Source organism: Anabrus simplex, chromosome 1 (genome assembly GCF_040414725.1).
Source record: "Anabrus simplex isolate iqAnaSimp1 chromosome 1, ASM4041472v1, whole genome shotgun sequence".
In the NCBI taxonomy this organism is placed as follows: domain Eukaryota; kingdom Metazoa; phylum Arthropoda; class Insecta; order Orthoptera; family Tettigoniidae; genus Anabrus; species Anabrus simplex.
Window position 1 is genome coordinate 107,169,182 of NC_090265.1, and position 576,716 is coordinate 107,745,897.

At 40.4% G+C, this 576,716-nt stretch overlaps 1 protein-coding gene across 1 annotated transcript; it reads left to right on the plus strand.

Moving 5' to 3' along the window:
- The first annotated feature begins 1,211 nt into the window (after positions 1 to 1,211).
- Positions 1,212 to 262,020, plus strand: LOC137502947 (uncharacterized). The gene is made up of 4 exons (XM_068230180.1): positions 1,212 to 1,328; positions 228,514 to 228,712; positions 260,249 to 260,300; positions 260,383 to 262,020. Exons 1-4 carry the CDS (start codon positions 1,299 to 1,301, stop codon positions 260,480 to 260,482), a joined length of 381 nt encoding a protein of 126 aa, XP_068086281.1. The 5' UTR covers positions 1,212 to 1,298; the 3' UTR covers positions 260,483 to 262,020.
- The last annotated feature ends 314,696 nt before the right edge of the window (positions 262,021 to 576,716 follow it).

Here is a 576,716-nt window from a genome sequence, read left to right on the forward strand (position 1 = left end):
CACAAGCTTTACAAAGTGTCCCAGCACACCCATTTCCAGAAAAATGATCCAAAGTAGTACCCATTTCACAGAGTCAAATATCTTGGTGTAATCAATAAAACATAGATAGGTCTTGACACTCAATTCACCACAATCTACTGTATATTTAAGATTTGCTACCTGGTGCCTTTGCCAGGAATAAAGTTGCACTGTTCTTCAGCTATTTCAGGGAGAAGTGCCATATTTCACCACATATGTGTTGCACTTTTTGTAACAAAATATTTGGAAAAAACAGGAGTGTATGAACCTTATGAAGAGAATATTTTAATACCAGTTTAAGATGCACATAATACTTGCTTATATACATCCAAATAAGTAAATTAGTCCAGATCAAAATTCAAACTGAAAATGAAAACAAACTTATTAAGTTAATTGTTATTGATTTTATTGAATGAAAAATGAAAACCTACAGCCTTTTTTTCCAGTCATTGACTGGGTCAGGGATGCAATGAAATGAATCATATATAGGCTATTAGTATGATGGGGTCACCACTCCCAAAGTGATTTATTAATGAGTGAGAGATGCTATGAAATGAGAATGGGGAGTGTTGCTGGAATGAAAGATGACAGGGAAAACCGGAGTACCCAGAGAAAAACCTGTCCCGCCTCCACTTTGTTTGTCCAGCACAAATCTCACATGAGTGACCGGGATTTGAACCACGGTATCCAGCGGTGAGAGACCGACACGTTGCCATCTGAGCCACGGAGCCTACTATTGATTTTATTATTAAAGTTAAATTATTGCATTGTTGTGACGTACAGACTTGCCAGTAAACAATTTACTCCAAATCATCTGTGTCGCTATCGCTCGTTTCGGTATCTGATGAACTGTCCTCACTGCTGCTCATACCAGTTTCCGATTCTTCGCTTCTTTGCCACACTGCGTCATCGTCGGATCTGTCTACTGCTTTCGAAATTCCAGTCCTTTTGAAACTCTTGGAGACTAGTTCAGGTGGTATAAGGTCCCAACTTTTCGTTACCCACGAACATCTGAAGTCCAAGGATGGACACCTACTACGTCTACTGTCACACATGCTAGCAGGTTGATCCTGACCTAACCAGTTGTGTTTTCTTCGACAGTATGAACTTCATTTCATATTTCAGCTGAGAGTAACATTGTGTATTTACATGACAGTCTGAGATTGCATTAATTATGGTATTTATATCTTACAGCCACCATGCAGGAAAAGGACCAGCAGGTGCAGGAATCTACAGTGCTGTAGCTCCAATGCGTCCTATGTCAGGAATGATGGGCCAGTATGGTGGACAGCATCAAAGACACCAAGAATGTAAGTTCAAATTCTATATTTGTAGCTTGTTTATTTTAGGGAGAAGTCATCCATGATCCTCATTTATGGTAACGATTCTCGGTGCCCTGTTGTCCCTGTTCATTGACATAAGACTGACACCATGTCATATGCAGGTTTATATGTGAAATGCTGCAGTTATTTTCTTCTGTATACACCAGGAAAATAAAACCATGCATGTAATCACATATTAATCCTAATAAATCCATATTATACACCAATAGAATGCTGAAAGACTAATCTACATCAAAATGACAAAAAATAGTGTCACGATTTCTAACTTTCATAAAACACAATTATAACAAAATTTTAACAAATAAAATTGTTGAAATATGTTGCCGTAACAAAAGAATTTCTCATCGATAATTTATTCCTGAAACATGATATTCTGAAACACACAAGTACGTTCTTATATATTCCTGCACAATTCTCCGCTTTTCATTTTGAATGCTAAGTAAAACACATTTTTTTAACAAAACAGATGTCATGTTATATCAGGTCCTCATAGTACAAGTCACTGATTTAATTTTCAACAGTTAGCAGAAGAAAACGATTATTTCAAAAATGAAAATACAATTTTGTAGACTATGTTCATATACCATATAATCCTGAATATCACCCGCACTTTCTTACCCCATAATATTGGTTCTAAATCTTGGGTGAGGGTCGTATTCAAGCCGTTCATTCTCGTAAATATTCACTGCGTTTACATGGAGTATTGAAATAGATTTGAATGCCTGATTGCCAGCCATTAAGAATTTACGTAGGTAGTTCCCTTCCCTGCCCCTTCACTATTGTTATTTCGTCTCGGTGTTTTTCCAAATTCGTACGTTCCTCGTTGCCAGATGTTTCATTCCAGGCTTATGTCTATGTCTTACACCTGTCATATGTTATGCAAACACGTTATGTGAACTGCTTAGTCTGATTGTGATAGTTCGGTCAGGTTCCGCTTCGAGCGCTAGCGTTGTGCCACGTCCTGGGGACCATCTGGTGCTGAATGAATGTACCATTTCCATTTCTACTTCTATTATAACGTTCCAAATTCAAAAGTGTCATTGTTTAAGAAGCCTTTCTCGTGGACAATCAAGAATTCTTCTGAGGACGCAGAGCACAGTTTTCTGCGAAACGTTAAGAATTTCATCTTATTTTCTTGACACGGCACACGCCCAAAAGCCTATACAATATCATGTCTAGATTTGAATACGGTTACCGTACTCAATATACCACATGTAAACAGGCATTCAGGTCTTATTGTGTTTTAGTTGCGTTCTTGAAAACAAGATCGATTTTTTTCTCAGTACGGTTACAGTGGCATGTAAACGCGAAATGTAAGGTAATGAAATACGGTAAATCAAAGAATATGGGTAAAGGTGAGGTAAATATGAAAGCCACTGCTGCGGATGCTTAATCGTCATGTGTTTCGCATGTGTTGCTGGGTGCGTGAATAGCTGATCTCGTGGGATATCATACTTTGCGAGAGTCGAGACTGTTGGTTACGGAAATCTACCTCGCTCATATTTGAGTTCCGTATCTGTCCCGTGAAAGTACTGTCTCGATAGTAAGCGATGGATTCAAAACGGCGTCTGCGGTCATTTATTGTGCGTGAGGAACTTAAAGTTGTAAGCGAAGCTGAAATATACGGAAATCGTGTCGTTGGCAGAAAGTACGATATTGATGAATTGCGTATTCATGATTGGCGGAAGAAGAAAAACATCTAAAAAGTAACGGCGAACGCAGAGCATTCCGCGGGCGAGTGCAGTGTTTCCGGAAATTGAAGAAAGACTCGACAAATTTGTGATAGGAAAACGTGAGTTATGATATGGTGTTTCTAGTGAAATGTGTCAATTGAAAGCACTAGAGATCTCAAAAGCCGCAGATGGATCTGAAACTTTTATCGGAGAAAGGGATTGTGCATTCGGAGACGTACGTCTATTTCGCGACGTCTCCCTGGGGCGTATGAAGAAAAATGAACGGCCTTTCAGCGTCACATTATTCATTTGAGGAAGCAAAATTCTTATTTGCTGTCGCAAATTGGGAATGCTGACCAGACACCTGTCTATTTTGAAATGCCGTTGGAAAAGACAGTGGATACGAAGGGTTCTAAACGTGTAACCATCAGAACAGGTGGTAACGAAAAGTAATGATGCACGGTAATGTTGTGCGTATTAGCGGATGGAACCAAACTCCCTCCATATGTGGTTCTGAAAAGAAAAACACTTCCGAAAGGAAACTCACCGTCCGGTATTATTGTTAGAACTCATAAGCCCGGCTGGATGGACAATGCGTTAGTTGAGGTCTGGATGAAATGTGTTTGGCAACATCGCCCGGGAGCTTGGTTACAAAAGTGGAACATGCTTGTGTTGGACAGTTACCGAGGACATACAAGTGACGCCGTAAAAGATATGATGAGGAAAGGAAAAACCGATCTTGCGATAATTCCTGGAGGACTCACTTTTCTACAGCCGTTGGATGTGTGCTTGAAGCAGCCTTTTGAAACTGCAATGAAATAGTTGTACACCGAATGCATTATGCTCATTATCCACGGTATGCACTAGCCATGCGTCTTGGTAGCTGTGCTATTTACCAACTGATGAGCCCAACTTAGCACACTGGGGCGAAACGCTGGCAACCAGGAGTGAGTTAGCTGGAAAATGTATAATGTTCAATAACATACCACTTATTGGTATTATAAATTTACTAATTCGGAACAAATATTTCAGGTTCCCTATGCGAATCAACATCTATATCATCTGATAGCCAGACAGCATCAATTTTGGTAATGAGACAAAGTCTCTCATAGTTCATGGGCACTGCCGGTGGCTCCAAGTAGCCTACGCAGTGGCCTCCATGGTATGCACTAGCGATGCTTCTTGGTAAGTGTGCTATTTACCAACTGATGAGCCCAACTTAGCACACTGGGGTGAAATGCTGGCAACCAGGAGTGAGTGAGCTGAAAAATGTATAATGTCCAATAACGGACCATTTACCGTATTTACGCGAATAATCCCCGCACCCTAACTTTAGGAAGGCTGATTTTGAAACAAAAATGCCAACATTGACGCAAATAAAGCCCGCGCTTCAATTTCGTGCCTCATTTTTTTTAAATATGCGGGTATTATTCGCGTAAATACGGTATATTGGTATTATAAATTTATTCATTCGGGACAAATATTTCAGGTTCCCTATGGGAATCAACGTCTATATCATCTGATGGCCAGGCAGGCATCAATTTTGGTAATGAGACAAAGTCTCTCATAGTGCATTGGCACTGCCGGTGGCTCCAAGTAGCCTATGCAGTGGCCTCCACGGTATGCACTAGCCATGCGTCTTGGTAGGTGTGCTATTTACCAACTGATGAGCGCAACTTAGCACAATTTATAATGTCTAATGACAGACCATTTATATTAGTATTTTAAACTAAATCATATTCTTACATCATTAAATACCTACTGCAAATTATGCGGAGTTTATTGATCCTTCGTATGTAGTTTTCCTGGTCTTGTGACGAATTATTATTATTATTATTATTATTATTATTATTATTATTATTATTATTATTATTATTATTACTGAGCCCGCGAAATCTGTGTTGGTATCCAGAAAATAGGCAAGGAAGTGATGCTAATATACAGCTCTTAGGTTGAAACCCTGTAAATTAGCAACGCCTTCTGACACAGGCTGTATCTTAAGCCTAGTGTCATATCGTCAACTCTTTTGCACGATAGAGGTGGTAATACCAAGGTCACGCTATATTCAGAGCTTCTCTCTCTTCTTACGCGTAATTAGAGCTCGAGCCTCTGAACTCGCGCAGCTTCGTTCGTTTCCCGAACAGGGCATAAAATTCTATTTGCAACCAACTATTTCATAAATCGATGCGGAAAACGGCACATATATCTTACTGGACTTCCCGACATGTCTAATAACGTGGTATTCAACGGTTTCAGTATGTTACGTAAAAAATAAAAATAAAGTGGCTGGCCCTCTGCAAATTGCAAAATGAAGATTATAAAATTGCTGTTGAAGCACTTGACTGGAAAATGGCACTAGGGAAGCACTCCTCTCTTCACAAGGCCTGGTTTTGAGCTTCGGACATATTCCGTTTAGCCATGCGTTGTACCAAAACATAAAAATCGCACAGTACTGCACCTTATGGCAACCCCGTTCAGGGTCATGTACCTAAATAAAGTATTATATAATAATAATAGTAATAACGTTTACATCAAGAAAGACCTTGAAGAAATGGGCCTACGACAGGTGACGCGCACAAACGAGACCTTTTCAGAACAAGCATTGTGACTTTGGGGACTTTCCGGGATGGGAAGTGGACAACTGGTGCAGAGTGGTCGGATGAACCCCGTGCTCGACACAGCGAGCTCATGAAAACTTAGATGAATCGAAGACTGAGTAAACGCTAGAATGTACAGTGAAGCTTATCGCGGTCCCTAGTTGGCTAATTAGCGAATAATAATAAAATAAATAATAATTGTCGTCCGACTCCTTGCCTGGATGGGCAACGTTGAGGCCTTCGGTTCAGAGGATCCCGGGTTCGATTCCCGGCCGGGTCGGGGATTTTAATCGCGCCTGATTAATTCTTTTGGCACGGAGACCGGATGCTTGTGTTTATATTTGTTTCAACACTTTCCTCTTTATATCTAGACATTACACTACACTACCAAACACCACATGAACTCGCAATGGTGATTATATCCCTCTATATGAGTTGGTGACAAGAAGGGCATCCGGCTGTAAAACAGGGTCAGATCAACATGTGGGACACAGTCCGCACCCGCGACACCACGGGTGTGGGGAAAATAGCAGTAGTGATGCTAGAATTATCGTAAATCTAGTGACACGAGGCTGACGTATTTGAGCATCTTCAGATTCCACCAGACTGACGGAGAACCGGATCGAACCCGCCGACTTAGGCTCAGAAGCCCGGGACTCTATCTCATAAGCCACTTAGCCTAGTCTTGGAGGGTGTTTCATCTTTAAAAAATTACACTAAATCGCCATCTGACATTGGGCTGAAACTCATTCCCTTTAGAAGCCGAGAAAGATCTCTCTAGAGTTGTTTACTATTTCCAGTTACCAGGATAACAGTTAAGCCGACTCCCTTACATCAGATGAATAACTGAGTAGGTAGGTTACTTCTCTTGTGTCTAGACGCTTACCGAGGTCGAGTGTGGACGTGTTTATGTATTGATCATCAATGTCAGTTTCTCCTTAAAGGTGCAAATTACGTTCTTGAAAATATAGTCCTGAATTTTGAATTCGGTGTGGTTCTTGTTTTGAAATTCGTTTGTTTTGGGATAGAAGGTAGTGTTTCCATTCAGTAGTATACTAATTAAAATGGGAAGGCCATGCCCTGCCAGGGAAACGAGGGTACTGTCCTGACAGCCAAGCGTTACTTCATTCTCTGGTAGTTACGGGAGGCGTGTCGCGCATTGTCAACCTGTCATAGGCTTGTCAGCATCCGATTGCCAATGCTTGTTACAGCTTCTTTATAATTTGTTTACGTTTTGTCTCTTTCGAATTTTTAATTGTCTTGCAGGAAAGATGCCAAACAATTAGCCATTGTACCTTAATTGGCGAGTATCAACCGATGTCCACCCCAAAAAGTAATACAGTGGAACTTCCAATTTCGTGAATAATTGGAACATTTGTAATTGTGCCTTGACTTCCTTATTCAACACAGTGAAAAAAATATCTTCTATTTGAAGTAAAAGTATCCTATTAGAACTCTCATATTTTTAGAAAATTATGTTTAGGGATGGTGGTATGTTACCTGAGTGGAAGAGAAAAGTAGAGTCGAATCGTGGTGATACTGGGAATGGAATTGTTGTTGCGAAGCAAAAAAAAATTTTCAAGTTCTTTACCACCAAGTTATTCCTCAAATAACTTTCTAGTAAATGTTGAGTTTCAGTAACCGGGAAATGCACTCATTAGTCCTAAACCCAGAATTCCAAGTGGAATTGATTGACATCTGTCAGCAGATGAAATGAGACATTCCACTGGCTACTGAAGGCTTGGAAGGAGGAATATAGGGCCACTTGATAGAATGTCAGTCGTTAATTATAGATGGATTTAGTGACAGCGGCTAGACGTTGCTACCGACTCAAAACTAATGTTCACTGCTTGTGCTTGCAGTATAGTTTGGCACTTCAGGACACCTGTTTTTGCGTTTTAGTGCAGCATTGAGACCATCCTGGTTCGCTTAAATAAGTGTATTATGATATTGTTATAGGAAGAATCTTAGGCAGATAAGCACTGTGTGTGCTTTTTTTTTTAAATTCGAATTCGTGGTTAATTCGTTTTTGGTTTGTTTTGTTTTGCTTGGGCCCTTCCTTCAGCTTCGTGTTAACCAAGTTCTGCAATTCCGCCGACTCCTCGCACCCACGGCGTTCATTATCACAATATTTTACAAACAACAAATATCCAAATTATTTGCTAATTGAATTATTTCTTCTAGCAGAAGTTATTTGATATCACGATTTATTTTTCTTTGGCTAGTGTTCATTTTTTTTTATGTCGCACTAACTCGGGTACGTAAAGGCGTTCAAAACCCGTAGCATGCCCCTCGTTACTCGTAGGCAGCAACGCTGCTCGGATGTGGGGCAAAAGGAATCCTCGTGCATCGAGTGCAAGAGTTCACAAGCGAGGCGACTCGGATACGGGCTACTCGTAGCAGAAGGGGAATCTTGTGAAGTAGGTTGATGAATGACCTGTAATGAAAACTAATTCACATAACATTAGAAGATGACTACTCATCGATGAACACATAACTAGCCACAGTTCACAATAAATTGATTCAGTGGCACGAGTACTAGTGACGTCTACTTCCTTGTTGAATTATCACTGGTGATCGCATAAATGTGTTTAGATTCAAGCGGATACTGCCGCATGTTTCTCAGTGTTCTTCAAGTGTGCTGAATTATTTGTTATATCATTTATCTTGTTGCTATTACCAAGAAGGTCTGCTGTCATCTTTCTGCGTTGGTTGGTGTGCTATTGTATACGTGAACACTATGGAAATGAGACTTGCCCTTGGATAATTTGTCTTAAATGTACTATGTCCATGCTGTTTTCTTATACTAAGCTTTACAAATCATAACATATTTCAATAGTTAGACCTAGGGCTAAAAAATTCTGTCCGTCTTGCGGCTAAAACGAAAGTTTTGACAACTTTGCAGTACTGAATTGTGATATTCTTGAAAACTGTTCGAAACAGCAGTAATTAAAGCCTATAAAGCAATGCATTCCCATTTCTGAGATATACTAAAACATTACAGCGTTAACCGCACAGTAAATTCTTTCTACTTTCACCATGATTGCTCCATTTCAACTTTATCCCGCATGGAATTCGTAGTTTGCAGCAGGGTGAATATTTAACTACACCTAAGAAACGCAACATTCGTGTCTAATAATCATATTCACGTAATGAAGTCATCTGATGATTGTTTAATAGAAGAAATAAGAAGATATCGAAATGTAATAAATATATGTTATTGGTTTACGGTTTTCGGAGACGCCGAGGTGCCGGAATGTAGTCCCGCAGTAGTTGTTTTACGTGCTAATAAATATAGCCAGGATCGAACCTACCAAGTTGGTGTCAGAAGGCCAGCGCCTTAACCGTCTGAGCTGCGCAGCCCGGCATATCGAAAAGTAGTGTGGGAATTGCACATACATTTGAAAATACAAAATAATTTTGAGAAATAATTGTATTATTGTAACGCAGTAGCCAGAGAATGTAACAAGAACGAAGAAAATTGCTCCTTGAAACACGGACATCTGAACACAACACTGTACATTGCACACTTAGGACGAAACTATAGGTATATGCCATTAATATCCAACATAGTCTGTGGAAACTCATTTCTTTGTGGAAGATCTAACACTTTTCATCTAATGACTCATATGCCATTTTTACAGTATATGAATCAGCAAGATGTCATTAACATAATCTGGATCGATACAGCTTGCGTTCCTCTGATACAACTAGGCCTGCCTTGCTAAAATGCCTTTCGCTTGTGGTGCTACTGGCGAGAATGCGGGGGATTTCGTTCGCAACTTCGGAGATTTTTGAGAAAGCACAGGCATTGGACTTCCATCAAGACAGCAGCTCAACTGGACCATCCATGTTCATGCTTTCGTTCAGAAACGGATGAACACCAGTTTCGAAAATTTTAGAGCGGGCATGAGACCATCTTTCTCTTCTGCTACAACTATTTTATTTAGCATCTGCTGAAGAGGCTGATTCGTCACTACAAGTTTCTTGAAACCTAGATGAAGAAAAGTAGCTATGTAGTGGAAATCATGCAGTTCATTATCAGCTTAATATTTTACAAAGGATTATGTCCGTCATTTCAGTATCTTCATTGTTCCACTTTTATCCACAGCACTAAAAAGAGCAAGATCGGTTCTTTTTCATCCTGCTGTCGGCAGACCTGAAAATGGTTTTCCGTGGTTTCCCATTTTCACACCAGGCAAATGCTGGGGTTGTACCTTAATTAAGGCCACGGCCGCTTCTTTCCAACTCCTAGCCCTTTCCTATCCCTTCGTCGTCATAAGACCTATCTGTGTCAGTGCGACGTAAAACCAATAGCAAAAAAATTCACCCTGCAGGTCATTTATGGCGTCTTTGAAACATTTCATGACTTGTTGTTTTCCCTTACATCAGGCTGATATGAAGTTATCATTTCCTGCAAGTTTTTCTCTAATGGTAGGTTCTCAATATAATTTTGTGTGTTGAGTTAATCCAAGATCATGCAGCTGCTATTTCATCTAGTTCCATTATCCAGATGTAATGTTTCTAATCTTGCAGTATACCCCATTATTTTATGCACTGGATGGAGTTATAACCATCAGGTAGTTCTTCAAAAAGAACTTTCCATCCAAAGTGTTCCTTAATGCTGTGTTTATGTACTAGACTTCACATGACAGATGTTTGTTTAATTTTGAAGAGTTTCAGTTTTGTTTGGCCATAGATCTGCCAAATGAATGTACTGTGTAGAGATGAGAAGAATGCAAGAATATGGGTTGCAAACACGAACTTCCTGTTCTGCCCAGACAGATCGGCTCTTATCTGCTACACGAAAACATTGACTCACACTTTGCAGTTTGCCGAATTACAACTGACAAGAGCGAAGAGCTGCCAGTAGAAGGTAATATAAAGTCGCCTGGGTAGTAGCGGAGTTGCTATGGTAACCTTTGCGTCACCGGCTCTGCTGGTGAAAACCCCTTCGCCCCGTGCCTCACTGGGCATGTGCATTCTTCTGATCTCCCAACAATATGTATGTTGAGTTCTCAACCCAAAGGCTGGTTGGATCCTCAACAGCTCCGCCATCAGCTGTGATAGATAGCCTAGATGTCGCTGAAGAGCGAACAAGAAAAATGAGGAGTAAGGTAGTTTCCCGTTGTTTCCCTCGCGTCACAGTTGTGACTTTACTTCATTCTATAGGAGTAATATCTATCTCTGCTATTTGGTCATGTAACTCCGTGAACATATGCTCCCGGCTTTTATGCCGTCTCGAAACTTAGCTGTGAGAATCTCGTTGTTTGGTTGTTCGCATCTGTCCTCAGAATCTGTAATAGTGGTTCAGACGGTTGAGGCGCTGGCATTCTGACCCCGACTTGGCAGGTTCCATCCTGGCTCAGTCCGGTGGTATTTGAAGGTGCTCAAATAGGCCTACATCAGCCTGGTGTCAGTAGATTTGCTGGCACGTAAAAGAACTCCACCCCCTGTGGGTGGTGGACGCAGATGAGGAATACATCCACAGTATCCCCTGCCCGTCTTAAGAGGCGACTAAAAGGGGCGACCACGGGATGATTGTATTAGAACCATGAAACTACTTGTGGTCAGTACCATCACACGGGGAACTCCATGGGTCGCCTCTACTTGCGAGTAGTACCACTATGTTAGGTACACAATAGGTTTTTGATTAGTAGCAACAGAAGGTGAGTCTGTATGGGTTTTCCAGTACCCGTGATTAGTACCATTGTGAGAAACACCACGGAGCTAGGCGTTGCCTGCGATTAGTACCACTATATCAGCGACACCGTGGGACTGCGTTGCCTGTGATTAGTACCCACTATGTGAGGAATGACACGGGAATACCGGCGCCCGTGATTAGTTCATCTAGGTGACACCCTGGATTTGCGTTGCCTATGAGTGGCGCCATTATGTGAGAAACACCATAGGTCTGAGTTACCCATGCGAAGTACAATACTTGTGAGTAGTACCATAATGTGTGAAACACCGTGAGCCTACGCTACTTTTAATTAGTACCACAACATGATAAATACCATGGTTCTACTTTACTAGTGATAAGTACCATTCTGAGGGGCCGTTGACCTGGATTTTGGACCCCTTTAGACAACAAGCATCCTCGATTCAGGATTGTGCTTTAGAAGCAGTCCCTTGGTCAGTAATACTATTGTTTATGTTTTGGGGTCGGATCCAGTGATTGTTTTAAATTCATATTCATCCATTCATTCTTCATTATCACGTTTTTTATTCTGATCAGTGGGTGATTTTGAACTTTTAAATTGTCATTACATTTCGTCTCATTTCATACCATTAGGGGCCGATTACCTAGATGTTAGGCCCCTTTAAACAACAAGCATCATCATCATCATCATCATCAAAATAACTCCTACGGGACAAAATTCCGGCACCTTGGCGTCTCCAAAAAGCGTAAAAGTAGTTAGTGTGACGTAAAACCAAAACATTATTATTATTATTATTATTATTATTATTATTATTATTATTATTATTATTATTATTATTATTATCTATAATAATACTGGATGCGGTAGTAAGGTGATGCATCTGTTGATAATTGTCAGTCCAAACAGAGGTCACTCGTCATAGCACATTCATTCTTGTTAATGGCTTGCTTTACATTAGGCATGATCTCGCGTCTCACTTCATTGGCTAACTTGAATATGTCAAGATACGGTTCTTCGGGAAGGAAAAATCTCTTCTGCATTCACTGTGCCCAATATCCGGCTCCATGGCTAACTGGTTAGCGTTTTGGCCTTTGTTCACACGATTCGATTCCCGGCAGGGTCAGGAATTTTAACCATCAATGGTTAATTTCGCTGGCACGAGGGCTGGGTGTATGTGTTGTCTTCTTCATCATTTTATCCTCATCACGACGCGCAGGTCGCCTACGGGAGTCAAATCAAAAGACCTGCACCTGGCGAGCCGAACATTTCCTCGGACACTCCCGGCACTAAAATCCATACGCCATTTAATTTCATTTCACTGTGACCAGTGTCCTACGTATGCTGAGTAGTTCTTGGGAGAAACTAATGAAACCGTCACCACTATACAGGTTGGTCGGAAGCAACGTGAACCGAGTACATGAGCGTTAGAGCGTTGGTCTTACTGATCAGCAAACGCAAAAAAAATATAGTTCGATATCTCGCGCCGCTGTCATTTTATCAGCTGCTGAAGTTAGCCAATCAGATCGCTTCGCGGGTGACTTCAGATGGGCTTTGCGAGGCGTTGTTGCTAAATCTGCACGTAGCTTATGACTGGCTTCAGGGCGCCAGTAGAAGAAGTATACTTCTCCAGGGGAGGGACTTGAACTACGACTTCCCTGCTAATAGGCTGGGCCTATAGCAAGCACGCTACGGTGACATTGGCTAAAACCCACGCTGTGTTAAGTGTTTGATGCTCATTGCTCGGCATGGGTATCAAGTCCGACCAAGCCACGTGCAGATTTAGCAACGCCGCCTCGTAAAGTCCATCTGAATTTGCCCGCGAAGCGATCTGATTGGCTAACTTCAGCACCTGATAACGCTCTGACTCTCATATACTGGTTCACGTTGTTTCCGACCCTTTATACGAGTAACGCTTCGGATCCCTGTCATTGGTACCGAACGTAGCCTACAGGACTTCTGCTTAGCCATTATCTAAAATGAACTATAATTACCCCCCCCCCCTCCTCCATGGCGCAACAGCTGATTGACCTTGGCTTACTAAGTGACTGATGACGCGTGGTCAGCGCGACGAAATGTCTCGGTCTTTATTCTTGGCTTTACGGACCGAAACCGCCCTCTCACCGTCAGTTAGCTCCTCAGTTGTAATCGCGTAGACCGGGCCTCTCAAACGCTCAGAATCTCACGCGTGCTAACTGCGGCGCAGAGTTCCTGTGCACAGTGCATCGGTCCCACTCGGCTCGGCACGGACCAACGCTTCGTCTCTGAGCTACTCGGCTAAGCTCGGCTCAACTCGGCTCGGATTTGGAGCGCTACGGAGCAAGTGAGGAAGAGGGAGACAGGGGGAGCGAGCAAGACAGGCGTGGGGAAAGAGAAATACAGCGCTATTGTTTCAAATCGAGAAGTGGGGGTCTGCATTCTGGTCAACCAGGCGAAGTCGTTTTTGCACCGTGCACAGTGCATGCACCAGGCGCATGCACCCTGAGAGGCCCTGGCGTAGACTGAGTGGACCTCGAACCAGCCCTCAGTTCCAGATAAAAATTCCTGACCCGGTCGGGAATCGAATTCGGGGCTTTCGGACGAGAGTCAAGCATGCTACCCCTAGACCGCAAGGCCGGCGTAATTAACAATAGTACGGTATTCATGAATGTTTGCTCTGTAGAATGCAACTCCTCTTTCTTTTCTTTTGAAAATAATGAATGCTGTTTGTTGTTTAAGGGGTCATCGGCCCAAAATAATGAAGGAAATGCAAATGTTACGAAAGGAGATAGCAAGAAAATAGCAAGGAGGAAAGTATTATAACGATAATATAATGCAATAAGCATTTAATTATGTTTACAGTTGATAGATGATTATCTACAGTAGTACAAGAAGTACCGATACTTACCTTTGAAGTTATTCCAACTTGAACTGTCACCACTTAAATTCGGTGTGTCCAGTAGAATGTAAGTCCTGTCTGCTGGCGTGCGTATTGTATTCATCTTAGCCGTCGTATGTTCCGTATCTCACAGTTTAAGTATAGCAAATTCTTGCCCACCAGCAAAAAATTGTTTTATCAGTTTATCACCCGACAAACTGCGTTCAATTTCCAATGATTCTTACGAAAACGGGAACTATAAGTCAGGACCTTTTTGAGATGCGTTTAGTTTTTCAATAATATTTAGTTTCTTGATTTTTTTTTTTTTTTTAGGGGCTTTACGTCGCACCGACACAGATAGGTCTTATGGCGACGATGGGATGGGAAAGGCGTAGGAGTTGGAAGGAAGCGGCCGTGGCCTTAATTAAGGTACAGCCCCAGCATTTGCCTGGTGTGAAAATGGGAAACCACGGAAAACCATTTTCAGGGCTGCCGATAGTCGGATTCGAACCTACTATCTCCCGGATGCAAGCTCACAGCCGCGCGCCTCTACGCGCACGGCCAACTCGCCCGGTGTGTTTGTTAATTGGTCACAGCAGTAGAGATTTTTTTAAATGGAATTTTCGGGTATTAGTCTTCATTTATAGGGATATTTGAGGGGCGGAAAAATATCCATTTGATATCCAGTGTGCGATGTAGGCATGTAAAAGATCTCTGGCAGGAGCGCGCAGCTGTGAGCTCGCATCCGGCAGATAGTGGGTTCCAACCCTACTGTCGGCAGCCCTGAAGATGGTTTTCCGTGGGTTCCCATTTTCACACCAGGCAAATGCTGGGGTTGTACCTTATGTAAGGCCACGGCCGCTTCCTTCCAATTCCTAGGCCTTCCCTGTCCCATCGTCGCCATAAGACCTATATGTGTCGGTGTGACGTAAAGCAACTAGCAAAAAAAAAAAAAAAAAAATCTCTGGTGACACGTTTGGTGTTTACGCGAAACATTTAATTAAAATTCAACCATAGTTCTCCCAAGAGAGATCCGGGGTCAAAATTGACACGCAGGCAGCCGGCAGCCGAGATAGTATTAAGTTAGAATGACTGCTAACAGAAGCTTAGGGCATAATATTATTATTATTATTATTATTATTATTATTATTATTATTATTATTATCAGAGATATTTAAATCTCCTCTTGCATTTGGGTCCTAACGTTATCGAGTCGTGAAGTTCGTACAGAGCATCGCAAAATCTTAACTCGTCTGCAACCGAGCCGTAGGGTTTGATTTTGAACAGCCATCCAGTTCTGAGGTAAATAACCGTGCCGCTTAGTGAGGCGTGTTCCACACGTCCATGATAAATAAATAGTTATACATTTATAAAGAATGACTAAGGTGAGAAATTCGGAAAAAGCAGGAGATACTGGGGAATACTTACTACGTTCCCTCGTTATTTAATTAATTTTCATATGTACCGGTTCGATTATGTCAGCTTTGCGTCGGTGAAATACCTTCTTTGTAACGTCTGATCAGTGAGAGGTTGCAGTATGGAAGTATTATAAAGGGTACGGTGACATGTTCTTAATATATATATATACTCTTATATGTTATTCCGCAGACATATTTCTAAATAATGCTGGAAATATCCTCATTGTAGTTGATGAATCATCTATTGTACAGAAACACGGACGCTGGAGAACAGCCTAACATGTCGCCCTGTCCAGCATAGAGACAAGCTGTCGTTGGCAGGGTGCAGACGTTTATTCGATTTCAGTACAACTGCTGGCCGGTAGATCGTTCTTGAGATGCAGTTAATCAAGTTGCTTGACGAAGCGTGAAGGCGGCACATTCACGGGGATAGACGGATGGACAGACAGGTTGTTGGTCAGTCCACTTCTGCCCTTCAGGCGCTGCGAATGCCAATTGCCAATTAAGATCACACGAGCGTCTCTTTTATGTCTCACAAGGGGAATTGATTGCTGCAGCTACGTTACGTAAATCTCTTTACCTTACTTTGTTCCAACGTGTTCGGGAGAGTGCTCTTTTCACCCAAGGCTGCTACTTAGAACCGTCTACGATTTCAGACCCTGTCCTCAGCAAATAAGTCTGTCTGATGCAGCATCCCCACCGTAAATGCTTCTGTAATCGGGTTCAGTTTATTCTTACCTACCGAGTTTACCTCTGTGCTCTTTCTGAAATGAAATGGCGAATGGCTTTTAGTGCCAGGAGTGTCTGAGGACATGTTCGGCTCGCCAGGTGCAGGTCTTTTTTTATTTGACGCCCTAGGCGACCTGCGTGTCGTGATGAGGGTGAAATGATGATGAAGACAATACATACACCCAGCCCCCGTGCCAGAGAAATTAACCATTGATGGTTAAAATTCCCGACCCTGACCCGGGACCCCTGTGACCAAAGGTCAGCATGCTAACCATTTAGCCACGGAGCCGGACTGTGCTGTTACTGATTATAATATAGAGGGCAACTTTCGTCAGGTTAATTGCATAGCTCTGTTAGTTAGATACTCTCCTTATTGTAGGATCGAGTCCCGGCAGAGTTGAACGACATTTAAGCATATCAGTAGTATCAGTGGTAGGCAAAGGCTAAAAAATCCCTGTTTAGGCCATATTCCAGCTTCTGACTTACGGTAGACTATATTAAAAGCTACAATTCTTGAAGAACGTTAAATGTATACCTGTATTTTATGCGATTGATTGATTGATTGATTGATTGATTGATTGATTGATTGATTGATTGATTGATTGATTGATTGATTGATTCTGGCTTTTCATTTGGATGACTGAGTTCCCAATCCTGTTCAGTTGGGATTTTCACTTCCAAAATTACGAGGCGTCAGGAAGGGCCCTCGACCCTAACCCCCTTCTTCATCTCCTTTCATGGCATTTTCTCAGCTGTTTGTGATCGGCACTAGCGTGTATTAAGCCATATTTTATAGCCAGATGTCCTTTCTGATTCCGGCCTTTTGTGGAGGGATGTATTCCATATGACATGTGTCTGCGGTGGTTTGTAGTATGATGTGTTATGTGTATGAAATGATGTTTAAAAACGATCACATACATCCAGCCCCGAGCTACAGAAATGAACCAAACGTGCCTTAAGTACCCGACCCGGACAGGAATCGAACCCGGGCCCTGTGAACCTAAGGCCACAACGCTGACCATTCAGCCAAAGAGCCGCACTCCTGTCTTCAGCCCGTGGCCAAGACTAAGATGAACCAGCGAGGCCAAGAATACCGGAGATAAGATTATGAAAGTTGATTTATTTATTTAGCTAGCTAGTTATGTATTTCTTTTAATAATCTGCGTTATTGAAATGTCTAAGTATGACGTATATAGGCCCCGCGTTCAGCACTACTCGAAGACGATTGTAACCTCCAACAATATTCCGCGGAACGGTAGCTTGACGTCTCTCCCGCCTTCTATCTAACGAACAACTACGAGTTTGCAGGAATGACGACGAAAGTGGCATTGTGTTACTTCCGTACTGGCAAGCAGACCGAGACGTTGCCGTGGCAACCGGTAGATTCGTTGTCGGTCTGCGAAGGTGTCCGTCACTCGACGGAGAGCACGAAACTCGTAGATGAGCGTAATTTTCTCCGTCATTTGAAGAGTAAGCGAAATTATGTATAGCTTTCAACGGGCCCACCTTCTCGGCGTACAACAGCTTCGAGACGAACCTGCATGTTTGTAGGCTATGTGGTGGTCAGATTGAGCCGCACTGAAATCGTTTGGGATATCGATTGGACATAACACTGGGACCGAAATGTTTATGCAGGAAGTCTAGAATAACATTTGCTGTGTGCGTACGAGCTCCATCATGCATGAGCCATTATGTGTCTATTGGTAGTCTTTTTGCAAAGAGTTGTGGAAGGAATGTGTTTTGCAATATGATCATGTAACTCGCACTGTTAACTGTGTCCTTGAAAAGATTGGCACAAAAATTCCATAACTGGAAAATGCAGAGCGCACACACACACACACACACACCATGACTTTCAACCTCGTGCACAATATCAGGCCGTTCTTTTGCCCAAAACTGGACATTCTGTTTGTTCACAGCACCATTGAAATAAACGTATGCCTCATCATTGAACCATGTGTTGTGCAGTACGGGACCACCTTCCGCAATTGCTATAACAAATACAGGTGACCATCTGACACACATACACTCATATATAACACACACAAAACAATATACACTGGGCCTAACATTTTGCCATCTTCCTGCGACTTATCCATCAGCTTTGAGGAGTTGCAGACAAATTCCTCCACTTCTTAGTCTTTGATCAGCCAACTCCAGAGCGGAGCCTGTTGAGTGTCTTCCATATCGACCAAATTTTCTCTGACCAGGATGGGGTCATCATCGATCCTGCAAGGTGGTTGGATCTGGAACGCCACAATGCAGCCTAAAAGTCGATGGTGGTTCGGTCAGGCTTTCCGTTGCATGAATGAAACTCTCGATTTGAGCCAGTATGTCCTGCATGCTGACTAATCATGCACGCCGGGCTGAGTGGCTCAGACGGTTATGGCGCTGGCCTTTTAACCCCAACTTGACAGGTTCGATCCTGGCTCAGTCCGGTGGTATTTGAAGGTGCTCAAACACGACAGCCTCGTGTCGGTACATTTACTGGCACGTAAAAGAACTCCTGCGGGACTAAATTCCGGCACCTCGGCGTCTCCGAAGACCGTAAAAGTAGTTAGTGGGACGTAAAACAAAATATTATTATTATTATTATTATTATTATTATTATTATTATTATTATTATTATTATTATTCATGTTTGTGAGTTACTGTAGTCACGTCCTAGTTCGTGAACCATGGGCAACGGCTGAGTGGCCTGGTAAGTGGTCCTGAGAGTCGGGATACCAGTTGCTATGGAATGGGAGTGGGCATCTCGGACATATTCTGAGTCGTGGCCCTCCTTGTGCTCAGGCGGCTAGGACTATACAATTCACCGGTGGTCCATAACCCGTTAGAGGAGAGATCCTCACTTGGACTATGTGCAAGTAGGGCAGCATCCTGCTTCATGAATTTACCGAGCTCAGAACACTTTAAGCAAGCCTCGGACCTATGGGAGTAATGGAGTCCCACTCCCATTTGACAGGCGAGGGACTCCTTGGAAATAACTTGGCGAGCGAAATGGAATTCGATGGGGAGCTATCAATATTAATGGGGCTTATGGAAGAAAGAAGGTAGAACTAGCTGAGTCAGCAAAGAGGATGCATCTGGATGTGCTAGGAGTAAGTGATATTCGGGTAAGGGGAGATATTGAGGAAGAGATAGGAGATTATAAAGTGTACTTGACGGGTGTTAGAAAGGGAAGGGCAGAGTCTGGGGTAGGGCTCTTTATCAGGAATACCATTGCACGCAACATAGTTTCTGTTAGGCACGTAAATGAGCGAATGATGTGGGTAGATTTGGCAGTTGGAGGAATTAGGACGAGAATTGTCTCAGTGTATTCACCATGTGAGGGTGCGGATGAGGATGAAGTTGTCAAGTTTTATGAAGCATTGAGTGACATCGTGGTCAGGGTCAACAGCAAGGATAGAATAGTGCTAATGGGCGATTTCAATGCGAGAGTTGGGAATAGAAGTGAAGGATACGAAAGGGTGATTGGTAAATGTGGGAAAGATATGGAAGCTAATGGGAATGGGAAGCGTTTGCTGGACTTCTGTGCTAGTATGGGTTTATCAGTTCGAATACATTCTTGAAGCATAAGGCTATTCACCGCTACACATGGGAGGCTAGGGGTACCAGATTCATAATATACTATATCTTAAAAGACTTTGAATTCAGGAAATCTTTTAGGAATGTACGAGTTTTTCGCGGATTTTTCGATGATACAGACCACTATCTGATCTGTAGTGAACTAAGTATCTCTAGGCCTAGGGTAGAGAAAGTGAAATCTGTCTGCAACCGGATAAGGGTAGAAAGTCTCCAGGACGAGGAAATTAGACAGTAGTACATGGATATGATTAGTGAGAAGTTTCGAACAGTACACAGTAAGCAGGTTCAGGATCCAGAAAGTGAATGGGTGGCATGCAGGGATGCTGTAATAGAAACAGCAAGGGAAAGCCTAGGAACAACTGTGTGTAAAGATGGGAAAAGGTGAACATCTTGGTGGAATGTTGAAGTGAGAGCAGCTTGTAAACGTAAAAAGAAGGCTCATCAGAAATGGCTCCAAACAAGGGCCGAGGCAGACAGGGATTGGTACGTAGATGAAAGAAACAGAGCGAAACAAATAGTTGTTGAATCTAGAAAGAAGTCATGGGAAGATTTTGGTAATAACCTGGAAAGGCTAGGTGAAACAGCAGGGAAACCTTTCTGGACAGTAATAAAGAATCTTAGGAAGGGAGGGGAAATGGAAATGAACAGTGTTTTGAGTGATTCAGGTGAACTCATAATAGATCCCAGGGAATCACTGGAGAGGTGGAGGGAATATTTTGAACATCTTCTCAATGTAAAAGGAAATCATCATGGTGGTGTTGCAAACAGCCAAGCTCATGGGGGGAGCAAAACGATGTTGGTGAAATTTGCTTGAGGAAGTGGAAAGGATAGTAAATAAACTCCATTGTCATAAGGCAGCAGGAATAGATGAAATTAGACCTGAAATGGTGAAGTACAGTGGGAAGGCAGGGATGAAATGGCTTCATAGAGTAGTAAAATTAGCGTGGATTGTTGGTAAGGTACCTTCAGATTGGACAAAAGCAGTAATTGCACCTATCTATAACCAAGGGAAAAGGAAGAATTGCATCAACTATCGAGGTATCTCATTGATTAGTAGGCTATACCAGGCAAAGTATTCACTGGCATCCTGGAAGGGAGGGTGCGATCAGTCGTTGAGAGGAAGTTGGATGAAAACCAGTGTAGTTTCAGACCACAGAAGGGCTGTCAGGATCAGATTGTCAGTATGCGCCAGGTAAATGAAAAATGCTACAAGAGGAATAGGCAGTTGTGTTTATGTTTCGTAGATTTAGAGAAAGCATATGACAGGGTACCGAGGGAAAAGATGTTCGCCATACTGGCGGACTATGGAATTAAAGGTAGATTATTAAAATCAATCAAAGGCATTTATGTTGACAATTGGGCTTCAGTGAGAATTGATGGTAGAATGAGTTCTTGGTTCAGGGTACTTACAGGAGTTATACAAGGCTGTAATCTTTCACCTTTGCTGTTCGTAGTTTACATGGATCATCTGTTGAAAGGTATAAAATGGCAGGGAGGGATTCAGTTAGGTGGAAATGTAGTAAGCAGTTTGGCCTATGCTGACGACTTGATCTTAATGGCAGACTGTGCCGAAAGCCTGCAGTCTAATATCTTGGAACTTGAAAATAGGTGCAATGAGTATGGTATGAAAATTAGCCTCTCGAAGACTAAATTGATGTCAGTAGGTAAGAAATTCAACAGAATCGAATGTCGGATTGGTGATACAAAGCTAGAACAGGTCGATAATTTCAAGTATTTAGGTTGTGTGTTCTCCCAGGATGGTAATATAGTAAGTGAGATTGAATCAAGGTGTAGTAAAGCTAATACAGTGAGCTCGCAGTTGCGATCAGCAGTATTCTGTAAGAAAGAAGTCCCAGACGAAACTATCTTTACATCGGTCTGTTTTCAGACCAACTTTGCTTTACGGGAGCGAAAGCTGGGTGGACTCAGGATATCTTCAATAAGTTAGAAGTAACAGACATGAAAGTAGCGAGAAGGATTGCTGGTACAAACAGGTGGTAACAATGGCAGGAGGTTACTCGGAATGAGGAGATAAAGGCTAATTTAGGAATGAACTCGATGGATGAAGCTGTACGCATAAACCGGCTTCGGTGGTGGAGTCATGTGAGGCGAATGGAGGAGGATAGGTTAACTAGGAGAATAATGGACTCTGTTATGGAGGGTAAAAGAAGTAGAGGGAGACCAAGACGACGATGGTTAGACTCGGTTTCTAACGATTTAAAGATAAGAGATGTAGAACTAAATGAGGTCACAACACTAGTTGCAAATCGAGGATTGTGGCGACGTTTAGTAAATTCTCAGAGGCTTGCAGACTGAACGCTGAAAGGCATAACAGTCTATAATGATAATGTATTAATGTATTATTATTACTATTATTATTATTATTATTATTATTATTATTATTAATCATACACATTTCAGTGAGTGTTGCAATGCCTTTTTTAATTAAATATGTTGTATATTGCCTTTGCTGGCAGGACCTAGTGTTTACAGTGCACTATGTCTTCTGGTATGGGCTAGAGTAATTTTGTTTACTTTCATTGATCTGTCTCTGTCTTATACTTGGCTTTGACAATATGAAAGTGACTGAGGTATGAGCGATGCTAGTAATGCCATTCCTTCTGCAACAAGTCCCTGCTATGAATGGTGTGAAAATGTTGCTCATAGGGTCGGTTGGTGCATGCATTTCGGTGGGCTTGGCAGGCTGATATGTAATAGCAACTTCTGGCTCGGTGAGGAAAGCAACGGGAAACTACCTCACTCCTCATTTCCCTAGTACGCCTCTTCAGTGATGCCTAGGCCATCTATGACAGCTGATGGCGGAGCTGTTGAGGATCCAGCCAGCCTTAGGGCTGAAGACTGTACATATTCTATAAACAATTTCCTTTCCGAACAAGTGGCCGCGTGATTTGAGTCACGTAGCTATCAAGCTATTACCTTGGATTAGGGAGATAGTGGGTTCGAATCCCACTGTCGGCAGTCCTGAAGTTTTCCCATTTTCACAGCAGGCAAATTCTGGGGCCACGGCCGCTTCCTTCCCACTCCTAGCCCTTTCCTATCCCATCGTCGCCATAAGACATGTCTGTGTCGGTGTGACGTAAAGCAGATTGTAAAAAAGAACAATTTCCAGTGTATGACATTACGTGCGCCACTCTGTAGGTGAGCGGTGTGACTACTGATGGTGCTCCTTCGATGAGAGGTTCCAAATGTGTTTTGACACACTGGTCGTGCTCTGAATGTCATTACTCAGTACTGCCCTTACCCCCAGCATCTTCCATATTGTCACAGCAATGGATGAGACTGGGACTTCGGTGAGAGCTACATTTTGCTCTGACCTGTGCTAAGAGGCAGATGCAAAAGTATTGTATCCATAAAGAAATGGCAGTAGGTGGAGGCTTCTCATTATGTACTCATTTATTCTTATGTAAATGGAATTCTTTTAGATGACTGCTCTGGGCAGCTGGCAGTGGGGTTCGAATCCACCATCTTTCGATTGCAAGCTAACAGTAGCACGGTTCGAACCGCGCAGGCGGGACAGGTTTCTCTCCGGGTACTCCGGTTTTCCCTGTCATCTTTCATTCCAGCAACACTCTCCAGTATCATTTCATTTCATCTGTCAGCCATTAATCATTGCCCCCAAAGGAGTGCGACAGGCTTCGGCAGCCGGCACAGTTCTTATCCCCGCCCACAAATCTCACATGGAGTGGCCGTGATTTGAACCACGGAACCCAGCGGTGAGAGCCCGGCGCTCTGCCGCCTGAGCCACAGAGGCTTCAGTAATAATAATAATAATAATAATAATAATAATAATAATAATGATAATAATAATAATAATAATAATAATAATAATAATAATAATAATAATAATAATAATAATAATAATAATAATAATAATAATGGGCAACATTTATTGAGCATGATTTTAACATTGGTGTTACATGTGTGAAAGCCATGAACTGAAAGTAATTGCGGCTGCTGATTCGGTTTAGCAAATTCTCTGTTGGATATTTTCTTTATTTTTTTCTCTTGGGTCAAGTTCATCGCTTGTCACAGGAGAGAGCCACTTACCCCACTTTAGATCTGACTATTGAGATAAACTGGGAAAATTATTTTGTAAATATCCAGCAATATGAGAGGGTAATCATCCATACAAGATAACGGTGTTGGGTGCGCACAAAACGAAAACACACATTATACGGATCTAGCTATGAAATTTTATTTCTATAAGATTATGTTTCCGCGTGTATAAATCCCGTGTGCTCTTTAAAACCTCAAGGCGTCGTGTTAGTGGTGCAGGGGAGGGAGAACGAGCGAGGCATGAGTAAGCTGCTCCGACCGAATCTTTTATTCGTTTGGCCCAGTCCCTAGCGGGGGCGTGAGGTGCATGGTCTCTGAAGGAACCTCATCCCCTACACCACCCCCGCCCTCCTGCTGTGCGAGGGAAGACCACTCGAGAAACTCGCGCAATAATGCAGCGAGGTCGACGAAAAGTGAAGGGAAGCAGGGATGTTGTAAGACGTTGGGGTGAGCTCAGCCCACCAGTACAGCCTCCGGCAAAATCTTGATGATCTCGCAAATAAGCCGTCATCCACGTGGTGAAGGCTTCCGGCACTTTCTCTTGAATTATACTAGTTACGGTGTTGGGAGCCTTATTTTCTAGGGCTGTGAGGGTTTGTATGAAACACGGAGGATTATCTTTTATTTGAAGTCAGCGCAGTGTACAGACACAAGCTCTCATGCGAAACTGAACCGTTAATCTTACTGGATATTAGACTACTGAAAGTACAATACGATATAATAAATGATACACTTTCGTTTTGTTGTTAGAAAAGGAAAGAAGACGTATGTACATGTAACCTAGTATATTATTGTTTGAATAAGAAGGACCCAAACCAGACGCATGACACTACAGCCCTCATGGATCTTACCGCTACTCCGCCCAGAGACCTACAGTTTACAAGGTGGCAATGAATCCAGCACGACGAATCATCTCGGTCTTTTTATTCTAAACCGGGACCGCTGTCTCACTTTCAGACAACTCCTCAGTTGGTCTCACGTAGGCTAAGTGGACCTCGAAGTAACCCTCAAATCCAGGTAAAAATCCCTGACCTGGCCGAAAATCGAACCCTGGGCTTTCGGGAGAGAGACAGGCTCACTATCATTGACCGTTGGGCCGGCGAATGTGCAAGACAAGGTACAGAATAAACATCGTCATTCTGTCTGTTAAGCCGTGAGTCCAGAGGCTGGATGGATCCTTGAGTAGCACCACCGACTGTTATTTAGTTATAAGTTACAAGGAAACTCAAAATCCGATGGCAGCGCTATAGTCAGGCGCACCAGGCAAGATGAGGTGCATGGTACAGTTTAATCATTGCTTTTCTCACTGGGTCAGAAAGTATTTCTCTATGACTGACCCCGTTGGGTAGCAGCTTTTATAGTATCCAGACACACTAGTCATATTTTAGCCATAAATCAGACTGAAACTTAAGTGAAAGCTATATTTTTCTGTGGTTTGTGCCTTGAGACAGATGCAAAAATGCTGCATCTATCAAGAAATATCAAGCGGACTTCATTATACAATGCTGTCTTTCAGTGTTCAATGTACTAGTTTCTGCGAGTGAGCCTTCTCAACTCGTTATGTACTACTAACACTGAAACTTCTTCTACTTCCCCCGAGCTGAATGGCTCAGATAGCGCAGATCTGTTCGATCCTTCTCAGATTGAGTATTTGAAGATGCTCCTCTCAGTAGATTTAGCAGCTTGTAAAGAAACAAAAATTTCCGGCTTCCTCGCGTCTCTGAAAATTGTATGAAGAAATAGTTATTGGGAGGTAAAACCGATAAAATTGTTATCTACCACCCCGACAACTCTTGGCGTGATTTTTTTTTTTTTTTTTTTTTTTTTTTTTTTTTTTTTTTTTTACGATCCAGTCACCGTGTCGTAGGTATCACTCTGCTCTTCTTACGCCTCATGACCGAGTCCATCGTTCAATCAATCAATCACTACTGATCTGCATTTAGGGCAGTCGCCCAGGTGGCAGATTCCCTATCTGTTGTTTTCCTAGCCTTTTCTTAAATGATTGCAATGAAATTGGAAATTTATTGAACATCTCCCTTGGTAAGTTATTCCAATCCCTAACTCCCCTTCCTATAAACGAATATTTGCCCCAATTTGTCCTCTTGAATTCCAACTTTATTTTCATATCGTGATATTTCCTACTTTTAAAGACACCACTCAAACTTATTCGTCTACTAATGTCCTCCCCCATGCCATCTCTCCGCTGACAGCTCGGATCATACCACTTGGTCGAGCAGCTCGTCTCCTTTCTCATAAAGTCTTCCCAACCCAAACTTTGCAACATTTTTGTAACCCTTCTCTTTAGTCGGAAATCACCCAGAACAAATCGAGCTGCTTTTCTGTTTTGCCATGCAACCCCCACCCCCATCTTATTCGTGCCTCGCATGATCACGTCATTGAAGTTAGTTAATTCCCTCAGATTCGTCAATAGAGCTCGATCGTAGCTCTTTCTCTCTTCATTAGCTGCCTTTGTGGATCAGTGGTAGAGTGTCGGCCTCCGGATCCCAAGATAGCGGGTTCAAACTGGGCAGAGGTAGTCGGATTTTTGAAGGGCGGATAAAAGTCCATTCGACACTCCATGTCGTACGATGTCGGCATGTAAAAGATCTCTGGTGACACATTTGAGTTTACCCGACAAAATTCATTAAATCTCAGGCACAGACGCCCAACAGAGTTTCGGTTTACTCGGTCTGCCATCTAGTGGGCCTAGAGTAAAACAGAACGTCGAAATTGACGAGCAGACAGCCGGATGGCGTCAAATTGAAATGTCTGCACACGGTAGCTGAGGCCATACTATTATTATTATTATTATTATTATTATTATTATTATTATTATTATTATTATTATTATTATTATTATTGTTACTGTATTTTTGTGGTAGGTAGAGGTGAAAGAAGGTGCGGGGGTGAACAGGTCTCAGGCTACGAAATTAAAGTTAATTTAAAATTTAACAAGGTTATATTTTCTTTCCAAAATTCAGAAATAACACGAATGGCAGGTACAGAGTAGCAAGGCAACAAAAGTACAATTACAGTATTTACAGGCTTTGGGCTTCGAGCCCCGAACTCACAATTCTTGAGCAGTTAGCCCAAGCTTACATGTACATAAGGTTTAAACAAAGGGGCAGAAAACCCCAATCATGCCCAGGAGCACTTGCTCCAAATTACACAGAAAGACCTCCTAGAGGCACGCAGAAACAAATTTCAAAAGAGCGATCCGCTCTCAAAGTTTTAAGTCTATCAAAAGGCCACACCTAATTCCGCCTTCAAGCTGTCCTCTAAGGACATATACACAGGGGTAAAATACCCAACCTACTGAGGTCTATTAAGTGAGAAAAAGGTTAATTACATGACCTCTAAAATAAAAATTTGAGAGGAGGCGATCTGCACTCCTAATACATTTTGTTTAAAACCTAATCTGGCTCTAGGCCGCTAATGCAAGGGCTAATCCCATACTACGGAGGTGACTTTAGAAAAGAACAATTTACATTACATTAAGGAAGAATCGGTTGTGAGAAATAAGTTCACCTCAAAACAATATGAGTGGGAGCTCGAGAGGTTAAAGCACTATCTATCCCAATATGTAGCTTAAAAGAGAATGGATACAAAGAGTCTTCACATTTTAGGGAAAAGTTACATGGAGGAAAAGCTTCGGACCCGCCCCGAGAGTTAAACTGCTGAGCTAGCCAGAAAAGAAGTTATTAAACGGCCATTACCTTGTTGTAGAACTGCTGCCCGAAGAAAGAGGCGCTTCCCGCCCCCTGCTATGTACTTTACACACTGAAAGATGGTACTGAAGTGGCGCAGAGACCCTAAAATCAGCAGTTTATATACTCTCGCGGAAAGTTCGAGGCGTTTCAGGAAAGAAAACACCCGCCCACAATCATTTATTGGTTAGGGTTAAGCAGCATATCCAATTTGAAGAAGAAACCCCTTCTTGGTCGTAAATTAATCAAAGAAATTCGGGATTGGCTAAATTCAAAACAAGGGGAAAGAAAGGGGAATACAGCCAACTTAAACAATACCAGAAAGAAATTTAACAAGAAACAAACTTTTGAAATAAAAATTTCTCCAAAAAACAGTTCTTTCACCTTGCACTAGGGTGCACTATTGTAGTTCTTCAGTAGTGTCCTCTAGAAGAGAAAGTTCACACTTCTTACTACAAGCAAAACAAAAATACGTCGAAAACGACCCGGTTCAGGAACTTCAAAATTTGCAAGTAGTGACATCTTCTGGGTAACTTGAAAATTAATACATTAGATAAAGTTCGGACTTCCTTCAGCAGAGGGTTTTCAACTGGCGCAAAGTTTGAATTAGCGGCGTGGAGGTGTACCGCCCGGTACAGACCTCCCCCCCCCCCCCCAAAAAAAAGTTCCTCCAAGGGGTAACACAGAGGAACATAAACTTTGTTTCAAAATAAGTTCCAAGTTATGATCTTGATATAGACATTAATTGCAGAAGCATTTATAAAATTTACTAAATTTGGTTTGATCCAGTTTCAAAATTCTTGTAGTAACTGTTGAAGTAATGTCTTTATGTTTGTAGAAGTTGAATTCAGAAGGATAATTTTAGTTTTTTAAGGTTGATGAAAAATTTACTAAGTCCACCAGATATTGCAGGAAATCCAAAAAAAGGTAGTAATGTTGAACTGGAATGTCCATGTAGCTGATTAAATATTTTCAAGGTTGATTAAGTTGGATGGCCAGACCGGCCGCTGCAGCTTGTGTCCAGATGAGGCCGCTCGGACCCCTCAAGTACCCTGAGATACCACTCGCCCGCACTATGGGAGGAGTAGTGGTGTTGAAGCACGCCGCGCCCGCGGTGAACATATACAGGCTGCGGGCAAGTAGCAGGTTGTGCGCCGCACATCAGCCTTGGCCGGGAGAAGGGCTCCGGCTCGCCGTGCACATGTCGACCTCACTGGAGTAGAGGGGGCCCTTCCTCTATCCCAGTCGCGGCACGGCGCCGCGCGGCTGCGGGGGCACTGAAACATTAAAGCTCGACGGCAGAATTTTTGTTGGACCAGAATGATAGTAGGGTACATTCATTGTGGTGATGTTGAGGGGCCAGCGGCGTGGAGAAATTCATTTCATGTACAAGCCACTGTGTGTAGTGGAGCAGGAGACGGGAGCGTGGTAATGGCCGTGGCGACGACAGAAATGGCAGTTTAACGGTTCGGGGAAGGTTTTACAAAAATGCTTACATATAAAACAAAATATTATAGAAGGGGCAGAAGGCCTTAAAAGTGAAAACCTCAACAAAAAAAAATATATAACCTTCATATTCCTTTCAAGATTATATGAAGCAAGTTAGCACAGAAATTATACAGGTTTCACCTGCGACAGGTGAACCCTAAATATCCTCTCGGTGGCTGGATTACTTAATAACAACGTAACCGGCGTAAGGAAATCGAGAATGACACACGGCCCATGAAATCTGGGGGCAAGCTTGCCCGCGGGAACAAAATTCTTGACCATCACTTGGTCGCCTACCTTCAAATTGGTGGGTCTCCGTCCACGATCATATATTTCCCTAACCTTTTCATGAGACACCTTAAGATTGGCTTTAGCTTTCTTCCAAAGATCTTTAATATTATCCGGATCTATTGTCTCGGGTAGAATGTCACTCAGAGACCAGAGGTTAGAGAGCGGCGTGTTGGGAACGAACTTGAACATCGACGAAGCTGGGGTAAACTTGTGAGATTCATGAACCGCCGAATTCAAAGCAAAAGCTAACCAATGCAGGGACGTGTCCCACCTAGAATGATCTTCATGATGATAGGCAATAAGCGCGGACCTGAGATTACGATTAACCCGTTCAGCCAGAGATGGTTGAGGGTAATAAGCAGAAGTCGTCACATGAGAGATGGACAAGTCCAAACAGAATTTATGAAAAAGATTTGATGTGAACGCCTTAGCATTATCAGACACAATATATTGACACGGACCAAAAGAAGCAAAGATAGAATTTAGACAAGTAATGGTGGACTGAGCGGTAGCCAGCTTAGTCGGAAATAACCAGGAAAATCTTGTAAAACCATCTACACATACAAAGATGAACTTGTTGGCATTTCCCTTTGACTGAGGGAAGGGTCCTACATAATCAGTATACAGGCGTTCCATGGGGCGCGAAGCCTGATGCGAAGACAAAAGGCCTACCTTGGTGGACATGGTGGGTTTACTAAGCAAACAAGATTTACAAGCTTTTACTAGTTCACGGATTTCACCGTCCATACCCTTCCGGATGAACCTTTCACGAATCTTTTCACGAGTTTTAAAGATTCCAAGATGCCCCCCTAATGGGGTCTCATGATAGTACTTGAAGATCATAGGCACAAGAACAGCTGGAACGACAACCTTCATCATCTTATCATGCCTCGATGGGCAACATAAAACACCATTCCTCAGAACATAAGGGACGACATGTTCCCTAGAAGAAAGGGTTTCCATTATCGGAGCCAGCGTCGGATCTTCACGTTGGTATTTCTCGATATCCCTAAAGAGCATGGGAGCATCTGTTAAGATGGCATTAACATCAGATAGTATGGACTCGGGAGGTGATGAACTGTCGACCGGTTCATGGGTCTCGACGTCGTTGGAAAACATACGGCTGAGTCCATCGGCAACAACATTTTCGGTCCCTCTGATATGTCTGACATCGAATTGGAAGGCAGAAATTCGGATGGCCCAACGGGCTATACGACCAGTACGACGCGGCCTACCTAAGACCCAGCTTAAGGCTTGATTATCTGTCTCTAGGTCGAATTTGACATGTTCCAGATAGAGACGGAACTTTTCTAAGGCAAATAAGACTGCCAAACCTTCGAGCTCATAGATGGAATACTTGGCTTCTTGAGCCGATAGAGTCCTAGATGCATAGGCGATGGGTCGCCTCCCTAATTCAGTCTCTTGAAGAAGGACTGCTGCTACTGCTGACGACGACGCGTCAGTTTGGACGATGAATTTCTTTGAGAAATCAGGCATAGCAAGGACAGGGGCATTACAGAGAGCTAATTTAAGATCTTCAAAAGCGGCTTGCTGAGAAGGTCCCCACTCGAATTTGATGCCTTTCCTACGAAGAAGGTTTAAGGGCGCCGCTCTATTAGCGAAGTTAGGAATAAACTTCCTGAAGAAATTCACCATACCAATGAACCTGGCGATACCTTTAATGTCCTTGGGAGGTTTAAAATCACGGATGGCCTGTGTTCTAGAATGATCGACTGCCACACCATCAGGTGACACAATATGCCCTAGGAATGACATGGAGGGTTTAGCGAAGGCAACCTTGGACAATTTAACAGTTAACCCAGCCTTACGCAGGCGATTGAGAACTTCTCGCAGATGATCTAGATGTTCTTCAAAGGTCTCCGAAAATTCGACTACATCATCCAAGTAGTGATACAAGTACTCAAATTTGATGTCGGAGAAGACCCTATCTAGCAGCCTAGTGAGTACAGCTGCTCCCGTAGGGAGCCCGAAAGGCACGCGGTTGTATTCATACAAATTCCAATCCGTGGCAAACGCTGTAAGATGTTTAGACACTTCGGCAAGGGGAATTTGATTATAGGCCTGATTCAAGTCCAAGATAGTAAAGAACTTGTCCTTACGAAACCATGAAAAACAAGAATGAAGGTCAGGAAAGGGCACAGATTGTAACACCACCTTCCGATTGAGAGCCCTATAATCAATGACAGGCCTGAAGCCCCCTTGGGGTTTCGGGACTAGAAAAATAGGCGAAGAATACGCCGACTTAGAGGGCCTAATAATACCATCCTTCAATATCTGATCGATAATTTCTTTCAGAGCCTTCATTTTAGGTGGAGATAGCCTATATGGCGGAAAACGGACAGGAATCGAATCCGTGACCTCAATTTTGTATTCAATAAGGTCAGTAACACCAAAAGTATCAGAGAACACCTCTGGAAACGACTGACACAACTTACGAATACTATCAGCCTGCTCCTCAGGTAGATGTCTAAGGTCTAACAACATCTCATCCTGGGTAGGCGAAATAGATGAACATGATGCAGAATTACATTTTAACAAGGGGATTTTACAATTGGAAGCAAATTTGAATGTGCACGACTTACTCTGAAGATCGAGCACAAGACCAGTGTGAGAAATGAAGTCCGCTCCCAATATGATGGGGCAAGACAAGTGCTTAGCCACAAACAGTTTGATTTTCCATGTAAATTTAAAAATACGAATTTTGACCTGTAAAGAACCTAGAATTTCTAATGGAGATGAATTAGCCGAAACATATTGGATCGAAGAGGAACAATAGTCAGGAAGTTTACAAACAGATTTCAATTTTGCATACCATTCAGTCGAAATAATAGAACAAACACTGCCTGAATCTAATAGAGCTGTTATAGGCTCATTATTTAACTCAATTTTGAGAAAGGGGACCGGTGCGGGGGTATCCGCCGCAATCCTAAGACACTCTTTGGGGCATTCAAAAGATGGATTTGCAGATTGAACGTTCCCTGAATTTTCGATCTGTTTACCAGGGGCTGAGCCTCGGAAAGATGGATTAGTCGACTCAGCCGAAGCCACTAGTCACTTTTTATTATTGGCATTGGTGGAATTTGCACCAGAGGTTGAGCAGGAGGGGGTGCTATTTGAATTTAGGCAATTCTTGGCGATATGTGAGAAAGCCCCACATTTAAAACAGCCTTGTGATGAACCAGCTCCATTATTTGCCCTACTAGTTTTGACCAATGGACATTTATTGCGAAGATGGTCAGGCGACCCACAAGCATAACATTTACGGGGTGTGACTGGTCGGCGAGGTGGAGGCCGAGTATTACTAAACGAAGGAGGGGGTTCTTTCGCGACACGCAAGGAATCGGCGTATCTAACTCCTTCCGCTGAGACGGCCAATGCTTCAAGTTCAGAGAAGGTTTGCGGGCACGCCGCGAAATACAAATATGACCTATACGATGGTGAAATGCCTTCCACAATAGCTTATACAATCTGATCCTCAGGGAAGTGAAGCGCAAACACCCTAGTATAGAACTTAATGTCTTGTATGAAATCAGCCAGATTTTCATCCAATCTCTGTACTCGATAATAGTACTTCTGAATCAGAGATGACCTCGCGCGAGCAGGAATAAAATTTGCAAGCAGATGTGCATGAAAATCTTCAATAGATGACTGTTCGGCAATGGCTCTTACTATTTTATCTGAGAGAATACCAACTGCATAAGGATAAATTATCTGTAAAATTTGACACGGAGAAAGAGAAAAAACAAGGGCATGATCTTGAAATTCAACTAAAAACCTTAAGAATGAAATAAGTTCACTGGTGGTATTAACAGAAAACTTAGAGATACCTCTGAGCAACATTGCTAATGGATGAGGCAAGCTGCTGAACCCAGGTGACATAGTAGGTAAAGGTTTCAGTGGCAAAGAAGTTAGTTCAGAACGTACATTATTTAACGACATACGGCGTTCAGACTCGTTGTCCAATGGGGCAGAGATAGTTTGAGCTCCAACGGTCTTCCTATTGACTTCTCCCTTAGGAGGCTCTTCCTCGCTACCTACATTCACCGTAGCGGGTTGATCAGTTTTGGGAGGAACTTCCCCAGTTAACAATTGGGTGACCTTACTAGATAATTCAGAAATATTTTCAAGCACCAAAGTGGGTTGGAAACGGGCAAATCAAGGGACTCTCTAAGCTTGTTTGTGTCTACTGCAACCGTGTCTCCAGATTGCACATTTCTGATAGTTAACTCATAGATCAACTCCTCCTTGCGCAAATAGTTAAGATGGAGAACATCGCGAGGGCCGGGCATGATGACAGAACACTTTTGAAACAGGACAAATCAAAAATTCCAGCAACTGAGAAAATTGTTAGAGTTCGGATTTTATCGAGAATACCGTTCCCATTCAGTTGGCTAGCTTTTTGTTAATATGATTTTGATGAAGAATGTACAAGGCAAGAAAATTGAGTGGGAAGTGATTAGAAAAATAGATATCCGCCTGAGTGAACGCAGCAGAGCAGGCTTCTGCTCCCATTCCATTTCACCCTATCTTGCACTCTTGAGGTGACGGCTTGACTGTATAGCACCCATTCACCAGCAGCCGCGTAGCCGCGGTGAGCTCGGTGTGCTGGCAGGATCGGAAATTTTAACCATCATTGGTTAATTTCGCTGGCAGCTGGGTGTACGTGTCGTCTTCGTCATCATTTCATCCTCATCATGACGCGCAGGTCGCCTACGGGAGTCAAATCAAAAGACCTGCGCTTGGTGAGCCGAACATGTACTGTATGTCCTCGGACACTCCCGGCACTAAAAGCCGTACGCCATTTCATTTTTCATTACAGTTAAAGCTTCCCAATCTGTTAAATCTACATTTAAATTCTTCGCCCGAGTTGGATAGTGTTCTGTATAGATCTCATTTAAGTAGGCCTACAGGTTGCCGATCACCTTCAGAATCTCATATAGCTTGATCCAATCAACATTATCTACTGCCTTTTCTAGATCAACGAACGCCATGTACGTAGGTTTGTCCTTCTTAATTCGGTCTACTAAGATGAGACGTGAAGTCAGGGTTGCATCACGTGTTCTTACCTTTCTTCCGAAGCTAAACTGATTTTCTCCCAACTCAATTTCAACTTGTCTTTCCATTCTGCTATAATGCGTGTTAAAACGTTGTTGGCGTGAGATACTAAACTAATGATGCGGTAGTTTTCAAACTTTCAAACGAAGAATTATCTACAATCCGTATACAAATCAATATGCAGTGATACGAATCGATGGCTATGAAAAAACAACAGCAATCTAGAAAGGAGTGGGGCAAGGCTGGAGTTTGTCCCCTCTCCTTTTCATTTACAGAGAACAGGCGATATAGGAAATCAAAGAGAAATTTGGGAAAAGAATCACAATCCAAGGAGAGGAAATCAAAATTTTGATATTTGCCGAAGATATTATTTTATCTGTCTGCAGAATATCTGGAGGAATTCCTGAATTGTATGGACACAGTCTTAGAGAAGGATTAAAAGATGAAAATAAAAACAACCAAAACAAAAGTAATGGAATGCAGTCGAATAAAGTCAGGCGATGCAGGAAATATTAGATTACGGAATGAAATCATCAAGGGAGTAGATGAATATTGTTACTTGGGTAGTAGAATAACCAATAATGGCAGAAGTAAGGAGGACATAAAATGCAGATTAGCACAAACAAGGAAGGCCTTCCGTAAGAAAATAAATTTACTCACTACAGACAAAAATATAGGAATTAGAAGACGTTTTTGAAGACTTTATGTGTTGTTCTTTTTTTTTTTTGCTAGTTGTTTTACGTCGCACCGACACAGATAGGTCTTACGGCGACGATGGGACAGGAAAGGGCTAGGAGTGGGAAGGAAGCGGCCGTGGCCTTAATTAAGGTACAGTCCCAGCATTTGCCTGGTGTGAAAATGGGAAACCACGGAAAACCATTTTCAGGGCTGCCGACAGTGGGGTTCGAACCTACTATCTCCCGAACACTGGATACTGGCCGCACTTAAGCGACTGCAGCTATCGAGCTCGGTATGTGTTGTTCTACAGCAGCTATCAGTTTGAAGCCAACTGTCGGCTGCCCTGAAGATGGTTTTCCATGGTTTCCCATTTTCACACTAGGCAAATGGTGGGGCTGTACTTAGTTACGGCCAGGGTAGTTTCTTTCCCACTTCTAGCCCTTTCCTATACCGTCGTCCCCATAAGACCTACCTGTGTCGGCGCGACGTAAAAAACAAACAACAAAAAACATCGGTGTACAAATAGCACGGTGATGCATAATGTCGTCCTTTATGCGATTATGCTACTTTCCAATCTTGTGAGCAACTGTTGCCCATAAACATCTGGTAAATAATTTTCGTGAAATGTAAACTGATTGTGTTCAGTTTTGTATTAAGAAGTCTATAAAACCGCTTCTATTCAAGATGGCAGAGGCGTCAACATGTTGACTTGAATACATTTTCCTCAATATTGAAAAGTGTGACTCCTGTCAAATGTCACAAAAAATATCTCTAGAAGTGCCTTTTCGATTCTAGAAATATTTTCCTGGTATTAAGTAGAAAATTTATTCTCGTTTAAAAAGAAGCCATGCGATAGAAATACATGACCATTTCAATGGATTTTTTAAAATATATGTTCTTCAGCGATGTTCATTTCCATGTTAGTTTGTGAATATATTTTAAATCAACATTCACGTATAATATTCATGATGATGCTGATCACCAACCTAGTTGGCATTTTGTTGCACAATCTCTCCTGCTCAGCTGGAAATCACAGTAGGCTACCTTTATTAGATTCTTTAAAATTGTGGCTGACTGGAGTTAATTTGGCCAACTATGTGTATCAAAATTCGCCCGCGGGTACGAGAAGAGTCACCAAGATCAGGAGCATTGTATACTCAATAGAGTACTGTCATCCTGGTATATTTTTAAAAATATGTCAACTTGATGCCAAGACAAAGACAAATTATGTCAATTTAAGATTTAACGAGCACGTTCAAAAGATTACGAAATATTCTTAAAATGTAAGTTATTATTATACGGATTTAATTGTCTTTTCGCCCAAAGACACAGTTAACTTTATTTAACTCATTTTTGAGGTTCAGACTTGAGTATTGCTCAATTACTTGGAACCCAATGACCGCAGGGAACATCAGTCTTATCAAGAGTGCTCGAAACAAGCTTCTAAAATTCATGATTTATAAAATCACTGGTAATTATCCAACATTCATAAATTGTTCAAGTGTACTCAAGAAACATGGTGTGAATAGCTTGCGCCACAGATGAAATTGCAAAGATTTGACTTTCCTATATAAAATAATTAATTATAAAATTGATGACTGAGATATATTGCAGTCAATCTCTTTCTATTCACAAGAGAAACTTAGTCGTCATAGAAATAACTGAGTATTTCACTGATGACGAAGATGCTTGTTGTTTACAGGGGCGTAACATCTATGTCATCGGCCCAAAACTTTCCCAGGCTGTGTGAAATTCATAAGAACTCTCAAATTAATGGAGCAATGAGACTTTACTATAATATTCATTCCTACGTTGATATTTTTTGTATGACAGAAGCTACATTCACTTAGTCATGTAACACTGTACTTTTCAACATAGTTTAATAGATATGAAGAATTTTTTTTAAAAAAGTTAATGTAAACTTAGTAAATCATATTATTCAATTTATCAGCTCTGAAGTGAAATACCCTGCTCTAATAATTGTTTAAGTATAATATTAAATCTTTATTATTATTATTATTATTATTATTATTATTATTAATAATTAGGAGTGTAATGGAATATTTGTTATATTCTGCTTCATGTTGTTGTTTATTATGTGACTTGTGTGTCACTGGAAGCAATTTTAATATTCTGGCTATATCTTTTTTTACGTCCAAGTAGCAACTGTCATGAACATTGTAATTGGAACTCGTGAACTGTTATGTTTACAGTAAGTAAGTAAATAAATAAATAAATAAATAAGTAAACTTGATGCCAAGGCTGTTTAAAAAATGGATTCCTTTAGATGTTCATTGCAAGATAGTCTGCCTAATCTTTTGAAAATATTTGAATATGGCTATGAATATAGACCAGCCGTGGCGAAGTATTGACTCCCATTACATTTAGACTCGCTATGCATTTCTCTTGCTGCTTAACCCCTCTAACCACCACCCCCTCTCTGGGCGACAGTCTCCATGTATTTGACATGTTGTTAGTAGTCAGACTGTTGCTTCAGTTCTCCTTCGAGTTCCTTCCCCTAGATAGGTGCTAGCTATGCTTGTTGCATAACCTAGGCATTGCGTACACAGTGACTCGGCGCACGATCACATTTTCGCCAGCAAAATATTACAATGCTCTGAATGTACATACAGTATATTTCGCATTTAGCCTTTTATATTGTTCGGTTTTTCCTTCTTTCTTTCTCGATATTCTTCCTTTATCATTCTTCAGCTGTCACATGACTGTGAGCAATTTTCTCCTCTATCCGAGATACGTTAAATCTATATACAGGTCTATACCGGTGTATAAAATAAAGAGTTTTGTCTGTACATTGCTCAGAGTTAAAAGAATAGTATTTCTATATCGGTCGTGTCCACAGTAACAACGAAATCCACGTTTTAATTTTCCGCTATCTCTGTATGTATGTATGTATGTATGTATGTATGTACATTACGAGAAAATGGCTGAACAGAAGTAAAATTGGTATATAAAGTCGAGATATAAGGTGCTGCACTTTAGGTTATAAATAGTTTTTTTACCGAGTTCGATAGCTGCAGTCGCTTAAGTGCGACCAGTATCCAGTAATCGGGAGATAGTGGGTTCGAGCCCCACTGTCAGCAGCCCTGAAGATGGTTTTCCGTGGCTTCCTGTTTTCACACCAGGCAAATGCCGGGGTTGTACCTTAACTAAGGCCACGGCCGCTTCCTTCCACTTCGTAGGCCTTTCCTATCCCATCGTCGCCATAAGACCTATCTGTGTCAGTGCGACGTAAAGCAAATAGCAAGAAATAAATAGTTTTGTTCACGCTAGGTGAAATGGTAGTTTAGGGGAAGGCCTAGCATTTAATTTTTAATTGCCTATGTTATTAGTAGCCCTATAGAAAAGTACTGCATAACACAGGGTATAGGGAATACAATTTTGGATCATTTATGGCCCATGCAGTTTTGCCGTGCCGGCTATGGTAACAGATATATTAATGAATTTTTTGTTGCTTAGTCTATATTAGCGCCGAGCATCGCTAGCATATTCAGTCGTGTTAACTGGCGATGGTGGTGTTTTTCGTCGTGATTGTCTTAAGGTGTAAAACCGTGTAGTCATCAGCCCATATAATTAATTATAAGAATGAGAAAAAACCGTAAAGGAGCGCTCGCTTGAAGAATAAGACAAGAGAGAATCATGAAGGGAGAAAGGACTTCCATTACTTTAGATGCCCTAATATCACATAGTCGGTAGAAAACTACATGTGAAGGTGTACAATATCACCTCCGTGCCCTCCGCATGATTACAGGTACGCAGTGCTGTGAACAAAATCGAGAAATTCGTGATGATCTTCACATCGACGAAATCTATACCAGAATACTGAGATCCGCTTGGAAATTCTGCTCTGGTATAGACTCCAACCCCAAGTCTCTCCTAAATTAATCACCCTTTGGGGCGCAGATCATACCCTGATATGTCGAAAGTTGCACTCAAGGCCCACAATGCCGAAGGGCTAAAATTACTCAATCGATCTGGGTTCTGCCCACAAATCCGTCGAGACGCGTGGTGTGAAGGAAAAAAAAAAAAAGCTGAGTAGTTGGACTGAAGACATTCTTCTTATTTGTTGAGACACTTTGAACAGTTAAGTATGTCAAAGGCCATCAACCTCTTCGCCTGTATAGGTAGGGTATATATGCGATAACCTTCCTCATTGTATTGTCTGTTTGTGTAACTAGTTGCATTGTTAGCCATTAAAATGTCCACACTTGGGAAAATGGATTGTGATTCATCCGACATGTACTGCACTGTACTGAATACATCGATCATACACAGACATTGATAGGATTACTGGCATATCACAGCTGCGCATCACGTGCCCGGGTCGCATCCTCGAGGAACGGTGTAAGAGAAGATTATAGAGACCTGCTTTTACGAAATAGAAATGTGTTAGTTTGATGTTCGTATACACAAACGACTTGAGTATTCCTCATCGGGAAATACAGCTGCTACATTTGACCACATTCTTCACTTCAGGCTTCAATCATGTGAGCTCGGAATCAGTGTGTCGAGGAAGTTCGAGTTTATGCACGTAAAAAATTACAAGGACTCCGTCACAGCACCGAACGAAAGTACAGACAGCCGCGATGAGTGGCTCAGACGGTACGGCACTGACCTTTTGAGCACAAGTTTGCGGGTTCATTCGTGGGAAGTACTGAAATACGCCAGCCTCGAGTCGGTAGATTTACTTGTACGTAAATGAACTCCTACAGGGCAAAATTTATGCTCATCTGCGTCTCCCGAAAATTATAAAAGCAGTTAGTAGGATATAAAATTATTATTATTATTATTATTATTATTATTATTATTATTATTATTATTATTATTATTATTATTATTATTATTATTAAAGGACAGGCATATTGTGCACATGGTTTTCACAGGTCATACAGCCGCATTAGAAACACGCATTCAGGAATTCGGATGTGATTACCAGCCTCCGCACATACAGTAAAAATTGTCTGCAGTATGAGAACCATATTATAGTTAGCCGTTGAAAGTCTTAGTAGCCTGGAATGGATTCACTAAAATGTGACTCCCTAACAGCGTTGCTAACCTCTGAGATGGTCAGGATCGTACAATAACCCTAAAAAGATCGATTTTTCAAGAGAGGATCGTACAATTTAAAATAACCATTAAAATATTCGCTAATTGAGTCTCCTTATACAAGTAGTAGCTCACTTACGCAGCTGCTTGCTTCTCAGGAACCTGATTGGTTCGATTCTTGGTTAGTAATATAAAATTTCCGAAAGGTTGACTACTTCTGGTTCGGGTCGCGCGTAAAACTGTACGTTCCGCGGATTACCTGTAACACGATAACTACGAAATGTCCCACTGCTGCAACTCCGCATTTAAGTAGGTTAGGATGGAACATTATAAGTCATTGTGCTAATATGAGAGATACAGTATCAAGGATACGGAAATAGTTTTTATTTAATTATTCAGGAATTGGGTCATTTGTAAAGAAGTTAATATGAGGCATGAATTCACTGAAGGACCTTACTTACCTCATAGCTGGAAATTGTCATCATCGTCATCACGATCTTCTTCTATGAATCCTTTAGGCACAGCAGAAAGTTCTGAAGTACCGGTACTTGAGCTTGCTGGTTAATTATATAATTCTGCTTTAGTCATCCTTCTGAACATGTTCTCCGACGGTTTGAAATCGTTACTCGTACCACTGACTCGAACATACTGACTGCCCAGCAAGCATCCATTCATCGTAGAAGTAATTAGCCTCTTCATGTTTTTTTATTTTTATGATATTAATTTTGCCGAATATTCTTTCACAATCGGCTTTCGAGTGAGGAAGTGACAAAACGGAAAGTGCAAATTCTGGAAGTGCAGGAAACTCACATTCACCAAACGTGTTTTTCACCTCCTGTGCCTTAGCCCATAATTAATCTACTTCAGAGCAGGCTTTAATGTCATTGACATTGACAAAGGGTGATTTTATCCAGACGTCGTCAATCTGCTGAAGGCGAATGCTATGATCCACTGATTACAGTACAGGCGCGAGGCCGTGAAGTAACTCCGTTTAGAAATTTCATTATTCGAAAAATCTCTCTGTCTCTCTTTCGAACTTGTCATCTGTGATAGTCCGGCTCCATGGCTAAGTGGTTAGCGTGCTGGCCTTTGGTCACAGGGGTCCCGGGTTCGATTCCCGGCACGGTCGGGAATTTTAACCATCGTTGGTTAATTTCTCTGGCACGGGGACTGGGTGTATGTGTCGTCTTCATCATCATTTCATCCTCATCATGACACGCAGACCGCCTAAGGGAGTCAGATAGAAAGACCTGCACCTGGCGAGCCGAACATGTCATCGAACACTCCCGGCACTAAAAGCCATACACCATTTCATTTCATTTCATTTCATTTCATTTCATCTATGATAGAACATAACTTGCACGAATAAAAGAAGGAACAAAAATCTACGCATGTTAAAAGGAAAACGACAAAATTTAAGATCCACGGGTTGGATCGTACGATAGTATACAGCATCGAATTATCGTACATATCGTACGGTTGGCAACGCTGGTCCCTAATCCCGATTGAAATGAGCCTTAACCAGACCTCACGAACGCGTAAGTAGTTTTAACGCAGTGTTTGACTACTACAGATAGAATAACCCGCAGATGCATTGAATGCAGTTTTGTTAATGGCAAGATAAAACTGTAGTTCCTGAAATGTGAATGAGTAGTGACTATATCGTCATCGTCGTTGTCTCATTAGAGTATCGTGAGAGAGAGTTGAACACGTTTGGTAACTGATGTGGGGCATCCGCATTTCGAATCCTGGCCAATGCATGTGGGCTTTTGAAATGAAAAGTTGGTCACTTCCCTGTAGTTCGGATTCCACGTAAAACTGATGATATTCTTGCCTTGATCACGATATCAACAGTTACGTAGAAATCTTAGTGGTTGTTGCCGCTCTCATCGCGGGGATTCGGATCTCTGATATGATGCAAGTATTCAGCCTATATGAACCTAATAGTATGATGGTTCCTTTTAGATCGTGAATGAAAAATATTCAAATACGAAACACACTCATTTGTTATTTATGAAATGGATAATCTTTTTGATGAAGCTTCACCAAATCGTTAACTTTAGCGCCGTAATTTTTTTTTTTTTCGACACTCGGCGTCCGAAACATTAATATGTATCTCTCTGTCGGCATAAACCATGTGGCAGTTTAATGCCCTGAAAAAATGTGTATGTAGCTTGGGGTCGTCAGGATGCTTGTTTCTGTAATTTCATGTTTCATGTTCGTGAAACCTGTGCGTGGAATTCCGCTATCCCTTCGGGCCTCGATATTTGTGGATATATTCTGAGATATCTGAAAAATCAGACAGAGAATGCTTCAGAGTAATTTCATTCATTTCACTTGGTAATAAAACATTTGAGGTCAAAGCTTTCAGCTTAACATAATTTAATTATTCAAGTATTAACTGTCACTGTGCTTGACATGTTTACGTATGGAATGTTATCTTTATACAGGTTGGTCAAAAACAACGTGAACCGGATATATGAGCTTTAGCGAGTTGGCCATATTGATAAATACTTGGGAAAAATAATTCGATATCTTGCCCCTTGTCATTTTATCAGCTGTTGAAGTTTGCCAATCAGATCACTTCGCGAGCGACTTCAAATGGGCTTTGCGAGGTGGTGGTGTTACGTTTGCATGTGGCTTATGGCCGGCTTGAGAGTGCCAGTAGAAGAAATGAACTTATCCAAGGGAAGGATTTGAACACGGACCTCCATGCTGTTTAGATAGCCCCATAGCAAGTACGCTACGATGACGTCGGCGGGAATCCCCGGTGTGTTCGTGTTTGATGCTGATTTCTCGGCATGGCTCTCAAGCCGGTTTAAGCCTCGTGCAGATGTAGCAAAACCGCCTTCTAAATTTCACTTGAATTCGCCCGCGAAGCGATGTGATTGGCCAACTTCACCGGCAGATAAAATGACAACGGCGTGAGATATCGAATAATTGTTTTCAAATTATCAGTATCACCAACCCTCTAACGCTCATATACCTGATGCACGTTATTTCCGACTGCTCTACATATAAGAATGAAACGGCGTATGTCTGTCTGCCTTCTCAGACGGTATCACATCTAAAACGCAGGACATAATTTCGTGATATGTTCTCAAGCATTCTCAAAAGGATCTATCACATGACTATGTTTTATACAAAATAGAGGCCCAAAAGTATTTCGTTCGCCCATAATAATAGGCCAATTATATGCGACGCATTGTATCTTAATGATATACAGCACATTGAAGTGCTGCCATCCATTATGGTACTGTCATTATTTCAACAATCAATTTCCAAACAACTGTCCGATATCGATTAATATAGTACGCTGAACAAGCCTCAATTGATAAACATAGCACTCGAATAAACATTAACCCAACTTCAAACTCGCCATTCCTCAGATAAATTTCTCATATAATCACGGTTCATGGTGTGGGTTACGGTAGTCACGTCCTAGTTTCGTGAACCATGGGCAACGGCTGAGTGGCCTAGTAAGTGGTCGTGAGAGTCGGGATACCAGTTGCTATGGAATGGGTGAGGGCATCCCAGACATATTCTGAGTCATGGCCGTCCTTGTGCTCAGGCGGCTAGGGCTATACAATCCACCAGTGGTCTATAACCCGTTAGAGGAGAGATCCTCACTTGGACTATGTATAAGTAGGGTAGCATCCTGCTTCATGAATTTACCGAGCTCAGAACATTTTAAGCAAGCCTTGGACCTATGGGAGTAACGGAGTCCCACTCCCATTTGACAGGCGAACTCTCCTTGGAAACAACTTGGCGAACGAAATGGAATTCGATGGGGAGCTATCAATATTAATGGGGCTTATAGAAGAAAGATGTAGAACTGGTCGAGTCAGCCAAGAGGATGCACCTGGATGTGCTAGGAGCAAGTGATATTCGGGTAAGGGGAGATAACGAGGAAGAGGCGATTATTAGGTGTACTTGACGGGTGTCAGAAAGGGAAGGGCAGAGTATGGGGTAGGGCTGTTCATCACGAATACCATTCCACGCAACATAGTTTCTGTTAGGCGCGTAAATGAGAGAATGATGTGGGTAGATTTGGCAGTTGGAGGAATTATGACGAAAATTGTCTCAGTGTATTCACCATGTGAGGGTGCCGATGAGGATGAAGTTGACAAGTTTTATGAAACATTGAGTGACATCGTGGTCAGGGTCAACAGCAACAGCAAGGATAGATTAGTGCTAATGGGTGATTTCAATGCGAGATTTGGAAATGGAACTACAGGATGCGAAAGGGTGATTGGTAAATGTGGGGAAGATATGGAAGCTAACAGGGATGGGAAGCGTTTGCTGGACTTCTGTGCTAGTATGGGTTTATCAGTTACGAATACATTCTTCAATCATAAGGCTATTCGCCGCTACACATGGGAGGCTAGGGGTACCATATCCATAATAGACTACATCTTAACCGACTTCGAATTCAGGAAATTTGTTAGGAATGTACGAGTTTTCAGGGGATTTTTCGATGATACAGACCACTATCTGATCTGTAGTGAACGAAGTATCTCTAGGCCTAGGGAAGAGAAAGTGAAATCTGTCTGCAAACGAATAAGGGTAGAAAATCTCCAGGACGAGGAAATTAGACAGAAGTACATGGATATGATTAGTGAGAAGATAGTAAGCAGGTTCAGGATATAGTAAGTGAATGGGTGGCATACAGGGATGCTGTAGTAAAAACAGCAAGGGAATGCCTAGGAACAACTGTGTGTAAAGATGGGAAAAGACGAACATCTTGGTGGAATGATGAAGTGAGCAGCTTGTAAACGTAAAAGAAGGCTTATCAGAAATGACTCCAAACAAGGGCCGAGGCAGACAGGGATTTGTACGTAGATGAAAGAAACATAGCGAAACAAATAGTTGTTGAATCCAAAAAGAAGTCGTGGGAAGATTTTGGTAATAACATGGAAAGGCTACGTCTAGCAGCAGGGAAACCTTTCTGGACAATAATAAAGAATCTTTGGAAGGGAGGGAAAAAGGAAATGAACAGTGTTTTGAGTAATTGAGGTGAACTTATATAGATCCCAGGGAATCACTGGAGAGGTGGAAGGAATATTTTGAACATCTTCTCAACGTAAAAGGAAATCTGCCTGGTGGTGTTGCGAACAGCCAAGCTCATGGGGAGGAGGAAAATGTTGGTGAAATTACGCTTGAGGAAGTGGAAAGGATGGTAAATAAACTCCATTGTCATAAAGCAGCAGGAATAATGATATTAGACGTGAAATGGTGAAGTATAGTGGGAAGGCAGGGATAAAATGGCATTATAGAGTAGTAAGATTAGCATGGAGTGTTGGTAAGGTACCTTCAGATTGGACAAAAGCCGTAATTGTTCCTATCTATAAGCAAGGGAACAAGAAGGTTTGCAACAACTATCGAGGTATCTTATTTTTTAGTATACCAGGCAAAGTATTCACTGGCATCTTGGAAGGGAGGGTGCGATTAGTCGTTGAGAGGAAGTTGGATGAAAGCCAGTGTAGTTTCAGACCACAGAGAGGCTGTCTGGATCAGATTTTCAGTATGCGCCAGGTAATTGAGAAATGCTACGAAAGGAATAGGCAGTTGTGTTTATGTTTCATAGATCTAGAGAAAGCATATGACAGGGTACCGAGGGAAAAGATGTTTGCCGTACTGGGGGACTATGGAATTAAAAGTAGATTATTAAAATCAATCAAAGGCATTTATGTTGACAATTGGGCTTCGGTGAGAATTGATGGTAGAATGAGTTCTTGGTTCAAGGTACTTACAGGGGTTAGACAAGGCTGTAATCTTTCACCTTTACTGTTCGTAGTTTACGTGGATCATCTGCTGAAAGGTATAAAATGGCAGGGAGGGATTCAGTTAGGTGGAAATGTAGTAAGCTGTCTGGCCTATGCTGACTACTTGGTCTTGATGGCAGATTGTGCCGAAAGCCTGCAGTCTAATATCCTGGTTGAAAATAGGTGTAATGAGTATGGTATGAAAATTAGCCTTTCGAAGACTAAATTGATGTCAGTAGGTACAAAGTTCAACAGAATTGAATAAGCTAGAACAGGTCGATAATTTTAAGTATTTAGGTTGTATGTTCTCCCACTATGGTAATATAGTGAGATTGAATCAAGGTGTAGTAAAGCCAATGCAGTGAGCTCGCAGTTTCGATCAACAGTATTCTGTAAGAAGGAAGCCAGTTCCCAGACGAAACTATCTTTACATCGTTCTGTTTTCAGACCAACTGTGCTTTATAGGAACGAAAGCTGGGTGGACTCAGGATATCTTTTTCATAAGTTAGGAGTAACATACATGAAAGTAGCGAGAATGATTGCTGGTACAACCGGTGGGAATAATGGTAGGAGGGTTCTCGGAATGAACTCGATGGACGAAGCTGTACGCGTAAACCGGCTTCGGTGGGGGGTCATGTGAGGCGAATGGAGGAGGATAGTAAATTCACAGAGGCTTGCAGACTGAACGCTGAAAGGCATTACAGTATTTAATGATAATATATGTTGGTATACAATCAACAACTTTTATTTGAAATGAAATCAGTTTTGTTCGTATTAATATTATAATAAATTGTGATAATTGTTACAGACCTACTGTATCTATTTTTAGGTACATGGAAGATAAAGCTATAGTCTGCATGGATACAGGGTTTTATGTTTGATTCTTATGTAAATTGCTGTAAATAAAGCAAGGAAATTTTGTATGCCGATTAAAGTTATTTATATTAGTTTCTCAATTTATAAATTATTTTTTTATTCTTCATTAAAAGAACAGACTTGTAGCACAGCCAAAAATGTATGTTCATGCAACTCATAGCCTAGGTAAATCTACACTGTATGTAATCGAAATCGACTTTCAGCCTACTCAGTCGTGTTACGTACATATAGTAGGGCCTACGTATTGAAGAGATGTAAGGAACAAAAGTGGCCAACCGGACACCAGTGGGATCCGAACCCACAACCTTCCTATTTTGCGTCGGTTGCTCTGGCATTGAGCTCTAGTGGCCTAGGTCATATTTTTTTCTGTTGGAAAGCTCTAAGCTACAGATCTGTCTGTACTTGCAACTTCGAAATATTTGTTTGCAAATGTTGAATTTGCTAGCACCACCAATAGAAAATCACCAGCCGCTACTGCTCATAATTTACCTCTTCTGCACCTTTCTATAGGCTACCACAGCGTAAACCACGTCAGCAGCCCTCTTGAGCCGCCTTCCTGCTACAATCATGATGTCTACCCTTCTACAGAAGAGAGTTACTATAGGTCTACATACTGAAATAATACACATACTTTCAATATTTGCTTATAGGAAGAGAGTTATATTGGAAAAAAATTCCAAGCGAGATATTCAATAACGTCTTTTAAATGATTTAAGAAAAGTCTGCCACTTGGGCGACTGCCCTAAATGCAGATGATTGATTGATTGATTGATTGATTGATTGATTGATTGATTGATTGATTGATTGATTGATTGATTGATTGATTGATTGATTGATTGATTGATTGATTGATTGATTGATTGATTGATTGATTGATTGATTGATTCTGTCTCTGAGCGAGAGGAATTAACCATATACAGTTTAAAATTCTTCGCCCGGCACGGAATCAACCCGAGACCCTCTGAACCGAAGGCTAGTACGGTGACCACTATGCCAAGGGGCTTGACAAAGAAAAAAGGTTCTGAGACTAATGATTTTATAATTAATAAATAAAAGAAACGCTGTCGTAATTCTGATTACTAGTCAATTTGACTACGATTAAATGTTAGGAATCCCCTAACGTCCCTGTGTAAAGAGGAAACAGGATGTTAGATACTCCACCTACGATTTTGGTACGGTGGCTGGAGTATACTTTGTTCTTTTCTCAAGCGCTTCCCTGTCGTAAAGTTGCCGAGTGACATTAACTACGACTTTTCACCTATTCGACCTCGGTTCGAACCCCGACCAATGCATTTGGGATTTTTGAAGTGAAAAGTCGCATCCTGTGGTTCGGATTCATAAAACTGAAGTATCGTGATTTCTTCTTTCGCCGCTGTGATATACAGTTTAAAATTCTTCGCCCGGCACGGAATCAACCCGAGACCCTCTGAACCGAAGGCTAGTACGGTGGCCATTATGCCAAGGGGCTTGACAAAGAGTGAGCTGTCTCTCACATGTGGATTTGACCCTGTTTTATGGCCGGATGTCCTTACTGATGCGGAGGGAGTTATTCACTATTACGCGTTTCTGAGGTTGTGTGGTGTGTATGTATGAAAAGAAACTTGTTGAGACAAACACAGTCTGTCCCCAAGTAAATTAATCAGATGTGATTAAAACCCCTATACCGGCCGGGTATCGAATCCGGGACCCTCCGAACCGAAGGCCTCGATGCTAACAGGAAGTCCCATGGCAGTCAACGTCAACAGTCGAGTAAAACTACGAACTTGTTCAGTTTTTTATGAAGTAGAACGTATACCTCATATAGGAAAGAACTTTAAAAATAAATCTTACATCTGTTTTCCTTTTTAGCATGTTAAAACCAAAATAAACAATTATTTTACTTTACTCAGTTAAATATTTTTTGTCTGTGTGATGTTTCTACATTCTCTGGAATTCTGCGCATTGTAAACCATCTGTGAACAGTTAATTGAAAAGGAAATTGACAGGATGTTGTCGAGAGCCCTACTGAGACAAGTGGGTTCTTTTCAGCCCAGTTTACTTACCCATAAGTCCTCGATGATCCAACAGGTGTGAGTTAGAGCACTTCAGCTAAGCTAGCAAGTGCTAATACTTGGGCTGCACGTATGTACTTGCTCAAACCAAAACACCTGTCATTATTGTTGCCTCATTTCCTCCCCCTCTCTACGTAAATCAGCAACTTTGTTGATCTGTGGCACTGAGTAAATACTTGTCTACACTTTATTGATATGTGGTTAAATAAAAATAGGTGACCATTCGATAATAATAATAATAATAATAATAATAATAATAATAATAATAATGCAGTCTGTTCACAAACTATAGGTCTTGTGAAGTGACATCAACTACGAGCTTACGCGTTATTTTCGACCTTGCACCTATTAGCAAAACCAAACACTGTTGCTGTGTATGTTTCAGACTCTAATTTTACCCTCGTTTCATCCAGATAAACATTTGGTCTCTCTATGTGTGGGTAGTGAAAAATGGGGAATTACTCGCAAAGTTCATTCCGAACTTCCTGTAAAATATGCGTTGAAAGGTGCCTGTTTAACATTGTGTTCCTTAATTAAGACAACGGCTGCTACCTTTTTTGTCCATGCGTCCCCGGTAACTTTCGATGTGGTAGTGCGACATTAAACTACTAGTAAAAAGATAATAGGAAGTTCATAAATGGTATAAGATGTCCATATTGCGAGGCTGATTGGCTCAGACGGTTGAGGCGCTGGGCTTCTGACCCCAAATTGGCAGGTTCGATCCTGGCTCACTCCGGTGGTTTTTGAAGGTGCTCAAATACGTCAGCCTCGTGTCGGTAGAGTTACTGGCATGTAAAAGTAGTTAGTGAGACGTAAAGCAAATCACATTATAATGAGAGGTTCATATCAAAGTACACTGCAGAAGCATTTCCTTTATACAGACGACCTTGTTCTTACTGTATAGGATCGAACTTAATCAAGTCGAAGGAAAACTCACAGAAGCTGTCATGTCATCGTGCTCTAAAAAGGCTCTGAGTCATTTCGTTCAAGAAAGTGAAGAGTGCGAATTCTACCTGTGTTCAGAAATGGCAAGACTGAAACTGCCCAAAACATAACATCTTTTTATCAAACGTATGCTTGAAGTTGTCGGTGTATTCGTCGGCCGATCTTCGGATTCATGGTGGAGAGACACCTGACAACATCAACATCAACATCCTGAAGAAATGAACGTGCAGTAAGTAGAATGCAAACCCCTCTGATCGGCAAACAACAGGGATGATGTTTGTTTTTCCCAATAGTAGAATATATATGTCCAGTCTGTTCGCTTCACACAAGGAAAGTTATGGTCACCCTAAATGAAATGTGTGGCATACGTAATAATCGGTTGTGTGAAAGCTACACCTCTAGGCAAGCTCTATAGAGCAACAGGCGTATCTTCACCACTTATCCGAAGATCAGACCACAAGTACACGGAAACATTCAAGCAAACCGTGATGAAAGACACGATATGTTTGGGACAGAAGATATCTTCAGCAGACCTAGAAGGCGGAAATCAGCAAGAAGTAAGCATAGCCCCTCCGATCTAATATCCGGTTCAGGAAGACGAGGCTGCAGGTGTAAAGTTGGACTACACTTGGAGAACACTCAGCCGGTTGCGATCAGGGGTAATACCCGTGAAGACCAATCTGACAAGATGAAGTTTTACGGACGAAGATGACATCCTACGTGAATGTGACGAATTTCAAGATATGAACCTTATCCGGAACCTCCCTGCCTGTTCGCTCCAATGTACTGAAGGTCATTTGTGGATGAGGAACTATCCAGCAGTTGAGGGCTGAAATACACTAAAGAAATGATGTAGGGACACGAAAAGGCACAAAATTTATGTAACTGCACAAAATCAGTCTACGACCAGATAAATTTGTATAATCTGTTATCTGAAAAAAAAAATGCAGTGCTTGATGTGATCGTTCCCCATGATGATCGTACGTTTGCATAATACTTCGAGAAATAATATTCCTCTTGTATTACGTTAGTTGCGTGATGAGATAGCCGTAAATATCCACCTTTGGTGCTTCACAATTAAAAACAGGTTCTGGTAAATATTTTTCTCCAATTTTGATTACTGATCTCAGTTAGTGTTATGCTCTTTTTCTTCAGTTTTTCATTGATTTTGGTACACTTGCTATGCTATTTTTCTTTCATTTTTCTTTGATTCTTATACACTTAAGTCATTCATTAAACACTAGCTGGAATAATAGAATGCTCCCCGCGCTTGTGGTCAAGTTCCGTGCCACATGACTATTCAATGGTGACCATCCGGTCCTCAACTTCTGGGTTATCATGAGACTTAATCTGCAGCTCATTGACGCTTCCAGCTGCTGGTAGCACATCCTAATTAACGGCATCCTGTTGGCACCAGCGTCACTGACAATCTTGAGCTTTGTACCAACTCTTACCTGCCTCTCTTTCTCTCAGTACATGCAATACATCTTTTATGGTACATTTTTTTCTTTGAATTGATGACAAAATATGTATTTCTCATATATTGGTTGTAAGGAACTCATCTGTTTTCTAGAAGTGAGGTGGTATATTTTTCTTATCTCTTGGGTGCCGTTAAGAGGACAAGAATCTCGTGTGTGGCATTTCCATCATTGAACATACCTGAGTAACTTTGTGAACCCTCGGTACATTTGCCTTTGAGTGGAAGTGTGTATGTCGTTTATAAAACTGCCATTTAATCATAGATTAACGAATTGGTATGTGATTTTATAGTTTTATAATATTTTCCTCTTTTTAATATAAGTTATATTGTTAGGCGTATACATTGAATTTATAATCATTTTCGGATAAAGTAAACATGTAGTCTTGAAGTATGGAAAATATGCTTCTAAATATCGAAAAATTCAGGTTTTCATATAAATTCTCCTATTATATCAAGTGTCAGTTTGATCATGCCCCTCGCTCCAATCATTCGTAAGGTGTTACGATTTTTTAATATTTTTACAATTTGCTTTACGTCGCACTGACACAGATAGCCTAGGTCTTATGGCGACGATGGGTTAACAAATGCCTAGGGTTGGGAAGGAAGCGACCGTGGCCATAATTAAGGTACAGCCCCAGCATTTGCCTGGTGTGAAAATGGGAAATCACGGGAAACCATCTTATGGGCTGCCGACATTGGGGTTCGAACCCACTATCTCCCGGATGCAAGCTCACAGCTGAGCGACCCTAACCGCACGGCCAAATCGCTCGGTTTTTTTTTGTTTGTTTAATAGTTGCCAGGGATATAGGCTATAACTGAAGACGATGCTCTTCTGTATACTGTAAATTTCATAGTCAAAAATGTGTGTGGCGGTGGTGTAAACAGAGGTAGGCCCTAATGTAATGAATTCTGATTTTTTTTCCTATCGCACTAACCTCGTATTATGTTTTACGTGTTTTGCTCATCGCCCTTCAACGTAGAGAAATAAAATGTGATAAAATGAGCTTAGTAGAGGACGGTGTAAAACTTCTGCTCAGGAACTGTCTCCCTGATCGAGGAAATCGTGCTATGGTCATAGTCTGAAAGCAGACAACAGTAACTCGTGCTACGCTTTCATATATTCATTCTCTGATCGGTAGGATTATAAGCTATTTGCTATGATTTCTTTTGTACAAATTTCCTTTACGTTTGCTGGAAATTGGCTAAACTCTTTATTGCTTTGTGTTTAATCCTCGGTAAATGCGATAGAATTAGTCCATTATGAATTTGGGTTTGGAAATAACTCGCAAGTGACTTTCGAACATTTGAACCTTTCGTGTCTTGTATTTCACCCTCTTAGAACCATTACAGAATGGACTCTTCTGTTGAACTTCTAGAGTTCTTTAGTAATGTAATATGTATACAATGCCGCATTATTGCATCGTAGATCTTATTTATGAAGTAAGCCCATCTCATGTGAAGATCATGGGAGAGCTTTATCTTAACGAATAATGTCTAGGTAGTTACATAAATTACATTGAGCCATATTTTCGTGGTAAACAATAATACTCGTATGAAATATCTCGAGAAACGTTTTATATCCTTTTAAGAATCAGACTCTGCCATTTCTCTAACGATTTTCCTCCTCTTTTGTTCCTTTTAGCTATTCATATAAAACTCCCGTTTCCTTTCTCTAACCTCTTCACTGTTTTTGGCGGGTAGGAGGGGGGCAAGAAGCAATCCTTGATTTACCACTCCCGAATTTCATGTAGTCTTTGCTCTAAGGCGGAGGGTGGTAGAGGGGAGGGGAGGTATGCATTATCCGCGACTGTTTGATCTCAAGATGGCTGTGCGCGCCGGAATTGTGTACAGCAAGCACTGGAGTGTCCATTGTTCCTGGCGGAACCACTCGAGGTCCCGACTTGACTGCCGTTGATGGATGTTGCATGCGGAGCCCACGTTTTTTCCCCCCACTCGCACTATACTTTGTTTTTCAGTAGAGTCGGCATGTGAATGAATAAAATAGCCTGGAGTTCTAGTCCCGAGACTTGCACCACTATGAGTATGTTATTACGATGTTCGGATAATGGATTAAGTTCATTTCTTCCCCATCATTGTAAAGTTTGGTTGATTTTTGTTTATTGGTTAATTTCCATTGCATATAATTTCTAATTAGTTTGTATTTGAATGTGGTTTACTCTCTAGTCCCAGCAATTTAGAAATGTTTTGTAGAGTGACTCTAAAAGCGACGAATTGACACACAAGAACATATCAGAGCCTGTAAAATTAGTTAACGTTCACCTCGCTATTATTCCAGTCTGGATTTTTTTTTTCAAAATATATAGGTCTAATGACAGCCTACCTACGAGCTAAGAATTCTACGGACCATAACACTTCATTCAGTAGCATAGTTACGGATTTTATTTAGGAAAAATATTGTCATAACACTTCATTCACTAGTATGGTTAAGAATTTTATTTAAGAAAAAAAAAACAGTGAGCTTAGGCTCTCTTCACACGTACCACTTTACAACTGCAAAACTGTGGTTCTTGAGTGGTTCATCTCTGGTTACAATCGACCACTCTTAACCACAATTATGTGGTTCTTTGTGGTTATTTGAAGTCGTATCGACCACAGTCCAACCACTCTACACCCGTAAGTACACAGTACTGAAATGGATTTCGAAGAGAGAGCATTGCTCTTGCTTTTGTTACGTCAACGATGACGGCGTCATCGAAATTTTATTGGATCCATCTTATTATAGAAAAACAGGAGCGAAAGTCAGTTTCATTTACTGTATCAGTCTTCGAGAATGTACGATGACAAGTTGCTTAATTATTTAATTAGTAATAATTAATAGAGTGGAAATACCTAACCGCTGGAAATGAAGGGAGCGACTGAAGTGAGTGGGTGTGCGCGAGGTTCACAGCGCTATCACTGGCGTGTGGTTGCAAAGTGGTACGTGTGAATTGCGTTCTACCATTGCCAGCGAAGTTTTTGTGGGTAATATCGCCCACAGATTGCGACAGTGATAGAATTGACTGCAGTGTGTCGTACGTGTGATGGCAAGATGGCATTTCCATAATAGCTTGAGACCGCCCACTGCCGACCACTGTGGTGTGGTTGCAAAGTGGTACGTGTGAAGGCAGCCTTAAAGTCTTCCTGACTCCGAACTGTTGTGAAAAATGTCAACCTCGTGCGGTGTAACCTTCTCCTGAAACCTTCTACTGGACTTAATTTTATAATAGATCGAATGAGAATGTTACATTCCTCATCCAGACACGGATGTTGGGTGAAAGATCCGTCTATTGTTCCAGATCTGTAGTAAAATTGAAGCCATAGTATAACTACTGTACATTTTCTTTGAATACAAGAGCAGTCTCAGTACACACGGTGGTCGGAAACAACGTGGGCCGTGTATATTAGGGTTGTTCATATTGATAATTTGAATAGCATAATTTGGTATCTCGTGCCGTTGTCATCTTATCAGTTGCTGAATTGAACCAATCAGATTGCTTCGCGGGTGAATTCGAATGGGTTTTGCGAGGCGGTGTTGTTCTAAACCTGTACATTGCTTAAGATGGGCTTGAGAACACCAGTCGAGGAAATAAACTTTCCCCAGGGCCCTGTTTCATAAAACTAACTAATAATATTAGCTAATAATATTAGAACTCATAAAAATAATTATTAGTTAACCAAATTCTGTTTCATAAGGATTTACACATGACTAATAAAATATCTTCACTAATAATATTAGTTCATTAGTCAGCTGATACAAATGGAGGTTAGAATAGATCTGTTGCACATGTTCTTGGTTTGGGTTTGTTCCTAGCAGTAGACTAATGCTTGACTACAACTGACTATTAATCCACATGCTCAAAAGGCTCAGTTGATATTTTCGTTGTTGTGTATTTGATACGTATGAAAATGGATAAAAGAAGTGAAAATAATGTGAGAGAAGAAAGTTTCTTTGTGGAAAGTGATCGAGTTAAAACGTCAATTATTCACAGCCTTTTGCACACTATAACCCTCCTTGTTCCTTTTACTTTGTTATTACATGAGCTCTTAAAAATCTCTGAGATGGACTAGCAAAATATTTGTTTACTCTCTTTTGGTGGGGGCAGGAGGATAACAGCCACGGTATCCCGGCCCTGACAGCATTAGGTTGCGAGGCCGAGAGAGTCTTTCATTTTCACGCCCTTCGTGGCCCTTCTCTTTCTTTAGCCGATACCTTCATTATTCAAAATGTCGGATCCTTTCCATTTTTCTATCTGATTAGTGTTATTATAGATGATGGTTGCCTAGTTGTAGCCTACTTCCTCTTAAAACAATAATCATCACCAGCATCATCTTGGTTTACTTGTGATATAAGCCAAGATTTTAAAGGATACTTGGAGTGCCCAAGCAGAACTGCATTAGAGAAACACAATGATACTGTGTATCACTACCAGCCGGTGGAGTGCAATGCAAAGCTGCTATTTTAAGGTTATGCTTCATTCCTTGCAGTGGAACGTTCTATTACCAATTCTATCAAGCAAATACTCAGTAGTTCTGTAATCTAACCTAAATCTCCCATTGTATTCATATGTTTGTTATATGCCAGGACAGGCTGTTTTTAACTTTTATTGAACGGTGAATACCTACACTCGTTCCTTATCACTGTTTGAATCAGAGTCGACCATTTGAGTGATCTTCACGATTTTATGCCAAAATATTAAAATACCGCTCACTTTGGTTTCACTAATAATATGAATTATGAGTCAAAATACACTCATGGAAATAATCCTAATAATATGAGTAACTTTTATTAGTCATGTTGTCTATGAAACAATTTACTAATATTATTAGGAACATTTACTAATAATTTTGACTCATAAACTAATAACTAATATTATTAGTTAATAATTTTATGAAACATAATACTAATATTATTAATTAATATTATTGGTTTCTTACTAATAATATTAGTGAAATATGTTTTATGAAACAGGGCCCAGGGCAGGAATTTGAACACGGACTTCCGTGCTGACAGGATAGTCCCAAAGCAAGTACACTACGATTATATCGGCTGGAACCCACGGTGTCTTTGTGTGTGATGCTAATTTATCGGCATGGATCTAAAGCCGGTCTTACGACACGTCCACATTTAGCAACACCGATTCATGAAGCCCATTTAAATTCGCCCGCGAAGCGATTGATAGGCGAATTTCAGGAGGTGATAAAATAACGACGACGTGAGATATCGAATTAATGTTTTCAAATTATTTATCATTATCACCAACCCTTTAACGTTTGTAGGCTAGGCCTGTAAGTGGTCCACGTAGTTTCCGACTACCCAGTATACTTAACTTACTCCCTAGAAAATTAATATAAATGTTTGCTCAAGCGTATCACTACAGCAAAATCTTCAGACATGCCATATCTGATCCGTATATGAGTCGTTATCTTTTTCACTACGATTGAGCTTAAATTATATCTCAATTCAACATTGTGATACAAATTTGATAGACTTTTGGCATACAGTTTAGAGGTTTCTTAGGGTAAGCAGAGATTTGAATTCTTCATTACACTATAAATAGACAACGCTAAAACAATCGCATAACAGCTGCGAAATTTCTCTGAATATTGACTGATATGTTATGTCGTCTTGAAACTTTCAAATGTATTCATTTTGGTGTTAATGTTGGCTGAACTGACGTCATCTACTCTCACATTCAATCTCTGTGCTAAAATGTTAATCGGATTTTCCTCATCAGTTTCTGTCTATCTTGCGTCGTTGGCATGTTTTATCATCCACACTTCCATTGTATGGAAATATTTGTAATTATTCTTTCAAAGAAAGCTCGCGTAGGTGTGACACGATGTGCATATCTTTCAGAATATCATCACATTGCTACTCTAATAACTTGACGACTTTCGCCAGGAATTAAAACCATATCATTTCTATTAGCTTTCATAACACATTATGAACGTCTACAGTAGATAACTTTAGGAAGAAGTCGCCTTATAGCTACTAAACCATTCCATGGTCTAATAGTCTTCATGCAAATAGATTCACAAAGGACGTAGTATAACGAGTTGAGTGTTTTCATTGCATACGATTTCTACGGTTCTAACTGTACAAGAGAACAATCGAGATGGCGCTCAAAACATTAGTCGTTGTACGCGCCTTCAAACGCATTGTTGAAATGCAAATAATAAAACATATCAGTCCATTTTAAAAGAATAGAAAATTGATTGTCATAACTCCTATATCTCTTGCTTGCGTCTTGATTCTAAATCCCATACATGACCGTGGCCTCCCGTACAATTTCAGTCTTCCAGTTCTCTGTCTATCGATCTTATCGGAAACGTAGTTAACACTAATCTTTTTCAGATACTCCTCAACGTCATCGTGCCATTTTATTCTCGATTTTGCCGGGCTGAATGGCTCAGACGGTTGAGGCGCTGGCCTTCTCAGCCCGACTTGGCAGGTTCGATCCTGGCTCAGTCCGGTGGTATTTGAAATTGTTCGAATACGTCAGCCTCGTGTCGGTAGGTTTACTGGCACATAAAAGAACTGCGGGACAAAATTCCGGCACTTCGGTGTCTACGAAAACCATCAAAAGTAGTCAGTGGGACGGAAAAGAACATTATTATTATTATTATTGTTATTATTATTATTATTATTATTATTATTATTATTATTATTATTATTATTATTATTATTATTATTATATAATTCGCTGGGGCCATCAAGGACCATGTTAAGTCTTGTTGCATTTGACACTGAACTTGGCCTTCTTTAGAGCCCAAATTTCCCTCATTCTTTGTGAGTGGGCCTGCTTACGCTCCTCTGTCCAAGGGGCACCGTGTCTTCTCTTCGGTTGCTCGTCTCGGTTTAGCCCGTTCGTCAATATTTTCTTGCGGAAGAGATCTCTGTTAAGGGCGTCTTCAGCTGAGATATGTAGCATTTGCAGGTCTTCTTTGGTATTTCTAAACCAGGGAATTGTGGTTTTGGGGTTTGAATAAAAAAAATGAAAGATTTCTTTAGTTAACTTTCTTCCGTCCATTCTTTTCAGATGACCGCAAAATCGTGCCCGTCTTTTTCTGATTGTGTCGGTGATTTTCTCTATTTTGCTGTAGACTTCCTTGTTGGATCTCTTTTGATGGATTCCATGTCTGTACTTTGATCCCAAGATTCCTCTCACAATTTTGCGTTCTTTTTTCTCCAGTTCTTCAAGGAGTCCTTTGTTGGCATTTAGAGACAGGGTTTCGGCTGCATATAGAACTACTGGCTTCAGAACTGTTTCATAGTGACGTACCTTGGTGTTTTGGGAAAGGCATTTTTTGTTGTAGATTGTGCGGGATGTTTGGTAGGCTATTTCCAGTTTGCGTACTCGCTCCTGAAGTGCTTCTTTGTCCAGACCATTTTTCATGATGATCTCACCCAGGTATTTGAATTTGTCTACTCGGGTGATGTCTCCGTATTTTGTATGGAGTTTTGGTGGAGCCTCTTTGATGTTAGTCATTACTTCTGTTTCCTCAAACGATATCTGCAAACCAGTTTGTTCGGCAATTTCCTTTAAAATTTCAACTTGAACTCTAGCGGTTTCTATGTCGTTTGAGAGAACAGCAATATCATCGGCAAATGCTAAGTAGTCTGTTGCGATCCCCTTAGATTTGGTTCCTATTCTCAATGGACTGTAGTTGGTTTCCTGTAATCTCATCCGCCAGGTTCTGATGATCTTTTCAAGAACACAGTTGAAGAGTATCGAGGATAGCCCATCACCTTGTCGGACTCCTGTTTTGATATCAAAGAAATGCGAGAGACATCCGTGGAAGTTCACCTTGGATTTTGTATCGGTCAGGGTGGCTCTAATTAATGCCAGCAGTTTCAAATCAACTCCAAATTCATTTAAGATGTTTAGCAGGACTTCCCGGTCAATGGAATCGTACGCTTTCTTAAAGTCCACAAAGACAGACACACACTGCTTAGACCTTAGTGTACAATATCTGATGATCGTTTTGAGGTTTTTGATCTGTTCAGCTGTTGAGCGACCTTTTCTGAACCCTCCTTGGTATTCACCTATTTGATGTTCGACTTGTGCTTCCAAACGCTCCAGGATGGCAAGTGATAGAATTTTGTAAGTCACGGGTAGCAAAGATATTCCTCTGTAGTTGTTGATGTTCTTCATGCTGCCTTTTTTGTGTAGTGGATGGATCAAAGCTATTTTCCAATCTTCGGGCAGGGTCTCCTTGTTCCAAATTTCTTCTATTTGCTTTTGCAAGATATCAAGTGATTCCTCTGGGGCATATTTCCATAGTTCTGCTACTACTGAGTCTTCCCCCGGCGCTTTGTTATTTTTGAGACGGGCAATGTGGTGCTTGATTTCATCTCTGTCGGGTGGTCTAGAATCTGGGTACCTGAGTAAGGGTTCCTTGGTCTCAATGGGGCTTTGCGGTTTAGAGCAATTAAGTAAATTCTTGAAGTAATCTGCCAGAATGTTGCAATTTTCTTCATTTGACGTCGCCAGTGTGCCGTCCTTTCGCTCAAAGCATAGAGATGATGGTTTATAGCCAGTGAGTTTGCGTTTGAAGGCTCTGTAGTACTCTCTGCTTTCATTCTTCCTAAAGTTTTGTTCTATCTTTTCAATGAGAGATTTTTCGTATTTACGTTTCTCAGTTCTGAACACCCTAGCTGCTTGGGCACGTTGGGTTTTGTAGGTTTCCCAATCATTTTCTGATTTCGTAGAGTAGTACTGTTTCCACGCATTGAGTCTTTCTTTGAGGACTGATTCGCAGGTACCATTCCACCAGGCATGCTTTTTGCTTCTCTTGATTTCTGCAACGTCTTTGGCGGCCTCAACAAGGAGACTTTTGGCGTTGTTAAAGTCACAGTCATTTGGTCTAGCCTTCTCCTGGAACTCCTCGACCCTTTGCCGAAGTTTATCATTGTCGAAGCGTGCGATCTGTTTAGTTGTCTTCCTTGTGTTTGCGGGAATTGGTTTGAATTTGATAAGAGACATATAATGATCTGAGGCCACATTGATGCCTTTCTTTACCTTGACATTCATAATCTCAGGGTTGTTTCTCCTGGAGATTGCAACATGATCAATTTGGAACTCTCCGAGAGCTTGGATGGGAGAACGCCAAGTCATTTGCTTTCTGCGTAGATGGCGAAAGTGGGTCAACATGACCTGCAGGTTGTGATTTTCGCAAATGGACACCAGTCTTTTGCCGTTGGGATTGGTTCTTTTGTGAGCAGGGTAATTTCCTATAACTTTCTTGTACTTCTGTTCACGACCTAGTTGGGCATTGAAGTCACCCAAAAGAAGCTTGACATGGTGTTTGGGAATTTTGTTTAATTTTTCATCCAGTAGGCCCCAGAAATTATCAACTTCGTCCGGATCAGACTTGTTCTTATCGTTTGTAGGAGCATGTGCGTTAACTAGGGCGTAGGTTTTGTTCGCGCATTTAATTGTGAGTATAGACAATCTGTCATTCACAGGTTCGAAATTTGCAACCGATTTAAGGATCTTGGTTCTAACAGCAAACGCGGTTCCAAGCATCACAGCTCCATTGAGGATTCCTCTTTGCGCTTTGCTCTTGAAAAATCGGTAGCCTTCGGATTCAAAAATCTCTTCATCTGGGTACCTTGTTTCCTGTAGGGCCATTATGGATATCTGATTTTCGTGAAGAGCTTTGGTGAGGGTTTTCAGCTTGCCAGTTTGTGTAAGTGAATTTATGTTGAAAGTTGCTAGAAAGGTTTTAGATTTTGGCCTGAGTTTTTGACTCTTCGGGGTACACCGAGACGCTCCGACTCGTCTCTTGCATGATGCCGAGTCTCCCCCAGAATCCGAACGAGACTCGTGCGCCGTGACGTTCACGACGAGGGATTTATCCGAAGATTTACCCCCTGGGGTATGTTTCTTGAAATGTTGTGCCATCATGCTTTTTGACTTGACTTTGCTTTGGACGGGTACCCATCCTTTTACAACTAGGGTTGTTAGCCCTAGAGGTTGCCTCAAGATGTTTTCTGGCTTCTGGTCATTTACCAGTGTTCGCCGTAACCCTGGCAAGGGACCAGTTTGTTTTTTCACGGTGGTATTTTATTTCCCTACTACCCTCTGACTCTGCTGGCGGCAGAGCCAGCGAGCTTCCCCAATTCCAATGGGACGCGCCCGATGGAGGTAACCGGTAAATCCCCACACGGGTTATTATTATTATTATTATTATTATTATTATTATTATTATTATTATACTCAGTCTTGCTCTCAAACGGCGTCCACCAGGTTTTCCATTGAAGACCACCTTCACAGTTCCTATCCTATCGTTTCTGGCATTGCTACCACTTACTTGCGCCGAGTTCTTTCGTATTTTCATTGCTCTTAATTTCTTTACAATACCGAGCTCGATAGCTGCAGTCGCTTAAGTGTGGCCAATATCCAGTATTCGGGAGATAGTGGGTTCGAACCCACTGTCGGCAGCTCTGAAGATGGTTTTCCGTGGTTTCCCATTTTCACATCAGAAAAATGCTGGGACTGGACCTTAATTAAGGCCTCGGTCGCTTCCTTCCCAGTCCTAGCCCTTTCCTGTCCTATCGTCGCCATAAGACCTATCTCTGTCGGTGCGACGTAAAGCCAATAGCAATATATATATATATATATATATATATATATATATATTTGGCCGGATTTCCATTATACAAAGGGTTGGAAGTCAATATCATTCTCATGTGATAGGTCTGATAAACCTACCTACCTACCTACCTACCTACCTACTCACCCCTCCCTCCCTCCCTCCCTCCCTCCATCTCTATCTCTCTCTCAGCCAGTATTAATAAATTTGAAAGTTTCAAGTCGTCAAGTTATCAGAGTAGCAATGCGATAATATTCTGAATGATATCCAAATCGTGTCACCTACACGATGTCTTGCAAGGTAAGCAAGCAAACAATTCGGCAAATCACTTAAAACTCGGAACTGGTAGAATTTCTTGTTTGAAGATCTGGTGATTATAATCCTCAAGCTCTACAATTTTATGCGGTATCCAGACAACATGAAATTTCTGCACACACTGTTCGTAAGTCACTGAATGTAATTTTTGCTCACATTTATGACTGCCAAGTCCATTTTGAAAATTTCACATTTAACTTACGATTTAGTAACACAAACACTTTTCCTACGAAACTAGTGTTATTGGCTATAGCAATTTCACGATCGTTCTTTAATTTTGTAAATGTAATTTAATAAAAGTACTTAAAACGTAATGAAAGAATCTGACGTCTGACCATCAATAGCAAATAATGTGTGTTGAGACCGCAATTTTTTTCAGTTTACCTGGGCGATTGCCCTAAATGCAGATCAGTATGTATGTATTGATTGATTGATTGATTGATTGATTGATTGATTGATTGATTGATTGATTGATTGATTGATTGATTGATTGATTGATTGATTGATTGATTGATTGATTGGCACATGAGGCTATTGGTATCAAAAGGAGCAATCTCCACTTTTCGTTGAAAATGAGTTACTGATACCGTTGTATTGTAATAATAGCTGTCTATAAAACTATGTTGTTTGTCTTTTTCAAAAAGAACAAAATACCATCGTTTCAGAGCACGAAAGTACAGTGTGACTTTCAAACAGAACAATCTCCGCCAACGGTTGGTATCAAAAGGGACAATCTCCAGAACTACCAATCAGCTCTTTCTGCTCACGCCATGTGAGTGCCGCCATATTGGTTCAACTGAGTTATAAATTGAGACTGTCTTGCTTATGCATGCCTATTTTTCAGTTTTAGAGTAATAGTGGAGGTATTTTCGAAGTTTTGAAGGTATATGAACGTGCACGAACATATTATATTACCAAAATAAACTGTAGCTTTCTTCAGTGTGTTCTGTGATAGACATGCTACCCCAAAACGTGACACCTGTGTCACCCACAAAAGTGAGGGAATAGACTCACGATCATAGGAAATGGAAATCAGTTGTTGCAAAAAAGTGGCAATAACATTCAGTCAGTAAATATTTTCTTACCAGGTAGAAATTCAATTGGGAAATGGACTTATATACTCTTGTATAGTCAATATCCATATGAACTGGTCATAACCTCAGGGCGCTTTATTATAACAGCTATCCGCCGCAGTCGCTTAAGTGTGGCCAGTATCCAGTATTCGGGAGACAGTAGATTCGAACCCCACTGTCGGCAGCCCTGAAGATGGTTTTCCGCGGTTTCCCATTTTCACACCAATCAAATGCTGGGGCTGTACCTTAATTAAGGCCACGGCCGCTTCCTTCCCACTCCTAGCCCTTCCCTGTCCCATCGTCGCCATAAGAGCTATCTGTGTCAGTGCGACGTAAAGCAACTAGCAAAAAATATAACAGCTGTCCTTACTTTACAGACTTCTCTTCCTTCTTTTTACTGACTGAAGGATATTGTTAATTTTTAAATTTTCTTGTACCCTATATTGAATTTATGGTAATAAGATTGTTTGCAAATCTAAACTGATGTGTTTCTTGCTGGTGGTCTTCCGTTTTTCAGTCTAGGTAATATTATTCATCACTTTTGTAACTCTTAAATGAATGTACCGGTACAGTACATTATAGTGACATTCTTGACGTTTCAATCTAGTGTAAAGAAAAATAGTGTAGGTATCACAATTCTGTAAGTTATTAGCAAAAAGAGCAATCTCCTTACTTGTTGGTATCAAAAAGAGCAATATCCCCGAAAATCTGAAAGTTAGTATCAAAAGGGACAGTCTCCGAAATACAATTTAAAATACCTAATTAACCATTAGTTATATGGTAGGTTTTCTTTGATTACTCGCTCACAGCCTGTCTGTTGTGTATATAAGACAAAAATCACCCAGATAGAGTGAATAGAAATGCATTAGATAAAAAATCACTCCCCCTGTAAAGTGCGGGGAGGTGGAGATTGCTCTTTTTGATACCAATAGCCTCACATATAGGTTGTATGGTGACTCTGGGATAGGAAAGGAATATGAGTGGGAAGGAGACGTCCGTGGCGTTAATTAAAGTACAGCCCCAGCATTTGCCTGGTGTGAAATTGAAAAACCGCGGGAAACCATCTTCAGGTTGCAATTAGACCGTCAGTTTGTATAGATACATTTGGAAGCTTCTTCGCTTCCAACCAGATTCGTGCAAATTGCTCATATAGTCTATGATACGTTCGAATTTTGAAATATTTCACAATGCTGCTGCCCTGCAGGTTGTAGTTTGATCGACACATTTATTTATTTATTTATTTATTTATTTATTTATTTATTTATTTATTTATTTATTTATTTATTTATTTATTTATTTATTTATTTATTTATTTATTTATTTATTTATTTATTTATTTATTTGTTTGTTTGTTTGTTTGTTTGCTTTACGTCGCACCGACACAGATAGGTCTTATGTCGACGATGGGACAGGGAAGGGCTAGGAGTGGGAAGGAAGCGGCCGTGGCCTTAATTTCGACACATTTGAAAAGCTTTCAAATATCTGGGGACCTCTTATACAAATGTTGTGTAATGAAGATATCTGTTGCAGGTCTCCGATTTGTACACTTCTGATATAGGCTAGTCATTGCTTTCGGATCTGTATAGCCTTTTTTCTACTACTTAGTAATAGGGTAGACTGTACATAATATGGCACGACCCTAATTTGATTGGACCATCCAGAGGGCAAAGATTTACATGATACTAGTATAAAATTGACATGCCAGTATAATAAACTGCCAGCAACAAATGGTGTACAACTGAAATTTGATCCGTGGTTTTTCTGTTACACAGTTAATTCAGTTTCCAGTTTCTCGAGCCTCACATTATTATAGCGTCAAACTTTCCTAATATTTTTCGTCTACGGACAGTTTTAATGTATTAACCGGGTTGCTTACCAACTATGGTTTAAAAACCTGCAACGTTTTCGGCTAGAAAAGCCAAATAGAAGATTTATATATATATATATATATATATATATATATATATATATATATTTTTTTTTTTTTTTTTTTTTTTGCGTAGCACCGACACAGGTAGGTCTTATGGCGACGATGGGAAAGGAAAGGCCTAGGAGTTGGAAAGAAGCGACCGTGGCCTTAAGGTAAAGCCCCAGCATTTGCCTGGTGTGAAAATGGGAAACCACGGAAAACCATCCTCAGGACTGCCGACAGTGGGATTCGAACCCACTATCTCCCGGATGCAAGCTCACAGCCGTATGCCCCTGTCCGGACGGCTAACTCGCCCGGTAGAAGATTTTTTATAGACTACGTAGGCTAATGTTTGTCACAAATTTGTCGCATTTGTTTATTGTCAACTAACGAAAAATATTTCACGCATTGCTCTTTTTTTGCACAATTTGAAGGTAGAAATCTCAATAAGAATAATTTTACTCTCGAAATGTTTGATGAAACCACCTACTGCATTAGCTAAAGTCGCATTTGGAACGATTTATGTGGTAGTAGAGTAGGTAGCCTCCGTGGCTCAGGCGGCAGCACGCCGGCCTCTCACCGCTGGGTTCCCTGGTTCAAATCTCGCTTACTCTATGTGAGATTTGTGCTGGACAAAGTGGAGGCAGGTTTTTCTCCGGGTACTCCGTCTTCCACTGTCATCTTTCATTCCAGCAACACTCTCCAATATCATTTCATGTCATCTGGCAGTCAGTAACCATTGCCCCAAAGGTGTGTGACAGGCTTCGGCAGCCGGGACAATTCGTATCCTCGCCGCTGGATGGGGGACTTCATTCAATTCCTGACCCGGTCAAATGACTGGAAACAGGTTGTGGATTTTCATATGTGGTAGTAGAGTATGCGGGAAGATGAAATCCATACGCATGTAATGTAGAAATATTACGATCATAGGTCACCGCTTTCAGTAGGGCCTACCACTGAACAGTTTGAAATGATCGCTCGTTCTATTATTTTTGTTAGTGTTATGTTTCTTCGGACCGCGAAGGATTATATACTGTACTGCACTTCGAGGTTGAGAAGTTTAAATATTGTTATTTACTATGCCAATACTGCGAACCAGGATGAATTATTATATGTCCCTTGTCCTCTAAATTCTGTATCACTGCATAGAAGTACAAAGGAAAGTTTCTGGGATTGAAGAGGAAAGGGGAAAGCTATTTTCATTTCTGTAAAAGACGGAGTCCACAACGACATACTTCTTACTACGAAAACATTTGAGAATTTATTTCCTATTGGAACTTGCGTATATGGCACGTCAGCTCCTTATTTTCATTCGCTAGCTGTCATCATTGATAATTACTACGTACGTAGGCTATTTTTTATGAGAATGATAATGGAAGAAAATGACTTACCAATTCATCATCGTTTATTTTCATTTAATTCTGACGAAGTATACGAAATTTTGGTATACAACATTGTAAAAATACTGTTTCTTCGTTCAGATTTCGTTAAACATAGGTTGCACTAAACCTTCAAGTAATTTACTGCCGACTTTGTAAATTGGTTTCGTAAACAATCTTTCTTCGACTGAGCGAGTTGGTCGTTCATTTAGGGCGCGCGGCTGTGTGCTTGTATTCGGGAGATAGTGCGTTCCAATCCTGCCGTCGGCAGCCCTGAAGATGGTTTTTCGTTGTTTCCCATTTTCCCTCCAGGGGAATGCTTTTTTTGCTAGTTGCTTTACGTCGCACCGACGCAGATAGGTCTTATGGCGACGATGGGACAGGAAAGGGTTAGGAGTGGGAAGGAAGCGGCCGTGGCCTTAATTAAGGTACAGCCCCAGCATTTGCCTGGTGTGAAAATGGGAAACCACGGAAAACCATTTTCAGGCCTGCCGACAGTGGGGTTCGAACCTACTATCTCCCGAATACTGGATACTGGCCGCACTTAAGCGACTGCAGCTATCGAGCTCGGTCCAGGGGAATGCTGGGGGCACGGCGGCTACCTTCCCAGTCTTAGCCCCTTCCCATCCCTCCGTCGCCTAAACCTTTGATGTGTTTTTCTGACGTTAAGAAAGTAGAAAAAATCGTTCTTCGTCGAAAGAGATGAGTACGATGCGCAGGTAAAATTGCATTTGGTTAAGGGAATTTCTTCCAAATGAGAGGTCATGAACCAGAGCGCAGACAAGGGTTAAGTATGCTGCATGTCTCAAGAGAAAGGCCTACGGCTACGTCATCACATCGTGGCAGGCAGGCCACTTCGCTCACTCATCCGATGTTTGCCCACGAACGGCCGCCGCCCACCTAACAAGCGGTGTTGTGGCCCGTCATTGGCTTGATGGCCTCCCTCTCAGCAAACAACACTTCTCGCCACTAATATTTTACTTTTTAATAAGCTGCTCATCACGACCAGCACGCCTTCAGTGGCACCTTCCGCTTGCTGCACCCGTATTTAACTGCACCCTTCTAGATATTTTTTTTTTTTTTTTTTTTTGCCTGTGGCACACATCTCTGCATAGACGTCAAGTAAACCTCAGGATCTTAGAAACAACGTGTAAAACGCTACAAGCTATGATGGACATCGTCAGAATACAAACCTGAATTCACCTGAACTTAAGGCAACTGTGATAGCCATTTCACTTTGAGGTCTACTATAGTTTCCCTTGTATGTAGAGTTATTTTGTACTAGTTTTACTACACCAGTTTACTTTTTCAGCATTTGTTACCAAGCATTCACCGCCGCTCGTTATAATTTGTGGAGTTCTCGAAAACTGGCTGTGCACTCACCGAGAACGTAGAAGGATTCGAGTTCGAATGCGGAGTCGTCTGTTATTTTCTTTTCAATTCGGATTAAAGAGTTCTGGAATTTTTTGCGGATATGTATGGATTGCAAACTTTTAAAATATATTAAGTTGTTTTAAAAATCTCTTTCTAGCGGAAATTCAAAAATATAATTGGCTATGGTATTGATATTTAAACAATGCATGCTAGTGCAACGAAAATCTATATTCGGATGTGCTTCGTTTTGAGAAATACAGAATACAGACCATTCTGAACAAAATCTATAACAGCAAAAAAAGCACCATTTCAGTTTTATTTTTTATTTATTTTTGCCGGTATAATGAGTTTAGAAGGATGTTGTAACTTCACAGGGTGGTATGAGAATTCTTAACTATGCTTTTCGTTTTCCAAGAAATGGCAAATAGTGTATATCTACTCTGTCTGAATGCTTCCCTCACTTCTTCTTTTGCTACTGCTGTTTCCCGCTCCTGTGAGGTCGCGGATGCGAACTGCGGCGCACATGTGGATTTGGCCCTGTTCTACGGCCGGATGCCCTTCCTGACGCCAACCCTATATGGAGGGATGTAATCACTATTGTGTGTTTCTGTGGCGGTAGTTAGTGTGGTATGTTGTCTGAATATGATGAGAGTTGGGACGGACACATACACCCACTCCCCGAGCCAGAAGAATTAATCAGAAGCGATTAAAATCCCCGGCCCAGCCGGGAATCGATCCCGGGACCCTCTGAACCGAAGGCCAGTGCGCTGACCATTCAGCCAACGAGTTGGACAGAATGCTTCCCTCACTGTTAAACATAAGAAGATAGGCCTACTGGATGATATATCTTGTCAGTTACATGATTTTTTTGGTGCAATTGGCTTTACGTCGCACCGACACATAGTCCTTACGGTGACGATGGGACAGGAAAGGGCTAGGAGTGGAAGGAAGCGACCGTCTGCTTAATTAAGGTATAGCCTTAGCATTTTCCTGGTGTAAAAACGGGAAACCACGGAAAACCATCTTCAGTGCTGCCGATAGTGGGGTTCGAACCCACTTTCTCCCGAATGCAAGGTCACAGCTGCGCGTCCCTAACTGCACGGCCAACTCGCTCGGTAGTTACGTGATTGAGGACAACGAAAGAATCATTCTGAATGGGAGATATGGTTATCATAACCCTACTGTTATTTTAATTCTTCACTTAGATTCATATACAGTATTATATAATAATGGTGTTTGGCCTCCGGAGTTGACGCCCTATTGGTGACCGGCGCGTTTGTGAGGATGAGTTCCGGCCTAAGATGAATCCTAATGATGAAGATGGCACAAACATCTAGTTCCCGAGACTGAGGAATTAACCAATGAAAATTAAAATCTCCGACTTGGTCGGGAATCGAACCCAGGACCCCCATGGACGAAAGGCTAGCATGCTAACCATTTAGTCATGGGGCCAGAAGTGTTTTAAATATTTTAAATACCGCCCAGAACCAAAATGAGACTGAGTGGCTCCAGCGACCACAGAAATAACTGGAATAAGCTGAAGAAAGTCGTTCTTGCGGAATACCGTGCGCTACTTTTCAGTTCTTCAAACGGATATCTGGAAAATTGTAAGTATTTTAAAAGTTTTTTTATTTTTAAGATTATGAATCTAAAGCCAAATTTTTAATCCATGTTAAGCAGAAAAGACTGAAAAGAGATTTTGATGAGAGAAAACGTTGAAAATTAGGGGTCAGCTGGGCCCAGTTTGTGAGAAACTCGCCAGAGGATGAGAAAAAGAGTAATGATATTTGAGAATGATTTGAAAATGTATTTCTGTGCTTGCTTTGGCTACCACCTTACATCTTACCCATTAGTTTAGAAATGTGTTAATTTCTTAGATATTTAAACTTGACCGTTTTCAGACTAAAAATATAAAGCGTGCTTAGTCCTAAATGATCAAACAACTAGCATAAAATTTTCTAAACTAGGTTTCATGGTCTCATAGTATACTGTATTGACCTGTGGTATATACACTTATCAACCAGAACATTATGACCACCGAGCTCGATAGCTGCAGTCGCTTAAGTGCGGCCAATATCCAGTATTCGGAAGATAGTAGGTTCGAACCCCACTGTCGGCAGCCCTGGAAATGGTTTTCCGTGGTTTAAGGCCACTTCCTTCCCACTCCTAGGCCTTCCCTGTCCCATCGTCGCCATAAGACCTGTCTGTGTCGGTGCGACGTAAAGCAACCAACTATCTAATAGCCGATATGTCCACCTTTGGCATGGATAACAACACCGACGCGTCTTGGCATGGAAGTAATGAGGGCATGGTAGGTCGCTGGTGGGAGTTAGCACTACATCTGCACATACAAGTCACCTAATTCCAGTAAATTCCGGGGAGGGGGGCGATGAGCTCTGACGCCACGTTCAATCACATCCCAGATCGGGTTAAGATCTGGCGAATTGGGGGGCCAGCACATCAGTTGTAATTCGCCACTGTGTTTCTCGAACCACTCCATCACATTTCTGGCCTTGTGACATGAAGCATTATCTTGTTAAAAATGCCACTGCCGTTGGGAAATATGATCGTCATGAAGGATGGACGTGGTCTGCAACCAGTGTGCGTTACTTCTCGGCCGTCATGATGCCTTGCGCGACCTCCACTGGACTCATTGATACCCATGTGAATGTTCCCCACAGCATAATTGAGCCGCCGGCAGCTTGCCTCCGTCCGGCAGTACACGTCTGTTCCCCTGGAAGACGACGGATTCACACTCTCCCGTCGGCATGATAAAGAAGGTAGGCCTATCGCGATTCGTCAGACCATGCAACGCTCTGCCACTGCGCCAACGTCCAGTGTCGATGGTCACGTGCCCATTTCAGTCGTAGTTGCCGTTGTCGTGGTGTTAACATTGGCATATGCATGAGTCGTCGGCTGCGGAGGTTCATCCTTAGGAATGTTCGGTGCATTGTACTCTGCCCAGCATTAAAGTCTGATATTAGTTCCGCCACAGTTCGCCGCCTTTCCTGTTTTACCAGTCTGCCCAGCCTACGACGTCCGACATCTGTAATGAGGGGTGGCCGCCCAACCCCTTGACGTTTGGATGCGGTTTCACCTTGGTTTCTCCACTTGTTGAAGACATTCACCACATCACTCCTCCAACATCCGACAAGTCGTGCAGTTTCCGAAATGCTAGTGAGTTCCGCCACATTTCGCCGCCTTTCCTGTTTTACCAGTCTGCCCAGCCTACGACGTCCGATGTCTGTACTGAGGGGTGGCCGCCCAACCCCTCGACGTTTGGATGTGGTTTTACTTTGGTTTCGCCACTTGTTGAAGACATTCACCACAGCACTCCTCGAACATCCGACAAGTCGTGCAGTTTCCGAAATGCTCGTGCCGAGCCTCTGGGCCATCACAATCTGCCCTCGGTCAATCTCAGATAGATCGCGCGCCTTCCCCATTCTACACCTGGACAGTACTCTCACTGATACTAAATGTTCCGTGCGTGTGTCTGACTAGGCTCATTCCTCGTCAGGTGAAGCTGCTATCGCCTAGACGGGTTTATATCTATAGTAGGTAGGTTATCATAATGTTCTGGCTGATCAGTGTAGAAGTTCTGTGCTACTTCCGATGTGACTACAGTAAAATATTGAGTGATGTTTTGGAAACCGCTTCACACTTATCATGATCAGAAGTGCATAATTTCGTGAATAGAAATTTAGAATTGGAAATGCGGATTTTTTTAAAGAAAACTAGAGGATGGAATGCCAAATATGGAACACCAAACTGGAACGAGTGTGGATCGTTTCAAGTACAGTACATGGAATGTGTATTTTCTCATAATGGTAATACTGTAAAATGACGCCGGGCTGAGTGGCTCAGACGGTTGAGGCGCTGGCCTTCTGACCCCTACTTGGCAGGTTCGATCCTGGCCCAGTCAGGTGGTATTTGAAGGTGCTCAAATACGTCAGCCTCGTGTCGGTGGATTTACTGGCACGTAGAAGAGCTCCTGCGGGACGAAATTCCGGCACCTCGCGTCTCCGAAAACCGTGAAAAAGTAGTTAGTTGGACGTAAAGCAAATAACGTTATTATTAAAATGACCTATGACAGTAAAATCGAATCCATGTATAGGAAAGCTTAAGTGGTGAACTCACTGTATTCTGTTAGAAAGAACTGTGCTCTCAGAGAAAATTTTACCTGTATCACACTCTTTTGAGACTGACTTTAGCAGTCGCGAATGGAAGTTGTATGGGCTTATAACTGACATGAAAGTAGCTGGAATGATTGTTGGTGCAAACCAGTAGGAACTGTGGCAGGAGGGCAGGTCCCTAACCGAATTTATTAACTGAGAGGACCCAGAAGAGGGTATTAATAGTTCGCTTGTTTGTAGTATTCCAAGGTACGACCTGTTCGAATTCCCTAGTCTGGGATCAGTTACGATCCAATTTTGAAATTGAAATTTATTGCTGAGATGGCTATTTGATGTTTAAAAAATTGCAAACATAGTAAATAATAGTGTTTGTCATTTCCAAATTATATTTGTGTGAATGCTTCAAACATTTATGATAGCCTATTTGGAACATTTTCATTGTTTTTGAAACAAATTACACATTTGTGATCTGCATTTTGGGCTTTCTCCTAGGAGGCGGATACTCTGCTGTTAGTGCTGACTCTGATGTTCTGTGTGCCATAAGACCAATCCGTGTCGGTGCGACGTAAAGCCACTAGATGTTCTGTGTCCAAAATTAAACCTCAGTTCAAGTAGTACCTCTTCATCAAGACAGGGTGAAGCATTTGTGGACAGTAGGACTTCCTGCTGAACTACTAAATGACGCCTGAAATGAGTATGCTCAGAGTATGATCTATGACAGAATGCGATTTCCGATGTTATTTAATAACAGAAGAGGTGAACAATTCGTTGGTATTGGAATGATCTGAAAATTCTCTGCAGTCGTTCGCAGTTATTCCTAAACTATAATTTGAAACGCTTTTTACCGAACTGATTGAGGAACGTCAAGTTTATACTTCTAAATTTTGGGGAGAAATTTCGGGAGCTGATCCCACTCCGCCTCTTTGGCTGCTTGCCTACGAAAGGCTAGGGAGGTAAAGGCTAAGTTACGAATGAACTCGATGGACGAATCTCTACGTGTAAAAAGGCTACGATGATGAGGTAACATGAGGCAAATGAAACAGAATGTTACTCAGGAAATAATGGACTCGCCCATGTAAGTCAACAAAAGCTGAGGGAGTCCAAAGCAAAGATGGTTAAACTCTGTATTTAATTATTTAAAAGTAAAGGTTGTGGAACTAACGGAGGTCGGGGAGTTAGTTGCAAATAAAGAAGTGTCAAGGCGCTTAGTTCGTCGCCGTTGTCGGTCACATTATTTTGAAAATATATTTGCTGGAATACGTGCAAATAGCTGTTTAGATTTGTGTTGGTTGTGCGGGAGTCATTATGTTGTGCGATTATTGGCATGAAATTTATAGCCACTGCTTAAGACAGTAAAGTTTCAGTTTAAAAAAAGCACTCATTCAAGACAATCTCTCGTGGTTTCCTGAGAGGTAATCTAAAACCATCCGTTGAAAGTTTTTACTAAAATGTAGCAAGTTCTGACTTCGACATATTTGCCGAATTGCATAAAATATCTATGTACTATGTTATTGCCTTGCCCGTAACATGTATGTTTAATCTACTAATACATGACCTTCATTTTCATTTACATTACTAGTGAGCCATGGGTCCCAAGGACCCCCGCACTTATTTTCAGCTCTAATAACAATATTATTAAAATTGTATAGTTATTACGCATTTACTTTTTAACCTCTCACAGAGTAAGTAAATTTGAACATTTGACTATTTGTTAGTTTTTACAACAAAACATGTTTGTAACTTCTTTGCGATATAACAAGTAGCAGTTTGCTTTTGTCCTTTAACTATTTTAAACGAATTAAGAAAGTAATGGTAAAATAGTTATTTACATTACAAGGGCCGAGTATGAGTTGAGTCGGAATCTCGAAACGAATTCGCAAAGCTCTTTCGCTCTTGTAGTGTACAGTGTTTTATTTGCTACTATGTTGAATTTAATAATACTATTCAGGTTAACACATTATGCTCAGTTCAGGGCGCTTTGCGAAATAATCGATATCGTTCAAAAACCACCATATAAATAATACTGGCTCGCTCTCATGACGCAGTGTAACCATACGGTATCTATAATTTTTTTATTTGTAGAATTTGAGTTGCCGTAGGTTACTATAGTATCGTAACTTCCACTTTCCGCATCATTTAGAAGAACTTCAACATATGAGATTCGACATAACATTATATAGAACCATTACACGAACTGTAAAGTGTTAGTCCAGAGAACCCAAGTAAGCTGCTGTAACTGGACTAAACTGAACGAGTTGGACAAAAGCGAACTTACGCGCATCAGTAGTAACAATTTACGTTGACGAACTTACGGGCATCAGTAGTAACAATTTACGTTGAATGTTTCGAATCCGTTGCTACGAACGGAAAAATAAAGCACGAAACGTTTATTACGTACGTCACAACTAAAGGTTTAACGTTAAATATTCAGGGACTGTGTACTGACGATTTTCAACCTAAAGGAAACACGCCTTGTAGGTCGGTATTTGCACACATTATTGGCAATTATAGCTTCACGAGGAAGTCAGGAACAAGGAAATAAATAAAATCAAGTTGCCTGTAAGATATTGAACATATTTAATGTAAGAAGACTCTTTTTGTGGAATAGTAAGACTATTCTTTGTCATCTTGATGAAGGAAAGCATGTGTTTGTATATATTTGAACGGAAATACTCAAGGGAGGTTACACGGGTTGAATGACTATCTCTGGACATGTGTTTTTAAATCGTGACTGAGAAAGGGAAGGTGCGGGACGAACTGTGTTTGCTTATTTGCTGCTCGCTGTGAAGAAATACATTATGTAAGTGATTTAGTGAGAGAGTGGCTCTCAAGTTTCAGAATTGCACAACCTGTTAAGTAGAAATGTATATTGTATGCAAACTCATGAATAATGTCTTGTTGATCTTCCATAAACACTTGCCATAATGTTTGTAACTGGCGACACTGTTCTTAAAATCGTCACTCTGTGCTTGTTAAGAATGAGTGTCAAGAGTGTTGAAGTTCGTCCATATATACATCCCTTTTCTAGCCTTCGTACTTCACATCTCACTGTTTACTTCACTCATTAATCTTCTGCTATTCCAATTAGACCCTTTTCAAAAAGTCCTCTAAATTCATCGTTCTTAATTTCAAATTGTCGTTTGATGGGTACTTGAAAGAAAAGTGGTAACTTGTAAGAAGGAAGGCAAAGTTTCAATTCATTGAAGTGTGCAGTAGATTTGGAGTGGTGTGAAGAAGTATATGCGTGTTACTAGTTGTGTACTGAGCCTTTAAATAGACGAAGAATGCATATGATTACTTCTGTGCATATTGAATATCACTAGAGTATAGTAAAATTTGTAGAAACTAGCGGTATGAAAGCCTATTTTTTTAAGGATAAGTTTTATTAACCTGAATTGTGAAATAATCCGTGCTGAGGTTTAAGTGATTAACATCCGTACTTGAATATCTGTATGTTAAAGGATGTCGCCCCTTGCCTATTGGTATGTGTTGCTGAGTGGAAAAAGGTATATTTTGAAATACTTCGTTTATCTAAATTTATGTAACTCCGTCGGATCTGTTGTCATTACCACTTCAAATTTCCTGGAATTGGATCCACAAATTATATGCGTGTTTTGGTTTAATGGTTATATTTTATTTGGAAACTCAAGTGTATCAACGTTAAGCCGATAAAATTTGACATATTAGCGAAAATAGGCTTTTCCATGGAAATAAATGCTCTAAAACAAGAAAGGAGTAACTGTGCGTTTCCTGAATTTGTCACCGTTTTAGATTTTGAGGATTATGTCACTGTAGACAGTTTAACTCGAGAGTGATTTTGTTTCATTGATCGCGATATTTTTAAGCGTTAGTAATGACCAGATTAGTGAATCATTGCAAGTCAATCTGTACCGTGCCAGTCTTCGGCAAATGAATCATAAAATTTGTGTCTGTAGACGGCCTAGGTAAGTTTTCTTTTGTCGGATCTCACTGATATCCTGGATATATTCAGAAATAGTTGGTACTATTCTTCATAATACCAGAATGCTTTAAGGACGTCATATCAAGCTCATTATGTGCACTATGTTTTAGCTTAGTTGCTTAAGAATTTACTGCCTTCATCCCTTTCTCTGCACTATTTTATTTCTCAAGTTGTGTTCCTCTCTCTTCTGATAATTGCTGTTAGCGCGGAGTTTATTAAGGTGTTGATCCTATCAGTCACTTCCAAAGTTTTGTACCCCAGAAAATATAACATTTGCCAGACCAGATTAGTAACTTGTAATGTTTGATAATTTTTATCCTATATTCATTGAAGATATTGGCGTCTATCAAAACTATTCTCCCTGGACCATAATAGTTATGAAGGAAATGCCATCCTTACACAATCACGAACTTAGTGTCTGCTACCTGCGACCGGGGCTCGAACTGCGCCGCTTGTTAGCTTAATAATGAGGCGGTATGTATGGCCGGTCCTGCGGGCTAATGAAGTTATCAAGCATGCAGCGGACACAAGGAACGTGCTCAAGAAGCGCCACGACGCTGCGTGGCGGACGTGACTAACGACGCTCCGACGCTCGTCCGACTTGGAGGCAGTAGCGTCTAATTGTGACCGCGACTTCAAAACAAAAGCCGCGCTCTGCTCTAATGAGAGATTGGCAGTCAGGGATGTCCCATGCTAGCGTCACCTTCCCTGAGCCATGCACGAGCGACTTTTAACGAAATAGATAAATTGGAATGAGCACGCGCGTATGATTCACTTGAAACGCAGAGATTATTTACAGCCCCTTGCATGCCAAATTCTTCTCCTCATAGTGCCAAGGGTTTATACATATAAAAGGATTAGGCTATCTCCATCATAGTTTTTGGCATTCTATGTTTAACCTGAAGTTATTTTAACAGCTCCATGACCTGGTTACTAAATAATTTAAAAGTACTGGTACGACTGCAGAAGTAATTCTCAAAATAATTATCATACGTTTTTATTCTGATATATGTTTAAGTGGTCCTTAATAATTTGGTACATAATCTTATTAATTTTTATCTACAAATAGCAAAATATCCAATAAAAAAGTAAACCATGAAATAACAGGAGGATCTCTGCACCACTATTTCAAAGTTGCACTTAAAAGGTTTTTTTAAAATGCATTTTTAACATAATTTGATAATGGCATACTTTCGATGTTTACTACAAGGCTTAAGCCAAGAAGGAATCCAATTAGAATTGCTCTCTTATAAAGACCTTAGGGCCTACACTGGTTTTTAGTTTCCTTTTCTCGGGAGAATCGTAACTATTCGTTGGTAGATTTCCATCAGTCGCCAACAGATATTGGTAGAATTACTGTAATACCAGGCCTATACGTTGGAGGGCGCCCTGGTGCAGTGTTCGTGACACTCAACTAATGCCTTAGGTTCGAATCCTAGAGTTAGAGCTTTCAGTAGGACCAGTGCTTGGTGGTAGGAAGGACATCCAGCCACGTCACAGATTGAACTTGGCGACATTTCTGCAACAAAGTATGCCTAAAAATGTCCCTACAGGTAAAGAGATGACCGTTACGATGACTTCTTTTCCACGTTTCTGATGTGGCGTACCAAAGCCAGGTACCACCATAACAAGAGAATATAGCCTACTAATAGGAATCTCAAGTATTTTAAAAGTTTCCTGTGCGTCCGAAATGTCCACGTGAATTTACAAGGGTATGTACTGACTTTTGCCGGCCCCGTGGTGTAGGGGTAGCGTGCCTGCCTCTCGCCCGGAGGTCCCGGGTTCGATTCCCGGCCAGGTCAGGGATTTTTCTCCCGACCTGAGGGCTGGTTCGAGGTCCGCTCAGCCTACGTGATTAGATTTGAGGAGCTATCTGACGGTGAGTTGGCGGCCCCGGTCTCGAAAGCCCAGAATAACGGCCGAGAGGATGCGTCGTGCTGACCACACGGCCCCTCCTTATCTTCAGGCCTTCGGGCTGAGCAGCGGTCCCTGGGCAGGCCAAAGCCCTTTCAAGGGCGTTAAGTGCCGTGTTTTTTTTTTTCTTTTTTTAATGTACTGGCTTGTGGGAAGCGAAATGGAGATGAAAAGAATGGTATTTTTATTTAGAAATACTATATTGAACTACAGTCTCAGTTGAAAAACTGGTTTGGAGGTGAAATTATGCGAGTAAAAAGGTATTGTTAAATAACTTACTGAATAAAGCTAACCATCATTAATTACTATGTATATAAAATTATTTTGATAAAGGAACTACAAAAAGATCCTAAGGATTTTTTTTTTCACTTTGACAATGGGGTGTAGTAAACGAGTAGTATCGTCACTGGCTTCTCACCAAGGTGGTCATCGTTCGAATCATGAACAGTACATGTGAGATTTTTGAAATGAAAAGTCACGGATCGGTAATCGTGTAATGGACACGATATCAAGTCCCGTAGGCCTAAAACTGCAAGCGTACTTGCTTAGTTTCCTACGCTTTGGACAGAGTCATACTAAGTTAATAGGATCTCACCCATTGCTGAACTTTTAGTATTAAATTATTAATCATTGTTAAGGTATAGTCCGTGTTCATTATCTCAAAAGCAGCTCCAAATAATTAACACTTTTTTTCAAATTTCTTATTCATTTGGTAATTCATTTTAAGAGTGAAGCATATCTTCTTGGACAGTAGGATCCAGTGTTAGAACCAAAACTTGTATTTTTTAATAGGATAAATAGTGTTGTTCAACTGTCGTTATGTACGGATATATTTCTTTCTCAGCACTTATTTGTGGTGAAGAATAAGTAATCTGGAAAAAACAACGCTTGGTAAAGCTATTAAACTTAACTCTAGATCGCTTCTCAGATGGTGGCGGTGGTGGCTGTTACTATTTTTTGAGGAAGTACAACTGGGTAACCATCCTCTCTTAACGCTAATCAGGAGAAAATGGAAGTGGTCCGATACTTCGAATGAACGTATCGACGAAAGTAAGAGAAGGGCCACGAAGGGTGTGAGCATGAGACATTCTAGGCCTCGCGAACCTAATACCGGACCAAGGGACAGGAAAGATGAAAGCTAGGAGCTTGGCACAAGTGGAAGCAGTGTCAGTCTCAGCTAGGGGAACCATGGTCGCCAAACCACGCTCGCAAGTTCACAGTCTAGCCTCCTGGACCCTGCCGTATACTTTTTTTCTCCTCAGTTGGGGACACTTTTTTATTTTTTATTTTAACTTTTAACGTAATTAATGCTGAATTGGGACCGGCACTACTCAACCTAGGACACTCCCGGCTGCCGCTTAGTAGTATTGATATTTTGAACTGTTCTGCTGAACAAGTGTAAGAATTCGGAAGGCAGTGAATATTCTTCAAGCTGGCTGACCAAGAAAAACATCAATGTGGATACTAATGTTTTTTAATGACATATTTGTGAAATATCTACCAAATCATATTAAAGCATTTTATAGTCATTTTATGATTATTCGATATCATTCGGTGAAATACTGTACTGGAACGCCTGAGATGCAACTGTCTTGAGTTGTGCACACTAGCATGTATTGATTAAAACACTGGATGACATAACCTAGAGATCTCACTTCAGGTTTTGCGTTATTTAGGGTGATTTTCTCTTAATAAAGGTTAGTTAGCCATTTTAGTTATTTCAATTTCACAGACAAGAGATTATACGCTCCAGAGGATATTTTATAAATGCTGGAGAATACGATTAACTCTTGACTTTGAAGTCAAAAATCTAACTGGCAAGGGTCGCTAAAAAGTTAATACTGAATTTTCTAGATTTCAACAATATTCTCGTAGAAGTATAGACAGATCGTGCTGAACATTCGGCCGAAGATGAAGGCAGTGAAGAAGATAACTAACAAATCGACCAGAAAAATTAGGAAGCTCCTGTTTTCGGTAAAGGGAAGTTGAAGGTGTAATGCCTGTTGTTGAAAGAACGGAAGAATCCAAGTCGTTGTCACACGAAAGGGTGCTCAGTAAAAAGCCGCATAATATTTGTAAAATATGACATGTTTCATTGTTTCATTCCCTTTCACGCATTGACAGATATAGTCCAGGAAAAAGTCACGATAAATAAGAGATATTGGGTGTGATATCTTGAAATGGGGACGTTCCAAAATACGAAATATAAAGTATGGAAGCTTATTTTACAACTATTTTTGCATTCTTTCGTCGCTTACGGAAGTTCATAAACCTATAAATCAAAACATTCTAAGAGGTTTTTTTTTCAGGTCTCAGGAAGCTAGTCGTCCTTTCAGTCGCCTCTTACGATTGGCAGGGTATACCGGGTTGTATTCTATCGCTCCCACCCACAGGGGGATGTATGATTCTCTGTCTTATTGCAGAGCGCCCTGTTCTATGATTGTGAATAAACAAATGCTTATCGGGAGGTAGTTGGTTCAAACCCCATTGTCGACAATCCTGAAGGCGGTTTCCTATTTTCACACCAGGTAAATACTGGGGCTGTATCTTAACTGAGGCCACGGCCGCTTCCTTCCCACTCCTAAGCCCCTAGGTCGCCATAAGACCTATCTATGTCGGTGCGACGTAAAGCCAATTGAAGAAAGAAGTGCTCTGTGTCTGGAAGGACCTTCCAGTATCCATCTAACAGTGTAAACTTTGGAATTCCAGCAATCCGCTCTGCCGTCGAGGTTGAGAAGTTTTTTGCTTCTCAGTCCACCTGGATTTGTTTTCATAGATATGTTTACTTCTTCATGTCTACGCTGCCGCAGTTAACTGAGCAGCTTTTTTTATAGAACTATTGGTACATGGTTGCTGCTGAGAATTGGATGAATATCGTCTGTGTGCTGTTCGTCCTGCTTGTATATTAATAAACATTCGCCAGTTGTTCGTGACCCATAGACAACATCCGCTTTTATGTATACGGTCTTTGTTAAGCCGGTCCAGTACGAGTGAACTGAGAATAAATGACAGTTTACGACATTCATGTTTGGTGGGTACCGTTTCACAAATAGCCGAAATATATGTATTGAGCTTACAGTTAGTTAACTTCAACTCGTGAGATTTTTTGTTAGGGATGAGTTGCGTTTATATCGGTACGTGGTTAATAATACAATAATACAAGATTAGATTGAGCAGAATAAGTTTCTAGTTACGGTAGTATCATAAGTTTGTAGGAAAAATATGGTTCTTAGTTAATTATACAAGTGTATATACAACACAATAAAGGTTTTAGCTCGGACTAAATATTTATGCTCGAAACGAGGACCATGTTGCCTGCTTTGACGAGTCGAGTTTTTACGTCCCACTACTTTCTTTTGAACGGTTTTCAGAAACGCCGAGTTACTGGAATTTTGTTCTGCAGGAATTCTTTTACGTGCTGGAAAAATCTGTTGACGCAAGGCTGGCGCATTTGAGGACCTTCTAATACCGCGGGGTGGGCTGGGATGGGATCAAACGCGCCGATTTGGGCTCAAAAGTCCAACGCTCCGACGTCTGAGTCACTCAGCTCAACCATTCATTTGTCATTCCAGACCTAGGGTTTAAGTGAACCAAGTGGTGACTTTAATTTCAACTGGTCACAGACCAAGGCAGCTGTGATTCGATTCCTGCCCAATAGAAGTGAGAATTTAGAAATTAAAAGTTGCATCCTTTTGGTTCATATTCCACGTTTAACTGGAGGTTCCCTGCTATGATCAGGATATCAAGTCACGTGAAACTCCTCGCTTGCTTGCTTGCTTGCTTGCTTGCTTTCTTGCTTGCTTGCTTTCTTGCTTGCTTGCCTTGATTGACCTGCTCACTGCTTCTATAAATACACTGACTGACAGAGCAAATGCAACACCAAGAAGGAGTGGTCAGAACTTCATGCCAATTGCAGGGTAGACTGACGTCACTGAGGTATGCTCATGATGTGAAATGCTCCGCTGTGCTGCGCACGTAGCGAACGATAAATGGGACACGGCGTTGGCGAATGGCCCACTTCGTACCGTGATTTCTCAGCCGACAGTCATTGTAGAACGTGTTGTCGTGTGCCACAGGACACGTGTATAGCTAAGAATGCCAGGCCGCCGTCAACGGAGGCATTTCCAGCAGACAGACGACTTTACGAGGGGTATGGTGATCGGGCTGAGAAGGGCAGGTTGGTCGCTTCGTTAAATCGCAGCCGATACCCATAGGGATGTGTCCACGGTGCAGCGCCTGTGGCGAAGATGGTTGGCGCAGGGACATGTGGCACGTGCGAGGGGTCCAGGCGCAGCCCGAGTGACGTCAGCACGCGAGGATCGGCGCATCCGCCGCCAAGCGGTGGCAGCCCCGCACGCCACGTCAACCGCCATTCTTCAGCATGTGCAAGACACCCTGGCTGTTCCAATATCGACCAGAACAATTTCCCGTCGATTGGTTGAAGGAGGCCTGCACTCCCGTCGTCCGCTCAGAAGACTACCATTGACTCCACAGCATAGACGTGCACACCTGGCATGGTGCCGGGCTAGAGCGACTTGGATGAGGGAATGGCGGAACGTCGTGTTCTCCGATGAGTCACGCTTCTGTTCTGTCAGTGATAGTCACCGCAGACGAGTATGGCGTCGGCGTGGAGAAAGGTCAAATCCGGCAGTAACTGTGGAGCGCCCTACCGCTAGACAACGCGGCATCATGGTTTGGGGCGCTATTGCGTATGATTCCACGTCACCTCTAGTGCGTATTCAAGGCACGTTAAATGCCCACCGCTACGTGCAGCATGTGCTGTGGCCGGTGGCACTCCCCTACCTTCAGGGGCTGCCCAATGCTCTGTTTCAGCAGGATAATGCCCGCCCACACACTGCTCGCATCTCCCAACAGGCTCTACGAGGTGTACAGATGCTTCCGTGGCCAGCGTACTCTCCGGATCTCTCACCAATCGAACACGTGTGGGATCTCATTGGACGCCGTTTGCAAACTCTGCCCCAGCCTCGTACGGACGACCAACTGTGGCAAATGGTTGACAGAGAATAGAGAACCATCCCTCAGGACACCATCCGCACTCTTATTGACTCTGTACCTCGACGTGTTTCTGCGTGCATCGCCGCTCGCGGTGGTCCTACATCCTACTCAGTCGATGCCATGCGCATTGTGTAACCTGCATATCGGTTTGAAATAAACATCAATTATTCGTCCGTGCCGTCTCTGTTTTTTTCCCCAACTTTCATCCCTTTCGAACCACTCCTTCTTGGTGTTGCATTTGCTCTGTCAGTCAGTGTGTGTTACGAGTGTTTTCTTTTATATCTTGTAATACAGATTTGAAAACTAGCGACTAGATTAACATGTTCACATTTGCCAGACATTGTCAACGTCTTACACCGGATTTTAATGATTACCATTTCCATATTACCATCGGTCCGTTTGGAAATGGTAATACCGAGCTCGATAGCTGCAGTCGCTTAAGTGCGGCCAGTATCCAGTATTCGGGAGATAGTAGGTTCGAACCCCACTGTCGGCAGCCCTGAAAATGGTTTTCCGTGGTTTCCCATTGTTTCCATATTAGCATAGTTCCATTAAAGGCCCGCCTGAGAGCCATGATCGTTAAGGCTTCAAGTGGTCTGACATCGTGGTTAGCCGGTTCGAATCCCGTTAATGGAAAAAATCACCATCGTAACAGATGAATAAGAGCATATTGTATTTTTAATTTGCTTAACGTCGCACCGACCTAGATAGGTCTTATGGCGACGATGGGATAGGCTTAGGAATGGGAAGAAAGCGGCCGTGGCCATAATTAAGGTAGGCCTACAGCCCCAGCAAACATTGTTTTAGAGCCTGCATGTCCGAATCCACTTTTTGAGCCGGAAATTCTAGTTCAGGCAAAATCGTTACGGTGTAAATAAAATCATAATGCGTCGCTTTTGATCTCCCTGTAACTTTTGTGTTAGGTACAAACAAAAGGGCATATATGTATTTTAAACATAAATGAAACGGGGTTCAATAAATCAATAAAATAACGCGGTAGTCTAGTAAATAAGACAGAGACGGACGATAACGGAAAATATAACCCAAAATGGAGTTTGGCCTTTCTCGCACGGTGAATTAAAGTCACGCGTAGGCGTATTTATAAAATACGCAGTTCGGGTAATGTGGGGCTTTTCATACTCATTAGAGCAGTGAAAAGCCGCGGAATATTACTAAACTTCCTTAAGTTACTGTCAGTTTTCAATGATTTGTTATAGGATGTGACGTCTAGCGTACTTCGTGTAAATCAGTAACCCAGTTCAATTGTTTCCTAAAACCTAGACAAATCATTACTAAATGGCGTTTTGAAATAATTATCTACATTTTATTATCTTAGTAGCGCGCTAAAGTTTCTCGTTTCGATTCAGCGCGGTATAGATTTAGCGTTCGGATATAAAATCAACTGAATGGTAATGCGATTGAGCGTTTTGGTACGTAGAGCGAATTTTTACAAGTGTTTCTTCTTATAAGTCTATTTCGATCAAGAATAGACCTGCTGTTACTGAACAGCGTTAACCGTTATATGAAAATAAAGAGGGCGCACAGCCATTTAATGCCATAAAGGTTTCCTTGTGGCGCCCTAAATCAAAGCGTGTGTAACAAGTGCCCCCCCCCCCCCCGTGCTATTTCTACGATGAATACGGTATGTGGTTGTGTTAGACCAGTCCATATCATTCTTCTCGCATGCCCACGGCAGGGCCGGAAAACACAACATATACACAGGCAGAAAGATATCGATAAATAAAAACAAAAATCAGTGGACTCAAATCAACCGGAGGTAACGAGGCGATAAATTAATACCTGTCATGGTTTGTGCGGACCAGGTCGAAAATGACCAGAGATAAAGTCATGGACTGAACTCGACCTATTAAATCAAAAGTGTAAAATTTAAAAGGCTACCCCTCCTACTCCAACAATAATAACGCCGAGTAGGAAACAAAGAGTTTATGAAATAAACATTAGATTAAAATATAATCAATGGCCACACGAAAATCAGGAACAAGTAAACTAATGAAAGATATCCGGCCCTGATGGAATCAGTACATAGGCCTAATAACCTATTCACTTTACTACCATCATAGCATTGCGCCTACTCATAAGATCCAGCCAACAGATTCAACCTTCACAAATAAAAATATACAGAATATAGAGAAAGAAATTGTTACTTTAGGAACAAAATAGCCTTGTTGCACAACGCAGACCTCGGCCCAAAGCAACATATCATTTGAGATCCATATCAACAGCACGAATATTTACAGATTATCGGTGCAGACCTTCATTTCGAGGTATTTGGTGGCTAGACGGTAAGTCCTATCACAAAACGGATGGCAAAATCTCAGTTCAATTTGGAATGGTCTACAACTTTGGTCCTATGACTTTTTGTCGTATCTCTATCCCTTGTGCGTTAGATTGTCTCTATTCCTCGTTGTAAGGAAAGTTTTCACTTTGTACACGTATAATTCATAGTTTGAATCACTTATAGGAAAGATAAAATCATCATATTCTACACGAACATTGGCCCACCCAGTAGCCATGTGTTTGCCAAATACTATGTTTGTAGCTGTCACATAATTATCCGAAAAGTGAGAAAATCTTAGGTCTACCCAATTTTCACCCTGTTCAACGTTTCTAACTCAATCTGAACCTTGAATAGATGAAATACAAGAAAATATCATAGGACCAGCCTTATAGACCGCTAAATATGGCGTCTTATGGTGCCGTTTAGCAGCAGTTAATGTGTAAATGAAGGTCTACAATATTTTAAACATCCATATACTTTCGTATGTCGATTTATATACATTCATTGATGTCGATTTGTAGCGATATTCATCCATTCATTCTTCATCATCACGTTTTGAATTCTGGTCAGTGGATGATATTGGACTTCTAAATTGTCATTACATTTCGTCTCATTTGGTACCATTAGGGGCCGATGGGGTTGTTAGGCCCTTTACACAACAAGCGTAATCATCATCGTCGTAAGCTGGCTGGCATTATTTATTTATTTATTTATTTATTTATTTATTTATTTATTTATTTATTTATTTATTTATTTATTTATTTATTCTTTGGCTTTTCCCACATATTGATGAAAATGCGGGTGTTAACTATGAAGCACGTGTGGACATCGTTCAGTTTTCCTAGCACTGTGGCTGCTTGCCTGATGCTCCACTTCTGGTGACATTATTCATTAAGTAATGCACATTCTGTGCTGTGGTGTAGAATTAATTAGCTTGAATTGTTTAATATGTTATAAAAATGTTCCGTTTAATAAACTTTCAGCTGAAGGATTTTTTTTCTGTTGAAAATTCAATTCTAGGTTTCCACTGGAATTCGAGCCTCAGCCGTAGGGATAGAAGGCGAAAAGCCAGAGACTGTCTAATGACGCCCTCTCCCTCCCCCCCCCCCTTCCCCATCATGTTTCTTCGATTACATCTCATTTTTAGATCCTATGGTCACTTTACACACAAAATGTACTATTTCTCTCATTAGCGATGTGGATATTTAATTCCATGGCTGAACAGTGTCCAAGAAATCGCTTTATAGTGATTTTTCTTATCGGTTGGCATTTTTTTTCCTAAATTCCCTGTTTCTTAGCTGGACAGAAACATTGTACAAAACGTTGTAGCATCTGCTTGAAGAATTGACTGTTTCGTTCTTTTCTCATATGATCGAACTTACTCTTAGAAGACTTTTTCATCAAGATTATTGAGATAATATGAAAGCACGAAGTGTATTCAGTACACAAGAACCTCGTTCATCCGAATTAAGTGGGACCGGAACTGATCCGGATTATCGAACATGCGGATAATCCGGAAAAACTAAAAAACGAATACAGTACATGTTATATATTAACGTATGTTGTACAGTAATAGCTTTTCAATTGTACAGAATAATATAAGAACACTTTTCTTACATTTACGACTCTGTTTCATGCACTAAAATAATGTGCGAGCTTTTCCTGTTTTAGGAGTTTGCGCGCAGTTCGATCACGAAGACATTTTACTAACATCAGTTCTGCCGGTGTGGTTTCAGTCTGGAATTCTAAATAGACCATCAGCTGCATGGTTGGTTGCATCTCGATGAGTTATAGTTTCATTTGATGAACCGCCGGTTTCATGTTCGAATTCACCATCACTCTCGTCATAACCTGCCGAGGAACGATAGTCAATAATTTATATCTGTCATTATGCCGTATCCTAAATTACAGCGATTTTTCAACCAGTCATTTACGTCGTTTGCATCTACGTCCGAGCATTCTGGAATGCGTGCAAATGTGTCAAGGAACTCAGAAGAGTCCACAGTTTCCCATTCTTAATTCCAGGCGAATGGCGGGACGGTACCTTTGATAGACCGCGGCCGACTTATTTCCAATTCCTGTCCTTAACTATCCTTGGCGGAAAAGACATTCAAGAAGAATCGACCCCGTAAAAGAAATACTGTAGAGGTAAAGATAGTTATTATTTTCGATCCGGATAAACTGGAGATATGGATTAATGAGGGCTGGATAAACGAGGTTATTGTGTACTTCACAATATCTTCGTCTGGTGGTAACCCATGAGGCAACGCTTTACTGTAGATTCTATAAAATTCAATATTTAATTTGTATTTCTTAACCAGCTCGGTAGCAGGTCTTATTGTTAAGAAGGAAACTATTCTAAATTTTAAAAGTCGTATTCCTATTATTAATATGGCTTACTAATTAAATTTTCCTGAGTAAGAAAGTTTGCTACATATACTGATATAAGAGCTTGCAGCTCTGTGTACACTGGTAGGCGAGCTCCCTCGAAGAGCTCTTGGTAGAAGAGCCGCCCGGGGGTGCCCTTGGCGCCAGCATGCTTTACTTCTTTCCTTTATTGTTTACAAAATTAAAATTGGTAACCCTTTCATGCATGTGCTAGTATCCGGGTTCAATCCTCAACTTAATGACAAAATCATGTCAAGTGGGTTATTTGCCTCCTCTTAGCTTCTCTTTCTCTGTAGTTTTGTTGCTGTTTTCAAGGACCAAAGGCGCACGAAGTACCTTACTTATTAAGGATGTTTCAAGTCTTTTGCCGTGTGAAATATATGTTAGGCTCTGTTTGAAATGGGATTGACCCCTTTGTCTTGTCTTTCGGTGGAATAGTCCCTCTTTGACGGACTTTCATACTTTATTTTGTACTTTGATAAATGTGTTTTTGCCGACCTCGGTGGCGCAGTCGGATAGTCGTTGTCCATATGTTTCCAAAATAGCGAGTTCGATTCTGGCTGAAGCAGGTGACATTTGAAGTGTTTAAATGCTACTACTTCGTCGTATCTTTGACTTCCAGCACGTTAGAGATTTTTTCCAGCCGTGCGACTTTCCGACACCCCAGCGTCTTTTTGAATTGACATTAAATAGATTGTTATTATTATTATTATTATTATTATTATTATTATTATTATTATTATTATTATTATTATTATTATTATTATTTTAGGAATTAGAAACCTTTGAGGTGTTGCTGACGCTGTTTGGAGGAAATAACCTGGGTACACAACATGACCGATACAGACGTGTTAGCTCGTTAGTGACGAACGACAGGTGATCTGTTAGATCCAGAAGTAGAGGTTATCATAGATGGGGTACAAACTGCGATATGGTGAACTGATGATCGATGTTCTATAGGCTATGGTAAAATGCTTGGAAAAAGTTATCGTAGAAGGCCAAGATACATTCTAATGAAGACGTTCTTCACTGGCACATGCCTTAAGAGTTACGAAGACGCTAAAAGAACAGCCCAAGATAGACTCACTTGGAGGATGCTCATCATTGAGACAAACCAGCAGGAGTTCCGAATACACAGGATGATATTACATTTTAGTTCAACCAGAGATTCGCTCAGAATGTGTCCTAGTACAGTCGAACCTCGATATCTTGAACCTCCATTACTCGAATATCCGCCTCCGCAGCGTAACAGTTAGTGTTATTAGCAGCCGTCCTCGGGGGCCCGGGTTCGATTCCCGGTACTGTCAGAAATTTAAGAATGTGGTTGAAATGGCAAATGCAACTCACCTCCATTGGGGGTGTGCCTGAAAAGAGCTGCACCACCTCGGTATGAGGACACGAGTTTGTCCGCCTCCGTAGCGTAACGGTTATTGTTATTAACTGCCGTCCTCGGGGGCCGGGGTTCGATTACCGGTACTGCTGGAAATTTAAGAATGGCAGGAGGACTGGTATCTGGTTGGAATGGTACATGCAGCTCACCTCCATTGGGGGTGTGCCTGAACAGAGCGTACTAGCCTTCGGTTCAGAGGGTCCCGGGTTCGATTCTCGGGCGGGTCGGGGATTTTAACCTTTATTGGTTAATTCCAGTGGCCCGGAGGCTGGGTGTTTGTGATGTCCCCAACATTCCTGCAACTCACACACCGTACATGTAACGAGCAGTTATAAAAGATACTCACTTGGAGGATGCTCATCATTGGCCGCCTACGCTTATCGGAGGATCTGCCTTACAAGGGCTGCACTCGGCTTAGAAATAGCCACACGAAATTATTATTATTATTATTATTATTATTATTATTATTATTATTATTACTCGAATTTTCAGTGTCTCGAAGTAACTTATATTTCCCGGCCATTTGTTCTATTCTTCACGTGTATTTATTTCTCTATTACTCGAAATTCGGTTGTACGAATTTCTCGATTTCTCGAAACAAACATTTCCTCCCTTGAATCAAAACTTACTCTGTAACTCAAATTTTGTGCAACATTAACTGTGCAATGCGGCATTTGTTGTTTTGGGGGAACAGTTAACAAATACAGAAAGGTTTACAGTGATGCTGGGAGCTAATATGATGGAAACGAAAAATCTAAAACTGCTAATGATCGGAAAATGGGCCAAGCCTCGCTGTTTCTCGGGTGTGAATTAATTGCCGGTCACGTACGAAAGCAACCCCCCAAAATCGTGGATAAGAAGTTCCATTTACGAATCTCGGCTGCGTGGTATTGACGGAAGTTTCAACATGAAGGGAGGAAAGGTTAACAGCAACAAACAGAAGAGAGTAACATATTTTTTTCCAAAGGTGTTAACCGAGGTATGTTTCTTGTTTTATTACTGTATGTAGGCTACAGTATCCTGTCTTCTAAAAATATACTATAATAAGGGTTATAATTAAAGTGATGCCGTAAAATAGAGTTTGTTTGGGCCTAGTAAGTGGTCCTGAGAGTGGGGATACCAGTTGCTATGGAATGGGAGCGGGCATCTCGGACATATTCTGAATAATGGTCTTCCTTGTGCTCAGGCGGCTAGGACTATACAATCCACCGGTGGTCCATAACCCGTTAGAGGAGAGATCCTCACTTGGATTATGTGTAAGTAGGGTAGCATCCTGCTTCATGAATTTATCGAGCTCAGAACATTTTCAGCAAGCCTCGGATCTATGGGAGTAACGAAATTCGCAGAGGCTTGTAGACTGAATGCTGAAAGGCATAACAGTCTGTAATGATAATGTATGTATGTATGTATGTATGTTGTATATTTTAAATACTGTTAAAAATAATGTGTTCAGTATAAGCCCGTAGATACATATGATTCAATTATATGCTATACATGCTCAAAAACGGTATTCTCTGTATCTCTAAATTTCGATAACTCGAAATAAAATATAGCTCCGGAAGTGATTCGAGATATCGAGATTCCACTGTATATTGAAAAGTCTTTCGCACCGTTAGCAACGATGAACATGGTTGATTATCTGTAGTTTCCCGTATTCGCAATAGGTAAATACCGGAGCCGTACCCTTATTAAGTTACGGCCTCTACCTTCCCTGCCATAGCCCTTTCCTATCTCACCTTCGCCAACAACCTATATGCAATTTTGCTTCACATCACACCGACATTGTCGTATAGCGACGATGGCATAGAAAAGGGCTAGGAGTGGAAAGGAAGTGGCCGTGTCCTTAATTAAGCTATAGTCTCTGCATTTGCCTGGTGCGAAAATGGGGAAACCTCGGAAAACCATCTTCAGGGCTGTCGACAGTGGGGTTCGAACCCACTATGTCGTGAATACAAGGTGACAGCTACATGGCCCAAACTACGCAGCCACTCGCTCGGTCCATTATGACTTCATGCGACGGGAAACAGATAGGAAATAAGAAGAAAAATTAGGTGGTCCCTGGTTCCTTGAATTGTTATCATTGACACTGAAGCACAGCGAGGTACCAAGCAAGTTGGTTGTGTGGTTTCGGCCACGTGGCTCTTAGCCTGCATTCGGGGAATGGTGGGTTCAAATCCCACTGTCGGTAGTCCTGAAGATGGTTTCCCATTATCACACCAGGAAAATGCTGGGCTTGTAACTTAATTTAGCCCACGGTCGCTTCCTGCCCATTCCTAACTCTGGCCTATCCTATCCATCATCGCCATAAGACTTGTTTGCGTCGGTGCGATGTAAAACAAATGGCAAAAAAAGAAAAATACAGCGAGAGAACATGCATCCTATGTTCTCTATCTACCGTCTGGTACCCCGATTATGCTGTGCTGATTCTCAAAGTTATCGATTTAGCAATAATAATGGCTTGTTGCCCCCGGAATGGCCCTGGTTCGGGTCTTTCGTGTTGATGGCAGCGGATAGCCTGCGTGTCTGTGAGTATGGGGTCTTACCTGGGTTGAAAAATAATATTGAAGATGACAGAAATACCCAGTTCTCGAGCCGGAGGAATTAACCGATGAAAGTTAAAATCCCCCTCCTGGTCGCGAATCGAACCCGAGACTCGTTGCACCAAGATTAGCATGCTACCCAGATAGCTGTGGAGTAGGACATCGATTGAACAGTGTGAACATGATGGAGCAACAGACAAGTCATGCTGTTAACGTTTGGAGTAAGATGCTTCCCCGTAGTACACTATTAGCAGTACGGAGATCTTAAATGTAGACGTTAGCCTTGCGCCAGTAGGTCTAATTGCGGCATTGTCGAAGCTGTATGAATTGTTCACGTCGATGAATAAATAAGCAAAAACAATATTTTAAGAACTTTGCATGTGGTTACAATGAAAATGACACTTTTCTAAATCTGCGGAAATCATAAAATATTCAAACTCCCTTAATGATAATTTCCCAAGATAGGCCTAATTATAAGTTCTTGCATTTAGTGATGATGTGTTTTCTTGTGGTATGTTAAGGACCATAACCTAGAGAATCGCCAAGTACCTTTTGAGACAATATTGTTTGTATTACATTAAAATTACATTTTAATATACTGTATATACGTTTTAAGGTGTCTGCACGGCGATTCGATTGTGAGTATAATAAAATTGGTAAAGTACAGGAGGAAAATAAATGGGTCATCCTATCTTAAAGATTTTAGAAAATCTTCATGTAATCCTAATATATCATTCTAGGGCTCCAAAGCCAACGTGCCAGGTACTCCTAGACAAATGGGTGGATTTCATCACATCCCTCAAATGACTGGCTTCACTTTCCCCAACACAAATTAAGTCATAGGTAGGAATACGATTCGTATTTAACAAGTTCGCCTTTACATTCGACGTATGCTGAGTTGAAGATCTGTTTACGGGATGTTGCTCAAACTCTTTAACGAATCGAAACTACTTGTTTTACTCAAATTCTCCGTTAATTTCAGAACACAGTTAAGAACGCCGAGTTCTGAAATACTTTTGTAGTTCTTTAACGTTCCAGTAAATCTACTGACACGGTGGTATCATGTTTAAACACTCTAAAATGCCTGCTGATTGCTCTATAATTCGATCTCTTAACCTTAAGCATAAAAGGCGAACGCGTCCCCTATCCATATCCCTACTGTCGGCAGCCCTGAGGATGGTTTTCCGTGGTTTCCCATTTTCACACCAGGAAAATGCTGGGGCTGTACCTTTAAATAAGAACACGGCCGCTTCCTTCCCACTTCTAGCCCTTTCCTGTCTCATCGTCACCATTACACCAATCTGTGTCGGTGTGACATAAAGCAACTTGCATAGCATCATTCTTGATTACGAATTTCGGATCGTCAATATCGTTAGATTTCTTTAGTAATGGTGTATGTATATTTCACTGACTCTAGTAAATGCTTAACTGTTATCACTGCATCAGTTGTGAAGTGAAGTAGGAGTTACTGTACTTGCTGTGCAGTGCATTACATTGTCTAAAGTAGGAAAATATATAATACCATCGAATAACATTTGGAGGTTGTTCTTTGATGTAACCGTCCCTTCCCGAAACTAGTCATTATTCCCCTGCTTCATATATAGCGATCCCCGATATATTCAACTTCTCTTCCAGAATTCGCGTGAAATGTTCTCCTAAGACCATAGTCATCCTTGTAAAGTCTAACATTTGTCCTGAAGCATGTAGCATATCGTGGAAATGCTTTCAAAATGCGTCTCTCAGATTTTTAATGTTCGCTCCAGACTTTGCTGTTCCCAGAATCCTCATGATATTGACAGCAAGGTATATTCTATGTTATTTGTCCTTTGGTTCCGTCTCCCACATCAAATCTGATGGAGCTGTCAAATCTCTGCTCAGTGGATCGATTTCTTTTCCTTCGTACGGGAACATTCTCGTGTGAGATGAATATCTAAAAGGGGACCTACAGACTATATAATATAGGTAAAGGTGATCTGTTTGTAATGTGTTTGAAAGGAGAGATAAAAATGTGAGAGAGAAAGGCGACCAGTTCAGCTTGAGAGAGGTAGTAGTACATAAGTGTATTAGTTACACAGATATAGGCAAGCCTTGTTTTGTTTTTTCTCGTGCTTCTCTGGCTTGGTATTCTGTTATATCTAGGACTCGGGTTTTATAAAAAGGGCTCTTCAGCTTCGCTGAAAGTATTGTATGCGGAGTCTAATGACTGGGTTCACAAGTTTAGACTTCAGTTTCTACTAAGTATAATATTTCTAATTTTTAAATGTGTGCTCTTAAAATGAGTAAGTCTCCTTACCGCTATGAATAAGGTGTGACATATTGAATTTATTAAGAGCCTTCAGTTCTTAGTATCTTGTATTTTTTCAGCCGATTAAAAAGTTATTGTCCGTAGCCTTGGGCTGGTAATACTAATAATAATTCTACCTACGAAATATGATTTATTCATTGTAAAATAACCCCAGCATTTATTATACGTAGTTTACAAATTATAAGTAATAATAATAATAATAATAATGAAATGGCGTATGGCGTTTAGTGCCGGGAGTGTCCGAGGACAAGTTCGGCTCGCCAGGTGCAGGTCTTTTGATTTGACTCCCGTAGGCGACCTGCACGTCGTGATGAGGATGAAATGATGATGAAGACGACACATACACCCAGCCACAGTGCCAGCGAAATTAACCAATTAAGGTTAAAATTCCCGACCATGCCGGGAATCGAACCCGGGACCCTTGTGATCAAAGGCCAGCACGCTAACCATTTAGCCATGGAGCCGGACATAATAATAATAATAATAATAATAATAATAATAATAATAATAATAATAATAATAATACTTGTATGGCCTCAGCTACCGTGTGGAAGTATTTTGGTTTGACGCCACGTAGACTGCCTGCGTACCAATTGCGACGTTCCGTTTTTCTCTGTAAGATGGCAAAGAAACGGATCTGTATTGCGCAATCAATGGTTGCGTTTTAATGAATTTTGTCAGGTAAGTACCAAATTTGACGCCAGAGATCTTTTACTTGCTGACGTCGTAGCGCTTGGAGTGCCGAAAACTTCATTCCTCTCTTCAACAATTCGGCTACCTCTGCTGGGTTTGAACCGTGATCTTGGATCTGAAGGCTGACACTCTACCACCGATCCACAGATACGAATGAATGCCTGTAAAGAAATTCATAACTATAGAATATATACTACAAATTTTAAATTTATGAAGTTTACTAGATGTTTCGATCGTCAGACATCTTCATATCAAGGTGCAAATATAAGACTGTGTACATACATACAACGTCTTACCTATCCAGCGTGTATCAGAACTCAACGGCACAACTTCAGGATATACTGTATAGAGAGAATAAACAAGTGTGACAACATGGGTCCAGAAATGGCTAATTACTTATCCGACGTTTACTAACGTTAGTGAAATCCGACTCTCCCAACACCGTTGGGCTGTTACTTAACAGAAGTCCGTAACGCCAGCTAGAACACTCAGTTCACGTATCAGGTTAAATTTTCAACGTGACCTCCTCCTGTCAGTCTGCAGGGCTCTGCCCGTCTTCGCATTGAATGCCGAACACGATTAAAAATGCTTGATGTAGTTCGTACTGTCTGACTGCCAGCCACAATTCGCTCGCGGAGAATGTGGTCCATCATCAATGGTATTTTAATACACGACGGATTTTACGTGTCCATAAAGGTAAAATTCGAGTGGGTTTAAGTCAGGAGAGCGTGGTGGCCAAGTGAACAACGGATGACTCTGCAATTATGCATTTCCGGACCAACGTTATTATAATATTTTTCTCTATATGAGGAGTCTATTCCTGAAGTTCTGCCGTTGAGTTTTTGGTAGGCTATACACCCTTTCCTATCCCATCGTCGCCATAAGACCTATCTGTGTCGGTGCGACGTAAAGCCCCTAGCAAAAAAAGACATACGATAGGTCTTACGGCGACGATGGGACAGGAAAGGCCTAGGAATGGGAAGGAAGTGGCTGTGGCCTTAATTAAGCTACAGTCCCTAACATTTGCCTGGTGTGAAAATAGAAAACCTCGGAAAACCATCTTCAAGGCTGCCGACAGTGAGATTCGAACCCACTCTCTCCCGGATGCGAGCTCACAGCTGCGCTCCCCTAACCACACGGCCAACTCGCCCGGTTTTTCGTTGATCAAAGTTTGCTTCGTGTGTCCCTAGATCAGTACTTTCTAAACCAGATGTGAATGAATATTTATGGGGGTGCGATATATCTGAACTCGAAAAATGAAAGAAGCTAGAAAATGTTCCCGATTGCGCTACATCTCACTGTGATTTGAGGAAAGAAATTAATTTACAACTATTTGAAATCACTCAGAGGTAAACTCAAAAGTTACTTTGCAGATCTGAACACAAATGCTTATGGTTGGGTAAGAAATCCATGTTTTTCATCGGAAATTAGTGGACTTTCCTTAGAGTAGTAATAGTAGTAGCGGTAGTAGTAGATGAAGGTGGTGATGATTTCGTAGAGCTTAAAAACTACAGAAACTTGGAGTTAAAACACAAAGGATATAATTTGGACAAATTCTGGATTTCACTTCGAGAAAATTGTTCTGATCTCGCTAAATGGTCTCTTGTAGTTTTGTTGCTGTTTTCGACCACATCTTCTTGCCCAGCAGCATTTTCTGCGATGATCGATACAAAAACTGTCAATCGTGGCAGCTTAAAAATGCTGGTTGAACAAATGTGAGTGAATCTATCCAATATTCGGCCAGACATAAACGAAATTTGTAATACTCGCCAAAACACGAAGTGGCCGAGCTAGTTGGTTGTGCAGTAAGGGTCGCTAGTTGTGAGCTTGTATTTGGGAGTTGGTGGGTTCGTATCCTATCGCCAGCAGTCATGAATATGGTTTTCTGTGGTCTCCCATTTTCAGACAAGTCAAATGCTGGGGATGTACCTTCCGTCCGTTGTAGAAAGATTTTGATGTGATAGTGCGAGTTAAACCACTAGCAAAAAAAAAAAAATCAATTTAGAGATCAACCCATTAATTGACAGTGAAGCCATGGCTACAAGAAATTGGCGTAAGCCAACGATAAAATAAACGTACAGTACAAAATCGCTACAAATTAAATGTAAATTTTATCTGTACAACTCAGACTTTTGCATCGTACTTCGTTTTTGACTGGGATTATACGTTACGACAATGACGGCAGAATGGCCGAACAGAATTTCTCTAAACTCGGTATTTAAATTCTAGGATAGGCAGGGTGTACAATAGGCTAAAGGCCTATAATTAATAATGATTCATATGTAGCGGCGTAGATATATTAAGGGGCCAAAAGATGAAATGTCATATTTCTCCGTTGATATTAGCTGTATTGTGAAACTGTAAATAATAATAATAATAATAGTAATAATAAATGCTATGCAAAATATTTCCGTTCTTTCATGCATCACGCCAACGAGGAATAACAACCTACAACTTAGAATTTTGTAACATAAAAAGTGCACAAAACAAAAATTATATAAAATCCAATTTCTAATCTTATACGTTTTACGTACTAGCTATAACAATGGAGGTATTCACGAATTTATTTTTTTTATTACGAAGTCCTTCAACGGCGAGCACCGTTTGACGTGGACATATTCAGTTGTCACGGTAACAAACTATCTGGTGATGATAATGGTTGTCGAGATTATTTTAATGAGGTACAAAACCGCGTGATGACTGTCGTAATAAGAGTAAAATCATAAAGGAAACATCATTTGTAGATTGAGAGTGAGAAGGGGGGGGGGGGTCTTCTGCAAGACGAGTTGCATTTTATGCAATGTGTCCAATGTGTTGGGTATCTTCCACGTTCCCTTTTTCCTGGCATATTTCCTAATATCATGTGCCTTTCGAGACTTCCTTCTCCACGTCGCATGATGTGACCAAAGAATTGAAGAATATTTTGCTAACACACTACCGATAATCGGGTGCTGAAGTTCAGCTCCTGCAGGATTAACTCATTGGTGCGAAATGCTGTCCACGATATGCGAAGCATTCTTCTCCAGCACCACGTATCAAAGTAGTTGATCTTTCTCGAATCTCCAGCTCGCAGGGTCAAGTCTTATTTTAAGCTTTGTAGATATAAAACTATCCTTCTAAAGATGAGACAGTTGAGGCATGGTGATTTCGCCATGGCAATTCTCCTTCTGATCTGTATATCACAGCCGTTAGTGTTAGTTGTAGTTGCTCCAAGGTACGAGACTTGAGAAAAAATTTCCACTTCTCTAGAGGCGATGATATTAATGAATTTGCCGGCCCTTTCAACTATCATCATTTTGGTCTTCTGAATGCTGTTCTGCAAACCCAATATGATGCTCTCATTTCTGACAGTATCCAGAAGCCATGTTGTCTCTCCGTTATCCACAGTGACGCACGCGTACTGTTCACCTGCATATCGGTGATCAGATATGTTTCTGCCTCCAACAGTCTACCCAGTGCAGCTTTCATGATAAATTCGGCATGTATATTGAAGAGCACTCGTGACAGTCTGCAGTCTTGGCGTACACCTCTTTGTGCCTTGACTTCAGATATATTTCCATGTATCCTGACCGCTGCCATGATCGATTCATAGAGACATTATATTAGCCAAATGAGATGGTTTGGAACTCTCATTTCCATTAAAATTTGCCACATTTTTTCCCCAATGAACACAATCGAAGGCTTTTCTATAATTTAGAAAGCAGATTGTGTGAGGCTGAAATTCTCTGTTCTGATGTTCAGCAGCTGTTCTCTAATGCCAGCTTCAATCAATCAATCAGTCAATCAATCAGTCAGTCAATCAGTCACCACTGATCTGCATTTAGGGCAGTAGCCCATGTGGCAGATTCCCTGTCTTGTGTTTAGCTAGTCTTTTCTTAATTAATTCGTTCTGGGAGAAACTGTGAAGCTAGGTAATGTTGATACTGCTCTTTCAAAACATGTAAGGTGGTGGTGTTGGCGTGTGAGATAGGAGATACTGCCCTGTAGCTATCACATTTCCTTGCGGAGCCCTATTTGTGCTGACGGATAAGATGAATGTAACTCTATCAGATGGTCATTTGCCTTTTTCCAAATTTTCTTACAAATATCTGATTATTATTTGAGCCCCATTCCTACTCTCTTTTAATAATTCAGCCGTTGTTTTCAGAACCTGCTGAATTGTGTATTCTCAGTGAGGCACTTGCTGTTTATATCTCTTGACGTTCCGGCTTCGCGGTGTAGGGGTAGCTTGCCTGTCTCTTACCCGGAGGCCCCGGGTTCGATTCCCAGCCAGGTCAGCGAATTTTACCTCGATCTGGCGGCTGGTTCCAGGTCCACTCAGCCTACGTAATTACAATTGAGGAGCTATCTGACGGTGAGATTGCGGACTCTGTCTATAAAGCCAAGAACAATGGCCGAGAGGATTCGTCGTGCTGACCACGCGACACCTAATAATCTGCAGGCCTTCGGGCTGAGCAGTGGTCGCTTGGTAGGCCTTTTTTTTTTAAATCTCTTGTCGTAAGATATGTGGTTCATTCTCGAAGTTAATTCAGTCGTCATTGGCTATGTTTCCTCTTTGCTTAAACAACTCCTGCTTCCGTCTACTTAAGGTAACCTCAAATGCATGCATCATTTCACCATTAGTGTCTTCAGTGGATCCCGATCTAGGGTTGTACTTATTTTTTAGCCGTTTTACTTTGTGGAACAGTTCTCGTGTCTCATTGCGATGACCGTGAGTTTTACTTTCTCCACAGAATTCTGGCTGGTGTTTATGCTTCTCCTTCGCGACAAAGTTGAGAATACGTGTGTTGGTTTTGCATACACACATGGTTTTGCATGTTTAAGCTGTCATATGTGATCACTAATCCAATACTTACGACGTTTCTATGTTAAAAAAGAGTATTATTTCAGTTGTCGTTCTATTCTGTTTGAAGTTTTCCCGTGTTCACTCAGCATCAGCACTGTACTCTATTGTGGAATTCACAAGGACACTTTGGACTTCCTCACTAAATTCATCTATTTATCCATTAGCTGGAGATTAAATTACTTGGAAAGCGCTTCGTAGAGAGCCAAGGAACTCTTCGTGTTGACATTACTGAACGAAACAAGGTGATAAAAAACACAATGCAGTACCGGCCCGAATTTGATTGCAGAGGTAAACTAATTGGAAGGGACGTGATAACCAAGTGACATCGTCGCTAGCTTGTCACCGAGGCGGCTGCAGTTAGATTCCCGGCCAGTGCATGTGGGATTTTCGAAATGGAAAGCCATGTCCGTGTGGTTCGGATTCTACATAAAACTGAAAGCCCCGTGGCTATGATCACGATATCAACAATGACGTAAAAGCAAGCTTGCTTTTAAAACTAGCCACGAAACTAAAATATCATGTTGATTTAAGGAAATGTTTATGCAATCACAGTCAAGGATCTAAATCTGAATAACGGCTGAATTGCATGTAAGTGGTTCGAAATATTTGGTAATAGCAACAGGTATGAACATTTCAAACATGCTCGATGCTCATTCCCCTAAGATATGCTGGCTATAATCTGTTCGTTGTAAACACAGAAGGACGCTCTGTTAAGGGTTTGAAACTTTTTCACATCATTGTAAATAGGCTACATACGCAGATTTTTCGTCTGAGTTGTATATCTTTTAACATCCAACACTGCATGATACTGAGTTGTGTGTCGTTAAACATCTCGATGCACCTGGACTTGTGTGTGTACCCTTTCCTGATGGATTCAATTTTTTGTGGTAGTGAAATCTAAATCCAGTTATTGCTCGTTCTACTTCATCCTCACCGGGCGAGTTAGCCGTGCGGTTAGGGGCGCGCGTCTGAGAGCTTGCATCCGGGAAATAGTGGGTTCGAATCCCACTGTCGGCAGCCCTGAAGATGGTTTTCCGTGGTTTCCCATTTTCACACCAGGCAAATGCTGGGGCTGTACCTTAATTAAGGCCACGGCCGCTTCCTTCCAACTCCTGGACCTTTCCTATCCCATCATTGCCATAAGGCTTATCTGTGTCGGTGCGACGTAAATCCGCTAGCAAAAAAAAATGAAGAACTGAATAAATTATCTTGCAGTTAAAAATATTTTGTAATCCAGGAGTCACTCGTTGGGCATGCTGTCGGTAAGTGACCCATAACCCATAGGGATACTGGGAAACGAAGACACGCTCTAGACTGACAGTCGCCACCTTACGCTAGGTACCTTAGCCCAAACTATAGCAAATACATAGCCGTTATTAGCATCATATCACAATCTAGATCTTATAAACTAGATAGGTTCTTTTATGTTTTTAAAAGATCTCATGATGACATAGTTGCATTTTTTATTCACCTAGATAGTCACGCGCGCGAAGAACTTTCCGTTATAGCCATAGGAGTACCAAATTTCATCTTCCAATTAGTGAGAACGCTCTCTACTTACTTTTATCTATTTATTGCTGTAATGGTATCATATTTTAAGTTCCAGAGCATTTACATCAAGCATAAACTGTTAAGAATAAAAATACACTTTAACTCGCATAGCTTGTGACTGACGATGTCCTTTAATCCCCTAAAATACAAGTAAATATTTTTAATGCGTTCGGAATGATGAAAGCATAGTTCTTCAGAGACGTTTCAACCCTCAAAAAGAGAATCACTGAAGCCTATAGATTCGAACAAAATTGTTATCATTAAGTAAAGGAAATTGCAGCTTAGGTTCGTTTATTTTAACTTGGCTTGGAAATAATAAACAGATTGTAAAGTTTTTCTTAGAAAATGAGCTTATTTTTTTCATTTTATTTGAGGCAACGTACATAGTGCTTCTCAATCCATTATACAAAGTATATGAGCGCGCAGAATTGAACTGTGGGGAGTTGCATAATGTGCTAATTACTCAGATGTAGAACCTCTTCATCATTCTTACCAAGCAATGAATGAGTCTGAAAATAAGTCAGTATCTGTATGAAGCTCATATTAAAAAGCAAGCTCTTCAGTCCGTCTGTGTTGTTGACATTTACAAACAGCCGAGTATAGAACTAATGCGCGAGAGTGCTGTTGCTGAGAATGTTAATTGATAAATTTTGTAGCTGGAGATTGTGTTTGATGGGCAAATTGAGTCAATGTGGGCACATTAATGATGTCTAGGAGCCTTGTCAGCTATAACACACACAACAAGAGCAAAAAATGTTGACTTATGTTCATAACTCCTTAACAGCATTTACCCTTTACGCACCTGCAATATATTTTTGTAGGCTTTTATTTCTATGTTTATTTGCGACTGTCGCCATGGATAATTGTTTCGTGACTTTTCGAGAGTAGAGTTAATATTTTTAACCTCTAATGAAATGGTTATGTATTTCGTTTTCGGTATAGGATGACCATATAACTCTGTTCCTTGCTATTAAATCGTGATCATTTTTACCGTGGACGTTTTCGCAGTCATTTATATTTGCGGAAAATTAATCAAGGTTTCGTAATATAATCACCACCTCCTTAACAATTTGGACACATACAGGGTGGGGGAGGGAAGTTGCTTACAGGTAGTGTATGTTACTGTTACCAAATAAAAAGCCCTGACTTTTGCAGTCCATTTAAGGACCATAATCTGCCACGAAGACTGTTGCCCAGTCAAATGACCTGCAGGTATTGGAGTGCCTTGCGGTCAGCCTGACAACTTCCTTAGCTGTATTCTTTACCGGGTCCTCTACCTGTAATATCGGATAGCTTCTCAGTTCACCTCACAAGGCTGGGGAAAGCTGTACCAGTCCTCCGTTCAGAATTACAGTCGTTCGACGATATGAGATTCGAATCCAGGGCCTCCGGGTAGGAAACAGACATGCTACCCCTGTGGGGCTGACAGAATATTATCGCATAGTCTGTGTTAATGTGACGTTGTACTAGTGTAGATGTAGCAGTTATTAGCTGTTGATGTAGGAATTAGCTCAGACAGTGCAGCGCTGGCTTTTTGAGTCCATATCGACGGGTTCGATCCCAGATTAGTTTAGTAAGCTAGTATTTGAAGATCCTCTAATACACCAGTTTAGTGTCGGTAGATTTACCGTCATATTATGGGACAAAAGTCTGGCACCTCGGCGTCTCCGAAAACCGTAGATTAAGAGGGAGAGCGATAGAAAGAGAGGTCTTCTGCCAGACGAGTTGTGTTTTATGCAATGTGTCCAACGTGTTGGGGCTCTTCCACGTTCCCTTTTTCCTGGCACATTTCCTAATATTATGTGCCTTTCGAGACTTCCTTCTCCACGTCGCATGACGTGACCAAAGAATTGGGTGCTGAAGTTCAGCTCCTGCAGGATGAACTCATTGGTGCGAAATGCTGTCCATGATATGCGAAGCATTCTTCTCCAGCACCACATTTCAAAGTAGTTGACATTTCTGGAATCTCCAGCTCACAGGGTCAGGGATACAGCACAGTAGATGAAGACTGAGATTGTTGAAATACGGAAGAGTGCCCAAAGACATTAACATAATAAAAGAATAAAAGAACAGTAGCATGTTTCATGTTGTAAGGCACCAATCTCATTGAGTCATTAGATTCAGTTATCTACAATTTCACAGTCTGTTAGCATGATAATGGCGTGTGGCCTCCGAAGAGGCCCGGTGCAGGTCTTTCGAATTGACGCCGTATAGGCGACCTGCGTGTCACAGTCTGCTCCATACTGTACAGTAATATACAGTGTCCTAAAAGTCCGCTAATATTCGACGAGCCAATACTTCACGGAGAGAGGCAATAATTGACACACATGATTAGCATGGCATGGGGTTTTCTTGACACCAACGAATGCACAAACCAGCCAATAGATGGCGCTGGAGAGCAACACGTCAGTGATGCCGCATGAGACCCGTGTACGGTATAAAGGCAGCTGTCTTGAGAGAGAGCGTCAGAAGCACCTGCAATCGCGGTATGTTGACGTTACCAGAAAAGGTACTCTTAGCGAAGCTTAATTTACTCTATTCTTGTGGCAATAAAACCCCACGTCATGCCATTCCTGTGTGTATATTATTACCACTCTACCTCCAATATTCCGTGAAATATTGCCTCGTCAAATGTTAACGGACTTTTGGGTCATCCTGCACATTATTATTATTATTATTATTATTATTATTATTATTATTATTATTATTATTATTATTATTATTATTATTATTATTATTATTATCGTGTCAGTCTCTGTAGCGTAACGGTTAGCGCTATTAGCTGCCGTCCTCGGAGGCCCGAGTTCAATTCTCAGTACTGCCAGAAATTTAAGAATGGGCTGATGTGTGGTTGAAATGGTACATGCAGCTCACCTGCAATGGGGGTGTGCCTGAAAAGAGCAGCACCACCTCGGGAGGACACGAGTTTACTTTATCATCATAATCTTACAGCTCGTAGACCTGTAAGTACCTGGGTCCTACGTCACATGTACTCAGTTACCTAATACGAATGGACAAAATAATCTTTCGAGTCAGGCTATGCGGATGACCTCCCATCTGAGCATGGTTCTTCTTAAGATATACCTGATTCATTCTAAGAGTGTCGGCCCCAGGAGCTCTCAACTTGGGAACGTAGGTTGGCGACCTTGGGGCCCTTAGCTGAGTCCTGGCATTTTTTCCACTTACTTGTGACAGGCTCCTCACTTTCATCTATCCTATCCAACCTCACTTGGTCAACTCTTGTTCTTTTCGACCCTGACAGTATCCTAGGTAGTCTTTTATTTTCACGCCCTTCGTAGCCCTTGTCCTCCTCCGGCTGATACCCTCATTTTTCGAAGTGTCGGATCCCTTCCATTTTTTTAATATCTGATTAGTGTTAATAGAGGATGGTTGCCTATTTGTACTTCCTCTTAAACAATAGTCACCACCACCACTAGGAGAGGGTCTTTATATACTAGTATTTTATTACGAAATTATGATAATGCATAACAACCTATTTAGACTGTGGGTGGAAGGCGGTAGAATTCATCCATGATATCCCCCGTATGTCATAAGAGGCGACATAAGAGGGGCATAGGTTGTGACCACGAATCTCTTGAGTCACCACGTGGCCCTTAGCTGAGTCCTGGCATTGTTTCCACTTGTGCCAGCCTCCTGACTTTCATCTATCCTGTCTGACCTCCCTTCATCAGCTCTTGTACTTTTCCGACCCCGATGGTATTAGAGCAATCGCGGCCTAGGGAATCTTGCATTTTTAGAAGTGACGGATCCCTTCTCTTCTTTTCCTCCTCTGTCTACCCGCTGTGGGTGGGAGACGCAGACGAATACACCCACAGTATCCCCTGCCTGTCGTAAGAGGCGACTAACAGGGGCGACCAAGGGATGATTGAATTGGGAACATGCATCATTTTCAAAAATATTTTTTTTGAAAAGTACACCAATGAAATAGTATGTAAACGTATTACATTGTGGTATGTTGCCTTGTTTTCTACCATTAAAAAAATATTTAATAGTGCCTTTCCGCAAGGCGAGTGAAACGGCCTCTGACGTAAGCGGCGCGCTGTGACGTCACGATCCAGGACCGCATGGAGCTCTACCAGCCGTTGTGCATCAGCCGTTGCTAAAAGCCGATTGTTTATTATTCATGATCGCGAATAACTTCAAAATGACAGAAGAAAGGTTCAAAACAGCACAATCAGACAATCTATCATGTGTAGATGTCATCATTCTTGAAAAATAGTGACTTTTGTGGCCGCAGAAATTCGCGGATAAAAAGCAAGTTTGTAAGTGGCGTCTTTTATATACGTGCAATGTTCTGTAACCCATAGTATTAGGATAACAACGAACCTGGATAGATATCACATCACTTTCAACATTTCCTTCTAGACTGATTCCCCTATTAAAGAATAACATTACATTTTCGGGCTTTCAGCATTAGTAAAGTAAGAAATCGGATTTCAGCACTAACATAAACATATAGGTAGCATTATAGTACTAGTCCGCTTCTGTGGTGTAGTGGTTAATGTGTGCCACTCCCGGAGGCCCGGTTTCGATTCCCGGCTCTGCCATGAAAGTTGAAAACAAATAGTACGAGGGCTGGAACGGGGTCTACTCAGCCTCGGGAGGTCAACTGAGTAGAAGGGTTTCGAATCCCACCTCAGCCATCCTCGAAGTGGTTTTTCGTATTTTCCTACTTCTCCTCCAGGCACCTAAGGCCACGGCCGTTTCCTTCCCTCTTCCTTGTCTATCCCTTCCGATCCTCCCATCCTCCAAAGGCCCCTGTTGAGCATAACAGGTGAGGCCTCCTGGGAGAGGTAATGGCCCTCCTCACCAGTTTCATCACCATACTCAAAGTCTCACGTTCCAGGACACTGCCCTGGAAGTGGTAGAGGTGAAATCCCTCGCTGAGTCCGAGAGAAAACCAACCCTGAAGGATAAGCTGATTAAGAAAGAAAGAAAGAAGGAAAGAAAGAAAGAAAGATCATAGTACTATAGGGCTGTAATCTATCATTCCCAAAAAATATATATATTTATGGTTGGGACAACTGGCCTACCCACTTCCGGGGCCCATGAAAGATAATTAAATATCTTTGTGGAGGGAAAAAGTTAAACATGATAAAGGTAAATATGACTTCATCTAGTTTTCACAAGTCGGGCTGAGTGGTTCAGACTGTTGAGGTGCTGGCCTTCTGACACCAACTTGGCAGGTTCGATCCTGGTTCAGTCCGGTGGTAGTTGAAGGTGCTCAAATACGTCAGCCTCGTGTCGGTAGATTTACTGGCACGTAAAATAACTCCTGCAGGACTAAATTCCTGCACATCGGCGTCTCCGAAAATCGTAGAAGTAGTTAGCGGGGCGTGAAGCCAGTAACATTAATTACATTTGGCTTTTAACAAGCTGAGCATATCAGGAAAGAAAAGTGCCCTGGTGACATTTTAGTCGCTCAATACAGGAATGTCTTTGGGTGCTGTGACTTTAATTTTTTTATTTTGTTGTTGTTTGCTTTACGTCACACCGTCACATATAGGTCTTATGGCGACGATGGGACAGGAAAGGCCTAGGAATGGGAACAAAGCGGCCGTGGCCTTAGGTACAGCCTCAGCATTTGCCTGGTGTGAAAATGGGAAACCACGGAAAATCATCTTCAGGGCTGCCGGCAGTGGGATTCAAAACCCACTATCTCCCGGATGCGAGCTCACAGCTTCGCGCTCCTAACCGCACGGCCAACTCGCGCGGTATTTTTACCCTTCGGTTTATTGACTTGGCTTGTATAACCTAAAACTTAGGCTAAGTTGGATTATATTTTAAACACCTACATCACTATTTTCACCTGTATGCAATTATGTTATTTATTTCATTAATATTATGATAATTATCATAATTGAGCATTGTTAACTTATAAGACTCCAACAGACAAGCATTGATTTTGTGTAGAGTTATACTTTTGTTAAATTCACGTCGTTTCGTTTCATGACGTACACGCCTATTCTTTGTTACATTATAGGGTATTTAGATATAGCCTTAAATTTCTTTACCAATTAAGCTCTTCAATAAAGACATACATAACTGTCCCATGCCAAGATATATTGGTAGAATTAGAGCTGTCAAAATGGTTCATAACCCCTTTGATTTATTATCTTGACATGGATCACCCAAAACATAGGTTAGGTTTGGAGAATACTTTAATAATCAGCATTATTTAATGCACCGTTTATTACTTTCATATTCCAAGATGTAATTGAAGCATTTAAATAAAGCATCATACATTAAAATTTAAAGTTTTACCACTAGAACAGCTGACATGGAAAAGTGATTTGAAAATTCAAACAAATTCATCTTACGTTAAAATCTTCAAAAAAATAAACTGTAGACTTTTCCGATATATCACCAGCATTTCTCCAGCTCGCCAAAATCCATTTCTCCCTAGTTTTAGCGTCTTTGGAACGTTTATAAACAATTTGTTTGGGATGTGCAATAGCACATCGGAACTCTACACCATTTATAAGTTTTCTGCCTCACTGTCTGCGCAGGATTCATTTTAAGTCTAAAATATACCACTGAGATTATTATCCAATGTATAGACCTCGAATTTAACCATACTAGACACTAACGTAAAGTAGAAATACGCGAAGTGTATCCTGCTTCTCACAGCACACTACGTGTTATTTCGTCTGCTAATTCAGTCAACCTGTACGATGACGTCAGGCCAATGAGATCGCGTACTTGCGTGACGTGACAGTTTCGTAGATTTTTATCATGTTTGGAGTTATTATTTGTACATTCTGATCACATTTTTGAATTCTGCATGCAATTTTGTATCAGATTATCATATTTTTAATTAAAACCCCGGATCATGCATGTTCCCTATTAGAACCATGAAACTACTTGTGGTTAGTACCATCACGTGCGGACACAGTGGGTCGCCTTTACTTGCGAGTAGTAACTCTATGTTAGATACACAATAGGTTTGTGATTAGTAGCAACAGAAAGTGAATCTGTATGGGTTTTCCAGTACCCGTGATTAGTACCGTTGTGAGAAACACCACGGGTCAGGGCGTTGCCTGTGATTAGTACCACTATATGAGCGACACCGTGGGTCTGCGTTGCCGGCGATTAGTACCCACTATATGAGGAACACCATGGGAATACCGGCGCCCGTGATTAGTACACCTAGGTAAGGAACACCCTGGGTTGCGTTGCCTATGAGTAGCGCCATTATGTGAGAAACACCATAGGTGTGCGTTACCTGTGCGACGTACAATACTTATGGGTAGTATAATGTGTACCGAGCTCAATAGCTGCAGTCGCTTAAGTGTGGCCAGTATCCGGTATTCGGGAGATAGTAGGTTCAACCCCCACTGTCGGCAGCCCTGAAAATGGTTTTCCGTGGTTTCCCATTTTCACACCAGGCAAATGCTGGGGCTGTACCTTAATTAAGGCCACGGCCGCTTCCTTCCCACTCCTAGCCCTTCCCTGTCCCATCGTCGCCATAAGACCTATCTGTGTCGGTGCGACGTAAAGCAACCAGCAAGTATAATGTGTGGAACACCGTGAGTCTACTCTACTTTTGAATAGTACCGCAACATTAGAAACACCATGGTTGTACTTTCCTAGCGATAAGTACCATTATGAGGGGCCGTTGACCTGTATTTGGGACCCCTTTAGTCAACAAGCATCCTCGATTCGGGATTGTGCATTAGAAGCAGTCTCTTGGTCAGTAATACTATTATTTGTGATGGTTTCTTTGTAAGATGGGCCATTGCGGGTCGGATCCATTGATAGTTTTATATTCTATCCATCCATTCATTCTTCGACATCACGTTTTTTATTCTGATCAGTGGATGATTTTGAACTTCTAAATTGTCATTTCATTTCGTCTCATTTCATACCATTAGGGGCCGATGACCTAGAGAGTCTTCCATTTTCTTTTCTTGTCATTGTTTAAGAGAGGATGTTTGCCTAAATTGTACTTCATCTTAAAACAAACACCACCACCATCGTTCACACATGCTAAATGCAAAATGATAACTTCGAAGTTTCTACCTCGTAATGCGAACCAAACAAATCATTCTAAATCAGTTGAGGTTGCTATATATCAACGGTTAATCTATTACAAGGAACAGCGAATGCTGAAAATAGAAGGCTAAAGAATCATTCTTTTAGGATTCGGTTGGGGGAGGAATCACTTGACATTTGCTTCGCTCGTAGTGTACGTATTTGCAAGGTCATCCCATATATCTTACTTACTGATCGTTACCATTCAGGAGCAAACATTACGTAGCCATACTATCGACTCAGCTCTTGTTATTCAGGGTTAAGAATGTGAGTGATTTAGCTATATAGAACCCTTCTATTTAGGTAAAGCATTGTTTAACTGTCATTACTGTTACAAAGAGCACCAGTATCCACCTAACAGTGATTCCGTCTATGACCCACTTTTCGATAGAGCTTAGCATAATTGTTACATTACAACCCGAATGGGCTTTGTTGAGATCCAGCAGCTCTTTTAATGTCAGAAACACGGGTCAACATTTCCTTCGACCAGTAAAGAGCACACAGAATATCTAGGACTTCAACTTGACTCATGCGAAATTGTTCTGCTATAGTTCATTGTTTTAATACGCCGCTGTTCCTTGACCAGCATACAGTGCACATTGTACGTGTACTACTTCATCATTTGAAAATAGGAAGGGCGTCTTTTTCCACGTCTGAAGAGTGGGATGGGAACAGCGTTCAAGAGCTCTACAAAAATGTAGAGGGTTTGCGTAGTAAGGGGTGGGGGGTATAAAAGGGAGGATGTTAACAAGGATGTGAAGGAAAGGATGAGGTAGGTGGGAGCAGAATTTTTTTATCGCATATAGGGGTTGTTCACTGCTATTATATTCCTTCTTGTGAATTGCTTGTTCTCCTTTCTCCCCCGCTTTGCGTTCAAACCTCCCTCGCTCATAAGCGCACGAGAGACTAGCATAATGGTTTTTTGATATTTTCACTTTAGTTTTGTCGGAGATGAAACAGAGATATGTACTCTATATTGCAGTATTATTTTCGTCGCGCATGCAGTTAAGTGCATTGAGGTTGAGTTCTTATGGTCGCCAAGCTTCTCCAGTTATCGTTTTATGTGCCATCTTCCGATCTGATGACTAATAAATGCTGGTGTTGAGGTGGAATGTCTTCATGTATTTGACTAGAGATCAAGTTGATCAGCATCACACTTCAATTCACCCTCTCACCGAGAGTGAAAGATTCTTCTTGCCATTGAAGATAAAATCGCAGGTGTTCACTAAGAAAGCTGACACAGAAACCTTTAGATCAGTTTGAGAATGATATAACTACACGTTTTTCGCTCCGTACCCTTTTCTTCTTAAAACTAAAAGGTTGTCAACGACGATGGGAGAGGAATGGGTAGGTAGCAGCTGTGGCCTTCATTAAAGCACAGCACCAGCAATTGCCCGGTGTGAAAGTAGAAACCATATTTTCAGGGACAAGGTTCGATCCTACCTTCTCCGGGTACAAACTTAGAATTACGCACCGACACCTTTTTTTTTTCTACGCTCTTGTTGCGCACATATTCTATACCGGTACAGCCTTATTTATGAAGGATTCTAGGATTTGAAATGTAAAGCTGTTTTATTCTTTAATTATTGTGCTATATATAAATCTTACTTTTTTTCGTTATTGGAAGGAACTTCATGGCATCATGGAATATTGTCATTGATCTAGTGAGGAGAGTGTCATTATTGTCGTACTCTTACCATCATCACCATCATCGTTTGATCGTCATTAAAGTCTTAACATTGCAGTGGTTGATTCATTTGGGATCAACTTCTTCAAGTCCATATACGACAAATCTACATTCATGGGAATGGGTCCTGTAGTTGGAGCATCAGATGTCGATACTCGAACTTTTTTTCGAATTCAGGCACCAATTTATTGCATATGCGACATCACAATGAAGTAGTTTATTATACAGAATTTGGCTGTAGTCTACGAAGACTCGAAAGCCTGATAAACTTATGGAGTAGCTACAACAGTAATAACAAATAGCCTACAGATGAAGTCATTGTATCGGCATTAGTTTTTTATTTAATTCGTGACAAATCCTGGCCAATGCACGGCGGACTTTTGATGTACAGACTTCTCTTAGAACTTATTATTTGGGTTTCATTTTTGTATATTGTGTTATAGAAAGAATTGAATACTATATGTTCTGCTTTGAAAATGTGCATGGCTTATATCGTGGTTGCATATCCACAGGGAGGTGGTTGTTATAAAATGATATGCATACTTTAAAAAATATTACGTTGATTACGTGGCAGTCTTGTACTGATGCACCTAGTTGTCTTTATATGTTTATTATATGGGAGGTTTAATGAGCACACTCGTAAAGCGGGCTGTGTGTATTGTTTTGTGTTCTGTGTGCGTGTTTCTCATTTACATTACTGATGGGCATCCGAAATGAATAATGGCGTAAACATAGTTTTTATCGCCGGTTTTAGCCACGAGAGAGCTAATTATTCGCGGCGTAATAACGTGAGTGTGTAGTACAGTTGTTTCTACATGCAGATAAAGTGTCGGTGAAGTACGGCGTATGCAGTGCTTGCTACTACATGCACTTCCTTTGCTGTGTTGGCGTAACGCGGTTTGTGCTGTGTAAGTGGAGAGCGTTAGATGAATAACTGTCGACGAGCAAGAGCATGTAGTGAGTGGCTCAGATGTGGCCCTCAGCAGAGCAACTTCACCATACGGATACAGTCCGTGCAGGAAGATTCGAAATCATCATCTTATTCCGCTCCTTCGCAGTAGGTACCCATTTTGTCACCGAGTCTTGCCTTACTATTTCTGTACCTTAGTAGTACAGTGAAACTTATCATAATGAACACCTTCGAATAGCGGACTCCTATAGATAAAGGCTATTCTTAACTCCTTTGTAGAAATACATGGACATATATGCAGAAAAATTGCGTGTTATTAGCGGATGTTCTAACTGACGCGGACACAACAAAATAGGTATTATTGGATTAAATTTTCTGCATAACGGGCGCGAAATATAGTAATTTTGAGAAATTCAATCTATTTGAGAATGTACTGTATGTCGCCAATACACTCACCGGCGAAAGGAAAGCGAAACACTACGTATTTCAGACAAGATTTATGTTAGTCTATGTGAAACATGGTAAAAATCAAGTATGACATTACAACAACGTGACAATGTATCATAAGTTAATTAGCCCATTTGAGAAGTTTCAACGCAATATTGATAAAGATTTTTGATCGTGACAATCACAACAGTCCACCAACACGAACTTGGAAGTGTCGAAACCTGGAGCTCTGCACTGTTTCGTATGCAGTCCATTGGTCCACATGTTTTCAACACATTTCCATTGACTCAGTAATTACCACCTCTAGCCGCAGTGACAGCTGTGATTCGATAAGGCATGCTCAGGATACAATCTCGAGTGTTCCCTTGTGGTATGCCTGGAGCGCAGCCTGAAGTTCATCCAGTTTGTCAGGGAAGTGACTCCTAGTACGTCTCCCAAGCATATCCCAGACGCTCTATCGGGTTTAGGTCGGGAATACGAGCAGGCAACACCCTGCGCTCAATTCCGACTTTATCCGCACACAAACAGCAACGTGTGGGCGAGCATTGTCGTGCATCAGGATAAAGTTCTCCCCGATGACAGGTGCAAAAGGCACCACATAATCCATTAAAATCTCCCCGATGTATCGGTGGGCTGTTAGACCTCTATTCTCGACGAACACCTCCGTGCGCGCATCAGTGGTAATCCGAGCCCATACCTTCACAGAGCCTCCATTGAACGGTGTATTTGCATAGAAAGTACAGAGTAAATAACGTTCCCGGACCTTCTCCATACTCTCTCCCTTCCACCCAGTGCCCTCAAACAGGATATGAATTCATCCGTGAACAGCACTGAGCTCCACTGCTCCACAGTCCAGTTTCAGTGGGCGTTGACGAATCGTATCCGAGAGGCGCGGTGCTCAAATGTAAGCGGAACTCCTGTGGTGGACCTCTTGGACTTTAAATCCGCTTCATACAACCTTCTTACTGTCCTTTCGCTGATGTTTGTGTCCCGTACTTGCTGCAAACGATTTCTGGCCTCCACAGCTGTTGTGTGGCGATCGCGAAGAACTTGCATTACGAGAAAGCGATCGTCGCACTCAGTAGTGCTTCTCCTGCGACCAGAACCCGGCCTCCCGGTGTAGATATTGTCCTCTCTGTACCTTTTAACAGTTCTGTACACGTTAGAACAAGACGTACCTGGAACGTCTGCTACATAGCGTAGGCCTATACTGCGCCCATCCTACACTAATGCTAAGGCCCTTGCTGAGTATTCAGGTGAAAAAGCCATTATGACCTGACTTACAGTAGAAGTGAGACTAACTATTGTAGACAAGCCGTAATGTCCACGAAAATAAGCGGCACGAGAATTCACAGCAATAAACCTTAAGACAGCTGTTTGTGGTTATTCTTGTCTGAAGGGGGGGAGGGGGACGGCAGTATTGGTGTTGTGATTGCCACGTTCATTAATGTTTATCAGTTATTGCGCTGAAAATTCTCAAATGGGCTAATTAACTTACGATACATTGCCATATTGTTGTAATATCATAACATTTAATTTATATAAGGTTCCAAATGACTAACATTAAATTTTGTCTGAAATCCGCAGAGTTTCGATTTTTTGACGGCAAATGTATTTTTTCAGACGTAGAAACGCATCTAAAAATAATTTTCAAACTGTACTATGTTACTGCACTTCATTTATGTCTTTGAACTGGTTCATTTGTATTATTGTATAACACAAACTATTTAACTATTTTATGGTTGCTGTTGTTGTTGGTGGTTTTCGTGTAGCTATTACTAACCTGATGCAGCCCTTGTAAGGCATCTACGAATGTGGGCGACATCTGCCGTATACGAGGAACTGCGTGTTGGTGTGGTGGAGGATAGTGTTGTGTGTGGACGCAGGGATATTCGGTCCAATACAAACAACCAGTCTCCAAGCCTAGCGAATTCACCATTTAATATTCAAATCCCTAGCCCAGCCGCGAATTGCCACTGTATATCTCAAAAGATTGTATCACGACGCTTGAGCCTGCTATGTAAAATTATCTGTTTATGCCTGGCAATTTCAGTTACGGTACTGGTATAAAATAAGTAGGCCTGCTGTAATGAAATGTGTTCATTTATGTATTACGTGTGTATAAATGACCGAACGAGTTGGCTGCATGGTACTGACTGCGTAAGCTGTATGCCTGCTTTCGGGAGATGGTAGGTTTGAACCCCACCATCGGCAGCCGTGGAGATAGATTTCTATAGTTTCCCATTTTTACACCAGGCTGTACCTTAAGTAACCGAGTTCGATAGCTGCATTCGCTTAAGTGTGGCCAGTATTTGGGAGATAGTGGGTTCAAATCCCACTGTCGGCAGTCGTGAAAATGGTTTTTCCGTGGTTTCCCATTTTCACACCAGGCAAATGCTTGGGCTGTACCTTAATTAAGACCACGGCCGCTTCCTTCCCACGCGCACCGACTTTCACATTGAAATCACCACATTTAAAATGCCGAAGCCATGTCTCACATGTTCTAATCGATGGAGCGCGTTCCGCCATATGTTTCTACCAGCAAACGATGACTTTCCACAGCCTTTTTCTTTTGATATTTAGTCAAAAGCCTTGCATGCCGCAAATGTTCTTTTTCGGGCACAAACGTCGACATGATGAACGATACAACACAGACGCTAGTGTTCGGCGGACTCACCTTGTGTGTGTTGGTAGGTTAATGTCAGACGAACAAACTGACGTATGTGTCTGCCGAGCTCGATATCTGTAGTCGCTTAAGTGCGGCCAGTATCCAGTATTCGGGAGATAGTAGGTTCGAACCCCACTGTCGGCAGCCCTGAAAATGGTTTTCCGTGGTTTCCCATTTTCAGACCAGGCAAATGCTGTACCTTAATTAAGGTCACGACCGCTTCCTTCCCACTCCTAGCCCTTTCCTGTCCCATCGTCGCCGTAAACCTATCTGTGTCGGTGTGACGTAAAACAACTAGGAAAAAAACGTATGTGTCTAATTCATACGCTGCGTATTGTCCGCTGGTCCCATTTCTTAGTGAAATCGGAAAGGACGCACACACTTGCTATGTCTCAGTATCATCGTTCTTTCTCTTGTTGGGCGTTGAAGTCACCTCCGAGGACATTGACGTGGTGATCGGGGATCTTGCTAATTTCATCTTCGAGCATTGGCCAGATGATTTGGGATTTCTTAGAGTTCTTATTGTCATCATTGATAGGAGCATGTTCGTTCACGAGGGAGTAGGGCCTATAGTTCGTTTCCGCCTCTGAAGGTGCTAATTTATTTTATGAACGAAATATCCATTCGACGTGGGTTCATTTTAAGATCATGATCGTGATTAATTGGCTACAGTATTTCCGTTCATGTATCAGTGCTTTACAGTACAACCTGTTTGGTTTAAAAGATTAAAGACGACTTTCTTCCATTTTTCTTCTAAATTACATTTCGTAGCCGTATCATAAGCCCATCCAGCTGAAGAGTCGTCTTGTCGAAAGTCGATAGCATTCTTGCGAGACTGTAATCTCCAGCGGAACGTTAAGTTTATCCTATAAATTCTAAATGAGGCAATAGAATGGAGTGTCATTCAAGAAAATGAAAAGAGACAGCATTGCAGGGTGGAAGATACAGATTAGATCTGCTCCACAACTCGTGTACGACCATGGTTGTCTTCATTTTGATTGGTGGGGAAACGGGCACTGCTTGGAAGATTGCCAGTTGGAAATAATCATTTTGGGCTTTACACATTGCGCAGTTAGTGCAAATTTAATTATAGACTACCTGCATTACATTTTTGGGTCGATTTGGACTGCTTTCTTTTGAAAAATGAACTTAAAGCTGTTCACTCTTTTTGCTTTGCAACCATTACAATTACTTTTATATTGAGCTATGGTGGGTTCAGTATTTCCGGCCCAGATTATCTCTCATTTTACTTTGTTGGGTGTGTTATGCATCAGTTTTGTATCTATTTATGTGTAACATATTTGGCACATTAATTAGAAATGGAGGTTGTCCAGGTCCTAGGCTGAACGACCAGTGTCGAGTTCTCAGTTCAGAATGTCCCGGGTTCTATTTCCGACCAGGTCCTCAGATTCGGAGACTGGATGTGAATGTTTGTCCCAGTACACACACCTTCACCACTTTAACCAAACCTCCACAGAAACACGCGATAGTGAATACATCTCTCCACATAGCACTGGCTTCGGAAAGGACACCCGGCCGTGAAACGGGGCCAGTTCCGCGTTTGTGGCATAATTCGCAACAATGACCCCTGCAGGTTGAGGGAGAGGATGCAGTATAATAATAATAATAATAATAATAATAATAATAATAATAATAATAATAATAATAATAATCTTAACATATGCTCGCAAAAGTGAAATTCATGGGAGAATTTTCTAAGTTGTTTGAAATTAAAACTGGAGTCAGACAGGGTGATGGGTTATCACCAGTTCTCTCCAACTGTATGTTGCAGAAAGTCATCCGTGAATGGGAAAAATAACGTTCCAAGAAATATTTATTAAACCAAGTACACATTGGGTGATTATTATTATTATTATTATTATTATTATTATTATTATTGTTTTTACGTCCCACTAACTACTTTTTGAGGGTTTTGGGAGACGCCGATGTGCCGGACATTTGTTCCGCAGGAGTTCTTTTACGTTCCACTAAATCTGCTGACACGAGGCTGACGTATTTGAGCACGTTCAGATACCATCGGACTGAGGCAGGATCGAACCTGCAAGTTGGGGTCAGAAGGCCCGCGCCTCAACCGTCTGAGCCACTCAGCCCGGCTGTCCAAAAACATAGACACAGCTATATAACAGATAAATCTACTCAAGGACCAAGCAGGAAAAGCAGGCCTCAGATTTCCATTGAAAAAGCAATGTTCATGACAAACATTAAAACTGCACCCCATCATCTAAAGACAAAATGGTAGGATAGGGTGAGTTGAGAACTTCAGATACCTCAATGAGATTGTCCACATGAAAACATGTGAAAGGGAAGCCAACAGCAGCAGGCGAGGAAGGATGGCCACTGTTGTTCGTAGAACTCTTAACCTTTATAAGAAGAAAGCAATTGCATTTCAGGTGAAGATCAGACACTGCAGCACAATTATTAAAACGGAATGTTTGTATTGTAGTGAGTGCCTTCGAATGACTGTGAAGGCTGGTCTAAGAGACGCTGAAAAGGTTGTGAGAAAAATTATTCGCAAGATAATGGGTCCAAAAATATTGTAAATAGCCAATATAAGTTCTGAGGAAGTGAAAAACCGTATTGGGAAAATGAACGACTGATGGAGACTATAAGTAAAAGTAGACTAAAATTCTATGGACACCTCGTCTGAATGGATGGAAAGTGATTGATAAAACAAATATTTCAGATACTTGATAGTAGACCTAAATTTCCTGACAAGTGGTTCCAGGAGGTAAGGAAGGCGAGAGAACGTCTCAAATCGAGCACAGTAGTGGTTGCAAATCAACAAGGGCCTCCATGAAGAACAAAAGCAGAACAGTGGTTGGCGATGGAAAGACGGCAGGTTGCCAGGGTAAGAATGCGGCAATTCTGGGCTACAAAAAAGAAAAACCTTCCAAAAATTTATATCAGTTATTTAACGTGGCTTTTATTGGCCCAAAACAAAAACAAAAGTAATAATTAGAAAAGGTTACAAAAGGCATTCGAAGCAATTTAGTCCATTATAAGACTTGCATGTAAAGGAAAAGAAAATCACGTGAAAACTTGTCTTTGCAGTCGGAAATACGATCACTTAAATAATTTGTTTTACTGATATACAAAGTAGCGGGTTTCCGTTCCCTCACTTTTTTCAGCATGACACTGCTCTTTCGTAAATATTTTTTTAAACGTTATTAAGAGCGCTATTGGAGTTATTCCTCACCAACACTAAATTACACACCTGGCAAATGCTGCGGCTGTACCTTGCTTAAGGCCACGGTCGCTTCCTTCCCACTCCTAGTCCTTTCCTATCCGTCGTCGCCATAAGACCTACATGTGTCGGTGCGACGTAGAACAAATTATTAAAACACATACTAATTTAGAACTTAGTTTCAACTTTCCCATTTCCCATGCTACAGTCTGTGAATTTAACCTGCGTTTTGCCCCAGTGTGACAACAGGCTCGGCAGTTGGAATGTCACAACTTTCCTTGGACGCTGGCGCCGTTGAAACACCACTGCAAGCCTCCTTTGTAAAACAATGTGCGGACTTTGCAATAGGGGATATATGTTCCTCCACTTGCATAAATGCCTTGTATAAATTTTTGATGCATATATTTGTTTCGTTTTACTTGCTTCAGAAAGTTTATGATATTTATAACGCAAAAGCAACTAGTTATACGTACAGTTGCTGCAAAGAAGAATAAGCGTATAATTTCCATATAAGTTTCACGCAGGTACACTTTTCTCAGAAACTGTTTAACAGTTTGTTGTGGGTATCGACAAAGTTGGTATCTACATGGAAGGTGAATATATTTTGATTGTAATTACAATTGTCTGATAATATGATAAAAATGCTAGGAATATTCATTACCATGTGCTCATTCTTGATTTTGAGCGACTATACAGTTATATAGCATTTCCTACAAAGTATTCTCCGACACATTTCTGCCATGTAGAAAATGTTTGTAAGTCTTGTTGGGAACTCTTTTTCGCCGCATTAGCCGTAACTTCTTTGGCGCTTGGGGATCATAGACTTCTCAGAATACATTTTAGCCAAGGAAACAGAAACATGCCAGACAATGTCGTGTACGGAAACAAGAAGGGTGTTCATAAGTCACACTTCGAACCGACAGTCTCAACTCTGCTCGTATATCCTCACTAGGCTCCTTATATCGACCACGTTGCAAACATTCAGTTTCTTCGTAATTTCTTGCATCATTTTAGGCATAAACATGTGTTTTCTTCATTACTATCCTTCCTAACCATAAACCACTTCAAGTGTTCTGAAGGCCCTTGAAAGAGAATATTGCAAGACACAAAAATTTGATATTCGTATGTTCTTCTGTTGTCGACGTTTGAAATGTGACAAACCACCAGTACGTGGGAACTAAACAACAAGCCGTTTATAACAATGTTCATGGCGATGAAACATTTTCTTGATGAACGTTATGAATGCTACTATCTCCTGGCGCCGCAGTACTCGTGCAGTTTTATTCATTACATTAGCGAGAATATATTCGCAGACAAGCTGCACATTTAAAAGACGAATATGGATTTTTCCCTCGGCTGTTTTGATAATGTTAGTAACCACAGGCATTTTGGAAAAGAGGATCTGATCAGTGGTGGAGAGTAAGTTGAATGAATATCATTGTGATTTCAGACCGCAATGGGGCTGTCAGGACCAGAATGTATTATGCGTAAATTGAAAAATTATATGAGAAGAATAGAAAGTTATGTTTATGTTTCGTAGATCCATGTTAGGCGTATGACCTAGTCGTAAGGAAGAAGGTTTAGGTGTGCAGGGAAATTGTGGGGTTAGCGGTAGGTTATTACAGGCAATTAAAGGAATTTATGTTGACAATCGATGGTAGAATGTGTTCTTGGTTCAACTAGTTACAGAGTTTAGGCAAGACTGTATGTGATAATGATAATTCGCTTGTATTGTCCATAGTATACTTGGTTCATTTATTGGAAGATAAAAATGGCAGTGAGGGATTCACTTGGTTTGAAATTTTGTAAGCAGTTTGACCTAACAGGCGACTTCGTCTTAGTGGCATATTGTACTGAAAGCCTGCAGTCTGACAGAGTAGCCTATAATATGAAAAATAGCATTTCTAAAACTCAAGTAATGCCAGCGAATTCTCCTAGGATGGTAGTGTACTAAGTGAAATTGAATCTAGGTGCCGGTGCTAATGTAGTGAGCTTGAATTTGCGATCAGTGGTATTCTGTAAGAAAGTTCTGTAAGATCTTGACTAAACTTTAACGTCGATCTGTTTTCAAACCGACTTTATTGAACGGGAGTGAAAGCTGGGTGAATTCAGCGTATCCAGTTCCTAAGAAGTAACAAACATGAAAGTAGCGAAAATGATTACTGGTACAAATAGGTGAGAACATCGATAGGAGAATGCTCGGAATGAGGAGATAATGGATAAAAATAAACTCGATGGATGAGTGCGTGATGCTGGGCACATAAACCGACTTCGGTGCGGGGTCATGTGAGGTGAATGGAGAAGAATATATTACCAAAGCGAGTGGATGGTAAGAGAAGTAGAGGGAGAGGGAGGTGTCGATGATCAGACCATACACGGACACAGGAACGGCCGATATAAAGTCCTGTCATCCCTGGACGCTTCTTAATGCAGTGGACGTGGTCATCTCTAAGGACATCCGTCTGGCGCTCCAAAATTAGACGCAAGATGGAAAAGCAGACTAACAGCGCATAGGATGCGTCTCAATCTTCAAATGTCAGGATACCTAGAAATCGGTCCTTAAACTAGTGGTTCCAATAACTTCGACGAACAGGGTTTGAGGAAAACCACGCAGTACAAATACCTTGGAGCTCCAATTACAGTACATGATTGAACGATACCGTCCTGGACTACCGGATGACGTGCAACATAGCTCAAATAGAGACTAGTCACTAGCGTTCTCTGGGACAAGAATAATAATTAATAGACCTAATGTTCTTTTTTTTACGTCCCACTAACTACTTTTGATGGTTTTCGGTGACGCCGAGGTGCAGGAATTTTGTCCCGCAGGAGTTATTTTACTTGCCTGTAAATCTACAGACACGAGGCTGATCTGCGACAAGAAGATCCTTGGAACATCTGAAGGCAAAACTTTTAAGCGCCCAGTAGCTCTATGGGATTGAATACCGACCTTTGACAAGGAATCTGCGACAGGCCTTTCACAGGATGGAGATGAAATGCTGTGATGGTCCCTTGGATTGACTTGATATGACCATGGAACAGATGCAGCCTACGTCAGATGCTTCGAGTATCCTCAGTTGTGGAGAAAGCAAGAAAGGCCCGGCTCCAGACCTACGGTCACGTCACGTGAAGAGACAATTCTGTTGCCAAAACAGTAGAGATGGGCTGCGAACAGAGTCCCGAAGAGTCGATTCCACCGGCTGAAGAGTCGACAGAGTGGACTCGTAGTCGACTCCAAGTTGCAAGCAGAGCCATCGCGCGAGTTTACGAGGAAATTGTATGCCACCTATGACTTTCGAACTTTCGGAAGTTGAACCTCGTCAAAGAAAGTAGATGCAGTAAGTGCTAAAAGGTATTTGCCATTGACTCGTATTTAACAGGAAAGACCCTTTAAATATAACAGTCTTTATATGTGTTGGCTGTATGCTAATGAACGTACGCGTCTCCGGTGGGCTAGTGGTTAACGATTGTGACTATCACGCGGGCGCCTTGAGTTCGAGGCGGGCCAGCGCCGCAGGTTCTTTACTTTCCTTTTGCGTCTATTTCTTTAACTGTCCATGTAGACTGTGAAACAGGTCGAGAATCTGTGGTTTGTCAAATCTTCGCTTTTCTGTTACTTTCATAACCGTTGATGTAATTATGTTAAGAGATGAATGTACAACAAAAGTTAGTAAAAGTAAAATATTGTTACCATTAAAACTCCATCTGTTTCATTAGTCTAATTTATTTTAGTATGACCTAATCCTCCTCTGCGAACCATGTGACCTTGCCGCGGTGGGGAGGCTTGCGTGTCCCAATGATGCAGATAGCCGAGCCGCAGGTGCAACCATATCGGATGGGTATCTGTTGAGAGACCAGACTAACGAATGGTTCATCGAAAGGGGGGTAGCAGCCTTTCGGTAGTTGCAAGGGCGGCAGTCTAGATGATTGACTGATACGGCCTTGTAATAATACTCAACATGGCTTAGCTGTGTTGATACTGCTACACGGCTGAAAGCAACGGGAAACTACAGCCGTAACTACCTCCCGAGGACATGCAGCTCTCTCTGTATGAATGATGTACTGATGATGGCTTCCTCTCGGGTAAAATATTCCGGAGGTAAACTAGTCCCCCATTCGGATCTCCGGGTGGGGACTGCACGAGAGGGGGCGATCAACAGGGAGATGGATACTGACATTCTGCGAGTCGGAGCGTGGAATGTTAGAAGTTTGAATCGTTGTGGTAGGTTAGAGAATCTGAAAAGGGAGATGGATAGGCTAAAGTTAGATGTAGTTGGTATAAGTGAAGTACGTTGGCAGGAAGAACAGGATGTTTGGTCAGGCGACTGCCGAATTATCAACACGAAATCAAACAGGGGAAATGCAGGAGTTGGTTTAATAATGAATAAGAAAATAGGGCAGCGGATAAGCTACTACGACCAGCATAGTGAAAGAATTATTGTTGTCAAGATAGACACCAAACCAATGCCCACCACAATTGTGCAGGTCTATATGCCTACTAGTTCAGCGGATGATGAAGAAATCGAAAGAATATATGAGATAGAAGATTTAATTCAATATGTAAAAGGTGACGAGAATCTAATTGTGATGGGAGACTGGAATGCAGTGGTAGGCCAAGGCAGAGAAGGTAGTACAGTAGGAGAATTCGGATTGGGACAAAGGAACGAAAGAGGAAGTCGGCTGGTTGAATTCTGCACTGATCATAATTTAGTCCTTGCCAATACTTGGTTCAAACAAAACAAACGGCGGCTTTATACGTGGACGAGACCTGGAGACACTGGAAGGTATCAAATAGACTTCATTATGATTAGGCAGAGATTCAGAAACCAGGTGTTAGATTGCAAAACTTTCCCAGGAGCAGACGTGGAATCTGACCACAATTTGTTGGTCATGAAATGCCATCTGAAGTTGAAGAAATTGAAAAAAGGAAAGAATGCAAAAAGATGGGATCTAGACAGGTTGAAAGAAAAGGGTGTGAGAGATTGTTTCAAGGAACATGTTGCACAAGGACTAAATGAAAAGGCTAAAGGAAACACAATAGAGGAAGAGTGGATAGTCATGAAAAATGAAGTCAGTAGGGCTGCTGAAGAAATGTTAGGAAGGAAGAAAAGATCAACTAAGAATCAGTGGATAACTCAGGAGATACTAGACCTGATTGATGAACGACGAAAATACAAGAATGCTAGAAATGAAGAGGGCAGAAAAGAATACAGGCGAGTAAAGAATCAAGTGGATAGAAAGTGTAAGGTAGCTAAGGAAGAATGGCTGAAGGAGAAGTGCAAGGATGTCGAAGGCTGTATGGTCCTGGGAAAGGGAGTTGCTGCATACAGGAAAATCAAGGAAACCTTTGGAGAAAGGAAATCTAGGTGCATGAATATTAAGAGCTCAGGTGGAAAGCCACTTCTAGGGAAAGAAGACAAAGCAGAAAGATAGCAGGAACATATCCAACAGTTGTATCAAGGTAACGATGTAGATAATTTGGTTCTGGAACATGAAGAGGCTGTTGATGCTGATGAAATGGGAGACCCAATTTTGAGGTCAGAGTTTGACAGAGCTGTGAGTGACCCAAATAGGAACAAGGCACCTGGAATTGATGATATTCCCTCTGAACTACTGACTGCCTTAGGAGAAACCAGCATGGTAAGGTTATTTCATTTTGTGTGCAGGATGTATGAGACAGGAGAAGTCCCATCCGATTTTCGGCAGAATGTTGTTATACCTATTCCCAAGAAAGCCGGTGCTGACAGGTGTGAAAACTACCGCACCATTAGTTTAGTATCTCATGCCTGCAAAATTTTAACACGTATTATTTACAGAAGAATGGAAAAACAAGTTGAAGCTGAGTTGGGAGAAGATCAATTTGGCTTCAGGAGAAATGTAGGAACACGTGAAGCAATCCTGACTTTACGTCTGATCTTAGAGGATCGAATCAAGAAGGACAAGCCCACGTGCATGGCATTCGTAGATCTAGAAAAGGCATTCGATAATGTTGATTGGAACAAGCTATTTATGATTCTGAGGATGATAGGGATCAGATACCGAGAACGAAGAATTATCTACAACCTGTATAAAAATCAGTCTGCAGTGTTAAGAATCGAGGGCTTTGAAAAAGAAGCAGCAATCCAGAAAGGAGTGAGGCAAGGCTGCAGTTTGTCCCCTCTCCTTTTCAGTGTTTACATAGAACAGGCAGTAATGGAAATCAAAGAGAAATTTGGAAAGGGAATCACAGTCCAAGGAGAGGAAATCAAAATCTTGAGATTTGCTGATGATATTGTTATTTTATCTGAGACTGCAGAAGATCTCGAGAAGTTGCTGAATGGTATGGATGAAGTCTTAGGTAAGGAGTACAAGATGAAAATAAATAAGTCCAAAACAAAAGTAATGGAGTGCAGTCGAACGAAGGCAGGTGATGTAGGAAATATTAGATTAGGAAACGAAGTCTTAAAGGAAGTAGGTGAATATTGTTACTTGGGTAGTAAAGTAACTAACGATGGCAGAAGTAAGGAGGACATAAAATGCAGACTAGCACAAGCAAGGAAGAGCTTTCTTAAGAAAAGAAATCTGCTCACTTCAAACATTGATATCGGAATTAGAAAGATGTTTTTGAAGACTTTCGTGTGGAGCGTGGCATTGTATGGAAGTGAAACATGGACGATAACTAGCTCAGAAAGAAAGAGAATAGAAGCTTTTGAAATGTGGTGTTACAGAAGAATGCTGAAGGTGAGATGGATGGATCGAATCACGAATGAAGAGATACTGAATCGAATTGGTGAGAGGAGATCGATTTGGCTAAATTTGACGAGAAGAAGAGATAGAATGATAGGACACATCTTAAGACACCCAGGACTTGTTCAGTTGGTTTTTGAAGGAAGTGTAGGTGGTAAGAACGGTAGGGGTAGACCAAGGTATGAATATGACAAACAGATTAGAGCAGATGTAGGATGCAATAGTTACGTAGAAATGAAAAGGTTAGCACAGGATAGGGTGGCATGTAGGGCTGCATCAAACCAGTCTATGGATTGATGACTCAAACAACAACAACATGACCTAATACGAGGGTTGGGGCAAAAGTCATGGCAACTATTTCTTTCTTGAAGATACCAGTCCGGTTGGAAAATGTAACATATACAGACGAAAGGATAAGGTGTGAACTACATGTGTGGACAATGAAGAGCACTGAAATATCGTAACATACTAATTTATTACGGTAGTATACAGGGCAATATGGCCTTCCTGGTGCAAAAGAATGACAACACAGTACACATAAAGTTGGTATGACAAACCTGGGCCTAAAGACCCTCAATGTAGTCGCCTGCTACTGGCACCACACGCTGCCAACGATGTGGGAGGCGCTGAATACCATCTGCCTCAGCATGTGCCGCACCATGTGTGAATCGCGTCACCTGTTGGCGCACAGCATTTGCAATGTCATCTCGTGTTGCAAACCGCCTACCACTGTGGCTACTCTTACCACTACTCTTATACCTTCATATCTTCCACACAATATAAATAACATTTGTTTGAGCGCCAGTTGCTTTTTTAAGAAAAATAACAAAATTCGGTAGAGCATACCTCTTATATCAATTATCTCAAGGCGTGAGGTGATAAACTCACATATTTGGCAATATACAGGGATATGGATCAGGACAATATTAAATTATTGCATTTCCACAATTGAGGATTGTACATGGAACTGGAATCACTTATTATAATCAAAATAAAACTGAGTTTATGACTATAATTTACGTCACAATGAACAATCATTGACGTCTTTTAATTTAACAAAAAAATATACATAGTGAGATTTGCGGTACTAATAAAAAGAAAATTTAATCTAAACAAAAAAAGCTATTGGCATGAACTTGAAGTGAGGTGTGATATCGCCGCTGATTATATTCCCCTTCATGTTATGAATGCATAACATGTCTGATGCTTTAATTACCTGATGTCTGCATACACCGCTGTTGAACTTGAAATTCCAGGGAAAACCTATGAGCTGAAGTCGGGAGCCGTCTGCTGTTATCTTCTTATATAACAAGGAGTTGGCCTACATACCATGTACGCGTGTAGAGAGCTCCAATGTAATTACGTCCACTCAATATAATATAAGTAATTGGAAAATATTATTGAAACATCTTGTGAAGTCCATCCTCACAAGAAGATGATGTTTCTTTATCAGCATAGTATCCGTCTCTGCTCGGATACAACCACCACTTGTAGACCTCCTCGATTATTACAAGACCTCTTGAAAACACAACTCTTAGCTCTGACCATCACTCTAAGACCACTTCTTCCATTTGATACATCTGACTGTTACATATGATCTGAACGATATGATCTGAATACCTCTCACCACCGTTGCATCGACTTATATAACCTCGCGATGACGACTCATCTCCCTACTCTCTGTTCATCCCTTCCACTTCAACATACAGTAGCTGGCGAATACTGACACTTGGTCGCAATCACGTGCCCACGCACTGATGTCATCAGTCAAGTGTTGTCTAAGCGTGCCCAAGCGGATTGCAGATGACTAAGTTTCATGCTTCACCGGGAATTCTACTTGCACACAACATTCTCAGTTAAACATAGCCTCGATTGCAAAATACTATGCCAGCTCATCTAGCCAGAGTTACAAGCCACAGCCTGACTATATGAAACCAACAAATCTCACTTACTACAATACAGAATAATTACAAACAAATTTCACTTAACCTATGATTAAATACAATAATATACGTGATACCTAATTATTACAGTCTAAGTGATGAGAAACGGAATATAAAATCTAATGAATCGGGTTAATAATAATAATAATAATAATAAATACCGAATGGAATCTGTAACCCTGTTGTACGGTTACACCACGTAGTGGTTCCTTAATCTTTCGAATGACCGAGCTCGATAGCTGCAGTCGCTTAAGTGCGGTCAGTATCCAGTAATCGGGAGATCGTGTGTTCGAGCCCCACTGTCGGCAGCCCTGAAGATGGTTTTCCGTGGTTTCCCATTTTCACATCAGGCAAATGCCGGGGCTGTACCTTAATTAAGGCCACGGCCGCATCCTTCCACTTCCTAGGCATTTCCCATCCCATCGTTGCCATAAGGCCTATTTGTGTCGGTGCGACGTAAAGCAAATAGCAAAAAAAAAAAAAAAAAATTACGAATCTTTCGAATGAGATCAAAGTCACAGGGCGAATTATCAGGAGAGAACGGTGGGTGCTCCAATTCTTCCCATCCCCAACGTCGCAGTAGCTGCCCTACACACTCTGTTCTATGTGGTTTTGCATTGCCGTGCAGGATTATTGCACTATCCACAAGATCCGGATGTTTCTCCCAAACGCCATGTCGTACCTGTCATACCAGGAAGTCGCTGTAGTACTGTGCGGTCACTGTTCTGCCATGTGGAACAAAGTGGCAAACAATGACACCCCTGACGTCATAAGCGACGATCACTATCAATTTGACTGGGGAAGGATTCTGACGGACCTTCTGCCTCCTTGGTGATCCAGCATGTCGCCACTGACGTTTCAGTTCTGGTTCGTATGCCCTGGCCCAAAATTCATCGATGGCGATTATTCGTGACAAGAATTGATCGCCGTCCTGTTGCCAGCGTGCAAGGTGGTCGGAGCATATTGCATAGCGCACCCACCTTTGAACTTACGTCATAGCATGCGGTACCCATCGCGACGCGATTTTACGCAGTTGCAGCTCATTACGCAATATCCTGTGGACGGTGCGTTTCTCGATGCCACTTGCCCTCTCTAACTCCAGTAGCGTCGATCGTCTGTCTTTATCCAGGAGCTGCTCGATGACGGCACGTGCCACGTCGGTCCGCACACTAACAGGTCGTCCCGAACGTTGCTCGTCACTGGTTGACACACGTCCTTGCTGAAACTTTCCTACCCACCGTGCTACTGTAGGGTATGGTAGGGCATTATTCCCAAGGACTTCCACTAATTCGCTGTGACATTCCATCGCATTTCTCCCTCGGAAAACGGCTATTTTGATGTAAGCGCGCTGCTCAACACGGGTTACTTCCATCTCGCACGACACTCACCAACTGACTTATTTCACAGCTCTCGCTGCGCTACTGCCAGCTATTACAGAGCCATCTGTTCTGCATACACACTATGCCTGCAGAACTTCCACACGACACATATTCGTTTGTCATCCGTTCACATATCTAAAAGAAAAAATAGTTGTCATGACTTTTGCCCCAATCCTCGTAAATACACGCACTTTTAAATACACTCAATTCTAACCAGTTATGAGTGGCAACACTTACTAATTACAAGTTTATTTACAAGTCCCTCTTCCTTACGGCACAGTAGGAGGTCCAGCCCGTTAGTCTAATTGCGGGCGCTTAAGCCTTATTTTCCCTTTCCCGAACTCCAGTCACCTCATACAGCAGCTGTGTGTAGACCGCAGGAACTGAACACAGGACTACGGGCCACTCGACGCACGACGACTGTGCGTTGGTTCGACTCCACAGACAGTCCAGTAATTCACACAGTCACATGCAGTGAACAACCAAACAGCTCAACAGTATTCAACAGCAGGACGATATTCACAACAGCGAACATTAACACAGGCCCATTTACCTGCACACTCGCTACAGCGGCTGCCCTTGCTGACTCACGCAGAAATACACGAACACACAATATAGTCTTCCGTTCTGACGCCTCCAGTGCACGCACTCATTGGTCTCTCCAACACCACAATAACAGCTCGCTCGCAGGGGCCTTGTATTTATACCTCGATGTTTAGCCACTAGATCATTCAGGGTTCGGCTGGAGATCGAACTTTGCCGTCGTATCTTCCAGAAATCGCATGGAGAAACTAGATGAAGGGAACAATAGAGGAAGGGCCTTGGCATGTCCTCGGGCGGGCTGGGAAGTTCCCCGAGCTTTCAGGTAATACCGAAGGAGCTGAGACAAGGCTGACGGTCGCTTGAGCACGTAACACTATATATAGAGAAGTAAACAAAAATTAGACCCTGGTGAACTTCAGACACCGAAATATTTGCATGGAATTCTGGAATGCTAATCAGTAGAGTGCGAACTGCTAAATTTGAAGTACCATTTTCTCTTTAAATAAGGGCCAATAGCAGAAACCCTCGGACACCTATCTCTTTTATTTTTTGACATTGCAGTGTTCATACAAGTTACGCTTCTTTCTGTCCTATGCAAAGGGAGACGAAAATTCCCGATGTGTTCCGTTACACGGGGAATAATATCAGATATGAAGTAAGTATATTTGACCGAGCTCGATAGCTGCAGTCGCTTAAGTGCGGCCAGTATCCAGTATTCGGGAGATAGGTTCGAATCCCACTGTCGGCGGCCCTGAAAATGGTTTTCCGTGGTTTCCCATTTTCACACCAGGCAAATGCTGGGGCTGTACCTTAATTATGGCCACGGCCGCTTCCTTCCCACTCCTAGCCCTTTCCTGTCCCATCGTCGCCATAAGACCTATCTGTGTCGGTGCGACGTAAAGCAACTAGCAAAAAAAAGTATATTTGGTGATGTATGTGCTTACTACTTCATGCGTTATTTTCCTTTCTTTTTTTCTGGTATGGCAATACGAGGATACCACATTCCCTTCCTAGGACTGGGAAGGAAACGATTGTGACCTTAATTGAGGTACAACCCCAGCGAATGTCTGGCCTGAAAATGGAAAACTACGGAAAACCAACTTCAACGCTACTGACACCGGGGCTCGATCCCACTACAGTATATCCTGAATGTAAGCTCGCACGGTTCGCTCACATTCAAATGACGCGCTAAGCGCTTGGGAGTTGACTCTTCGCATGCGAACCGACTCTCCCTTTGGAGGTGAGGAAGTCGACTTTCGCGACTCCGGTGTTCATTGTCGCACATCTCTACAAAACAGTACTCCAGATTGATCCTGGAAGACCCCGACCCGTGGTAGACTATTAAAGAGGTAGATGGATAACACTGACTTGCGCGATGTGGATCTCAGCTCTGAAGGCGTCCATAACAGAGCTCTGGGGAAGAGACGTTAAGAACAGCAGTTCCCGTGTAATGGGATAAATGCTAGGAAAGAAGAAAGTGTGAAACTAAACGAGACCACATAGATTGTTGCAAATAGAGGATTATGGAGTCTCGTAACTGATTCACAGGGCCTTGTAGAACAAACACTGAAAAGTATGACCGTCTGTAGTGAAGATGTGCATTGATCAGCCAGAACATCATGACCATCTACCTGCTATCGACATAAACCCGTCCAGGCGATAGCAGCGTCACCTGACGAGGAATGACTGCTAGTCAGACACACTTACGGAACATTTAGTATCAGTGAGCGTGCTGTCCGTGTGTAGAATGGGGAAGGCTCGCGATGTATCTGAGATTGACCTAGAGCAGATTGTGATGGCCCGAGGCTCGGCACGAGCATTTCGGAAACTGCACCACTTGGCGAGTGTTCGAGGAGTGCTGTGGTGAGTGTCTTCAACAAGTGGCGAAACCAAGGTGAAACCACGTCCGAACGTCAAGGGGTTGGGCGGCCACCCCTCATTACAGATGTCGGACGTCGTAGGCTGGGCAGACTTGTAAAACAGGACAGGCGGCGAACTATGGCGGAACTAACATCAGACTTTAATGCTGGGCAGAGTAAAAGTGTGTCTGAATACACAGTGCACCGAACATTCCTAAGGACGAACCTCCGCAGCTGACGACCCATGCATATGCCAGTGTTAACACCACGACATCGGCAACTACGACTGAAATGGGCACGCGACTGTGGTCACTGGACACTGGCGCAGTGGCAGAGCATTGCATGGTCCGATGAATCCCGATGTCTTCATCATGCTGATTGGAGAGTGCGAATCCGTTGTCTTCCAGGGGAACATCTCCTTGACACCTGTACTGCGGGACGAGACAAGCTGGCGGCGACTCAGTAATGCTCTGGGGAACATTCACACGGGTATACATGGGTCCAGTGAAGCTCGTGCAAGGCACCATGACGGCCGAGAACTATCGTATCCTGGTTGCAGACCACGTACGTGGCGAGTTGCGATTGAACATAGCGTCAGAGCTCATTGCACCCCCTCCCCCCGGAATTTACGGGAATTAAGTTACTTATGTGTGCAGATGTGGTGCCAACTCCCTCCAGCGACTTACCAAGGCCTCATTGCGTCCGTGCCAAGAGGCGTCACCGCTGTTATCCGTGCCGAAGATGGACATACCGGCTATTACCTAGGTGGGTGTATTGTTCTGGCTGATCAGTGTATGTATGCAGGGCTTTTCTTTGGCGGAACACACCGCACGGCGTTCTAGAACATTCGTATGGAAGCAGAAGTGAAAAGAAGGTATACATCCATAAAAATACGTTTCAGGTAAATGAAATGAAAATATATTTGAGGTTCCCGCACTGAAGTATCTTTTCAGTCCATTTGTTTTGAAACTGATGAAAAATGGTAGATATCGCATACCAACTTTGTTGTTCCAATTCTCGAAACGAAATTGCGCTGTAATAAACATTACATTTTGTATGTAATTGACTGTTTCTTCACCATTTCGCTTTGTTTTAATACCTGACTGATCAAACTACCTGAAGCTCGTTTTTCGTCGCTCTATTTTATGTCTAAGCTTGTTGGGGAAATTGAGTGAGGCGCAGTCGGGTGGAGTCCTAGCATCAGGCTTGTCTAGCATTTATAACTCATGTTGTTCCTCGTATGAGCTTTTCTAATTATTGCCGTATGTTAAGCAATGCATTTTTATTTGTGAATGCGTACGTATAATAAAGGTCCGCGATAAATGTCGTATCGCTGTAGTCAACTGTGTTCATTCCCTCGTTAAGTACAGGTTTAATTGTACTCGTAGAAAGAATAGACCCCGTGTTTGAGCATGTTGATATGGTACTCTGGTTTCTTTTGATCTCATCAGATGTGGAAAAGCATAGATGGTATTGAGATGGTTTTTGAAAATCTGAGTCGTTAATCAGTTCGCAAGTTGGCACCGGTTGATTGTAATTGAAACCAAAGTCTGTCTAAAATAATTGCAGGGCTAGCCGCTTCGAGCCGTGCTCATCATTTTGTACAATCTGAGGTCGTGCCTGGGCTCGAGAACACTCCACTGCCAATGTAATTCGTATTGGAATTAAAATAAGAAGAAATCTCCGTCAAGAGGAAAGGAATATCTTTCAAAGAAATGAAAAGAATGACGTCTCAGCCTGCGATGACAGCTGACGAGTCACAAGCATTTCATTTGCATCTATCTCCTTGTATTTGTTCCTCGTCATTTAACCCTCCGTCAGACCCTTGTAAAGAGAATGAAGTTTTTCCACCGAGGATGAACAAAAGATACACTGTGACAAAATCTCCCAGTAATCAATGACTCTTGTATTTACGTGCAGATCTGAATTCAGAGCATGAGAAGATTTCTACAAATCCTTCTTAGAAACACACGAAATCCACTAATAACAATTATAATAATTACGAATTATATAGATGTATCCCGGTATCACAGCCGTTCGTAATTTTCCACAAGGTTCTGCCTAAACATTTTGAATTCTTTTGACCTTCCTAAGATCTCAGCTCTATAAATTTTATGCGCATAATTATAATAATAATTGTCTTTATTTCCCAAATCTAGAACGTCTGGACACTACATTTCGATACATTTATGCTGATAACTCGCGAATGTTCTGGGATAGATGAGACTCGAGTTTCCGCTGGAATTGCACGCGTTTCGGAGGTTCGAGGTTGAAGCCTAGCGCTGGATTGGTTCTTCCAAGCTGTATTTTACACTATCTGTTAATAAAATAATATATATTAGTTCTGACAGCACTCTTTGATAGAATATTGGTTAGATACACAGTGAAGCCGCACAAACTGTCAAGCATTATGAACACTGAGAGTAGTCAGGAGTGATGGATGCATTGTCCTGAATTCCTTAACCGAAATATAGGAAACCAGTTTCTTTAGTCTACACGTTTACTTGTCAGCTTCGTACAGCCGTCTCCTTGCCATTTTTTTAGTATTTCAATCATGTATGATGTATATTTACTCGATCCGACTCGTTGGCTGAATGGTCAGCGTACTGGCCTTTGGTTCAGAGGGTCCCGGGTTCGATTCCCGGCCGGGCCGGGGATTTTAATCGCTTCTGATTAATTCTTCAGTCTCGGGGACTGGGTGCTTTTGTCCATCCCAACACTCTCGTCATATTCACATATCACACTACACAGCCAACCGCCACAGAAACATGCATTAGTGGTAACATCCCTCCATATAGGGTTGGCGTCAGGAAGGGCATCCAGCCGTAAAACTCGGTCAAATAACATATATCATATGTGTGTGGGGGGGCGCAGTTCTGACCTGCGACCCCACAGGTGTGGGAAAAGCGGTAGGAAAATAAGATGATGTATAATTATTCCGTCTTTGTTAGAAATACTGTAATTCACTAATTACACTTACAATTAATTAATTAATCCATTCATTCTACAACTACGGGAAGGACATCCTAGTAACTAAAATATGAAATAGAAGTATTTAAAAGGTGAATCTCCCTCTTCCATTCTTCAATTATTACACAGCATGTTAAGACATGTACGACGTGGTTGCTGAGTGTCCTATGGCTGCCCCAAATATTGTTCGAACGCTTTGCAAGGGAACAGTGCAGAGCTCGATGGTCATTCAGTTTCCCAAAACAGTATCATCGTTCTAAAGGCATAGTTATAATACATTGCAACCTATTGCTCTGTCGCACGATTGAAAAAGATCCTATCAAAGATCTTCTGTTGTTATATATGAATGTAAAGTCGAAAACTACAGTACGCCACAAAGATACGGAACGGGTATGACATAGTGACACGGAAGTGGATGCTTCTTAACGCTCAAGTCTTGTGAGAGCTGTCTCTTGGAACCTGGTACTAATGACGGATGCTGTGAGATCCACAATTTGCTGGTGAATCGAATCTCGCCATTGTGAGGTACCCTTATATGGTTCCGGAGATTGTCTTAAAATGCAGGCATGTTCCTGCCACATTCCACTTACAACAGACTTCTGTTAGGTTATATACGTTTTTTGCCCGATCTCATCTGGTGAACGTTCTCAGCCTAGTGTTGCTCGTTTCCTTTATTTTGTATTCGTGGATGTCGGAGTTGCCCGTAAATTAATTGAAAACGTACTTGTGAATTGCGCGAAGTGGTTTTTAAAACTGAAACTATTCCTCCTTCGGACATACCGTAATCTTAAGTAGCCATGTTTACATAAAGGTGCACTTAGAGCTTCAAGGCTTAGGACTAGCAGTTGCATTTAAAATATAAATATTCGAGAAACTGGTGGTTCAGTGGAAAACACCAAAACAACTGCAGATAGAACGCCACAGTGAAAGTGGTACACTGTCCAATACATTGGACTACCAGGCGTGCCATGTCTAACTCCCACATTCAAATGTCTGTGGTGCTGAGAAACCTGGTAATTTTACATTACCAAACAGGTAAATCTCTGCCTGAGATTGACGAAATTGTGAACCGCAGTCATTCTACTGTTCAAAGTATCGTTAGTCGCTTTCGTCAGTACAGTAGAATAGAGAGCAAAGAGAAGCGTAGTTCCAGAAAATTATTCACTTCATCAGACGAGCTATGGATTCGACATCAAATAAAGAATCCCATGTTAAGTGCACCAAAACTTACAAGAAAGCAGTAGTCGTATTGAAGAAAAAGCTTGCCCAAAAACCGCAAGGAGAGTCCTTCGAATAGAGGATTTCAGCGTTCGAATAACGCATAATAAGCGTTACATAAAGTAAGAAGAACGAACTTCTTAGGTTACAGTTTGCCACAGATCACGCTGATAAATCTTTTAACTACTACAAAACAGCAATAGTTGCCGATGAAAGTAAATTCACTGCGTTTGCATCGGATGGGAAGGTCAATATCTGGCGTAAGCCAACATGGAGCTTGCAAAATATATATCTTCAGCTGACGGCGGAACACGGCGGTGGATCCCTGATTGTATGGGGTTGTATGGTGGCTTCTGGTGTTCGGGAACTCCATTTCATAGATAGCACCATGGATCAAGATATGTATTTGGGGATATTAAGTAAGAACTGACGCTGAGTGCAAGTAGATTAGGCTTGCGGGATTGTTTCACGTTCTAACAGGGCAACGACCTGAAACATAAGACCCATAAGGTACGCACGTGGATGTTCTGTAGTCTTTTTCTTGATTTTTCATCTTTTTATGTTTTATTAATTGTTCTAATTCTTTACTTGTGTTTCCTATTATTTAAGGACGACATACACACCCAGTCTCTGAGCCACTGGAAATAACCAATAAAGGTTAAAATCCCCGACCCGGCCGGGAATCGAACCCGGGGCCCCTTGAACCAAAGACCATCACGCTACCCATCTAGTCGTTGAGCCGGACAGTAGTCTAATTGTCTCCATGTACTCGATATTCCCCACAGTCCCCAGACATAGATGTCATTGAAGAAACGTGGAATTTGTGAAAATGAATCATCCGCAAACATTCCATACCTAATCGGAATGACCTCATAATTGTCCTTCGCACAGAATGGGATAAGATTGCTATTTGCTTTACTTCGCACCGACACAGATAGGTCTTAAGGCGACAATGGGAAAGGAAAGGCTTAGGAATGTGAAGGAAGCGGCCGTGGCCTTAGTTAAGGTACAGCCCCAGCATGTGCCTGGTGTGAAAATGGGAAACCACGAAAAATCATCTTCAGGGATAAGATTGAGCCCTCTTATTGTGAAAGGTTGGTTCAATCTGCCAGATAGGCGTAAGGAGATGAAAAAGATATTTGGCCGTCATACTAAATGCTATCTATTCACACATGCCTTTCGACGACAGGAAAAATGCAGACTACCATTTTCATAGTAATGCAAAACTTTACCTAAGAATTATTTGTTTTATGTTTTTGTGTATTGGTGAAGATATTTGCTTTTTGTATCAGTTTTATGATGATTGTAAGTGCATTTATTCATAAATACACTCTAATTTCATATTCAAGATACTTGTATTACAACAATGAAATATCATATGGTAGGTGTACCACTTGTACTAAGAGTTCCTGTAGATACCCTGAAAATAGAGTACGGTCTGTAACCCTACCCCTGCTGAGTATATTTGAACAACTTATAGCTATGATCTCACTCGCCTTCATCCTAAATTTACATACCGAATTTCATGAAAATTCCTTTATCCATTTTCCTGTAATGCTGTAACGGACAGAAAGACACAAAATTTAAACTGAACCCGGCATAGGTATTATTTTTCCTGTTCAGTGTGAAAACCGAGTGTCAGGTTAATATTCAAGAACTATAGACAGAGAGACGATTTTATTTATGTAGGTAGATAATGTGTCCAACACTGCGTTCGCTTGTTCGTTCGGCTGGTGGTATTATTGTGCAAGTTCTGGATACAGTTCCAACCAGGCCTTTTATCTTTATGCGCGGTGTGTGTGTGTGTGTGTGTGTGTGTGTGTGTGCGTGTGCGTGTGTGTGTGTGTGTGTGTGTGTGTGTAGGACGGGGAGATAAAAGGAGGGGGATATTTAACGAGTTATGACTGTTTTTCTCTCTGTCGTGCTACTGTCAATACTGTGAATTGCAGGATCAATATGTTCGCCTGTTTGGTTTCCCCTTCCCGTGTAACACGGACTGACGGCACATGTCAGCGAGTTAAATTGAGCGACGCGCACAACAGTGATTAAACGTGTGACGTGGCATGACGGGATAACAATGCTCCCAGCCGACCAGGTAATATGGGCGGTCTGTGTCCAGCAAGCGGAGCGGACATTGTGAAAATGGGCAGTCGATGGTGATGACAGCCTGTCTTCGTTGCTCGAAATTTTATCATTTGATTATTCCTCAATATAGTATTCCTACTCAAGCGTAATTTTTTACACCCACTTCAGTCGGGTTTCAGACTCAAACATGGTGCTTGTACAGCTTTCTAAGTCACAAAAGACATTAGAAATGCTACAAATAACAGGAAAATAACAGGTCTGATGTCTCTAATCCATTTCAGTCGAACTTTTAATTGCATACGTGCCGTGCGGTTAGGGTTGCGCAGCTATGAGCTCGCATTCGGGAGATAGTGGGTTCGAACCCCACCGTCGAAACTGTAGATGATTTTCCATTTTCACACCAAACAGATGCTAGGGTTTCACCTCAGTTAAAGCCACGACCGCTTCCTCCCCACCGCTAGCCCTTTCCTATCTCATCGTCGCCATAAGACCTGTCTGTGTCTTCTGTTCAGTCGAGATAAATCATGATACTCCCATTTCAAATCTCAGAACTCTCAACATGGCTATCTTCCCTGCAGTAGTTCAGTTCTTACCACAGAAATAGGTATTAGGGAGTAATTTGGGGTCAATAGTTCATTTTTCCGAAGTTATGTCCCTTTTAGAGTCCCTAAAAGTTATGTGTGGGCCCATTATTATTTCCGAAGCCCGCGGTCTCGGTGGGGTAGCGCGCCTGCCTCCTACGCGGAGTCCCCGGATTCAGTTGGCGCTAGGTCAGGGATTTTTACCTGAACCTGGCGGTTAGTTCGAGGTCCAATTCGCTTACGTGAGACAGTTTAGGAATTAACTGACGATGAGGTAGCGGCCCAGGTCTAGAAAGCCAAGGGGTTTCGTCGCTCTGGCCTCGTAATCTGCAGACCTTTGGGCTGAGCAGCTTGCTGGGTAGGCCAAAGTCCATCAGGGCCATAGTGCCATGAGGGGAGAGGGGTTTTCCAAGGATATTTCTAATTCATTAACAGCCTATAATCACCATATTTACACAGATGATGCGCAAGTCTACAAACACTGTTGATGGACGTAACACTCGGCGCCGCCGCTTTATAATTAATCGGTATCATTGTAAAAGACGAGAATAAAAACTGTGAGTTCGCTGCGTGACACGGGCCGTGTAGCTGTAAGCTAGCATTCGGGAGATGGTAGCTCGGAACCCTGCCATGGACAGCCCTGAAGACGGTTTTCCGTGATTTCCCATTTTTGCAGCAGGTAAATGCTGGGACTGTAATTAAGACCACGACCTTCCCAGTCCTTGGCCCTTTCCTCTCCCATCGTCGCCAAAAACGTTCCTGAGTTAGACGCTCATGTTAGAAGTGTCAAGTTGCGTTACATGACAGAAAAATTGCACCGAGCAAATCCTTGATGTTAGGCTTGCTGAAGGCCTGCCGTAGACAGATCATGCAAAATATACAGCGTGTATCGATCCCTCTACCCGTTGCAAAAATCCAGGTAATTCCTACCTTAGTAGGAAAAATTAATGTAATATACACTGAAATAATGCCCCTGTTCGACTACCGTGACGTAATGTATAGCGATCTTAACTCACTGTTAGCCAGTTGGTTGCGAAATCTTACAGTTTTTCTATTGTTTCATCTTCAGTGTGAAACCGCATTAACACATTTCACTATAACTCAACTTACTGCCAGTGTTAAATCTGCAAACCAGAAAGCAAATTCATACCCAGTGTTTATTGCACAACACTCGGAGTACGTCTGCACCTCGATACGTAGCGTCCAGGTTTGCCAAGCTCTCCAACTAAATACCTGTTTTCACAGCATAAACGTCTATCCATCCATGCTCTCACCACCAGACTACATCCACTCTTTGACGGCAGGTGCAATACGCATCTGGAACTCGATACCGGTACCAGGAAAGTTTTGACTTGTATTTCAGAACCAGTATAAGTAGTATTTACTTTTTAATGTATTTACGGAATTACAGTTTGACTATTATTATTATTATTATTATTATTATTATTATTATTATTATTATTATTATTATATCTAATGCAGGTAGTTTTATTTTGTAGGTTATTTTGAATTATTTCCTTGCAACTGTACGTTATTCGTTTGATATAGGGCCTAAATGTTGATCTTGGTTTATTGTTAGAGAAAACTTCGTAGCGTTAACGGCGCCAAGCAAAATAAGTATTGAATCCATTATCATTATAATAATTGGGACATGATAGGCGAGTGGTGCAGTCACTGGATTCCCACTAAGGAGGTCGTGGTTTGAATCTCGAGTAATAGATCTGGGATTTTTGAAGCGAAACTCCATCCCGTCCCTGTGGTTTAGATTCCACTTAAAATTTGGGGTCCTGTAATTGTAATCATCATATCAAGTCATGTAAAACTACAAACTTGCTAATAATAATAATAATAATAATAATAATAATAATAATAATAATAATAATAATATGTGTTTAACATCTGTTGTCCGGTTTCTTGGCTGAATGGTCAGTGTAGTGGCCTTCAGTTCAGTTGCTTCCGGGTTCGATGCTCGGTACGGCCGGGGATTTTAACTCTGTAATTTGGCTGGGTGTTTATATTCATCTTAACGCACATCTCTTCATGTATACACATCACATTGTACTACCAACCACCACAGAATCACACAACAGAGGTTATATCCCTCCACATAGGGTTGGCGTCAGAAAGGGCAATTGCCGGGCTGAGTGGCTCAGACGGTTAAGGCGCTGGCCTTCTAACCCCAACTTGGCAGGTTCGATCCTGGCTCAGTCCGGTGGTATTTGAAGGTGCTCAAATACAACAGCCCCGTATCGGTAGATTTACTGGCACGTAGAAGAACTCCTGCGGGACTAAATTCCGGCACCTCGACGTCTCCGAAGACCTTAAAAAGTAGTTAGTGGGACGTAAAGCAAATAACATTATTATTATTATTATTATTATTATTAGAAAGGGCATCTGCCGTAAAACTCGGTCAAACGAATTTCCTGCCCCAGTAAACTGGGAAGATGCCCAGAAAGAATGTTTAACATCTCTTGAACTAACACTTTTAAGGCATGTTATATTTCCATAATATTCTCGAAATAGAGTGCCTAACGGACCAGTATATCAGACTGGGAACTGTCACGTTTACACTGTCTTGATTGCCATTACGCCTGTTCGATTTCGCAACTTTCAACGTAGGTGGTGAGTACTTATTCGAGCACTTAACCAATTATGCTATTGAGATAAAATATATGCTCATCTCATTGCTGTATCCTCTTCCGTTCCTTTCATCCCATAATATGATTCCTTTAACTAGTATTTTATTTGGTTAAAAGGTTTTCTATTTGCTTTACTTCGCGCCGACTCTGAGTGGTCTTACGCTACGCTGGGGTATTACAGGGCTAGGAATGGGAGGGAAGCTGCCGTGGCCTTAATTAAGATGCAGCCCCAGAATTTTCCCGGTGTGGAGTTCGAACCCACCATCAACCGAAAGCAAGCTCACCGCGTGTATCCAGCTTGGTCTGTAAATAATAATTATAATAATAAAAAAGAAATACCGGTACTCTTAGCCATTGAATATTGTGGTGATTGCGCGTTTTAAAACCTCTGGACCTGGACAGGCAAACTGTTTTGTAATAGATAACATTTTTGTGGTTCAGTTCAATGTTTCCAGCAGCTTACTACTCCTGTCTCTATTTGCTAGTCTTAAACCTGTGTATGATGTCCAGTTAGTGTTTTCCAACGTTTGAATAAAAGTTCTTTAAAAGAAAATTATCGGAGAGTAGGCTACAGCACTTGCTTGAACGTGTTTGAAAACCATTTATCCTATTTGGCCATAAACTGTTCAATGTTTATGTTAAGTCTTCATCCTAGCATCTGTTTGGATTTTCAAATGTTATGTGGTTATAGGGCAACCGCAAAAATTGCCGGGGGTACCATAATGAGTGTGTCATTGTTTTGCAAGACAAAAATTGCTTTACCAAACTGAATTTGAAATATATAAAAAATTAAAACTATAATTTGAAAACAAGCACGCCAGAGGATTTGCTGCGAGACCATAGCGGTACGCTAGCATAGCAAAGTCAACAGCTCAGTGGTCCGCCGGCCCTGCAGCGAAAGTCATATAGCAACAACACCTGTCAGCGGTACTTCGTACCCCAGTGGCCTCACGAGAAACTCACTCAGTGGCACCATGCACCGCACCGTCAGCCAACTGCTAAACGTAAAGTTAGATTGGTGTCAAATAAGTTAGAAATTCTACTGCACATTGGAAGTTAATGGGGCTGCAATCACGTCAGCTCTCATGTCTGTCTCTTTATTCGTTCATTTCTTTATTGTTGTGTGATGACTCATTACAGTAGCTCAGTTGGGGAACAAGGTTGTTTTGTTATTTTACAATCTGCTTTACCTTGCACCAACACAGATAGGTCTTCTAGCGGCAGTGGGATTGGAAAGGGCTAGAAGTGGGAAGAAAGAGGATGTGGTCTTAATTAAGGTACAGCCGCAGCATTTGCCTGGTGTACAAGTGGGAAACCACGGAAACTATTTTCAGGGCAGCCGACAGTGGGGCTCGAACCCACGATCTCCTGAATGCAAGCTCACAGCTGCGAGCCCCTTAACCGTACGGCCAATTCGCTCGGTATGGAACAGGCTTTAAAGCTCATCTTAAGAATATTGTAACCTTCATCTAGTTTCTTAAACATTTGTAGGGTATTTTAGATTAAATTTCGCGAGTTTTATTGTCTTAAATTTTTGGATTCTTTCAGATTATTTTTCTCTCTCTTATAATAAGTCATCACTGCTGTACCTCAGAGGTCAAGAGTAGTAACTCCTCGTTTTTATTCACATCCATTATAGGTTGTAAAAAGGGAACCGTATATTCCATATCGTGTTGTCATATAGAAGGAATCAACTGATACTGACAAATTGTGGAAAAAATTGATAATCCACAGCCTGTTTCCAGTCATTCTACCGGGTCAGGAATGGAATGAATGAAGCCCCCATGTAGCGGCGAGGATATGAATTGTGCCGGCTGCCGAAGCTTGGCGCACTCCTCTGAGACAATGATTAATGAATGACAGATGAAATGAAATGGTATTGGAGAGTGTTGCTGGAATGAAATATGACAGGGAAAACCGGAGTACGCGGAAAAAAACCTGTCCCGCCTCCGCTTTGTCCAGCACAAATCTCACATAGAGTGACCGGGATTTGAACCACGGAACCCAGCGGTGAGAGGCCGGCGCGCTGCCGCCTGAGCCACGGAGGCTCTGACAAAAATAGGTATGTAAAATGAATACAGTAAGTAAAATAAAGTAATAGCTGAGAAAAATCTCCTAAATATGCACTGGTAATAAGAACACAGTGAGGTGTACCGATATAATTTTCTATTCTCCTGAAAAGAATGAGAATTGTGACTTATGACTTGACTTCTGGGGTACAGATTTCACTCGTTATCATTGTTAGGTCAACAGAGCTGTTCATCAAATTATTGGCGAATCCTGCGGTGTTGCAGTGGACATTTTCTTTCGCACCATTTCTGATTTCCGCTTTTATGTCCTTCGTTTGTTCTTGATTTGTTTAACACAAAATGTGAAGAAGAGCGAAGGGACGCTCCCTTTAACGCCCTCGGCCTTCAAGAATCCCTTCTCTTCGGCACGTAGCTGGAATTGGAGTGGAATGATAATAAACTTGGCAGTATTTTCCTGGCGTGGTATCAAGTAGTCTGTTAAAGCCTGAGTATTGTACAGAATCTGGATAAGAGGGAAAATGTTTATATTATATGACTGCAATGTGAAAATGTCTTCAGTACTTTTTTTCCCTAAGTCCTTCCTAAGTTTAGGCTTTGTGCTTGCTCACCAAGTAGCGTTAATGATACGGCCATAGTAAACTGAGCACGACAGCGAGTTGAACTCTTGGCTGCTGTGGGCCCAATTTGCAGAGGGTCTCGTGTATACTGTAAATGACATAACACTCTGCGTTTATTACTTCTCTTTCTGTTTGTCTTTTACGGAGGCTCATTGCACTATTTAAATAAGGGGAATTTTATTGCTGGGAGTCCGAGAGGGTGAGGCGGAGGGAATGGGTGGTTATGTACTCGCAATATTGAATTTATAATGGATATTCTGTATATAACTTGCCCCTTTCCCCCTCACGTCACCAACCATTCCTCCCAATCATGCCTCCACCCTCGCTATTAAATACTCGGTTAGAGCCTGCGTACCCGAGTCTAGATTTGTACAAGGACACAATCACTGTATTCACGTGCGATACAGATCGCTCTTCCTAGCATATCTCTGTCGCATACCCTTCTCACTCTTATATTTTGGTTTTTGAGAATGCATTTTCATTTGTATTGGACCCAGCCCAACAAACTGTTCCTATGCATGTAAAGCTGTTTACAGTATTATTGTATACCCCATAAAATATTATTTCAAGCATTTTATATTATAGCAAACAACTCCTTAATTTTTAAGCACATTAAGTGTTTCAATGTTTCTGTGGACTCTTTGTCAGCTGGTTGCATATGTCTGTTCCGTTTCTTGAATAGGATTTTTAGCATGCTGGAGTACGCGTGGTGTTATGTTTATGCCGTAAGACATCTGCTGCTCTGTGAACGTTGGCGTGTATTTTATTGTAATTTCGTTCCCCAGTTGCGGTGTATTTCTTTCCTAGTGATATAACGTCGCTCTTAACTAAGAATAGATCTTTGTTCTTGTTTAGCGACGGTAGGATAGAAATACATGGACTGGGAAGGAAGTACCATAACCCTAATGAAAATACAACCCCAGCATTTGCCTGGTGTGAAAATGGCGAAACCACGGAAAATCGTCTTCGGAGCTACCGATAATGGAGTTTGAATCCACTACCTCCCGAATGTAATCTTACAGCTGCACGGCCCGAACCGCACAGCCTATGCTCTCAGAGATTATTATTATTATTATTATTATTATTATTATTATTATTATTATTATTATTATTTATTTAGTCTGATCCAGGACACCCTAGATTTGCCATAAGACACAGAATAATACACAATAACAATTTTGAGGGAAGATAAAAAAGATTAATGTTTAAAAAATGATAGGTTACAATTAACCATGTTACATGGCATGAACACCATATAAATGGTGACGAAGAATCGAAACGGAGTATTATTATTATTATTATTATTATTATTATTATTATTATTATTATTATTATTATTATTATTATTCGCGGTTGTTTTTTAACGCCCCACCAATGTTTAGGTTCCAGGGTTATTGAAGTTTCGTTCTGAAAGAGAGTCTTTAACGTGCCAGCAAATCAACTGTTTAATCTCTCTCATTTAAATACCCTTAACTTTCAGCCATCTGTGTTGGGATTCAACCCCTCTTCCTTGGTAAAGCGAGCGCCTGAATGACTGCACCTTACAAGAGATTATTATTATTATTATTATTATTATTATTATTATTATTATTATTATTATTATTATTATTATTATTAGGCGACTTTGTTCTTTGAGGAATGGGGTGCTCATATTCGACTAAAGAAAAGTTTTGTTTTTCAGTTGTGCAGTAAGCATTAGGAGATACATTTGTACTATTTCTGTTGCAAGAAAAAAAATTAACCGTTTGCAGAAAGAAGTTTTCGCAACATGCTTAAATTTAAAGAAAATGTTTTTATAACTTAAATTTTAACGAGTATAAATAGTTCTGACTAGTTTTATTACGAATTATTCCCTTCAACTAAGCCCCTTAGTTACGTTGTGTGCAGTCTATGGCCTGGAAGCATTAATAATGAGCTGGCTAATCTGTCGTAAGGGTGCCGGCTCTCACACTGAGTCTGTGTCTTGCATTAACACTGTTGGTGACCCTCTCTCGCCTCGCCGTCGTTACCATTATGTACTTAATACATACATAGTAGCGGAAGCCCGCCGTTAATCTGGCCATTGTGACCCTGTGGGTGATGGCTTCTGCAGGCGTTGGCAAACATGATTAGGGGATGGTGGCGTGACGTTTACCACCTAAAGCGTAATAATTGGTTAGTTGGCTACTCTGCGGCCAACAAGAGCCTGAATTGTAACACCTTACCATTATGAAACTTATGTAAACGTTTCCGTTTGCTTTATTTATACATGCCATAGTATATTTCATCTTTCTTCAAAATTACGAAATATAACATCTAAGCCATTAAATCGTTTTGTTTCGTTAGTGTTAAATATTATTTACGTATTTGTTTTGTCTACTAAACCAGCGAAATTCAAAATATTGTGGGTGAAATCTTATTTGATGGCATGCACAGAGTCTGAGCTATTCCTGCAAAAGCATTCCCAGGTTTCATTGCATATGGGAGTTCCGGGGAAATGAAGCTATCTGGGAGAAGTGGGCGGAAAGGAACTATCCTCAGTAGTGTGGCTTGTAAATACAGTATCTCATGGCTGTAGTGTCGTAGGGTCTAGGTTAAAATTCAAACACACAACTGTAATAATAATAATAATAATAATAATAATAATAATAATAATAATAATAATAATAATAATAACTGATGACCACAGTGCTCATGCCTCTAAGGTAATCAGCGTCGTAAGTCGCACGCAGATTTGAAGAAACAAACTTAAGATAAAGAAGCTTGGACTAACTTTCGGAGAAGTTATCTGGATATTTGTTTTTCTCAACAACGACCTTTTGAACCGTAGAATGACTTGCAGGACATATGTATGTAATGAATTAGTTAGTGGAACATTCGTGGGATTTTCATCCCTGGGGTTGTACCTTAATTAAGACCACGACTGCTACCTTCCAATTCCTAGCCGAAAACCTTCGATTATTATTATTATTATTATTATTATTATTATTATTATTATTATTATTATTATTGTCGTCGTCGTCTGAATGATCAGTATACTGGCCTTCGATACAGATGGCCTTGAGTTCGATTCCCGGGTGGGTCAAATATTTTAACCGCGTATGTTTTATTCTTCTCGAGGATCAAGTATTTGACTTCTTAATATACTTCTCTTCATTTACATGCAACAAGCCCTTCCAAGTGGGCAGTCCCCGGACTGTAAGATCTGAGAGCTAGCCCCGAAGGAGAGAGATGGAGGGGAATTAAGTGTATGAACGGCACATTTTATGAGACATAGAAATAATTAAAAAATTATAAATATCATCCCTTAAAAAATACATCAATATGACTCCTTTTTTCTGCGTTAGGACAAGACCACTGACTTAGTGACGTCATGGAAAATTGATTGGGTAGAAAGAATGACAAACTTTGCTTCCAACGCAACATCGGATAAACATGACCTAGTTTTATTCAGGCTTTTGCCTGAGAATACGTGTTTGCAAAGTTATATCAAGCCAGACATAGTAACTAATCTGCTTGCCGGTGTATGGATACAACAATATTTATTTATTTATTTATTTATTTATTTATTTATTTATTTATTTATTTATTTATTTATTTATTTATTTATTTATTTATTTATTTATTTATTTATTTATTTATTTATTTATTTATTTTTCTCACGTTCATATGAAACGAAAGAAGGCCATCTGGAATATTGTAATACCTATCTTTCAAAATGTATTAAATCGTTATCAGTTCTCTTTGAAATTTGACTGGAGCCTGCTAAATTGTATAGATAGAAAGCGTCATAAAAATGTTCTAATTCAAACGACATTCCTTGGATATTTCTAAACCAGTGGCCTATTGTTTAAAGGTTTCACGGTGACTGTCAGTGTTACAATCGGATAATTCGTATGGTTCTTACGGTGGAAATTCTTCAAAATATTTCTCCTGTAATTGTTTATCGAACAACGAAATTTCCTTCTCAAAGGCACGAATTCTGTTTCACATAGCCCAAATTAACACATTTTTCTCTTTACGGTTAGTAATCTATATTCTGTATTCTGTTGTTCAACCTAGCCATAACATATAACAAATACATATTTAAATCACTCAAATGGTTTGTAACGTCGCCTAAAACGGCAAGGTCGACAACCCAGCGTGTGCGTTCTTACATTGCCACAGCCGCAGCGACAGAGGGTAGTGAGAGCTCAGTCCTGGGCAGACACGGGGCAGCGTCAGAGCAACACACCACACTACCAACCACCGCAGAAAAATGAAATGAAATGTCGTATGGCTTTTAGTGCCGGGATATTCCAGGACGGGTTCGGCTCGCCAGGTGCAGGTCTTTTGATTTGACTCCCGTAGGCGACCTGCGCGTCATGATGAGGATGAAATGATGATAAAGACAACACATACACCCAGCCCCCGTGCCATTGGAATTAACCAATTAAGGTTAAAATCCCCGACCCGGCCGGGAATCGAAGGCGGGACCCTCTGAACCTAAGGCCAGTACGCTGACCGTTCAGCCAACGAGTCGGACACCGCACAAACATGCAGTAGTGAATACATCCCTCCATTTAGGGTTGGCGTCGGGAAACGCATCCGGTCGTAAAACTGGGGCAAACCCTCCTGAAGTACCGATCCCAATAAATGGGAGAAAAGGGGAAGATTATTATTATTATTATTATTATTATTATTATTATTATTATTATTATTATTATTATTATTATTATTATTATTATTATTAGCCTCCGTGGCTCAGACGGCAGCGCGTCGGCCTCTCACCGCTGGATACCGTGGTTCAAATCCCGGTCACTCCATGTGAGGTTTGTGCTGGACAAAGCGGAGGCGGGACAGGTTTTTCTCCGGGTACTCCGGTTTTCCCTGTCATCTTTCATTCCAGCAACACTCTCCATTCTCATTTCATAGCATCTATCAGTCATTAATAAATCACTTTGGGAGTGGCGACCCCATCGTACTAATAGCCTATATCTGCTTCATTCATTCCATTCCTGACCCGGTCAATGACTGGAAAACAGGTTGTAGGTTTTCATTATTATTATTATTATTATTATTATTATTATTATTATTATTATTATTATTATTATTAGAGATGATTACACTGAAGATTTATATCATAAAAGTTAGTAATCCAGGGATATCCAGGAAAATATATTCGATCAACTGTGCAGCTTCTCCGTATTTATATTTTCCTTCTCACTTCTTCTTGCGGATTATACTATGAATGCCCATCGTGCGCTCGTTGAGACGTTATATCCTCATGGATGAGCAAATTTGCTGTAAGCGCTGGTGCTCGCCCATTATGGAACGCCAGTAATGAGCCAATAACACGTGGAGTGCGCCTCAGACTAGCAGAAGGAGGTGTCGGAGCGTGAAGTGCGCCCACCCGGCTATAATCTATAATCAGTTGGGACAGGATTTGCATGTGAGTTAAATACTAGAGTTAAGAAAGTACGAAGGTGAAAACCGTGAGATGGGGAAATAATGTTTTAAGGTATGAATAATTTAAAAATCGAGGAAATAGTTTCTGGTATGTTATCGATATATTAAAGAACCCCTACTGAACACCCTAGTGTCTGTTAAAACCCATTAGTAGTAGAGTATCGGCCTCTGAATCCCAAGATTGCTAGTTCGAACCCGGCAGAGGTAGTCGGATTTTTTAATTAGGCCTACAGTAAAAAGTCCATTCGACACTCTTATTCCATACTGCATCGCTGTGTGAAAGATTTCTGATGATACATTCGGTGTTTACCCGAAAAAATTAATTAAAACTCAGCCATGGGTTGCCCATACGATTATTATTATTATTTTGTTATTAAAAGTAGAATCGGACCTCGCTTTCGCCAAGGTGATGCAAATCTGTTCAGCTAGACTTGCAACGTGTACGATGATTGGGGTTGTGCATACACATTCGTTGAAGTACATCTAATTACATGCATAACTGCTACTGTAGCTCAGCTGGACGTAGACCTAGTATTATTTTCGTACGCAATAACGACTAGCGGCTTGTTAGTCATGACATAGAATACATCTGCTACCTGTTGTAAGAGCGACCGAAAGCATTGCCCCGCAGGTGCTCTCATCGTGGGGCGTGAGTAGGTGACCGTAGGGCCCCTAACTGAGTCTAACATTCCTTCTGCTTGTACCGGGCTCCTCGTTTTTATATTTCCTATTCCACTACCTGTGGCAAACTCGTAATATTTTCCGACGAGGATGGTAGTAGATTCGTAGACCTTGGGAATATTTAATTTACATGCCATTCTTTTGCCGGTACTGCCATTCTTAGAACGGTCGTACCTCTTCCTTTTCTCTTCGGATTGGAGTTAAAAGGAGAGTAGTTAACTGATTTTGTTTCCCTCTGGTACAAGTAGCATCACTACTGTAATGGCTGTGTAACAGTCTAGTTATGGAAATGGCAATATCCATACCTCAGTGATGATGTTGAAGGAACCAGGGCTCTAGCGAACTCGGACATTACCGGCAGTTTGTTGGTTACATTTTTCTTCTTCCGAATCTGGAAAATGTTTACCGTTTTTGCATCATTTCAAACATGTCAAACAGAATTCTAAAATAGCATCTGCTATAATACAATCCAATAATGAATATTAAATACTCCAAAAAGTGGTGATCATAATTCCTATTGCCCTTAAAGTGAAGTAGAGGAAACAAAAGAAGCTTAAACTAGAACCTCAGGTAATGGATTTCTTAATAATATATCTGATGGTTATCACTGGTCCTTGTTAATTTAGTCTACATAGCCTTACGTTTCAAGATTGCATGCTGTTCACTTCGTTACTCTCCGTTGCTTTGTACTAACTTGATACAATCCTCCATATTCTTGTGGTTTTAAGTTTTTACATATCCCAATTTTTATTGTTCGTTCTTTAAAGAGTAAATACTTACATGTTCCAAATCTTCATTAAATATCTGATTTGAAATTCAACGTTTAAACATACTCTGATTATCTAAGTAGGCTACACGTGTGCTTTTCAGAGGTGTATTTCTCAGCTACTTTTATTAATTCTGTGAATTTAAAAGATATTTACACTTATTTAAAATGTGTGTTTAGTTTGAAAGTTTAGATGAAAATGAAAATCCACTGCCTATGTCCAGTCATTCGACCGGGTCAGGAATGGAATGAATGAAGCCCCGTCTAGCGGCGAGGATAGGAATTGTGCCGGCTGCCGAGGCCTGTCGCACTCCTCTGGGGCAATGAATAATGACTGGCAGATGAATTGAAATAATATTGGAGAGTGTTGCTGGAATGAATGGTGACAGGAAAAACTGGAATACCCGGAGAAAAATCTGTCTCACCTCCACTTTGTCCGGCACAAATCTCACTTGGAACGACCGGGATTTGAACCGCAGAATCCAGCGGTGAGAAGTCGACGCGCTGCCGCGTGAGGCACGGAGGCTTTCTGCAAGTTTAGATGCCTATCCCAATTTGCAATCATAGGCAGTGTACCGTTACTTTCAGTAAGCCTGTATTTCTCGTTTTTGATAAACTATTTATTAAATAACCGAGTCTTTTTTTATTTGTGTCTGCTTAAATGGAGGTGTCATGGAGGCTGCTTCAAACCAGTCTATGGACTGATGACCCAAACAACAACTTGTATAATAATAATAATAATAATAATAATAATAATAATAATAATAATAATAATAATAATAATAATAATAATCTGTGGTGTTAACCGGCGTATGCAAACATTATACTTTGACGCCGCTTAAGGCTTGGTTTCTCAGAACTGACGCATGCGAGGTGCGAGGTGCGAAGCCGACGTTGCGTACTTTCATCCCTATGACGCTGCGAGGCTCGTGGTTTCCCAGGCTGCGAAGCGGATCACTTGCCGAGCACATGTCTCGCAGCCAGTGCGCTACTGTTGGAAGAGGAAGCGGATTATGTGTCAGTACTGGAGGGTTTTCTTCGCCCCTATAGCAGTATCAATGGAAACTGTTGATGATCTTGTGATGTCAGCCTGTATCGTCCACAACCTTCTCCGGAGTGAGCGAATTCCTTGCCCAAATTAACACTTTATTGGCTATTTGGAATTAACAGAAAACATGATTCCTCTGGCAGCTGACAACGGAGGTAATTATATACATGATGCTTTCATGATAAGAGACAGCTTCAAGAAATATTTTTGTAGCAGGGAGAGAGAATCGGTATGACAAAGAGAATATGCTAACAGGGTGGAGTGAAAGTTTTTTTTTCTAACGGACAAACATGTATTTTGTTTACCTATAGTTTACTTTTTCTGTGACCCAATTAGCATAATAACGGAATGAACATCGTTATTAAAATAAAACACGTGATTTTATTAAATGAACATCACTGAACTCAATTTTTGTAAAATTATATATATTGGCATATTTGATATTAAAGTAATGGATTTATTGGTTGATATATCATTTCTAAATCTGTTAATTATTTAATCCTTTGAAACTGAACTCATTATATTTGTTATAAGTAACATCAATAATAATAATAATAATAATAATAATAATAATAACAATAGAATAATAGACACCCTACCACCGATCTACAGAGGCAGCTACCACATCAATGAAAAACAAAGAATCCCAAGAACGGAGGTTCCAAATGACAGTAAATTAACATTAATCGTCTGGTACCTCCGTTTTTGGAGTTTCTATTTTTACGAACTCTTTCCTTCTCAAGACCATCGTATATACATAAAACTAGCAACATTTATTAGCTGTTCTATCCAACTTCAGTGATATCATTTTCCACAAGTTGTCTTTCACAGCGTTGTTTTTGTAGCTCTTGTGTTGTAAGTTATACAACACTGGGTGTATTCGAACCTCTTTAATTAGTTCCTCGTCCACTTCGTCCGTAAAGCTCATCGTGTTGCTTAAAACAGTAAAAGCAAGAACAGAAACAATGTCGCCTCGCACTGCTGTCGCCTCGCACAAATCTGGCCGGACGAATCAGTGCGCGGTGACGCTGCGAGGTCTCACTGCGAGGTTGCGCACACTGCGCACCGCGCAGCTTGAGAAACCACTTTCATAAGCTCGTGTAGTCTGGATTTGTGCGAGGCGGGCCTCGCACCTCGCACCTCGCACCTCGCATGCGTCGGTTCTGAGAAACCAAGCCTTTAGGCTGTCTGTTCGTCAGTTTCGATGTTGCGTTTTACTCTACCAGATGGCAGAGTACACCGGATTTCCATTGGATGAGTGTGTTAGTTAAATTAATTTGGTGGAATATATGCATAATGTGTCCCCAGAGATCGTTTATATGCCAACATTGTACAACATGGAGTGCCGAATGGATAGTTCCCTGCCCTTCAAAAATCCCACTTCCTCTGCCGGGTTTGAACCCACATCTTGCGATCCACAGGCCGCCACTCTACAACTGATCCACAGATGGAGCTATTATTGCCAATTAAATATATATGTATTGTAACTTGCACGTATGAACTATCATGGTATTGATAATATCGTCCGTTACCCTCATTACAACTTACTGTCACCTGCACCGTGATTTTTTTTAATAGCGTGTGACCTCGAAGGAGTCCTTGTGCAGGTCCTTCGAGATAACACGCATAGGCATGTGAATGTAGGTCTTATCTAGGATGAAAACCTAATGTTGAAAAGGGCGAAAATATCTTGTCCCCGAGCCAGGGGATATAACCAATGACGGTTAAAATCCTCGACCAAACCGGGAATCGAACTCAGGACGCCGTCGTGGATTAAAGGGCATAATGCTAAACAAATTGCAAGAGTGTTCTCTTTTTATTTCTGAGAATGATTAGACATTTTTCATCTTCATTGAAGTGTTGCGAATCACTCTGTTGAGTTTAGGGTGCGGAGTTATAGTTCGGGCCATTGCTGCCAGGTCTTTTTATCGCTCGACAATAAAGGGATTTGCGCGGCCGCTAGAGATTTTACGGCAAGCTTGTTCCTGAGTGGAATTGTCGCAACTCTTGAGTGGTCATTATGGCCCAAGAGACAGTGGCTGCAGCTGTTGCATAGCACATGCGAAGCGTTAGAGATGAATGGGTGGGCTGTGCTTGGTTCCAGAAATAATCACTGTGAAGAGATTTCTCATCTCTGTACACTGCATATTAGGCTAAGTGCTGTAATGTTATCAGTTATCACTTACACATGTAATTATGTTGTTAAATTCGTCCTAAGATGTTAAATAGTTTACGTTATCTGAAGAAAGAGTAGGAAACAATAGCCGCGCTGAGGAGTTCAGATGTTAGGGCGTTAGCTTTCTGAGTCCAATCCAGGCTCACTCCTTTGGAATTAGAAGATACATATATTCGCTTGTCCCGTGTCGGTAGATTTATCGGCAACTAAATTCGTATCCTTGTCGGCAAGGAAAGAAGAAAAGAAATGAAATTCGGCAGGTAACTTTTTGTCGAGTATGGACAGTGTTGCTATTACTATCCTGAATGTTCTTCATCATTTGACTGTTATGTCCTTTAAGCCGAATTGAGCAACTCAAACGGTAGAGCGCTGGCCTTCTGAGGCCAGGTTGTCGAGTTCGATCCCGGTACTCAAATACGCCTGCCTCATGTCGGTGGATTTACTGACGGAATATATATATACTGTACAGGGGAAAATTCTGGCACGCTGGCTTCTCCGAAAACCTTACAAGTTGTTAGTGGGACGTAAAACGAATAACGTTATAATTCTTTAATAATACTGACAACTTGCCAATTTTTAAATTTCATTCTGTCATTTCGTCTTGTCTCGTTTTATTTTACTGCTTTTACTTGATTTTTCACAAAATCCAAGTCCGTATTGTATCGCACATAATACGGCAACTGACGCTGCTTTAATGACCCATTACTGGAGATTAAAATATCGCGATAAACGCGGTGAAAATAAGAAGCATGATTTTTACGCCCTCTTTTCACACTTTTATTCGCATCTCGTAACTTCGCCTCTTTAATGCCAGTTTATAGCAAATTAATTCTATAAGCGGATATTACGGCGATAAACTGTATTTTCAGCGAAAAACAGCGATTTCAAAGAATGCGTTACATTCGACATAGAACACATCTATAGTTTTGGAAGCGTACATGGGCAGGTGAGCGTTAACGAAACATTAATGTTTTAAAATCGAAATAGCTTGTAGACAACACGTGCGGCGATGGTGTCCAATACGTCATTGTAAATAGGAAAAACCATTGTATCCAGCTACAAAGGTCTGACCTCGATATGACACATACGGGTGATGCTAACGCCGCCATCTTGTGGTACTAAAATCGCTATGTGAAACTCTCGAGTCGGGCATGGTAGATTGTGAGCAACTGAAAAATGACCTCGATAGTGTTGTGAGATGGACAGTGGGGTTAAAAGTAAGGTTGTGCGTTTCACAAATAGGAAAAGTCCTCTTAGTTTTAATTACTGCGTTCATGGGGTGAAAGTTCTCTTTAGGGATCATTGTAAATACCTAGGTCTTAATATAAGGAAAGATCTTCATTGGGGTAAGTAATCACATAAATATGATTGTAAATAAAGGGTACAGATCTCTGCGCGTGGTTATGAGGGTATTTAGGGGTTGTAGTAAGGATGTAAAGGAGAGGGCATATAAGTATCTGGTAAGACCCCCAACTAGAGTATGGTTCCAGTGTATGGGACCCTCGCCAGGATTACTTGATTCAAGAACTGGAAAAAATCCAAAGAAAAGCAGCTCGATTTGTTCTGGGTGATTTCCGACTAAAGAGAAGGGTTACAAAAATGTTGCAAAGTTTGGGTTGGGAAGACTTCATGAGAAAGGAGACGAGCTGCTCGACCAAGTGGTATGATCCGAGCTGTCAGCGGAGAGATGGCATGGGAGGACATTAGTAGACGAATAAGTTTGAGTGGTGTCTTTAAAAGTAGGAAATATCACGATATGAAAATAAAGTTGGAATTCAAGAGGACAAATTGGAGCAAATATTCGTTTATAGGAAGGGGAGTTAGGGATTGGAATAACTTACCAAGGGAGATGTTCAATAAATTTCCAATTTCATTGCAATCATTTAAGAAAAGGCTAGGAAAACAACAGATAGGGAATCTGCCACCTGGGCGACTGCCCTAAATGCAGATCAGTAGTGATTGATTGAACATCGTATGAGGTGTCGTTTGATTCGTCTCACTGAGTTCTACACGTATACAGTAAAATAAAAATTAAATAATAAAGATTTCAGAAAACTGAAGAAGTGCGAACAATAAATGGATTCATATTTATCGCAAACGCATTCGAGAGAATGGAGCGGCTTGTCAGAATTTCAAAAAGTCGAAGTGCCGAGCATCAAAAGCCCGAGCGTCGCGAGGCGAGTTCCGCGCTACTGGAGCTACAGTCGAGCAAATCCACTGGCCCCAGAGTGGGAGACTTCTAACCCACACTAACTAGATACTTCATTTCAATATCCATCGCACGGTACGTATTCTACGTCAAAACTTGTGGGCGTAACCCTAAAACAACCCTGCCTCAACTCTTTTAAAATTGAAATTGGAAGAAGTTTCATACGACCCAGCTGGAAACTTTATCATGGAAACAGGTGATGTACCGTAAATCGCGTATGTGGAATAGTGATTTTGAATTTCGTCCGCTACAGACCACGTGGTGTCTGTCCATATGGAGGGTCGGCGATGTTTGAAATTTGTTATGGTTCGATTGTCGTTGTATAAATTACAATAATCGCAGGTTGTCGTTAAATTTCAACACAGAAGTTCTTTCGGTTTCGGTTATGGCAAAAGCTCCAACAAAATCTGCAATGCCGTGAGCTGTGAGCTTGCATCCAGGAGTTAGTGGGTTCAAACCCCACTGTCTGCAGTCTTGAAGATTTGTTTTCTGTGGTTTCCCATTTCAACGCCAGGCAAATGCTGGGGCTGTTCCTTAATTAAGACCACGACCGCTTCCTTTTCATTCCTAAGCTTTTCCTCTCCTATTGTCGCCATAAGGCCTATCTGTGTCGGTGCGTGAAACGGGTTCTGTAGCGAATAAAAACCGTAACTATCCGAAAAGTGTTCGAACAACAGAAAACGTTGCTTGAATGAAGGAAAGCCTGGAAAGAATTCCAAAGAAATCTCAACGTCGTTTATCTGCGTAAATGGAAATTAAAAGATCGCCGTATCGAAAGATTATAAAAAAGGACCAGCATCTGTATCCTTACACATTTATTGTTGTACATGCTTTAAAAAGCGTCCAGACGAACCTTCACGTGTTGAGTTCTGCCAGTGGTTTCTGAGTGAAAAGAAGTCAGGATTTTGGATCCTCAGGTTTTTTTTCTTTAGATGAGGCCATTTCCCGCGTCTGTCCTATTGTAAATATTTTCGGGCTAGTTTTATTTTGCCCACCCGGTATATCCATTATGTGTGCCTAACATTATTCGTTTACTCCCCTCATACACGTCTGAAAAAATAACAAAACAGGTTATGGTTAATATATGTTATTTCTTCAAATAATCACTGTTATAAAATGCTATTTTAATATCATGTTTGCTGTAAATAGAAAAAACTATCTGTAATTTCATACCTCTTCTTATGTAAACACTAGTTCCGCCAGGCTGAGTGGCTGAGACGGTTGAGGCGCTGGCTTTCTGATCCCAACTTGGCAGGTTTGATCGTGACTCAGTCCGATAGTATTTGAAGGTGGCCAAATAGGTCAGCCTGGTGTCGGTAAATTTACTGGCACGTAAATGAACTGCGGTACTAAATCCTAGCACCTCGGCATCTCCGAAAACTGTAAAAGTAGTTAGTGGGACGTAAAGCCAATAGCATTATAACACACTAGTTCCACCGGACGCCGGCAGATTTAATAGATTTTTTTTTTCGTGGTTTCTCATATTCACATTAGAAAAATGCTGGGATTGTTTAGCAACGCGACAACCAAATACAAAATAATCACTTATTCGATTATTTCATTCGATTTGATTATTCTGTTATATGTCCCATTCGATTATCTTTCGATTGTACATTAGAATGAATGAGGCAATCGAATAGTGAATATTTTTCCGTCCGATTATTTTTTCGATTGCTGATTTGAAACTCCATTCGAATGAATAAGGCAATTTAATAGTGAATGCTTTCGAAATAATCGAATGAAAAGTGATGTTAAGACAGTTGATTCACTCATTTAGTTTCAACATTTGGTGATACGTTTGGAAAAACGCGTATTTCTATTTTTCATAATAAGAGTTAATTATTCGTTTATTTTTATCAATTATCCATGTGACACTCTTAAACCGAAAAATTGATTCATGGCGCATCCGAATTTTATGTGCGATACAACTGAAAGATATTTGAAACTCATTCGATTATTTTATCCGAAAATAATCGGATGGATGTTATTCGTTTATTAAAAGTATTCGATTATCCCATCACTAGATTGTATGTTAATTAAGCTCACCGCCAATTCCTTCCCAATTCTAGCCCTTTCCCACCCTGCATTGACGATAACTTCCAATGGGTTTACTGCGACGTTAAACCCCTAGCTGACACAGTAGTTTCCGTTAAGGATGTCAGAAGTATCAAATGCATTTTTGTCAACAACTACCCTGCCCTATTCACGTTACCTCCAGGTCTGTAGTAATCAATTGCCGTTAATTTAAAAATAGAATTTCCTTCATTTTCGGTGTTTTTCTGGGAAGCAGTGAAGGAAGAAACTGTCGAAACGTGTGCAGTGTAATCCTTTAATTCAAATCTTTGAACAAAACCCCAAGCATCTGTAATTTGAATCGACGCATTTTTCTTGACAACATCTCAGTTTGGAGGAAAACTTGTTTTGATTCGATATTGCTTCAGATTAGGCGTCTATTCTGTTCGAATTAAAATTTCACTTAAAACTTGGTTTAGTGGTGAAAAAACGATACTTATCATGCTGTTGATTACGTGCTAAATACGCTGATTTCAATTAGTCCACAACAAAAGGTCATAGAATCTGAATAACTTGCAACAGGAATTAATATTTGTTCTTGTTTAGGAAAATCTGAATCAAAACTATTGCTTCTATAAGGGACACATTTTGCGAAATAAAGGCGAACTCGTCAACTACCCACGTGGAGTAAGCACACAGGTTTTGTGAGGTAGTGAATTCCTGCAATCTCTTCCAGGTATAGGTCTTTTTGTGAACTTCAAACATTTGTTTTCATATCCCGCCATTTCAGCTTTTTTACGCCAGTGGCCGGAAGTCCTTCGCTGATTATTAATGCGAGAAATGTGCGCGAATGTGCGATGTTTATTGAAACCTGTATATCGCGACGCGTATATCGATTGTCAGTCTGTCGTTCTCGCGTGTTACGTTCGTGTTCGTTCACAGTTCACATCAATCTAGTCGTTTCTAGAGACTAGTCGCTAGAGATGGAGTCGTAATTTAGTGACAGAATTTCAATTATAACGACTAGTGACTTTTCTAGAGATGTTAGGAGCCATTTGGAGACAATTCTAATTTTAATTTATCTTAATATAAATAAAATAAGAGTTTTTTCTGTACATTGCTCAGAATTGATAAAAAATGATATTTCTGTACCGGTCGTGACCACAGTGACAAGGGGAAATGGACATTTTAAATTTCCGTAATTTCTGTATGTATGTATGTATGTATGTATGTATGTATGTATGTATGTAGGTAGGTAGGTATGTACACTCATCACGAGAAAACGGCTGAAAAGAAATTAATGAAAATCGGTATATGAAGTCGGGGAATAAGTCGCTACAATCTAGGCCATAAATAATTTTATTCACGCTGAGTGAAATGGTAGTTTAGGGGAATTCCTAAAATTTAATTCTCAAATATTTGTTATTATTGGCCCTATCGATAAATACTACATAACTAAAGTTATATATTATTAAATTTCCTATCATTTATGTCTTAGGGCCTATACATTTTTACCGTACCGGCCATGATAACAGAGATACTCGTGAATTAGTATTTTTAACTGAGCTCGATAGCTGTAGTCGCTTACATGCGGCCTGTATCCAGTATTCGGGAGGTAGTGGGTTTGAACCCCACTGTCGGCAGCCCTGAATATGTTTTTCCATGGTTCCCCATTTTCATACCAGGCAAATGCTGGGGCTGTAACTTAATTAAGGTCACGGCCGCTTCCTTCCCACTCCTATGCCTTTCCTATCCCGTCGTCGCTATCAGCGTTGAGACCTTCGGTTCAGAGGATCCCGGTTTCGTTTCCCGGCTGGGATGGGGATTTTAATCGCGTGTGATTAATCTTCTGGCTCGGGGACTGATTGTTTGTGTTTATCCCAATACTCTACCCTGTACAACGATTATGCTATTGAGATTTACACAGACATTAGGGGTACGACCTATAGAATTCCTAGAATTTGTTACTCTTGCTACGTTATGGAAGTAGGAGTTGCACGACACTTCCAACTAAACAAATTAGTTTGCATTCTAACCTGCTACTGCCTAAAAATCCAATGTCTACATTAGTCCCTTAGAGTTTTGTCGAATTTATTCGTGGCTTGCTGTAGATGTGCTAGAAATAATCTGTTCTCCTATTCGCCTCCTAATAAATGCAAATAAAATAGGTGTGCTTCATATAGGATGCTTGCTAAGTCTAATGCGAACGATTCATTCGGGGCAATCTCTTTCCCATAATAGTTGTAATAATAATAAGAAGGTGAAGAAAGAAGAAGAATTAATACACAACAAATATTAATTTGTTTACTTGTTAAAGCTCTCGGAGAATATCATCTCAGTAATTTAGAGTAATTGAGAATTGTCGTCTCCTCAGTGTGCACTCACCAGTAGCCCCTTGCGTAGAGTGCCATGGAGTGGATTGCTGACCCAGCCATGTGAGGTGGTGCCGTATAAATGTCAAGGTGCAGATAGACGGAGTAAGAGGTTTTCTGTCGCTTTCCACAAATCTGATTCACAAGAAGACACGTTATAGCTCTCGAGTTCTAAGGGCTGTTGCTAAATGTTTTAAGTAACACTCGGGACCACTCAGACGCTCGTCTTGTGGCTACTCAGTCCAGCTACAGGTCAAAAACATCGTCCCCTCTAGTAGAACTGCAGTAAAATAAAATAATATTTTCGTTACTTTGTACTCTGAAATTACGTCATATTTTCAAAACGAATGATGTGTGTTTTATTCCTTTCACCAGAAATATGTTTCATGTTTTTAACGATGGAAATTGAGTATCTTATTATTTTTCGAAATGGAGGAAATTGTTGTGTTACCCTACCAGCGTAAGATTACAGTTAAACTTTTGAATTTGAATGACTTTTATTAAGATGTATGAACCACATACACTGACTTTGCAATCTCATCGTAATCAATTTGATAGATGGCTTCGATCAAATTATTGATGTTTTTATTGCATTGACAAGCAATATATTATTTATCGCAAAGCCATTTAAATGTTGCAAACGCCACTTTGTGTTTTAATTATGAGTAAGTAATTTAGTATACTTCGGTTTTTCTGTTCCTTGGCTGAATGGTCAGCATACTAGCCTTCGGTTCACAGGGCCTGAGGTTCATTTCCTGGCCGGACTGAGTAACTGTGTGTGGTTAATTCATCTGCCTCGGGGGCTTGGTGTTTTTTATTTAATACACGTTTGTTCACACACACACACAACACACCACACTACCAACCACCATAGAAACACACAACAGTGAATTCATACCTTCATATAGGTTTGGTGTTGGGAACGGCATCCAGTAGTAAAACTGAGCCAAATCCACATGAAAACGACCCCAATAAACTGGGGAAAGAGCCAGGAAAATGAAATGTACTTCACTTATCCGTGATGAGTATTGTCAAAACGCCTTATATCTCAAATCAGATTGAATTGAAAGTGTAGAATGCCTTGGTCGGCTTGGTTTGTTTTTGACGGAGTCTTATATTTTCTGCTCAGCTCTATCCACAGTGTTTCACCTAATGGGGTGCCATCCCCTAAACCATTTCTCATTCACCTTGTACCTCTCATATGTTGAGTGATGTAGGTACTCCTTTTTTTAAATGTGAGATTTCATTTTCACAAGTTATATCTTAAGGACACGTTTACGGCTGCATAAATATGACTATATTATGAACATAATGTATAGTGTAAATCAGATATGTATTTTATTCTTTATCGCGACTTCCGATTTGAAACTCCTTTGCGTGTCGTGAAGTGCTATGCTTTGCGATGGTGAAGGTTCGTCAGTTAACTGACTGCAAACCTTTTGAAATATGATGAGCTGATCACCAACGATGAGGTGTCCGGCTCCATGGCTAAATGGTTAGCTTGCTGGCCTTTGGTCACAGGGGTCCCGGCTTCGATTTCCAGCAGGGTGGGAAATTTTAACCATCATTGGTTAATTTCGCTGACGCGGGGGCTGGTCGTATGTGTCGTCTTCATCACGACGCGCAGGTCGCCTACGAGCGTCAAATCAAAAGACCTGCACCTGGCGAGCCGAACATGTCCTCGGACACTCCCGGCACTAAAAGCCATACGCCATTTCATTTTACCAAAGATGAGGTACTCCGTCTAGTCGGAAAATCTTGTGAAGTCCTGCAAAACGCAGGAAGGCAGCCTATTTCGGTCGCGTCTTCCGAAATGACAAATACAGCATAATACTACTGATCAGAGAATGCAGGGCAGAAGGAGAACGAGGACGTGACAGGAGACGATTATCTCGGACGCAGAATCTCCGCCAGTAGTTCGACATCCAAGTTATGGCAACTCTGATGTGGGAAGCACAAAATAAGAAAACTTTCTGCATGATAGTCGCCAGCCTTCTGCTAGAAAACGACACTAGAAAGAGAAGAAACTTCATCGTGCGGCTGCTAATGTTCTCTTTGTAGATGTTGCACTATAATTTCTAAATTCTAAAACAAAACCGTTCTGTTGGTTTCGGGTGGTAGAGTACTAGCCTTCGAAGCCCAAGTTGGCGAGTTCCACTCCGGCTCAGTCTGGTGGTAAGAGAAGGTCGAAATTAACCAGCGTCTCCTGTCGGTAGATTTACCAGCACGTAAAATAAATACTGCGGGAGAAAATTTTGACACCTCGGCGACTCAAATATCTGTAAACATAGTTATTGGAACGTAAAATCAAAAACATTATTACATCCACTTCTGAAGTGCCAGATGTAGGCCAACACTAGAAATGAGTACCAAGCTATTTCTTTGGGAAAGAGCGCTGGTTACTCTATTCCATTTCGGGCCGAGGTTACGGATAATGAAAGTTTACCTTCTGCTCCTCCAAGGATCTTCATGGTTTATACACATGGCATGGATTTAGCCCAGTTCTACGGTCGGATGCCTTTCCTGGTGCCAAACCTGTATGCAGGAATGTATTTACTACTGCATGTTTCGGTGGTCGTTTGTAGTGTGATGTGTTTTATGTACATTTAGATGTGTATGTAGACGAACACAAATACCCAGTCCTCGAGCTAGAGGAATTATCCAGACAAAGATAAAATACCCGACCTGACCGGGAATCGAACCCGTGTTCCTCTGAATAAAAGATCAGTACGTTGACACTTCAACCAACAAGCTGGACTTCACCATTTAGAAATGTGCTTTCCACACTTTTCATTCGTCTTCTCATTGTCTTCTAACTTTTGTTATAAACTTATCTCTATCTTGCGGAGATTTTCAACTTGTATTACAGAAATTCCTTTATCATTGTTATTGGATTTTATTTGTCGTAAATATCCCCAATATAGCATTTCATTTCATTCTTGCCGCAGTGAGTATCCGAGTTGATAGAAAATAAGTGTATCATTCATGTTGATACAAGATGCCCTCCATACCTGCCAGAAACGGAATAATATATTATTATTTATTCCTGTCAGAGGTACTGGTATATACAAGCAAGTATTACAAGAAAATATCTACATTTATATATACAATATTTACACAAGTTGTGGCCCGTATTTGGCTACATTGATGGCATTGTTTCCCGCCAGTGCCAGTTCCAACCCTGTGCATGAATCTTGGCATAGACAGTCCAAGAGATGCCTAGAAGTCTGTTCCTCTCCACATTCACAAAATGAGTCCCCACCATACACGATGTCCCATTTCATGAAATTTTCCTTAGATCTAGGAAGACCACTCGGTAGAAATCCGTAATTTCTTTCCATATAAAGATATTCCCCGAAAAAAATTAAAATGAGCGAAACTTCAATATTTAAATGTTCCCATCAAAATTTACATTTTGTGTGAAAACTTGCTAATTTTTACTCTTTGACCTCTAACAACGTAAATGTCAAAAGTAAGTACGTAAATTGAGTAATATATTCACAAACTTGGAAGCGAGTCTTTGCTGGTGAAGCTCTTACCGTCACCATCCTTATCTCTTCCAATTGAGGTCTGTATAGAAAGAATGCCAGATCTTTATGCGTACTTAAAACTGAAAAGCGCCTGCATATCTTCACGCAAAACCAAAACAAATCCCAAAATCAATAAGAGAATGAAATGTAGGCCCTATTTAGTACGAAATGGCATCAGTACAAAACCAGTAAGACCTCTCAGTATGAATTTGTAACTTACAAATATTCCCAAACGTGAAAATGGGTGAAACTCCGATATTTGCCTACAGGATGTATCTAAATTATACCGACAAAAAATCAAGGATGCTCTTCGTGCTGGTGCAATCGGATTAGCCGAGCAAATTTCTCGTTTAGAGAAAATGAGGTTACTTTGTTACTTCCGGGCGCGCGATTCAAATCGACGAACTCGCCATATTTGCTGTGCTAGAGCGCAAACCGCTGCCCGCCGCTGAGTTTCAAGGAAGGGAGGGTAAGTGGGTTGTATGATAGTCGGAGACAGAGATAATGCTCCGCGCGAATATACGAGTTTCTTCGTTCGACTCGCGCGGAATTGTCCATGTCCCTGCTGACAGTGTTCACAGTTTGTTTAATAAAAAGCCGTAATTGCACACATAGTAATTAAGACACACTTGTCAATCAAGGAATGCTCCATACCATTTCTCCTATCGTCTCTTGTTCTCAGTCAGTAACGTTATTTATTATTTAACGTCCGTGACGATGCGTTGTCCATTCCTTTACTCGCAATACTGTAAAAGGAATTAAATACTGAACGAAAGAAACAATACGTCCAATGGTTTAATTACAGTAGGTCTTCAATATTCCCTCTTCTATTTCGGTCTTCACATAAGAAGAAAAGTCCATAGAAGTTAAAGCGGCGGAGCGTGACACGGCGAGTGAAATGTGGTGGAGCGCCACTATGACACAGCCATATTCGCTATCGAATACCCAGGGTAACATCTTCCAGTAATTCAGGCAGTGGTTCTGTCGAGAAACTGGAGCTTTCATCACCGTTCAGGCGAGGAGGAAGGACATGCAGCCCGAGCAAGTAAGTAGTCACCAACTACGCCGGCCCCAAAATTGACACTAAACCTATGCTGAAATTTGCGCACTGCTACAACATGACGATTTTCTTCCACCCTCCTTCACGCAGTCGCCTGCCAATAGACACGAAGATTGAATGATGAGGTTGGCGGTGTTCACGGTGCGGGACGCCATAAACCAATGCGACTTCTCTCCCGTTGCCATTTGCTCCGCGATGGGCTAGGTGCATATTAGTCATTTCTTCGTTGGTGTGCCGAAACGGAGCCATTCTCACAAATGTATACCGCAAACGTAGTAGCCAATATGGACAGGACAAACTGTTACTGCTTAATGGGGCCTGAAAGCGACTGCGCCAAATAAACGAGAAACTTATGCAGTCGCACCGATCATTATCTCGTGTCTTCGTCTATCATACTCCCCCACTTCCCCTCCCCTCCCTGAAGCCTGACGTTAGGTAGCGCTTTGCTCTCTAGCACAGCAAATACGGCGAATTCGTCAGTTTGAATCGCGCGCCCGGAAGTAAGAACGTAACCTCATTTTCTCAAAAAGAAAATTTTGCTCCGCTAATCCGATTGCGTCATTGTTCTTTATATAACACGAAGAGCATCTCTGATTGTTTGTCGGTATAATATAGATACACCCTATAGAAAAAGGGAATTACAGTATTTCTATAAGATTCCGATATTGTGTAATGTACACATTTTAATATCAGCAAATGTCAAAAAACAAACTCTTGAACCACGACGTTATATATAGACATGGGTCTATTGTCAGTCCTAAGTCTGCAAAGGAGAGAAGAAAAAGTTTTTGTTCATACAGTATTTCATTTGCTCGGTTTACTAATCTATCCAGTTCTTTGCGGAATATAACTATCTCAGTCTTGGCTCAGTGTACGTATCTGAATTCGGAGTCATGTGAATTTTTGCTCACGTTACCATCCCCGGACCAGAATCTTTCACTCGCTTGTAGAGAGAGCTTAGTTGAGCGGTAACAGCACACACGTGTTGGCGAGCGCTCACTTAAACCGCTTCATGCAAGGAAATCATTTCGTCGGTGCGGGAGCAATACCGCGTACCTGACAATGCATTTCCTATCCTTTATTTTCCTTAAGACTGGTCACGCCTCCTAGCCACATTTGGATATGCAGTCCATCAGAACAATTTTCGGTATGTTCCGTTTCCTGTACTAGCGTGTAAAAGGAAAAGTAACGTTATGCCGTACCGTACTGTAGGAATCTATATTTGCATGACGTATCTGGCAGTTTTACAGTAGAATATACAGTATGTAAAGTTCATTTTCCTTTACACACCAGCAAAGGAAAATGAACACAAAGACACTTTTTCTGATGGACTGCATATCCGTATCTGGCTGGGAGGCGTGACCAGTTTTAACGAAAATAATGGGAAGGAAGTGCATTGCCTTACACGCTCTATTGCTTCCGCAGCGACGATTTACAAACATTCATGCCGGGTACTTTGGAATATGAGTAGATATTGAAAAGTGGCTTGTTAAAGACAAGAGTGGGGCAATAGACATGCCGTTTCTAGTTCTAGGTCCAAATAATTTCCTTTAGACCAATACTATAGGCGTTGTCGAATCACAGTACCAAGTAACTTCTACAGGGAATAATGGAACTAGTTCGTCCTTAGTCCGTGAATTGAAGCAACAAGGTTTGACGATCCGTGCATGCAACCATATTTTCACGTTGTTCTTGAGGTGTTGGATTATGAGATATTTGTGGGGGGGGGTGGCGGGGAGGGGAGGGGGATCTCACACTAGGGCTGGGCTTAGGATTGTGTGATATCCTCTATAAGTACTCTACGCACTAATTCGGATTCCCTTTGCCTTACAAGCAAACTTTGAAAATATTTAGTTCATTTCCTCACCTGTTTTACTGTTTTAATCCCAGAGTTTATATTCAGACCGAGATTTTTCTTTTCGCTGGCCATCGTTTTCATTATTACCATTATCGTCTGGGGATTATCATTTCAGTGTTGAGTATTAGACAAGTGGTACCCACAATTTTATTACAATAGGTAGATCTTAACTCCTGTTTCTATTTGTGTAAAGTGTATAACATTCTCGTAAACCTAACTTTTTTAACCTACCCGATATGATGTCATAGTACTGTAAAAAATACTGTTGTATTTCTTTGGTGTGTTCTTCCAGTGTACGGAATGTTTTCAGTTTGTCTAATACCTTCGTCTCTATCCCTTGCTCTTGTAAACTGCTCCCGCCCGTTCGCCCAGTCGAGAGAGAGGCTTGCACCAAACTTGAGTGGACACTTTACACAATTTCACTTGTCGGTGGCGAATCGGGAGCCTGAGCCTCACTCACTGGGCTGCTTGATTGATGCTCTTGCGATACGAATACTTCTCTGGAGTACATGCTTAGTCCCCACCAAGTGCGATAACACTCCATCTGAAGGCTTCGCGCTCTCTCAGCTCGCTTTTAAAGCCTCTTCTCCTCAATACTACTACACTACCACTACTACCCAGTGATACGACGAACAAGTGTTATCATATTTCAGCCGCTCCAATATTTCATTAGCCAGCCGGCCTATTACGGAAAGACTTATTTGATATCAACGAGAGACTCTCAGAATTCACATAGGAATAAGTGTCAAAATTCTATTACCTTTCTAAAATGTCTGTAGTGTTTGAACTACTTGACAGCTATTATTATTTAAGTACTCTTCTCATGCATTATTACCCGTTGTTAATACTGCAAGCGGAGGTCTACATTCCCATAATATTTATTGTAATGGGCATTTAATCTTCCGTACTGGTATAATGTACGTACTGATTTTGAACATTATTTAATCTGATAATACATGTGTGGAATTACTATTATTATTATTATTATTATTATTATTATTATTATTATTATTATTATTATTATATCCGAGGGAATAATCTGATAATACATGTGTGGAATTATTATTATTATTATTATTATTATTATTATTATTATTATTATTATTATTATTATTATTATTATTGTTGTTGTATCTGAGGGAATAAAATGTTACTTTGTCAAAGGATTACTCCTCACCTTTTCTATATAATATTATTCTTAGCAACTAGAGGAATCTGTTCAGTTATGTATTAAGTGATTGCCAGGTAGAGAAATTAATTACGGGAAGGAAAATTAGGATGTACTTTACTCTCATTTGCAGAATTCCTGTAATCTGCACTATAACTTCTTATAACGAGAGGCCATAGCCTATATATCATGAATTTATCTTTCAGGGTTAAAAAGTTTTGAAGCAGGGACAAAGAAATGTTTGATCCTTCTACCAGCTCCTTATATGGGATAATGAGCGTAAATAGAATTGTATAGACAAAATACCCACACCTTATTTCTGATTAATATGTATAGTAGCCCGATTGGTATGGTTTCGCGAATGCTTTAAATTATTCTCTGTGCGTTTGCCGCGAAATGCTACCCGCTGCACAGTGTGCAATATTTCCAATCTTGTTGGAACAAAAATCATTTTTCGACTTCTTAACTTGTGCAAAAATGTGTACTCGCTTATTTTCTGGACTGTACAAGGAATGTTTGGATGCATGACTTTTAAGTCGTCGCTAGCTATTTATTATGACTATCTATAGCACAATGAAATGTCGTATGGCTTTTAGTGCCGGGATATCCCAGGACGGGTTCGGCTTGCCACGTGCAGGTCTTTCTATTTGACGCCCGTATGCGACCTGCGCGTCGTGATGAGGATGAAATGATGATGAAGACAACACATACACCCAGCCCCCGTGCCATTGAAATTAACCAATTAAGGTAAAAATCCCCGACCCGGCCGGGAATCTAACCAGGGACCCTCTGAACCGAAGGCCAGTACGCTGACCATTCAGCCAACGAGTCGGACATCTATAGCATAAACAAATCCCAACTGCTTCGCTCGTTTGTTGTCGTTCTTTAGTCGGAGTGAAGTTCGCCTTGTTAACAGACCTTCATGTGAAACGAAATGAGTGTACGTAGAAGGCATGGAAATATAATACAGATATGTAGTTTTGAATGAGGTAAAATCAATGTTGTCGACAATAGTTTAACCCCCGTATAGAAAGTTTGGTTGTTATTGTTGTTGTTGGTTTTTTTTACCGACACAGGTAGGTCTTATGGCGACGAGAGTTTACATTTGAAGTTGTAAACGTAAGATTAATCTTTCCATAACGCTAACTTCAAATAGAGCTTTTAAAAATGGCTGCATTAGACTCTTTTTTTTTTTTTTTAACGTATATGACGATATCCGTGAACTTCTAAACTGTAGAAATCTGCACTAACTTTTTGCGCTTAATTGCGCTAAGAGAAATCAATTTATTTCAGTGGCGCCGCATAGGATATTCAGGATACATTTTTAAAAAGTATGGTACCGAAGCAGCGCGGAGTCGAGGAAGGATGAAATTTTCGTATGTAAAGTAGGCCCCATATTATTAGGATACAAGATATTTCAGGTGATCTGGAGCAGAAAAGTAAAGAGAAAGTTAGGGTGTTTTCTAGGAAAGTTATCCTGCGATGGACAAAATATCACATGCACTATGTCACATTCTTAGAAATGAATTCCCTGTGGTTGGGTGGAAATTTAATTTTCCCGAAAGAAACACGCAACTTTGAAGCTAATCTTTCAAGGAGAGTTGTAAGCCTACTTGGCCCAAGTAGCCTATGGTTAGAAGAGGACACCCTAGGAAATTATTAAGCCCCTGTGGATGGGGGACGCAGACAAAGAATACACCCACGCCATCCCCTACCTGTCGTAAGAGGTGACTAAAAGGGGCGACCAAGGGATGTTGGAATTAGGACCATAAGACTACTTGAGCTTAGTACCATTACGTGAGAAACACCATGGGTCGACGTACTTGCAATTAGTACCATTATGTGAGGAACACAATGGGTCTGGACGTTGCCTGTGATTAGTACCATGATGTGAATTCCACCGAGGTAAGGGAGCTGGCGCGGTGGACTACATACACTAATGTCAATATGAGGAACACCATGGTCTCCGTTGCCTGTGATTGGTACCACTATTGAGGAAAACCACGGGTTTGAGCATTCATTGCCCGTGATTAGTACCAGTATGTGAGGAACTCCACGGATCTAGCCGGCGACCCTGACTAGTCCCACTATGTGAGGAACACCATGGTGCCCTTATGTGAGAAACTTCCAGCGTTTTTGTTGCCTGGGAGTTGTACCATTATTTGTGACATACCATGGGTCTGCATTATCTGTAATTGGTACCACCGTGCGAGGAACACCATGAGTCTACGCTCCCTGTTATTAGTACCACTGTAGGAGGAACACCATAGTTCTGCTTTATTAGTGATTACGGTAGTACTGTCTTGAATTGGATCCACTGATTGTTTTGGATTCATGGTCATTTTTTATCATCATTCGTTTTAGATTCTAGTCAGGGGATATATTTCGAAGTTTTAATTATCGTGTCATTTCGTGCGCAATTTTCCCGACTTCGCTGGAACGAAAACCATATTTCGACTTCTTGATTTGTTCCGAAATGTGTACTCACTTATGTTTTTCACTGTACAAGGAATGTTGTGATGCATGGCTTTTAAGTCTTCGGCGGCTATTCGTTAAGACTATATATCATAAACGAACCCTAACTGCTTCGCTTGTTGTTGTTCTTTAGTCGCGGTGAAGTCCGCCTTGTCAACAGACCTACAAGTTAAACTAAATGAGTGATCTTTGTATGTCGAAGGCGTGGAAATAAATAATACAGGTGTGTAGCTTTACATGAGGTAAAAATCAATGTTGTCGACAGTAGTTTGGCCCCAGTGAAGATTACATTTCAAGGTGTAAACGTAATATTATTATTTCCGTTATGCTAACTTCAAATGGAGTTACAAAAATGGCTGCATTCGACCCTATTTAGAAACCATATAAGTTATGACTGTTAGGCCCTATTCGTGGATTTTTAAACTTTTCAAATATGCATTCATGTTTTGCGCTTATTTGCGCCAATACGATAAAACCAATGTGTTTCTGAGAGAAAGGATATCAATTTACTGTGTTTAATTTTTAATGTGTAGTATTTGTAATACGTATATCTTTTACAGTTCTCTCTCTCTCTCTTTGCGTTTAGGCCATCTGTGGACCACGGTGCTTGTGTTCTAGCTGTGTTTTTGTCTTCGTCTGCCCCTTTTAGCATACTGGATTGTGTTCTTAGTGGCCTCTTGAGCCTTCCTGTTGGCCCAGTATTCCTTCATTTTCTCGCTGAATTCTTTCCTGCGCTCCTCTGACCAATTCCCGGCTCCTTTGTGGCTAGCTGATGTAAGGGATGTTAGGAAATGTTTAGTTTTGACCATTAAACGGTATGCATTTCTGTCAGTAATGGTGGCTTGATTAATATTAAGCTCTGCAAGATCTTTGTCCACTTGTTTGGTCCAGGGGAATCCAGTAGCTTTGCCTTTGTTAGCAACCTTGAAGATTTTATGGGATAATCTATTAGGATCCATTCTGTATAGGTGTCCATAGAAAGTCAGACGTTTTCTCCTGATGGCATCTATGAGGTTTTCTTGATGCTGGTAGAGCTCATTGTTGGGTTTGTACCATCGCCTTCCATCTGGTAGGATCCTTGGCCCTATTATTCTTCTCAGGAATTTCCGTTCTTGCACTTCCAGGGCTCTCAGTGGGGTTTTTTTAGTTAGGGATAGACATTCTGCTGCATAGAGGACTGATGGTCTGACTACTGCATTATAGTGTCTCAGTTTTACATTCTTTGATAAATGCTTTGAAGCATACAGTTTTCTGCAGGCATGGTAGGCCTTGTCTAATTTGATTCTCCTTTGTTCAAGAGCCATCGTTTCACTTAGGTCCTCTGATACCCACTCTCCGAGGTACTTCACATTTTTAGCTCTCTTGATGTGTTTTGTATCACTGACTCCAATTGTTGTAGGGGCATCTTTGATGTTGGTCATAAACTCGGTCTTTCCAATGTTGATCATGAGGCCCGCTTTAGCTGCAATAGAGTGCAGTGTTTGAAGCTGCATAGTGGCCTCATGCATGTCGTTTGCTAATAAAGTAAGGTCATCAGCAAAGGCCAGGCATGGAATCCTCAGGTTGTCTGATTTAAACCCCATTCTTAATCCGGTGTTCTCAGGTAATGACCTGGTCCATTCTCTTATGATCTTTTCCAGAACACAGTTAAATAATATGCATGAGATACCATCTCCTTGCTTCACCCCTGTTTTGATTGTGAAGCTCTCTGATAATTGACCTCTAAACTTAACTTTGGAAGTGGTGTTGTGCAGGGTGGCTTGCACCAACCTATTAATTTTTTCGTTTAGTCCCAGTTCTCTTAAGGTGTTGAAGAGTGTGATCCTATCCACGGAGTCGTATGCCTTCTGGAAGTCGACAAAGATAGCTACCCACTGTCGGCATCTTTTCTTGCTATATTGAAGGATGGTCTTCAGATTTTTTATCTGTTCAGCACAAGACCTTGCAGTTCTGAACCCTGCTTGATATTCTCCTAATTCTTTATCCAGTTGTCTTGTTATGTGCTGTTCCAGAATCTTGGAAAAGACTTTATACGATACTGAAAGGAGTGATATTCCTCTATAGTTGCTGGGATCTGTTTTGCTTCCCTTCTTGTGGATTGGATGGATAACAGCTGATGTCCAATCATCTGGGAGCCTTTCCTTAGCCCATATGTCCAGGATTACTTTGTGTATGTGCCTGAATGTTTGCTCACCAGCTTGTTTCAACATTTCTGCCACTATTCCGTCTTCTCCAGGAGCTTTGTTGTTCTTGAGAAGTTGAATGGTCTCTCTTACTTCTTCATAGGTGGGAGGAGGGATGTCTTTGGTGTCCGGGTTAGCTGGTTCTCTAACTGGGAGGCGCTGCGCAGGTTCTTCAGCATTCAAAAGTCCTTGGAAATAATCAGCTAGGGTCTTGATGCAGTCATCATCATTGAGGCACAATGATCCGTCTGTTCTCTGGAAGTGTAAAGTTTGGGGTGTGAACTGGGTCGTCTGTTGTTTTAGACCTTTGTATAAGTCTCTGGAGTTGTTTTTTCCAAAATCCTCCTCGGCTTGCTTAATCAGTTCTTTGTTGTATTTTCTTTTCGCCCCTCTTATGATGCTGGAGGTGTTCTTTCTTTGTGTAATAAAGGCTTGTAGGTTGGTTTCGTTTTTATGATGGTTCCATTTGAGCCATGCTAGTCGCCTGGATTCTATAGCCTCATCGCATTCGTTTGACCACCATGGGTGCTTGTTTCCTTTAGGTCTGTTGGGAATCGTCTTCTGAGCCGCGTCTGTTATAGCATCCCGAAGTGGGTCCCAATTTGTAGTGGTGTTAATCCTATTGATGTGTTGGTTCAGACTCTCTTGGTAACTTGCATTGTCTTCTTTAAGTTTGGTGATATCAAACCTAGGAATCTTCTTTTTCTTCATAAGCATAGCCTTGGTCTTATACAGTGGTTTCAGATTCATCTTAACCATGGACAGGTAATGATCGGAGTCTATGTTAGCTCCTCGTAAAACCTTCACATTCATAATGTCGCAGTGGTGCTTCTTATCTATTGCTACGTGGTCAATTTGGAACTTGCCCATCATGCTGTTTGGGCTGCGCCACGTCATGGCCTTCCTAGGTAGGCGTTTAAAAGCCGTAGACTTCAAGAGTAATCCATACTTGGTGCACAGACTGATTAGCCGTTCCCCATTCTTGTTGGTTCTCTTATGGGCGGGGTATCTTCCTACAATCTTCCGGTATTTCTGTTCTCTCCCAATCTAAGCGTTGAAATCTCCCAGCAGTATTGTCGTATGATGATGTGGGATGTGGTCTAGGGTTTCCTCAAGGGTGTCCCAATACTTATCTGTAGTCTCTGGGTTTTTCTTGTTAGAGTCATTGGTAGGAGCATGGAAGTTAACCAAAGAGTATCCCCTATTGCTAGACCTGAAGGATATTACTGAAGTTCTATCATTGGGCGAAGAGAAGCCAAGTATGTTAGCAACTAGTTTGTGGTGTACTGCGAACCCTGTCCCCAGGAAGGGTACATTCATCATGAATCTCTTACCAGGCTTTCCCTTATATATTCTATATTCTTGAGACTCCATGGCATCTTCATCTGGGAGCCGTGTCTCTTGTAAGGCTGCAATGCTGATGTTCTTGTCTTTCAGGATTTCAAGGGTATGTTAAAGTTTCCCGGTCTTGATCAGCGAGTTAATATTGATCGTAGCTAGATATGTGATGTTCCTTTTTCTTTTAGTTCTGACTGGGTCACATGAAGGCATAGGTCCCCCAGAATCCGATGACCTATATGCCCCGTCATGAACGGGGGTGGATTGGTTACCACCTGGGGATTTATCATTATTGTTTTCGTACTTCATGTTTGATACAGTCTATCACACAAGTGTGTATAGTTGGTCACCCGAAAGTGACGAGTTGTTGACTATCAAGGTTGTAAGCCTTGAAGCCCCCAGCACTGATCGGTTCACTGACCCAGTTTCCCGCTGGGATTGGTTACCCAACCTTCCACTGGGTGGCTCAGCTTAACAGGGACACCTCTTGTAGGTTACGTGCTGGAGTTGGAGTGAAAGAGGCTAGTTGGATTCTCTTGCTGAATCCAATATTTTATGTTGCAGATACCCGGCAACGACGCATTTCACTCCCATTTGCCCGGAGCCACAAGGACTCCTCCCAGGTTAATTCCTGGGACCCTTTTACAGTTCTATAATAGCGCGAATTTTTACATAGATTTTAACAATTGTATTTGTAAATACATTTTAAAAAGTCATTTCAAAAGTGCTTATTGATATTCTTGCCGCCCATTTAAGAATGTATTTAGAGTTACCATGTTTTGGTACCTACGTGCTCCTTAGCAAACATTTAACTTGGAATAACTGTCAATTTGTATTTTCGAAGCGGTGCATTGGACTGAATTTTATCACCGAATAAAACAACAGTTTCCTGCTCATTTACGCTCTCTTTCTCTCAGCTAATCACTGAGCACGTGAAAGTGTCCTAGCGTCACAATATAGTCTAGTTGAAGGCTTCTACGTTCAAGATATCTGTAATGTTACCTGAAGATAATCCTCTAAGCGTTTCATGACCTATCTTCCGTTAACGCAGTTGTGCTCTCATTTATTGGCATTAATTGTTCTCCTAACATAGAGAAGAAACGGAATGAATGATGAATATTCGTGGATGAATATTCCTGGATTCATATAATTCCGTATTCAAATATCCAAATTCCAGCTTTCGACCACTTCGATCGTAGAAAAGAGAGTGCAACAGCCTCATAGCCTTATCGTTTGCTTTTTGTCAGTGGCTACGATTGCAATCCAAATTATTGCGTGTAAGATTTTCGAAATTCGAAATTTACATTGCTAAATGTGGTTATAATTTCACACGCAATTATAGATCCCAAGGTTCATGATCAAGACTTTTAGTCACATTTAACTGTGTGCTTATATGTAAGAAATTAAAATCTTTGTAATGTAATACGCAGGAAAAATTATTTGTTCTAGATAATATAATTCAAGATTATGTTAACTGTAGATAGAATAGACTAAATTCATTATTTGTATTGTATTATGAAGCCGTTGTCCTCAGGATATACAGTAGTCTTGAGTTATTCGGAACGCACGGTGTGTTTTTGACAAATGTATGCCCGAGCTTTGTGTTTATAGCGAACTGTTTGCCAACACATCACCTGTTGCAAATATTTGTTAGGTGACAGATGCCTGCGTCTCTCAGAAAAAGATATGTTGTGGGTTGTTACTGAATTGAGAGTTGCATTTTCAGCATGTTTATAAGTACACTTGAGAAATGTTTTAAATACTAGCACAACATTCCCCACATTAAAATCATAACCACATAACTTACCTGAGTAATGCTACATAGACCAGTATTCTGTTTAACAACTTAACAAATTGGAACTTTTTTTTCAGTAAAAGATAGGAGACGAAGTACTAATGTGAATCATGCTGAAGAAACGTTCCTCTGTGTTTAATGATACCTCAAAGCATTTCTGTATCACAACCAACTCACCACGCAATCAGACTATCAATTGCAATATGCGTCAGAAGGTGGAATATCCAGATGTGGTATAGTGACTGGCTTTTTACCATGACAGCCACAGTTTGAATCTCGGTTAATGCACGGGAGATCATCTTTAAAATGGAAAGGGATTTCCGTGTCGTTCAGATTTCAAGTAATACTAGTGTCTGTAGCCATGTAAAACTAAAAGTTTGCTTTTGCTTGCTTAGGATATGCACCGCAACTTCCACATTATTGTTATTATTAGTATCAATTTAGGAAGGCTCGGCTTGTGCCGGTAAGATAATGGGCTGACTCGGCCTAAGCAAGGAGTCACCCTCTTGATTATGAAACTACAGGTACATATATGTACAAATATTTACAACAAATAATTACAACATATACATTTATACAAGAAATACAAACAACTTCAGACTTCTTATGTCCCCGTTTTGGGAATCTGTTCTTCAGTATTACTGGAACTGCGGCCTGGAACTTCATGCTGTTTGGCGTGAGTCAGAGGAAAAGTCATTCCTAGGAACTTTCTCACAATGTGGCAGGTGCTCAGGAGGGTGGCTTTCTGTAGTTCTACGTATGTGTTATGATGCAGGTTTAATGCGGCCAGGGAGCTGTGCAAGCATTTTGGAATAACACCCGTACATGATATTACAATTGGAACTGTGGTGACTGATTCTAGTTTCCACAGGCGTTGTATTTCTATTGCCAGTTCTGTGTATTTTGATATCTTTGTGGCTATTGTTGTTTGCAGATTGGAGGTGTTTGGACAAGCAATTTCTATAAGGGATGCGGATCTTTTTGATTTATCGATTAGAATAATATCTGGCCTATTGTTGCTGAGCGTGACATCGGTTATTATTATTATTATTATTATTATTATTATTATTATTATTATTATTATTATTATTATATGCATTCGTTACGCCCGACTAAGGAGCACATTTGAATTTATTTGGTATAATGTTTCTAATGTTTCTTCTGTTTCTAAATTGTATTTTATCTTGAATGGTTTCCTCGATAATACCTATTTCTTTTGGATCTTCTATAATCATTTGTTGCAACTTTTCATGGCTAGATTTCATGCTAGATTTAGTTCCTTTGTCAGTCTGTTATTCATTCTGTGTAGGTGTCCGTAGAATTTTAATCATTTTCTTTCTTTTCTAATTGTATCTGTGACTTTTCTAAGACTTGTCACGTGGTTTCTTTGTCACCCAAATTCCATTGCCATATTTTGGTCTTAGCATTTTTCTGAGAAATCTCCTCCCTTGTTTTTCAATGTTTATCATTATTTTTCTTATTTTCGATCTGCTGCCAGTTATCAGCGTTTCGGATGCATGAGGTGCCTTGGTTTGACGACTGTGTTGTAGTGTCGTAATATTCCATTTTTTATATTGATATTTTGTTATTGTTGTATCTGTTCCAAGTGATTTTGTAAGCTCTTTCCAATTAGCAGTTCTTTCTTCCTTTGCTTCCTAATTTATCCCTACTGGTCGAATAATTTCGCATAAGTAGCCTACTTGAATTTATCCACTTGGAATATTTTTCCGAATTTGGTAATTAATTGTTATGGCCGCTATTTTCTGTGGACTGGATTGTTTCTTGTCTGTTGTCGGCTTCCTGATTTATCCCTGCTGGTCGAATAAATTCGCATAGGTACTTGAATTTATCCATTTGGAATATTTTTCCGAATTTGGTGATTAGTGGTTATGGCCGCTATTTTCTATGGACTGGATTGTTTCTTCTGTTGTCGGAAAGGTTTACATGGTCATCTGCAAAGGTTAAGCTAAGCAGTCAAAGTGAGTTTGGTTTTTAAGAAGTTTTTCAATATGTATCCCTTAGTTTCCTTTTTCAATTCACGAATCAATTTTTCCAGAACTAGATTGAATAGTAGTGGGGATAATCCATCTCCTTGTCCGACACCGGTCTGATTTCGAAGGTTTCGGAAATTTATCCCTGCAATCTAACTTTTTACAGTGTGTTGGTTACAGTTTGTTCAGTTCCTTTGTTTTCCTGTCGACTTGGAATTCCTCTATTATGTTGAACGGTGTCATGTGCCTTCTTTAAGTCAGTAAAAGTGATTACTGTTTGTTTGGATTTGCTAAATAATAGGATGGTTTTTAAGTTTAGGATTTGTTCTGTGCAGGATCTTCCTTTTCGGAATCGTGCCTGATAATCTCCAATTAGGTGGTCTGTTTTGTTTTTCTAATCTATTAAGTAGGGCTTTAGAGAAGATTATATAGATAACTGAGAGGAGAGAAATGTGGGTGAATTAATGCGCATTTATAATCCCCGGAAATGTCCTGAGTATGCCAAATCTCATGTAAGTTGTTTGAATACTTTTGGCCAGTTTGTCACAGCCTATTTTTCAGCATTTCGGCAATTAGCGTATTCCACCTTCTCTTGGTGTTTTGTTGTCTTTAATTTCTCCGATTATATTTGTTTGACTTTTAATGTGGGCGAATCTGAGTCTGAATATGGTGTGGAATTTTCAAAGGTAAGTTTGTTCTGTGGGGCATTCGCAGTTTAAAATGTCTGTGAAATAATTTGCTGGAAGTTTACAATTTTTCTTGTTTGTTTTCAGTCTCATCCGGAGGTTTGTAAATTCATGCCGATTTCGGTCAGTTTGATGGGTATTCCAGCTTTTCTAGGCCCTAATTCTAAATTCTATGGTCATGTCATTCCACCCTCTGTGTTTGCGTTTCCTGGGGGTTTGTTGGTGTTTTGGGAAGCTTTCAAGAGTGTCTTTTGAATTCTAGCCAGTTGGAAGGAGAATCGTTTGGAATATTCGCAACGAAAATGTCTGAATTTTGTTTAAAAACTCCGGGTCTGTCCGTGGGTTTCTGATTGTTTGGGGTTTGTTCGTGTTGGGTTCACCAGCATTTCACTATCTGATACTCTGCTGTTGTTTTATTTTGTTTCGATTTCTGCTGTTTCCTTTCAAATAAATACAGTTTGACGATGATAATGCTGTCAGGTACGACTACTCGGCTTCAAGCCGTCCAGTTCTACTTGGACGGAATTTATTCATACTGGGTCGATAAACAAAAAGGAGGTAGTCTACTTTGATGAAAAAGGTAATCGTAAACTCACAAACTGTATACAATTTCCTTGTCAATCCAATAGTAGAAATTGAAATGTTCTGTTCAGTGATTCCATCTGTTTTAATTATATTTTCAATTTATAAGATGGACAGTAATAATTGCTCAGCCCAAAAGCCTGCAGATTACGAGGTGTCGTGTCGTTAGCACGAAGAATCCTCTCGGCCGTTATTCTTGGCTTTCTAGACCGGGGCCGCTATCTGACCGTCAGATAGCTTCTCAGTTCTAATCACGTAGGCTGAGTGGACCTCTAACCAGCCCTCAGGTCCAGGTAAAAATCCCTGACCTGGCCGGGAATCGAACCCGGGGCCTCCGGGTAAGAGGCAGGCACGCTACCCCTACACCACGGGGGCGGCACTGTAATAATTACACCAGTCATTTTAATTATAGCAGAGTCTGTCGGAATAAATAGGACAGGAAAACGTACTTTAAAAAAATATAGTTTATCATCATCTTCTCTATTTAGCCTTTCCCCTCTTTCTGGATCTCAGCAGTGCTTTGAGTCTTTACAGAAATTGATTTTATTTGAACGCTGTATTTCTTTTATTTAGGTGGATGCAAAGGTGGTTTCCGATTTATGAGGTACTGTATGTGCGTATACGTGTTATGTAGCAGGCATTATATTTTCCTCACAATGTTGATTGTTTTGACTTCAAGATAGCCACCTGTTACGGACAGGTTGAATGATTGTGAGAGAAATTTGTTGGAGATTATTTTCTTCCCACAGGGCAACCATTATTAAACCTCTGTTCTGCAGTATTGGCTGAGAGTAATAATTGGCAAATATCCCGAATTGTTCTTGGCTTGACGGGAGTCCGTACTGTATGAACGAACCGGTACTGCTCCCCACATTGTGGTCCTCTGTTCATTTTCTGTAACAGCAGCACCACACACTACCACCGCAACCACCACCACCACTACCATCACCATCATCCACCACCCACGCGTCCGCCCGCCCGCCGCTGGTCCCTCGCGACTGGCCTATGGCATGGGTCCACAAGCACTCTTGACCCGCTGCCACTCAACTCAAGTGCTCGGCCTCACGATTTGTCCACCGGCTACGGTCGCCATGGTAACGGCTCGAGTGCGCAGCGGCGTTGCCAGGCAACTGAATACACCACCCCGGAAAAAATATATATAGGAAGGAAGGGATGATGGTGCACACGTTCACAAAAAATGTTGCAGAGCAGAAAGAAGAGAATGAAAGGGAGTGATAAGAGGCGTCATCGTCTCCCGCGGACTACCAGATGCATGATGCAGCCTCCAGGTTGAGGTGAGGACCTGCGTGGCGGGGGTTCGGCCCGGCCGTTAAAGTCAAATCCTCTCCCCTCATTTCCTCCTGCTTCCTCAGTTGAATGAACGGAGCATGTGATAACGCCAGCGGCAATTACAACATTGGCCTCTTGAGATTTTTGTAGACCGGAAATTATTCAAGTGTTCGGCAAGAAGGGGAGAACTGGTCTTTTTAATATAGCAGATATGAGAATAAATTACGTCTTCATGCATATCACTTTTCATTGCCATATTTGAGCTCGTTCTCGTTTTTATGGATCGCGGGGAACGTGTGGAATTCCCAGAACTTGTAATAATATGTATCTTTTTAATGGTCCTAGTTCTTGACTTCGCACGGTTAAGTCATCTGAAACAATTGTCTTCCTTCGTAACCAAGTGTGATAGAGAGCTTATCGTGACAAGGCCATACCATAGGAAGGTTCGATCGTAGTCCGCGACAACCTACTTGAGCTAGTTTCCCTCTGCTTATTCCAAATTCATTCGAAGCAAATGCTAGGATAGTTACATCAAGCCCGAGGTACCCACACCTGTCATAAATCGTAAAATTACTATTCCATGTACTAATTCAGGAAATGCCCGGCTCCTTGGCTGAATGGTCGGCATAATGGCCTTCGGTTCAGAGATTGCCGAGTTCGATTTCTGGCTAGCTCGGAGACTTAAGCCGCGTATGGTTAATTCATATGGCTCGGGGACTGGGTGCTTGTGTTCGTGTTAACATACAACAAATTACACTATCAGCCACATTATTTAGAAGTGCACAGTAGCGAATATTTCTCTCCACATGGGATTGTCCAAGGAAAGGTTTCCGAGCGAGTTGACCGTTCGGTTAGGATCGCGCATTTGAGAGCTTGATTCGAACCTCACTCTCGTCAGGCCTGAAGATGGTTTTCTATAGTTTCCCATTTTCACACCAGGCGAATGCTGAGGCTGTACCTTAGTTAAGGCCACGGTCGCTTCCTTTCCATTCCTAGCCCTTTCCTATCCATCCCATCGTCGCCATAAGCCCTGTCTCTGTCGATGTGACGTACTAATAAATTGCAGAAAAATACATCGACAAAGATGTGCGAAAGGGCTATTGTGAGTGCTTTGGCCACAATCCCTTGCCCACACTTGCAATCATCAGTTATAACTTAACTTCAGTGGTTCTTGAAACAATAAACGATTAACAATAAGGTATACTTATTATTGCGCATATCCTTAATATGTTTTTTATGCAAGTAATGTGCAAACTGAACGTTGAAGCAAACGCACGAAAACACTAAGGAGGTGCGTTTCGATCCGTGGATCACAAACTTGTGAAGCAGAGAGCTTGCTTGTTGCGCTAAACGTTTGTGTGTTGCGTGCTTGTTTTTTGAAACACACTCGAAATATTTCAATTCCATTTCTTCGGAATTGGGTGGGAGTTTTTATAATTTGAACTGGTGAAACTTCTTTTTTATTTGCTAGTGGCTTTACGTCGCACCGACACATATAGGTCTTATGTTATGGCGACGATGGGATAGGAAAAGCCTAGGAATTGGAGGGAAGCGGCCGTGGCCTTAATTAAGGTACAGCCCCAGCATTTGCCTGGTGTGAAAATGGGAAGCCACGGAAAACCATATTCGGGGCTGCCGACAGTGGGATTCGAACCCACTATCTCCCGGATGCAAGCTCACAGCCGCGCGCCTCTAACCGCACGGCCAACTCGCCCGGTGGTGACAGTTCTTGCCATGCCTGCATTCTATATTGAAAATGGACGAAATCGATGGAACACGTTGGCAAAGTCTCCTTGTATTTTATTTTTATGATGAAGAATTAGGTGATAAGTTGATAATGTTGAGTAGCTATAGGCCTACACTTAATCTGTACAACCGAAGGAGTTGAAGAGGGCTACGATGCTTACCGTCAAGTTATATCATTGCAATGGTCGTACAAATTAGTTCCACTTCCAAACGTTAGGATCAGTGTATACTAAGCTGTATTTTGATTACAGTATTAGGCAGCTTTCGCCTTTATATTCATATTTAGAATTTGGAGGAGAAAAAGTACCATGCATAGTTCCTTGTTTTAAGCAAGATGGTTTAGGTAGTTTAATATCATTGACACCCTGGTTAACCGGTTCGAGTCCCGTTGGTGGTAAGGGAAAACACCATCAGAATGTTGGCCAGCCGGGTAGGAGAGGTGGTGGTATACAATTTCTAATCAGAGATTGCCTGCCATAAGCCAGGACTCACTTCCAAACCTCTCCGCAATGTTCGTGTGGAGTGGGAGCATATGACACTGTTGATGGTGATTCGTCCATTCGTCCATGGCTTGAGCAGACCCCTTCGTGTTATTCGACACTGGTAGGCCATGTGCCAACACCAGGTTTTACCCTCTCCGTACCTCATTATCATCTTCCTCTCAAACCGAGACGGAGAGGATGGTTACCAAGTTGTACTTTCACTTAAAGCAAATATCACCACCATTATCAAACCTATACGTGCAGGTCACTCGTGGGCGTCATATAGAAAGATCTGAATCAGGCGAGCTGAACACGTCCTAGGAGATTCTGGGCATTAAGAGCCATACGTTAAATAAATACCAAAGGCCACAAGCTCTGTTGTCTTACATTAAATCCGAAATAATGGAACATGACGTTTCATGTCCTAAATTTACTTGCCTCAATAATAAGAACACACCGGGCGAGTTGGCCGTGCGGTTAGGGGCGCAACGCTGTGAGGTTGCATCCGGGAGATAGTGGGTTCGAATCCCGCTGTCGGCAGCCCTGAAGATGGTTTTCCGTGGCTTCCCATTTTCACTCCAGGTAAATGCTGGGGCTGTACCTTAATTAAGCCCACGACCGCTTCCTTCCAACTCTTACGACTTTCCTATTCCATCGTCGCCATAAGACTTATCTGTGTCGGTGCGACGTAAAGCCACTTGCATAATAATAATAATAATAATAATAATAATAATAATAATAATAATAATAATAATAATAATAATAATAATTTACAGTGTTTGGCTTTTACAGGTGATCTAGCTATTCTCACTAGCTCTTGCTCTCTCAGTGCAAGTCAACAGACGAGAAACAGTTCAGGTCCTTGAAAAACTTCATGAAATTGCAGCTAAGACTGGGCTCCTAATATCGCGTCAAAAACTCAGATCATGGAAGGATACGTTTTTAGATGGGAAACCTCTGAAGACTCAATTCGGCAAAATTAATCAAGTGAATAAGTTCGCGTACCTATGACAAGTGATTCAGCCATCAAGCTTGAATCGTGACGCAAATAAGGAGAGGATCTCAACATCACAGAAGGCCTATAGACCCACCTAGAACAGATACAGCAAATATTGCTCTCTCAATGAAAGTCAACAGACGAGAAACAGTTCAGGCCCTTGAAAAACTTCATGAAATTGCAGCTAAGACTGGACTTCAAATATCGTATGAAAAACTCAATTCATGTAAGGATACGCTCGTTTTCTAGATGGGAAACCTCTGAAGACTAAATTCGGCAAAATTAATCAAGTGAATAAGTTCACGTATCTCTGACAAGTGATTCAGCCATCAGGCTTGAATCGTGACGCAAATAAGGAGAGGATCTCAACATCGCAGAAGGCCTATAGACCCACCTAGAACAGATACAGCAAACAATCAGTATCCAGGAACGCAAAATTAAGGCATTACAACACAGTTATCAAACCTGAAGCACTATACGCCTCGGAAACCTTGATCATTGGAGGAAGATCACTTATTAAAGACATAGAGAAACAGGAGAGGAAAATCTTCGATCCAGTCTACTCGGGGAGAATCTGGATGAAAAGGAAGTCTCGGGAGCTTTATCAGCATTCTGGAAAGATCATCGACACCATCAGAAAAAGGCGATTAAAGTACTATGGGCACCTTCTTAGAATGACAATGAAACAGGCTGGGCAAAGGGAGTCGCAACCTTGCTCTCTCAATGAAAGTCGAGAATAACTGGTTTGTGATATAGAAAAAGACCTTCAGAAAATGGGCATTCCACAGGAAATTGTTGAAGATTGTCTCAAGTTCAAAATAGCAGTCAACCACCATCGTTTTGCTGAGAAAATGAATACCAGGACCAATAAATCATGGGCTGAAGAACGGAGGAAAATGTTCAGCGCCCAAATGCAGAGATTTTGGGAGAACAAATAAAAAATCAACATCAACTAAATAAGTTCTATCGTGCTCCACAGATGGGTATAACGCTGTAAAAAAAATAGTTTTACGTTCCTGTGCTTTTACGTTTTTCGGAGACGCCGAGCTGCTGGATTGTTGTTCTACTGGATATCTTTAACGTGCCATTACATCTATCGATGCAAGGCTAGCGTATTTGAATACCTTCAGATAGCACCAGATTGAGCTACGATTGAACCCGGCAACTTAGGCTTCGAAGGCCGGTACTCTACCGTCTAAGCCCCACAGCCTGCCTGTTAGCGATATTACTGAGCTGTCAGGTCCCATTTCCACTTCAACTTGTCACTCATCAGATAGAGGACCTCCTCAAAGATTTACGAATGGTACGAATCGTGACAGATTAAAAAAAAAAAAAATTGTCTTGGTTCTCTGCTCATTTCTTTGTAATACATAAGGAGATGGTCAGTTTTGAAGTCTCGGCCATTGTATACTTCTTACTCAACATAAGTTGAGGCATGCACTTGTTCGGAAAGTCAGCGGCAACATCTTACACATTCTGCATTTGGTATAGGCCCTACGTCGATTACACTTTTCGAGAGTTTTATCGGAAACCGCGGCTACGCTTGTCCGTAACTAGAGGTTACAGCTATTGCTATCGGTTCATCACTCATCTCTGTCGTTTACCTGGAAACAATCTGCGCTTAAAATCGTATTTCTGTATTATATCATTTCAGTTGATCCACTGTATTTTAGATCGCTGATCCCATACCCATAACTTACAAGAGTCTGTACTTCTGAATAGGATTATTTCTTACTCGTCGAGATTTCGTTAAGGTTGGTTTAGTGGCTTAACCGTAGTTCAGAGCGTGATTTGTGATGTGATATAATCTCCTTTACTTTTGATGTTGCCTTGAAAAACGAACTTCATGCGATGCAAATATAAATCAGCTAACACTCCTTCTTTAAAAAGAATTAACTTTTGAAGCGCTCGCTACGTGCTGAAACACATGAATTTGGTTTCTATGAGTTATCAGCGTAATCATTGTGGATGTCTTTCCACATATTGAAAAGTTGAGAATTGGCCTACGATATGACTGCACAAAAGTATAGCACTTCGTTCAATCCGCCGCCATGGTCTACCAATTAATGTTTAGCTTCCTGGTATGGATTTCTAGACGTATAATGGTAAATGTAAATCTTGGTATAAGGATTGGAATAGTGTGCTCCTAAGCTCGTAAGGAGAGCGGAGAGGAAATGTGTGTTCATATCGCACTCTTGACCATTCCATAAGCAGTTTGCCGCACGTTCGTGTATGTGGGGCTATGCCCTTTCTCCATTCACCACCCCTGAATTGTATCTACAATTCGTGGAAAATAAATAAATAAATAATAATAATAATAACAACAATAATAATAATAATGGTTTCCTCACATCATTTCCGAGCATTTACCGACATGATACCTTATAAACAAATCACGAGTAGGCCTACTTCGTTCGCAATAATCATCCCAGAAGAAACGGGAAGTGTTCTAAATAGAGAAATACTCATCTTACTACAATCATAATTTTTTCAGTAGATTTTTTCAACTTTATTTATTCGTTTCTCTACTACGGTTTTATTTGTCCAGCTCAAAATGCTTCAAAACTAAACATAAAGCATTAAAATACTTTAGGTACATTTTTGGAGAAAGTGATAGACTTCAAGTCTTTACAGTTTTTTCTATCATGTGTGTTTAAGCCTAATAAGAAAAAGTTAACTTTCTTACTGAAATAAATTCAAGTATAAAAATAATTATTAAGCACAAAATCATGTCTGCCAACTTATTTAAAATAAAAATTAATATCTTGGAATCTAGTGAATCTAAGTAGGTCTACATATTTTTTACTTATCAGCGCTCATTAGTAGGCCCTACTTCAGAAATATATTGTCCAAACGTCAGCTATATCTCTCCAAGAGTTCTTGAAAAATTGTACCTGTGTGTAGGAAAATATAGCATCAGAAGAAAGTGTTTTGAAGATAAAGCTTAATATTACAACTTCCCAACGTGCAGTCCTTTTGAAATAAGAAAAAAAAGAACTGAATACGCTCGTATTGCTTTAAGAACACTTAGCAGAACGTGTTACAGTAAGATTCCGTAATTGCATAGGCTATCAGCCGGACGTACGCACTGTGTGCGAGGGAGTTTTAACCCCGATGTTCCAAATGTTCCGATGTTGTGCAAATGTTCATTTTAAGGAAGCACATACTTGATAACTTCGTGGCACATGACACTATCATTCCTACCATCTTCATTCCTCAATTAAGTTGTAGGGCCTACAGCAGTAATGTTCTTGCCGCAACAATTGGGTGCCCCTAGGACAAATATACTTCCTTAACCATGGTGTAAAAACACCATTAGTTTAGCATACACTGTTGTTCATAAAAATGCAAACGGTATGGAATTATCAGCTCCTAACTTACGTAATCAAGATAGTTTATAATACAGTATTGAAAAAAGTATCAGTTTTCTGATACGATTGATACAAGTGTACAGTAGTGGCTCTGGACCTGTCAAAGGGGGACATCGCATAATGTTAAGTTGTTGGGGTAAAGATTCGTGGTACCATTTCCATATGAACCTAAACAAAAAGTAAATCTCATCAGATGTGGTATTTGAGGTTGTGTTCTAGGTTTGCATTTATGGTTCCCTTAAAAAGGCTGTTAGTAGTAAAATAATTCATTACAGTTGGATGGACGTGAGATTTGTTGGACCACAAGAGTTGATTAACGTAGAATTGGCCAAAATGAGTCCGTTACCTCGGTAACGGACCTGTGAAATGTTTGCTGAAACGACATTCCATATGTTACAATATTCGTTGCATAATCTGTCTCCAGGATTAGGTAATGACCCGTCGAAGGTGATTCATGCCCCCCTCTTCCCTGTCTTTTTATTAAACCTACAGGACTGAAACCACTTGGATAAGTTCAGGAGATCTCGCTGGCCATATGACAACAGCTGTTCGTCCAGTTCACTTATCGTAATATGTCCCATTTTATACATTTTGTTACGATCAAGGAGATCCAGTATGGGTAGGTATTTCAGTTGTGATTATTACCTTGTTGAATCGATGTTGGAAAATATCCAGTATGAATTCGTTCCGTAGTCAGTATTCTTTTCAGAAGAAAATCATTGTATTGGTGCTATTTATCTATAGTGACATCGTTGTATATTAAGATTTGAATACTTCTGTATAGTTTATGATGGAAGCTAAAATAGTATGTAGTATATCTCTTATATATATATATACAGTATATATAATAACATTTCTTGACTGACTGACTGACTGACTGACTGACTGACCGACCATCGCCGAGCCAAAACTACTGTACATAAAGAAATGAAATTTAGAGGATACATTTATATTGGGGTGTAGGTGCTCACTAAGGAAAGATTTTTGGATATTTCGGCGCTAAGGGGGTGAAAAGAGGGGTGAATTTTTTAAAATGAAGATATTTGTATCTCAAAAACTTAAAAGTTTACAGACGTGAAAATTGGTATTTGGAAGCTTTTTTAAAGAAACTGGTACTGTTTGTTTTTGGAAAATTCATTTGAGTGGGGAGTGTCAAAGAAAGTAAAAAATTTGAATTATTTTTGTGGAGAAACTTATATCTCAAAACTGAAGGATACAGACGTGGAAATGTATATTTGGATCTCCTTTAAAAATAAATACACACGCATTTTTTGGGTGGGGAAACCAACTTAACGGGCGGGGGTGGAGTGAAAAAGGAGTTGAATTTTTTTCATTAGGATACTTATATCTCAAAACTGAAGATGTTACAGACGTGATAATTTGTCTTTGGAAAATCCACTTAAGGGGGGTGCATTAATTTAAAAATTAGTTGAATTCTTTGTATGAGATTACTTATATCTCAAAAACTAAAGCTGTTACAGACGTGAACATTAGTATTTGGAATCTCCTTTAAAAATAAAGAAACGCGCATTTTGGGGGAGAAATCGACTTGGGGGCGGGGGCGGTGAAAAAGAGTTTAATTCGTTTTTATGAAGATACATATATCTCAAAACTGAAGATGTTACAGTCTTGATAATTGGCATTTGGAAGCTCTTTTATAAATAAACAAGTATTTTTGGTTTTCGGAAAACCCACTTAGGGGAGGGTGAATGAATTGAAATATTAGTTGAATTCTTTGCATGAGGATAATTATATCTCAAAAACTAAAGAATTTAAAAACGTGAAAATTGGTATTTGGAATCTCCTTTAAAAATAAAGAAACACGCACTTTTGGGGAGGGAGGAATAAACTTAACGGGTAGGAAGGTGGGGGGGGAGGGTGACAATGGAGTTGAATTACTTTTATGAGGATACTTATATCTCAAGAACTGAAGATGTTACAGACGTGAAAAATAGTGCCGGTATTTGGAAGAAACACACTTTTGTTTCGGAAAATCGACGTAAGGGGTGTGGAGTTGAAAATAAGTAAATAAGGAATAGAAAAATGTTGAGGATACTTTATCTTAGAAACTGAAGCTGTTACCGACGCAAAAGTTGGTATTTTGAATTTCCTTTCAAAATAAAGAAACAAGTACTTTTTGTTTTCGTGAAGTCCACTTAAGGTGGGAGAGGGGTGAAAAGAAGTGAAGAAGAAAAAATTGAATTATTCTTACGAGTATACATTCATCTCAAAAACTGGAGATGTTACAGACGTACAGACTTGAAAACTGGTATTTGGAATCTCCTTTTAAAATAATGAAACACGTATTTTTTTTCGAAAATCCAGTTATGGGGCTGAAAAGAATTGGAAAAGCGGGTGAATTTTTAAAATGAGTACCGGTATATCTACATTATATGTCAAAAACTTAACATGTTAGAGACAAGAAACTTGCTATTTGGAAAGTCCTTTAAAAATATAGGAGCATGCACCTTTTTGTTTTCGGAGAAGGTAAGTAACGGGGGAGGGGGGTGAAAAGAAATGAAAAAAATAAATTATTTTGAATTATTATGAATTATTTTTATGAGGATACTTATATCATAAAAACTGAAGATGTTCACACGTGAAGGTTGGTATTTGGGTTCTCCTGTAAAAATAAACATGTATTTTTGTTTTCGGAAAATACACTTAGATGGGGGTGGGGGAAGGATTGATCAAGGGGTTGAATTATTTTCATGGGGATACTTATGTATATCGTAAAAACTGAAAATATTACAGGTGTGGGAATAGGTATTAATAATAATAATTTTATTTGTTTTACGTCCCACTAACTACTTTTTAAGGTCTTCGGAGACGCCGAGGTGCCGGAATTTAGTCCAGCAGGAGTTCTTTTTACGTGCCAGTAAATCTACCGACACGAGGCTGTCGTATTTGAGCACCTTCAAATACCACCGGACTGAGCCAGGATTGAACCTGCCAAGTTGGGGTTAGAAGGCCAGCGCCTTAACCGTCTGAGCCACTCAGACCGGCGGAATAGGTATTTCGAATCTTTTTTAAAAATAAAGAAACATGTATTTATTTTTTTCGACTTGAAAAAAGACTGTTTCTCACATGTACAGGTCGCATGGTCGTCTTAGGCCCAAAAGATAATACCACAAACATGGTTTACAAAGAATTTCTGGGGTAAATGAAACTCAATTTTTGGGCGAGATTTTATACTTTAGGAATTTTCAGATAATGTCTTAGTACAATGCCGAGGAACGATTACTTTAATCAAATTATGAAATCAACGCGAGCGAAGCCGCGGGTAATTGCTAGTCATCTATATAAACGTGCATGCTATTAATATAATATTTTGTTAGCACATATTCCCGTTCCGAATCAGGCATTATTTTAGTACAGGGGACAGGCGTGCAAGAATGATCTGACCAGGTGAGTCGGCCGTGCGGTTAGAGTCGCGCGGCTGTGAGCTTGCATCCGGGAGATAGTGGGTTCGAACCCCACTGTCGGCGGCTCTGAATATGGCTATCCGTGGTTTCCCATTTTTACACCAGGCAAATGCTGGGGCTGTACCTTAATTAAGGCCGCTTCCTTCCAACTCCTAGGCCTTTCCTATCCCATCGTCGCCATAAGACCTTATCTGTGTCGGTGCGACGTAAAGCCACTAGTAAAAGAATGAATGAGCTGATGTCTTAACTGGTCATACTACCAAGTTCCATTGCAATCGATCTGGTCCGACTCAGTTTCCCTGTGACTCTCTATATAGCTCATAAGTCTCATTACCTTTTTAATAAATGGAAATTCAGGCCTAACCTCGTATGATTGCATAGGCCTATGTTTAAGAATTGTGCGAGGTGACTTATTCATATGATAGATCCTATGATGAAAAAGGTAAATTTGAGTGGCTGGCTATCTGAGGGTGTAAAGGCGTGCTCGGTTCACCCGAAAGGACGTGGGTTCGATTCCCTGTGAGGAATTCGAAAAATTTATTAAATGAGATTTCCATTCTGGTGCGGCACATGGCCCTGAGGTTTACTCAGACTGCTCCAAAAATGAGTACCAGGTTCATTCCTAGGAGCAAAGGCGACCGGACGTAGGGCTAACCACTCTATCCCACTAAGTGTTACGGAAAGTGGAAGCTTTTACCTTCCACTCCTCCAAGGGCCTTTATGGCCTGTACGGAGATGGCTTTGCTTGTTTAATTAAACCCTGTTTGTATATGTAACGAAGTTGTCTGTTTGACTGCGCTGGCCAACATATATTTGTACACCGAAATATGTTAACAGGAAAATAACCGGACTCTTTATGCTTACCGTTGCCTGAAACATTAGGTGTCAGACTTCTTCGTCAGCGTGGTGTTCTTCGGTTCAGAGAGCCCCAGGTACGATTCTCGACTGGGCTGGGAATTTTGTCTGCGTCCAGTTAATTCATCTGCCTCAGGGGCTGGATGTTCGTCTTAATACACATTTTCATGTGCATACAACACATCACACGACCGGCCACCACTGAATCCCGAAGAAGTTATCTAAGCATTCGGTAGTGGGGCCAAGTTCGTTTACCCAGTCCAACCCCCCGTAAACGGCTTTCCGTCATTATTTTAATGAGAAGCTCTCAAAGATATACCTATATGAAGTTTTATTTCTTGTTATTAGCAAATTACATATGATTCTTGAACGACAAAATACATTATTAAATATTTTTTTATTTCATTCATTTTCAGAATCTTATTTTTTCACTCTGCGTTGGTGGTGGATGCCGTTAAGAAAAGCACAGCACTCTCGAATTTTCTGTTGAGTTGGCAACCTCCATTAATTACGGCGCGGGTTGTGGCACACATTAGCATGAGCCGGCAGGGAGAGGCTCTGAGGGCCCTTCTCTTGCCGTCATTATCCTGCTCGTTAGCTTCCAATGTCCGCGACTCAAATTATGGCAAATCACGTAGCTCGAACGAATATCCATTTAAAATCTTTCAAGACGAACGATATGCTCGGCAACGTCTGAGTGCGTTCAAAGCACGCATCGAATGTGGCCTTCCGCCCCGGGTTAAATTGAGGATAAACGTAGACGCCTTACATCTTAATGAAAGCTGAATTCTTTCAATCTAGAGGTCTTAGGTAAGATTATGGATGGTGTTAATATAAAAGGTGGTGTGATTATATTACTTCTATATGACTTTTATATTTACTAGAACGCTTGAAGAGAAATTTGACAACATATCTTTAAAATGTTTATTTATTTATTTATTTATTTATTTATTTATTTATTTATTTATTTATTTATTTATTTATTTATTTATTTATTTATTTATTCATTTATTTATTTTATGTGTTTTAATGATGCCTGGAGTGTCCGAAGAATTTTCGGATCGCCTGGTGCAGGTCTTCCTGTTTGATGCCCGAGATATCTAGTTGGCCTTGGGTTAGCTGAGATCCAGTCTCAAAGTTTCAGCAGTTTTTTTTTTTTTTACATCGCACCGACACAGGTCTTATGGCGACGATGGGATAGGAAAGACCTAGGAGTTGGAAGGAAGCCCTTAATTAAGGTACAGCCCCAGCATTTGCGTAGTGTGAAGATGGGAAACTACGGAAAACCGTCTTCAGGGCTGCCGACAGTGGGATTCAAACCCACTATCTCCCGGATGCAAGCTCACAGCCGTGCGCTCTTAACCACACGGCCAGCTCGCCCGCCAGGTATCAATTACTACATTCCCTACATCATTCATGTCAGTCAGTCAAGAATCCGAGCAGAATTAGAAGTGGAATAGAGATATGAGTATGGAATGTAGTGGTGGTGATTATTGTTGTGCCGAGCGAGTAGGTCCTGCGGTTATGGGTACGCAGCGTGCATTCGAAAGATGCTGAGTTCGAATCACATCGTCAGCAGTCTGAAAAGTGGTTTGCGTGGTTTCCCATGTTTCACACCTGGCAAATGCTGGGGCTTTACTTTAATTAAGGCCACGGCCGCTACCTTTCCAATCCTAATTCTTCCCCATTTTTCTGTCGCCGAAAACCTTCGATGTAGTCTATTAGTGAGACGTTAAACAAGTAGCAAAACAATGTTGTTGTAATAGGACATCCATTGTCTCTTAAATCTAATCAGAATTGAAAATGAAGGAGGCCTGATATTTCAAAGAATGAAGGTATCGACTAAGTAAAGGGAAGGGCCACGAAGAGCTTGAAAGTGAAATACACCCTAGGCCTCGCAAGCCTAATACCGTCGGAGTCGGAGAGAACAAGAGTTGACCAAGGGAGGTCGGATAGGAAATATTAAAGTGAGGAGACTGGCACAAATAAGTGGAAGCATTGCCAGACTCTGCTTGGGCCTTTTGGCTGCCAACCCACGCTGCCTAGTCGAGGACCCGTGGACGCGCACCTTTGTCGCCTCTTACGACAGGCAGGAGATACCTTGGATGTAGAACTGTTTACCGCCTCCAACTTCAAGGAAGATAAGTACGGAACCGTAAATATAACTTCGAAAGCACTGGCATTCTCAAGCCACAATTTGATTTTAATTGTATTAAAAACTATAAGGAACATGAATGAGATTATTTACAGGCCTACTATTGTTACAACGAACAGGTAGGAATTGTCACAGGAGGCTATTCGTAAGTAATTGTATTAACGCATTTTTTTAAGGCACCGTAATGTGAACGTAACATCAGTACGGACATCACAGAGTACAGAGAGTTGTTAACGAAATATTCTTATATCAGTGGTACAATCCCGTCGTCCTTTTCTGATTTCCAAGTATCCGTTAGGCAGCCCGCGGTGTAGGGATAGCGTGCCCTGCGTTCGATTCCCGACCAGTCCTAGAATGCCATTTCTAGACTGAGGTCTAAAACGTGGTTCAATCAATCTCATGAGACCAACTCATGAGCTGTTTAATGTGAAAGACAGCAGACCCGGTCGTGAATGCCTAGCAGAACGTCGGTAAAACTGAGGATGTCGTTAAGCTGACCATAGCACTCCAGTATCTGCAAGCCATCTGAGTGGGAGTTGTCTTGGGAGGCCTAGATTCTAAAAGGGTTTATATTCGTTAAATTCAGATTGGCTAACATGATGACTTTTTCACTGCTGCGATAATGCCTTGTTTAAGACCCAGACAAGATTTTCCATACCCAGAATAATTACAAACACTATGATAGATAGGAGTTATGTGGCATTCTCCGCACTCACGAAAATGTAGACGTCACGATCGAAATGTCCTTCCTCAATTCTTAAGTAAATCAGCTATTCATTATAAGGTTTTGAAGCAGCGAAAACAAATGCTTTACAAACATAAAATGACAAGTTCAATAATTTTTTTTATGTTGTGTGTCCAAATGTGCCATTTTATGCCATGTTGAAACTAGACATTAAGAAATTTCTCAGTATTTCGATTGTCATTGTGAGACTTAGGGTTAGGAATATTGCAATAAAGACTTAGTCTAATAGCTAGTCATATTTTGAACTCCTTAACTCGTTGCCATGGAGAATCAGTATGGTTACGTTTGTGTTGCAGTGCCTCTTCTTTCTATGATGGAGTTTTAACGCACTGTGTATTCTCCACGCATGGTGATTACTGGATGTGTCTTCTTTCAAAATAACAGTGCGTTGGAGAGCTATAATTTCTTATTTACTTTGCACTGGTGGCTTTTCTGTTATATGCGGGTTTTTTTTTCAGTTTATTGCTCTGGAATAGTAAAGAACTGATTCTTTTGTGACTTTGCAGATTCAAAAGTTCTTATGTCATTTTAGAGTAAAATGAGCAATCCGTCCGTTGTAAATACTGTATGTCCTTTATGTTGTATGTTCCAAGCGAAGATCTAGAAATTGTTTTTGTTTGTATAAAATCTTTTCGATGTCGCGGTAGGAGAATCCGCAGCATGAATGTTGAAACAAAGTTTCATCTTCCACTGTCCTTAACGGTTTCTGCATATTAACACTCGACAAGTATGAAAGGTCTATCTCATCTCATCTCCAGAGTTGAGATGCTTAGAAAAACATTACATTTCCTTCTTCTCGTTGTAAGCGGGTTCCTTGCTAATTGGCTGGCTGGAGTGTTAGTTAATTAGCCTGCCTAACAGAGTCTCAAACGGTTACGGCACGTACACACGTGGCAATTAGGTTTATGAATATCTCCTTGCTAATTTGTATCGCTCGATAAATAATAGCATGGCCTGATAATTCGGCCACTCCTGAAATATTCAATAGAAGACTTGGCTTCATGCACCGGAGTTTTGCGAGAAGTTGTTCAAGATGATAATTGTGATTCAGTTCAGTAAACGTTAAAAATAAAAGTCCTTCTCTTTGTGCAATGGGAGGTTTTAAAATTTGCTAGTAATTACAGTGTTCCGTTCCTCACATTGTTTGAAGAATGAGACGCAACAGTCGTCCTAGTTAATGAGCATCGTCTAACTTGCTTTCATAATCTGAGAAGGAGGTGACTTCAAAATAGATACTGCTTACATATGTCCAAGAGTTGACTTGCTATGTCCTTTAGCAATTTCCCTAAATCGCTTTTCGATAAATTGGTACAATTCAGGCTTCTCTGTGAAAGAAAATAGAGCCTTGCAAGTATTGCACTTATATTTATGCATCTGCCTTAAATTACAATTGACCACTAGGATCCAGAATACTACAACAAGCTTATGAATGAATAACCTACACATCGGTTATGAATAAAGGAAACATTTGTGATCAGAGGCTCATTGAGTGCATTAACATAAGGGTGAATGTAAATGATATCCCCGTATCCTGATTGATCCCTTCAATGCTGTGAGGATAACGGCGTTACTATCGTATATCAAGTCCATGGATACCTACTCCAAACCCAGTTGGTTATAAACTACCACATGTTCCTCAAAAATGTGCATAATTCGGAAAGTACCTGTCCCACTCCCAAATACGCTGAGCTTATGCTCCTAGTCTCTAAAATAAATCAGCAACTTGAATCAGTTAATTCATATAAATCAGATGGTATAGTTAAAAGGCTATCTGTAAATAACTGGATCCCGCACCTTTCAATATCATCAATGTTGTCACCAATATTTTCGTAATTCTTGCCCCAATATTTTCTGAACTCTCCTTTTAATAAATCCAAACTTCGTGGAATCATAGTCCTTGCATTAATAATATCCTATGTGTGACCTATTAAAACCTGTGTTACCAATTTGTGATGAAATCGTTGTTCCTATATTGAATGAAGCTTTTTGCGTGGATGCGTACGCGAAATAGGTGTTATGAAGAAAAGTCATTCAAGAGACTATTATCAGTGCTTCTCAAAGGGTGTGGCCCGAAATAGCCTAGCTGTGCCGCGAAAATAATACATTGGTAAAATATGAACATAGAAAAATAGGCATGAATGTTAAATATTTTAGAATTGCTAGTATATTTATTAACCTTGGAAAATTGCCAAGTAGTAATAGAAACTGTAAAATTAAGAATATGTCAGTAATTACGTTATTGTTGCACACAGTGAGGAATGGGGGTTTGTTTACGTTTGTACAATAATTGCTCATTACAGGAAAGAATCGTGGACAAATACACCCAAAATTCTTAATTCAGAGATATACACTCCGCAGTGTTCTCCCCAGAAATTTTCGTTTCCTGGGTAGCAGGAATAAGTAGCCGGGCGGGGAATACTACGTAAAAAATAAATATGATAAAATTTCAACGTATTCCCCTCAGGTCATTAACAATAATATTAGACAGGTAAACATTAACTGCAAAATTCAACTAATTTAGTTTTATCATGAAGAAGGCGTAACAGAGTAGTTTGAACTTCTAGCGTTCTACTGCTCGTTCATAATCAGTCGGTTGCTGTGGAGAGCCAGACGGGTTTGTTACGTCCCGCGGAATCGAGTGCTCGCATGCGATTCCACGCTAATCCAGACACCGCTCGCGCACGACACTATGGGATAAGCTGAACTCTGATGTAACTCACGCAATTATGGTGACAATAATGATGTTTTTTTCATTTAAATAAACAGCTTTACAGTGTTTACATTTTAATTTGGAACACATAATGACTGAAATATGTGTAGCCTCCGTAGCTCAGGGGACAGCGCGCCGGCCTCTCACCGCTGGGTTCCGTGGTTCAAATCCCGGTCACTCCACGTAGGATTTGTGATGGACAAAACGGAGGCGGGACAGGCTTTTTTCCGGGTGCTCCGGATTTCCCTGTCATCTTTCATTCCAGCAATACTCGTCACTATCATTTCATCTGTCAGTCATTAATCATTGCCCGTGAGGAGTGCGACCGGCTTCGGCAGCCGGCACAATTCCTATTCTCGCCGCAAGATGTGGCCTCATTCATTCCATCCCTGATCCGGTCACTGACTGGAAAACAGGTTGTAGGTTTTCAATGACTGAAATGTGTATTAATATTACGTAATCCGAGTGTGTTAGGAGCTCGCAGCTGTGAGCTTGCATTCGGGAAATAGTGGGTTCGACCCACACTGTCGCCAATACTGAAGATGGTTTCCGCGGTTTCCCATTTTCACACCTACCCCATCGTCGCCGTATGACCTATCTGTGTCGGTGCGCCGTAAAGCAACTTGAAATATTATGTAACTAGCAGATATCTAGATTATGATAGCCGGGCGGTCAGCGGAAACGGCTGGGCGGTGCGCCCATAAGAAAGGTCCTCGGGAGAACACCGCACTGACTTAGCAAATGTCATGGTATAGTCACCTAATAGCGTGTGGGGCCTCCTCTGGCCCTGCGAACTGCAGTGAGACGCCGTGGAAGTGAGTCGACAAGTCCCTGGTTCTCTGGACGCAGCTGACACCAAATCGTTTGCAGAGCGGCCGCCAATGCTGGTCTGTTCGTGGGTGCAGGATCCATGGCACGGAGCCTGCGTTCCAGGACATCCCAAATATGCTCGATACGGTTCATGTCGAGGCTCCTGGGTGGCCATGGCAGTCGTTGACCTTTCCCGGGCGACGAGAGAGCAATGTGTCGGCGCGTTATCATCTTGAAACACCGCAGAACCGTCTGGGCCCGGGAAGGCCAAAAATGGGTGGAGATGGTCTCCGAGCTGCTCAGCATACCGCGTACCATTCAAAGTCTCTTCCAGAACAACTAGGGGGCCCATTACATACCAGGAAAATGCACCCCAGACCATAACAGAGACACCAGCGCCCTGGACCACACCTTCGAGGCAGGCGGCATCCATCGCTTCATGTAGTCTGCGCCATACACGGTGCCTCCCATCGGCATGGTGCAGTTGAAATCGTGATTCGTCCGACCATATCACGTTACGCCATTGTTCCAGTGTCCACCCCTGGTGACTAGCGACAAATGCGCGTCGTTGTGGCGATGACGTTGGGTCAACAGTGGCACCCGTGTGCGGCGCCGGCTCCCATACCCCATAGAGCCCATATTCCTACGGATTGTACACTGGGAGACGTGTCTAGCACGGCCTGCGTTGAAATGAGCCGTGATTTGTTGCACGTTTGCCCGTCTGTCACTACTGACAATCCGTCTCAGATGTCGCCGGTCACGGTCATCGAGGGTGGCTGGACGACCGGTCGTTCGTCTGTTGTGCACGGTTACACCCGCATTCAACCATTCACGATACACCCTGGACACGGTTGATCTGTGAAGCCGAATTCCCGCACCACTTCCGAAATAGCACTTCACATCCGTCGGGCACCGACCACCATACCCCGTTCGAACGGTGTCACCTCACGACGACGTTCCACGTTACACCTGTCACATGCACAGCCACTGCTCACAAGGTCTCCTATACAACTGCCGCTGGCACAGGGGGCGTGTGGTGCGCAGACAACACACCTGCGCATCAGTGCTCCGCTATCCCATGACATTTGCTCACTCAGTGTAAAACTCTTCTGTTTCTTATTTTACTATTGGTAAGTGCAAAATCCTTGTTCACACAGCTATATTGTTGAAAACTGAAGTCATTTTTAAAAGAGAGGTTTTCACCAAGTTTAGTATATAACAGGTTACTCACAATGGCTGGCTTGCGGTCGTTGGATATTCGAGCGTGACTTCACACAGATACCTGCTCTCTGATCGCGGGAACGCTTTCCAAAGGAAAATAGTGATTGCGATATGTTTTAACCAAACAATTATTAGCTCGAGTGTTCCCCTACACCTGCTCAAACTGACTTTGTAAATAGTAGATAAAGAACACAATGTACAGTACAAGAGCTAATCGTGTCACAAGACCGTGGTTATTGCTAATAGGATTTTAGTGGCCACACTATGCTACTGAAATCCAATAAAGTATTTTGAGTAAAACAAAACTGAGCATTACAGATGACCAATAAACAACAAAGCTAACAAAAGAACGAACAAACAGTTCTATTATGGTAAAGTGAATCTTACCTTAACTGGTAAGTTTCTTCATTTTCTTTATCTTGGCTTCCGCCTCCATAACATTGACACGCTTTCTTCCACTTTTTCCTTCTTCCTCACGTTTGTTTAAACATTTTATACGAGCATATGCCCTCATTTTCACAAATGTGGCTACCAGATCACTACTTAAATTAGGATCACTTGCGTATATTAAAGAAACTAGGTACTTCCAACCCTCTTCGGACTGTAAGTCCGTGATAAGAACAGAAACGTTTTTCCATATCTCGTACAGTTTATGACCACTCAGCTGTCGGCTCTGTAGGAACACCGTATGACAGGCTTCCGAACCCAGGACCCGGAACAATACGTACTGTCGTATGTTCCTCCTATGTCTGTTTGGGAACCTAAGTGTTGGTACTGAATTCCTAGATTCTGAACTTCTGAGATCAGATACTTCAAGGAGGAGATAGTTACAAGGATAGCTTTCTGGAAGACTTGCTTTTTTTCCCCTTGCAGGTCGTACTGGTAATAGGCCACACGTTTTATCTAAACTTTCGTCTTGTTTTAACTGAAGTCCCTACGCATTTTTGCTAGTGACTTTAGAAATTGCCGGACTATAGGAATTCATGAGATCGCACCAATTATTAACAGTTTCAGTGAATTCACTCGTGCTGTCAGCAACAGTTGCACATCTCCTAATTTGAAATGACGTAACGCTGTAGTTACACTGTGTGACATTAATTCTGCAGCTTTTCTTACGTTGATCCATTCTGTGCCCTTACAGTTTAGATGACTGACATCGATTTTGTGATATGCTTTAAGTTCGTGGCTGTCATTCTTAACCAGAGCTTCCACAGGTTCCTTCGAGACAACTTTACCATCAGAAAATTGGAAGCCGGTGTCGAGAAACCAGTTAATTAGTTTCAATAGGTGAGAGGTATCTGCAAAGAAGTGCGCTTTTTCTGACACCCGTGGGTTCAAAAACAGTAGTTTTGTTTCTTTGATTCAATATGTTTTCCACAAGCCTTGATTTGCTGCGCCCATGTCACAAACTCATGCCAATACTTCCTACCCTATTTCCGAAAAGCAAGAAACCAAATTGCCTAGTATGTCTCTTGTCCTCTTTTTATCGAAATAGGCGTAAATTACTTGTTTCCAATTCTTGAACAGTACTCTCACTATCACAGCTTTCAGTTGTAAACTGGGGCCTATAATTTCATCCTTCAGCGGGTCATATTCGAAAGCATTTTAACGCGGATTTCGTCAACTGGAGGACGGCAATTTTCTCGTGGTGTTTATACGAGACAGCAGCAATCTTCATCATACGCAGAATATCTTCCAGGATTCTTCTTCCGTTTCGCGTGTCAATTTCTGAAGCCCATTTTTCCAGCGTTGAAAGTCCAGTCAGAGGATAATGCAGTTTTCTCTCATATAAATGAAGTTTTCTTCCCTAGATATGCCTTCATCAGTCCAATTAACCAGTTTTTACTGGTTTATTAGTATTGCACCGAACGGGGGTACATCATTCGTATTGTGCCTTTTCCCTAACTGCCTCATATACTCCGGCTAATAATCTAATAGAATATGTTGGATGGAAAATAAATATCATCTCCTAAAAATTCAGGACGACACGCAGGTAAGAATGAAAATAATTACATCAACTTAGGTCTGTAATCAAATAATATTGTAATTATCTATATTTGCAAAAAAAATCGTTTGTATATTTCATCCCATCCAACATGTGCATTCATTTGTCTACATCGATATTGGCTTATTTCGGTGAATATCACATGAGAATCTTATTTTGTTATCAAACCATATATTCGTTCGCTGCACAATACCTTTCAGGGATACTCATTTCAATTAACCTTTTTTTAACGTGGACTCAACTGAGAAATGCACAGCCTTTTCTCCAAGTCCGTCCGCAAAACCAGTTCCGATTAATTGTAGCCAATAATAAAATAGATCTTAGAATTTTTCTATTGATTATTTATAAGTACTCCATCTAATATCTCTTCCGATAATGAAGTGAATAAATAACAAGAATTCCGGTTAAAATCCTTATCTCCTATTTTATTGAAAGTTCATTGTACTTGGAATGAAGTATGATTACAATTACATGTTCAGTTACATTCTTAGGAATTCCAATCCCAAATTGAAATACAATTCATATTTTCTGAAAATATTAGAAAAAATATCGTCGAAATTAACATTACAATCCCGTTTCAATATTTTTGAAATATTTTTAATTCATTGAAATATTATTGAAATCTTGTTAAATATCCCCTAAACATTGTCGAGATGTCGTTGGAATGGTTGAAATACCTTGGAATATCGGTGAAATAATGTTGAAACATTCCTTAAAAATCATTGAGAAGTCACTGAAATGACTGAAATACCTTGGAATATCGGTGAAATAATGTTGAAATATTCCTTTAAAATCATTGAAAAGTCACTGAAATGACTGAAATATCTTGAATATCGGTGAAATAATGTTGAAATATTCCTTAAAAATCTTTGAAAAGTCACTGAAATGACTGAAATACCTTGGAATATCGGTGAAATACTGTTGAAATATTCCTTAAAAATCTTTGAAAAGTCACTAAAATGACTGAAATACCTTGGAATATCGGTGAAATAATGTTGAAATATTCCTTAAAAATCTTTGAAAAGTCACTGAAGTGACTGAAATACCTTGGAATATGGGTGAAATAATGTTGAAATTTTCCTTAAAAATAATTGAAAAGTCACTGAAATGACTGATATACCTTGGAATATCGGTGAAATAATGTTGAAATATTCCTTAAAAATCATTGAAAAGTCACTGAAGTGACTGAAATACCTTGGAATATCGGTGAAATAATGTTGAAATATCCCTTAAAAATCATTGAAAAGTGACTGAAATACTTTGGAATATCGGTGAAATAATGTTGAAATATTCCTTAAAAATCATTGAAAAGTCACTGAAGTGACTGAAATACCTTGGCTAAAAGGTGAAATCATGTTGAAATATTCCTTAAAAATCTTTGAAAAGTCACTGAAGTGACTGAAATACCTTGGAATATCGGTGAAATAATGTTGAAATTTTCCTTAAAAATCATTGAAAAGTCACTGAAATGACTGAAATACCTTGGAATATCGGTGAAATAATGTTGAAATATTCCTTAAAAATCATTGAAAAGTCACTGAAATGACTGAAATACCTTGGAATATCGGTGAAATAATGTTGAAATATTCCTTAAAAATCATTGAAAAGTCACTGAAGTGAATGAAATACCTTGGAATATCGGTGAAATAATGTTGAAATATTCCTTAAAAATCATTGAAAAGTCACTGAAGTGACTGAAATACCTTGGAATATCGGTGAAATAATGTTGAAATATCAAGAACATTAACCAAGTATCACTCAAATATCAATTAAACATCATTAAAATATCATCTGAATTTCATTGAATATCCCTAAAAAAATTCATATGTATGATCTTTGCTTTCTTTGTTTTCTCAAGTCTTCATTGTGTAATAACGATAACAATATAAGTAAGTTCCATAAATATGGTTCAATAATTACCATACAGCTATATACCGACTCAAATAAAACCGAAAATAAAATATTCTTTATACTAGGTAAACTAATTTGGTCATAAAACCATCTGAAAATAAATAGGAGTAGCCTATCATAACATACATGTGCAAACAAGCTAATCAAACATCTAGGAATGCAATACGTCCATTCGTAAATAAACATCTTTCCTCGAAATCAAAACAGAAAATGGTATCGGAAATTTACCTGTTTACAAGCAGTAGTCATTTAAGTCATGAAGACGTTTCCTCCCTCCAAACATGCGCTTGACAGGAAATCAACTTGGGCTTAGCTTATTATGTGAGATTCTTCAAAAAAAATATGTTAATTTTCAATCGCAAATGCCTTGTTTTAGGATATAATTTTTGATGACCGTACACCACAAGTAGCCTGTAAGTTCATTAACCTCTTACAATCGTATGCATGTGCCATATAACCCGACTTCGTATACTGCTACATAATTCACATGACGAAAACATCAACTATAACCTAACATTAACGTTATGTTGCTTAAATATTACCAACTGCTCAAATCTAGTCGTATTTCACCAAATACGCATTCTATCAATAACAATTCCTCATTACTTATACACTTCCATATATCCATTATTTTAGCCTATAATCTCTTAAGATCATCGATCATAACAACGATTCCACATAACAAAATCATTCGTTGCTTTACATATGGTGCAGTATACGTATATTCCATTCACATAATCTCATCCCATATCATGGGTTTACAGTATTCCGTAACACAAGCAATCACATATCCCCAGCAAAAGAACGCATGTGTTAATATTTGAGGTTCTACTTACTTACTTTTGGTGTCATGTTATCGTCAAATTAAGTTCTATTAATCTATATACCATTAATCTATTATACCATTCTGCATTGTACTGGAGTTGAATTACACAATGAAAGGCATAAATCTTCAGAATCACATTGATAACGTCGGTTTTCAAAGCTTCACATAAAATAAACAAGCATTCCTACTCATTGATTATAGATTTGAAACGTCAAAGACTACCTAACTCCATATCCTAAATAAGTTATATGGATTCCTTTTTAATGACACTACTCATGGACCTTTTATCTTGAAGAATTAAACATTAACCATACTACAATCATATATATAAGTAGTCATTTACTATCGTTCATCCAAATATAAGTAGTTTAACTACGAAAACTAAATATATGGAACTTGACTTATCTTGTTTTCGTTATTCGACTGGGATAGTCTTCATTCTGGATCTCCCTTGGCTCCCGGCTCGAGTTGCGGTTCACGTCATCGTTGGTTACTGGTGACTGGCCTCGGGTGTGGGTGATGACGGCTGGCAAGGGCTCTCATCGGATTGTGACCCCATTCTTCTGGTTTACTCAGCCATAATATCTCCGTCGATTACGTGCGATGGAAACATAACGAAGGATAGCATTAGATGCATTCTCCAGACAGGAAATAAATAATTTTCAATATATTTTATCTATCTAGTAAATTATTCGTCAAGATGCAATATTTAGCGCAATACTTTAAGTATTTCTTGTTTGTCGCTAGCTTAAACAATAACCTGCCGATCTCTAAATCTTCTTTAAGATTTCAGCTATGAGTTCGTATTGGCAACTATTACGGGGGATTGTCTTCCTCTTTCCTTTCACTTCTTTCACGCCCGATGCTTTCAGTTCGTATTTATGGTTTATGTACCGCCGTAATTATACTATTAGCAGTTCTCTTCTCCGATTTCAACCTCTTTTCTTGAATACCAATTCTAGCTTACAGTTTTGTTCCGATGATCAATACGATTTTTTTAAGTGTCGTCCTTTTTTTTACTCGGAACAACAATCTGATTCTTTTACTCACGGCCATTTGGATTCCTTAGGTCCGATCGTCGCAATATTAACTCATGGCCTACTTGACTGGTTATATCTGCATTTTCTCTCTAGAATATACTCTTGCATTATATAACCTCCGTCATTTTTATCGCGATGCATGGCAAGTATTAGGGATGTAACTCCCGCTCATGACGCAAATCGGGCAATGAAATGGTACACCAGTATTGTTTTTGTTACCTTTTCTATTCCCCCATGTCCGATTATTCTTTGAGTATGCCAAATTAGTCCTTTTTGTAATGATGCTGGTACTACTATTCTCAATTTATTGAAATCCTTGTTAATACGTTTCATTAGCATTCCGTTTTTAATACATGTGGATTGCTTTCATCTTGTAAGTTCCCGTTTTCTGAGTTATCGTGCTCAATCCTCCTGATTTCCAATATTAAGTTTTCGTCTGCTCTTTGCAATAGTGCGATATCCCCTAGTTTTCCCAGAAATTCCTCATCCTGTTGTACCAATTCAATATGCTGAACAAGTTGTTCTTTCTCTACCGGGTTTCTACTAAGTGCATCCGCAAGAATGTTGTCATTTCCACTACAATGTTCGATTTTAATGTTAAACTGTTGCGTAAACAACATCCATCGTGTGATTCTTTCACTCGACATGGCTGCTTTTAAGCCAAACTGCAAGGCTTTGTGATCTGTTCGGATCTTTACTGGGAAACCGTATACTATCTTCTTCCACTGTTGCAGGGCATATATAATAGCTAGTAATTCCTGTTCAGTCGTCGTGTAATTGATTTCATGGTTACGTAATTTTCTACTGGCAAATACTAAATAGGTTCGACTCTTTGGGTCCTCTGTCATTTCCTGATATAAGTAAGCACCAATTCCTATACTGGAACCATCAGTCTGTATTATAAATTCCTTAGTGTAATCAGGATATCCCAGCTTTATGTTATTAGCTAATAATTTCTTCATTGCAAGGAACGCTTCTTCGGTCTTTTCGTTCTACTTCCACTTGTCGTTTGCCTTTATTAACTCTTGCAAAGGTGCTGCCGTTTCCGTATACCCTTTGCAATGGTTAGCAAAAAATTGTGTCATTCCCAAGAATTGCCTGACTTGTTTGATCCGCATTGGGCGTGGGAATTCGCATATCGCTTCAATTTTTATTGGGTTCGATTTTACCCCATCTCCATCAATGACATGTCCAACGAATAAAATTTTTTCCTGACAAAATTTTGATTTTTCCAAATTGATTTTAAACCCTGTGTTTTCTAAATTCTCTAATAACCGATCGAGTTTATTACAATGATCATCAAATGTTTCACTTGCCAACACCAGGTCATCTACGTAACACGTCACGTATTCTTTTACACTCCCGTAACAAATTTCTATCCAGGGCTCTTATCAACACGGCGCAGCTATTTTTCAGTCCAAAAGGCAATCTGCAGTACGCGTAAGTTTGATTGTTGAACATAAAACCGGTTAGTAGTCTCGACTTCTCTTCTAGCAATATATGATGAAATGACGAAGTAAAATCTAGGCTTGTGAAGTATTTCATATTTCTAAATCTCCTTATTATTTCCTTGATCTTCGGGACTTGATCATATTCTGGGATTAGTTTTTCATTTAATCTCCTAGCATCTAGGCACATTCTTAGCTTTCCATTACTTTTTTAACAATAACGATCTGGTTCAGGTATGATGTTGTTTTAACGATTATTCCGTCATCCATCATCTCTTGAATAATTATCTTTACTTCTTGAAAATACTTTTCGGGAACATCGTATAATTTTCCTTTGAACGGTGTCCAATCATTGACAACTATTTTATATTTGAAATTCGGTATCTGACCAGGTTTGTCTTTAAATATCTCTGAGTGCTTCTCTATGATTGCATATAACTTCAGCTTTTCTTTGGCCTCTAGCTTGGTTTCAGCAATTTTTACCATAAACTTGGTTCTTCTTTTTCATCGACCGCTAAAATCGTTTCCAAAATTTTGTATTATTTCTTCTCCGTTCTCGGCTTCAGTCAGTCTCCCGCTTGATTCATATTCATCCATTAGCCCCTGCACTTCCAATCCTTCGAATTTCATATGTTCTATGTCTTGAATCTCTTTTCTCAATTTAATTCTCTCTTTAGTTATCTTTCCATCATCCTCGGTAATAGGAAACCTTATTTCTTGCTTTCTTAGGTCTATAGTCATTTCTGTAGATGTCATGAAGTCAATCCCAAGGATCACATTGTATCTTATTCTACTCATCACTATGAATGGTTGTTTGAATACTAGTTCGCCGATCTTGATTTTCAAATATGTTTGTACTTTGCATTCAATTGATTTATCGGGTATTATTCCCCGTATCTTTGTCTGGGCAATTGGTATTATGGGCACCTTCTCCTTTCAACTGATCTAGTCGAATAATGCTTTCGATATGACGATAATACTTGCCCCAGAGTCGATTAAACAGTGTGTCTTCAATCCATTCACTCGTATCACAATAATAGGCAAACGTGCTTTATTTTCTTTACTCCTTTCCAACGGTTCATCTAATAACTCGTCCGGGTCTACATCCCACGATTCGATTTGTAATATGTACCAACTTCCAATTTTGTTATATGTTTCATTCCAAGTACAACTTATTTCATTTGCTAATTCAAAATCGGCGTTTTTTTAACTCCCGGCGTCCAATTCGTATGTTTGGGCATCTGGGTTTAGTTTATGTTCATCTCTCTTTTTCCTTTTAAATTCTTGGAGCTCCAAGCTTTCGGCTCCTTCTAAATCCCCATTAATGTTTTGATTGTTAATTGCTTCTTCCCATTTCTTCTTTTCCTGGGGTTCTCTCCTTGAGTTTTGATTATATTGCCTGTTTCTGTTTTCTCTATTGTAGTGATTATTTATTTGTGTTCCTCGATAGGTTGTATTTCGTCTAAAACTGCCTCGATTTCTGCCGTCTCTGTACTGATTGGATGGTCGATGATAAGGCACAAATTTTTCATGTATTTGCCTTTCATTCTCATGAGCATTCTGTTTGCACTTACATCGGCTTTGCTGTCTTACTCTCCCTTCGTCATCACTATATTCCCTTTTCTTGGGATTCTTATCGGTATCTCTTCGCTCAGGAAACGACTTTTTCTGATTATTTTCCCAGTTCAACACATTTATCTCGTGGTTATTTGTATTCCTATTTATTTTTGGCGCTGTGTGACTAGATGTCATATCGAGTTGCCTCAATATATTCTCCACCTCCACTGCTGATTTTACGTTTGCCGCCGCCAGCAATCTCTGAGTTTCCGGAGGGAATTGTTTTTGAATAGTTCTTATCGCCTCTAACTCACTGGGCGCCGAATCTAGGTCTTGGAACCTATGGAATTGGTACAGAAATAATCGCTGTACCTAGTCTGCCCTATTGATGAATATTTTCTAGAATACAGTTCCAGCCTAAGGTTTTGTTGGATTTCTGGGTTCCAAAATCGTTTTAAGAAAGCAATCTTAAATTCCTCATAATCGTGAAATGTATATTTAAACGCTTGATACCATACATTCGGATTGGCATCCAAATGTTTCTCAATCACTCTGAGCTTCTTTTCGTCGGGAATTCTATTCTCCCGGAAGTACTCTTCCATTTCCCTTAAAAATCTCTTCGGAGACATTGCTGCAGAGTTATTGAAATGCTTAGGTCTGTCATCGTAAGTTTTGATGATATTGATTATCGCTGGGCTTCCATTCCCATTATTTCCAATCATCATGTCCTTGCTAATTCGTTCTGTTTCTCCACTCATCGTGGGTGTCCCTTCTCTTTCGTTGATCTGTATATCCACCATCCTTTGCTCGTTTAATTGTTTTGATACCTCTGCTTTTGTTATCTGTATTTCCCCTCTGATGTTCTGAATCTCTTTCTTCATTTCGTCTATTCCTTGCTCTGTTCTAAGCATTCTCTCTTCTGCTTCGTTTTTATTCTTTTTCATTTCATCATTTATCATCTACATTTTGTTTCCAATCTGGTCACGTGCTAGAGTGAATTTATCCTCCATAGTTTTGTTTTTCGACATTACATTTTCATTTATCTTCTTTAACTCCTCATTATATTGACTCCATTCTCCCTGTGAATCTATACTTATCGATTCCATATTCTCGGTCAATTTCTTGATCTCGTCTTCTTTCAGTCCTTGGATACAATTCTTACTTTCCATTAGCTCGCTTCTAATTTTATTTATTTCACCGTAGATCTCTCTGTTCTTGTCCTCCATTTTCTCCATCATTTCTGTTTGCAGATCATCTAATCCGGCTTTCATCTTGGAAACTTCTTCTTCAGTTTTTCCAATTCCTGTTTTTATCATTTCCTCTTGTCTCTTCTCCATTTTTCTCATCTCTTCCATCTGGTTTCGATGCCTTTCTTCTTGTTTCTGCTGGTATTCTTCTTGTTTCTGATGATATTCTTCTTGTTTCTGCTGATGTCTTCCTAATATCTCTTCTAACTGCTTCTTCTGTCTTCTTGTCTCTCCTCTTGTTTCATCATCATTTCTCGTAACATTTCTATCATTCCTTTTTGTTCTTCGTCTTCTCTAGATCCTCGGTTATCTTATTTATCTTCTCCTTTTCTTTCAATCTGTCCTTCTGTTCTTCTTTAGCCTTTTCGAACTCCTCGATTATTCTGTTTATCTCCTCATCCTTTTCCTTTTGGTATTCCTCAACTTGTGACCTCAATTGATTAATAGTCGCCATTTTATGTCTATTATTGCTCAACTTCGCTAAAGATTCTATTTTGCAAATTGTTTATAGTTTACAACCAACAAAATATATCAGTATTTCAATTCAGTATGAGATCAACAATCCGGTCCTCCCCACATGACCAACCATTCCATCACCCCAGTTATTTATGAAACTTGAGAAAACAAAGAAATCATTCTTGATATTTCGGAACTTATTAACTTATTTCCTATCTCTACCGTAATAGAAAACAAAAATCATATTGTGACCTAACGTAACATTATTAACCATCTTAACTAACTATTTATCTGAAATTTTCCTGCTATTTTATTCATTATCATCCACTTCTTCTTCAACTCCCTTTCTCGATCATGACTCCTTGCCTAGTTCTCAATTCCTTCTTCTCTTGGTTTCTTTCATAATTATCGACTCTCGACCATTTGCTTCTTATCAGTTATGCTTCATATCTGGGTAAAGCTTCCTCACATCCAACATTTTCTATATAACTCTTCATGTTACATCTCCTCAGTTTTACTGCGTGTCTGGGTGTCAATTATTGCAATTATTCTTCGCTAACGACGAGCGTTAATTATTGTCGCAGCTATTTTCCAGAAACTGCTCCACATTGTCAAATAATGTGCTAACAGTTATCTAATAGTTTGGTTTAGCATCCACAACCTTGCTTTAACAATGAGTGCCAATTAATGCTCATTAATCATCTTATCATCAGACTGGGTGTCCTCAATTTACTTCCATGTCAATGTTAATGCTGTGCCCCTGGATATCCCCAGTTTCTGCTCCACGAATGAGCGCCAATTTATGCACCGAACGGGGGCACATCATTCGTATTGTGCCTTTTCCCTAACTGCCTCATATACTCCGGCTAATAATCTAATAGAATATGTTGGATGGAAAATAAATATCATCATCTCCTAAAAATTCAGGACGACACGCAGGTAAGAATGAAAATAATTACATCAACTTAGGTCTGTAATCAAATAATATTGTAATTATCTATATTTGCAAAAAAAATCGTTTGTATATTTCATCCCATCCAACATGTGCATTCATTTGTCTACATCGATATTGGCTTATTTCGGTGAATATCACATGAGAATCGTATTTTGTTATCAAACCATATATTCGTTCGCTGCACAATACCTTTCAGGGATACTCATTTCAATTAACCTTTTTTTAACGTGGACTCAACTGAGAAATGCACAACCTTTTCTCCAAGTCCGTCCGCAAAACCAGTTCCGATTAATTGTAGCCAATAATAAAATAGATCTTAGAATTTTTCTATTGATTATTTATAAGTACTCCATCTAATATCTCTTCCGATAATGAAGTGAATAAATAACAAGAATTCCGGTTAAAATCCTTATCTCCTATTTTATTGAAAGTTCATTGTACTTGGAATGAAGTATGATTACAATTACATGTTCAGTTACATTCTTAGGAATTCCAATCCCAAATTGAAATACAATTCATATTTTCTTAAAATATTAGAAAAAAATCGTCGAAATTAACATTACAATCTCGTTTCAATAGTTTTGAAATATTATTAATTCATTGAAATATTATTGAAATCTTGTTAAATATCCCCTAAACATTGTCGAGATGTCGTTGGAATGGTTGAAATACCTTGGAATATCGGTGAAATAATGTTGAAACATTCCTTAAAAATCATTGAGAAGTCACTGAAATGACTGAAATACCTTGGAATGTCGGTGAAATAATGTTGAAATATTCTTTTAAAATCTTTGAAAAGTCACTGAAATGATTGAAATACCTTGGAATATCGGTGAAATAATGTTGAAATATTCCTTAAAAATCATTGAAAAGTCACTGAAGTGACTGAAATACCTTGGAATATCGGTGAAATAATGTTGAAATATTCCTTAAAAATCATTGAAAAGTCACTGAAATGACTGAAATACCTTGGAATATCGGTGAAATAATGTTGAAATATTCCTTAAAAATCTTTGAAAAGTCACTGAAATGACTGAAATACCTTGGAATATCGGTGAAATAATGTTGAAATATTCCCTTAAAATCTTTGAAAAGTCACTGAAATGACTGAAATACCTTGGAATATCGGTGAAATAATGTTGAAATATTCCTTAAAATCATTGAAAAGTCACTGAAATGACTGAAATACCTTGGAATATCGGTGAAATAATGTTGAAATATTCCTTAAAAATCATTGAAAAGTCACTGAAGTGAATGAAATACCTTGGAATATCGGTGAAATAATGTTGAAATATTCCTTAAAAATCATTGAAAAGTCACTGAAGTGACTGAAATACCTTGGAATATCGGTGAAATAATGTTGAAATATTCCTTAAAAATCTTTGAAAAGTCACTGAAGTGACTGAAATACCTTGGAATATCGGTGAAATAATGTTGAAATATCAAGAACATTAACTAAGTATCACTCAAATATCCTTTAAACATCATTAAAATATCATCTGAATTTCATTGAATATCCCTAAAAAAATACATATGTATGATCTTTGCTTTCTTTGTTTTCTCAAGTCTTCATTGTGTAATAACGATAACAATATAAGTAAGTTCCATAAATATGGTTCAATAATTACCATACAGCTATATACCGACTCAAATAAAACCGAAAATAAAATATTCTTTATACTAGGTAAACTAATTTGGTCATAAAACCATCTGAAAATAAATAGGAGTAGCCTATCATAACATACATGTGCAAACAAGCTAATCAAACATCTGGGAATGCAATACTTCCATTCGTAAATAAACATCTTTCCGCGAAATTAAAACAGAAAATGGTATCGGAAATTTACCTGTTTACAAGCAGTAGTCATTTAAGTCATGAAGACGTTTCCTCCCTCCAAACATGCGCTTGACAGGAAATCAACTTGGGCTTAGCTTATTATGTGAGATTCTTCAAAAAATATGTTAATTTTCAATCGCAAATGCCTTGTTTTAGGATATAATTTTTGATGACCGTACACCACAAGTAGCCTGTAAGTTCATTAACCTCTTACAATCGTATGCATGTGCCATATAACCCGACTTCGTATACTGCTACATAATTCACATGACGAAAACATCAACTATAACCTAACATTAGCGTTATGTTGCTTAAATATTACCAACTGCTCAAATCTAGTCGTATTTCACCAAATACGCATTCTATCAATAACAATTCCTCATTACTTATACACTTCCGTATATCCATTATTTTAGCCTATAATCTCTTAAGATCATCGATCATAACAACGATTCCACATAACAAAATCATTCGTTGCTTTACATATGGTGCAGTATACGTATATTCCATTCACATATCCCCAGCAAAAGAACGCATGTGTTAATATTTCAGGTTCTACTTACTTACTTTTGGTGTCAAGTTATCGTCAAATTAAGTTCTATTAATCTAGAAGACGGTCTTATACCATTCTGCATTGCAGTGGAGTTGAATTACACAATGAAAGGCATAAATCTTCAGAATCACATCGATAACGTTGGTTTTCTAAGCTTCACATAAAATAAACAAGCATTCCTACTCATTGATTATAGATTTGAAACGTCAAAGACTACCTAACTCCATATCCTAAATAAGTTATATGGATTCCTTTTTAATGACACTACTCATGGAACTTTTATCTTGAAGAATTAAACATTAACCATACTACAATCATATATATAAGTAGTCATTTACTATCGTTCATCCAAATATAAGTAGTTTAACTACGAAAACTAAATATATGGAACTTGACTTATCTTGTTTTCGTTATTCGACTGGGATGGTCTTCATTCTGGATCTCCCTTGGCTCCCGACTCGAGTTGCGGTTCACGTCATCGTTGGTTACTGGTGACTGGCCACGGGTGTGGGTGATGACGGCTGGCAAGGGCTCCCATCGGATTGTGACCCCATTCTTCTGGTTTACTCAGCCATAATATCTCCGTCGATTACGTGCGATGGAAACATCATGAAGGATAGCATTAGATGCATTCTCCAGACAGGAAATAAATAATTTTGAATATATGTTATCTATCTAGTAAATTATTCGTCAAGATGCAATATTTAGCGCAATACTTCAAGTATTTCATGTTTGTCGCTAGCTTAAACAATAACCTGCCGATCTCTAAATCTTCTTTAAGATTTCAGCTATGAGTTCGTATTGGCAACTATTACGGGGCGATGTCTTCCGCTTTCCTTTCACTTCTTTCACGCCCGATGCTTTTAATTCGTATTTATGGTTTATGTACCGCCGTAATTATACTATTAGCAGTTCTCTTCTCCGATTTCAACCTCTTCTTTTCTTGAATACCAATTCTAGCTTACAGTTTCGTTCCGATGATCAATACGATTTTTTTAAAGTGTCGTCTTTTTTTAACTCGGGACAACAATCTGATTCTTTTACTCACGGCCATTTGGATTCCTTAGGTCCGATCGTCGCAATATTAACTCATGGCCTACTTGACTGGTTATATCTGCATTTTCTCTCTAGAATATACTCTTTCATTATATAACCTCCGTCATTTTTATCGCGATGCATGGCAAGTATTAGGGATGTAACTCCCGCTCATGACGCAAATCGGGCAATGAAATGGTACAGTATCTTTATTTGATTTTCAGTAAAAATTCCTTTCACACCGTTCGCCAGTTTTGTATGGATGCTCTGAACAGAATTTTTAACCTACATTACTAATTAACTCCTTACGCAAATTACTTATAGACTAGATACGCGGCTTTGATTTAATTTGTTTTCCGCTGTCTCTAATTTCACTTTAAGGACATCGTTAGTTTTTCTTTCGTCATCCAACTGTTTTTTCAATCGTTCAATTTCTTCAGTCCTGGCCATAGTATTATCACAGACCTGGGTAGGAGTGGCTGGAGGAGGTGATGAACATGCAATAGTCATGTTATGGTCTGAATCTTTTAACATCAGCCATTTTCTTATTGCCCCTCCTTTCCTTCCTTCTTAATCTATCATCTGACACTTGTTCTGTGCTGCGCAAAACCTCCAAACGTCTAGAGGGAACAGCGTCTTTGTTAAGCACACGTTTGGGAGGAATCCCTAACAATTCGCCCTTTAGATCCCTTTCAAAATCGCTATTAGAAAAATGTTTGGAACGCACCCGGCACGAAACTGCGTTTCACTTTCCATCACGCCTACATCTTTTGATCCACTTCTCCCTTAGTTCCTCATTTTTGGGAAACTGAAGTATTTGATATGACTTTTGGATGGATCTTTCCTGGTTTTCACCCAGCTGTTATTGCACACAGCAACCGTACACCTCGTATCAGGCATGCTTATATGCAACCCGATACAAATGAATTCAAGGCAAACACAAAATAACACTGGCATAAGAAAGCAGCTATTCACCAGGGGGACTGAAACTGTAAAATTAAAACTGCAACTCACTTGCACACATTAAAGTAACACACACCACTCACATACCGTATTACTGCACAGACTTTTAGTGATACTGGCGGTCAAGACTGCTATACTTAACCTTGGCGGGGGTAACTGGCTGACGCCATAACCGAGCATAGCCGAAGCACTCCGAGCGCAGAAACCCCTGTTCTGGGCAGCCTGTTATATACTAACCTTGGGTTTTCTCTGCTACGAAGAGGTTTTAGTTTTTGGTAATGATGGTTCCTGCCGGTTCAGTGAGATTTAACAGGTAGGCCTATGATTCCCCAGTCATTATTATTGACTCGATCGGCGGATTTGAAACAATGATCCAGTCCAGTCTACCTTGGTCCAAAGGGAAAAGTGTAAAGAGTGTAAAAAAAACACTGTAACACCAAATTCTCTCAACAGTATGGATCCGGGAAGTTCGAGATATAACGCTTTCTTTTTTTGGATCCAGAGGATTAGTTTCAGTTACTGTCGTTAAGTTCTTCAAGAAATGTCTGGTAGAGAGAGAATTGATAACCATTTATAGAGATATACGTGAGGATGCAGTCACGTTCATCAATCACCATATGTATGGGAACTGAAATATTTTGTGCAACAAAACCGCTGTTACCTTTTGAGCTAAATTTATTGTAAAAACTACGATATTGTTATTTGTTATGACAGATCATTACCCTACGTATTACAGTCGAACCTGGTAAGCCACAGTTCCCAATGACCGGAAATATTTTCTCGATTACAGAGGTTTCTCACTTAGAGAGGTACAGGAGGGGCTTCACTCCCTTACAGAGGTATAAAAAGACAGCAGTGGAAGCTGGACGAGGAATGCTGGTGATTCAAAAGATTACTTACATGTAATTATCGCATATCTAAAAACCTTCATTTAATAAACATACTGTACACTTGTAAACATATCACTTCTGTTTTGCTATATTGAACATGTTTTCAGGCTTAAAAAATGTTATCAAAAATGCAAGGAAACTAATTTACAGCCTCCAGCGCGTTTAAAGCTTCTTGGTGTTGTTGTTTTTTTTTCGAAATAACTCTTCTTCTGTATCCAAACTCCAGTTTTCCTGGTCGTCTTCATCTTCGCTGCCATTTAAGCCCGTGAGGTGCACACACAATCCGCAGCAATGTCGTTGCCTGTGTATTCTCCGGCAACCGCCTCGTCGTCTTCAACTCCAACGAAGTCTTCCAAGGTTGTCATTGACATGCTTATTTTTTTGAGACATAAGTTTGGCTTAATTTTCGTTGTAAGGCCAAACTTCAACATCACTTTCCTGTGACTCGAAATCTTGGTACCCACCCTGGTCCAAAACCCAGCTTTCTTGAAGCAGTTCTTGACATTAACGCTGCTCGCTGTATACAATGTTCTCCTTGCAAATTTCTTGGCAAGGAGCAGGCTTATTTCAGAGTCGTTGTTCTTTTCCAGGCAAGTCAGAATTTGTTTGACGACTTCTCCACGATAATAATGTTTAAAATTATGTGCGATGACCTGATCCAATGGTTGTAACTAACTGGTGCTAAATGTAGGATGCTAAAAGGTTTGTTTTATCAGTATCTTCAATACGGATAACAATGATTCTTATCACTTGTAACTGGTGCTAATTAGCAAACAAGAAGATTACTTTCACTTTTGTAAGTATTAGGAAGTCCGTTTAGACAGAGCAGTTGTCAGTAAAACGAACAATTTTTCTTCTTAAGTTCTTCATTTTTCTATCAATATTGTCTTCAGCTATCCCTTAAATATGCTCCTTGTCATCCAAGCTTTCATGTTACTCTCATAGTCAACCTGTGAAAATTAATTCTCGAAAACATGAAAGTACTCGGACTGAAGTACGTGCATTAAATTCATTTCGGATGGAAAATTTAGTGTTTAAACTTACCTTTGAAACATCTAGGTCAGTTTGAATTCCCGATGACGATAGGAAGGAGTGTGCCGGTACCATTCATGTTTGTGCAGTGAAGAATAGTGAGAAGCTTGTCATTTTGTTTTCCTCCGTAGGACTCTTCTCCTTTAAATGTGAAGGTTTTATATGGAAGGCGCTTAACAGTCTCGTCCGCGTTGTGTCGTATGGATCATATCTTTCTAAAAGTGTTGGAAGATCTTTAGTCCAATGATTGCACATACCCTGATCCCCAGATTTGCTTTCCCTTGCCGCTTTCATTTAAAGTTATGTCATGTCGTTTTTTTAAAACCCTCTAAAAGGTGTGGAGTTTTAGTCTTGTGGCTACGTTTTTAGCTTTTTCTTTAAACTGTAGTCCATCTATGGGAACGTTTTTATTGAGGATTTGTTTATTCCATTTCACAAGGCCTAACGTTGGTTGGGTAAATCGACGGCTCAGATCCTGTCAATATTTCCATGCCCTTCAGAGCACTGCGACTTTATGGAATCTTTTTCTTTATGATGTTAAAAAAGGTGGACATTCATTATCTCACTTAGCGACATTCCTGTCTCAAACACATTGATTTTCCGTTTAGACATCCTGAGAAGGGTGACGCACCACCCAGCGATTAACTAACTCGTCCTTGACATATTGGCTTAACTGTATTTTGGCGCCATCAAGACTGTTCCTAACGCCATTTAAAGAGCGTGTACTACGACTGTCATATAAACATTTTGATGCAGACTGCAATTTGGCTATGCGGAAGATAAACCTTTACTTGCGTGCTACCAACGGATTTTAACTATGGGGTTGTTATACGGAAGTTGTAACAACAATTTTATTGCATTGACAGTAAGGTTTCTGAAAATGTATACCTGTTTCGCGGTCTTTCGTTTGTTTAGCACTGTTTCTTTAGGAGTTACAGTACACGAGTCCATTATTAAACTATTATTGGGCTATAATGTGGAAATTCCGGCTAAGAAAAGAATTAGGAACGAAATCTGCACATTTGAAGAAATTTGAAAATTGACTATGTAACGAAATACAAAAATGTTGCAGAAAATAAAAATACTGGCAGTGTGACATGGAAGCTAAAGGAAAATTTCAGTTTATATTTCTTATCAAATAATTCATACCATACGATATAATTTTGTTTTTTCTCTTATAATAATTCTGATGTTGCGTGTTCCGGTGAAAGATCCACCAGTTTTGTTGTAAAATAAACTGAGAAATCCAGATATCATCAGTAGTTTTAGATAATAACCTGCTGGTGTATATGCGGTAGAGGATCGTTAATTTGATTATAAATTATTCAACACATTGTTACAAATTTGATCAGTAGGTATTGTATTTTCTTCCCAAGACAGTGTTAAAATAGTGGTTTGTGCTGAGTTACTGTAGTCACGTCCTAGTTCGTGAACAATGGTCAACGTCTGAGTGTCCTACTAAGTGGCCTGAGATTTGGGGTACCAGTTGCTATGGAATAGGAGTGGGCATCTCGGACATTTCTGAGTCATGGCCCTCCAAGTGCTCAGGTGGCTAGGACTATGCAGTCCACCGATGACCCGTAACCCGTTAGTAAAGAGATTCTCACCGAGACTAGGTGTAATTGGCGTAGCATCCTGCTTCACAGTTTTTTACCAAACACGCTCAGAATGTTTAAGGAAACCTCGGACCTATAGGAGTAACGGAGTCCCACTTCCATTTGACAGGCGAGGGACATCTCTGCGAACTAAATGGAATTCATTGGGAGCCAACAATACTAATGGGACTTACGGAAGAAAGAAAATAGAACTGGCTGTCAGCGAAGAGGGTGTGTTAGGATAACGAGGAGGAGATAGGAGATTATAAAGTGTTCTTGTTGTGTTGTTTGAGTCATCAGTCCATAGACTGGTTTGATGCAGCTCTCCATGCCACCCTATCCTGTGCTAACCTTTTCATTTCTACATAACTATTGCATCCTACATCTGCTCTAATCTGCTTGTCATATTCATATCTTGGTCTACCCCTACCGTTCTTACCACCTACACTTCCTTCAAAAACCAGCTGAACAAGTCCTGGGTGTCTTAAGATGTGTCCTATCATTCTATCTCTTCTTCTCGTTAAATTTAGCCAAATTGATCTCCTCTCACCAATTCGATTCAGTATCTCTTCATTCGTGATTCGATCTACCCATCTCACCTTCAGCATTCTTCTGTAACACCACATTTCAAAAGCTTCTATTCTCTTTCTTTCTGAACCAGTTATCGTCCATGTTTCACTTCCATACAATGCCACGCTCCACACAAAAGTCTTCAAAAACATCTTTCTAATTCCGATATCAATGTTTGAAGTGAGCAAATTTCTTTTCTTAAGAAAGCTCTTCCTTGCTTGTGCTAGTCTGCATTTTATGTCCTCCTTACTTCTGCCATCGTTAGTTATTTTACTACCCAAGTAACAATATTCATCTACTTCCTTTAAGACTTCATTTCCTAATCTAATATTTCCTGCATCACCTGCCTTCGTTCGACTGCACTCCATTACTTTTGTTTTGGACTTATTTATTTTCATCTTGTACTCCTTACCCAAGACTTCATCCATACCATTCAGCAACTTCTCAAGATCTTCTGCAGTCTCAGATAAAATAACAATATCGTCGGTAAATCTCAAGGTTTTGATTTCTTCTCCTTGGACTGTGATTCCCTTTCCAAATTTCTCTTTGATTTCCTTTACTGCCTGTTCTGTGTAAACATTGAAAAGGAGAGGGGACAAACTGCAGCCTTGCCTCACTCCTTTCTGGATTGCTGCTTCTTTTTCAAAGCCCTCGATTCTTATCACTGCAGACTGATTTTTATACAGATTGTAGATAATTCTTCGTTCTCGGTATCTGATCCCTATCATCTTCAGAATCATAAATAGCTTGGTCCAATCAACATTATCGAATGCCTTTTCTAGATCTACGAATGCCATGTACGTGGGCTTGTCCTTCTTGATTCGATCCTCTAAGATCAGACGTAAAGTCAGGATTGCTTCACGTGTTCCTACATTTCTTCTGAAGCCAAATTGATCTTCTCCCAACTCAGCTTCAACTTGTTTTTCCATTCTTCTGTAAATAATACGTGTTAAAATTTTGCAGGCATGAGATACTAAACTAATGGTGCGGTAGTTTTCACACCTGTCAGCACCGGCTTTCTTGGGAATAGGTATAACAACATTCTTCCGAAAATCGGATGGGACTTCTCCTGTCTCATACATCTTGCACACTAAATGAAATAACCTTGCCATGCTGGTTTCGCCTAAGGCAGTCAGTAATTCAGAGGGAATGCCATCAATTCCAGGTGCCTTGTTCCTATTGAGGTCTCTCACAGCTCTGTCAAACTCCGACCTCAAAATTGGGTCTCCCATTTCATCAGCATCAACAGCCTCTTCATGTTCCAGAACCAAATTATCTACATCTTTACCTTGATACAACTGTTGGATATGCTCCTGCCATCTTTCTGCTTTGTCTTCTTTCCCTAGAAGTGGTTTTCCATCTGAGCTCTTAATATTCATACACCTAGATTTCCTTTCTCCAAAGGTTTCCTTGATTTTCCTGTATGCAGCATCTACCTTTCCCAGGACCATACAACAAGTGTTAAAAAGAGAAGGGTAGGGTGTGGGGTAGGACTGTTCATCAGGATTACTATACCGCCTAAAATATAGGGTCGATGCATAAGTTCGTGCGGTATTCTTTTGGGTTGGCAACAATGTGACGTGAAGGGATTGCTTATCGTTATTCTGTTGTTATATTCTTTGATTGCGAACGTATTATTTATGTATATTTCAGACAAATGGATATGGAATGTCACGTTGAGAAAAGTGAGCATTTCCGACACATTTTAGAGTTTAACCGAGGATCCATTGCATCAGGAGCTGCGAGAACAATTTGTGACGTGTATGGGAATGAAGCAATTGCTGAAAGAACAGCACAAAATGGTTTTCCCGTTTTCCCGCTTTTGAGCAGGATGGTTTGATCAACGTTCTGGAAGACCTTCAGGTTTTGACGAAAATTGCTTGAATGAGTTGCTTCATGAGAATCCTCGTCAAACAGCGCGGGAAATGGCTTAAGTTCTTTAATGTGATCATTTAACTATTGTACGCCATTTGCATTCGATGGTTAAGGTAGAGAAATTGGGTATATGGGTACCACATGTGCTAAGTGACACTAACAAAAATCAACGAGTAAACATCTGTTCGTCATTGCTTGCCCGGCACCGTTTGGCTTGTGTAGACGAAGCATTCCTTTCGAACAGTGTCACCGGTGACGAGAAATGGTGCCTGTATGTCAACATGAAGAAGAGGAAACAGTGGCTTAGCCCATCAATAAAAGCAACTCCCCCGGCCAAGGATAGTGCCCATCCACAGAAAATCATGTTGTGTGGTTGGTGGAACAAAGATGGCATTCTTCACCATGAACTTCTTACGAAAAACGTAACGATTACCTCTGATGTGTATAGTGACCAGCTAAGACGGCTTGCTGTTGCAGTTGACAACAAAAGACAACAACCAGTCTTATTGCTCCATGAAAACGCTCGTCCGCATACTGCGCAATTGACCAAAGGTGTGATTGCTGAACTTGGCTGGGAACCTCTTTCTCATCCTCCGCTATTACCTGACCTTGCTCCCTCAGATTTCCATCTTTTCCCCTCTCTTTCTAACCACATTCATGGGCAAGTGTTCCCTGACGAAGCTCCTCTTGATCAATGGCTAACAGATCCAGTCAAAATCAAAGCAGTTCTACAGGCGAGGCATTCAACTGCTACCTGAACGTTGGCAGGAGGTCATAGAGAGTGGAGGTGAATACATCACTGAGTGATTGTGAGTTACAGTGCGTGACAGTGACAGTAAAATAATATCAAATATAAGAACCGCCGAACTTATGTATTGACCCAGTAGTTTGCCATCAGTCAATCAGTCAGTTATCAATGATCTGCATTTAAGGCTGTCGTCCAGGTGACAGATTATCTATCAGTTGTTTACGTAGCCTTTTCCTAAATATTTTAAAAGAACTTGAAATTTATCGAACATTTATCTTGATAAATTATTCCAATCCCTTACTCCTTGTCCTGTAAATGAATATTTTGCCCTAATTTGTCCTCTTGAATTCCAACTTTATCTTCATATTATGATCGTTTCAACTTTTAAAAGCTCCGTTCAAGCTTATTCGTATACCTACTAATATCATTCCACGCCATCTCTCCACTGATAGCTCGGAACATACCACTTAGTCGAGTATCTTTTCTCCTTACTCCGAAGTCTTCTCAGCCGAAAGTTTGTAACATTTTCTTAACACTACTCCTCTCTTGGAAATCATCCAGAACAAATCGTGCTGCATTCCTTTGGCTTTTTTGCAGTTCTCGTATCAAGTAGTTCTGGTGTGGATCACATTCACTGAAACCATAATCTAATTGGGGTCTCCGGACTGAGTGGCTTAGACGGTTGAGGCCCTAGCCTTCTGACCTCAACCTGGTGGGTATGATCCTCAGCGTCGACAGATATTTTAACATCAGGCAAATGCTGAGGCTTACTGTCACTAATTAAGGCCACGGCCGCCGCTTCCTTCCTTCCTTCCTTCCTTCCTTCCTTCCTTCCTTCCTTCCTTCCTTCTTCCCTTCCTTCCTTTCTTTCTTTCTTTCTTTCTTTCTTTCTTTCTTTCATTCATTAAAACGACGACTCCATGAAAAAAAAATTTAAAAAGGAGAGCTGGCACTGAAGATGTTTAGTACTTGCGGTTTATCAGTTTTTCGATACAGGGCTGAATGGCTAGGACAGTAGAGCGCTGATTTCTGGATCCTAGGTGGCGGGCTCTATGCCCAGTTCAGTCCAGTGATATCTGAAGGTGCTGTCAGTAGATTTATCAGCACGTGAACAAACTCCTATGAAACAAAATTCTGGTATCTCGTCGTGTCCGAGTACTGCAAACTTCGTTAGTGTGACGCAAACCCAGTAACATATTATAGTTTTTTGAGCTTGTATGTTCGAAGAGGCAAATGCTGTCATTGTTGTAATTAGTTGAATTCGTAATTTTGAAGTAATATGTTTCTTAAATGAATAATTTATACTGCATTATGTGAATTAATATTATCGTGATAATATTTTTGAACGTGAAAATGTTAATGGGTGAATATTTCGTTTGCCTCGTGTGTCTGTGCAGCGTAACACCCTGACGGGAAAATGTTCCCTCAGTGATAGTGAAGGCAATATTATTTCTCCCTTCAACTATCGTCGCAATTTGCTCTACAATCTCGCTCGTTTATTGTAGTCGTCTGAGGCGAAGATCAAGCCTCTTGAATCATTCCAGTGTCTAAAGTGCTCCTTCAGCAAAAAGCTATGATATCAGATATATTTGGTGCGTGCTCATCTTGAAGTTTCAATCCTTTAATGAATAATGGGGTACAAAATAAGGCAATAACGCCTAGTGTTGAACCCAACAAGTAAGCGAGTGCTTTATCCCTATTGCTGCCAGAAGCGAGTGTGTGGCATTCCCACGGCAGCCAAGCGTAGTGCTTATCCTCAGACAAACAGAAGAAGTCAGTTGCTAGGATCCAATTCTCGCTAATGAACTGCGAGGGATGATGGGGTGCTTAGCCTGTGTTTGCCCCAGAGCTTACTGGGAGCCAGCCACAGATATCGTTACTAACGAATTCACGACAGCTGGGAGCCGTGAAACACACAACTCCGGCGCCTCTAACACGCACTGGAAATGTGAGAACTTCATTTAAAAAGAGTAAATACGTCGAGCCTGTGCATGCTTTTCATTAGAACTTCTAGTGTTTTGGCTAATCACCAGAAACCCTTAAAGAAAGATACGCAGGCTTGGGCGTTTCAGAACCGAGTAGCTTGAATGGAAACTGATAAAAAATTAACAAGTCGAAAAAAATCATCAAATAGTTATGTTGACCGAGAATAGGCATATGGCGCGGCATAGATAACGATCTGTTTATTCATTCTACGCATGCCGGTACAAACATACATACTTAACATCCTCATTCAAAACTGTAACATCACTCCGCGTTCGGTCTGCAAACACTTGTGAATGAAGAAAGCCTAAAACAGAAATATGCACGCTTTTTAAGCAAGGTATATAAAATTTAAAATTGTATTTTGTCCCGTTTGCGCGCGCGTGGCAGAGTACTATTTTGTCGAAAACCAGAGTTAATCTGTCAATGTAGCCATCATTTTCGAGATGTAAGATCTGATGAAAAAATATGGCATATTTTTATTTTCACCATAATAGACAAGCATCCAAAATTTGTTGTTCATTGTTCGATGTTATATCGGCGTTATAAGCAATGTTAGTAACGCAGTCAGTCTCCGTTATGAATGGTGTGCAAAGTGTCTATCATGAGGTCGATTGATACGTGCATTTTGGTGGTCTTGGCAGGCTGATGTGCAGTATGTAAAAACACTTTCCGACTCAGTGAGGAGAGCAACGAGAAATTACTTCGCTCATCATGTCCCTAATGCCCTTCTTCAGTAATGCCTAGACTATCGGTGACAGCTAAATTGTAGAACATTCTTGCATAAACAGGTGCCTTGATAGAAAAATAATGTTAATTGCATAAAACCTGCATAACAGTTGCCGTTGAATGAAAGCGTATGGCTATTAGTGCCGGGAGTGTCCGAGGACAAGTTCGGCTCACCAGGTGCAGGTCTTTCGATTTCACTCCCGTAGGCGACCTGCACGTCGTGATGAGGATGAAATGATGATGAAGACGACGCATACACCCAGCCCCCGTCCCAGCGAAATTAACCAATGATGATTAAAATAATTATAGACCAATTATTATCTGCTCTGTCCTTAAGAGCATATATCATTGAAGGTTGTTCGAACCGAATCCTGAGCCAGTATGTAGATTTAAATCCAAATCATAGGGGATATACATTCACAGGTGGCATCAGTACAAATAGGCCTATGTCATCATTAAATGATATATTATTAAAGGCAAAACGCGAAAAAAATTTATTATAGTGGTCTTCTTTATTCTTCGACAATAACAAGGTATTTGACACTGTTGGCCACGTTTACAGTATATCATCAACTTAGACGACTGCTCTTCCTTCTAAATTGAAAGGCATATTCCTAAATTTCCTGGTAGCAAATTCTACACAAATTAATGTTCGTATATAGGAGTCTGATTTGGAGGTAGGTCTACATGAAGTGACCTGTAGTAGACATGACTACAGGAGGTGTAGGGTGTACGTCGGCTGGACATTGTTGCCATTGACAAAGAAAAATGTGCTGTTGTTAATTGAGCGGACTGTTACATTTGAGGACAGTGCTGAACAACCACATCATAGAGTTAATTAAGGGAAGAAAATATACGGGATGTAACAGTGAGGTAGGCCAAACATTCAGGAGACGTTCCTGACACGTAGAAGTAGTAAATAAAAATGGTGTTTTTTTACGTCCCACTAACTACTTTTACTGTTTTGGGAAACGCCGATGTACCGGAATTTTGTCCCGCGGGAGTTCTTTAATTGTCGGTAAATCTACCGACACAGGGCTGTCGTATTTGAGCACCTTCAAATACCAACGCACTCAGCCAGGATTGAACCTGCCAACTTGGGGTCAGAAAGCCAGCGCCGAGCCACTCAAGCCCGGCACGATGAAGAAGAAAATATGTTATATGAACATAGGTCCAGAAATGTTTTATTGCCATGTGGGAACTCATTTTCTCCACCTCTACATAGTACAAAATTAATCTAAATGCAATGTACTTTGTCAGTTGGCAACCTCTAGTGAAGTCGTATGAAGTTCCATCCCCCCATCCCCCCATCCCCCCTACCCGCACTGCGCGATACGAATGGTATTAGAATCAAAATCCTAAGCCTCCCTACAAAGATGACCAAAATGGCATATTTTTCTGATGAAAGTGGACTAAAATTAGGCCAAAGATTGTGCAATGTGTATATTCCTTTCCTATTCAAAACGTTTTGTTGGAAACTTCAGTGCAGAAAAGAGCATCATGATAATTACGACTAACCCATGTCGACTCTTCTGGCGAACTGTTCATTGTGAATTACCTTCATATGTTGACATGGTTTCTAGTGCATGTTAACAGATGAGAAAATGCTTGACCGTGGATTTATGTGGATATTTTTCTAGGCGATGTTCATGTTTGAAGAGACATGAAACCTTTGCACATTGATTTGGAAGTTAATTGGACACGTGTTGTGAGAAAATTTGCCACCATTGGACCAAACGTAGTTGCACGTTACTCGCGTGCCTGCCCGCATAAGTCATGGTGCAGTAAGATCGTCAAGGGTCGAGCGGAATTGCAAGTTAATCATGCAGTTGCCCCTGACGCTCTAATTGCTTCAGCAATTAGGCTTGCCCCCACCCTGTCCCTGATTGCCTTCATTGGGACCTGCTCGCATGTGTAGTAGCGTGTACAAATTCATGTCGTTCTGAATGTCAGAAATTAAGTATATCGCAAAATTTAAATTTGGGCAAGCTTGTTTCCTTAAAAATGATGTTCTAGTACAGTATACATCGGGAAAAAATCAGTAGCACTAAGCGTCTGCAGCCTCTATAAGCGAGTGTTCTGGATTACATACCGGTGAAAAGACTGGGAAATCAAAATTTCGGTGGCTTTCCTGAGTGGGATTTTCCTTCAGAGTACTGGAAGCTTGATTTTCTTTCAGAGTACTCGAAGCTTACTCCATGTTGAAGCCCCTGAACGCCTTACCTGCTCAGGGACCCGGTTAAATGCTGATGTATGCTCAGTACCACACGTGGTTATTATTATTATTATTATTATTATTATTATTATTATTATTATTATTATTATTATTATTATTATTATTATTATTATTATTATTATTATTATTATTATTATTACTTTTTCAATAAGTTATCATCTTTAAAATAACTTATTATTGTTGTTGTTGTTTTTGAGTAATTAGTCCATAGACTGGCTTGACGCAGCACTCCATGACACCCTATCCTTTCCACTTCTACGTAACTACTACATCTACTCTGTTTGTCATATCCATGCCCTTCTTTACACCTACCGTTCTGGCCACCTGCACTTCCCTCAAAGACGAACTGTACAAGTCCTGAGTGTCATAAGATGTGTTATATTATTCTGTCTCTTCCTCTGGCCAAATTTCGCCACATCGTTCTCCTCTCACCAATTCGATTCAGTATCTCTTTTTGTGATTTGATCTACCCATCTTCTAACTATGTCCCTTTCAGTATCTTCTCTAATACCGCATTTCAAAAGCTTCTTTTTTTTTTTTCTGAGTCAGTTATTCTTCTGCGCAAGTGGCTGTATTCATCTACTTCCGTTAAGCATTCATGTCCTAATCTAATATATCCTGCATTACCTGACTTCGTTCGACTGCACTTACTTTTGTGTAGATTTATTATTTTCATCTTGTACTCCTTCTCCATACCATTCACCAATTTCTCCAGATCTTCTGCAGACTCATATAAAATAACAAATACCATCGGGAAATTTCATAGTTTTTATTTTCTTTCCTTGTATTGTGATTCCCTTGCCAGGTTTCTTTGTGATTTCCCTCTACCGCCTTTTCTCTTCCAAGCAAGCAAATTAGCCTCCCAGTAAAAGTGATCCCAGTAGCTGCAGTAAGAACGCCATAGGTACGTGTGATTTATAATCCACATGTTTATTGGTTCCAAATGAAACTATGGCTTCAGATTAAAATGCCTTAATTGCTTTAAATTGTTTTACCTCACATCGGCTTTTCATATTAGATACCGTATTTTATTTTAGGTGCTATCTGTTCTAAAAGTGAACAATTTTGCATGTAGATTGATTAGCCAGTGTAGTTGATTTGTGAATATAGGCCTACTGAGCATAATGAATACTCGGTATTCCCATCATTTACCATGCTTTACTCCCGGCGAATACTCAAAGGGTGCCCTTAAATTTGGTCACAGTTGCTTCTTTCGAAATATTGCGTCAAAATTACAAATGATATTCCTATTTTTTATTTATATATATATATATATATATATTTTTTTTTTTTTTTGCATTTGGCTTTACGTCGCACCGACACATATGGGTCTTATGGCGACGAAGAGATAGGTAAGGCCTAGGATTGGGACGGAAGCGGCCGTGGCCTTAATTAAAGTACAGCCCCAGCATTTACCTGGTGTGAAAATGGTAAACTACGGAAAACCATCTTCAGGGCTGCCGGCAGTGGAGTTCGAACCCTTGCTTGTGCAACAGATAGGGAATCTGCCACCTGGGCGACTGCCCTAAATGCAGATCGGTATTGATTGATTGATTGATTGATTGATTGATTGATTGATTGATTGATTGATTGATTGATTGATTGATTGATTGATTGATTGATTGATTGATTGATTGATTGATTGATTGGTTGATTGATTGATTGATTGATTGATTGATTGATTGATATCTCCCAGGTGCAAGCTCACAGCCGCGCGCTCCTAACCGCACGGCCAACTCGCCCGGTAAATGATTTTCTAACGGGTACTTTAGTTCTCAAGGCTGTAAGGTAGTGTCTGACCCTTATCGTACTCATCATGACGATGTACCCAGACCTTGTGAAAATGAAAATGAAAATCCACAGCCTGTTTCCAGTCATTCGACCGGGTCAGGAATGGAATGGATGAAGCTCCCATCTAGCGGCGAGGATAGCAAATGTGCCGGCTGCCGAAGCTTGTCGCACTCTCTGGGGCAATGATAAATGACTGATAGATAAAATGAAATGTTAATGGAGTGTGTTGGTGGAATTAAATTATGACAGGGAAAACCGGAGTACCCGGAGAAATACCTGTTCCGCCTCCGTTTTATCTCACAAATCCAGCGGTGAGAGGCCGGCGCGCTGCCGCCTGAGCCACGAAGGCTTCACCCAAACCTTGTATGAAACAGAAATAACAGTCGTTATAACAATTTAGCTGTCTACACTTCCACTTAATTTCCAACTCGTTGCATTATCGGAATTTTTAAAAATCTTGCATAAACAGCGTAGGTAGTGATCCCTCCCTGGGGATGGTAAAGATGGTGGTGGATAATTATTATTTTAAGGGAAAGTTCAAATAGGCAAATAATCTCCTACATCTCTTCTTTGTAATTTCGTAATCATCTAAGTGTTCTGTCGCAAACTGTCGAGTGCAGCCCTTATTCTCCAACTGTCAGCTACATTGTCGTTCGTTCATTATAACTTATTTTACGAGAAATGTGAAAATCCTGCCAAAGCCGTACACTTACAGATTGTTTATTGTTTGTTAGATGTTGGTTGAAATTATTGCAGCGAAAGGCGAATAAGTGAATGTTTAGAAAATTGAAGGAACCAGTCACTTACTACAAAATACATGTAGACTAGATAAAGTAGCGCCGTAGGAAAAATACAGTGATACTGATAGGGAATAAGATGAAAGCCTTTTTTTTTTGTTTCTTTCTAAACGTGGAATTTATATTGTTTTATTTGATCACCTACCCAAGAGAATTGGAAATTGTGTGACATGTTAAGCGACGGAAAAGCCGTAGTTGTTAGTTTAATAATAACTATAATAATAATAGCATCCAGCTCGATAGCTGCAGTCGCTCAAGTGAGGCCATTGTCCAGTATTCGGGAGATAGGTTCGAACCCCACTGTCGGCAGCCCTGAAGATGGTTGTCCGTGGTTTCCCATTTTCACGTTAGACAAATGCTGGGGCTGTACCTTATTAAGGGCACAGCCGCTTCCTTTCCACTCCTAGCCTTTTCCTGTCCCATCGTCGCCATAAGACCTATCTCTGTGTCGGTGCGACGTAAATCAACTTGTAAAAAAGCAATAATAATAATAATAATAATAGCTAATCACTTTATTCGTTTTTTTTTCTTCGCAATGAAGTTACAACTGTAACGGCAGAGTCTAATTAGTACTTATTTGTCAATAATCATATAAATGATCTCTCGTAATTCTGTAAGTTTTATGTATATTTCTGTTTCAGATCACGGCAGAGGTCAGCACAGAAGATCTCAAAGTTGGGCTGGCCCTGTGGCATTTGACTCCTCCGGCAGCAGAATCTCCAATTATAACTACGGCAATAACAGCTCAGGTTACCATTCATCCTCTGGCTCCAGCCCAGGATACTCAAACAGCAACTTCGGTACAAGCTATCCATCTAGAGGTGGTGGTGGCAGAGGAGGGTGAGAAATACCGTACTTAATAATTTTATGTGGTTATTGGTGACCTGATGCAGCCCTTATGAAGTAGACCCTCTGACGAGGGTGGGTGATGTCTGTAGTGTGAGTTGTAGGAATGTTGGAGATAGCACAAATAGCCTGTCCCCTTGCCAGGGGAATTACTCGCTTAAGATTTAATTACCTGGCTCCGAATCGAACTCAAGACCCTTTGAACCGAAATCCACTACGCTGACCATTCAGCTAAGTAGCTGGACATACCTTTATTGAAAATCATTTTGAATATATATATCATCGAAGTTTTGGAGCGTCCAGCGAAGAGCAATCATACTTCCGTATTGTTATATATTGTTGTGATAATGGGCTGTTGTGATCTGATTAAGGAATAAATATGTAGCCAAGTCATCAATTATTCTCTTCCAACTATTTAGCATAAGCACAGTCTCCAGGCCTAATGCAAATGTCGCTTATCTTTTAACTTCGTCTTACGTAAGACGAGGTAGAGCATGCAATGTAAAATACTGTACACATTTGCCCTGAAAACTCTCAACTCACACACTTGACTCGCGGCCGTGTACCTCATCTCCGGAGTATAGTGGACGTAAATGGGTTTTCTTTCTCCGCGTGACTTGGGCACGCTGCTAACGTAGTTTCGCTGCGTCTTCTAACAACACTCCATGAGCGTTGAGGATCGTGTTTTTATGGTAGTTTACTTAACCAGCCGGACACCGAAGGTGCATTTTCTGTATGCACTTTTTTCTTTTTCACTCCACGAGTGTTTAGACTTAACAATCCTCTATCTCCACACAGCTGTGCTGAAGAAGTGAAAAAGTTCACCACTACTTTTAAAGATTGTACAACGTCATCGTACCTTCCTTTATGAAGTCCGTGCCTTGAAAGAGAATTTAAAACAATGAAATTGCGAAGGAAATGACTGTTTCTTTATATTATTCATTAACTCGTAACTTTCACCTCGTTCGTCTGTGTGATGATGTGTGTTCTAGTTTTCCATTTAATTTCAGTTCATATAATGTCTCGGCAATTTTGGAAACTTTTGTGGATGATGAATCCTGTTCTCCACCAGTAAGTGATGAGATAACCTTGTCAGCCCTATTTTAGGGGATATATTATTCTATCTTCTTCTCCTTCTTCAGCCTGGGGACGACGTCCACTCCTAGACATAGGTCTCTTACAGATTTTCCATGCCGTTCTTTCCTGGACAGTTTCCATCCATTTTGCATCAATTTTGCTCCTGCGCATCTCTTTATGCCATCATGCCAGCGAAGTCGGAAGCGTCCTACACTCTTCGACTATGCTATGTGACGCCAGCATAGGAACCGCTCCATCCATTTCTCATTTGAGCTTCTGGCCACTTGCCTCGCTCATCTCCATTTCAGCAATGTCGCCCGCTTTATAATGTGTTTATTTCTTTTCAGTCACTGCCTTTCTCTGATAATAGTTTATTCGCTGGTTGTTTATTTCGTTTATTTAGTTACTGAGATATTTAACAGTGTTATTGTTATTTAAAGAGTCGACTCTTCATGTGGAGTGAATGAATAAAATGGGTGGCCAGCAACTGGTCAGAGTATTTATTGGAATCATTACTGATACATGCAGTCAGTTGTCTGTGGTAATAATACAACGAGAGCTCCAGAATTTATCTACCAGAGAGAATATGGAGTAGCGAACGAGTGCTGCGCGGTTTGATTAACGTAACTGTCGGCAGACCTGAAGATAGTACTCCGTACTTTCCCGTTTCCACACCAGGCAAATGCTGAGAGTTGTACCTTAATTAAGGCCATGGTCGATTCCCACTCTCAGACCTTCCCTATCCCATAGTCGCCATAAAAACCTATTGTGTCGAGTCAACGTAAATCAAATTGTTAAAAAATTATAATAAACTGGAGCTCGAGTTGTAGACCTATTTATATTGACTATTTAGTGAATGACTACGGAATTAAATAAGTAATAATAAAAGTACATAAATATAAAGCAAAATAATCGAATACTGTACATGGTTATTCATAACCTAATACAATAAACAAAACTTTCAGCACACAAATATACGATATTTTTTGTTTTTTAGTTAGTTTGGGCCGCTTGTTGTTGTTGTAAAAATGGCGTATGGCTTTTAGTGCCGGGAGTGTTCGAGGACATGTTCGGCTCGCCAGGTGCAGGTCTTTTGATTTGACTCCCGTAGGCGACCTGCGCGTCATGATGAAGATGAAATGATGATGAAGACGTCACATACACCCAGCCCCCATGCCAGAGAAATTAACCAATGGTGGTTAAAATTCCCGACCCTGCCGGGAATCGAACCCGGGACCCCTGTGTCCAAAGGCCAGCACGCTAACCATTTAGCCATGGAGCCGGACGTTGTTGTTGTTTTTCACTTGTGGTATTCTTAGTGGTGCATTTGGCGGCTGTTTTCCTGTTGGTACCTTGAGCTCTTCTGTTCGCCCAGTATTCCTTCAATTTCTTTCTGAACTCTACCTTGTGTTCCACGGACCATTTCCTGGTCTCATTTGGGTAGCCTCTGTAAGGGATGTTAGGAAGGTTCTAACTGGTTTCGATAGTTTAAGCGGTAGTTACTCTTTTTAATTATTGTCCTGCTTAATTTTTGCTAGTGGTTTCAACGTCGCTCTAACACATTGAAAGTTTCCGGCAACGCAAGGATTGGAAACGGTTAGGTTTGGGAAGGAAGCTCTCCTCCTCAATCATCTACCCTTCACAGGGCATGGCGTCGTTTATGATTTCACTGTCATGATTTTCTTTCCCCATGTCTGGCGGCCTGTCGCTATACGAGTTGCCTAGTGGAATGATTTCCCCACCAGAGGCTGCAGCTGGTCCACCGACCTGATTGGATGTCTTCTTCGCGATCTCTTCCCATTAATCTTTCCCTCCACCACAAGCTTCTGCGGAATGCCTGTTCTTCAGGCAATGTGTCTAAAGTACCGGAAGAAAGTCTGGCTGATCCGCTCTAGAAGCCTAGTCTGGATGCCTAGTTCTTCCAGAACGGACTCTTTAGTTCGGTGTTCAGTCGAAAAAATTCGTAAAATGTGTCGATAAATCCACATCTCGAATCTCTCCATTTTTCTTTTATCTACCTGTTTCATTGACTAGGGCCCAGCTGCATAGATGGCAATGGGGAATATGAGAAAGTGTGCTAGTTGCAATTTTGTGTTCTTTGAAGCAGCTGAGGCCTTAATTAAGGTACATACCCAGCATTTGCCCGGTGTGAAAATGGGAAGCATCGGAAAACCATCTTTAGGGCTGCCGACGGTGGGATTCGAACCCACCATCTCCCGAATGCAAGCTCACAGCTACGCGATCCTAACCGCTCGGTTAACTCGCTCGATGTCTTGATTAATATTAAGTTCTACAGGATCATTTCGCATTTAAACCCTTTGAGCTGGAGTCTCTCAATATATCGGCATCAGCTTCATCAGAATAATAAATTTCGTCCTATTGTTTGTGCGGTCTGTGATCAAATGCATTATGGAAAAATGTTTTAACGCGCTATTCTCATGAATCCATATAAAAGCAAGTCAACAGCAAGCATCGATGACATGGAAATACTGCTTTTATGTGCCAGTAAATCTACAGACACGGGGCTGACGTACTTGAGCACCTTCAAATACCATCGGACTGAGCCAGGATCGAACCTGCCAAGTTGGAGTCAGAAGACCAGGCGCCTCAAACGTCTGAGCCACTCAGCCGGGCTCTTCCTCTACTACCTGATACCCACGGACAGTTGTCTAAGGCAGTGGCGGCTCGTGAAAAAATCGTCCTACGTGCTACAAAAAACAAGCTAAATACGCTGTTTTAAATCTGCATATTGCCATGATGAACAACGCATACTTCAAACTTGGTAATAATACTACTACTAATAATAATAATCATAATAGAAATAGTAATAATAATAATAATAATACAACTTTTCTCGCAATTTATTACTCAGAACAAACAAAAACAACATTAATTTGGAAGCAGATGAATTCTTCGACAACTGTCTACGAGATAAATAACTCATTGAAGAAATATTGTTTTTACTAACCTAATGGCGCAACTTACATCAGTGCAAATAGAATCGTGGGAATATAGATCCCCACTAAGAACACTAATTTAATTTCACTTTATATACACTGCAGTGGATAAATAATTTGATAAATCTTCGTATAAACTTTAGCACTAACACAATGACAGGAAAAACACGCACCAGTAATATAACCGCGAGATTAAAAACTGCACAAAGCAACTGAAAGAGCTGCCAACTGATTCATTGAGACCTCCCCTATTAGGTTACCAGAGTAAATGTCCGGCTCCATGGCTAAATGGTTAGCGCGCTGGCCTTTTTGGTCACAGGGATCCCGGGTTCGATTCCCGGCAGGGTCTGGAATTTTAACCATCATTGGGTGTACGTGTTGTCATCATCATTTCATCCTCATCACGACTCGCAGGTCGCCTACGGGTGTCAAATCAAAAGATCTGCATCTGGCGAGTCGAACATGTCCTCGGATACTTCCGGCACTAAAAGCCATACGCTATTTCATTTCACCAGAGTAATTACATTGTAATGCGGGATAACATTTAGGGTCAGTCAAAGATTGTTTGACTCACCTACGAATTCCATATTTTTGACACAAAAGGAAGATGGATATTTTAATAAGCATGTGTGAGATAGATTGCCTCCACTTACGCTTTACTTTCGAACCCAGACGATGCTACTCTCTAGTGGCAGATTCGCTTACCACGTTCAACATAAGCACGGCCGACTGGATCCCTCGCTGCGCTCCGGGTAGCAGGAGACATCGAGTAATTCTACCCCCTTGCGGGAGAGGAAGTAACTATAAACGGGATCAGTGAAAGTTGATCCCGGTTTACGGTATACTCCGCCGGCTAGGAGTGTTGCAAGCTTGGCTGCGCCTGCGTATTGCTTCCTTCAGGCTACAGGCAAGGGCTCACTTCACATGAGCACGAGCCTTGTTCCCCGGGAGAACGGCGCTAGGTGTTCGACAGATCTCGTCCTGATTTTCACAAAACACAAATTCATATCGTACTCAAAACAACGAAAAGGCACCAGGATAATTGTACTGTACATAAATAATATTCCTTACAGTTCCAAGCTACGTGCTGGAGCCCGGTAGCACGTACTGACCGGCCGCCACTGGTCTAAGGTCAGTTCTTCTTCAATTGAACGTGCCAGGAGTAGAGAACATCGTAATTTTAACCTTGAAAGGGAAGTTAATCATCCCCTTCAATATTGTAATTTTACATGTGTGATGAAAATGATGATGGTTATGATTATGATGATGATGATGGTGGTGGTGATGATCGTATAACCTCAGTTACTCTGTGCAGGTATTTAAATTTGACTCCTTTTAGGCTGCCTTTGCGTCAATTTTGACGTTACTGTGAGCTTGCATTCGGGAGATAATGGGTTCGAATCTCACCGTCGGCAGTCCTGAAAATGGTTTTCCACGATTTCTCATTTCCACACCAGGCAAATGCTGGGACTGTATCTTAAGTCCACGGCCGCTTCCTTCCCAATCCTAGCTCTTTCTCATCCTTGCATAGTCGAAAAACCTTCAGCGTGTTAGTGCAGTCTTAACCCACCAGAAAAAATAGTCCACGTTCCGTTTCACTCAACCCAATGACAGAGTAAACCGGATCTTTTGTGGGCGAACAATGACTGAGTTTTTAATTCTGTTCGTGAAACAGCAATTGTGTCACCAGAATTATTTTACATGCCGACATCGTACGGCATAGATTATCGAATGGAATTCTTTTCCACCCATCAAAAAATCCGACTACCTCTACCGGTTTCGAACCCACGATCTTTTGATCTGGAGGCCGACACTCTATTAATCTTAGAGGGAGCTTTTGATGATGATTATGATGGTGGTGATCACGATTGATGTTTTTAATTGACCTGATAATGCATAGTAACTCTTATATATAGTCTACATTTTTGATAACACAATGTTCTTACTGGACAATTCTATATACTGGTGGGTCGCGAAAATGTCTTTAAAAAGTCACTGCAATCTTTATGTCTTGTGTTTGTGCTGCACTGTTTTGGTATTCCTGGTACATAACTGACTTCCATTCCAGTTGATAGCAGCACAATGCTGTAATTCTCATAGTGCTGTGAAGCGCAGACCAAACGCTTTTATTCTCGAGATGCTATTTTCTCTCCGAAATAAAGGCAGACCTTTCGAGAAATAAAAATTCGTGTCATATGAAAAGTAGGCTGGTAGGGCGCTGGGTGTCCAGCAACAACAAGAGTGAAGCTCCTGCCTTTACCTCGTCAGTGGCAGTGTTGCGCCTGACAGCGAACTGATGGATGGTGAGCCATGTTTTGTTGTCGGCAGCCTAGAGTTGGAAAACTCGTTCCAATGATCCATCAGATATAAAACAGCAAGACCAGCACGCCTGCGACCGTGTTAGGCGAGCCCATTATCACCCAGGTTATTATTAACACGTCAGCCACTCGCCACATGTCCACCTTTTGTCACATGAAATAGCGGTGCTGGTGATGTGATGTGACTGACCATTAAAATTACAACCCTACCAACCACCCTCTATAAAACACAGTCCCTCACATGACCAAAACAAAAACAGCCCGGTACAAATTCCGCATACATAACATGCAATGCACACCCGCCCCCACCCCTCTCCACTTTCCATCATGTCGTATATTCATGGGAACCGACAAAATCGTCATGACTTTTCAAAATTATCCGATACCTTCAAAGACCGTGTACGATATAAATGAGAGAGCTCAATTGATATGCATGTGATGAATTTCAAAGGGCTCTCTTTATACCTTGTTTTAGAGATACGTGTAATATATTTCCACCCACGAAAATATTTTCTGTAGTTGACGGACAGGTACGATTAAGATCTAATGAGAGAAGGCACAGCATGACAGTGTCAATAACATCAGCAATTGAACAGAACTTGAACTTCTGGTTGACTAAGATGATCTGGAATTTTATAAAACCAAAGACAACAAAGTCGAGTTCGTTCGAAGAATGTGAAAAACATCTGAGACACCTCGGCATCCCAGAAAAAAGATCAATAACAGGGATGAATTTAGACTGTTAGTCAAAAGCGAACCAGAGCCTAGAGGATGAAGGGTGCCTCTAACAAAAGAGCGAAAGGAGGCACTCGTCAATGGCCTTACGAGGTACTGGCAGGATGTCAAAGCTGACAGATGAACAAGATCTAGGCATTGAAACTGGAATTGATTGTTAACATGCAGTATATAGAGGTTGAGCTCGAATATATAAACAAAAAGTTGTCCTGTTAACAATGAGGTAAGATTGCTGTTCTATAAGCATATCTTCTGTATGACTGATGTACTTCAGTACTTGCCACTTTTCTCTTACCAGAACAAAATATCAGATATAGGCCTATCATTGTCTTGGCTAAGTCTGCTTTAATACCACCATTTTTTTAAACAGTACTGATTACGGGTCCTGCTTCTACATCCTTTTACCTTCCTTAACCGAGTGGCTCAGACGGAAGAAGTGCTGGCCTTCTGAGCACAGATTGGCGCGTTCGAACCTGGCTCAGTCCAGTTGTATTGAGAGCTGCTCAAATAGCCCAGCACATAAAAAAAACTCCTACGGGAGAAAGTTCCTGCATTTCGGCTTCTCCAAAAACCGAAAAGATCCCCCTGTAGGTGGGGGACGCAGGCGAAGAGTACACCCACGGTATCCCCTGCCTGTCGTAAGAGGCGACTAAAAGGGGCGACCAATGGATGATCGAATTAGAACCATGAGACTACTTGTAGTTAGTACTACCACGCGGGGAACACCATGATTCGCTTTTACTTGCGCGTAGTGCCACTATGTTAGGTACACAATAGGTTTGTGATTAGTAGTGACAGTGTGTGAATCGGGGTGAGTTTTACAGTACTTGTAATTAGTATGAGCGACACCATGGGCCTGCTTTGCCTATGATTAGTACCCACAATGTGAGGAACATCACGGGATCAGTACGAATCCCTCTGATTAGAACACCTATGAGAGGAACGCCATCGGTTTGCGTTGCCTGTAAATGACGCAGTAATGTGAGAAACACCATAGGTCTGTGTTACATGTGCGCATTACATTACCTGTGAGTAGTACCATAATGTGTGGAATATCGCGAGTCTACGCTACTTTTGATTCCTACCGCAACGTGACAAATACCATGGTTGTACTTTCCTAGCGATAAGTACCATTACCCATTTAGTCTACTGTAGACTACAAGCATCGTCGATTCGGGATTGTGCTTTAGAAGCAGTCCCTTGATCAGTAATACTATTGTTTAACGCTAGTTTCTGGGAATGTAGGGAATTACGAATCGGATCCACTTGTAACCTGACAAACCCCGGTCAGATATTATTATTATTATTATTATTATTATTATTATTATTATTATTATTATTATTATTATTATTATTTATTCATGTGTATATTTCATTTATGTGTGTATTTAGCCGTCGCGGCTTAGTAACTCTTTTTGGAACTCTCGTTATTATGGATACTCTCTATATTTTATTTGGGACTAGTGTGTTTCGATCACTCAGTTTATCTCCCGGTTGTGTACGTGACGAGTCTCCGAGCGGGGGTTTACGTGTTGACGGAGCTGAGGTGGAAAATTCCAGGAACTGGGCTATTTTAAGATGCTGTTGTGTTGGCTTGGGCTAGTGTGGTGCAAGCACGCGTCGAGAGTTGGAAGTGGCAGCTTGCAGTGTGCAGATGTGATACTGGTGGTAATCGGAGAGGTGTTTTGTACGAGTTGTGGGAAGAGGTCCCATGCCATGTTGGGAGTTCGAGATCTGCTGTTGAAGGAACCAGGAAGAAAGATGCTGGAGTGTAACAACATTCTATGGTTATGAATGTTAGCCGTATATAATTCTACGGAGAGTCTACGTAAGGTAACGTGTTGGGCCTTTTCAAACTATACCAACGCCATCAGCAAAGTGGAGTCCATTCTTGAAAAATGAGTCATGACTGCGTGTGAATATTTTGCGTTGCGGAATAAACTGAGTACCAGTTATTGAGAGAGAGTTATTTCATAAATTAAGACATTTATTATTTATATCAATATTCTCTTTATTTTGTTATATATGTTCAAGGGTGTATCACGACGAGCTCTGCTCGGATTTCTAGGTAAATACAGGTTTAATTGACTAAGTATATTGTATGAGATTAATATATATTCTGTTTAATTTCTATGGGTGGGGGAAATTACCAGATGGACTCCTTTTCCAATATTAATTTTTTAGGTATCAAGTGATTCAGATCTCCTTGTCACAAGGCAACGACCCTGAAGATGAGTTTCAACAGCCGGCAAAGTTTAAGAATTATTTATTTGTATATTTATGGCTCCCAAATTCCATTAGTCATTATTATTTATATTTATATATAAATAGAAAGATTTCAATGTCGCTAGCAACGTGGGGCAAGACTGATCTGAGTCACGATAGGGTATGCACACAGAAATGGTACAGTTGCTCTCAGATTTCATGATATGTACAGTTGTTGTGGAGATTTCTTGTTCGCTGTGGAGTGTATAATATGTCTTGTGGAAATTTTGCGTATGTGGGAAACGCAAGGTGATGAGTTGGACGAGAGAAAATATTAATCTGTTAAAATTAAGAAATAGGAGTGTGGAAAGGAAAGTGCATATTAATTGTAGTACAGGGGGAGCAAACTATACCGTTGACATGATTAATTCAGAGAGTGAAGCCACAATGGGCGATAATAATTTAAATGTTGTGTTAGATTCGATGGTAACCGGGGACAATGCTTCATCATCTCTATCAGAGCAGAGTAGCGATAATAGTGACCAGCAGCTAGACCAATTAGTTCATATTTTGAGTGAATTTACTAATAAACTTGAAAGTAAACTTAGAGAGCAGAATGATGAGTTAACACAGAAACTTGAAAGTAAACTTGAGGATAATAATCAGAAAATGGAAATTAATGTTGCTAAAATTGAAAAACAAGTTCAGGAAATTAGTGATAGGATGGATAATCAAGTAAAGAGGTTAAGTGAGAAAGTCGATTCAGGTATTATGGAGATGAGGAAGGAATTAAACTATCAATGTGTAGAAATTAATGGTAAATTGTCTGAGCATGATAGGCAAATTGAAGAAATTAGGGGTATATCTGAATCAAATAAAAGTGAATTTAACCGAGTAATTTGTAACGTTGCTAATAATCTTGAAGCTAAACTTGTTGAAAATAATTCTAAATGTCAGGATAAAATTTTAGATAACTTTAACAGTATTCACAATGTGATAAGTAAACAAGGTGTAATTGAACATCAGGTCAGAGAGAACGCTAGTCATATTGATGTATGGAAGGCAGATGTATTACAGAGGGTTGACGAAAAGATTCAATCAGTCAGGTCCTCAGGTGATGTTCAGAGTTCTAGCATACAAAGGCATATTATTAAGGAAATTGAGCTGCCTAAGTTTAATGGTAAGCAGTTTAACCCTCTGGAATTTCTCAAGGTAGTGGAGAAACGTTTTACTAGGAGCTTGGAAGAAGGTGTGTTAGAGTGGGACTTGGTAGATGATATGTTAGCAAGTGCGTTTACGGGTGAAGCTAGGAGTTGGTATGATGTTTATAGAGGTCATATTAAGGGTTTAAGGGGATTCAGGGAGTTGTTTATGGATAAGTTTTGGGATGAGGAGATTCAGGGTAGGGAAAGAGATAGGATTATGGCTGGGAAGTATAAGGGTAATGAGGGTATTTCTCGTACGGAGTATTTTCTTGTGCACGTGGCTATTAGTCAGAACTTAGAAGAGAGTTTGCCAGAGCAGGATATTGTTAGGAGGATTGCTAGACATTTTAATGAAGATATTCAGTTGGCCATATGCATCCAGCAGGTTAAGACCATTAAGGGAATGGAAGGGCTGTTGCAACGTTTCGATTCTTTGGGTAGGCAGGTAGGACATAGGAGTGTGGGGGAAAATAATCACAGGAGAGGAGTAGCATTTGAAAGTAATCGTAGGAATGGGAAGGACTATAGCAGAAGGGATCAGGGTAATGGGAATAGGCAGGAAGAAACCAGGATTAATTTCAGGAATCAAGATAGTAGGAATTTTAATTCTAGTAATCAGTCTAGGGATTTGAATGATAGGGGGAGAAGGGATGAGAGAGGTAATAATAGTGGTAATCAGCAGAATCAGAATTTAAACTCCAACGGGATGTCCTAAATAGGTCCGTTAGGAGATCCCCACTTGATGTGCAAATCCATGTTATCAGGGAGGCTTTTGAGATTGATGTTGGTAAGGATTTGTTGTGTGACCAGGATAGTGCTAAGGAAGGTGGTTCGTCTGAATTATTGATCAACCCAGCTATGGAGGCTACCATATGGGGTGTGAAGGAGAAATTGCTTGTAGACTCGGGGAGTCATAAGTCTTGTGTAAATTTTAAATTTTGTGAGGAAGCTCGTCGCAGAGATGAGATTATTGAGGAGATTCCTGTGAGGAACACATTTATTATCACAGCAGCTGGTGCTAAGAGTAATCGTATTCGTAGTCAGGTTATTGTTCCTATTGAGGTTGGTGGTCAGACCATGTTGCAATGTTGTCTTGTTGTGCCTAATCTGGTATATTCCGTTATACTGGGGAATGGCTGGCTATCTGAAACCAAGTGTGTGATTGACTATGATACTGCTGTTTTGAAATTTCTTGTTGGTGAAGAACGTAAACCGATTAAGCTTAATTATCAGGTGGATAGGAGTAGTTTTGTGCTTCATTGTAGTCATATTCAGGTTATTGAGGAAATTGTTGAGGATGAAGTCGATGTTAAAGTTAATAATGCAAGTATCAGAATTAATGACAGTATGGTATCGGAAAGTCAGGATTTGGTCAGTGAGGTGGAGAAAGCGGTGCGACAGACATGCCTGGAGGAGCAGCAGAAGAGGGAACTTTTGAATGTTTTGATGGAGAACAAGGAGGTGTTCTCTGGTGAATTAGGGTGTACTACTGTGTACGAACACTCATTTGATATTTTAGATAGGTCTAGTTTTAATAGTCCTAGATATCCGATTCCTCATGCTCATGCTCAGGCGGTACAGGAAGTGATACATAATATGCTTACAGGTAAGATTATTGAGCCTTCCTGTAGCAAGTACGTTAATCCTTTGGTTGTTATTGGCAAGAAGGATGGGTTTGTGAGACTGTGTTTAGATGCTAGGCTTATGAACCGTCGGATAGCTGAGGATCAGCAGAAGCCTGATTTTGAGTTGGCCAAGATATTGAGGTTGGAGAGCGTGGAGGAGGTTCCTCAGGATCTATTTGTACAGCTTGCTAGGGAGAAGCTGGTTAAGTCTGGTCAGAAACGTGCTAGGATAGTTCAGAATATGTGCTCTGATAGTTTAGAGGTAGGAGATGAAGTATTGTTGCGAGTGCCTCACCCATCTAACGCTGAGGATAAGACCATGTCTAAGTTTTTTCAATTGTTTAAGGGTCCTTTTATTGTTGCGAGAAGGATAGGGAGGTGTGCATATTCCTTAATTGATGCTAATAGGAAATGTATTGGAACTTATAATGTGTTCAATTTGAGGAGATACCATCAGGATCCCTAATGTTGTATATTGTATATTTGATGGGTAGTTTGAGGAGCTGTCCTTGGGCCATCAGCCACCTGATTTGTGTTGTTTTGCCAACATTTGCATCTGTTGGAAAACAAAGGGGGAGTATTGTAACCTGACAAACCCCGGTCAGATATTATTATTATTATTATTGTCATTATTATTATTATTATTGTCATTATTATTATTATTTATTCATGTGTATATTTCATTTATGTGTGTATTTAGCCGTCGCGGCTTAGTAACTCTTTTTGGAACTCTCGTTATTATGGATACTCTCTATATTTTATTTGGGACTAGTGTGTTTCGATCACTCAGTTTATCTCCCGGTTGTGTACGTGACGAGTCTCCGAGCGGGGGTTTACGTGTTGACGGAGCTGAGGTGGAAAATTCCAGGAACTGGGCTATTTTAAGATGCTGTTGTGTTGGCTTGGGCTAGTGTGGTGCAAGCACGCGTCGAGAGTTGGAAGTGGCAGCTTGCAGTGTGCAGATGTGATACTGGTGGTAATCGGAGAGGTGTTTTGTACGAGTTGTGGGAAGAGGTCCCATGCCATGTTGGGAGTTCGAGATCTGCTGTTGAAGGAACCAGGGAGAAAGATGCTGGAGTGTAACAACATTCTATGGTTATGAATGTTAGCCATATATAATTCTACGGAGAGTCTACGTAAGGTAACGTGTTGGGCCTTTTCAAACTATACCAACGCCATCAGCAAAGTGGAGTCCATTCTTGAAAAATGAGTCATGACTGCGTGTGAATATTTTGCGTTGCGGAATAAACTGAGTACCAGTTATTGAGAGAGAGTTATTTCATAAATTAAGACATTTATTATTTATATCAATATTCTCTTTATTTTGTTATATATGTTCAAGGGTGTATCACGACGAGCTCTGCTCGGATTTCTAGGTAAATACAGGTTTAATTGACTAAGTATATTGTATGAGATTAATATATATTCTGTTTAATTTCTATGGGTGGGGGAAATTACCAGATGGACTCCTTTTCCAATATTAATTTTTTTTGTATCAAGTGATTCAGATCTCCTTGTCACAAGGCAACGACCCTGAAGATGAGTTTCAACAGCCGGCAAAGTTTAAGAATTATTTATTTGTATATTTATGGCTCCCAAATTCCATTAGTCATTATTATTTATATTTATATTTAATAGAGAGATTTCACACTTATTGTTTTAAAATCATATCCATTCATGCATTGATTCATTCATTCATTCATTCTTCGCCATAATGTTTTGAGTTCTGGTTAGTGGATGATTTTGGACTTTTAAATTGTCATTCCATTTCGTCTCATTTCTTACCATAGGGGCCGATGACCTAGATGTTAGGCCCCTTTAAATAACAAGCATCATCATCAGGCCGCAAAGATGGTTTGTGGGACGTAAAAGCCTATAACATTACTAACATACTTGTCCGACAGTTGTATTCTCCCCATCGAAACTCCTTTAAAGTTCATTTCATATCTGCTTTTATATCTACACACCGTCATTTTTGGGGCGTTTATTGTTTCATCCTCTGTCATTTAATTTTAACATTCTTAAAGCTCATTCAGTAGTCTGCCAGCACTGATACTGATGATACTGATTTTATGTTATTTCTCTCATATCCAAACTCATTAAGACTATTTAATAATTTTAAAATAAAATTCTGTAGAAGGCAAAATTTGTTTGTGAAAAACAATTTTTTTATAAGTTGCTTTACGTCGCACCGCCACAAATAGGTCCTAATAGGTCCTTTGGCGACGATGGAACAGGAAAGGGCTAGGAGTGGGGAGGAAGCGGGCGGTGACCTTAATTAAGGTACAGCCCCAGCATTTGCCTGGTATGAAAATGGGAAACCACGGAAAACTAGCTTCAAGGCTGTCGACAGTAGGGTTCGATCCTACTATCTCCCGAATACTGGATGCTGGCCGCACTTAAGCGACTGAAGCTATGGAGCTGGGTAAAAAAACCCATTTTTAATCGTGTGGTTTGATAATCTCGTTATTCTAATCCTTAACCCTTGTAAAAGCTTCGCAGAAACAACGATCAGTGTATGCAATCTTCTCAATTTATTGGAGTCGACACGTGATGTGGATTTGGCCCAATTTTACGGCCGGATACCTTTCTTGACTCCAACGCTGTTGTATGTTGTTTCTGTGACAGTTGATGTCGTCCTCGTCGTGCTATGCTGTATATAAATGAAGAGAAGTGTGTTAATATGAGAGGAGGGGTGGCCACGGCTCTACCATGGCTTTACGCCTCTGCATTCGAGAGACGGGACAAGGCTGGACCTCACGGTTAGCCCCAGCCGTCGGCTGTCCTGAGAATGGTTTTCCGTGGTTTTCCATTCCCCTGCACTAAGGCGAATGCCGGGACAGTTCATAGTATAGGCCACGGCCAGCAAACCTCCTCGCCTTCCCCGAGCATCTCCTTCACCGTAACAAATCTCCCGGCCTGAGAGACGGCGTCGCCGTCTAAGAGGCCCGCCCCCTCCCCCTTCCGTCATTTTAATAGTAATAATAGTGGTGGTGGTGTTAATATGACCATAAACATCCAGTCAAAGGAATTAACTACCAACCGAGCAAGTGGCTCTGCGGTTAGAGTCGCGCAGCTGTGAGCGGGAGATAGTGGGTTCGAACCCCTTTATCGGTGGCCCTGAAGATGTTTTCCCGTGGTTTTCCATTTTTACACGTGGCAAATGCTTGGGCTGTGCCGTAATTAAGGCCACGGCTGCTTCTTTCCCATTCTTAGCTGTTTCGTATCCCATCGTCGCCATAAGACCTATCTGTTCGGTGCGACGTAAAGCAGATTGAAAACATGAATAGACCATTTGCAATTAAAATCGCCGGCCCGGCTGGGTATCGAACCCAGGACCCTCTGAACCTAATGCCAGTACGCTGACCATTCAGCCAGGGAACTAGACGATCAGATTATGCAATGTGTCAAATATTCCCTCACGTACGTACTCACTGTCGGAGAAATGTATGTTGTTCGGTATAGGCCTAATACGTTTCTCATTGGAGTAATGTTAACATGTTGACATTTAGTCGTTTTCACTTTTCGGTTTTACTGTTGACAACAAGGCTAAATGTCTGATTTTATTTGTTTATGTATTTATTTTATTTTTTGTTCAGCAGTCATTTCTACCCACTTAGAGGACATATTCATTAGTTGTTTCCAATGCTTTTCATCGCATTCATTTAAAAATTTGACGTACTATATCCCAAAAAATCTAAAACTATACTTATGAATTACGTACGGTAAAGTTAATTGTTATAGGTCTATGTCTATAAATATACATGCTAAAATAGAATTATTGACAATGTTTGAGAACTACAACTATATATAGTGATGATCTACAAGGACAAGTACACAGTTCAAAAAAATTAGGGGAACATATAAACCTATGCCATGCTCCACAAAACAATACCTCACACCCAGGTATATTACCAACTGAACCCTTATTCTTTACCGTTGAAGTACACAAAAGAACATCGATGGAGTCGCGTTCATTTTCAGAACACAAACGGAAATGTCCAAATAGGGGCGAAAACAAAGTGATAACAGTCCTTCAGGGTGGACTTTTATCACAGTTGGAGAGCTTCATTATGGCGTATGTCCTCCACGAGCAATTATCACAGCTTGGCACCTACGTGACTTGCTCCGTATAAGTCGACCGAGGTCACGTTGCGGTATCAGGGGCCTGTTCCACGAACGAACTTTGCAACTTTTCAACTTTGCACTTTTCACTTTTCAATTCTTGCAAAGTGCAAAGTCTTTCTGTTCCACCATGAACTAGGTTGTACTTTTCAATTTCTTCGCAAAGTGAAAAGTCTTTGCGAATGAGTGATCCGATCGAGTTTATTCCATGAGCAAACTTTATAGGCCTAATACTCCGATTTTAATGCTTTACTTTTCGCGGCGAACTTGGCGGTATAATTGTCGTACCATTAAAGTTTTTATCATGGGAAAGAAAGGTTATTACAAGAAGCTGGCTGTGCTGGAAGTTGTCAAGGAGAAATGTGACATATTTTTTTGACAACTTTAAACATAACCTCTCAAATGATCACACACATCAATGTCAACGAGAGTACCGTCAACACATCCACACACAGAAGGAAATTCACCCTTCATTAGAAATCCCGTCGCTATATTATGTGGATTATCAGGCCAACGTACTGTTAGGAAATATTACATTTACTATAACATCTCCGACTTTGGTAACAGTTCGCAAATAATTGATTTTGATGTCCCATGCATTGCTGCTACACCGTGCAGCTGGGCATCATTTACTAACCAATGTACTGTAAGCATATACGAATGTTTTTTTTTTTTTTTTAGGAAAGGAATTGACTTCTTTTTGTTGCATGTTTCAATAAATGCCCGATCATTTCAATAATATAGTTAGCCTGTGTTGGGGTAATACGAAATCACTCGCGTTATTACGTCGAAGTGAGGTTATGAAAATTAATCATTTTTTTGTACGTTCTATTATTGGATTCTTCATCACTGTTCCTCACTTGATGCTAACAAAAGCTCACGTCGTAACGTGTTTATATCACTAAACCAAATTCTCCGCCGAGAAACTAATGTAGATACTTGTTAATTAACATATGAAAAGGGAATCATCTCTTTGCAAGATTTATGAAAACTTTTCACTTTATTTCTTTGCACTTTGCATTTCTGTACCAATGGTGGAACATAACAGGCTTGTAAAGTGAAAAGATTCCTAACTTTTCACTTTTCACTTTGCAAGCTAAATCTGAAAAGTGATGGTGGAACAAAATCTGAACTGAAAAGTGCAAAGTGCAAAGTGAAAAGTTGCAAAGTTCGTTCGTGGAATAGGCCCCAGGTCTCATTCTGTAATGAGAGGCTTTTCAAGGTCTTGGAGAATCTGTGATGGAACAGGACGCCCACGAACACTTCTGTCAAGCCTATCCCACACATGCTCGATGGGATTAAGGATGGGACTCACTGCTGGTCGTTCCATCTTTTGAATGTCCAGTTCTCCCAAGACAATTCTGGTGGTCCGCGCTATATGAGCCCTGGCATTCTCGTGCATGAGTACGAATTCAGGACCAACACCGTATGCAACAACCAACACATGTTGTAGCAGTATCTTCTCGATGTATCCCGCAGCGTTAAGATTATCACGGGCGGCGACAAGATCCGTACGGCCATCAGTACTGATGCCACTCCACACCATCACAGAAGCTTGTCCGAATCGGTCACCTCCTGGATAAAATTTGACATGAACTGCTCACTACGGCGTCTCCATACACGTTGACGTCCATCATGCTGTGTGAAGGGAAATCTGGACTCGTTTGTGAACAACACAGGTCTCCATTGGTGAAGTTGCCATTTGACGTGGGTACGGGCAAACAGAACGCGAGCTGCGCGATGTTGCTGCGTTAAACGGGCACTCGAACAGGACGTCTGAGTCGAAAGGACACATATCTTAACCTGTTCCTTACTGTCTGGTCAGACACCGTGACTCCAGTGACTCTCCTGATGTCTTGTTGCAGTTCTCTGGCAGTTGCTGAACGACGCCGCAACGCACAGATGGTCAGATATCGGTCATCCTGTGGGGTTGTCATGCGTCCACGATCCTTGTCCAACCCTCCTTGTGAACTGGCCTGTCTCACAGTAGCGATTCCACAAGCGTTGAATAACTGACTTAGAGACATTGAGATCCACAGCAACACGACGAAAAGTCCATCCTTCCTGGATCAATGTGACGGCCCTTGCGACTAGATCCTCGTTAAGATGTCTCATGGGATGTGCTGGTTGACGTTCTACGTGCTCAGATGACCGCAGTAGTCCGTGTACCTTACAACGGCACACGGACGCACCGCTGTTCACTTTTCTTTGAGGGGTCACCTGACAGTTTAATGCATGGCTACGCCTACAGATGGAGTATAACTTCGATTTTACATACCCTGAGTAGCTAAGGTCTTAAGGTATGCTGTACGACTATTGGAATCCCATCTACCAAATTAACGTCTACATACCTGACGTTACGAAACATGTTCCCCTATTTTTAACTGTGTATTTAGTTTTCTTGTAATTTTGAGGGTAATACTGGGCCTGGCCATTTGTGCCAAAGGACAACCAAAGAAATACGTCTCATGCCGTGATTTTTACGAATCTGGAATGTCAGATGTAAACACTAATAGTCTGTTTAAAATCTAGTATTGCTAAAGCATACCTACCAATCTCAACTCTTGAAGTTATCTGATAATATTGTAGAAACTATTGTTGTTATTTTTGTTGTTATTGTTTTACTTACTTACTCACTTCCCGGTGCAACAGCCCTTGTAGGGCCTTGACCTCTCTGACGATTGTAGTCCAGTCTTCACGATCTTCTGCGCGCCTCCTCCATCTTATTCCCATATTTCATAAATCCTTCTCCACATCATCCAGTCGTCTTTTCTGGAGTCTTCCTTTCCATCTCCTACCACCTGGATTGCCTTTATATATCTTCTTGACAGCCCTATTACCTGGCATTCTCTCCACGTGTCCCAACCACCTTAATCTGTTGCTTTTTATTTCGGTTACGATACTCGGATGTCCATAGAGTTCTTCCAATTCCTTGTTTTTCCTTATTATCCACAATTCCCCTTCCTTCACTGGGCCAAAAATCTTTCTCAGTATTTTTTTCTCCCACCTGTTCAACAGTTCTTCATCTACTTTGGTCATTGCCCATGTTTCAGAGCCGTAAGTTACCACTTGTCGTAATACTGTTCGATAGACTGTCAACTTTAGTCTTCTTCCAAGGCTGCGTGCACTTTCAGTAAAGCTAAGTAAGCCCTATTGCCTGCAGCAATCCTCGCTTTTATTTCCTCTTTCATATCTTTATCTTTTGTCAGCAGCACTCCTAAATACTTAAAATTTTCACATCTCTCGTAGTTAATCCCATTTAATTTTATGGTCTTCCCTAACTGTGGTCCTCCTAGATGCAAACAGGTAATGAGTTTTGGCATTATTCACTTTTAGGCCCATTTCTTCTGCTTCCTTTTCTAACCTATCCAGTCCTTCCTCTAGGTATTTCAATCTTCTAGAAAGCATATCATCATCATCAGCTTAAGCCAGATTCTGTGTTACACGGTTGAACAGCGTACCGCCTGGATTACTGATGTCCACCTTTCTCATCTCTCGCTCCTAAACCACATTGAAGAGCAGGGTAGATAACACATCCCCTTGTCGCAAACCTTGGTTTACTTCAAACTCTTTAGTAAAGATTCCCTTCTATTTTAACCATGCATTTAGTACCCACCATGCGTATGTACCAGTCTTATCAATTTAGTTGGGAACTCCATCATTGTTTGATACAGTTTCCTCCTTTTCACGCTATCATAAGCCTGCCGAAAATCCACAAACAGCTGATGCACATCCACATTATATTCATAGCATTTCTTCATTATTTGCCTGACAGTTAAGATGTGATCTGTTGTTGATCTACCCTGTCGAAAGCCACTTTGGTAGTCTCCTAATATCTGCTCACCAGTGGAGTGAGTCTCATAGACAAAACCTTGGCTAAGACCTTATAAACCACACTAAGCAAAGATATACCTCTATAATTTTCACAATTTGCTTTATCTTTCTTCTTATGAATTGGGCAAATAATCGCTAAGCTCCAATGCTCTGGCATTTGTTCTCTTTCCCAACTTCCACAGTTAGTTGGTGAACAAGTTGCGTCAACTGTTCACCCCCGTATTTAATCATCTCAGCTGAAATGTTATCACTACCTGGAGCCTTATTATTCTTCAAGTACTTAATTCCTCACTTCTTAAGTCCTCACTTTTCCATAGATGGTACAGGCACTGGTTTTAAATCTAGGCTAGGATCCTGCCAAGGCTGCCCATCCTCTTCTTCCTCTTCTTCCAATCTCACCGTCTCTTCAGCCACATTCAACAGTTCACTAAAGTATTCCGCCCATCGGTCAAGAATTCGGTCTCTTCCCCCAATCATGTTTCCTTCTTTATCTCTACAGAATACAGAATGTGGTTGAAAACCTTTCTGTAAGTCCTTTATTTTCCCATAGAACTTCCGTACTTCTTGCATATCACATTGTTCCTCCAAATATGTAATCCATTTCCTCTCTGCATCTCTCTTCTTTCTCCTACAAATTCTGTCTGCCTTTTTCCTCTTCTTCCTAAATTCTTCTACCTATGTTCTTGTTTTCCTGGTAAACATTTTCTTCCTTGCTTCATTTCCCTCCTCAGTTGCTCTTCTGCAATCATCAAACCATCCTTGCCTTTCAGTCTTTACTTCCACTCCTAGTACTTCATCCGCAGTTTCCTGCAATGCATCCCTCAATAAAGTCCACTTTCCTTCTATGCTTTCCACTGCCCAGCTTTGTTGTTTAGCCTCCAGTTTCTTCTCCCTCCTGGATTCATATAGCTGCGCAGTTTCTTTATCTTTTAATTTTGAGACCATATATCTCCTTGGCGCTTTCCCTTTCTTAGCAGATCTGTAAGTTGCAATACGTTGCCTGTATTTTACCCGTACCAAGTAATGGTCCGAATCACAATCAGCTCCCCTACAACTGTCAACTTGTAGTATATCAGATGCATGTCTCGTATCGATTACTACATGGTTTATTTGATTCAAGGTGACACCATCTGGTGAACACCAAGTGGCTTTCCGTATATTCTTTCTCTGAAACCATGTACTCTTCACCACCATGGAGTTTCCCATGACAAAATCAATTAGCCTCTGTCCATTATAATTTGACTCATCATGCAAACTTTCTTTCCCAACTGTCTCCCTATAGGCTTCCTCTTTACCCATTTTAGCGTTGAAATCTCCAGTATAATTTTTACATCTTGTCTTGGGATGCATTCTATTTCTTGTTCCAATTGTCCAAAGAACATATCTTTCTCTTCATCCTCAGCCTCTTCTGTAGGTGCATACACACACCCAAGGGTGATATTGAAAAAATGGGCCTTCATCCTTAGCGTGCATATTCTTTCGTTTGCAGGTTTAAAATTCAAAACTGCTGACTTATAACTGTCATCAACTAGGAAGCCTGTGCCACCCATTGTACATCTGGCTCCACCACTATGCAGAACTGTGTATCTACCACTTCTAAAACCACCATTTCCTTTCCATCTGACTTCCTGAATTGCTGATATTCCAATGTTATATTTCTCCATTTCTTGTTACAGACTGTTTAGGGCTCCTGGTTTATTCATGGTTCGTACATTCCAGGTTGCTGTATACATATCATATTTCCGTTTGCATCTTCCATTTCCTCGCGTGGGTCGTTTATCATTATCATCAGTCCGGCTATTCTTGTCTATGAGTTTCGTAACGAGTTTTTTTTCGATATAGGGTTGTTGGCCCCATGATCAACCCCCAACCTGGAGGACCAGGGTATCCCTCTTGGTCTGGCCTATCACCTTTGACCTGTCCAGCTTGAGTGGCCCTACCAGGAGCTTATGCTCCCGCCGGCATAGCTCTCGGGATCACTTAGGCACGCAAGCTCCCACATCGCGACAAGATGAAGATAACAGTGTGGGAGTTGTTATTGTTTTGCTGGGGTTTTTAACATCGCATTATCACATCGAAGATTTCCGGCGACGTAAGGATATGTGATAGGGTTGGAATGGTAGCGTCCGTGGCCTTAATTAAGGAACAGCCCCACCATTTGCCTGATGTCAGAAAATGGAAAACCACGGAAAAATATCTTCACGGCTGCCAACGATGGTATTCGAACCCACCGTCTCCCGAATGCAAGCTCACAGCTACGTGACCCAAACCGCACGACTAACTCGCTCGGTAGAAACTATCGTCATCGCATTACTATTATTATTATTATTATTATTATTATTATTATTATTAGAATTGCGATTGCAGCGAGTGTTTACTTTTTAACAAATTTTCTTCGCTTTGTGTTCTGTTGAACCATGTCTCGTGATTTTGTTTTAGAGTTGGGATATGGATTATACATTTAGGTCCAGATTTTTCCTTTAGGAGGACATTCTTATAGCTTTGAATGAAGTTGTTTTGGACACACAATCATGCCTGAAGATGCCTGAATTGAAATTTGTGTAAGCTTATAGGTATTACTCTCCCGTCTGACTGATTGACTCAGCCTTGGAGTGCTGACTTTCTGAACCCACGTTGGCGGGTTCGATCTCAGCTCAGTCCGGTTTTATTTGAAGATTCTCAGAAACGACAGTCGGGTGTCAGTAGATTTACCAGCATGTCAAAGAACTCAGCGACAAAATTCGGCCGTTCAGCGTCTCCGAGAACAGTGTATAACTTACTAATTTGCAAAAAAAAAAAAAAAAGAAGAAGTTATTCTTTATTGTAACATTGATGTAAGCGATTGCAATATCCAAACAAAAGAACAATGGAATTGCGTAATACTATACAGCTGTACAGTACTCTGTTGATCTGCCTCTACCGTGGGTACAAGATATGATAAAAGTGGGCAAGGAGATATACATGTTTCGTATGATATTCTGCAGCATATCTGTCTGTATTGGCTTCAACTGAGTTTCTAGGCCTTGTAAACATCCGGGTTGCTCAAAGTGGCACCCCAAGTGGTCCCAAATGTGGTCGATGGGTGATAAATCTGGCAATCGCGCAGACCTTAGAAGTATGACAATATTGTGGAGGCATTCGTGTGTGCGACCAAGCATTATCCTGCTGGAAAATGTAACTTGGCAGTCCTGTTGTGAAGGGCAACACATGCGGCTTCAGTATGTCGTGCACATATCGCTGTGCCATCATCGTCTCTTGTATCACAACTCGGGGTGCCCGACTGGCATATGCGTTTACCCGCCAGAATCAGCACACCAACATTGGAGGCAGTGCGACGTGCCATAGGAAAGGTAAAATTGATGCGCTCGCCACGGGACCTCCAGACAAATACGGCTGCCATCAGTATACAAAGAGAACCTAGATTCTTCACTAAAGAGAGCCCGTTTCTAGTAAGTACTAGTCCGGGTTTGTCGTTCACGACACCACAATAAACCGAGACTACGGTGGGGGCCTGTAACGATGGTGCGACAAGTGCCTGGATGGTGGACACCGTAACAGTTCATCTGCTAATGCTTTTGGAAAGATCTAATGATCCTCTCTCCTGGTGGTCAGTCGAGAGCGTCCTGAGCCCAGCTGCCATGCATTCGTGTCCTTACGCATCCACTGATCCCAACACACCCTAACAGTCTGATCAAAACTGCCTAGGGGATGGGCGATTCGATACGAACATCCAGCCTCGCAGATTCCGATAAAACTACCCGTAGATGGGAGTGAATCGACCTCACAACCACGGCACATAAATTCATGTTTGACAGAGTTCATATCAGGTGAACGATGTAGCTACAGCAATCGTTGAAACTCTCCAGAACGCTCCTCGAACCTATTCTGGACAACTTGTGCCCGATGACGCGCTGCATTATCCTACTGGGATATCTCATGGTTGTAGAGGCACGTGAAGTCCATAAAGAGCTGCAAGTGATCACCAAGTAGTTCAGCGTGGCAGTTACTTATTAACGACCTGTTCAGGTGCATCGGCGGATCCTGCCCATGCCACGTGAACACACATCACACCATTATGAAGCTACCACCAGCCTGTATGGCGCCTTATTGACAACCAGGGTCCGTGGCTTCATGGCGCCTTCGCCATATCCAAATCCTACCATCACCTGGAAACAACCGGAACAGTGATTCATCGGACCAACTCTATGTTGTCTGTCCTCCAGGGTCCAATTAGTAACGTCATACGCCCAGGTGAGACGCTGTGCCTGGTGTGGTCGTGTTAACAAGGGCACTCTGGTGGATCTGCTACCATATCCCACTGACGTTAAAGAACTCTGCACTGACATGCTGGATATGCTTCTGGTTCCTCCTACATTGAATGTGGATGTGATTTGATTCAGGTGGCTTGCCTGTTTCCACGGACAATTCTTGCCAGACGCCGCTAATCGCTACCATTAAGCATCCATGGTCGGCCACTGCGCTGTTCTCTGCGTATGGTAATGCCTTCCGTGACGTATTTCCGATTTGTACACACATCGATCGAAGAATGTTAAATGTCCACACAACTTTAACAATGGAATCTTCCATTCATCTGGACCCCCACTATAATGCCCCATTCGAAAGACGATAATTCACGTCGCCTTGCCACGGCCAGCACAGGCGATATGTATACTCACTCTCGAGATGTCACATCACACCTGATACAGGTCTGGGCACTTCCACGACGTCACGGTACGGTGGCGCCACCGTCCATTACCTTTAAATACTGCTATCCCATGACTGTATGTCAGCGTATCACCCATCAGACCTGAAATTCTAAAATAGGATACACTGGCTCACGTAATTGAACGTACACCAATCGGGTAGGAATATATTAACGCAAAATGTATACTTCTTTAACATTATATATTGTGAAAAATAAATACGACCATCTGTCTACAAAATATAATAACTGTTTGACTGGCTATACAAAAACAAACGAAAATATTTTCTATCGGTAACACAAAATTGACCGTACACCAAACAAATAGCGTTTAATGATATAATTTCAGCAGATGTCCACATATTCAGTACTTGGTTACACGTCCTGTAGATCGCAGCACTGCTTCCAGTCTTCGTGGCATAAAGTCCAAGAGTTTCTTCGTAAACGATGGTGAAATCTTGCCCCATTCCTCCTGTAGGACCCCTCTTGAGTTGTTCCTTGCTGGTCACTTTTTGTGCTTGCACTTTTTTCGCCAAATGCCACCACAAATTCTCATTTGGGTTGAGGTCCGGTGATTGTGGGGATGTTCCCAGTCTTTTCAGTTCGTTATATAACAACCATAACCGCACATTGTGAGCGGTGTGCTTGTGGTTGTTATTTTGCTGGAAATAATAGAGGGCATCTAGTCCCAGTTTGGCTGAACTTTGTTTGACGTTCTTGTTCAGTATGGAATTGTACACAAACTGATCCATTTTCGTGTCAGTAAAGTGCAGATTACCCAATCCAGAAGCAGACATGCAGCCCCATACCATTACCGAACCACCACCATGTTTCACCGTCGGACGTACCTTGCCTTCTTCATAGGCTGTATTAGGTTGCCGCCACGCGTACCGACGGCCATCTGATCCGAAGATGTTAAATTTACTCTCATCGCTAAAAAGCGCAGAGTTCCAGAGCCATCTGAACAATTTATGTATTCTTTGGCGAACCTTAGTCTTTTCCGCCGGTTCATCTCACTAATCCATGGCTTCTTCCGTGACGCTCATCCATGGAAGTTTGCCGATCTTAGTGTCCATCTAACGGTTTCACATAACACCGATCGATTAATCGTGGACACTACCAGAGACGTCAGTTTGGGGATACTTGCGTGTGGGTCTTTGCGAAGTTGTCGGATGACGATACGTTTGTCTCCGTCCGGTAACACCGGTTTCCGTCCTCTTCCTGCTTTATTGTGTTCCCTTCCTTCGCATTTATATCTGTCGACAATACCTTGGAATGTTGATCGCGGTCTTCCTATTGCATGTCCAATTTCGGCTGAAGATCTACCCTCCTCCGTCCATTTCACTATTAGGTGCCATTCTTGCACAGGCGTTTCTTTTATCCGACCCATTATCACCTGTTGACTAAACGAACACTGAGGAGTGTCTGTAGCGTCCAACACGTTCCTTGCCTCCGCATAACTGGATATACTGGGAAAACAATCTGTCGTATAGTTCAGTTTTGTGGTGTATGGAGCAGCGATGTTTATATGCAGGATGGGTCATGGACGGAGGAATGGGATTTCTGTTGAGACAGATAGTATGGCAGAGCTTACTACTCGATTTCCTGGTACGTCAGTAATACGCCACTTGTCAAGCTTGGTCGTTATCTTTGATGGTACTGTTTACTTCCATGTGTGCGCTCAATTCTGTGAGCCACTGATGTTTTCAGACGAAATTTTATTTACCGAAAGCGACACAAATACGCTACCGAAATGAAATATGTTGGTGACTATAAACACAATAAGTTTGAAGACAATCAGAAATTAACTCAGGGATATGAGGGCCAAATTACGTCCTCTATGTCGTAACTGTTGTTTCCGTGTGAATTAGCGCTGAGCCAGGCATCATTCCTGACATGCCCAAGATCGTAGTTCTCCTCTGTGATCAAACTCGCTGCTGAAGGAACGTCGTGAAAACCGTGTTAAAACTACGTGCATCATTTCATCCCTCACATTGAACAGTTTTCATTCTCTCCCACCGGGTTGAGTGGCTCAGACGGTTGAGGCGCTGGCCTTCTGGCCCATAAAATCCATTTTCTATACACACTCATAAAAAAAAACGAAAGCATATTTGTAGTTTGTCCACCAATGTCTTAATATTTATGGTTAGGTAGTACGTACGTTCTTACATCATGGCAACCTTGCCCTTCAGAGCTAGGAGCATTCGACGCACGATTGGTGAACAGGTTCAGTTCAATGAAGTTGAGGCGACGTTCATGCAAGCTTGTCAGTATGGTTCGCTATTTATACACTGGTCTTACTTTGTCTATGGCAGATCGCATCAAAATCATCACTTGATGCAAAAACAAATTGAGAGAAGTTGACGTTGTAATCATTGTTCATGTGAATCAAAGAGTTGTCTTCAGGTTGTGGAAAAGTTTTATGACACTCGTTCAGCATCACGCGGGCCTTCCACTGAAAATAACAGCACCTTAAGGCCGTTATATTCGCATATCTGCACCTAAACACGAATACGTACACCTACTACTCTGCGCCACAAGCTTCGAGACGCCATAGGAGTTACTGTAAGGACATTAGATTCCATGATGCGGGACTGTATTTATGAAGACCCCCCAGGACTCCCACTTTGTACAAACACAAGTTGTTTTGCAAAGACTAGGCTATAGGGGATGGATTTACTCTACAGGATGATAACGCTCGTCCACATCGTGTAGCAGCTGTGAATGAATACCTGGAGTGATGTGGAATCCGCAGAATAGACTGGCCAGCGTCTTCCTCAGATATGAATTGCATAGAGCATTGCTTTCTTAAAAGATAAAAAACTGTCAACATCCACCTCTACCTATTCATGTCCTGAAAGATGCTGCCAAGTGAGCTATTGCGAGGCTTGACATGCAGTGGCCACTTTCCAGCTTATATAATACCTGCTCCTGGTCTGTGCGTGCACCTCCTGTTGTAAGGCACGTGTTCTTCGTGTCTGTGCTCGCTTAACAGGTTCATTCGAAGTACCCTTAATGAATTAATCGTGGCGCTCACGATTCCTGCTGTCTTCTATCCCGTAAACCTACATTTCGTCAGGGGCCAGTGTATTTCAGAATTGTGGTGAAAGCCGCGAGATGCATAAAACTAAATAGCAAGGGGCTGGTAAACCACCCCGTATCTTCTGGCAGTTTACTAAAATCTACGGACTAATATAATAATGCCATAATGAATTACTTCCGTATTGTTAATGGATTATTGTGCAGTGGATATCATTAGCATTTCATGTGTTATGAATTTGAAGTGCGGAATTCGTTTTACATATTGTGTTTTAGTGTGTCAAATTATGAATAATTTTATACAGTACATAATGAACCATGGAGCTTTCTGTCGTAGGCTATCAAGTGAAAGAACATTGCATAGTCTGTACAGTTGTTCAGAAAGTTTTAACATAGGCAATTTAGAAAGTATCTTCCGTGCCCTTTTATATAGTATAACAACTCTAGTAAATAATTTTCAAGCGCAATATGACCATTTCTTCTTCTTCTTCTTCTTCTCTTCTACTACTACTACTACTACTACTACTACTACTACTACTACTACTACTACCGCTCTTCCACACCTGTGGGGTCGCGTGTGCGAACTGTGTCGCACATGTAGATTTGGCCCTGTTTTACGGCCGGATGCCCTTCCTGACGCCAACCTTCTATGGAAGGATGTAATCACCATTGCGTGTTTCTGTAGTGGTTGGTAGAATAGTGTGTTGTCTGAATATGAAGAGGAAAGTGTTGGAACAAACACCAAACCCCAGTTCCCGAGCCAGAAGAATTAATCAAACACGATTAAAATCCCCCGACCCGGCCAGGAATCGAACCTGGGACCGTATGAACCGGAGGCCTAACGCTGACCATTCAGCCAATGAGAACATAACCATATATGGATCAGATAATATGGCTCTCAGTTACTACATGGAAAACACCTTTCAGTTAATCGTGAGTACCTGTATATTTCAGTCTGTTTAGAATGCCGATAACTGAGATCAGTTTGTCACAGATAAATTTGGCTCGATTATACAGTACCATGTTAGTGATCCATCAATAATTAGCACAAGATATTTATCAGCCTTTACTCTACGCATTAATTGTCCAAAAATGCCAACTGTAAGTCTAAAATATAATTAATTTTACGTTTATGAAATAAAATATAATAGGTTTTCGTCAGACTCATTGTAAATCTATTTCTACACAGCCAAATATAAATATCAGTTAAATTTGCATCATGCTGCATATTTTGTTCAAGTTATTGAATGTTGTCAGCTGTGTAGTATGTATTGGTATCATCAGCAGAAAGTTATGCAGTAATCTGTCCCTAAGTTACCAATACCGTTAACAAAAATAATAGAAATTAATGGCCCTAATACTGAGCCCTGTGTGATACTGACTGAGATAATTTTGTAATTACTTTCAATAATCGTACAGTTAACAGATTATCCCTATCTTTTAAGATAGTTTGTAGACCAATCTAACGCAACACCCCTTAGGCCTGTGCAAACTTCTTTCAATGTATTGATTAAAATACTACAGTCCACTGTTTCAAATGCTTTTTTGATATCTATAACTATACCTGAGGCTATCTATCGGTTCCACCTCAGCATGACAGAATTTGGTATATGATTAATATGTTTTGATGAGTGTAAGTGGGTTTTACAAGGTTCCGCTAAACTAGAGATCTTTGGCTCAATCGACACAAGCTTTCAACCGAATTCAGAATTCCGATAGTTGTATTCTATCATGATGAAAAGAATCCATACATCCCCCCCACCCCTCTCCCCATACAATAGTGAAAATGAAAACCTACAACCTGTTTTCCAGTCATTTACATTCATTTTATTAATGAATGATAGATGCTATGAAATGAGAATGGAGAGTGTTACTGGAATGAAAGATGACAGGGAAAACCGGAGTACCCGGAGAAAAACTTGTCCCGCCTCCGCTTTGTCCAGCACAAATCTCACATGGAGTGACCGGGATTTGAACCACGGTATCCAGCGGTGAGAGGCCGACGCGCTGCCGTCTGAACCACGGAGGCTCCCCATACAATAGTATAATTAGAATTACCTACTGTCGTACCACGGGTTGCAAGTGTGGCTAAATGGAGCGCAGAATATCTAGGTAGGGACACCGACACGGACAGAAATTTTAATAAGCTTACAAACTTTATTTCACGCCTGGAATTGTCACTTTCTCCGGACGCATACATTGGTGGTGTATGTTGGAACTTCTCCCCTACCCTAGCTCGTTATTAATGACAATTCTGTATTTTAATATAAATGATTCGGTTATGTAGAATGTCAAATATTAAGAGTCAACAAGCATACAGGCCTTATGACCTCTTAACTCTGCCCGTTAAAATCAGTAATTAAAGTTTCAACTCGAATTGTATCTGTTATAGAACCAAAACTAGCTTTTATTTTATTTTCATGTCGAACCCCGTTGCACTATTTCAAAGAGAATGTTTGTCAGCGTTATTGTCCGAGAATTCAGTTTCATCGCTTCATAGTAATCCTCGTCATTGGAAGCAGTACTAGATATCAAATTTGTCGTATTTTCGAGCGCCTCACGGTGTTACGAATACATATTTTGAAATGGTTTCGCATGACTTGTTGTATTTGTAGTAATTGGCAGACGAATCTGAGTTAATATCCCCTCTTCCCCTCCATCATAACAGTCGATATTTCATGTCAGTGTTGTATTTTCTCTTTTTATTCCCATTTCTCTTGTAAATGCATCGCCTCCAATCGTGGCACTGCTATGTTAGTCTAGTGAGCTACATGGAAATGGAATTTGCTTAATTTGCATTAAATGGTCCGGGGGAATAGGTAACGCTGTTTAGATAGCAAGCACGCCGATGGAAGAGCGAGGGGGCGTGGCGGGGTGTGGCAATCTAATTCCAGTGTTTGTGAGATAGATGGCGCCCGGCATGACATGGGACTAGCCGTCGTCTATACAAGCAATTAGGGGATCACAATACACGATTAACACTGTTCTCCCTCCACGTAAACTCGTGTGCAGGTGAACTGCTCGAACTGAGGCAAATAATGGACTTCTCTTAAATTCATCGTAAAGCACTGTTGTTCTCTTGTGGTGGTGTAGGTTTGTAGTAACTAATACTGCTTATTGTTGTCACAAGTCCCTTGTATATAGCCTGCTTGTATTTTCTGTTGTTGGTTAGGGTCGTGCAGCTGTGAGCTTGCATTCGGGACAATGTGGGTTTGAAGCCCACTGTCAGCAGCCCTGAAGATGGTTTTCCGTGGTTTCCCTTTTTCACACCGGGAGAATGCTGGTGCTGTACCTTAATTAAGGCCACTGCTGCTTCTTTCCCATTCCTAGCGCCTTCCTATACCTAAGAGAATAATGGATTCGGTCATGGAGGGTAACAGAGGGTGAGCGAAATCAAGTCGACAATGGTTAAACTCAGTTTTCGGTTATTTAAAGGCAAGAGGTATGGAACTAAACGAGGCTACAGAACTAGTTATAGATAGAGGCTTGTGGCGGCTTTTAGCACATTCACAGATGCTTGCAGACTGAGCACTGAGAAGGCTTAACAGTTTATTATGATGTATTTATGAATGTTTGTGTATGTATGTATGTATGTATGTATGTATGTATGTATGTATGTATGTATGTATGTATGTATGTATGTATTCTTCTGTTTTAAAATGTTATTTAATTTAGGAAATTATACTCATATTTTTTTCTAACTTTTAGGTACTCATCTGATCGGCGACATGGAAGCCAAGAAGACTTCTACCCAAAATATGTAAGTTAACTCTCCATTGCACTTATATTGTATTTCTCTTCCCTCTGTTTATAGTAATGAGCATTATTTGTCCATTTTCCAGAGAGGAGGCGGTAATCGACGTGGTGGAGGTGGTGGTGGTGGTGGCGGCGGCGGCGGATACCGGCGCTAGAAACGACGCTCATTTCGTACATGTTTGTTAACATATTCAGAATGAGAGTAAATTTTATACTACACTGTAACTGTAAACATTATTTCGAACAGATGGTGAGCAAAAGGAATCTGGATTGTCACTGATATGTCACATTGTACTCTTATTTCGCAATTAGTATAACCTGATGCTTTCAAATATGTTTATATGTAGTTTTATCTGAAAAAAGTACAGTAAGGTTTTTATTTAGCCTTGTGTAAAAGATTGAGTAAACTTCCTTGACAGTGAAAATGTCCTCATAACTCATTTGAAAAAGATACGTGGGAGTTCATTCACTAATTACTGTATGCATTTATTTCGTGTGAGGTATCATATGCCAGGAAAAAAAATGTTTGTGGGATATTCTTGATAGTACTTGCTGTTCATGAGAGAATCTATCACAACTTAGAAGTGGATGTTATATGCTCTAGTGACTCCTACGCTGCACGTTATTAACAGTATTAAAATGAGGTATAAAAGTAAAAAGTATTTAATTTTGTAAATTAATTAGAAATAAGGAATTTGTTTTCTTATAATTCTCTATTTTCACACTTTTATTATGACATAGGACAAAGTTATTTAAGACGATAGGTTTGTTTGTATTTGAAACACAGTCCTATTTGCTAGAACATACAGCTGATGAACCTATCATAGGTAAATTTCTTCCACGCACAAGTTCGTTCACCTCTCATCTCATTGTAGGGATTTGTTCAAAATTAATGCAGGGGTATTTTTGATTTTACGAATAGTTTTGTCCTTTTATAGAAAGGCTTTGTTAACGTGCCACATATATGATCATATTGGTTTTTTTGTCACTGGGACCAAATATTTGTCATAGTCGTTTGGACCGTTGACAGTGGAAGTAATCTTGTGTGTGTTAATAAAATAACACAGTGCAACCTTTAAATAAGTGTCGTTTTTTAATTTTCTCACTACTCTCTTAAATGCAGAGTAAAAGATCTCAGCGTGATGATAAAGTCCACATTCCTTATGTTCCATTCGTATGTTATTCCCATTCATTTTAAATCGTGTTTTTTCTATGGCATCAGGACTTTTGAAATATAGCAGTATAGTAATTGTATACCTTATCTTCTTAAAAGCAATAACTGCAGTCGGTCATTTGCTTAAGTAGTAAGTATTCCAAGTCGGAATCCTATTGGAGTCTGGTTTTTTTTTAACGATAAGTATGCCATTCAAGTAGATCTATTCGTTTTTATTGGGAATAATTTTCTTACAATGTCCCTTGGAGATGTTTTCAATCAGTGAATCACTCCATTCCAATCAACTACTGAAATGTGAAGATATTGTTGTAAAATTGAGCGATATTTTCTTTGCAATAACAACAGTACTTTTTTTAAGAAAAGTTTTGACTGCAAGTTCATTTCTGTTAAGTCCACTTCGAGCATTCGCACTTTTTATTTCTCTATGTAAAGAAATGATCCGATTAAGCATTTATAAATTTTGAACCAATCTTTGGTGGTAAAGGTTACTCTTGAGTTCGCTTTGGAAGCAAGAGATAAGTTGGAAGTCGCAGATGAAAAAAAAAACAAAGATTATGTATATAGCACACATGTCAAGCTACTTTTCAGAATCCGTTTACCATACCTAAACCATTACTCATTTCAGCCTTGCATAAATTACACAATTCAAAATGTTTTTAATTTTTTATGATGAAGTATTTCAAGATAAATGTTTTGAATTCGAATTTGATTAGCCCTACATGACTTTGTTTAGAAGTTTCTCCCTTCGATCGTTGGTGTCTCTTCTCTTATTGAACCATAAATACTATAGTATCCTGTTGAAAGTTTTAAGATATTATTGCCGGCTGCAGTGTTTGCTGGCAAATTTCCTTTTTATATGTACCTGTTGTAAGGATAGTGCAAGAATGTCACTATGCATATTAATTAATACATGTGTGCATTTTGTAGTTGTACTCAGAGGTAATTTGTATAATACTTCAATACAAAATATAACAAGGATTTTATGTATTATATTAAAATGACCTGGAGAGAAATTATTTGTGATCACTTGCTATGGACCCTCATTTACCTTAATGCAATGTGTTAATTAAAATGAGAAAGTTAAAATTGAAAATACCATCCTCATATAGAAGATACAAACTAACCAGTACTGACATACAAACATAGGTTATCAGATACACGAAGTAAGTGTAACTGTTGAATACGATGTCCCAAGTCACTTGCAGTGACAACAACAAATGCAAGTGGTTATGTACAACCTCTAGAACTAATTTGTTAACGCAACTGTTGCCCCACAGCACAACTGATACCTGAGATTGAACTTGTTGAGTGTACCACTTTGTATTGTAGGTTCTCACTCTGAAAGCACTGTGTTACATGGAACTATTTTGGGACTTGCGATGCAATATACAGGTACAGTGCCATCATAATAGTGTGTATGATTTCACTGTGTCCAGTGTGTCTTGTGAAGGAAAGATCTCCTGAGCCTAATTCAAAAGGATGGAATTCAGCCCCATTTGTGGCCATGTACAAGCCCAACAGTGATCAGAACTTTTAAGACCCTGGGGTAAATCTCCAGTTCGAGCGTATGTGAAGTTTATGAGTACCTATTGTTACCGTGTTTTGGTGGTAGTTATGCATGAAAGAAGGTGCTGGGTGGTGAATAGGTCTCAAGCTACTAAAGTGAAATTAATTTTAAAGTTTAACAAGGTTATATTTTCTTTTCAAAATTAGGTAACAACAAAATAGAACAGGTACTTAGTAGCCGAAACACGATTGAAAAATACATTTACATAGGTACCCCATTTGGGGCTTCAAAAGTCAGAAACATAATTCTTGAGCAAGGAGCCCAACCTTACAATGAACACCATACAACAAAGGGGCCGAAAACCCCCAAACATGCCAGAAACATTTGCTTCCAATCACGCCCAAAAGCCTCCTTGAGGCAGAGACACAATTTTCAATAAAGGGCAACTTCCCCTTAAAATACAAGCCTATCATAGGCCACTCCGAACTCCACCTTTAAGCTGTCCTCAAAGGCCATATACACAGGGGTAAAATACCCAACCTACTGAGGTCTGTTAAATGACAAGAAAGTTAATACATGACCTCTAAAATACAATTTGAGAGGAGGCGAATTTGCACTCCTAATACACTTTGCTTAAGACCTACTTGGCACTAGGCCATTAATACAAGGGCTAATCCCATACTACAGAGGTGACTTAATAACAATTTACATTACATTACGGAAGAATTGGTTGAGAAAATTAAATTCACCTCAAGACAATGTGAGTGGGAGCTCGAGAGGGTTAAGCACTCTCTATCCCGGTATGTCGTTTGAAAGATAGAACAGATACCAGTAGTTTTTACTTTTTAAAGGAAAGTTACATGGTGGAAGGCCTAGAACCCGCCCCGAAAGTTAAACTGCTGAGCTAGCAAAGAAAGAATTTATTAATCGGCCATTACCTTATTGTTGACCGCTGCCGGAGAAAGAGGCGCTTCCCGCCCCCTGCTGTGTACCTTACGCACTGAAAGATGGAACAGAAGTGGCCCGGAGACCCGAAAATCAGCAGTTTATATCCTCTCGCGGAAGGTTCTAGGCGTTAGGGGAAAGAAAACACCCTCCCACAAACTCTTTATTGGGTAGGACCCCGCAACAGATTCAAGTTGGGGGAAGATACACCAGATTGGTCAGAAATTAATAGAAGAATTTCGGGATTGGATACATTCATAACAAGGGGAAAAAGGGGTAAATCTTGCCAACTTAAACAACGACAGAAAGAAATTTAACAAAGAACAAACTCTTGAAATTAAATTTTCTCCAACAAAATAGTTCTTTGACTCCGCACTAGGTTGCACTATCGTAGATCTTCAGTAGTGTCCTCTAGAAGAGAAAGTTCACACTTCTTACTTCAAGCGAAACAAAAACACATCAAAAATGACACAGTTCTAAAACTCCAAAATTTACAGGTAGTGACATCTTCTGAGAAGGTAGAAAATTAATACCGTCAATAAAGTTCAGACTTCCTCCAGCAGAGGAGTTTCAACAGGCGCACATTTTAAATTAGCGGAGTGGAGGTGTACCGCCCGGTACACCTATAATGAAATGTGAATCATCTAGAAAAAAATCCACTTCAGTGAGCTTCGTCTCATTGCTAAAATGAACTATAAACAGCAGGAAAATAAGCAAACGCCATTTGACTAACGAAAGATGGAATTGTGTGATCTCATTAGGTTATATGAATATGCATCTATCTGGATGGCCACGCAAGCGCTGAGAGATATTCCTTTGTTCAAGGTATATAACATGCTCAAACTTGGAGTTTCGAATGCAGAGAGTACTTGGTAGCGGCTTTATGGGTATTTTAGGCTACAACTGTAACATGCAACAGGAAAACTGGAACTCTGTCTATTGGCCAACTGATGTTCTGGACCCAACTTCCCGAACTAAAATCTCTTCTGTACACCGAATATGAAATTGGCTTCATTAGGATAAGGTTTCAAGCAACTTTTCTACTTCTGCTCACTTTCTGTTGATAATAGAATGTTTCCAGTGATATTCAGACTAGCTTATTTTCCCATGGATATTGACACACTTCGCCTACTAAAGCGCCTTTGAAAGGAAGAAATTCGTGCACTAGTGTAATTAACTATGAAAACCTTGTCAGGAATGGGGCAGAATTGATCTGAGCGCGTTTCGGCCAGGATTTATCCAGCGAAAAATGTAGTTTGTGGTTGTAGCCGTAATTCAGGGATAGCACAAAAACATCATCGGAGATAGAGAGCCCTAAAGCCCTGAAGATGGTTTTCCGTGGTTTCCTATTTTACGTCAGGCAAATGCTGGTGTTGTACCTTATTAAGGCTACGGCCACTACCTTCCAGATCCTTGACTTTTCCACACTTCCGCCACCGAAAACCTTCGTTGTGTTAGTATGACCTTAAACCTGCAGCAAAAGGAAAAGATGGATAGCAGAATTTCATCTTCAGAGACTGGAAACATCACTCTCATGTAAATGTTATTCTACTGCTGTGTCTCCAGTACTAATTATTTTTCGAATTACCGAGCGAGTTGGTCGAGCGGTCAGGGTCGCGTAGCTGCCGGGAGATAGTGGGTTCGAACCCCGCTGTCGGAAGTCCTGAGGATGATTTTCCGTGGTTTTCCATTACCACACCCGGCAAGTGCTGGGGCTGCAACTTAATTAAGGCCACGGTCGCTTCCTTCCCACTCCTAGCCCTTTCCTATCCCATAATCGCCGTAGGAACTATCTGTGTCGCTGGCCAAATTGTTGATTCTTTTGTACATTATTGCTACTATATTGACATTTTCAAAGATCTTAACATCTTCGATCTTTTTAACCTTATATACACATCCAGGTAGTAGAACTGTGAGTCTGTGTGTGTTGGTAGGAGGAATTGTACCCGCGACTGTCGTGACCTGAAGAAGATGAAGAGATCGTGCCTATGCTGACACCATATAAAGTAATGTGTATAAACGAAAGCATATATTATGCGATTTAATTGTGTTTTATAAGACATCAGTCCACAAACTGGTTTGGTCCAGCTTTCTATCCCTCCTTATTCTGTGTTTTTTTAGTATCTGTGTTCCATTGTACCTCACGTCTACTCGAAATGTATAGTCAGTTTCTACGATGTTTATCTCTTACACCCCGTAAAGTTGTTAAGAAGGAAGCCGTTCATTTTCTGTGTTACTCAAAGCAAGCAAAGTCATCTCTGTACAGGCCATGGAGGCTCTGGGAAGGGATGAAAGCTAAAGTCTTCCCCTATCCGTAACCACGGCACTTGGTTGGGGTAGAGTGGTTAGCTATACGTTCGGCCGCCTTTGCCCCCGGGAGTTGATCTGATGCTCAGTTTTGTAGAAGTCTTCCTCGTAAACAGTCGAGATTTTCTTCTGAAGAAGCGGAGCAAAGTTCTCTGGGAAACTTTAAAGAGTTTCGCTTTGTTTTCTTGACACGGCATAAGCCCAAAAAACCCATATCATGTCTAAAAGAAAAACCACATCTGAATACAGCAAATACGTAATCTTCAATTACGTGAATAAGAACACGTACAAGATAGCAGACTTTTTCGAAAAGCAAGGCCTAAAAGTAAACTTCAGAACGAACAACATGCTACAAAGACACATCAGCAAATGCAGCCAAAACAAAAAGAGCCTTTCCTTCAAATCAGGAGTTTATGAATTCAAATGTCAAGAAGCAAACTGTAACGCAACATATATAGGCCAAACCAAACACATTCCCCACCAGATACAAAGAACTCAATATTGTTGTTTGATACATTCGACATTCAGCCTTCGGAGAACACGAATATGACAGCTCCCACCATCAGTACAGATCTACACACAGCAGAAAAGGAAGGAAAAACAACCATCCTCAACGATCTCAACATACCTGAAACGTTCTCTCCCCTTCGCGCTATTAAATTAATTCAAATTTTGGTGAAAGCACGTCAAATCACTCTTCTTTAGTTCTAAATTAAACACTCTGGAGGTTACTCTGAGGCAAAGAATGTCTAGAATGTAGGGTAGGTTACGTTATACCTAAGCTAACCTAACCCCGTGGCACTACATCCCTGAAGAGCCTTGGCCTACCAAGCGACCACTGCTCAGCCCGGAGGCCTGCATATTACGAGGTGTCGTGTGGTCAGCACGACGAATCCTTTCGGGCGTTATTCTTGGATTTATAGACCGGGGCCGCTATCTCATCGTCAGATAGCTCCTAATCGCGTAGGCCGAGTGGACGTCGAACCAGCCCTCAGATCAAAGTAAAATACCCAACCTGGCCGGGAATTGAACTGCGGGTAAGAGACAAGCACGCTACACCTACACCATCCCTCGAGAAAATAATCGAAAAACTCCGTTAACTTTGCGTTGGGGGTACTCTGCAATTGGATCTCTAACCAACCTTCTATTATATCTTCATGTTTGAGAAAAGCCAACGCAATATTCAGGAGATAGTGGGTTCGAACCCCACAGTCGGCAGCCCTGAAGATGGTTTTCCGTGGTTTCCCATTTTCGCACCAGGCAAATGCTGGGGCTTTGCCTTAATTAAGACCACAGCTGCTTCCTTCCAACTCCTAGCCCTCTCCTGCCCCATCGTTGCCATAAGACCTATCTGTCGCTGCGACGTAAAGCATGTTTGTAAAAAAAAGAATGCCAACGCTGGACACATCTGAATATGATAACGAGTGTCGTTTTCTCAGTATTGTCTTCTTCAGCCAAGCTCTTGGACTTTCCGCCATGGGCATTTCTTCATATGGAATTAGCAGTCATTCACTACAATGGAAGGAAACAGCACTTCCTTGAGAGCTGGAATTGCCGCAACTTTAAAATTTGCATTAACTATCTTGGACTTTCAACCTAGCACAGCTTCTAGTATGTCGTGAAAGACTTTTTTTTTTCGGCAATAAAGCAAACACGATCGGATGTATGTTTGTCTCTTCGTTGCTGCTCCCCAAATCAGTGTGAATTGTGCTAATTTAGCAGAACTGTCTGCTTGAACTTGTAATGGTTTCGTCCATGAAAAAGTTGCCATAAATCTGTAAGGTATCTCTTCCCTTTCCACCATCTAGAATAGTAATTATTTCGCCTGAAATATCGTTTTCCGACTGTCAGTTTTAATACTGCTTTCGTCTAAAACAGTTTTCCTCCTGAGTCTTCGGTTCCTTCTGGTTGTCTTGTGCTGTACTCCTATGCTGGTATAGGATCCTCCTGGCAGCAGACTGGTTTGGCATTTCGGTCACGAGTTCGTATCCCTTATTACGAACTCCCAGCGCTTCCGAGTTAATGTGTGGTATGGGAGCGTCTTCTTCTCTAGCTTTTTCTTTTCCGGTAATCAAATTAAGCATTTTTTTAAATGTGTAAAGTTGTGAGTGGGTGAAGACGCTCAATGACTCAGATACCACCTCAGTCTCATTATAGCAGCGTATACTTAGACTGGTAATCTACATATATATTGTGATAATTCATTCCTAAACATAAATAAATATTGGATATGTAAGTTATTACTCACCTCATGTTAGCTCTTCTTTACATCGAGGCGCCCTGTAGGCGGCGGAGGAGAGAAAAAAGTGCTACGTGGCTAAGTCTATTTCTCTTTACATGTAGTAGAAAATGAAAGCAAGATAATGATATTTGGGAGAAATAAATGTACAGTAATGAATTCAAGTGTGATTTTTATGACTTCCTTTTCAGCGATAAAACTAACAGCCTACAGAATGGACTGAGTGGTTCTAAGGGAAGTGGGTTCAGTGGTGTTTTCCCTCTGCTTTCCCCTACAGACCTGTTTGTTTTAGCAAGACACAAACGAGGCCAATGATCTGAAATAACTGACCTGAAGCTAGTTAAGTACAGAAAACGTTCTCAAATTTTACTAAAGTGCCAATAACGGACTGCGTACAGAATGGAATGTTGTGAATATTCCGCTCAAATGGAATGTTGCCTGACGGCTTTCCTATATTCTGGTCCTACAGCGCACTTGTAACGGTTTTTCGTGCTTCACGAATTCCCGCAACTGTTTTGGTGTTTTCCAGAAATGAAATGAAACAAATAGTTGATGACGAAGCGGTGGGTTTGGAATTTGCTTCCTGTAGTACTTCACATCTACGTATAACTTTTCTGCAGTGAATTTTGGGCAGTGCTCTATAAAGTTTCTTGTACGACTAAGAGTAAACCGCTCGTGAACTATGAAGGCTACGCGAACCGGCAGTACAGGAGTACAACAGACAGGAGTACACTTGGCGATGCCTTTTAGGGAGCATTCGAAGAAGTGTTACGGGCCGCTGAAAAGTAGGAACAGCCAAGTGATAGTGTCAGTAAACATTCATGTCAAGCGCCGGGCGAGTTGGCCGCGTGGTTAGGGGCGCGCAGCTGTGAGCTTGCATCCGGGACATAGTAGGTTAGAACCCCACTTTCGGCAGCCCTGAAGATGGTTTTCCGTGCTTTCCCATTTTCACACCAGGCAAAAGCTGGGGATGTACTTTAATTAAGGACGCGGCCGCTTCCGCCTTATAGGCCTTTCCTATCCCGTCGTCACCATAAGACCTATCTGTGTCGGTGCGATATAAAGCAAATAATAATTATTATTATTTCGCTCCGCCGAACAGAGATGAGTTCCCTCTACTTTCCCCTACAGACCTGTTTGTTTTAGCAAGACACAATCGAGGCCAGTGATCTGTAACAACTGACGTGAAGCTAGTTAAGTACAGAAAACGTTCTCAAATAATACTAACGTGTCAATAACGGACTGCGTATAATTTATCACACTTGTTCGTAATATCATCCATTCACAATCATTGAAAAGTTTACACAACGTAAACAATATTGTACACACGATTGATAGAATCTGAGGATGTTCTTGTAGAATTAAACATGCCATTATGTTGCTAATAATTATTTAAGTGTTCAGTGTGCTATATTTCGTGTTTTGACAGGCTGTAGAAACTTAAATTTAAATCCCCCGAAAACTATCGTAAGTATCAGTTGCATGTCTGGAAAAGTGCCCAATAAAGCTACTTATTGTCGGGTTCCCACGAATCGTTCTCAGCATCTTTTAAAGTGTGTGATCCCGTCGACCCAGGCGTTTTTTTTTTACACGGTTACTAGAAAAGAATAGTAAATACGCCAAATTTGCATCGTGACACGTCAGTCGACAGTACAAGCTCAGTGCCGTGCACGATGGCACCAATGCAACAATGGGATTTTGTGTGTTGGAGTATGCGAAAAGTGCATCTGTTATTAGCGTGTAGTGTGCATTGCGAAGAGAGTACATAAATTAACCACCATGTAAACATGTATGTGTAAGCTGACAAGCACACGTCGACCAAGCGTGTCTGAGAAACTGTGGAGAGATTGAGGGAGAGTTTCGTGCGCAGTCCACAAAAATCTGACAGAACCCAAGAAAATTGTTAGTGAACTAAACGAGAGTTAAGTTTCTACTTCAAAGACATGAAGAAAATTGTGTTAAATTCAAAAATACCTAAATGTTGGTTGGATTCTGTGAGATAGGAAAAACTAATACTTACACTTGTTTGTGTTAAATTTCCTTTGAATTAGTGAGAAGGAATCATTTCCGTTTACATATTTGATTTTGTGAAATAAAAACAATTACTTTTTATACATTAAAATAAGAATCCTTTACTTAACATTGTGTTAACATCGAAAATATGGAAATTTTATTTTTGATTTAATGGGTTGAAATATAATTTACGTTTATATTTTGATAGAATAATTACCTTTCTTTATAAATGTGTTAACATCGAAAACATCGAAATTTGTTCGTTTAAATGTTAAAAATATTTATTTTCGTTTACTTTTAAGTGTCAATATGCCGGCCCCGTGGTGTAGGGGTAGCGTGCCTGCCTCTTACTCGGAGGCTCCGGGTTCGATTCCCGGCCAGGTCAGGGATTTTTACGTAGACCTGAGGGCTGGTTCGAGGTCCACTCAGCCTACGTGATCAGAATTGAGGAGCTATCTGACGGTGAGATAGCGCCCCCGCTCTAGAAAGCCAAGCACAACGTCCGAGAGGATTCGTAGTGCTGACCACACGACACCTCGTAATCTGCAGGTCTTCGGGATGAGCAGCGGTCGCTTGGTAGGCCAAGGCCCTTCATGAGCTGTAGTGCCATGGGGTTTGGTTTGGTTTAAGTGTGAATTAAGTTAATTTTATGTTGGCTCCATGGCTAAATGGTTAGCGTGCTGGCCTTTGGTCACAGGGGTCCCGGGTTCGATTCCCGGCAGGGTCGGGAATTTTAACCATAATTGGTTAATTTGTCTGGCATAGGGGCTGGGTGTATGTGTCGTCTTCATCATCACTTCATCCTCATCATGACGCGCAGGTCGCCTAAGGGAGTCACGTCGAAGGACCTGCACCTGGCGAGCCGAACATGTCCTCGGACACTTCCGGCACTAAAAGCCGTACACCATTTTATTTCAATTTTATGTTTAAATGCAAATTTATCACGCGAATTAGGTGAGACAGTATTTTCCACGTTGCTCTTTGGGGTGAGTACCTGCCTGATCTTTCTGTTCAGCATATCTATCTCGCTCAGGGCAATTACTCGGCTCACTTGCAGGTTAGCTGCCCGGAGCCGCCCGGTGAGCTGCAAAAGTATGTGTTACGTACCGTGTTTACTTAACACCACTCGCCAACAACACTGGTAGAACTCAGCTTAGGAAATGGGCATCACTGCTGCTATGATGACCATTGACAGGCAAGTGCTACAAAATGTATGTTACCGCTTAGACGTGTGTTGTATGACCAAAGGGGCACACAAAGAACATTTGTAGTGTGTGAGAAAAACTTAATGATTTCACGGTTCATATATCAAATTTATATGATTAATACTTTGAAAAATAGTGTGTTTTGAAATCGAATGATTATTTTATAGTAACCCTGTATTATCTTTCGTTCTGGACAAGTTAACTTTCCTCTTGCCTGGATTAGATTTCAAACGTGTATAAAAGATGTCATTGCTACTGTGAAGGAGAGCGATTGGAGCTGAACAGGCCACATTGCAAGACAACCTGATAGATGTAGGACACATGACGGCCTGCATTGAATTGCTGTTCGAGTTAACAGCTGTACTATGTACGATTTGAATCACGCTGTGATAGATGGAGTGGAGTACACTCAGCTTTGCAAGGATAACTAAGAATAGATGTGGTGAGGCCGATGACCTTCGATGTTAGGCCCCTTAAAACAACAAGCATCATCATCAATAGATGTGGTCTGAAAACCCAGTAATGGTGATGGTACTGGGTTAATTACATTAGAAAATTACACTTAAGAAAATAGAAATTGCAACACCATGAAGGCATTAGTGGTTTGTGTTGATTTTCAAGATATGGGACGATGTCATGTAGATATCTAAACGATCAAAGTTTCAGGCCTATTGGATTGTTGCTACAGGTCTCCCCACGTGATTGGTCGCGGAGGAATCAACTCCAGTATACGGACTCTGGTGTAGCGTAGTTGACTTGCAGTCTGTGCAGTGAAGTGTTCCCCGTCAAACATGCCTCGACGACAGAGAAGAGCACGCTATCAACAACTGTCGCCGTTTGAAAGGGCTGGAATAATTGGGCTGTGTGAGGCTGGATTATCGCTAAGGACTGTCGCTGCACGTGTTGGCCGACGGACATCTACGGTACAACGTGTATGGCTGCAGTGGTCAAATGAAGCTACCCACACTCGTGGACCTGGCACAAGCCCAGCGCGACAGACAACTGTGAGAGAGGATTGCCGCATCATTCGGATGGCCCGGATGGAGCCCCATGCAACAGCAGCGCAAATTCGAGCAGCTGTGGCACCCTACGTTACGCAACAAACAGTTGGTAATCGCCTGCGTGCAGTTGGCTTACGAGCCCGTGTCCCTGCAGAATGTGTTCCATTGACCTCACAACAGCGACGTGTAAGGCTGGCCTGGTGTCGAGAAAGGTCGACGAATTGCATAGGGTCGTGGTAAATGGTAAATCGCGCTTCTGTCTTGCCCGCAGTGATCGCCGGAATCATGCGCGCCGACGTACCGGGGAGAGGGGCCGCCCAGATCTTGTTGTCGAGAGGCACACAGAGCCAACACCAAGCATTATGGTCTGGGGAGCTATTGGCTTTAATGTGAAATCACAATATTAGTGCTTGTTGAGGGCACTATGACAGCTCGACAGTACGTTGATAGGGTACTCAATCCAGTGGTTGTCCCTATGATGGCGAACATTGCTAATGGGATGCTTCAGCAGGACAATGCCCGGGTTCACGCTGCACGTATCTCCAGAGAAGCTCTCCACGACATCATAACCTTAGAATGGCCCGCCAGATCCCCGGACCTCAGTCCTATTGAGCATGTGTGGGACATGATGGGTCGACAACTGGCCAACCGTCCTCAGCCACCCACAACTCTGGAACAACTGACCCGTGCAGTGCAGCAAGCATGGGCCACAATTCCTCAGGAAGCGATCCAGGGCCTTATTGACTTCATGTCTCGACGAATTCATCAATGTATTGCAGCTCGTGGTGGGCACATCCTGTATTGATTGTTGTCGAAACTTGCGGTCAGAGGGACCTAAAATTGTAATCATCGAATCACAACCGAACACTCGTCCTGCATGTTCAATTGCAGCAATATAGCACTACTCCTTCTGTGTGTTGCAATTTCCATTTTCTTCAGTGTATTTAGTTTATTTTCCGGATTGAACCGTGTTGTTGTTTACTGTACATTACGTACAGTTTGCCGACGTTTCGAATACATTGCAGTATTCGAACTTTGTAGTGTGATTGCTGTCTGGGAGACTTATTTCCTCGGATCGAGTAGGGGTGTTTCAGTCGCCTTGACAGAAAATACTACAATGTATTCGAAACGTTGGCAAACTGTACGTAATGTACAGAAAACAACAACACGGTTCAACCCGGAAAATAAACTAAATAACTCTACACACCGTGGAAGCTTCACCTCTAAGATACATTAGAAAATGATTTTCATTTATCTTTAAGTTGTTAGGCAACAAATAAATTCATATTATTTTGTTGTTGCTAATTTTATATTCCCGTTAATTATTTTTATGGTAAAAAATTGATTAGTTTTCCTAATTGTGAATATATGCGTGAAGTGTATCAAATTACGACATGTTACTCGGCACATAATCTCGTGAAGTGTCACCTGAACTCATTAATATATATTTAAACACTCATAACACTGAAAAACAAAACTTTCAAACCGTTTATAATGTTTTCATGAATTTCTTCTTACGCGTCGTCTTCGTACTCTTTCATCCTCAGGTTTGTAGTCATCAAATATTCTAGGCTCCAATGCCAGATATGTGACTGTTTTAGATACCTTTGTGGTGCAAAAATTGGGTGATAGTGATGATATAAATCACAAGATCAGTGTTAGCTGAAATGGAAACAAAATTTGCCGGTCTTATGCAATAAAAGGATGCCACTGAACTTAAAGGAAAGCTGTAGATGATGATAATGAGGGCTGTTGCGACTTATGCTTCGAAATTATGGATATTCTATGAACAGAATAAGTTTCGCCTAACCGCTACAGAGATGAATGTGTTTAGAATGTCAGCAGCAGTTTCCAAGAAGGATCAAATCCAAATTGAGCGCATCAGAAGCACGATACACGTGAAGGTGGTCGTGGAGAAGATTGAGCGCGAGAGATTTGTATGGTCCGAGAACCTGACGAACGGGACGGGAACTATGTAACCAAAAGAGACCTTCAGCTACCCGGAGTACGAAGGAGAAGAGAAGAAGAATGGCCGAGCCCAAAAAATGATGCGACAACAATAACAACAAGTAGCTGCCAACAACGAAACGCACAGCTGAGTTCCTCCAACCCTAGAGAACCTACAGCAGCAGCTTCACAGCCAGGACCTAATTAATGAGGTACATCGATGGCAGAGCGATTAGAAGAAACAGGACCTATAGTTTTTAACAATTGTGAAGCGTTTTAGTCTCGCGAGGCTACTCAGAATTGTCCAACCAAGCTACCTTGTTGCATAACTGCCAACTTTTACGGTTTGCCCGTAAAATTTACGGAAATATAGTGTGTTTTACGGATAAACTATAGTATTTTATATGCCAAGATTTTCTTTTAAAAATTCTGACTCTTTCATAACAGTTCGCTTGTTCTTTGCATTGATTCGTTCGATAATAACTTTTATCGTCCTGTATAAAAAGTAGTTCTTTTATTCTTCACCACGAATTACGAAGCATAGGTCACGTTGTAGTTACAAAGAAACATGTGAGTTATGTTCGTCTCGTAATTTGCTTCATATTTATTGCCACGTATTGCGAAACTGAGGTTATGTAGTTGTGGACTAACATGAATCGTGCTTGTTGCCTATTTAGTGTTATGGTCGTTGTTTATCGGTGATCACGAATAAATTACAAAAAAAAACATTATCACCAGGTGTTTTAGGAAACCTATTCTGTGAGTTTCCCATGTATAGTGAAATCGAGAAATGGTGATAAATTTGCCTTTTGTACCGTGTATTGTTGCGATATTAACACAGCAGATGGCGGTAAAAACGACCTGACTAATCATGTAAAGTGTGTTAAACATATTGGTAACTTGAAATCTAAGGAAGAAAATCAGAAAATAAACCGGTATTTTTTCAAAGCTGGACATAAATTTTACGATGTAATAAAGGCCGAGTGTTTACTTCTCTTGTAGTGGAACACAACATTCCATTGACTGCAACTGATCATGCAAGAGCATTGTTCAAAAAGATGTTTCCTACGTCAGAAATGGCAAAAAAGCATGGTTGTGTTTGCAAAAAACGTGTTTCCTAAACGAAATGGTGCGTACTGCAACACAGGACATTGTTACTTGTTTGCAGAATAGTCCATTTTCTTTGTCGACAGACGGGAGCACTGATAGCAATTCCAAGTTGTATCCCATGGTGGTTACTTTTTATAATGCTCCTCGAGAACGTATTATAAGTACTGCTTTATCGGTACCAGCATTGGAAGGGGTTTCGACAGTGTGCAACATTGGAAAGCTGCTATTGTCGCAGTTGAAATTAAATAAAGTGCCAGTCAAGAACTGTCTGGCATTCTGTTCTGACGATGCTCCTGTTATGATTGGACAAAAAAGTGTAGTTCCAGCAGTTTTGAAAGGAGCGCATCAGGATATTTTTGGTATTGGTTGCAGCTGCCATCTAATTAACTTGGCCACTGAAAAATCTGTTGCAACTTTACCAGTTAGAATTGATGAGATTCTTATTGATATTTTCTTTTACTTGGAGGAGTGTGCCAAAAGAAAATAACTTTTCAGAAATTTCAAAGTACGCATGGAAAAGAAAAGAAACAAAGAAGACGGTTATCCCTAGCCAGGTGTTTCGACAGACTATTAGATCAGTGGGATCCACTTTATAACGGTTCAAATCCCGTTACAAAGCCATATCTGTATTTTATTATTTTTATTTCATCTGTGTTATTATTATTATTATTATTAAGTCCGTACTATTATTATTTTATCTGTGAGATTACCATTATTGTAATATAATTATTATCCAATTCCATTCTGCAATGCTTGTCGTTTGCGTGATTGTAGTTAAATGTATGCATATATACTTATGTGTAGATTAATACTAAAGGCATGTACAGTAAAGCGTTGCTGTATATCAGATGTGGATGTGACATTGCTACATTGTGCAATATTGCTGGAGTAAATGCAGAGTCATTGCTACGTCATGGCTACGTCATCGTGAGTATTTAGCACTGAGCTCACTTTCTTTGAGAAACCCAGGCGGCTCCAGGCTATTTCGCCATTGTAACACTTATCGCGAGGTGGGAGTATATTATAGTTATTTCTGGAGGTTACGTAGGTGCATCAACCTAACGTCTATAAAAGGTGGCTGTATCTTGTAGCGTCAGTCATTATTCAATTGGAAGCACTGGCCTAAGTCGGTCAGTCAACGAGTGTGAACGAGATGGAGACGACTGAGTGAGCCATTAGTCTTTGGTCATTGAGAGAGTGAGGCCAAAGTTGGTCGGTCACCTAGTTGAAGATACGGACGCAAAGGCTTACCATGGAGTCATAGAAGGATACCACTTGCAATGAAGTCATACCATCCAGACTTACAAAGAAGTCATATGATATGGAGAAAAAGCAGTCACAGGGATACATCACCAAATTAGGCGTGTCACATCTACAGTAAACACCAGATCTAAGCAATACGTCGTAATTACACTCAAAATGTTGAAGGTACAGTCAATTGAAACAGTGAGGGATACATTTCGTATAAATTGTTAAATGTCCGGTCAAGAAGAATTCAAATTCATGCCTAGTTTCTTTCAGTTGCAATATCATAATGTCATATTCTCATCTGTTTTAATCGCAGCAGTTCTCACTATTTTACTGAAATTATATATTTTATTCTATCAAATGAATTCGTAGTATTATTTCAATGACAGTAAAATATCTTAACCTCAAAATTAATGGGGAAACCGAACGCCAATCTCCTTTTCCCAGAACTTATATGGTATGTTGTCAAAAGTAAGCTTATTACCCCACACCCTAGAGATAGTCAAGCTTCTCATTCTATTATTGCTGCACTGAGTTGTAGCTGGCGCCCTTCAAATAACGTATGTGTAAGTAAGCAGGTAAGAAGTAAGTGTGACTACAAGATCCGACGATTGTGTAGTTTATTTAATTAATATTCATTTTCACATTTTCCATTTTAAATGCAGATTTATATGTTTGTAAATACAGTAAATGAGTTAGGAACATGTCAACTTCTTTCATTCTTTAAGGATGGGGTGGTAGTGTGTGCTTCAAATATTTCTGCCAATTTATCTTTTTTACTATTCCCAAGGGACACAGTAAATATGATTACAAACAAATGAAGAGATTTTGTGATCCTCCCTCCTCCTTCTCCTCCTCCTCCTCCTCATTTTCTGCCAAAAGAATGTCATGTTCTTCCAAACGTGACACACCTGTTCTCAGAAACGTGAATCCCACTACATCTCGTGAAGAAAGGCTGTTTGTTTCTTGACCTAAACAAAGCATTTTGTACATTTCTTTTTACATGTGACTATTCCATCATTTGATAAGATCAATACAGTCCTTCAGAATGCTTCCCCACATATCCATGTAGTGTTTGAATTAATGATGGATCTATTGAAACAAATGCTCGCCAACTATGCTAAGCCAAGGGTAGTTAAACGGTCTGCATTGCTTCATGTCCAGTGTCACCCAATCCAGAATCAGAAGGATGATGAAGAATTGGTAAATGGCATTCGAACTTCAAAATTGGTTAAGGCGCTGCAAGGTGAAGACAAATCTCTGTTTTTCTCGTCAGTCAAAAACTATTTCTGTGGAGCCTCTGACTACATCGTTAACAAATTGCTGAACTTCATGCCATTGAAGAAGCACAGTTTTCTTCTTTTAATTTCTTTTTGGAGAACTTTTCTGTTATTTTGTGTAAAAGAAGAAATGACGCTGTAAATGAACTCCAAAGCCAGTTTGTGGCTATTCAGATAGACGACTTATCGAGTGTTGTAAGTAACCAAGCTACAAATGATTCAAAATGGGCACACTTGTCGGATATCCATGGAGCTGATGGACATTATAAATAGGACAGGATCTCTAGATTCATGCTATCTGTTCTTACTGTAACCGTTGTTTGGCTCTTTACACAAATAATAATAAAGAATGAAATTGAAAGATTAGTAAAAAAACTTAGATCCAACAAAAGCATCGCAGCACAAAATGTAAACAAACAGGTTAGGAAACATGTCAACTACAGAATGGCTGTAGAAAGCGGCATGGAATCCTGAGAGGTAATGGTATGTAGGCTTTAGCTATGGAAGTAAACAGAGAGGATAATTGCCCTTGGATTACCACATTTAAGTTTTTAAAATCAAAAACTCAAAATTGAAAGACCTTTAAAAAGGAAAAATAAAGAGTTATTAAGCATAACTGCAGACATGCGCAGTGCGCTAAAAGAAATAATCACTAAATTTGAATCTATAGAAACACTAATCCGACGATACGAGTCGACTAAAATGAGGGCTAGTCCCAATCTATACAAATATAGAAATAAAACCAAACAGAGGTACAGTAAACTTGCATCACTATCTAAAACTCTTCTGGTAATGTGCACAGATATTCCGTACTTATGCAACTTGACACAGAAATGCCGGGAGGCAAACCACAGGGAAAATTACAACATAATACAAAGATTAAGAAAAAGGGTATTGCCTCGAAACAAATAGTCCTGAGACCGGGTTTCCCACGAGGCCATCGAAGGATGAGCACGTCTGCTCTGGTCACATGATCAAAGACACAGATCCTACCTCGCTCCCACTGAAGGAGCGGGGTAAGATTCAGAAACAGGAAATGGTGCAGCAAAGTGAACCGATCAGAATGCAGAATTCACCTTCGACTTTCATATTCACCAATTACATTTACTCCTATTTTCTCCAATCAAAAGTCTCTTCATTCTTGCTGACACAGTGATAATAAATGTTCGGGAAAAGTATTCGTTCACGCAACAGGAAATGCGCTTCCAGAACTGCCCGTGTAGTATAGTACAGGGTGACACAGAACAATTTGATCAGAAACGAAAATATTAAAATTCACAGATAAAAGTATAACTTTGATGTGTTGTTGTTTGAATCATCAGTCCGTAGACTTGTTTGATGCAGCTCTCTATGCCAACCGATCATGTCCTAACCTTTTCATTTGTATGGAACTGCTGCATCCTACATCTGCTTTAATCTGCTAATCGTATTCATATCTTGGTCTAACCCTACCGTTCTTACCACCTACAGTTCCTTCAAAAACCAACTGCACTGGTCCTGGGTGTGTTTAAGATGTGTCTTATCACTGTATCTCTTCTTTTGGTCAAATTTAGCCAAGTCGATCTTCTCTTACCAATTCGATTCAGTATCTCTTCATTTGTGACTCGATCTGTCCATCTCGCCTTCAGCATTCTTCTGTAATACCACATTTCCAAAGCTTCTATTCTTTTTCTTAGCTAGTTATCGTCCATGTTTCACTTCCATATAATGCCACGCTCCAGACGAAAGTCTTAAAAAAACATCTTTCTAATCCCTATATCAACGTTTCAAATGAGCAAATTTCTTTTCTTAAGAAAGGTCTTCCTTGCTTGTGCTAATCTGCATTGTATGTCTTCCTTACTTCTTCCACTGTTGGTTATTTTACTACCCAAGTAACAATATTCATCTTCCTTTAAGACTTCATTTCCTAATCTAATATTTCCTGCATCACCTGACTTCGTACGACTGCACTTGTTTTGGACTTACTTATTTTCATCTTGTACTCCTTCCCCAAGACTCTGTCCATACCATTCTGCAATATTTCTCCAGATCTTCTGCAGTCTCAGATAAAATAATATCATCAGCAAATCTCAGGGTTTTGATTTCCTCTCCTTGGATTGTGATTCCCCTCCCAAATTCCTCTTTGGTTTCCTTCACTGCCTGTTCTTTATGAACATTGAAAAGTAGGGGGGACAAACTGCAACCTTGCCTCCCTCCTTTCTGGATTGTTGCTTCTTTAACAAAGCCCTGGATCCTTATCACTGCAGACTGATTTTTATATAGATTGTAAATAATTCTTTGTTCTCGGTATCTGATCCCGATCACCTTCAGGATATCAAATAGCATGGTCCAATCAACATTATCAAATGCCGTTTCAAGATTTACGAACGCTATGTATGTGGACTTGTCCATTTTAATTCGAACCTCTACGATAATTCGTAAAGTCAGGATTGCTTCACGTGTTCCTACATTTCTTCTGAAGCCAAATTGATTTTCTCCCAACTCAGTTTCAACTTGCCTTTCCATTCTTCTGTTAATAATACGTGTTAACATTTTGCAAGTGTGAGATACTAAACTAATGTAGCGGTAGTTTTCACACTTGTCATCACCGGCTTTCTTGGAAATAGGCATAATAACATTCTTCCGAAAATCACATTATACAACCTATAAATAAAATATTCCAAAACTGAATTTAAAATCATCTGAATAGGTCCAGGTTTGTGAGATCGAAACAAGTTATTATTTTAAGACCAAAAGTCCAAACAGAATAAAATCTTATGCAACAATGCAATACAGTAATGCAGAGTGTGATCGAAGTTTTAACCTATATAAGAAAAACAGTACACAGTTCAGGTCATCGATGTCCAATGGGACTCTGGAATCCATTTCCATTTTTAAGACCATGGGCCGATTGCAGAAACGATGATTAGTGTTAAGCCTTAGACATCATCTACCTAAACAATGTCTAAGTTGTGCACGGTCTACCATTGCATAAACAATGTTCAGCCGGTGTTTAACTGGACATCGTTTAAAGTTCCAATATGGTTCGAAAACGGAAATAGAAGTATCTTCCATTCAACTCTTTGCTTGTCGCAAGCAATGAAATTCGTCGGTATGTGCGCCGAATGCTAGTCAACTGTTGTCTTCCTACACATTCCTCAAATATGGGTAAGCATGAGCATGACTTGCCCACAGATAAGAATATCGCTGTCCGTGGGAATTAAATCTCATAATACGCAGTTCAAAAAAATTAGGGGAACATGTTTGTAACATCTGGTATGTGAGCGTTAATTTAGTAGATTGGGTTGCAATGATTTTACAGCATACCTTGAGACCTTAACTACTCAGGGTATGTCAAATAAAAAGTTATACTCCACCCGTAGGCGTAGCCATGCATTAAACTGTCAGGCGACCCCTCAAAGCAAAGTGAATAGCGGTGCGTCTGTGTGTTGTTGTGAGGTACACAGACCACTGCGGTCATTTGAGCACGTAGAACGTCAACCAGCACATCCCATGAGACATCTTAACGAGGATCTAGTCGCAAGGGCCGTCACATTGATCCAGGAAGGATGGACTTTTCGTCGTGTTGCTGTGGATCTCAATGTCTCTAAGTCAGTTATTCAAAGCTTATGGAATCGCTACTGTGAGACAGGCCAGTTCACAAGGAGGGTTGGACAAGGTCGTGGACGCATGACAACCCCACAGGATGACCGATATCTGACCATCTGTGCGTTGCGGCGTCGTTCAGCAACTGCCAGAGAACTGCAGCAAGACATCTGGAGAGTCACTGGAGTCACGGTGTCTGACCAGACAGTAAGGAACAGGTTAAGAGATGTGTCCTTCCGACTTAGACGTTCTATTCGAGTGCCCCGTTTAACGCAGCAATATCGCGCAGCTCGCGTTCTGTTTGCCCGTACCCACGTCAACTGGCAACTTCACCAATGGAGACCTGTGTTGTTCACAGACGAGTCCAGATTTCCCCTCACGCAGCATGATGGACGTCAACGTGTATGGAGACGCCGTGGTGATCAGTTCATGTCAAATTTTATCCAGGAGGTGACCGATTCGGACAAGGTTCTGTGATGGTGTGGATGGCATCAGTATTGATGGCCGTACGGATCCTGTCGTCGTCCGTGATAATCTTAACGCTGCGGGATACATCGAGAAGATACTGCTACAGCATGTGTTAGTTGCTGCATACGGTGTTGGCCCTGAATTCGTACTCATGCACGACAGTGCCAGGGTTCATGTAGCGCGGATCACCAGAGCTGTCTTGCGAGAACTGGACATTCAAGGAATGGAATGGCCAGCAGTCAATCCCGACCTTAATTCCATCGAGCATGTGTGGGATAGGTTTAACAGGAGAGTTCTCCAAGACCTCGAACAGACTCTCATTGAAGAATGAGACCTGATATCGCAACGTGACCTCCGTCGACTTATACGGAGCATGCCACGTAGGTGCCAAGCTATGATAAATGCTTGTAGAGAACATACACCATACTGAAGCTTTCCAACTGTGATAAAAACACACCATTTAGGACTGTTATCACTTTGTTTTCGCCCAAATGTATACATTTCCGTTTTTGTTCTGAAAATGAACGCGAATCCATCGATGTACTTTTGTATACTTTAACGGTAAAGAATAAAGGTTTAGTTGGTAATATACCTGGGTGTGAGGTATTATTTTGTGGAGCATGGCATACGTTAAAAACACGTTCCCCTAATTTTTTTAACTGTGTATTATCGACACGCCACCGTACGAGGAAGTGTAGCGTTGATTATAGTGCTCTTTCGGTGAGTGTAGTCTAAATAGCTTCGGCGAAGGGAAGATGAAACAACAGTACTGCGTAACCGAATGAATGGGCCATATAGAGTAGCTTGCATTCTGGAATCATAGGTTCGAAAATCACAATCGGCGGCCCTGAAGATTGTTTTCCGTAGTTTCCCTATTTTGACACCAGGCAAATATTAAGGCTGTTATTATGGCCACGGCTCTTCTTCCCCAGTCCTTGTCTTTTCCTATCTCACAGTTGCCGAAAACTTATCTGAATTAGCGCGACGATTATCAAAAAAGTATCCACCCATACACAACCTACTTTTTAGTTGACACTATTATGTGTGCTTACTGGGCAGTAAATGCAAGTGAATCCCTTCCGGTAGATGTATTTGACAGCTCACTGATGATCTTGACAAGTAATTTTGATATGAATGTAGTTGAAATGTCCTATAATTCCATGGAAATGATCCCTTGTATAATAAAATATATCGTCACTTAGAATTGTAGTCAAGTCGACAGTTACCGGACTGTCCCTTATGTCAGACTCAAGAAACAAGTCTCTTGAAAAGCTAAATCGTATTTTAAGCTGTACCTTCTCGTACATTCCAAATGAGTTTCTGCGATTTCGCAGCAGACGACCCACAGAGAGGCCGTCGGTTTAACTTTTCTTCTCGGAACGTCTCAACATGATAATGCAAATTGTATGTTTTACAGTATATATCCTCTGATTGTGATTCACTCCTCACAAGTGAGGTTAAACAGTTTTCTCGGCAGTGTTTAAACATGGCCGGCAGAACATCGGTTTCGACAGTGTCTAAATGATAAATAACGTCTCTGCAATGCGGCAGCCATACTTAGACATTGTTTAACCTAGACATCGTCTAAACACCGTTTCTGCAATCAGCCCCATACGTTTTGAAGCATGTTATGCAAACATACATTCTATTGACTTTCTGAAGAAAGCAAAGCAAGCCACAACTTTAGCTCTTGAATCAGAATGAAGATGTGAGTGTGGTGGTGTAAATAACTTGTGTGCATATAATTATTTGCAACAATATACTCTTTACTTCAAGGTTTTAATTAGTCCTGTGCATAAACAAATTATATTGTGTAAGTAGATTTCTAATCATTATAAAATATCAAGGCCATCTTAGTAAACAGTGTTGATGATAGTATTTTTATGGATTAAAACATTGTGCTTATACGACTGTGTGTGGTTAATAATCAGTAAGTAGATTTTGCTGATGCATTTTAAAGATATTTGTGTTAGTTTAACTGAGGTGAAATATTTTGTCCCTTATAATGTCATCGGTTGCATGTAGTGTTTTATATTAATGCTGTTGAACTCCCAATTATCTGAAGTGAAGAAATTACATCAATTTTGTCGTGTTTTTCCACCTTTCTGTGCACTGGATTTTTGCGTTTTGACACACGGGGATTTTACTGATAGGCCATTTGAAAAGTTGGCAGGTATACTGTAGTCCCGCACTCTGTGTGTTGTGTTCCGCGGAAAATTTCACTGCGTTAAATAGCACTTACGCTAACATAAAATATTTTTATTTCATAAAAATGGCTGCACCGTATATTGCTTCTCATTTTATACAGACTGCAGTATGATAGCTTCATTAACGTCTTGTAACTCTGATGTAAAATTTATACCATATGCTGCCACACCTCAAGTTCTTGTAACATCTTGGACTCCATTGTGTTGTTTCTGATAAAAGCTTTCAGACTCTGCTACTGCAATATTACATGTTACTTATTATTTGTTGGAGTATTTATAAGACACTTTTGTGTATGGTGCGTTCCCATGGTCTTGGGAGGAGGCAAGTTTGAATTACACCATTAGTTGTCATTTTTAGTTGAGACTTGAGGTTATAGAAGAATGTTGAATTTCTCACAAGACTTTATAGTTTTGAGGGATGTTACATTTCTCAGAAACCCATTACTTCTTTTTCATCCATACACCAATTTAATTATGAATGCTTGCACTAGAAGCAGGTCATAAGAAAGAATTCACAAACGCAGTACGTACAGTGTATGCAACTAGTAGTCTCAAGCCTCCAAGGTAAACAAGAATAACGAGAGGATTGATATAGTCCAAATTTAACAGTTAAATTCATGAAACAATGTGATGAAACATAAGAATCAATCTGTAAAACGATCAAATGATTGGCATTGTTTGCTCTTTGGTCTGGTAGAAAACAAACGAAGGCTTCGATAGAAGAATCCAAGGCACTTCGATTAATTATGCGTGCTTAAGATCTAAAATAATGTCTTGATAGATTTTTCCATACTCATCAGAATGGCTGTGTACTTTTTCTCGTGTAGGCGTACTAATGCAGTCATTCTTCTTAAATTACTTAACATGGAAGGACATGGAAATTAAGGTCGAAAGGTTTCAGTTCGGACCTTGGCTACTGCCGGTTAAAGTGAAATCATATTTTCAATTTTTCTGCATATTCGAAATAAAATTGGAAATGGCACCTCACTACAACTCTTTGGATAGATCATAGCGAACCAAAATCGTCCAAACGCAGTATGTGGAGCAGTAAAAGCCCAAACTTGTGATGAACTTGTTTTTATCATTACACGCACAAGAACAGATTCAAAATATACGATGACCCAGAAATTGCTTGACAGCTGATGACCGCAGTTTCCGTCTTCCTAAAATAGAGCTGTTTTGGAAACGAAAAAAAGAAGTATTGAGCAAGATTAAACCTGACCCTAAATTATATTAACAGTACATTTGGCTTATCTGTACCTTTTATAAACTCATACTTTTACAACTGAGTGGTTTTTAAAGTGTGGCACGCGTGCCACTAGGGGTACGTGGGGTCGTCTCAAGGGGTAAGCGAATTTATCCTAGCTTTTAACAGTTTTCAGTAGTCCGACTCGTTGGCTGAATGGTCAGTATACTGGCCTTCGGTTCAGAGGGTCCCGGGTTCGATTTCCGGCCGGGTCGGGGATTTTAACCTTCATTGGTTAATTCCAATGGCCCGGGGGCTGGGTCTTTGTGCTGTCCCCAACATCCCTGCAACTCACACACCACACATAACACTATCCTCCACCACAATAACACGCAATTACCTACACGTGGCAGATGCCGCCCACCCTTGTCGGAGGGTCTGCCTTACAAGGGCTGCACTCGGCTAGAAATAGCCACACGAAATTATTATTATACTGCTTTCAGTAAGCAGATCAGAAAAGAGTTGGACCTGCCTATTTTCATTAACATCTTGTTTTGATTGTGTTTCTGTCTACCACTGCACACAGAGTCCCCTTTCCGAGCTACTCACCTAAAATGTATGTCCGTTTATACTTCCTACCAAGCTCGATAGCTGCAGTCGCTTAAGTGCGGTCAGTATCCAGTATTCGGGAGATAGTGGGTTCGAACCCCACTGTCGGCAACCCTGAAGATGGTTTACCATTTTCACACCAGGCAAATGCTGGGGCTGTTCCTTAATTAAAGCCACGGCCGCTTCCTTCCCACTCCTGGCCCTTTCCTCTCTCATCGTCGCCATAAGACCTCTCTGTGTCGGTGCGACGTAAAACAACTTGTAAGGAAAAAGTTTGTAAGTTACCTCCCACTGACTTGGTGAGTAAAAATGCTCGTTTATGCTGCATTGCTCTTGAATAATTTTTTTAAATTTCGAAATCCACTCATTCACTTCCAGGTTTTCAATAGCAGTATATATAGTACAATAGTAATTGTTGCATTAATAATACTCGTTGTGTGTGTCGTTGACAGGCAATGAAAACCTCATAATTCCACTCACGAGAAAACCACGTTTCACCGGGCGAGTTGGCCATGCGCTCAGGGGTACGCGGCTGTGAGTTTGCATCCGGGAGATAGTGGGTTCAAATCCCACTGTCGGCAGCCCTGAAGATGGTTTTCCGTGATTTCCCATTTTCACACCAGGCAAATTCTGGGGCTGTACATTAATTAAGACCACGGCCGATTCCTTCCAACTCGTAGGCCTTTCCTATTCCATCGTCGCCATAAGAGCTATCTGTGTCGGCGCGACGTAAAGCATAAAAAAAAACACGTTTCTCCATCTTGTCTTTGAAGGCTTGTCGCGTTGCCTGAAAAGGGAACAGAAGACTCAAATGGTCGAATATGGGGCTGTCATTAAGCAATGAAAATGCCAGGAACAATTCTCCAGCCAGTGCTGACCGCCAAGTTTTGGCCTTCTTCTGTAAACTTTACTCTGAAGAAGTTACGAGGTTTCCTTTGTCTAGCGACGATTATATGCAATAATACATTATTGTTATTGGGGGACAGGGTAGTTTAGTGACTTATCTGCTTGGCTGTCATCCCGGAAACCGTGGTTTAATTCCCGGTGTTACTGGGGTGGAATATTCAGTTGCAACTCCCGTGATGTCAGGAAGGGCATTTGACATTAAATACCCGGCCTCAAATGTTGCATACGTCAGTGCGTGCAGGGACCCTGGGCAAGCGGGATAAGCTGCGGAAGATGATGATGGTGATGATGATTCATTTTTGCAAGTAGCTTTACGTCTCACCGACACGGATACGTCTTATGGCGACGATGCGACGGGAAGGGGCTAGGAATAGGAAGGAAGTGGCCGTGGCCTTAATTAAGGTACAACCCCAGCATTTTCCTTGTGGGAAAATGGTAAACCACGGAAAACCATCTTCAGGGCTGCCGACAGTGGGCTTCGAACACACTATCTACCGGATACTGGCCACACTTACTGCAGCTATCGAGCTCGGTGTGATGATTATTATAGGTAATATTATTTGGCATTTAGCAGAAATCATTTGTTATTTCTGGCATAATCGCAATATACTCGTACTTCGGTAATACGAAGGTAAAACAGTTGGATTTTGGGGGTACACCAACCAAAAGGTTTGAATACCACTGTGCTAGACGACAGTCTTCACCATGCAGCAGTGGGACTAGGAGTTTCACTGAAGTGATGTTTAAAATGGACCTCAATATTATATAGCTACCCTTTATATGGTTTTTGACATAAATATGCCTTAGAACTGGGGCCATCCCAAAATCTGTGTAACGAAATAGTGTCATGTAAAACAAAATGTGTGACTCTGTATTACCTAGCAACAGTACCTTGAGAGCTGCACAGATCATGGATCTATATGAAGAGAGCTGTATAGGCTGTGGATGTGCATGTCATGACTATCCATAAGTAATTCACATCACAGCCTACAGGTTGCTATGTATCATCGCGTCACACATTTTATTGAAACATATTTATGATCATTCGATTTTCCCAATGGAATTTTAACAATTTGTTAAATTGAATTTTAATGCATGTTTGCACTTAGTCATACAGATTTTCGAGGGATACGAATGGACTAGAACTGGGAAGGAAGCGACCGTGGCCTTAAATACAGCATTTTCCTGAAATGAAAATGGGAAACCATGGAAAACCATACTCAGGACTGTCGACGGTAGGGTTCGAACCCACTAAATCTCAAATACGAACTTAGAGCTAAACTGCACATATCATTAGTAATTCACTTGGTTGTACGAGTTATCTATTTGGAATTACCATCAGGGATGAAATTGTTAATAGTATACAAACTGAACCAAGCCAAACCCCATGGCACAACAGTCCTAAATGCCATGGCCTGCCAAGCGACCTGAAGATTGTGGGGTGTCGTGTGGTCAGCACGTCGAATCCTCTCGGTCGTTTTTCTTGGCTCTCTAGACTGGGGGCGCCAACTCACCATCAGATAGCTCCTCACTTGTAAGCACGTAGGCTGAGTGGACCTCGAACCTGCGCTCAGATTCAGGTAAAGATCCCTGGCCTGGCCGGGAATCGAACCCGAGGCCTCCGGGTACGAGGCAGGGAAGTTACCCGTACACCGTGGGGCCAGCTTAATAGTATCCAACCTATACATCTAAATGATCAACATGTATCGTTCTTTAAACATTTTTTTTCTTTTTACAAATGTTGACATTCTAGATGTATGCTTGATCGTTTATAATTCAGCTTGTCATTGTTGGCATGTCTGTCCCGGTAGTTCGGGATCTGCTGGCTTACGAGGCGCACGGACTAGACCACCTCGCTCTCCTTCATTGTATTTGTCATGAATCGTGTGTGAAGTTCATTATCCAGATGTACTGACTACACACACACAAAGTGTACGTTTGAATTCCTAGAATAAAGCAATAATAATAATAATAATAATAATAATAATAATAATAATAATAATAATAATAATAATAATAATAATAATAATAATAATAATATGGTTTTACGTCTGTCGAACTACTTTTACGATGTTCTGGGAAGCCAGCTTACCAGAATTTTGTCCCACGTCCTTTTGTCCTTTACGTGCTGGTAAGTTTACCGACAAGAGACTTGAGCACCTTCAAATACTATTGGAATGAAGCGAGATTGAACCCACCAACACGTGCTCATAAGGCCAGCATTCTGCCGTCTGAGCTATTCGTCACGGCTACTTTGAATAAAACAATGTGTTTTCACTACTGCATTTGCTTTACGTCGCTCCGACACAGATGGGTCTTATGGCGACGATGGGATAGGAAAGGCCTAGGAATGGAAAGGAAACGGCTATGGCCTTAATTAAGGTAGAGCCCCAGCATTTGGCCTTGTGTGAAAATGGCAAACCACGGAAAACCATCTCCAGGGCTGCCGACGGTGGGATTCAAACCCACTACCTCCCGAATGCAAGGTGACAGCTACGTGAGCCAAACTGCACAGCCACTTGCTCGATAGAAACACTGCTCCGAAGTTGTGATAAAACGTGAATGACCGGCATAAAAATATCAGCTAGTTGTAAAATTCTCGCTGAATACTTACGTAGTACTTAGGCCTACTCCTTGGCTGAATGGTCAGCGGTAAGGCCTTCGGTTCAGAGGGTTCCGGATTCGATTCCCGGCTAGGTCGGGGATTTTAATCGCATCTGATTAATTCTTCTGACTCGGGGACTGGGTATTTGTGTTTGTCCCAACACTTTCCTCTTCGTATTCATACAACATACTACACTACCAACTACCAAAGAAACACGCAATAGTGATTACATCCCTCCATATGGGGTTGGCGTCAGGAAGGGCATCAGGTCGTAAAACAAGCCAAATGCACATTTGCCACACAGTTCGCGCCCGCGACCCCACATGTGTGGGAAAAGCGGAGAAATAGAAGAAGAGACTTCTGTAGTACTTACGAAAATGGTCACTAGAGTACTAGTACTGAATGGCAGTGAAAGTAACCATAACTTGTGTTCGGCCACGTGGTGTAATCGAACCCGGCGGTTCCGGGTTCGATTCCCGGCTGGGTCAGGGGTTTTAATTGTAAATGATTAATATTCCTGGCCTGGGGACTGGGTGTTTGTGTTGTCCGTAACGTTCTTTTCCTCATATTCCACACTCTACACTTTCGCAATTACAATTACACGCAGGTTCATATCATACGGTGCAAATAGTGGCAAACGATCTACAGAGGTCGACGCTACGAACAAATATCAATTGTAAAAAAAAAAAAAAAAAAAAAAAAAAAAGTAGAAGAATTTGGTGAAATATTATTTCTGTACATTTCCTGATATATCTCCGCTAGGTCTATTGATTCTTTGGTTGTCGTCTAATACTGCTCTAAATTTCTCAATGGTGTATTCGAACGCTAAGAACAAAATAATTAATTCGAGAGCAGCCACCTCGATGAGCAGCGAGAAGCAAGAACAACTTTCCGTTAAATCACTTCTTTCTGACTGACCCTTTGAACTGTTGCCAGATACAGTACAGCGCGGACAGTGTGAGCGTGGGACAAATCAGCGCTCATGGTCGGGTGATTTCCGATCGACCCGTGCCCAGTAAAGAAGATCATTTAATAGTGAAACAGCTCTGAATAGTCTCAATGGTTCTCTCCAACAACCATGCTGATATGATTGGTTAGAAGGCATGTTTTTCACTGTCAGCTTCAAAGTGAGAATGTGATATATTTCAAGTCGGTCAACCTAATGTATTAAAAATGAATTAAATATTACGATACCGTTATGAGAGATTCAAATGACTTATGATATAATACATCTGTTCCCTCAGCTAGCGTATTACGGACATTTATTTGATTTGCCTTCGTGTTAACTTCGATGCTCCGTTTTACTCTACCAGAAGGCAAAGAAACCGGAACTCTATCGGGTGACCTATTGCTGAATTGTATTTAATTTTGTCGCACAAGCACCAAATGTATCGCCAGAGATCCATAACATGCCGATGTCGTTTAGCACGGGGTGGCAAATGGACATACTTGCACCTATCATTTTTAAGTACTATATAGGAATCAGTTTACGAAATGTGAACTTGGTTTTGCCCTGGATGAGAAACTTAGTGTCATTCGGAGCTGAAACATGGACATTAAGAAAGAAAGATACAACATATTTGGAAAGTTTTGAAATATGGTGGTGGAGAAGAATGGGAAAAGTGAAATGGACAGATAAAGTGAGAAATTATGAAGTGCTAAGAAGAGTAGGGGAGAATAGACACCTGATGGGGAAGAGGAAAATATCCTGGTTGGGTCACTTACTGCGTAGAAATTATCTTCAACAAAGTGTGATGGAGGGGGAAATAGATGGAAGAACAGAAAGAGGAAGAAGAAGGTTTGGAATGTTAACAGATGTCAAGCAAGGCAGAAGCTATGAACAACTGGAGCAAGATGTTCAGGACAGAAAATCATGGAGGATGTCCAGTTGATACCTGTGTCAAGACAGATTCACAAAAGAAGAAGAAGCTTTTTTTATCAGGACCTAGAAATCATTGTATGTGTGTTTGTATAATAGGGGATATTGCGGAGTGTAGGTTATTACGATACAAAGCTAGGACGGGCTTAGCGAGAGAACATAAGTAAGAAACTGCAGAATAATTTAAGTATTCCTGCAATCTAGACTCGACACTAGCATGTAACATTACATAAATATTGATATGGATGTACAGTAACTTGGAGGTTTCTCGATAATTCTGTATAATTTGACGGACAGATACAAAGATATGGGCTCGCCAATTATAGACACATGCTCACAAGAAGCAATTCTATTAAATATATGATGCAGAGCTTTCTCTAACGTTCCTAGTTTTGTACCATGAGGCCTACTTTTCCTCCAAGCTATCTTTAACGGTTTTCTATGGCGTGCAAATGAAAGCTTGGAAGATTTACGGTGTGTAACCACGAGCGACGCATGTGAGTGACCTACCCTCCATTCTTGACGTACTACTTCAGAACTCGTTTAGTATTTGGCGGAAGCTAGGGTTATACCGAGAATGAAAAATGAACGGCTCAATGAATCAAATAACATTCCTCAATTTTTGAATCCCATTAGAGAGAGAGAGAGAGACGACTCACAATTGGATTTTTTTATTCATACGCAAAATTAATTTTTCTTACGGTATAGGGCTCTCGTGTGGTCCGTCAGGTATGAGCGGTCCCACCTTATTTAGACTAGGGAAAGTCAAATTCGCAGTATGACTCCTTAGTGTTGTGCAGTGGGGTGTGAGTGTCTTGACGCGCTCAAGAGATGCTGCTTGAGTGCTTCGTGTGGGAGCGCAGACCACACAGTCCCAACGGCAGGAGGCCCGCAGAGCGCCTTTCTCTGAGTTCAGTGGCGCGTGGGACATGCTCTGGGGTAACTCACCTCACACAAGGAACACCAGAGACGAAACTGGAGCAATTACAATTCAAGTTCATGAGAAAGAGCGAGAAAAGTGCAGGTAAACTGGTTGTTCGACGTAAATGCACATTATATTCAAAATTCTCCCTTCAAGTGTGATTGTGTGGACGCGAGAGAAGTCACGATTGTGAACTGGATATTATGATTACAACGAACAGAGGTAGGATTATCCCCATTCTCTCGTATTCTAGAGCATTTCCGCAACCGTATATTCTACTGTATCTCCAAGTAATATACAGAATTCAAATATAATTTCAAAAGTCGCAAAGAAACTTCTAAACATATTACACATACACCTGCGTCTTCGTGATAGATGATAATAAATTGTTATGCCTTTCAGTGTTAAGTATGCAAGTCTTTCTGTATTAACTAACCGTCTCCACAATTCTCTATATCGTCTTTGCGCCTAGGAGATATCACTGCGATAATATTTCAGGTGAGAACTCTGACCAGAAAGGTTCTGTCATCTAGATTCAGTATTGCATGAACTAGGTCTATTTCAAGGAATTTTCGTTCTGTGATACATGCGCTGCGGGTCAGTATTTTCCCCTCAACATTGCCACAGACGGTATTTCGAGGCGCAACGACGATAGGGTACTAACACGGAGGCCTCGTTTAGTTCCACGCTACAGCTTAATCGTTGAAAATTTAGTCTAACCATCGTTGCTGTTATCTCTCTCTGCTTTTCATTCCCTCCATGACCGAGTTTATTATTCACCTAGGTAACCTTCCTCCTCCACTCGCGTCACAAGAACTTGCGGATAGTTCATTAGCATAGCTTCAGCCTTCAAGCTCATTCCTAACTTAGTCTTTATAGGGGCATCTTCTCATTTCGAGTACCCTCTTGTCATTATTTCTACCTGTTTGTACAGCAGTCATTCTCGTTACGTACTTGTCTGTTGCTTCCACTAGTATTCTATCTATCTATCTTATTCGGTTTACCCTCCTGGGTTGGTTTTTCCCTAGGACTCAGCGAAGGATCCCACCTCTACCACCTCAAGGGCAGTGTCCTGGAGCGTGAGACATTGGGTAGGGAATACAACTGGGGAGGATGACCAGTGCCTCGCCCAGGCGGCCTCACCTGTTATGCTGAACAGGGGCCTTGGTGGGGGATGGGAAGATTGGAAAGGATAGGCAAGGAAGAGGAAAGGAAGCGGCCGTGGCCTTAAATGAGGTACCATCCCGGCATTTCTCTGGAGGAGAAGTGGGAAACCACGGAAAACCACTTCCAGGATGGCTGAGGTGGGAATCGAACCCACCTCTACTCAGTTGACCTCCCGAGGCTGAGTGGACCCCGTTTCAGCCCTCATACCACTTTTCAAAATTCGTGGCAGAGCGAGGAATCGAACCCGGGCCTCCGGAGGTGGCAGCTAATCACACTAACCACTACACCACAGAGGTGGACTCCACTATTATTATTAATAACAATATGTATTACAGCTTATAAATACACACTAACCTCATCAAAGAAGGGTTAGGACTTCAGTATTCTACTAAATAAAGAGAAACCATGGGTATGTGATTTACCGGTACATCGAAATGTAATTCAGGTTTATCTCTGGTAAAATACAGTATGAAATGGCGTATGGCTTTTAGCGCCGGGAGTGTCCGAGGACATGTTCGGCTCGCCAGGTGCAGGCCTTTTTTTGATTTGACACCGTAGGCGACCCGCGCGTCGTGATGAGGATGAAATGATGATTAAGACAACACACACACCCAGCCCTCGTGTTAGCGAAATTAACTAATGATGGTTAAAATTTCCGACCCTGTCGGGAATCGAACCCGGGACCCATGTGACCAAAGGCCAGCACGCTAACCATTTAGCCATGGAGCCGGGCGGTAAAATACAATGGCTGAGCTCGATAGCTGCAGTCGCTTAAGTGTAGCCAGTATCCAGAGTACGGAAGATAGTGGGTTCGAACCCCGCTCTCGGCATCCCTGAACATGAATTTCCGTGGTTTCTTATTTTCACACCAGGAAAATGCTGGTTAACTTATTAAGGCTACGGCCGCTTCCTTTCCACTCCTAACTCTTTCCTGTCCTATAGTTGCCATAAGACCTAACTGTGTCGGTGCGATGTGAAGCAACTTTTTTTTTAAAAAAGAAGAAAGAAATACAGTATTCCTTATTTAGCATATTGACTATAAGAAGTGCATTTCTTTGGTCGACCTATCTCTGTCAAATTTTTAGTGTGCCATATCTAAAGGGACTGTGATATGAATGATGCTAATAATAGCATTCTTTACTAAGTCCCTGTGATAAATGGCAAGAAACTGTAGTTTGTAAGTTCAGTTAATATATACATTTCAGTGAGCTTGACCAAATATATCTTTAATAAAACGTTTTTTTGCGACGGTGAGGAAAACAACGGGGCACCACATCACTGCTCATGTACCAAGTACGTCGCTGCAGTGATGAACGGACTCTCTTTAAAAGCTGATGATAGAATAGTTGACAATCCAACCAACCTTCGAGCTGAGACCATACATAAACGACTAGCCTACCGCTACCGCAGGTAATTAATCATTCATCAGACGTCCAATACGGCGTATGAGGTTTAATTGTGAATAGGAAATTAATAAAATGGCATGTTCTTTCAGATGTTTCTGCAATAAATGCCTTATTATGATGACGTACTTACCCGAGCAACGCAGGTCAAGTAACTCAACCCCAACTGGCGCAAAGGTACAAGTGCGTCCTGGCTGGTGAGGACTGTTACAACAATAAATAATATTATTGGTTTCACGGCCCACCAACTACTTTTACGGTTTTAGGAGACGCCGAAGTGCTGAAATTGATAGGCCAGTTGTACTTCCTCTTAAAGCAATAATCACCACCATGTGTACCTCGTGAGTTCGCTTACGTGCCAGTAAATTTATCGACACGAGGCCGACGTATCTGCGCACCTACAAATACCATCCGTCAGAGCCCAGCTCAGTCACTCATAATTGTGGGACGAAGATTTATTAATGATTATGGTACGTTACTGGAGCAGAATTGACAGGGGGAACAGGAGGTTCCGTTGTTAACATGTTCCACCTCCATTTTGTCCAGCTCAGTTTTTACACTGAATCCAAATTTGAACCTGAGAGTCAGGGGTAGAAGGTTCTCGTGCACATATTCGGATCGCGGAGAGACTTACAAGAAGCAGCCTTTTCTATGCAAATATAATTCTAATTTTGTCTGTGGACGTCAAATTTTCCCTTCATGCTTCGTTTCTAGCTCGGTTTAGGTATATAAATGTTGAAAGTAGGTTCAGTTCAAATGTTTCCTGTCCGTCTTTTACAACACCACGGGAATATGGCAGAAACGAATTTTTCGAAAAGCTTGATTTAAGTTCAGGATACCCGAGCTGTGCACTAGGCCAGCGGCTATCAAATTTTTTAGAGATCTCGGCCCTGTAAATTCGTTTTCTATAAGACGACGGCCCGGTCTCAACAAACTCTTAAATACGTTTCCAGATTTTTTACGTTCATGCATTTAATTAACATAAGTATTTATAATTATAATTATAATTATAATTAAGTATGGAGAGATTTTGATTAGTATCACTGTATGAAAACGATGTGAAGCGTTAATAAATAAATAAATAATGGGTGCCATAGCTTAAGTCTAGGCCTACAAGTCGTGTTAAATTGTGTTTTCCAGAGTTATCAGAAGAAAATTATCATTAAAAATGTTGATTCATTTCAAAACCTCCACAATTACCATGCAGTCTCTGTTTTCTAAATTTATATCTTGAAATATAGCTGTTTCTAATGATACTCTTAAGCTCTGTCACGAAAAATAAATCATCTTTAATGTAAGAGAAACATTTTTGTTTATACTTCCAGGATAATTGGTCACTGACATCTGCAATAAGGATGTTAGTTCATTCCGCATTTAGAACAGAGAATTAGCCATTATCCGTCCATTGTTGTAATCGGCCTACAGACAAGTGGTATGACCACTCAGAAACAGCGGTAGTCCCTTTGTCGGATGTTGAAAGATTTGATGTTTGAAAATTCTCTAGCTTTAAAAAGTAAGTGGTTTGGTCACTGACATTCGCTACACAGAAGTTAAATTCTAGAATTTCGAGTTTAGCTATCATAGAGGCATTACGTGGCTGTCTTCACTGAGACATGATAAATATCATGATTCCTTGGAATTTTCAAAATATGTTTTCCCATTTTTTATTATTTTTGTTTAGTTTGTGTCTTTCAGCATTTCGGAGAGTTTAGCACTTACTTTACAAAATAATTGGATCTTATTTTTTTTTACAATTTGCTTTACGTCGCACCGCCACAGATAGGTCTTATGGCGACGATGGGATAGGGAAGGCCTGGGAGTGGGAAGGAAGCGGCCGTGCCCTTAATTAAGGTACAACCTCAGCATTTGCCTGGTGTGAAGACGAGAAAACACGGAAAACCCTATTTAGGTCTGCCGACAGTGGGGTTCGAACCCACTACCTCGCATGCAAGCTCACTGGTGCGCGCCCCAAACCGCACGGCCAACTCGCCCGGTTTTAAAATTCTCATCGCAAAGCCTCGACCTCTTGGGGGAGAGTGTGCATAAAGTATATCTTCGCATTTGTTAAAAAGACGTCCTACAGGGGCACTTGAAGGTATACCTGTACCTAATTTTAAGAACATCTCCGAAATTGATGGATATTTTAGAATTAATTTGTTGTGGAAGTATTGGAGAGGTAAGATAGTGCCTTATCCAGCACTAGTGAAGGTACTGATTCTGCTGAAGCTGAAGTGAAAAGTTACCTTCACCGTCACTTATTTCCCTCCCAGCTTGTATTCCCATGCGTATATATTAATACGAAATGTATTGTACATATATGTAATTATTGTAATGTAATAAATATATATTTCTGTGCCTGGTTAGATGGAAGAGAAAGACCGATGGCCTTCATCTTGCCAATTAAAATAAAGCGTTACTTACTTACTTACTTACCTAGGCCTATATCGATTACTAGAATGTAATGATTGCAATTTTATTTCAAGATGTAAATTACGAGAAAAATATTTTTTATAAAAAGTAACGATTACAAGTAAAAATTACTAAAAAGTGTTCCTTAAAAGTATCTTAATTCAATTAATTTTACTCGACCGAGTAAGTGGCGGTGCGGTTTGGGTAACGTGGCTATCAGCTTACATTCGGGAGATAGTTGGTCCGAACCCCTCTGTCGGCAGCCCTGAAGATGATTTTCCGTGGTTTTCCATTTTCTCACAAGGCAAATGCTTGGGTTGTACCTTAATTAAGGTCACGATCGCTTCCTTCCCACTCCTAGCATTCTCCTATCCCATAATCTCTATAAGACCTGTCTATGTCGCTGCGACATAAAGCAAATTGTAAAAATATAATCCGCTTCTGTTGTGTAGTGGTTAGCATGATTAGCTGTCACCCCCGGAGGTCCGGGTTCGATTCCCGGCTCTGCCACGAAGTTTGAAAAGTGGCACGGGGACTGGAACAGGATCCACTCAGCCTCGGGAGGTCAACTGAGTAGAGGGGTGTTCGTTTCTCACTTCAACCATCCTCGAAATGGTATTCCGTGGTTCCCATTTCTCCTCCAGGCAAATGCTGGGATGGTACCTAACTTAAGGCCACGGCCACTTCCTTCCCTCTTCCTTGTCTATCCTTTCCAGCATAGCAGATGAGGCTGCCTTGGCGAGGTACCGGTCCTCCTCCCCCTGTTTTATCTCCGACTCAAAGTCTCACGCTCCAGCACACTGTCCCTGAGGCGGTAGAGATGGTATTCTTCGCTGAGTCGGAGGGAAAAACCAACTCTGGAAGGTAAACATATTAAGAAAGAAATTTAAAAAAATACTCGATTACTTCCCACTCGGGTAGTAGCAGCTCTTAAAAATTGAGATCCATTTACTACATTGCCGATCCTATAGGCCCTATCGAATAATGCTTGTGCAGTATAATGTTTGCAGAGGTAAAAGTCACTGAGATAGCTTCAAATCCTACATATTTATCCGCAGAGGATCTAACATAAGCGTACGGAACGTATTCCTTTCAAAATTCAAAACATCTCAATATACGGAAAACCTCTCTTTTGACCCTTATATGGTAAACAACGATTCCACCGTCAAATTCAGGACAATTAAAACGAATCAATAAAGTTCCATATCAACTCAAATATGACTGAATCCAACCAGAAAAAACATATCGTACGTCTCTTCCTCCTATTTTAAGAGGATTAGCTATGAGAGGCCGGCAAATAGTCGCTAATTCCCTGGCCAAGTATGTACTGGAGAAAGGGTGGAACTGTGTATAGGCTTTATGTTTACCGACGGCTTAGTACTGAAGAGACGATTTCAAGTAAGATAGTGGTGCGAAATTTTTATCCAACCGCCGTCATTCATTTGGAGGCGTAAGTCGAAATTTGACGATATATTTATTCATTGTGTGCATAAAAACGATAATATATGAGACAATATTTCACAATCATTTAGAAGCCTGTGCATTCACTCGATCGTATGACGATTGTCGTCCGCATGCATCATGTTATTTTTTGTGTACGGATCTGTTGTCATTTTCCCTCCGAAGGTACCTGTGCAGAACAGGAAAATGGAACCTGAAGGATCCGAAGCCCAGTCTAGTGGCGTTGAATCTACGACGACTGTAGACTCCGCATTTGGTACAGATTTGACGCTGTGTATATGAACTATCCTGGAGCGAAATTTTTAATGTACTGTTTCGTTTCGTTTGCCCTTCTTATGGTCACAGGCAATGCGTTTCGTCCAGGGTACCGCAGCAGGAAATCTGGCCTGACCAGACTGCGTTAATAACCCCTGGGTCTCCTCTTCCACAGAGTTCCGCGTAATGAAGGGCTCCTCCGTCGGATCAACAGTTGAGGATTTCTCTCTAACCTTGCAAACAGGCCCTTATAAAGTGATATCAGCAGAGCTAGCTGGGTTAATCGTTTTTAAAAGGGCGTGTGATATGAAATAATAGTAAAACGGTGTTGGCCTATATGAGATAATAATCACTGTAGTTGTAGGCTATACAATAAACCTGTATTTCATGTATCCTTTATAACAAGGAGACGTGTAAATATGGATTTTTAAATATCAGAACAGAGTGATTTTACTTGTAAAACTACCTTTTTCAAACAGGAAACATCCACAATGCGTAAACGGAACGGATTTTAAAGTTTTTTAAGACGGAAATGTAGTTGTAAGCTGAGGGTATCTACCAAATTTCATTAATATTAAACTAAAAATATTAAAATGTAGTAGGGTGCCGTAAAACACACGTTCGTCTAGCAACGACTCTGCATTGATAGAACTAATTCCTGTAAAATGTAGAAAACCACGTACTTGACCGTGTCGTGGCTGAAACGCATCAAGCTTCCGTGTTGTCAAATTGAAAAATTTTGAAAGAAATCATCATGTTCCAAAATAGACAGCTTTTACTGTAGGCTATATACCTGCAGTCTGCTGGGCTGCGTGTCATCAGCACATGCGAGATTCAATGCGGCGGTGCGTTGATGCATGTTTCAATGCTAGCGGAGGGCATTTTGAATATGATATTTAATGTACGAATGAGTTTCATGTGTTTGTTCTATTCCTGTGTGTTTCCCATCATTAATATACTAACTTGTGTAGAGTTGTAGAAAATGAGGTGTAACATGACAATAAAACGTTTCCTGGCCCATGGTCATATAACATATTTTCTTCTTCTACGTGTAAGGAACATGTCCTGAATGTTTGGCCTACCGTATTGATACATTCTGTATATTTATTTAGGGCCTGTACTACGACTGTCAGGTAAACAACCAGATACGTAGGCTGCAGTTTTGCAAACTAGAAGTTAAATATTTACTTGCGTACTACCAATGGATTTTAACGACGGTATTGTAATGCGGAAGATGTAGTAACATTTTTATTGGGTTGGTAATAAGGTTACTGAAAATATAGTGAAATATAGCGCGGTGGTATACGTGTTCCCTGGTGTTTTCGTTTGTTTATCTCTATTCCTTTTGAAATTGTATTACTAGAATCCATTATCAGACTCTTATTAAGCTATAATGTGGAAGTTCAGGTCAAAGACAGAATTAGGACTGAAATATACACATACGAAGAAATGTAAAAAATAATTAACTGTATAACGAAACAGAAACTGAATAAAAAGACTGAAAATGTAACCTGGACGTAAAAGTTAAGATTCAGGTTATGTATCTTTTTTGTCTAGTACTATTTACGAGGTTGCTCGTTACGACGAAATTAAAGTTTATATTCGTAATTAATGCCAATGATGCAGCATGGAATCATTAATTTTATTATTAATTCAATTCATTGTTTGCTCATTGAATAAGTAGTTAGTTTCTATCTTTTCAATACAATGTGAGAATAGTACCTGGCAAGCATTTATCTCACTTTAGCGTAAATACTTTTGTAGCAAGTTGTTATGAAGTAAAAGAAATATAACCTCCTTAACATCCTCATTCGACGGACGAATCGCCATGAACAACGTCGTATACCTTTACTCCATATGTGCGTCGCGGATAGATTTGGAATAGAACCCACGCTTTTGACACGCATTTTAATGATTAGGAAATGTGTACTATCACCTCTAGTACCCTACCCACTATCATTTAGAAGGTAAATAAATGTTAGACTATTGGGACTCAAACCCACAAAAAAACTGCATAGCAGCAAACTATGTTGCCCTAACGACTATGGCTACCCATGAAACTTACTGTTGAGTGCTTGTGTGCTACTGATAGTCAGTAGCAACAACTTGCTAACTTGGGAAATCTTTAAGAATTCTGTGATAGCTGGACAGGAAGCATGACATACTTTATAGATATATACATAGATTAGACTGTAACAACTTATTTTCGCACAGCATCATGCAGATGTAGATTCATCTTGATGTGTAGCCATCTTGATTCTTTACAGTAGCGTCCCCGATAGGAGCGAAGTCCCAGATAAGAGCGGCAACAGCCTCTCCAACTTCGGCATAGCTATACTCGAGAATATTTTCCCAGATTGCACGTAAACGAAAGTCGAAGTACGCGTTTTCAACCGAACTTCCAGATAAATGTCCAAACTGCCAAATAAATTTATACCGCACTTTTATCTGGCTGTCGTAGTACAGGCCCTTAGTACTTCAAAAATATACCTTTGCCGGTAAGACCTAGTGTTTACAGTGCACTGTGTCTTCTAGTGTGGGCTAAAGAAATTTTGTTACTTTCATTGATCTGTGTCCGTCTTATCCTAGGCTTTGACAATATGAAAGTGACGGAGGTATGAGTGATGCTAGTAATGCCATTCCTTATGCAGTCAGTCCCTGCTATGAATGGTGTGAAAATGTTGCACGTAGAGTCGGTTGGTGCATGCATTTCATTGGGCTTGGCAGACTGATATGTAATAGCAACTTCTGGCTCAGTGAGGAAAGGAACGGGAAAATACCTTACTCCTCATTTTCCTAGTACGCCTCTTCAGTGACACCAGGCCATTTATGACAGCTAATGGTGGAGCTGCTAAGGATCCATCCAGCCTTCGGGCTGAGGACTGAACACACACACACACTCTCACACACTTCAAAAATATATTATAATTTAATTTTCAATTAATTCAATTAATTGTAATTCTTTGTCTGAATCCGCAGTAGGCGGTGAATGTGTTGTCAATAACAGTACAATAACACTAATTGAAAGTAGCAATACGTAAGTACTCGTGTTTAGAAGCCTTCTCCCCAAACACAGTAAGTACTGAAGTTTCTTGGTGCTACCACCAAAGGGACTCACTGCACATTTTACCACCTTTACTATCAGAGTATATGATATTTAAAGGGTGTTTGTAATAAGGCGATCAAGCCTTCTCCTCACGCAGTTAAGTTACACAGAGTGTCCATAAAGTAACAATGCAGTGGGCATTTGATATCTGAAGTGGTCCTTACTATGGTGCACACAACGCTATATGGGCCTATTGTTGAATGCTTTCTGGAGAGTGCAGTTATTTATTGTTGTAACTAGCCCTCTTGAATATCACGCTCGTTGATTTGGGCCATGAAAGTTTCCAGAATTTCAATGTGGTAAGATTCTGCGTTTATGACGCCATGGGAAAAGAAAATTGGCCCTGTAATACGGCGTCGTCTTAAGACACACCATGTCCCGACCTTCTAGTCGTGTAGAGGCATTTCCTTCCAATTGTGAGGATTATCATTGCTCCGAACCCGAGTGCTCTGTCAACGTATCCGGACAGATGAAACCACCAGTTCTCTCCTAAATTTCTTCTATCCCGCACTGGATGGTTACTTGTTTGATATCCTGTATTTCATTTACTCGGAATTAGCCATTCTGCGGATTTAATCAATCAATCAATCAATCAATCAATCAATCAATCAATCAATCAATCAATCAATCAATCAATCAATCAATCAATCAATCAATCAATCAATCAATCAATCAATCAATCAGTCACTACTGATCTGCATTTAGGGCAGTCACCCAGGTGGCAGATTCCCTATCTGTTGTTTTCCTAGCCTTTTCTTAAATGATCGCAAAGAAATTGGAAAATTATTGAACATTTCTCTTGGTAAGTTATTCCAGTCCCTAACTCCCCTTCCTATAAATGAATATTTGCCCCAATTTGTCCTCTTGAATTCCAAATTTATCTTCATTTTGTGATCTTTCCTACTTTTAAAGACACCATTCAAACCTATTCATCTACTGATATCCTCCCACGCCATCTCTCCACTGACAGCTCGGAACATACCACTTAATCGAGCAGATCGTCTCCTTTCTCCCAAGTCATCCCAGCACGAACTTTGCAATATTTTTGTAACGCTACTCTTTTGTCGGAAATCACCCAGAACAAATCGAGCTGCTTTTCTTTGGATTTTTTCCAGTTCTTGAATCAAGTAATCCTGGTGAGGGTCCCATACACTGGAACCATACTCTAGTTGGGGTCTTACTAGAAACTTATATGCCCTCTCCTTTACATCCTTACTACAACCCCTAAATACCCTCAAAACCATGTGCAGAGATCTGTACCCTTTATTAACAATCATATTTATGTGATTACCCCAATGAAGGTCTTTTCTTATATTAACACCTAGGTACTTACAATGATCCCCAAAAGGAACTTTCTTTCACCGAGCTCGATAGCTGCAGTCGTTTAAGTGCGTCCAGTATCCAGTATTCGGGAGATAGTAGGTTCGAACCCCACTGTCGGCAGCCCTGAAAATGGTTTTCCGTGGTTTTCCATTTGCACACCAGGCAAATGCTGGGGCTGTACCTTAATTAAGGCCAGGGCCGCTTCCTTCCCTCTCCTAGCCCTATCCTGTCCCATCGTCGCCATAAGACCTATCCGTGTCAGTGCGACGTAAAGCAACTAGCAAGAAAAAAAAAAAAAAAAAAAAAAGAAACCTTCACCCCATCAACGCAGTAATTAAAACTGAGAGGACTTTTCCTATTTGTGAAACTCACAACCTGACTTTCCCATATAGGCGAATAATTGCTATTTTATTGCTATTTTCAAAACTGAAATTAAGCATACACACGATAATGACTAAATTTAAATGTATAAAATATATTGTATTTCAGTCCAGCAACGTCTGTTTATGTATGAATAATGTATTACATCACTTTTGTCCCAATTATAAGGGTAACTAAAGAGCACATTGATATTTACTCGTAAAACATCAATTAATTCTTGTTTTCCTTTTATCTTTCTCTTGTCTACATCTCCCTGCAGAACACTTGTCACTTCATTGTTTTAATCTTTTGAAATAGCTCGGATGAAGTAGTATGCAATGGATTAATATTTAAACTCGCCGAGCTTTCCGGTCTCCCTTTGCTTCTGAGCATACAAGAGCGTTTGTTGACAATGTCTTCCTTAGGCTGCTTGCAGCAGGGTTATGTTTGTTTAAAATACACAAAGCTGCCCACTTACACGAAACTCTGATAGTCTCTGCTAATTAATGTGTATCGACGCCATTCTGTACGCAGTTCTTTACTGTATATTCATTTGTCAAATACACTGCTTTTTACATTCAGGTCAATGGTCAGTATCCCGAGCGAGTTGGTTACGCAGTTTGAGTCACGTAGCTGTTAGCTTGCGTTCGGAAATAGTGAGTTCGGAGCCCACTGTCAGAAGCCCTTAAGATGATTTTTACGTGGTTTCCCATTTTCATACCACGCCGCTTCCTTCCCAGTCCTGGTCCTTTACTATCTCATCGTCGCCATAAGCCCTGTCTGAGTCAATGCGACGTAAAGAACAAGTACAAAAAATGGTCAGTATTGAATTCCAGTTGCAGTTAATAGTAAGCTATGCGATACATTCGAGATAGTCCGTCAAATGCTATTCTCAGATGGATGAAGTGATTTTGCACCTATTTCTTTGCACGGAGCAGAGCAAAATTTAGCTTCCACTGACGTTTCGGTTTCATTTATGACTGTGACAATGTGGGAGTGCTGATGTATGGATGGTGTTTCGTAACGACATTCAGAACACAACCCGGCATTGCTCACAGGATCAGTTATGCTGTAATAGCACTTTCTTGCTAAGTGTGTGACAGGTTACCTCACTCCTCATCTTGCCTAGTAAGCCTCCTTATAGCGCCGCCATCGCCTTTTGCGGTTTCTCTAGTCTTTGGTCATGGTGCTACCAGAGGATTCAACAAGCCCCCATGTTGATGACAACGGACGAGATAGTACTCACTAAAGGGGATGGATTGGAGTCACGCTAGCGAAGCGGGCGTGTGTGCGGGCGTGCTGAGTACTAAGTTATGTACGTGAAATGGGAATATGCATTGAACTCTCCCGGGCGGTCATCGGCCGATGGAATAACCGCGTTAACATACCAGATGTGTCGACTATAACGTGGTATTAATTAATACTTCGATATGGTGTTGTTAGCGATAGTGATCGCTGTGCATTTTTTTCTTCGCTTTTTTCTTACGTTTCTCCCAACTTACACTACGTCGTGAGAATTAGGTTGTACAGTCTTGCGATTAATGGGAATTCGCTTGGTTTATCACTACAGAGAAGTCCCACTTGCACATGTAGAGAATCAACTTTGCCTTCGTACTCTGGAAACAAGGATAAATATAGACTACGGGACGTTTTTCAAGTTGCTTTGCGTCGCACCGACACAGATAGGTCTTATGACGACGATGGGAGAGGAAAGGGCTAGGAGGGAAGGAAGCGTCCGTGGCCTTAATTGAGGTACAGCCCCAGCATTTGCCTGGTGTGTAAATGGGAAACCACGGAAAACCATCTTCAGGGTTGCCGACAGTGGGGTTCGAACCCACTATCTCCCGAATACTGTATACTGGCCGCACTTAAGCGACTGCAGCTATTGAGCTCTGTACAAGACGTTTTCTTTCTGTATACAAGATTATCCCCAGCCTAGCTGTCTGTCCGGAATTGCTGGAGAATGTGCACTTCCGCTGTCCATCCGGTACATGGTCAAGAGAACTCTTCAGTCGGAGGTGTGTAAACCCTAACTTGAAGTGAATGGCACACTGACTATAATGCATTCAAAGACTGGGGAACACGTATCACCCGCGTCCTGCGTCTATCAAACACAAACTAATGAGCGTCTGGGGAGAATAAACATTCCATCAAAAATTAGTCTACTATTCCTCCTTTCGTGTTGGTTTAAAATAATTTTCTGGCTCGTGTTTGTATAACATCTTATTTTCAGTTTATAGACATAACTGCAAGTAAATGAACAGTTTTTGTTCTGTCACCTAAAACTTTACATCAAAAATTTGTATACTGATTATTTTGTAAAATTGAGTTGCAATAAATAAATAAATAAATAAATAAATAAATAAATAAATAAATAAATAAATAAATAAGTAAATAAATCAATCAATAAATAAATACTATTTCAAGCATGTGGTCGTAGACGCTCGCACGTCCAACGCGGAGTCGGAAAGCTGTAGGTCGCTTAAAGGAAGTGTTTAAGAAATTACGAACGCTTCTTCTACGGCCGGGTACTGAGGGAAGACGAGACGGAATGGCTACTACAAGTTCCGTACTTCTTCGAATTTCTTGTCTCACGGGAAAGCAGGCGCGGGCAGCTATTGGTTGAAATTCTTATCAAACTGGAAAGAATTTCACGATGTAGATTTTACTCACATAAGTGCATGGGGCTGATGTCCAGTGAATCGAAGATTACTTAATGAAACAAGAAATGATATCTCTGTCAGGTGCAGTATGTGACTAGGAAGATCAAGCGGGAAGGATCACCTCCACTTGATGTGTTGGCTCGGTGGACCCTAGTTACCACCCAGAGAGCGACACACACATCAGTTAATGCCTAATTCCCCGGTTTACCTAAGGCTTGCCTGGTATTGTTTTAGCGAGGGGAGGGCTGGGGATCCCCTGAGGCGTCGACTGGGGAGCGCGATCATTCATGTGTGGCCCCACGCGTCATTGGCTGTCAAACAAGGCGGCCCCAAGCCGGGGGGTCCAGGAGCGACTCGCTCCTCTATCAGCCTTCCCGCTGATGGAAATGAGAACCACCGAGTACTGGATGTAATAAGGTCTTAACGGAAATGCTTGAAACGGTTGCCTTGAAGTGATACCCCTTTATATTTTTTGTATTGCGTACAACGAGACCTGTAGAGCCAGTTGGCTACGCGGTCTCGATCATGTAGCTGTGATGTTGCATTCGGCTGATAATGGTTACGAGCCCTATTTTTGGAAGACTTGGTTTTCCGTGGTTCCTCATTTTCACACCAGGCAATACAGAGGCTGTACATTCATTAAAGCCACGGTCGTTTCCTCCACAGTCTTAGCCTCACCCTATACCTTCGTCGCCGTAAGACCTGTCTGTGCCGGTGTGACGTCAAAGAAATAGCAAACAAGGAGGTCTTTCCAACATGTCCCCACCGATTTAAATCATTTTCATTATATATTGTATGTGCAAACCATGGCGAGAACTTTCACGATTCAAATTGCAAGACGCGACTTTTACCCAGTTCCGAGAAAAAGGAATTGGAATATTTCAAGAGTGCTTCACAAGACCAGCAAGCGACAAATTCCCACAACGAACGCAGAGTGCAATGAACAAGCTCTGTGCTTCTCAAGGTCGCCCGCTATGTTCTGCTATAAATGACAGACAGCCGGGCTGAGTGGCTCAGACGGTTAAGGCGCTGGCCTTCTAACCCCAACTTGGCAGGTTCGATCCTGGCTCAGTCCGGTGGTATTTGAAGGTGCTCAAATACGACAGCCTCGTGTCGGTAGATTTACTGGCAGGTAAAAAGAACTCCGGCGGGACTAAATTCCGGCACCTCGGCGTCTCCGAAGACCTTAAAAAGTAGTTAGTGGGACGTAAAACAAATAACATTATTAAATGACAGACAAAAAATGTATTGACGAAAACGTGTGAAAAAATAGTTCGCCAATCTCTTAGTCATAGTCCATTTCCCAAACAGAACTACCTACGTAATTCTTCAAACAATCAACGTTCAACAGTAAGGTACTAATATTTTGAATACATAACTTACTTTATAAATAAATCTTTTACCATTCACAATTTTTGTTGGATTTTCTTCACAACGTGTTTCAGAGTATAAGCTCCATCGTCAGGTGGCGAATTTTTTTGTGTGCGTGGCTATTTCTAGCCGAGTGCAGCCCTTGTAAGGCAGACCCTCTGATGAGGGTGGGCGGCATCTGCCATGTGAAGGTAACTGCGTGTTATTGTGGTGGAGGATAGTGTCATATGCGGTGTATGAGTTGCAGGAATGTTGGGGACAGCACAAACCCCAGCCCCCGGGCCATTGGAATTAACCAATGAAGATTAGAATCCCCGACCCGGCCGGGAATCGAACCCGGGACCCTCTGAACCGAAGGCCAGTACGCTGACCATTCAGCCAACGAGTCGGACAGGTGGGGAGATGATGGCATTCAATTGTTGCTCTACCCGATATACAACTGTTTCCAAAGAATTAACCTATTTCATTTAAGAGTAGTGGCTATGTGCATTACGAATTTATACCATCTATGATGGGCCAGTTATGTGTGTATATTGTCTATGAAGTATATAGTAGCTGCTAGACCAAGATCTGGATCAGATTGTACCAGTGGCGTACGCTGGAATCAAGATGTGGGCTACCACTACACTTAAGTTACCCCTTTTCGACAGTTGGTTTTTTATGAATGTTAAGCCTTCAGCGTTTTGAGCTGCAGCGAATAGCCAACGGAGAAGCCTGCTCTGTTGTCAAGTCTGTTTCACAAGCTACTGCCCTGGCCTCCGCTACTGTCAATACTCAAAACCTGAACAGTGGAGGTGGTAACCTAAGATTTAGCAAATTAAAGTCCGACTTTGTGGCTAAATGGATAGAATGCTTGTCTTTGGTCCGGTGGCCCCGGTTTAATTTTCAGAATCTTTTACTTTTCCTGGCTTGGGAACTGGGTGTTTATGACGTCTTCGCCATTCGTTTCATCCTCAGTAGGTCACCACCAAGCCTGTACACATCCCAAGCATTATTATTATTATTATTATTATTATTATTATTATTATTATTATTATTATTATTATTATTATTAGTATTAGTATTATTATTAAATTAGAATTTTGAATTTTACAGCTTTACTATCGGTAGTAACCATCGCTCACTGGTTTATAAGCTTCCTCGAGAGATCAGTGGTGGTGTTCCACCCATGATCACGGGTTCTTTCCCAACCAACAAATTTGAACACTAAACATGAAAGATGGCATTTCATTTTAGCAGAATTACCTATAGAAAGAAATCTATATTACTCCTATAACAGCAGCCCTGCAGTGTCTTCCTACAAGGATGTAGAAGTAAACGGGAGTGAAATACTAGCACTCTGTTATCTGTATAATTGTCAGAAGTATGAAGTGAGGTAGTATATACGATGAGTGCATGGTTGTTCCTTAGCAGTGGTGATCTGACGGAGTGAAGCAACACCTCCTAGATAATAAAGCCTCACAACTGTTCCGGATGTCTAGGCCTACCGTGACGTCAGCACCGGGAGGCAAGCTTGAACCTTCTCAGTGTTAAGAAAGCAATGCGTGTGGCCATGTGTCGCTGCAATTATGTAGAAGTGTTTTAATTATTTTAATTGTACCAGTTTCGAATCGTTGTGTACAATGGTGCTAAAGTGTTGTGTGCCCAACTGCAAGGGAAATTACGATAATGATAACAAAGTGCATGTGTTTAAGTTCCCGAAAGATGAGGTTATGCAGCAGAGATGGTTACATGCAATTCCAAGACAAGGTTGCCGAGTTACTAATGATTCTCACATAATCATAATGCACATAGGCCTATTAGGTATTAAACTACACGTAGCAACTGGTGATATGTAGGTATGTTTACTCTCGTAAGATATGAGGTTATGCTAGCTTACAATCAAGGGATACATTATTTTTACTCTAATTAGATTTATTATACATTAAACTACATGCCTACATATGTAGGCCTATTCACTCTGTAAATGCATGAAATTGGCTGCTCACAATGGTATCTTATTTTATAGGTATGCCATAGACATTTCAAAGCCAGTGATGTTTTGTGGGAAGTAACTGCTACTGATTCAAAGACAGGAAAAACTTTAACTGCTCCTCTTCCAAGACCACGACTGTCAGAGAATGCAGTCCCCTGTATCTTTCCCAACTGTCCATCATATTTATCTTCACATTCTACAAGTTCAAGAGAAGAACCAGACAAAAAGAGAAGTAGAATAGAGAGGGAATCAATAAACAGAGCAATTGAAGATAGTATCAACAGTCATGCCTCATACACAGACAGAATTTCAGTCCAAAATCTAACACAACTGGAAAGTAAAATAAACATGTTGATGTTACCTGATGGTTGGTGTACTGTGGTGAAGGAAATGCAAGTAATTTTTCTGTACATGGATACGTTAAAGCAATCACATTGCATAGCGTACCGTATATAATAATTGAAGAGGACATGACCTCAAAAGTGTATTCTAAAGGGGTTTTATTGCAGTGTAAATTTTCTTATGTAGACAAAATTACCAACACAAATGAAGTACATTCTTTAGTTACAAAATTCCATAGGTACATTACAGGGAACTAGTGTAACAGGTGCAGAAAAATACAACGAATAAGTTAATTCTAGGCCTAGTGGGTGAATTAATTGATCACTGAGGAAGATGACCCCACGTTTAATTTAATAAAATCACAGTTAAAACTTTCCTTAGTTCCTAAACACAAAAGGGAGTATGATAATGATTTTCTTGTTATTTGTTCAATCTTCCAACTGATTTCTCCTCATGCTTAAAAATTTATGAGACATAGAAGTAATTTAATTTTGCCACATGTTAATACTTTGAAAAGAGTATGTTCCAGTCTGAATGGTAGCCCATTAGAACGGAACCCTACATATTTTCTGGAATACATAAAACAGACATTTCAAGGTTTTTAACAGAATGACAAATTTGTAACATTGATGGTAGATGAAATTCACATTAAACCATACATGGACTTCAAGGGAGGGAACATTTTAGGCTCATGTGCTAACACTACCAATGTTGCTACATCAGCACATGTATTTATGATCCAGAGCATTTTATAATCAAAGAAGAAAGTAGTTCATATTCTCCCTGTGTCCAAGTTAACAGGTGATGATTTAGACAGTATCATGTCAAAGGTTATTGTTGGTTTGGAATCTATGGGATTTAATGTTCTGGCTGTTGTAACTGATAATAATGCTCTCAACACCAAAGCAATGTCAAAATTTTCAAATCCACCTCAACTTAAAACTGAATATTGTAATCCTGGAAATCCTAACAAGTCTCTTATCTCATTGACACCGTGCATTTATTTAAATGCATCAGAAATAATTGGCTCAATCAGAAAACGAATGGTTTGGAATTTGTGTATTCTGACTTTGATGATTTTTCTAAAGTTAAAGTTGCATCTTTCAAAGCTATAAGGGACTTGTTTGAGGCTGAAGGGAATGACCTCGTAAAGCATGGGTATGGTTTGACTGTCAAAGCCCTATGGTCTTCAAGTTTTGAAAGACAATATGAAATATGTGTGTCAGTTGTTTAATGACCATATAGTAAATGCTTTACTAGTTGTAGGAGAAAGGCACAATTTAACATCATATGAGGGCACAGCTGAATTTGTAAAAGTAATCACTACCTGGTGGCATATTGTTAATGTAAAAACCCCTTTCAAAGGTGTAAGACTTAATGAAAAATTTCAACAGCCTCTCGCCAACAAACCTGGCGATGAACGGAAGGGTTTTTTAATGAAGTTTGTTCAGTGGTTAGATCACTGGGATAATCTAGGTCTGAAATGTGGCAAATTGTCTAGTCAAACGCATAGGGCTCTTACTCAAACAACTCGCTGCCTTATACAGCTAACAGAGTTTTGTTCTGAAGTACTGAAATGGTCATATTTTCTTCCTGGAAAGTTTCAGACAGATGCATTGGAGGCACGATTTGGTGAATACAGGCAGCTTGCAGGTGGCCAATACCATGTTTCTGTTAGACAGGTGTTTGAAATTGAGAAAAAAATCAGAATCTTGAATTCAATTGAACTGCCCATTTCTAATGGTAGGAAAATTGTTGTAAATGATATTGTTGATGAAGATACACGGTTAGATCATGATTATTGTGCAGTTTCCTCATTTCAGACATTTTCAGGCGAGCTCAATGTAACAGACTCAGATCTTGACAGCACATCTGGTGTTGCAAGTGTTTTAACATACATAGCAGGTTATTGTTGTCATTCTCTTCTCAAGAAATCAAATTGTAATTACTGTGCAGATTTCTTAGTTTTGAAAGATGTTGCTGTTAGAAATAGTCATCATAATGTTATTGACAGCCTCAATAGGGGCAATTTGAAATGTCCTGCAGAAACAGCTGTACACTTAGTGACATACACATATGTCATCATAAAAAGATGTTGAGGCCAGAAAGTGAGAGAAAATTTCTTACCTTAAATGACCATAAGAAGTATGTAAGTGATGTGACCCTGCAAATTGTTCTCTCAGCTGATGAATGTATAGACGACAGGAATGAATGTAGGGAGCACACTTCAGAATATTTGTGTTACAACATTATTTGGAAGTATGCAACTATTCTAATAAATAACTACTGCAGGAACAAAACTAATGAATCCATAAAACATTGTACAAATTCAAGAACGTCTGTAATTTTCTCAAAATAGGTATGTACAGGACTCATGTAATAGGCAAAAGTATTGAAGTCTTTTTGCGTTACTAGCATTCTTGATATATGATGATGTATATCTTATTAACTTTAATACCAATGTTTTATAATTTGGACCTAGGCTTACTTACAGACCAGGTGAATGTTATGCTCCTCTTCCTTAATATTATTAACTCAGTGTCTTTATAAATTTACTACTATTATAAACTTACTTTAATTCAAAATAAAAATAGTCATTGCATGCACAAAAGACGATACAAGTTAAGAAAATTTATTTTCGCAAAATGGAAGTCTGTAAATAAGTGTTAAGTTAGTGTATCATATTTTTGTAGTACAGTCTACACGTTAGGCCTAAACTAATTTTATGCGTTCTCTTTTTATTTTAAAATCATTTACTGTCTATTCAGTGCCTATTTACATTGAAATATGTTTATGAATTTCAGTTCTGTGTGTTAGTAAATCAGCCTGGAGTAAGTTAACATTGTAAATGCTGCCGTGATTTAAAACAGTGTGTTGTTAATCTTTAATGACAGAGTCTCTAAGATACGGTAATAACGGAAAAATAATTCAATGTCCTTTAAAATTTAAACTTTATTTGTTGGCAAATAAGTTATTCTACAAGCTAAAAGTATTAAAATCATGTTTGTGTGTGACCATGCTTTGCGTTTCTTTGGATTGCGATCGCCTCCTTAGCGTGACGTCACAGCGCTCTTGTGAGGCCTTATTATCTAGGAGGTGTTGAGTGAAGCCTAGCAGACCTATCCCCCTGGTCCCCGCAGCTATCTGACAATTAGCAGCAAGCCGCGCGAGGTGATTCGTGGGTAGAAGAACACAGCGCTTGGACTGCAATATCAGTCTCCGATGCCTTGCTCTCAGAAATACATGCGACGTTCTCATTGCTTTTAAGTTTTGTAGATGGAACAATGTGTTAGATGCTTACATTATAATGTGCTCTAGATGTCCATCGATCTCATTTGAAGTTTGGGTTTCACCGATAGCCTTGGTAGCCCTCAGCATACGCCACTGGATTCTACCACACTCAGTCAGTATACAAAATAAATTCAAGCAGATTGGCGTATAAAAATCACATGTAAAAACTGTGGATATTTTTACATAGGACAAACTGGAAGAGGATTTAACATCAGATTTCAAGAATCACGGCCAACTGATGAGAACACCTGGTGGCGATTCGGGTACATAAGCATGAAAAATCAGCAATTGCTACACGCCTACATGACATAGGACATGAAGTATCAAATATGCAAAATTCTCTCTCCGTTTTACATACACATCCAAAAGTGATAAAATTAAATATTTTAGAAACTCTATGAACAGATAGACATCAATTAATAGATCTTCAACACATTCTCAACTGTTGTTATTGTTTGAGTCATCGGTCCATAGACTGGTTTGATGCAGCTTCACACGTCACCCTATCCCGTGCTAATCTTTTAATTTCTACGCAACTACTGCAACCTACATCTGTTCTAATCTGGTTGTCGTATTCGTGCCTTGGTCTACCCCTACCGTTCTTGCCGCCTACACTTCCCTCAAAAACCAACTGAACAAGTCCTGGGTGTCTTAGGATGTGTCCTATCATTCTACCTCTTCTTCTCGTCAAATTTAGCCAAATCGATCTCCTCTCACCAATTCGATACAGTATATCTTCACTCGTTATTCGATACACCCATTTCACCTTCAACATTCTTCTGTAACACCACATTTCATAAGCTCCTATTCTATTTCTTTCTGAGCTAGTTATTGTCAATGTTTCACTTCCATTCAATGCCACGCTTCAAAAACATCTTTCTAATTCCTATATCAATGTTCGAAGTGAGGAAATAAAAGAAGGGCATTCCTCGCTTGTGATAGTCTGCATTTTATGTCCTCCTTACTTCTGTCATCGTTAGTTATTTTATTACCCAAGTAACGATATTCATCTGCTTCTTTTAAGACTTCGTTTCCTAATTCAATCTTATATTTCCTGCATCATCTGACTTCGTTCAACTGCACTCCATTAATTTCGTTTTGGACTTATTGTACTCCTTCCCCAAGACTCTGCTTATAACATGCCGCAATTTCTCCACATCTTCTGTAGTCTCAGATAAGATAATTATATCACCGGCAAATCGGAGAATTGCTTATTTTCCTTTTCATGGATTATGATTCCCTTTCCAAAGTCCTCTTTGATTTCCTTTACCCCCTGTTCTATATAAACAATGAAAATGAACAGTAGCGGCGATTGAAAATTAAAAGTAGTGGGGAGTGGGGGATATTTACAGACAACAAAGTAGCCGAGTTTGTGGGATAGTAGGGTAGGGGGGGTGTATATGCATCAAAAATGAAAGAAAAATGCTACAAAGTTGAACATTTTTATGCTCATTGAGCGAATTTCTACAGAAAGGTAAAGGTTGCAATAGATTTTCGATATTTTGATTCAATACTACACAATAAGAGCCTCCGTGGCTCAGACGGCAGCGCGTCGGCCTCTCACCGCTGGATACCGTAGTTGAAATCCCGGTTACTCCATGTGATATTTGTGCTGGTCAAAGCGGAAGCGGGGCAGGTTTTTCTCCGGATACTCCGGTTTTCCCTGCCATCTTTCATTCCAGCAACACTCTCCATTATCATTTCATTTCATCCGTCATTAATAAATTACCTTGTGACTGGCGCCCCCATTGTAATAATATCCTACATGTCATTCATTCATTACATCCCTGACCCGGTCACAGACTGGAAAACAGGTTGTAGATTTTCATTTTCACTATACAATAAAACCTTCACCAAACTAACAACAATTACACATGTTTTACAACTAAATAGAAGCACGGCGTGTTTATATAATTAAAAATAATTTAGTATTTGACTGCACACTAAGAAACTAAAAGAAACTAACGGTCACTAAAGAAACTGCCATACTAACGAATGCGCGAGACAAGCAGGTGAATGGTACCTCAGTGTCCATCAACTTGGAAAAAAATATCCCCTGCTACCCTTCCTCACAGAAGATGCAAAGTGTCCACGACTTGCTGTGGCGTTATAAAAATAGGTTAACCAAGACGAGCGACATTTTATGCGTATTTCGGCTAATAATATTGTTATTAACTAAAGAATATAAAAGAAATTATTAGCTGATAAGACAATAGGGCTTGTCCAAATTCCTTGTTTTAATTATTCCTTGTTTCAGCCAACTAAAATGTAATGTTTTCTCCACAAAGTGTGTGTGGGGGGGAGGGGGCAGTCGCCCCCCTGGTTGCCACTACTGAAAAGGAGGGGACATTGTCAATTATAAAATTGAAAATGAATGTTTGAGAATATTACTTTTAGCAGCCACTGTATATTTAATACCGAGCTCGATAGCTGCAGTCGCTTAAGTGCGGCCAGTATCCAGTAATCGGGAGATAGTGCGTTCGAGCCCCACTGTCGCCAGCCCTGAAGATGGTTTTCCGTGGTTTCCCATTTTCACACCAGGCAAATGCCGGGCTGTACCTTAATTAAGGCCACGGCCGCTTCCTTCCACTTCCTAGACCTTTCCTATCCCACCGTCGCCATAAGACATATATGTGTCGGTGCGACGTAAAGCAAATAGCGTATATTTAATAGACGACATACACATATAACTAACATAGATGTTATAAAGGCATAATGCACATAGCCGCTACTCTTAAATGAACTAGGTTAATACTCTTTGGAAACAGTTGTGTAGCGGGTAGAGTAACAATTGGTTGTCATCATTTCGCCATCTGACGATGGAACTTATACTCTGAGACGCGTTGTGAAGAAAATGTAACAACAATTGTGACTGGTAACAGATTTAATTATTTATAAATAATTAACTCACAATGACGGACAAGCCTAAACAATCATATTTTCAGCAGAGAAGCAAATTAGTCAATCAATATTGTTAAATGCATATTACTGCGTAAACCTTTAACGTGCTTGTAAGGCAAGTAACATACAAACTGAACGTTAACACAAATCTACAAAAATGCCACGGAGGCGAGATTCCAGTTATGGATCACTAGCTTGTTAAGCTAAGAGCTTGCTCGTTACGCACCGTTCGTCGTGGGAACGTGTCACGCGCTGTTCATCTGAAACCCTCTCTTATTCCGATTCCCGTTTCTCGGAAATGGGTGGAAGTTTCGTCTTGCAATTTGAAGCGATGAACGTTCTTGCTATGACCTACATGTATGTTGAAAATGTATCAGATCGATGGGGATATATTGGCAAGGTCTCTTTGTTAGATCTTTGGGCTAATGCATAGGCTATATCTACGAGGGAAAGTCAAAAAGTGAGTTTTTCTAACATTTTGTAGGAAACAGATAAAGAACTCTGCTTTATATGGACATCATTCCCGTATATTTTGACATAATCAACAAACTTATTCAATCATTCGTCATGGTGTAAAATGAATTCCAGCCCTCAGTCCAGAATTAAAATATCTGGACTGGCTGGGAATCGAACTCAGGTCATCGGTGTAAGAAGGACTGGTCTTTAAATAACTGATAAGAAACTTAAGTGAAAGATATACAAGAGGTGAGAGAGAAAATAAATGCGGTAACCAAAATAATGATGAGGTGGAAGATAAAGGTACAGGGTAAATTAGAAGAAATATACTACACTATTAAGGGCAAAGTAGTTTCTTAAACAGCAAACATGAAGGGATTTTTTATTGCTAGTGGTTTAACGTCGCACACCGAAGGTTTCCAACGACGCAAGGATGGGAAAGGGCTAGGAAGGTAGCGGCCGTTGCCTTAATTAAGACACATCCCCAGCATTTGCCTGGTGTGAAATCCGGGAACTACGAAAAAATATCTTCAGGGCTGCCAACGGTGGGATTCGAGCCCACCATCTCCCGAAGGTAAACTAGTAGTTTTCCGTGACTCTTGATATTGTAGTCGTAGCCATGAGACCTCCACCGACTTGATATCTGAATCACAGATTGACTTTACATTCCAAAAATGTCATATGCATTGTCGGGATCCAAACCGCGGCCGCCTTCACGAGAAGCCAGCAATGATGTCACCATGAAATCAAGCTTGGAATTTTCTTACTAAAACACACTGAGTTGTCTAAGTTCATTAATTTTTCTTTGACAGACTGAGTAGCCCAGACGATAGAGTGCTGGCCTTCTGGGCCTAAGTTGGCGGGTTCGATCCCTGTTTAGCCTGGTGGTATTTGAAGAGACTCGAATAGTCCTGTCTCCTGTCGTCAGATTTACAGATATTAAAAATAACTCAAGCATAACAAAATTCCGGCACTTCGGCGCCTCCGAATACCCTAAGATACCCTAAAAGTCGTTAGTGGGATGTAAAACCGATAATATTATTAATTATTATTATCATCATCGATTTCATTACCTTGGCTTCACAGTATGAGTGATTAAAAGACAAATTTTGACCATCACCACTACCAGAAATGGATTTTTCATTTCTTATATCTCTCATGATCTTTCTATCCCTCATTTTGGTTTCGTGTCAGTTGTTCACGCAATTGCGTCCAATTTCTCTTCATTTTCATTTATCGAATGTATTACTTGTTTAATACATATAACACATATACAAATCCGTAACTTCATGTCGTGTTTATCGACTGGATAGCCCAAGCACTTATTCCGAAGTATAAATTACGAACCATCCGTTTCATATGAAATAACACAGACAACATATTTCGTCCAGATTCTTTATTTTCTTAACCATTTGATTGTTATGTATCTTCGTATGTGCAAACAATTCTATGCTGAATTATTTTCACAACAATGTACCGCATTATGACTGGGTAATTTGAACTTAGCGGATGAAACCAAGAGTACCTGGACGAGACTGTATAGATGGCGCTAAAACTATGTTGTCGCTGTTTCGCCTTCGCACAAACCAGAGTGCTGTAGCAGACGTGTTAGTCGCTGTATAGTTTTCTTTATAGCTCGTTGATATATCCTCAATTAGTATTATTTTGTTTAAGAACCAGCAATCGCCAGTGCAATCCTTGTCCGCTTGTGCCTCCAGCTACCGACTCATTCCAAACTGCTTGCTGTTCGCTGGGTTTGTGGGTTGCTTTTCAAGTAGTTCGGGGTTTATCCATAACTTACATGTCCTACAGTGTAAATGCAGTGCTTCAAACATTGAGAATTTATTCACAATCATCTTTTGATTCTCGGTTATAAACAAGTTCAGTTAGTCCGTCAGATTCACTCATGTAATTCGAACAAAATCGAACTTACCGTCAGAGTGGCTGCGTGGTTTGTACCACGTAGCTGTCAGCTTGCATTTGGGAGATACTGGGTTCGAACACCTTAATTAAGGCCACAGAAGCTTCTTTATCACTCCAAGCCCTCTCTTATTCCATCGTCGCCATAAGAACTATCCATTTCGGCGCGATGTACAGCAAATAATAGACAAATTCGAACTTAGCTGTCGCACATTTTGGCACACCAAGAGAATATTTTTAGTTCTATACACCATTACGTGACACCTAGTTAAGTCTAAGTCCTAAGAATATTGCCGTAACCAGTGCAAGTGCTTTGATAATTAGGCCTGTAAATCGTTCCGTCAACTGCATGGTAAATGTTAAAACATGACTGCATAAAACAATAGATAATGAATGGATATAGAAACAAAAATAAACTCAGGTTGACCGACGTGGCATGCTGGCTGCAAATCCAACTCCTCATAAATAACAGTAGCCTAGATGTGTCTCTTATGAGGAATTATAGAAACCCATTTGGCTCTCTAAAGCTTCTCAGGTATCTAGAAACCTCGCCAGCTATTTCAAGCACTGGATATTTCTATGTTGAAGTAACTCGCCCAGCACAGTGGCGTAACACTAGGGCCTGCAAGGTCTGCAATTCAGGTGGGCCCAGGGTTTGAGAGCACCCACACAGACTTCCCTCTTATAAATAAATAAATAAATAAATAAATAAATAAATAAATAAATAAATAAATAAATAAATAAATAAATAAATAAATACTGTAAATAAATAAATAAATAAATTTACCCTGTCATTCAGCAATGGAAAGGTAATATCACGATGTTTTTGTTGAATGAATGGATGCAATATGTTCACATTTCGTAAATAGAGGAATTTTCAGGTGGTTACATCTAGCTGCAGTTAACTTATCAATATTGTATTAAGTCTATCACAACCATCTCTTATAACACAAGTAGCACATTCCCTTACAGAACGCTGCAAAAATCGCACATTCAATCTCTGCAGCTGGAGAAAACCAGAACTCATTCTACCGTCAATTCTCACCACAGCTCAGTTGTCAATATAAGTGCCTATGACTGATTTTAATAACGTATCATTTATCCCGTAGTCCCCGAGTATGGCGAACAGCTTTTACCTCGGTACTCTGTCATAAGCTTTCTCTGTATCTCGTCTCGTAACATTTATCAATTAATGGCGTGTGGCGTCTGGAGAGGCCTGGTGCAGGTCTTTCGAGTTTACAACGTTTAGGCGACCTGCGCGATTGACTCTAACACGTGATCATTGAGTTTCTAGAAATTATTTCCTTAATAAACAAATAAATTCCACAGTCCACAAATCTCCGGGGCAAATACTCAGCGTAGTTCACAGCAACGAATATCCAAGTAGACCATGGGACGCTATTCCAGGCGAAATAGACGAAACAATACCTAGTATCGAAGCGATAACTCAAATGGTCAGAAAAAGGATGGAGAAACAGTCCAAAGGAAGAATGAAGAGGATCCAGAACAAAAGATCCCATCCACCGTTAAAATGAGATGACCTAGTGATGATAAGGAAATCACCAAGTTCAAACGTATCTGCAAAAGTATTCTCAAAATTCATACATTTATACGACGGACCATATGTAATCAAAAGAGCATTTGAAAACAACGTTTATGAGGTGGAAAATATGAATGGTACTTACAGGAGCTTTCATAACACCAGCCAAGCCAAGATAAATGTATGCAATCGATATATTCGGCCAACTACCATCGCCGAAGATAGGGCGAAAATTCATCGTGGTTATAATGGATGTATTCTAAAAAAAAATCTCATTGCAGCCTATCCAAAGGGTTCATTCTGAACAGGTCTTGCGATGCCTATTAAAAACGTACTACCAAAAGTGGGAAAGCCAAGTAAAGTACAAACTGACCGTGGTACACAGTTTATATCTATGCAGTTCCGCGAAACCATGAGATAATTTTTTTTGCTATTTGCTTTACGTCGCACCGACACAGATAGGTCTTATGGCGACGATGTGATAGGAAAGGCCTAGGAGTGGGAAAGAAGCGGCCGTGGCCTTAATTAACGTACAGCCCCAACATTTGCCTGGTGTAAAAATGGCAAACCACGGGAAACAATGTTCAGGGCTGCCGGCAGTGGGGTTCGAACCCACTATCTCCCAATTACTAGATACTGGCCGCACTTAAGCGACTGCAGCTATCGAGCTCGGTCATGAGAGAATTAGGTATTCGGAAAATACTATGCTCAGTCAGGCGCCCATCATCGAACCCAGTGGAAAGATGTATGAAAGAAATATCCAAATTCCTTAGTATTTATTCTGGAGACTACCATTGGTAGTGGAAATACATTATTAAATTAATTGAACAGAGCATAAAATTATTTCATTCTTCTTATTCTCTTCTTATTATTATTCAAATGTTGAAAACTTTTCAACACATGCTCCACTTTCATCAGAACGCATTGTATCCCCTTACTAATATTTCCAAAAATTATACAATTGCCCGCAGGCATACCAATTTCCAGGTGAATACATCTACACCATAAACGATGTCACTTATTTTACATGAGCAACTCTAACTTCATTTATCAATCACAAACTTTATGTTTCAATTTAACCCGATTTCCAATTCTTTTATTATTATTATCATCATTGATTTTTACATCTACCACAGACGTCAGAAATAGACATTTCTAGAACATGACACAATTTGCAATATTGCGTGGCAATGCAGTGAATGAAGCAAACCTAGAATTTATCCCACTATGTTTCACGAGATTCAGAAATGATTCTTTAAATTCGCATTTATTCGGGTGGGTAATTATTAAAGCCTTATTTTGAGATTACACTGTGTTAGTAACATTTCATAAGACAGACTACTGTCCTACTAGTCTAATAGAACCCAATGCACACACGTTCACTCTCCAGTCTGCATGTACCTGGGTAAGATTGAAGTAAGAAAATACCGTATATCATAACGACTCATAACTAATAGAACTAAAATTCTACTGAAGAAGATCGTTCAATTTTCTGAATAAATGGACAGATAATATTACCCAATTGTACTTATATTTAATTATTAAACTCGATTCCAGTCTGTGGTCTGCTATGTTCCTTGCCCCTTATGTCCTTCCTTCGATGCTGGTGACATTTACATGTTTAGTACCACATGTTAGCAGTCGCTGATGAATCCCAGGTTGACTGAAGTGGTCCTCTTGGAATTATAGTTGACATTGTAAAGCTGATACTGTCGTTAGATCTAGAGTCTATAGTCCTCTTCCGAAGGAAGTGATTACAAGCTCAAACTGACAAATGAGAATTACGGAAAGTTCAAGCCAGACCAGAATAAATATTTAACGTGTCAAGCGAAACTTAACTTAGCTCTCTCGGTGAGAAGGTCTGGAATGAAAACAGGGAGGTTTAGACGGTTTCACTAGGGATCAATATCCTTGAGGTTGGAGGCGTGGCTTTAGAAACATTATGATAGGCGGGTTTTACTACACAATTGCTTCCCGTAATTGGTTCACTTGCTTCAGAGAATGTTCCATATCGTGCACGCTAGATGGACACAAGTTTAGCCTTGAGCCGGAACAGCATATCACCTGATCTCGCGCACACACTTTGCTGCAGAGGATGAAAAGGCAAATAAACAAAATGACTTCATCTCGTCACAACCCCTCGCTGAATGACTCGAATCTGTTCTCACCACTAATATCTTGAAAATAACACATATCGTAGAAATAACATTGGCTATTAGAAGAAATATAATGATGTACGCGGAAAACACATTTTGACGGGGACAGTATGTATGTATGTATGTATGTATGTATGTATGTATGTATGTATGTATGTATGTATGTATGTATGTATGTATGTATGTATGTATGTATGTATGTATGTATGTATGTATGTATGTATTGTACTCTTCAAAAGTGGTAATATTTGATTAAGAAGTAACATTTATTACAACCGTGAGTTGGGACATTATTTCGACCGCCTGGAAGGGAATTTCATCACTTCCGAGCCGGCGAGAACCAGCCCTGGCGACTGGATTTTCCAGTTGGGCCAGCACGCGAGGAAGTGAGCCGAGAATACTGTTAGTTAGATGTCCTTCAATCAGCTGCGAGTGCCACGTGACAAGGTGAACATGCGATCGATAACATCAAGGACGATTGACGTAAGACTATGGCAGCCAATAAAACGACAAGCTTCGCATGAGTATTATGGATCAACCAATCAAGTGTAATTAAGAGACACACCTCCATCTTAAGACGACGAAATAGTGGTATTTCCGAAGGAAATTTTTATCCTGGTTTCTACTTCTGAACTCAACGTCTGGGAATTATTCTGACTACAACTACGGTCGAGATTAGACGTCTTTTGCTTCGCTGGGGAACTTTACCTCACATAAGGCCTTGAAAACCTAACATACAGCAATTCAGACATTTTCAAAATTCTGACTACAATTAATTGGAGATTCACAAAAGTTAAGTTTATTTTATCCATCTCATCAAGCATCGGGCGTGTGTCCTGGACTTTTCTAAGACTTGTTTGTCAGTTTCAGCTTTTCACGAGGAAAGCAGGAGAGGAAGACTACTGGTTCGAGCACATTTCAAGATGACTGCCCTTCCACGAAATGAGTTATGCTGCTGTTTCCTGTACGTCCTCACGTCCTCAATGAGCTTCTAATTATGTAAGGCATCTCAGACATGGACGAGACTTGATTCGATGGTGCGTAAGGAGATAATGCCCTAGGTCATCAACCAGAATCCAGCAGTCAACAGTCACATGAGTACCATTTAAACAAAATATTTTCTTTCTTTACTGTCTGTACATGTAAAAGTTGTGTAAACATGGCTTTTCCTTACTCATTTAGAGTAACTTCTATTAGTATTGTCATAGATAGATTTTTCTTTCCTTCTTTTCTTGGTGAGAGGTAGTTTGTGTTACTGAAAGAATGTGTATTGAACTCTATTAGATAGTTATTTGAGTGAGTGTCATCGAGAAAGATTTCGACAGTCCCGAGTTCAGTGTGGCAGGAGAACTAAAGTTAATTTGACCTCTACGTTCATCTTGGATGAGTTTAAAATGATTTTATATTTTAATTGAAACCAGATGGGACAGTATTTCAGTACTTTTCATTGTGATAAACTTCACTTTACAATTATACGACGTCTCGTTGGATTTGAGATACGCTAGAGTCATCTGAATGTTATCGTACAGTAGCCTTCGCGAGTGTAATCTTGCACGGTCAGGAGTAATAATAATAATAATAATAATAATAGAAATAAATCTATTTAATTACGGGCTAAAACTTGGATAAGGTCATGAGTATAATATTATTTATTCTTGAACGAGATTAATGTGTGCTCATTTTGTGTAAATATAGGCCTGGAATACGGCAGTATCCTGACGGAACACTTGTATACTTTACTGTGCTATGGTTATTATTTTGACTTGTAGATGGACATTATAGTTAGTGGAATAATTTGTGTATCCATTATAGAGTTATTTTGAGAAGGAAATATGTTACTTAACATAATTTCTTCAGTTTGAGCGCAGATTGAGAGCCACAAATAGCAGAAGAATAAAATTAATACCGAAACTCATGAGCCGCAAGCGCGTATTAAAATTTTGACTGGTGTTATAGGCATTTTTACCGATAATTTCGGATGATTCCTGTTCATAATATTCCCATGGACATCGTCGTATGGTAAAATTTTTCATCGAAGTGATAATCTGAACTCTATCACATCCCAAGTTGACGCAAAGATCTTTACATGATATTGTCATCTTAATAATGTTTTCCCTGATTTAGATTAAACTTAAAAATAATAATCAAGGGTTAGTATTCGTGTAAATATTTTTATAATGTTACTGTGTGCCTTTGTGTGAATGTGTTGTGTGAGATTTGTCTATATTTTGTCTACTGTGATTTTTATTGTCAGTGTTTGTGGTGATATTCCCCGCTATTCGCGCAGAATTTTGGTCGATTTTATGTCAGTTTCGTGTGTTCACAATTTGATGGAATATGAAGCTTTAGTAAATTTTATTGATTTTGAAGATAGTGTAGGGTCTTAACTACTAAATAAAAATGAATAAGCAAAGGCCATGTCAGTGGATCGAAGTCACGAACTCGGATTTGTAGATATTACATGACTATTTATTGCACATAAATGATTAACACATAGGTTGACATGACGTCAAATTTAAGATGATTATGTGAAAATTAATCACTAAATAATTATAAAAATAAATTAATTGGTAAATTTAAAGTCTAAGGAAGACGAATTAATAATAATTTCATGTAATAAGAAGGAGAAAGTGATCAACTTTTCCATTAATATTATAATGAATCCAGAGGAAATATTTTCATTTTCAAAATAGTTTAATTAGTATTGGAGAAGATCTTCTCGAACTTCATTTTAATTTTGTCATTAAACTAAATGTAAATTAAAGTCTGGTGTTATAATTGCAGACTCGAACATCTGCCGTCCTTTTAATTGATGACGATTCCTTACCAGTAATAGCCTGAAGAGAAGAAATAATACCAATAAAATTTTCCTAGATTTTGTAATTTTAAATATTATTTTGGAAGAGTGTAGTCATAATAAATGTGAAAAACCTATTTAGCTGTCCTTTCATTTGCCGCTAGTCCTTATGCTATCCCTGCCCTTTAAAATTTTTTTGCACAGCCGATAAGCGACGGTCTACCCTTGAAACTCTTGCTCACCGGCAGAGCTGAGCCCGGCATGAAGGGGGAAGTAAGTATGTATGTATGTATGTGTGTATGTATGTATTGACTTGCTGGTAAATCTACCGACATGAGACGGGCTTATTAGAGCACCATCAAATACCACCGGGCTGAGTCGCGATCGAATTCGTCTACTTGTACTTAGAAGTTTTATACAACCCGCCTAGTTTACTACAATTCTGAAAGACATTGCGTTCCTCTCCCTAAACCCGGGTAATATAACATGATGTGAGGTTTGAGAAAGTTTCAACCCATGGCTGCTCTGGAGTTCACCGCCTCCTTCGCTGAAATGTATAGATCACACCAGAATGCTTTGTACCGTACCTATCCAAGGCTTCAGTACATAAACAAATTACCGTGGCTTATAAACATGATATTCGAATGGAGCATCTCTGGTGAGCTTCGAGCTCAGCCCAGTATCGAAGTCTCATCTCCCCTACTCGAATGATACGCTAGCTAAGCCGGTAGAACATTGCGTGTCTGAATGGACCGTCCGATGAGGCGATAATCTACTAATAATCTCTATAGTAGGGGAATATTAATTATGATAGGAATACCAGTTCGTTACTAATGAGAAGAGAAACTATATATTATATAACAACTTTACTATACTAGTGAAACACATCTTATTCACATGGATATGCCATAAAATACACTTTACCAACAATCTGTAGGGTGGTCTTGACGAGATAAATGATGATAGACTCTTACTACACTTCATTCTACGTTCAATTATTTCAATCTTACAGAGGCGTTTCCTCTTGAATTGTTCACAGTTTGCACTTGCACTTGCCTATCACGAGTATACACATTTAATTAGTATGGGCATACCCTACCATAATTCCATTTATCTGTCGAGAATTAATATATTCAAATTATACCAAGTTACGATACCCTAACATCGGATGAACTGAAGTAAATTGTATGTTTTATGACTACATTTCCAAATATTTGAAGGCCGTATCACTCCTTTCCCTGAATTAATCATTGCTGAATATGTAATATAATACACACGCTTGTTTCATTAGGATTCCAGCAAATACACTAACACGACATTATATACAACGTTGCAACACTGTGTACAAAAAAACATGGAACGACTTCAACATCCAATATCTCATGAATATACAATTTGCACTTCCTGTAATAAATGGAAAAACATATGCACTTGAAATGCCCTAGATGAAGTTGCAGGAGGTGCAATCCATCTGTCTTTAGTAAGAGTGAACACCATCTTTCACTGTACCCAGGGAGCAAACCTGGGTCTCCTGAGACATGAATATGCTAATCTGTAACCCTATACTTTTTAAATAGTTAAAGAAGAAATTGGTGGGTTCAATCATCTCAGAACACTGTAGCTTAATCAACGGTGTCAATAATAAATGGTAGCTTGGAATCATTGTTTCGAAGGAAATACGACAGATAATGCTCCTCTAACCTTCACAGACAGGGCGAGTGTTCGGCCTGTCTTCGTCCTTTTGCCGGGTACCATACATCACGCTTACTGTGGCCTGGTTCACTTTCAAAATACAAAGGGTCGCCTCTCTGGGCTCCTTTGAATCTGTCTCCGCGCAGCGAAATACATTATTCTTTTCCTGGAGGCTTATCTCAAATTATTACACCTTGTATCTAGTTCCGGCCTTAATTATTTTATCTGTAGCGCGGCCTAGGCCTCGCGCTAATCAATTTTACTCGAAAGGAGCTTCATTTACATTTTTAAATACCAGTCTGAACTATAACCTGAATAATAAGCTGTCTCTTCCCTCTCAACACGCTGAAAACAAGCCACCTGGCAGATGATTCTACTACATGGGTCAAGTTATCTCAAGCACTTCCGAGCTAAATATGTACACAATGCATATTCCATTCTCATGTCTCATTCGTTCTCTCCGACGTCTTAAAAATAAATGGGGTTTTCTTATATCATTATGCGAAGCGTCCAATCAATATATTGAGAAACTTGTGATGACTCATGTTAGCTAGTGAATCGGTGATAATCTGAGTCATTTATTCAGAATATTTACGCCCTATTATTTTACGTCTTTTCGCACTTAGTTAATCTAGGGTTCTTAAATCTACGTCATGCACTATAATACCTTCCAAATAAACAGAAATGAAATATGGTTGCCCCAACCATGAAGAGTTATCTCCTATAAAACCTATCCAATAAAATGCTGTCATCCCGCTGAAATAGCATATTGGCGATCTACGTTACATCTACATGCAAATTCACTTTGTATTTACACTAAGATACGACGCTCAAAGATACTAATAGTTGAAAATGTACTCATCCTTCAGGAACCACGAACACAGCTTTACAGGAGGGCACACCCATAGATTTACTCGGCCTTCATGATGCCTTCAGCGATGTGAAGTCCTTTAATGACCAACTGGTGAGTCACGAACATGACGGATTGATCTCGTACGAAGTTCCAGACGATTCTGCTATAACAGGCGAAATTCCGGCAGGCAGCTAGATGTCTCGTTCTCTCTGCTACACAGGGCAAAATTCGGCAGACAGCTCGTTTACTCCGACGTTCTTGTAGACTCCTTATGTAAATGAGGGGAAGTTATTTCATGTGAATGCGTTGGTTTCTACCACACATCACAGATAAAATATATATTTGATCTGCTCCATGACACAAGCACCCCAGCCTAATGACGGTTATGTCTCCGAAGCCCAACATTATTCCCTCCTCATCTACCTATCCTTCTTATTGATAGCTACTCTAGGTCCTGAAGCTCCACTGGTCCACTTAGAAACGTCACTGGATACGCTAGTAATGTGTTAACACTCTCGTATTACACAATAATTCAGGCATACTCTACTGCACTTAGTCATACGTAAGTCGAGCTCTTTACGGCGTTAGGGATTGATCTGACGAGGCACTACCCTTATACATACCGACAATGAGCCGTTCATTCACTGTCCTAAATATATCACGTTCGTTTCTTATATACTCGCTCCACGCATTTAGTTACATGCGTGCCTATTTATGTTAATTGAGCCGTACTAGTTTAGGTATATATGAGGCTCGATGCACGACCTCTTTGTCACACGGACAGCGATCATCACGGTTTCGTACCGTTCCTACTAAATTTGTTAGAGGCACACTGTACGCGCAAATAGCTTAATCAGATTGTGGTTATTTCCACATACACTCACAGACTTTAATCAATCACTTTATTGCACTGCTCACACTACAGAATGATTTCTTCATAAAAAAACTCACACACAAATCACTACGAACCGGTAACGAACTGGTAACGAACTGAAAATGAACTGGTAATGTCTGTTTTGCAGCTCCGTACTATATAGACAAGATACCCTGATGCTAGCAGTGGGGGGAAGGAACGCCCCTTTCTCGAAATGTGCTCCGGTAATACGTAGCGGAAAGTAACGAACAGGATATCAAATTGTAGCTCCTGTACTCCCAATTTCACTGAGTGGATTTAATTGAAATAGCTTCGTGGATACTCAAGCATTCTTAAAGGCGTCCTTTGATCTCTGTCGGTGGATGATGACGAGCGCTAGGGGAATCCTTGGGCTAGTTGCCACGGTTGAGACCCAACATCTGGTAACCATTAAGGTGTACCCTTTTTACGGCGTAATTACCATTCTTTTAATTATGTAGAGCATTTCTCGCCTTCATAATTGTGTGTAAAATTCTCTGATTCAAATGAATGTTTGCTCGTAACCCTCCGTTGAGTATTTTAGGATTTATATAAATTATCTGGTGTAAAACAATTGAATTCGGCGTGTTGGTAGTAGTGAATGAATGAGGGAAATACGGTATAAGGTTAGTTCTTACGTTGGATATCCCCCAAGAGCTCTACTAGTGACCTAGATTCGCAGTCAATTGATAACACGTCTTTTTTCATCTCGCTAGTGGTTGGAGTGAGAAAACTTCGGGTACAAGCACTCATGCAATACCTCGCTGCTAATTACCGGCAACTAGTGTTGGGTCGCGCGAGTCAGCATACTGCCGATCGTATCCCGAAGCGGGTGGGAAAATCCTAACTTAGACGGTTCTTACCGTAGAATGACGCGGAAAACGGCGTATTTCATATCCTGGGTATCATGATATACTATAGGTGACGCTGTGAACGGTCACAGTAGCAGTCACTAGTACAGTACAAGCATCGAAATGACCAAGTAACCAGCGACAAGACGCAGTAATCCAAGAAAATGAAGAGTCCAGGAAGGTATCCGTATCTTCTGGGATGCCGCGAAGTACGATATTGCCGACGTTGCCTGACAAGTTAATATTCGGCTGGGAAGTCTTTCCTCACCAGGACAAAGACTTCCCCAACTAGGGTTCTTTCCAGCCCTCCTACCAAAGCTCAGAAACAAAAGGAGGAGAAGGGGAAGCCACCACGTTCCCCTATAACAATTGTAGAAGAAGCCACCGCCAAACCTCTCGGGGATCATCGCATCCCTGAAGATGACTGGAAAACATCTGCTAGCCCTCCTCCAAACAATTCAGAAACGACGATCAAGAGCGAGAGGCCCCGACGCCTTACTGGCTGATCTTTTCTGGTGAACGTAGTTCTCCCAGGAAGAACACCCACAGTTTCCGATCAGACGGCTCACGATCCATGGAGTTTTCAGTCACCGTGTCTCTCTCATCTGAGGGGAAAATAGAAGATGAACCATTTATCATCGTGGGTGGCGATGACGACAGTAACGGAGGACGAATGAAGGATAAGCAAATACCCTAACTGCGTTTCATTACTCATCCGTACAATGGCACTATTGCAATGTAACTGCAATAGTTATACGTGTCGCCTACCTGAGTTACGCCAGTGGATATCCGTCAGTGTGGTCACTATAGTCTGTCTACAAGAATCTCGTCTGAGGCCTGGAAACGATACGAATATGAGAGGAATTCGTCTCTCTTCCAAGAACCGAATAGACGTAGATGACTCAGCGACTGGTTGCGTCTGTACCTAGTTTGTTCCGATATATTCAGTGCAGATGTGCGGCTACTAACGCAATTGGACGCAGTTGCAATTCGCATCCCGTTGCCTGTAGTGGCAACACTGTGCAACGTGTACTCTCCACTAGACTACAGTCTTAACATGCATGAACTCCAAGGCTTCATCGCTCAAATACCTCTTCCCTTCCTCTTGGTTTGGGAACGCCCGTTGGGGTTCTCTGTCCTTTTGCGCTAGGGAGAGAGTTGTTGAGCAAGTGATCAATCAGTTCGATCACTGTGTGCTCAACACAGGGGAACGTACGTGGCACATTCACCCAGCTTGATATCACCTGGTGAAAGCGCGCTAGTTCCCCTGTTAAGGCGGCAAGTACACGATGACCGCTGTGAAAGCGACCATTTCCCGATACTTCTCATGCTCTTGAATCAAAGACAGTCCAAAGTACCAAAGCGCTGTGTACTTCGACAGACAAATTGGCCAGATTTTACAGAACGCCCAGTGATGGCCGAAATATGCTTGGGTCTGTTGAACGACAACGCTTCTTCCATTACAAATGGTATTCTGGTTGCTGCAGAGAAGGGAATACCTTCCTCGCCCGGCATCCCTCGCCCGAAACAAGTCCCATGGCGAACTGAGGAAATTACTGCAGCCATACTGAGAATGTTCCTTACTCTCTCTTAATTAAAAAATGAAACTGCAATTAAAAATGAAAAATCTGAAAATTAATATTCATTAAATAAAATACACAATCGTCGGACCTTGTACTCACACTTGGTTCTTACCTGCTTACTTACACATACGTTATTTGAAGGGCGCCAGCTACCACTCAATGCAGCAATAATAGAATAAGAATCTTGACTATCTCTAGGGTGTGGGGTAATAAGCTTACTCCTGACAACATACCATATAAGTTCTGGGAAAAAGAGATTGGCGTTCTGTTTCCCCATTAAATTTGTGGTTATCTAATTCTGTCATTGAAATAATACTATGAATTAATTTGATCGAACAAAATATATCCTTTAAATTGTATAGAAAAAATAGTAAGTCTTGCTGCGATAAAACAGATGAGAATATGAAATTATGACATTTCAACTTAAAGAAACTAGGCACGAATTTGAATTCTTCTTGACCAGACATTTAACAATTCTACACGAAATATATCCCTCACTGGTTCACTTAACTGTACCTTCAGCACTTTAAGTGTAATTACGATGTATCAATGAATGGCAATGTCTTTGAAAGCGATTGTATCCAGAAAATCCAGTGAAAGAATATGAAATTATGACATTTCAACTTAAAGAAACTAGGCACGAATTTGAATTCTTCTTGACCGGACATTTAACAATTCTACACGAAATATATCCCTTGCTGGTTCACTTAACTGTACCTTCAGTACTTTAAGTGTAATTACGATGTATTCCTTTGATCTGGTGTTTACTGTAAATGTGTCGTGCCTAATTTGGTGATGTATCCTTGTGACTGCTCCTTCTCCATATCATCTGACTTCATTGCAAGTGTATCCTTCTATGACTCCATGGTAAGCCTTTCCGTCCGTATCTTCAACTAAGTGACCGACCAACTGTGGCCTCACTCTCTCAATGACCAATGACTAATGGCTCACTGAGTCTTCTCCATCTCGTTCACACTCGTTGACTCTCGTTGACTGACCGACTGAGGCCTCTGCATCCCTATGACTTCTTCACTGTTCAGCTTCCGTTTAACTAATGACTCTCTGAGTCCTTTCCATCTCGTTCAGTTAATGACCAACTGTGGCCTCTCCTTCCAATAGAATAATGACTGACGCTACAATATGCAGCCACCTTACGTAGACTGGTTGACACACCTACGTAATCTCCAGAAATAACTATGATCTACTCCCACATCGCGACAAATGATACACCCTATGGCGAAATCGCCCGCAGCACCCAGTAGGTAACTCCAGGAACGTGAGCTCACCGCTAAATAAGCACGACGACGTAGCGATGACGTAGCGATGACTTGGCAGTAACGCCAGCAGTATTGTACAATGTAGCATTGCCATATCCATATCTGATATACAGCAACTCTTACTGTAAATGTCTTTAGTGTTAATCTACACACACGTACATATGCATACATTTAACTACAATCAGGCAAGCGACAAGCATTGCAGAATTGTATTGAATAGTAATTATAATACAATAATAATAATAATGATAAAATAATAATGATAATAGTAATAATAATAATAATAATAATAATAATAATAATAATAATAATAATAATAATAATAATATCACAGATGAAATAATAGAAATAATAAAAATACAGATATCATCTTATAACGGGATTTGAACCGTTACAATACGTGAACAGCGACGGGCTTTTAAGCATTATCGTCGCAATCCTACAATGGCCAACCACATTGCGTTCAAGCGCGTCCGCGCTAAATCCCGTTTCTTGATTCGAGAGGGTAAAAAGCTGCTTGGGAAAAGTGCGTGTCGTCCATAACGCCACATACTGCGTCATCACAAGTGTGGATCAAACTCCGTCGTATTTTATAGTCCAGAACACTCCCTCAGTGCCCGGAATCTCCATTGATGGAGATATAGTTACGACTTCTTCAGTCATTGCAGATCACACCGCGTCACAATTCGCTGACACGTCCAGCTCTGTGAGATACGACCCTGAATTTCTACCTATCAAGCGTAAGGCAGAGGCTCGTCACCTGCCATTTGCCTCTGTTGCTTCGCATTTTTATAACGTGCCTTTCACGGAGTGGGAATTGAGGAGTGCACTTGCGCTATGCAGGGACACGCCTCCTGGTCCGGACAAAATCCACATCAAATGCTCAAACATTTGAATGACCGATGTCTCAAGGATATCTTCACCCTATTCACTAGAATATGGAGTGAGGAAGCTTATCCGTCTCAATGGCGTGAGGGCCTATTGGCGGTAAATGAATAACACTCCCACTCTTGGCAGTTTAGCAGACCTAATACGGCCAGTGCTGTGAGAGAACAAGTGTTGGCCAAGAGAAATAAGACAGGAAAGGGAAGATAGATGAGGTGTATGTATGTATGTATGTATGTATGTATGTATGTATGTATGTATGTATGTATGTATGTATGTATGTAGGTATGTATGTATGTATGTATGTATGTATGTATGTATGTATGTATGTATGTATGTATGTATGTATGTATGTATGTATGTATGTATGTATGTATGTATGTATGTATGTATGTATGTATGTATGTATGTATGTATGTATGTATGTATGTATGTATGTATGTATGTATGTATTGTGCCCTTTTCAAGGCATGTGTGGTGGTACACCTCTTGATCGACTGTTGCACCGGCTGCTCCTGTAAATAAAAACATCTAAATATACGTACTGCTCACGTAGACTCCATCTCCTTGGGTGTGGTACCGTCCCTCAGCTTCCTCGAGTTCGTCGGGCCACACAAAATAGGGGTGAGGAAGTAAAATATAGGTGGGTCAGCTAACTACAAATAACGGTACCCGAAGACTGAATTGAATTTAAATAACCAAAAATTTTATTAACAAGAAATGGCACAAAGGAAAATAAAACAGAATTTAAATGAATTAAAATGAAATGGAATACCAATACAGAAAATAACTGGAAGTAACAAAACTCAAGTCTTCCTAAAATGAAAATCTACCTTACATAAACTTGCCTGAAGGTCAGAATTTGAAATAACAATCATCACCATCGAACTAATGACTCCAATGTCCATTGACACTCCAATAAAACGAACCAATAGTCTGGCAAGACTTGCCACTCACAGAAAATATCTCATGACTTACATTCCAACTGTAAATTCAACTTAATGGAATTTCATAAATTATTAATTAATTAATTAACCAAATACTCTCAAATCGCAAACGGGTATCTTAAATTCATGATTCCAAATACTTATCAATTTGCCAATTTGCACAACTGTTAAATCATAATTATGTGAACAAAATAAGTGGAAAAGACAAGAAAAATCCATGAACACTTCCCGTTATGCAGGACAATATCTCGTTAGTATTTATATAACTTTGCCACAACAAAAAAATAACTGGTGGCTAAACCAAGAAAAATCACCAAGAACACAATATTAATTATGAACAACTCAATTATTTCGCCATTATTAACTTCCTGTGATAGTTCTGGACACTCAAAGCAAAATAAATTAGGCCAAGTGCCTCAGTCGTTACATTTGTCAAATGAACTCGCCTTTTTACAACATTTATTTACTTTACACTGTCGCTGTCTACACTTGTACTGAGAATAACCAAATTGTGTTGTTCTACCGTTAATGGAGGCAGATTCTATCTTATTTAGTCAGCTTGCGACGTTTGTCACATAACCTTTTACCAAAGGCCGGTTCATTTGCATAATTCATTAGTAGTGGCGTCCAATTTTATTCGTTTGTTACGGTGCCTTCATGTCTGCGTAAATAACTTGTTGCAGTTGATTCTGATTATGAATAACACGTGGTCCTATTAAATTAATACTTAAAATTTGTATTTACAAAAATATATACAGTACTTGAGAAACAATGTGCTCCAAACAAAAGAAATCAAAATGCAAAATTAACCTAACTACTACATTTAAATCAAACAAATACAATCAGATTCACATACCTTCGGCCACTACGCTTTGAAACACAGCAAAATAAAATATCAAAAAGGAAAGAAAAGAAAAGGAATAACAATTAAAAATAACGTGACCGCTGTCTATCGAGAATTAATCAAAAACCCGGAAATTTTATAATGCAAAAATATCGCTATCAAAAATGAACTTCCACTACAACTAATTTGAATTTGGCGGCAATCCCAAAACATAAGACGTTAATGGCTGAAACCGATATTCTCGAATATAAAGAACAATGAATGAGAAATATGCGTCATCATGATCACAACTTAACTTTCAAAATTATACATTGCTAGCTCGCTCGGTTTCCTGCCTCCACTCGGCCTCTTATTGGAATGTCTCCGAGTGTTATGTCATCCCTGGAAAATATTTGCGTACTTAAACCTTCCGCCTATAATTGTCACATGTACTGTCGTATATTTAACTCTATTAGTCAAACTCATTACCATTCAATTCTCATATTTATCTCATTACTCTCAACGTAGCATTTATTTGCCAACAAAGCCCTGCTCATTTCCACACGGGCTCAATAACTTTATTAATTCATCGTGTCGTTCTCATATTCATAAATACGACATTATTATACGATATGGTCCTCAAGACTCTATTTTCCATCTCACAATTATTGCCATCAGGGACATAACCGCATCTTTATTCTCGGTGTCTTCGATCTCTCATTTCAATATTCACAAGCTTCCATGAATTTCAGAGCTGGCTGGCAACGATTCCTAAAATTGAATATAACAAATGAGATTGCCTGCCACACTCAACTGTTGAAAAACTCGATGCCATGTACCCACGAAGAAATAAAGTCGTGCATTTAACAACTTACATAATCAAAACAAAGAAAATCCAAAGGTGGGTGTCAAACTGTGATCATGTAAGATAACAATAACTCAGATACGCTATAATTACACGTCAGCTGATTTTAAAATAACTCGGCAACATTCACAAGAAAGAAAATATTACTACTTATACAAGTTATTATTATTATGATAAGACTTGAAAATACATTGTGCAAAAAACACCTACACTAAGGTAAAATTTTCCATACGTCAACAACATAAAACTCATGTCCAAAAATGACTCAAATAAGATTAACGAGAAACTTAAGAGAATATGATTATTATTTAATTATTATTATTATGATTTTACTGACACCCTGACATTTACATCCCGAATCGTTAGATGTAATTGCCCTAGTCTCACTCCTACAAAAACTAAGCTCCCTTCGGTACGTGAATTTTTCAATATACAAGAATACCTGATATCAGTAACCCAAAATTGACCACGAATCATTCACGTCATCATAAATTACATATCACATAAATACAACATGCTCTTTACCTTAGGTGCCGGCAGGTGGGCTGGATCCTCATCAGCCTCCGTTGCATGGTGTTTGTTCCATCTTGCTCATCTTGCTGGAAATATCTGACATTTCGCGCACACGGTTTGGATCCATTTTAATTATGTAGCACTCGTAAGATTTGTCGAAGCACTCGCACTCTTGAATTTTACACGAAAATATAATTTACACAGTATACACGGAATTAGCACACATTGAGTTGGTGTTCATTGTCAAGAACAAACAACCTAGCTTGCTTGTGTCCTTCCCACTGGGTCTGCAAAGCTCGCCCCTTCCGTTGTTTGTACAAGGGATTAAAAGTCATTCACCTCGCTCGTAAATAGAATGTGTACGTCCAGTCCTTCTCCCGTTACCTTCCAATAGTAACCAAGTCTCTCCCTCCATATGTCTCAAATGAAACAGTAATTTTTCTACAATGCGCAAATTGAATTGCAATGTTTTTCTGATCAGTCACAGAGGAAAACTATATAAAAATATTATTGTCCTACCGAATATAATGACTTCTTCACTCAACTACTAGTGTGTAAGTTATGTGAGCTAGAAAATTACTGTGAGACTAAATGTTCTGAAAAATCTCATAGTTCAATCTGTGTTCTCCGTGAAGCTTACCACCTTAAGTGTTCATTTATAAAACATTCTAGCAAAACAAATATCATCAACATTTGACTGTAGTAAGTGTGACAACTTTTTCTATGACCTGATCTCCTAATATTATCAGCGTTCTCCCAAATGTTCGTCACCTGATTAAACTCACGAATCACACTAAGTGATGACTAGTATGAGTAGCAGGTTCACATACCATCACCCTGCGCTGCACTTTTGAAGACTTGACTGTAGGCTCACAAATTGCAACCAAGACTGAGTGATCGGCAAAGTGTCGCCACCAGTTTTGTGAATTCGGGAAACTCCGCCTCCCGAGTGGGCCAACTGGAGGGGTGTGGCGTAGTGATATGACACCTTGGATTAAGTTTTCAACTGCCCGTAGATTTAATGTACAGCAACTGCATTCTAATGATTCCAAAATTTGGTGTGATTCACCTTTTGCACTCCACTATCAGAAATGACCGTTAATTTCTTTATAAATTGAAACGCGTCATAGGGCCTATTTACTCTCGCAAGATGGCTCTTTCCCGCCATGAGACTCAGTTTCATGGGCGAAACCATTCTTCCACACAATGCTGGTAATTTATTATTTACAGAATAATTTATCACATATTCATATAAATGATCCTCCAAATAATATTTCCAGATTAGGACACGATATATTTCTACTTCTCTCGTCACCAAATCACAAAATACTGGATAAATATTCCCACTGGAACAGGGTGGTTAAATTTAGGAATTTCTGATTGGCTAAAATCTTGCCGCGTGTCTTGGCTTGGGTGAAACCATCTTTCGTCAAGGGGTGACTGGTATTCCCTCTGTCTCTGTCACACAATAGGGTGTGGCGCATTCTGTTGTCCCGTTTCCCGTGAGAAAACTTTGTAGAAAGTTTCGCACTGAGCGGCGTCATAAAATTTTATTGGAGAAAGCTTTTAGCCAAACCTATTTCCGGTACGTGATTTTAAATAGTTTCTGGGGATATATTTCCAGCTTGTGTGGTCTCTGCGTGGAACTTTGTGAAATCGCTGGCTCTTTCTTGCTATCTGCAGTATTCACCTGTATGATTTTTAATAATTTTATTAACGCATCCATCAGGCTAATCGCCTTATGGGTGCAGTATGTATGTATGTATGTATGTATGTATGTATGTATGTATGTATGTATGTATGTATGTATGTATGTATGTATGTATGTATGTATGTATGTATGTATGTATGTATGTAGAACCACCCTTAAAGACATGTCCTGGGCCGATGACTTGGATGCTAGGCCCCTTTGAACAACAAGCATCATCATCACCATCATTATCAAAGACATGTCCCGCGGCCGGATACTGGTGAACGAACTCCTGGAGATACCTCCAATGAATAGAGTCCGTCCGTGTTCACCTTGGGTCCACGGAGTACATCTAGACGTATATCCGGCCGCGGAACTAGCCACGGAGGTACTTCGCTATGGGTTCGCTCAAGACAAACGCCGATAGCCACATCTAACTCACTACACAACCTATCAATTCGAAGCCCAACTGACCGTGTTGCATTCGGTCGGTTTTGGTACCTCTGGTCGGTTTTGGTACCTCTGGTAGTATCGGGTTCTAAAGACGGGATGATGCGGCATTTGAAGAATTTTTGCAGAGTACGTGAGGAGTATCAGCTGCCGTCTTATTCGTAAAGGTAGAACTCCCGATTCGGCGAGTATGCTGGCGATGGGGCTAGTACGGAAAGCCCTGTTAGCCAGCCTATCTCCACTATGGTGAATACTATCTAAACGTTTTAGCGTACATCTTGATGCTGAATCATAAGCTCCACTCAAGCTTAGGCCCTATTCGCCTCTACTAGTTCATTCCACGCCATCTCTCCACCGACAGTTCGGAACATACCGCTTAGTCGAGCAGCTCGTCTCCGTACTCCCAAGTCTTCTCAGCCCAAAGTTCGCAACATTTTCGTAATGCTACTACTTTTCTACCCCGTTTAACCCCCATACCCATGTCGGCTGAATCTGGATTTAAATGGCATCCAGAGTGTCACAATTAATCTCTGCGACCGTGAAAACTATGCATTTGACAGTAATATCAGTCGTTTTCGATTATTTTTACATGTCGCCTTCCAAAGTCTTCTCAGCCCTAAGTTCGCAACATTTTTGTAATGCTACTCCTTTTCTACCCCGTTTAACCCCCATACCCATGGCGGCTGAATCTGGACTTAAATGGCATCCAAGGAATCACAATTAATCTCTGCGACCATAGAAACTATGCATTTGACACTAATATCAGTCGTTTTCGATTATTTTTACATGTCGCCTTCCCCTATCCCTAGGGGTGCTATGGGTATCTTACTCTCACAATATTTTTCCCAGATATTCTAAGTTTATATTTGTATTTATTATTGAACATAACAGGCGTTCAGCCCAAATACATGTTTACAATGAAAACAACTTACAAGGAAAGGAAAAAGGAAAAACACGAGACTCCTTGGGCATGCCATGAGGTCCATCAGATACTCTGGAAACGTGACACTCCCTAGGGAGGATCACCACAGCAGTCATCCTCAGTACCTACATGCCACGTCCATAGACCCCGCTGGATATTAAAATAAATAAAATAAATAACAAATTAAAAATAAACTGCCGACCTACTACTACTCCCGTCCGACCATGTCATAATCTCTGGTGAGAAAAGGCCACCTTCACGTTGATGACACAACCGGCCCTATCCGTGGGGCCCTAAAGAAGCCCCCAACAACCCCTACCAGATGACAGCGCAGCTTTCTCACCATTCCATTTGCGGACGACCTTGTTAGGCTGAAACCGCTCTCCGCCTGTACCCTACCCCTCTCCTCCTCGTTCAGCATATCTCTTTTACTTATATGGGGTAGGCCGGTCCTACCCCATCCTCTTACGTGTATGTTCTGCTCTCCCTTACCTACTACTCCTTGCTATCCCTTACTGTAATAAATCGTGAGAAAACTGCACATGTCCAAATATAAAAGTATACTACTACTACTACTACTACTACTACTACTACTACTACTACTACTACTACTAATAATCATAATAATAAAAAACTAAAAATCTATATTTCTAAGTTAATAAGTCATATGTGCACCAAGATTGGTTGACAGCTATGCTGTAACACATAGGACTGTCCCCATTGTGTGTCAAAGGGTACAATATATCCATAACATTGGTCATTTTGTACATTTCTTCTAGATAGTAAGTCATACGTGAACTAAGTTTGGTTGAAATTCCTCTGTGAGTTCGAGAGGTTTGTTGGAACACACACACACACATATGTCTATTGAGATTCCTTAGCCTGTCTGATGACCATGATCATTAAAACGCCTTGTTAGTCTGACACCGTCATTAGCTGGTTCGAGTCTTGTGATAGAGAAACATTTCACGATCAGAATTTTGACTGGCAGGGTAAGAGAGGTGGTGGTATACAATTTGTCACTAGATTGCGTTCCAAAAATCTGAATTCAATTCCAAACCTCTCCACAGAGTTCATGTGGGGTGAGGGCATAGGCCTATGATGTTGCTGATCATGGTGATTCATCTGTCGAATGGTGACGTTGAACCTTGAGAAAATCCTTGGCGTAATCGACGGGAGTAGGCTATGTGCACACACCGGGTTTTACGCTCTCCTATCTCATAATCACCATCACAACCACCATCAACAATATCATCATCATAATACCCTCAACCCACCCACTAACACACCCAACCATCCACCCAGAATTGCAGGTTGCCCATGGGCATCAATTAGAAAGACCTTCACCAGGTCTCTCCGGAGACACCCATGACATCCTAACATAGTTAATCCTTCATCTTTCGAGGCGTCAGAATTTCAATTTTTGAAACGAGAACATTCAGAAATCGAACATCCGGGTCGAGTGGCTCATGAGGTAGTGTGCTGTTGGTCTGAGGCCAAGTTGGCGGGTGCGATCCCAGCTCAGTACGGTGGTATTTGAAGGTGTAGAAATGCGCCACACTTGTGTCGATAAGTTTTCTGGCCCGTAAAAAACCTACGAGACAAAATTCCGAATTTGCAGACGATCTTGCATTCATTACAAACGTGAAACTGGCGCCAAGTGAGCTAGAAAAGGACTCGCGAAAAGTCAAGTTCGTTGAAAAATTTGTCTTGGTGAATGGATAGAACATAACATGTCCGAAAAATAAGTCTTTGCATCATGCAGTTATAAAATTGAAATGGCTTACTATCTAACTAAAATGTCTATAACAAAAGATCAATATCTCTGAATGCAAAAATCGAACACTATTGCACTGTCATCCGGCCAGAGGCTCTATATGCAGCGGAATGTCTTACCATGAACAAAAAGGGCATGATGGAGAAATTGGAGGCTTAGGAGAGAAAAACTTTGATGAAAATTTAGGTCCAGTCAAAGACAAAACCGAATTTAGGAGACGGCACAACTAGTATTTGTACTCGCATGTGAAGGAAATAACCGACGTGATGCGGAAAAGGAGGATTATGTTTATGGACACATGGCCCGAATGGAGTCAACACGGTTAACCAACCGGAATTTCACTTTCTTCCAAGTGAAAAGGGCAAAGCGGTCATGGTTCAATGAGGTACAGAACGATCTTCAGGAGATTGGGATCCTATTTGAAGATATCCAGTAGCGTGACCAACTTCAGAAAGAACTCCAAGAACATCAGAGTTTCCAACCAAAGCCGAAGATGAAAACTGGAAAGGCATGGACGAAAGAGCAAAAGGGGCAACACCGTCTACGAATGAAGAAGTACTGGATCAACATTAAAGCTCAAAGGAGACAGTTGAAATGACGTGGTCCTTAGTTGTCCTAACGAAGCAAGAAGAAGAATGTATAGGCGAACACCATCGTGAAGGTATTGTCCCAATCAAACCAGGCAAACAAGAAAGTTCGCGAAGGAATAGATCAATTCTGGGAAGAACTCGAAGACCTCCTCTCCAACGTTCTTGACAAACGTACAATCATCCTGGCAGGAGATTACAGTGCTCAGCTTGACAAAAAAGAAATTCCAAAATGTTATTGGTATTATTCGGCTCTCCGGAGTACCAACCGCAATGGAGAGAGGCGTGTAGAGCAATTTAGAGTGTTCTTTCTGGTCCTGAAGTCAACTGTCTTCAAACATTTTCCTAGAAGCAGAAAACGTGGACATCTCCAAATCCCCAACTTGGAGAGTTCCAAATTGACCACGATGCCATCGCTCGGAGAGCACAACAAGAGATCCAGAATTTGGAGGTTCTGAGAAGCGGGAACCTGTCCAAGATTAAAGTTAAACTGGTTCTGAGAAACACTAGAACGAATCATGCGAGAAAGATTGAGCGATCTGCCACACAAAACCTAGAGCCTGACGCAAGTGTAATTGACTAGTATAACTTGGAAACAATATTCTTTAACCCATGGGTAAATCATACAAGTATCGAGCTCGAATTATCATTACTTGTGAGGTGTGACTATGAAGTTGTTTACATCTATTAGTATTAGTATTTAAAAATTATATTTGTTAGTGCCGTCGACCTCTGCAGATCTCTTCCCACTACTTTCACCATATGATAGGAACCTGAATGTAGCCTAAGTGTAATTGCGGAAGTGTAGATTGTTGAATGTGAGGAAAAGAACGTTAAGGACGACACAAACAACCAGTCCCCAGGCCAGGGATATTAATAATTTACAATTAAATACCCCTGACCCGGCTGGGAATCGAACCCGGGGCCGCCGGTTGACAGGAAGACGCGTTGCCCCCTACACAGCGGGGGACGGACAGTTTTAATATTATTTACTTAGTTGTGTACGAACTTTATTTGGTATAAATCGTGGTCGTGTTATTTGTGAGGTTATGTCATGCAACATTTGCTGTGTGGATATTCATATGAGTTTATTTAAGGTATGAATACGTAATTAATAGCATGTAACTTATTATTACTTGTAAATATGATATATAATCCAATGCAATGTTGTGCAACACACACTAATAATCCAGAACAAACATATCTTTGACTCTAGAGAGTTACAGAAAATACGATTCATTGTAAATAGGTTATTGGAGACTCTCAAAATTACGAGAAAACATGTTGTGTCATATTGTTCTAGAAGCCCGCCTCTCTCTCTCCAGTGGTTCCACTCATGACTGAGTATCGTGACCCAAGGACTTTGTTGTTTCTTTTATAAGCTGATACCATTCTGTACGTACTTGCGTTTTCCGGACAGTAACTCTGCATGGTAAGCCCATGATCTCTCTTACTTGATCAACCCATCTTTTTGCGACCCGTCCTCGTGTCCTTGTACCAGAAACTTTTCCTTGGACAATTCATTTTTCCAGTTTGTCATCCTCTCTTCTCATAATGTGACCAAAGAATTGCAGGATTCTCTGGTACACAACTTGGCATAAACTTTCTTTTATTCCAAATTCCCGGATGACAGAATCATTTGTTCGCCTGGCTGTCCACGGTATTCGTAACATCCTTCTCCAACACCACATTTCAAAGGCGTTGATTCGGTTCCTGTCTTTAGCTTTTATGGTCCAAGTTTCGCATCCCTACAGGAAGATCGAGAACACAAGCGAATGGACTAATCTTTTCTTCGTATTCATAGATATTGCTCTATCTTGCCATATCTTCTTTAATTTTGCCATAGCTGTACGTCCTAGAATGATGCGACGTTTGATTTCTTTTTTCGCAGCTACTTTTATCCTCGATTATTGAACCAAGATAAGGAAACTGACAGACTCTTTGGAGATTGTTAAGGTGCTGTGACAGCTGATTCTCTGCACCTTTTTTGACAATCATTAGTTTTGTTTTGTTCCAATTAATTTCCATGCCAAGGTTGTGACTTTTCTGTTGTACACGATCCATTATCTCGACAAGCTCCTGTATACTGCTGGCTACAAGTGGGTGTCGTCTGCAAAACGGAGGTTATTAATTCTCTTCCCACCAATCGAAAATCGTCCTTCCCAACTGTCGAGTGCATGCCTCATGATATATTCACCATAGATGTTAAACAATTGAGGTGATAAGATGCATCCTTGTCTCACACTTTTGGAGACTTTGAAACTTGATGATAGATCACCATCAACTCTGACTTTGACCAAGTTGTTGTCGTATCAGCCTTTTATAAGTGAAATAAGATGAGATGGAATTCCCATTTCCTCTAGAACATACCACAACTTCGGCCAAAAAACACAATCGAAGGCCTTTTGGTAGTCAATGAAGCACAGAAACAAAGGAATGTTGAATTCATGTGCCTTTTCAACCAACTGACGTATATTAGAATCTGTTCTCTAGTTCCTCTTCCCTTGACAAAGCCAGCCTGTTCTGATGGGAGCTGATATCTAATGCAAGGTTTCAAACTTGCATGTGATATTAGTGAGATGGTTCGATAATTCCCGCAGTTCCTTGTTGATCCTTTTTTGTGAAGTGGAATGAAGATGGAAATGAGCCAGTCTTGTGGCCATACACCACTGTCCCATATCTTATTACAGATGAAGTGCATTAAACGTACCCCTTCTTCTCCCATTTCCTTAATCATTTCCCCAGTGATGCCATCACTTCCTGGTGCTTTATGATTCTTCAGGTGTTTAATTGCATCTTCTACTTCACTCCTCAATATTGAAGGCTCTGGTTCAGAGTTAGATTGATTAGTATAGGGCTGTACGTTTCGCAAACATTCCTGGTGGTCGCATCTGCATATAGATTTTCACAGTATCTTTTCCACCTTTCAATGGCCAGTTGTTTCTCTCCAATAAGGGTACCATCTTCATCTTCCACAACACATGAACGGGGATTGAAGTCGCGGGTAATTTTCTTTACCTTCATAAAGAGATCACAAGGTTGACAGTGCTGTTTATGCAGTTCAATCTCTTCACAGATTTCATGAATTTGGTTTGCCTTATCAAGTCTGCACTGCTTTTGAATTTTACGAGATAGTGATGCATGCATTTGTAAATATTCATCAGTTTCATAATTGTTTCTTTTTAGCTGTTTCCTTTCCTCTATTAGGCTCAAAGTTTCGGCGCTTAACCGTGGCTTCCTAGGAAATGAATTCTGCCCATGTATTTCCTTGCTTGCACTACTCACAGCAGTCTTCAAGTTGTTCCATACCGAATCTGCAGTGTCAGTGGGATTTATTCCTAATGACTGTAGTTTGGGACGAATAGCCTCGCCGAACCTACATAAAGCTCTGTCATCAAATGTCATTTCCCGTACCTTTGTTGTGGTTTTGAGTTTTAGTCGCATTCTCATGATGACGAGGATATGGTCTGAACCACATTCAGCACCAGGGTAACTTCTGCTGTTTAAAACAGATGACTTCCAACGACTTCTGATCAGGATAAAATCAATTTGATTTCGTACCCTGTCTCCAGGGGATATCCACGTATATCGGCGGCGAGGGTGATGTTGAAAGAGTGTATTGGTAACAACCATTTCCCTATCTATACAAAATTGCAGAAGACGCTCTCCTCTATCATTTCTAGTCCCAAGTCCATATGGACCAACATGTACACTAAGATGGTTATCGGATGACGTGTCACCAATCTTAGCATTGAGGTCACCTTGAATGATAAGAACTTCTCTTTGAGGAAGGTTATCAATAAAGCATTCTAATTGACTGTAGAATTCGTCTATCTCATCTTCAGAGGCAGCAGATGTTGGTGCATACACCTGTACAATATTTAATTTACAAGGTGTTGAATTTATCTTGATGGAAATAATCCTTTCAATAACTGAATAGTATCCAATGACTGCGCTACATAACTTCTGTGGAACGACAACCGCTACACCACTTCGACTTTGATGATTATATCCGGAGAAATATACTGTGTTACCATTGGTAGTGGTGAAATGCCCAGCACCTTTCCAGTGTGTCTCACACAGTCCCAAGATCTTCACGCCATATAGTGCCATTTCTCTCTCAACAATTGATAGTTTGCCAGTCTGTAGTAAACCCCTCACATTCCAGGTTCCAAATAATATCTCTCTGCGAAGTGAACATCTTTGATCAGAGGCTTCTCTGAACCCTGCCTCCCCACCCCTTCCCCGGAGATCCGATTGCGGGACTTGAAACTCCGGAATTATATTTAATAGTAGGTACGAACATTTAGAATTGGGCAAAGCCATTGGGTTGTCTTGGGATAGGTAATGAGGTGGGTTCCCGTGTCCTTCCTCATATCAACTAGGCCGCTCCTAACATGGAGGTAATATGCTGTTCAGTGCAGAAGCCTCACTTTACTCATCTTGGCTGACAATATGGGCCGGCTGCGTGACCTAGGCAACGCTAAGAATGCTAAACAGAGTGCCAATCTTCATCATAGTTTCTATGGTAGCAAAGACAAAAGAAGCAAAATGGGTGAAAGTTAGGGCAAAGATGTTAGCCAAACATAACGAGTGGCTATCTAGGTAGTGTTATCTATGGAACTATTGTAGCAGTTAACAAGATGGCTGACACTTAGTGCGCAAAAATTATAATAAATATTACACTAAAAACACTATCAAATGGGAGAATATTCTTTGGACAACACTAACATAAACTCAGCACCCAAAATAAGCCACAAATATTCATCAGAAGCTACGAAAGAAGCGCAGGTTTTCTGTATAGGCGGATGAAAGACGCAGCACTATTACACACTACCTACACCACGTAAGAGCAGGTAACGTATATAAAGAGGCAGTTTTGTGAGTGAGAGTGTGTTGTTTCTGTGAACTCGTGTTGTGATTCTGTCGACATGCTACTGTAGCAATCAAATGTTTGTCAAGATGGCAGCAATATTATTCCTATTCTTCGTAGTAGTGTTTTGTTTCAAGATGACAGTTCATTCGTACGTGTGTGTAGAAGATGTAAATAAAACAGTGTACAAACTGACAGCATTTTTGTGCGTCTTTGTAGTAACGTCAAGCCAACGGAGTGTTCATACAGGAGCTAGAATCCTTGGATCCTGAGAACTGGAACAAATACAAGAGGTCCTGGTGGTAACAGCTAAGGAAATAGTTCAACATTCGAAACCAAGGCAAAGATAGAACATGAAAAGGAATGAAACTAACAGGACAAACTTCCTGAACGCAAGGAAACACGCTACAAAGATTATCCGTAATACGAAACGTGCGTTCGACAAATTTCAGGTGAAACAAATTAATATAGACTTCCAGAAGACCAACACGCGACACTCCTTCATAACCTTTAAAGACAGCGTCAGCAAAGTAGCTGAGAAGTAGCTCACTATGATCGGGACAACTGCCAGATTTTGGCGAAATACTTCAAATCCCTTCTTAACTGCGAGTTTCCAAAGCTCAAATTCGCTTTCGAAGACAATGTACACCTTCACCCAGATTCATCTTCTCCCACGACAGAAGAAATCAAACAGATTATTCAGTCGCTCAAGGACAACAATGTACCAGGTGAGGACTCTATAATTGCCGAAATTTGGGAATACGCAGGTGAGAAGACTCTGGATAAACCAACGGAAATTACTTCATCCACTTCATAAGAAAGGTGAGAAGTCGGAAGTGAACAATTAGCGCGGCATCTCTCTCCTCCTACTAACCTATAAAATTCTCTCAAAATCTCCTCAGGCTAGGGCAGAAGAGCAACTAGATCCACAACTGGGAGAGTACTAAAATAGCTTCAGGAAAGGGCGTTCTTATGCCGAGTATATTTCGAACCTGAAATGCATCCTTTCTTCTCTGAAGCTCATAAAAAAGAGTTTTGCATTGATCTTTGTAGACGTCTAGAAGGCCTATGGCTCGATTTATCGTTCCACCCTAATCCAAAGCCTAAAAAATTTGGCTTAGACAAAAAAAACAAGATCGATTATCCAGCAAACGTTCTTCGATACAACCTCTAAAATGAAATTTATTGGAGAAATTTCAGCTGCCTTTAAGATCAATCAATCAATCAATCAATCAATCAATCAATCAATCAATCAATCAATCAATCAATCAATCAATCAATCAATCAATCAATCAATCAATCAATCAATCAATCAATCAATCAATCCATCCATCCATCCATCCATCCATCCATCCATCCATCCATCCATCCATCCATCCATCCATCCATCCATCCATCCATCCATCCATCCATCCATCCATCCATCCATCCATCCATCCATCCATCAATCAATCAATCACTCAATACTGATCTGCATTTAGGGCAGTCGCCCAGGTGGCAGATTCCCTATCTGTTGCTTTCCTAGCCTTTTCCTAAATGATTTCAAAGAAATCTCCCTTGGTAAGTTATTCCAATCCCTAACTCCCCTTCCTATAAATGAATATTTGCCCCAGTTTGTCCTCTTGAATTCCAACTTTATCTTCATATTGTGATCTTTCCTACTTTTATAAACGCCATTCAAACTTATTCGTCTACTAATGTCATCAAGACGGGGGTTAGGCAAGGAGATGGGCTTTAACTCCTACTCTTCAATTGCACCCCTGAGAAAGTCGTCTGTGAGTGGCGAAAAGAAATGACTGACAAAGGAATCGAAAAATGGGTCAGACTCGGGCACAGAAACCTAAACCTTGCAATCGATTTTCAAGCGGTTTCAGATGATCTTGCAATCTTTTCTGATTCCCTAGACACAGTCACAAAACAAATTAATCAGGTTTGGGCACGTCAGAGAAGGCAGGACTCCAGATCTACTTTGAGATAACGGGGTTCATAACGAATATCTCGCGGGCGCCCAGAGAGCTAGTGATGGGACAAGGACAAGACGAGCGAGCAGAAAATGTTAAGTCCGCGTCTGTGGTGTAGTGATTTGTATGATTAGCTGCCACCCCCAGAGGCCCGGATTCGATTCTCGTTTCTGCCACGAAATTTGCAAAGTGGCACGAGGACTGGAACGGGGTCCACTCAGCCTCGGAGGTCAACTGCGTAGAAGGAGTTAGATTCCCACCTCATCAATCTTTGAAGTGGTTTCCCGCTTCTTCTTCAGGTAAAGTGCTAGGATGGTACGTAGTTTAAGACCACGGTCGCTTCCTTCCCACTCCTAGCCCATCGTCGCCATAAGACCTATATCTGTCGGTGCGACGTAAAATAAAACGTAAAAAAAAAAAAAAAAAAAATCAATAAGCACCTCGGAGATTGGATAGAACCCAACGTTTCCGAGAAAGAAGCCTTCGCGTCACACACGAACAAATTGGAAATCACATACCAGTTAACAATGAGTGTCTACAACAATGCGAAGCTGAGGCACTAATGCAGTGGCACCCTGCGGAATGTCTAACAATGAATAAGAAAAGCGTGACTGAAAACTGGAGGCCAAGGTAAGAAAGAAAGAAAGAAAGAAAGAAAGAAAGGAGGAAAGAAAGAGAGATGTTAAAAATCATGGGGCCTGTCAAAGAAAACGACGAATACAGAAGACAGCGCAACCTCGAATTTTGCGTCCTTGTGGAGAAGATAACCGACACCGTCCGAAAAGGAATGCTCAGCTTTATTGGACACGTGATGCAAACTGGTTCATTGAGGTCGTAAGAGATCGCGAATAAATGGACGCACGTATTGACATCCTGGAGCATGCCCCACTCAAGTAGAAACTTGCAAGCATGCCATGCGTTCCAGGAAAAGCCGAAGCTATATAAAGGCATGGACACAGGAGAGGAAGGAAAAACACTCAGGTAAGGTAAGATCCGTCGCCACAGTTACGTGATCAATCAATCAATCAATCAATCAATCAATCAATCAATCAATCAATCAATCAATCAATCAATCAATCAATCAATCAATCAATCAATCAATCAATCAATCAATCAATCAATCAATCAATCAATCAATCACCACTGATCTGCATTTAGGGCAGATTCCCTATCTGTTGTTTTCCTAGCCTTTTCTTAAATGATCGCAAAGAAATTGGAAAATTATTGAACATTTCCCTTGGTAAGTTATTCCAATCCCTAACTCCCCTTCCTATAAACGAATATTTGCCCCAATTTGTCATCTTGAATTCCAACTTTATCTTCATATTGTGATCTTTCCTACTTTTAAGGCCTTATTACACTAGACCGCCAGGTCGCGCAGCCGGTGGCACTGCTCGTCATTGGGCATTGATTGCTATGGAGCTTATTAGATTAGGGCAGCCGGTGGCGTCGCCACAAACTGGCTGCTGTCCGCGACCGCGTTGGCAGCCACGGGTGGCGGAGAGTCGTGGCGGGGCATTGTATCATACCGAGCCTTTACACTGGGTAGCCAGGTGGCGCAACCAGTCGTGCCACCACTCGGTTTGACCACCACGTGGTCGGTCTACTGTGCAATAGTGATGATAGAACATGTCGGACAACAAATATACGTATATGCTCCTCCTTGTTCTTTTGATGGCGAAGAGAAGGCGAAGGGAGAGAAAGATGCATGTATACCCTATGTTATCGTTGAGGGAATCTAAAGGGTTGTGCTATACTCTTTTTGATGAACTGTGTTCAGACGACAATACATTTTTTAATTACTTAAGAATGTCTAAAGCGTCTTTCTTTGAATTATTGTCGTTGATAAAGGTTGATATTACCGGAGAAGATACCAGAATGAGAAAGTGCATCACACCAGAAGAAAAGCTTGTAGTCACTTTGAGTAAAGTAAAACGATAAATTGTATTTTTTAAGTTATTAACTTTATTGCATTAGGAAATAATTAACTAGTTTGGAAAGAGTAAAAATTAACATAATATTATTTTAGCTCAATATTTCTTATTGAAGATTTACTTCTATTCCTCTTTCAATCATATTACTGAATGCAATTTTGTATGTTAATATCAAACATCCTATTCTGTCGAAAGGATATTGATTCAAAGTGTGACTAAAAGTAATAACATGTATTTCCAAAATGTAATAAAAAACACCAATTGTTTTAGGCTACATGTTTATGTTGAGTGTTTGTATGTACAGTAAGTTACATATCGATGGCTTTCTTTTAAAACCTCGTATGTCCAAATGTTCTTCCTACCCATTAGGCCTATATCCCTTAAGACTGGCCACGCCTCCCGGTCATATATTTGTATGCAGTCCATCAGAATAATTTTCGCTGTGTTCATTTTCCTTTGCTAACGTCTAAAGGAAAATGAACCTTAACGTACCGTATTGTAGGGATGTTGATTGCATGGCAAATTTACACACTCTTTACAGTATAATGTATTTAAGGTTCATTTTCCTTTACAAAGCGGCAGAGGAAAATGACCATAACGAAAATTATTCTTTTGGACTGCATATAAATATGGGACTGGGAGGCGTGACCAGTCTTAAGGAATATAATGGATAGGAAGTGTATTCGGACTTACGAGGTTTTTAAAGAAAGCCATCGATGTACTAGTCTACACACTGATCAGCAAAGGTTCACTCATTTGAGTATCAGAATCTTCATTTGATGTGACTGAAGGGTCTGCAGATGGAGGAGATTGTAAGGGCATGTTTGCATCTTGACGTTGTTGAAACTGAGTCTGGAAGAAATGAATTTGCGGTTGTTGATTCACTGGTCCTGGCGAAGGTATTGATTGCTGTTGCATAGGACGCTGTTCCATCGGACTCGCGTAAATAAAACAATACGCAGAGAAAAGTGCGAGAAAAACAAAGACCAGACTGCCTGCGAAAACTACTGAAGTATCGTGGGACCGAACGATTTATTGGCGGCGCCACTGGCTGCCCTGCACATGTCGCCAACTGAGTTACCGGTGGCGCAACTGGTTGCGCCGCCTGGCGGCCTAGTGTAATTGGAGGCTTAAAGACACCACTCAAACTTATTCTTCTACTGAAGTCCTCCCACGCCATCTCTCCTCTGACAGCTCGGAACATACCATTTAATCGAGCAGCTCGTCTCCTTTCTCCCAAATCTTCCCAGCCCAAACTTTGCAACATTTTTATAACGCTACTCTCTTGTCGGAAATCACCCAGAACAAATCGAGCTGCTTTTCTTTGGATTTTTTCGAGTTCTTGAATCAAGTAATCCTGGTGAGGGTCCCATACACTGGAACCATACTCTAGTTGGGGTCTTACCAGAGACTTATATGCCCTCTCCTTTACATCCTTACTACAACCCCTAAATACCCTCATAACCATGTGCAGAGATCTGTACCCTTTATTAACAATCATATTTATGTGATTACCTCAATGAAGGTCTTTTCTTATATTAACACCTAGATACTTACAATGATCCCCTGCCGGGCTGAGTGGCTCAGACGGTTGAGGCGCTGGCCTTCTGACCCCAACTTGGCAGGTTCGATCCTGGCTCAGTCCGGTGGTATTTGAAGGTGCTCAAATACGACAGCCTCGTGTCAGTAGATTTACCGGCACGTAAAAGAACTCCTGCGGGACTAAATTCCGGCATCTCGGCGTCTCCGAAGACCGTAAAAGTAGTTAGTGGGACGTAAAGCAAATAACATTATTATTATTATTATTATTATTATTATTATTATTATTATTATTATTATTATTATTATTATTATTATTACAATGATCCCCAAAAGAAACTTTCACCCCATCAACGCAGTAATTAAAACTGAGAGGACTTTTTCTATTTGTGAAACTCACAACCTGACTTTTAACCCCGTTTATCATCATACCATTGTCCACCGTCCATCTGACAACACTATCGAGGTCACCATGCAGCCGCTCACAATCTTGTAATTTATTTATTACTCTGTACAGAATAACATCATCTGCAAACAGCCTTATCTCTGATTCCACTTCTTTACACATATCATTGATATATATAAGAAAACATAAAGGTCCAATAATACTGCCTTGAGGAATTCCCCTCTTAATTATTACAGGCTCAGATAAAGCTTCGCCTACTCCAATTCTCTATATTCTAGAAATATAGCCACCCATTCAGTCACTCTTTTTTCTAGTCCAATTGCACTCATTTTTGCCAGTAGTCTTCCATGATCTACCCTATCAAATGCCTTAGATAACTTAGTACAATCGCAATACAGTCCATTTGGTCTCCTGAATCCAGGATATTTGCTATATCTTACTGAAATCCTACAAGCTGAGCTTCAGTCGAATAACCTTTCCTAAACGCAAACTGCCTTCTGTCAAACCAGTTATTAATTTCGCAAACATGTCTAATATAATCAGAAAGAATGCTTTCCCAAAGCTTACATACAATGCATGTCAAACTGACTGGCCTGTAATTTTCAGTGTGAACGAATGCGGAAGTACTAGGCAAATGTTAAAGCCCAAATACGGAGACAGTTGAAATGACGTGGCACATAGTTGGCCAAAATGAGATTAACAATTAATACACAATACATAGGCTACATCATCATTACAGACCGTTATGCCTTTCATCGTTCAGTCTGCAAGCCTCTGTGAATTTAATAAACGTCGCCACAATCCTCTATTTGCAACTAGTACTGCGGCCTCATTTAGTTCTGTATCTAATACCTTTAAATCGTTAGAAACTGACTCTAACCATCGTCGTCTATGTCTCCCTCTACTTCTCTTACCCTTCGTAACAGCAACCATTATTCTCCTAGGTAACCTATCTTCCTCCATTCACCTAACATGACCCCATCACCGAAGCCGGTTTATTCGTATAACTTCATCCATCGACTTCATTCCTAACTTAGCCTTTATCTGCTCATTACGAGTACCTTCCTGGCATTGTTCCTACCTGCTTGTATCAGCAATCATTCTTGCCACTTTCATGTCTGTTACTTCTAAATTATGAATAAGATATCATGGGTCCACCCATCTTTCGCTCCCGTAAAGCAAAGTTGATGTGAAAACAGTCCGATGTAAAGTTTCGTCCGGGAGCTGACTTTCTTCTTACAGAATACTGTTGATCGCACTGCGAGTTCACTGCATTAGTTTTATTGGGGCTTGATTCACTCTCACTTACTATAGGTCTACTATCATCCTGGGAGAACACACATCCTAAATATTTGAAATTATGTACTTGTTCAAGCTTTGAATCACTAATCTGACATTCACTTCCCTTGGATTTCTTTCCTACTGACATTAATTTAGGCTTCGAAAGGCCAATTTTCTTACCATACTCATTGAACCTATTTTCAGGTTCCGAGATATTAGACTGCATGCTTTCGGCACAGTCTGCCATTAAGACCAAGTCGTCAGCGTAGATCAGACTGCTCACTATATTTTCTCCTAATTGAATCCCTTCCTGTCACTTTATACCTTTCAGCAGACGATCCATATAAACTACGAACAACAAAGGTGAAAGATTACAGCCTTGTCTAACCCCTGCAAGTAGGGCCTACCCTGAACCAAGAACTCATTCTACCACCAATTCTCACTGCAGCCCAATTGCCAAGATAAATGCCTCTGTTTGACTTTAATAACCTATCCGTAATCCCAAAGTCCCCCAGTATGGTGCACATTTTTCCCCCCGATACCCTGTCATATGCTTTCTCTGGATCTACGCAACATAAACATAATTGTATCTTCCTTTCGTAGCATTTTTCAGTTACCCAGCGCATAAATGACTGAAAATCTGATCCTGACAGCGCCTGTGTGGTCTGAAACCACACTGGCTTTCATCTAACTTCCTCTCAACCAGTGATCGCACCCTCCCTTCCAAGATGCCAGTAAATACTTTGCCCGGTATACTAATCAATGAGACACCTCGATATTTGTTGCAATCCTTCCTGTTCCCTTGCTTATTGATATGTGCAATTACTGGTTTTGTCCAACCTGAAGGTACCTTACCAACACTCCATACTAATTTTATTAGTCTATGAAGCCATTTCCTCCCTGCCTTCCCACTATACTTCGACATTTCAGGTATAATTTAATCTATTTGTACTGCTTTATGACAATGGAGTTTATTTACCATCCATTCACTTCCGCAAGCGTAATTTCACTAACATCATTGTCCTCCTCCCCATGAACTCGGTTGTTCGCAACGTCACAACGAAGATTTCCTTTTACGTTAAGATTTTCGAAATATTTCTTCCGCCTGTCTAGTGATTCCCTGGGATCTATTAGGCCTATGAGTTCACCTGAATTACCCAAAACACTATGCATTTGCTTATTCCCTTCCTTCCTAAGATTCTTTATTACTGTCCAGAAAGGTTTCCCTGCTGCTTGACGAAGCCTTTCAAGGTTATTACCAACATCTTCCCAGGACTTCTTTTCGGATTCAAGAACTATTTGCCTCGCTCTGTTTCCTTCATCTACGTACAGTTCCCTGTCTGAATCAGTCCTTGTTTGGAGCAATTTATGATACGCCTTCATTATACTTTTACTTCATTATTCCACAAAGATGTTCGCTTTTCCCCGTCTCTACACACAGTTGTTCCTAGGCATTCCCTTGCTGTTTCTCCTACAGCATCCCTGTATGCCACCCATGCCACCCATTCTCTTTCTGTATCCTGAACCTGCTTACTGTCCACTGTTCGGAACTTCTCACTAATCATATCCATGTAAGATACTTCTGTCTAATTTCTTCGTCGTGGAGATTGTCTACCCTTACTCGTCTACGGACAGATTGCACATTCTCTACCCTAGGCCTATGGATACTTAGTTCACTATTATTATTATTGTTATTATTATTACTAGTCTATTATTAGACCTATTATTATTATTATTATTATTATTATTATTATTATTATTATTATTATTATTATTCTCTAAGTTATCATTGGTTAGATGGTAAGTGTGAGCCCCATTGTTGGCAGTTCAGAAGACGATTTTCTATGATTTTTCCATTATAACATCTGGAAAGAAACTGGGATTGTTCTTTTAATAGGCCTATAAGTTACAGTTGCTGCTTTCTCGTTCCAAACCCTTCTCTCGTTCAGCATCCCCAAAATCCTAATGGACTGTGAAATAGAACGATGTAAATTAGGATGTGAAAAGAAAAATCGGACGGGTTTTCAGATCCTACTTTAATTGCTGTCGAGCTTAATGGAGTACACGAGTTCAAATTTTATTTACAATTGGCTTTACGTTGCCCCTCAGAGGGGCCTATGTAATATGCCGACGATGGGATAGGAAAGAGCTAGGAGTGGGAAGGAAGTTGCTGTGGCCTTAATAAGGGTACAGTCCATTTGCCTGGTGTGAAAATGGTAATCCACGGGAAACGATCTTCAGAGCTGCCAACAGTGGGATTTCGAAACCTTTATCTCCCGAATGCAAGCTTAGTCTACAGCTGCGCGCCCCTAACCGCATGGCCAACTTGCTCGGTGATCAAATTTCGTCTTGAAAAGGGGTGTTTTTTAAGTTGCCAGTAAATCTACTCGACAGGTCTCGCACTACTTAATACGCACTGTTGAACTTCGAAGACGAGCAGCCCAATCGACTACACAGTCACACAAAATATAATCTAATAAAATACACTGACTGACAGAGCAAATGCAACACCAAGAAGGAGTGGTTCGAAAGGGATGAAAGTTGGGGAAAAAACAGAGACGGCACGGACGAATAATTGATGTTTATTTCAAACCGATATGCAGGTTACACAATGCGCACGGCATCGACTCAGTAGGATGTAGGACCACCGCGAGCGGCGATGCACGCAGAAACACGTCTAGGTACAGAGTCAATAAGAGTGCGGATGGTGTCCTGAGGGATGGTTCTCCATTCTCTGTCAACCATTTGCCACAGTTGGTCGTCCGTACGAGGCTGGGGCAGAGTTTGCAAACGGTGTCCAATGAGATACCACACTTGTTCGATTGGTGAGAGATCCGGAGAGTACGCTGGCCACGGAAGCATCTGTACACCTCGTAGAGCCTGTTGGGAGATGCGAGCAGTGTGTGGGCGGGCATTATCCTGCTGAAACAGAGCATTGGGCAGCCCCTGAAGGTACGGGAGTGCCACCGGCCGCAGCACATGCTGCACGTAGCGGTGGGCATTTAACGTGCCTTGAATACGCACTAGAGGTGACGTGGAATCATACGCAATAGCACCCCAAACCATGATGCCGCGTTGTCTAGCGGTAGGGCGCTCCACAGTTACTGTCGGATTTGACCTTTCTCCACGCCGACGCCACACTCGTCTGCGGTGACTATCACTGACAGAACAGAAGCGTGACTCATCGGAGAACACGACGTTCCGCCATTCCCTCATCCAAGTCGCTCTAGCCCGGCACCATGCCAGGCGTGCACGTCTATGCTGTGGAGTCAATGGTAGTCTTCTGAGCGGACGACGGGAGTGCAGGCCTCCTTCAACCAATCGACGGGAAATTGTTCTGGTCGATATTGGAACAGCCAGGGTGTCTTGCACATGCTGAAGAATGGCGGTTGACGTGGCGTGCGGGGCTGCCACCGCTTGGCGGCGGATGCGCCGATCCTCGCGTGCTGACCTCACTCGGGCTGCGCCTGGTCCCCTCGCACGTGCCACATGTCCCTGCGCCAACCATCTTCGCCAAAGGCGCTGCACCGTGGACACATCCCTATGGGTATCGGCTGCGATTTGACGAAGCGACCAACCTGCCCTTCTCAGCCCGATCACCATACCCCTCGTAAAGTCGTCTGTCTGCTGGAAATGCCTCCGTTGACGGCGGCCTGGCATTCTTAGCTATACACGTGTCCTGTGGCACACGACAACACGTTCTACAATGACTGTCGGCTGAGAAATCACGGTACGAAGTGGGCCATTCGCCAACGCCGTGTCCCATTTATCGTTCGCTACGTGCGCAGCACAGCGGCGCATTTCACATCATGAGCATACCTCAGTGACGTCAGTCTACCCTGCAATTGGCATAAAGTTCTGACCACTCCTTCTTGGTGTTGCATTTGCTCTGTCAGTCAGTGTAAATACAAAATGCACATACATGAGAATAAACCATATAATGGCGGGCTGAGTGGCTCAGACGGTTAAGTTGCTGGCCTTCTGCACCCAACTTGGCAGGTTCGGTCCTGACTCAGTCCGGTGGCGTTTGAAGGTGCTGAAATACGTGAGCTTCGTTTCGGCAGATTTACTGGCACGTAAAAGGAACTCCTACGGGACTAAATTCCGGCACCTCGGCGTCTGCGAAAACCGTAAAGAATGTAGTTAGTGGGACGTAAAGCCGATAAAAGTATTATATTGAAATGAAATGTCGTATGGCTTTTAGTGCCGGGATATCCCAGGACGGGTTCGGCTCGCCAGGTGCAGGTCTTTCTATTTGACTCCCGCAGGCGACCTGCGCGTCGTGATGAGGATGAAATGATGATGAAGACAACACATAGGCCTACACCTAGCCCCCGTGCCATTGGAATCAACCAATTATGGTTAAAATCCCCGACCCGGCCGGAAATCGAACCCGGGACCCTCTGAACCGAAGGCCAGTACGTTGACCGTTCAGCCAACTCTGGAAATTTTGTTTTCTAATCCAGACATACTTCTCATCTAATAGATTCTCGGTCGAAGATTGTTTCAGATGGAGGAACACACAATTCTCCTCCAGATTAAGTCTCCTTCTCTCGGTGAAACAATTAGCACAGTCAGCTACTGCAGGACGGTCTCTGTCCATCAGACTGAGCAATTGCCGTAACGCTATTAGTGGAATCGTACAGTGATTGAACAATCGATCTTTGATAAAAGATAATGCCTTGCAATGTCAGTGTCGTGAACTATTTAGGTATGTTATCTGCTGTGATCTGATTGTATCGACCGGTAGATCAGTGGTGCGTAATTGCCACAGCCAGACCTGGGGACCGACCACACAGTCCTTCCCTCTCCCGACAGTGATTGGCCCGCCGATCCCCCGGTCTCGTCGCGCGGTGCTGGTTGGCTGCCGTGTACCGGAACTTGGATAAGGGAGGGGAGAGAAATTGACCGCAAGTGCGCAGGTCCCCACTGCAGAACGCCAACTACGACCAGTACGAACAACACAGAATGGAGAGAGCCAGCAAACAAGTTGCAAAACCAGAACTGTCCAACAAATAATCTATCATATTCAATATTAAATAGTGACAATTAAATTAAGTTTCGCTAGTGGTATTGATATTATTTCTTCGACCTGATAAACGAGCATAACAGCGGGGCAGATTACAAAGAAGAAGAATGGCATCGTGAGAAGATCTCTGAACATCAGGATTAACAATACTCAGTAATATCAATAATCAAAATGTAGCCTCAAGATATTTCTGCGGTGTATCTGTGCAAATTAATAATAATAATAATAATAATAATAATAATAATAATAATAATAATAATAATAATAATAATAATAATAATATCGAACGAGTTGGCTACATAGTACGAACTGTGTAGCTGTAAGTCTGAATCCGGGAGATGGTGAGTTCGAACCTCATGTCAGCAACTCTTAAGAATTTTTTTCCGTGGTTTCCAATTTCAAACCATACCGGGTTATGCCTTATTTTAAGGTTACTGCCCTTCCCCTTCCCACGTTTAAATGAATATTATACTAAACGACTGTAATAATGATAATGATGATAATAATAATGATAATACGAGTAATAATTGATAAGAAGGTCAATATGTTTGCCTCTGTGGAGTAGCGGTTAGTGCTATTAGCTGCCACCACCGGAGGCCCGGGCTCAATTCCCGGCTCTGCCACGAAATTTGAAAAGTGGTGCGAATGCTGGAACGGGATCTACTCAGCCTCGGGAGTTCACCTGAGTAAAGGGAGGTTCGATTCCCACCTTAGCCATCCTCGAAGTGGTTTTCTGTGGTTTCTCACTTCTCCTCCAGGCAAATGCTGATATGATACCTCCACGGTCGTTTCCTTATCTACCTCTTCCTACCTCCCCATCCCTCGAGAAGGCTCCTGTTCAGCATAGCAGGTGAGGCATCTTGTGCGAGTTACTGGTCCTCCTCTCCAGTTCTATCACCCCGACCCAAAGTCTCATGCTCCAGGACACTGCCCTTGAGGCGGTAGAGGTGGGATCCTACGCTGAGTCCGAGGGAAAACCCAACTCTGGGGTGTAAAAGGATTAAAAAAGAAAAGGAAAGAAGATCCATATAAGTTAATGATTGAATTCTAAACGTACGTTATTTAACAGAAGTTAATAGATTACCTGCAGAAAACATCAACGGCTAACTGTAAACTCGGCAGAGTGGAAGGTTTGAATCACACAGTCGACTTTAATTTTTGTAATTTTATGTTAGGGTCTACTAACTTATTTCAGTTCGAATGGAGTGTTTCCTTTTTTCTTAGATTACGACCTGTTACTTCGAAAATTGTCAACAAGCTTCCTATAGTTTAATAAAAACCGAACAGGTTGGCCGTGCGGTTAGGGTCGCGCACGTTTGTGCTTGCATTCGGGAGATTGCGTGTTCAAACCCCACTGTCGGCAGCCCCGTTTTTTCCCATTTTCACACTAGGCAAATGCTTGAGCTGTACCTTAATTAAGGCCACGTCCTCTTTCTCCCCACTCCTGGCCCTTTTCTATCAGATCGTCACCGTAAGACCTATCTGTGGCGGTTCTACGTAAAGCCAATTGTATTTTTTAAAAGTCTAATAAAACGCCTCTTTTGTTCTATGGGACAAGGGTTTTCGCATAGTTTGTGTAGTTCCCAATGAAATTTATCATCGTAACTATATAAGAAACGTGTAGCATATTTTACATTGAGATAGGAAGAAATATGAATGACGTAGGCCATTGTTTTGATCATATTTAGGCCAACGAAATGCTCCTAGAGCACTGCATTCTCCTTGAGATTTGCATGTTAAACGTTATACATTTATTTAATATATACGAGCGCTGTGGTGAAAGGATAGCATGTCTGCCTCCTTCACGGAGGCCTTGGTTCGATCCCCAGTTATTCAAAACATGTTGATCCCCATGTGGTCAACTAAGGAACTGTGAGCTGTGTGAAGTGGCGGACTGGTTTAAGAAAGCAAAGTAATAAGACTGAGTGGTCTTTACGATGACAATGAAACACTTCTATAACTGCAGGTGATCTGCGTGGGTAGCAGACTTTCTGGCAGGTCAAGTTTCTTAATGTCTGTATGGGCACGGTAAGTCGCGGTGTCTGTGGTTGTAGAGACATGCAATTAGTAGTCTTAGGCCCGTACAGAATTGTAGATTATAGCCTCATTTCTGAGTTCATGTTCATTTGGACTTATACAATAATAAATTCAGAACTACTGGCATTCTTAATTCAGATATTGTAATGCCACTTTAATAATCTAAGTATGGCCTTTCAGAATAGGCTATCAATGGTAACAGAACGTCTTTTATAGATAGGTTAAGTGTAGGTAGGCCTACATATTACCAAGCTTCCACTTACTTTTAATCTTTACGCTGCGCAATTATTGACCCATTCAAGAAAGAATGCAATTATGTGGCAAAAAAAAGAAAAAGAATATTTTCAGATCGGGATTTTTTATGTCCTATGCATGTTCTAGCGGGAAATAGGAACTCACTGGAGAAAATAAAAACAACGCTTGTTTTTGACTTATTATCTTTCAGAGAAACTCAATAATACCTTACTGTATCGTACTGTAGGAATGTATGATGACATGACATATTTACCCACTCTCAGAATAAATGATGAATTTAAGGTTGATTTTGCGTTACACAGGTGCATAGGAAAACTCAACAAAAACTGTTCCGATGCTGCATACCCATATGTGGCTGGGAGGCATGACCAGTCTTAAAGAAAATTATGGATAGGAAGAGCATTGTGAGACATGCCGTTTTGCCCGAACAGTGACGAATTAGCTTATAGCAACATATTAAAGTAACTTATGTTTTGTTGGTAAGTGGACTAAAGTCGAATATCACAATGAAAGGAAAAAAAATCTTATTCGACTAAAGTCGCTATGTGAAGTAGACCTACTTCAGCTTACAACTTTGGCCTGTAATGTCATTGGTTCAGCATTGTGCAAAGAATTCTCGCTCCTGATGATATAGGATATACACTGCGGGTTAGTATTCCCGCTCCTGAAGATACATCTACTGCGGGTTAGTATTCCTCCCGCAACGTTATCACATAGCGTTTTTCGTAGGTGCAATGATGATTTGCTATTTTTATGGGTGTTTCCCGGATTATAGAAGTAAGGTGGGCTATAAAGTGACAGAGAGGGATTCAGTTAGGTGGAAATGTAGTAAGCAGATTGGCCTATGCCGACCGCTTGGTCTTAACTTAATGTGTGACTGTGCTGAAAGTCTGCAGTCTAATATCCTGGAACTTGAAAATATGTACAGTGAGTATAATATGAAAATTAGCATTTCCAAGACTAAAGTGGTGTCAGTAGGAAAGAAACCTAAGGGAACTGAATGTCAAGCGAGGAATACAAAACTGGAACAGGTAGGTCTTTTAAAGTATTTAGGATGTGTGTTCTCCCAAGATGGTAATAGGCTACCCTACTTTAAGTGAGACTGAATCAAGGTGTAGGAAAGCTAATGTAGTGAATTCGCAATTGCGATCAACAATATTAGGTAAGAAAGAAATCAGATCCCTGTATCATTTCACTGGTCTGGTTTCAGTGAAAGCTGAGTGGACTCAGGATATCTTTTTCATAATTTAGCAGTAACAGACATAAAAGTATCGAGAATGATCTGTGGTAGAAGCAGGTGGGAACAATGGCAGGATGGTGCTGAGAATGCGGGCATGAAGGCTAAATTAGGAATTAAGACAACGGACGCAGCTGTACGCATAAATCGGCTTCGGTAGTGGGGTCATATGAGATAAATGGAGGAGTAGCCTATAGGTTACCTAGGAGAAAAATGGACTCGCTAATGGAAAGTAAGAGATGCAGACGGAGACCAAGATGACGATGGGGTTAGACTAATATGGTGGTGGTGATGACGTTGTTGATAATAATAATAATAATAATAATAATAATAATAATAATAATAATAATAATAATAATAATACCGGGCGAGTTGGTCGTGCTGTCAGGGGCACGCGGCTGTGAGCTTGCATAAGGGAGATAGTGGGTTCGAATTCCACTGTCGGCAGCCCTGAAGATGGTTTTCCTTGGTTTCCCATTTTCACACCAGGCAAATGATTGGGCTGTACCTTAATTAAGGCCACGGCCACTTTCTTCCAGGTCCTAGGCCTTCCCTATCCCATCGTCGCCATAACACCTATCTGTGTCGGTGCGACGTAAACCAACTAGTAAAATAATAATAATAATAATAATAATAATAATAATAATAATAATAATAATAATAATAATAATTCAACTTCTATGACTTCAGATCAGTGTGGCACTGCTCCTCTAAGCCGGCACGCTCTGATTCCTCAGCGCTAGCAGGTCATCATTCATCTAACCGACTAGTTAAGTAGAAGATTATCAGCATTATTAGGCCTATTGTTATTATTAATGGAATTAAATTGTCGAGGGGGAATAGGAAATCCAGAAGATAATCTATCCCGTTTTCGCTTTGTCCGTTCAAGTTTTCTTATCACGTCTTCGAGATTTGAGCGCCTAGGATGCAGTAGTAAAATCGGATGCCTCTTAGAGTCAGTCAGAGAAGTAATAATAAGTTAATAATAATAATAATAATAATAATAATAATAATAATAATAATAATAATAATAATGATGATGATGATGATGAATCGTCATCATTATCATCGATTAATATACAGGAGATATACTGTACTGTACAGGATGTTGTGGTTGTGTATGCTACGTAGCTTCTCAGTCTATGATTGCTTGTGGACGATGCTCTTCTTATATTGTTATAGCCTAACACTCTACTTCTTCTGGACAAGTGGCTCCCTTTGCCGAGACAGCCTAGCATTCTAAAAGATCTCCACCTTAATTATTGGTTATAACAGACTTGTGGAAAATCGAAAAGTAAATGCTGTAATATGACTTCGGCTGATAGTCGTCTTGGAGACTCAGATCATGCCTAATTCTGAAACTGATGATTCTTTGGTGACACATTTATATATAGTAATATTTTTTTTCAACTCTGAAAAGAATTGGGAACTAGTATCATTTGCCATTCCCTAATAATATGTTTAAATATAACTTTCTTCACTTTCATCTGTGGCTAATACATATTTTAGAGATTCTACCTAATATGTCATTCTTCTTTTCTTCTTATTTTCCTACCGCTTTTTCTCACACCTGTGGGATCCCGGGTGCGAACTGCGTCGCACATGTGGATTTGTCCCCGTTTTGTGGCCGGATGCCCTTCCAGACGCCAACCCTATATGGAGGGATGTAAGCACTATTGCGTGTTTTTGTGGTGGTTGGTAGTGTGGCACGTTGTCTGAATATGACGAGGAGAGTGTTGGGACGGACACATAAACGCAGTCCCCGAGCCAGAAGATTTAATCAGAAGTGATTAAAATCCCCGACCCGTCCGGGAATTGAACCCGGGACCCTCTGAACCGAAGGCTCAGCCAACGAGTCGAACTCTACCTAATATGTCATTCTTTACGCATATTCGCTGATGATTTCATACTACCTCTCGCGAAAGCTTGGGTTACGCGATACAATGTAGTATAACATAAGGGATGCAGAGGACGCTCCCACCCCTTCAATTACAATGGAAGTCCAACAATAGGGCAGGGTTCTCGACGCCTCAATAACGCACCGAGCTGGAGTGTTTTTCTTGGGCCCTGGGAGGACACAGTCGTAGCCGAGCTCTTCTCGAGTGGATGTCACATTTGACATGGTGTGTCGCGTTCAGGGGATCCACATCATAGGGGGCCACGACTCTGACGTCACGGAAGTATAATCTGTTCACCTAAAAAAATATGCTTACTTTCGAAAGTATCGAGTCCCATCATTTAATTGATTAGAATAAGTGAAGAAGTCTTTCCCAAATACTGTCGCCTACAGCTACCACTGGCAGATAGATCGGACGGAAAGACGGTGATCCGAAGTAATCTAGTCTGTTAGGAGTTAGGCTCTTGAAGTAGATTTTCTCATTTCCACAACCTCACTCATTTTGTGACCTATGATGCTCTCACATAATGATATATCGATGGCTTTCTTTTAAAACCTCGTATGTCCAAATGTTCTTCCTATCTATTATATCCCTTAAGACTGGCCACGCCTCCCGGTCATATATTTGTATGCAGTCCATCAGAATAGTTTTCGCTGCGTTCATTTTCCTTTGCTAATGTCTAAAGTAAAATGGACCTTAACGTACCGTATTGTAGGGATGTTGATTGCATGGCAAATTTACACACTCCTACAGTATAATTTATTTAAGGTTCATTTTCCTTTACAAATTGGCAGAGGAAAATGACCATAACGAAAATTATTCTTTTGGACTGCATATAAATATGGGACTGGGAGGCGTGACCAGTCTTAAGGAATATAATGGATAGGAAGAGTATTCGGACTTACGAGATTTTTAAAGAAAGCCATCGATATTGTTTTCTGAAAGAAACTCTATGGGACAGAGAACTTCGTGCAAACTTTGTTATAAATACCTAAAGTATCTACTTCTTCTTATTATCTTCTTTTTTCTGGCCTAAATGTCTAGGGCTTTACGTTTGATAAGAATTTGGCTCACTATTGCAGCCGAATATCATTACTGACGCCAATTCTATGTAGCGGGAAGTTTTCACTATTGTGTGTTTCTGTGGTGGTTGGTATGTGGTACGTTTCTGCGTAGATGAAGAGAAGTGCATTAAGACGAACACAAATAACCCAGTCCCTGAGCCAGAGGAATTAACCATATAAAGTTAAAGTCCTCGGCCGGCCGGGATTCGACCCCAGAGTCCTCTGATCCGAAGGCAAGTACCCTGACCATTCAGCCAAGGAGCCGCACAAATACCTACAGTACCTACCGGTATAGAGTAGGCTATATTTTCTCAAATCGTGAAACATCTGCATGGCATCACAGGTGACCATATAGATCCAGAACAAAAATAGAAAATTAAGGCACCGGGCGAGTTGGCCGTGCGGTTAGGGGCGCGCAGCTGTGAGCTTGCATCCGGGAGATAGTGGGTTCGAACCCCACTGTCGGCAGCCCTGAAGATGGTTTTCTGTGGTTTCCCATTTTCACGCTAGACAAATGCTGGGGCTGTACCTTAATTAAGGCCACGGCTGCTTCCTTCCCGTTTCTAGGCCTTTCCTATCCCATCGTCGCCAAAATACCTATCTGTGTCGGTGCGATGTAAAGCAAACAGCGAAAGTTAAAGTTACATTTTTTTCTTCAGGAAACAAACAATAATTTTATATAATTATGTCTAGGCTTATATGAAAATTTACTGTTAACTTAAACTAACAGACCTATTAATTCTCGTTCCAAGAAACATGTTGAGACATTTGAGAATTATGAACCGTCACAGTACTCTATACTTTCCTTTCACACAAAGAACGTCTTTCATAATACATGTCAGTTTTGTGAAGAATCCTAATAGCCTATAGGAAGAAGGAACGGCATAACACCCAATTTCAATACAAACATTGGTTCACGAGAATCCAATGAACCACGTCTGTTCAGACGGTTATCATATTTATGCTAACTGGTAGGCCTACCTACAGGAGATTTTCATCAAGGTTAGTCGTTAGGCTACTACTTTTCAACAAAACGTAAGTTACTGGGAAGCATTTTTTGAATAAATATCTTCACATTCTGAATTTCTTCAACATATTCACTTGAGTGAAAACTATAATTCTAGGACACGTAGGCCTATATTCATTATTTCTCTCTATTGCTGAATACGTGACAAAAATGCCCTTTTTTGCGCCCACAGACAGTCTCTATTCTCGATATAGATTTGCACAACGAACGAGTTGGCTATGTGGTACGTCGAAAACGTTGATTCTGAATATTAGAACAAATACTTCCAAATAAAAATGGAAGTAGTAATATTATGGACCGAACATAAATTTGCAACAAATGAAACAAAAACATAAAATAAAATATATTATAGGTCTAAAACACATTTCGATGGCTTTCTTTAAAAACCTCGTAAGTCCGAATACTCTTCCTATCCATTATATTCCTTAAGACTGGTCACGCCTCCCAGTCCCATATTTATATGCAGTCCAAACGAATAATTTTCGTTATGGTCATTTTCCTCTGCCAATTTGTAAAGGAAAATGAACCTTGAATAAATTATACTGTAGGAGTGTGTAAATTTGCCATGCAATCAACATCCCTACAATACGGTACGTTAAGGTCCATTTTCCTTTAGACATTAGCAAAGGAAAATGAACCCAGCGAAAATTATTCTGATGGACTGCATACAAATATATGACCGGGAAGCGTGGCCGTCTTAAGGGATATAATAGGTAGGAAGAACATTTGGACATACGAGGTTTTAAAAGAAAGCCATCGATTTGCTTATGTCGATAGTCGTTCATTCATTTGCTACTGGAATGTTTCCAGGTGATGACGCTATTATTTCTAATGGATAGATGTACACGGAACCTGAGTTGTGCTCCTTCTTTTTCATCTTTGACGATATAAGTCACTAGATTATTTCAAATATCCCCAAGATGATAAAGAATAGAGTTCATGACCAATGTTTTGAGATAGTGACTTAAACCTTACCTTTTGTAGCGCTAGCTTAGATACAAGAATGCACAAATGTACTAGTGTGAAGTAGAGCGTACGTAGTTGTTTTCTCTGTACTGTCGGCACTTTGAATTAAGAATGCATGAATAAGTGGCGTTAGAGGACTTTTAAACACCTTATCCCTCGACTTCGTATCAGTTGAATAATTTATTCTTCATTTGTACTAGGTGTTTAGATTTATTTCACGCAGTGTTAGGTCTTCTTACTTTTCAGTTTTTTTCGTCCTAATTAGGCCTGTTATAGTTTTGCTTTGTCCACCAGTACTTGATTCCAATCCACTTTTGCCATATACTTCAGTTTTTCGTTTACACTATTTAATACGGGTGCATGAAGGACACGCGACTTAAAGACGATGTATCTGATTTCACTCAGGAAATCGTCTGCTTGTTTAAATGTCTCTTGACACTCGCACTCCACTCACTTGAGTTTCTTAGTCTAGTGAAGCCCACTACATATCAGCAAAAGTACTCTTGTTATAGATCAGTAAGGTGAGCTGAAATGTACCAGTATATTACACATCAATGTGCTCCAGTTCTTTGTATGTACACGTCTCTAATCCCATTCAGCTGCCATGCCTTTCATAGGGTGGGAATAAAACCGCAGCTCAAGAGCCAAGTGTCGGGCTTAAATGACAGACTGGTTTCTTTTGACATAATCACGTCGGTAATGGGCCTGGAGATCCAGCCACAGTGAGACTCCATTTCTCGATTTGCTTTAAGGAAGGGTGAATCTTGGTGACGTCAAAATTGAAAATGCATTACTTCAACTGCAATTCCGTATAGCAAACAATATTAATCTCCATTTTAGAAAACGAGCTAGCAAAACGGCTGCTACGAATGCAAGAGTACCACGCTTACGGGACCAAGCCTGTTCAATAATGGAAACTGTACAACAATGGTAGGCTTAGATTTGAAATATTTTGATCGTTCTCAATGCTCAGTGTAGTTCTCTTCCTCGGTGGCATTAAGATTACAAAACTTCGACTTTTATTCTCCTACTAAATTTCTTTTTTGCCATTATATTATCACAATATCTTCCATTCAAATTACAATTTGTTGATAATTAAATATCTTTAATCTAATATTTTCAGATCCTCCTTTAATAAAATTCTGACAGAGGGAAAAAGCTTAACTAAACATATCTAAAAACGTGCAATCTAAAAAACTATTTAAAATTAATACCGTATATAAACACTAACAAGTGTTGGAGTCCACAAATTAATTCAAAATAATTTAAATTGTCAAAGAAATGCCGAACAAAAATATTGCATGAAAACAACTATGAAGTATATAGGCCTAGTCTAAGTGATTCCGTAGTATGTGTACTTACCGACTATTTGAGTCTGTATATATTTCTAAGGACCGCCCGGCTCCATAGCTAAATGGTTAGCGTGCTGGCCTTTGGTCATAGGGGTCCCGGGTTCGATTCCCGGCAGGGTCGGGAAATTTAACCATAATTGGTTAATTTCGCTGGCACTGGAGCTAGCTGTGTGTGTCGTCTTCATCATCATTTCATCCTCATCACGATGCGCAGGTCGCCTACGGGAGTCAAATCAAAAGACCTGCATTTGGCGAGCCGAACTTGTCCTCGGACACTTCTGGCGCTAAAAACCATACGCAACTTCATTTCTGAGGACCATGACAGCAGATCTACAAAGTTCAGTTTAGTGTAACTTATTCATGGGATGAGATATGGCCTCATCTGTCGGTATCTTCTCATCTTTGGAAGAAATCAGTGAAAGCCGAGAACCTTAAGTTCTATAGGTACCAGGACAGTGTTCACCTGAGCAATGAGCCTGATGTACCTACAGTGCAAGCGAAGGAGGTTAATAATTTTTGCTGAGTAGAACCTGTGATTCAGGAGATATCTAGATAGTAATGGTTCAGTCCGAGGTCACGATGGCCGCTATACACAGACTAGAAGAGAGGTTGGTTAAAATAATAATAATAATAATAATAATAATAATAATAATAATAATAATAATAATAATAATAATAATAATAATAATAACGTCGCTGGAAAGGTAAAAGGTTGTATTCCACAAAGCTTTTCCTATCGATTATTCTCCTTAAGACTGGTCACGCCTCCCAGCCACGTATGGATATGCAGTCCATCAGAACAAATTTTGTTGTGTTCATTTTCCTATGCCCATGTGGAAAGGAAAATGAACTTTACAGTACCGTACTGTAGGAATGTACGTTTGCATTACGTATTTACGCACTCCTAGTGTACAATGCATGTAAGGTTCATTTTCGTTTAATCGTCGACATAGGAAAACGAACACAACGGACATTGTCCTGATGGACCGCATATCCATATGTGGCTGGGAGGCGTGACCAGTCTTAAGGTGAATAATTGATAGGAAGAGCTTTGTGGAATACAACCTTTTACCTTTCCAGCGACAATAATAATAATAATAATAATAATAATAATAATAATAATAATAATAATAATAATAATAATAATAATAATAATAATAATGTTGTTGTTTATGTCATCAGTATATTGACTGGGTTGATGCAGCTCTCCATGCCACCCTATGATATGCTAACCTTCTCATTTCTCCGTAACTACTATATCCTACATCCACTCTAATCTGTTAGTCACATTCACACCCTTACCATTCCTACAACCTTCACTTCCCTCAAAAGCCAAATGAGCATGTCCTGGGTGTCTCAAGATGTGTCCTATCATGCCATCTCTTCTTTTGTTCAAATTTCGCCAAATCAGTCTCCCCTTACCAATTCGATTCAGTATCTTTTCGTTCGTGATCCGATCTACTCGTCTTACCTTCAGGATTCTTCTGTATAACCACATTTTCAAAAGCTTGTGTTTTCTTTCTTACTGAGCTAGTTATTATCCATATTTCACTTCCATACAATGCCAAGCTCCAGACGAACATCTTCAAAAACATCTTTCTGATTCCTGTATTAGAATAATGTTCGAAGTGAGCAAATTTCTTTTCTTAAGAAAGATCTTCATTTCTTTTGCTAGTCTGCATTTTATGTCCTTACTTCTGCCATCATTGGTTATCCTATTACGCAAGTAACAGCATTACAGTATTCTACATCTTTTAAGACCTTCATTTCCTATCGTAATATTTCCTGCACCACCTGACTTCGTTCGACTGCATTCCATTACTTTTGTTTTGGACTTATTTATTTTGTTTTTTATTCCTTCTCCAAGACTGTATACATATAATAATAATAATAATAATAATAATAATAATAATAATAATAATAATAATAATAATAATAATAATAATAATAATAATAATAATAATAATAATAATATAATAATAATAATAATAATAATAATAATAATAATAATAATAATAATAATAATAATAATAATAATAATAATATAATAATAATAATAATAATAATAATAATAATAATAATAATAATAATAATAATAATAATAATGCCAGCGAATGTCTAGCACTGAACTACAAGCTTGATAAATTAGAAATATCAGAAGGGAGAATGATAAGGAAAATATTAAGTCCTCTAAAAATTGCAGAGTTTTGGAAATTAAGGAGTAACAATGAAATTTACCAGAACATAGAAAACATATCAGAAACAATAAGAAAAAGGAGACTGCTATTTCTTGGGCACATTTACAGAATGGGTGACAATAGACTAACTAAACGAATCTTCGAGTACCTTTGGGAAAATAAATCAACCACCACCTGGATTCAAGAAGTCAAGAAAGACCTGGAAAGGAACAACATACGAGAAGGAGAATTATAATAATGTTATTAGCTTTACGTCCCACTAACTACTTTTACGGTCTTCGGAGACGCCGAGGTGCCGGAATTTAGTCCCGCAGGAGTTCTTTTATGTGCCAGTAAATCTACCGACACGAGCTGTCGTATTTGAGCACCTTCAAATACCACCGGACTGAGCCAGGATCGAACCTGCCAAGTTGGGGTTAGAAGGCCAGCGCCTTAACCGTCTGAGCCACTCAGCCCGGCGGAAGGAGAATTATTGGAAAGAAAGATTTTTAGGAAGAAAGTCTTACAAATGGAAGGATTCCAGGGGAGGAAGGAAAAGAAAACAGGCACGAAGTGGACTGAAAACAGGAAAAAGAAGCACAGTGAAACAATGAAAGAATACTGGAAGTAAAGGAAAGAACAACTAAGGAGGAAGAATTTAACGTGGTCCTTAGCAGGCCGGAACGCAAGAATAATAATAATAATAGACTAATAATAATAATAATAATAATAATAATAATAATAATAATAATAATAATAATAATAATAATTGTTTAACGACTTTGCAATTGCTGTAAATTTTAAGAGATGTCGAATGTCATTGCAGTGCCGCATGTCAATGACAGAGATGTCGTATTGAAACATCCTCAAATGTGACCGACTTCAGTCGAGGTCGAAGCAATTCCGAAAAGCATTAAATATTAGGATGTAAAGCTAGTGACAACGTAATCAATATCTTAACACAAGAAAGACGAGACTTAATCTTTCTCCAAGTACAATATCAGGCAACCGGACATCTCCAGCTTATCCGATCCACCTCTCCATCCCATTTGGAAATGAAAGATCATCTCTGTCTAGTGTTGCATCATATTCTATGCAGTCAATCAAGGCCATTTTGGAAATTATCCGTGGTTGAAAAAGCCCGCAAGTAATATTCTCATTTGTACAAGCTATGAAGACTGTTTATTCTACGATAATTCACATATGAGACGACAGTGGATTTAAAAAGCAGGAAATTCTGGTGATAATGTCTCTCATCACCCCCCCCCCCCCACTCAGCATGCCTTCAAATATGTCACATGAGATCGTCTGAGTCACGCCAGTATTCAATTTCCTGGTTTAAATCGTCAACAACAACAACAACAACAACAAAAAGAAAAACAAAAAATAAAATAAAAGTGGAATTAAATTCTGCGTTATATTCGGACTGTAAGTTAGAACTGATGGGAAAATGAACGTAAAGAAATCATATGAAAATTTGCATACAAAGGATTAGAAGCTCCGTAATCGGTCGGGTGATTGGAGAGGTACAATACATTCACTTTACACCCCTCCTCCTGAAGTCCTTGAGGTTATGTGAAGTATTCGTTCCCAGCCAGAGTACGTAAGAGTGCAGGCAGGATCCCCTTCCTTACCTGCATATATCCTGCCTCCTCTTGAGAGAATCTAAAGCAAACAAACCGTCCCACATTTTACAACCACTTCAAGAAATAATCACTGCATGTAATAGCACAAGAATTGGAGCTTAAGCGATTCGTTATTTTCTTTCATTGGCACCTCACAAAGGGCTTTTAGGGACTGGTCGTCACTCTCGTCTTCATCTAGTCTGCGTTGCCCTCTACTGTGGCCTATTCTTTATATTACAAGCTGATTATACACAACCCTCTTTTCTTGCCCGGCTCTCTGGAGTGTGTTCTTGTTCATAGACTGTTTCTATTGGAGATATCCTTGATCGGCGAAACAGATTGGACTTTAAAAATTAACTCATGGGCAATCCCATTACCATATTCATGATTATCGAGAGCGCTGCTGGAGTCAGTCTTTGGTCCATCATGTTATGAATTCCTCATACCTTGTGGCATCAGAGACCGGGATTCAAACCTCGAATGCCAGTTTGGAAAGTTCATTTATTTATCAATTTATGCCTCTTAAACAAAGCCGAGGCTCCAATTACAGTAGGCAGTAAAATGTGAAATTAACATGTGAGCATAAATTCAGTAAAAAAGCAAAAGGAATAGAAGAAAAGGGAACAACATTGAAATAAATAAATAAATAAATAAATAAATAAATAAATAAATAAATAAATAAATAAATAAATAAATAAATAAATAAATAAATAAATAAATAAATAAATAAATAAATAAATAAATTTTCTCTTACCACTTTTCAATGGTTGGGTCGTGGGTGCGAACTGTGTTGCACATGTATATTTGGCCCTGTTTTACGGCCGGATTCCCGTCCTCACGCCAATCCTATGTGGAGGGATTTATTCACTGTCGCTTGTTTCTGTGGTGGTCGGTAGTGTGGAATGTTGTAGTCCTATATCTATGAAGAGGAGAGCCAGAAGAATTAACCAATGAGTCGTAAAAATAAAAAGTACCGTATATAAATAAGAAAATAAAACCAGGAACTGCATTGTGACTTCCCCTCTCGGAGAACAATCATCAAATGAGAAATGCAACCATTCAAGCTAAGGGCGCCAATCTTTAAGTTGAAGACTTAAAGATAAAAATTTATAATCAAGCTTGGACGGACTCTTATCACAGGGGTGGGGTGATAGTACACTAATCATTAAGCAGGAGAATTAAAAATCAAAAGGCTAGTTAAGGCAGATTGATTAAAGTGAACTTGAAAAATACTATTTATTATATTTAATATAAATGACGACGGTTTAACGAGAACTGAATTTAAAATAGAAAATGAATTTAACAAAAAATTGAATGACTCTACTTCGCGAAAACTTGCAATATCTTTAACTCGCTTGCTCACCATGTAGTCTTGTTCTGCTGGTCCTTGGGAAGCTTCCATCCTTGTAGCGGGAACATCATCGGTCGTCTTTGAGATCTCTTCATCTGCAGCTAAGTACCATTCCTGCCTTGTAAATTGCACCCACCACTAATTGGAAGATGACTTCAAAACTAACACTCCCTATTATGCTTTATCCCGTATATTGGAGATAAGCCCTAAGTCATAGTTAGCAGAACCACCTTGGGTTATTTGGAGAGGATACTCAATTAAGAATCCTTCCAACTTTACTGAAAATGTTCTCTGAAGTTTCATTTCTATCTAGATTAAAACTATCTATTGACTTAGACTGGTTCAAACCGGTCTTGTAGCCGTGCTGTACGTAATTCCTGATGAGAGTGGCTATACACCCCTCATTCAGAATTTCTAAGTACCACGTCGTGGTAATGAAGTAATTAATGTAGAATACTAATGCAGAATCAAACGAAGAAGATTAAATAGCCGGTCACGTAGAAGATCCAAGATGCAAGATGCAAGATGCAAGATCCCTGCCAAGAGCTCCAGCACGCCCTTTTATAACCTTCACTGGCGCTAATTACAGGTCGCTACACGTGGTCCAATCAGATGACATGTCGCTCCCCACTCCAGATATTAGAGTTGACGGGTCTTAACTCTGATATTAACTGTTCTTCTATTGGTCCATTCTCTCAGTATCCATGGCAATATGACGCTCCTTTCAAAATATAGGCGTTGATCCGTTTGAATAATTCTGGTCGAAATACGGTAGCTTTCGTTGGGACGCGTGAACACGTGCTCGCTTTCCCAGAACTTGGTGTCTAAATTTGTCCTTCCTCCCTCCTCGGTGATGTGGCAAGATAGCGGAAATCTACTGCAAGTTAATTTTAAACAAATGTCGCAAGAATCTAAGTGAATATTAGAATATTCAGCCCTCGTTTATAAGTCGTAGTTACAAAGTAATGAAATGATAGTGAGCAAATGATTAAACATGAATTATAATACAATTACATACTAAAATAAATATCATGACGTTAAATTCCTGAATTAATTACACATAATAAAATTAACATAATTACACTGTAACGTCTGGAACGTTACATACGCCCCCATGAGTTCTTAACAAATATTACATGAGTTGAGAACTCACACACTTACTCCCACATTGACTTGAAATACCTCTCTTACCTGCCCATAACGAGCGACAGTATTTTCATACAATTAATTATATCTCACTCTTTCCATATCTCTCTTAGACTGCTTACCATTGCGACTGTCTGTTATTTCAGTTCATCTTGAGGTTTAGATGCTAAATTATGCCCATCATAAGCAACTTTCCATTTTTGTAAAAAACAAGATTACCCTAGAGAATATAACATAATATATACAATTCAGATTACAAACTCTGCCGAGTGTCTATTTGTCCTTATACTCCCCATCTTTCCGACATTCTTTGCTAGATAGCAGTAACACGTTCTCTTCCAACCTCTTACATTAAAACCATGGAAAACAAATAATACAAACAATTTACACTTTTATCACTCTTTCGAATGTTTCAACTTTATCTTGAAGCAGGATGCAATACACTTCACTCGAATACACACGTGATTTAAGCTCACGGTAAAATTATTGCAAGTTAGAAATGCACATACGGGAAAATTAATTATTTGCCGTCGTCAGCTTTAATTAGCCTTCTGTAACATCTCAGAAAACAAATATATAAAATTTCATGGCCTCACATACGGAAAACAGATGATCTATCGTCAATGAACGAGCGTAAATCTACCGCCACACAAACACCTTCCTTGTTTACAAACACAACTAGGAAATACCATCACAATTGAGACGTAAACACATACCGCTCGTAGTCTGACATAACAAGTAGCAACTTCCCCGAGTTACTGACCTATATCTTACAATCCGGTTCAGCCACCTCACACGACAGGTATCTCCGTAAACTACTAATGTTATATGAACCATTCATTACGCTCTCGCCATCCGCTAACTTGTAAGCACAGGGTCCTAGTTTTCTATGTACTTTATAAGGGCCTTGATATAAAAGAAAAAATTTCTTTATTACCTTATCCTCACTATTTGACAACATGGGAACTCTCACCAAAACCATATCACCTACATCAAAGTTATCAAGTACCTTACGTTTCTGTTGCCTTTTACGTTTATCTCCAGATTTAATCAGGTTCTCCCGTGCCAGTCGGACGTAAAATTCAGCATTACGAGGCGGTTCCTCAGGCAAACCTAACACTCTCACTAGTTCATTCTGAGGCTTACAACCAAAATGAACTTGTGACGGCGTCAATCTAGTGCTTTCATGTTGAACTGCATTGATCCATGTCTCTATGCGGGATAAATGAGCCACCCAGGCTGTATGCTTATCGAACACTAAGCATCTAAACATGCGAGATAACTCTTTCATAACGCGCTCACACATATTACCCTGAGGGTATCTAATAGATGAATGAACCTGTGTAATACCTAGCTCTCTAATTATGGACTTCCATTTTCTCGAAATAAATTGCGGTCCACTGTCTGATAATATTCTAAGAGGAGTACCTAATTCAGGGATATACTTCTCTTTGATTATACGACTACAAGATTTTCCAGTGGCTTTTCTCATACCGTATAATCTGACCAATTTCGAGAAGGCATCAATAATGACTAAAATATATTGGAAGCCGAACTGTCCCTTAACCACAGGTCCAAATAAATCAGTACACACCAAGTCACCAGGTCTTTCTGAGATTACTGCCTGACGAGGTCCTTCTAAATAGCGGTTAGGAACTTTGCTACGCTGACACAGATCGCAAGTGGAAATAATTTTTCTTATATCTCTTCCCATCTTGTCCCATATAAAATTCTGTCGGATCTCATACAGAACTTTATAAGCTCCAAAATGTCCTAATTCCTTGTGGATAAACCAAATCAATTCCACACGTAGCGCTTTGGGTACACAAATCCCCCAGAGATCCTCGCCACATTTCCTGGCTAGAAACCCGTTAACCAGTTTGTACGTGTGCCTACCATGTGACACAGTGAGCTGCTCTCCTCCCTGAAGTACAGACAAAGGTTCCCGACATTCTTCGTCTACCGACTGTTCAACCAATAGGTTACGTAGTCTATTTAGAGCAGTTTCATTTTCCTTAGACAGACATGTACATATAATAATGCCCTCACGTGGCTCTAGAAGGCTACCTTCTTCGCTCAACTTCGGATCACGTGACAATAAATCAGCAAGGACATTATTCTTTCCCTTAATGTGAGTTACCTTAAAATCATACTCTTGTAGGGCGAGTATCCATCTACTAACTCTGTTAGATGATAATTTACACTTGGATACAAAAGAAAGAGCATGATGATCCGTCCTAATTTCAAATTCGGTACCTAAAACATACATCCTAAATTTACTGAGGGAGTATACGATAGCTAGGAATTCAAGTTCCGTTATAGTATAACGCTTTTCAGCAGCACTTAAACCTCTGGAAGCTAAAGACACAATCCCTAAATTACCATCATCATCTACTTGACATAATGCACCAGCGATACCACAGTGAGATGCGTCCGTCAGCAACACATACTTCCTATCGGGCATGGGGTATCTCAAAACAACCGCCTGCCTGAATCCTTCTTTTAATTTTAGGAAAGCTCTATCATGATCTTGTGTCCATTCCCACTTACTGCCAGCTTTCAATAGTTCTCTAAATGGCTCTAGTAATTTACCAAATCTCACTACAAATCGTCTAAAAAAATTGCATACACCAATATACGATCTGAGCTCCTTAATATTTCTAGGTGTCGTAGTATTCAATATTTTTTCAATTCTTGTGCTCTCAGGCGTCACTCCCATTGCCGATACACGGTGCCCCAAAAAAGTCACCTCTCGTCTACTGAAAACACATTTGTCAAGTTTCAGAGTAAAACCAGCATACTCTAATTTAGAAAAAATCCTCTCCAAGTGGTTCAAGTGCTCTTCAAAGGTACTAGATCCTATAACCAAATCATCGATATAAATAGTAGCATAATCTCCAGTATCATCTCCCAAGGCAATACCAAGTGCGCGAATAAGAGCTGCCGAACTCGTACGGGTCCCAAAAGGAACACGCCTAAATTGGTACAAACTATGCTTATAGCTGAAAGCAGTAAGAGGCCTGTCTTCTGATCTTAAAGGTATCTGCCAAAAACTACTCCTTAGATCTAACGTAGAAAACCAACTCTTACCCTGAAAATTCTGTATCAACTCTTCAATGGTTTGTGATCTCAACTGATCAGCACCAATACGTCTGTTCATCTCCCTGCCATCAATACACAAACGTATTGATCCATCAGACTTAGGCACGACAATTAAGGGATTAACATATTGACTGTTTGATAATTCAATCACATCGTCTGCTAACATAGCTTGAATTTGATCCTCTACGGCTTTTGCATATTTGTGTGGTATCGGATACCGCGGTCCGCTGAATGGAGTCTTATCCAGCACAGAAAAAGAATGTTCATACAGATGGGTAACACCAGGTTTCTCGGAGAAAATCTCCACGTGTTCACATAACACTTCAAATAACTTGTCCTTCTGGATTTCATTTAACTCATTACTACTTACGGCTTCTTTCAAGCCACATATTTTATCCTCATGAATCCACAACTGACACAACTTCAGGCCCTCACTAGCCTCTTCATTAACTTTAGAAACCTCTCTCATTCTCCACACTGTACTAACTTCCGTTTTCCTCTGAATTTCCTCCTCAAACTTGACCTTGATATCCTCATTATTCCACCTCAAATTTAGCACTAGATCATTGTAATTTAACTGAGCCAATTTTAACGTTAACCAGTCAGATCCCAAGATAAGATCAAATATCAAATGCGGAATTACCAAACATATCTGAACGCTAATAGAATTATTAATGCAGATCGGGACAGCTACTTGTTTACAAATTTGCTTAGACTTCTTTCCAACAGCCGTAATGATAAACGTAGACTTAACAGGCATTTCCTCCAACTGAATACCCTGTTTCACTAATGACTCATACCACTGAGAACTAATACATGATATTTGGCTACCAGAATCAATCAAAACTTTAACCCACGCCCCCCAGACTTTCAATTTAACAACGGGATTGACTACTTTATTACATGAATCTCCATTATTCTGCTCGGGTTCATACAACAAATCGTCTCTAACATCGAGGTCATATGGTAACACTTTCATGGCAAGACACTTCGCTACCTTCGTACTAGGCTGGAATTCTGACCTAACATTACAGCCTCTAGTTAGTTTAAAGTTTCCCTTTGTGTATTGACGTTGGACTCATTAGTACATTGCTCTGGCCTCCGTTGGGAATTTCCTGTCCTATATTCCTGTGCTCCGCTCCTGCTGTTCTGCTGAGGTCTGAACTGATTGCGAGCTTCGTGATTCTGTGTTCTACCGTTATGTCTCATTCCGTTGTGATGACTAAAGTTCTGAATATTCTCCGTTCTACTCCTAAGGTTACCTAACGCATCAAAACTGCCTAGTAGGTTCTCCATCTCCTGAATAGTTCCAACTTTTTGCATGCAGGCCGCTTCTCTCACCCTGTCCGGAAAATGTCTTAAAAGTAGTCTTACTACATCAGACCCCTCGGTTATACCATCTAAGTTCTGACAAATCATGACATGTGCCAGGAAGTACTCGGTCATAGTAACTCCTTCATGCTGTTTGTACCTCCCAAATACCACCCTTTCTCTCTCTCGAGCTTGTATCGCTTCATTCCAGAATTTCTCTCTAAATTTATTTCTGAATTCTTTTAGGTTCGTCATCGTCTGCCTATATACCATGAACCAAGACCGAGTTTCTCCTACAAAAGCATGGTCAATATTCTCCATAACGTCTTCCCAGTCCATAGACCCTTCCTCTAGACGCTTTTCAAATCGTTTTTCTATCATCTTAAGGAAATCTAGCGGGTTCGTTTGTTTCCCATTAAATTTAGGTAGTTCCATTTCCCTAATGTAGCTATTTCCTAGACATTGCCTTCCCGTGAAAACCTGTTTATCCTTTGCCACCTGTTTTAACTTATTTTCTGCTTTCTCCATCCGGCATTCTACATCTCTGTCTCTCCTATCAATTTCTCTCTCCAAATTAACCTGCTTCTCTTTCAATGTCCTAATTTCAATCTTATTCTCTTCAGCTATCGCAAACCTTTCTTCACTTGCCCGGGTCTCATCTTCTATTCTAAGCTTTACCGTGTCAATCTCTTGTTGTACGTGGTCTTTAAATATCCGTATTTCCCCTCTTTGAGTCTCAACTCTCTTATCAATACTAGTGACCTGCCTCATTACTTCCTCCCTAGTAGAGTTGTTTTCCTTCCCTATTAATTCCAGGAATTCACTTCTCTGTTCCGCAAACTTTTCTTCTACCTCTTTCCCTTGTCGTACATATTCGCTTTTCTGGTCCTCTAATCGCTTATTAAAATGTTCATTTTTTACCACCAGATCTCGTAATTGCCTACTGTGTTCGTCCATTCTCCGATTCGCTTCCTCCTTATTTTCCCTCATCTCCCTGCTTAATTCAGCTTTAGTTTGCTCTAACTGTTCTTTAAGTTCATATTTAATATTCTCAATTTTAGTGTTAGTTTGTTCTAATTCACCTTTAAGCTCAGATTTAGTTTGTTCTACATCTGTTTTAATTTGTTCCAATTCACCTTTAAGCTCAGATTTTGTTTGTTCCAATTCATTTTTTATTTCAGTTTTACTGTCCTCTATCTTACTTAACATTAACTGCATCATTCCCATTAACTGATCATTATTATTACTTTCATTGTTAGTGTTCACTTCCGCTTCGCCCCCCATCCTACTATCATCTGACTCCATACTGACTTCTTTCTGCTTGCCTTCACTCTCCATACTACTTACACTTCTATCTTCAATTTCCTCTACTAGACTACACAACTCTTCCTCTGAACTCAATACATTATTGCCTTTTATCGCCCGTCCACTGCGCAACATCCTCTCCTCTTTCGTCTGATCAGCCATGACCCTTCCCACAATCAAACACTCCTAATGAAACGTGGATATCCAAATTTTGCCCATAATACGAATTCTGATATCGTTACTGTCATTAACTGCTCCGTACTTAATGATTTTCTCGCCACACGTTGGAGCGGCATTTATGTGACTTCCCCTCTCGGAGAACAATCATCAAATGAGAAATGCAACCATTCAAGCTAAGGGCGCCAATCTTTAAGTTGAAGACTTAAAGATAAAAATTTATAATCAAGCTTGGACGGACTCTTATCACAGGGGTGGGGTGATAGTACACTAATCATTAAGCAGGAGAATTAAAAATCAAAAGGCTAGTTAAGGCAGATTGATTAAAGTGAACTTGAAAAATACTATTTATTATATTTAATATAAATGACGACGGTTTAACGAGAACTGAATTTAAAATAGAAAATGAATTTAACAAAAAATTGAATGACTCTACTTCGCGAAAACTTGCAATATCTTTAACTCGCTTGCTCACCATGTAGTCTTGTTCTGCTGGTCCTTTGGTCCTTGGGAAGCTTCCATCCTTGTAGCGGGAACATCATCGGTCGTCTTTGAGAACTCTTCATCTGCAGCTAAGTACCATTCCTGCCTTGTAAATTGCACCCACCACTAATTGGAAGATGACTTCAAAACTAACACTCCCTATTATGCTTTATCCCGTATATTGGAGATAAGCCCTAAGTCATAGTTAGCAGAACCACCTTGGGTTATTTGGAGAGGATACTCAATTAAGAATCCTTCCAACTTTACTGAAAATGTTCTCTGAAGTCTCATTTCTATCTAGATTAAAACTATCTATTGACTTAGACTGGTTCAAACCGGTCTTGTAGCCGTGTTGTACGTAATTCCTGATGAGAGTGGCTATACACCCCTCATTCAGAATTTCTAAGTACCACGTCGTGGTAATGAAGTAATTAATGTAGAATACTAATGCAGAATCAAACGAAGAAGATTAAATAGCCGGTCACGTAGAAGATCCAAGATGCAAGATGCAAGATGCAAGATCCCTGCCAAGAGCTCCAGCACGCCCTTTTATAACCTTCACTGGCGCTAATTACAGGTCGCTACACGTGGTCCAATCAGATGACATGTCTCTCCCCACTCCAGATATTAGAGTTGACGGGTCTTAACTCTGATATTAACTGTTCTTCTATTGGTCCATTCTCTCAGTATCCATGGCAATATGACGCTCCTTTCAAAATATAGGCGTTGATCCGTTTGAATAATTCTGGTCGAAATACGGTAGCTTTCGTTGGGACGCGTGAACACGTGCTCGCTTTCCCAGAACTTGGTGTCTAAATTTGTCCTTCCTCCCTCCTCGGTGATGTGGCAAGATAGCGGAAATCTACTGCAAGTTAATTTTAAACAAATGTCGCAAGAATCTAAGTGAATATTAGAATATTCAGCCCTCGTTTATAAGTCGTAGTTACAAAGTAATGAAATGATAGTGAGCAAATGATTAAACATGAATTATAATACAATTACATACTAAAATAAATATCATGACGTTAAATTCCTGAATTAATTACACATAATAAAATTAACATAATTACACTGTAACGTCTGGAACGTTACAGCATGTAAACATAGGTTACATTCGTTAAAAATGTAGGGTTATGACATTTTTTATGGCGGACAAAATAGCAATAATATTACCAAAACAATTTATAAAAGGCGTATTGATCATACTGCATTATAAAATTCCTTAGCAGCAGGAGTTGGAGATAATAACAACAGCAACACTAATATTGATACGTGTATTAAGTAAGAACTAGCAAATATACCCGTGCTTCGGTACGGTATTCTATATTGTATACGGATATCGAAGTAAGTTACTGTACATGCAGTGAAGAAGATTTTTTTAAAATTGCATGTCTCTTAGCGTTATCCGAGAAACAGCATGGCGAGGTCCCCATACGTTGTTTCCAATGTAAAGTGTGAATTGTGGAGTTGTGATGACAACGGCAGGCTCACTGGCCTACTGCCATTCACAATGGAGTTGCGAAGTTTACATTATAATGTCAGGCCCCGTTACCTAATGTGGGGTCACAATCGATTTGTAAAGTTTCGTTACAACTGCAGGCCCGCTTTCCTACTCCCAGACAGATTGCACTTCAGGAGATTTTATTATAATGGCGGGCAACTTCCCTACTTCCAGTCAAAATTGAGTTGTGTTGTTATCATTATAATGATAGACCACTTTTTCTAATGCCAACCAGCTTACTGCCAGTCACACCGAGTTGGTGAGTTTCCATTAAAATAGCAGGCCACTATGCCGAATGCCAGTCATATTTTAGATGGGTACATTTGTTCATAATGGCGGGCACCCTTGCCCACAGCCAAACACAATCGCGTAGTGGAGTTTCGAACAAAATTGCACGCTTCCATGCCTTCTGTAAGTAAAATCGAGAAGAGAATCATTCTTTACAATGGTGGGTCCTCCTTACTAATGCCACTTACACAGGATTTGAAAAAGGACTCCGTGCCTACTGCCAGTCAAAGTCGATGTGGGGAGTATTGATTACAATAGCAGACTCACCATTTCTGATCACTACAAGTCGACATGAATATATATATCGACATACAAAAGTATATGCATGTTTAAAATATTGCAGACCTTCATTTACAGATTAACTGCTCCTACATGGTACGTGATATTGACAAACGGATTGTACCATAAGACGCCGTATTTAGCGGTGTAAATGGCTGGTCCTATGATATTTTCTCGTATCTAATATCTCATATATTCGTGGGTCAGATTGAGTTAGAAACGGCGAGTAGGGTGAAATTTCGGTAATATTGTCTCACAGTTAATTACTTTTCGGATAATTATGTGACAGCTAGAAACATAGCATTTGCTCACGTATGGCTACTGTGTGGGTCAATGACCGTGTAGAATTTGATGATTCTATCTTTATTATTAGTGATTCAAAGTATGAATTATGCGTGTAAAAAGTGCAAAATGTACTTACAATTGAGAAATAGAAACAAATCTAACATATAATGGATAGAGATACGACAAAAGGTCAAAGGGCCAAAGTTGTAGGTCACTTCAATTTGAACCGTGATTGTGCCATCCGTTTTGTGATAGGAATTACCGTTTAGCCACGAAATATCTCGAAACGAAGGTCTACACCGTCATTAGAATTGCCTCGATATTTCTATATTCTTCGACGATAAAAAGTGAAACATTCAATGATCTTGGAAATTTTCCGTCGGTTACAGGCTAAAACGTATAATTTTGCCAAATTTCAATTTTCTAGCTCATCTAGCAGATTGTGCCTCAATCTTGATTTTAGGGGAGGGGGGAATTTCAGGAAACAAATGCCAAAAAATATGCCCATGGTCATCATTACTCTTTAAACGGATAGCTGTACGAAAATTTCGCCAAAATAGTCAAAGTAAAGACATAGGCCCTACAGTCGTTACGATCCACTTGTATAGATAAGGAATCTGCTCGACGTACAACACATTTTGAGCTATGCGCCCGGCCAAACCAGGGAGTTTTACCTGGATCTGAGGGTTGGTTCGAGGTCCACTCAGCCTACTTGATTACAATTGAGGAGCCATCTTACAGTGAGATGGCGGCCTTGCTCACTCTAAAATTGTAGAAATTGAAAAGCAAGAAAGGAAAATTCTCCGACAAATTTATGGTCCCACGAGAGAAAATGGAATGTGGAATAAGAGGAGAACAGCGAACCTGTACCATTAACTGAAGGTTCACTGATACCGTACGCAAGAGACGCCTGAAATTCTATGGCCATATCTACACAACAGACAGCGGCAGACTCACCAAAAGATTATCTGAAGTAGGCCCTAATGAACTTAAAAAGGTCAAAACAATCTGACTAGAAGAAACTAAGGCGGACGTCCAAGAAAAGAATGTCACGGACGAAATTATAGAAGATCATGAATCCTATAGTACAATAGTAGCCAGGCACAAATTCGTGGAGAAACCTAAGAAGGGAAAACTGGTAGGAAGTGGTCAAAAACGGAAGATAGCAACACAGTGCATTCATGAAGAGATTTTGGGAGGATAAGAAGGCGAAAATCATCAGGACAACGAACAAGTTCAAACGTGCTCTCTGAATGGGCATAACGGAGAAATAATAATAATAATAATAATAATAATAATAATAATAATAATAATAATAATAATAAAAGTGTAGCTTTCACTCATGTCTAAAGGTTTATGACTGTGGCGGTATGAGAGCTTGTGAGGTATTGGTCTCATCGTTGGTCGTCTGCCTCAACTACTTCGCTAGAGCAATGTCTCTTTCGAATCTTGGGATCGTTACGAGTTTTTTCCTGTCACTTCATTGACCAATCGATAGGATTCAGAGGAGAGCATAACTACTTCAAATGAGGAGCAAAAATGTGCTTACTAAAAATTTTATTAATTGGAATCACGATTATTAGTTTTACTAATGGGCAAGACAAATCAGTCACAAATTTGTTACGACATGTTATAACATAGTCACAATGCCTAACGTGAGTGGTAAAAACATCTGGAAATTGTTTATAGTAAGAATGAAAACGCAATGTAAGATTCGTGGACAGCAAAAATTATAAAAATAGTCGAAAACCTGAAAATCGCGCAACATTGATCCAAATGATAACTGAGAGTTAACCCACACGATCCGTGGAAAATCTGACCTTCAACAAGTATAATTCCAGATTTACATTGAATTAAGGTTATCCACCAGACGACTATCCTATCGCATATTGGAACATCCCCCGAATAGATCCTTAATCGAACCAAATCGACTATTAGTTACTTTGGATAGGTTGCGAAATATTATTTGAAAGCATGGAGTCCATTAAAAGTTAACAGCAATTGTCACAATCAAAATAAAATTCCACCATGTATTGTCATTTCGTGACACCCTAAGTTACAGAGGAATCCCGAAGCTGAAACATGCATCACCTCAAATAGATTTCCGGAAGGAACCGACAACACTTGATCCGAAGGGATCTTACGCTACATCGTTCCGAAGGAACAAAACTGCGAAATTCAGGAAAACATTATTTCACTATGCGTTTAGAAGAAACGCTAAACACTTAAGGTAAAGAAAAGTGATAAATCACTTGAAAATGTTCTTACTAAACCAGTTTCCAGGTTATGAAACAGTTACGTCGTTAAATTCGTCAAAATACAAGTCCACAATATAAAACAAACAACAGGAAATCTTTCCAACATTCTAGAACTACGACTACCATTACAAATCTGTCTACCTACACTTGTCCCCTTAAACCAAGCTACAAGTGATCGGCAGATCAACGTCTCACCTAAATGATGCGAATAATGTAAAATAAAATTAAAATGCAGTATAATAACAGCTGACAAATCGAGCCGCATTCGTTGTGTAAATCATACAAAAATTAACTAAGTGTCAATCCACTGCACTATCATAATATACCGTACACCGAATAATAAATCTTAAAGTAAGGAAAAAGAAACAAATAGAAACAAAAATTCATCGAACTTGAATGCACGCGGCTAAGTTGTAGGGATCAGTCTCCATTAGTAAGGTTTCCAACCCTTACATTAATGCCACTACTGATGCAGCTTTATTATGGGAGCTCCTTCCGGCTAGTAAGGATTATGCCGAAACATGTCCTAAATAATACCTGCTAATATCTTCCTCACTCGTATCTGCTACTGCAAAACACTAACATCCTTCAAGTCGATTGGAAAAAACGCCTAAACTGTGACTTGGCTATGTACAGATGGCGTCCTAATTCTGTCGTTGAGTCAACGTTACAGTGTCTACTCATCCTTAACGATAATTACAATACACGCGGTATCCTAAATCTATCGTTGAGCCAACGTTTATGGTATCTACACATCACTCATACTTCCAAGCGAAGTCTAAACTTTAACACAATGTCCAGATATTTAAATATGATTCTCGTTGAAACGCTAACACATGACGTGAAATTCGCTACAGAAATGAACTCGAAACTGGAAATATTACTGTGTCTGTTTCCTACGATAAAGGGTGAAATCGAAGTTAAACAACAGGTTCGAATAGTTTAACCTGTTCTTCATTACAATTTAAACAAAAGCGGTGAAGTTCACTAAATAAAAATAAACTCAAATCTCGTTTGATATTACGTAATATCACTGAAAACAATAATAACAACCGTCGCGATATTCATGGCATAACTCGATTGTGAAGATCCAACTGACCTGCAGTGTCAACACTCCAGACATATATAATCGTGAACTGTCCAGTGAAGTAACTACTGATCAACATACGCAGGCTAAACTCGGAATCTAATAAAATTCATTCTCGCACGCACAATGTTTTCGTCTCTTAAAGATGCAGATCAAAATTCAATTTACAATAATTATTATATTGACCGTGTGTCAGAATGAACTTTGTTCGTGAGGTGGGCTATCACAAAATGCACTTCGCTGGTATCAAATAGAATCGTCACCTACAGTAGACTTAACTGCCGTTATCTACGGTCTTACATAAAATAATAATCATGGGAGAACATCTACTTGTACTTAAAATAGACATTACAACGCACTCACTTGGATTTGACAACCCTTACATTTTTCAATCATTTTGGGTCGCTACAGGACATTGCTCCTCTTATACAGCCTGTCTCAGAAATATTACACATCAACTTATACATCATGTCACAAGAATTCCTCTCCATCGAACTACAGGACCTCTTTTCCTCGGCGTGCTGCTTATTCTACATCATTCATAAAATACAGGGTTACTCTGTCGTTAACTTCTTCCTAATTATTCTCATAATATTTCAATCCATTTTCTTCTTGCTTGAAACTTTTAAATACAAGTAATCCCATAACAAAACAAATTTGTAATGATCTCAAAATTAACTTCTCGAAATTTTTCCGGACATCAGGAGCAAAATAGCACGCCGTAATTTTCTGTATCACAAATACACGGTTTAACAAAATTTAAATTTCCCAAAATCCCAAACTTGATCATACTTCACTGGATTTCAATATAAACTGCAAATCTCGCTTACCTAACTGCTGAACGCAGTATTATTATTAATCATCTCAATTTGACCCTGACATTATTATTATGCTGTTATTTGACTTTAACTCACTTATAATGGTTATTTTTATCGTTAGCATTATTATAACTTTTACCGGCCCGAACAGTAATTCATTGATTTTCATTGTAATATTTAACTTCACTTTTTTAAAAAGAAATTTAAACATAGTTTAACGTCTTGCACGCTGACATAAATTACGGACAATTCGTCTCTATAATGGAATAACGACAAGACACACCATCGTCATCGCAAGATGCTTACTTCTACACACGCCACATATACAACGCGGTGTTATGATTTATTAATTACTGTAATTTAAAGGGACAAGCATTTACAGCTCTAACATCAAAACCATAATATTTGAATCAAACAGATCTGTAATTGTTCCGCTTGACTTGGCGTTATATGGCTTTATCTTGAAAGCCAGCCAAATCTGAATTTAGACCCTCATAATGGTAGGAGGAACTCTTCGCTTGAATACTACCTTACCAATACACTGATTCTGCACTCGTCTTGAAGCAACACACATTAATTTTGTTAAAGCAATTAACGTGAAATTTTATTAGATACGTACACAAAAATTAAACCACACAGCCTCGTGTCGAGTATTCAACTGATGCAGTTTGTGGAAAATTCCCACCTCCTCTTCACCAAGTTTTCCACAGATGTGAATGATCGTTTGACGCAGGATGTTATCTCTGCCAGACTCCAACAGTCCTCCCTTACAGGTTATCAAAATAACCTTGTCCGCAATAATTCATAAGAGCTGTCTATGACTCTGCTGTCTTCCTACGCAGAAGTTCAGCAATCTTACAAATATTTATTTATGATATTCCCACCTACCAAGATGGATTTCGTAAATACAATGTCCCAATACCTAAGTTGTCTTAACTCCTCATTACCACTTTGTAAAATCTTAATTTCTCAAACCAACTGGCTATTGATATTCCCCAGTCTATCGCATACACTTTAATTTTGGAAGTCCTCTTCTTGATGAGGAGTGAATGATGACCGACTGTCTAGCTGGTAGAGGGTTTTTTAAGCATTCTCTAGAGACGCGATGCGTTGCATTATCTCTTATTGTGCAATCATTTCATTTCATGACCACTGGACTGATTTCTTTGAGACTGACCCCAGAGATTCCGCCTATTTTTCCAGTCACGATGGTGTTGTTCCCTGATTTTTCCTGCTTCTTTAACGGGCGTAATTATTTAATTTCCTGTACGACGGTTCCCGCGCATTTTGACCGTATGTCCTTGACGCGTGTAAATCCACTCTGCCAGGATGGATGCTAGCTTCTCTACGAGCATAATTAAATACATTTCCACCCTGTGAAATTGACTTCATCAAATGTTTCCCAAAATTCTTAATTACTTATTATATCGTTACTGACAGTGCCGAAATATTTCACAATGAGGGTTATTAGCCAGAATTTCATTATTAATTACCCGAGGTCTTCCGAAATGTTCCGACCTCGTTCGATGATTTTTGGGGATCGCCTCCCGCTGTGAGTTGACACGCCACGGAACACGAGATGAGCTTGCAATAAAAATATGGATGCACGTTTTTTTCTCCATCTCGCAGTTGGCATTTCAGCAATGTAGAATTATGGGCTCAGTATGGTTGGTACTGACAATGAGTAATGATAATGAGAGCACGCTAGTGCGTCCGGATGGTATGAAAGATGTTAGGACACTGATAGATTCAGTTATACTGGTATAGACATTTCCAGCTCAGCGAAGAAGGAAAACGACGACAACAACAACAACAACAACAACAACAACAACTATTATTATTATTATTATTATTATTATTATTATTATTATTATTATTATTATTATTACGGAGATATCCGTGGTAGTTAGAGGTGAAAGAAGGCGCGGGCTGGAATAGTTCTCAACTACAAAATTAAAGTTAATTTAAAACTTTAACAAAGGTTATATTTTCTTTTCAAAATCAACAATTAACAGAGTATAACAGGTACCAAGTAGCAGATCAACAAATTAACAAATTACAGTTCGTTACAAGATTTGGGCTTCGAGCCCCAAGTTTAATTCCTGAGCTCTCAGCTCACAACCACAATTGCTGAAGGGCAGAAAACCCCTAAGTACGAGGAGCACTTGCTCCTAATTACAATGTTAAGAAAAAGAGCAGACCCGCTCTCAATTTTACAAGCTTATCAAAGGCTACAATAAACTTCATTTCTATCTTCCCTTAAGGCACACAAGGAAACAGGGGTAACTAGTACCCAATCTACTGGGCCTTCGCAGGAAGGAAAACAAAACGGGTTAAGTAAATGGCCCAAAATACAAAATGAATGGAGGCGATAACTTGCACTCCTACACCAAGTTTTTGTCTAAAACCTATGTGGCGCTAGGCCGATCATACAGGGGCTAATCCCGAGCTAGGGAGGTGACACGTATGAGAAAACTTTTACTACATTAAAGAAGAGAAGAACGGTTATGAAAACGTAGTCACGTCCTTTTCAAAAATGAAGGGGAGTTCGAGAGGGTGAAGCACTCTCTATCCCCGCTTTACAGTAATTTATAGATTTATAATTTATAGATTTTACATAGACAGAAAAGAAAAAAGGTAGGTTACATACTAAAGGTTTCGAACACTCCCCGAGAGTTAAACTGCTGAGCTAGCAAGAAATGAAGATGTTGTTACTGTGTATCACAATAGTTGCTCATCAGAGTGCAGCACCTTTCAGGTAGCACGCGCCTCCAGCAATGTGTTCCCGGGGCGCTGGGGTTGACTTCCGGTGAGAGCGTCTCAGATACTTGTAAGACAACATGGTGTGATACACGCGTGATTCGAGTAATGCTAAGATGCCTCACGAACATCAAGCTCCATAGCTATGTGGAGTTTCATTTTATCATGTAATTCTATTGTTAAGTGTTTCAGTGTACATACTCAATGTTAATAAACCAACATGAATTATATTTTATGCATTATAAAGATCCGAGTGATTATTTGTGCCAGCGCAACTAAATTCAAACCGTTATACAGTCCACTCATTAACTTGTACCAGACCATAAAACATTTTGGTCATCACCGGACCCGGATCTTTAATAATCGTGCGTAATTTGTGAAAATGCGAAGTAAATCTACGACAGTTACTCGCGCTTCCTTCATCGTGTGCATACTAGTGCTTACATCACACCACGTGGCGCGGAAGACGCGGTAAAAGCTTAGCACAAGGCTGCGTGTATTTTGTTACTGAAATCACATCAAATTACTGCAAGTGGTCTAAAACTGGCATGGTTCACGAGAACATTCGTGTCTGAAAGCTTCAATTCGACTACCCAACACGACAACGCAGTGTGTGGAGTCCAGGGTTCATCTTATCAGCACGACTACAAGACGAAGGATGCAGGGAAAATAAGTATTATACAGGTCAGATTTTCCTTTTCTTATTTGTTATCCTTTCCATTCCGAGATGGATGAGCAGCAACTACAAAAGTTAATAAAGCAAAGAACCAGTATTAAGGCGCGAATAACAAGAATAAGCACATTCGTGGACTCATTCAACAGTGAACACAACTTGCATGAAATCAGAGTGCGCTATGATACATTAAGTGATTTAGACACTAAATATGACGCCATTCAGTCACAGCTAGAGGTGGAAGATGTAGCCACTGACCAGACTAAGGATAGGGAGAATATGGAAACTGTCATATATAGTTTGAAGGCTAGGATGCAAGAACTATTATTCCCATCGCAAGCTCACAGTGCAAGTAGTCCCAGTTCAGCTCACAGTGCCTTACATGATAGCTCAAATTTGAGGTTACCTGCAATCAAGTTGCCGACATGCAGTGGGAACTACGAAGACTGGTTATCTTTTTCAGATAACTTCAAGGCCATAGTTCATAATAATGCAAGTTTGGGAACAATTGAAAAGTTTCATTATTTGTTAGGAGCACTGCAAGGCCAAGCCAAGGCATTAATTCAAAACTTACCTACTACTGAAACCAATTACAGTGTTGCATGGGACTTGCTCTGCAGTAGATTTCAGAATAAAAGGTTAATTGCATCAACACACATTAGAGAGATTTTGAATATTAAGCCTATAGAAAGAGAATCAGCTTTTGAACTTAGGCAATTCATAAACACATTTTCCAGTAATTTGCAAGCCTTGAAAGCCCTTCAGTTAGACAATCCATTGGAAGATACTATCTTAGCACAGCATGCAGTAGACCAGTTAGATCATGAAACAAGGAGAGGTTGGGAATTTGAGTTAGATTCTATGGAAAATCCAACACTTCAGCACCTTTTTAAACATTTAGAGCATAAATGTCAAGCATTAGAAAGCATACAATCCAGCTCCAGTCAAGGTCAATCAGGACCTGCTGTTTCTAAGACTCACATGTCTAAGGGGAAACCTCATAGCTTCACACATATGACTCGCACTGAAGGTCAATGCCCTTGTTGTAATCACAAGCATAAATTGTTTGCATGTGAAATATTTCAGAAACTAGGCACTAATCAAAGGATACAGTGTGTACGTGATAATAAATTATGTTTTAATTGCCTGAAACCAGATCATGCAGTTAAGGAGTGCACTTCTAGTCATTGTCGCAAGTGTAATAAATCTCATAATACATTGTTGCACATAGACACTAACACCTCCCGTGGTAGCAGCAGTACAAGTAGAGATATTACTCATCCTAGATCTAATGATGTAGTCATTGCCAGCGTGCACACAGCAAGAAAAGTACCCAGGCCAAGTCATAATGATACAACACATGTATTATTGTCAACTGTTGTTGTTAACATTAGAGACCACAATGGAAAATCTCACAAGGTACGAGGGCTGCTAGACAGTGGCAGTCAAACCCATCTAATATCTGAAGACATCGTCAACAGACTTCAGTTAAGAACCAAGAGAAATAACACAATTGTGCTAGGGATTAATCAGGCCTCTTCGTCAATTACACACAGCGTCGACGTTGAGATACATTCCATTGCAACCTCGTTCAAGGCTAATATTAACTGTTTAGTAGTTCCAGTCATAACAGGACAGATGCCCACAATGCCACTGGATTACAAGTCTTGGAACATTCCTGAAAACATTACATTAGCAGATCCTAAGTTTTACCACCCGGCTACCATTGATATAATTATTGGGGCGGAACTATTTCATGACATTTTGATAATGGAAAGAAAGACTCGCACAGGTGATTTTCCTGTACTTCAAAACACTGAATTAGGTTGGATAGTTTCTGGCAAGGTTCAACACCATACTGTAAATGACAACCCTGTGACATCATGTTTCATAAGAAGTGAGGAAAACCTCGATATTAAGCTACGTCAGTTTTGGGAAATCGAAGAATTGAACACACAACCCAGAACAGTGGAAGAACAACAATGCGAGCGACATTTTAAGGACAACACAACAAGAGATAGTGGGGGGAGGTTCAGAGTCAGGCTACCTCTAAAGGAGAATCATCAAGAGTTGGGAAAGTCATACGACCAAGCAGTCCGGAGATTCCACCAACTAGAGTACAAACTTAACAAGCATCCTGATTTACACAAATGTTATGTACAGTTCATGACCGAATATGAGGAACTAGGTCACATGAAACAAGCACAAATCACTAACGATGAGGACACACTTCAGTTCTATCTGCCACATCATGCAGTATTCAAAGAAGACAGCTCCACCACCGCAACTAGAGTTGTATTTGATGGATCGGCAAAATCCAGCACAGGTGTTTCACTCAATGATATCTTACTGGTAGGACCAACTGTACAACAGGATCTGTACTCAATTGTCCTGCGATTTAGAACACACAACATTGTATTCACAGCAGACATTACAAAGATGTATAGACAAATCAGAATTCACAGAGATGACACAAAATTACAGCGAATATTATGGAGAAAATCCCCAGAAGAGCCACTGAAAACCTACGAGCTATTAACGGTGACATATGGCACTGCCTCAGCGCCATATTTAGGAACACAGTGTCTGAATCAGCTTGCTGAAGACGAAGCACACATTTATCCACAGGCATCTAAGATTTTGCAGAGGGATTTTTATGTAGATGATGCATTGTGTGGAGCATCAAGCATCACAGAAGCATTGCAGCTACAGAAAGAACTAATAGCATTATTGAGCAAGGGAGGTTTTCCCATCAGAAAATGGTGTGCTAATCATCCTGCCATTCTCGAAGGCGTTCCACCCACAGACAGGGAAATGAATTTACCATTTCACTTTGATAATGATAGCACTGTGAAGGCTTTAGGATTGTCATGACACCCAACATCAGACACCTTTTTAATTGCCAACAAGGTTAAACACATCTCACAAGAAGATGAAGTAACCAAACGCACAGCAACCTCAGTTGTAGCATCTATATTTGACCCATTAGGATTGATCAGCCCATTAGTGATACTATACAAGATATTTTTGCAAGACTTATGGTTACATCAACTTCACTGGGATGATCCACTGCCAGATCCCTTAGCATCAGACTGGGCAAAATTACAAAGGCAGCTAGCACACATTGACAATATACAAGTAAAACGCCATGTATTAATTGAGGGTGACTTAGCAAATATTCAAGTTCATGGATTTTCAGACGCTTCCGAGCGAGCTTATGGCGCATGCATCTACCTTCGGTCAGTGAATCAGGAGGGTGAAGTATCAGTCAAACTGTTATGCTCTAAATCGCACGTAGCTCCGGTTAAACGAGTCACTCTTCCTCGTTTAGAACTTCTCGGTGCAGCATTATTAGCTCAGTTGGTACACAAAACCATGCCAGTCTTAAACTTGGCCATTAATGAAACACACTTGTGGACAGACTCCACTATCGTACTGTCATGGTTAGCATCACCAGCATCACGTTGGAAGACCTTTGTAGCAAATAGGGTAGCTCACATTCAACAGTCAACGAACACTAGTGACTGGCATCATGTACCATCACAAGATAATCCAGCGGACTTAATTTCTCGAGGCGTCAGACCAGCAGATCTGCAAAACTCAACCATTTGGTGGTCAGGACCCGCCTGGTTGTCCACTTCTGAATTAAATTGGCCGCAGAACAACAATGTTGAGGATTCGCTCGCCATAGCAGAGCAGCGACAATCATCCACACTATTAGTAGTGACACAAGCTGGAACTATTATTGAGAACTTCTCATCATTAATAAGACTGCAACGAACAATAGCTTATTGTTACAGATTTTTGCATAACACTAAGCATGCCAGGGACAAGAAAATTGGACCTTTAAATGTTGAAGAATTGGAACATTCATTAGAAGTCTGCATTCGTATTGCACAAAATGCAGCCTTCTCAGAAGAGATCGGAGACCTGAAAAACGGAGGCGTAGTCTCTAAGAAGAGCCAGATAAGGAACCTATGTCCCTTCTTACACAACAATATTCTAAGGGTCGGAGGCAGATTGAAGAATGCATCGATTCCGTTTTCATCCAAACATCCAGTACTGTTGCCATCAAAACATTATCTTACAGAGCTGATCATAAGACATGAACATCTTCAACAGTCCCACGCAGGACCTGGATTGTTATTGGCTTGTCTTCGGGAAAGATATTGGATCCTGAATGGTAGAAATGTGATAAGACATCAGATACACAAATGCATAAGATGTCACAGATTAAGAGCAGTAACTGCGCAGCAAATCATGGCCGACCTACCCAAGCATCGTGTGCAACCAACTCGACCATTCAGCACTTGTGGAATTGATTATGGTGGCCCTATTCTTTTACGCCCCATCAACAAAAGGAGCAAGGTGCGAATAAGGGCATATATAGCATTATTCGTCTGTTTTTCTACTAAGGCAATTCACCTTGAGGTAGTAAGTAGCCTCACTAGCGAAGCATTTTTAGCTGCCCTGCGGCGATTCATAGCGAGAAGGGGGAAACCTGTTGACATATACAGCGATAATGCGACAACATTTATCGGAGCTGACAAGCAACTGCAAGATCTTCATCAGCTCATGTCATCAAACCAATTCCAGGAGGAAGTTACAAACAGCATGAGTAGTAAAGGCATTAACTGGCGTTTCATACCTCCACGAACCCCACATTTCGGTGGAATCTGGGAAGTAGGCATTAAATCAGTAAAGTATCATTTGCGCAGAGTTGTAGGTAATGCAGCTCTTACATATGAAGAAATGTGTACTGTGCTCACACAAATTGAAAGTTGCTTAAATTCAAGACCGCTCACATCTCTGTCCTCTGATCCCACAGATCCTAAGGCTTTAACACCAGGACATTTTTTGATCGGAACCAATCTATCCTCAATCCCTGAACCCAGTCTGACACTTGTTCCCAGCAATCGATTAACATATTGGAAACGTCTTCAGCAGATAGTGCAGCATTTCTGGTCCAGATGGTACAAGGAGTACCTTACTCAGTTGCAGCAGAGGCCCAAGTGGGTCAGTCAGCAACCCAACCTTAAGGTTGGAACTGTGGTCGCAGTCAAGGACGACAACTTGCCACCCCTGCAGTGGAAGCTTGCAGTGGTCCAAGAACTTCATCCTGGGAAAGATGGACTTGTCAGAGTAGCGACTGTAAAAATGACAAATGGTCAATTCAAGCGACCCATTGTGAAACTCAGTCCTTTACCTATTGAATGAACTACCTGCATAACTGTCAGTGACAGTCTTTATTTGAGTGTTTTGTGTTTATTTTTTTATGTTTTCTTGTGACAGTATTTCAGTGTGTAAAAACTTGTAGTGTTTCTCTTTGTCTTGATTGTGAACAATCAACAGGGGGGAGAAAGTTACTGTGTATCACAATAGTTGCTCATCAGAGTGCAGCACCTTTCAGGTAGCACGCGCCTCCAGCAATGTGTTCCCGGGGCGCTGGGGTTGACTTCCGGTGAGAGCGTCTCAGATACTTGTAAGACAACATGGTGTGATACACGCGTGATTCGAGTAATGCTAAGATGCCTCACGAACATCAAGCTCCATAGCTATGTGGAGTTTCATTTTATCATGTAATTCTATTGTTAAGTGTTTCAGTGTACATACTCAATGTTAATAAACCAACATGAATTATATTTTATGCATTATAAAGATCCGAGTGATTATTTGTGCCAGCGCAACTAAATTCAAACCGTTATACAGTCCACTCATTAACTTGTACCAGACCACAAAACAGATGTTAACCGGCCATTACCTTGTAGGAGAACTGCTGCTTGAAGAAAGAGGCGCTTCCCGCCCCCTGCTACATATTCACACACTAAGAGAGATGTTACTGAAGTGGCCCCGAGACAAGAAAATCAGCAGTTTATATACCCTCGTGGAACATTCGAGACGTTTCAGGAATGAGTAGACACACCCTTTCGTTTTTATTGGATAACAGCAAAAACTAATACACAAGACGAGGAAGAAACCCCTTATTGGTGGAAAATTAATTACGTAAATTCCTGATTGGTTACATTCAAAACGGGCGGAAAGAAAGGATTTATATTGCCAACCCACAAACCACAGAACAAAATTTAGTAAAAACAAAACTTAGGAATACAATATTTCTTCAAGAAAAGTCATTCCATTGCACCAGAGTGTGTTACCATAGTTTTGGGTAGAGACATCTGTTAGAGATTGTCCACACCTCTTAATCGTTGAAAAACAAAAGGCAAATACACTCAGTGACATCTTCTGAATAACAGTGGAATTAGTTCAGTAGTTAAAGTTCCAAGTTTCTCCAGTAGAGAAGTTTCAATTGGCGCAATATTTGAATTAGCGGCGTGGAGGTGTACCGCCCGGTACAATTGTTATTATTATTATTATTATTATTATTATTATTATTATTATTATTACTACTAGAATATCAGGGGGCGGATGTTGTGGAATTGATATCTTTTTTCCCCTTTACATTGAAACGTTGCTCAGTAAGTCAGAAAATCATTCTGCGATATAACGAAGGATAATAACGCGTTTATATTTTGCAATCTTTTGCATTTCTTGCCGATTTTTGGATGATCGGTAATTATTTCATCTTTCAAGAAGGTTTTAGGTCATTCATGGCATTTTAAAGTTAGTTTAGATCATTTTATTTATTAATTTAAGCATGTATTCTCTATTCCCAGACTATTAAAAATCCATAAGTGGCAACATTAAAAATTATATAAATGTGGTTAAATTTTCCAAACATCCTCCTTGGCCAAGTATTGTGTATTCGAGGTATGTGCAGAAGCACAATACAAAATTCTGATAATTACGATAAAGTATTTCTTAACGCGTCTCAATCACCATCCTTCGCACCCGGTCCTGCAGCCAGTCATTCACCCGCGTGTACCTCAAGCCCAAGAACAAACGAAAAAGAGAAGGCATTGGAAACAACAGTTAACGTTTCACTTCGGTACAAAAATATCCTCCAAAGTGTATACTATTTTTCTGCGCAAGAAAATGCCAAAAATGAAACCATACCAAATTGTATTTTTAAATCTGCTAGTGGATGAATTTGGAGTCCGCCTCTGTGGTATAGTAGTTAGTGTGATTATCTTCCGCCCCCCAAAGGCTCGGGTTCGATTCCCGGCTCTGCCACGAAATTTGAAAAGTGGTACGAGGGCTGGAACGGGGTCCACTCAGCCTCGGGTGGTCAACTGAATAGAGAGGGTTTCGATTCCCATTCCAGCCATCCTTGAAGTGGTTTTCCGTGGTTTCCCCCACTTCTCTTCCAGGCAAATACTGGGATGGTACCTAACTTAAGGCCACGGCCGCTTCCTTCCCTCATCCTTATCTATCCGTTCCAATTTTCCCATCCCTCCACAAGGCCCCTGTTCAGCATAGCAGGTGAGGCCAAATGGGCGAGGTACTGCTCCTCCTCCCCAGTTTCATCCTCGACCCCAAGTCTAACGCTCCAGGACACTGCCCTAAAGACGGTAGATGTGGGATCCCTTGCTGAGTCCGAGGGAAAAACCAACTCTGGAGGGTGAACAGATTAAGAGACAAAGAAAGAAAGAAAGAAAGAAAGAAAGATAGAAAGAAAAGAAATTTGAAAAGATGTTTTTACAACAGATGGGCGTGTTTTATTTTATAAATTATGCTGTATTAAAGGAAGTGTAGACATTAATTATACAGCAGCACATTAAACGAGGAAAAACATGTGACATATCTCACTATTGCAAAGAATGCTAGAAATCCATCAAGCAAATCATTAAGTGCATATCATATATCTTTCCCAGTAAATTGAGAGATCATTACTTCAGGTAAAACTGTGCGGTGAATAGAACAGGGACATATTACTTGTACCAGGTGTACTCTATACTATACATAAGTTTTTGCCGGATTCTGCGGTAAAGAAAACACGTAGTTTTAAGAGAAAATTTTCTTGTTTATTCAAAATATTGACCAATGGCTTCTACACACTTCGCCCATCTTTCCGGTAAGTTATGAATACCACGGCAGAAAAACTTCTTGTAATTTGCGGCAAGCCATTCGTCGAGCCATTTTCCAACTTTCTTGAAATTGCTGAAGTGCTGATCTGCGAGCGCGTGCCCCATTGATGCGAAGAAGTGATAGTCAGATGGCGCCAGGTCGGGGCAGTACGGCGGGTGCGGAATGATGTCCCATCCAAGTGATTTCAATGTTTCTTTCACTGGTTTTTCTGTACGAGACGGCGCATTGTCGTGTAACAAAATCACTTTGCCATGTCTTCTGGCCCATTCCAGTCGTCTTTCGATCAATGCGTGATTTAAAATTTTCGTTAATCATTTCTGTTGCGATTTAGTTGGGTCATCATCCAGTAATGCCTGCAATTCCTCGTCTTCGCACTTTTGTGGTCTACCCGAGCGCACTGTCTTTAACATTGAAATCTCCACGTTTAAGCTGTTGAAACCATGTCTCACATGTACTAATCGATTGAGCGTGTTTACTATATGTTTCTATCAGCAAACGATGACTTTCCACAGTTTTTTCGTTTGATAAAATAAGATAAGCAATGCGTGCCGCAAATGTTTTTTTTCAGTCACAAACGTCGACATGATCACTGAACGATACAACACAGACGCTAGTGATTGGCGGACTCAACTTGTGTGTATCGGTCGATTGTCAGACGAACAAACTGACGTATGTGTCACATTTATACGCTGCTTACTGTTCGCTGGCGCCATCTCTTAGTGAAACCGGAAAGGACTTATGCATACACCTGGTAAAACCATTGTAACACAGTCACCAGAATTGAGTTCGGTAGATCATTTTATAGTCATTTTTTACTTATTTTGTAGCATTTTCCCACAGATTTAAGGGCATTTTATTGACCATTTTCCGTGATTTTAGGTCAACTACATCCGCCCCAATTTATTATTATTATTATTATTATTATTATTATTATTATTATTATTATTATTATTATTATCATCATCATCATCATCATCATTTCCTTAACCATCAGTCCGGATGCTGATTGTTCCTCCAAAAGTACCACAGAATGTTGCGTAACAACACCTAGGTGGTTTGACTTCTCATCACTAGTCAATACCTCACTTTGTTCATTATGGAGAGGTTTTCTCTCTTGACGCAGTGATTAGTGGGTACTGAGTAAGTAGCTTATCTTAAATATGCCGATGTTGGTATTGCTATTAATTCTGATGCGAGAATTAGCTTATGAAGAGGAAAAGCCTCGTGTAATCAAGAGACCGGACAAGTGGAGCGAGGGTGGTTTGCGGTCCATACAACCGGCCAGCCACAAGCACCCTCGGCCCGTGTCGCAAGATGGCTCTTGTGCGCACTCCTCCTAAGAGGATCTACGGGAAGGCAAGCAGCCATTACTCTACTCTCGAGCAAAAGAGGCCGGCGCCGCACGCGACCAAATAGCCTACTTCTGGCCTTTCTTGTACGCGCAAACAAGTGCATAACTCAAGGCGCCTACTTCATTCACAGCGCCAATAGCCATAAGTAAAGTCATCCTATATTTTCGTTCATTACATTCAGGGCTGGTGAGATGATAGTCGGCTCGAGTAGAATACTTATTAATGTAAGGTATCAGTACTACATACAGTAGTTACAGAATCGTTCAAAGATCTTATGGTAGGCCTATATATTTCAAGGACTCACTTGTATGCATGATTTTAATTTTCAGGGCCATTGAACAAAATTTCATATTCTTCCTTTTCTTAAAAAATAAAATTGAATCCAATTCAATCAATCTTACAATCACGTTTCACATTATCAGCGATCAGTCATGCTTCACATAAAACGATTTTCAACCTCCAGGCATTCCAGGTTATAATTTTCTTACATATCTGGTTTGGAAAGCTTTGTCTGTAGCAGCCTTGTAAGTCAAAGTAGCAAATATAAAAAAATAAATAAATAAAAAAAATAAAAATAAAAATAAATAAATAAATAAATAAATAAATAAATAAATAAATAAATAAATAAAGGGGTAGGCCTGTCTATAAAAAATTAGACCAACAATTAGGATTGCTGCTTCTTTAAATACGTACTTTTCTGAGATATGATGTTAGGATGATAGGTTACATGGGCTCATACACTTCACTGCGATTGAAATGGCGAGCTGCGTGGATCAGAGGGTAGAAGCACTGACCTTCGATGCCCAAGTTGGTGGGTTCTATTCCATTTATTCTACTATTTGAAGGTGCTCAAATACGCCAGCCTCTTGTCAGTGGATTTATAACACTTAAAAGAACTCCTGTGAGACAAAATTCTGGCACCCGCCGTCTCCGAAAACTGTAAAAATAAGCGGTAAGAATAACCTTAGGCTATTATTATTATTGTTGTTGTACCGGTGGTACACCTTCTCCGGCCAGTTAAACTGCGTGCCGTTTATTAAGGCCATCTATGTAATCTAACTTGAACTGATGTAGTACTAAATGGTTTGGTTTTTCAACTGTTAGATATCTCTACCATAGTTTTAATTGCTCCATATTGTGGGGTAAACTATGAATATTCCATAAAGAAACATGTAATTTTGAGGTTTGTCAACCTGGTTGTCTACAATTCTGCTTCTTTCTTCTTCAATTGTAATCAACCTATCAGAAATTTACAAATATTTTCTGTAGCCAATTAAAATCGGGAGTGTGTTCAGGAACCCAGCCCATCAGTGAAGAGATCTGGAATCTTCCCCTCAAAAATACTATGAAAGCTGGGCGCTTTAGGGCCCCATTGTCTTCTTCATCGCTCCAGTTTAGTGAGTGCGGCGTGTTCGCTGGGGGCAGGGGCCGCGGTCGGCTTTCGGAAGGCCCAGCTAAGGAAGGAAATGGCAGCATTTTCATAACATGTGATAGCTCCGACAGATAGCTTGAGGGGAAGGTTTCAAACCTCTGTTATTTTATGTAAATTTCTAATCCTGGTGGCTTAAATGTAGACTTTTCGGCTGCACTGAAGATTCTGTTTTATTCTTTACTGGAAAATATGTAATGTAAGGGAACAAGGAGTGATTACACTCTGTTGATTCTCATTCATCTTGGTATGGGGTGACTTAAGTTTATTATCCTCTAAAATTCTTAAACACTCTTTTGGTATTTAATATTAGTCACCCCGGTGTAGAATAGGCTTAGCCTCTGTATCATTGGGCCATAAGACCACTTAGGGGTTTAAAAGATTCTAGAAGGAGTGCAAGTGTCTCGCCTCCTAGCCTTCTGTTCATGGCCAATCATGTTCAACCTTTTCTTTTTATATTAAGGCCATTTAGTATGGGCACTCATTGCCCCTGTTTATCTTTCTGGAACAGAAAGTAAAGAAATGTTTAGAAGAAGATAAGCCCGAACCAGGGCTACATGGCTGTAAATAACTTATTTGGAGATTGTCACGTATAACCTTGTGCGCTCTAAGGAATGTTTGCCTCTGAGAGGATGGACTATATTAACTTTTGGAGCTCACACTTTTAGTGTGTGTAAGTTAGTGGAGCAAACATGCTCTTCTAAAGTAGTGTACCTGTTCAGAGCTATAATGCTCATCCCATTGTATATCATCATGTTGATAATTCCTGCTAGTTTTTGTATCTGATTATCGGACTATAATCCGCTGTTGTTGTCGGAGATGACGAGATCATTGTTATTCTATTGAATTGTTATCTGTTCCAAATATTCTGTCCATGAAATTATTAAGCTCAAGAAGAAAGGAAAGAAATAATTGACCTCTAAAACATCTTTCGAAGGTCCTAATAATACCTTAAAATTGCCTGCGATACTCCAGGATTCGTGTCCTCCCTCAAAATTGAGATAAATATCGAACCGTTCACGGCACTTTTAGATTCCGGTAGTATTGTGTACCATAATTTCGGTAGAACGGTATTCCAAGCTGAAGTACTATTATAAATTTCCTGAATATGTTCCTTCTTCTGTAAAATGTGATTCACCTGACTCCTCTCCACTAGAAATTAGAGGATTTATCCACGCCAAAATTCGTATTTCAAAATTTACGTGGAAATCTAAGTTATTTGTTGCTAAAACTTTGTCCTGCCCTATGATATTAGGGGCAGATTTCAAGTCACATTCCGGTATCGTGCTCGATCTTCAAGGTAAATCCTGCACATTCTAATTTAGGAGTAATTTCTATACTCCTCTTTTGAAATGTAATTTCATAGCATCTTCTATTATTTCGCCTGCCCAGTCTGAGATGTCATTGGACCTTCGGCATTTACCTGAGGACCAGGCTGGTTGCATTCGTAAATTATGTCAGTCATTTCAGTCATGGCCAATCATCTTCAACCTTTTCTTTCTATGTTAAGGCCATTTAGTATAGGCACTCATTGCCCCTGTTTATGTTTCCGGAACAGAAAGTGAAAAACTGTTGAGCAGGAGATAAGCCCAAACCAAGACTACATGACTGTAAATAACTTATTTGAAGATTTTCACGTATAACCTAGAGCGCTGTACGCCTCTAAAAGGCTGGACTATATTAACGTTTGAAGCTCAGACTCCTAGCGTATGTAAGTTAGTTCAGTAAACATGCTCTTATAAAATAGTGTACCTGTTCAGAGCTATAACGCTCCTGCCTTTGTATATTCTCATGTTAATAATTCCTTCTAGTTTTTGTATTTGATTTTCGGAATATAATCTGTAATTGTTGTCGGAGATGACGAGCTCATTGTCATTCTATTGAACTATTAATTGTTCCCAATCTTCTATCTAGCAAATTTTTAAAATAAAAATAAAAAAGAAAAGAAATAAGATTTTTTAATTTCGTTGTGTGAAGTTCGACTCTAGTTAATTCCTTGTCCACCCATTCACCCCAGCGGCTTCTTACACGTCTGTAATTCACAGTATTCCTGTGTCCAGCTCCATGGCTAAATGGTTAGCGTGCTGGCCTTTGGTCACAGGGGTCCCGGTTTCGATTCCCGGCAGGGTCGGGAATTTTAACCATCATTGGTTAATTTCGCTGGCACGGGGACTGGGTGTATGTGTCGTCTTCATCGTCATTTCATCCTCATCACGACGCGCAGATAGTCTACGGGAGTCAAATCAAAAAGATCTGCACCTGGCGAGCCGAACATGTCCTCGGACACTCTCGGCACTAAAAGCCATACGCCATTTCATTTCATTTCATTTTTACAGTATTCCTGTAACAATTATTATTATTATTATTATTATTATTATTATTATTATTATTATTATTATTATTATTATTATTATGTTAGTGGTTTAACGTCGAAGGTTTTCGTTGACGCAAGAATGGGAAAGGGCCAGGATTTGGAAGGTAGAGCCCCAGCATTTTCCTGCTATAAAAATGGGAAACCACGTAAAATCATCTTCATGGCTGCCGACGGTGGGATTCGAACGCATCATCTCTCGAATGCAAGTTTACAGCTACGCGGCCCTAACCGCGTGGCCATCTCGTTCGGTTTTCATGCCTTTTGTAACGCTCATCGGTTCAGGCATGGTTACAAAATTATTGACGTATTTTAAGTCATGAAACAAAATCACAATTAAATGATTAATGAGAAGCAGAGGGGAAATGCAATCGACTTAGCTATCTACAGTAACTGTCTATATAGCCTATAGCCAATTACTGCGTTGATGGAGTGAAAGTTCCTTTTGGGGATCATTGTAAGTACCTAGGTGTTAATACAAGGAAAGATTTTCATTAGGGTAATCATACAAATGGGGTTGTAAATAAAGGGTACATATCTCTGCACATGGTTATGAGGGTGTTTAGGGGTTGTAGTTACGATGTAAAGAGAGGGCATATAAGTCTCTGGTAAGACCCCGACTAGAGTATAGTTCCAATGTATGGGACCCTCACCAGAATTACTTGATTCAAGAACTGGAAACAATCCAAAGAAAAGCAGCTCGATTTGTTCTGGGTGATTTCCGACAAAAGAGTAGCGTTACAAAAATGTTGCAAAGTTTGGGCTGAGAAAAATTGGAAGAAAGAAGACGAGCTGCTCGACTAAGTGGTATGTTCCGAGCTGTCAGCGGAGAGATGGCGCGGAATGACATTAGTAGACGAATAAGTTTGAGTGGCGTATTTGAAAGTAGGAAAGATCACAATATGAAGATAAAGTTGGAATTCAAGAAGACAAATTGGGGGCAAATATTCATTTATAAGAAGGGGAGTTATGGATTGGAATAACTTACCAAGGGAGATGTTCAATAAATTTCCAATCTCTTTGAAATCATTTAAGAAAAGGCTAGGTAAACAACAGATAGGGCGACTGCTCTACATGCAGATCAGTATTGATTGATTGATTGATTAATTGATTGATTGATTGATTGATTGATTGATTGATTGATTGATTGATTGATTGATTGATTGATTGATTGATTGAGATAAGTCTAAATAGAAAAGTGGACGAGTTTAGGATCCACTCCAAGTTCCCTGGAAAGAAAGTAGAAGGAGATAAAATTGATCCAGTTCATAAATCTTACCGTGTCGCAACTTCTCGAACTCATCTCCCTAATGTACACCATAAAACGGATGGTTTCAACACCTTAAAATTTAGGCCCTTTTAATGACAAAATAGTTTGGGTTTTGGGTATATTTGTAACCACATAGGGAAAGATAAAGAGGGAGAAAAAGAAGGAGATATTCGGAGCCGTTCTTAAGGTACAAGATACAGAACAGGAGGGACATGTGAGTACCGGGAAATGCGCGTAGTTGTAACAGACACATAGGTTTTCAAAACACTTTCTAAACTCATGAGAACTGAACTGATGACCTTCATAATTGTCCCTTTTAGACGGAAGCATGAACAGTAACAACTTCATATCTCTTGGTAGTCCTCTATTCACTTTTTAGCTCCATTTAATTTGATAAATAATTATATTTTGAGAAAAGTTCAAACTGTGTTGATTATAATATTAAGAAGCGAAAGAATGAAATAAAACCGTCGGTGTAGTTTCTTTTTTCTGAAACATTTCCTTTTATGCATAAGAAACGGCTGTGCTTTCATTAACAAAATTAAAACTCTATTCTAGATCCGCCTTTCTATGCCTTTCAGAAGGACCTTATGAGTTTCTGGGTAATACAATGATGATAAAGCGCTGTGCAGACAATACATGGTCCTTAACTTCAGCATTTCCATCTCCCTCAGTCTCTCTCCAATTCTTCACGTTCAACTTCACTCGAAAGGCTCTGCTGTTACCCCTACAGCGAGCTTTGTGGCTTTGAAGCTCACACTACAGCCAGGTGGCTAGTTAAGAGACCACTAAAGCTAAGGACACTGCAATATATCTTTCTGGAGAACATTTCTAAACCCTCCAGTCTTCTGTACGAGATCTTATCATCCTAAAAGTTTGTTTTTATAAACTACGATATAGAATGCGGGCATCTGAATGCCAATTGTTATTTACGCTCTGAACTAGAAAGAAATTGAGTAAAAATAAACGAATTACTTGTAACGAATGCTATTATTTAGTAACTTTTACGCACAATAATATAATTTCGTGTGGCTATTTCTAGCCGAGTGCAGCCCTTGTAAGGCAGACCCTCCGATGAGGGTGGGCGGCATCTGCCATGTATAGGTAACTACGTGTTATTGTGGTGGGGGATAGTGTTATGTGTGGTGTGTGAGTTGCAGTGATGTTGGGGACAGCACAAACACCCAATCCCCTGGCCACTGGAATTAACCAGTGAAGGTTAAAATCCCCGACCCGGCCGGGAATCGAACCCGGGACCCTCTGAACCGAAGGCCATTACGCTGACCATTCAGCCAACGAGTCGGACACTTTTACTCATAATCGTTACATTTCACAAAATCATGTTTTACTCGTAATATTACTTCTTGAAATGTAGCTTTCCAGTAATCAAAATACAGCGCGTGGAAGGATAATGTAATGTTAATGTTCTTATTGTTGTTGTTGTTGTTGTTGTTGTTGTTGTTGTTGGGTAATTATGTTCAAACTTTCATTTATTATCACTTGTAATGTTTATTTATTTATTTTCATGCCTTCATTTATGGAGAAGATAAGGCTCACGGCCCTCCCTTACACTAGTAGTAATTTAATTTAATTTTCATGGTTAGTGGAAGAAGTGATTGGCGAGTTTTGAGAGGGTAAGGTGACGAGCGAATTTTCCTACAGATGCTTGTTATGTGCTCACTCCAGTCTAGTGTGTCACTTATGATAATCCCAAGATAATTTACTGACTTTCGAAATGGTGTAGCTACACCGGAAAGCAAAAGTGAAGGCAATAACTTCTTGTTTAGGAGATTTAAAACACACATTCTTATAGTAATAGTATAGCCGTAATGTTAAGCACTGGAAATAATTAAGTTGTGTGCGAATTTATATATGATGATGCTGTATTTAGAATGTTAAACTAATAGTATTTCTTGTAATATTTTCTTTCCATGGAATTGCTGGTTTTAGTCTTGTTGTTGTAGTGATTGTTGTTGGGTAAATATGTTTTAACTTTACTACTGCAAGTGATCAATGCCACCGGAATATTTCCCAATTGCGATCTATTTGTTAATAATAATGAATATGAAATGGCGTATTGCTTTTAGTGCCGGGATGTGTCCGAGGACTTCGGCTCGCCAGGTGCAGGTCTTTTGATTTGACTCCCGTAGGCGGCCTGCGCGTCGTGATGAGGATGAAATGATTATGAAGACGACACATACACCAGTCCTCAAGCATGGGGTATTAACCAATTATGGTTAAATTTACCGACCCTGTAGGAAATCGAACCCGTCCGGGACCCCTGTGACCAAAGTTCATCACGCTAACCATTTAGTCATGCAGCCGGACATAATAATAATAATAATAATAATAATAATAATAATAATAATAATAATAATAATAATAATAATAATAATAATAATAATAATAATAATCTTTGTCGTTTAGGCCTACTGAGGACCACGGGGCTCGTATCTACTCTTCGGTAAAGTTGTTGCTTTCTTCTTCTTCTTCCAATACTCCTTCATTTGCTGACTATGAGCCAGCTTTCTCTCTTCTGTCCACTTAGTTCCTGTAATCTTCTTACTTGTAAGGGACGTTGGGAAAACACCGTGTCGGATGGCTTGACGGAACAGTATTTGGTCATGAGTTTGTCCCAGTGGGATACCTAGTTGTTCCATATCCGACTTAACTGACGTGATCCATATGTTCTTATAATAATAATAATAATAATAATAATAATAATAATAATAATAATAATAATAATAATAATAATAATAATAATAATAATAATAATTGATTTAGCTTATTTATTTATTTATTTATTTATTTATTTATTTATTTATTTATTTATTTATTTATTTATTTATTTATTTATTTCATGCCTTCATTTGTGGCGAAGTTAAGGCTCACGACCCTCTCTTACTCTTAACCACATAATATCTAAAATAAACTTTATAAAACAGAATAACAAATTAATAAAATAAAATTCCTAACCTCATTCATTCTTCCATTCATACTGGCATTCATGCAAGCTGGTTATACATTTAATAGGTAATATCAGCAAGACTGCTTGAAAAAAGCTAAAGAATTATTGCAATTCTAACACTGACTGGAAGGGAATTCCATAGCCTTGCACCAGAGACTTTAAAGGAGCGGTTAAATGATGATGAACGATGCACAGGAATTGAGAGTGTAGTAGTCGATCGGATGTTATGTTCATGAGAGGAGGAGAGTAAATTAAACTTTTAGGATAAATACTGGGGTTTAGATTCATTCAGCAGACGAAATACGAGGGCTGCAATGTGGAGATATCATAGTTTATCGATTTATAACCAGTACAGAATTTCGTAATAGGGGAGATATGAGTAGAAAATTTAATTGAAAATAAAAACATAATGCATGAGTTCATTGCTCTCGTAATTTCATTGTTTGTTCCATGGTGACATCTATCATTACAATATATCAATAATTAAGTATGGGGAATATGAGGGTCTGGATAAGTTTAATTTTCATGCTTAGTGGAAGAAGTGATTGGCGAGTTTTGAGACGGTAAGGTGACGAGCGAATTTTCCTACAGATGCTTGTTATGTGCTCACTCCAGTCTAGTGTGTCACTTATGATAATCCCAAGATAATTTACTGACTTCCGAAATGGTGTAGCTACACCGGAAAGCAAAACTGAAGGCAATAACGTCTTGTTTAGGAGATTTAAAACACACAGTTCAAAAATTAGGGGAACATGTTTTTGAACGTAGGCATATGCCATGCTCCACAAAACAATACATCGCACCCAGATATATTACCAACTAAATCTTTATCCTCTGCCGTTGAAGTATACAACAATGAATTCGCGTTCATTTTCAGAACACAAACGGAAATGTCAAAATAGGGGCGAAAACAAAGTGATGACTTGATAACAGTCCACCAGGATGAATTTTTATCAGAGTTCGATATGCTCGTGGAGGACATACACCATACTGAAGCTGAGCATTTACCACAGCTTGGAAGCAACGTGACATGTTCCGTATAAGTCGACGGAAGTCACGTTGCGGCATCAGGTCCCATTTTTCAATGAGAGACTGTTGGAAGTCTTGGAGAGTCTGTGGTGGTACAAGGACGCTCACGAACACTTCTGTCAAGCCTATCCCACACATGCTCGATGGTATTAAGGTCGATACTCACTGCTGGACATTCCATCTCTTGAATTTCCAGTTCGCGCAAGACAGGTCTGGTGATACGCGCTACATGAGGCCTGGCATTGTCGTGCATGAATACGAATTCAGAATCAACACCGTATGCATCAACCAACACATGTTGTAGCAGTATCTGCTCGATGTACCCCGCAGCGGTAAGATTACCACGGACGACGACAAGATCCGTACGGCCATCAATACTGATGCCACCCCACACCTTCACAGAACCTTGTCCGAATCGGTCACCTTCCTAGGTAACATTTGGCATGTCCTTCTCACGACGGCGTCTCCATACACGATGACGTCCATCACGCTGTGTCAAGGGAAATCTGGACTCGTCTATGAACAACAGAGGTCTCCATTGGCGAAGTTGCCAGTTGACGTGGGTAGGGGCAAAGAGAAGGCTGCGTTAAACGGGGCACTCGAACAGGACGTCTGGATCGTAAGTACACTTCTGTTAACCTTTTCCGTACTGTCTGGTCAGACAACATGACTCCAGTGACCCTCCTGAGGTCTTGTTGCAATTCTCTGGCTGTTGCTGAACGACGCCGCAACGCACAGATGGTCAGATATCGGTCATCCTGTGGGGTTGTCATGCATCCGCGACCTTCTCCAACCGTCCTTGTGAACTGACCTGTCTCATTGTAGCGATTCCACAAGCGTTGGATAAGTGACGGAGAGACATTGAGACCCACAGCAACATGACGAAAAGTCGATCCTTCCTGGATCAATGTGACGGCCCTTGTGACTTGAACCTCGTTAAGATGTCTCATGCGATGTGCTGGTTTACGTAAAACGTTCTCAGATGGCCGCAGTAGTCTGCGTACCTCCCAACGGCACACGGACGCACCGCTATTCACTTTGTTTTGAGGGTTCACCTGATATTTTAATGCATGGCTTCGCCTAGAGATGGAGTATAACTTCGATCTGTCATACCCTGAGTAGCTAAGGTCTCAAGGCATGCTGTACAATCATTGGAACCCCATCTATCAAATTAATGTTCACATACCAGACGTTACAAACATGTTCTCCTACTTTCTATAACTGTGTAGAATTCATCTGATGAATTCCAAACTCAGTATCAACAGCTTTATATTGATAATATATTTGTAAATCATCTGCATATAAATTATACTTACATTTTCTGAACTGAGAAGAGATATCATTTATATAGAGAGCAAACAGAAGAGGTCCTAGCACGGATCTCTGTGGGACACCTGTTTGCTTCGTCTTTCTGTCCGTGGTCATACCGTTTATAACAACACGTTGTCACCGTTTGGTGAGGTACGAAGCAAAGAGCTGAACAGTAGAAGGACTCAGATTAAATGTTTGTAGTTTCACTAATAGTCGGCCCCGTGGTGTAGGTGTAGCGTGTCTCCTGCCTCTTACCCGGAGGACCCGGGTTTGATTCCCGGCCAGGTCACAGATTTTTACCTGGACCTGAGGGCTGGTTCGAGGTCCACTCATCCTATGTGATTAGAATTGAGGAGTTATATGACGGTGAGATAGCGCCCCCGGTGTAAAAAGCCAAGAATGACGACCGAGAATATTCAACGTGCTGACCACACGACGCACATTAATCTGCAGGCCTTTGGGCTGAGCAACGGTCGCTTGGTAGGCCAAGGCCCAAAGGAGTTTTGCTAATAATATGTCAATATTTTCTTTGTCAAACGCACTACTGAACTCATGTAAAATAAGTAGTCACTTTCCGATCATCTACAGCTCGTCTAAAGTCGTCTGAAATTCTAAGAAGTGCCGTCCCTGTGCTATGTCCTTTCTTGAAACCAGATTTGAAGTGGTTACGCAGAGAATATTTTTCCAGGTATTGTTCAAGTTGCTTATAGATCAATTTTTCTAGAGCCTTAAATACTGCTGGAATTCACACCAGGCAAATGCTGGGGCTGTACCTTAATAAAGCCCAAGCCCGCTTCCTCCCCACTCCTAGCCCTTTCCTGTCCCATCGTCGCAATAAGACCTATCTGCGTCGGTGCGACGTAAAGCAACTTGCAAAAATATATATATTCATACATGACGAAAGTCAGATGCTATGACCTTTTTGGAACTGGGACAACTTGTGCATCCTTCCACTTTTTCGAAAAATAACCGCGGGAGTGGCATGCATTAAATAAGCCAGTAATAATCGGCAATATAATATCCATAATGTTAGTAATAAAGAAATTAGGGATTTCATCAGCCCCCGTTACATGGGATTTAATTGAAATCAGTACTCGTCTCACTTCAGACTCTGAGACAGTTCTAAATTCGAAACATGGGCGATCAGATGATTGTTGTCGTACTATAGACTTGATGGTGGCCTGCACTATATCGTGTTCAGGAGTAAAAGCATTTGTTGAAAAGTGTCCAGTAATTTCGTCAAGTGGTATTTCTGGTTCAGTATGGTTCACAGGAGGCCTTCCAATAGCTAATGAACGAAGTTGTCGCAAAGTACTGCCAGCGTTCATAATATTGGATAGACGCCGGAAGATGATATAGATGTTGATTCCCAAAGGGAATCTGAAAGATTTGTTCCGAATGAGTAAATTAATAATACCAATATAAATGGTCCGTTATTGGACATTATAAATTTTCCAGCTAACTCATTCTTGGTCGCCAGCGTTTCGCCCCCGTGTGCTAGGCTGAACTCATCAGTTGGTACCTAGCACACCTACCGCTGGCTGGTGCATACCCTGGAGGCCACTGCGTAGGCTAATTGTAGCCACAGGCAGTGCCAATGCACTATGAGAGACTTTGTCTCATTGTGGCTACAATTAGCCTACGCAATGGCTTCCAGGGTATGAACTAGCCAGCGTCTTGGTAGGTGTGCTACGCACAAACTGATGAGCTCAGCCTAGCACACGGGGGCGAAACGCTGGCAACAAAGATTGAGTTAGCTGGAAAACTTATAATGTCCAATAACGGACCATTTATATTGGTATTATAAATTTACTCATTCTGAACAAATATTTCAGATTCCCTTTGGGAATCAACATCTATATCATCTGATGGCCAAGCAGGCATCAGTTTTTGGTAATGAGACAAAGTCTCTCGTAGTGCATTGTCACTGCCTGTGGCTACAATTAGCCTACGCAGTGGCCTCCAAGGGCCCCCAATACACCATATATCGTCGAACACACACGGTCGACTCGATGCATCCTTTCGTTTTTTTGCGGCCGGGTGGCCCTCATCTATAGCTTGCTACCCAGCCGACCCTCAGAAACCAAGGCTGACGGCTCGTTGGCAGTCGCCATGTACACATGTATCATATCCCACATTGTTCCTACCATCTCCGAAGATGACATCTGTATCGCCATCCGCTACGCCGGCTACCGCCTCCACGACGCCTATCGCCTGTTAGACGGCGCAAGCTCCACACCATCGTCAGTGATTCTTCTGTACCTGCTAACGACAGTGGATCAGCAACGACTCCTTGACTACGGCGTGTCCATTCATGACCGTTTCTACCTCGTGGACCCCACTCCTACATCTATTCTTAACCAGCTCTCTGCCGACCCTACCATTTTCCCAGTGGTCCATATGCCACTGATCACACCATCGCACCAACCCACATCGATTTCATCTCCTCTCTCCCCTACCACGACTATCACCACCACGACCTCTACCTCGATACTTTTGTCCTCCCCGCACATCCCCGTTACTCTCGTTACAACTTGCCATCCATCGCCTATTTTGACCTCCTCCCTCCCACTCGCTACAACGGCTCATTCTTCTCCCCTTCCCATCAACCCCTTATCATCCGCCGTCACGCCGCCGCCATCGCCCTCATACAACGTCGCAGCAGCACCATCGCAGCAATCACCACCTCCTCGTGGTCTTCCCAGCTGTGTGATCCGCGGACTTGACCCTTCCATCTCCAGCGAGGACATCATCCAGGAACTTCACGCCATCGGAATCCCAGCCTGTAGTGCGTGTCGCATCCAGACCAGTTCAGGTCCAACATACATAGTTCGTCTCTTCCTCCCGACTGCCGCCGACGTCCAGCAACTCATTGCCACCGGAGCCATCCTTCATCGGCATCGCTACAGAGTAGAGCCTTCTCGTTCACCACCTCCACCGGCACGCTCACCATCCCGCACCATCTCTCGTCGCCCCCGGCCGATCCCTCCTTCTGTTCCACACAAACAACCCGTGTGTCCGCCCCACCTCCAAAGAGCTTCTTCCCTCAACCCTTCCCAACACTTGAACTTTTCCGACTTCTCACCACCTCCCTCTGGAATATTTCCACTACCCTTCATCTCTTCACCCTTCATCTACAACCTGGAACTCTTCACCATTTATTCACGTCCCAATAATAATACCCTCGCGTAGCTCTCCTTTTCTACTTCTACACTTCGCTTTCCCATCTTCCTCCTCCTTCGCTTCTCCCGATTTTTCCACTTCACCCGGCCTGAGTGAGGGCATAACCCTCAAGGAGGCCCGCTCCGCCTTTCAGGCGGGGAATGAAAACATCGAAAAAAAAGAAGCCTCCAGGGTATGCACTAGCCAGCGTCTTGGTAGGTGTACTAGGTACCAACTGATGAGCTCAGCCTAGCACACGGGGGCGAAACGCTGGCAACCAAGAATGAGTTAGCTGGAAAATTTATAATGTCCAATAACGGACAATTTATATTGGTATTATAAATTTACTCATTCGTAACAAATATTTCAGATTCCCTTTGGGAATCAACATCTATATAATCTGATGGGCAAGCAGGCATAAGTTTTTGGTAATGAGACTAAGTCTCTCATAGTGCATCGGCACTGCCTGTGGCCTCCAGGGTATGCGCTAGCCAGCGTCTTGGTAGGTGTGCTAGGTACCAACTGATGAGCTCAGCCTAGCACACGGGGGCGAAACGCTGGCAACCAAGAATGAGTTAGCTGGAAAATTTATAATGTTCAATAACGGACCATTTATATTGGTATTATAGACGGCGGAAGTAATCGAATTTCTTATCGCGGATAATTTGTTTAATTCGATTTCGCAGTATACGGTATTGTTTAAATGTGTCAGCTGATAAATTTCGCTTTAACATCTATATAACGAATCACGCTGAGCCATCAGAGATTTGATTTCAGTTGTCAGCCACGGACAGGGTGGGCGTGTTACTTTCATACCACGCTTAGGGGAATGCTTATTGTAAAGTCAATGTGAATGAGAATTAATAATTTCCAGGTTTTCATCTGTATTATTTATTAGTATTATGTCATCCCAAGTACATTTACATTTATCTTGTGTTAGATGTTGGAAATCTATATTTTTAAAATTTTTATAGTCACGGAGATGATAATTCGGTAACAGTTATTTGACCGTGTTTAAGAACATTTTGTGGATTATTTGTTATCATGAGATCAATGAGTGTATCAGAATAGACGGTGGAAGTATGAACGTGGTTAGTTGGTTCCGAGGGCAATGTTGTCATGCCACAGGAGAGAGAAATATTTCGAAAACATATTGTTTTACTAGTCCGAGTTAACAAATTTGTATTAAAGTCGCCCAGAACAACCACGTGTTCATAAGATGGTAAAAGTCTCGTTAAATTGTCCTCTTACTCACCAATGCCCCCTGCATTGGGAGGCCTGTATACAACCCCAATGAGTATTCTAACAGTGTCTATAATAAATTCAACAAACATAAATCCAGGAACAGGATTTGTAGTAGGGGTAAAAATTTGTACCATTGTACTCCTGAGATTAAGCTTACAAAACAACGCAACACAACCTCCACGCCTGAACATCCTATCAAATCGATGAATACCATACCCTTGTATTTCAACCATACTAGAAGGAATTGAACTACACAGCCAACTTTCATTTACAGCAATTATATGAAATAAACTGTCTTCAAATATGACTTACAGTTCATCATGGTGAGCTACAATAGTCTGACAGTTAACATGAGCACACAACAAAGCGCGTGGAAATGCTTTCACTTCAGTTTCTAGAATACTACGAACAGAAAGATCTGGAGACAAAAATTAAATGGCGAATGGTTTTTAGTGCCGGGAGTGTCCGAGGACAAGTTCACCTCGCCAGATGCAGGTTTTTGATTTGACCCCCGTGGGCGACCTGCGCGTTATGATGAGGATGAAATGATAACGAAGGCGACACATACACCCAGCCCCCGTGCCAGCGAAATTAACCAATTATGATTAAAATTCCCGAGCTTGCCGGGAATCGAACCCGGGACGCCTGTGACCAAAGGCCAGAACGTTAACCATTTAGTCATGGAGCCGGACAGATCTAGAGAGAGCATCTGGGAAAAGAGAACGGTAAGAGTGCAACTAGCAATCGGTGCTAAGGAGAAGGGAGGGGTGGTGTCTGTGTCCAAGTCTGTGCTCGCAAAAGAAGTGAATAACACTGTTACACTTAAATCCTCAGGCAGGAGTTGAGAATTAACAGATAGCGGCTTACCTTGACATAGCATAAAATATAACTTCCAGCTGATTCACACAAACACACACACTTACTGACTATAACTAACCTAAAACATAGCATACTACACGATAGTAATAACAAGGACACAATCATAATTATTTCCTAGTGTTAATTGCGACTTACCGTCTAATCAAAGTACAAAGGGCAGTAGGAAAGTTTTGCAATACGCAAAAATGGTTGGGTGGACACCCCTGGTGAGGGATGAAAAGAGCGCTGAAAACTGATCTAGAAGACAGCAAGGCGCGACCTTCACACCAGTTGTTACCAAGCAGGGGTACTGAAAGGAAGTTAAGATGTCAGTGTGGTCTAAAGGAAAAAAAAACCGCGCAATTATCTGCTACAATTTTGCTCGTGGATTAAATGTTGACCAGTGCCTGGTGGAAATGACTCCTGTGCTGGGGAAAGACTGTCCACATTGGACAACAATTTTCCGCTGGTACAAAGAGTTCCAGAGGGGAAATTTTGGGGTTGAAGACGATACTCGTTTTGGGCGACCGTCTAAATCAGTGACTGAGAAAAACATTGAAGGTGTGAGGAAAATGTTGCAGCAAGAGAGGCGGTTGACATACCGGCAGGTAGAAGAGACCCTCCACATCCCTGCATCAGCTATTCATTCAATTCTACACAACCATCTCCATGTTAGAAAGGTTTATTCCCTTTGGGTGTCCCATTCACTTTCAGAGGAACAAAGGGCACATCGAGTGAAATGGTGCCGAAAAATGCTAAAACAGTTTGAAAATGGGACGTTGCGTAACATCAAGAGCATCGTTACAGGTGATGAAACTTGGCTTTATTATTAAGATGTCCCAACAAAATCCCAGAACAAGGTGTAGCTATTTGAAGGCGAGGGTACTCCTGTGACTATGCGAAAGTCAAGGTCAGTGAAGAAAAGGATGATTGCAGTTTTCTTCCCTAAACAGGGCATCCTGACTCGGGTTGTGCTAGAAACACAAAGGACAGTTAGTGCGAAGTGCTACAGTGAGATTTGTCTGACTCAGGTCATCCAGGCTCTCAAGCAGCTCCGACCAAGGTCACGGCTCAACACTTGGCTCTTGCATCACGACAATGCTCCAGCACATCGTGCTAATGTAACAATGGATTTTCATGCCAGATCAGGATTGACTGTGCTTGATCACCCTCCATACAGTCCTGATCAAGCCCCATGTGACTTCACACTCTTCCCAGAAGTGAAGATGAAGCTGAATGGCGGCGTTTTGCATCCGACGAGGAGCTTCTGGCAGCATGGTATCAAGAGTGTAAAAATGTAAGCGAAGAACAGTGGCAGAGTTGGTTCAGTGACTGGTTTCGACGTATGGAGAAGTGTATTGAGTGTGGTAGAAATGATTTTGAAAAAGTCTAAAGTGTTCACTCACATTGCAAAACTTTCCTAGTGCCCTTTGTATTTAATTCTGCAGGAGTGTTTAAGTGCATCTTCTTTCCACCGGCTGTGGGGACGATAACCATTCCATTTTGCGTATATGTGTTACGCATTCCAAATATATCACTTGCCTTGAGAAACATCTCCTACCTTGCTGCTGTCAGAGATTCACTTATGTGAACTTTAGAGCCTTTTATCAGCCGCTTAGCGCGCCACACTCGATCTCGTTGCTGATATCTAAGAAATTTTATGATAATTGGTCTGATTCCTGAGGTCACCACATCAGCAGTCGATCTCTGTTGTCGTCCTAATCTGTGACATCGATCAATGCAGTCAATATTCAGGTCAATATGCAGTTTATCTCTAATGGTATCCAAGGCCTTGCTGTACACATCTTTATCAGCAGTCTCATTAACACCATGCAACAGATGATAATTGCACCTGCTGTATTGGGCTGCTTATCTGGCAATGCTTCTTGTATCTCAAGACGCTGTTCAATTTCACTTATATTTCTCTTGAAATCGGATATTTCCGCTGAATTCGATTCTCGAAAGTCACGGAAGACATGTTCAAGCATTAGTGGCATTGTTAATAGCAGCAGTTAGAGCTTCCTCCAAGCTTCCTTGGAATTGAAACACACGTCTTTCAAATTCACACCTTTCAGAGTCATGTTTGGTGCTATAAAAATAAAATATATCGTTGCTGCCGGGACAAAACCTCCTATGTGTAATATTTTAGCTTCGAACTTTGGCCGGTAGCGTTCTGTCATCTAAGGTTCAATATTGTGTGAATATTGTCAAGGCATTTTCGCTGTACATAATGTATGTGCTGCGGGTCAGTATATCTCAAAAATATTATCACATAGGAGATTTTGTCCCGGCAACGACGATATATTTATAAATCAAGTGAATCCCACTCACGGTAAATATGTGTTATACACCTTGATATTGTCCGACTCGTTGGCTGAATGGTCATAGTACTGGCCTTCGGTTCAGAGGGTCTCGGGTCGGTGATTTTAACCTTCATTGGTTAACTTCATGGGCCGCGGGCTGGGTGTTTGTGCTGTCCCCAATATCCCTGCAACTCACACACCACACATCACACTATCCTCCACCACAATAACACGCAGTTACCTACACATGGCAGATGCCTCTCATCTTCATCGGAGGGTTTGCCTTACAAGGGCTGAAATCGGCTAGAAATATCCACACGAAATTCTTATAATTTTATATTCGGTAGGTGAATTATGGAGCACTATCACTATCACAGGCGCCATTTTCTTCTTATTCTTAATAATAATAATAATAATAATAATAATAATAATAATGATAATAATAATAACAATAAGAAGAAGAAGAAGAAAACGGGGAAAATAAGTGATGATGAATACTTTTACAGTTCTATGTATATTTATTACATAGTAACACTTCCTCAATTTAGAGGAAAAGTCTACTGAATTTTACAGAAAATCACCTAAGACGGTTTCTTAAAATACTCATTGACGATTTCAAGGCAGAAAGTGCAATGTCAATAATAATCAAACAGTTTGTCATGCAGAACTCAACGAATGTTCGAGGTACCGTGTCCCTACTCCCAATTATGAATAGTTTCACAGTGCTGGGTGAGATAATTTCTTACCTCTTCAGTACTTACAATGACATCAAACGTATCCTGAAATACCCATCACTGCTGGGGTTGATCTTAAAATTAAACCTAGCTATTCCTTCAAGTGCTCCCTGTAGAGTGTCTTTTCAGCAAATATAAAGATGTATTTTACCCCAAGGGGTCGAGGCTTAGCAATGAGAATTTTAAGAATTTTATTTTTGTATGTAAATGGCAAATTATTTGAAATGGCAAAATTCCATAACTAAATAATTATTTAAAAAACATTTTCGAAAACACCAAGGTATCATATTTAGTGTCCCTTATTGATGGTAGCCACTTAATGTCTCTATGTTCAAAACACCCACAAAATGTAGTACGGTAATATTACTTAACTTATTTAATACAATGACATAATTGCCTTTTTTCCATACTCACGACAGATGAATACAAAAATTGACACTACCGATTGTAATTACCTTCCGAATTGTTTTATAAGAAATCGTCTCTACTTGAACTCCACTAACAGTAATGTAAACATGGATAATCAGAGAGGTTATGAATCATCGAGCACAACAATTAACCTTGTTGAGTACATAAAAAATTGTGTATCTGCATTCCGGGCTCAGGTAATCTACCGCCCTCACCACGTGAACTAACGTTTAGGTTAATCCAATTACGACATATAAGTAGTCTACCACATGTATCAAAGTATAAGTTTTCATAATGTTCGTATTACTTTCACCGAGCGAGTTGGCCGTGCGGTTAGGGGCGCGCAGCTGTGAGCTTGCACCCGGGAGATAGTGGGTTCCAGCCCCACTGTCGGCAGCCCTGAATATGGTTTTCCGTGGTTTCCCTTTTTCACACCAAGCAAATGCTGGGGCTGAAGCTTAATTAAGGCCACGCCGCTTCCTTCTCACTCGCAGGCCCTTCCTATCCCATTGTCGCCACCACCATACTGGTCCCGTTCCACGATGTTCGTGTGGTGGTATCGGCTACCCGGTTCTCTCCAGATTAATGTGCGAAGGGAATCGTTCTGCAAACTGAAGCGGGATTCATCTGTGAAGAGCACATGGCTCCATTCATTCATGGTGCAGTTTCGATGTTGATGGCTCCACAGTAAACGGGACCGTCTCTGTGCTGGAGTGAGCGGGACGCACACCGCTGGACGTCGGGCAAACAGCCCTGCTGTTCTGAGCCTCCGGTATACAGTTTGCCGGGAAACGGCAACCCCTGAGACAGCTGCAAGCTCCGCCGACAATTGTCTTTCAGGTGCACTCCGATTTCGTCGGGCGGTTAAGGCCAGATATCGCTCCTGCTGTGGGGTAGTTACCCTCGGTCGACCTGGAACTAGCCTACTACTAACATCTTCTGTGTCTCGAAATCGTCTCCAAAGTCTGGAAATTACACTTTGTGGCACATTCAAGGATACGGAGACTTCGGTCTGTTTCTGACCTGCTTCCAAGCGGCCGAGTATTCTACCTTGCAAAACGGGGTCCAAATGGCGTCGTTGTGCCATTATGTTGTCACGTTCACCACGAGGCTACACTTCGCACACTATAACAGGGCAAACACGACTGAGGGAACATGGGGCCCAGGCACTGGCTGTGTTTACCTTGCGGTTACGCCGCTAGTCAAAGCAGGAAACACTCCTTTCCTATACAGAACGAACACGTAAGGTTGGTAGGTGCATATGTCGTGCGATTTGCGGTCTATTTCCTGTTGCCCTGCTTACTCGTAACTTATGCTTAACTTTTGGGCACTAGTGTATTTGAATAACTTTTTGCGTTGAAAATAATTTTTGTATAGACGTTAGTTGAGGTGGACTTACCATGCGTATCACGCCCTCTGTTTGGATATTATTTGCAATACAGCTCTGGAAACACCCGAACACCAGATGCTTTTCTTTGACCTATATCATTCTAAAACAGCATACGACTTCCGACACTAACCTTTGATCACACCCAGAGTAATTCCCAATAATAATAATAATAATAATAATAATAATAATAATAATAATAATAATAATAATAATAAAGATGAAATTAACACCGGAAAGGAGAAAAAGTAGTGGTACAAAAATTACAAGATACAGAATAGAAGACCTGAAGTTCAATCAGCAGACTGTGAATGAATACCAGAACAGGATAAATAAGATTCAAAGTCACAGTTGGACTGAGATGGCAACGTCAATACAACAAGCAGCGGAACAAACAATCCTACGAAGTAAAAAGAAGAAACATCCGTGGTGGAATGAAGTATGCGAAGAAGCACTACAAAGAAGGGCTCAGACATGGAAGAAATGGAACTCAACTAAGAAACCAGAAGACTGGGAGGCATTCAAAGCAAAAAGGAAAACAACAGCTAAAACCATAAGAGGTGAACGGAAACATTATGACACACAGCAACTAAAGAAACTAGAAGAAGGTTTCGTGAAAAACAATACACGCAATTTTTACCAGACATTCAGGAGAAACTTAACAAGATACAAACCGCCAACCCTATGCTTCAAAGATGACGAAGGAAATCTAATCACTGGAAATGAACAGAATTACAAATACCTTGCAAATTATTTCCAGAAACTACTGAACTGTAAAAAACCTGAGGAAACTCTAATGTTTGAGAAACCCAAGAACCAGACACCGGACTCAGAACCACCTAATAAAGAAGAAATCAGGGGAATAATAACAGGACTGAAGAACAATAAGACGTTAGGTGAAGATTCAATAGTTGCAGAGTTATTAAAATATGCCGGAGAACACTTAGTGACTCAGCTAGAAGCACTGTTTGAGGAGATTTGGCAGACAGAGAGCATCCCAAAGGAATGGAAGATATCATTAATACACCCGCTGCACAAAAAAGGAGACAGAACAAACGTTAACAATTACAGAGGAATATCATTGCCACCAGTAGCCTCTAAAATTCTATCCAAGGCACTACAAAACAGGACTGAAGGGATAATAGAAAAAGAACTTGGTGAATACCAGGCAGGATTCCGGAAAGGGAGATCATGCAGCGAGCAAATTTTCAACCTAATCTCCATAATACAACTACGTGCACACACAGCCAAAAATCTAGTGATTGTATTTGTGGATTTTAAGAAAGCCTATGATTCAGTCGACAGAGCAACCTTGATAAGCACGTTAGAAGAGTTTGGGATAGATAAAAAAACTAGAAATTTAATCAAAGAAACCATCACTGACACTACATCACAGGTTAAGTTTATGGGTATATTGTCAAAACCATTCAAGATCGAAACAGGTGTCCGACAAGGGGACGGGATGTCACCACTCCTGTTTAATGTTATACTTGAAAAAGTGGTCAGAGAGTGGAGGAAGAGACTGACGGAATTAGGGGTGAAAAATGGAATATCACTGGGAAGATCTGGAGTCAAAATTGACTGTCTAGCATTCGCAGATGATATGGCAATACTGGCAGAAGACACTGAAACAGCCAAAGTACAAATTGAAACACTTCAAGAGACTGTTGTAAAGACGGGACTTCAGATATCCTTCGAAAAGACGGAACTAATGATTCAGGACAAAAAGGATCCGACACAAAATATTGTCACCAAATATGGAACAATTAAAAGAGTACAGAAGTTTAAATATCTAGGGGAATGGATAACCCCAACAGGACTACCAGGAATAGCATTACAGGAAAGGGCAAGAAAGATGGAAGCAGCATACCAGTTATGTCGAAATGTCTACAAAAAAAAAAAAAAACAGTTTCATTCACTGCAAAAATCAGACATTACAACACTGTCATCAAACCAAAAAGTCTATATGCGATCGAATGTATTCCACTGAACAGCAAGGGCTTACTAGAAAACATTGAAAAGGCAGAAAGGAAGATCTTAAGGAAGATACTAGGGCCCAGGAAAGTGGGTCAGGAATTTAGACTGCGACCAAATGAGGAACTATACAAAATAACCGAAAAAATCACAACATCCTTCAAGAAGAGAACACTCTGCTTCTACGGACACATTAAAATAATGCCACCAGAGAGAACAGCTAAGCGAATTCTGGAATACATGGAGAACAGGAAGACACAAACTAGCTGGCTTAAAGGGGTCAAGGAGGATATGGAGGAAAATAATATATCACAGCAGGTAGTATACAACAGGTAGGAATACAGAAAAATCATCAACAAAATTAAGGGATTCCAAGATCAAAGTAGCAAAAAACGGACCGGCAACAACTGGTCACGAGAACGTAAAGAAGCCCACTCCGAAAGGATGAAGAAGTACTGGGCCGATCGAAAGAGGAAGAACCGTAAATGAATGATGCTTAACGTGGTCCATAGTAGACCCATTCGAAAACAATAATAATAATAATAATAATAATAATAATAATAATAATAATAATAATAATAATAATAATAATAATAATAATGAAAATACGTGTACCTACCGTGCGTTATATTTTTCCAATAACATTTTGTACCACTCCCTCGTTCTCACGCACGGCCTCCCTCTTGATGGCCAGACATACAAATGTCCCGTTACTTTGTGACGCCATCGTCGTATAGTTAAAAACTTGTTCTGAAAGTAACAGACGCATAGGGTATCTCTCTTGGTAAAGTCCGCGAGCTACAGCAGCATTTTGGCGCGTTTCACCGTACAGCAGAATAATGTCAGCGTATTCCTCGTTAGTAAATCCACCAGAAACGTCAACACACGGTCTACTGACTACTGTATAGGTGCACAAAAGATCAGAAATGGAACATATTGAGCGAGTTTGGAACCTTTGTACTTCAAGTTTTGATCACTAAAAGGACATTCGCGATGAATCGCTATCTCAACTCGTTACGCATTTGAGTTCGGCAACTGTGTAGCGTGGTCTCCATGGCTCAACTCATTCAATAGTCCAACATTTCCAGTAATTGGACGTTTTGAACGCTTTTCGTGTAGGAATGGTCAGCTGTATAGTCATACGGTTTTGATGGGTGACCGCTCGGTAATCGGACAAAAGCAAGTTCATTGCACTCAACCCCTACTATTCCTGTTGCTTGGCGCTACTACAGATAGGTCATTATTAGGCAGTGTCATTCAGTCTTAGCGAAGTGTAGCGTCATAACCTTAACGCGTGTGTACTTAACTGTTAAGTGATTGTAAGTGTTACAGTTTAGTTCAGTGTGTTTAGTGTTAACGGGAGTTTACGTAAATAAATAAAAGTACAATATACTGTACAGTTAAAGTAGATTTTTGCGAAATGTCAACGGTCAAACGGAAACATGAGACTCTCTGAGTGTTAAAATGGAGATTTTTGGAAAGTTGGACAAGGTAGAAAAGGTTGCTAACATAGCTCGAACATTTAATATTCCGCGCATTACCATCTACTCCAGGGTCAGCCAACTGCGTGTACGTGTGATGTCAGGTAACACGTCATACACTCTGCTCGGGCAGCGAAACGAAGTACTTAGTACTGTAACTGAGAAGGGTTGGCTAGAGGGGCGAGGGGAAACACAACGTCATTCGTAGGGGGAGGCCCAAGGGCTGCAGGTACAACGCGGTATGTGTAGTATATATTTCTCTCTACATATTTTATTGTAACGTAACTTTGTTATGAAGTAGCATAAGAGTTATAAAGCAACTTCATTTCTACATATACAAACTAAATATTTAGCTGAAGCATTCCTATCATTTTCAACAAATAAATATAGATCTTCCCATAAAAACAAAAAGATCGGAGGGGTAGGTAGCTTGTCGCACCGTGATTTGCCCGGTCATCCATATGTACTGTTCCACTACCACCACCACCACTACGTATGGCACTGCACGTGTTTACTACAAAGCGAGGCTGTCTCTTCGTCTCACTCTACGGCAGCGTCTCCCCACCTTCTGCACTCATACGTCATATGTGCTCTCCGACGTCACACGGGCCCTCTTACACCACACGCCAGCCAGTTGGCTGACCCTGATCTACTCGATCAAGAGCAGCACAGAGAACAATGAGAAGTTTGTAAAAGATGCTGAAAGTATTTCTTCTTTACGGCAAACTGTGAAAGCAGGTGGATTTTCTAAGATGGAAGAAGCACTTTACCCTTGGTTTATAAAATAACGTGCTCGCCACATCCGCATTAATGCTGAATTGTTAAAAGAAAAATCTTTAATTTTGTATAACAAAATGTATGGAAAAGATTATTTTAAACCAAGTGGTTTGCAAAATTTAATGTGTGGTATATTATTCGTCTGTTGACTGTGACCGGAGAAAAAACTGTCTAGTGACGATACAGCTGTAGAGCCGTTTGTTAAACTTTCTTATAGAGCATGTAGATGAACTAGGTCTTACAGGTGACCAGGTGTACAATGCAGATGAAAGTGGATTGTTTCGGAAATTATTGTTATGTTCTTCAAAATGAAGTTTGGCACCTGGTTTCAGAGTTCCAAAAGACCGAATAAGCATTTTACCCTGCTCAAATGCCACTGGAACACACGAATTGAAACTTTTGTTTTTTGGTAAGGCTAAGAATCCGCGGTCATTTAAAAAGTAAATTTGCCTGTCCCTTATAAAGGTCAAAATAAAGCATGGATGACAAAAGAAATCTTCTATCAATGGTTCCACACTGATTTTGTACCTCAAGTACGCTCGCCTCCCCCCAAGAAAAGAAATTTACCTGAAAAGGCGCTACTCGTTCTTGATAATGCACTAGGACATGGACCAAATGACGTGTTAATGTAGAAAAACGCTTTCGTTTTCCCACTGTTTTCATTGTTGTTGTTGTTGTAAATATGGAGTCTTCCAGCAATCTTTTGTTTGTGTATTATAAGTGTATTTTGGTGTGTTGATGAGGTGCTCATGCACGGATTTTATTGAGAATATAGTTAGATATGTAGAATCAGTGGAGTTATTGATGAAACTAGGTGCAGTTCCTACCTATTTAGTCGTTTTCAGAATGTTAGGTAAGGCCTGAAGCAGATGTACCAGTACGTAGCATTATGTACACGCCCTGGGATATAAAGAATTATCATGCTCTATCTAAATTCGAGGGATCCATTCTGGTGAACTCTGGCGCCCATATTACGGGCGTTTCGGTTAATTATGTTTATTAATTTAATTTATTTTAAGTATTTTATTTTTATTTTTAATTATTATTTATTTATATGTTTTTATTCATGATTATACTTATCAGTAGTCATCAAAATGTCACAAGGTAACTGCGTGTTATTGTGGTGGAGGATAGTGTTATGTGTGCTGTATGAGTTGCAGTGATGTTGGGAACAGCACAAACACCCAGCCCCCGAGCCATTGGAATGAACCAATAAAGATTAATATCCCCGATAGGCCGGGAATCGAACCCGAGACCCTCTGAACCGAAGGCCAGTACGCTGACCATTCAGCCAACGAGTCGGGCATTGAAATGGTGAAAAAAAAGTACAAAAAAGATTTTGCTTGAGGCTGTTAGCAGTAATGATGACATCACTGTGACTTCGAAATCAATCAACTTGAAAGACGCAGTATTCATGGCTGCAGCAGCCTGGGATACTGTACCTCAATCAGCAATGAGAACTTCGTGGAAGACGTTATGGCATTCACTGGACACAGCTGAAGAAGGGCAAGATTCTTTTGATCCAGAAGATTTAATGCCATTAGCAGACCTGATAGATTCAACAGTAAAGCAGGCCCAAGACACTGAGCTTCAACGAGCCGACATTCAAGATTGGTGTGACGAAAATATCGACTTTCAAGAGGCAATAACTGATGACGAAATTATAGCAGAGCTAGATTCATCAAACCGAGAAGAAGCTGAAGACTCATTCGAGGTGTTACCGAAGAAAACTGTAAAAACTAAAGATGCGCTCCTTGCCATCGAAACCTGTATCAAATGGGGAGAAGAAAACTCCGCAGCAACCAGCACTTTACCTGCATCACGAAAGTTGAAGAGTGATGTACTTGTAAAGTTGTATAAAGGGAAGAAACAATCTACAACAAATAAGTGTTTCATTTACAGGAAAATTAAGACATGTGAGGACAGTACATACAAATAATACATATTATTATTTTACTTAATTTTAGAAGTACTATAGTTTTTCAATAAATGTACCCTACTTTAGGGTCTATATTAAACTATATAATCAAACTGTGTGTTTTTAAATGCCAGACTCTGATATTTTGGATTACTTCCAATAGTCGGACACCTCCAGGAATCGGGAAACTTAATGGTCTAAGACATCTCCGATTAGTGAGCGTCTACTGTATATTGAATTTCCTTATTTTTATTTAAATAATATTAAGATCGACATATATGCTCAGTTCAGACCAAAGACTTGGCGCTTAAGCCCTGATGGTCCTAAGCCTACCATGTGACGGCTGCTCATCCCGAAGGCCTGCAGATTACGAGGTGACGCGTGTTCAGCGTGACGAATCCTATTATGCATTATTCTCAGCTTTCTACCCCCCCCACTGTGTGTGTGGGTGGTAGAATTAAACCCACGGCTTCCCCTTCCTGTCTTAAGAGGCGACTAAAAGGGAGACCAGGGGCTCTTACTTGGGAGACTGGGTTGGTGACCACAGAACCCTTAGCTGAGTCCTGGAATTGTTTCCACTTGTGGCAGGCTTTCATCTTTCATCTATCCTATCTGACCTCCCTTGGTCAACTCTTGTTCTTTTCTGACCACGACGGTATTAGAGCACTCGAGGCCTAGGCAGTCTTTCATTTTCACGCTCTGCATGACCCTCGTCTTCCTTTGGCCGATACCATCATATTTCGAAGTTCGGAACACTTCCATTTTTTATCTCTGATTAGTGTTATATGGAGGATTGTTGCCTGGTTGTATTTCCTCTTCAAATAATAATCAGCACAACCAATCTTAGATTTCTAGACCGGGGCCGCTATTTCACCGTCCACGTGGGCTGAATGAACTTCGAACCAGTCCTGGTATCAAGGTAAAAATATCTCTGATCTTGTCGGGAATGGAACGTGGAACCTCCGAGTAAGAGGTAGACTCACTGCCCCTAGCCAACCAGGCCATCATTCATACGGTCGGCGGCAACAGATCAATGGATGTGGTAAAATTTGGCATCATTTGGATAACTTCTTTATGACAATGTGGTTTCAATTGCTAGCATCAAGATATCGTCTAAGATTCCTAATCGTGTCGTTTCACTGAACATAACGTCGATTAAATTGGTTTGCCTAATGAGCAAAACATGGTTCTCATTACTGTAAGGGAGAGCGGCTTATGAACTAATCTGGCAACGCCGCCTCATTAAGCTTAGCTCCACTGATTGAGCTTGGGGTTGGGGTACTTGTAGTCTTCCTCTTGAGCAGCAATTAGTGAAATACGACAAGCGACATGTCCCACACACTCATCTTCACGAAATGTCGTTGGCCGCTACTGACATATGTTCTCTTTCATGATGTTGAAATTGAGGCGCGGGGGGGGGGGGGGGGCAGTAAACTGCTAGAAGTCAGGTTTTGACATCGAAGACATCTTTTAGAGTAGGATGTTCGTCCTTTCTCAGACTACATCCCGGTAAAGAACAAGATGTTTCTTTCAAGTTTTTAAAATGTTTGCAGTAATGTAGTACCATTTGGTACTAATAAGATAGGTCATTTCGTCATAATACTGAAGGAATAGCCAAATTTCACTTCTAGATAATTCAGGATTACAAAACAGTCACAGTCTAATATTAGAGGCCTCGAATATTGCAATGGTATCAAAATTGCAGGAAATCACGGCACTTGTGAAATCAGCCCTATTTAAAAATTTTAAATGAAGCTTTATTTCAAAAGTTATTCGTAAATTGTACCGAAACATACAGAAAGGAGATCCGGAATAAATAATAATTTCTTATGGCTATTGCTGTCCTGGTGTAGCCCTTGTCAGGCAGATTTACGACAATGGTGGGCGGCGTCGTCCGTGTTATTGTGGTGGAGGATGGTGTTATATGAATTATATGGGCTGCTGCAGAGGTTTTGGGGACAACACACATGTACAGACCACGAGCCGAAGGAATTAAACATTTAAGGTTAAAATTTGCGACCCGGCCGGGAATCGAACCCTACGTCCTCTGAACCGAAAGCCACAACGCTGAACATTTAGCCAAGGACCCGGACGGTTCCGGAACTGAAGGAGGTAGATTCAACACTCTGAAGGCTCCTACCTGTCCTAAACATGTGGCAATAATAATAATAATAATAATAATAATAATAATAATAATAATAATAATAATAATAATAATAATAATAATAATAATAATCACCTTCCTGGTATAGTGGTAGTGGATTAGGCCCGGGTTTAATTTCCGGCTCTGCCAAGGAATTTGAAAATTGACGCGAGGACGGGAATGGAGTCAATTCAAGCCTCGGAAGATGAACTGAGTAGAGGAGGTTCGATTCCCACCTCAGCCATCCGCGATGTGGTTTTCTGTGTTTTCCCACTTCTCCACTTAAGGCCACGGCCGCTTCCTTCCCTCTTCCTTGCCTACCCCTTCCAATCTTCCCATTTCCCACAAGGCCGTATTCAGCATAGCGGGTGAAGCTGCATGGGCGAGGTGCTGGTTCTTCTCTCCAGTTGTAATCCCGACCAAATGTCTCGCGCTCTAGGTCTCTGCCCTTGAGGCGGTAGAGGTGGGATCCGTCGCTGAGTCAGGAGGAAAAATCAATCTTGGAGGGTAAATAAATAATAATAATAATAATAATAATAATAATAATAATAATAATAATAATAATAATAATAATAATAATAAAACACATGGAAGTTCAGCGCTGATGGGCGTTGGTCTATCAAATGATTAAAGCGATGAATACTTTCGGCTCTTATTCTTTGCTTACCAGGCAGGGACCGCTATCTCACTAGAAAGATACTCAATTAGTTATTCTCATGTAAGCTTAGTGGACCTCGAACTAGCCCTAATATCTGTGTAAAAATTTCTGAACTCACCAGGAATCGAAATCGTGGCTACCAGGTAGGAATCAGACACGCAACTTCTAGACCACGGGACTGATGATAATAGTACAAAGAAACCATTGGCACTTACAGCCCATGCAGAGTCTTGCCATAGCGACTACGCATTCACCATCATCATTTTAATTCCTGCTGTGTTGCAAGTTGTCGTAAATTATCTACTTCATGTCATACCTGTTTGTTTAAAAAATAAAAAAAATGGTAGGAAACAATACAAATTCAAAATGTTGCAGAAGAACTTACCGTAATTGTATCGAAGTGATATCATTGGCAATTGTCTCCTTTACCAACATGCCAGATTGGGTGCCGCTCCTTTAATTATTTACTGTCCGGCTCCATGGCTAAATGGTTAGCGTGCTGGCCTTTGGCCACAGGGGTCCCGGGTTCGATTTCCGGCAGGGTCGGGAATTTTAACCATCATTGGTTAATTTCGCTGGCACGGGGGCTGGATATGTGTCGTCTTCATCATCACTTCATCATCATCATCATCATCACCACCACCACGACGCGCAGGTCACCTACGGGAGTCAAATCAAAAGACCTGCACCTGGCGAGCCGAACATGTCCTCGGACACTCCCGGCACTAAAAGCTATACGCCATTTCATTTTTTTCAATTATTTACTGAGATATTCGAAATCAATAATTCATAATCGTCCGTTATATTTGATAGATCCGCGTCCTCCGCTGAATGGACGGAGGGAAAGGTATCATCACTGAAAAAGACATTATTATTATTATTATTATTATTATTATTATTATTATTATTATTATTATTATTATTATTTTTAATTGGTTTTACGTCGCACCGTCACGGACAGGTTATGGCGACGATGGAATTGGAAAGGGCTAGGAGTGGTAATGACGCGGCCGTACTCTTAATTAATGCACAGCCCCAGCATTTGCCTTATGTGAAGATGGGAAACCACGGAAAACTATTTTCAGGACTGCCGACAGTGAGGTTCAAACCCACTATCACCCGAATGCAAGCTCACAGCACTGTTCTCTTCAGAAGTTGTCTCCCACAATCATATTTTTTGAAAGTGTAACGGTCAAAGATATAACGCTAATACACGGGCGGAAAGAAATATCCAAACACCATGAAATAAGGAATCTAGAATAGGTAAATTTTGGCAATATATTTGTCGAGGAAGCGTATTTAATTTATTAATGTTATAAGACTACAGGTTAATATCCGCGCGAGATAAACCTTCCAAAATGGGCCATGCTGGTCCATTAATAACCAATGTAATTGCGTGACTGTTGAATGCAGACATGCAAACGTGCATGCATTGTGTCGTACAGATGTCGGATATCAGTTCCATGCCTGTTGCACTTGTTCGGTCAATACAGGGACGGTTAATGCCGGTTGTGGATGTCGCTGGAGTTGTCGTCTAATGATGTCCCATGCGTGCTCGATTGGGGACATATCGGTAGATCGAGCAGGCCAAGGCAACATGTCGACACTCTGTAGAACACGTTGGCTTACAACAGTGGCATGGGGGGCGTGCATTATCCTATTGGAAAACACCCCCGGGAATGCTGTTCATGAAAGGCAGCACAATAGGACGAATCACCAGACAACGTACACGTCTGCAGTCACGGTGCGTGGGATAACTTATCCACGAGAGTGCTCCTGCTGTCATAGGAAATTGCTCCCCAGACCAGAACACCCGGTGTATGTTCATTGTGTTGACACCGCAGACAGGTGGAATGCAGGTGCTCACCTGGCCTCCTCCTAAACAATACACTGTCACCACTGGCACCAAAGCAGAACCAGCTTTCATCGGAAACCACAACGGACCTCTACCTCATCCTCCAATGAGCTCTCGCTTGACACCACTGAAGTAGCTGACGGCAGTGGTTTGGAGTAAGTGGAACGCACGCCCCGGGGCGTCTGGCTCGGAGCTGTCCTTCAAGTAACCGATTTCGAACAGTTCGTTGCGTCACCGTGGTGCCAAGTGCCGCTCGAATTGCTGCTAAAGACGCAGTCCGCTGCGCCACACTCATACGCCGAATACGGCGGTTCCTCCCTCTCGGTGGTGCCACGGGGACGTCCAGAGCCCGATCTTCTTGGTAGTGTACCTTCTCGTGACCACTGCTGCCAGCACACATGCACAGAGGAAACATTCCTGCCAAGTCGTTCTGCAATAGCGCGGAAGGAAAATCCACCTTCACGTAGCCCTGTTATACGGCCTCGTTCAACCGCAGTGAGCTGTTGATACTGGCCTCTTCATCGTCGTAAAGGCATTCTTGATCCACTCACAGCCACTCCGTCCAATCGCACAGGTAACTAGCGCTCTCGCACAGTAAAGCCCTTTGTTTCAGAGCAAACATGATGTGCAACGTTATGACGCCGCTACTAGCGCCACGCTAATACAATTTCCGGGAAATTTGAGCCAACGTCATCATTGTAAACACGCCTTTGTAAATCTAACACAACCCCTTCTTGGTGATTGGATATTTTTTCCGCCATTGTATTTTCTACACTAATATGATAGAAATCTTGGATAAGGACCGATAATCATTTAAAAGATATTAGCAGATTGAGAAGAAAATAGAAATCCGAATTTCAAAGTACAGCTATAAGAGCTGAAAAAAAGAAATGTGCAAGTATCTATATATTTACATCTATATTTATACTATTAAGATGTAACCTAGTTAATATATCCTCCTTTCAGCTGATAACACACCATTTAAAATAATGAATTCCAATTAGGGATCTTTTTTCCTCAACTGCCATGTTCCGCATCACCTAACGAAAGCACAAGTCTCACATAGTATACCTAAACTGAGGTCTGGAAGATGGGCCAGGGGCACCGATTCCCGGCGTGCTACGGTGTTCTTCAGCCCCCACAAACAGGTAGAGGAAAGTGATAATAACAGAAAAAAGAACGAAAGAAAGAAAGAAAAAACATGGGAAATCTTAATTTTTGGTCGTAATTTTTAACCCCAGAAATAGCAAGGTACTTCTCTCCCGTACATTAGCTACTGTGGGGCCGAAGAGCCCACAGTAAGAAACTTTTGACCGGGCGAGTTGGCCGTGCGTGTAGAGGCGCGCGGCTGTGAGCTTGCATCCGGGAGATAGTACGTTCGAATCCCACTATCGGCAGCCCTGAAAATGGTTTTCCGTGGTTTCCCATTTTCACACCAGGCAAATGCTGGGGCTGTACCTTAATTAAGGCCACGGCCGCTTCCTTCCAACTCCTAGGCCTTTCCTATCCCGTCGTCGCCATAAGACCTATCTGTGTCGGTGCGACGTAAAGCCCCTAGCAAAAAAAAAAAAAAGATATTTTTGTTTGCTTTATTCTCAATCACAAGTGATGTATCCAGAGGTACTTAAGTTGCTAAAGATCGCTTTAATTTTCCCCGTTTATTACATGTAGGCCTACACCAGAATGACCTTCTTCCACCCTAAGGAGATTACAAACTTAACTGCGCAGTACCATGAAGCAAGGAAATTCGGACAACGCAATCATGCATGTCAATAATCAAGAAATGAAAAATAAATTCAACCTCGAAACTGTGGCGAACATTTTCATTAAACGATCAATTGTTCCTAGAATAGCTATTTTTTTAGTGAGAATTATAAATTCCGTAAAGATTTTATATTTTGTACTAAAGGCATAAGGCCTTCAGTTTCCCTTTTAGGCCTATTATTACACTAACAATAAGCGCCAAATATGAGGCAATTTTTTTCTAAACTCCATTTGGTATCATTCTAAGAGAAAACTATACTGTTATGTTCCTTTACCCCTTACGATTTTAGAGATAAAATATTTCAAATTCTTTAGCTTCAATCCTTTTAACTCACAATGTAAAATCTCTTACATTTTCATGACTAAGACACTCCTCGGCCTTTTATGTGGATTTATGTGGACATTTATTTGTATTCATTCATTATTGTTGAAAAAGCTCCAAATAAAACAATAGTTTATTGTTTTCCAACAAGTATTGCTTCATCTTCATGAAGGTTAGACACTTTTCCGGGCCCTTTTCCCTTTTTAGAATTGAGTTACAGCGCTCCAACTAATTTTCAAATCACAGCGGCTTGAGATCGAAACGTCTTACAGTCGATTAGATTACAAGCTGCGATTGTTCTAATCTCTTTAATGACTTCATGTGACGTGCGAGTGTGCAGGCAACTCTTTGTATCGGTCAATACATGGCGGCGTGTAAAAAGACGTCATTTACACGCCCCTGGCACATTGAGTGATAGCCGCAAAAAGTGGCAACAGTTTCTGTCCACATGACTCCATCGATCAGAGCGATGCAGATGTGGTGGCCACCTTCTCGAGAGGCCAGCTTGTCCTGACAACCAACCCGCTTCTTGTCCAGCCCGACATTGATTTCTGATACACCGTCCCTTCTGCGAACTGCACGCGCCAGCGAGCGAACTACAAGGGAACGATGATCTAAGAATGGTTCCAACGCCTGAGAAATAATACATTCTTTTTTTTTTCCTATTTGCTTTACGTCGCATTGACACAGATAGGTCTTATGGCGACGATGGGACAGGAAAGGCCTAGGAATGGGAAGGAAGCGGCCGTGGCCTTAATTAAGGTACAGCCCCAGCATTTGCCTGGTGTAAAAATTGAAAATCACGGAAAAAATCTTCAGGGCTGCTGACAGTGGGGGTTAGAACCCACTATCTCCCGGATTCGAGCTCACAGCTGCGCGCTCCTAACCGCCAACTCACCCGGTAATACATTCAATTTAAATTTGATATTTCTCATTCCCTCTTCTCATATTTTGCATACATTTAAATTTTCCTTCCTAAAGGCAAGCTCCCAGCCTTCTGTGAATGGGGACGTAGAATAGGTCTGCATCTACGGTATCCCCTCTCTGTTGTAAGAACTGACTAAAAGGTATGACTGCCCAGGAACTCTCTCTTGGTTAGCGTAGGTGTGCGGCACTTACTTGTGCCAAATTTTCAATGTTATATATATTTCCTATCGGATCTCTCTTGGTAAATTCTTCTTCCCTTTCGATCTCGATGGTATTAGCTAAACCTAGAGAGTCTATCATTATCATACCTTTCATGGCTCTTCCCTTACGTCCTGGTGTTAATCTCATCCTTCTAAGAGTCGTAACTTTTTAATTTTTCACCTGAATAGTGGTAATAATTTCCACCATAATCACCACCACCAATTCGTGTATTTACATACACATTCGAACGAGGACTTTAATAAATCAGAGTTTAGTGACCCTTCCTGTCAATTAACATGTATATTTGAACGTGTAATATTCTGTACGTCTTAGTATTAGACTATGCAATAGAATACTCCCATCCCCCAGGTTAGGATCATCTGAAATTGGGGTGGGAGTAATAATTTATTGTAATCCAGAATGTGTTTTGATACATGTCTTCTTTCCACTTATCGCTATTTGTTTATCTATTACTACATTAAACATTACAAGTAAACTTGTTAACTAATCCAACTCAGTTTCTAAGTTGTAGTTTTTAATTTATTTGTTTATTTACTAGAAAATGTACCCGTCCTTCGCTGCGGTATTCTACATTGTGTACGGATATCGAAGTAAATTACTGTACATGCAGTGAATATTTTCTTAAAATTGCATGTCTCTAAGCGTTATCCGAGGAACGCCCCCTTACCCTCTGCAAATGAAATCTAAAAGGGAATTATTCTTTACAATGGTGGGCCCTCCTTACTAATGCCTCTTACACAGGAGTTGGAAAAGGACTCTATGCCTACTGCCAGGCAAAGTCAGTGTTGGGAGTACTGATTACAACAGCAGACACACCATTTCTTGATCGGTACAAAATCGATATCAATATATATATATATATATCGACATATAAAAGTATCTGAATGTTTAAAATATTGCAGAACATCATTTACAGATTAGCTGCTGCTAAACGGTACGTCATATCGACGAACGGATTGTACCATAAGACGCCGTATTTAGCGGCCTAAATGGTTGGTCCTATCATATTTTATCGTATGTCATCTATTTATGGGTCAGATTGAGTTAAAAACGGTGAACAGGGTGAAACTTTTGTATGATTTTCTCACAGTGCATTACTTTTCGGATAATTATGTGACAGCTACAAGCATAGCATTTGGCTCACACATGGCTACTGTGTGGGCCAATGATCGTGAAGAATTTGATGATTCTATCTTTCCTATGTTTCAAAGTATGAATTATGCGTGTAAAGATTGCAAAATTTACTTACAATTGAGAAATATAGACAAATGTAAGTTTTAATGGATAGAGATACGACAAAAATTCGTCGGACCAAAGTTGTAGATCACTCCTCTTTGAACCGAGATTTTCCCATCCGTTTTGTGATAGGACATACCGTTTAGCCACGAAGTATCTAGAAACGAAGGTCTGCGCCGTCATTGGAATTGTCGCAATATTTCGATATTTTTCGAGGTTAAAAAGTGAAAAATTGAACGATCTTGGAAGTTTTCCGTCGGTTGCAGGCTGTAACGTATAATTTTTCCAAATTTCAATTTTCTAGCTCGTCTGGCAGTTTGTGCCGTAATCTTGATTTTGGGGGAGGGAGGTAAAATGCGGAATTTTAGGAAAAAGATATGCAGATGGTCATTATTACCCTTTAAACGGATAGCTGTACGAAAATTTCCCAAAAATAGTCAATGTACAGACACACGGTCGTTACGATTTTATTTGCATAGATAGACAACGGATCTGCTCCACGTATAACACCTTTTGGGCTATGTTCGCTGGACTTAGCCTGAAAAAACGACCGTTCATGATATCTCCCTTATTAATCTTCCGATCAAAATGATGCACATGAGAAAGAAGTTTTAGAAATTGATTTCCATTAAGGATGGTATTTTCCATTAATTTTGGATGTGCATATTTTGCGAGAGTGAAAAATCATGGTTTCGGTTTGGGATAAACCCCCAGCAAATTTAGGTATTCATAAATAATATTCGCCCTAAAACCTACCTAAGGATAGGTGTATTCTAAATATCAAGTTTGGTAGAAATATATCCAGTAGTTTTCAAGTTATAAGAACTCAGACAAACAAACAGACAAACCGACGAAACAGACACCAAAGCTAAAAAATAATCTGACGGTCATTATTGCACCTGAAACGAATAACTGTAGGGAAATTTCGCCAAAATATCAATGCACAGACACACGATCGTTAAGATTTTAGTTATATAGAAAAGGAATGTGCTCCACGTGCAGCACATTAGGATTATGTCCGCTGGACTTAGCCTGATAAACCGACCGTTCGTGATATCTCCCATATTCAACCTCCTACCGAAATGATGCACATGAAAAAAATTTTTTTAGAAATTGATTTCCATTAAGGATGGTATTTTCCATTAATTTTGGATGTGCATATTTTGCGGGAGTGCAAAATCGTGGTTTCGGTTTCGAATAAACCGCCTAAAATTTAGATATTTAGAATAATATTGGCCCTAAAACCGTCCCAAGGACAGGTGGATTCTAAATATCAAGTTTGGTAGAAATATATACAGCATTTTTCAAGTTATAAGAACTCTTACAAACAAACAAACGAACGAACGAACGAACGAACGAACGAACGAACGAACGAACGAACGAACGAACAGACAGACAGACAGACAGACAGACAGACAGACAGACAGACAAACAAACGAACGAACGAACGAACGAACGAACGAACGAACGAACGAACGAACGGACAGACAGACAGACAGACAGACAGACAGACAAACAAACAAACAAACAAACAAACAAACAAACAAACAAACAAACAAACAAACAAACAAACAAACAAACAAACAAACAAACAAACAAACAAACAAACAAACAAACAAACAAACAAACAAACAAACAAACAAACAAACAAACAAACAAACAAACAAACAAACAAACAAACAAACAAACAAACAAACAAACAAACAAACAAACAAACAAACAAACAAACAAACAAACAAACAAACAAACAAACAAACAAACAAACAAACAAACAAACAAACAAACAAACAAACAAACAAACAAACAAACAAACAAACAAACAAACAAACAAACAAACAAACAAACAAACAAACAAACAAACAAACAAACAAACAAACAAACAAACAAACAAACAAACAAACAAACAAACAAACAAACAAACAAACAAACAAACAAACAAACAAACAAACAAACAAACAAACAAACAAACAAACAAACAAACAAACAAACAAACAAACAAACAAACAAACAAACAAACAAACAAACAAACAAACAAACAAACAAACAAACAAACAAACAAACAAACAAACAAACAAACAAACAAACAAACAAACAAACAAACAAACAAACAAACAAACAAACAAACAAACAAACAAACAAACAAACAAACAAACAAACAAACAAACAAACAAACAAACAAACAAACAAACAAACAAACAAACAAACAAACAAACAAACAAACAAACAAACAAACAAACAAACAAACAAACAAACAAACAAACAAACAAACAAACAAACAAACAAACAAACAAACAAACAAACAAACAAACAAACAAACAAACAAACAAACAAACAAACAAACAAACAAACAAACAAACAAACAAACAAACAAACAAACAAACAAACAAACAAACAAACAAACAAACAAACAAACAAACAAACAAACAAACAAACAAACAAACAAACAAACAAACAAACAAACAAACAAACAAACAAACAAACAAACAAACAAACAAACAAACAAACAAACAAACAAACAAACAAACAAACAAACAAACAAACAAACAAACAAACAAACAAACAAACAAACAAACAAACAAACAAACAAACAAACAAACAAACAAACAAACAAACAAACAAACAAACAAACAAACAAACAAACAAACAAACAAACAAACAAACAAACAAACAAACAAACAAACAAACAAACAAACAAACAAACAAACAAACAAACAAACAAACAAACAAACAAACAAACAAACAAACAAACAAACAAACAAACAAACAAACAAACAAACAAACAAACAAACAAACAAACAAACAAACAAACAAACAAACAAACAAACAAACAAACAAACAAACAAACAAACAAACAAACAAACAAACAAACAAACAAACAAACAAACAAACAAACAAACAAACAAACAAACAAACAAACAAACAAACAAACAAACAAACAAACAAACAAACAAACAAACAAACAAACAAACAAACAAACAAACAAACAAACAAACAAACAAACAAACAAACAAACAAACAAACAAACAAACAAACAAACAAACAAACAAACAAACAAACAAACAAACAAACAAACAAACAAACAAACAAACAAACAAACAAACAAACAAACAAACAAACAAACAAACAAACAAACAAACAAACAAACAAACAAACAAACAAACAAACAAACAAACAAACAAACAAACAAACAAACAAACAAACAAACAAACAAACAAACAAACAAACAAACAAACAAACAAACAAACAAACAAACAAACAAACAAACAAACAAACAAACAAACAAACAAACAAACAAACAAACAAACAAACAAACAAACAAACAAACAAACAAACAAACAAACAAACAAACAAACAAACAAACAAACAAACAAACAAACAAACAAACAAACAAACAAACAAACAAACAAACAAACAAACAAACAAACAAACAAACAAACAAACAAACAAACAAACAAACAAACAAACAAACAAACAAACAAACAAACAAACAAACAAACAAACAAACAAACAAACAAACAAACAAACAAACAAACAAACAAACAAACAAACAAACAAACAAACAAACAAACAAACAAACAAACAAACAAACAAACAAACAAACAAACAAACAAACAAACAAACAAACAAACAAACAAACAAACAAACAAACAAACAAACAAACAAACAAACAAACAAACAAACAAACAAACAAACAAACAAACAAACAAACAAACAAACAAACAAACAAACAAACAAACAAACAAACAAACAAACAAACAAACAAACAAACAAACAAACAAACAAACAAACAAACAAACAAACAAACAAACAAACAAACAAACAAACAAACAAACAAACAAACAAACAAACAAACAAACAAACAAACAAACAAACAAACAAACAAACAAACAAACAAACAAACAAACAAACAAACAAACAAACAAACAAACAAACAAACAAACAAACAAACAAACAAACAAACAAACAAACAAACAAACAAACAAACAAACAAACAAACAAACAAACAAACAAACAAACAAACAAACAAACAAACAAACAAACAAACAAACAAACAAACAAACAAACAAACAAACAAACAAACAAACAAACAAACAAACAAACAAACAAACAAACAAACAAACAAACAAACAAACAAACAAACAAACAAACAAACAAACAAACAAACAAACAAACAAACAAACAAACAAACAAACAAACAAACAAACAAACAAACAAACAAACAAACAAACAAACAAACAAACAAACAAACAAACAAACAAACAAACAAACAAACAAACAAACAAACAAACAAACAAACAAACAAACAAACAAACAAACAAACAAACAAACAAACAAACAAACAAACAAACAAACAAACAAACAAACAAACAAACAAACAAACAAACAAACAAACAAACAAACAAACAAACAAACAAACAAACAAACAAACAAACAAACAAACAAACAAACAAACAAACAAACAAACAAACAAACAAACAAACAAACAAACAAACAAACAAACAAACAAACAAACAAACAAACAAACAAACAAACAAACAAACAAACAAACAAACAAACAAACAAACAAACAAACAAACAAACAAACAAACAAACAAACAAACAAACAAACAAACAAACAAACAAACAAAGCTAAAAACTATGCAGATGTTCATTATTACACGTGAAACGGATAACTGTAGGGAAATATCTCCAAAATATTCAATGTACAGACATGCGGTCGTTACGATTTTATTTATGAAGATTTATTTATTTATTTATTTATTTATTTATTTATTTATTTATTTATTTATTTATTTATTTATTTATTTATTTATTTATTTATTTATTTATTTATTTTATTTGTGTTCTAGATTTTAACAGAATTATATAGTCTAGGACAATATGTATCTACCGTTCCTAGGTTGTGTGAGTGCTTATTTCTGTGTCACAAGTCTTTATAGAGTTACTCTACAATACAACATACATTATGTATGAAATGAATGAATTAATGCGTGACTGCATGAATTGGTGAGTTAATGAATTCATGTGTTCGTGCATGCACGAATGGATAAACATTCTTTTCATCGAGTCACGGATTGACACCATCTGGGAAGAGAGCATGCATTAATGAATGAGTGATTGGCGAATGAATGACCGAATGAATTCTTTCAGCCTGCCGCTGCGGAACCTAGAAGTTAAGAAGAGAACATTCCATTCCCAATGAATGAATGAATGAATGAATGAATGAACGGATGAATAAATAAATAAACAAATGAATGAACGAATGGAATTCCTGCATGAAAATTAAGTATTAGACTATACAAATATCAATATTACTGATCTAACAAAGCCTTCTAAGTGTCATTGACAAAAAAATCTTCTAATCTTACTTTTGGTCGTTCTAAAAATAGCATGGTTGCGTGACTCAAATGGAAGAGTGTTAGCTGTTGAAACTGAAGTTAGTGGGTTCTATCGCGGCCCAGTCCAGTGATACGTGTAGATCCTTAAATATGCCAGCCTAGTATCGGTACGGCACGTAAAATAAATCATATTCGGCCAAATTCCGCCACTTCGGTCTTCGGAAACTGTATTAGTAGACTAATTAGTGGAACATAAAGAAATACGGCTTTTCCTTCCTATGGCCTTTTCCCAATTACCTGGGGTCGGTACTTTGTGTGGATTTATCCATTTTCGTGCCGCTAAACCTATGCACGTGTTTTTGTCGTGTGAAATGTTATATATAAATAAAGACGTACGCTTCTTCTTCTTCTTCTTCTTCTACCGGTTTTCCCAAACCAGTGGGTTCTCGTGTGCGAACTGAGTATCACAATTGAATTTGGCCATGTTTTACGGCCGGATGTCCTTCCTGACGCCAACCCTATATGGAGGGATTTGATCTCTATTGCGTGTTTCTGTGGTGGTTGGTAGTGTGGTGTGTTGTCTGAATATGAAGAGAAGAGTGTTGGGACAGATACAAACACCCAGTCCTCGAACCAGAAGACTTAATCAGAAGTGATTAAATTCCCCGACCTGACCTGGAATCTAACTCGGGACCCTCTGAACCGAAGGGCAGTACGCTGACCATTCAGCCAACGAGTCGGACAATGAAGATGTAAACACATGTTCATAAAAACCAGAATACCTTGAAAAACTAATGAACGTGTCCTGTGAATATGAACTTCCTTTCTCTAGTCCTTCAAGGTGTTCTGTTTATTATGAACACGAGTGTATATTACAGAAAACACAAACACCCAGACCTAGAGTTAGAGGAATTAACTAGACAATGTTAAAATCCTCGACGCGGCCGTGAATTGAACCCGGGGTCCACTGAACCGAAGGCCAGTACGCTGACTATTGAGCCATAGAGCCGTACGTAAAGTCGGTACTGTTATTATTATGCTGTAGAAGCATTTTCCGCGGATCTCTTTTTTCAAATTCTAAATAAATTCTTGGATTTTACAGTACCTAAAATTGACTACTTTTTCCCAATATTAATCCTAATTAATTACAAACGCTCACATTATTACATACTCAGTTACTCACAAAGTTTATCGAACAGACTTCACATTATCGAGGAACTCATCTTAACTCGCCGTCAGGAAAACACAATGAGCACACATATTTGGCCAAACTCTTTGTTTTATTACATCGTCTCCATGAGTGTTTCGTTGATCCAAACTCATGAGTAGCGTTTTGAACATCATTCGTCATTCGTATATGGCGAAAGCCACTTCAGACACTCATATGGCACATGTGACTTTTGACAAATATGGAAACTATTCTTTACCTTTTTGTGATAATTCAGCGCTAATTACTTTATCAATGTTGGTGTATAGGATCTTAGCCTTAAGCCGTAATTGTACAGGCAATCCCGCATCTGTCACTTTACCGATGTCATAAAACAGTTTGTCCAAATATGTGTCCTAGATTAGTACAGTAAGTATTAGACTATGAGAGCTTTCTATTTCAAGCGAAATGCATGTAATATATTGTCGTGACGATCATTGGGCGATTGACCGTTTGAAGCGGCATTTCTTCCCACTTTGGGTTCATTGTGATTGTAATAGAAAGATCTCGATAGGAATATTTATGCATCTAACACGCTGAGTTCATTCATGTACATATTGTACCTGTCCAAGGCTTCAGTACATAAACAAGTTACCGTGGTTCATAATCATGATATTAGAATGGAGCGCTTCCGATGAGCTTCGAACTTAGCCCGGTTATCGAAGTCTTATCTTCCCCTACTAGAATGATTCGCTAGCTGAGTCGGTATAGCATTTTAGGGTCTGACTGGACCGTCCGATGGGCGATAATCTTCTAATAATCTCTGTAGTAGGGGAATATTAATTATGAGAGGAACACTAGGTTACAGTAGGTGTACAAGAGGGAGGGGAAGGAAAGGGAGGAGTTGTAGAAGACAGGTGATCTAATGTTCTAAGGGGAAGGAGGTTGCAGGCTAAGAGCTCTATTCAGGATCAGAATTCAGGACGGGTGTCTGTGCAAAATCGGTACGAGTCACTCCAGGTAGAACAACAGAGGGAAGATGAGGGACAGGGAACTGTTGCTGAGATGTGTGGAAGTAGGAGGAAGGGAAAAGGTAGGAAAGGAAAATGTAGAGTAGATGATAGGAAAAGACAGGTGGAACAGGGTCATGGGAAGGAGAAAAGGGAGGAGGAAGTAGCTTCCGCAGTTATCAGGAAAGATAGGGCTGACCAGGAGGCGAGGGGATCAAATGAGGTGGGTAGGGTTGAGGCTCTGGTCATGGGAGATTCCATTGTTAGACACGTGGGGAAAGTGTGTGGAGGAAAGGGTACCAGGGTAGAGTGTTATCCAGGAATTAGGTTGAGGCAGATGTTGAGGAAAGTAGAAGAGAGGGAGGAGGGGAAGGAGAAGGTGGTAGTGTTTCACGTTGGTACCAACAACGTAAGGCAAGCTGATATAAGTACCAACATAGTTGGAGATGTGTGGGATCTGGTAAATGCAGCACGGGTGAAGTTTAAGAAAGCGGAGATTGTTATTAGTGGCATACTGTGTAGAAGGGATACTGACTGGAGGGTGATTGGGGATTTAAATGAGACTATGGAGTGGGTATGTGGGAAACTGGGAGTGAAATTTCTAGATCCTAATGGGTGGGTAGGAGATAGGGATCTGCGCTCAGATGGCCTTCATTTAAACCGCAGTGGTACGTATAAGTTAGGAAATTTGTTTGGAAGGGTAATAGGGAGGTACATTCAGGGAAACGGGATGGCCTAGGGAGCGGTGATAAGGGAACAGGGAACTGGAAATCAAGTAGGGATGACATAAAATTGTTAGTGTTGAACTGTAGAAGTATTGTAAGGAAAGGAATAGAATTAAGTAATTTAATAGATATGTATTCACCAGATATTGTAATAGGAGTTGAATCATGGCTGAGAAATGATATAATGGATGAAGAAATTTTCTCACGGCACTTGAGTGTGTATCGTAGAGATAGGATAGGAAGGGTGGGAGGCGGAGTGTTAATTCTGGTGAAAGAAGAATTTGTAAGCTACGAAAAAGTTAAAGATGGGACACATGAAATTCTAGGTGTAAGGCTCATTTCTAAAGATAATAGGCAACTTGATATATTTGGAGTGTACAGATCGGGAAAGGGTAGCACTGACGCGGATTCGAAATTATTTGATAGGATAGTCAGCTATGTGGGAAACGACATGGAAAGAAATGTGATTGTAGCGGGAGATCTGAATTTGCCAGATGTCAATTGGGAAGGAAATGCGAACGACAGGAAGCATGACCAACAAATGGCAAATAAGTTAATATGGGAAGGACAGCTGATTCAGAAAGTGATGGAACCAACCAGAGGGAAAAATATCCTGGATGTCGTGCTGATAAAACCAGATAAGCTCTATAGGGAAACTGAAGTAATAGATGGTATTAGTGATCATGAAGCTGTTTTTGTGGTAGTTAAAAATAAATGTGATAGAAAGGAAGGTCTTAAAAGTAGGACTGTTAGGTAGTACCATACGGCTGATAAAGCAGGCATGCGGCAGTTTCTAAAAAGTAACTATGATCGGTGGAAAACGGTAAATAAAAATGTAAACAGACTCTGGGATGGGTTTAAAGAAATTGTTGAGGAATGCGAAAACAGGTTTGTACTATTAAGGGTGGTAAGGAATCGTAAATACCCACCTTATTATAATAGAGAAATAAAGAGACTAAGAAGGAGGTGCAGACTGGAAAGAAATAGAGTTAGAAATGGCTGTGGAAGTAAGGAGAAATTGAAGGAACTTACTAGAAAATTGAATCTAGCAAAGAAGGCAGCTAAGGATAATATGATGACAAGCATAATTGGCAGTCATACAAATTTTAGTGAAAAATGGAAGGGTATGTATAGGTATTTTAAGGTAGAAACAGGTTCCAAGAAGGACATTCCAGGAATAATTAATGAACAAGGGGAGTGTATATGATAACAATGACATTTACAATAAGATACAAAAGTTGAAAACTAGAAAAGCGACTGGAATTGATCAGATTTCTGGGGATATCCTAAAGACAATGGGTTGGGATATAGTAACATATCTGAAGTACTTATTTGATTATTGTTTGGTCGGAGGAGCTATACCAGATGAATGGAGAGTTGCTATAGTTGCCCCTGTGTATAAAGGAAAGGGTGATGGACATAAAGCTGAAAATTACAGGCCAGTAAGTTTGACATGCATTGTATGTAAGCTTTGGGAAGGCATTCTTTCTGATTATATTAGACATGTTTGTGAAATTAATAACTGGTTCGATAGAAGGCAATTCGGTTTTAGGAAAGGTTATTCTACTGAAGCTCAACTTGTAGGATTCCAGCAAGATATAGCAGATATCTTGGATTCTGGAGGTCAAATGGACTGTATCGCGATTGACCTGTCTAAAGCATTTGATAGGGTGGATCATGGGAGACTACTGGCAAAAATGAGTGCAATTGGACTAGACAAAAGAGTGACTGAATGGGTTGCTATATTTCTAGAAAATAGATCTCAGAGAATTAGAGTAGGTGAAGCTTTATCTGACCCTGTAATAATTAAGAGGGGAATTCCTCAAGGCAGTATTATCGGACCTTTATGTTTTCTTATATATATAAATGATATGAGTAAAGGAGTGGAATCGGAGGTAAGGCTTTTTGCGGATGATGTTATTCTCTATAGAGTGATAAATAAGTTACAAGATTGTGAGCAACTGCAACGTGACCTCGAAAATGTTGTGAGATGGACAGCAGGCAATGGTATGTTGATAAACGGGGTTAAAAGTGAGGTTGTGAGTTTTACAAGTAGGAAAAGTCCTCTCAGTTTTAATTACTGCGTTGATGGGGTGAAAGTTCCTTTTGGGGATCATTGTAAGTATCTAGGTGTTAATATAAGGAAAGATCTTCATTGGGGTAATCACATAAAAGGGATTGTAAATAAAGGGTACAGATCTCTGCACATGGTTATGAGAGTATTTAGGGGTTGTAGTAAGGATGTAAAGGAGAGGGCATATAAGTCTCTGGTAAGACCCCAACTAGAGTATGCTTCCAGTGTATGGGACCCTCACCAGGATTACCTGATTCAAGAACTGGAAAAAATCCAAAGAAAAGCAGCTTGATTTGTTCTGGGCGATTTCCGACAAAAGAGTTGCGTTACAAAAATGTTGCAATGTTTGGGTTGGGAAGAATTGAGAGAAAGAAGAAGAGCTGCTCGACTAAGTGGTATGTTCCGAGCTGTCAGCGGAGAGATGGCGTGGAATGACATTAGTAGACGGATAAGTTTGAATGGCGTTTATAAAAGTAGGAAAGATCACAATATGAAGATAAAGTTGGAATTCAAGAGGACAAACTGGGGCAAATATTCACTTATAGGAAGGGGAGTTAGGGATTGGAATAACTTACCAAGGGAGATGTTCAATAAATTTCCAATTTCTTTGAAATCATTTAGGAAAAGGCTAGGAAAACAACAAATAGGGAATCTGCCACCTGGGCGACTGCCCTAAATGCAGATCAGTATTGATTGATTGATTACTAATGAGAAGAGAAACTATATCTTATATAACAACTTTAATATACTAGTGAAACACATCTCATTCACATGGATATGCCATACAACACTTTAGAAATAATATTTAGGGTGGTCTTGACTTGGTAAATGTCTGTAGTCTCTTTCTACACTTCATCTTACTTTCCATTATTTCAAACTTAAGAGGCGTTCCCTCTTGAACTATTTACACTATTTCAAACTTAGAGAGGCGTTTCCTCTTGAATTATTTCCACTACCTAAAACTTAAATGGGCGTTTCCTCTCGAATTATTTGCACTCTGCACTTACATGTATCACTTTGCGCACACATTTAATTAGTATGGGCATTCTTCTTGAGGCGCCTTCTCCTAGCGGAGGTTGGCGGTCCACATGACTGGACGTGATGTTGCAGCATGGAAAGCATCTTCTGAAGTGCAGTTGTGCCATCTTCGGATGTCCTTCAGCCATGAATTCTTCCTCCTGCCAACAGACCTTTTCCCCTGTATTTTACCTTCAATGATGAGTTGTAATAGCTCGTACTTCTCGCCTCTCATAATGTGCCCTAGATATTGGGTTTTTCTTTTTTTAACAGTAAGTTATAATTCTGTTTACCTGTCGAGAATTAATATATTCATATTATATCGAGTTACGATATCCTATGAACTGAAGTGAACGTACGTTACTATGACTACATTTCCGAACAACATCTCCCTAAATTAATCATTGCTGAATATGCAATATAATACACACGTTAGGATTCCAGCAAATATATTCACATGACATGTACAAAGTTGCAACTCTGTATACAAAAAAGGAATCCATGGAACGACTTCAGCATCCAATATCTCATGAATATATATATAATTGGCACTTCCTGTAATAAAATATACAAAACACATGCACTTTAAATACACTAGATGAAGTTGCAGGAAGTTCAATCCATCTGTCAGTAGTAACAGCGAACACAAATTTTCACTGTATCCAAGGAGCGAGCATGCTTCTCCTCAGACATAAATATGCTAATCTGAAACCCTATACTTTTAAATAGTTAAAGAAGAAATTGGTGGAATCTATCATCTCGGAATACTGGAGCTTAATCGAATAATAATGAATGGTAACTTGGAACCGTTGTTTCGAGGGAAGTAGGACAGATAATACGTCTCTTCTTTCACTAACAAAGCGACCGCTCGGCTCGTGTCGTACCTTGGCCGGGCGTCATAAATCACGTTTGCTGTGACCTGATTCACTTCCAAACACAATGGGTCACCTTTTACGGGTCTCTTTAAATCCATCCTTTCACAGCGGAATACATCATTCCTTTCCTGTTATTACATCTCGTATCTACCTTCGGCCTTAATTATTTTACCTGTGACGCGGCATATTCTTCGCGCTAACCAATTTAACCCTCTACTGCATACTGTTGCCTTTTGGCAACAAATAACTTTTCATCTCTATAAAAGGAATAAGTAATGTAGACAGAGGTAGTTTTACGGCACACCTTCAACTGTACAATCAATTAAACACATACATAACATAAGTCAAAACAGCCCTACAACCAAAGGTACTCCTTCCATCCCGTCAACATCCACGCGAACCAACCACCGTTTATTTTACGTGGGCCCTCCCCATCACATTACCACAGGCTTCAGGAGTACCTCTGGCTCAACCTCAAAGACATTACCGACCTACGGTTCTGCAAGCTGTACTTGCGCCTTGCAGTACGTACCCATGGCCAGTAGGTAGTAATGTTCGGTCTTTGAATGTTAAAAGCTTAGCGTAAAATCGTGAAAAATCGTATATATATTCAACTATGGCAATCCACATCACATATGAGTGTTAAGCTATTAGCCCCAGTTAAGAATTGCTGGTATATCTAATACACTGAACGTATGTTGAACATTAAAGCTTGAAATTTTCTTCACCAAACGAAAACGAAAAATAATTCATGCAGTAGAGGGTTAACTCGAAAAGAGCTCCATCCACATTTCGCAATACCACGTCCAAACTACAGCCTGGACAATAAGCTGTCTCCTTCCACTGTATACGCCGAGAACAAGCTACATTGGGATGAATCTCTTACACGGGTCAAGTTATTCCAAGCAAATCCCGGCTAAATAAGTACACAATGCATATTCCATTCTCATGTCTTGTTCGTTGTCTGCGATGTCTTAAATTATAAATGAAGTTTTTCTATATCATTATGCGAAGCGTCCAATCAACATATTGAGAAACTTGTGAGGACTCCTGTCATCTAGTGAATCGGTGATGATCCGAGTCATTTATACAGAATATTTACGCCCTATTATCTTACGACACTTCACACTTCAATCAATCAAATCAAAATCTCTTTATTTGCAAATGAGGTGTCTACCTCGGTGGCAAATGGTACACTAAAATACATTATTGTCAAGCACTAAATTTTAAATTAACAGGAGACGAAGAAAATTTTCCTAGAATACAATATTATACAATTTACGCTAATAATTTTTTCTATTAAACGCACACATCATCCTTCATAAATTTATATTGTTTACAAAATTCTACTTATAATATCTTACAAACATAGTCAACTCATATACAGTACGGTATGTGAAATTACTTCTAATAATACTATACAACTGGTATGAGATTAAAATTAACATTGAATTTATTTACATATTTATATTTTACCCATTTTAGAACCTAAGTAGCATAACGACCTGCTGCGTCTTAACCAGAGCCCCTTTTGCCACCACTTTTCAGAGTTCCTGAAGGGCCTTCACAGCTACCGTAGCGGTCCCAGGGCCCTCGAAGTTAATCTAGAGTTCTTAAATCTATGTCATGCATTATAATCCCTTGTAAATAAACAGAGATGAAATATGATTTCCCCAACCATTGAAGAAATATTTCCTATAAAAACCCATCAAATAAAATGTTGTTATCCCGCTGAAATAGCATATTGGTGATCTATGTTACATATACATGCAAATTTACTGTATAATTACACTAGGAGACGATTTCCAAAGCTACTAATAATTGAAAATGCACTCATCCTTCAGGAAACCACGAACACCGCTTTACAGGAGGGCAGCACTCCCATGTGTTTACTCGGTCTGCATGATGCCTTCAGCGATGTGAAGTCCTTTGGCGACCAACTGGCAAGTCTCGAACATGACGGCTTGACCTCGTGCGAAGTTCCAGACGATCTCTGCTACACCAGGCGAAATTCCGGCAGGCATCTGGATGTCTCGTTCTCTCTGCTACACAGGGCGAAATTCCGGCAGGCAGCTAGATATCTCGTTCACTCCGACGTTCTTGTAGACTCCTTATGTAAATGAGGGGAAGTTATTTAATGTGAATGCGTTAGTCTATATTACACATCACAGATTAAATATATGGTTGGATCTGCTCAATGACACAAGCACCCAGCCTAATGACGGTTATGTCTCTGAAGCCCGACATTATTCCCTTCTCATCTATCTTTCCTTCTTATTGACAGCTACTCTAGGTCCTGAAGCTCCACTGCTTCACTTAGAAACGTCACTGGTTATGCGACTAACGTGTTAGCGCTCTCGCATTACACAGCAATAATTCAGACATACTCTACTGCACTTAGTCATACGTCGAGCTCTCTACTGCGTTGGGGATTGAACTGACGTGGTACTGCCCTTAATCATGCCGACAATGAGCCGTTCATGCACTTTCCTAATATTCCACGTTCATATCGAATACACTCGCTCCACGCACTTAATTAAATACGTGTCTATTTATGTTAATTGAGCCGTATTAGTTTAGGCATATGTGAGGCTCGATTCACGACCACTTCGTCACACGGACAGCGATCATCACGGTTTCGCACCGTTCCTACTATATTTGTTAGCGGCACACTATACGCTCAAATAGCTTAATCAGCTTGTGGTTATTTTCACATACACTCACAGAATTTAATCAATCACTGTATTACACTGCTCACATTACAGAATGATATCATAAAGGACTCACACACAAATCACAACGAACTGGTAACGAACTGACGTTGAACTGTAAATGAAATGGTGGTGTCTGTTCCTCAGCTCCTTACTATATAGGCGAGATGCCCTGAAGCTGGCAGTGGGGGAAAACACACCCCCTTCTCAAAATGTGCTCCGGTAATACGCAACATAGAGTGACGAACGGGATATCAAATTTTAGCTCCTGTATTTCCATTTTCACTGAGTGAATATTATTAAAATAGCTTCGTGGATTCTCAAACAATCTTAAAAGCATCCCTTTGTCTCAGGCGGTGAATGATGACGAGTGCTAGGGGAATCCTTGAGCTGGCTGCCACGGTTGGGACCCAGCATCTGGTAACCATTAAGACGCGCCCTTGTTACGGCGTAGCTACCGTTCTTTCAATTATATAGAGCACTTCTCGGCCTCATAATTATGTGTAAAATTCTCTGATTCGAATCTATGTTTGCACATAACTCTCCGTTGAATATTTCGCGGTTTATATTAATTATCTGGGGAAAAACAATTGAATTCGATGAGTTGACAGTGGTGAATGAATGAGGGAAATACGGTATAGTGTTAGTTCTCACGTTGGATATACTGCACGAGCTCTACTAGTGACCTAGATTCTCTGTCACGTGATAACGCGTCTCTTTCCATCTCGCTCGTGTTTGGAGTGAGAAAACTTCAGTACCAGCGCTCATGCACCGCCTCGCTGCTAATTACCGACAACTAGAGTTGGGTCGTGCGAGTCAGCATACTGCCAATCGTATCCCGAAGCGGGTGGGAAAATCCGAACTTGGACAGTTTTTACCGTAGAATGACGCGGGAAACGGCATATTTCACCTCGTGGGTATCATGACATATTATAAGTGACGTTGTGAACGGTCGCAATATGGAAGTCCTCCGAATAAACTGCTTAAAATTAAGTTCTCGTTTTGAACCAGGATATATTTAAGGTGAAGGTAGCTCTAAACCCTTTTGGTGAGTTCTCACTTAGACCGATCTTTTAATCGCCATCTTTGCAAACTTGTCTACCCAGAATTGCTCAGATGCTCAGATAGTTGACGAAATATGATCCCATGGTTTATCTCACCGTGCTTTATCATAATTCGATAAGAACAGAGAGGGAAATATATTTTTTGTACAGTGTTCTTTTGTTGTCTGGAAAAACCTCACTTGCCGAATTCTTTCCACACTCCCAACACGCTTGTCTGTTGTCGGCTGGTTGCAGTGGTCCCATGACACTCTTGAGGATTACACTGCCCGGCTTCGCTCCTAGACATCTTCAGCTCCTTCACATGCGGGAAGCTAGTGATTTGGAATATGCTGTTGTAGGATCTCACAGACAGAACGAAACGACTAGAGTTGGCAAGTGCCTCTTCTGATGAAGACATTTGATATTCCTGTGAATGAGGAATAAGATCCAATTCTATTTAGCCGGAAAAATGGCAAATAACTTCTGACTAGTGCTTCCATTGGAGATTCGTTTTGGGCTGTTGAACGTAATCGATGAGACGGTCATATGCAAATGTACTTACCGGTAACTGCTTTTCACTTCATGAAATCATTACTCTGTCTGCTTCTAAGCACCTGTGATCTTTACCAAAGGTCTCCGATCTATGATACTCAGCTAGTCGTCATTCCTATTTGTGTTATGCATTTTGCATTTCGTTTGATGACGTATAGCTATCGCCTGCAAATATTTCTCAGTGGTTTGATTTTCACCTGGAAGTGAAATGAGACTTCCACCGGTTTTTATTTTAGCTATTCAACGATATTTCCATTAATCGGTACTGTCTAATCCTCGTGGCCTCACGATGTGCATGACACTTGGAATCTATCTTTTCAAGTCTGTATTCCTCGCCCTCTGGAGCAGTCTTGCTGTGCAAAGTGGATTATATAGTAGAGTGCTGGTGATGTATTTGATCCCACGTCAGCTCGGTGATATTTGAAGAGGGTTCTTTGCACCAACCTCGTGTCAGTACGTCTAGCTGAACATAAACTAACTCTTGCAACACAGAATTTCCGACTCCTCGTCGTTTTCGAATAAACCTTAAGGTACTTATTGGGACGTAAAAACAACAGTATTATTAAAAGTAGTTTCAGACGTCCTAGATCTAACATGGCGTTCTCTCTGCGAGCTGAACTTGGCCTTGCTATCAATATTACTCTCCACATTTCTCTCTCAGTCCGGCCTCACGTTCAGAAGCATTCCCAGACGACCTAGACTTGGATTGGCGCTCTCTCGTAAAACCGGGTCTGGGCTTATACTGAGAAGCAATCTGACCCATGGTGGATGAAAATAAGCTTTGAGCTATGATTTTCCAAGGCGTTTCGTTTCGTAGCGGCCATAGAAAAGGCACAAAACTCAAACGTTACTCTACTTAAGTTCCAGTTAGCAGTATGTTATGCGACAATCAGCAAAATCATAGATTGTGCAGGAAAGAAACAGTGCATTATATCATTAAAAGAAAGGGAAGTCCATATTTCGGGATTTGCCCTCCCATACATGTAGAGAAATTAAGACAGGTAACTTGAAATTTGGAAGTAGTTGAAGATAGGATAAATTTGAGGATACAGGCGGATAAGGACAAATTATTATTATTATTATTATTATTATTATTATTATTATTATTATTAATAATAATAATAATACAACTTCCCCATGAGGAGGCTGCCACAAGACTGAAGTATATCGACTACACAATATTACGTCTTCCAAATCATTGGTGAGTTTGGTTGTGTGCCAGATAGAAATAACAACACTCACAAGTTTCAGAAATAAATTTGGAATGTGGCATGATATACGGTTCGTCAAATGCTATACCCAGTATAGATAAGTATGGTTATTGAACCTCGTATTGTGGCGATAGCGATATCATGAACTGGTGTCCGGCTGAGACCGAGAGAAACCCATAGCTGTACTAGAAATTTAGGGATTGTGCCTCGGGTTCCGGTCATGAGTCCATGGACGAAGATGTCGTATAGGTGACATTTGCCTTTATAATAGATTTCCGTTGGCTCGTAAATCGACTTCTTCTCGGCATCCACCTATTCGGTCCGGCCAATGTGCGACTCTAAGAGTATTGTGGCATCTAAGATCAGTCCTTGCTTGCTAGACGGTTGAAAGTCTATCACGTCGATAAGCCTGTTACTCCCATCGGTAGCTAGACCAGAAACCTCTTCGTACACCCAACCATGATATCTCAGCGAGTTCGCGATAAGCCTAAATATCACGTAGATGTATTGGGAAAATGAAATGTACCTCACGAAGTTATGACTATACCAGTTTCAGATTTCTGAAATCGGTAAAAGGGGAGAAATCTTTATTCAGGAATTGTTAAGTATTGTTAGGTACGCACCGCTTGATAGGTAGGGCCTATTGTCAAAAATGAAGTACTTAGTAAAGGTTTGACGGTTTATTTTAGACAATATGGACCTATTTCGTAATTCTAAACAAATTTACATCTCTTCAAGACAATTAAAAAAAAAGCAAAGTCACCTCCGTACAGGCAATGAAGGCCCTTGGAGGAGTGGAAGGTAAAGGCTTCCACCATTGTTAACCTCGGCATGTGATGGGGTAGAGTGGTTAGCTCTACGCCCGGCCGCCTTTGCCTCCAGAAATTAACCCGGTACTCATTTTTGGTGTAAGCTGAGTGAACCTCAGGGCCATATGCACCTCCGGAAGTGGAAATATCGTTTCTTGAATTTTACGACTTCCTGACGGCGATTCGAACCCACGTCCTTCCGGGAGAACCGAGCACGCCTTTACCGCCTCGGCCAGGCAGTCCCTCTTTAAGACAATGAGTTGCATCATTTTCCACCAATTGGCATAGATGTGTCGGCTGGGGCTCGCCACATGACGTTTGACGCCTTAATGCTGAAACGCTCCCGATAAGCCTTCTGCTGGATTTTGAACATTTTGTAATTCTGGCAAGCCACCCTATTCTCTATTTTGATGCAATTTATTTTAGACATTTTACTAAAGAAAAAAACATTTTTCGCAGTTCTTCGAAGCACAATTTTCTTGCATTTTTACTATTTGATTATTTTTGTCGTATCTGCGTAGAACGCTCCGAAATAAATCAAACGAGACTTCACACTACGTGTTGCCATGCCGGAGTCTAGAACTACACGGCGACTTTAGTACCTCAAGATGGCAGCCCTATTGCATTATGAACGGGCGTCATACAAGGTGAAACTTTTGTTGTTCGATGTAGTGATCTGCCCTATTTCAAATGAAATACGAACATTGTTGTTGGCGGTGTTGTCTGGAAATTACATTGATTTGAAAACATCTTGCTTTTTAATGCTTACCTGTTAAGTACGGTACCAAAACGTATTCTATAATAATAATAATAATAATAATAATAATAATAATAATAATAATAATAATAATAATAATAATAATAATAATAATAATAATAATAATAATCATAATAATAATAATAATAATATTTTTTTACTTTTACGGGGGAAGTGTGGGAAATCTTTCATTAGACACTTGTGAGGGTCCGCACACCACAAGCGTGTGAGATTCCTACTGACTAAAACCCATACACCCTTTTCCCACGACGTATATCTCCGCCCCGGATCCGCTCTCGCATTACTTCAGGGCGGTGTCGTGCTAATTTCTCAGGTTTCTTCTTCCTTATTTCTCCTTACTGCCGTTCATGAACATTCATATCTCTCTTTTTCTGACGCAGGATGCCTTCTACATATACTGCTATCTGATCCCAAGATTCTTGGTTTCGTAGCATCACGTGCACAATAGTTTCTGGCGTCAACTCTCCTTGCTCAGTATATGAACATCTTTTCTCAGTTGACCAAAGATAGCATGCGAAAATGTGTGGAATACATCGTCTATATCATTGCAATAAATACACGCCGAGTCGCTCGCTCTACCTACTCTATGTAGAAATTTCCGGAAGTATCCGTGACCCGTCAATAGTTGCGTAATGTAAAAGTTAACCTCGCCATGAGCTCGGGCAACCCAATCAGCTAGGCGTGGTATCAGCCGCTTAGTCCATTTTCCTCGAGGATCTTCCTCCCATCTTTGCTGCCACCGCTCCATTCGTTGCCTATAAGCTAGTTCCTTAGCGCGCTTCTTTCCGAGCTCTCATTGAGTTCGCCAGACTTCCTGTCTCTCTAAGGCAAGTAAATCAATCGGTGCTACCGCTGCTATCGTAAGGACCGCAGGTTCGGATAGTGTGCGATATGCGCTTGTAATACGCAAAGCTGATCTCCGCTGTACCGCAGCTATCCTTCGCCGGTATTTTTCAAACTTCAGAGATTGTGCCCAGACTTCGGCACCATATAGAAGTGTCGAGTGAACTATCGACATCAGAAGTCGTCGTTTGCTAGACTTCGGACCTTTAACGTTGCTCATTAATCTACTCAGCGCAATCGTTGTTTTTACAGCCTTATCTGTCACCCGTTTGATATGATCCCAAAAAGTAAGTTTGATATCAAGTTTCACTCTGAGGTACTTTATACTTCTAGATGTTTCAATTTCTGTTTGTCCAATATGCATTGGAATGACGGTCGTGATCCTTTTTCTTGTCAAGAGAACAATCTCTGTTTTATGATCTGCCAGCTGTAATCTGTGATTCGCCATCCAATCTTTTTACCCGTCGCTTTACTTGATTTAGCTTAAACTGAGCCAACTCCAAATTTCGAGCAACTATCAAAACAGCTATATCATCAGCATAGCCCACTAGCATTGTGTCTTCCGGCATCTCTAACCTCAACAATCCATCATACACTATGTTCCACAGATTTGGGCCAAGGATGGATCCTTGTGCTGCACCAGCTGTGAGCCGTTTCACTCTCTGCCCATCTTCTGTGTGATATACTAGAGTACGATCTTTCGAATAATTTCTCATTATGCGCATGATATACTCCGGTAGTTTGAAAGTATTATGAAGCCCTTCCATATGTCATTCCAACTCATCGAGTTGAAAGCGTTCTTAACATCCAGGGTCAAAAGGAGTGTCACTTTTCGAGAGTGATGATTACCCATTTGTGCCCTTTTAGCTGTATTCAACACTTCCCATACTGCATCGATTGTCGAATGCCCTCCTCGAAAACCATGTTGACGATGAGAGAGATCCCCAGCTAGTTGAACTGCTGAAAGTGTTCTTGGCTGCAAAAGTTTCTCTAATCCTTTACCAGCAGTATCCAGCACACATAAAGGCCTATAGCCCCCAGATTTTCCTTTGCTTATTAAAACTATCCGAACTGTTTTCCAGCGAACACTGAACATCCCCGATAGTAGGCAGCTATTGTACATTTTCAGCAGTAATTGTGGACAGAAATTTGCTATCAGATTTAATATCTCTGCTGGAATAATATCTGGTACTGGGGCCTTTTTATTTCTAAGGGACCTAATCGCTCTCGTCAATTCTTCTCGTGTAAAAAGTGGCACATCATCTATGAAGTCATCATCATCATCATCAGCGGACCTCTCAGGATGATCTGGGAATAATGTATCCACAATATCCTTCATTGCATTTGAGTCCATGATCGGGTTCGAGAAACTTCCAAGTTTCTTCATAGCGATCTTGTATCCTAAACCCTATGGATCGTCATCCACTTCTTTAGTCATTTCCCACCATTTGTCGACTTTACTCTTCTTGATAGCATTTCTCAATTCTTTCTTCGCCGACTTATACTCAGCTGTAAGTGAGGTGTCTTCTTGGCTGACTCGTGCTCTCTGTGCCTTCCGTCTAATTTGCAGACAACGTCTTCTCTGATCAGCAATATCTTTGGTCCACCAGTACGCTGAACGCTTCTTGTTTCGTGATGTTTTACGAGTCATGGAAAGATCACATGCTCTCCGAATAATCTCCATGGTGAGCTCAACACATTTCCTAGTCGCTTCTTTCCTTTTATAACAACATATTTGTTCTGTTATACTATCCATTTCATTTCTTAAGATAGCAAGAAATTTTTCTTTGTCCATACTTTCTATATTCCACCGCGTTGGTTTATACGATGTAATATTAATGTGTGAAGTTTCGGGAAGAATACAAAAAGTAATGTACTGGTGATCACTTCTTATGTATTATTCAATCACCCGCCAGTCATTGATATTCGACACGATGTCCTCAGATACAAAAGTCACGTCCGATATGGTTCCTCTACATCCCGGTCGTCGAAAGGTTGGCACATTTCCAATATTAGTGACCGTCAAACCCAGCCTAGCGACCATCTCCATAGTTCGGCGCCCTCTAGAGTCATACTGTGGCATACCCTATTATAGTGCTTGGGCATTGAAATCACCAGCCACGATTAAACCGTTGTCAAAACCTTGTAATACGTCCTCTAGGCCGTCCAGCTTAGCCTGAAATTCAAATACTGACTCATTTGACGTAAAGTAACAGCTTACTAAAAGTATATCTACCAGTGCGGACCCAAACAAAACCGTCTCCGCATCCTTGGTTTGATACTGGGCATCTACCCAAATCTGGTATCCAAACTGCAGCTGTCTCACAATTATCCACGAACCATCCTGAGTGGTCTCTGTCTTGATAAGGTTCACTGAGAAGAAATACATCTACTCCTATCTCAAAGGTCATCTGCGTCAAAAGATCATTGGCAGTTCAACTCCTGTGCATATTTGCCTGAATAACCTTCATCATTAACTGCTAGTTTTAGCCTTTTCGAGAGCTTCAGGAAACGCTCTGCAGGCTTTTGAGCCAAGTACATGACTTCGATTAGCTTCGTCGACGTTAATGTCTGTGCAAATTATGCTTTGCAACCTACCACCCTATGCCCGGCTTCTCCGCACTTAAAACAAATTTTGCTTCTATCTGCACCTTTGCAGTTTCGTGCATGGTGTCCATACGAAAGTCATCGAAAGCAGCGAGATACCAAGATCCTTTTTCGGATTCTACAATCCAACCATCCTATTTTAATTTTACCCATATCTAAAAGTTTCTGGGCCTCCTTATCTTCTGTCTCAACGATAGCAAGTTTTTGCCCTCTGCTGTTCGGATTATTAACTGAGACTTTCAGTTATCCTTCGAAATTCTGAAGATCCTGTCTTATTTTTTTTGCTAGTTGTTTTACGTCGCACCGACACAGATAGGTCTTAGGGCGACGATGGGACAGGAAAGGGCTGCCGACAGTGGGGTTCGAACCTACTATCTCCCGAATACTGGATACTGGCCGCACTTAAGCGACTGCAGCTATCGAGCTCGGTATCCTGTCTTACAGCTTCCTCTACATCTAAAGCAGTGGTGATAACTGTCCATGTCCCGAATTTCCAAGGTAGTGCGGGGAGTTAAAGTCTTCACATCGCCATCCGTTCCAAGAACATCCCTTAAATATTTATTAAAATTGTCCCTGTTCTCGTTTTGTGCCTCTTTATTAAAAGCGAGAAGAATCGCCCCGGTCTGAGTTTTACGAATAGATCGAATACTCACACCGCTGTCTTCCGGTTTTATTTTACGCCGAATACCCTTCAAAACATCTGCAGTAGTCTTGCCGTTTTTTGGTTTGATAAGGACAGTATCAGAACGATCCCTTGATTTTAAATGGGTCCGTTTATCTTGTTTTTTTCCCACTATCAATGACCTCTATTCTCCCAGAATCTACCTTATCTGTTAAAGGTTGGATATCTTTATCCTCCTTCATTTCCTTCTTGTTTTTTTTCTTATAGGAAATCTCGACCCATTTCTCCTTATCTTTATCCTCCCCGTTCGTCACTAACGGTGTCGTAGGCAATTCATTTATCTCTACGGTTGTTTGTTCCTGTTTTAGATTTTCCCTTGCTCTCTACCAGGATGTCCAGCATGCTGCTCCAGCATCGAGAGCTTCCTCCAATTTTCGCAATCCATTCCGGATTTCCAACTTAAGGTTCTTAAGCGGAATAGCTAGAATGCTTTTCACCAATGCCCTAGCGATCTCAAGATGTTCCTCCTCTTTACGCTGTTCCTCCATTATTATTTCCTCACTCCTCCCATTAGGTACTTGCGTCATATCCTGTGTCCCAATACTGGCACATTCAAGTACGTTTGCACTCCTATTCTGACACGAAAGAGAGAGCTCTACCGAATCTCTCTGAACTTCTGCCTCCGTCATCATGCAAGAAAGGAATCTAACTGGCCGTGACTGAGCCGCGGCGGCGAAGGATCCTGTCTTTGATGTCGTATATTCCTTGAAAGCAACTTATAACCTAAATCCTGAATGGTCAAATACTTATCTACAATTAATTTGTCTACAAGTCGACGAAATAATTTGGTGAAGCTGTAAAACAATACTACAGGTACTAGAATAATATTCTAGTTCAACTTCTAGTGACGCATATCATTAATTACTTACGAATTCATCATAAGAATTACACACACCTATTCACCCATCTTTCCATCACTCAACAATCCCCATAATAATAATAATAATAATAATAATAATAATAATAATAATAATAATAATAATAATAATAATACCGGTAGGTACACCTCAACTCCGCACATTCAAAATAAGCGCCTTGATGAACTCCTCTATCGACCAAATACTGAAATTGCTACTACAGGAAGTTGGGACATTAATCAGAAGATGTCACTACTGAAGTATTGAGTAACTGTGTTGGTGTGAAGTTGCATAAACTGACTGAATTTATTTGCCTTGTGTTTGTTTATTTCAAGAAGTTTGAACTTGTCTCCATAGATGTCTCTGAAAAACTCAGGTCACGCACTCTGGTGCAAAGTGGAATAATTTGTTATTGAAAGAAATTTTGTGTTTATAGGTTTTCTCAAGTAAATCAACTTTAATTTGTTTTTTTATATAATTCTAGGTTTGTAACACTTCTCTCTTTTTCCACCAGTTTTTTAATGTTAACACTAACTAATTTTCTGTACTTATTTTTCAGCCTATCACAGGCTTCTTCTTGGTTTTTGGGTGTAAAATTTTGAATTTGCCAATAAAATTGAGAGGGTGTGTATGGATTAGTCCAGAATCCTCTTGAACCTTCCCTTCGGGTAAATAAGCTGAGGCTTTTCTGGCTACCTTGTCTCATTGATCGTCGTCTTTTTGAGTGTGTGTGTTATGGCAGGAGGCGGGACGCCTCATTCTTCGGCAGGCAGAACAACAGCCAGGTAATGGCCACCTAAATTATATCTTTCTTGCTGTCTCCGCAAATTCATCTGAGGGGAAGGTCCGAATTTCTAACTATGTAAGCAACCTTTTCTAAAATGTAAATTTTTGTTCGGCTAATGTAAACATTTCATACAGTCTTTAACTATAAATCGTGGATAGAGAGTGCGATTACCCTCTCGAGTACCCCCTCAACTTGGTTCGAGGTGACTACGACTTCTGTTTTTCTTCTTTTCTGTAACGCCTTAAAGTATCTTTCATTCGAATCACCTCCGTAGCTTGGGATTAGCCCCTGTATCACCGGGCCGAGAGCCCCGTTAGGATTTTGTTCTTAATTTAGGAGTGCAAGTATACGCCTCCCTTCATTTTGCGTTCGGGCCATTAATTTAACCTGTTATTCCTTTTCCACGAAGGCCCACTCTATTCTCTTCTATCAATTTTACAATACCTATTTTCCAAATCTCAAAATTTTCTCCATTGAAGTACTCTCTGAATTCATTTCCTAATTCTTCTCTCCAACGATACCTAGCTATTTTCCTCTCCTGTACGCTATCGTAAACGATCTCTTGCGCAGGTTGGGTACTAGATATCCCTATATTCTAACTTTTGTCAACTGTAAATTGTGCCCAGAGAGGCCAGGGATCTTAGAATTTTGTGTAATGTTGCCTTGAGTAGGCTGTAAGAAACTGAGAGCATGTAAGCTCTTTTCTAAGTTTTTTGTTATAGTGAGGGGTGCCTCTAGAAGGCTAAATATTGTAACTTTTGGGGCAAGTGCTCTTGAATTTGGGTGATTTCTCTACCTCTTCTGAAATTGTAAACGAATAAACTGAGGGCTCGAAGCCCAAAATTGTTAAATTCCACCCTTGTAACTGAATTGGCATTGTACCTGAGATATTATTCTTATTTCACCTAGTGAAAATTTATTAAGTTTGAAAGAAATATACCTTTATTTAAAGTTTTAATTCAAATGTTGATATCGTAGTTAGACCCATTCAAACCCAGCACCTTCTTTCACCTCTTTCTTCTCCACGGATAACCCCGGAACAACAACAACAACAACAACAACAACAATAATAATAATAATAATAAAAGAAAGTCAAAAAATTTCACCAAAATAAAATACATACTTACATCTTAATCATCGATTGTTATGTCTTTCAGCGTACAGTCTTCAAGCCTCTGTGAATTTAGGCCTATTAAACTCCTCCACAATCCTCTGCTTATAACTAGCTATGTGGCCTCGTTTAGTTTCATATCACTTATATTCAAATAATTAGAAAGTGTGTCTAACTATGTTGGTATCCCTCTACTTCTCTTACACTCCTTAACCGAGTCCATTAATTTCCTTAGTAACCTATCCTCCTCCATTCGCCTCACATGACCCCGCCACCGAAGCCGTGTTATGCGTACCTCTTAATCCATCGAATTCATAAATTAGTCTTTATTTCCTCATTCCGAGTACCTTCGTGCTGTTGTTCCCGTCTGTTTGTGCCAGCAATCATTCTCGCTACTTTCAAAGTAACATATTATCCTATGTCGAAACAAGACGTTAAGTGATAACGAAAAGAGAGGAATACAAAATAAATGCAAAATAACGAAACATGAAAATTTAAGGCTGTTTACGTGCGATGTACCGGCCCTGGGGTGTAGAGGTAGCGTTCCTGCCTCTTGCCCGGGTTCGATTCCCGACCAGGCCAGTTGAGGAGCCAATTGAGGTGCAATCTGACGCTGAGACAGCGGTTCCGTTCTCAAGAGCCAAGAATAACGGCCGAGAGGATTCGTCGTGCTGACCACACGGCACCTCGTAATCTGAAGGCCTTCGGGATGAGCACATTATCATAGATAATATAATGGCATGCCTTTGCTAGCAGGACCTAGTGTTTACAGTGCACTATGTCTTCTGGTATGGGCTAGAGCAATTTTGTTACTTTCATTGATCTGTCTCTGTCTTATCCTTGGCTTAGACAATATGAAAGGGACTGAGGTATGAGCGCTGCTAGTAATGCCATTCCTTGTGCAGCCAGTCCCTGCTATGAATGGTGTGAAAATGTTGCTCATAGGGTCGGTTGGTGCATGCATTTCAGTGGGCTTGGCGGACTGATATGTAATAGCAACTTCTGGCTCGGTGAGGAAAGCAACGGGAAACTACCTCACTCCTCAGTTCCCTAGTACGCCTCTTCAGTGATGCCTAGGCCATCTATGACAGCTGTTGGTAGGCCAAGGCCCCTCTAGGGCTGTTGTGCCACGGGGGGGTTACGTGTTATGTAAGATGATTAATTATATCTATTAATTGCAGGTGAAATCACATAAAATTTAGAAAATATAATTAAAAATTATATTATTAAATTTAGAAATTATAATTATAAAATATAATATAAAATCAAAGAAGCATACACAACATAAAGGAGTATGGCCTCCGGAGAGACCTGGTGCAGGTCTCTCGAATTGACACCTTATAGGCGACCTGCCCGTCTATGATGATGAATGTTAATGCTAAAGTAAACTCGTGTCCTCATCCCGAGGTGGTGCAGCTCTCTTCAGGCACACCCCCAATTGAGGTGAGCTGCATGTACCATTTCAACCACATACCAGCCCTCCTGCTATTCTTAAATTTCTGGCAGTACCGGAAATTGAACCCGAACCCCTAGGAAATGTTAATGCTGAAGACCCACGCATCCCCCGAGCCATCTGAATTAATAAAAGAAGGTTAAAATTCCCGATCCGACTGGGAGTTGAACCCAGAATGATGCACTCAAACATCCCTATATACAGTACATTTTTCATAAACTGAGCTTTTCCGGCGAAGCCGATAGATGACATAACCAGATTGCCACCCAAAGAGTTTGGATGCAAATGTAAAACTGTAGTCTGTATTTCCATATTGAAAGTTTTGATCTCTGTAGGTTATAGGTTATGAATACATATGTATTTGGTTTCTTTAATATTTATGCACTTTTATTATAATGACTTATTTAACGTCGTAGTTATTCGGTAAATATTCACAATAAATAGTTCTCAGGCCCCAGATTCTTCGTTAATAATATCTGGAGCTGTCATTATATTGGATGTATGTTCAGTCTTCAGCCCTAAGGCTGGTTGGATCCTCAACAGCCATGTTTAAACCTCGGGGACTGCGAAATTTTCAGCCAGTCACTCCTTTTCTTTGCCTAAAATCGCATGAGTAATTCTCGTTGTGGTGGTGAATTATGAATCCCATTCCAACAACATTATTGTTGCACCGTAAGGGTAAAGAGTTCGTTACGTGGAAAAGTTTCTGAAGTAGGCTTACTTGTCTTCAAACTGACAGTCAGGAATTGAGAACATTATCGTCAGGTGTTAACAACTAGTAGTTACGAGTAAAACAGCTTCAAATGTATTTCAGCTGGAGCGTGAATGGACATTTACACAGCATCAAAAGATCGAAGAATAATACATCTAAAACACAAAACAATTTAATCCAATCTGCGTGTTTGGGGACTTATTGGTCCGAGTCATGTTGAAGACTCATTTTAATTAATTTCTACAGTTACATTCTCTAAAGCACGTACAAAAACACGCGTGTTTGCTACTAGCGAGTGGATAGCAATCTTTGTTACATATGAGTTTCTTTGTCCCAGTATTACATCAGCTACAGTGAGCCGAGGACTTGACAGTACTTGCTGATTACCTGTGATGTGTACACGCCCAAGGTTTCGAGTGGCTTGTAATATACCAACTTCTATATATAAACAGGGAGCCAGGAAAGCTAATCTGCTCTAATGAAATTCCGAACTACTACGTATATATAATATGTTAGCAGCATGTAAAGCATAGGTCGGATGACTCGGGCAGCGCATCTACACGCCTTAATCGCCGTAACGTAATATACGGTATATGAGATAATGGGTAGGAATCCAATAAAGGACAGGTACAAACGGGGAAGAGCGCTTGTGATTGACGCAAGGGAAATTAGCCCAGAGCGCACCACAAGACAAAAAGCCGGGTGGTGGGATGAGGCTGCTGAAGCAATAGGGAGGATTTTTAACAAAGAGAATGGCACCTGTTATGATATGACTGACAATAATGTTCAACGTTCTATGTATGGATGTTATAAATCATCGCGAACCTCTAGATATTTTGACGTTACGTGCATAACATGAATTCGAAAACGATTTATTTGTGGTGCATGGATTTTATTATTGAAGTAATGAATACATTTTCATAAAAAAGGTGTTTGGAGATGTTTCCTACTTGTTATTGGTAAGATCCTGAATATATTTATGACGTTATGTCCTATCTATATATCTATATATAAGCCTATAAAATAAGAATGTTTTCTGTACATTGCTCAGAATATTTAAAAAAATGGTATTTCTATATCGGAAGTGTCCACAGTAATAAGGAAATGCACCTTTGAATTTCCCATCATCTCTGTCTGTATATCGATGGCTTACTTCTAAAACCTCGTATCTCCCAATGCACTTCCTATCCATTTTCTTCCAAGACTGGTCACGCCTCCCAGCCAGATATGGATGTACAGACCATCAGAACAATTTTCGTTGTGTTCATTGTCATATGCTGATGTGTAAAGGAAAATGAACCTTAAATACATTAAACTGTAGGAGTGCTTAAATTCACCATTAAAACAACATCCCTGCTATACGGTATGATAAGGTCAATTTTCTTTACACGATAGCGCAGGAAAATGAACACTACGATAAAGTTTCTGATGGACTGCAAATAAATATGTGACTGGAGGCGTGACCAGTCTCAAGGAATATAGTGGGTAGGAAGAGCATTGTAGCATACGAGGTTTTATAAGTAAGCTGACGATATATGTATGTATGTATGTATGTATGTATGTATGTATGTATGTATGTATGTATGTATGTATGTATGTATGTATGTATGTATCTACGCGCAGCACGAAAAAATGGCTGAAGAGAATTTAATAAAAATCGGTATATAAAGTCGCGGAAAAAGGCACTTCAATCTAGGCTAAAATTAATTTTGCTCATGCTGAGTTAAATGGTAGTTTAGGGGAAGGCCTAAAATCAATTCTAAAGAAAAGCTATGTATTAATGGCCCTATCGATAAATACTACACAACTAAACTTATATAGACTTAAATTTCCTATCATTTATCACTTATACATTTTTACCGTATCGGCTATTATAACAGAGATAGACCTATTAGTTAAATTCAATTTTTGTTGCAAAGTCCATATTAATGTCGAGCCACGAGAAAATGGGTGAACGTAATTTCATGAAAATCGATCCATCAAATCGGGGTATAAAACAGTACAGACTAGGCTATAAATAACTTTATTCACGCTGGGTGAAATAATAGTTTAGAAGAAGGCACCTAAAATTTAATATTTAAATACGTATGTTATTATGCAATTTAATAAAATCTTATTCGTAATATGTACACGACTTCGTCTAGAATTTTGTATACAACGTAGAATTCCGTAGTGAAGCGTGGATACACCGGAGAGTTTCAAATAATAAAAAAATAAAGTCGAAAAGTGTATGTTTCTGTTTCAGGTAGTATTTAATGATGGACGTCTTAGAGCTGCTTTGACATACATTTTAATATTTTCTAATATGGAAACGTTCGCTTCTCGTACGTAGAACGTTTTCATTCAGCTTACTACCTGGAGATGCAATGCAGTGATATGCTTAGAATTGTTCCTTTTACAGCCGCAGTGAAGTGATTTGTACCGCTGCAATGCAGTGATGTACTTAGAATTGCTTCTTACACATTACGCATGCAGGTACTGCCCCAAATATTTACAGGTACAGTTCAGTGATGTACTGAGAAATGTTTTGTTGCACATTACGCATGCATACGTCCTGAAGCCGCAGTGAAGTGAAGTGAAGTGATATGTGCAGCTGAAATGCAATGATGTACCTACTTAGAGTTGCTTCCTACACATTATGCATGCATACTGTCTTAAGCATGGTACGGCGTGTAGTATACATCGAGGGACAAACGAAGTTTCCACTGTACCATAGCACTATGCTTCAAGCTCCGATTTCGAACAAATCATCAGCTAAACAAAAAATATATATATATTTTACAAACTGTGGGCATTAATTCCTACATTCCGTAAAGTTATTTGTTCTTATCTCCAAACGCCCTGCGTCATCTCTTTAAATTAAAAATATAACTTTACTAGCTGTTACCCGCGGCTTTGCTCGCGTGGATTTCGTACTTCGATAAAAGTAATCATTCCTCGCTACTGCACTAAGAGATTTTCTGAAACTTCCTAAGGCACAAAAACTTACCGAAAGAGTGAGTTTCATTTACCCCAGTAACTTTTTGAAAACCGCGTGTGGCATTGGACATTGTGACATGGAACTGTCCATGTGAGAAACAGCCCACTCTCAAGTCGAAAAGTAATACATTTTTAGGAAATTCCAAATAACAATTTCCATGCCTGTAACATCACTTTTATAAGTTTACCCAGAAAAATAATTCAACCCAGTCTTCATTTTCTTCATACCCTTCTCCCATTCCTTAAGTGGATCTTACGAAAGAAAGAATATGCGTATGTATTTTCAAAGGAGATTCCAGTACCAATTTTCACGTCTATAACCTTCATTTTTTGAGATATACGTATCCTCATAAAAATAATTCAACTTCTTTTTCAGTTCTTTTCACGCACCCCCTTCAGTGGATTTTCGTAAAACAAAAGAATACATCTTTCGTTTTTTAACGGAGATTCCAATTACCAGTTTTCACGCCTGTGACCTTCAGTTTTGAGATAGGCTATAATTACCCTCACTTTTTCACATCTAATACGGAGCTATATTCTTCAAACTGGGCAGACCTATCAAAGTTGGTCTTATGACATGAAAGTACAGTACATCTCCATCGACGCATATTGGGTTGCTATTTCCAAATAACAGGCACGGTTATAATCCTCCTAGCAAGAAATGTACTTTATAAAGCTTGGTGGTGTGTTCCCATCCTCCTATGTACAGCATTTCTCACCGGACTATCATGATATAGCGTAAACTGTCCGGCTCCATGGCTTAAATGATTAGCCATTTGATCACAGGGGTCCCGGGTTCGATACCCGGCAGGGTCGGGAATTTTAACCATCATTGGTTAATTTCGCTGGCACTGGAGCTAGGTGTATGTGTTGTCATCATCATCATCGTTGCATCCTCATCACGACGCGCAGGTCGCCTACGGACGCCAAATCATCATTTCATTTCATTTAGCGTAAACTGCTGTCGCCTAGCGACAGTCTGTCGATCAAGTCGATCCGATCTTGGTGCGGGTTTACATTTAAATTAATTACATAAAATTACTCATTACAAAAATACTACCTCTCGGATTTCGTTCAAATGAATTCCTAAACCCTCCCAAGAGTAATAAGAAAACATTGTGACATTTCGGTTTAGTAGGTTTTGAGTCCATTTGTGACATACAAACAAACATTCATTTATATGTATATACTAGAAAATACACTGACTGACAGAGCAAATGCAACACCAAGAAGGAGTGGTTCGAAAGGGATGAAAGTTGGGGAAAAAACAGAGACGGCACAGACGAACAATTGGTGTTTATTTCAAACCGATATGCAGGTTACACAATGCGCACGGCATCGACTCAGTAGGATGTAGGACCACCGCGAGCGGTGATGCACGCAGAAACACGTCGAGGTACAGAGTCAATAAGAGTGCGGATGGTGTCCTGAGGGATGGTTCTCCATTCTCTGTCAACCATTTGCCACAGTTGGTCGTCCGTACGAGGCTGGGGCAGAGTTTGCAAACGGCGTCCAATGAGATCCCACACGTGTTCGATTAGTGAGAGATCCGGAGAGTACGCTGGCCACGGAAGCATCTGTACACCTCGTAGAGCCTGTTGGGAGATGCGAGCAGTGTGTGGGCGGGCATTATCCTGCTGAAACAGAGCATTGGGCAGCCCCTGAAGGTACGGGAGTGCCACCGGCCGCAGCACATGTTGCACGTAGCGGTGGGCATTTAACGTGCCTTGAATACGCACTAGAGGTGACGTGGAATCATACGCAATAGCGCCCCAAACCATGATGCCGCGTTGTCTAGCGGTAGGGCGCTCCACAGTTACTGCCGGATTTGACCTTTCTCCACGCCGACGCCACACTCGTCTGCGGTGACTATCACTGACAGAACAGAAGCGTGACTCATCGGAGAACACGACGTTCCGCCATTCCCTCATCCAAGTCGCTCTAGCCCGGCACCATGCCAGGCGTGCACGTCTATGCTGTGGAGTCAATGGTAGTCTTCTGAGCGGACGCCGGGAGTGCAGGCCTCTTTCAACCAATCGACGGGAAATTGTTCTGGTCGATATTGGAACAGCCAGGGTGTCTTGCACATGCTGAAGAATGGCGGTTGACGTGGCGTGCGGGGCTGCCACCGCTTGGCGGCGGATGCGCCGATCCTCGCGTGCTGACGTCACTCGGGCTGCGCCTGGACCCCTCGCACGTGCCACATGTCCCTGCGCCAACCATCTTCGCCACAGGCGCTGCACCGTGGACACATCCCTATGGGTATCGGCTGCGATTTGACGAAGCGACCAACCTGCCCTTCTCAGCCCGATCACCATACCCCTCGTAAAGTCGTCTGTCTGCTGGAAATGCCTCCGTTGACGGCGGCCTGGCATTCTTAGCTATCCACGTGTCCTGTGGCATACGACAACACGTTCTACAATGACTGTCGGCTGAGAAATCACGGTACGAAGTGGGCCATTCGCCAACGCCGTGTCCCATTTATCGTTCGCTACGTGCGCAGCACAGCGGCGCATTTCACATCATGAGCATACCTCAGTGACGTCAGTCTACCCTGCAATTGACATAAAGTTCTGACCACTCCTTCTTGGTGTTGCATTTGCTCTGTCAGTCAGTGTATAACACCGTTGAAGAGTAGAGCAGTTAGGTACGTAGATTATAGATACAGCATATCGTCGTTGCCGGGACAAAACCTTCAATGTGAAAATATTTTTGGAGATATACTGACCCGCAGCACATACGTTATGAAGAGCGAGAATGCCTTGACAATACACACACAGCCGGGACAAAACCTTCAATGTGAAAATATTTTTGGAGATATACTGACCCGCAGCACATACGTTATGAAGAGCGAGAATGCCTTGACAATACACACACAATATTGCACCTTAGATGACAGAACCTTACCGGCCAAAGTTCTAAGCTAAAATATTTCACATAGGAGGTTTTTTCCCGGCAGCTACGATATAATAATTTTATCGTAATAGTTCTATTAGTCTGCACGATTTTTTGTTTTTCTTTCGAGAGTCAAAATGAATATTCATTTCAGCGGACATATGGAGGGACTGAGGATAACTACTGTGCTGACCTCTTTGGGGCGGGTGCCATGTTTCCTCGATAGCATGTCCGAGAAGTTCCATTTCTTACAATAATATTTCTAACACACTTTTCAGGCCATTCTTTTTTTCTGTTCAACTTCTCAATTACTCACAAACACTTGTATTAAATTTTTATTCATCATATTTCCGGACAGGTTATTCTTTGTTTGTGCTTTTAGTGCACGTTTTTTCAATTATACTATAATCATTTTTGTAAACTGCAAGTATCGAAAATTAAGATTAAAATAATCAATACCATCTCCCGGCTCTATGATTTCCGAAATTATGAGAGGTGTGTATTATCTTATTTTAAATCTCCCGTTAACACTATGGTTGCGAGCTTTTCAATAACCCATCAGTGTAAATACATTTAGCCTTCTTTATTTGACTGAATATTAAAAAATACTGCAGTTAAGAACAGTGATGATGAATTTTATTTAGCGAATATCATAGGGATATACAAAATTTTCCATACATAGATTTTATTACCATCCATTGATACCAACATTTTACAATTGAAACTCTTCACATCAACTGAACATGCGTCATTTTGTCGACTCACCGCACGTTTCTTCTTTCTTGTCAGATAGTGGGTAGAACTTCTCCACCATGCCTCCTTGACCTAACGCAGGAAGCTTTTGCAGAGGTGATGGCTCCTCCCCGCCATCACTCGTGGCGACCATCCAGTAAGTCGATGCGCTTTGTCGCCCCCGGAATCCTTTCGGACGCGCACCTCATCCCGCGTATTTGTTAATATCTCCGAAGTTTCAGTCGTTTCCGACACTCGGGACTGAATCCCCAAACAGAGAAAACCCCTGTTCTGAGGAGCAGTACCTCGTGTCGAGTTCGACTGTCACCCCGACGATATTAACAAGTACAGTGGGGTAGTACCAACTGCGATCGCAGCAGGCTTCCCCGTAGTGATGGCCCCTCCCCGCCATCACCCGTGGCAACCATCCAGAGAGTCAGCACGCTTGATCGCCCCCGGAATCCTTACGGACGCGTGCTGGGTGAACGGGGAATAGCGACAACTTTTCTTATCCTTCTTATATGAACTGAATGCGGACTGCACAGTAAGCGAGCTGTTCAACAATAGTATGTTTCTGTCGTGTCTTATTGTTGATTGTGCACCGAATGTGTTGCGATTATGGAGCAGAATGAAGGCTTCTCCCAATTCCATTATTTCCTACCAGAACTTAAAAGTATAGGTATATTACACTAAGGAATAGGGTCGTAAAAAATAGAACTCAGTTTCTATCGTATATTATATTGTTTCCTTCCGGAGGATTGTTGAATTGGGTTGTGAAACTTCTGCCCTCGCATTCTGTTCTGGACATTTTTTCCTTTAAGGATATCAAATACTGTAGTAATGTTTCTACCTCAGTCCTGGAGATGGTGCATCACGCTCAATGATCAGTGACCACTATGTGTCGCATGTATGAGAAGCTGCCACTTTCTCATATAATAATACGTTTTTGTGACAATAATGAGATTATACGTTTCCTTAGAAACAAATCCGACATGTCAAGCATCCAAAAACTGAACCGTAATATTATTTCCAGTTATTCAGAGAACTTCCTTCGTGATATACAGGCCGTATTGAGGCTTTCATCCACCTGAGAATCCACATGCATGTCCCATAAATTCTAAATTCCACCTTACATTGCTATATAAAATCTTCCCCCACGAGCTACATCACACATTATAACAGTTAACCTTTTTTAACTCTCCATCACATACTTTCACAATTTCTGTGAAACGTATACAAGAACATGAAAGCCCCAGGGCTCTTAACTTAGAGCGTGGGTTGGCGACCAGGGGGCCTTTTGATATATTACACAACTCTAAATCACAAAATAAATCTAGTGCTTTTCTAAATCTGGAGTATACAGATTCAAATGTAACAACTGCAGCTTCTCGTACATCAGTCAAACTGGACACAACTTTAATATCAGATACTCCGAATATATCAACGCCATTAAATACAACAGATTCTCTGTTAAAGGACAACACATACGAGACTCCAAACATAATTTCACCAATATTGAAAAAGACTTAAAAATACTTAAAATCATTGACAAACGCCCCCTTCTAAACACTACTAAAATCGTTTTATTCACTTTGACCAATACTTCAATCCTAATTTCAATTTAAACGACATATCTGAAAAACCAAATATTTTTTTCGACTTCCTAATCCTTCTTCTCAAAAATGCTAAATTTCAAAACACGAATTCAATTTCCCGTGCCTTACACAGATTCTACCCACGTTTTCTACCTCCAATAATCCATCCTCCTAACCCACTCTAAACTAACCCTCCTTTATTTCCCTATCCTATCCTTTCCCATTTTCTTTTAACATCCAGTTCTGTTAATCTTCTCTTATTTACTAATCCTTCTCCTTTATTACCTTATCCTATCTTTTATTTTCACCTCTCCTCTCGAAGAAAAATATTTTCCGAATTGAACTCTGTACTATACTAGCTGACTACCCGGCGTAGCCCGGTTGGTTTAGGATGTTTACTTTTAAGATTAGTATCACCAGTTAGTCATGTTAAAGTGAATTTTTATAGAATTCCTTTCTGGGTTATGGATTTTTACCATCTATTAGTTTTAGAGTTATTTAGATGTGTTTGATTTCAAGTTTTAAATGATTTCATTTTTGGGTAAAATTTTATCCTTGTGAAAGCTCAAATTGATTGGGAAGTATTTGATCCTTTCAAAAAGAAATAAGTGATAACTTCATGTATTTATCAGTCACGGTATAGATATGATCTACACGATTTCAACTGTCATTGAGACTCTCAGCAATCAGCCTTGAGACCCCAAACGCAGTGGATTCACCACTAATCTCGGTCATTTTATACTATACACTACAAAACTCCTTTCAGTGCACCGTCCCAATGGAGGCTGAACGTCGACTTAAACGATATTTAGGGAGTCACAGCAATGAAATCGACGTTAATATCGGTTATTTTCTATTATGTTTTAAATTTTTGACGGTTTTTTTACATTCATTTTCACCCCTTCTAAACCTCCATACCAATTGCGGTGAAGTATGACTTATTCATCCAGAGTGCCACAGTTCAACTCAATGAACTCGTAAACATCCACGAGGAGTGCCACGGGTGTTTTACCCAATAGCATTTTTTTCAGATAGTAAGTCATATGTGTACCAATTTTGTATGAGGGCTATGTTGGAAGAAACATACACAGAACGACGCCCGGAGTATCAATATTCGTCTCACTACTCACACACTATTTTCGATTATTTTTACATCTCAGCCCTTCCCGCCCCAGCCCTAGCGTTCTAGATCTACCATACCTTCTCGCAGTTTGTCTCACGATAGTAAGTCATAAATGTACCAAGTTTGGCTGAAATCTCTCCCGTAGTCCAGAAAACTATGGATTCAATACTAATATCGGTCGTTTTTAGTTATAATTATATTTCACCCCCATCCCCGGCAGTATTTTTTACAGATAGTGTGATTTATTAAATAAATTTAGTATTGCACCAAGTTTAGTTGACACCTATGTTGGAACATGCATACAAACACCCAAAATCTCGGTCATTTGCACATTTTCTTTTCTTCACCCCTTCTTACGACCCTGCTTACTGGGGCTCAACTTGGACTTAAACGACATCCGGTGAGTCACTATTCATTTCAGCCATCCCGAAAAGTATGAATTCGACACTATTTTCGATTAATTTTACGTCTCACTCACCGCCCTCCCCCCCCCCAGGTCGCTGAACTCACTTCAATAGGGAACACTACGAAATTCTTATCTCTTAATGCTGAACATGGACTTTTAAAAATCCGGAGTGTCACTATACATCTCAGCGACGCCGGACACTATAGATTCGTCACTATTTCCGATTAACTGTATATCTCATTACCCCTCTGCCCCCACCCCAAAGGGTGATGAACTTTGAATTTAAAAAATTCCGGAATGCCACTATTCATCTCAGCGACCCCGAAAACTATGGATTCGACTTATATTTTCTATTACTATAATTATTATATCTCACTCCCGCCTCGTCCCCCCACTTAGGGTGCTGAATATGAACTTTGAAAAATCCGGAGTGTCACTATTCATCTCAGCGACCCTGAAAACTATGGATTCGATACTATTTCCGATTATTTTTATATATCACTCCCCCCTCGTCCCTGCCACCCCAAAGGTTGATGAACTTGGACTTCAACAAATTCCGGAGTATCACTATTCATCTCAGCCACCCTGAAAATGATGAATTCGGCTCTATTTTCTATTCTTCTTCTTATTATTATTAGTATTATTATTTCTCACTCCCCCTCGCTCCCGCCCCGAAGGGGACTGAAATTGGACTTAAAAATCCGGAGTGTCACTATTTATCTCAGCGACCCCTAAAACTATGAATTCAACACTGTGTATGTTGGGTTTTCAGCCCGAAGGCTGGTTTGATCCTCTACAGCTCCACCAAAAGCTGTCATAGATAGCCTAGGTGTCACTGAAGAGGCATACTAGGGAAGTGAGGAGTGAGGTAGTTTCCCGTTGCTTTCCTCACTGAGCCAGAAGTTGCTATTGCATATCAGTCTGCCAAGCCCACTGAAATGCATGTAGCAACCGACCCTATGAGTGATATTTTCACACCATTCAGAACAGGGACTGGCTGCATAAGGAATGGCATTACTGGCATCGCTCATACCTCGGTCACTTTCATATTGTCAAAGCCAAGGATGAAACTGAGACAGGTCAATGAAAGTAACAAATTTATTCTAGCCCATACCAGAAGACATAGTGCACAGTAAACACTACATCCTGCCAGCAAAGGCAGGAATCCAACACTATTTTCGATTATTTTTTAACTCGTCCCTTAAGGCCCCCCTCTAAAGGTGCTTGTGGTGTCTTTCCCCCACGAGGTTTTTCCTGATACTAAGTCATAAGTGTACCAAGTTTGGTTGAAATCGCTCGAGTGGTATAGGAGGAGATGCAATACATACATACATACATACATACATACATACATACATACATACATACATACATACATACATACATACATACATACATACATACATACATAATGAAACCGTACAGTGTCCTGTACAGCTCATGGGAATGATATGGGCTTTTATACTCCATTAAAATTACTCCTAAAGGTCGCGTCATTGGTAGCAGTATGGGCGAAGGGGATCGAGCGGCGTCATGCCAGAACGGAACCCGCGAAAAGAACGCCTGCGAACAAAGGGAGGACATGGCAAAAGCCAAGCCCCCGCGGAAATACGCTCTCAACTTGCAGAGAGAGATAGAAGGGGACGCGATGCTGGAGTAGTCAGATACGCCCCGAGGTGTGGTCTAGCTTCCCAGAGTTCCAAACGAACATAAGGAACTTCCGGTTTTTTATGCACGTGTCACGGGTGCCAACGTCGGACTTTGGCGCGTAAACAATGGAATGATATTTTAATCCAGACATAGGAAAATTATGTGAGACACACCATTGAATAGAGCGGAATTTTCTGCGTTCCCCAGACTAAAAATATGTAATAACTTATGCAGGGGAAGAAATGAGGTCACCAGCTGTCAAGATGTAACATATCGCTAACACATGTGGATACAGCGGCGTCACCCAAGCCAAGAGTCGCGCTCAAAGTTAACTCCACCTCCCGAGGGACGCTAATGAATTAATCAAAGGCGGGAAGCAAATTACATAAAAACTGCTGATCGTAGGTCCAGCACGCCTGGCTCAAATGAAAGAGGAGACAGAGGGCTACAAGATGCAATATTTAGATATCGTCAATTCTTGGTACGAAAGGAGCTCTTGTTCTTAATGAACCGTGAACGTTGACGCCCCCAAGCTTCCGGCGGGCAAGATAATATAGGCCGAGCAGGCCATTGGAGAGACAGTTGTTCTTTCACGGGTCGTGAGACGGACACTGCGTCCCGCGGTGCTCCAGTTACAGTCAGAAACCCTTGTACAAAAGCCTTTGTGTAGTGAACGGGAGGCCAAACGAGCCTAGGTGAATTGTTTCTGTGCTGCGTGTCAAACTAGTAAAAACCGCGAGCATAATTTTCGAACAAGTATTAGAATTCGGCTGAGAAACTGCCGGTTTAATGAGTCAGTGAAATTCATAATTAGGTATCACCCAAAGTGTTACTTTGAATCAGGGGCTCGAGTCTCGTGAGCCACCTGATTCTTACTGTGAACGCGCTCGCCGTGGTTTGAAAGGCCGTCTTATTCGTGGGTGTAAACTCTGAAATAGAGGACGTGTGACGAGTGTAAAAGTGTTACCCACTTGGATTACTGTAAGATTTCAGCTGTGACGAGTTCCCCAGGATGTCGGACGTGTATGGACCAGGGATGAAGGACTGCACGCCCGCCACCTCCCGAGTGGTCATGGAGTACTAAGAACTTCACCATGGGTCTCCCGTGGGGGGAGAAACAACGGCCACCACACAGATGAGTGATGTCCAAATTTAATTTCTAAGCATGACATAACCCGGGGATAGGATTAGCGTTCTTTTGTAAATATCAAAATGTTGTAAGTTAATGCATGTCCTATATGGAAATTTTATTGATTTTTATAATGTTGAAGTAAATTCAAGGGGGCTAAATTCCCGGACGACTCATATTTCTTTCTTAATGATTAGCTTATCGTGAGGGTTATATTTTTAGTAATATGTAGAATGTCCTAGCAAATATGGGAACAAGGTTAGGAGAATATTTGAGTTTCCCGTAGGGGAGGTTGGAAAAATGGTGTTGGCAAGCAGGGAAACATGTCGAAATATTGGTAGTCACTGTCCCACGAGGTTGTCAAATATGCCAGGGAAACTCATGGGTCAGTCAGACAATGCATGCCTAGCTTACAGATATAATCAGTGCATGGACTGCAAGAAAGAAGAAGATCCCGACCGGGAGAGGTACATATTGTGTGATCTAGATAAGTGTGAGGAACCATGTGCAAGTCTCCCGTGATTTTTGATTAATTGGCCATAATTGTTTGAGTGTTTTTTTTATCTATAGCCGGGGCGAGACCCAGGGGCAGGAGCCCTTAATCTTTGGTCAGAAGGTTCAAATATAAGTGTATTGATGTGGTATGAACGAGGAGCCATGAGAGCCAGAGGCCCAAGGGAAGAAGATACGCGATATGAGACGTAGTGAGAAGGCCGAATAGGAATTTACGATGAGATGATTGAGAAGTGATCGTGCCCCAGTCTCAGTGATAATAATGAGAGAGAATAAAAGAGTATTTTATGGGAATTCCACGATAATATAAATAAGCAAATGAAAGGGGCCAAGGATGTGTCCCCGAGACGAGAGGGTGAACGTTTGAGGGAGAGAAGAATCTGAATGGCCGGGCGAAGTGAATGGCCGGCCTTCCTTGTTGTGAATGTCTAGCTCTCGCCCTCGTGACAAAAGGGTCCCGTATCCCATTGTGTTAGGGCTTGGAGCCCGGGTCTGCCCGCGTTCTTTTGTTTGGGTTAAATGGCTTAGCTAAGAATACTTGTATAATGATAATATCACGGTAACTTCTTTTAAAGGTATTTAATAAATGAGTAGGGATCCCCCCGATATCCGGCGAGGTGAGATTGTAGCTATTCTCGGGATCTTCAGAAACCCACAGTACCTCTCGGTCGGGAGTCTGCCAGTTCGACTCCGGATTATGGTGGCGCCCTTGAGCGAGCTGCCCCAAGCTGCGCTTTGGGCCGGAGACAGTGATAACCATGCTGTTTCTTTTCTAGGAATGGCCCTCCTGTGTGCATGAAGTGTATATATCCATATATCTGTGTATGTTTCGTAATTATGTGCACATATTTTTGAGTTCAAACAGAACCTATGTGCACGTTGTGTGGTCTTGGTGACAGATGAGGAGTCCGGGGTTTAGCAAAAATGGTATTTGTGTTTGTTTATGCATTATGCAAATGTGTCTTTTAATATGATATTATGTAGTGTAGGCCCCGGTTATGTCCGTGCTTAGAACAGCTAGTAATATTTGTGTATAGGGACATCAAGTCATCTCACAGTGTGATCGACAGAATAATGTACAAATTTCATGAACGGTATGAATTAATGAGGAAAAATGAACGATAGCAAGTCGCAAAACCTCAATCATACCGTTATGCAGACGACGCCCATGGGCGATTCGTACTTTAAAATGATTATTATTTTCTTTTCCTCCCATATGTGGAGAGTCATTGTATAGAGCTGTGTCAACTTTTTTTTAAATTGTCATATTTGAATAAATTCATATTCGTAACCCCTACTTTATGATTCTTGTCATTTGTAGCAGTGCTAAGCAGTATCCAATAGGCATTTGAACCCAGAGATCCTACTTTCATATTATAGACATAAGACTCCATCTTAAGTATTTGTTGTTTTTGTTTTTCTTTGAACGTACCACTTCCCCAAGTGCTCAGGCTGCCGGGCCGGCACAGAAAGTAGGAAGGGGAGCGGTTCGAAGCTCGTTAAGCAATTCGACCCGCTCTTCAATCCAATCTCATCCGTGGGTGTTTACCCCGTTACGTGGAGGCATTCTTATGCGTGGGTCATCCATTCGAAGCCCGGTAGGGTGTAATACATACATACATACATACATACATACATACATACATACATACATACCTATATACCCACCTATAGACCTATAGATTACATAGACTCGCCTTTGCTCGTCGGGAATCCCCAGTTTCTCTTCGTTAGGAGGGGGGTGATAACTCTTGTCATTCCATTGCTGATATTCTATATTTTTAAAAGTTTCTTAAATATTGTACACGTCTAATACACAGCTACATTCTTCAAAATGGGCAGACCTATCAATGTTGGTACTATGACATGAAAGTACATCTCGATCACGGCATGTTGCATTGCTATTTCAAAATAATAGGCATAAGAATGCACCTCCTATCAAGAAAGGTACTTTGCAAGTCAATGCGGCGTGTTTTTAACCTCCTATATACAGCAAATATTATCCTCATCACGACGTGCAGGTCACCTACGGGAGTCAAATCACAAGACCTGCACGTGGCGTGCCGAATATGTCCTCGGGCACTCCCGGCACTAAAAACCATACACCATTTCATTTAGCGGACTATCATGGTATAACGTAAGCTGCTGTCGCCTAGTGACAATCTGTTCAAGTCGATCCAATCTTGGTGCGGCTTTGCAATTTAATAAAATTACATAAAATTACTCATAATAATAAAACTACCTTACCGATTTCGTTCAAACCACTTCATAATCCCTTTCAGATGAAATAAAAGAACAAATTGTGAAAATTTCAGCGAAATCGGTCCAGTAGTTTTTGAGTCTATTTTCGTCAAATATACCAACATCCAATTTTATATACTGTATATATAGATATATATAACAAAACTAGTGCTATTTCCATACAAGCCACGAAAATCTGTCGAGATGTTTTCTAATACCCGTTATCTCACAAGAGAAGTAGCCTATCGGAAATTATAATGTCGGAACCCACCCCTCATTTTGATGGTTTAAGAAGACCACTGCAACATTACAAAAATCGGTCATGCTTCCGGGATATCTGATGAACCTCGATAGCATGTCCAAGAAGTTTCAATTCTTACAATAATTTTTTAACACCTTTTATGCTATTCTTTCTCTGCTTAATTTTTCTTTTGCTGGTGGCCTTACGTCGCACCGACACACATAGGTCTTATGGCGACGATGGGAGAGGAAAGGCGTCGAAGTTGGAAGAAGCGGCCGTGGCCTTAATTAAGGTACAGCCCCAGCATTTGCCTGGTGTGAAAATGGGAAACCACGGAAAACCATCTTCAGGGCTACATACAATGGGATTCGAACTCACTATCTCCTGGATGCAAGCTCACAGCCCCGTACCCCTAACCGCACGTCCAACACGCCCGGTCGTTCAATTTCTAAATCACTAACAAATGTTAAATTTTGACTCATGATTTTTTCTGACATCTTACTCTTTATTTGTGTTTTTTACGGAATGTTTTTAAATTATGCTATAGAATATTCAGTTTTGTAAACTGCATGTATCGAAAATTAAGATTACAATAAACGATACTCTCTCCCGGATCTATGGTTTCCTAGATTATAGGAGAGGGGTATTATCATATATTATCTTGTCTAACATCCCAATATCCCGAAATCGAATCCTTGATGTCACACAAGTAATGTTGCCTGGCTGAACATTCCTGCGGGACAGCGGTTATCGTGCCCACTGCAATCAGATGAGCTGGCGAATCGGATTATTTTGCTGCGTGTCCTTTAAAAACTACCTAATTTGAGGGATGAATGTAAAGCAAAAATGACTGACAGCAATGGAATTCTCGAAAAAAGTCTGATACCATGAACAAGCACGTCATTGCAACACTGTTCCCCACATAATTTATTTTTCGTTTCCAGGCAGAATTTAACGGGCCCTACAACTGGGCAGGTCGCCCTGTTACGTATTTGCAAGCAAACCAGGAACATTTTGTCATGTCCCGGAATATTGGAAGTGCGAACTGAAAATGAATGAAAGATTGTAATGTAATAATAGTGTCTCTATGGTAAATTCAACATTAATATCGTGACGAGGCACCATAAGCTCCGACACCCTGCGGTACAAAGTTTTCCATTGTCGGAAGGAGGACTTGTCCAGAAGTTGGACCCTTCCAGTGGTACGGGGAGAAATTCGAAGTAACTCAATGATTTTTTCCTGGTAAAATGTCCTTAAGAATTATGTGTATCAGCATATGTGGTCCAGGAGCCAAGCATCAGAACACAACTGCCATCTGAATACAGGAATAAGGCTTTTCTAAACCATTGTCTTAACTCTCCCTCTCAAATTTTTCCATATTTTGCAGATGTGACAATAATATTACCAGTCTTACACATATTTTTCAAAACTATTGGGCCGAAGCTTCCTGCAGGCTCCTGTAACACAATTAATAATTGAAGACATGCCCGGAAAAACGGGTTACACGGATTGTTTAAATGGAGGAAAATGAGTTTTGTGAATGAGGCTGAATTTTTTTTGTGAACATAAGGCTCAAAAACACAGTATAAATTTACATATTTTATTGGAGACTTTCTTTAATAATCCCAAAGAAAATCAATATCAGTAATAAATTGAAAACATTTATATTTAACTTCTTCGATCCTTTACAAGTCTATCTTCAATATTAAAAATAATATTTATATTTGCTTATAAATTAAAAGTAGGCATTTTAATCTTTCATTTAACCTTTCTTGAACATGTTATAGTAAGAGTATTGCACTTACTAACTGTATTATTTCCAGAAAATTTATGGTTGAAAATGCTATTTAACAGTAGTCATTGCTATCATAAAAAATGGCTCATTAGGAATGTTCTCTGATTCTGCAACATATTTATGTGTTGGTAGTGTGCACGAAAAATTGGCGGATCTTTAATTCATCAGTTCCTTTAAATATTTCAATTTTCGGGATTTATGGGTCTTGAACCATGATATTTGGTTGGGAATGTCCCACAACTGAGGGACTACCAGTCAGTTTTGTTTCCCTTCTAAGCTCCACAGAACCACAAGCCTCAACTTCACCATAATTAGGCTGTACTTAAAAGAAAGCTTACAAGTTTGTTCTCTACTTACTTTCATTGTTGTTGTTTATGTTCTCAGATTTGAGTGCCAACATAACTGCTGCTACAATAGACTATTGATATGGTTAACTACATAATGGATTACTAGAATTTTCCCGCTGGCTCCGCCCGCAATGTATGGTGTTGTTCATTTACTATCCTCACGGATGTATTTGCAAAGTTTCGAGTTAATGAAATAAAGCACATGATCTGCTGTGGTTATAGAATGTAATATTATGTCACCAAAACGCTTGAAAATAGATTACACAAAGAAATTGAATTAAACGTTCCTTGGAACAACGCTACACGTCGAAATGTTAAAAAGTCCTTCAAAGATCTTCGTCATGGAGACAAATGTAATCATAACTTTTCTCAGAATCTATCAATTTAAGTAATTAATACCTCAAAAGAAAGCGATCCACTGAGTGTTTTAGACCAAAACGAACTGCGTACCTCAATTGGAACGAAAGATATTATTGCTTCAATGAGAAAAAATGTTGAAGAAATGAGACGTCAAATTGAATGTGCACTCATAACTTTCTTCAGAATCAGCCGATTTGAATAGTTAAGAGCTGAAATAAAAGAGCTTGATCACTGAGTGTTCTTAAGCCAAAACGAACTCTATACCTCCATTAGAACCAAAGATATGATTGCTTCAAAGAGACAAAAAATTGAAAAATCAAATAATTTGAGGAAGGCGGAAGTTAAGTGATTTATAGTACCTGATGACAAATCTGTGCATTAATACCTTTCAGTTTTAAAAAATGAAGGAAATCGACCAGATAGAATGGCCGGACTGACTGACTTTAGTTTTCATAATTTTTTTAAATATATAGATAAGCGTATTTTCCTTGTAAAATATTATATTCTGTAAAACTGAAGTATAGGTATTATCTTATATTAGGCTATAAGAGTAATTCACACATCTACTTTCTTATTTAGAACATTACTTACTGCATTGATTGCCCTGCTTGTAGTTTCACCACTCGCCTCTGGAAGATACATATATTGCAGCAGTGGCTTAGCACGTTCTCGACATTACAGATAAGGCAAATCCAGAGACACAAGGGCTTTCACTTTTTTCATTTAACCTTATATGATTGCTGATGGAAATCCCAGCATTCCGACAGATACATCTGTTATCCGAGAGTTAGTGCACTAATAAATTGTGTTGCATCGTGCGTTTGTCTTTCACCAAAAGAAGGTAGGGTCCGTTTAGACCGCATTTCCTGCTCAAATCTACTCTGGTTCGTGACAGAAATTGAGGAAAGTATATAATTAATAAATTGTCTTTTGGTTGTCTTCAAACATTTTCCATCTGCTTTGTCAGTTTCTGCATTTTCATACATATGGGATCGTGAGACAAATTTGGTGATCATTCTGCTCTAAAGCGAGAATAAAGCATCTCACATACATATTCTTTACTTCCCATTTAATTTACCAACTGATTTTCCGCTTGCTTCTTCTACATTTCAAGTAGACTTCTACATTTCAACCGAGCGAAAGTGCTTTCGAACGCTTGTAAATGACTGCCGCTTCTTTCCAATTTCCTTAATTCAGAACTTCGCAGCTTTTTCCTTATACGCGTTGCTGATAGTTTCTCATTTAGGTCTCCTTTCTGGACTAGAAATGTAGCTGGAACTCGATGACTTACACAGAGGCAGACTTGTTGCATCACTAGATTCCGGAAATGCATGTTGGTATTTCGAACTCGGTTTTTCATCGTCGCTTGTGGTCGGAGAACAAGTTTCGCGATAAAAATTACTGCAGCTGCCACTATCATTATTGTTCTCATTTTTATCAAGAGAAATCTCTACAAAACCATGAATGCCTGTTAAATCAATTACAAACTGACCCATTTCTTCTAGGTTTGAATGCATTTCTCTCCCGGAAGGAAACGTTTATCGCGGGAATAACTCAATGCGAACTGAAAAGATTCAGAGTCGATAGATGCAGAGTGGGTCTCGGCCCATAAGTTGCCACGTGGTCGAACTGCGCTGCACTCTGACCGGCCAACCGAGAAGAGGAGGGGTGGCCACGGCTCTACCGTGGTTCTACGCCTCTGGATTCGGGAGGCGGGACAGGGCTGAACCTCACGGCTGGTCCCAACTGTCGGCTGTCCTGAGAATGGTTTTCGTGGTTTTTTCATTCTCCTGCAATAAAGCGAATGCCAGGACGGTTCCTAGTACAGGCCACGGCCGCCAACCCCCTCATCTTCTCCGAGCATCTCTTTCACCACAACAAATCTCCCGGCCTGAGAGCCACGGCGTCACCGACTAAGAGGCCCGCCTCCACCTTCATGGGAGGAATGAAAACATTTTAGTAATAGTAGTAGTAAAGATTCAGTCAAACAGAAACCGAAGTGTCCGTGCGGACGAAATGACGGCAGACCGTCGCGGACTGGGGTAGTCTAAAGGTGCGTCCACACTTGTATCCGATCAACGTATCTGTATTAGGAATTGAATTGATACGCGGTCATGGTATAGCCGTCTTTTGAAAAGGCTGCCTGATCTGCCTCACATACTTTTATCATCTATGCGTATCTGTCAGCTTTCCACCCATCGGTCTTGTATCATCAATTGTGTGTTGGTTCCGGTATGGTGACAGTGACTTTCCAGCTGCAGTTGGCCGCTGCCAGCTCTTCTAAGGGTACGTTTATGCTGCGGCCTGGCTGCTGGCACATCGCCAAGCCTCGCTGCTCGATGTTAGGCGATGATGAAACAAACCAATGAATCTCAATCAGTGCATTTACCCTGGAGCCCGGCTCATAGCTGCGCTGCTGGCTGCTATCTTCGCCACATCCATGGTCTCAAACACGTTTGATTTTCGAGCCTGGCCCATCGCCGGCTATCCTGTATCTTGGACTGTGATTGGTTCTTTCAAGGTCACTCGCTCTCCCACTCTTCCTCTCTTCGCACTCTATACACACGTTCAGTGATCACTTGTTCACTTGCTATCTCAAGGATCATATAAGAGAAATAGATCCGTCACTCCTGTATAATAAAGTTGACTGAGAAAACAAGTCATGGAAGCTACAGTGGCCACTCTCTCTCTGCCAACATAAGGAAATAAATCCCACGATAGTAACTCGTAGTAAACACGATGATGATAGTTGTTACTTTGTTAAAATTTTAATTGTAATAGAGATAATGATTGTATTTCGGTAGGAAAGTTGTATCTAAAGCTTCTCTCGTGCCTTTTACTTGAAAAGTAAATTGCAATTACCGTATTTGTATGTTGGCAATACTGTTATAACGCTAGCTTGTATCGTTGTTTCACCGTTCGCATTTTATTGTAAATTTACATCTAGTAAGTGATAAATGCAACATTGATTACTGAAAATGTTAATGCAATTCATATAAAACCCCAAAACGCCCATACTTGCCTAAATCACGATCTAACATAACCGCATTCTTACGTTCGTTCGTTGAACCCTTCCTACGACTTTAATGTATGGGAATGGAAAACACGAGAAGGAAATGATGAAAGTAAAACACAGCATAATGCACACAGTTTATATTTTGAATTTATTTATTCCAAACAGCAGGTAAGAAGCACAATCACACAGACGTTTACTCGCAACAGCTAGGTAGTTCAATGTGAAGTACGTTCATGATCATAATACTATTTCTTCACACTAAGAACGCGCATAATTATAATTTCACACCATACTCTCAGAAAACTGGATCAAAAATCTTGTTCAATGCGAAAGAATCTCAACAAATTTTCGTCTAACAAGCACTATTACATACCGTACAACCAAGGTCCCTTCGCGCGCAACGATAACGGTGTTGTGTTTTGAATTTGCTCTACCACGCAACTCAATGTGTAATGCCAACCTCTGCCTTCTAAATTAACCCTCTAAAAGAGAATTTTAGTTTTCATTAGTTGGCGGAGATCGATTGGCCCATCTCAGAACTGCTTCGGACGTTCCCTATGAAGTGTCACCCCCCTGTGCTATCTGAACCTGTCTTCGAACGCAATGCGATTTGGAATCAGCGGCATGCCGATCAACACAAAGAGTTTCCTATGAGATAAAAGGAGTGACGAGATGACGAGCGGCCAGTAGTCCTTTTCCTACGTTTTATGAGGGAGAGTGGCTTGTTTTATCGTGTTTAAAAGTAAGGTTTCTATTTGTGTTTTAATTGGTTTATTGTTAACTACTATTTTACTCTATCGGGCGAGTTGGACGTGCGATTAGGCGCGTGCAGCTGTGAGCTTGCATCCTGGAGACAGTGGGTTCGAACCCCACTGTCGGCGGCCATGAAGATGGTTTTCCGTGGTTTCCCATGTTCACACGAGGAAAATGCTGGGGCTGTACCTTAATTAAGACCACGGCCGCTTCCTTCCTATTCAGATGCCTCTCCTGTCCCATCGGCGCCATAAGACCTATCTGTGGCGGTACGACGTAAAAGAAATAGCAAAAAACTATTTTTTTCTATTGACTATGTGTTTATCTTCGTGTATTTTTAATTGGAATTAAATATATTATTTTACTTCTATGTCAGTACCTTATTCAATTTTTTTACGTTTTACTCGTTTTAACTTTAGAAGAAAATAAGGCATTGCGAATTAGATCCACTACTTATTTTAAATTTATAATAATTTTCCTTATCATTATCATTTTTAATCCATGTCAGTGGGTTAATTATAACTTTTAATCCATTTCGTCTCATCTCGTACCATCAGGGGCCGATGACCTACATGTTAGCCCACTTTAAATAACAAGCATCATCATCATCATCATAATCATCAAATTATGGAATGACGTGGCAAAAGAATGCGGAACGATTACGTCAACTTTGTTCTTTTATTCTTGCCATTTTGGGGACCTCTATCATTACAAGCAGGTGATTTTATGAAGTACCTCGTTTTTCATGGAAAGTTCGACAGTTATTTTTTCAAACTGCAAACACATTTTGTTAAGGAGACCTAACTAAAGTCAAAATGAGATACTCCATAACCCCCTATTTTACATTATTCAAAAGTACACTATTCAATTACGAAATGAAGCATTTGTAGCTTCATTTTTCAATCAACTCCCGCAGTAGAAATGCACTGAAAAATCCAGGCGAAGCATTTTACACTTTTCATTTCACATTCAGTACACTAAATTATTGTAAGATACACTCGCCAACAGAACTGTGACTCACTCGTAAAAAAAATCTCTGAATTTATTTCGCACTTCAGAAGCTTCAGCTGGAGCTGTGTTGTTTCTCCTCGACGGGGTAGCTCTTGGAAGTATCATGCCCTCTATATCTATAATCAAATTATGCAAAATACAAACCGCCTTAACTATCAGTTCCTCTGTTTTGAATTTTCGACTACAGCTGAGAGCTGCCAGCAGCGTGCGCGCGGGGCTGCTGCAGGGTAAAAGCTCCATGGCGAGCAGCCAGGCTATAGCCAGCAGCGGGGTGCTAGGGCGAGCATCCATGAGCCAGCAGCGAAGCTGCAGCATAAACGTACTCTTTAAGAGCCGCGAGCAGATACTCCGCTTTCTTTTTGCAGGATTCCATAAGGCTCCCAACGTCATTCGCGGCTTCTTCCCATGCGTCATTCTTTTCCAACCAATTACAATGGTACGGATCGTCTTGGTCCCTCAAAACGGCCTTTTATTGGTCATAACTTATAAACTGATGAACTTTTTCCATGGACCACTCCGCATTTATTTTTCTTCAAATCGGAAGATTCTCAAACAAAGGTTGATGTAAAACTAAATGAAGTCGGAAGGACGGTGAACAGGACACGGGCGGAGGGAAGAGTGACAGGGGCTCGGATCATGCTCAGCACACGAGACGATGATACGGACTGCAGATCAGGGAAACTCTCCGTCCACACTGTCCGTATCCTTATCACGTATATTCCCTTTCATGCGACGGCAAAATACCGACTCTTAGTGGGAATATCCCCGATCCGACCATTGTAACATATTTGATACACGATCTTGATACAGAACTCTGTTTTCACAAGACCGATCATGATAAAGAGACGTTGATCTGATACAAGTGCGTACTAACTTCATTCAACGTCTTCTTTGTTTTTTTTTGTTTTAATGAAATGTCTTCTGTTCGCTTTGAGTAAAGAAGAAAAGAAAATGGGTGCATGAAAAAAATAAAATAAAAGAAAAGAGAGAAGTGCCGTGAATTGATATCATTGGAAGACCAATTTTCACATTTATTTATCCAATTTATTTATCCTATTGAAATAAATAAATAAATAAATAAATAAATAAATAAATAAATAAATAAATAAATAAATAAATAAATAAATAAATTTAATTAATTAATTAATTAATTGTGTGCGACCTAAAGCCACTAGCAAAAGATTAGAAAATATAGTTATTGAAGCAATTAACAAATATACTCTACTCTGCACAACGGTCATGCTATGAGCCTTGCATAAACATTAGGGGCACGTCCCATCAGATCCCCTACAGTTTATGTTACTCGCGCTACATTACGGAAAAGCTAGCTGGACGACACTTTCTACTAACCAAATTCATTTGAATTCTAACTTTTTACTGACTAAAATTCCAGTGTCTGTACGCTATCATATAATCGTAAACATGTCTGTTAGCTTTTCAGAGAGGGGTGCAATCTTCGAATTTCCTCACACATACTCGTTCCTTACTTAGTGAGATACCTTCTAACCAGCGTAACTCAATTACTGGGGATCGGAATTTCCTGCCCTAAAATCTGTATAAATACGTATGCATTTATGATATAAAAAGTATCTAAATATGCAACAAAAAATGCAAAATCAATTTGAGCTTATTATTTCCACAAAATAAAATTAGTATGTGTAACTTAAGTCGTCATTTCATGGATTTTGAAGTGCCAGCCACGTAATTGGTGAATTTTTCACTATTGTAATTAAGAACTAGGGAGTAAGGGATACTTTCTATGGTCAATCTTCATCTGTTGTCTCTCATCAAAAGCATTGTAGCGCGAAAAGCTCCGTTCTACATCGCACGACGTGACAGGGGATATTTCCAAATGCTGATGAATCAACTTTTTTGTGAATACAGATCTTCAAATAGTATCTAATTCCCTACACAAGCAGTATTGAATTTTCAATTTCTTATAAATAACTAAACAACAACTCAAAAGAGCTTGGTTTAGTGTAAAATAGCAATATTGACAACACTGATTCCCAAGCGTGTGTGAGGAGACACTGGGATTGCATCATAGACATATGATATCCAGCTTCGCTTATAAGGTATCGTCGGTGAGACATGCTTTCCTGCTCACTATCCTGCTGTTCCTTGATGGATCAAATTTCCTAATCCTTTATACTGCACAGCTAAACGCTCATTTCTTAATCTGAATGAGCCCTCCTATCTATGAGTCATCATTGACATCAATCACATTCCTTGCATTCGAGGAACATACCACACATTGGTAGAAAATGCAACGGCATACGTATGTAAGCATAATGCAAATCGTCGTTGCCGGGACGAAACCTCCTATGTGTTAATATTTTTGGAGATATACTGACCCGCAGCACATACATTATGAAGAGCGAGAATGCCTTGACAACTGTCACACAATATTGGCCCTTAGATGACAGAACCTTACCGGCCAAAGTTCTAAGCTAAAATATTTCACATAGGAGGTTTTGTCCCGGCAACGACAAAATGATAATATGCTTTGGATGTGCCAATGTAGGGCATAAAACCACAAATATGATGCATCTATTAAAAAAGACAAAATATGCATATTTAGGCACAATAAAAGTGGTTATAATCTATTCAGGTATTAGTGATTTGCATAAATAATTGATCAGTTTATTTATACAATGATGGGAAAAATATATTATGTAAATGCATGAACTTCCGATCCCTAATAATTACGCACTACAGCAGTGTGTACATTGTGCATGCATTTTATTAATCGCCCAGGATTCCCTGGCGGTGATCTATAATTGCTATTTCATGGCTTCTCATTTACACCCAATGAAATGTATTTGCAGATTAACATAGAACAATCACTAAAGTTACAGATGTTACCAGAAAGTATTTGCACGTAGGTGTGTAGTAAATACAGCACGCGATGACTTAAGAAGTAAGTTAAGAAGTACTGAGTATTCCGCAGTTATAGAAAAAAAACATTTGAGAAAGCATAGTACTTAAAGGGTCTTATGAAATAGGACTGTGAATGTAGCTCAAGATTTGGATTGGTATTAGCTAGGCGCCGTTCAACTTAGAATGGGAACATAAAGATAGATGCAGTGGTTTTGTGCTACTTATGAAGCTGTTAGCTGTTCCAGTGATAATGGAAAAGCAATTAGTGGCTCCCAGTGCGTTGCGTCTAATGGAAACGACTTCAGCGCCATAACCATATATCCATCCTCCTCTTCTCCCCACCATTATCTCGCTATTCGCATGGCTAAGTGGGTAAATGCAGCACATTTTTGAAACAAGACACGTATAACTAGATACTTCCTGGTATTAGATAGATGAAGAATACCTCGTTCTACTAAAATAGCGTATTTCAAATATTCATGTAGGTAGAGTGAATTGTTCCTAGATTCCAAGGGTCTACGTAATCGATGTATAATATCCCTATAAAAGTAAATAGAACGTGCTATCAGATGATCTATAACCCTTTGAAAAGCAAATAGTATGACGATGATCCAAGTAACTGATTATTGATTTAGTTCTGAGTTTGTAGTAATTATACATCATTTGGTGATAGTTCAAGAATAGAATCAGCAATAATTTCACTCATTAGCATAAAATAATTCGTAGTTATGAGTTTGCATTCGGGAAATGGTCGGCAGCTCTGAAGATGGTTTTCTGGTTTCCCATTTACACACCAGGAAAATGATGGGGTTATGCCTTAATTAAGACCACGGCCACTAGCTTCCCAGTCCTAGCCCTTTCCCATCCTTGCGTCGCCAACATCCTTGAATGTTTTAGTGCGACGTTAAACATTTTAAAACCTTTCAGTAATGTTATATTTCCCCGGAGTAATAATAATTTCGTGTGGCTATTTCTAGCCGAGTGCAGCCCTTTGAAGGCAGACCCTCCGATGAGGGTGGGCGGCATCTGCCATGTGTAGGAACTGCGTGTTATTGTGGTGGAGGATAGTGTTATGTGTGGTGTGTGAGTTGCAGGGATGTTGGGGACAGCACAAACACCCAGTCCCCGGGCCATTGGAATTAACCAATGAAGGTTAAAATTCCCGACGCGGCCGGGAATCGAACGCGGGACCCTCTGAACCGAAGGCCAGTACGCTGACCAATCAGCCAACGAGTCGGACTTTCCCGGAGTGTACGGCCTAAATGAAGGTAAAGTGGCAATTCAGTTACTCACTACGCTACTAGTGACCTTCGAAGTTCGACACGTTCTCAGCAGATAGCGAAAATTCTAACAACGAAAAATTCTGCTCCAAGAGGAGTTTGAATTATAATGGATAATAATGTCAGCAACTTTATTTGCACCAACGATTGTCCAAAAAAAAAAAAAATTTTTTTCCGTAAGGTGTGGTAACATAATGAGGCGATAGCAGCAATGATGGTAAGGAGCATCGAAAGTGTGCCAAAACCTACTGAGGCTAAAATGTGGTGCTTCGAAGTCATAAAATCTCACGTGATGCGGAAATGTACTGGATCAAACACTCGAAATTTTTGTTTTGTAAAAGCCGTGTACAAACTGAAAAAATACAAGGAATTCGTTGTCCACCCGCTGAACAAGGGACAATCAGATTCAAATGAAAATATGCTGATTTGACGGGTTAAGGAATTAGGGCAATAATGTCATTAGGACAGGTAAGACAATAAGATCACCACTTACATCTTGTCGGGTCGTTTCGTATGTGGGTATAGGTGTGTTATGACCGAAAATGAAATCAAACAGATGCCGCATGTTAGCCTGGGGCAGATTTACCAACAGTTGTTGTAAAGTATATTCCAAAAGACGAACGTTTCCTTATGGAGGAGGCTGGCGTCCCATCTGGTTCCATAATGAATGACAGAACAGTTCAAGAAAGTGTTGAAACATGAGGTCGACCCTGCTGGAAAAACAGTTCTAAATGAGGACAATTGCTATTTTAATGGAGCTCTGGATTTATTCAACGTACCACTGTTCCCGCTGTGAGGTGGGGGATTGTAGAATACATCCACGTTACCCCCTGCCTGTCGTAACAAGCGACTAAACGGGCTCTTAACTTAGGAGCGTGGGTTGGCGATCACGATCAATCATCAAATCAATCATCAATGATCTGCATTTGGGGCGGTCGCCGAGGTGGCAGATTCCCTATCAATTGTTTACCTCATTAATATTTATTTATAATTGTTTACCTAGGTTTTTCTTAAATATTTTCAACGAACTTGGAATTTTATCGAACATTTGCCTTGATAATTATTTGCAAGTAATCAGCTTCATTTTTCGTATTTATTCCAATCTCTTATTCCTCTTCCTATAAATGAATATTTGCCCCAATGTGTCCTCTTGAATTCCAACTTTTATCTTCATATTATGAGCTTTCCTGCTTTTAAAAACTCCCCTCAGGCTTATTCTTATTGTTATGTCATTCCACACTCCAACTCACCACTGGCAACTCGAAACATACCACATAGTCGAGCATCTCGTCTCCATACTCCCAAGACTTCCCGGCCCAAAGTTTGCAACGTATTAGTAACTACTACCTTCCATTTCTTTACTTTACCTGGTGCTCTCATTCTCCGAAGGGTCCGAACTCCTCCACTATTCTTCTGAGCATTTAAAGAGTTTTATGGTTGTACTTTCCCTTCAAACAACAGTCATAATCACCTCCACCAACGGAATACTGGATTGGGCTAGGGAGGTCGCTCACTGCACTGAGGGTGAAGAGAAAGTGAGGCCAGCGTACGTGACGAAAGGAGTGTGATGGTCTAGGGGAAATTCGTGAGGCTATGCTAGGCTCTAGTAATAATATCACAATATTATTAATAATATAAGGAACGACCAAAAATGTTTCCGTTTGACGGCCGTACAGTCCTGATTTAGGTTGCCAATGAGACACTGAGGCACTCATCCTGCCGGCGCACCAGTTTGAAGATCTTCGTCTGGTAAAACACCGTGTCCTGCTGCGTGAAGAAGTCTGTAACCGCCTACTGCACATTCTCCTCCGATAAGATGCATAGACACTTCAATGCCTTTATGAGGAGACCGAAGGCGTGGCAATCCCATGAAGAGAGATTAGGACAATAGGCCTCATCCTCCGCCCACTTGTCGTTGTCCGCAATGAATGAGGATGGCCTCCCAGATCGACCAGCGACCCGCACAGAACTTAGTGCACCATTCAACAAAGGTGGTTTTCGATAGACATGCTGCCCCATACACAGCTTTCATGTTATAATGGATATCCACAGAGGTTTTTTCTTTTGGCAGCCAGGAGCAGAAATAACAGTACGTTGCTCCCGCTTCGCCGCATTTGGTAATAACGTCGCCATAGTTCACGTGGCCGCATTTAACGCACGCACCTCGGAACGACACGACTGCCACACTAATCCCTTTGCCTACGTGGCCGAATCGGAGTCTGCTCAAACGGAAACTTTTTGATCACGAATTATAATAATTATCATCATTCAGAAACTGCTATACATTTTGATAGACGCGAAGGTATCGTAAATTTCCTCCATAAGTTGTTTACGGTGTCGGAAGGCACGGATATGGAGATGTCACATTTAAACAACCGTAAATGCTACCGATATCAGGTGTTATCTAAAGAACAGAATGACGACTGATCGACTGTACCTTTAACTTCAGCACTCCATTTTAACCGATACATTCACTCCTCAAGAGATGGGAATTAAATGTTCCTTCATTTAGATCCCACTGACAACCCTGTTGTTTTGTATTTTAAAATAAAAGACACCCTCAACCAAAAAAAAGCATCAAAGTGAACTAATAACAAAAACAGTTCCCTTTGTCCTAGAAGATCTGATGATCCTGAACTGATCTCTCTGTCAAAAATTCATTTTCCAGCAATATTAATTTTAAATCCAAAACAGGGACAATAAAATATAACGATGTGAACTACAGAACACCTCCTCAGTATAGTGTCTAAAAGGAACACTAAAACAATCCAGGCAAGCGATTTAATTTTGAAAGCACCCTAGGGATATGAGCTGCGAATTGTAGGTAAATCTGTATATATATATATATCAGAATGTTTGTATTGCAACGCTCACCCTCTGAGTCCCAGGCTAGCATTAATCTCAAGGGTGTCCGGTTCATTTATAAACATCTAAAAAATCTGAATAATAAATGTTACGGACTTTTCCGTGGAAGTCAGAGGTGAAAGAAGGTGCGGGCTGGAATGGGTTTAACTACAAGTTTTAAGGATGAATTTAAAATTTAAATAAAGGTTATATTTTCAACATATAACAGTATTTAACAATTTTTCACTAGGTGAAATAAAAAAAAATATTCAGGTACAATAATACTTTTACAAGCGAAAACATAAGTTAAGGTGTCTTTACAAATCCTGGGCTTCGAGCCCCAATACGTCAATCCTTGACCTCTCAGCTCACAACCACAAAATACCAAAGGGCAGAAAACCCTTAATTACATGGAGCTCTTGCTCCCGCTTAGTAATGTCCAGCCTCCTAGAGGCACCTTCCAAAATACCAGAAAGAGTTGACCTGCTCTCAGTTTTACAAGCCTATCAAAGGCCACAACAAATTTTACTTCTAACTGCCCTGAAGGCACATTTACAAAGAAACAGGGGTATCTTGTACCCAACCTACGGGGCCTTCGCATGAATAAAAACAACAACAGGTTAAGTTACTGGCCCAGGACTGAAGGCGTGAACTAGCACTCCGAAATACACATTTTAAAACCTAAGTGGCGCTAGGCCGATTACACAGGGGCTAATCCCAATCTATGGAGGTGACTAGTATACAAGATAAATTTAACACATTAAGAAGGAGGAGAAAAACGGTTACGAAAACGTAGTCACCTCAAGTTCAAAAATGAAGGGGAGCTCGAGAGGGTAAGGCACTCTCTATCCCCGAATTACCGTTCAAGATAAACGAAGTTTTACCAGATAGGAAGGATTACATGTTTTAAGTTATGGTTTACATATTAAAGGTTTCGAACCTGCCCCGCGGGTTAAACTGCTGAGCTAGCAAGAAAAGATGTTAAACGGCCATTACCGTGTTGAAGAGCTGCTGCCTGAAGAACGATGCGCTTCCCGCCCCCCTGTTACATATTCACACACTGAGCTAGATGTTATTCGAGTGGCCAAGAGCCGAGGAAATCAGCAGTTTTAAACCCTCGTGGAAGATTCGAGACCTTTCGTGAATGATAAAGACACACCCACTCAACTTTATTGGGTAGCTAAGAGTTACACATGGAAATTCGAAGAAGAAAGCTATGATTGGAGGAAAATTAATTACAGAAATTACTGATTGGCTAAATTCAAAACTGGCGGAAAGAAAGCTTAATATTGCCAACCCACAAATGACAGAACAAAATTTAGTAAAGACAAAACTTTTGAATACAAAATTTCTCCAAGAAAGTTCATTCCTTCACACCAGAGTGCATTATCATAGTTTCGTGGTAGAGACATCTGTTAGAGAATGTCCACACTTCTTGATCAATGAAAAAAAAAAGCAAATCAAAAACACTCAGTGACATCTTCTGATAAACCGTAGAGTTGATTCAGTTGTTAAAGTTCAGGGTTTCTCCAGTAGAAAGGTACTTTAAGGCGGAAAATTCAAATGTGCGGCGTAGAGGTGTACCAACCGGTATAATAAACATAGGCGCACAAATGAACACAGGGATGAACGGGGCATGTAAATTAAGGTAGGGGAAGGGCTCACTTGTGGACACAAAAATAAAGGACTCCACGATAGGACTGGGAAGTAATAGAATTGATTTCCATGGGCATAACTGATTATCCATAATAAAAAGATATGGTAACTGTTTCCTTATATAATTGCAACAAGGAGCAATTTATTTATGTCATTTGGCAACGTGAATTACTGACATCCTTTAATACATCGCACTTACAAGCCTGAAAAGAAATACACCGTTTCGTTCTATCTCACCACACGGATGGAGCGGATGAAATGATCTGAGGTAGAACGGCCGACCCATGGGGATCGTACAAGTATCCGTATGTTTGGATATTAAGACATGAAATACCATTTGAGGAGACGTGAGCACGATTGTAACCTGAATTACATTCGTCTCCACGTTCCGTTTGATGAGTCACCTCCGGGTATTTACAACTCAGATAGCCCGGATACCTATCACGGAAGTGTTATCTTAACTAAAACGGGAATGAATTAGACGGCCAAACCCTAGCTTGCACATCCAGATTCACGGCTCTGCCACGAATAGCTCGTCAAATTAAAGCTTAACTTATTCTTTACCACTGTCAAGGCGACAATAAAAGTATCGGAAGGTTTGCCACTAATCTCACATAATTATGACATTTACCGTCCGTGGTTCTGTTGTACCTTATGAACGTAAGCTTCAAAGAGAAATCTAAACAAGTGGGTCAGAAAGAAGCCGACTCACGGCGACCACATTCGTTATTATTATTAGGGTGATGATTTGTTCACGTCCGCAGACGTTGCAATATACTGGTCGTGATTATTGGTATTCAGTATTCAAATATTATTATTATTATTATTATTATTATTATTATTATTATTATTATTATTATTATTATTATTATTATTATTATTATTATTATTATTATTATTCGGGTTATGATTTGTTCACGTCAGTAGACGTTCCAATATACTGGTTGCGTTTACTGGTATTCAATATTCAAAGATCATTATTATTATTTTGATTACTATCATTTGTCAACACAATAACATTATGATTATTATTACCGGTGTTAAATAGTTAGTTATGTTTCTCATTAACATGTTCCGTATCGTCCCTTCATTAATACGGTCAACTTTTATGGGTCTATTATTATTATTATTATTATTATTATTATTATTATTATTATTATTATTATTATTATTATTATTATTGGTTCCATTTACATTCGTATCATCTGTCATGATTTACCATTCCAGCATACGTTAATCCCTGTGGACATCAACCTTTATGATCTCTGGGGTCGTAATGCTTCAATAACTTAACATGCAGCTTTAATCTTATACGTGTTTCAACGGGGTGCGATCTCGGACCCTCCACAATTCAGTCTTTCTCTGCTTGCGTCCCACGGGCTGATATAATTTTCCCTTATCCGGGCGCTAATAATTCTCTGTATTTCAACGTAGATTCACTTTAATATTTCATTGTAACTTCTTTGTGACTATGCCTGACATGGATATCTCTCTATCCTCATATCTCAGGATAATTACACATTTATTATTCACAGAGTTCACGACTGATTTTAGACGACGTAGCATGATCCCATTTAATTCCTCAGCTGATTGTTATTTCCCATTTCCCCAATTTCTCTTGATTATCTGTTAGAGGTAATCCACCACGAATCAACGTCAGTTTGATTATTTATTCCCGTAAATCATAACCAATATGGACTCGGAATATTCACGTGGTCTCAAACTACTATTATAGCACAATATAATTATACGATTATTTAATTCATTAGCATCGCGATTTTAACACTGAATTTAGACCTTTATTTATCATTCATTAATTAATTCAAATTTTATTTAACACATTATTTGGGACCCAATTAGAAATTAGCATTTCATTAATGACTCATAATCGTCTTATTAATTCATTCATTTAAGGCTCGAATATTAACACCGTTTGTATTTAAATATCGTATTTTAAGCCCGATAATTTAACCCATAAAAGAAAGCAACCGGCAAAATCTCGGCATTTTATTATATTAATTATTATCTCACTTAATATTCCGTACGTAAACCACACATCTAAATACACTGGCACTTTCATGTCTCTGAATTTATTGTTACAACATGCTTAATTCCTAATAATAAAATAGAATAATCGCGGATGTGATCAAAAATTTCACTCAAATCAAACTGGGTTAATATCAAACACTCAAAACCAATTAAATGAATTCACAACAAATTGTATGTACAACAAGCAAACTATCAATTAAATGATCTAACCCATATTTACGTTATGTACAACAAGCAATTAATCATTAATAGATTTAACCCATTTTACGTTAATCTAAATTATGTCCATCCGTTTATACTAAATAAGTCATGAATCCGAGAAGCGGTCCATGTGTTACGTTAAGTAACCATCTTTAATCTACATATTTTCCCATCTTAGCGCGATAATATTCCCACATAAAAGATCAAAATTTGGTACTCATCTCTGGGTAGAATTCCTATAGCTTTGGCGAATGAGAGGCTGCAAGGCACATCTTCGCCTTTAGCCGGTCATCCTGTTGGCCGTCAAGGAACGGCATTCAATTGGGCGCTTACACACACCACACATCTTAACTAATATTTTACTAAGAATTATACACTATTATATTCAATGGTGCCTAAGACATATTACACTTTCACTAATTTTCTTCGTTCCTTGCCCGAAACATGGAACCTTGATACTGACGACGAAGTATCGTCTCATGCGACCCGGCGATTGTCAAATCCGGCACTCCCGAATGTTATTTAGGCCGACTAGTGTTCGCAGCAATTACTGGGTTTTCGGTACACGACGAAGTCTCCCGTCTCACCTTCCAATTTGCAATAGCAGCCCAGGCCCAATGCCTTATAGAATTGCTGTCGGCAACTGCTGATAATTGAAATTATTTACACTGAATTCTTATGATATAAGAATCATCGTCACGTTAACTTGTATTTAAACACTGTTATTATCACAAATGTCTTGAATGTACAATCACTATTTTAACTGCGGCGCTGACAATATCACACGGAGCAACAGAGCTTCGACTTACAGCTCGGTCAACCTGTCGTCAGATCTGATATGGTTTGATTAGTTAGTTGGTTGTTCCAGTCCATCGTATTTATAGATATTGGGCTCTCCGTTCGGTTCATCAGAGGTCACTCCGAGGGGGTAGGGGGTGGTTTCCTGAAATCGGTATTTGTAAGCCGACTTGAATGTCCTAAATTATGCCACTGAACGGTCTGATAATAAACACTCACACATCGCAATATCATCCAAAGGCGAACGTCGATTAAGAAGATATTAATGGATTTCTGTCCTCCACATTTCGCGCGCTGAACGGCGTCCCTGCTGGCTTGGTGTAGTCCTGACTAATAGCAATCCAGCAGGGGTTAATTCCTAGAAATATATACCTTAATTCATGAAACTTATTATCAATCAATATGGGGATTATCTCCTAAAATTCCCACCTTTGAAATTCTGTGGTTTGAATATTTTAATGATAATTTAGAAGATAGGCGGAGTTCAAGTTTTACTTCGTTACGATGGCGTACCTGTGGCTGACCAAGAATTTTGTAATTGGCCAAAATTGAAGCAGTTATTTGAAATATTTCCCATTGCCAGCTTGACAACAAATATGACTGTAGGCTCTGGAAATGTTGTTGCAACATTTCTGAGAGCCTATGCAGTACTGCGAATAGCCTTGTTCAGAAATAACAGCCTTTACTTCCTGGTATCCATTAGGTCCTCTGTGGCGATTTTTCCCCTTTCCATTTTCGTAACTCGTGGAGTGGATATTTCGTATACATTGTCCCTATAAGCCCCTCGTCTCGCCAAACCTTGCGACATCGAAATAACCCAGCCATTGTTTCTAAATAATCTCGCTGGCTCCAAGTTGTTCCATGTATACTAACAGGTGTCGCAATATTTCCGCCAGATCTAGTTTCTAATATGTATTCCCATATATCACTATTCTATTAATTTACGTATTTTGTATCAAATTATGAGGAGATGACCCACCTTCCACAGGTACAGTATGTTTGTATGTATGTAAATGACACATCTCCTCCTAAACCACTAGAGCACAATCAACGACACTTGGTACACTCATAACTTACTATCCGGAGACGAGCACAGGGTTTTTTTGGGTGGGGGGTCGGGGGGTTATATATAAAATTAATCGAAAATAGTGCCGAATACATAGTTTTCGGGTTCGCTGAGATGAGTAGTGATACTCCAGACTCTTAAAGTCCAAGCTCAGCCCCCTTCGTGATGGGGGGCGAGGGGGAGTGATATATAAAATGATCGAAAATAGAGTCGAATCCATTGATTATAGGGTCGCTGAGATGAATAGTAACACTACGGATTTTTTAAAGTCCAACTTCAGCCCCCTTTGGAGTGGAGGCGGGGCGAGAGGGGAGTGATATATAAAAATAATCGAAAATAATGTCGAATCTATAGATTTCGGGATCGCTGAGATAACAGTGACAGTCCTGATATTTTTAAAGTACAAGTTAGGCCCTCTTTGGGGTGGGAGGCGTAAAAATATTACCTACTATCTGGAAAATATACTGTGGGGGCAAGATGCCCCTAGAACCCCTAGGAAAGGGTGTGAAATATAATCTATATTAATAAATGGAAGGTATAAAAATTAAAATAGACGTGAAATAACGAGGCACTTCCAGGCATCTTAGAAACTTAAAACTTGGTACCAGAGAAATTGATGACTTCAGGATCCATACAAATATCGAAAATTTTAAAAATACTCTGAGGGGGCCTCGCTGGGAGTCTCAAATTTGGGGCTCAGATCAATAACGCAGTTGGATATATTTTTTATCCAAAGCTATAACTTATATGTTTCATGGGCGTAAAAGTTTCCTGAAAGTCCTAATTTTTAACCCTCTGCCCCAAATCAAGGTGGCGGGACAATCTGCCAAACGAGCTAGGAAATTGAAGTTTGGCAAAATTATAGCTTTTTTTATCCTGTAACAGACGGAAATATTACTAGGTGTTTAAATTTTTCATTTCCCCCCCCAAAAAATATCGAAATATGGGGGCAATTTTAATGACGGTTCAGACCTTCCTTTCGAGGTATTTGGTGGCTAAACTGTAAATCGTTTCACGAAACGGATGGCACAATCTGAATTCAATTTGAAGTGATCTACAACTCTGGACCTATGAATTTTTGTCGTATCTCTACCCCTTATACGTTATAATTGGCTCCATTCCTGGATTGTACGTAAATTTTGCACTTATTACATGTGTTATTGGTAGTTTTATTCACTTATCCGAAAGTTAGGATCATCAAATTCTACCCAGTAGCTATATGTGATCCAAATTCTATGTGTGTAGCTGTCACTTAGTGTGCCCATCCCAGGCATATCATGGCAACAATTACATAATTCGATTTCACAAACAGATGTATAAATGGAATTGTTGGATGAGAACCTTCGGAAGTATTTTCCAGGCTCGAAGTCTCGTTCTCCCTACTTTCATTGCGTTAACGGCTAGAGCTCAAAAGCATATGGACAATGGAATGTTCGTAAGCGAAAAATAGGCACTACATAAAATATAACGAAAGTAGGGTTCTCTATAATATAAGAGGAATACACTAATATTATTAAATGAGAAGAATCGTTTTTGAAAATATTTTACTAAACATTTTATTATACTGATAAAATCACTCGGTAAGTACCCGAGATGATGCCATATTACAACACATAAACAAAGAAATAATCAAGACTGAAGCAATAATTATAAATAGTATGCCTTAACGTCCTTTTAGTTTATTCACAGTTGTAGTTATCGCTTGGTATACCTTAAATCATTTGATTAATACGCAGTGATATTATATATATTTCACATTCGTAGATTTATTTATCTATAACAGTGATACTCGATGGCATCTATTATTTAAGTAGGTTGATCAAAAATGGCACCTTCTTGTTGCATCATATCGTTAATTAACTATCATGGTTGTGGAATTTATACACCTTATTAGTAATTTTCTTTTACACACGAGATTTCATCGCCGTATATCAAACACATGGTCTATCAGACCACAACAAATTACATATTACACTGAACACATACGCGTATCCTGGGTTTACCTAACAAATTATATTCAAAGTAAAATCAACCAACGCTGGTATCGAACCCATAACCATAAAACACCTGGGAATAATAAAACACGTAAACACATTACATAGGAAAAAATATAAAACATATATCACACAATACATATTGAATATATGGCCTAATCAAGCCATAGTATCAGGTTAAATCCATGATGCCAACATGAATCGAACCCACGTACTTCAGCTTCCGAGGTAAAATATCTGAAACTCCTGTCACGAGCTAATTTAGTACATAAAATGGGGAAGAACCCAACCTTCTAAAAATCACAAAATTTTCCACGTTACTCATAACGTATCATTAGCATAGAATCAATACTGCACTGGCAAATGAAAGAAGGCTTGCAGGTAGATGTTAAGACTCTTGGAAGCAACACAATATCCCTTCAGACCGTGCAAATCCTTGCATCGTAAATTCGTCATTCTATGACAATGGCTGTGTTTCCTGCTCTGCGGCTACAAAGACATCTTGTATTCTTTCTTTCTTTCTTTCTTTCTTTCTTTCTTTCTTTTTCTTTCTGTCATCTAAGCTCGTTCTCAAGTACGCATTAATTTGAGAGCCACCACTTCTTATTATTTGTTATCTGGCTATATATTCAGCATAATTCAATATCATATCATAACAGCCATAATTATTATAATTCTTTATCATTCCAACATCTCCAACATTTCACAAGCCTCACCTTCCAACATCATACCACTGCATCTCAAATCCGTTCTATTAATTTACAGAGAAGACTCCATTCTCACAGGTTATTTAACTAATTCAATTTCACTCGCGTATCTATATAATTCACATATTACCTCGGTTTGAATATCTTCAATGATCATTTATTATTATATATGATTTATAAATACCTGAACCACCTTGAAGCAAACATATAGTCTATATTCAAATTAGTATGAAAATCTTTACCAGATAGTAACATTACAAAGAAATTATAAATTTAGCTAAAGCGCTATTCTTCTCAAAATATGTGCTTCATATGCACTAAGAATTTATGGGATCTATATACTAATTCACGCAAATAAGCCCACTAAAATATCAATGATTATCATTGAAACCCAAGAAACCCTAACTGAAATAATAAATAATCTTTTCCCAGTCACACGCGTATAGTGTTCCCTACATTTAATATTATTAATTATCACATTTTAATATTGCTACTGTCATGCAAATATCGTGGTTTAATATATTCAAATTAAATATACTCATCGAATGCTGGATATGGTTTGCTGTCATCTCGAGGTACACTTGAGATTTTTAACCATCATGATGACTGTTCCTCTCTTTGATAGTCCTTGGTTCCTCTTCATCCTAACACGATCCATGTGTCGAATTGTTGTCTTCTTAGTGGAGTCTCTAGACGTTTCCTGAAGGAAATGACTGCAGGCACTTACGCGCGTTTCTCGTAGGCTCCAGTTCTCGGGGTTCGATGATCACTCACGAACATACAGGCAAAAATGGGAAAATCAGTTACTAAACACTGTTTATGTGCTTTCAAAGAATCTACTGGTGATTAGATCCACTAATAACTAATAACTTTAAATAGATTAATCCAAATAGTGGCAAGTTTGTGTAAATCACTATTTACTTCCCCATTAATCACACAGTATAAATAATTATCACCACGAGTGTCCATGCAGTATGCAATCGCTAATTTTATCAGGAATGCCATTCTTTAATTTTACTGAACGTCACTCACTCTTAAAATGCTTTAGATTGGTCACAATTAATTACTGAACGTAATTAACTGTCTCACTACTTCTAAACAACCTGATGCGTTTGACCTTTCACTAATGATTGCATCATGAGCCGCGACTGGCTGTCGTTGATATTTAAATGATTAAATGTTGAGATAAGAATTCTATTCATCACCACTGTACTTCATTTTGTACCACACGGCTTATTTCACGATATTTTACACCGCACCGATGTGTTTTTCTTCCTCGACACAACACTTAATGCACTGATATCCATAGTTACATATCATAGCACCAGCCATTTAAACTGTCATATGTAGCGTCTTATCATCTTGTCGATATGAGGTGCCGTTTAGAGTAGTTAATCTTTAAATGAAAGTAAGAATGCACATACTTTCGTACGCCAATCTGTATTTATTCATTGAAGTCGATTTGTAGCGATATAGATATATAACCTTTGTAATTAATACTTTAGGGGCTGCCTGGCCGAGGCGGTAAAGGCGTGCTCGGTTCTCCCGGAAGGACATGGGTTCGAATCACCGTCATGAAGTCGTAAAATTTAACAAACGAGATTTCCACTTCCGGAGGTGCATATGGCCCTGAGGTTCACTCAGCCTACACAAAAAATGAGTACCAGGTTAATTCCTGGGGGCAAAGGCGGCCGGGCGTAGAGCTAACCACTCTACCCCATCACGTGCCGAGGTTAACAATGGTGGAAGCCTTTACCTTCCACCCCTCCCAGGGCCTTTATGGCCTGTACGGAGGTGACTTTGCTTTGCAATTAATACTTTAAAAATCGATAATGACTCAGCAGGAGGGCATCTGCTATTGTAATCAATAGTCCCCATATTGACTTTGTACCATTGTAATGAATAATTTCCTTCTCGATTTGACTGGCAGAAAGTTAGGGGGCATACATTTTTTCAAAACTCCCTTATACGATTGTGTTTGGCAGTAAGCAAGGGTGCCCGCCATTATAAACGAATTTAACCAACTAAAAAGTGACTGACGTTAGGCATAGTGGCCTGCTATTATAATGGAGACTCACCAACTCGGTGTGACTGGCAGTAAGCTGACTGGCATTAGGGAGAGGGGCTTGCCATTATATTGATAACAGCACAACTCAATTTTGACTGGCAGTAGGGAATGTGCCTGCCATTGTAATAAAAAAGTCCTCAATTATTTTCTGTCTGGAAGCAGGAAATGGGGCCTGACATTGCAACGAAAACTCCCCAAGTCGATTGTGACCGCGCAGCAGGCAATGGGGCCCGCCATTATAATGAAAATTCACAACTCAATTGCGAATGGCAGCAGGCAAGTGGACCTGCCGTTATCATCACAACTCCGCAACTCGCACTTTACTTTCGAAACAACGTACGTGCACCTCCCTATGCTGCTTCTCTGATAGCGGTAAGAGACACGGGATTAAAAAAAAATCTTATTCACTGCATGACTTCGATATCCGTATACAATATACAATACCGTAGCGAAGCATGGGTACATTTGATAGTATTATATAATAAAGTATGAGAATATATTCTTTATTTATTCCTAAAAATTACAATCCTTTTCTTAATCATCCTTATCCAGTCGATTAGATTAGCAGGTTGCTTTTTTCTACCACTATGAGCGCTAATGTGAGTCAATCCATTGTTTCACTTAAGCGCCACTACGAGTGCTAATGTAAGTCAATGCAGCGTTTCACTTAAGCCTTCATAACTACATTCCGTGTGGATATTTAAAAAATATCAAGATCGCTTGAACGTATTGAACCAAGGAAGAAATTACAGAAAGAATGATCTAAACAAGTTGATTTGGCTAGGATCTGAATTTAAAAAAATGTAAACGAATGAAGAAACAAGCGATATTAGGCTGTTTCTTTGTCTGCTAGGAAATTTTTTCAACATTAAAACACACCCTCTACCAACACTAAATCATCAAAATGAACTGAAAACAAGAACAATTCTCTTTGTCCTAGAAGATCTGAGGATTCTTAACAGATCTTCTCTCTGTCAATAATTCGTTTTTACAACCATACTGATTTTAAATCCAAAACAGCCACAATAAAATAGAACGCTGTGAAGTCTAGAGCACCTCCTCGGTATTGTATCTGAAAGGAACACTAAAACTACACGACTGCCATAATTATATTGACCCTCGAATGCAGTATACGTCGTCACACGTCGACTTGTAAAATCTGAATTTATAAGGTGGCGTTATGCACAGGGGTGTAGGGAGGGTTGGGACCCACGGCACGGCAGAACAGAATTTCAATGCCGTCATGAATTATGAATCAAGCAAGCAAGGAGGCTAGCAGCAATAGGAGACAAGTGCTGACAAAGTGTGGACTCGGGTACGCTCAAGCAGGCACCACGATAAGGCGGAGAAATAATACAAGCACAAAAAAAAAGTTGTAAACGAGGTTTGTTATAAATTCTCGCTGACCTGATGAAAAATATGGGAACCTATAGATCACTTTTCTGTTTTTTAGCTTCCCTCCCTCTCTATGCTGTTGATGTTTGCTGTCTTAAAAGGCGCAGTTTTACAAGGGCTCTGCATGCGTAAAATGGGTAGGAACATTAATCACCCCGTTAGCGATGCACTGGCATGGAATATATTGTGCGAAGAGCAAACGGAGAGGCAGAAATTTTCAAATTAGATTGATTATGATTATTCATACCGACGATGAAAGCCAAAGACATTCTCCACCTCCAGAAGCATACAAGTAGTGAGAGGTGAAACATGGCCTTACCTCATGACCTCAGTCAGGCATTCCTTTAACATAATTCACCTAACCACTCCATTACATCTGACCTCTCTTGATGAACATAATTTCTCCCAGCTCAATTATGATGGATGTGGTAATCATCGTTCTAGGAGAAAGTACATCTTGACAACCATCCTCCCTTAACACTAATCAGAGGAGAATAGAAGAGTAGTGGTGATGATTATTGTTTTAAGAGGAAGGGCAACTTGGAAATCATCCTCCATTAGCACTAATCAGAGGAGAATAGAGGAGTAGTGGTGATGATTATTGTTTTAAGAGGAAGGGCAACTTGGAAATCATTCTCCATTAGCACTAATCAGAGGAGAATAGAAGAGTAGTGGTGGTGCTTATTGTTTTAAATGGAAGGGAAGCTGGGCAAACATCCACTTTTATTATATACAGAGAAGCTTAATGGTGATGATTATTGTTTTAAGAGGAAGGACAACTGGGCAACCATCTTCCCTTAACACTAATCATAGGATTATATTAGAGTAGTGATGATGATTATTGTTCTAAGAGGAAGGACAACCGGGTAACCCTCCCCTCTTAGTGAACACTTTAACTAACAGGTTCATAAGTATGGTACTCAAAAAAAAAAATTATGTTGCACTACCCATAACCCAGTTCAACGAAATTTAGTGCAGTGTCACATATAGTATGTTAAAAACTTTAATAATATACCAGAATTTATCAGACTGAGAAACTGTTTGCCTTTAAAGAAAAGAAAAACAAGAATATTTACTGGATACCTATTTTACTGATAAATTATGAACTTGTATTGAAATGGTATTACTACTAGCATTGTATAACAGTCTTTATCATTGTTATTACGGGGCAAGTTGGCCGTGCGGTTAGGAGCGCGCAGCTGTGAGCTTGCATCCGGGAGATAGTGGGTTCGAATCCCACTGTCGGGAGCCCTGAAGACGGTTTTCCGTGATTTCCCCTTTTCATACCAGGCAAATGCTGGGGGTGTACCTAAATTAAGGCCACGGCCGTTTCCTTCCCACTCCTAGGCCTTTCCTATCCCATCGTCGCCATAAAACCTATCTGTGTCGTTGCGACGTCAAAAAATAGCAAAAGAAAATCATTGTTATTCAATGAATTTCATTCTTAGAATTAATTCTATGATGTAATCGTGGATTTAATAAGTTCTGCCCCTCAATGTGAGCTTCTAGCTTGGATGGGATCCTGATGTCTATAACAATAAAAACACTAACCAGAGGGAAATAGGAGCGTAATGGTCGTGATTATTGTTTTAAGAGGAAGTAAAACTGGATAATCGTAGGAAAATAGAAGATCAGTGATGATGATTTGCTGATTATTGTCTTAAGTGAAAATGCAACTGAGTAACCGTAATCTTTTAAGACTAATTAGAGAGAAACAGAAGAGATCCACCCCTGGAAAAACGGGCATGAAAAGACTATGGGGGGGGGGGGGGGAATGAAATTGATAGACACCCTAGGACTCACAAACCTAATACCATTGGAGTCTGAAGAAAACATTATTTGACCGAGTGAGATCGAGTAGGAAACTCAAAAGTGAGGCGTTTAAACAATGCCAGGGGTCCCAGGGTTGCTAAACAGCACCCCTTAGGGTTCCCACCTCAATGCTACAGTATTAATTCAACTAGGACCAGGCCTGGGATCCACCTGTTTATCGATGGAAGCAGTATTTTTGCACCTGTCTCTCAGCAAAGGCTACAAGAAATTATGTCTTCCACCGAAGCCTCAGTCTCGCGACTATGACAGTATGAAAGCCGCTAAAGTATGGGTTTTCTGATTGAACACAATCAGAGCGCGAATATTGGGAGTGGATTACATGTTACTCATGCTGCAATAGAGCATTCTGGTTCACTGAAGAAAGCGTTGGCAAACTATTCCACTAATCAACTCCTCTGATATGTTTAATTACTTCGCTACAATCAGATTTTTATGTTTCTCTAGAACGACATAGCCGGGCTGAGCGGCTCAAATGGTAAAAGTGCTCATTTTCTGGGCCCAAGTTGGCGAAATCGATCCTGGCTCAGTCTTGTTGTATTTTGAGGTGCTCAAATAATTCGATATGTTTAGAATTTCTGAATTAGAACCACACAGCCTTCGTTGATGCTATTTGAGGATCTAACCAGAATTTTAGCTGCATTTAACGGATGATCTGGTTTATTTGCCACTGGTGGCCAGAAGGTATCCAATCTCTGATGCGCGGATGACCCAGAAATTACAGAGTTTTTGGACCGTGTCAGAAATGGGTTTGGAGACGAACATGTAGAAGACCAATATGATTGTAGCTGATAGGACCATAAAACTGACTGAAATCAACCCCTCCAGGGAAATGAAAACAGCCTCCGACATGCTGTACACTTAATCACACAAGAATTGGTCGGCAAAGGAATATTTAATTGAAAAAATTCTGGACATAATGAAAGCTGGATGCAGTGGAAGTCCCTGAACAAGCTTCTATTAGGAGTGGGAAGATCCAGGGTTAACTTGAAGAAATGGGAGCTCATCACAAGTGATACAAGATGTGAATGTGGACAAGAACAAACCACGAGCCATATGCATCAGCGCCCTGTGTGCCCAAAATCTTGCACAGAGGACGATCTCCTACAAGCCATTCGAAGTGCATTGGACATTGCAAAATACTGAGCATGTGCAATATGAAGATCTGACAGGTTATGTTTTGTTTGCTGACTTGTATATTAACTGTAAATTTGTATGTTTCCGGCTCGGGAATAATAATAATAATAATAAGAAGAAGAAGAACCAGACACCGGACTCAGAACCACCTAATAAAGAAGAAATCAGGGGAATAATAAGAGGACTGAAGAACAATAAGACGTCAGGTGAAGATTCAATAGTTGCAGAGTTATTGAAATATGCCGGAGAACACTTAGTGACTCAGCTAGAAACACTGTTTGAGGAGATTTGGCAGACAGAGAGCATCCCAAAGGAATGGAAGACACCATTAATACACCCGCTGCACAAAAAAGGAGACAGAACAAACGTTAACAATTACAGAGGAATATCATTGCCACCATTTGCCTCTAAAATTCTATCCAAAGCACTTCAAAACAGGACTGAAGGGATAATAGAAAAATAACTTGGTGAATACCAGGCAGGATTCCGGAAAGGGAGATCATGCAGCGAGCAAATTTTCAACCTAATCTCCATAATACAACTACGTGCACTCACAGCCAAAAATCTAGTGATTGTATTTGTGGATTTTAAGAAAGCCTATGATTCAGTCGACAGAGCAACCTTGATAAGCACGTTAGAAGAGTTTGGGATAGATAAAAAAACTAGAAATTTAATCAAAGAAACCATCACTGACATTAAATCACAGGTTAAGTTTATGGGTATGTTGTCAAAACCATTCAAGATCAAAACAGGTGTCCGACAAGGGGACGGGATGTCACCACTCCTGTTTAATGTTATACTTGAAAAAGTGGTCAGAGAGTGGAGGAAGAGACTGACGGAATTAGGGGTGGAAAATGGAATATCACTGGGAAGATTTGGAGTCAAAATTGACTGTCTATCATTCGCAGATGATATGGCAATACTGGCAGAAGACACTGAAACAGCCAAGGTACAAATTGAAACACTTCAAGAGACTGCTGTAAAGACGGGACTTCAGATATCCTTCGAAAAGACGGAACTAATGATTCAGGACAAAAAGGATCCGACACAAAATATTGTCACCAAATATGGAACAATTAAAAGAGTACAGAAGTTTAAATATCTAGGGGAATGGATAACCCCAAGAGGACTAGCAGGAATAGCATTACAGGAAAGGGCAAGAAAGATGGAAGCAGCATACCAGTTATGTCGAAATGTCTACAATAAAAAATCAGTTTCATTCACTGCAAAAATCAGACATTACAACACTGTCATCAAACCAGAAAGTCTATATGCGATCGAATGTATTCCACTGAACAGGAAGGGCTTACTAGAAAACATTGAAAAGACAGAAAGGAAGATCTTGAGGAAGATACTAGGGCCCAGGAAAGTGGGTCAAGAATTTAGACTGCGATAAAATGAGGAACTATACAAAAGGACCGAAAAAATCACAACATCCTTCAAGAAGAGAAGACTCTGCTTCTACGGACACATTAAAAGAATGCCACCAGAGAGAACAGCCAAGCGAATTCTGGAATACATGGAGAACAGGAAGACACAAACTAGCTAGCTTAAAGGGGTCAAGGAGGATATGGAGGAAAATAATATATCACAGCAGGTAGTAGTCTATACAACAGACAGGAATACAGAAAAATCATCAACAAAATTAAGGGATTCCAAGATCAAAGTAGCAAAAAGCGGACCGGCAACAACTGGTCACGAGAACGTAAAGAAGCCCACTCCGAAAGGATGAAGAAGTACTGGGCCGATCGAAAGAGGAAGAACCGTAAATGAATGATGCTTAACGTGGTCCATAGTAGACCCATTCGAAAACAACAACAACAATAATAATAATAATAATAATAATAATAATAATAATAATAATAATAATAATAATAATAATAATAATAATAATATGCAGAGTTCTTTATTATTTCGGTAGGTGGTGCGGAATCTATAGGACTTCAAATGAATTTTCAGAAGAACTGTTTACACCTGCATAATGAACAAAGCGAGTCCAAATGTAAGTCTCCGTTGATATTAGGTGCTCGCCTTCTTATAGATTTTGAGAGTTTGAAATCCAGCACAGTTCGCCGTTATTCAAGAATATTTGAATATTTGAAGACAAGAGACTTGCATTAGATTGGAATGATAGCGTACCTCTTTCAATATATATATACTAATACTAATACTAATACTAATACTAATACTAATACGAATAATAATACTAATACTAATACGAATAATAATAATAATAATAATAATAATAATAATAATAATAATAATAATAATAATAATTATATATATATATATTCGGGTACCTGACTTCTCTGTACACCATAAGCAATGGCATTTTTTTTAATAAGTTGCCTTACGTCTTACCGTCACAGATGGGTCTTATGGCGACGATGGGACAGGAAAGAGCTAGGAGTGGGAAGGAAGCGGCTGTGGCCTTAATTAAGGTACAGACCCAGCATAAAGTATTATAAAAATATGTTGTTGTTGTTATTATTATTATTATTATTATTATTATTATTATTATTATTATTATTATTATTATTATTATTATTCGTATTAGTATTAGTATTAGTATTAGTATTAGTATTAGTATTAGTATTAGTATTAGTATTAGTATTAGTATTAGTATTAGTATTAGTATTAGTATTGTTGTTCCGGAAATATCGTGGATTACAGAGGTGTAAGAAGGTGCCGGGGCGAACGGGAGGACAAGGAATTTACCAGAGCATAAGTTACAGCACTGAAAATCCACAGTCTATTTCCAGTCATTCGAGCGAGTCAGGAATGGAATGGATGAAGCCCCCATTTAGCGGCGAGAATAGGAATTGTGTCAGCTGCCGAAGCCTGTCGCACTCCTCTGGGGCAATGATTAATGAATGACGGACGAAATGAAATGAAATTGGAGAGTGATGCTGGAATGCATTATGACAGGGAAAACTGGAGTACCTGGAGAAAAACCTGACCAGCCTTCGCTTTGTCCAGCACAAATCTCACATGGAGTGACCGGGATTTGAACCACAGAACTCAGCGGTGAGAGGCAGGCTCGCTGCCGCCTGAGCCACGAAGGCTCAGCATAAGTTAAAACACCAAATTTTGAAATTTTATTTCTTTCCTTCCATTTCTTTTCTTAACATGTGATAGAAAATCTGTATAAACAGCAACAATATCGTTAGCTCCAACAAAAATGACTTAGTCTACAAATCAGGTACAAAACTAGTGAGACTGATCAACATGGTAATATACGAGCGATGAGCGTTACTGCTCTGAAACAGATACCGTACACTATTTTATAAGAGCATATTTGCTCCACTAATTTCCATAGCCTAGGAGTCTGAGCTCCAAAATCAATACAGGCCAGCCTCTCAGAGGCATAAATTTCTTACAACGCACAAGGTTGCGCCTGACAATCTTCAAATGAGGTAATTACAGTAACTTCTACTCAACAGTTTTTCATTTTCTCTTCCAGAAATATGAACAGGGGCAATGAGTGCCCATACTAAATGGCCATAATGTAAAAAGAAAATGGTTGATAATGATCGGCCAAAAACAAAACACAAGGAGGCGATACAGAGGTTAAGCCTATTCTACGCCGGGTGACTAAATGAGAAACATTAAATACCAAAAGCGTGTTAAGACATTTAAAAGATAAGAAACTTTAGTCACCCCATTCCAAGTTGAATGGGAATCAACAGAGATAACTCACCCTTTGTTCCCTTTGTTCCCTTGCATTACATGTTTCCCAGTAGGGAATAAAACAGAGTCCTTTGACTGACCGAAAATTGTACACTTAAACCACCAGATTTAGAAATTTAGATAAAATAAAAGAGCTTTTCAACCTTCTCCTCAAGCTATCTGCCGGAGTTATCACATGTTAAGAAAATTCTGCCATTTTCGTGAGTTGCTGGGCCTTCCGAACGCCGACCTGCGGTCCCTGCCACCTTAGTACACGCCGCACACAATCAAACGGAGCGATGAAGATGACAATATTGCCTTAAAGCGCCCAGCTTTTATTGCATTGCGAGGGGAAGTTTCCAGAACTCTTTACAGATGGGCTGGATGCCTGTAAATTACCCCAATTTTAATTGGCTAGAGAAAATGTTCACCAAATTTCTAATTGGTTGATAGATACAGGAGATTGAGAGGGTCAGAAGTGTTGACAAGCATGACTCAAGAACAAAAAAATCTTCAAAAACTAAGGTTAACCAACACTGAAAAATAACTTTCCCTTAAGAATTAATTGTCCTTAATCCCGCTAGAGGTAGAACTTAAGCCGATGGTAGAGACATATAATAGTTGAAAAAGCAAGTATCTTTCATAACATTAGTTCAAGTTCAATTACATAGATGGCCCTATAGAAGGCACGCAGTTGAACTGGACGGTGAAAGTGTACCCCCGATACAATTATTATTATTATTATTATTATTATTATTATTATTATTATTATTATTATTATTATTATTATTATAAGAGCTTCCGTGGCTCAGGCAGCAATGCACCGGCCTCCCACCACTGGGTTCCGTGCTTCAAATCCCGGTCATTCCATGTGAGATTTGTGCTTGGTAAAGCGGAGGCGGGACAGTTTTTTCCGGGTACTCCGGTTTTTCCTGTTATCTTTCGTTCCAGCAACAATCACCAATATTATTTCATCTGTCACCCATTAATCATTGCCCCAGAAGAGTGTGACAGGCTTCGGTAGCCGGCATAATTCCTATCCTTGCTTCATTAATTCCATTCCTGACCCGGTCGACTGACTGGAAACAGGTTGTAGAATTTTAATATTATAAAGTAAACTTTTTAAACCGTAGGCTTTAATTTCTTGTTATACAGAGCTGGTAAGGAAGGAATATGAATGTGCTGGAGTTCTTGAAGTAACTAAGCGAAATGTTTTAGCTTAGAACTTTGGCCGGTAACATTCTGTCCTATAAGGTTCAATATTGAGCGAATGTTGTGAAGGAATTCCCGCTCATCATAACATGTGCTACGGATCAGTATTTCTCCAAATTATTATCACATAGCAGTTTTCGCAGGTGCAATGACGATAATGTTAAAGCTGTTACTTGTATCTCACGATTAAAATCCTAGAATGGTTGCACAGATTCTTACAAAAGTATTTTTAGTTTAATTCCATGAGTGGAGTCACGGACCTTTCTTTGTTCTCAATTGCGGTGCCTGGGTCTGGATGTATTGTCGTGGAGTCTGATGTGCGGTTCAGTCCCTCCGAAGTCACACTAGGAAGAGGAAAGGGGAGGTAGCCCTAGCGATCAGATTGCGAATTCATTCTTCCGCTCACGTGCGTTACAATGTGTCAGGACGTCGTAATTAGCCGCGGGCGCTGCGGGGCGTTCACTGAAGATGGCGCGATCTCCTACTTCCGAGATAAGGCTCCCAACCCCGTGGGAAACACATGCGTGCTTATACACTTCAACTACGAGTTACACTCTCTCTCTAATCATTTACACTGCAGTGCACTCCAGTGGATTTCAACATTCACTAGAGATCTCCATTCAAAATGTTGCTGGAAATGAATTTGTTGTCTGCGTGAAAAAGGGAATAAAACTCTAACTTTTATTCACCAGTCAAATACTCTGTGAGTGTCTGAGATATATTTCCCTTCATTCCCTCATACACCTCATTAAAAAAAAATCGTGTGGCTATTTCTAGCCGAGGGCAGCCCTTGTAAGGCAGACCCTCCGATGAGGGTGGGCGGCATCTGACATGTGTAGGTAACTGCGTATTATTGTGGTGGAGGATAGTGTTATATTTGGTGTGTGAGTTGCAGGGATGTTGGGGACAGCACAAACACCCAGCCCCCAGGCCATTGGAATTAACCAATGAAGGTTAAAATCCCCGACCCGGCCGGAAATCGAACCCGGGATCGTCTGAACCGAAGGCCAGTACGCTGACCATTCAGCCAACGAGTCGGACATACACCTCATTCAGAATTGAACTATCAACCTTCATAGACGAGCGTACTTATTCAAGCTGCACAATTATTTCACAAAGTAGGCTATTCGGACATCTGAAATTTAAATCTTGAATTTAACAGAGGTTAACCTGACGACGGATTTTATCCATCTTCCTTTCTAAATTCACTTAGTAAAGCAGTCAAGTTGGAACGACAGCATGTGACTGCCTTTTACGGATATTTTCTTTACAGGGATTATTACAATTTCTATCAATTTTTTTGGACGTATTCCTAACAAAACTTTCTTAAGAGCATAACCCTGATAATGTTAATATTATGAGTGTTATCAAGATGTTTATCATTGCACTGATGCTTAAATCGCAACCAATGGCACTGCTTTCATATTTTAGTAAATCCTTTAGATCAGGTCATGAGATTTTTTTAAATCTATCTGATTGTTTTTATTTACGTTACTGCTTACAGGCTGTTTGTGGTAACAAAACTGAATTCAGTGAGTAAAATGAAATGAAATGTCGTATGGCTTTTAGTGTCGGGATATCCCAGGACGGGTTCGGCTCGCCAGGTCTTTCTATTTGACACCCGTAGGCGATCTGCGCGTCGTGATGAGGATGAAATGATGATGAAAACAACACATACACCCAGCCTCCGTGCCGTTGGAATTAACCAATTAAGGTTAAAATCCCCGACCCGACCGGAAATCGAACCCGGGACCCTCTGAACCGACGGCCAGTACGCTGACCGTTCAGCCAACGAGTCGGACAGTGAGTAAAATTACCGATATTATTTTCACTAATGAAGCTGAAATTAATGATGGTGAATGAAACTGAGTAAGGCGGTGCAGGGACTCGGCTGTGACCTGTAAATAGAAACTCTCCCGCCATTTTTCTGGAATTGAAACTGGGAATCTACAGATAAACATTATCAAGATAACGACGGTGGGGTTCGAATCCAGACGGCTCCACAGCTGTAAGTCGCTAACACGCGTGACCACTCCGCTCGGTAACAGCAGTAATTAGTACAATATGTTCTATTTTCAATTATTCACTTATTTCAATTTTCATACCAGGGAAATGCTGAGGCTATACCTTAATCAAGGCTAAGGCTACTTCCTTTTCCTATCCCATCATCGCCATAAGACTTATATGTGTCGGTGCGATGTAAAGCAAATTTTAAAACAAACCCTTCACTAAAATGATCACATAAAACGTATACCTTTGTTTCCATGTCAAACTGCCATCACGCTGTCATCTGTTACAACTGCAGTTTTACCGGATATCTAAATAGTACATGTTTGGTGGCACGAAATTCGAAAAGTTGTACGAGGGCTGGCAGGGGGTCCACTCAGGCTCGGGAGAACAAATGAGTAGAGGTGGGTTCGATTCCCACATCAGCCACCCTCGAAGTGGTTTTCCGTGGTTTCCCAATTCTCCTCCAGGCAAATGTCACGATGTTACCTAACTTAAGGCCACGGCTGCTTCATTCCCACTTCCTTACCTTCCAAACTTCCCATCCTTCCACAAGGCCCCTGTTCAGCATAGCAGGTGAGGCAGCCTGGGCGAGGTACTGGTCCTCCTTCTCAGTTGTATCCCCATGAGCCAAAGTCTCATACTCCAGGGCACTGCCCTTGCTGAGTCCGAGGGAAAACCTACCTGGAGGGTTAAGAGATTAAGAAAGAAAGAAAGAAAGAAAGAAGGAAAGAAAAAATAAGCCAATCTTTCTTCCAGCCTCTAGTATTCGTGTTACACGTATATTATAATTACCACTTGCTGATTGTATGTATTGACTAAATATGGACTCCAGATTGACTGTTTGACATTTACCAGGTAGTACATAGAGTATTTCACATTTAAATAGTTTACAGCATATACTGTACAGTGAATTACCTTAGTACATTATGTATGTACAATGATCTAAAGCAAACAGGGTCAAGCAGAACATCTCTGTATTTTTGTAGCTAATTTTTCACTCTTGAAGTCAAGCTAGAAAACTGGTTATGAAAGGCCAATCGAACATCACTCACACTTCAAAAGTTTTCTTTAGGGCTTTGTACGTCACAACACAGATAAGAGGCCTTTTAATAACAACACAAATTCAAAGTTACATTAACAAAATATACTGTATCCCTATAACTGTGTTTCGTTAAATATGCGACAGGTATTTAATTGAAAATATCCCCAACTAAGTTTACATTTCGTCTTTCGAATGTATTTGGATAAATACATTTATATTTGATGTGTGGGGCAGATTTCACAAGCATGTTACATTCCTTGTCATATCAGCTATGAATATCTGAAAAATGAAGCTCCTTTTCTTCAGTAATTAAGGGATTTTCAGGATTTTGCCAGAAGGGAATCTGTGAAGTTTTTACAGGGTTCTTAATATTCAAGATATCTTTGTGATTTTTTTAATATGTGCACATTGTTACAGACAAGAAAGGCTGTTATGGAAGAATTTTCATTTTGAAAGGAGTAACTACTTCCTGAATCTTAACTAAGGCCATGAAACATCACACCATTCACGCTATTATTGTCAATTATGATACATACTGTTTTCAATCCATATAAATGTATGGTATACCTCGTAATAAATCTTTTACACACAGTTGATAAATCTGACACTGTAGGTTCTTTAACCAGAATAAGTTTTATGACATCTTTGAAATGACCAAAGGCAAAAGAAGCTGCTACAACAATTTCGCAAGACCGTCTTGTTTTATTCGCGCGGAACCCCGACGAATCGTCTACTTTTGTAGTGTACAGTTCCTTTAAAATTAATTTCATCACCTTAAAGTATCACTATTTTTTTACTCTCTAGCCTTAAAAGATGTATACTCTCATTTTATGATGAAGGAGATACCTGGAAAGAAGCGGATAATTTTCTCAAATATCCAGGGTGCAACAATGAAAAAGTATTGTTTAACCTTATGACGTCATAGTACTTCTCACTCTGCATATAAGTGAAAAATGATATGAATTGTTGAAATATCACACTTCAGTTGCTTGTCATAAATATGAGCTCCAAAGGGCATAAAATAGCCTTTTGAGGTAACTGTCGTCCCAGTGCCAACCATTTTCGAAAAACAATTTCTACTTTTGTATAGAGGTATCTATCTGAGACAAAAATGCCTTTTTAAAATGATTTTCTGGTAAGACGTAACTATCACAAACATCTAAGAGAGATGAAACTGACTCCCTTATGTAACTAAAGAATGTCTAAGTGAGAGAGAGAGATTTATTAAAGAAATAGACCGACTCGTTGGCTGAACGGTCAGCGTACTGGCCTTCGGTTCAGAGGGTCCCGGGTTCGATTCCCGGCGGGTCGGGAATTTTAACCTTAATTGGTTAATTCCAATGGCACGGGGGCTGGGTGTATGTGTTGTCTTCATCATCATTTCATCCTCATCACGACGCGCAGGTCGCCTACGGGTGTCAAATAGAAAGACCTGCACCTGGCGAGCCGAACCCGTCCTGGGATATCCCGGCACTAAAAGCCATACGACATTTCATTTCATTAAAGAAATAAATCATCCGTCCTCCAATGAGGGTGATTATTTGGATCCGGAATAGAGTTTCAATTTCAATTGAGTTTAAAAATATCAAAAAAGGAAAATGTAATCGTTAATGCTGTTTTCTTCTTTGTTCCAGGGTTAGTGGGGGAGGAATGTTATTCACGTTCTCAGGTATCGATAGAAATGAACGATTTGCAGAGAGTCCCTCAGTATCTGTATTACTATATTTTCTAACTCGCAGAATGGAACTTTCAAATTATCTCAGAAAGGTCGATATCTGACTAGGGAGGGTGCCTCTTGCTTCGAATAGCAGGCCTTTGAAAATCCACCGATGGATAGGTATTTTGTACTTGGATGACAGGTAAGGTAAGCACAGAAAATAAATAGCTTGCTTTTCTAGGTCCACGTCCAGAGCCTGATTTAGGTCTCTTTCAAAGCGAATGGTGGGATCTGGTCATTTCTGTTGATGGCTATGCTGTCAGACCTCCGATTAGCGTCATCGGTAAAGATGCAGTGAACCTCCTCGTGCACCTCCTAAACACACAGTCACAAACCTTGAGCAATTACGTCCTTACACGATGGTGGCGATGGTTGCGCATTAGCTCAGTGCTCCGGCAGAATCCCAAAACATGTCCAAGGGTTTCTGTCTCTTTCGTTCGGTAGACATGTACCGTTCACACGCACTTCCACACTACACCACTGTTTGTACTGCGGCCATTTGTCTAGTGTATTCACTAGGCAGTAAGATTCATTTTTAAATATAAATCAGATTTTGCAGTTATTTTCTATCAGAAATGTTCCAGAAAATGAGAAAAAATTTTGACATTGTTTTCTTCGTCTGCCTTTTATGCTCCTCCTTTTGCTTTTCATAGCGAATATCGATTTCTTTCCTTCTCCGTTGGGGAATTTTGCGTTTAGTTTCGCATGCGCTACTTACGTATGAAGGCAAATTTGAAAACACTTTCAGAATTGCACTTCCGCACAAAACGGGTGAGCACGATTACGGAAACGTGTTTTTTCATTCTTACCGATATATTTTTCAGGATCCTTAGGAAAGCGAAACAATGCCTTCTCTTTGTTAGTGGCTTTACGTCGCACCGACACAGATAGGTCTTATTGCGACGATGGGATAGGAAAGGCCTATGAGTTGGAAGGAAGCGACCATGGCCTTAATTAAGGTACAACCCCAGCATTTGCTTGTTGTGAAAGTGGGGAAACCACGGAAAACCATCTTCAGGGCTGCCAACAGTGGGATTTGAACCCACTATCTCCCGGATGCAAGCTCACAGCCGCGCACTCCTAACCGCACGGACAACTCGCCCGGGACGAAACAATTTACGTATGCCTTAAATCACACTGACTTATTGTATGTGATGTCCGACTCGTTGGCTGAATGGTCAGCGTACTGGCCTTCGGTTCAGAGGGTCCCGGGCTCGATTCCCGGCCGGGTCGGGGATTTTAACCTTAATTGGTTAATTTCCAATGGCCCGGGGCTGGGTGTTTGTGCTGTCCCCAACATCCCTGCAACTCACACACCACACATAACACTATCCTCCACTACAATAACACGCAGTTACCTACAAATTTCAGATGCCGCCCACCCTCATCGGAGGGTCTGCCTTACAAGGGCTGCACTCGGCTAGAAATAGCCACACGAAATTATTATTATTGTATGTGATTTCTCACCCCTGCGCTGCAAATGTATCTGACATGATTATAATTTAATATTTTCAAATTACCACAGACACCATAATAATGTAAATATCAGTACAAATATACAAGCGTGGAGAGTTCCTTACATGCAGTCATACGGCACACAGTTCAGCTGCAAGAACGAGGTGCAGCGTTGTCGCAACTAGCGTAACCTGGCCATTACTAGAGATAGTCGTATTAATCGTGTGTTATAGTCTACGGAGCTCCAAACCAATGGGACGTAAGTAGACCTCGGATTTCTGTGCAGTAATAGGTCAGAATGCAACCTTCGGTTTTTAGAGACTGTCGTCTATCTCGCCCTTCCGAAATGTAGCGAGAGTAACACGAGTTCTAGAGCTTCTTAATGGCATCTCTGTCTTCGTAATTCTCAATCGGCAGATTGGTTGGCAGCAATTTCTCCCCTCCGCACTCTTCTCTGTAATCCGTTACTCTCTTCATTTCCTCATATGAGCCTGCTCTTACATCTATGATCTGTCTAGAGTATTGCAGTTTAGGTCTTCCTCTTCCCCTCTTGCCTTGAATTATTCCTTCCATTACATTGACTATAAAACTATTGCGCCTGTAGGGATGGTCAATGAAGTTGTCTCTTCTCCTTCTTATTGTTGATAATAAAGATATTTATCATCTATTATTCTAAGAATTTCTTCATTTATGAGTTTTACTGTCCGTGAGATCCTTTCCATCCTCTTCCAGTTCCACATCTCAATCGCCTCCAGAGGTTTCTGATGGCATGAACCAGCAGCCCATGCTTCTAAGCCATGCAATGCCACACTTCCGACGTAACACTTTATAAATACATTTTTAGTCTTCACATTTAGATTTCTTAATGTAAGCAGCACCCTTTTCTCTTGATAGGCGACTTTTCTCATCTGAAGTGATTTTACTTTCTCAGTAGCTAAAGGCATTTACTTGTCTGAGCGGTAAATCATTGCCATGTCGACTGCAATATGTTGGCGGTTGCATACCATAATTTCAGTCTTCTTTTTATTAATTTTCATGTCATACTTCCTACACAATATCTTGTTAATTCTCCCCTTATGTTTATACAAAACTCATAGCATAATCGTTAAGCAGGCTAGCGTATGCTTATTTCTCGCTTTAGGAAATGTGCGTTCTTATCTGTTATTGCCCTAAAAATCCGGGCCCTAGACATGAGGTTACACTGGAAAGTTGTATTGAATGGAGTTCCAGCCTTACAACCTTGGCTATCTTGGTTTATTTATTATTTATCGTATGATGAAGGAGGAATATCAGCTATTTACAAAATATGTACAAAAATACACACACATATACACACACTCTCAAGTTCATAAAATTATTCACAATACTATGTCCAGATGGTTAATCCACTCAACAGCTTCTTGTGTTAGGTTGTGGTGATCTAAATGCTCTGAGGGGACATTCGAGCACTATATGCTGTTCTTCACCGCAGTCGCATCCCCTCTTGTACAGTATTGCTCCGCATCTTCCTTATCCTATTCAGTACACACCACTGTCGTCGAGCCTGCGGGCTGCTCCCAAGGAGTTTTAATTAAGTAGTGATGTGACAGGGAGTTTTGGCTCTGCCACTGATTGTTCCATGCATCTAGTATTTTGAAGTGATTGTCTTGCAGGTTGATTGCTGTTCTCCACGATGGTTGTCTGGACTTTAATCGCTGCAGTAATGATACTGGACAATCTGAATGTATTGGTAGCAGTGGGTTGTTTTCAATTTTCTTCCATGTGTTCAGCAATGATTGAGATCTTCTTAGGGGTGAGGATGGAATGTTACTTAGAGCCGATAGCCGGTGCGTGTTAGTAGAGTGAATACATCCTGTGATGAGGCGCATTGCTTGATTGAGCTGCGTGTCAATTATTTAAGTGTGAGCACTGTTTAACCATGTAGAAAAGCAGTATTCTGCAACTGAGTACGAAAGAGCCAGAGCTGTGGATCTAAGGACTGATGCATTGGCACCCCAGGTGGTCCCTGTTAACTTCTTTAATATGTTATTCCGGGTTTTAATTTTATCTGCTACATTCTTGAGATGCATTTTGTATGTCAGTGATCTGTCCAGGGTCACCCCTAGGTATTTAGGGTTACTGCAGTATTGGAGAATCTCATCTCTGAAACTGACTGTAGGATTGTAATTTGCATGTTTGTTCCGCAGATGGGAAGTTGATACAACTGTCTTTTGAGGATTCGGTCGGCTTGGTGAAAAGCTGGGTGTCATATCCGTCCCTGAGTAAATTACTACAGTAGGTATTACGAAGGAAATAGATTCCTAACAGGAAGATTGATTTTCGATTCCCGATACTAGTAAATTCTTGTCTTTTTCCTTCCAAGTAGCTATGTCGTCAACTCAGGATTAGAAATGATGCCAGAAGAACTTTCTCCATCTGAAATTGAAGAATGTGGGAGATTTTAGCGTTCCTATATTTCTCTGCTGTCTCTATCTTATAAAATTATCCTGAATACATTCATTGCGATCGCGCTCAGTATCATGATCACGTTTTATATCTTTTGAAACGGTTTATTTCATAAATATCAACGTTATTAAAACTTTCAAACTCTTCCGGCATCTTTAATCGTGAAATTACCAACGTTTCGCTCCAGTGTGGCAGTGGGCTCACGATTTCACAATTGAAAAGGCCTAACGACATTGAATGTTTTAATACTTGCAATTACGTGATGATTTCCTTCTCTGGACTTAATTTTTGCAGTCGCTTAAGTGCGGTCAGTATCCAGTATTCGGGAGATAGTGGGTTCGAACCCCACTGTGGCAGTCCTGAAGATGGTTTTCCGTGGTTTCCCATTTACACACCAAGCAAATATTGGGGCTGTACCTTAATTAAGGCCACGGACGCTTCCTTCCCACTCCTAGCCCTTTCCTATCCCACAGTCGTCATAAGATGGCGCGGTGTGTCGGTGCGACGTAAAGCAACTTGCAAAGAAAAAAAAGGAACTTAATTTTTAATCAATTTAGTTATTTTCAACTTTGTAAAATAATCCAAATGCGCCTAGAAAGCCAAGAATAACGACCGAGAGGATTCATCGTGCCGACCACACGACACCTCATAATCTGCAGACTTTCGGGCTGAGCAGCGGTCGCTTAGTAGGCTATGGTATTTCGGGGCTGTTGCCCCGTGGGATTTGGTATGGCTTGGTTAAATATATTTTGACGCTTTCGACATTCATGCTCTGACCCATATAAAACCAGGCATGAGTTAAATTGTAGGCATGAGAGTTGTAGAACTTGAGATAACGTACGATGTAAGTCCTTTAAAAAAATCCGAAACATATATTTCCTCACCATACCCATTTTCTCTATGTCTGCTTGTGGTAGACTATGAAAGAAACATAACTTGTGTACTCTCAATAGACAGTTCTATCTACAGTACGTCTGTTATTACTACAGCAGCTCACGAAAAGAAAGAATAGAGCTAATATATTTCTCCTCCACTGCATTAACTCACTATCAACAAAATACATTTCCGATATATCTGCGTAGAAACAAGGAAATATATACGAGGAAGAATCAAAACATTTCCTGATTTGGGTTTATCGTCGCACTGACAAACGCAGGTCTTATGGGATGGGCAGGGCTAAGACTGGGAAGGAATGAACCGTGGCTGTAATTAAGGCACAGCCTCTGCATTTCCTTGGTTTAAAAGTAGGAAACCACGGAAATCCGTCTTGAGAGCCACTGACAGTGGTGTTCGAACCCACCACCCCCCGAATGCAATTTCAGAGCTACGTGACTCAAACCGCAAACCCAACTTGCTCAGTAAACGAATCCTGATCTTGTACAATGGAATAATGAAAATCGTCAATTGAAAATTTAACTTAGGAAAAAATTAAAACTACGTTTTATCCAAAAATAAATATCTATGGTCAGTGCATTGCACGGTTCTAAAAATACTAATTTCTATTCTCTATGGTGACCGATCCATCCACAAACTTATCTTTTCCGGAAAGTACTAATTATTATGATGTTTCAATATGCTGTCAGTCCCGTCAATTACAATTACAATTTTTTGACCTCTTCTTAAGATTGTCTATGAAACCTAAGGAGTAGCCTGCCTCACTTTGTAAAAATCCTGGTATTAAAACACATCGAACGACATTTTGACATAGAAGCCTATGAAGAATACTATTTCACGTTTTATAGAAGTTAAAGATGACTTTTAAAACCTAACAATTCTGACTCTTTTTAAATTTTCGCTAAATAGGGAGTTTGACATAATAGTCATCTTTTTTTAACGAGATTATAGGGATACAAATACATTGTAATGCCACGTCAATGGGCTGCGATTTTATTGCTGACTAGTTTTGTATGCAATACAGGCAGTTGTGGTGTATATTTCCCACCCCCGCACAGCCTGTACCCATTGTGCTCGCGCCCAGCCAGCCCATTGTGTCCAAGACAAAAGGCACTGCGACCCGCTATTATCAAGTCACGTCTCTCAGTTATTTAATCCTAATCAGGGATTTCTCTTCTTTTTTCCTTCACTCACTCACTCTTTCTCCCTCTATCTCTCTCTCTCTCTCTCGCCACCAAATATTACATCAATCGTTCGACACCCTCTTCCCGGAAAAAGAGTTCCAGTTACAGGAAGTTATGAGTGGGAACATGTAGAGATGTGTGTTTCCACAATACATCGTGAAGCTGGTGAATTTCTCGGTCTTTCCGGTGAGATAAGGGTGTTTCTCACCCTCTGCAATGTTAATAGGTACATGGGAACAAGAACGCGTACAGGACATTATGTGAAAGCAAGGTTGCTGTATTAGCGGATGTGGAACACCTAAAAGAAGGATTAAATTACTAAATTATGTAGAATGGAGTTAAGATCACCTTTTTTGTCTAATTGTGAGAATAGTACTTGATTCCGCGAGATTCACAGTATTACCACTTTCGTAACGAAGTTAAGTGCCCGGAAGGGCAATTCAGAAGCTATGTGAACGAAACCTCAGAAACTCCACCTTAGGAATGGTTATAGGAATAGTAATGGCAGTGGCGATGCCTATACACACGGTGTTCCCCGAGGAAAGCAGCTTTCGAATAATGTGCAGAAGTGGTGCTAAAGATGTTGTTTGATTAATGTGTTTGCTGATTAAGGAAAGTGAAAAAAATATTATTTTTATTAGAACATTGGTTATCACGTTACCATCACTCATAATCTTGATAATAATAATAATAATAATAATAATAATAATAATAATAATAATAATAATAATAATAATAATAATAATAATAATAACCGTTGTCACCATCATCATCAATGTATATATGTTGGTCCAACCCTTATCCCGTTTCTCTGTGGGTTCGGGTCTGAAGTGAGCTGAATCTTCTTAGCGAACTTTCATGACCGGATGCCCTTCCTGACGTCAATTTCATCAGAGAAGTTAATGAGCTGAAATGAATGACGTGATATGTGATAGCGGGAAGGAGAGAGGCTGAAACTCGTTGTTGGCACGTAGCCTATTCCTGCCGAATAGCACCAAGGGTACTGCTGAAGGCTTAACGTTTCCATGTGACGGTTTAATCACCATCTACAGCATCATATTCCCTCACTCCATTTGTAACTAGCCCTATGGCCTTGTCAATCTCTACACCCCTTATATTGAAATTGTTATAAACTGATACCATCATGATGGAATCCAGCAAACAAAATATATAGTCTATATATTGCACACACCGAAAAAATCTAAAAGAGATATTTAAAACTCTTACATTAAAAGTACGGTAATTATCCACACAGAGCATACAACGAACTTCTGCTAAATTTTGAAATAGAAAGCTTGGAACTGGGGAGACAAAAGGATGACATTAATTTTCTGTACAAAACTGTAAATTCTATTATTGACAACCCTGACTTTTTGAGCCTCTTGAGTTTTCACGTGCCTAGCTTTAATGCGAGGACAAATGTAACTTTTCAGAATAAAAATGTCAGAACAACCGCTCACAAAAATTTTCCACTATAGGTTATGCAATGTCTGCAAAAATGCACAGTGAAGTTCAGAAAAATCATTTTTAGACTTCTGTGTACTTCTAGACCTCTTTCTACAACAATTCACCATCTCAGTGAAAACTCTCTATATAATTTATAATGCTGATTTGAAACTCAAAATGTACTTCAAACTTTCTACATTAGGCCCTGCCCCATAAATAGATGTGAAATTACGTTTTTTATTTTTTATTCTGCCCTTTCTTGGAAAGATTAATATATATATGAAATATTGTTTCTTTCTCATTGTAAATATAATGTTAGAATAGTTCAGATATTAGGTTTTTAGACTAGTTTAGATATACTAAATTATGTTTTATATCTATTTGTTTCATGTAAAATTATAAATATATAAGAATGTAGATATTAGGTTATTAAACTGATTTGAAATATTGATAAATAAACACATGTATGTAACTGCCAGTGTAATTGGGATTAGAAATCCTGTAGTGCGCAATAAATAAATAAATAAATAAATAAATAAATAAATAAATAAATAAATAAATAAATAAATAAATATCTCAATCTACTTCTCTTACACTCTTAGGTAGGGTACCATATTCCATTCGCCTCACATGACTCCATCACCCACGCTGGTTCATACGAAGAGTACTCCCTGATTTTCTTCACTCCTGATTGTATCAGCAACTATTCTGGGTAGTTTTACGTCCGATACTATCAGCTTCTGAATCAGGAACATTGCGTTCAAAACGGATAGATATAAGGTCAATTTTGTCTGAAATCTCACTTCCTTCTTACAGAATAGGCCCTACAATTGATCATATTTGTGAGCTCAATACTTTTGGTTTCGCTACACCTAGATTCCACTTCTTCTTATTATTATTATTCTCCTATAAATTTTTGGACACTTGTGGGGTTGAGGGTAATAATTGTATAGCACATGTGGATTTGACTGTGTTTTACGGCCCAATGACATACAAGATGCCAAATATCCATGGAGGGAGGTAATCACTATTGCGTGTTTCTATGGTGGTTGGTAATGTAGTATGTTGTCTGAGTATGAAGAGGAAAGTGTTGTGACAAACACAAACATCCAGTCCCCAATTCAGAAGAGTTAATAAGACGCGATTAAAACTCCCAGACCCGGCCGGAAATCGAATCTGGGACCCTCTCTACCGAAGGTGTCAACACTGACCATTCAGGCAAGGAGTCGCACTAAACCTATATTCAACATACTACTACTACTACTACTACTACTACTACTACTACTACTACTAATAATAATAATAATAATAATAATAATAATAATACCAGGAGTACACCTTCTCCGGGCAGTTAAACTGCGCGCCTTCTCTAAGGCCATCAATGTAAACAAACTTGAACTGGTGAACTACAAGATACTTTGGTCTTCAACTGTTTGACGACTATAACATCGGTTCAATTGCTCCCTCTAGCGGGCGAAACTCTATGTCTAAAGAAATGTTTATTTTAGAGGTTTATATACCTGGTTCTGAGGATTTTTTAATGTTCCGAAGTTGGGAATACTTCTGCTGGTTCCTCTTCGATTGTAATCAACCTATTAAAAACTTGAAAATATTTTTTCTAGTCAATTAAAACCGGGGGTTTGTATTGGAATCCAGCCTGTCTCTTAAGAGTTCTGGAAGCTTCCCCTTAAAGTACTATATAAGCAGGGCGCTTTAGGGCCTTACTGTCTGAATTGCTCAAGTTATTGTGAGTGCGGCGTGTCCCAAGGGAGGCAGGGGCACGGCCTGCGTGAGGAAGGCCCAGCGACTCAAGGTAATGGCAGAATTTTAATAGACATGTGATAGCTCCTGCGGGAAGTTTGAGGAGAAGGTTTTAAACTTTTAAATTTAATATAGATTTCTAAATCTGGTGGTTTATATGTAGAATTTCGGCAAGTCTGAGTACTCTATTGTATTCCCTACTGGAAAACATGTTATTAAGGGAACGAAGAGTTATGACCCTCCGCCGTATCCTATTCAACCTTGCATGGGCTGACTAAAGTTTTCAAAACCTCTAAATTTCATAAACCTTATTTGGCATTAATGTTTCTCATTTAGCCACATCAGTGGAGTATAGGATTAGCTTCTGTATCTTTGGGCCATAAGCCCACTTAGAATTTTTAACAATTTCTAGAAGAAGTGCAGTTGTTTCGCCTCCTTGCATATTGTTCATGGCCTATTACAAACAACCATTTCCTTTTTTATTAAGGTCAGTAAGTACGGGCAATTATGCCCCTGTTTATTCGGTAATTGTTTCTGGTGTTAGTTCCCTCTGGGAACAGTGAAATATATTACTGTTGAGTAACAGATAAGCCCACATCAGGGCAACCGTGTATAAATACTTTAATGCGAGGACAACAGGTAGGTTGTCCAGTGGAACTTGAGTGCGCCATATGAAACTGATTCCTCTGCGAGGGTGAAATATATTTGGAGTGCAGACTCATATGAAGTGTAAATGATCGGAGCAAATCGTGCTCTTGTAAATGTTGTACCTGCCAAGAGCAACAACGCTCTTTCCTACTGTATGTAACTGCCTACTAATTATTACAATTAAGGTATCTGATGTTCGGACTTCTAAGTCCCTTATGTTGTTAGAGCTGACGAGCTCATTAATAATCTGTTCTATTGGCTTGTCATTCTTCGAAATATTTTATCTATCAATTTTAAAATAAAAAAGGGAAATAAATAATATTTCGACATTTGTTATGTTAAGTTAAATCCTTGTCCAGCCATTCAAGCAAAACGTTTCTTATCCATCTGTGAACCACGAAATTACCTTAACACGCGGTAGCAGAGCGTGGTTGAATGGGCCTGGACAAAGTCCCTTTTGACGGTTTTCTCTAACATTAGGATTTGAACACTAGAAATTTTTTTGTTTTTCGATTGTTTAAAAGTTTGTCAACATTTCTTTAATTATGTCTGGCCCTAAGCGAAGTACTTGCTCCTTGGTATTTGCGCAAGGAATAGATCAATTATGAATTAGCTATTAGAAAACTTCATTCTGGCGGCACGGTTGCGACAAATGCGTGTAGACTAAAAGATTCTTTAGAGTTACCTATTTGTATTCCTGTTTATGGAGAGAAGGAAGTTGGTGAGTCTTTATCCACGATCATCACCTATATTGCTGATCTTACTTCTGTTGTGAGTTTTTTGAAGGAGGTGAGCCCTCCGGCAAACAACTTAAACGTGTTCGGGCTAGTCTGTTTCATTTTTATCATAGATTGGGGGATCTGCTGTCTCTTAAACTTAGTGAAGAATATTATAGTATTGCTAACTCATTGTGTCAACATATTTCCGAGCTGTCCAGTAAGGTGGACCAATTGTTATCTGGGTTTGTTAGTGGGAAGAGTGACTATGTTGCTCAATTGTCTATGAATACGGAAGAGGACCCGAATAAATCTTCTGATAGTGGGGAATCGGCTGAGGAAAAACTAGCTTCTGCCCCTTGTGAACGGACAGCCAATATTGTAGGCAATACACAACAACTTCCACCATTTTCTATTAGTAATGCCGTTTTAGAACCACCCCATCCTCCGGCGTTCTCTTCGCTAATATCCTCAGGCTTTAACAGCTTACCCCATCCTTTGACCATGTTGCTTAAAGGGATTTCCAGATTTTCTTTTAACTCCACTAACTATGTTATTGCTTTCTTAACATTTCTTGTGGAGTTCCAAGATAACGCCTTGGTGTTTACTTTGTCACATTGTCAAATATTACAAATAATCTATCCCTACATACTGTAGTTGGTGTTTTATCAGACAAGATTGTTAACGCTATATCGGAAAGGAGTTCCATTGAAACCTTCCATGCTCATTTGTTGACTAACTTTATCCCGGAGAGAGCACTTTCATCACTAATTCAGAAATATTATTTCCGAATCCAAAGGCTAGATGAAAATCATGCTGATTTCATTCAGAATATTACTTTCTACGCTAGGGTATTTGCATTTACTATTCTGAAGGTCAAATAGTACAGACCAATATTGAAGGTATTTCTCCATATTACCGATCATATTTGTGTTTTGCTTCCCATCCTCAAACGTTCAGGGAACTTGAGGCCATTTCTACTTCTTCTGAGGGAGTAAAATATGCCGATACACTGCGAGTCGCTCGCGAACATCCTCCATCTTCTAATATTTCTCGGCCAGCCCCTCTCAGAACTTTCACTCCCCGCAAATGTTATGCGTGGTGGTCCGCGGACCATTTAAGAAATAAGTGTCCTCTATTAAATAACAAAGGATCTAAAGTGGATCGTCGTCTTCTTCAGGCTGTTTCAAATGTGGTTCATTTACACCTAGCAAAGAATTGTAATTTACAGAAAAGTACACCTTCTTGTTCTACCTCTAGTAACAACAGCATAGAAGTTGACTAGCGTGCCCGGCTGAGCCCTCTTCCCAGTCTGTCTCTTTAAGAACAGCCCAGTTTCATTTTGACGAAACCATTGTATGTTCTGAGGATAGAAGACTGTCTCAAGCGTTCTTGGAAGGCCCTAAGGAATGCCTGAAAATTGCCTGTGATACTCCTGGACTTGTGCCATTCCTCAAAATAGAAATAAACAACGAACCTGTTACTGCCCTTCTGTATTTCGGATGTATTGTGTCCTTCGTTTCTGAAGAATGGTACTGTAAGTTAAAGTTCTGTTGTAAATTTCCTGAATATGTTTCTCCCAGTGTAAAAATTTTTTCGGCCAAATCTTCTCCTTTAGAAAATTTAGGATTCATACATTTGAAAAGTGGTATTTCAAAATTTACATGAAATTTTAAGTTATTTGTTGCTAAAAATATGTCAGCCCTATAATATTAGGGGCCGCTGTCTTATCTCACTTTGGTCTGGTGCTTGATCTTCAAAAGAATTCATGCATATTCAAGTTTGATAATACTGTCCATATACCCATTTTGACGTGTAATTCTGCTTCATGTTCGCTTATTTCGCCCCCTCAGAGTGAGATGGCGTTAGACCTTATTCATCTATCCGTGGATCAGGCGACCACCATTGGTAAATTATGTCAGTCATTTTCCGATGTGTTTTCGGAACATCTAGGTGTGACTGACTTAATTCAATACAAGGTAGTTACGGATTCGATCCCCTAAGATTTCCTTCTTATATGTCGTCTCCTCCCAAAATGAAGGCCCTCAAGGAAATTATAGACAAGATGTTGAGTGATGGTATCAATCGACCCACCAAGTTGGCATATTCTTCACCTATTTTTCGGGTGCCAAAACCACAAGGTGGATTCAGGCGAGTAGTTGATTACAGGGCGTTGAATCGGAAGATTGTCGTAGAGTCAGTACCTCTTCCCTACTTGCATTCATGTTTTTCTTGGTTTCGTAAGACTAAATTCTCCATCATCTTGGATCTAAACCAAACCTATTATCAAATACCTCTTGCGGAAGAATCGAACATCTGACTGCTTTCGCTTCTGACCGGAATATGTACGAATACAAACGCGTGCCTTTCGATCTCCCCACGGGCACCGCTGTTCTCACTAGACTGCTAGACCAGGTCTCCTCTGATATTCAACTTGAATATCTCCACCACTATTTAGACGATGTTGTTATTTTCTCTGAGACCTTCGAAATATCGAACATTTAGCTCATCTACAGGGAGCACTGAAACGTCTTCGTAACACAGGTTCGACGGTTAAGCTGTCAAAAGTATCTTTTGCTAAACCGTCTATGTCTTTCTTGTAGCATATTGTATCACTTGATGGAGTTTCGGTAGATCATTCCAGAACTCAAGCCATCCGTAATTTCAGGCCTCCCAAAGATGTCAAAGGGGTTGCTAGATTTATCTATATGGTAAATTTCTTGAGAAAATTCATCCCCAACTTTGCTAACATGGCGCCACTCCTGAATCTTCTTCTCAGGAAAGGTCAAATTCCAATGGGGCCTTTCTGAACCGACCGCTTTCGAGATCTCAAATTAGTCCTATGGATCGCCCCTGTCTTGGCTATGCGGGATTTTTCTAGGAAATTTATTGTACAGACCGACGCGTCTTCACTTGCTGTCGTTGCGGTTCTTCTACAGGAATCTGAACTCGGAATGCGGCCCATCGCCTATGTGTCTCGTACCTTGTCATCTCAAGAGGTCAAATACTCTATATACGAATTAGAGGGACTTGCGGCACTTTTTACCTTAAAAAATTTCCGCCTTTATCTAGAGCATGTCAAGTTTGAATTAGAGACCGACGATCAGGCTCTAAGCTGGGTATTAGCTTGGCTTCATCGTACCTCGCGCATCGCCCGCTGGGCTATCAGAATTTCAGCTTTCCACTTTCACGTGCGACACATTCGGGGATCTGAGAATGTGGTATATGTAATGTGGTATATGGTATAAGTGCTATTCCGACTGATGCACCTATGCTATATCACGACATAGCGAAATGCCAACGTGAAGATGCGATGCTGGCTCCCATTATGGAAGACCTTTCTTCTTGGGAACATATCGTCCCGTATGTTTTGAGGAATGGGGTCCTGTGTTAACCCTTCAAGGCACGATCAAATATGAAAATTTTGTTCCCGCAGTTCAAGTAACTATGATTTTCAAATATTACCATTAGACTCCATTAGGTGGACATTGGGCATCTTTAACACCAGAGAGAATTTAAGGAAATTCTCCATCTGGAAGAGTATGGACGGCGAAATTAAAGAACTGGTTAAGGTATGTAAACCTTGTTTGATTAGCAAACCCACGATATCTACCAAAGTAGGGCTATTGTCATCACACCAATCTTCTCGCCCTATGGAGCGATTGTATATCGATTATGTGGGACCTTGCCACATCCAAAAGAGAATGGAAATACATTCATTTTTGTGTGTGTGAATGGTTTTGCTCAATTTTCGTGTCTGTTTCCGACTAGGCTTGCCACTGCACAAACTACTATTTCTTGTCTCAATTCAATATTTGCATCTTTTGCACCATGTCAGTATATTGTTTCCGATAACGCTAAGGCGTTCACTTTCAAGTTATTTCGTAAGTTCTGTTTTGATCTATTTCATGTCACTACGTTGACGTATTACCCACAGCCAGCCCTAGCTGGGCGGGTTAATCGAAATCTTCGATCAGCCCTTGTTGCCTTCCACCACGAGATCATTCTCATTGGGTCACGTCCTTACATTGGTAATCATTAGCCTTTAACTCGGCCGTTCATGAGTCCCACAATTTTTCTCCAATTTCTCTTATATTTAAGTTCATCCCAAACACTCTCTTGTCAAATTTCTGGTCGTCACTCTAGATTTTCTCACTTCTGTCTCCCTTTTGGTAAGTATTCCGGAGACTGAAAGGATCTTTCGTGTTTACCTGTCTCAAGTAATGCCTGTGTTAAGGTATTTAGCTCTGTTCATTAAATGACACCAAGTGATTAAATTCCTAAATTAATTACATTCTTTCCCTAGTGTACTTTAATAGTAGCCGATAAGTTTAAGTATTATTGGAAGTAGAGAGAAGGAGACCTTCTCCTCCTTTTGTTTATCAACATTTACGTATGTAAACTAGTATTTAGGCACATATTTATATTTCATCCTAAGATAACTTTGGTCCGTTTTTAAAATTCTTTCGTGAAAACCTTCCCTACTATTGTTTCTCAATATTCTTCCATAAACCGCCCCTGCCTCCAATCCTAAATCAGATACTCCGTGTGCTCCTCCTCCAAAGTCGCCAACCTTTTCAAAACTATATGTAGCATCGTTTGAAAAACAGTTACTGTCGCCACAGAATTGCATGTTACAGTGCCCAACTTTCATCCGAGGCCATCCCATATCAACCTGGAGGAGACGCCGGCGCGGGGTAAGGGCCCGTCTTGTTCCGACTAAGACTCCCGATAAACTGCCTCCTTTCGGATTGTCATCATAGGAAGATGCCGGGAGGCTGGACTTAAACTCCCACTCTGCCTTTGGCCGGGACCTTATAATTTGGTCTCGAACTGTCATCATCTTTGCTTCAGTCCTCAATATATCGGGAGGGTGGTATCTCAGGGTATCTAAGGGGTCCGAGCGTCCCCATCCAGACATCAGCAGCGGCGGCCGCTCATGTCATCAACCCTGTGCACTACAGTCCGGACTTGGACTACTTCGGCGACGCTATCAAGACTACTCTACTTCAGAATCCGAAACAAACAAACAAACAAACAAACAAACAAACAAACAAACAAGACTGGACTCTTAAGCAAGATATATTGCAGCCTACTAATGTTTTTATGAAAATTATTTCAAAGCTGTTCATCCCATTATAAAACCTTAGGGGTTGTACCAGTGGTACATCTACCCCGGGCAGTTAAACTGCGCGCCTTCTCTAAGGCCAACTATGTAAACAAACTTGAACTGGTGTACTACAAGATACTTTGGTCTTCAACTGTTAGATGTCTCTACCATCGATTTAATTGCTCCCACTAGCGGGCGCAACTCTAATTATGTCATAGAGAAATGTTTATTTTCGAGGTTTATAAACCTGGTTCTGAGGATTTTTTAATGTTCCGAAGTTGTGATAGAGCTGACAAGCTCATTTGTAAACTATACTATTGGCTTGTTTTCTTTCAGACTTTTTATCTATCAATTTTAAAGTTAAAAAAAAGGGAAAGAAAAAACATTTCAAAATTTGTTGTGTTAAGTTCTGCTTTAGTTAGTTCCTTGTCCAGCCTTTCAAACCACATGCTTCTTATCCCTCTGTGAGCCACGGTATCGCAGCAATAATAATAATAATAATAATAATAATAATAATAATAATAATAATAATAATAATAATAATAATAATAACGTTAGGGGGACTAGTGGATATTCATTAACAGAACTTCCGTGAATTAAGGAGCAAATGTAGGAAATAGCTCACCTCATATTGAATGTTCTTTTTGTTTAAAGATTCACATCTAACAGCAGGCTAATTAATTGTATTTTCACAGACCTGTTTCGGAACAGGTAACTGTAAATATGCTAGGTTTATTGAAAATGTTCACGATATGAATAACCACCTAAAACAACAAGATTGCCCACTTGCTTGAGTTTTGCTACCTGGGCGAGGGGGTAGAGGCACAATTGTTTCACCTGAAAGAATATGTGTTCAGTTCCCCACAAAAGATTTTCCCTTTTTGGGATCACCAAGGATGTAATAAGAGTGTGTATCAAGTTACCTCTCGAAGACAAGAGTGGTTATACGTGAAGCTAACTACTCTAACTGACTAACAAGGAAAATGCTTGGGTTGTCTCTGACCAACTGCACTGAAATTTCGTGGGATAATCTACTAAGAGATGGCAAGTGTCATTCTGCTGTTAAATCATATTTACATATTTAAATAATAATATGATATTACTAACTCATGTGCCCGTGGTTCACTACGAAATTCGATATTGCATACAGTGCGGAATTCTAGGTAAAATATCATCCATACTGTGAGTAAGATTTTATTACGTTGGAATGCTCATAGCGGTATCCCAAAAACACCACGGGGAGGTCACCATCGGTCGTTTTTCATGTAAAGTCTGGGTTGGGGAGTTTTCATTATAATGGCAGGCTCCATTTCCTACTACCAGTCACAGTTTAGTCTGGGATTTTACATTATAAAGGCAGGCTGTCTTGTTTACGGCCAGTTACAATCCGTTTCGGGAGTTTTCATTATAAAGTCCCTTTCTTATTTCCAGTCACATTATAGCTGGGGAGTTTTCATTATAGTGGCAGGCCTGCTTGCCTACTGCCAGTCACACTCAACGTTGTAAGTTCTCATCATAATGGCAGTGTCCCTTTCCTACAGCCAGTCACAACTGAGTTGAGTAATTGACATTAAATTACAAAGGCCCTTGCCTACTGGCAATCAAATAATGTTATCCATGGTTGTTGTTGAAGTCACATTTGAGATGGGGAGTTTCCACTATAATGGAATTTCCCCCTGTCTACTCCCAGTCACAATCGATTTGGTGAGTATTTTTTTTTTTTGCTAGGGGCTTTACGTCGCACCGACACAGATAGGTCTTATGGCGACGATGGGATAAGAAAGGCCTGGGAGTTGGAAGGAAGCGGCCGTGGCCTTAATTAAGGTACAGCCCCAGCATTTGCCTGGTGTGAAAATGGGAAACCACGGAAAACCATCTTCAGGGCTGCCGATAGTGGGATTCGAACCTACTATCTCCCGGATGCAAGCTCACAGCCGCGCGCATCTACACGCACCGCCAACTCGCCCGGTTTGGTGAGTATTAATTACAAGGTCAGGCCCCCTTTCCTATCCCCAGTCACAATCGAACTGAGGAGTTTTCATAAGAAATACAAGCCCCCGTTTCCTCCTGCCAGTCACAATCGAGTTGGGGAATTTCCATTATAATGACAGACCCCCTTTCCTACTGCCTGTCACACTCATCATTGGAAGTTCTCATTATAATGGCAGGCTCCGTTGCCTACAGCCAGTCACATTTGAATTCTGCTGCCGTTTAAATTAATGTTGCCCAAGGTTTTGTTGTTGTTGTTGTTGTTAAAATAATTTTTTATAAAACTTCCTTGTTAACTAAGTTTTTTGTTCGCCCCTGTAGCTGAAGAATCACAAGGCTCTCACGAGAGCTTACACGTGAAAAGTCTACTGTAACTGGCGATGGGAAAAACAATCATTCCTAGAAGTCCACACCAGCAACTTTCAAAGGCTTCCCGTAAGCTTTATTTATTGTCATTGCGAAACATACTTCGAAGGGAAATTGCAGTTGTTTGAATAGGAAGTGGCAGTATAAGGGAATCAAAATAATGCGGAGATGAAAACTGTTTCCCCAGAACGACATGCCGTGAAGATGGTTGCTTCGATTGCGTAACAATGTAAAGACTTTACTGCAGCCTGGTGGCGTTACATAACTTACGAGATATCAGATTTCGTAGCAGCATTATGGTTGCTCCAACTTCGAGACTGAGATTGTGAGGTGGAAAATCTGGTTGGAGGAACTCCACAGGGTAGTGGACCACGTCTTCTATCTCCACTGCGGAGTCCAGTCATCTTAGTAGGAAGTTTGTTCAATAAGGAATCATTGATGATTGCTGCGGTGTCGTTTTTAGGAGTGAGGATAGCTCTTTCCCTAAGCCACTTCGACTGTGCCGTACATTAAGCAAGATAGTTCGTGGATACAACACGGCTAGGTACCATTGCATCTCCAATACCAATCAGCTCCATGTCTAACGAATCCGATTAAGGAAAAGAAAAGGAAAAGAGAGTCATCTTTGAGAAACAGGAACTACAGTATATGGGAGCTGTAGATAAACAGAAAGAAAAACCTGATAGAACTATGGCGTTGCGACCGAAGTGAGTCTGAAAAGGTGGAAAGTATTAAGAATAAAAGGAAAGAAGAAGAAGAGGAGATAAGATCTGTATGACGAATAAAAGTTACTTCAATGAGTTGTATCATCGTGAACTTCTCTCACAGAAACCTGCAATCTCTCTACATGTCTTGCGCAATCCACTCAAGCACTTAAACTGTAGAATGGTAGCAGTGGGGTGCCAATATCTCGAAAACGATTGGTTTTAGGGGCTTGAAATGTGATTTTCGGTTCCATAGGGACTTACTGAGCTTCGTCTCGTCCTTGTATGACAAATTAGATTTTGGCCTACAATAACCTATGCTACTGGGCAAAGGGTCTAAATCTAGGAGAGAAGATGCATTTCGAAAAATCCTTTCTTAGTGCGCCTCCAGAGCAGAAGGACCTATGTTCCTAATTTCAGCTTTCTAGGTTTTTGGATCTGGAGATCTGGTGATCAGTGAGTGGTATTTGGCTTTTATATGTATAGATTGGTTTTTAAGTCCCACTAACTACTTTTACGGTTTTCGGATACGTATACGTGCCGGAATTTCGTCCCGCAGGAGTTCTTTTACGTGCCAGTAAGTCTACCGACGCGAGGCTGACGTATATGACTACTTTCAAATACCACCAGACTGAGCCAGGATCGAACCGGCCAAGTTAGGCTCAGAAGGCCAGCGCTCTACCATCAAATCTACTCAACCCGGCCTTTACATATTTAAAAAGTAATAATTTCTTCTGTAGGTTTAAACGAAATATTGTGTATTGAAGTCATCAATTGTAGTTAATCTTGGTAGGACGATCAGTAATGACCAGGGAACGGATTTCTGTGTAAGTACATATCTCTTTAGGAAACTGAAATTAATTATATTTTGTATTTTCTTTACGAATCATGACGTCTGGAGTTGAAAAATGCTGTGTTTATTTTACATATTTTTCCATATTTTAGAGTTGATCACATATGTTTCATATTTTAGTAATTAAAATCAATGTAGTCCATATTTCGAGAAAAAAAATCAATTCTATTAAATTAACTGTCCTCTCAATAATGGAAAAACAAATGAACAATTTATAGTTAAACATTTAATATTTTAACTTGTGTGGATTGCAACAATTGACGGTGTGTCAGTGGTTTCCCAATTATTTCGTAATTCGGCCATTCTCTTTCATTGCTTTTCGGAACTCTTAAGAACGCTCTGCATGCCAGAGGTTCACACGTATGCCAGCCGCAACTAAACATGCGAAAACAGTTGTCTCTTACAAGTTCGAGGAATGACTTAAGTTACATTCAGCATAATTTTTCATATATCACAAAGGCACTCAAAAGGCTTTAAAACTTGCATCTGTACGGTGGAACCATTGAATCGTAATAGAGTTAAAGTAGCAGGTTTATGAAAAATGAATATGTACACTGTTCTTTCAAAGAACCCTGGATATTAAGAAATCGTTAATGTTGCTAGAATGTTGTGTGGAGATTTAAGTTTGAAGTTCACGTTGGACTTAACCTTTGCACATATTGTGGAGATTTAACTTTGAAATTAAAGTTGGACTTAATCCCAGCACAAATTGTGAAGTTCAAATATGTACCCATTACCCCTGTTGCTGAACGCAGTTTCAGTCATTATACATTCATCCGTGGGGAAAACAAGAGATCTTTCCAGCACTTAAAAGAACATGTTGTAATCCATTGTTCTGGTAACAGGGAATAAAGGATTGTTTGTTCTTAGAAGTTCATAGTAAAGCGAGAAGTGCAACATTACGTTCCATGTAGGACTACTTTGTTTAGCTTCGTTTAACTTCAATATTGAATAGAAATGATCGGGTTTTGTAATTATAAGTCCATATATAATTCCATATTTTAATAAAGTTACCTAAATACACTGACTGACAGAGCAAATGCAACACCAAGAAGGAGTGGTCAGAACTTTATGCCAATTGCAGGGTATACTGACGTCACTGAGGTATGCTCATGATGTGAAATGCGCCGCTGTGCTGCGCACGTAGCGAACGATAAATGGGACACGGCGTTGGCGAATGGCCCACTTCGTACCGTGATTTCTCAGCCGACAGTCATTGTAGAACGTGTTGTCGTGTGCCACAGGACATGTGTATAGCTAAGAATGCCAGGCCGCCGTCAACGGAGGCATTTCCAGCAGACAAACGACTTTACGAGGGGTATGGTGATCGGGCTGAGAAGGGCAGGTTGGTCGCTTCGTCAAATCGCAGCCGATACCCATAGGGATGTGTCCACGGTGCAGCGCCTGTGGCGAAGATGGTTGGCGCAGGGACATGTGGCACGTGCGAGGGGTCCAGGCGCAGCCCGAGTGACGTCAGCACGCGAGGATCGGCGCATCCGCCGCCAAGCGGTGGCAGCCCCGCACGCCACGTCAACCGCCATCCTTCAGCATGTGCAAGACACCCTGGCTGTTCCAATATCGACCAGAACAATTTCCCGTCGATTGGTTGAAGGAGGCCTGCACTCCAAAAAAACCCGGCGTCCGCTCAGAAGACTACCATTGACTCCACAGCATAGACGTGCACGCCTGGCATGGTGCCGGGCTAGAGCGACTTGGATGAGGGAATGGCGGAACGTCGTGTTCTCCGATGAGTCACGCTTCTGTTCTGTCAGTGATAGTCACCGCAGACGAGTGTGGCGTCGGCGTGGAGAAAGGTCAAATCCGGCAGTAACTGTGGAGCGCCCTACCGCTAGACAACGCGGCATCATGGTTTGGGGTGCTATTGCGTATGATTCCACGTCACCTCTAGTGCGTATTCAAGGCACGTTAAATGCCCACCGCTACGTGCAGCATGTGCTGCGGCCGGTGGCACTCCCGTACCTTCAGGGGCTGCCCAATGCTCTGTTTCAGCAGGATAATGCCCGCCCACACACTGCTCGCATCTCCCAACAGGCTCTACGAGGTGTACAGATGCTTCCGTGGCCAGCGTACTCTCCGGATCTCTCACCAATCGAACACGTGTGGGATCTCATTGGACGCCGTTTGCAAACTCTGCCCCAGCCTCGTACGGACGACCAACTGTGGCAAATGGTTGACAGAGAATGGAGAACCATCCCTCAGGACACCATCCGCACTCTTATTGACTCTGTACCTCGACGTGTTTCTGCGTGCATCGCCGCTCGCGGTGGTCCTACATCCTACTGAGTCGATGCCGTGCGCATTGTGTAACCTGCATATCGGTTTGAAATAAACATCAATTATTCGTCCGTGCCGTCTCTGTTTTTCCCCCAACTTTCATACCTTTCGAACCACTCCTCCTTGGTGTTGCATTGTCACTGTCAGTCAGTGTATATACGTACATATTTGGTTAATTATTAGTACATCCATTTCTGATTATGACATAAGAACAACGTCTAATGGCTGCTGTTATTATATGGTTTGTGCACAAAATAACAAAATTATTCTGAACAGGAAACCCACTGCTTCTTCATTTGTGCTAATAAAAGTTATATTACTCGCATGTCCGTTTATTTATAGCCTTTCGGAATATAATGAGTTCGAACCCCACTGCTGGTAGCCTTGAAGATAGTTTTCCCATTTTCACGCCAGGAAAATGCTGGGGCTGTACCTTAATTAAGGCCACTGAGGCTTCCACCCCACTTCTAGCCCTTTTCTATTACATCGTCGCCATAGGGCCTTCTACGTAAAGCAAATTGCAACTGTATTTATAGCATAAATGACCAATATTTCATAGTAGAGGATATTTTAGTTTTCTTTATAATAAATGGAACCCATTTATTTTGAAACATGTTCGGCTCCGTGACTTATTGGTTAGCGTGCTGGCCTTTGGTGCAAGGGGTCGTGGGTTCTATTCATCGGTCGGAACCTTCATTGGTTAATCCATTCTGCCTCGAGGACTAACTGTCTTCAGATTTCATCCTAGTTAGACCCACTTTCTCACAGACATGCAGTTCATCCATTGGCGGCAACTCGAAAGACCTGCACTAGGCCTCTCCGGAGGCCAGACGCAAATTTATTCATTTCGATACATTCGTATAAGCTACTCTACGTTTGTAGAGCGGTACATTCTGTTCATGTTGTGCCAAAAATCTCATTTTCGGTATAAAGTGTGTTATGTAACTTCAAAGTAGGTTTATCGGTAGACCATTCTACGTCATCACCACTTAACTGCACCGAGCCGCCCAGGTATTCTTCAGCAATTAATTATAACACTACCGTTGCTTTTATATCAAAATGATAATCACCGATATATTCAGGATATATAAGTTGCTCATTCACTCAAATTTTATCTGCTCCAGTTCAAAAAGTTTATGAATGGTGGTAACCTTTGTCATTCATTCGTCCAGAGGCTTTCATTGTTTCGTATTTTCCCCCTAATAATAGTAGTACCAGTAGAGTGATTGAAGCAACTCACAGATTACAAATTATAATACATACCAATTACAGAGCGGTAATTAATTCTTTTGGCTAGAATTGCATATCCTCAACGAGGCATAACTCATTCGTTAACTTGATAACATTTTCATTAATATCCTATTGCGACTTCGAACTTAGGCCTCAAATTACAATACAACATAGTATTTCTTTACAGCAGAAACATATAATTTCACTTCCTTTTCACTTACATTCTACTTTCTAAAGAAACTGTTTGGTTCTTCAGTGGCCACTTCATTTTGCTACAGCCTTAAGTGAGGCTTTTGTTTGTAACCGTGGTAGATGACGTCTGCATATTCTAGATAGCCTAGTTGTTCTACTCCCTAACTATTGTTCTTTGTTTTCCCCACTTAGGCTACTATTCAACAGCAAAAGGAGATGAGTGCCCGATTAAGATGAATGTATATTCCTCAAGCTATCTATTATTCGGACGATTGCTTTCATAATTTCGCAGCTTTGTTCGAGCACCTCTTTAAATTATTAAGGAAGCACTGTCATGGGTAAAGGCTTCGTATCGATGAAAAGGGTGCGACATATCACAAGTAAGAGCACAGCATCGTAGGAATGAATGTTATTATTTCTACCCAATTGGTAGCTGAAATGGGGCGTGATTGATGTAATTTGATGCAGCTCCCCATGCCACCGTACCTGTGCCAAACGTTTCATTTCTGCGTATCTACTAAATCCTACATCTACTCTAATATGTGTGTCATATTCTTACCGTGCCGTTTCTACCGCCTGCACTTCTCTCAAAAACTAACTGTACAAGACCTGGGTGTCTTGAGACGTGCCCTGTAATTCTATCTCTTCTTCTGGTCAAATATCGACAAATCGCTCTCCTTTCACTAGTTCGATTCAATATCTCTTCATTTCGATGGCTTACTTCGAAATCCTCGTATTACCCAATTTTCTACCTACCGGTATTCATTATTTCTCTTAAGACTGGTCACGCCTCATATCCACTTATGGATATGTAGTCCATCAGAGCAATTTTCATTGTGTTCATTTTTCCTGTGCTAACATGCAAAGGAAAATGAATCTTAAATATATTATCCTTGTAGCAGTGCGTAAATACGCCATGCAAACCTACGATTTCTGATGGACTGCATATCCACATGTGACTAGGAGGCGTGACAAGTCTTAAGAGAAATAATGGATAGGAAGAGCATTGGGAGATACGAGGTTTTCTAATCAGAGCATCGATTTGTGATTCGATCTACTACCTCACCTTCAGCATTCTTTTGTAACACCACATTTCAAAAGCTTCTATTCTCTTTCTTTCTGAGCTCTTTATCGTCCATGTTTCACTTCCATACAGTGCCACGCTCCAGATGAAAGTCTTCAAAAACTTTTTTTTTTTCTAATTTCTATACCAACGTTTAAAGTGAACAAATTTATTTTCGTGCCTTTCATGTCTTCCGTACTTATGCCATCTTTAGTTACCCTACTGCCCAAGTAAAAATACTTCCTTCAAGACTTCATTTCCTAACCTAATATTTTCTGTATCACCGGATATGGAGCGTACTAGCCGAGTAGTATCATCACTGACTCCTGATCTAGGCAGGAGTGGTTCGAATCCCTGTCAATATAGGATGAATTTTGGAAATGAAAAATCATATCAATGTTGTTCGGATTCCAAGTAAAACAGGAGGTCCTGTGGTTTTGATCATGATATCGACAAGCACGTATAGCCTGACTACAAGCTTGCTTGTTCACTTTTCGTAATCGGGATGGCCGTATTTTTATATGAATTGTTCTTACCGAAATACGTACAGTACTAGTGCCTCTCAACAAAGGTAGCCCTATAATAATTTTGTAATAATTGTAAGTATGGGATCTACCTATTATTATTATTATTATTATTATTATTATTATTATTATTATTATTATTATTATTATTATTATTATATTATTTTACAATTCGCTTTATGTCAGACCGACATAGGTAGGTCTTATGGCGACGATGGGATAGGGAAGGTCCAGGAGTCGGAAGGAAGCGACCGTGGCCTTATTTAAGGTAGAAAATGGGATAGCAATGAAGACCGTCTTCAGGGCTGCCCACAGTGAAGCTCGAACCCACTATCTTCCGAATGCAAACTGATAGCTACGAACCCGAACCGCGCGGCCACTTGCTCGGTATATCTACATACTGTAGGTTACATGAGAAATTGTGTGCATAGGTCAGTATAAATGTCACGTGTGAGTGAGCACTTGAATGATGAAATGATGTCTGACATGGCTTCTTAAAGACAATAGTGATGATATCATCTCTGAGGATCATAGCAAGTCCGGAGTACCGAGCTCGATAGCTGCAGTCGCTTAAGTGCGGCCAGTATCAAGTATTCGGGAGATAGTAGGTTCGAACCCCACTGTCGGCAGCCCTGAAAATGGTTTTCCGTGGTTTCCCATTTTCACACCAGGCAAATGCTGGGGCTGTACCTTAATTAAGGCCACGTCCGCTTCCTTCCACCTCCTAGGCCTTTCCCGTCCCAACGTCGCCATAAGACCTATCTGTGTCGGAGCGACGTAAAGCAACTAGCAAAAAATAAAAAATAAAAGTCCGGAGTCGTGGTGAACCTTCATGAATTGCACCACATGCACCCAAAATAATTTCCTTTCAACTGCTATTAGTTTAAAGGATATTCCTCTGACATGAAGGGAATACGTTCCCTGGACGAAACGAATTCCATGAATAAACACGTACAGGTATGGAAGTTGGTCTTTAACTATATTTAAAAAAAAACAAATCCCATGGCTCAACAGCCTCAAGGGCCATGGCCTACCAAGTGACCGCTGCTCAGCCCGAAGACTTCCAGATTACGAGGTGACGTGTGCTCGGCACGACGAAACTGCTCAGCCGTTATTCTTAGCTTTCTAGTGCGGGGACGCTATCTCACCGCCCGGTAGCTCCTCAATTGTGATCACGTAGGCTGAGTAGACCTCGAACCAGGTACAGGTAAAATTCCCTGACCTGGCCGGGAATCGAACCCAGGCTCGCTATCCCTGCATTGCGAGACCGGCCTTCAACTAAGTTATATAGAAAGTTGTATTACTTATATATTCGATTCTAATTTGCGGTAATTATTCGATAATAATAATAATAATAATAATAATAATAATAATAATAATAATAATAATAATAATAATAATAATAATACCATATCTTTTGATTTGACGCCCGTAGATGACCTGCACGTCGTGATAAGAATGAAATGATAATGAAGACGGCACATACACCCAGTCCCCGTGCAGGGGGTTAACCAATTATGGTTAAAATTCCCGACCCTGCCGGGAATCGATACCGGGAACACTACGACCAAATGCCAGCACGCTAACCACTTAGCCGAACAACTATTCGGGGGTGAATGGAGGTATTCCGGAACTTGATATAAGGTAGGTATTTTTAATTCGTTATGGCCAACTAAGGAGCACTTTTGAACTTATTAACAGTTTTCTGTTTATCTTTTCCTCTTCCCAGTAACTCCTCATCCTCTCGCTATGTTTATTTTTACGTTGTTCAGTCCATCCTGTATTTAGTCGGGGGACTTTACAGAAAATTTTTTGTTTGTGAATTACTTACTTACTTACTTAATCCTTTTTACCATCCAGGGTTGGCTTCTCCCTCAGACTAAGCGAGGGATCCCACCTCTACTGCCTCAAGGGCAGTGTCCTGGAGCTTCCGACTCTGGGTCGGGGATACAACTGTGGAGGATGACCAGTACCTCGCCCAGGCGGCCTCACCTGCTATGCTGAACAGGGGCCCTGCGGGGGGATGGAAATATTGGAAGGGGTAGACAAGGAAGAGGGAAGGAAGCGGCCGTGGTCTTAAGTTAGGTACCATCCCGGCATTTGCCTGGAGGAGAAGTGAGGAAACGACGGAAAACAACTTCCAGGATGACTGAGGTGGGAATCGAACAGACCTCTACTCAGTTGACCTCCCGAGGCTGAGTGGACCCCGTTCCAGCCCTCGTACCACTTAACAAAGTTCGTGGCAGAGCCGGGAATCGAACCCGGGCCTCCGGGGGTGGCAGCTAATCACACTAACCACTACATCACAGAGGCGGACGAATGGTTTCTTCACCAATGTGAATTTCATTTAGGTCTTCAGTGATTTCTTTTAGCCAATTATTGCGATTTTTATTTGATAAGGCTAAGTTTAAAATGTTCTTTGTGGACCTGTTATTATCCATTCCATACAGTATTCTATAAGTGGCCTTAAAATTGTAATCGTCGTTTACTGGCTGTATCTACGGGTTTTTTTTGTAACTTATTCTAGTATTTTTTTTTTTCTTTTACGAGTTGCTTAACGTTGCACCGACACAGATAGGTCTTATGGCGACGGTGGGACAGGAAAGGGCTAGGAGTGGGAAGGAAGTGGTCGTGGCCTTAATTAAGGTACAGCACCAGCATTTGCCTGGTGTGAAAATGGGAAACCACGGAAAACCATTTTCAGGGCTGCCGACAGTGGGGTTCGAACCTACTATCTCCCGAATACTGGATACTGGCCGCACTTAAGCGACTTCAGCTATCGAGCTCAGTATGACTGGAATGACTCGAAAAGAGTTCCGTTAATAAACGCGCTAGTCTATGGAGGTTGGTCTTTGACCGAACAGAATACTGCATTTATGGATTAGAGTCCAATTTGTGGTAGCTACCCAATTACTACCATGCTAATGAGGTTCGTAGGGTGAAAGTAATTTTTCGCACTGAATTACACATGAACTGTAAAATAACATTGCTAATGGCCGGTATTTTCACGGTTCGTTCTCACCTTTCACACCCACCCACGTGCATCTTTATTGATGAGCTGAATAGGAGCTGACAGCTCTATCACAACAGGTGACACTTTTGTGGCTGTTGGCTTTGAGGCGCGCTCCGGGAGGTCCCCCTTGTCAATCAGCCAGGCGAGCCATCCCGCAGGTACGCCTGTCTTGACAGGTAGCCGGACGAGACGTGCCGGCGATAATGGACGCTAATCGCCCGGAAGGGGGCGTGAGAAGAAAAAAGAGAAAAAGTTAAGCGTTGAAACTGACAGCAATTGTGAATGAAACAAACTAATGTATTGTGGAAGGAAAGGTTCCTCGCTGCATGTTTGACAGTAGCGTACAAGATAACTACTGTAAAGAACTCGAATAGCTGACTTCACATTCAACAATGGTGAGTGAAGGAGCCTGTGGGTGGCCTGGTATAGGAATGTGAGAAGTCTGCGTGGGAGGCACGGGGTGAAAGATCATTTAAAATAATTTACTCTCAATCTTCATACCGACTTCTATATACAGTATTTTAAAAAAAGACATATGCTTTACACGACTTTATACTCATGTTACTTCTAACAACTCGACAAGAGATCCACTGTGGAAATACGATAAATGTCATCAAACGCACGCGACGTAGGATATTAACAAGAACATGCCTGATATCAGTGTTGTTGTTCACTATGATAACTTATATAGAAAGTCCGCACTGTGTTCGAGTGACAAGTTCCGGATCCCAGAGGTAGTCGGATTTTTGAAAGGTGAAAAACAAGTCATTTCGACACTCCATGTCACCCGATGTCGGCATGTAAAAGAAAGATCTCTGGTGACACGTCTGGCGTTTAACCAACTCAGCAGAGTTCTGATTTATTTTGTCATCTGGTCGAGTGAAAAAGAAATGGAGCTTAGAAATTCACTCCCATGCAACCTAAATGGCACCAAATAAAGAAGTCTGCAGTAGGGCCGACAGTATCTGAGATTATATGGTTCTTCTTCTTATTTTTTTTCCTTTATGGCCTGTTAGGCACCACCTGCCGATTTCAGTTCCTCAGCTTTTGATGTTCCATCCTTCTTTCTTCAAATTCTGCTTAATCCTTTCGCTGTATATCTTTTCTCTGTCCTCAGACAACTTTGTACTAGCATTTATTTCATTTTGCCTTGGAATATTTCCATATTTAGAATCCTGACAATCCCTTTTTCCTTGATTTCTTCTTCTCTTGTATTATTTCGTTCCAGACCTTTCGTGAACTTTTGAATCCAGATTGTTGTTGACTTTTACTTCCAAAGATATTTTAGTATCTTTCTTGTTAATCTGTTTTCATCCTTCCAATGATACGAAAGTCCAAAAATAGACCTCTTTTTGCATATTGCATCCGATATGTTTTCTAAGTTCTGACAGATATTCGTATTACTTAATTTCCACAATTTTGTAGTTTTTATTGGACACAGGAATTTTCTAACCGTTCTGCTTTCTAATTTTTCAAGCGTATCCAATCTATTATTCAATACTAGACATTCTCTAGCAACATATATTATATTTTTGCTAGTGGCTTTATGTCGCACCGACACAGATAGGTCTTATGGCGACGGTGGGATAGGAAAGGCCTAGGAGTGGGCAAGAAGCGGCCATGGGCTTAATTAAGGCATAGCCCAAGCATTTGCCTCATGTGAAAATGTGAAACCACGGAAAACCATCTTCAGGGCTGCCGACGGTGGGATTCGAACCCACTATCTGCCAGATGCAAGCTCACAGCCGCGCGCCTCTAACCGCACGGCCAACTCGCCCGGTGCACAGTTATTATTATTATTATTATTATTATTATTATTATTATTATTATTATTATTACTATTATTATTATTATTATTATTATTATTATTATTATTATTATTATTATTATTATTATTTAAATTTACAGTTAAAATATTTCTAAGTTATAAGTTCAGAGACAAGCTGGATCTTCAAAGCGTACCACCAAAGGTTAGGCCTATAGTTAATTTAGCAAAGTTACAAAAAAAAAACATTTGGCGCTTTAATGAGGCGTACTAAGCACGATGAACTGTGTGGTAGTTAACCTTACTTTTCTCACTGATCCAGAAAATGCTATTGCAGTAACACCTCTCGCACTGTGAATATTATTACATAGTATCGCTACGTCAGCAGCTTCTATGCAGTCACAGTCAGATATGAAAGCTACGTTTTTCTCCAGCCTGTGCGTGGTTAAGGTGTAAAGAACTGAAAATTTAACTCGTAATATTCCCTTATTTACGGAAACTGAGCAGTTATATAAACGCATATAGTGTATTGCAATTATCATACATTTAACAGTTCATTTCGAGTGCGTCGATCTTGTTGATACAGTATTTATAGTTCATGATATAAACGTAAACTACGAAATACAAGGCATCATAAAATATGGTCTGTCATTGCTCGGGCTTTGGCGTCTTCGAGGAGGTTCGTGGTCTCTCTGTTAAAGACAACTCCCGAATTCTCATGATAGTCTTCAAAAACCATCAAAATGGCTTTATAAAAGATCCGACCATCTGATTTGAAACGTCTGAAACACAATTCAATGAGGTTCCCGAGGAATGGAAAGTAACATATGAACCAACCGTCCCATTCTATCAACAAGAGTACTGGTTGGATGATGATGAAGTCACTGGATTAATGGGTGGTGCAAGACGAACAATTCCTATCCTTTTTTCCGTCAAGTTCTGAAAATCATTTAACTTCAATCAGGCATTAATGAGTTGAAGTGACTGCCTTGAAATATTCAATCTAAAACGTTTCGTTAGTTTTAAAGCGTTTTAATGAAGCCACATATCGTAGCTCCTATGCCAAAACCTATCCATTATTTATCTTATGACTGGTCACGCCTTCCAGCCATATTGTAACTGTTCAAATCCCGTTACAAATATTCCTCTGTATTATTATTTGATTTTATTACTATTATTATTATTATTAACATTATTTGTATTATTATTTTTGTATATTATCATTGTAACTATTATTATTATTTGATTCAGTTCTATAATCTGATTTCACTATGTATTAATTAATTATCGCTTGCTTCATTGTATTTAATTTATTATGTATATATGTGTGTGTATGTTAGCATTAAGATAATGTAGAGTGAGATTTGCTGCCTAATATGAAATATGGATATATTTTGTAAAGCTTTTAAGACATTGCAACATATAGTGCAATACTGTTACAGTAACTCTGTAGTCATCGCTCAGTCATTGTATGCATTTAGAAGTATGAGATAATTTAGGGAGTTCCTAATCTGTCTGAGACTATTTCAACACAATCTGTAATACTTTGGAGCTGGTTTGGAGTGATGTCATGGATTGTTTTAACTGTGACGTGGGTGTTTTACCATGTGAAAACTAGTGCCTATATAAGGAACAGGATCCTATAGTGAGAGAGTTAGACGGATGGTGAAGAGTGAGTTGGATGGAGTCTTGATCGATGGATAGTCATATGGAGAGTGAGGCCACAGTTGGTCAGTCAGTCAGTTGAAGGTAGAGAAGTGACATGGATACGTAGTCGTCAGTGACCAAATGGATTAAATGTTCGGAGTGTGTTTCGTGTATCTGTTCGGTCGAGATCTTGTGTCAGTTCGGTGACAGCCGAATGTTGTGTCGCCGTAATGCAGACTAACAGTTATCAGTGAATTACTTGTAAAGTTGATTGTGAAGTGCGGTTATATTTTCAAGCCATGCTATGTCTCGTTTGTGAAACTAAAAGGATACTTCACCAAATCAAAGGAATACGTCGAAATAACACTCAAAGTGTTCAAGGTACTGTTAAGTGAAACCGTGTGGGATACATTTCTTGTACAACTCTTAAATGTCCGGTCAAGAGGATTTAAAATTTAATGCCTAGAGTTTCTTTCAGTTATAATTTCAGAGTTTTATATTATCATCTAAATTATCGCAGTAAATCTCGACATTTAAATTATAAATTTAAAGAATATATTTTGTTTAGTATCAAATACAATTAATTGTTTTATTTCAATGGTAGATCAGAAACCTCAAACTTTAGTTGGGAAACCGTACGACAATGTCCTTTTTCCAGAACTTATATGTTATGCTGTCAAAGTAAGCTAATTACCTCACACCCTAGAGATATTCAAGATTCGCATTCTATTATCGTTACATTTATTTGTAGCTGGCCCCCATCAACAATAAAATTGTATGTGTAAGTAATCAGATTAAGTACAAAGTGACACTACATAGGCCGACGATTGAGTATTTTATATGATGAATATTTTAATTCTATTTAATTTTAAATTAGTGAACAAGCACAATATATTGATATGCAGTCTATCAGAACAAATTTTGTTGAGTTCATTTTCCTATGTTAACGTGTAAAGGAAAATGAACCTTACTCTACCGTACTGCAATAATGTAGGCCTATGTGTGTATGGCACATTTACCCGCTCCTAGAGTATGATGTGTTTAAGGTTCGGTTTCCTTTACACTCGCGCATTGGAAAATGAACTCAACGAAAATTGTTCTAATGGACTGTATATCAATATGTGGCTGGGAGACGTGACCGGTATTAAGGGAAACAATGAATAGGAAGGCCGACTCGTTGGCTGAACGGCCAGCGTACTGGCCTTCGGTTCAGAGGGTCCTGGGTTCGATTCCAGGCCGGGTCGGGAATTTTAACCTTAATTGGTTAATTCCAATGGCACGGGGGCTGGGTGTATGTGTTGTCTTCATCATCATTTCATCCTCATCACGACGCGCAGGTCGCTTACGGGAGTCAAATAGAAAGACCTGCACCTGGCGAGCCGAACCAGTCCTAGGATATTCCGGCACTAAAAGCCATACATTTCATTTCATGGATAGGAAGAGCATTGTCACATTCGCGGTTTTGGCATAGGAGCGATGATATGTCTAATATACCAATCAATCAGTATGTTATCAACTCCTCTCAATTTAAATTTTATCTTGTTTTACTGTATAATTTGTCTTCAGGGGCAATCCCCAGTTGGGTAAAGTCGGAAAAAAGAGCCACATTCTCCGATTTTCTCACCAGACATGATCATAAATAATATAAAATTAGAACAGGCATGCTAATTTGGTTAAAATAAGCTACCATCCTATCTCTCACACTGTCTCAGTGAGACCTATCTGTGTTTTGATGTGATTATAATATATTACGGCATTTTAAAAATCGATATGTGTGGGGGTGGGGGTATTACAGTAAAAGCAAGACGATGCCATTAGAAGTTCAAGGTAGCGGAACAAGGCCCGTTGGATTCCCCCTTCTCGGGACACCCTGTCGACGGAACTCATCAGCGCTAATCGATATCGCCCGTCAGAGTAATTCTGAAGTTAGCAGAGTCACCCCTGCGGGATGGGGTGCAGGAAGCATCACCGGTGACTCTTACCTGCCGTAAGAGACCACTAACGGGGAATTTGGAGCATGGTATATCGACTACAGGATTCCCAGTTGAGTCTGGAGTTGGTTCCACTTACTTGCTGTAATTTCTTCTTTCTCATTTTTCACCTCTCCAACCTCTCTTGTTCCAGTCTGGATTGCCGAGTCATATCGTCGTTGGCTTCTAAGGCGGTCTCAGTTATAATCCTAAAAAATGCACGCGGATTTTAAAAAGTTATGTGCGTGTGTTTCGAATAAAACTGGAAGTCCCGTCGCTGTGATCACGGTGTCAATAGTCACGTAATAGTAGCAACCTTGCTTTTGCTTACTTTTTATTCTCTTCCGATTTCGACGAAGGTTTGCAAAGAGTTGAGTATCTTTCATCCTAATGCTTTTCTAAGTCCTACCCAAAGTTACCAGGGTTCGAACCTAGGGCACTCGAGTAGATACACTACTGTGTCAATAAACCTACAATAATTTTGAATGGATTTGATGATCAGATGAGCAAGCGTCTCGATTGTTAACAGCAGATACGTAGGAAAACGTCATAACGTGCAATAGTAATCGATTCAGGCTTTACCAGTAGAATAATCGTACGAAACAGAACTAAAGCTATAAAAGTTCGGAATGGATACTAGCATTTCCGTGTGCCTTGTTCGATTTCAGATTATCAGTATATTATTGTCCTCTGTATACGAATATACTGGTGGTTAAGATTACGAGCTCGTTGCAAGCAACAGCATAGGGCCTACTTCACCAAGAACATCTACACTATGTGCAAAACAAATCAAAATGTTAGGTCAAAGGGATAGACTTATTGTCTTTTCTAGGAGTCCTTGGTAGATTTCGAATGTGATGAAATCGTCTAACGCACATATTAGCAACGTGCAGGTAACATGCTGAGACGATGGCACGGCCTTGATGAAGAAATAGGACTGTGTCTGAAATATCTCAATTTCCAGAGGAACGACGTGCGCAATGTTTTGACTGCAAGGGTGATTTTATTTTATTTACAAATTGCTTTACGTCGCACCGACACAGACAGGTCTTACGCCGACGATGGGATAGGAACGCGCTAGAAGTGCGAAAGATGAGAACGTGGCCGTAATCAAGGTACAGCCCCAGCATTTGCCTGGTGCAAAAATGGGAAACCACCAAAAACCATAAGGCTGCCAACAGAGGGGCTTGAAGCCACTATCTCCCGAATGCAAACTCATAGCTATTTGACTCAAACCGCGTAGCCACTTGCTCGGTAAGGGTGATTTGATGCTGGCCTCATAGTCTAGGGTCAGCAAGTGTCCTTTTTACCCAGAAGCCCCGGATTCGATTCCCGGGCAGCACAGATTTTTTTGGCCTGCATCTGAAGGGCTGGTTGGAGGTCACTCACCCTACGTGAGAACAAATGTGGAGTTATCTGACGATGAGGTAGAGGTGTATAATTTGACCATTCTAATTGATGTAGGAGTTTAGTACACAGTTCAAAAAATTAGGGGAACATGTCTTGTAAAGTCTGGTATGTGAACGTTAATTTGGTAGATGGGGTTCCAATGGTCGTACAGCATGCCTTGAGACCTTAGCTACTCAGGGTATGTCAAATTGAAGTTATACTCCATCTGGAGGCGTAGCCATGCATTAAATTGTCAGGTTACCCCTCAAAACAAAGTGAATAGCGGTGCGTCCGTGTGTCGTTGTGAGGTACACAGACTACTGCGGTCATTTGAGCACGTTGTACGTCAACCAGCACATCCCATGAGCCATCTTAACGAGGTTCAAGTCGCAAGGGCCGTCACATTTCCAGGAAGGATGGATTTTTCGTCGTGTTGCTGTGGTACTCAATGTCTCCCCGTCAGTTATTCACCGCTTGTGGAATCACTACAATGAGACAGGCCGGTTCACAAGGAGGGTTGGACAAGGTCGTGGACGCATGACAACCTCACAGAATGACCGATATCTGGCCATCTGTGCGTTGCGGCGTCGTTCAGCAACTGCCAGGGAACTGCAACAAGACCTCAGGAGGGTCACTGGAGTCACGGTGTCTGACCAGACAGTAAGGAACAGGTTGAGAGAAGTATCCCTACGACCCAGACGTCCTGTTCGAGTGCCCCGTTTAACGCAGCAACATCGCGCAGCTCGCCTTCTCTTTGCTCGTACTCACGTCAACTGGCAACTTCGCTAGTGGAGACCTGTGTTGTTCACAGACGAGTCCAGATTTCTCCTGACACAGCGTGATGGACGCTAACGTCTATGGAGACGCCGTGGTGAGAAGTGCATGCCAAATGTTGTCCAGGGAGGCGACCGATTCGGACAAGGTTCTCTGATGGTGTGGGGTGGCATCAGTATTGATGGTCGTACGGATCTTGTCGTCATGTGTGGTAATCTTACCGCTATGGGGTACATCTAGCAGTTACTGCTACAATATGTGTTGGTAGCTGCATGCGGTGTTGGCCCTGAATTCGTACTCATGCACGACAATGGCAGGGCTCATGTAACGTGCATCACCAGAGCTGTCTTGCGAGAACTCGACATTCAAGAGATAGAATGGCCAGCAGTGTATCCCGACCTTAATCCCATCGATCATGTGTGGGATAGACTTGATAGAAGTGTTCGTGAGCGTCCTGTTTCACTACAGACTCTCCAAGTCCACGAACCGGCTCTCATTGAAGGATGGGACCTGATACCCCAACGTGACGTCCGTCGACTTATACGCAGCATGCCACCTAGGTGCCAAGCTGTGATAAATGCTCATGGAGGGCATACCCCATACTGAAGCTGTCCATCTGTGATAATAATCCACCCTGGAGGACTGTTATCACTTTGTTTTCGCCCCTATTTGGACATTTTCGTTTGTGTTCTGAAAATGAACGTGAATCCATTGATGTTCCTTTGTATACTTCAATGGTAAAGAATAAGGGTTTAGTTGGTAATATACCTGGATGTGAGGTATTGTTTCGTGGAGCATGGCATACGTTCAGAAACATGTTCCCCTATTTTTGAAGTCTGTATTTTAAAATTAATAAAATAAATGACATTGAATAAAACAAATAAATTAGTGAATTAATTAAGCAACCAGTACTTTTTTGCACTTGTGGATTTCCCCCCATAAATGTGCCACTCTTGAATTGTATAAATATTAATACTAATAATATAAGTATCAACGCTAAGATGTACTTTTTGCAGAATATTATGAATGCGACATTAAACAAACAAATAAACCCCCATGGCACTACAGTTATGACGGGCCTTGGCTTATCATGCGACCACAGTTCCGCCCAAAAGCTGTTGAACATGAGACGCGCATGGTCAGCGCAACGAACCCGGAAAGCCTTTTCCAGACCGGGGAAGTTATCAGGCCATCAATAGCTCCTCAATCGTTGTCACATAGCCTGAGCAGACCTCGAACCAGTCCTCATTTGCAGATCGAAATCCATGACCTGATCGGGAATCGACACCGGTGCCACAGAGTGAGAGACGAATTGAACGATGGCAGCAAAGTTGGAAGGGAGATCCGCGAGGGAAATGGAACTAAGCGACTGATATCAAGTTTGCCGGACTTGGTAGCGCGGGATCATGGTGCAGTTGACTGCTAAGGCGGATGGTATTAGGAGATCAGAACATGTGAACAGGATTTCGCATGCTTTCTAAGAATGTCATCATATGGAATACCGACTGCCACAGGGATTCAGGGATCTGCTACGTATGGGTCAGCCCATAAGTCTTGGCATTTAAAAAAATAAGATACCGTATGTACAATCAATCAATCAATCAATCAATCAATCAATCAATCAATCAATCAATCAATCAATCAATCAATCAATCAATCAATCAATCAATCAATCAATCAATCAATCAATCAATCAATCAATCAGTCAATCAATTGTTGTTTACGACTTCTTCCCAACGTTCAACAAGCTTTTCAATGCCTCGACGGTAGAAATTACCTGGTTTCGACTCGAAGAAATCGTCCAACCAAGCTTTCAATTCCACGTCATTATTGAATGAAATGCCACGCATTGAATTCGAGAGGGATCGGAACAGATGGAAATCCGAAGGCGCCAAGTTGGAAGAATACGGTGGAGTGGCAGCACCTCCCAGTCAAGCGTTTGCATGGCTTCCTTGGTCATATTGACTATGTGAGGGCGGGTGTTGTCGGGTTTCAGAAGAACATCATGTTGCCGATCAGGTCGTTTTTGCTGGATGGCGTTGTTTACTCGTTGCATTTGTTGGACGTAAAGTTCCGCAGCCACTGTTTGGTTCCGATCAACAAGTCGTCGTTGTTGACTCGTTGCATTTGTTGGACGTAAAGTTCCGCAGTCACTGTTTGGTTCCGATCAACAAGTCGTCGTTGTTGACTCGTTGCATTTGTTGGACGTAAAGTTCCGCAGCCACTGTTTGGTTCCGATCAACAAGTCGTCGTTGTTGACTCGTTGCATTTGTTGGACGTAAAGTTCCGCAGCCACTGTTTGGTTCCGATCAACAAGTCGTCGTTGTTGACTCGTTGCATTTGTTGGACGTAAAGTTCCGCAGTCACTGTTTGGTTCCGATCAACAAGTCGTCGTTGTTGACTCGTTGCATTTGTTGGACGTAAAGTTCCGCAGCCACTGTTTGGTTCCGATCAACAAGTCGTCGTTGTTGACTCGTTGCATTTGTTGGACGTAAAGTTCCGCAGCCACTGTTTGGTTCCGATCAAGCAATTCGTAGTAGATCATGCCTTCCCAGTCCCACCATACCCACAACATCGTTTTGCGCGGGTGAATACCTTGCTTTGATCGCGCTGTCACCCGTTCGCTGGGGCTATGCCAGTGTTTGCGCTGCTTCATATTGGCATATAGGCACCATTTCTCATCGCCGGTTACAATTCGGTAGGGGAATCGTTACTTGTGCCCATGAGTTGGCCGACGACGGGCAAGCAAACTGGCGGTAATCGTGACTCGTTGATTTTTGTGGTTCTCGTTCAAAACATGCGGAACACATACCGCCAATTTTTGAACCTTTCCCATCGAGTGCAGGTGACGCTCTGTGGTACTGTGGGAGCATTACAACATCTCTGCCAATTCCTTCTTCGTTTGGCGTGGATCTTCGTGAATAAGGTGATTTAGTTGTTCCTCATTAAAATGAACGCAGCGTCCGGTGCGATGTATGTCTTTGAGGTCGAAATTGCTGTCTCCTAAACCAATTTTGAGCCGTCCGACTAGGCATCGCTTCTTCGCCATACACTTCAGATATCTCTTGAGCAGCTTCTCTTGCTTTGCCACCTCGATTAAACGGAAAAGTAGAACATGTCAAAAATGCTCTTTGTCGTCTTGACACCCCATTTTAAGAATCCTAAACGAAAAAATCTAAACACAGTATTTTGTAGAGTACATAATTCTCTATCGAATAACATAAAACACATTGCCAAAGCACTTTGTCTTTCACGAAAAATGTTCTCGTAAAAAAACCCGCCACGGCTTACCTGGTCATGCGGTAGTGGGCAATATCCTTGAACACAGCAACTCTTGACAGGTCAAGGATATTTTCAAAATATTCTAGACAGTGTAGGCAGAACGATTGATCCAGCGCGTATTTATTGCAATGATGTTGACGATGTTGGCTACTTCACACCTTTTTTATACGTGATCATTTATCAACACAAAGGAGATATTTGGAAGTGGAGTATGGATAACCGATACCAGGAGCAATTGTGCTTGTGATGTTGCGGAATCAAGAATACTGGGATCAGATAACTGTAGATCTATATTTTATGGAGAAAATATCCTGCGACAGAAAACGAGGAATCTGAATGATCACGAATCCAGTAGAGGAGAAATTAAGGGAGAAGAAACCTGATAAGTTACAAGCACGATGCCGCCCTGAAGTAATGCGAGAGCGATACCGGGGAGGAGATACACGTCATTGGAAAAGGATGTGTGGTTTTTGATGGGTAAGAATCCCACAAGCTTGTGGAGCGTAGAACCTTAACAAGAGTATTGAACCCTTGACGTAACATTCCATCGTTGGTCGGCCACAGCTGCTGCAGTAGAGCAATATTAAACTCTTAAATCTTGGGGTCGTTGCGGGAATAATTCGGTCACGATCTTAACCAAACGATGGGGTTCAGAAGAGAGCCTAACTACTTGAATTGAGGAGCAAACAAGTGCTTACTAACTTTTATTGAATCAATTAACTGCACAAAAAATTATATAATTCCTTGATCAAAAATTATTAATTATTAAATGTTTCAAACGCAGTCACATTGCATCACGTTGCTTTTATTGATTACAATATCGAAGAATTTTCTTTGCAGAAAAGTACAAATCTCACAGATTAGTGGACAGCGAAACTGAAAAAGTGAAAAGAAAACCTGAAAATCTGGTACCTATTGATCCAAACGATAAGTGAGAATTAATCCCCACGATCCGTGGAAAATCTGACCTTCAACAAATGGAGTTCCAGATTTACTCTTAATTAAGGTTATCCACCAGTCAAATACCCTGTCGGATACGGAAACACCCGCCGAATGGACCCTTAATAGAACCAAATTGACTATCAGTAGCTTTGGATAGTTTGCGAGATATTATTGGAAAGCATGGTGTTCACAACAAGTTAACAGCAGCATTCACAATTGAAAACAAAATTCCACCATGTATTGTCATTTCATGACACCCTTAAGTTATACAATAATCCCGATGCTGAAACGTGCATCACACAAACAGCTGTTCAGAAGGAACCAACAGCAACACGATCCGAGAGGATCTTATGTTACGTCGTTCTGAAGCAACAAAACTACGAAATGCAGGAAACACATATTCATCACGCATTTAGAAGAAATGCCAAACATTGAAGTTAAATAAAAAGTGGTAAATCACTTGAATAATATTTTCATAAAACCAACTTTCAGGTTATAAATGGTTACGTTACGCTTAATAAAATTACAAGTCCACATGGTAAAATAAAATAAAACACATAATTCCTTCCTTTATAACAATGACTACCATCACAGATCCATCTACTTATTGTTTGTCTCAACACACTACCTACCATGTTATCAATTGACCACACTCAACTACGTATAAAAATGAAAGAACGACAAAAATTAAAAATAAAATATATTAGCGGCTGACGAATCGAACCCGCATTCGTAACTCAAGTCTCACACAATTAAGCTAGTGTCAACACGCACAATAGGAAAGCACTCGGACGCCAGAACGACAAAACAATTAAGTCCGTAAATAAAATAAAATACTGAAGTTCAATGAAGTCACACACGCTTGGCGCACTGCAGTAAAATTCCAATCACCGTTAGCTCAGTACCCAATATTGGACAACCTTCGAATTAGTGGTTCCATAATCTTAGGTAAACACCTTCTAGCTGGTAAAGGGCTGCGCGCAAACATGGCATCAATATTACTTAGCTAACACTCTTCGCATTGCATACACTACTGCAAACACTACCATCGCTCAAGTCACTTCACAACAACATCTAATCTAAGATTTGAGTATATACAGCTGACATCCCAGACCTATCGTCGGGCCTACCTAATGTCTGCACACCCTAAACATTAACTCTATGTACACACACACACACCTTCCTAAACCTATCGTTGAGCGTGAACTAGGACATCTCATCATCAGTATACTCCTAGGATAACATGTGACGTCCTAAATCTATTGTCGAGCGGAAATTGGGTCGTCTACGCTTCCTCTAGCATGTCAGGCGAAATCGTAATTTAAAACACACTCTTAGATATTTCGGCTGTAAACCTTGTCGAAAATAATAGCACACAATGAAACGAAACTTGCCACAGAATGAACGCAAGTCGGGAAATGGAACTAAGTCCCTATCTTGTTATTAAAACGTGAAATTGAAAATAAATAACGCGTGGCAAGCAGTCCATAACTCAAACATGATCTCGGCATACGCAATGAAGTTTGGAAAAATAATAATGACTTCCAACACACGTCTAACATTACGTGAATATCGCCAAAAACAGTAATCATCTCCACCGCAAAAATCCACACTGTAATTTTTGGGTGATGCCCTCAAATCGCCTACCATCTCATTATTCCAAATACATATCCATAACGATCCAGTGAAGCGAAATCCAATGAATCTACACAGTCAAACTATCGCTTTAATAACGTCCAATATCTCATTCCACAATGTTTCCGATTTAATGATAAATTATCGTCTCGTAATTTATGAAATTTACTGATTGGAAACTTGTCATTACAGTCAAATAACACCAACCGTGTATTCAGAATGCTCTTCTACCCTTGAAGTCATATTAGTATAATATTCATTATACTGACTTTACGTAACTAGTCACTTGGTCTTTAACTACCACGAGCTACAATCTTCACCAGAAATTGTCTTTCACTTGGGATCTTAACTTGAAATCTTACTATGTATCACACAATACTCATCTCGAACGAACCTTCTCCTGGTCTCAGTTTTCGGATTGTTAGCGGAATATACTACAGCCTGCCACATTTTATATACAGCCTGTCTCAAAAATTCTTCGCCATCAGCAAATATAGCCTGTCTCAAAAATTCATTCTCATCGCCTTCTCACGGCGGCATCGGATGAAATAAAGGCTTCCTCTGCCTTCAACATCTATACAACTCTTATCTCAACATATATGAATTCTTCGGCACCAATCCCTTTTCTTATATTTCAAGACTTTTCAAACCGCAATCCTTTCGTGAAAAACAACTTTTATAAAAATATTTTTCATTTTATTTTTACTACAACTTTCGGGCCTCAGGAATACAACAGCACACCGTGATTTCCCATATCACCGACATACACGATGTCACAAAATTTAACTTCCAATGAATAAAACATAACTTTATCGGATCCCACCGGATTTCGAGACACACGCAAACCTTATTGAACATAACTGTTAAATCCACCTTTAACATAGAAAGTTTTATCCCGCGGTATACATTATTATTATTATTATTATTATTATTATTATTATTATTATTATTATTATTATTATTATTATTATTTCGACACAAATTTTCTGAACCTATACGATATTCGAAATTAAGACATTCATCACGACTACATGATCGTTGTCATCTTCCTAATTTTACTCAATTTGGACAATATCTCAAAGAATATTAACACAATATTTAAACTTCGCATTTTATAGTCTCTTGACGTGAATTTTACAGCCCTGAAGAGTTCCACACGACGACCAGAAATGTAATACATTCGCCTGATCATTATTAAATATCAACCCGACACACGCAATGAAAATGAACGCAATGAACTACAACATTGATACAACGATATTTGCAGACCTGCAATCGTAGACATTATCCTGGATTGTGGCTGAATTTCAGCCGGCAGGCTTTGTGCCTAGCCCTCCATGGTTATATTTGACATCTTCTTATATATATATATGTATACTGTATATATAAAACTTAAATTACACACAATTTACACTCGGGGTCGATTGACACCGCAAACAACGCACTTTCAACACGTTTAACAGGCGACGAGCACTCTTCTCAAATGGCAACGGCCACTGTTTTCCTAAGATTCTGCTTTCATTCACCCTACTAAGGGCCAGGTGTTCCAAACAGATAAGAAACCAGACCTCGCGGCCAACCTTCACACTTCTCTTTGACAAATATTAGACGCACACACTGAACACAGAGAGAAACTCAACTACGTATTTAACCAAATCTCTAAACCTTCAAAGTTTCCATCAGCATCAGCTCAGGAAAATTTCTATCATCTTCTACTTTAGGTCCTAATATTATATTTGAACCTTAGACACGAATATGTAACAAGTTACTTGGAGAACAAATCTCCGCACTTTACTGCTGACGAGTGACGTGAGCTTCGCCGTTCCAACAAACAGATAGAGTGTGTAAAATAGACGGAGGGGGATTTCTTTTATACCCTCTGAGAGGACGCTACCATTTCCACTAGGCTTGATTGCACAATCTGCTAATTCCGCATCCCTTTGACAAAATTTCTTGAAATTTGTTCCATAACTTCGACCAGACTTACGATTCATTATGGTGTTAATTTCATATTTTTCCCATACTCGCAACGGGCGAAATGAATTGTTTCTACCCGGGCGTTTCGCGGCATTTTTCGTCATCCATCGGCCTTGGCACGTGTTGCTAGTTCGGGAGCCGGACGCAAACTCTTCTCTAGGCTTAACTGCATTTATATTTACCCTGGGGATCCTGTCTTCACATACGGTTTAAGAATGATTTAGATTCGTTATTCCTCGATTTATCCTGTCGCCAAAATCTCTCGTTATGAAGAATTTCTTGAATGTGATAAATTGTTTAATATTCGAAGTCCACCGAAGTGTCTCGGTATTTCACGAGCTCGCGGCTCGCTCATCACGGAGAGTTTGTTCGCACGAGAAAGCCAGACTCTTGAAATAAAAACATGACTACTCTCAAAAAGTAGTTTGTAGCTGAAATAAATATTGGGAATAAAAAATAATTTTCTCATCTCAGAATTATGGGTTCAGTATCATACAAGAATTTACACAATCCCCGTAAAAAATTCTTATTATTATTTCTTTCTTTCTTAGTCCGTTTACCCTCCAGGGTTGGTATTTCCCTCGGACTCAGCGAGGGATCCCACCTCTACCGCCTCAGGGGCAGTGTCCTGGAGCTTGTGACATTGGGTCGGGGATGAACTGCGGAGGAGGACCAGTACCTCGTCCAGGTGGCCCCACCTGCTATGCTGAACAGGGACCTTGTGAGGGGATGGGAAGACTGGAAGGGATAGATAAGGAAGAGGGGAGGAAGCGGCCGTGGCCTTAAGTTAGGTAGCGTCCCGGCATTTGCCTGGAGGAGAAGTGGGAAACCACGGAAAACCACTGCGAGAATGGCTGAGGAGGGAATCGAACCCCCCTCTACTCAGTTGATCTCCCGAGGCTGAGTGGAACCCGCACCAGCCCTCGTACCACTTTTCAAATTTCATGGCAGAGCCGGGAATCGAACCACTACACCACAGAGGCGGACCTTATTATAATAATTATTATTATATAGCGTAGCAGTCTTGTGTTAGGTAGAGAGCTAGAATTTTCTCCGTTCAACACAGACGAGTATTACTCTGCAAATACGATACGATACGGTACGATAAATGGACTGTAGAAGTTGGGTTTGATCTTACTCTGAAAGATGAACCAATTTCGTTTATCAAAGCAATACACAAGTATGGCACAAAGAGGAAATAGGAGCGGTAGAAAGGAAATCGTGGACTACAAATAGAAATCTCTCAGTGCGAGAAACACAAGTGGTGTCTTATTGCTTTCGACTTATACAGTACTTTGAGGTAAACTAACTTATTTTATCTTAAAGTAAGAAAAACTTTAAAGTTAGTTTTAAAGTAGTACATCCGTGATATAATTTATGTCTCTTTAGAAGTGTGAGGCCGGCCACATGGTGTAGGGGTAGTGTGCCTGCCTCTTACACGGAGGCCCCGGGTTCGATTCCCGGCCAGGTCAAGAAATTTTACCTGGACCTGAGGGCTGGTTCGAGGTCCACTCGGCCTACGTGATTAGAATTGAGTAGCTATCTGACGGTGAGATAGCGGCCCCAGTCTAGAAAGCCAATGATAACGGCCGAGAGGATTCGTCGTGCTCACCACACGACACCTCGTAATCTGCAGGCCTTCGGGCTGAGCAGCGGTCGCTTGGTAGGCCAAGGCCCTTCAAGGGCTGTAGTGTCATGGGGTTTGTGGGGATTTAGAAGTGTGAACATTTTATCACTCAAACCCGCTATTGAAGATTTATTTTCCTCTAATGAAATTCCTATAATGATATTGTTATGGTCAATTTGTATTACATGAAGCGGCATCAATCTGCAGACAGCGAAAATTATTCATACTGTTACTAAATGAGCCGGCCGCGTGGTGTGGGGGTAGCGTGCATACATTTTACCACGGAGACCCACGGTTCGATTCCCGGCGAGGTCAGGGATTTTTACTTGGATCTGAGGGCTGGTTCGAGGTCTACTCAGCCTACATGATTACAATTGAGGAGCTAGCTGACAGTGAGATAGCTGCCCCGGTCTAGGAAGCCAAGAATAACAGCCGAGAGGATTCGTCGTGCTGACCACACGCCACCTCGTAATTTGCAGGCCTTCGGGCTGAGCAGCGGTGGCTTCGTAGGCCAAGGCCCTTCAGGACTCTTGTAGCATGGGGTTTGGTTTTGGTTACTAAATTAATACTGTATTTTTCATTCAATAGTGAGGCACTCTCCTGGAGAAATCTACTGGCTTGGCCTTAAACAATTCGACAAGCCAAATTTGAAGATCATTTTGATTATGGAAAGAACGTCATTGTATATTTATCTACAAAGAACGGAAAGGTGAAAATGGAGGCGAAAAATCGGGGTAATAAGTAGGGTGTGGGGGACGTGCATTATCGTGCAATAGCAACACTTGATGTCGTGCACTGCGGCCACAAAGTATCTAAGTTGTTGACTATAGACGTCAGCAATGACGGTTGCATTTCTGGGAAGCATCTCCCAGAACACAGTACTCTTGCATGATCTTTCTGAACGTGGATTGCCTTTCACATCAAAGCCATTCCTTTTACAATGATTAAACCATTACCGCACAGTACTCTCCCCACCTGCATCGTTCCCCTACTCAGTACAAATGGTTCGAGGTGTTCTCCTAACGCTTCACCTTCTTCAAATCAGAACAATTCAGAGAGTATCCACAAGCACAGCAAGGGCACTTCAAATGACAACTGACGAATGATAAAGAAGATCCTAGCCGCAAAATCTCAGTGGCGCCGACATTTATCCAAGCGCTATGGATTTATGCATCAACCCAAATACAATATTGTAAATCAAAATCATTTTACGATCTTTTGGCATCATGAAACCCTTACATTAAGAGAATAAATCACTGGTAACTGCTTACAAGTAACTCTTCAATATTTTCTGTCAGAAAATTAATTCTCCTGTCAGCATAATCCTGTGCAGTGAAGTAGACTGCCCAGGTGCTCTGGGGCAGCTGGAGGGGGTAAAAGTAGAAATGTCAGTGTTACCCGACTGCTGTTGGAAAGAGCGTCAAGAGTTTTTCAGACTTTTTTTATTTTTTTTTTATTTTTAGAAAATTGACTCAACGCAATATCTGGAAAGCCCAGGTTATTGCTAATGGAAAATATTAACGCAGTGAAAAAAATAGTTCACAATAGGCCTACATAAATATACAACCTTTTTTCAATCTTACAGACATAAATAAATAAATAAATAAATAAATAAATAAATAAATAAATAAATAAATAAATAAATAAATAAATACAAGTTCCCAGGGTCTGTGTAGAAGGAACGACCGCAGATCATTTCAGCGAAGAATACGTCACATAGATGTTGGGTGGTGTTTAGAAATAAGTAAACGCCTGGAGTTAAGGTTTAGAAATAAATTATTTTGTTTCTTCTGACTGTGCTGTCCTGTTAGGAATGTTGTGAAATAACACTATTTGCAATCTCCATCGACTCGATTACATCTTTAAAAGTAGGAAAGATCACAATATGAAGATAAAGTTGGAATTCAAGAGGACAAATTGGGGCAAATATTCATTTATAGGAAGGGGAGTTAAGGATTGAAATAACTTACCAATAGAGATGTTCAATACATTTCCAATTTCTTTGAAATCATTTAAGAAAAGGCTAGGAAACCAACAGATAGAGAATCTGCCACCTGGGCGACTGCCCTAAATGCAGATCAGTATTGATTGATTTATTTTTTGTTTGTTTTTCGATCATATCTATCTCCATGGGCTTGAAAGGAGCAGTAAGTTAAGATCTACTCGGTTGTGATTCGCGGTGCTCGGTCATCTTCCCGGCTTTCTGCCTTGTCTATACGCTCTTTTTCACCCACTCTTGGACATTTTTCGATGTTTCGATTCTTTTTGACTCTTTAATTATAGTTATTTAATTTCAGGTAGGCTTGGGACTTTTCAAATTAAGATAGATGTAAAGTCCAATTTATTAAATAATTGCTCTCTCGAACGGTCTGACCTTGATTTAGAGGTCTCGCTTCCACTAGTCGTGTTTGTAGCTGACCTTTACATGATATTTTCGGTTTCCACTATTTCGAGTCACACAACGCTGTACTTGGCCTTTGCTCTCCCTCATACTACGTCCACTAACTTCTGTTGCCCTCTAGACTACATGTATATGCGATTCTTTGGAGATAGACTGTTCTTACGTTTTAATTTGTGATTTCGTACCCTCTGTAGGGTGGCGTACAGAACTTTTAGACTGAGAGGTTTCGAACCTCGCCACAACCGCGTATTGTTTTAGGTTCATCATGTCTCAGTAGTTTTTTAATATTCTTTCTTACTGGCTTTAATTATACTCTTTAAACATCAATTCATGTAGTTTTTTCACCGAAGATGGCTCAAAATGAGCCGAAACATGTTTGATTAAAATTGACTCCATTAAAAGATGGATAAGGTACACGTATTTGAAGAGGAGGACGTGATAAAAACTTTTCTTTTGTAAAGTGATTTTTTTTATCAATTATCAAAATTTTATTGGACTATGGTGAATATATAAGAAGAAAGAAATATTCGATAATAATATAGTTTGATTTGTTGTTACAAGTGGCCAGCACTACAGGCTCATGTTCGCGACCCTTCCGTAGCCATCTCATTCGTTCCGCAGACGTACGTTTTATCTTATCCTTTATTGAGTCTTGTTCCGCTCCGCATTTGAATTTCAAAGTCTTTTATCATTATTTGATATATTTACAGTCATATTTTAATTTTTCGGTGTTTTCTGATAGATCTCGCCAAAATTCAGACGACACCTCACTCGCTTCTGCGCGACATCCGTACGCCAAGTTACACTGCGGGGTAATTGACTTTCTACTGCCAAACATGTAGGGGTCTCATGCTTTGCCGCCCATCTTGTGATACCGTCCTGCGCATTAACATTTTGTTTTTGTTTTGTTTTGTTTCTTTGCTAGTGAGTTACGTCGCATTACCACATCGAATTTTTTTACAAGTTGCTTTACGTCGCACCGACAGAGATAGGTCTTATGGCGACGATAGGATAGGAAAGGGCTAGGAGTGGGAAGGAAGCAGCCGTGGCATTAATTAAGCTACAGCCACAACATTTGATTGGTGTGAAAATGGGAAACCACGCAAAACCATCTTCAGGGCTGCCGACTTTTGCGTTCGAATCCACTATCTCCTGAATACTGGATAGTGGCCGCACTTAAGCGACTGGAGCTATCGAGCTCGGTAACACATCGAAAGTTTTGAGTGACGCAAGAACGGAAAACTAATAGGTACAGTCCCAGCATCTGCCTGGTGTCGAAATGGGGAACCACTGAAAAACATTTTCAGGGCTGCCTACGGTGGATTCGAACCCACCATCTACCGAATGCAAGCTCATTGCTACGCCAGCCTAACAGTACGGCAAACTCGTTAGGTGCGCATTAGGTCAGCGACCATGGTCACTTTTTATGAAGTCGTCCTTTTATTTTAAAATAATAGGCGGGCTGAGCAGCTCAGATGGTGGTGGTGGTGGTGATTATTGTTTTAAGAGGAAGTACAACTGAGCAACCATCCTCTATACAAAACTAATCAGAGGGAAGAAATGGAAGGGACGCGACACTTCGAAAAATGAAGATATCGGCCAAAGGAAGATACGAGCCATGAAGGGCGTGAAAATGAAAGACTCCCTAGGCATCCATACGTAATACCGTCGGGGTCTGAAAAGAACAAGAGTTGACCAAGAGAGGTCGGATAGGATAGATGCAAGTGAAGAGCCTGGTACAAGTAAGTGGAAGCAATACCAGGACTCAGCTAAGGGCCACGTGGTCGCAACCCACGCTCCAAAGTTCAGAGCCCCTGGGGCCCCTTTTAGTCGCCTCTTACGACAGGCAGGGATACCGTGGTTGTTTTTTCTTGCTAGTTGCTTTACGTCGCACTGACACAGATAGGTCTTATGACGACGATGGGACAGGGAAGGACTAGGAGTGGGAAGGAAACGGCCGTGGCCTTAATTAAGGTACAGCCCCAGCATTTGCCTGTAGTGAAAATGGGAAACCACGGAAAACCATCTTCAAGGCTGGCGATAGTGGTGTTCGAACCTACTATCTCCCGAATACTGGATACTGGCCGCACTTAAGCGACTGCAGCTATCGAGCTCGGTCCGTGGGTGTTATTCTACCGCCTCCACCCATAGGGGGTGAGCAGCTCAGACCGTTGAGGCGTTGGCCTTCTGAACCCAACTTGTCAGGTTCGTTCTTGGCTCAGTCCGGTGGTATTTGAAGATGCTCAAATATGTCAGCCTCGTGTCGATAGATTTATTGGCACGTGAAAGAACTCCTGTAGGACAGAATTCCAGCACCTCCGTGTCTTCGAAAACCGTCAAAATTAGTTAATAGGACGTACAAATTTTATTATTATTATTATTATTATTATTATTATTATTATTATTATTATTATTATTATTATTATTATTATTATTATTATTATTATCATTTAAAATAATAGCCTACATACGCCATTCCCGTATATGTAATACACTTTGAGCTATAATATTTTGAAATTGTTTCATGAGAAGCGTTACATCGATTCTTGATCTGAAACCCCAAATCGAAATTAGAATGATGATTTGCATAAAAATTGGTGCGAAATGAATTTTACACATTGCGGATCGCAAATATCCTTGTTCCGATTGCACCAACAATCACTGTTTAGAATATGAAATGTCTTATCTTCCCTATCTCTAATCACTACTTTGTCTCGGTTAAACACAGTGGAATACAGGGTTTAACAACATAATGATTGTTTCTTGGAACACAACGTCCAATACTGCTCTGGCTAATATCAGGGAGGAGGAAGTGCGGACGTGGACCATATTGCTACCGGAAGGAGAGACAGAGCGACTGTCTCTATTCAAATGTGCAGCGAGTCTAATACACTGGGGTCAGTTTCATTTTGTGGCAAGCAAGTCTGCAGTTAATAAATCCGTGGGCTTGAGTCTGTCAGCCACACCACACCCCGCAACCCCCCCACCTCCTCACATCAATACATATTTTGTCACCCTTGTCCGTAGCAGTGTCGTGGCCTGCCAAGTCCAGAGGCAAGAGACAAGGGGGAACAAAAATCTGGCGCTGACAGGCGTGCTTGCCGGACCAACACCCCAGTAAAATGCCTGCTCGCCTTTATACGCAAATTAATTGCACCAATAGTTTGCCACAATATGTCAAAGATATGTGTCCAACCCTTTGCTGCTTCATTTCTCATGACAGAAGGGGTAAAATTAATTCTCACAACTAGGTCTGATATAATTCTCGTTTGTTTAGGCATGTATTTATTAATACGTAGAGCCTACATCATACATCTTACTTATAGACTGTTATGCCTTTCAGCGTTCAATCTGCAAGCCTCTGTGAATTAACTACGCGCCTCCACAAGCCTTGTTTTCTATCACTGTGGCTTCATTTGGTTCTACACATTATTCAGTTATTAAAAACTAAGTCTAACCATCGCCGCCTTGTTCTTCCTGCACTCCATAACTGAGTCCGTTATTCTTCTGGGTAACCTATACTCCTCCATTCGCCTCTCATGACCTTACCACCAAAGCCGATTTATGCATACAGCTTCATCCAGCGAGTTCCTTGGTTGTTGTTTGTGCTACCTATTTCCGAGAAGATAGGTGGTGTGAGTGGTACCGATGCCGGCGCACCTTTAGCGCTCCTCTATCGGTCGTGTATTTGTTTTTTGTTGTTAATTTCGTGAAGATAGTGTATTCAATGGTAAAACAAATTAATGGAGGTGTTAATTTATGTGGGTTTATGTGTTAATTGTGGTGTTATATTGTGTGTAGTGTGCCAGGGTTCTCGGAATGTTTCGCAGTGACGGTAATGTCTGACACAGCGGATGTCTTGAAGCGGTGGGGTTTGCCTGGTGACCCGTCCAGGTTTCGACCACGTCCATATCTCCATTGTCCGGCTCCGTGGCTAAATGGTTAGCGTACTAGCCTTTGGCCACAGGGATCCCGGGTTCGATTACCGGTAGGGTCGGGAATTTTAACCATCATTGGTTAATTTCGCTGGCACAAGGACTGGGTGTATGTGTCGTCTTCATCATCATTTCATCTTCATCACGACGCGCAGGTCGCCTACGGAAGTCAAATCAAAAGACCTGCACCTGGCGAGCCGAACATGTCCTCGGACACTCCCAGCACTAAAAGCCAAACGCCATTTAATTTAATATCTCCATTCCGAGTACCCTCCTGCCATTGTTCCCACCTATGTTTACCAGCAATAGTTCTTGCTACTTCCATGTCTGTCTCTTCTCATTTATTAATAATATGTACTCAATCCACCCAACTTTCCCTTCCTACAACAAAGTCGATCTTCGAAACCAACTTTCAACTTATTAGGTCGTGTTACGTACATTGAGTACGTGTTGAAGAGATGTTAAGTACAGAACAAAAATGGCCAATCAGACACCAGTGGGATCCGAACCCACAACCTCCCGATTTCGCCACCATAGCTCAATTGGTAGAGCAACCGACGTGAAATCGGCAGGTTGTGGGTTCGGATCCCACTGGTGTCTGGTTGGCCATTTTTGTTCTGTACTTAACATCTCTTCAACACGTACTCAATGTACGTAACACGACCTAATAAATTGAAAGTTGGTTTCGATTACAATGCGGTCGTGAAAATTCAATATTCAAAGTCGATCTTAATACAGTCCGATATAGAGAGAGTTTCATTGGAAAACACACTTCTTGCTTACAGAACATCGCAACTGCGTTACATTTCTTCCACCATAATTCAATTTCACTTAGTACCAAGTCGAGGATGAGGTGAGATGTAATTACATGACACATTTTTACGGCCGGATGCCCTTCCTGGTGCCAACCTCAGTTGAGGAGCTCATGAATATGAAAAGAAGGATGGTGAATGAAAATGGGTAAGGAGGTGGCTTATGGATAGGAACTGTCTCGGGGTTTGCCTGAAAATGAAAATGGGAACCACAGAAGAACATTCTCAGGACAGTCGATGACGGGGTTCGAATATTCTCGTCTCCCGAAGGCAGAGATTGGCCGTATCACGTTAATTCTCAGATACACTCCGCTCAGTATTATAGGCTATTACCATCCTAGGAATTTAATCATTTATTCATTTTACTTATTTCAATCTTCTAACTTGATGTAAGCCTAGTTTATATCATTGGCGATTTCTGGTAGTTGACAACACCACACGTGTTTTAAAGTTAAGTAAAAATAACTTTACGAGATAGGAATGAAAGTCAGTAGCTAGTGAAGTTTGATTTTTTTTACATGTAGCGAATTATTTTCCGAGGGAGGAGCCTGAAGTAGAGTTCGATGTTTGTGAGGTAGGTGGTAGCTACGATTGCCCCCCCCCCCCCGGCTTATATCACCCGCCGTACAATGCTTCAGGCCATATTCCTGAGTAACATAAGTTATACTAACTAGTTCGCTGCACTGTAGCTTCAGGTAGTACGCATACGTAAGTTGTATAAAAACATTCTACGTACAAACAGCGAACGTTTCCACAGTGGAAAATTTTGTAATGTATGTCAGCAAAGTCCCTAAGTCTTTCATCATCAAATACTACCTGAGCTACAAACATCAAATTATCAACTTCACATTTTTATTTTGGAAACAGGACATTATTTTGACGTTATATATATATATATATATATATTCAGAACCCTGCCAATGAACAGCGGTTCTCAGAGACACTGTATCCTGTAGTTGTGGGGCTTCTTAGCTTAGTAAATGTTACTCGGTTCACCCAGGGGGACGTGGCTTTGATTTACTGTCGGGAACTCGAAACATTTACAATCAAGACCTCCATTTCCAAAGAGTCACATGAACCTGTGGTTCACCCAGTCTACTCGAGAAGCGACCACCTATTTGAGGGCAATGATCGTCCTATTCCACTCGGCGTCGAGGTTACGGAAAACAGAACCATTTACCTTCGGTTCCTCCAAAGGCCTCCAATGCCTGTGCGGAGATGGATTTGGATTTTATTAATATAGGTTTACATTTGTATTTGTTACGTAACACATATGTTTAGATTCCGGATTTGCCTGACGTGTAACTTACAGGACAAAATATTTTATATACAGCCGGGCTGAGTAGTTCTGGCGGTTAGAGACCAGTTCGACAGGTTCAACCGTAGCTCAGGGTTGTGGTATGTGAAGGTTCTCATATACGTCACCCTCGGGTCGGTAAACTGTCCGGCACATAAAGGAAATCCTGTGGGACAATATTCCGGCACTTCACCGTCTACTAAAACAGTAAAAGCAGTTAGAGGAATGTCAAACTGAAAACATTATTATTTTTATTGTTATTATTTATTAAATACTAGCGAGAAGGATTAATTCTCCTGTACAGTGTCAAAATTACCATGTTTTGCTATGATATCTACAAATTGTATATATGACTAATGACGAGGCTGTATACCGCTTGAACGACATAGTTTGCCGGGCTCAATTGCTTAGACTGTTGAGACGCTGACCTTCTGATCCCAACTTGGGAGGTTCGATCCTGGCTCAGTACTGCAGTACAAAATTCCGGCACCTCGGCTTCTCCAAAAACCGTCTAAAGTAATTAATGGGACGTAAAGACAATAACATTTTTGTTAAAAACGTAGTTTATAAATTGATTATCACTATCTTCACAAATGTTGGCCTTTAAATGTATTTATTGATATTGTAAGAAATGTTATGCAGTCTTGTAAATTTAAGAAACGAAATCTGAAAGCATTATAAGAATGTTAGATTTAAATATCCCGTTCGCTTTTGCATTTTCTGTTAAAGCGTTTATCTCACTGATAAATAACTGGGTATCACAATTGTGACGAGTTTACGGTGGGATTATGGGGCAGCCCAGTTCAGGAGACAATATGTGGTGCAGAACGCCATGCGATTCCCAGTAATTAAGACATTTACCAGAATAATATAGCCTACTGTACTGGAATATAAATTTCAGTATTCACATGTTTGAAAGCCTTCATACTACCTGACATGAAGAACAAAATTTCATCAGGCATAGAAAGCGTTTAATAAGCCTCCGTGGCTCGGGCGGCAGCACGTCGTATTCTCACTGCTGGGTTCCGTAGTTAAAATCCCGATCACTCCATATGAGATTTGTGCTGGGCAAAGCGGAGGCGGGACAGGTTTCTCTCCGGGTACTCCGGTTTTCCCTGTCATCTTTATTTCCAGCAATACTCTCCAATATCATTTCACCTGTCAGTCATTAATCATTGCCGGCACAATTCCTATCCTCGCCGCTAGATGGGGGTTTCATTCATTCCATCCCTGACCCGGTCAATGACTGGAAAACAGGTTGTAGGTTTTCTTTACTATGCGTTTACTGTGCTAAATTACTCGTTCATAAATTCCTTTGTAGTTTTGCATACTTCCTAACATAGCCTACCTGTGGAAACTCATGATTTTAATGTGTCGACAGACTTTAACATCATTCAAATATCACTCATAAAAATTTTTGATTTTATGTTCCGTTCTCTCATTGTTTCTATTTGAAGTAACACTCAAGAACACTTAATCGAAAGCAGCAGAAGATTCTTCTCTTTCTACCAATATCCTTTCGAACCTATATTGATTGTAGAGCAGAAGGTTTATGTATGAGTCCTAAATGTATTCATTTTTATTGTTTATTTCAACGCTCAATTCTAGTAACAGTGAACTTCTAGCAGCTCATAAATGAGGTCCTCACCTATTTCCGTGCTAATTATATCCATTCACCGATTAGCTGGCTAGAGCAAGTTACTTGTTTCTGTGAGTTCTAGAGCCGCACCACTTTGTAAAGAGAATTGAACATAAGGATGTGACATTCTTAATATCCCTTGTGCATCAACGCCCAAGCTCCTTGGCTGAGTGGTCAGTACAGCGACTTTCGGTTCATAGGGCCCTAGACTCGACCCTCGTTGGTCGGGGCTATTAGCCGCGTGTGGTTAATTGTTATAGCTCGAATGCTGTGTATCTGTGACCCTCCCAATACACATCTTCATTTATATATAACATATTCTGCTACAAAACTCCACACAACAGTGGATACACACTTCCACAAAGGATTGGCGTCAGGAAAGGCATACGACTGTAGAAACAAGCTTAATCCTTATTAATGGAAAATCAGCCAGGAAGAAGGAGATCGCTTGGTGGCTACTATCGTTAAGATGTAAAAGTTTCCACAATCTGACCCCGCAGTTAGCCAGTCGAGTAATGTCTGTGGAATGAAATATCACCATCAGAATGATGATCGGCATGGTAGGCGAGGTGGTGGTATAAGATTTCTAAGCACTAGATTACGTGCCAAAAGCCTGTATTCAGTTTCAAACCTCTCCGCAGTGATTATATGGAATGAGGGCATACGACACTGTTGTTAGTGATTCGTCCGTCGGATGGAGTTGTTAAGTCTAGAACAGGAGTAGGCTATGTGCCGGAACCGAGTATCGCCCTCTCCCTACAACATTATCATCATCCCACATTCAGACACGCAGGTCACCCACGGGAGTTAAATAGAAAGAACTGCACCAGGCGAGTTGAACATGTCCTGAGACTCTCCCGGTACTAAAAACCATAGCCTACGCTAAATAAATAAATAAATAAAATAAAATAAATAAATAAATAAATAAATAAATAAATAAATAAATAAATAAATAAATAAATAAATAAATAAATAAATAAATACATAAATAAATAGGCCTACATAACTACTTATAAATAAATACTTATATCTTATGTATAAACGATCGACTAAGTGACGTACTTGATCAGAAATTCTGTCTCCTGCTGCCATAGTTATGTGATCCATTTCCAAAGCAATCCAGTGACAATGAGGAGTGCTTAAATGAAAGGTTGGCAGGCACCTGAAATTGAAGTACTGTACAGATGTGTGGTCTGGAATATCAGTATTCTAGATATTATACACCTTATTATTGACATCATAGTGCAATTACTTCATAAGTGGCCTAACATTTATACATATATTGAAAGTTACATTTTGTTTCAGTGTTCAGTCCAGCTTGTTCAACACATTTTTAATTTCTCTGAACAGTTGTTGCCAAACTTTCGTCATTCTTAAAAATTTAATAATAATCTATTAGTTTTTGGAGTAGTTTGAGTTATTTTCCTTTTCATTCTCAAGGTGGCGAGGTAGTCGAGTTACATGGTGTGACTGAAATTTTGAGATCTATTAGATTAGTTGCTGTAGTTATTCTTTTGAATGAATCTCAGGTGCAGGATTTATAAATGTAAAAATCATTGACCACGCGATAAACTTCATCTGATTTAGATATGATATTTGAAATATCGTGATATGGAGTTGTAGCCTACCTAATTTTGAGTAGTGTCGAATTGAGTGTCATCTAAGTTCAATTGCAATTCTTTAGGATAACGTTATCTAATTTCGCGACAATCTTCAAGAGGACTGATAGGCATAATAATAATAATAATAATAATAATAATAATAATAATAATAATAATAATAATAATAATAATAATAATAATAATAATAATAATTTAAAGTAGAAGACCGGGTTACAAATGTAATTTAATGGTCGTGAGCTATAAATTGACTCAGAATATTCTCGTATATCATATTTGATGTGCTCTGTTCATAATTGCGCCTGAAATATTGGTGGTCCTGCGGGATATTATTTGAATAATTCGTTACTTGTGTCTCTGGAACACAGTAAATTGCAATAAATGTGGAGCACGTGTTGGATGTATTTGATGAGTGTAGGGAATAATAATAAAGTGATTGAGGCTCAGGGACGCTATACTTGCGACTTGTTAACCCATGTGATGGTGATGATTATTAAATTCTATTGGAATCTTCGAGTAAATTTCTGGAATTGAGATTGATCTCCGTTGTTCTTTAAATATTGTTTCAATTAAAGTGATAACTCTAATTCGATCAGTAGTCACTAATTAAGTTGATAATGCTACCGGACATGAGTTTATCTACTGAATCCTATTGACGCGACCATGTTAAAATAATAATTGATTAAGTCAGGATTCGTTTGTAAATATTGTACATA

Excerpts from the sequence above, each read along its gene's own strand:
- LOC137502947 (XM_068230180.1), top strand. The coding sequence starts at position 1,299 with ATGGTGGACAGCATCAAAGACACCAAGAAT. Across the intron at positions 1,329-228,513 it reads GCATCAAAGACACCAAGAAT|ATCACGGCAGAGGTCAGCAC; the intron begins GTAAGTTCAAAT and ends TTTCTGTTTCAG. Across the intron at positions 260,301-260,382 it reads AAGACTTCTACCCAAAATAT|AGAGGAGGCGGTAATCGACG; the intron begins GTAAGTTAACTC and ends TCCATTTTCCAG.